We start from the raw sequence: 490,356 nt of genomic DNA on the forward strand, positions 1-490,356 counted from the left end.
GCTAAATTCTGAGCTCATTTACACCCCCTCTAATCCCAGCAAAATTAGTGGGATAGCAGGCATGTGAGGCAGCACAGCACTGGCCTTCAGGCTGCGTGATTCCATTCAATAAACACACTGAAGCACTTGTGCTGAATGAATGCTTTTCCCTTCTCCTTTTAAACTTGATATTTTAGATATTAAGAAAAAATAATTACATCCTCCTCCTGGGAGGTTTATTTCAAATCCTTGCGAGGGCCCTGCTGTGGCCAGTGCTTACATTTCTCAAAATTGATTTTAGGCAGTATAAATAGTCTGAAGCTGCACGTGACGTTTCCTCACCCTAACAGGGACACACTATTGCAGAAAGGTTTCCGACTCCAACACATGGTTTGGGGTTTTGGCATTACTTATTCATTAACCCTTTTGTCCTATGCCTGTGAGTGATACCTTTACCACAGGAACAAACACTACTGTAGACAATTAGAAGATGGCCTCAGATGAGTATCTCAGGATACAGGCTCACACTTAAAAGTGATTGCACTTCTGTGACTTAACAGGTTACTACTTGTCAGCTGAACAACAGACAGAGAGTATGCGCCTTCAGCCACCCCTCGAGGTAGACTAAAACACATCAGCTTAAATCACCTTCTGGGTAGTGCCTGCTCCTCTTGAGCTGCATGCAAAAACACTCTCCGCTGAGAAACAAATTATAGCAATTTATCCCCTATTTCATATAAAAACTCTTCTTTGCAGTTCTTTGTTAAAGTGTGGGATGAACAGTTTAATTCTGAAGTTTATTTAACAATTTCTATTTATAACTATTTCTGGACAGCTAAGCTGGGAAAAAAAACTAAAAGGGAAAGACAACCTGTCTTTCATGAAAGACACTTTTGAGTACTAGCGCTTATGTTAACGTAAAACTAAAAATCAATGTAAGTCTTTCTTTTAGGCTGGTGCTCTAAACCCATAAATGCAGGGTAAAAGGCATATATATGAAGAAAAACCTATTTAGTAACTGTAATGATTGAGGTGTGTGGATCAAAGGCATTCAGCACGTTGTAACTTCTGGAGGTAAATGCTCCAAGTTATAATTTTTATGCTTGATATTTACACAGACCTTTTTCTGCTGCAAGACAAAGAGACTCTGTCCATCCTTTCAGTTTTCCCCTTTCCTCCTATTTCTAGATATGTATTTTTAAACACAGGATCTTATGAGGCGACAAAATACTTATGACGATTGATGTAAATACCTGAAATGTGAAAGCAAACAGCTACTATCCCAGCTGAGCACTGTGACCACTAACAGCTCACCTAAAATCGACTTCTGAAGATGAGAGGCACTGATGAAACAGTACAGAGTGTTTCATCATTCCACGGCTTGAAGGCTCGGGCCAACAGAAGCGTCTTAACTAAGCTGGCAATACCTGCAGGGCTCTGTGAGGAACTCTCATGTTAGCGGCCTTCTTACTTCCACCACATGCAGAACTGGCTCACTACTTCAATTAAAATGTATTCTTAAAGGAAAATCCCCAAAGGCCAGTTTCAGTAGAAAAACACTACCCCAGATTTTTACTGGCTCTGGACATGGCCACCGATACGCCTAGCTGTGGTCTTGATATGATTCTTTTCCGAAGAAGTCTGAATGCTTTAAATCCGAGAGCTTAAAACCCCTTCCTATGAGCCGAATTTAAAACACATTGGTGTGACTGTGCGAGGCACACAAATGCACATCAGTGAAAACAGCAGCGCCTGCCCCCTGCTAAAACATTTGTCTATTGATTTTGTTACAGTATTAGTTACAGCCATATCTCGAGTCTATGCTGTAAATCTGTTGCTGTTTAAAGTGTTTAAATGATAGTATAAACCTCACATCATATTGATGTTGCGGGTAAATGATGTTATAAGCCCAGTGAGTTGCTGAAATAACGCTTAGCCAACTCTCTGAATTACTGCACTTCCTAGAAATCCTGTACTTCTGGAATGTGAGCAGAGTTTTCTAACGTTACAAGAGCTCCTTCCTTCCACAGTAAACCTTTCCGATGAGCACTTCAGTTTGTCTGCTGTCTCATTGACACTTCTTTACACACACACATTTGGTTGTTTATTTAAAAGAGCACAGGGTAAGAATAGGATAATACTGTATCAAAAAAAAAAATAAAAAATCCAGGACACAGCAAGCAGTAAAGCATTTAGCCATCAAACACCATTGAGTTGCTTTGTTTGTGATGCTGATCTACATGAGCCCCTACTGCCATTTGCCTCTGAATTATTAACAATCAGTAGAAAGATTTAGCACCCCTTCAACTCCAGCCTTGTCTAGATCCTCTGAGATGGGAACAGCTTACTCTCTGTGCTAGTTAGAACACATCCGTTAGCACCCCAGCACTCAGCTTCTAGTGATAACCTTGTTAGTGCTGCATATAACTGCATGTAACCACTCAGCATGACAACCTTTTGCATTTCTCTTTATGAATAATTTTGTTATACCACATCCATTTTCATGTGCTCTTTATTACAGCACACAACTCCATTTATTACAGTCCCCAGCAGAGAATTCTTCTTCTTGTTATCCTTAATGGTGCCATGTACTGCCCTCTCTGGACTGTAAGCTTGGCACTTTTCAAATCCCATTCACTAGGGGTGTGTTTTTCCACATTATGTTTTAAAATTCCAAAGAATTTCACAGGTGGCAAAATATTTTAAATGTATTTGACACATCTGTAAGAAGCAAGTTAAACCCAAAAGGAAGAATCCCATGGGAGTGTGGGATGAACAGTGACTGAAAGATGAACTATTACTTCAATATACAGTTTTATGCAGGAACATCAGGACTTTTCAACCAAAACCCTTGTTTTTCTGTTGAGTAACAAATGAGAGCAAACCTGGGACCTGTTCACAATGTTCAGAAACATTTTTTGGCCATTAACGATTTATTCACCATTATATTGGAAAAATTATAAAGTTTCTGAAAACAGACGTACTGCCCTACCCTCACTAAGCTGACAAAAAAGACCAATTACAGGATTTGAGGGGAAAAGTGACGCTACTTGAGGTGGATTTTCATCTTTCTGAATTTGGTTTAATTAGAAAACAGGACATTCAGGGTATGCTTTAAAGCCTGATGTTCCCAGGCATTTGAGAGAGAGGTGTAGGTGTGAACCAGGACCCAAGCTCCTTCCTCTTTGCTAATAAAGATGATAAACTTTGAGAAATTAAGGTGTCAGGGGAAAAGGTTCTTGAGCAAAATGATGATTCTAAAACCAGTGAGTCATCAGATACAGATGATGCCAAGAGGTCAGAAGGTCCTAAGTATAAACTGGCTAGGCTGCTGACAAGCTCCTGCCTGAGGAAGGTGCTGCTTCAAAGCAGTCAGGCCAAGTGAACATTGTCCCTTCAGTGCATAAGTAACATCTTAGAATGATCAAGAAATTATCCATCATCTCCTTGACCATCTTTGGTAAACTGGTTCAAATGGCAGGAAACTATGCCTCGCTTAATCTCTTGTGATTCACCATACTGTGTCAGTATCATAGCAGCACACCTGCCTGACAAAGGGGAACTCCACTGTCGTGGTTTAAATCCTAGCCAGACAGTTTGTTCACTCACTCCCAGTGAGTGGTGCTAGGCTGAGAGCAATCAAGGCACAACCCCCCCCGGGGCTCTCCCCTTCCCCACTCCCGAAGGAATGGGGAGGAGGATCGAAAGAGTGCAACTCCCACAGGTTGAGACAAGAACAGTCCAGCAACCAGTGTACAACACAAATTACCACCGCTACCACCAATGACAACAATGATAAGAGAAAATAACAAGGGAAAAGAATACAATACCACTGGCCAAGAAACAAGTCCCACCCAGAAGCCTGTGTCCTTCGGGTAACTCCCAGTTACCCCTCACCCCGGCCATGACGTGTTGTGGTATGGAATACCTCCTTGGCTAGCCTGGGTCAGGAGCCCCATCTCTGCTTCCTCATGGCTCCCCCTCCTCCCTGGCAGAGCATGAGCCTCACAAAGTCCTTGGTCAGGGTAAACACCACTTAGCAACAACCGAAAACATCGGTTTCACCAATACTCTTCCCAGGCTGGAAGTCAAAACACAGCACTGCACCAGCTACCACGAAGGAGAAACATGACTGCTACTGCTGAACCCAGGACATCCACTTATAAAGGGCCTGTGCAAGCTTCTTCAGGAGAAGCTTCTAAGAAAGCCAGCCGAGTGGTTAGGAAGATATACTGCTGGGTTACAAGGCTGGGCAGCAGGAAGTTTAGTGAGTATAGAATTCAGGTCAATCTTCCGTAGAGCAAAAGGCTAACCACTGAAGGCCTCACATTCTGTACTACACCTCTGATTATTTTGTTATCTATTAACACGCTGGGAGGTCCAGGATCGGTGAGCAAAGGCAGCATCTGCAGGGTACATAATGGTATTTAACTTAGGACCAAGCATGACGATATGCCGAGACATGACAAGAAGCTATGGGAATGGACAAGAAATTGCTTGTTGACAGCTGTAATGTACATCAAAATTAAAACGTGCACCTTTTAAGTAAAGAGCAGGACCTAAAGAAGCCAAATAAAACCCCAGCAAAATCTGCAACTGCCAGAAAAGAGGAAAAGTGTTAGGTGACTAATGAGATAAAGTGGGTAACAATGAGACTGTTTGAATGCTCTGAAAAGACTATTTACCCTAGGAGGGAGATGTACAAGAGGGGGACATACCGAAAACATGCTAATGAATGGCACAGAGAAGCTAAACTGTGCTTTTTTCTGTTAAGACTCAAAGACTCTTCAACCAAGTTAAAAGCTGGGGGATTCAAACCATTTTGTACCATTTATAACCACTGGAAATAAATGAGACAAAAAACTTTTCAAGATACAAAACTGACACAACTTCTACAGAGGAAAACAAGAAAAGCCAAAACTGAGTTTTGAAAACACTACTGAAAGAATACTTGAAGTCCTTCCTTCTAGATTTAAATCAGTCTCGGAATATTATGTATTATGAAGACATTGAATACTGTAAGGGAGAAAAGTCATGCCACACCTTCCTAATGTAGGACAAATGTAGACACTTGTTATCTCAAGTGTCTGCCATGGATCACTGTCAGGGACAAATCTAAAGTCCTTTCCAGTGTACAGACAGCTCCATTTCCTTATTTTGATTGTATTTATTTCAATTTGCCAAACAAGCAGGTCAACATAGCAAAATCAGTATCAACTAATAGCAGGTGAACATTAAACTACCTGCTGTCACTAAATAATGACTCATTTACAAAGTTCACAATGGAGAAGTCAGTTGTTTTGCTACGTGGACTGTAATTCAGACTCTCCTTTGTCCTCCTATGGCTGTGAGAAACAGTTCACTACTTCCAATGCTGCAGATGCCGATGGTTAAGCTGACCATGAAGACTGTCTCTCACACACATAAAGACTTGTCTAGCTGTATCATACAGAACTCAACACTTGCGCTGCACTACAGACTTGACTTGACCTGGTATGAAAACTGATAGTTACCCTAGGACCTCAACTGCCAGAACATAAAAATGAGTGCCATAATATTCTGAAACACAATTTCCCCTGTAAATTCCCAAATAATATTTTTCAGTATTTACAACAGAAAAAAAAAACAATTGCCAAAAGACTCATCTTTTCTATAAAATTACTGTAAAAATTCCATATGCTTGAATGTTAAGTTTTGTAAAGGAGAATCCAAAAATTTGCTGCAGTCCATGTGGAGAGGACGTTTGCACTCCAGAGTCCTTTCATTTGCACTCCAGAGTCTCACATCTATTCAAAATGAAGAAGACTGGAGTTTGTAGAATTAACTACCTTGAACAACAAAACCAAAAGAACCCCACCAACACCATACAAACCAAGGGAAACAAATTGCTTGAGTTTGGAAAGAGCCTGAAAAAAAAAAACCAAAAAACCTCAAAATATAAACTGTCTTGTTCATCCCAAAATGGACAAATTCTGAAGGCAATAGAGATCTATTCAATGTTAGCATATGTAACCAATTCACTAGAATATATAGCAAAGGTGAGGAACATTATGAACTAAAATCTACAGAGAATTTCCCTGCCTAGAACATGCCTCCCTGGGAGAATATGTGTGAAAGCCTGGCTATACGGGATACAGAAGGCTAAGACAGGCGCATCTTAACTGGCATACTGGGACTGGGTTGAAGGGACTCAAGTCTTCAACGAGCTCATGAAATGCAGTTATAAGCGCAAGTAAGTGTACATTTCTGCAGCAGCTTGCAATTGGACAAGCTATGTACAAGTTTCAATAATACCAGCAAGTTTCATGATCCCAGTGCAATGGCAGTCACAAAGTACTCTGCAAAGCCCTGATTTTTGTGAACAAGAAAGAAAGGGTTATAATGAATTTTGGCAAAATTAATGAGTAAGATCCTTAAATCATTGCTTTCCTAAAGAGCAAAGTCAGCTTTCAGTAAAAGTTTAACAAAAAAAAAGATTAGAGCTGGTCATTTATAAGGGGAAAAGCTAGTCTACTGCTGTCAGTAAAAGAAGGAAGAATTGGAAGAGTCCTTCAAGAACATCATATTGCCAGTGGAAGCTTATCTCTGGAAGGTTGACAGAGATGGCCTTCTTGTCTAAGATGCGTCAATGAAAATCAGATGGTTCACCTCCTACCTTGGTCTTTATTCAGACTTGTGAAGGTAACTTTGCTGCGCAAACTTCTATCAAAGGTGCATGACACTTATGTGTCTAAGAGAGGTAATGCTTACCAACGTATCACGTGCTATATGCTTTTCAAAAGGCACTAAGAGGTCCTCAGGTGAAAGGCTCCATCTATGCCTGTGGTATAACTGTTAATAGCAATAAAAACCTGTTTGGGTAAAAGGATTTTTCTTGTTTGCATCTTTAAGAGTGAGAACTGCAGGGCTAAGCAGTACTGATGCCTTCAAATTTCCAAGAGAGGGGATTGTTTCCCCTACGGTGCCATCCAACTGGTGCACAGTAATATACAAAAGTACATGGACTTATAACAAATATATGTCAAGGTATAAATTGAAGTTGGGTGCTTTTTTCCTTTTAAATGTACAGTAATATATCCCATTCATGAATGAACTGTTCAGAGATTGCACTGAGACTTGGAAGACACACCAGCCACCATCTTCACAAGACAATCAGCCTACCAGGCATCCCCAGTGCTCTGTGAATGGCTCAGATATGTCTCACTAAATAAAAGAGAAGCATCTGAGAACATTGGGGAATAACACGCAGTGATTGGCTGCTTATGAGGTGTATTAATAATATGGTTTGGAGGAGAGGTAGCAGATGACTTCATTTAACAACACAGTTACAGGGACTCATTGCCAAGGATGGAAAGAGGTAACCAAGCTGATGGGGCTGATGTTCCACTCCCGCGTTCCTCACCCTATCACAGTGCCTTGTCATCTCTGCCACCCCAGGGCATGTGCAACAACTGCACCCCAAACACTTGGTTTGCACACCTTTTTCCCCAGTACATAAAGAGCAATAAAGTCAGTATTTCCCCTTGGCCTCAATTCTTGACCCAAACCATGACAAGACAGGTGAGATGAGAAGCTGGCAGGGACCAGACCCTCTTAAAGTTTTGGTCTGCTTTGTCCATGATGCTTTCTGTTGCTGCCACAGGCAAGAGCTGACAAGAGAGGGAGAAAACCATATCCCAAAGCAAACGGATCTATCCATTGGCCTCTCAGGAGGAGTTGGCTGTATATCCTGGAATGCCTAATGTTCAGAAAATTTATCTTGGTAAAGGCTCAGGAAAATGTATGTTTTTATTTTACCCAAAGTAAAAATATTGGTCAATGTGAAATTAAAAAGTGAAAATAATACTCCCCCTTGTAAAAAATTCCAGCCTCCTACACTCACTGTATCTCATGGACTTCTAAAACAAATAAAATGCATTTTAAGTGGTTTTTTTCTACTAACCTTTTATTGGTATTTATAATGTAGTACAGAAGAGACTTTAAAGGGGAAAAACGGAAAGTTACAATAACATACCAAAGTGTTTAGAAAAGGCTGTGATTGCAGAGGACACAGACCATGCTACCTTCCTTTTTCTTTCAAGGTGAGGAACAGAAAACATCAAGCAACCAGTGCAAATCTATTCTGTCTACAGATCCACAGTAGTTTGTATAGATCACCATTAATGCAATGGGTGGCCCACAGTCAATAAAACCCCAAACACAGTAGGCTATGCTCAGCTAAAGAAGTGGTAATGTGCTGAAGGGCGAAGAGCCTGGGTGACAGTCCCTTAACTAAACAGAGCTCTGACCATGTCTTCCTCTTAACTGCTTGAGCCAGGGATCAGTAACTACACTGTTTGGAAAGGTGAAGTTTCTAATTACAGTTTTTATATCTCTGACCAGGTATCCAAGACATGTTTGAAATGTACAAATGCAAATGCACATGGCACATGTTGAATATAGCAGATTTTATACCCAGAGTGCATACTTGATGTTAGCCAGTTAATCCTTCAGAATTCCTATAAAGTAGCTCCTGAAACTTCTCTTCAGGAGTATTGGGTGGTCTGTTATTGACACCTGACAAGCTTTTCAGCTGCCAGTGTCATCTACTGCTGTCTAAATCAGGAACTTTTAAGCAAGACTTCATCCTCCTCCTCCCAGCCTCTAGGACAATGGTCTTGAAATGAGAAGCTCTGCTGTCTTATTTCAAGTCCAATGGTTGCTCAATTGTAAACTCATCTTAGAGGGGTATCTGGTCACCTGGACTCAAGCATGGAGCTAAACACATAGTCGCCCTGGCAAGACTGGATACAGAAATGATGGGCCTACATCAAGCTAGCTGCAAGACTCAGATGACTCTCTGATATCCCGGTTTGGGGTGTGAAAGGCTCCAAGCACTGCAAGGAGCAACAGGCTGAATTCTAAATTGTTTCTGCCATGCTGCTAATAACACGTGAATCTGGTGCTTTTACTCATGACTTACACCAGAGCTTGCGAGGTTAAGGGCAAAGTAATGGACACCATCTACCTGGACTTGTGCAAGGACATGTGCTGATAGGACAAGACAAAATGGCTCTAAATGGAAAAAGGGTAGATTTGGATTAGATTTCAGGCAGAAGTTCTTCCCTGTGAGTGCGCTGAGGCACTGGCACAGGGTGCCCAGAGAAGCTGTGGCTGCCCCATCCCTGGCAGTGTTCAAGCCCAAGTTGGACGGGGCTTGAAGCAACCTGCTCTAGTGTGAGGTGTCCCTGCCCATGGCAGAAGGGTGGAGCTGGGTGAGCTTTAAGTTCCCTTCCAACCCAAACCAGTCTGGGATTCTATGATATATACAAAGGACAATTGTTTTCCTTCCACTGTAAAACAATATAATCATTGCTTAGCTCAAGTTGTTTCAGTAAATGCAGGGTGCTGAAGTAAGTTTAGCTTCAATTAGTTATATTAATACCCACAGCTCTCAATCATTTTTCCACCATACTGCCTTTAAATATGTTTTATGTTTGTGTAATAAGCCAGCAGTTCTTTCACAGATCTGCTTTTCTTCAGAACCATGGTCAAAATATAGACTTCAAAGTACTAAAGGCCTGGAATCCAATAATAATATGTTAATTCCAATACCACAGAACGGTAAAATTCCCTCACATTTCAGCAAACAATCTGTCTTTCTTACGGGCTGTAACTGTGCAGATGACTGAGGCAGTCTCTGAGGGGGTGGAAAAGCATGTAGAAACGTTCAGGGTTGCAGCTTGTTAACCATTCCACCAGAAGCAGAGTCCAGCGCCTCTAATTAGCTCACTATGTTAAACAAAGATATGGCAACAATTGCAGAGCTCACTGGTACCACCCGTCAGTGACAATATAGGCTTGGTTATTGTTCCCAGTAAGGTAAAACTATGTGTCATTTGAGAGCAAAGCCACTGTCAGCACTGGTGAAAGCACAGTTCATTGGAGCATCCCTGAAAAGTTATCCAGAGGATGGACAAATAAATGATATACTAGAAATAACGTTATGATGGCTGCTATCCAGATGAAGTTGTTAGTTCTTACTCTTCCATTTAATTTTCTTAAGCATAAAAGTCATGCATTTACAAGCTTTCATATTGGATGCCTGTCTGCAAGGTGTGACATTCTGCATTAGTTTAACATCAGATACTAGGACAGGGAAAAGGATACAGCATCAACACCACCTATCTTTGTAACAATGAAAATCAGTTTGAGGTTAAAAAGAGGCTCTTACTGGAACCAGTAGGAATATAATCATCGCCTCACAATTTGGTAAGACACAGAGGAAACGGGGAAGCACCCAGGGGAACCAGCACAAAGGTTTAAGTCAAAAAGCACTTTGAGAGAGGCACTCAGGCAGTAGGGAGGAAACAGAAGAGATGCTGAAATATTTCCAGGTTGAAACGAACCAAGGAAGAAACCCCAGTAAAACAGCTGAGGCACAAAAGAGTGGTGGGCTCTGCCACAGCCATTTTTGACCCAAAACTAAACAGAATGAGATGTGTTAGAAACACAGTGGGCTCTGTTCACTTGACAATCTGAAGACTTCACTAGAGAAACACATGAGCCATGTAGCATGTCTAGTTCCTAAGGGTGCAAGAGAGGCAGTCCTGACTGAGAACCTATAACTGATCATGAACTTGTTAGTTCTGTCCTTTTGGAAGGAGCAGGAATTGTAACATCTAACATTGAGGCTCCAGCTATTTACCATTCCAAACCCTGCTCCTTTACTGCCTGACCAGCCAAGCAGCTCCATCTAGGAAGTGGAAAGGAGGCAAATTTCTAGAACTCTTGGCCTTCTGTACAGAACATACATAATGTGTATTTAGGAACAAGCTTTCTGTTAGTAACCCATGCTCCCAAACACATAATTTTTACTATATCATAGCTTTACACATAGTAATTGTGGTTTGCTTGCATTTTATAAGGAGAACTCATCTAATCCCAACAACATCTGCCCCATCTCAGGCTGCTGGAAAATAAAGCTCATTGGGAATTCTCCAGTGAAACTTGCTTGTTGAGAATGCTGGTTCATCAAAATCTATATAGTTTCCTTAAAGTCTCTATTCCAGCCAACCTCTGATGAAATCCTGCCAGTCAGGCAGGTCTTGGCATGCCTGCCTTCCTGCCACCCTGTTTGCTGAGCTGTTGGGAAGCCCACTTTCCCAGGCTGCTATATATCCTTCTAGAGAAGCTCTCAGAACTGGATTCGTATTTGTCCGGAAGCCTTGCAAACCTCAGTGAAACCACAGCTTTCAGGATCAAGGACCCATGTCACATCCCTGAAAATGGCTTTGAGGGTCTGTATGCTGTAGGTGCCTGCAGGATGGCATCTACCATCATACTGAATCATAAAGCTTTCAGATTGCCACTTCTGATACCTCTGCAGGTTGCCTGACTCCCACACTGCTCCACAAGCTGGGAGCCAAGAGGTCCCTGCTCTCAGGACGGAGTGTATGATGGACTGTGGGCCCTGGAAGCCCTGGCACTAACAGAATCCCCTCCACTCTGACTCCTCTCTGCAACTCACAGCACTAAACCTGACCAAAGTTATGTCAGACACCATCAGTCAGTGCAGTGTTCCCTGTAGCACAGTTCATTCTGGATATACTGCGTTTCCTGTGGGTTTGGCTTTTGTCAAAAATTGGGGGTAATTCTCCCCTCCTCTTCCTTCCTCCAACCTCAAAGAAAACATTAAAATCTATGGAAGAATGGAAATCTGGTTTCCCAGCCAGCTCTACCTGCACTGTTAAGAAGCAACGTATTTGGCTATTTCATGACAGTATCCAGAGATCCCTGTCATGCAGACACTGGTATTTCAAGGTCTGTTTTCTACAGCTCTTCCCCGTTAGGAAGAGATTTATTTTCCTTTCAGCAGGCAGAGGAGAATGCACCTTGCCCTGCAGAGGCATTTTTAAGTTTTGAAATAGGCCCTTCTATTTCCAGCCTTTTCTTTGAGATTGCTTCAGCCAGCACTTGATAAAGTAACCTCTACTGTATCAAAGTGTTGATGCAGGAGCCCCAGGAAATCATCACTTTCTAAACCCTTTATGCTAAGTCTCTCAACTCCCGCTACAGTAGCTAATACAGTATGAACAACATTCATCCTCTTAAACCTTTGGGTTTCTGTACCTAAAAATGAATTCCTTTAGGGCTGGTTTGTTTCTAGATATCAGGGGCTCAGCCCAGGAAACGTAGCAGTTTGTCAATGATATGAAGAAGAAAGCAAAAGCATCTTGAGGAAGTATAACAAAGAGCGCCAGCGAGCTCACAGAACATCAAAATGGCGTGCTACATGCCCAGGCTTGTTTCCCTTTCCAGTTAACTGAACGTTAGGCATTAATTTAGAGCCTCATTCAGTACAAAATACACTGACAGTTTCCCTACAGTAAAATATTGCACAAGGCTTCTGTATCTCTGAGCCTGAATGAGTTCCTTTGCTAAATCAGGCCCTCAGGATTCCCAGGATGCATATGTAAGCACGGCTGGAAACAGGGAAAGAAACAAGGGCAGACATCTTTGCACTGGAGTGCAGGCCTGATCTGTGTAGCAGACCAGAAGGTCAGAGCAGAGGGTGGGAGGAAGCACTGTTCTGCTCCATTTGGGCAGAAGAATGTAATGTTTGTTCAGAAGCATAAGAAACTCTGAACCACCATATAAGGGCTGAGACTCAGGGCCTGCTGGAAAAACCTGCTGGATCTGAGCTCTGCGCATAACTCACAGGAACATTAATGAGAGTTAAATGCATGCACTGAAAGAAGAATAGACCCCTCAGTGATTTGTCAAGATAAAATCCAAAATAACTTTGAATGCTCTGAGGTAAATATTAGGTTTATGAATTAAAACCAGCAGAAGTAGTGGAACAATTGCCTATAATGAGATCCAGGAACAATCTACCCACTGTACCAGGTTTTCATTAGAGTTATGGCCTGCAGCCATACCACCTTGTGCTGTGATCTTAAAAGCTAAGACGGGTTGGTCTGCTTAGTATTTGGAAGGGAGACCTCCAAGCAAGCGCACCACTACAGGAACAGTTTAGTGATGCCATAGATAATGTTCTTCCCTCTGATTCAGTATTGGATCCAGGTGTTAGGGAGATGCTAAGGTCTTCTGTGTGAGATCTAAATCTAAGGATGATCTGTGGTCATTGAAGTATGCCTGTCATTTCTCATGTGTACGTCACTTTGAAATGGCTACTACATTTCACTGTAGATGTGGTTGTAAATCAGTAATAGGCAAGAGCTGCCAATGTAATGTAACAATCAGCTTCACAAGGAGATTGAAAAGCTAAATTTGACAATACTGGGTAAGTGGTTTAAGTCCCAAGAGCTCCAGCGAGTGTTTGCTATAGGGTCCGTATCTACCCTGGAAGCAACATTCTACCTCAGATCACTGTGAAGGGAAGGTACTTTTAACCCTGAGGTTACCATTGGTGTTATCACATGCGTGTTTGCGTGCTCTTACCCCTGCACATACAGCTGAGTTGGCTCTGCAGCAGCACCTGAACCACTGGAGTCCACAATATGGGTTTGAACAAGTGGTGGCGGAGGAAGTTCAGCTGCTTAGCTGATGGGAGAAAAGCAGGCAGCTTTGTCAACCGTCTCATCCCTGCTCTTAAACCTGCTGGGATTCAACCTCTCAGGCATTAGCCCTGCAAGGAATTAGGTGCATAATCAGTTGTAGACACTGACTAGTGCAATGTATCTAAATCAATGGGACTACTCACAAAGTTAAAGATGCATCTGTCTCCAAAGAACGAAGGCATAAATGACCAGCGCATCTACACAATTCCTAATTGATGCTCTTGATTTATTAACCTCCCTGGTTGTCATTCAGGACACTGTACTAACATTGTTTTGTTTGTCCATGTAGGACATGATCCTGAATACTGCTGAGAGCCCTTGAGTCTGTAGTGCTCAGAGGGCTGACTTCATCAGGAATTCACTGAAATACATCAATTGGAGTTCATTGAATTCAATGGGATTTGAGAGCATTTGGCATCCCTTAGGAAGCAATTAGCACCTTCCAGAAAATGGGCCTCAGACAATCAGGTCTACGAAGTTCAGACAGGTTTTCCTCCGGGGTTTGGGGCAGTTACTATTTGTATATAGTAAATAGCTGTTTTAATTTTTGCTTTCATTTTAAAATGTAATTCTGAACAGAGCTGGAGCTGTCTATTAACATTTGGTATCATGCGAGGACTGGACACAGCAACAAATCTCCCATTCTGGTGAGTAACCTACTGGTGATTTGCCAGAACCGAGTTGCTAAATTGATTTAACATGGAAATGCATTATAACGTGACCCAGATAAAACATCTCTCCCCTTTACCAGGATGCTTTTATTTGCATCATATGGCTGAATAAAATAATCTGTTCAAGATACCCATACAATTTCCAATAGCTGCTCATCTCTGACTTCTTGCAGAGACGAGAAGGAAGCCATGAGTCTGTTAGCTTTAAGTAGCTCCCAGGCTATGTCATGACTTGTGTTTGTACATGGGCCATATTTCCTTAATATCCTAGTTTTACCATTGACTTCATGGGAACAAGCAGCGTCACATAAACCAGCTGGTGATACATATTTGTGAGGAGGAGGGAAACTATCAGCACACACTATCTGCTGTCTTATATCAAAAACTCTTCCAACTTACTGTAAATGTGGATTGAAACTGGAGCCATAAGAAATGCCCTTCCTTGATTTCAGTATTTTCTTTGCACTAAATAAACTTAGCCCCAGGACTTCAGTCCTATTACCATGGGCATTCCTCTTGAATGAGTATGTTTGATATATGGGTCTGTTATCATAATGCTGAGAAAACAGTGCGGCTGTTCAGCACAGTGAAGACTTTACTACAGGGAATGCTGGATAGGTTCCTGTGAACTGACAAACTGCATATGAAACCTGTTATTTGGGACATCCTGGTGATCTGCTTGAGCTAAAAGGCCTGGGAAGATTTTCTACCGGCAAAATGGTGGTCAGGGAAGTTATGAACTGAAAATATCCACTGGAGCTACTGACAGTGTTAAGGCAGCACCTTGAGCACATATAGAGACCTTCAACAGTGCCCTGTGTTTGCAATAGCTCCAACTTTGCTCGGATAAATGAGACTAACTTCTTTCCTTCCTTGAGGCATGGTTCAAAGACCACTGGAGTCCATAGGAGTTGTTAAATCAAATAAACAGATTTTGGATTAATCCCTCAACCAAAGACAATTTTGCAGGAAAATGAAGCACTGTAGTTAGTGCATTTGCCTACTAAGTATTTTATACTCACAAGAAATGGGACGCTTTAAAGTATGGACACTGTTTCTTGTTTGCTTTGGTTTTTATAGGTTTGTAACTACATTTCCTACTAATAGCAAATTATAACACAAAGAATCATGTAAATGTCCAGCACTCAATACAGTCAGAAAAACTGAAGGAACCAGGTCCCCTTTGGTTTTGAAATGCTGCTCTCATCCCTCCTAAAATCCTAACAGCTTCTATCACACTGCATGGGAATCCTTCTACTTCACAAATACATCTTATTTACCTATGCAATAGGCAGCTCAAGGCAATAGAAAAAGAAATCCACATTAGAAAGAAGAAGAGTGTAATGCTTTTATAGGATCTCATATCAGCCTTCACACCAGAAAGATGCAAACCACCAAATGTGGAAAGAGCGTATTATCCAGGATAAACTGAGCATTGCTGCACTGTCAACTGCTTTAATACATACTTGAAGCACTGACAGCATTAAGTGAAACTCCTGTTTACTTTTTTTTGGTAAGAAATACATACCCACTTTTTTTCTTATCCAGATACTGCTGCAAAGTTACACAAAACAACTGCAAATAAAGCGCATGCACATAAATAACTTGGTCTGACTTTTTGTTTAATGTCCAAGATGATTGGAACAGATTGTATTGTGAACTACTTTCCCTTTGGCTAATTAAATAGCCGTCCCCACTTACCATAAAGCATATTCTTATTAAAACAAGTATCTATATCCACTCTGTTGGATAAATTACTTTCAAGTAAGTGCCATAAAGCCCATTACATTCCTGCTTTAGAAGTGGATCAGGTCCAAACAGACAATCAAAGGATTTCACTGGGATTATTTTAGATTAGAAAAACTCTGGAAGATATGAGGCACTGACAAGATCGTAAAGGCACAAAGGATAAATTAACAGTTACATAGCAAACAAAGTGCTCCAGCAGTTCCCAGCGTCTTCAAAAGGGAAAGAAGTAAATTAAAGAAAGAAAATCCTATTGTACAAATCTAAACCCAAAAGGAAATCTGTTTATGCAGGAACAGAATGTCAGGACTACATGTTATCTCCCCTACAAACCAAGTAACTAGTTCAAAGTTCAAAACCCAGCAATACACAAAATATTAACCGAGCTCACCAACTGCCTGAGTAGGAACTTGTTTCTTTCCACAAGTTCCTTTTTAAATTCAATCGAAAAGACCATTTTATGATTTACCATATTAATGAGCCATTATTGCATAACTGTATTTTTATTGCAGATATATTACCTGCTAAATGATGCTGTTTTTCCAGAAAAAGTTCACAGGACAGATTCTATGGGAATGTTTCCTGCTGACAGTTCCTAAATCTTTCCAAAGCTGTCAGCAACCTCAGAAATCAAGTCTGCAGTACACTAGCAAGCAGAAGCACATGCACAGCTGTCCTATTTTTAAACTGCAATCCAAACCATTAAAGAAACACCTTAAATACAAAAGATTATTGAACATAAGACGATCCTATCTAACTTGTCAATCTAAAGGACACTGTCAATTACAGGTAACCTAAACTGCAACTTCTATAAATATAACTTGACACTCAAAAATCTACTTTTTGTTTCCCCCCCCCACTAACTCCTGCCCAAACTGATTATCCTCAGCACCATGTTAACAAATCATTGATACTAAACTAACATTAAGTAAAATACGTATTTCCACCAAGAACACTGATCTATGGGGAACACTCTGTTTACCTGTACCCAGCCTTCCTATCACACATTCTTTGCCCCTGGAGCTCATGAAAGGATGGCAAGTCAGCCAGAAGCTTACAAGAAAGTAAGGTTCCTGTAATGCTCTTGGTCTGCTTTTTACTTTGTTTTTGGATGAAGACACAGAGGAACCAGACCCAACTGAGTCTTTGCTACAAACAGGACTGTACCAATACCACAATGTCATCTCATACACCGAGCATGAGCACAAACATTCCTTACCAAAGCTTACAAGGAAAACTGATTACCAGTGCTTCCATCCAATCTGATTACTGCTTTTTTATTAGAGTGGCCATTTTCCATGTGGTGCTCAAGAGTTTACAGGCACTAACTCAGTTATTGGTAAGCTGGGTTTTTATGACTGATTTCCCCATTTGTTGTTTGTTATGAAGATTTGTGCACATAAACCTGGTACACAATTTCATGAGTGTATTTCAGAATGTTCCTTTGGTTTGAACCTCAACTAGAAGGTAACTTTCTCAAGAGCATAATGTACTCTAATATGCAATATTCCACACTGCTTTTCAGCTGGCTTGAGCAACAGAGACTAAGAAAATTGCCAGAGTGGGAAAGGGAAACTTCTGCACCCCAGCCAAGAGTTTGAAGGTTTTATTACCTCTAGACCTTTTCTACATTCTTCAGGGCTGTGAACTGGGGCAAGGGTTGTATTCTCTGGCTGGCAAACATTTTCTGTGGAGACCATTTTACCCACTGATCTTAGCTTAGTAAGTGACGATTCAAATAGATGTGGATCAACTTCAAGACAGGCAAGAAAAGGCAACTTAGAGCAAACATTCCACCTGCCTTATGGATGCTGCTCTGAGACCTAGTTTAGTAATCCAGCCCATCCTCTATACACATGTGTGAAAGCTACTGCCTGCACACAGCCAAAGACTAAACTTGTAACTCCTGATGGGATCTCATCAGAATAAACTACAACTCTTCTGAAGGGCAGAAAAACTGCAGGTTTTTAATCTTACCCCCACAGATGCTGCAGGTTGAACAGTCCCATACTCATCACACTGAAGTCGTAACAAGTGATAGTAAGAGTTATCTCTGAAAAGCAATGGGAAAGTTTTTTGTTGCTAGTCTCAATTAAGCTTTTCAAATAAACACTTAACTGCAGTTGGCACTGTGGAAAGCATTGTAAAAGCAAAACCCATGGCCTCAAAGGTTGATTTAAAACTGAAGCCCAAGAAAAGAAGGTGAAAATGTGGATTTGCTACAAGAAGAGAAAGGAAAGGATGGATCATAAAACGCAAAGTATGTGCATGGAGGCACATGTGTCTTTTATACACATCCGTACGCATACATATACACAATTCTGGTCTAGATGTATACATACTGTTCAGCAAGTAAGGAAACTACAGTGCAAGGGTTTCATTTTGCGTAAGATTTACAGCAAGTCCAGAATATATAAATACTTATATTTTGTATAATTTTATCATTGCCAGTCACCTCTCCTCAGCTGTGCATTGATGTAAAAACACCTTCAGGTGGAAAACAGGAGCTTGCCTTCCACCCCTAAACTTCAGTTACAAAACCTCCAACTGAACTTCAACACCATAATGTCAACCCAGCTAACACTTTACAGATATGTTCCTGTGTAGCTAGGAGTTTTGTAGGGTAATAGCATACTTTAAAAGGAGTTTTGGGGAGACCAGAGCATAAACGTTCAGCAGATATGGTTTGCCATATACCTTCAAAAAGCTTTACAGAAAACCACCACCCAAGAGTTCAGAACTACTTTTAGGTCTTCAGCAAATCAACAAAGCCCTCCCTAGTTTCAGTTCCCCACCTGCAAAGCAGAGACAATGATTGTACCAAACTTTCTTCATAACAACCTTTGATACCTATTGAATAAAAATACCTTGTAAGAAACTCACAAATATATATGAAATCAGATCTATATGTGCAAGTGAATCACACCTATGGGTACAGATGCATGTATAGAACAGATTGGCAAGTTAATGTTCCTACAAAAACAGAACTATAAAACTATCTTAACATTTACGGTCAAACTTTGTGTTTTGTAAATTGTGTCAAGCTTGAGCATTATGCTATGTACTGTGTACTCTGAATGGACAGAATTCCTATAGAACTACCTTACAGAAACTTAATGCATTTGTTATTCCAGAGGTTTGTCTTCAGTCTCATATGAGCACTCTAAAGAAGCCTTCTTACAAAAACCTAGCAGCACTGTTACATCTAAGTTTCTCATATATATCATACATCACTCACATAATTGTACAAACTTATGACTGGAATGGGTTGAACAATTTATAGCTTTTTTAAAACTTAAAAATTGTTTCATTTGCATATATGGAAATGTCATTTTGTTAGTTTTCCCAACAAATAAATTAAAGAGCCTCTGAAAACCATTGCTCAGTTACTTTCCTGAGCATACACTGAGTTGCAACAAAGTGACATTTTGCTCTAACTGCATTAAGCCTCCTGGAGAGGATTGATTGTATGTGATACACACCAGCTCACTTGCTCACATTGTTCATGTTTCTGAAGGGAATGCCCAGCTCTATGCCTGGAGGCACAATTACTGGGCTGAATCGCTTTTTGAGGCAGTATATTTTGGTGAGTGTATGGTGGTTACAAACATGCAAACACAGACTAGTGGGAGCAGAAGATGAATGCTAGTGTTTATGAAGTTAAAGGGTTTAGCAGGCTTAGAAACAGAAGCATTTTGTTTATCCAGAATCCAGCTACAATTTAGAGGGTGCCAGTGCAAACTTCTAACAACCATGCAGAAAATGACAAAAATCAGTACAAGCCAGCTCAGTTTAAGGTCTGTGGTTAAAAAAGCAGGCACTGAAACATGTTAACTGTTACACAGCCCATGTTAAATATGGTTTTGATCTGGTTTGTTCCATACATTCTATCTCAGCAGGTATTTACTATCAGTTATGCTGGCTGTGTCCTCTAGCCAGCCCTCGCAGGCATCAGCATGAACTTCAGACTTTCACTGTCCCAAAGCATCTGGTTTGTAGCTATCACAGAATCTTTGGCCCTTCTCAACTGAGACCCAGTATCTGCAACCCCCTTGAGATTCTCTTCTCCAAGGAGCTCTAATTCCCATCTTCCTCGCATGCTTGTTTCTTTCAGCTGGCAACATGCTGTGCTAGAGGCCAACTCTTTTTTTTGGCAAGTTCTAACAAGCCTTGTAAAATGTGTTACCTCCAATCTCCTGATTTTTATCATGAAGTGAATGAACTACTACTAAACACTTGGGAATTGCTAAAATGAGAAGAAAGGGGTTCCCTTCTGCTGTGGCCTCTAAGCCATGTTTGGTGGTATTTTGGTTATTTCAGCCTTCCCCAGCAGCAAGTGCTTCTCCCTCTCTTCTACAGCACTCTTTTCACAGCCCAGGTTAGTTCTTTGCTAGCTCCCCGTGAGTTTGTCTCTCTAATACCTGTCTTCCCTGGCCTACAAACATGAGAAGAATCTATAGGTGAAGGCTGTGGGAGGTACCTTCTGTCTTAAGTAAGGAGACGGTGATCCACGTCTTCTTTGGACCATTCCAACCATTTGAAAGGTGCACCAGGATGCTGTTTCAGCATCATCACTGTTGTACAAGTCTGTTTAGGATTCTCTCTCAGCAGTAAAGGACTAACCCTCATGGTTTTCCTCCCCTCCCAGGTGTTATAGTGGGTGTTTCCTTACTATTTCACTAATACATCATGCCTGGATGGAAATGGTACATTTGTGATTATTACATAAAGATCCCAAAAGAAGGCTTAACAAAGCAAGTAAGAAATGAGAGAGCAACAAAGAGACTTCTGTTACACAAACAAAAAAAGCCCAAACAATGCAGGAAGGGTTTAAAAGTATTTTTAGTTTATCTCATAGAAGATCAGATGGCTGTGAGGTGCCATTAAACACGCTCAGCCATAGCACACACAGAGATGGTGACACCCAGGCACCCTCATTGCCAGCAAAGCTGCTCAGGCTCCTTTGCACCTGCAGGAAGACCATTAGCAAGAGCCCTTTGTGCACGCAGACTTCAGAGGTACATCAAGCAAAAGCAAAAGATGGTAAATCCTATAAAACAGATCTGACTGCCTCAGATAAACTTTGTACTGTTTCCATACAAGGAATTGTAGAACAGAAGGCAGTTCCTACCAACACAGTCATTTCTTTTAAAATCTTTACTATGCAGGCAGCACGGTAAGGCAGCGTGTTGAAGAGCTTTCAAGAGATACTAGAAGATGTAAAGTACAGAGGCATGGACAAGTGCCTTGTAAAGGTAAGTACCCCCTCTACTGACCTTAAGATGATAACTTCCCAACACAGTCTAAGTATAGCATGTACCTGTGTGTGACTACACACGCTGTATGGGCGTATATGCACACACTGATATATTCATAAAAATGCAAAAGATGAATGCCGAACATTAATATGGCAATATTTTCTCCGTAGGGATGTATCAGTATTGGTTTATTTCTAAGGTCTATAGCTAATTTCAACTCTGGGTCATATAAACTTCATCTAATAGCACACCCATTTATCATATGTCATACTACATCACCAAGAAAAAGCATCCAGCTGCTTTCTAAATCAGCTCCTTTTGCCAAGAGTATTTTGGACAATGCCACCTGCCCAAGGAATTATTTCTACTAAGCCGTGTCTTAAAGCCCTGTTGGCAGTGGGGCTGCTTGCACTCTTCAGTAAAATCAATGGATACCCTTGACTTCAGTGACAACAGGGTAAGGTTTCATGCTATAAAAAAATATAATGCCCACAATATCTGTCAAGGCAACTTCACTGTGAGATCCTCTGTCACCGTGAGGAAAACCCAATTACTGACTCACTTTAAAACTGAAGTGTGGTTTAAGACCAAGTGCTAAATCAAATTCAGTCATACACAGCCTGGGATTTAAATATATGTTTTAAAGAGACAGTTAAAAAATCAGTTGAGGCACCACAGCCACCAGCTAAGTCATGTTTAAAACAAGTCTGATGCAATCTCAAGCACGCAGCATGTTTGTAGTTCAGAATGCAGAGTTTCTTGGGGTACCTGAGGCAGGTCAGTGTCAGAATTCTATAACCCACCCTTGTTCAGCACTCAGTGAGTCCAATATGCTCAAGGAAGCTTTTTTAAAGCTCAAATAACTTTACATAGCATGGTATAGAAATACACGTTGTATTCAGGTCACCTACTTAATGTACATCTGTTCATATCTGATAGGATGGAGTTGAAAGTCATCTGTCCTAATTCACACAAGGCCTCAGAATTAAGGCACAAAGATAGCTAGATTAAAATGAGAGGAAGATGCGTGTGTAAGACAGTCCAGGATGGCGAAGGGATGCTGAGGGAGAAAAGATAACTTCTCAGAGGCTGCATTAGGTTGGGCTCTCTTTATATTCCCTTAAAATACTCCTGGTACTCCCCTGTGCTAGCGAGCCATTTTCTGCCATGCCAGCCGCTAGTTTCAAATTCTAGTTACGTAAGTTCTCAAACCTCTAGAATTAAATGATTAGAGACGAAACAGTTTGAAGCAGATGAGAACAGTCAAGGCATGAAAATGGGTACAACAACAGCACAAAGTTGGGCTTTTTACAAAAACATTACTTTGTACAAGTTTAGGTACCAGTAATAATGAGAATCATTACTTGCACGACTGCTTATTTCTAAAGGATATTTGAATGTCAGCTTTTAAAGATGCGGATCTTCAAATTCATACTTAGAAGACTTCAGTGGGAGACAACCTGAAATACTTTTGTATCAGCAACAGCATAATGGAATGAGAAACAGACGATACCTTGTAAAGTCAACATCATCATCTGTTCCAGTACAGGCCAAATTCAAGTGATTCCCGCTGTTTCTGCCACTTACCTCAGACACTCCCTGTTATTGCACTTTATATCTGTGTTGATCCCCATGTAGGTCACTGAAAGCTTTTTTGTTGACAAGAAATCCAGGCACTGAGGTCAGCCCTTCAACATTGAAATGTACGACTAGCACGTAGGATAAATTTAAAACTACCCTGTAGTTCTTTTAACTCCTAAAGTAATTGCTTCATTCCCACTCACAGCACCTTTGTACACAAGTACATTAAGTGTTAAGCCTCACAAACCATGAAAACTTGAGATAACAGTGGCTGTACATCAAGGTCCATCAGGTGGTGGATATCAAACTGCTGTTCTCAGTGCTGTGGGCTTCATATATTAGCACTCAGAATAGTTGAATCAGCACACAAGTCCATTTCTTGAAAGGTATTAATCTTTGTAAAGGTGAAGAATTAATAACACAGACAGAGAGAAAGGGTGAGAGAAATGCAATCTGTTACAGGGCTTGGAGAGTGCAAATGAAGATTAGAGCCATAGTTAGCTGTCGCAAGAGACTGTAGCCTCTGGTGAACAAAGCCTCTCAACTCACGGGCATTTGTCACTCTCCAGCATTCCAGCCTAAATTACATTTACAATAATTTTGAGACAGTGGAATTGTTCATAACCTGTGTATAAGAGAATATGAGTACGGCAGGAGGCTAGAAGTAATGAAAAGGAGGGGATAGATTCTTTATTGATTAACAAGTATTCCTTGCAGAAGAAATAGGAAGAGGGGAGCAAAGCAGTATGGATTTTCTAGCTTGTATTAAACTACAAGATGGAAATAACTGCAAGTACAGAACTATCTGCTAAATTTCAGAGACTCAGCAGGGCTTCTGAAATAATATGTGTTTCTCTAATCCCAGTCTTCTATTTGGTGTGCTTCAGAAAAGGCAAATGAGGATCACAAATACATCTACAGAAGAGATGCAAGCAGGTCTGACATGCAATATGGTCAGGAGCTATGCTGAACACTCCCTCGGACTGGAGCTGAAGGGACAGCAAATAGAAGCTCCAGTTTGGAAGCCATTCGCTGTTATTTCCCTCTGCTACTGAAATCAACCCATAAATGAGGATGGAGCCATTTTGAGTTTGGGATTAGGCCAGACTGCACAGACTGAGGACCTGAGGCTTGTGCCAGCACCAACACACCCACCAACAGAGGGATGCTGGTGCTGGATCCAAAGGATGGGATCTCCACACCCAGTACAGCGACAGATTGCTTAAGGTTTTTGCTCCCAGCAGACCTGCAGGAGAACGATGTATAGAACTTCCTTCTCACAGCAAGTACTCAGCCATACTGAAATGATGGATGACTTAAAAGAAACAGCCTTCAGCCAGGCTACTTTATGCCAAATCCCATAAGGATCACTCTGGGGAGTCATCTGCCCTATGCTTTGAGGACTCAGAGCAATTACATGTTTTTATCTTTACTTATTCATATTATTGGCAGAGATACATGTATATGGGTATTGACCTTTCTGTTAATTTCTTTTACCTAATCTGGTTTACAACTTCAAGGATAACCTACGGTTAGAGTGCCCATACATTTATTCTGCGATGAGGAAAAACTATTGCTATGGTTATGTCCTGCCTTTTACTGTAATTTTGTATCTCTGTATTCCTGCCACAGATAGGAAGCTTCAGTGGTGCATGTAAGAGAGCTGCTCTAAACCCCTCTGTTTTCAGCTGCCTACATTGCCAGTAGCCAAAGTGTCCCATAAACAGGCCAAAATATTTTTAATCTCAGTGGGAGAACTCACAGGGAAGCTTGCAACACTGAAGGCTAAATATTTCATTTTAGTCTTGCAAATTAATCCACAAGCAATGACATAACAGAATAGAAGGTTTTGTTACCGTTTCAGACAAAATAACACAAAAAATCTGGTTAGAGTACAGCACAGTAATCATGTTGTACAATAGCCTTCACACATATTGTGGCACAAAACATTGTACAGTTATATAAAGCAACAGTTTAAATTACATAACACAGTCAGAAAGACACTGTATAATAAATCTATTAATGTACTTGATTATAAATCCAATGAGAGAGAGAAATTAACAAGTATAAGCAAGGCTGAAAGATGCACTTTAAGATGGATGTGAGAGGAGATGGGGAAATCAGTGAAACAGACTCTAAAGAAGGTTGGTCCACGCTGGCAAAGAGTCGTCTTGTGATGAGGAGATGTGGTTAAGGAAAGAAAAGATCTTGAGAAAGAGGATAGTGGCAGTAGGAGCAGTAACCAAGGAGGTGCTCTACTGCCTTGTTGCTCATCCTGTCAGTTTATCCCTAGCAAATGGGATGAAGTACAGCCAGATCAGTATTAGTATACTGGTAGTATATTATACTAGTATACTGGTAGTATTTACAGCAGTCAATTTTGTTCAGGTTAAAAAAAGAGCTGGAAGACATGCAGAAAGCAGCAGGTTGGTTAGATCCAAAAGGGCCACTGAGACCAAAGCTGCAGGAGAGCAAAGATGAATGAAGATGGGAGGATTCAATGAGATGGTAGAGAGGATATAGCTGCTTTGGACCTGGCACGTTTACACTCAGAAGGAACAAAACCAGAGTTACTGGAGCACGTGTGCTACAGAGGTGACACTGAAAGGTGGTACAAGCAGGTCTTTCACACTGAGGTGAATCGGCTGCAGTCAATCACTTGTCTCAAACTGAGACTATGCATGTCTTGATAACCAAAGTATGAGTCCTATACTAGGGAATCTGAAGTGGCTTCTCAAAGAACTGGGACAAAAACAGAAGTTAACTGCAACTATTGGGTTAAATACAATATGCCTGTGAACCCAAGTACTTTTCTCTACCACTTTCCAAGTTAACATATTGCCAAGAGGCAAACAAAGCAAGGCTCTAGAGGAAGTCTGAAGCATGAGAAGCAATCTCTAAACTAGATGCTTTACAAAGCCTACAAGCAAGATCCAGCCTCTTCCTTAGGCAAGGAGAAGGGATCAGGTAAAAAAAAGTCTGCAACAACCTGCAGCTATAGATACACTGGTACCTTTCTTGAAGTCTGGCATAGTCTGGGCTGTACCACATTGACATTAGACTCTACTGATGCAGAGGCCACTGTGATACTGATGTTAAAAGGATTTTAAGAACTCAGATTCATTTCTCTTTGTAACATGTACCTTTGGCCTGGGGGGCAATGCTGGCTGGGATCGGCACCATCTTCTGCAAAGAGATATCAATGCTCTATCAACAAGCATCCCTTACAACAGTAAAGGCCTCCTTACCTTTCTAACTGCCCAGGAAGACCATAATCACTCACCTCACTCATCCCTCCTTCATCTGAAACAGACCAAAGCCTATGCCAATTGCCACCGATGCATGGGTGACTAATATACAACATATTTCCATCGGAATGCAGATTCAGCATGCTTTAACATAAAACATTATCTGAATGTAAAGCCATGTTAATAGTTGCAGACTAAACAAGTGCAAACAGAACCTGGAACTGTGCTGCACAGCTCCTTGTGGCAAGATACCATCAGTTAACCCCTTGTGGTAAGCTGCAGTGACCCTCCACTCAGGGTAACAATGAAAGTCTGCCAATAAGATATCAGACCAGTCCTTGCCCCTTCCTTCTTTATTCAGTGCCATATGCTGAAAACATTTTCCAGACAGAGCACCTTGCCTTTAAAGCTAGGATAAAACCAGAAAGACAAAATGGGAGGTGGAAAGATAGGACTTCAACCCAGTTCAGTCTAATTTTTAAATGGAGTCAGTGTTTTTTTCACTCTAGATGCCTGCTTACTTATTCAACTCAAGTTCATTCTTAGGGGGAACTTGTCAATAAAGTCAAATCAGGCGCTCTCTGAGCAGCGAGGTTTTTGAGGGTCTTTTTTGAGGGCTTCATTAAAAGCAGACAGTTTCTCTAACCTTTTAGCAGAACCTGTTATCTGATGACGTGAATTAAAGTCTCTCAAATGACTAATAATCATATCAAGGCTGCCATGTCAGCTTGTAGATTTGAATAAGAGGGTCTGAAAACATTTGCATGCCTCGATGTGCCAGTGCTAAGAAGCTAATGTGATAGTGCTGTCATAAAGCACTGGAAAGACATGACTTAATGTAATCTGTCATGTCATATGCTAATCTTCAGCCATTACTTGAGTGCTGTAAGTAAGTAGAAAGCATTTGGGAGAAATCCTTTTCAATTTCACTGAGTACCACTTCTGCTGCTGGTCAGCTCAAATGGGTTTTGTGCATTTAATGCAGAGAGCTCAAGTCAAGTTGGTTTAGGTCACACTTAATTAACCAACACATTGATGGGTTGGGCTAGTACAGCACTATGGAAAATGGGTATTTCTGATACTGCCTAACAAGTAAATATTTCATATGCTGAAGGGAAAAAAAAAAAAAAAAGACAAAAAGAGAGACTTTCTCAGTCCTTGATGAGAATGTGTCCTTTCACAAAAACACTGGCTTTTTAGCAAGACACTGTTCTCTGTGCCTCGCTTACCTTGCTCCTCTGTGTGAAGACAATTTAAACAAAGATGATTATAAATACTTTATAAAGACATTTCCATTTGTACCTGCAAACTTTCAGAGCACCTGATCTGAACTTGTCATTTAAACAACAATAGACAAGAGGCAGCTTTAAATGCAATGTACTTTGTAATAAGAATGGAGAAAATGATCAAAGGGAAAATTTTGATTTACTTATTTGTTTTAGGAAAATGGCACCAGCATTTTTTGCATACAGAGCAGGCAGAAGAGGGAGGAATTCTCACAGTGCTGCAGTACAGGATGTGGAACGGAAAACAAAACGTATTAGTGAGAATGACAGAAATTTCAGGACAATTTTAGCAAAGTGTGAAGGGATTTTGAGTCAACACTTGAAGGTTATTTTAATAATAGCTACAGCCTATTCAAATAAAAGCTTAAGAACCCTGTGCCTTTTGCAGCTAGGAGGATGTTTAGCAGGGCTCAGCAGTTTGCAACCTGCCCCAGCTAAACCTGAAGGCTTTGTGCTCAGATCACTTAGATTAGGATTGCTATAAAGAAATAGAGGAACATTACACCCACACCAAGATGACAAGATGAAGAAAACTTTCCTCATGTTGCTTTCTTGGTGGTCACATTGGAACCAAACCCTGTAAAAGTCAGACATTTCACAGATCTACAGGAGACAGAGACAGACAATCTTTACGGTATTAAGTCATTATGTGCAGTCTCTTGCCAGTGCTGGATTGTTCCACGTAGTGAATTCTGAAGTGCTTTATTCAGTCTAAATATAAAATGACTCATTTTAACAGGGCTTCCACCATTCCCAAAGGGAAAGCGTATTCTTACCCTCCAGCACTGAGAGTGGCTGTTGTCCCTTCAGATCTAAGCCCCCACCACGTCACACTACAGCAACTGTAACTTCAAGCCTCAGTTTCCCTTGCTACTTAAACACCTAAGAGTTTCTGATCAAGAAACAGCCCTTCCCTTCTGGAGGAATAAAAAGACACAGAATATACTGTCAGCATTGTATGAGATCAGTAAACCTTCAGTGCTTCAACACTGGGCTGTTCAATTCTGCTCTCAAGCTAAAGACCTCCTTCCTTCCCATTTAATGGGTTTAATCCTTCAAACGCTAGTCTCTTGGAGACATTTTCTGAAGCTCCTCACCAGTTCACAGCACTGCTATAATGAAATAAAGTCTTCTGCCTTTTTCTGCATCACAGACAGGTGACAGCAGGTCTTCCTCCCATTCTCACTGGAAGTACCAAATGGAAAGGCAAGGACTTAAGGCCTTAGGGCCACAGCTATCACAAGCCTTCACCAATTCATCAGTGTAGTAAAATGAAGTCTCAGCTCCTGGTGACCTGCCTGGGTTTAAATCGCATGGGTAGTTCTGCTGCGGAATAACCCAGGACCAAAGCTAGTCCTGTTATGGACAACAGCATTAAAGATACAGTTTCCCTGATTACTGAAGGTCATGTCTATAGTCTAATAGATGTCACTACCACGAGGCTTCTCCAGATATTCAGCCAGCCAACCTATTTGTATCTCTTTTGCTCTTTCCTGACACAGAACATCATCATTCTAACTCAGTATCTCTTGTTAGTATTCTCTTAACTCCTTCCAAACTGCTGACGATCTTTAGATATAATGGTACCCAGAACCATTCATTATGAAGCATCTCCTCAGAGCTGCACATCAAGAATGTGAAGCTGACATATTTCACTTCCCCGTACTCTAGTTTAAGAAGCAGCATGCTATTTTGTTCACCAACAGATAGAAAAGGGCTGTTTTCACAGATGAAGAGACAAGCAAGCTGGACTTCAGCAGTATTGACTTGGTTGTCTCATACTGATCATTGCCAGGTAGCGCATTTTTCAGACTATGTGCCTTCTACTAAGACAAACATCTATTTGAACTTATGTTGGGCTTTGCCTTTGCTGTATTAGCTTGAGCTCAAAAAAAACTTGTTTTGCATCACTTGGAGTTGCATCTGCGCACAGCAGGCAAGTTTTGGTGGAGAACTTAACACATACTAGCTCAAACTAAACCTTGCAGTGATGTGACCTGGCAGACATTTCAAAGCACAGGTGATACTCTCAATCTATTTCCAACGTATCATTATCTTCTGAAGGTGGTCCCAGTGACTGCAGGTCAATATTTGATTCATCAGCCGAGGATGCCATGAAGGGCCCTGATTAACACCATCTGTGATGGTACTTGCCAACCAGGAGGAGTGTGCTAAATCTACCTACTGATTCCACTTGAGCAAGATCCAGCCAGCCATCAGGAAGAAACATTTTCAGCTATTGTCATCCGAGTTGGCAGGCTATGACTCAGAATGAGCGTATGCATGACTACACACACTCAGTTATCCAAACAAAGCAAACAAGGTCTAAGCTAGTTCAAAATTACTATTTACTGGTCTACAGAGTGATATTTATCAAGTGTCACAAAAGTATGGTGCATCAAAAACAACGTAAAGGCATCCGTTAGTGTAAAACCCACTTGCAATTGGTTTCCAAAGTTTGTAATAAACTTTTAACAGAAGACAAAACGTATCCTAAATTTTTCATGGTTTATGATCAACAGACTATAGGAAATCGGCTCAAAATGACAATATTAAACTATGAATGTTTGTGTGCACCACTGCAGATAGCTACCTGAAGGATGTAAATCAATAATATAACAGATGGGAAAAAGAAGGATGATTTTTATATGCAAATGGAATGCCTTAGACTAGTACAAATCCAAAATCAAGACTGCTCAGCAAAAGGCTTTCTCAAGGTTATCAAATTTATATTTATTAGTGATGTCTTCTTGCCATTGCAAGGAACATTAAGACTGGAAAAACACAAAAGTGACATTCTCCATGTTGCTTCCTTTCATATCAGAATGATACTGTTCTTCAGAAATTTCTTATCTGTCAGAAATGTGATGCAGCAGTACCCAAAAAGTACCAAAACATGACGCAGCAGACAAGGTTTACAGATAGCTAAGTAAGCCAAGATTCAGAACTAATAAAAACCAGTAACACATTATTAAGAGACTGAATACACAAAGGAGCAATTCAAAGCAGAGAGAAGGATGCCACTGCTTAAACCTCCTCAGCTCACTTTTAAACTGATTTCTTCAGCCTACCTTTTTCAAAGTCATTTATGGCTTGACCTATCTGTATGAGAGTGATCACAGTGGAATGCACTTTATGGACTCTGACATCCGATGAGAAAGACAGATTTAAGGATCCCTTTGTATCTATTTGCTGATGAGATTTCTTACACTCTGTTAATACAGATTAATGGAACTCACATGGACTAATGAAATAAAGTGTTTTACATTTTCACTGAAATATGGACACATTTTTCGATATAACACAAGAAATCCATACTCAATATTCCGCAGGTCTCACAGCATAAAACCATTTAAATTAGGAATGAAGAGAGCTGTTTCCTCATTTGGAAAACCGAAGCTTCACCATATCAATCAGGAATACTTGCACACATAGGAAGTCTTGCCACGAGAATCACCATTTTCCACAGTAAACTTAGGCAGGCTGGATATCTGTAGGACTTCATAGCTGCAGTTTTCTGCTCTCTAGACACATCTGCTAATGTCATTAAGCACAGACACTGGGGTGGCTCCCCCATTTTCTTTGGCCCAAGTTTTGACCTCCCCTAAAAAGATATATTAAAAGCCAGCAGGCACCAGCTTAGTTCCTTGCTTTTCCATAAGCAACAGGGCCAATGGCAAACAGTCAAAATACTCCCTTAGAAGCTTGAAGTGGCATTAATATGAGCTTGGGACTTTACCAGGTCTTGGAGTACAGAAATTAGACTCTCCTACTGTAACACTACACATATGAACGTTCTGAAGCTTCCATTACCTGCAGGCTTTTTTAAAAACAGAAGAATGTTTGATTTGGATGGTTGTATTAAATTAGGGGATATTAATGGATTATACCCACAGACTCAAAGGTAATTGCCAGTTGTCTACAAGTGACTACTTCTATATAAAGGCCAAAATTATCAAAGCAAACCACAAACAGTAATTCACAAGCACCGAACATGTGCTCCCTGTTTATCTTTCTGGGTCAGTGCCTCCAGTCCAGGCAGAAACTGCCTTACTTCTCAAATACAATAGAGAGCAGTTGGAACTTGGAAACTCAGCTTGATTTACAAATCAGTGCCCTGGTTTGGGGCAACTGTTGCAGTATGGCCACCTTAGAGACATATTCACACTCATGCCTGGACCTAAAAGGGGGGGTATTTGGAAGACAGCAAGAAAAAAGGCATACTGGAAGTTCCTCAGTAGTCCTACTGTACAGGCAAACAGAGGGCTTCTGATTTTCTTTGTACAGATTATTTCACAAACACACCATCTCCAAACCCAAACTACGTTATTACCTATATAAATATATATCATAGAATCCCAGACTGGTTTGTGTTGGAAGGGACCTTAAAGCTCATCCAGTTCCAACCCCCTGCCACAGGCAGGGACACCTTCCACTAGAGCAGGTTGCTCCAAGCCCCTTCCAACCTGGCCTTGAACACTGCCAGGGATGGGGCAGCCACAGCTTCTCTGGGCACCCTCATAGGGAAAAACTTCTGCCTAAGAGCTCATCTAAACCTCCTCCCTGGCAGGTTAAAGCCATTCCCCCTTGTCTTGTCACTACCTGCCCTTGTAAAAGTATATATATAAATACACATGTATATATGTGTGCATGTACAAACATAAAACTTGCATATACTGTTTTTATTTAATGCTACATGAATTGCCAACTTACTAATCAACAACATGGCTAACCAAAAAGATAATAACCATCAAGAAACCTAAAAGTGCACCTCAGTATAACACATTAGCTCTGAAATCTGAAGAAAATTAACTAAATAAATATCTTGAGAGAGCTCTTGCTTCTGAGCAGGGCTTCAAGTGACATTAATGTACTTTGAAACTCTTGCCAGTAGTTAACAGGGTAGCTCTGCCCTCACAGGATCATGTGTCCAAGAGCTAGAACAGTAACGCAGCCTGCTTGGATGTTCACAACAGAATATTGTAACTCCATTACCATACATATTTGCATCTGATGCCTAAGGCTGGACACTCAAGTTTGTACAAGTCTGCCAAAACACCCATACTACACATCTGCACATAGCCTACAAATGGTTCTATCCTGTTATAAACCTGAAGCTGTCCCAGTGGAAATGAAGTACATGCACCAGCTACCGCTGACTAAGAGTATATCTATCCACAATACTTAAAAAACAAACAATGCCTTCCCAGGTTTGGTTTGTTTTTTTTTCCCATTCTTTATTATTTTTTACTTTTTTCCAGTCTAATTCATAAAAGTTCACACATTTTCTGGTTTTCCCCTCTTCCCCATTTTGTGCCTTTTACAGTAGCTATCCATAATATAGATGAGAAAATACCTGTGTCAACACAGAAAATACCTCTGAACATGAATATTCAAATGTTAAGGCATGGTATATTTCTTTCCAGAGTAGCTGTAGCTTGAGCACTGGGGCATCTTCAAATACAAACATTTCTAGGATGAAGCCTCAAGTAGCAGGGCGAGATTCACGGTTTAAGAAATAGAACAGAACATGACCCACACCTCTTACTATTTGTGCCATTATTGCTTCCAAAACTTTGCAAAACTACCCAATTCTCTTTTGGGGAAGCTGACCCTTTGAAAAAAGTAGGAGCGTGGGATATGTTATTTATTCTAACATGTTGAAGTTCAGTATCAACATCAACCTCTGAAAAAAAGCCAAGAGAATCAAGGAGAGTGGAACAGTGTAAGAAAGCACTAACAGATCTCAATGTAAAAAGTGTAAAAAGTCAGCTAGTTTTAAAAACCAACCTACCATAAAATGAGAGCAGCTCTGAGAACACAGAGATGCCCAAAGCAAACCACAGAGGATTCGGCTATCTGGAAAGAACTACCTGAAGAGTAGAAATTCAACAGAAAGGCCTCCTTTGAGAAAAGAGGGGCAAAATCATCACTTCAAGGACGTTCATGATTTCCTAAGACAGGCCTCTTGTCAGGATCCTGGTTTTAGATGGGATGACAGAACAGAAATCAAGTTCTAAGTATGCAGCAGTATCAAACTGGAAGATATTAATTATGAGGAACATCATATTGAGATATGGAAGCCATGTGATGCTGTAAAAATACCCTAAGTTAATAGATATTACATCGAATTTGGTGGAAGCTTTCACCCATGAAGGAAACAAAAGCTAAAAATCATAAAACATTGTAGTCTGCCAATGAAGGCAAGAATACTCTGAAATTATATTATATTGAAATGGTTGTTGGTAGGAGGAGAGAGTTGCTTGTTAGAAGAAAAGCAGGGAAGCATTCTCATGTGAATTCAGCAGTCTCCAACCACATGGCTATGGTTAGGGCATAACAATCTAAATCCCTTTTTTTTTTTTTTTTACATATGAAATGGGATCTCTGTGTTTCTGAGATATTAGGGCCTCTACTAACAGAGCCAAAGTCAACTTTGTGGATGGTGAAAGTGTGTTTCTAAAGGATTTTAGACTTCAAAATAGCTGTTACTAGGGGGTTGCTCAGATTGATGAGCTTCGAGTCAAATTTTATCTCTGCAGAGGACTTGGAAAAGCATTAGTCCGCTCACAAGGACTAGACAACCGCATATATCCTGGAAGGATCTGTCCATCCCTAAAAGTATCACTGGAATTCACAGCTATTACCATCATTATAGCAGCCTTCCAAATGATGTTTTTCTGGTTTGAGTGCCATGCGATTACCTGCAGAGTAGGCACAGTGATTTCTTCTAGTCAAAAATCTATAAATAGAATCTCATTTTATTAATATGGACCAAAACCATTTAAAATAAACAAATACAACCCCCTCAACAATTAGAACACAGAACTCCAACCTTAGAAAGTTAATACAGAGGGGAGAAAAAGCAAACACTCTACTAAAACATTAAACAGATTAGGCCAAAATCAGTTACCATAACACCTTCAGATGTGTCATAACAACATTTAGCCATAAAAGAGGGGTATGAGTGGCCTTCTGGTCTTTCCATACCTGTTTTCTCTAATCTAAGATGTCCACGGACAGGAACAGAAACTCTTCTAATCCAGGACATGTATCTTTCAAACACACTAGTGTATTGCCACTAGTGAAAGCAAAGTTTCAAGCAAGCAACATTCTTAACTACCCTGAAACTTTGTGAAGGTAAATGAATCTGAAGGAAAATGAGTGCTTCAAGTAGGGTTTAAAGTGGTTGAGAACTAGACCTCAAGCATCTGTTGAGAGATGACACAGCAAGAGAAAAGGGGGAAGAAAGTGACAGAAGACAAATGTAATACAAGGGGAAAACCCCAAATATTTCAAGTCCAAATTCTTCTTAGTGCCTGTACTTTGGGGTCCTCATTTGGCAGAATGAATGACAACTTTTGTTTCCTGGAGCCAAGAGTCACTTCTCCTTCTTTCCCTCTCTTTCTATATCTTCGTACTGCCTTTGGCATAACAGAGAAAACAAAGTTAATAACAAGGAAAGGACAAAGTATCTTTAAAATGTTTTACTGTCAATTGTAATTCAGCTTTAAATGGACTCTTGTCATTTAGGGAAGTGGTCTCAATTATACTTTTTCTGAATGTGAGAACACAAAGTGTGAACTTCATTTACCAGCGTTGTATGAGCTGCCCTATGGGATTCCCCTCTTTCTTTTCCAATCCACCTTTTCTGGAGTGCTTTTATTATTATGGTACTATACCTCAGGATTGCTGTTAACCTGAAGACTCTTCTACAGGAAAGAGCTGGGAACAAAACAGGGAAGAAGAGGGAAAAATATCAGGGTTGTGGCTTCATCCGTGTGCTCATGTCCACATGCTGCATTCTGCCAACCAAACTCTAAACAAAATATATTCAGTGTCTGCTATTGTACTGAGCTGAAATGTCTCAGGCAGTTCATCAGTCTACCACAGCTAATACTAGGTTTAGTCTTTAAATAAAAGAGAATGCATTTTCTCTGGCTTTTACGATACATGCACAAATATACACAGTGCTTCTTAAAAATGCCTCAAAAGTCACTTGCAAATACTTCAGCTGACATTAACATTGTCTAGAGAGCTCAAACATTGTCTAGAGAGCTCAGTTCCTATAGAGTATCTGTACCTGTAGGTGCTACCAGTCTTCTCTTGAAAAAGAGAAGTTCTTTATATAGTGTCATTCATTCATTTTCATCTTCACCTACAGAAGAAAGGGCCAAGATCCAGCTTTCAAAGGGATCAGACCTCTGACGAGTCTGACTTTCCCCCCAGTCTGAGGAAGGTTCAAAAGATCAATGGAGCAAGTCTGACCTATCCTTGTTCCGTGAAACAGACTGTAAATGCAAACTATTAAGCAGCATGGCTCAACACACAAGGGGCAATATTAAAGAACACAATGAAGTGTTTCCCAGACCCTCAGCTCTTAAAAAGATGATCCACTGTTTTGACAGAAATTCCAGTATTACACCAAGCATAAACGACCACATCAGATTTGCAAAGAGAAACTAAAATCCTAACTGCAGGTGGAGTGAGACACTGGCTGATTGGACCAGTAGCACAGTTGTTTTTGTAATGCTAAATAAGGTAAAGTACAGGACAGAAAGACTAAACCTAGTCAGAAAGGAAGTACAACAGAGACAACTGTGCGCCAGTTTAGGGACAGATGTCTAATTTTCTATAATTTCTAATGATGAAATAATAGAAATAGGAAATAAAAGGATTAAAACCAGAAATATCCCAAGACTTTTCACCCCTACATAGTTTTGGAAATTTTATCCCAAAGCTGTCTACCAAAGTATCTCAATACAAAGAATGCAGATCATATATCTTCAGCCTTACCATTGACAGTCCTACAGCTAGGTAGTTTTTCTTCAGTCTTAGAACTTGCAATGTAGCAAACAACCATGATATACAGACTTTTTATTTTGTAATTAATGATGACATCTTAGTTTTGGGTGCAAATACTCAAAGTATCAAATCATGCAGCGGGCCAAAGAAATACTGCCTTCAATAGTGAAGAGAAAAAAAATAATGTAATCAGGGTGAAGCTGGAAATGTGCAGACTGTGGACATTGAAAGTGAGGTAGTCGAGACTGAGAATGAGTGCTGAAGAGAATAGTGTAAATGGGGTGTTGAATGACTTAACCACTTACTTCCTTGCTTTTTGTTTGTGTTGGCATACAGGAAGTCTAGCAATCTTAACCAGAAGCTGATAAAATCTGAGTGTGTGGCTAGGTAAGATGGAGAAGCAGACAAATACAAGTGTAATATACATTATCACAGAGCATAAATAACATTGGCTAAGAAACTAGAACAGCTTTGTTTTGTATAACACAAACTAGAGACAGAAGTACTACATAGCATAATACAACACATTGCTGAATGGAAGTGAAAAAATAAAGACTTATGTGATTTTTAGGTCTAGAGGAGGCAGTAGCACTTGCAGGCTTGTTTCGAAGTAGTTCAAAATACTTGTATATGAATGATTCTCTTAAGTAAGAAAAGACACAAATGTTCGAGACATGGGGACTGGCCCACCTCAACTGAAAGAGACAAGGAGTGTTAGAGACATTCACTGTAGAAGGACAAAAGAGCATGTTTTAGGAATGACTTGCATCAGGTCTCTTGAGAATTAGAGAAAACAAAGAAAATGTTCATGCTCAACATAAAAGTGACAACATAGAAAACAGGTAAGCAGAATATGCTATATAATACTCCATCTATAACCAACCATCAGGACATTTGGTGATTGCAACAGGGAATAGGACCTGTTCAGAAAAGCTCCAAAAACCTAAGACTTCTTTTTTCAAGAAATAATGTACTTAGTTTTTCCTGCATGACAAGTTCTTTGCCACAACATCCTAAGCCAACACAAGGTAAACACTTAGTGATGTTCATCTACAAGTACAAAACATATTCATGATTGCTAGGAAAGGCCAGTATGGCAATGGGTAGGTCTTCACTGACCGGACATGTTTGGAAAAGTGCGGAGCGGAGGGTAATAACACTGTTCATCTCTAACAAAGGAGGACAGGCAAATTCCTTATATCGCCAGTAAACAGAAGGGCTCCTCTTGAGGTTCACTTAGGGGAATAGAATTGTCCTCTCTAAACAATTCTGAAGTGTTTTCTTTGCCTTCTTGCCCCACTTTTGTTTTGTTTTTTTGTTAAGTTTCCCAAATAGACCTTGTAATTGCAGACCTAAAGAAAAATGACTGTCGGTTCTTTCTTCCTGTGAATTGGAGCTCAAAGCTGTTTAAAAAGAAGGGTCCAAGTCCTGGAAGATGCTGAGTGTTCTCAGCTTGATAACTTCATAGATCAGAAAATCACTTGGCAGCAGTACAGATACAATTATATTTGTATATAATTTGTATATACAAATATAATATAATTATATTTGTATATTCTACCCTTAGCATCTCCATAGAACCATTCCTGCTTTTCTCTTCTGAACTCCACATTTGTAAGTGTAACAGCCCCCATGCTCCTTCCTTTCCAAGACAGCTGGGACACAACACAGGAATCCTGTAGGAGTGGGTTTTCTCCGCACAGAGTCCACGGTCTTAATGACCAGTAGGGGTGAATGATACAAAGACAATGACAAAGAATATCCAAAAGACCCTTCCAGGCAGAGTACTACAGCCAATTCCTCTCCCCTGACAGGGCATGGCAGAAGCTGGACATTTATCTGTATCACTTTCATCATTACTATGTAACACTACAGCAGACCTTCCTCCCAAACATAATGAATTCTGAAAATGCTTTTTAAAGGCTGAAGTCATATTTGTAAAGAAAATCATACACTTTCATACCACACTTGGAACTGTTAAATAATATTCTAACTTTAAAAATCTGTATTATATTATATATATATAAAAATATATATAGCAAGATAGAATTTACCATTAGACAAATGACACATCAACAGCTTCATGAGAAAGTGTTAGGGTATGTTTGTTTGAAGACTCCATTTCAACAGGTACGTTTCAGTTACAATGCAATCAGAATTAAACTTACCCTTAGACTTGCGTAGCTGGACACTTACAGTGTAAAGAGAACTGTGCCAATCTGCTATAGTAGCTTATTCCAGACTTCCCTATCTCTGTGATTTAGTATGTATGAATTCTATAACATTAACCAAAATTTAAAGGTGTAATAGCAAAAAACCCCTTCCAAACAAGTTGAGAACTGTCTTTCAGCCAGAATGCGTGATTGTCTACATAAATTAAATCTATGAACAGAATGCAGAATGCCACTAACTTCTGTTCTTCATCTATCTTCATTTTCTAAGCAGCTCAGTTTCACAACAAATAGTGCTGTTTCTTATTCACTGCTGTGAGTTTCATACATTAAACAAAGACAGACCAACCTTAAGCCGTTTGACAAATATGATACTGTGATAACTGCAGCATTCGCTTCGGATCCCATTTCTCCAAGTTCCTGTCAGCCAGATGTCACTTGCCATGCAAACACTAGAAAAATATGAAATAATAATTTCATAAATCATCTATGCGAGCATGAGCCAGTCAAACACTCAATACAAATTCAAACTGCTACTACACATAAAGCAAATATCAGCCAAATAATATTTATAATGATTGAAAAGCTTTTGATTTGGAAGTGTATTCTCTTAAGCTAAGTGGTCCCCAAGACCATCCAGAAAATTCAATTGTTTCATTTTAAAATGTTTCCTGCCCAAAATTATATCAAATCCTAATGTCTCAGTAGAAATGCATGCGATTGGATTGCTGACTGGGCGCCTGATGTCAAAGAGGAATCTAATTTTCCAGTGGCATTCCTTCATACTGTCTCACCAAAACACAGAATTGATAAAAATTTAATGGATAATTTTCAAAGCAGGACATTAGCCATTGTGCTGGAAAACAGTGCAGGGGAACACTGTGCAGCATCAGAAAGTCAATGTATGAGAAGACAGCTTGAACAAATATTAATATACAGCACATGCCTTACAGCCTACGTTTTTCTCTTGCAAGCAGAAAGGGAATTCAGAAGGTAAGTTTGGCACTAGCAGGCACATCTCTCTTCCCCTCCTTTTCCAGGGCATTTTTTACAAGTGATCTCTCAAAAATACAGGTGTGATACATTACTTAAAAGGGCACAGTGTTCATCTTTTACTGGGGTGACAAAGTCACAGTCAACACGGTCCTCACCTGATTGAGATCAATTGTGAAAGTCATATTGACTTCAATGACTACATTACTAAACACTTCATATAACAAAACAGCATTGCTAAGTAACTTTACAGCAAAGACTGTAGTGATGGAATAAATGAAGTATCACCCTTTCTGGATCTCCTGATGGGGCCAGGTACTGCAAACACTGAATATAACACCAAAAGCCATGACATAACAAAAGATGAAAAGGACTAAATTCTACTCATGATGACAAAGAAATTATACTGGGGAGAAAGGTATTCATTAATTGTATTATGTTATCACTCAGTAAGGATGCAAAGTATGGGTATGGCAACGTGCTATTTAAAATGTGCTCTTCTCTGAAGAGTTTTCCTTCTGATTAAATCTGGTCATTAATCATGTAAAATTTGAGACTTGTTTAGAAAATACAAATGGACAAGTGAAAAAACAAGTTAAATAAGAATTTATTAACCTTTGTAATTCCCTTTGAATTTATAAGGTGTAACACAGGGGAATATATGGTGAAGAGGACTGACCCAGCTTCTCAGCAACCATTTCATGTCATTTATTGCTAGCTGGGTTTTGACAGTCAGTATATTCAGGTGATTGTTTATGCCAGTAGAGAGAGGAAGAACAGCATTTATGGTTAGGAGACCTATATCTGCTTTCATCATGACTTAAGCATTAAAAAGCTTTAATAAATATCTAAGTATACCTTGAAGAACATTTAAAAGACCACAACAAAGGAAATCATAGTTATGAAAGTGGAGAGGTTAAATGTTCGGGGGGGGGGGGGGGGGAAGGCCTTCCATACCACATGCCAAGTCTGCCACAGGTTAGCATTTTTCTTCCATAGTGATCTGAAAAAGATCACTCAAGTCCTCAAATTGCTTAAAGACTAGGGCTGGTCATGTAGCCAAAGATACTGTGCTTGCATGCTCTCTTCCTACTCTTGGTAGGAGACTTCCCTAGATCTAGTCAATAAGATGCTTTTGGCACAATGCAAAAGGCATGGTAGAGCTTGACAAGACTTCCCCAAATCCCAACTACGAGCGGGACATAACCAACCTATAATTGCCTATCCATGGCCCAATCTGTTAGTTATGCCCTTTCCCTGGCATTTCTGCAATGACAGTCTGCCAGATTGCAACATCCAGCCCATTCTCTATGCCAGTCACCTTCGTTCCTCCTGCAGCAAAAAAAAGAGTTCCCCTTTCTAGTACTAAAAATAAAAAAGGGGAAACAAAAGGCTGATCTGGATGGTTTTTCTTCAGTGTACGAGTAGGAGAAACGAGACTCGGCCTGCTCCTTCTTTCACTCACCATTCTCTACAATTGGAAGGGAGTCTTAATTCTCTCTATCCTTCAAAGACAGCAGAGGAGAGCTCTGCTTGCAATGCATAAAGGTTCAACTGGGAAAGATAACCAGTGCAGGAAAGAAAGTATTTCCAGAGAGGACTGAAATTCTCAGAGGGCTGGCAAGATCTGTAGTGTCTTGATTTGGCTGCTCACAGTAATGAAATCTAAACAGACTTTTATTAACAAGCCTTTTCACACCTCCTCTGCTCTCAAGCAGCTGAGCTCAGCACAGAGAGACAGACTATAATGCAGTAACTTTGACAAGCTTTCTGTGCCCCTCTTAAATGGGGCATGCGCTGGTTACCTAACTGTGCATGAGTACAAAACAGCAGAGGCATCAGCTTCTGCCAAAACTCTATTACTGAAGGAAATTGCAAAATTGACAGATTTGCCACCCTAAAGTCATAATGGCCTGAGAATGAAGAGGAGAGTGAAACAGCCAATTCCCCCACTAGATTTTGCTCTGCATCCTGGCCGATTTGTGCTGATGGCCCTTGGTAGTTGAAGGGCTCAGAACAACTCCCTAATTATCAAACTGACTTATGATACTTCCAGCTTTGCAAACGCTGCTTTTATTTTAAGCAGAAAAAGCAGCATACTGAAAACAGAGCTGCCAACACTTCTCTTCCTCATTTCTAGAGAAGTGGCAAGTCTACGACCTGGAGTTTTATCCTTAATGTCTGTCCCTTCACCCCCTCAAAAGGATTTCAGTGCTCTCAGTGCCAGCTCAATCTCTCCTTTCTGGTTCTCACCTTCGAAGACTTTGAACTTTTTAAGCAACCAGATTAGGTGGATGCCTCTCTGTCCAAGAGTACAAAACTTTTGGGCCAGATTCATAATACCTAATACACAGGTGGGTAGATGATGGAGCTGATGGAGAGAAGCAGGCACAGCAGCTTGCTCAGAAGCTGTTGACAGTCTGAATTGCCCGTACATCTGTGTAACCTAACTACACATTTCGACTCTACTCAAACAACACACCTCCTTCTATAACTTGCCAGTGGTTTCCTGCAGCAGGCAGTTCATCAAACAAAATCTGAAGTTATTGCAGTAAGTTCTTCAAACAATGAAGAAGGAGCCCTGCATGCAGAAATACACTATGCTGGTTTCCACAAGCTGGACTTACCAACACTCTACAGGGAGAAATTATACCATAAATGCCACTTTGTAATGTTTACCCTTTAAAATGTGCAATTGGGCACAGATTGGTGTTACATGCCTGTATTCTCTTTACTTAAAGGTTGTTTAGATACACATTTGCATCTCCAAGACAAAGTACTTGTTAATTACCTCATGTTTGCACTGTACTTTCAGGAAGGAAAAAGCTATATAAGTGCTAAGTGCTATTAACATCACCCCCTTCTATTTTTCTCTTTCAGCTTTTAAGTGAATATAGTGCTTGTGAAAGTTGTTGGATTGACAGCCTGGGAGACTGAAGTCTAAAGTGCAGCACACCCGCTGAGCCAAACAGAACTAAAATGTACAAAAGCTTCTCACCAAATTTTAAATACATGCTTCATTTAGTTATTTTTATACAGCTAGGTGCAATATTAATATTGGAAGTTTTGCCGCTCCCCATTTAGTTGTTCTCATCATCAGTTCAAACTCTTCCCCTATTTTCTACCTTCACAAATAATTCCTTGCTGATGTGCAACACTCCAGAGACTGTTTCCCTGCCTTCAAAATCCTCCATTACAATGGAACGCTGTTGAAGCATAACTTCATGCTACTGCAGTCAGGTACAATGCTGTAGCCTGACATTCACAGAAAAGTACATTAGCTAATCTTATACAGTTTTAGTACCCATCACACTAAGTACTTGGCTGCAGAAAAGCTACTCTATATTATAATCTAAACCTGAAGCTAGAAAACTTCCAATGGAAGGTCTGCTCCTTCGGTTTGGAATGTTAGTGTTTCTTAGAAGACTAAATATATACTTAAAGAGAATTCAACATTTTCTGAGAAAGGGTGCATTTTGATTTGCTTTAAGCTCTCTAGAGTTCCAAGAGTACACTTTTAACCACAGATATGTTTCAGTGGGTTTTTAATTTCCTTTCTTAGAATCCTTTTTGGTGAAGCAAAAGACAAATCTTACCTTCTAAGAAATCTTCCTTTGCACAAATACATTCAGCTCACTTGTAAAATCTCCCCATGATCTCAGCTACAGCTATCCCTCCTTGCTTCTAAACATGTTCTTTACACTACATTAAGATTTACTGACTGCAGGTTTCACACTCCCCTTTTACCCACTGTCTGCTTGCCACCAGCTGGAAATGGTCTGGACTTAAGTGAAGGGATTGATACCCACTAGGTAGAGTGAGCACATGAGATGCAGAGCACCTGCAGGGTGTAGGGCTGCGACTAACAACTTCTGTTTCAGATGCTTCCAGAACGTTCCTTCACTTGTTTTGACAGGTCACAAAAAGGAAAATTGGTGTCTGGGTCATCTTCAGCCCTGTGTAACTTCAAGACCTGGCACTGACAGAAAGTCATTCCTTAGCATTTCCACTTACTTTTCAGTTAAGGGTTTCTTGTCAGGGCAGGCTGGTCTTTTATGATTTTCAACCTGCAATGCTGCTCCTTTCCATTTCATCTTGACTTAATGTCATTAGTCTTCTTTCACAGAAACCTGAGCATTCTTTTCCTAATTTATCTAGATGGTACCCTGACAGCAGCTCCCTTGATCAAGACTTTGCCATTTATGTCTCTTTTCCCATTAATCATTCCCTGAAATGAGATTTGTAGTAGAAAATAATTAAATCAAGTCTGACTGCCTTCAAATTTCTTGACTTTCTGGTATTCTGGATGCTCACTAAGATCAGGCCCTTTGGAGACACTGTGCTTTCCCTGCTTTACTAAATAGGTTGTTAGGGCTATTTTCCCATACTGGAAGGCCAAAGCAGATTTAACAGTGGTGAAACTAAGCAGAGGTCAACAGGATGCAGGTACGACACCCAGACACATCACTGTTTGACAGTTCTCCCCAGAAGTATCCATCTTTTTCTATTTCTGGTTATATATTTAAAAAAATGGAATCTGGATGCAAAACAGCCACATGATAATTTTTCTTGTCTTTGCTTCTTGAAGACAAGAATTCTATATTATGCAGAATGTCTACACTGAACTCCAGGTTCTCAGCTGTCTTCTTTCCTTCAGATACTGATTTTCTATCACTTTATATGTGGGGAGAAGAACGTAAAAGACTAATGATTCATTTTTATAAATGTGGCCTGTGCATTATGTTTATCTGCCTCATGTTGGATGAAGCACTCCATAGACAGATAGGAAAAGCCTCACACTCGCAGGCCCTTGTTCTCACGGGTGACTTCAACCACCCTGACATCTGTTGGAAGGACGGTACAGCCCGGCACAAGCAATCCAGGAGGTTCCTCGATTGTGTGGAAGACAACTTCCTTCTGCAAGTAATAGAGGAGCCGACAAGGAGAGGTGCCATGCTTGACCTCGTGCTCACCAACAGGGAAGGGCTCGTTGGAAATGTGACACTCCAGGGCAGCCTTGCATGCAGCGATCATGAGATGCTCGAATTTGAGATCCTCAGGACAGTGAGAAGAGCGTGCAGCAAGCTCACTGCCCTGGACTTCAAAAGAGCAGACTTTGGCCTCTTCAGGAACCTGCTTAGGAAGGTTCCATGGGATATAGCCCTAGAGGGCAGAGGGGCCCAAGACTGTTGGTTGATATTCAAAGATCACCTGCTACAAGCTCAGGAGTGTTGCATCCCAACCAGAAGGAAGTGCAGCAGGAGGGCCAGGAGAACTCCTTGGATGGATAAGGAGCTCCTGAGGAAAATTCAATTGAAAAAAGAGGCTTATAATAAGTGGAAGCAAGGACAGGTGGCATGGGAAGAGTACAGGGATGTTGTCCGGGAAGCTAGGGACCAGGTTAGGAAAGCTAAGGCCCAGTTAGAATTAAACTTAGCTAGAGGTATTAAATATAACAGGAAGGGATTCTACAAGTACATAGCAAATAAAAAACAGACTAGGGAGAATGTAGGTCCCCTCAGGAAGCTCTCAGGAGAACTGGCTACACAGGACTTGGAGAAGGCTGAGGTTCTGAACAACTTCTTTGCCTCAGTCTTCACTGGCAAAGGCTCTGACCTCACCACCCAAACCCTGGGAGGCAGACGCAGGGACTGTGAGCATGAAGACCTTGGGCCCACTGTAGGAGAGGATCTGGTTCGAGACCATCTTAAAAACCTAAACGTGCACAAGTCCATGGGTCCTGATGAGATCCATCCGCGGGTCCTGAAGGAGCTGGGAAATGAAGCTGCGAAGCCTTCCAGTATCTGAAGGGGGCCTATAGGGATGCTGGGGAGGGACTCTTCATTAGGGACTGTAGTGATAGGACAAGGGGTAACAGGTTAAAACTTAAGCAGGGGAAGTTTAGATTGGATATAAAGAGGAAATTCTTTCCTGCTAGGGTGGTGAGGCACTGGAATAGGTTGCCCAGGGAGGTTGTGAATGCTCCATCCCTGGCTGTGTTCAGGACCAGGCTGGACGAGGCCCTGGGTGATATGATTTAGCGTAAGGGGTCCCTGCCCACGGCAGGGGGGTTGGAACTAGATGATCTTAAGGTCCTTTCCAACCCTAACTATTCTATGATTCTATGATTCTATGTTTCCTGAGGTCTGATCCCGAATGAAAACTTCCAGCTTGTACAATGCTGCAGGATCACTTCTCAGCAAAGTGATCCATCTCATACAAGTCAGACTTCTTCTCTATTGCTAGCTGATTTTTCCAAGTTAAATTCCTAATCCCTGTTTCCGAAGCATCTATGGTCTGGTCTGAGGCCAACCATGCCCAATATCTCCATTTCTCTGACAAGTGGAAGTCTCTACATTAAGAGTAAAGCTCACTTGTGAAGGAGATGTAACTTTCATCAGCCTGAGATCATAAAATGAACTGCCTCAAGGGAATAAAAAAAACCCTACAATATTTAGCACCTTCCACCTCAATGCAAGGCTTGTTTCTTTGTGACTTTGCTGGCATAAACACAGATAAAAGATGAGGCTAAATTCAAATAAGAAGTGTTATTGACATCTCCCAGCTTGGGGAAAAGTAGGAAGAAAAAATGACATGATAGATGCACAGTCACAAGGCCAGAAGGTGCTGAGATTTTACACTTCTCACTATGTTATAGGAATGTGTGCATGTGTGTGTACAAAACAGTTGTAAGACTACATACATATGTATAGAACAGGGTGAAAGAACCCCAAACCAAAAAAACAACCCCCTATATTTTTTGTGACATCTCACACGGCAGACCTGCGTTTGTGGTTAAGCCAGAAATGATCATCCAGCTTTGTCAAACACCACTGATTTTTATGAGAAATAGGTTTACAGTCTGCTAAATTCAAGGCAAATAATCATCCAGTTTCTTGTAGTAAAAATGGCTGCATTTAAAGCATGTTCTTGCTGTTAGGTCTAAAGCATTACAAGACCGAAATGTTCTGTATCTCATCTCAAATTTTCAAACAATCCAATATCCAGGCTACATATAGATATATTCTTGCTGTTCAATCTCTTAAAAATCAATCAATATTAATGTGTCTGTGTTAAACTTTTAAGGTCATTGTCTCCCTTCTGACATCTTTAACTACATCAACATCACATTATATCATTATAGGCTCATGAAGCAATGTACTTTTATATTTTTGCAAGATAATGTCTCTTTTGTGTTTTGGTTTTTATCATAATATAAATCTTGAACTGCAATTTGCATTTCTTTTGTTTAGCAAAGGAGACCCCCATTTAAGACTTTGTCATTTCAATACATACACTTAAAAGTGGATGACTTTTTCAAGGAAATGCACCAAAATATTCCAATTTATTCCTTAACTCAAGTGGTTGCTGCATCAGTAAATTAGTAAATTCCCCTAACAATACACTTGCTAACAATTATGGTCTGCCTACCTTGGGCTCGCTTGACAGTAGGGCTGCCATCTGTTGAGAAGTCCATTCATGGATTTTAAAGGGCTATTTATAGAGTTTTATTTGAAACATTGCAAAATACCTCTTTGCTCTTCACCCTTCCCTCCACTTATTCTGTCTTCCCTGCCCCCTGTTCATCTTCCTTCCCACCCTACTAGAGAGCACCAGGATACTTCCAACGCTGAACTGTCCCTCTGTACCCGCAGCCACACCATAGCAAAAGGCTTTCAGGAGCATTCAAATCTGAGGCAAATCTGGCCCATTTTTTATGGGCAGGGTGCTCAAGTGTAGAGGAGGGAGGACACTTACGGAGAGGAATGGACAGAAATGAACAGGGTCAATCACGAAATTCAAAAGCAGCCATGAAGGTAATAAAGTCAAGACGATGAATGGGAAAGAGATGGCAGGAGCCCCAGCTCTGGATAGATGGGTATTTCATGAATTCCTTCAATAAATAGGGAACCTCTAGGGAAATTCAACACCTGGCAATCTTAGTGGATAGCTGTGCTGCAAAAAAAGCATAATGTTCACCCCTCTGGTAAATTCTAGCAATTAAACCCCCTTAAAAAAAAGGCCCTCTTAGGCTTTCTGCCCAGTAAACTCACAGTGAAAAGCAACTTTAATAAATGTTATAAATCTCACCTCTGAGCCAACAGGAAATTCAAATGTTTGCATGTGCAGGAGCCAGGGAGCTGCTGAAACAAAAGGTAAATGTGTATATTAGAACAAATTATGCCCACACTCCAAGTGGACAGCACTATATGCATGAGGCCCAGAGACACCAGAAGTTTTTGAAAGCATGCTTTCTGGTGCCACGTTTAACCATTTCTGTTTGTGTTACACTAGAGTTCTCCTTTCTTTGGGAGTAGAAATACTTGTTTAGTGATGAGTTTGTTGGCTCACTGCATTCAGGATTACTCTTTATCACGCAGCATTATTAGAAAAACTGAGTTTCAATGGGTTAGATGTAAAACTAAATAAAGAAATGGCAACAAATATCTGGTTTGTAAAATGAAAGGATCAAAGAGACGAGACTGCAGAGAATTTCTGATCAACACCCTGACAAGGGGTGTTAGTTTTAATAAACAGTAAGAACTTCAGGCCATTATGAAGTATTAGATGCAGTCTCAGCTGTGTTTCCAATTTCCTTTCTTGCCTTTACTGCTGTTATATAAAGCTCTGTAGTGACGAAAAACACTTATTGAAAAAATGTGAGCACACCGTTCGGGATTCCATGACTTCATCTGCACGGAGCATTCCCTGCCAATGAGGAGGATTCACCTCTCCACCCTCCATGGTGCCAGAGCTGCAGGCACATTCTGCCTATCGGACCAACCACTGGGTAGAGACGCACTTGTACAAGGGACTAAGGATTTTGTTATTGGCTCTAAAGACTAAATGACTGTGGAATGCTGTTCCTTTTGATTGTTGTTCTTTTAAAGCCATAGCTAAACACAGCCAGAGCACATTTCTTTAAAGTGAATTTAAGAATATAAATACCTAAAATACGTATTTGGCTGGAAGGGACCTTAAAGATCATCCAGTTCTAATCCCCAGTTCTTAGACGAGGGAAGAGATCATTCTCTCTCCTTCCTCATGGGTGTATATGGGGATAACAGACATATCCTACATTTAACTAGTAAGTTTAAAACAATATACCATTTCCCTGCCTGTCCACAAAGTTTTCCCCCTTAACTGAAGGCAGGCTACCAGGTCTTCAACCCCTCTACTTTATCCTTTGTTCACAGCTTTAAGCATTCTCCTTAGTTCACACACACATACATATCCTCTGAGAAAGAAGTCTTCTGCGAACTTTCTGGTAACTAATATATTTACCTCCAAGCTATGAATACTATACTTGTTGTCTACCACATACTCTACCGCCTTATGAAAACACAAAAGGCCATGAAAATTAAGAAACAAAGAAACTAAAGGAGAGACAGAAGGCTAGATGGAAATAAGTTATATTTGCTGCTAGAATTATTCACAGGAATCAGGGCAAAGACCCGTTCATCCTTCCACTCTTCATGTTTGGGGCCTTTCAGGTGGGCAAAACATTATCAGTTGGAGAGAATTCTCTCCTGAAATCTCTTCATCACCCTTGAAAAAAGCTGGGAATTCATTATTTTATTACAAAATTGGCAGAAGGAACAAGTCTCCCTGTTATAATGAACCCACCTGTGGCTTCCACCTACAGGATTTGTCCTTAGGGGTTTATTAAGATTATTAGTAATTTTTACTAATAAGTCATTACTATGAATAATGGTAATTACAGTATCGTTTTAGGACCCATCTCATAATCACTGTGAAAAGCCTATGAGCATAGTGAAGATCAAGGCTTTGCAACAGCACATCCAAATCTCCTAAGAGAAAATGAACAAGCATAGAGTTATACTCCGGAGAGCATGACATTCAAAGCCTTTCATCCCTGAAGTGCCAATGGCAGCATCAAATACAGTGTTTGTCCACAGAAAAATGACTGACAAATTTTAGCAACCATTTTAAAAGAAAACAAACATAAACCAGTGGGTTTTTCTCTTTAAATGTTAGGATCTGGGAGGACTGGTAGAACCACATAATCCCATCTCTAGCCCCAAAAAAGTTATGGTTGATTGACGTCTCTGATTACAGTAAATATTGTGTACAAGAAGCAGTGCAGAACCAGACACCAAATGGATCATGGATGCACAGAAAACATTCAGCCATTGTGGATATTCCACAGAAGGGCAACAAGATTTTTCTCATTCCAGTTGGCTTGGTCTGTGTCCCTTATTCAACAGAGTTGTGGTTTTTCGTTTAACAGGCAGCACAGCCCTACCTGTTACAAGTTAATGTCAAGCGTGCTCAGAGTGGATACACCTTCATTTTCCTATTTTTTACATCTGTTTTTAAGGTTTTTGCTCAGGAATTCATCCCCTCTCTCCTCTCTTTGCCCCTTCCCATTAGCTCTAAATCCTTGTCTGTCTTGCTTTCCATATCCAAAGTCATGACTAAACTCTAAAAGTACTCTACTGACAATTTCTGTTCTGGTTTTAGAATCATAGAATAGTTAGGGTTGGAAAGGACCTTAAAATCATCTAGTTCCAACCCCCCTGCCATGGGCAGGGACACCTCACACTAAATCATCTCACCCAAGGCCCTGAATGCTGCCAGGGACTGAGCATTCACAACCTCCCTGGGCAACCTATTCCAGTGCCTCACCACCCTAGCAGGAAAGAATTTCCTCTTTATATCCAATCTAAACTTCCCCTGCTTAAGTTTTAACCTGTTACCCCTTGTCCTATCACTACAGTCCCTAATGAAGAGTACCTCCCCAGCATCCCTATAGGCCCCCTTCAGATACTGGAAGGCTCCTATGAGGTCTCCACACAGCCTTCTCTTCTCCAGGCTGAACAGCCCCAACTTTCCCAGCCTGTCTTCATACGGGAGGTGCTCCAGTCCCCTGATCATCCTCGTGGCCCTTCTCCGGACTTGTTCCAACAGTTCCATGTCCTTTTTATGTTGAGGACACCAGAACTGCACACAATACTCCAGGTGAGGTCTCACGAGAGTAGAGGGGCAGGATCACCTCCTTCGACCTGCTGGTCACGCTCCTTCTGATGCAGCCCAGGATACGGTTGGCTTTCTGGGCTGCGAGCACACACTGAAGCCGGCTCATGTTCATTTTCTCATCAACCAACACCCCCAAGTCCTTCTCCACAGGGCTGCTCTGAATCTCTTCTCTGCCCAACCTGTAGCTGTGCCTGGGATTGCCCCGACCCAGGTGTAGGACCTTGCACTTGGCATGGTTAAACTTCGTAAGGTTGGCGTCAGCCCACCTCACAAGCGTATCAAGGTCCCTCTGGATGGCATTCCTTCCCTCCAGGGTATCAACCGAACCACACAGCTTGGTGTCATCGGCAAACGTGCTGAGGGTGCACTCAATCCCACTGTCCATGTCAGTGACAAAAATGTTGAACAAGACCGGTCCCAACATGGATCCCTGAGGGACACCACTCGTTACTGCTCTCCAGCCGGACATTGAGCCACTGACCACAACTCTTTGTGTGCTGCCACCCAGCCAGTTCTTCATCCACCGAGTGGTCCATCCATCAAATTGACATCTCTCCAATTTAGAGACAAGGATGTTGTGTGGGACAGTGTCGAAAGCTTTACGCAAGTCCAGGTAGATGACATCAACTGCTCTACCCCTGTCCATCAGTTCCGTAGCCCCATCATAGAAGGCCACCAAATTGGTCAGGCAGGATTTCCCCTTAGTTAAGCCATGCTGGCTGTCACCAAGCACCAAAATATGCTGTTTTTCATGTGCCTTAGCATGCCATCCAGGAGAATCTTCTCCAAGATTTTGCCAGGCACAGAGGTGAGACTGACTGGTCTGTAATTCCCCGGGTCATCCATTTTCCCCTTCTTGAAAATGGGGGTTACATTTCCCTTTTTCCAGTCATCGGGAACTTCACCTGACTGCCATGATTTCTCAAATATGATGGCCAGTGGCTTAGCAACTTCATTCGCCAGCTCCTTCAGGACCCGCGGATGGATCTCATCAGGACCCATGGACTTGTGTACGTTTAGGTTTTTAAGATGGTCTCGAACCAGATCCTCTGCTACAGTGTGCCCAAGGTCTTCATTCTCACAGTCCCTGTGTCTGCCTTCCAAGATTTGGGTGGTGAGGTCAGAGCCTTTGCCAGTGAAGACCGAAGCACTTAGTTTTACACTAAGATAAGCAGAACTGCATTTAAACCTTTTAACTTTATATATATAGCTTCATAACTTTTGTTTACACTATATAAAATTTTGTAAGGCTTTATTGTTAAAGGATGGCCTTTTCTTAACATGAGATATGAAGCCACACATTTGCTTTTACATGTATACATAATAGATACGTTATGTATTCATGTATACACACTGCATATTGTTACAAATGGAGAGATGTTTCTGACAAAACATGAAGAGAGGATGTTTCATACGATAAAAAATGGTATTTGCAAACCAGAATATACCACACAGGGTATGAAAACATGGATAGTTCTGTTTCAAAGTAAAACATTTTCCAATCTAATATGCTGCAACTGTGTTTGTTAGAGATCCTGTTCATGGGGGGCACTGTAAGAAACTCAGCACTATCTTAGCAAAAGTGACCAGAAGCATTCCACACAAAAGCATCCAGCGTCTATTACTCTGGCATTGCATCTACTTAATTTCTCATACAATCCAGATGCAGCTGAATTTCAACATACAAACCCTGGCTCTTGGCTGTCAAGCCTCTCACACCAGTTTACAGGAATTTAACAATACACGGCTAAAAAAGATAAGATTCAGGGCTGGAAAAATCTGACAGCCACTGTGTCAAAGGTTGTACAATGTACAGAGCAATAGCCAGTTGGGCCAGCTCTGTTACCTTAAGTTCAGAATCTTTCCCCACACCTTAATTCCTAAAAATTAGGTAGGCCTGATAGACCTTATCTATTTGCATAGAAAAGTCTACTCTCTAGGTCTTTCATGCTGCCTATGTTAAGCAGATTTTCAGCCTCATCACAAGAAGGTACTTATTGAGGAGGGAAAAATGCACATCATGGGAAGTTCCATTCATTTCAACTACACAATTTTGGAGTTCTGTTTATAGCTTTAGGGTTTTCAATTAGATTTCCATGAACCATTTTTGCTTGGTTTCCCTGCTGTGGCAAGAAAAGCAAAAATTCAGTAAAGATCTGCTCTGGATCTGCAATTTTGGAATTTTTCATGCAATCACTTCAAAGTTTGTCCATTTTTAATAACCAATGAATACTTAGTGCCCTTGTTCTGCACCAGCCATAAAAACACACATGACGTGTTTGTTGATGTGTGAGACCCTGCCTACATTAAACAGTTTTGCTGGGTTCTTAAGCATGAAGTTAGGAAGAAAGAGTGTGACAGACAAGTTGCTATTTCAGACTAGAAACAGCACCTGGAGGGCCAAGACCTTTCACAGTTTAATAGTGGACAGAGAAGCACAGTAGTGATCAGGGTCATATGGTGGGAGAGGCAATCACTGATACCGAAATATCAGATGCCACTGTGACAGCTGTAATAACCAGGGCTTACTTCCTTCAGCTAAAAAATACCCACAGAATATGAATACACTGCTGCAATATGTACCTCTTCTACCTTTGTTTCATGTTATAAACAATTCTAACTCCTGAAGGCTCACAATGCAAGAACAGAGCAATCCTCATGATACAGCTTACATTATAGGGGAAGTTTGACAAAAGACGAGGGTGGCTTTTATAAGTCTTGAGAATTCAGCAGAAAGGTTATTATTTGCTTGTTATTGACTATTCATTCCTCTGAGATAAAATAACTTAGTTACTAGAGGATCCCAAGGAGACAGCTGGCAGTGATGAACAGAACAACACTCAATCTGCAGCAAGTGTACATCATAAAACAGGCGCCAGGATTAAAAAGTAACCTTAAACTGTTTAGTGTACACAAAGGCAGCCTAGTCAAAACACTTCAACAATGATTTAAAATCTCCAGTTAGAGGCCAGTTTAAACCTTTGGGGAAGTCTTCTCTATTCATAAGGAGCTTAACTAATCATAACTTTCCATGACTTATCGAACTGGATGCAGTGTGTCGCAGCATGATAACTGAGCTCTGGAAATACAACAAAAGATGTCTTTTTGTATAAATAATGGTAAGACTAAAGCCCAAATTTTAATCTTTGAACTTGGTGGGGAAAAACATCCTGTTACTCATTATGTGTTTCCATTAGCATGCAGGGAAGCATAGCCGGGCAGCTCCTGTTGGTGTTACTGTGTGATGTGTACAAGGGAAGGAGCAGAGTTGTGAAATCCAGTTCCAGGATGTTACATAAAATGCATCACCAGGAAACAGAAAAACCAGGGTCAGACACACTACATTTCTGCAGATAACCAGCTATGGAAGTAGGGCTACCTGAAACATAATACGACTTCCAGTGGATCTAATTATTCAGTATTAACAACCTAGTGTTTAAGAAAACATGTAGCACTTTATTTTTTAACATGATAAATATTCCAGCTGTAAGAAGTCTTCAGAGTGAGGGTTAAATGGAGCCCAAAAAGGATCAGATTTCTATCTGTATTTTCTTCAGTGTAGTTCCAGATGCATTAAGACCTCAGCAGAGACCTGCAAGTATTATGTATTGCTTTCTTTTATCCTTCAGAAGAAAAAGGAGAGAAAAAGAAAGCAGTATGAAAGAATGAAGTGGTGCCAAACACTACAAGAAAGGCTTAACAAATAGAGCCCAGGGTCAAAATGCTGCTCTTATTTGCCCTGAAATATAACACTGAACTTCTGTATATTCATATTTGTTTACATTATAAATGTACTAAATAAGCTAATTACAGTGATCATAATTTACAATTAAAAACAAACAGTTAGAAATTTCAAAGGCTTTCAATATCTTTTCTTTAATCATTCACCCAGGCTCAAAATATGCATTTTTTAGATTAAAGCATTAAAGTTGCTAATTATATTCTCAGAACTAACAATTATTTCTTTACCCTTTTACTACCTTCTTCTGGCAACAAAAAAATGTCAGCACTGATTTAATTTTTTGTTATTACAGGATTAAAAGAAGTTTCTAAAATGCAATTAAACGTGCCCTATAGCTATAGTAACTTTCCTATCAGCAACCAAAGCCTCTTCACTAAAACAACAGCATAAAAAAATTATTCAGACTTTCTAGGCATACTTTTTTTTCCTCCTTTTATAACACATTCCTTTGGTGATTATCTCCAATGACAACTCAACCATCATAATGAGATTCTGCACATCTAGATCTTGGTGAAAGTAGGAGAAAATGAAAGTTAAAGAGGCTGTTAAGAGTGCAAAACCCCGCACATGTCAAGCACTGCTTCTTCACCTTTGGGAGCTTGGTTCAAGTCAACCCTCAGGCCCTAAGTGAAAAGTTCAATAGTCTCAACTAGGTCCCTACTTGATGTATCACAAAATCAATTATTTTATAGTGGTACATTTGGTAACCTATGTTCAGGCAGAATCAAGTTTTCTCCCATTGGGAATTCACCAATTATCCACTCAGTGAATTATTCTCTGATAAAACAGAAATACCTGCTGTCAGCAGGAGTTTCTCATTATAGTGCCTATCAGTTTAGGAGTTGATCTGTTTTGGAACCGTATGCCGCACTCAGACCATGCACCATTAGCCACCGTGTGATCACAGGTGACAGGACACCAAAGCATGATTCAGTACCCAAATTTGTACTATTTTGGAAAAGTAAAATAGCCATTGAAAAATACCCTAGCAAGGCACATCACTGAAAACTCTACAGTTGCTCAAGGACTTTGCTGCTTCTAGATAACCCCATATGGTAAAGCCCTGTGTTGAATTTTCACGCTTGTGAATGCCATTCTGTAATTGTCATCAATAGCATGCTTAGCCCTGGCTACAGGAGCCCACTGATCCACCTTACTAGGAGCCCTTCCAAATCCACATATTGCGTTACTTAATATGACATGTCTACTGCTGGAGTCGGTCTATTTATGTTAATTATTTAACACTGTTTCCAATCTAAATACATAGAGTTTTCACATAAGTGAATGCCAGTCTGAATAATAAACACAAATCACCAAGTGGCTTAGATACAGAATATGCACTCTGTATGCTGGTGCATGACTGTTGAAATCAAGCCCCATTCATTGGAAAGGACCATTTCACACCCTGCAGCGGTCTGTCCAAACTAAGCTCAATTTGCTTAGTCTAATTTTTAGAAGTCAGAACTTTCCTTTGTAAAACCATCAGCAACAAAATTAATGTTAACCAGTATCCTCTGTCAGGCTTGGCTAATGGAACACACATTCACTGAATCAGAGAACAGTTTGGGTTGGAAGCCACCATCAAATCTCATCTAGTCCAACCCCCCTGCAATGAGCAGGGACATTTTCAATGAGACCAGGTTGCCCAGAACCACATCCAGCCTGGCCATGAATGTCTCCAGGGATGGTGCATCCACCACCTCCCTGGGCAACCTCTGCCAGCCCTGAAAGGACTCAGTTCTAGGACCAAGTAAGTCAGTGCTGATACTGCCCTTGTTGTAGTCATGTTGTGGAATCTATCTTGCTTTAAAAAACCATCTTTCAACTAAAAATGTCCTTTTTTTTTTTTTTTTAATAGTGGACAATTAGACATAATTTTTATCTTGCTCTAAATCTTTATCTAGGTATCTTAATCTAGATATTACTCTAAAGAAGAAATATCTAGATATGAGCAATGAAAATGTTGGAGGCATAAAGGGAAATCCCAATGTGTGAAGACTGAAAGGGCAGAGACTGCCCAACTAAAGAATGGTGTAATAGAGAAAGGCCACATAATAAATGATGGAAAGACAAGGCTGCAAAATTCCTATTTACCCTTGCACATAATACAAAAGGGACAAAAGGACAGGCAATGTCACTGAGAGGATATAAATATAAAAAACTGTGCCAGGATGAGTCTTACTCATGTTGACTTCTTACCACTGCTCAGCAAATTTACACTTTCTCAGCTATAAAATGGGGATAACGCTCTCTGCTCCCTCCATACAGAAAAACTCATTGGGGAAGCATTCAGATAATTCTATAATGAAGAATGCCAATGAAAACAGTAAGAAGAAATAACTGCAAATGCAGTGCAGGTTTGGACTACACTAGCTGGCCCAGTAGACAGTAAATACATCCTACAACTACAGACTAGGCAATGAAGTTGAAAAGAACTATTCAACACCTTCCTTATTCCCTGAGGATCATGGCTCTTGTACACAAAAATGAGGCAAAAATTATGTGATATGTAAATAAGGCTGCTATCATAACACTTACATGAGGGAAGCTGACTTAGGATTCTAGGACTATCCTTTAAATTGGGAGTGCTTTATCTTGCAACCTAAATGACTTGCTGTTTTTCACACACAGTTACAAACAAGTTATCATTTCTACAAAAAAAAAAAACAAACGATTATTAGGTTGATGGTTTGCAAAATAAATGTGAAATGCTTTCATTGCTCCTCTAGAGAGATGCAAAAGACTTTGTAGTCTTCAGTTCTGTGAGCATCTAGTGAGTTTCTCATAGGAAAAATGCAGTGCTAGGAGCATTTCAATTCCTCTGTAAATGTTACATTCCTCCAGTGAACTCTGTCAACAAGCTCATTCGAAGCTCATGCTTAGTTTACTGCATCATGCCAAACAGACTCTTTCTTCATCAGGACCAGAAATACGCCCATTAAAATGGGGATGAAGAACGATGGGACAATTCAGAATCTCACAAATGCAGAACAGAATGTACCTGCTCTAATTTAAGGAGGCCTCTGGACAGTCATTAGACCAAAATCTTGATGGAAGAATTGTGAAGACCGAATAAATCGTCTAAAATAAAACAATGGAGTAAGTATATCAAAAGCTGTAATACATACTTTGTTTAATGTGTAGCCCTGAACAAAGGGGACTTAGAACAGGCTATAAAAGCTGGTTTGTCTTCTGCAGCATAGCTGGTATAACAGAGCACATGTTTTTTTTTTAACAGCTCAAGTTGGAATACTTATTGAGATGCAGATGGACTTGAAAATACAAAACCTCACAGTATATTTGTGGATGAGATGGCTACAGCACAAATTGTGTTTCCTCTGGTAGGTCAGATGAGATGAACCGCGATGTGTCAGAAAGGCCAAAGTGAGGTGCTGCATCCAGCAGCAGGGACAGTAAGACATTAGGAACAATTTCTTCACCAAAAGTGTTGTCAAGCATTGGAATGGGCTGTCCAGGGAAGCAGCTGAGTCACCATCCCTGCATGTAAATATCTGTAAATGTAAAGATGTGCAGATATAGCACTTACAGGACATGATTTAGCATTTAGAGGACATAGTTTAGTGGTGGACTTGGCAGGGTTAGGTTTACATTTGGACTCAATGATCTTTAGGGTCTTTTCCAACCTAAGCAATTCTATGATTCTATGTTGTTCTGGGCTGTCTGACCATTACCATGGGACAGTCAAGTGACCTATCATCATCCCTTTGAGCTTCACTGGTACCTAGGGATGGACTCTAGAAAGTACCTCCATCCACCATTCCAGAAGAGGTGAACAGTTCCACTACAGCAAATTACCATCAGATCACAAACATGGCTGATGATCAGCTGGCAGGAATACAGACTGCCTGTTGCCTGTATCAAGTCAAGAAATGTCTGGAAGGAACAACTGGAGGCAACGTGTAACTACCAGATTCTTATCCAGTGTGGGTAAGAGGGGTGCCATTCGTACTGTAGTGATACTGTATGCTATTGTTACAATCTTCAGAAAGTAAATCCACCTTGTCCAGCTGTTGACAGAAAGCAATGAAATGCATCATGTCACAAGGGGGTGGAAGATACCAGCAGAAGCAACCAGCAAGGGAATTTTATGAAGGAATTTCCCACATCTCCTGTCTACACTGGCATGTATCAGTGGCTTCATCTAGAGTTAAAAAGGCAAGAATCCATTACAGAGAAAGTCCACAGCATGATTAGAAAACAATCAACCCTTTTGCTAATGCTGATTTTCCCTTCACTTTAAACTGCTTCATTGACTTTAATTAAACTTTCCTTGGGTTATGAATCTAGCCAGCTGCAGAAACACCGAAAAATAAAAATACAATAAAACCATCTTTCTTGTCAGAAGGGTTTTCACCACCTTGCTTACCTGTACCACATTTCTGATTTAGGGGACTTGCAAATGACTAGAAATGCTGTATGTGATACTGCAAGACTCTGCTGCTTTTGCTCTTGAATTAAAATGATCTCCCACTGCCACAGTAAGAATACCAGCATTAAATTGTTGAGATTCTCTCCGCTGCTCTATCTTCACTGCAGAATTCCTTTGTTGGCTTCTGAGAAACAGTATTAAGCTGCTATCATAGACTTTTATACCAGCTCTACTCCCAGTTTTGTCTAAGGCCAAAGAAAAGGAATGTTGAATATTTAGAGTACTAGCAATTTCCACATCAAAAGCTCAGGCCAAGGTTAAAAATAAGTGACTTTGAAGGAATAAAGAGATGTCCTGTGTCGTGCCCCAGCCTGAGTCTGGCTCATGAGAATATGATCAAAAATCATAAGAATGAGAGTGAATGGAGTAACATAACCATCGAGAAAAAAAAGAAGGTGGGAACAAACATATTCCAGTCTGGAATCCTCAAGTTTCATTAGACAGTCACCCTTACTTTATTAAAATACTAAATAAAATCAGTCCTGGCTAAGAAGGGCCTGAATACCCCCAAAACAGTAGGAAAGCTCAGATCTGAATTAACTTTACAATTTGGTTTTTACTTTGTGTTGAGTTGCTCACTGACATATGCTCTCTTTGTGTCCTCCAAAGAGCTTCTTAGATACAAGTGAGGAGGTTTCAAAACCTGCACTTTCTAGTCTAGGAATGTTATTAAAGCAAGAGTGTATTTTGCAAAACTTCCAAAGTTTGCTAAGAAAGTACAGAGCATCAATTCCTTGCAACTGCATCCATTCCTTGATAGGGTGCCATGGAGTGCTATAGTTTAGGTATTAACCTGGTGTTCAATTTTGGAACTTCTTTCTTTTCTTCACACATCCAAAAAAGACATGGAACAGAATTTCCATGCCTCAGAAGGCTACTATGCTCTACTGCTCTGTGTCATCCTCATTTAAGTAGAAAGAAAGATCTTCATAAAGTTCAGACACTGTGTTCAACCACATGTATTGTAAGGGTTAACAGGTATTATGTCTCCAACACAGCACATATATAATACGGTAATCACCATTTGTTACATCTTGAACACACACATAATGTTGATGAGATGTGAAGAGTTTTCCTAACTGGTAAAGATATACACTGCAAGCAATTTATAATAAGACACAGATTCTACTTATGTCAACTCAAGCTGTTTAATACCACAACAGAATTACACCATAGTTTATGGACATTTTCCTTCACCAAAGTCTTTGAGAACTTTCCATTAACTTCAACAGATGCCAGAACAGGCCTGAGAGCAGGAAATGAAGAAATATACTGTACCCAACTGAAATTGCAGTGGGAGCATAGGTAGGCAGAATGTAATTATTCACACTTGAATCTGGAGAGAGCACTAGGCTTATACCCCCATTCTGGCAAACATATAATGAGATACCTAATAATCAAGAGGAGCAGGGCTATTGGCTCTCCTCTTAGTGAAAAGTGGACTTACAGGAGGGGAAGGATCTGCTTGCTTGATATTGAATAAAAGGAAGTAGCAACATGTATCGTGTCACCTGTAAGACCTACCAAGAAGCAAAATACATTAAGGAAATAATCACATTTTTGGGGACTTTTCATCTAGAATGTAGTCATTGCTCGTGAAATATTAGAAACTTGGTTCTTTGCTGGTGCATGCCCTCAGGCACATCAGCAAATGGAAATGTGTGGTTTTCCTTCGTTTGTGGACATCCCAGGGGACAATCTCTGGAAATTAGTGCCTTTGCAAAATACTAATACTTATTGTTTCTATATTCCTTGATGCAGATGAAGACACCAAGAGGCACTGAAAGAATAATGGGCTCTCTGGCAAATGTGCTGGATTGTAAATAGAACAGAAAAATTTCAAATCTTGTAATAGAACTGCATTACATTCCAGCAAAGTGGATCCATTTCTAAGGTGGAACATGACAGCTTTTTAACTTTCTACAACAATACGTGACAGACGAATGCTATATTCAGTTGATACCGTAGGGTGATTTATGGAGGCAGAATGTAATAATATAAATTGAGTTTCAGAAAAGACACTGTGACGAATCTTACCAAAAATGCTACGGGATGTTTAATAATCCTGCTAGGTCAGAAGCTGCTCTTCAAAAAAACTCTCTTAAAACTGATTGTTATTAAAGCATGTCCTGCATTTGGTTCATTTTCCATTTAACTACAGTGTCTAAAACTGCTGTCAAGTGCAAATATTTGAGCTGCAAACGGATACCCATAGAAATGGAATAGAGCCACCAATCCTCAACCAAAATTACAGTTATGGAATATTTAAGGTAATAAACGCCCTTTGAAGAGCCACAACACAAGGATCCATCCACAGCTCTTGACCTATCCCTCGTAGTTCTCATTGGTGGTTTTTGTTCCATTAATCACAAATAAAGCAGCAGGAATGAGGCAGCACACTAGAACCCCTTCCTTGCCATCTTTTTCCTTTATCTCTCTTCAGCATTTAAGACTCTAGTGCTTATTCATTAGGACATAAGATGTAATTTTGAGAAGACTGAAGAGAGCAGAGAGGAGGGGAGAACACCATGTATATGGTTAAGAGGCCTCACTCAAATCCCTCAGAAATTAGCAGAAATCTATGTTTTACTTACATTACCTCCATATTAGTCCTAATGGAGAAGCAGAGAGGTGTCTGTGGTACTTCTCTCACTGTCTGCAGGAAGGCTGCAACTGCACACATTTAAAGCCCAGTCTGTGCCCACAGGGCTCCCACAAGGAGATAAGAAAGCCAGAGACACCATTTTGCTGGTCTGAGGTGCTCTGTAACACCAGAACACCGCCCTCCTGCTTCCTTAACTCTGAGGCCTTGTGCTCCTCAGGCCTCACGCAGGCCTCACGGCATGGCGGGTCAGGGCCTGGTCTGCAGGGCCCATCCCACCCCAGCAGGAGAGGGGCGGGTCGAGGCCACCGCCACCGGGCACCTCCCGGGCACCTCCCGGTGGGCCAAGGCGGAGCCAGGACATTGCCCTGTGGGCCGATCCAGCTCGCCGTGCCGGGGGCCGCTGGGGCAGCCTGAGGAGGAAAATGGCGTCCTGTCAGTGAGCAGGGTGAGGGAGCCCCCGGGGCTGACCAGGCGTGAGGCCTGGCAGTGCTTTCAGGGCCCTGACACTTCAGGATAACTAAAACACCAACCCCCAAACAAATCTCACGCGCATTTGTTTCACAGGATTTCCCTTATTTTCAGTTTGCTTTTTCCTCTGCATTTTTTTCATGATTCAAAATCTCAGCCGCGGCTTTTCAGTCATGTATTCAGCTCATTTCAGTTCACCATTGTTCATGAAAACAAATGAAAAAGTACTGTTTGTGCTGTTCCAAAGGCTATCCAAATGGGCTGAGATCCATTTACATGACACTCATTCCCTGGCTCCACAAAAAAAGCAGTGTTTTTGTTACTCTGGAAAATGTGCTCCACCTAAACGTTTGGCTAACACCAGCGTTTTCATCCGAGATTTTGGGCTTCCTGTAATGCCATAATGTTTTTGTTAACAAACCCAGGAATTCTTAAAGAACTTTTCTCAGAAGGTAAATAGTGAGATGCTTAATGGATACAGTATGTCAGGTTTGGTCCCAATATCTCTCGTATGGCTCTCAGCCTTTCCTACCACACGATACAGTATGCGGCAGAGACCACCCACCAATTACATTTGTTCACTGTATTCCACATTACCTCTTTGTTAAGTTTAGTTGTAGACTCCATAAGGTAAAATATTCCCAGATACTTGATACCCTGTGGTTTTCAATCTAAGTTTCAACCGTGCCTTATCCACTGATGGTACAGTATGTTCAGGGACATAAACTCCAACCTAACTCGGTTGATTCGCCATTCAGGTGTGCTTGCAAAACCCTCTGCTAGCTTCCACCGCTTGTTTTATAACTAGGAGCCCGAAATAAAAGTACCATTGATACCGCATGATACTCATTAGAGGTGACTAAACAACGCATAGCAAGTTATTGTTTACTAAATACCCATGAGCTGATCGTGATTTCCTTGAATCTCTTCAACATTCTCCAGTTGTTACAGGTTTAACCCAGCACTTCTGAACTTACACACTTCAAATGTGTACTAACCATGAGCCAGTCTGTGTATTACAGCTCTGATCAATGTGCCCAAGTAGTGACCTTTTAAGTTCTCACCAGTAAAACTTGAGTATGTGACTCTGGTGATACTAATACGTGTCTTGATTTTGACAAACACCTGCGCAGTGGTTTCTGAACTAGCTGCAGCCATACTTGGGTATATGAATGCAGCAGAACTGGAAGCAACAGAGCATTGCTGTCCCTGATTAATTACCACCATCAAGGTAGGGGATGTATTGGCTCAGAGGTAGCATCACTTGACTGTGGCTCTCTTGCGTTTAGAATCTAGTAACCTCTTATGATACTGCCCAACGCCCTGTGGATGCATTATCTGCACTGGAATTAGCTTGGTGTTATTTGTGTTGTGATCCAACATGCAGCACATGGTAAGAGTACCATGTTTTCTGCGTACCAGCAGAACCTTCAAAGTCAGCTCTTACAGGACTTTTCTCTTTCATAGACACAAATACAGAGAGTCGGTAGGAACATGAGCTGCTATTCTGGGACAAAACTGAGAGACATGTAACTCATAAGACAGTCTAGGGATGGAGCTATTCAAAAGTTACATATATCTGTGAAAAGGTTTTCTTGTCTTAGAATTACCATTCCTGAGTTAAAGATACCATTAAGCACTATGACCAGAAATAAGTTTGGCACTCAATAAAATCCATTTAAACAAGGAATACAGTGTATATCATAAGTCTCTTTGCACAAAGCTACCAATACTAATGCAGATGAAAATGAGAACCAGAAGGTTATTAGTTGATTCTCTAAGGCACTGAAGTGTCAATGGGCGTGATCAACTGGAAGAAGGCAGGTGTCACCAACGTATTGGTGCTGTCATAGAAGAAGGATGCCCTGCAGAAGCCTTGAACATAAGGTCAGAATTGGAAAGCTATTGAAATCCTCTGTCAGCCACCAACATAAGAGAATTCCATGTCTGATTAAGGCTGGAAGTGTGCCAGGAAAAAAAAACTAGTACTTAAATATGTGGGTACTAAAATATTTGAACTTGACCCTGACATCTGCACATTTAGATTTTTATGTTCTATAAAGATGTCATCTTCAAAGGAGGCATCCAACCCTATTTCCGTCCCCTGCAGATACTCATTTGGAGTGTCAGCTAAATACAGCACCATCAGATCGCTATCCAGCCTAAAATACTTTATTTGCATCTCCATGATACCACTCTGAAATGAAGGGTTGAGATACTATGAAAGATTAAGATTAGAAGTTCTTAATTTGGAGACCATATAACTTAATGAGAAAAAAAAAAGTACAATATGAAGACTTAAACAGAGAAAAACACATATTTAAAGCTGGCAACCTAAACAAAAAGTCTGGGAAAGAGCGCTATTTTCACACTAAAATATTTAATCCAATTAGTTTCTAGTTGATGTTACATATAAAATCTAAAAATAATCTTCACTTCTTTTTTTTTTTCCTTACGTTTTCCTGAACATACTTCACTGCTTGTGAAAGTAAAGGATTAATAGCGCTCGAGATGGGAAAGCAGTGTAGATTGGCACCGAGCAAATTTTTCCTCAGCGCAAGGCTGGTTTCCTATGCAAGGCTGTTTTATTACAGTTGCTTGAGTCCTGATCTATAAAAGCCCTTCTTTGCAAGTCCTCACAGTAGTTAGAGATAGGAAAGATTTGTGAGATTTCTTAATTCCAGAACATTTGGATCAGCATCAGTCCATGTAGTACTTTTTCTAGTACACTGGTCACTCTGCACTGAGTTATAAGACCATCTAATGATGAGGGCTTACTGTAGTTCTCCAAAACTTCTGTTCAGCTACCTAATAAGATAGCTCCTTGGACAATAACTTTTCTTCATATTTTCAAGAATCCACTCACTTCACTACTCCTAACTACATATTCTTTAATAGTCCTGGGCAGTGATGACCAGTTATAGTGAACTGTCCCAAATAAAGAGGTAGCTTCATCAAACAGATCACACAGATTTACATATCTGACCTTTTCTAACTTCCAAATGAACTCTGCAAAGAAGAAAAGCTATTGCATTAACTCAATTTGCTTATGTGGCAAAGAGACCAGAATGGTACTCTCCAGAGAAAGCAGCATGCTAAAACCAAAGTACAATGTGTGAAATTCATTCTGGTGCAGAATACTCTGTAGGTTTGTGGTGGTCAAATCCTGGTTTAGGGCTAATGTCATTTAACTGGATACAAGTTGCTTGCTCTTTACATGACATCCATTTTACTCAAAGTATCTATAGAAAGAGATCTTCCCCTCTGGAAGATGTACAGGGTGCCAGCAAAAGAATGTCCGGAGCTGTTATCAGGCTGAAACATTTTCCCATAAAGCAGGACCATCTACATGTGGGTTTGATTTCTCTGAACTCTGTCACTACTCCATAGTTCCTCACAGCTACTGTCTCCTGATCTAATCTGCTGAGTAACCAACGCTTCTTGAAATCCCCTTGTTGGTGAGGGCATCAGCAGTTTTATACAATAAAATTAGTACAAATGGCTCACATAAAAGCATACAATTAAAATTCACTGAGCAAAATACTTCTATAAAGGAGGATACTTCAGTGTTTGAAGAAAGCAAGTAAAACTGTGCAGAGTCTGGCTCACAGGGAGTTTCAAAATTTGGCGTTTGTACTGGGAATAAAAATCCCCAAATATGTCAAAATTTATCATGCAGCAAATTCTGGGGGAAAAAAAAAATGCATTCTGGAAAAAAAAATTCCTTTAATCATTTCCAAACAAAGTTCTTCACAGTGGGTGAAGAACTCTCCAACTCCTAACATGCTGGTACAGCCCCAACTCCTAACATGCTGGTACAGCCAAGATTCCAGGTCCCTGACTCCTTTTCATTAAACATCTTGGACTGAAGCACAGCTATTCCCTGTACACCTTGGAAATTCCAAATGAATATCGGTGCTTGCAAGCCAGCCTGAGTGGCCTCTAGTGACTTTGTTGGTCTTTGACACAGGTTGCTGACAAGCAAGGAGCTTGAAATTCTGGTGACCCAGCAGGTTCCACACTGACTGCCAGAGAGTCAGAAGGGGAGACAGGGAGGAAAGCAAAGCTCTGATGGATGTTCCCTGAAGTTGAATCGTCTCTGCTAATTTTCTACATGCTTTGCTTTTTGAACTGTCTTTTTATTCCTCTTTTCTTGCTTTCACAAGAGGCAGCATCTAGGTGATGGTCACCTAAAGAAAAAAGCACCAAAGTGCAAGTGGGACCAGATGGGCTTCAAATCATGTTATTCTCAGAAGTGGGAATATACTACTAAGGCTGAAGTGACTTTGGAACAGAACCCCTAGTTTCTTATTTGCCTCATATTCTGCTATGAAGCGGTTAAAATAATAATGCTCACCAAAAAAACGACTTTGCAGATGTTGCATTTGCAGCAGCAAATTTGGGCCATGCCAGGAAGAATTAGAATAACCTGCCTGCTACACTCTAGTAATGTGCCACAAACAATAAACAATCCTGTGCCTCTGCTGAGGGTGTTCTTTTGCCAGTGAAGTTTCTGTACCCACAAAAGATGTGTATCAGAACATTGTGATGCCTATACCTGGTTGTAAAGTTCAGTCCTTCACAATGTAGGCACCAAAAGCAGGATTATAGTACAGAAGTGTACTGTAATGTGTAAGAATGCACATTAGCAAATGACTCCCGATCTGGCTGCCATACTGATACCAAGGCAGCAAAAAGTGTATGGTAGAACAGAAGGTTTTGTGCTAGAGAACAGATAAGTGACATGGATTGAAATTATGGTAAATTTAAATTGATGGCCTAATTAGTATTATCTCTTTTTGTATTCTCTGTAAGAAATATTATCCAGGAGGAACTCATTTTGCATTAATGTTGATATAAAGTGTAATTCTGTAGTATTTCCATTGTGATCTGGCAATAATTAATGCATCATTACTCCAAAGTGTTAATTAAATTACTACAGAAAGGGACATCTGCCCCAGTTCAGAAAGAAAAAAAATGTTCTAATTCTCATACAGTGCATGAGATTTAGAATTCAGAAGTCTGAAATGGTGTGAGAGTTCCCACAACACTGCTACAAACACAAAACCAAGCAGAAATGTAGGCACGATGAGCTTGTGGCTCCTAAACCACAGTGTGTCATCAACATTTGCTCACTCGTGATGGAGTCTGATGACACCATCAGTGCCTTAAAGCCAAGCGGTTGTCAGAAATCCAAAGTGGCAAACTTCTGATGTGAATTAAACACACTGTACACTGACTATCAGGAATTACTCACAAGTAATTCACAGAATTAAACAGGGGTATGAAAGTATTCACAACTTCAGCAGGCTCTACTAAATACTTTGCTTTGCTGTTGGGCAGGGATACCACGATGTAGTCATTTGCAGTGCCAGGGCTGTATCAGCATTAATTGCAAACAGTCCTGCACTCCTCAGCACTGTTTTGACTTTTGCCTGCAGTCCTAAGTGGCTTCTCAGATCAGGATTTCAGTTGTTGTTACTATCAGCTGGGTAGTAGCTGTTTTCCAATGCGGAGAGGAGGAAACTCAATCCTTTATCAAAGACTATACAGACCAATCCAATGTCCAGTGAAATCTACAGAAGTCTAACCACTGACTTCACAGAGAACTGGCGTTTCAGCCTGTGTCTGAGAGTTGCACAAGCAGACCTCTGAGGGAATGCCCCTAGCAGCAAGTGGGGCTCTCTGCAAGGGGCCACACAAGGATTGGGGTCTCTCTGAATTATTAAACTTGATCAATAATTCAAGACAACATTAGTCTGAAGCATGAAACAAATTCTATGCGATGTGACCTACCTGCCAGCTATGCACCAGAGCCAGAGTTGCACAAGATGCTTCCAGGATGTGGCTTCCATCAGGTTTAGTGTCTACACTATTCAACAGCTCTGCCTGTTTCAACAATTACCACTTTCTTTTGTTCCATTTGGCCTTGCACTGAAAGATCTTTAAAATGTAAAAGTTAAATGAGGCTCTTATAAAGGAGTGGTTTGGGTGCAGTATATTAAAGGAAGACTTCAAAGGAGCTCAAGATACCTTTCAAGCTTAGGTACAAAAATTTAAACAAGAACAAAAGCCTCTCTTGTATTTTGAAGCATTAATTGTTCCACTTCTGTTGATGTAAAGTGAAAGGAGAAGCTTTTAGTTAAAAGCACGTAGTATCAACCAACATGGAATGTTCCAAAGTCTCATGGAATAATTTTAGCTTTGATATAATGGCACAGGTGAAGCTCAAATTATAATGCTTTCTGTAGCATACGCAATAATTTTTGGTAGCTGAATCCATTAGATAAACATTAGTGCTTGAAGAGATTATTGGCATAAATCAGAGTTTCGTCTTTTATATTTATAAGATATTTCATATTTATAAGGCATTTTGTAACTTTGTGAGTGGTGTTTGTCACCTAACTTTGTGAGTGAAGTTTTCTCTGTCATTATAGCCTGGTTTTCAAAGAATAAAATACACAACATTGCACTGTTTGCTCTTTGGTCCATCTGTCAGCTCCCCTCCTTTAAGGAGGGGACAAGATTAATTGTAGGAATTGTAAGGATATAAAGTCTTCCATAAGTTTCATGAAAACTGGCACCTGGGTAGTAAAGAAAGAGCCAAATCGGTGCTTCCATGGAAGAAAGGTTTCAACTGGGAATTTAGCAGTTCTGATGACTATTGGCCTCTCATCTGGCCAGCCTGTGGGTAGTTCAGTGCCAACCACAATATGTTACTTTGCCCACTTGTAATTACTCAAGGATACTGTGGGGGGATTTATGAGACGCATGAAGTAATTACAAGTCCCACGTGCAAGCACATCATGGAATACAGAGAGGAACAGTGAGTTGGTTTGGTGCAGAGGTACAGGTAATTAGGATACAATGTGCAAAAACCACTACATTTACTGGTGCTGCTGTTTATAACAACCCGTTTTAGTATAGTTTTGAGCACACTCGTAGACCTGCCTGGTAGGTAAAAATATATGATATGCACTGATATCCCTGATACTTAATGCACCGTCGATAAAATACGTAAAACACTAATTTTCATCTAGAATGCCTTGAACTCTGGCCCATATAAGATGACTGACAGAAGAATGAGTGTCTTTTTCTTGTCAGTTCTGCTTTGTATGATGGCAAGAGTATTCCCACTTCAGACAGTAGTTAGGCAAGCTGAGGCACAGAATGATTAATTTAGAGGTTTTCTTAAAGGTAGATGCTGGTTACTCATGCTGGGGAAAATGGTCCCAATTTTCAGGAACACAATCTTTTTTCAGGTATTCTAAGCTTCGGTTTGATTTGTATGCACTAAGAAAATAAGGTCCAATGTCTTTCCCTTAACACTTGCAACTAATGGTATAATACAGAGATACACGTACCCTCCATGTACTGAATGCTGCGTTTCAGCGCTTCTGTCTCTTCCACATTGCATGGAATGTCAGTTAATGGAAGTTATGAGAAAATGTGTCTAACAAATCCAGGAGAATCAGCTGGAACTTTAAAAAAGGAAGTGCCATACATCGATAAATATAAAATAGAGCTAAATTCCCAGCCTCTCCTCTTTGCAACTACAAAGTACAGGCCTTCTACTTCCTCGAATGGCGTTGGATGAGATTTGACTTTTAGGTTGAGCTGATTAAGCTACAGAATCTCGTGATGAGAATGGCAGCAGCAAGAGTTTGTTGCTGTGCTGAAGATCATTAACTTACAGCCTTATCATAAACCCTATTGCCCTGCATGTTGTTGTTTTTTACAGTGAACACTGGTAAAAATGCAGGCTTTACCATACAGATATACAAATCATTTTACTACTTAGCTTCTCCTGCCAGCTGTTTGAGTAGCCAGCCAAAGCTCCAGAGATAGAGAAGCTTCATCTACATGTATGCAAAAACTTAATTAAGAAAGTAACCTAATACTGTCTCTTTGGTTTGCTCTCTAACAAAGTGACAGGGTATTTTCATTACTTTCCAAGTACGTATGGATAATAACAAATTAAGTGTTGATCAATCAATATAATGATCCATTTGACCCAGAAATAATAACAAGAGAAGATCTGCAGAATTTCTAATAAAATCACGATCCCAACAGAATTTGAATTCATTACTTTTCAAATACAAGGCAGGCAGTTCCTTTCACTAACATGGATTTGAACTTGCAGAGGGTAAATTATCAAAGAGGCCCTTGTTGCTTGCATTCTGCAATACAATTTTATTGAGAATTACAGGGAAAAATTAATAAGCCCTCCTGTGCTCAGAGTGCTGAGGTACAGTATGGCTTAGATCTTGGCACAAACCTGGGAACATGCTCTGCTTGGAGCATGTGCTCTTTCCATTTAAATATTATTAATGTTGTGGGCAAGGTTAAAAGCTCAGCCCATGTCACAACGCCAACCTGCAAAGAACCTCAGAACCTGCCAAATGGGCTCAGTTTGTCAGCGTGCAGTGAGCATGTTCCTTCTCTGGATGTTCAGTGCTAATGAATGACTTACTGGAAGTGCATATTCCAGTGTTGTGCTCCTAGCATCCTAATACAGCGATTTCCTTTCAGCAGGAGTTAAGAATTGCCATGTTTCTCTGTATGGTGAACAACCTAATGCAAAATCAGCCCAGTAAATACAAGGATAATCCTCATTACAGGTCAAACTTGGTGCATTGAATTCACTTCCCAAGTACTGACATTTGTAGCTGTGATATGAAGCTGTCTGTTTCCTCCCAGTCTCTCCTTCTAACCTGAACTCGCAAATTTTCTAGTTCCTACAGTGAAACTTTTAGACTGAGCTGATAGTGTTACAGAAATTCCTTATTATCAACCATGTTAATCTCATCAGGGTGTGCTAGGTTTATCTTCTATCGTTGAACAGTGTAACGTAATATATAGATCCTGGAGCTAAATTTAAATGAGCTCTCTTACATTCCAAAGGGACTCCAGCCCTGCAAGTATACATCGCCATGCTGCTGTAGCTAGCTATATTGCTTTCTACAGCACGGTGCAGTGTAGATGTGCCCATCATTCCCTCTGTGACCATCATGATGTCATGATGTTCAGGGGGAGAAATGGAATTAGCTACAGGAATATCACAGCAGACAAGAAAAGAACACAAAAGGCTAGACATAAAAGCAGACTAAAGGCATATCTACACTCGGTTTCAGGAGACTAAAACAGCTCGAATTAAGTTTCCTTGTTTGGGTGTCTTTTCTCTCCACCACTTTGTTCTATGGGGGAGCAGATGCTCAGCAGAGGATAATCTTCTAATTCCTTTCATATCCTTAATTTGTAAGTGTCTCCCTGCAATCCTGGCCAGACTCTCAGCTTCTGATAAAGTAGTTCCCTGGTTCAGATTAGCAAATACTCAAAACCACTGAGCTCTTGCCTGTTACCAAGAGTGTCAAAACCTGTTAACTGATGCTGTTCTTCAGATCTGAGGCCAGAACAGCTGATTTAAGTCTGAAGTGGTCCTTTAGAAGCCATATACCAACTACAGAGATATCCGCACCATGTTTATAAACATAACATAGGCAACATCCAGATTCCTAAGGGAACATCAAAAAGATCAGTCAACAGATCTGGCAAATTCAGGTGAATTTACTAAAGAAACAAATCAAAAGATTGCTCAGGAGGATCACCCTTTCAAAGACATTTTTCTGCTTCTAAGGAAGAGAACTTGAATACTTCCATGAGGCATTACTGGGACAGAACTGCAAACAAGCCATTATCTAAACTATGACTGTGCCAAGGATGACTATGCAGGATTTAGGATTCTTCTTTAATGGTAAATCCAGTTTCATTTCCTCCCTCACCATTCTGCATTCTTGCAAAGGCTCAGGAGCAGAAAACCTGTCTTTTCCTCTGCTCTTTTTTGTGCGTTAGTTCTACTCAAAAGAATAGCAACCATTTCTTCTGGCCCCTGTGAATTATAGGCCCAGGTGAGGTGATGTGAATACAAACACACGTTGACGAATACATGAGTATTACCGCTCTGGCTGTAGGTGCAGGAGATGGCAAATGTACTACAGAAGAGCAGCTGCCAGAGGTAAAGCATACAGAATGTGGCTCCTACACAGCATATTGAGGTTTTCAGAGGATCTGGTGCAAAGCCCAACAAGTACATTTTGTTGCTGCTGGATGAATTTATTTCTGCTGAAACCTATAACTCCTGGGTTAATAAAGTGAACTTTGATGGGACTAGAGGGAAATATGGGCTTCCCAGGAAAGTTAGGACAAACTTAGATGCATTTCTAGAACACAGATTTATGGAAGTGATTGAAGCTGATAAGATCAAAACCCAAGTTAACACTTTTCCTTTGCTTTCCTATCACACACTAAATAGACCTCTGCCACCGTTGGCCTGCTACCAATAAAACTAATGGTGTCTGCAAACAATGAATTTCACAGAATGATCAAGCTCACACACTTAGTATCCATGCATGTTGTTTTGCTTTGAATTTTTAGGGCTTTTACAGAACCTGCTCTTAGGTTAGAGCTAACTGACTATGGAAAAAGCCAATGGGTTGTCAGGATTGACTGCTAAATCACAAGGCTCAAGGGAAAAAAGACATACAGAATCTGAGTTCATCTGATCAGGTTTGTACATTAGAGTGAGAACATTGGTAGGAGTCTCCAGAACCAGTAACAATGACGGAGCTTGAAAGGATTTACTAGTGCTACTAGTTCTAAAATGCACATACATATCCACTATACATTTATACAACGACAGTGCTAAAACTGGTACAGTCTTTGTTCTATTCCTTCTTGCTTATTAGCACACTATCTAAAGATGTGCAAAAACCACACGTGTCGTGATCTTGTTAGAGGTAGTCAATACATTGAGCACAATGAAAACAAAGAGTTTGGCACAGCTGGTGGGTATGTTAGGAAAAACCAGTCTTTTTCTGTTGGGAAGGAAAAGCTTTTTAGATGCAGGTGATAACACATCCCTTTCTGAAGGGCAGCTAAATGGCCTTTCTCTCGACATGTGTACAGAGGAGGCGATTGAGAAAAAAATCCCTGCTAAGTAAGGATGTGGCAAATACAAATCAGGTTGTGTGATAGGCCACATCTGTATTTTGGTCACGTGATGGGCACATTTCTTTACATTCCTCAGGGAGGGCAATAAAAGAGCAGGGTATGGGCTGAACAAATTGTTCTGATGAGACAGGTTCAACCGGGGGGGGTTGAGGTCAAGCTAGAGAAGACAGGTCCAGGGTTAACACAGTCTCTGTTTCTCATAAATTTAGAGTCTGTAATTTGGGCAGGAAACCAGGTTTGAACTACCTCTCTGTTTCTAATTTCAGTGTTGAAATGCCCACCTCTAACTCTTTTTTTCCTTGGTAAGCTCTATAGCTTCTCTGATTTTTTTTTCCTCCTTCATTTAACATAGGAAGTGCCCAAGTCCAGATCTAATTTATACCATTGCTTTTTTACCATAGGTTACTCCAGGCTTTTCTTACTTAAGTCAGTGCTACCAGCAGGTAGATTATTCAGGTATGTGAAAGTTACACTGTGTTATACCTATGGCTGTAAACCTATAAAAGGTAAATAAAATCACTAGTTATTATATATGTATAATAATATAGATATGTATACATGTGTGTGTATATGTTCATATACATATATATATATATGAACTCCTTGGTTGTATCAGATACATTAATTTATCCAAAATATCTACTGGAAAAGATATTTTACATCTTTCTAGTTCACAAATCAAACATCAGAGGCATAATAGACAACAATCTTGTAAATGTTTTAGAGTTAATTGACTGGGGTGTCTGAAAATGAACACTACAACTGAGCACTCCACATTGCTGTATTTCCTGAGGACTTCCTTTCCAAGGCTCTCGTCAGAAATGGGGACAATCTGCAAAATTAATCCAGTGTTTCAGATATTGTGGAATTAGTATATTTTAGATTGCATCTGGTACGAAACTGGATTAGGATAACTGGCAAAGGCTTTTGAAGGAATTATCTCCAGTTATCAATTAAATTCTCATTAAGGAAAGAATCTTCATAGCTTCTCATGGGTAAAAATCTTTGTCTTGGAATTAGTTTAGTCCATGAAAACATCATGTTTCCAAACTAAAGCACAGGAAACGTGTAAAGTCAATCTAAGATTGCCATTCTCTATTCCATATTCACTATGCATTGTTAATAAAGAATTGAGAATTCTTTTTGTTTTGCAATTGTGTCTTACAGTCCCCTATGGAGCTATTAATGGCTTTGTATTCTTAGGTCGGAGCTAAAACAGGCCAGGTAACTGTACTATACATGAGGATGGGCTCTCACAAAGACCTGCCTGCTTTACAAATGTTACTGGGACAGGCTTTAATAAATTATAAAGCAGGGAGATACAATATCTGAAAATCAAATCCCCACACTTACTTCTTTGTAAGGTGCTCACTATGAGCAGCAGGTGTGCTTCTATCCTGATGGCTGCCCCCCAAAACTGAACTCAGCCTTCAGCAATGCCCTAATTGAAGGTTTCCTTCTCTGCTAACAATATGGTCACATTGCAAATGGAAAGGAACTTCAAATACAGGGAAGTACAAAACAACCAGGAGGAAAACTTTAAGAATTAATATTTAAGATTTACTATTTAAAATAATAAATATACCAATTTTTTTTTTTTCCAAAATACGTATTTGGAAAACCCCATGATTTATGAAAACATGTTTATCTATTGCTTGTTTTACTGGTACTACTCATGTGCATGACTGATGATGCACACGACACCCAGAGCAAGCCCTGTCTTCCTCTGTCATTCCTCAGTCCTTAATTGCACATAAATGGAGGAGAGGCCTCTGAATGTCACAGGTTCATTTGTCCGCATTCATTCACAGCACTTCTTAACAAACTTTACTGAAAATTCCTTTGAATTGTGCACTTGTGCCTTGAGCAAGCAATACACAGAATTCATTTTGTAAGCTGCCTGTATAAGTAAATGCCAACTGTAACCATCTGAATTTCAGGTCTGAGTTAAATCTTATATATTTAGAAGCACAATATGCGAGTGACACACAGTAGGATCTTGTTTATTGAGATACACAGTAGAACCTAAGGAACTGATATTACAGTGGAGAGTAATCTAAATTGCTTTCTCAGAATTTCGACTACTTTCAAGTAATAAAAATGTTACACTCTACACTCTAAATAAAATCTTAGTTGCTATCGACAGTCAGTATGAGATTCAGTCAGAACTACCAAGCTGTGAAAATAAGGCCCAACTTCTGTTGTTTTTGTTGATACATTTGGCATCCAATCATGAAAAACAATGTCCATGTCACTAAAATGGCCTCCAGGCATTCAGTATATCTACATCGAGGTTAAACATCTATGTGAAGATGTGACAGCACACCTTATAAAAGATATTATTGAGTAATATAGACTTTCTGTAATAACCAAACAGTAAAGAATATAGCTTTTTAAAGGTCTCCCCATGGCTGATCTCATGACTCAAAGATGAGAGACTGTGCTGCAAGCTAAGTAATAAAATCTGGTGGATACTGTGGGCTAGCTTGTGACAAATCATATCAAAGTATTATTAAAGAAGGAACTTGAGACCCAAGACTATTATTGATTCTTGACAGAATTTCTTATAAATAAATGTTGCAATCTGATCCTAGACTCCCAAGGCCCTGGTAGGATTCTGACTATTATAGAGCAGGTTGCAAAACAGTAACATTATATTAGCGAAAGTTGAAAGAAGCATATTCAGTGTCAAACAGGTAGCATGGTCTAAAAAGACCACTAAGAAGCTGGTTTTCACAGGCCTCATACACCTCCAGCTGCAGATTACTGTTTAAAATGGCAAAACAATTTCTGAGCTTGTAACAGGGCTGTGAACGTGTTAGTGGAATGAATCTGTGACCCTTCAGAGCACTAAGGACACACCTCCATTAGTGTCCATATTCCTGCACTGAAGAGGCTGATACAGTCAACTGAAATGACAGGGTGATAAATATAAAACCACTATCATCAATAAGACTAGAATGTAAAAGCACTTAGTTTCAGCCTAAGTAACTCACAGAAAGTTTGGTTTCAAGAACCAATGTATCATCCATCACTACTCTACCTTCTGTTGACAAAGTAATTGTAAGATATCTAGAATGGAGGTTCAATATGAACTGACATTTTTGAAAGGAGGAATTGTGTGCTGCACTTACTCATTAAATGTATTTTCCTCCACTAAAGATGTTTCCTTTTTTAGTTTATGTATGAATAACTTTAGTTAAAGTTCCCTTGACACACTGACTTTGCTTTGAATAGCACCTATGTTCATTAACATAAAACCTGAAAGAAAATAATTTTAATGCAGCTTTTTTAACACTTCAAAAGCCTTTAACAAATTGATCGAGCACAATTATGTATTCTAAAGGGAATTGTAAAGAGATCACACAAGGTTGAAAAGTTCTTGTTAATAAAAAGAAAAAAACCCTAAGTAAAAAACAGGCTCTCTGTGTGGAACTTTGACGTGCAGTGGAAGAAAGTAATAAAATGATACAAAAAATGCCCCTAATGCCTCCCTATTTTAACACAATTATTGTCTGTATTATTTAGTGCATAGAAAATACCATGCTAGCTCGATCGTGCAAAAGGAAAGGTCAGGATAGTCAGAAATTAGAGAGAAACTATATTACCAGTCCACTTTTACTTACAAATCGAGACTAGTGAGTCAAGGCAAACCTGCACAACTAGTTAGCAAGGAGATCACACCAATTTATAGATGTGGCTGTCTGCCTTCAGACAGCAATAGATCTCATAATCATGGTGTTCTTTTCTTAACCAACGGTATAGTGTTACTGGTATTACTTTGAAAGACTGTATGATAACAGCATTCTCTCCAAACCCTCATAAACTAAAACCCGCAGCAGCTGAACGGATCAGCAGATATCGAACGAGCCGTTACCAAATGGGAAATAGATTCCCATCTGCAGGAAGCAAGGTTTCCCCCCCCCCCCCCCCCCCCCCCCCTTATATGAATGGGCCTAAATTTACACCTGATTATTTTAAAAGATGTTAGATGGTGCTTTTGTCATTATAGGTTACTGAAGTTGGTTACATTCAACATAAAGGAGGCAAAGGAGAAAACAAAGCAACAAGGATATACCCAGTGAACATCATCCTGGTGGCTGTGGAATGATGTGAAGTAGCTACTAGTAAAATTCCTGTTAGGAAGAGACTTGCATTGGTGAGTACATTGTTACTAATATTGCTTTTTGGACAATTCTCTGATCTCCCTCAGACTTTCTCTGTTTCACATACAGAATGAGGGATTCTAGTAGGAAAATGTCAACTTACCTTCGGGCAACATTGACTGAACCCAGGTTTTCAGTGTTAGGCTTGACCTTATGTCTTACTGTTAAGAGAGCTACTTTGACCTGACTATTCTTTGTATCTGGTGACAACACTGGGCACAAGGGATACATGAGTGATGGTTTAGAACAAAACAGCTATTACTTGGTGTGAGATCACTATCACCATTTGAACAAGATTTGCGTTATGCTGCAGATAAGGGGGAGTCTGGGAGCAGGCGGTGATGGTGTCAACAGCAGGACTGTGGGAACAAGACCAAGCACAGGGAGGAAAATCTTTATAGCAATCATCTCCTAAAGGTTGAAGGAGTAGGAATGTGGAACTCACCACCCCACAGCCTAAGGACTCATCCTCCCCCTTCCCAAAAACCATCTTTAGAAAGGACAGACAAAAGAGAAACTCCCACCCCATTTCAAATGCCGTCTCCCCTGTCTGGAGTGTCAGATACAGTGAGCTAGAACTACAGACTGAATGAAGAAATGCTGCTGAATTTATGTTTTCAGTATTTCAGAGCTGCTGACTCCAGACCAAAATGTCATTACAATATTTTGCTTAGTAAAATAATCCAGTTTCGTTACACAAGGTTAATGTAAAATAAGTAGGATTAGAAGTATTTCATACCTGAGAAATCTTAAAAGCCTATGAGGTTATGTTGACTAAATAGGCAATAAAAAGAAGGGAGAAAACACCCAACAATATTGGCAGCAACAAACCACTACCACTGTGGGTCAGTCTTTTACATGCATGCACAGCACAGAAACTCACGCTTTCTCGTAGTTCTGGTAGCATGAATAGGATGACTGGAGACATAAAATACCATTCGGTACAATGAGAATGACAAAATGTGGCAAAGAATGGGCGTGAGAAGGAAAGATAAGTTCCAGCAAAGCATGGGCTGAGCACATGTTTTGTTTAACCATCAAATGACCCTACAAGATGAGGTTTATTCTGTTAGGTTCCAACATGGGTTTCTGGATAGGCTAGAAGGGATGCTTATTTTCCTGAAGCTCAATGATCTCTGTTGAAGCATCATTAAAACAAAAGCCCAAACCAAGCCCAGACGGGTGCCATGCAACCCTCAGGGATGCTAAAATGGGTATGACTGAAGCTGAGGGCTGAAAAAAACAAAACTGTGTGTCGATAAGTACATTGATCAGGACTAGTGAGAGGTGTCAGCCACAAAAACCTGCTGCAGTGCTGGCTCCTGCCAGCGCACAGAATATAAAGCCTAGGAGAGCTTCTGCAAGACTCTTAGGGAAATCTGCAGAGCATGACAGACTGGTGTAATTGTTGTCTTCAGGGGTGTGTTGTTTGGGTGGACAACAAGCTACACAGAACACTCCTATAGTGAGATAAGCAGCTTGTATCACCCGTGAAGTAAGGTCACAAATACTGCATCGTTCCCTACCGTGTGTTCTTTCACAGTACCAGTTTTGTCAGTTTAGGATGCTACTGGCCCTTGCCTTCTTCCTCTTCCCACTCCTATATGCACATGGCTTCATGTTCAGACTGGCTGTTGTTTAGAAGGGAAGGGGATCACCTACAAAAGATACACCAAAATGCTTTGGATTTCCCCTTTCCCTCACCACCTTCTCCTCCCAAAGGCTAACAACTTCATTACAGACAGAGGTACAGGCACAGTCAAAATGGCAAACAGAAGCAAATGGCACAGAGAAGGAACTTCACAGGCAAACCTCACTCCTGAGGAAAACAACGCACAGTTACAGTCTCATCTTGTGAGTATAGACCTTGGTATTGAATTAGGAAGTATCATCAAACTTTTAATCACTGTTTATTTTAATTAAGCACAAGGTACTAATGTATTCATATACTAAATGCCAGTCTAAACAATGCTATGCCAAGTAATGGCATTCAAGCCACCTGTGGGAAAGTCTGGATTGGTATTACAAAAGCAGAGATGCTTTTGTTATGCTCTCCTCATTCCTGTAGAAGGGGCTGCAGAATGGTATAGGCACAACCAGGCTCATACCGAATTCCTTCTCTAGTTAAGAGGTAACACTTAAAAAGTCAAAGCACAGACAAGCAGCAGTCATGCTACCAATTTAAGGTGGGAAAAGTTCCTGAATTATGAAGAGTGAGGAAATAAGATTTTGTGACATTCATCACAGGAGATGAAATGGAGGAATAGTCTAGGCAAAAAAAGGGAAAAGGAAAGGACTGAAAATGAGACATGCTGCCAGGAAGTGAGGAGGAAGAGCTGGATGTCAAATTTATAGGTCCTCTGAGCTCCTGAATGAAGAATCTGGAGAAGGGAAAATGTCACCTTCATCAGTCTCGGCTGACTTGCTGTTCTATTGCCAGACGGGACCATTATTGTCTGATTGAATTATAATCATGTCAAAATTCTACTCGGATCCAGGAATGAGCTTTCAGAAAAGACCTGAGTCAAGGCAAAGCTTTCCTGCCTTTGAGATCTGTAGAACACATGACCTTAAACAGGATTTAAATGTCTGTCTGTGACTCTTCGAAAGGCGCTTCTATCAACATTTGTTACTCTTGGTAACACCTGTGTGCTTTATCTCCATGTTTTCTTCTCTTTGTTTTTCTCTAATAGATAAGATGGTTATCTAAAGTTAAATGAAAAGAGTTTTTTTGACTCACTTGCAATTCCAGGAAAAGGGGGGATGAGAGTGGATACACTTTGGAATGACCTGAAAACAGATAAAAAGTAAGGTTCTCAGCAAACCAAAAAGCCAAGTACTTGGTTTAGACCACAAGCAAATTTCAGGTAGCACTTCAGCACTAAGAGGGTATTTTGTTATGTCTCAGTTCACTGATTTTCTTAAAATAGAAGTTTATCTCAAATAAAAATGAAACATGGACACACTGGTTCTGGTGGCCATTTCCAGGTCGACATAAGGCACTATATTGCTGCTGCCATGTCTGTCTTTTTGGAGGAGCAGAAGTCAGATATTCCAAGAGAAACAGCATTGGCCTCCCACCCCCACCCCCCCTCACCCCCCCCCCCCGCTTTTACATCCATTACAACCAGAATTGGTGCATTTAGGTCTGCGGCATCAAGAAGCTGTAACACACATCTTTCTGTCACACATACATTCACTGCAATTGGATGATTATTCCTTTTTCCTTTTCTTAAGAATCAGCAAGTGTGGCTTTGCAAGTCTTGCATCATTCCCATAGATTTCTTCTCCAGGGGTGCCTGGAGCTGATGGTGAGCTGCCCAGCAAAGTATCCCACTCCTGCTTGCAGATACCTTTGGTATCAACAGCACTGCATTGTATTGTTGCAAAAATGCCTGATAAAGCTTTCTGTCTGAAAAGCACCTCCTTAACATCTCACAGTTTGGCATTAATCTGAACTATATTATACTTCATTTTGAATACAAGTATTTCTGTATTTTCAAGCTGTAAGCACTTATAGCCTCAGTATATAAATCACAGGCAGTGTAGAAAACAGAGCGTATTCTCATTAATGGAAAGCTCAGCTACAACTAAGTTATGCCAGTGAAAACACTTGTGTCTTGTAATGCCATATAATCATAAAGGATAAGGAGATACTTCTCTTCAGCTGGGATTTCCAAGGTGAGATTTATAAGCGGGTGCCTAACTCCCTTAGACATCACAATGAACAACAACAGATACACGCTCAGGAGAGTGCGTTTCATTTACAGATGAAAGCAGAAGAGGCTGGATGTAGTTTTCATTTCCAGAAGAGCTTTGCTGCAGTTACTCTGATGACGAGAAACTGCGATCCCTTGAAACATTTAGCCCTTGAGAAAGAGAAGCAGGAAACAAATATGTGAGGAGAGGAAGGGAATAGCAAAAGATTGAACGCTTCTTCCAGCTCGAACATGTTTTACCGAATTTCCCTCTCTGTTTGGGCAGGTGGTAGTTGGAATGCATTAAATGAAAAGCTATGTGGGAGTGTAACGCTGTGCTGCGGTTGCACTGGGCGCGTACACTTCTTATCTTTGCAGGAACTTATTCCAGATGCTCCGGTAGAGGAGAATAAAACAATTATCTTGGTCATGTTTGAAGATAAGCTCTCAGCAGGACTGCAGAATGTTTTAATCTGGCCTTGCAGCTCCTTCAGCAAATTCCCCATAACATTCCTTTTCTAAGACTGTTTATGCCCTATTCTATTTTCTCTGCTATTTGATGTGCGTAGGGCATTCAGGAAACATGATAATACAAAAGGAATAAAACTGCATCAGTACTTAGCGACAAACACTTGTTAGTGTTTTACTTCAGTAAAATGGGGCATTGGACCATTGGAACCCTTGCACACAATTAAGGAAAGTTTACGGATTTCATTTACCACTGTCTCCTGATAAACTGCACTTTTACATATTTACCTTAAATCCTTATGGGAAAAGATAATTCCAGTATCATCATTAAACATCAGTATTTATCAGTCTGTATGTGGGATTCTTGGTATATATGGAGAAATCTTTAAAAATGAGGGGAAATTACATCAGCATTTTTCATTTTCCTATGGGCATAAACAATCCACAGAGCATGGGTGCATCCAAACATTCCAGTAGTAAATCCCCAGGACAACATGTATCATCTATTCCTTATAGGGAGCGGCTGGAAGGAAGGGAAGGGGAAAGGGAAGAGGAGGGGGAAGGGGAAAAAGGGAAGGGGAAAGGGAAAGTGAAAAGGAAAGGGAAAGGGAAGGGGAAAGAGAACGAGAAAGGGAAAAGAAAAAGATGAAAAGAAGTGAAAAGGAAAAGGAAGCAGAGTAAAAATGTGGTGTATCATCTCTAGCATTCATTACTCCTAGATTTTACCTATAACTCTCAGACCTCCAGGTCCCTTCACTGATCACCTACTGAACAAAAGACTTCTCCCCTGTCCACTGCTCACCAGGAACAACCTGTCCCTCTCAGCAGTGCCAGCACACACACAGCACCAGGACTCTGTTATTTCCACCTCTCTCGATTTTGATGTTGTTTAGTCAGTGGGACTGACAAACACCCATTTCCAGTGTTAAACACCTGCTACGAGCTCAGCATTGCCCCATGCTATGGGATGCCACAGATCTTGCTGAATTGTCCTGTTTTTCTCTAGTCTAGGCCCTTTTCAGACATTTTTTCCAGCCACCCTGATATCATTACAGCAAATGTCATCTCTCCTTTAGCTTACAAATTCCCCGGCACAGAACTCAGGCACCTACTTTAATGTAATGTTAAATTTTTAACAATACTTTCACTTTATACATCTATTCGCTTTTTAAGAGTCATTTCAAAATACTGTTATGTCCTGACCAATTTTATTAGTGCTTCCCCCTTCCCTATGATCAAAATCAACATCTGTACAAAGAATACACCCTCTCTTTTAAAGGATTACTTTTCATCTTGAATCATGCATAGAATTTGCCTTCCAACTCTATCCAGTGTAAATAATGTGTAAAATAATCAAAGCATCATCATGACCTGACAGCAGAAGCCTTTGATGAATAGGGTTTTATGTAGGATTATCATATGACATTTCCAAACTACATTATGTTTGAATCATATACCATTGCATTAAATTCTTCTATCAGGCTGGATTTGTACATTTAGCAAGTTATCAGCATTCTCCTTTGTGGTCAGATTTATACAGCAATTGCAATCAAAAGCACCAGAAAGCAAAACCATATAAAAGGAAAGCAGAGCAGAGGAAGGATACTTTAAAAATGAAGAATCAGATCTTCTTGCAACATTATGTGATTTATTCCACTGTTTAGCCCTGATGATGTTACTGGGTTTGTTCAGAGCACAGGATACTGATACAGTCCCCAGGTATGGTCTAGTGTGAGGTGTCCCTGCCCATGGCAGGGGATTGGAACTGGATGATCTTAAGGTCCTTTCCAACCCAAACCATTTTCTGATTCTATCATTAGATATGCTGAAGAAACAAGCAGTATAACTACAGAACAGATAGGTTGGAAGAAAAGCCTTCTCTCACCTTTCTCTCAGGACAGAAAAGATGGAGTGTTAGAACAGTAGGACAGGGATCAAATAAACAAACAAAGATTCTGCCTTGGCAAGTCCATTTCCCTTCCTGGACTCCTCTCTACCATCCTGACTTGGGCTGACTTTTACCCTAGCTCACAACACCTACATTTTTTACCACTGGAAGGCACCAGGTTGCACCAAAAGGCAGGTTTTTAACAAATAGATTTCTCAGAGGAAGAAACCATCCCAGGACCTTATCCCCTTTGCAAAAGCTGCGCCTTTTAAACAGCAGAGAAGAGAAGGAGGAGGAATAGAGAAGAGGTGAGGAAGAGTGGAAGGGAAAAGAGTGATGGCCAAGTCCACGTGGTGACAGAGACTAATGCAGAGCTCAGTAGTGTTCCCAAGCTGGTGGTTGGTCCCTACTCACAAGCCAGCAGCTTTCTACCATGAAGCCGAGGTGCAGTGATTGTGCTTCTCAGTCAAGTAACTCTGCACGCAAATTACCCACTCAGCGGTTTAAAACAGTTTGGAATCCTACCCTTTTTGTATGGTTTCAAATACATCGCTCTTCCACCCAAAATACCATGCTGAGTCCTGATTACAGAAACAGACTTGACCTCCTCTGCTCTGAAGTAAAGAAAATTCAAATCCATTCACCCTTCCTCTGTCACAGACTAAGTCTCTGGAGGTCCCTTCCAACCTCTCACATTCTTTGACCAGTCTCACAGCCACTGATGGAGCTTAATCACTTATCAGAGTCTAAGATCGAATGAAAATAGCCAACTGCTATAAAATAATATGGTTCAATTGGTATCAAAAGGATATACAGTGCTTAAGAACTTAAAACACTTCAGCTGCTAAACCCCTAGTACATTCTAAATTATATCCACCACATCCAGTGCCAACTGATGATTTACCAAGTGCTAAATTCCACCTGAATTAATCCAAAATACGGAAGTATTCTGTTCCAGCAAGTATTTCCTGTAGCCAGGTTTGGGATCACAAAGAAGTGGTACTAGGTTTCTTGTTTTTTGCCATAAATATATCCCATATAATATTATACGTTGAAAACATAGCAAAAAAAAAAAAATAAGTCCCCCTTCTTAATAAAACTGAGTTGATATAAGTATTTCCTGTTCAAATGAGCACAATCATGTCTCAGTTTGGAAAACTATAGCATCACAAGCGATAACAGAAATATTTGGATGAATACAGTAATGAAGAGGTTAAATCTGATTGTGATTAGATTTCAGTATGCATGGTCATGAGGCTAATAGTAAATTTTCCTTGATTAACTGATCCTGTTTGTTAAGAGCTCCTATTAACATTAGCATACTCTATGTCAGCTGTAGAGACACACCATGGACCAGTGCAAGATCACTGAAGGCAGGTACGCATGCTGATTAGAATGTGGCAGTTTAATAAACTCTTCTAACATTAAATTATTTAATGCATTCATGCTCATGTAGGCTATTCAATGGTCAGCTTGACCACCTATGTGTTAATATTGGGAATTGAAATGCAGAGGATGGAAGAAATATAGCAGTGGATGAGGTAATTAGCTCTCATGTCTGATAAATGGGGCAATACCTATGTGTATACATGTTTTAGCACATCACAAATGGTGCTTTCATTAACTGGAATCTCTTGCTGAAAATTTTCTGAACGTTTAGTTTGATTTTGATCCCATAAACAATTCAGCTAACTACTGTAGCCAGTGTCTGCTTAATATCTGAAGCAAATTTAAAGCGAGCTAGAGTGATAAAATACATTGTTAAAATATAACACAAAAATTATCCTTGAAGCTTCAAAGCCATTGGGATGCTCTTCCAGGGTACTGCTTTGAAACAAAGATAGTGTTTAATAAACACTACCTGAAAAGTTCCATGCTGTGGGCTGCTGCGTGTTTTATCTTGTGTATTCCTCCCTCCTGCATCAGTAACAAGAGGTTGGTTGCTCTGTAGGAAACGTGTTGAAGTTTGAGGGAGATGTCAAGCCAAACAGCCTTCTTCAAACCAATACCAGCATCATTTAAGAGTACACTGGAGTAATACACTGAGTCCCATTCCATCTCGTTAGGGGCAACACAAGTCTATGTCACACGCTGTATAAATACACATTAAAAGCAACATAAACCAAGGTCATTGTTGTGATGTAACGTGTAATTTCCTTCAGTGCCTTTTGTCTTCAGTGCACCCAAAGCACAACAGTGCAGGTAGTCCTGCCCAACTCTTTTTGCTGGCATTTGAATCTGTTTTCAGGTCATTTAGCAAATCTAAACAGATGATGGGAAGGGCTATTGGGCTTCCATTCAACACTACGTTCAGCTTCAAAATCTTTAACAAAATACAACCTTGCTGAAGCACTTTGGTGAATGAGCACTTTACTTATTAATTGTGGTCTCTGTCCATTCATTTACAGTAAGCCACTCATTTCAAATAGCTTTTGTAACATTTTAAAGATTAAAATGATATGAAATTAATAGCTTTAGTACTGATCAACCATGTAAGCTCACGTTACTAGAATCTCATCAGCCAAGCTATTACGTCATTGCCAATAGCACAGTGTGACAATACTGATGAGGCCACCCCGCCACTCCAGGCCTGGAAATCTTACCTAAACTTAGTTCTACTGGGACCTAAGGAACTGGAGGCAAAACTCTGCCTTTGGATGCTCTCCTTGCAAAAGATTAAAACCAACAATCAGGTGTATTGACAGTGTATGTGGGACAGAAAGACATCCATAAAATGCAGGCAGCATTTAAAGGCAAAAAAAAGGATGTCAGGAAAAAGTGGATGCCTGATGTTGGCTTAAAACATCTTCAAGCTCCATAGCACATCTCAAAAAAAGAACAAAGATGAGTCCAAAAAGAATCTGATCTAAAAGAATGGCTTCGCAAGCCTGCTACATGGGGTTTGGTGATGTGGACAGAGGAACTGTTTCTGGCTGGTTGGTGCTTCCTGTGTGCAAGCACAGCAGGATTTTACGATCCCATGAGATTACTTTACAGAACCCTATCTCAGTTCCTTCCCTCACTGAACCTGTCAAAAGATCCTAAGTTTCTCTCTGCCTGCCTGGATCAACCAGAGTGACATCGGTTTTCATCTGCAATTACTTCTTAAAATGCTAATAATAAACCAGAAATAAACCTTCATTCTAAGGGAAAGAGACTTCTTCAATTTCCTTCCCCCACCTCCCAACACTGAATTTAAAAATCTGCCTTTTCGGACTTGGATCTAATGGGATCGCATTAGACTTCATCTGGTTTCACTGGGCAGCGTCTGCTCCTTAAGACTAGTGCTCTGCTACATGCCAAATTCAACTCGCATTGTGGTTGGAAAAGACTGCTAATCATCAGGTAAAGGCAAGGCTGGCAGTGAGAGAACAGCACACAGACCCATTCCAAATCAGAGAGAGGAAATAAATAGTTGGGAGGAACAGCATCAAGGAGAAAAGCACCAATAAAAGTAAAGGAAAGCAGAACTGGGAAGAGACGAAGATAATGTGAAAGCAACATCAGGAAAAGAAGATGGAGGCAAAGTCATATAAAAGAGAATGCACGTGTTTGCTGCCTGATTCAATCCCTGGCTGCAGCTCCTGAGTGCTGGAATAAATAACTATATGACATGTCAAAGAGGAATTCCCAGGCAGTGGAAGATGCCATGTCCATTAAAGGGAACCTTCCCAAAAAATCCTTTCAAAAAGGCTATCTGAACATTAAGCAAGACCTGTGGGTGCTGGTAGATCACGGACCCCACATCTGTGAGGCCAGGAGCCAGATGATGTAAGGAAGAGCATCCTCAAGTCTGATCACTTGTCCTGCTTCAACAGATCTGAAGATAGGGAGGGAAGATTTAATATGTGCCAGGATTAACAGGAGGTATTGTCAGATGAAGTGCCTATGTCTTCCTAAGCGGCTTCCTTTAGCTTGCAAAGGCTTTGACAGTTTGCATTCTCAAATGCAGAGTTCTATAACAGAACTGAAAGGTGTGCAGTATTGTACTCTCTAACAAGCCTAAGATCCTGAGCATCATAAAGACACAAGAACTGCATTGCATTAGGTAATTTTCTGAAGTTGCTGTACTTATTCCTGTGCTTGTCTAATCCTCTCTTCTCTCTCTTCTGTAATCTCTCCGAGTCCCCCTTCAATGCCCTTCCAATTACAGTTCCATGCTGCCCATCATGTCATCAGTTGGAAGATACTAGGTTTGGATTAGCACTAAATTCCCTTAAGTCTTTCAAAGTCTCCACCTGGGTATGAAGTAAGCCTGAAACTTTAATTATATCTGCCCAGCTGATACAAGTTGTTCTTTCCAGCTAGATACTTGCGTTTCAGGAGACCAGACCAGCTAGCATGGGTTAGCAACGGATGTGAAAGAAAAGCTCCCTGAACAAATTGGCTAATGCAGGTTGGTATTTTTAGTCTTGTGGCAGTTTCCTTAAGCAGATGACATATTTTTCACCAGTAGCTGCTGCACAAACAGCTCTCAACATGAAGGATGTTGAAGGCCGCTTACTTTCAATGCCCAGTGAAATCAAACACGTCATGTTTTCAGTGAGGTTGCCAAAATCCTTACATCTACAAATACATAGATTAGCTAAGTCCCACTGAGGAGGACCCAGGGGCAGTTGGGTGAGCTCAAGCCTTGCCTTGCTCCAAGTAGCACGCCTATGGCATGTATTGCTGAGGAACAGCAATGAGTATCACGTTCCCTTTCCCAGTATTTCCTCAGCTGTGCTGTGCTCCACTTGCTTACTTTCTATGTGCTGTTTCGACTCAGCATAGACTTTGAAAGGGTAAGACTCTCTTTTACTGTTTCAGAAATTGAACCTCCTTGATTTCCTCTCAATATCTAAAATAGAGTTTTTTATTATGTCAGACTTTATAGCCTAATCTGCCTTCATTATGAGTTTAACTAGGATCACTTTAATAACTATACAACAGCAAAACTCAGTAAAGTCATACAAAATCCAACATGTAACTGCACTGCAGTGTCTTAACACAGCTAAACCCAAGAAATACATTCCAATACATTTCTTCCCTAATTTCCTTTAAAACCCACACAGGGACACCAGGATATAAATGAAATTTTTGGTTGTTTTGTTTAATGCTGCCTCTCATGTCTATTTAAGTGCAACTACCTGGATCAGATGGATAAACAATTTGCCTCCTAACAGCTCGTGCCCTTGTTTTATTAATCTGGTTATCTTTAAGAGCAGGTTTTCTAGGTCAAGATCCTCAAGGGAGCCACTTCAGAAGAATACTCTTTGTTGGCATACAAATGACTATGATGTGCCAGTCACCTTCCCCATTTATCCTGGCAAAATGCAAGGTTTGGTTAGGAAACACCAGCTGTGCTGCTCCCTGAAAAGTACTCGTCTCGCCCATTCCAACAGCAAAGGATGGAGGTTGACAGGGATGTCTCTGCTGCAGGGACAAAGGGTGACTCCTGGATTCAACTTGCTTCTCCAGAGTTTGTAGCCTCAAAGCTTGTGCCCATAGAAGCATTTCTGATGCAAAGAAAATACATAAGGTCCTGTTATAGACTAAGCGCAGTTAGGGAAAACATGACAACCATTTTTATCTTGTTTCTTCCTTTCTTAGGGATGCTGCTGCACAGCTAATACAGACCAGACTTACCACGACAAAATAGTCTTTAAAGTAATTTTTCTACCAGAAGATTTTGAGAATTACTATAAATAGCCCCTAGTAAGCACTTTGTAAAGAGCACCTTGTGCACTTTATATATTTAGACTTATATAAATACCCAGTGCAATGTGGAGGGACTAGGCCAGACAGCTACCATTACCAGTAATGGCTGTTCCAGCCCTGAATTCCTGGGTGAGACACAGAAAATTACCTCCAAATATCAGATTTAACTGATTTCCATTTCAATTTTTAAAGCTGTTTCGACACCCAGAAGTGCTGAAAGGACTCCTCATGGAGTTAATTTCAATGGATAACACGACTTTGAAGAATACACATATAGATAAATATACATAAACTTGGATTATTGTATAAAAGCCCCCATTAGATTAAAGGAGTGTGGGTGGTGAAAAGTCAAGCAAAGTTAAGGGATGTAGGAAGTAAGGTGGCTCAGTGTAGCAGCAACTAAAGGTAGCATTAACACTCATCATCTTAATTTATCCCCCTTGAATTCATGATTTACAATATAGTTTTACATTACATTATTCCATTATTAATTTTTCCCGCAGGAAATACTCACTTCAAGCAGTGTCCGAGGTAGATGGTGCTCAACAAAGGAGCAAGGCAAGTATTCACTATTGTTGTTATTCTCACTGTTCGGAGAGTGGCTCCCCATCTTCCTCAGCGCACAATCTCTTCAAACTGCATTTTACAGAACAAAGACTTTGCACTCACTTGTGGGATAGTCTATTACCCTCCATGGGATACTATCTGAGTATTTCTCAAACATTAATGAATTTACTTTCAGAACATCCCTTTGGTTCATTTAATTGTAAACCATTTTACAAGTGGGAAGCTGAGGCACAGAGCTAATAAGGTTAAAAGTATCTGCTCGTCTTGGGTTCTTCTGAGATGCCCAACACTGTTCCTCCTTACTATTAAGCATTATGCAACACTGTATTTGTTCAAGTGTATTTCCTATTGACCTATTGTAGTTATGAAGCACTTCACTAAATCAGAGCATACCTCTGTAGGGTAATGAAAACACACTTCTGGGTCAACTGACACCACTGTAATGCTGTTACCATTGGCAGCACAAAGGGTTGGGTTTAAGTTTATGGGAATTACAACAAAAAATCAAGCCACCATAATGAACCTGGAGATAATTACACTAAGTTTTCTGGTGCAAAAGCCAGAAACCTCATTTCCCCACTTGCACAGCAGCAGTTTAACAACCCATATTTTCATCAAAGGTAGAACAGAGAACTATAGCCATGGAGATAAGCAGGGAATAACTGATATATAAAACTGTAACTTCACACTTTACACTCTTTTCCTCCAGGAGTTCATGAGGGTTATCAGGCTGCCTTCCCCTCCAGCCCATGGTCTGACATCTGACATGACCCTTCTTTGCTGGGTAGCAAGGCCTAGTTCAGGCTGGATCAAGTACTGACAACTAAACATGCTTCCCTTTCATATGAGCACTCCAGGGCTGTGACTTCTTGCTGCAGATGAGGATGACCATTTTCTCCTCTCCCCTCCCTGCACACGTAGGCACATACAGGCAACTAGCAGGCCCAGGCTCCTCTACACTGGCTTAGGAGTGGTGCTCCAGTTCCCAGGATCTGTTGTCCTTTAAGGACACAAGTCCTTGTTAGCAGAAATGACAGTCAAACACAACAAAACGCCATGTGCAAAGCCCAGCATGTATCAGGCTGGGAAACAGCCCATGGCAGAGCTGTCTCCCCTTTGCTCTTCCTCCCGGCTTCTCCTGCCTCTGGGCTTCTCCAGCTTAACAGACGTAAGAATCCAGTTCTCCATAACAATATTCAACTGCCAGCATCCTTAACTGATCTTTTTTTATCCTCCTTGTCTAATGGGAGTCTTTCTTGCATTTACTGTTCCTCAGCATTCCACCCTTTCCCTATCATTTTTTCCTAGGTCCCATATTCCACTTACAACTTACTTTTCCTACCCTCTTCCTGTTGAAATGCAGTCCCAGGACATAGCAGAAGGGCACTGAGATCACAGGGAAGTTCCTCCTCACACTCAGTTTTGCTGTTCAAGTACCTAAGTGCCTACCTTTTGCAGGCAACATCGCTGCAGGAAAAGGCTGCTGTGCTTCAGCAGCTCTAGGGCAGGAAGGAGTAACAGTGCTCCATAGGGATGCCATTTCCACACTCAGTGATGCAGCCCAGGAGGGAGAGATAAAATTTTGCCATAATAATGAAAAATATAAATATTTTTAAAAGTATAAAAAGTTAAAAAAGGAAGGATTTAGCTACTGAACTAAACTCTGAACCACTCACCCTGAATCAACCAGCAAACACTGACTGCAGCTTATAGCAGCTGAGGACTTAGCCAAACTTCCATGCTTCCTTCATGATGCCTGTGAAAGCCACACACTGACACTGCTCCCAGATGGCAAGTCCTTGCTCCTTCCATGGGAACACCAGAACTTCTCAGTAAGACAAGAAGTTAAATGTTTTAAACACAGACAAAGTGTTTCCCCTCATTTTATTCTCCAAGACAGCAGAATGCTTTCAGCAAACTTCAGAAACAAAATGGGATTTTTCAATCTAATTATGTCAGTTAGCAACTGAAAAGGGTCTTCTAACGGGCACTTGCTGTCTAGGTGGTGGCTAATACAGCAAGAGTGCCAACTGATGTGTCTCTCAGATGGATGGCCTGACACCTGCCTACACCAGTTTCTTGTGCTCATCAATCCATAATCATATATCCCAGGGAAAAAAGTACTCAGCTTCCTACCACTACCACCTCCTAGTAATTATTTCCTTCTAAAATTACAATACAAATACTCTGCAGAGGGTTTTTGTACTTCTCTGTACTAAAGATGGCAATGTATTTAATAATCCTGTGTTGGGGTTTTTTATTAAACTCTACACATTTAAGAAAATAGTTTAAAAGATGGGTTTGGGTTTTTTTTTTACTATTGAAAAATCACCTTCTTTAAGAAGAAAACTCACTGTTAGCCATTCAACACCTAACGTGTCAAAATGAGAAAACGAGCATGCAATGTAAGGCTAAGAGGGGGTAGCTCTCACTGTGACAGATTGCTTTCAGCAACACCATCAATAACCACAACAGAAAAGCTTCTTGAATCTACTTGCTTGAGTCTTAGACTTAGCTTACCAACCTTACAGCTCAGGAATTGCTTCTTCTATGGTCTATTCAAAACCAAATGGAATCAGGGGATCATGCCCTCATGAGGTATCTGGACTGTATAATAGCAATAATTATAGAGCAGTATTATTAACAATCAGCCTACATTTTTCACTGTGACACATTCAATGCACTAAAGAATCCAACTTTTAATTGAAAAATAGTCAAACTATAGCATTCCTGCTTGCAAAGATAAACTTCTCATTTGTACATGGATGCAGTCTTGTCTCAGTCTAACGCAACAGCTTCAAGGAAGATTGCCCTCATCTGTCTCAACTGTGAGTTATTTGCTAAACCTACTGCTTCAAAGCTCCCCAATACTAGGGAGCAAACTTGAGGGAATCTCAGTCTATGTTTTCCCTAGTGTGGAATACCTGCTCAATTCAAGCATGTTTCAAATCAGCCCAGAAGGAACCTGTTTGGACCAGAGAAACTGAAGTGCTAAAAATCACTGTTGGAACACTCATACAAAATAACATGAAGTCCGTATTCATTATTATCATCGCTGCTTGAAGTTATCATTTAGTCCTCATACTAAGCTAAAGCTTCAGCCCAGGGACAGTAGTTTAAAACTTTTTAGGCTGATTCTATAAAATGGGTACATAGTCTGATGTATGAGATTAAATTAAATTCTAACGAATTTTGTGAGACAGGTATGTCACATAGAAAGGTGTTAGAAGTAGTCACTACAACACATTGTTCAATGCTGTGCTTCAAAACCCCCAACCTTGGGCATCACAACCTTAGATTAGCGAAGACATTAGCATCAGCATGTAATGTGGCCCTCTAGCTCCCATCAAAATACAGAGGGATGTTGGGATAGTGACTGTCATATTACTTTGTGGCTAAAAACACCACCTTCAGCTCCTCTAGCTCTCAGTTAAGAGCTGATATGCAAAGTGCTACTCAAAGTGTGATCCAGTTATGAAAAAGGGAAACACATGTAAAAAAGAGCTGCTAGGTTGTATGGTGGGACTTCCTGGGAACGTTCCCATTCTGCATGAAGAGCCCCATCAACTTAGACAATTTATCATGGAAATTAAAATTCAGGCATAAAAAGTTAGTTCATTAAATGCATGAAATTATGGAGATAATCCTCTGAATTTTTGCTTAATCTCCAGCCTGTAAAATTAAGACTCAAGACAAACAAAGATGCAATATTAACGTGCTTTCAGAAACACTGGGAACTACATCCAGGGTTAGTTATTATGACACCTGGCTTCCTGAGCAATCACTGCATGAACTGAAGCTCTGCTTCCTGGAAGTAGCTGGACATCACCTGCTGATGGGAAGTAGAGAATAAATCTGTTTTCCTTTGTTTTTGCTTTATTAAACTGCCTTTATCTTGACCCATGAGGGGATTTTTCCATTTTATTTTCTCCCTATCCCATCCTGCTGCGGAGGGGAGTGGTGGAGCGGCTTGGAGGGCATGTGGTGTCCAGCAAGGGTCAACCCACCACGCTCCTCCAGGTGTCATCCTGGAGAAAGCAGCGTATATCCCTCTCATATATTTGTCTGTGGGACAGGTGGCAATAAATGTCTACTTCTCTGCTTTAATTCTGCTGGTCAGACAGGCAGACAGGCATTCATTTCACAGCGGATCCTTTCTGTCAGCATTTCAGAATATTAGACCTTTCACAGTCTTCCTAGAACCAAGTCTTAGCTCGGATTTCATGAACACCAGCAGCTGGTTCACACAAAGGTCAGTTCCTTAAGCTTCACCATACTCCCTTATACTGATTCACATTAGGCCCTATAGAGAAGATCCAAGCATACTTCTGCTTTGTAACAAAATCATGTGTATGTTAACCAGTGGGAAAATGTAACAAATCTGAGTTGATCAGTCTGTGAAACCACGTTATGTGGAAAATTGGGCTGATGCTGCATTTACAGCTAAAATCCACCAAAGCACAAGAAAATAAATGACATTCCAACTAGACATGCATTCCTCCTCATTATCATGAGTAAGGGTGGGGGAACTTCGGTTCGTACTTAATACATCATGTCTCTCTTTTCAAGTGCTAGTCTCTTCCTGCATTAATGCTAAATTACCATTCAGAAGAAAGTAAGACCTTTAATGGTTAAACAGTTAATATTTACACAGAAAACTTATGTTTCTGATAATAAGTCAGTATTAATGCACAATGAAAATTGCGTTTATTTGATACTGGGCTCTGATACTGCTAATGTCACTAAAAATGTCATTTTTAAACCACCTGAAGTAGCCTTTGCAATAACAGTATAAATAAATTTACAGTGTGCTCACAGGCTTAACTAGGACCCAGACATAAGATTTTAAATAATACAGATGTTGCCTGCGTGGAGGCTTAAAGCACAGTTGCACTGAAGCCAACTTAAAGGATCCAAGTCTTTAACAGAGAGTTAGTTAACTTGTGTCATATTATATTGCAATCTCCCACATAGATATCTCTTATATGTTAATTACCAGAGCAGCAGCCAATGTAATCACTCATCACTGGTGGCCCAGTGCCAGACCATTTTGCTATGGTTCTTGAGTTTCTGCTCACCAAGCCACTGAGAAGAATTCTTGCTAACCACTTCACTATGCACAGTGAATACCTATGTCTTTCAGATACCCTGGCTGTTATGTATCTCCTACAAAACATCTGTGCAACTTCTACAGAATGCATCTGGGTGCTGATGGAATATTAAAAGGGACTTGCTGGAATAAACCTGAAACATAATGAACAAGAATTAGAAGGGTCACAAAAATAAAGATAAATGCTTTAACATAAGGAATGGGGGAAATAAGAGAACAGGAGTGAGAGTGTGCAGAAAAGAAGTAAACAGGATGGCAGCAGAAGAGCATAAAGCGAACACTGAGAGAGGTTAGTGAAAGAACTGGATTTCAGCCTGCACTCCCTGCAGCTGAGTTCGGCTGCTGCTGAAGCCAAAAGAGGGGATTAAACAATGGCTTTTGGTATGAGGGGACAGTCAAGCCCCTGCCTGAGCCCAGAAAACTTTTACAAGGACCAGAAAGTGTTGAGATTCCCTTTAAACATGAACTAAGTCTCGTTTGCTGTGGCATATTGGGGAGGTGGTGGGGAAGAAGATGCCTCCTACCATCAGACAGGTCCAGGGGTCTCACTGTGTAAACAGTTCACTTGGGTAGGAGATGGCTCGGAGGTGAACAATCAAAGCATGTGTTGCAACTGCCCCACTTCAGAACCGTGTCAATGAAGAATACTAGACCAGCTCCTATCATGCATGCCTGTATTACAGTGAAACAGTACGGTTTATGGTTGTATGCTACTTTTAAGGAATGGGTAATGTTTATTTGTTAATACTGAACCTAAAAGCAATCTCTTTTACGAATTAAAAACTCTCACAAAAGGGTTCTTTTTCTGATTCAATACAGCGCATTAGCAATCATTAAAAAAAGTATAGACTTAAAGCAGTACTACTGATCAACTATAATACATTGCATTAGAAATAAATTCCATGTTAAAATAGGGACTTTTACTACAGAATTACATTTTAAACTTTCTTTTTTTTCCTCAAATAAATTACTGAAACTTTTGCACTATGAAAGCTCTCAGGCAAAATTAATGGTTTTGTTTTGCAAATTAATTTAGATATTAAAAAATTATATTTTCAACCAAGATCTCAGTTACTCAGATTAAATATTAACCAAAAGCTGTCTTCTGCTTAAATAGAATTTAGCCTTTGAAGTGTTTTTATTAATCTCTTCTGATGTAGGTGCTTGAAATTCTATGAAAGTGCTGCTGCTACCAGTTCTGTGCATCACTTACTGTAATTTATTTTCAGAACATAATTCTATTTATAAATGAAAATCCTATTAAAAGAAGACAAGAAAAATTAGTCCTAGACTTTGCATTGGTAGAGTAGAAACAAAATGAGCGGCCTAACCTGAAGTGACATTTACAAATTACCTGTTAATTTAAACTGGGTTGAAGGATGACAGAGTTTAGTCAGACTGACAGGAAGTACCAAAGGAATGACAGTTGGGCCTGTAGTGGCCATAAAGCTCCCGTAGCAAGCACATTTATCTGCCTTCTGTGGGAAAAGCTTCCCTCGTAGTAAATAATGTATTTATAAAAATATTTACTCCATGGCAGCCCAGTGAGTGCACATTTCATGGCACTGAGCACCACCCCAGCCTGCACCCCCCCAAAATCACTGCTTTCTAACTCTGATTTCCACTAGGGAGAAGAGCTGCTTTAAGACGGCCACCTGCCTTTAGTCACATGGTTGATCCATCACCACCCCCCTAAAGCTAAAGCACATGATTTTCTTAATGAAAATGAGACATGAAGTGACAGGGCTTGTATCCTTTAGTTGCTTGAGGATAACATTCATGCCCTGAGACCAGTTCCTTTGTTCACCAGACATTCTTAGAACGGACACGACTGCGTATCAAGGCCACGCAGTGCCGGATATTTAAAAGGATAATAAAAGCTGCTCTCATTCCACTTGCTTAGAAATAGGACTGAGAAGACTCAAAACCAAGTGCTAAGAGTCTTACTGTTTATTCACTTTTGAGGCTCAAGTGTCTTTAACATTAAACACTTTCCAAGTGCCCAAACTGTTATGAAATACTTTTATAAAAAATTTAAGCTATAAATTGGATATTTGGGAGTCTTAAAATAATCTAATAATGATTATTTAGGAATCTGTTCCTCTTATCAGTAACAGAGCATATCATATAGCTACTGTAGCTCTTTTCAGCAGGGCAGCACAAAACGTGTGGAGAGAAACACAGACTGTGCAGCTAACTCAGCCCACATACAAGATTTCTTCTGCATGCTTAATAAAAATTGCTTTACTATTTAACAGCAAGCAGCATTTTATATAACTTTATATGTTTATGTTTATATAGAAACACATAAATTACTGAACATTTTAAATTTAAAATGTTATACCTCGCTTTAGGGATCTCAAAAAGCATCAGCTTATTTCATTCACCAGAAACCCATTGCCTAGGCAGCCATGATCTCCCCCTCTCCCCTTAGCCACGGCCTTGTGCAGTCCAAACTGCATGTTGCAACATAGGAACTAGTACGGATCATGCACCCTCTGCTTACTCTTGGGGTACATAACCTGTGCTGATACAATGCAGCTGAGGAGCATTATAAATTCCTCTGCCCCCATGTAAGTGTATTTCTAGACAAAAAAGAAATGGTTCTTGGAGACTGTGTCTAGGTTCCAGAACAAAGGCATGCATTCCCATCGCCTATTTGAACAAAATTTGCAAGTCCTTGCTTTAACGCCATTTCCAGAAACCTTGCTTTTCAAATTGACGCTCCAAACACAAAGATGCCAACCATAACCAAGTTTGCAACACCAAAGTTAGGGTTTCTATAGGTTGCAGTGGAAGACTTGCCAGTGGGTACCATCACTTTGTAGTGGACCTTTTAAATGTAACTCATTTCTGACTTTTAATCTTAGCACAGGACCCCTGATTTTGCTTTTTTAAATAATGATTTGACAGTGATGGAATTTTATACCTACTCTACAAAAGATTTTCCTTATTTAATAGCAGAGTATAAATTCTGGAAGCAGAAAAAGATCTTATTATTATGGAAGAATAATAAAAGAAGATCTACATTACCATTATTTTTGAAATTAGACATTGTACCTTAGTCAAAAGATCCAAATATAGACGGTGCTTTGGTCTGTAGCATGTCATTGATGAGAAGTGGTCCTCAAGCTCTACTTAAAGAGTCTGAGAGGACACAATTAATATTTTTATTTCTCTTAGGAAAAGGGAAGCTCCTGCAATAGAGAAAAGTTTTGAAGCTCTACTAATAGTGGGAGGAGACTAACAGAAAAGGGTAAAATGAAAAGATGAAAACCGAGTTGCTATAGTTGATCTGTTATCCACAGACTTCATCCCTTGCTAAGGCTGGTAAAGCTTCACTCTAATTACAGAAAGAAGAAACGACCAGGGGGGGTATTCAACTACAGAATGAGAAAGAGCTCTTCGGAGATGTCCAATGAGGAGAAACATAACCCCATCTCCAGCTTGAGTCTATGATATAGAGTGCTTTCATATGGCTCTGTACATCTTCAGTATATCTTTGGGGAAATTGTATTCTATTTAGATTTGGAGACAGAACTAATATACAACATTTTATTAATTCTCTCCTACACATCTTTGCCCAGAAAACCATGCATACTTCTCTGGCCAATCACAATTATTTATCCAAGCTTATTAAATGTTCCTGTACTGTAAGACTGATATCCTTGCCCTTATACAGTATATCAAGGGCATATGATAATGATAACGATCAATGTTATTTTAACACTGCACAAAGGCCAGGATGTCAAGGCCATTTCTTCATTAGAAAAGAGGACTATTGATTATTAACTAGCGACTGGCTAGAAATGAAGAAATTAATAGGCAGATTACCCAACTCCCAATTACCGGCAAAGACTTAGTCAGGTATTTGGGATGCAAATTAAGAACATGTCGTGGTGGAACTGCACTTTTTCATCACTCAGTGCCATTATTCCGATTGTATGCATTATAAGAAATGGAATTCTGGGCTATACTTGCACCAAACGGAAAGAAAGAAGTTACTTTTTAGGTTTATAATATCATGTCTACACAGGTAGACTTTCAAACCATCACATGAAAAGTTCTGTAGTCTCTCAGAACTAGTCCAATGAACTGCTGCAAACAGAGCTAATATTCATTGTGCCCTGGGAGTCATTATGTGTTAGCCAGTGACTGAACAGCATAAAATGCTCTATTGGAAGAGTTTGGCCTCTTCCAAGTATCTGAATGCTAATCTGACACCCCTGAAACTCCAGCTATGGGGTTCACTCTGTGTGGGCTTACCTCATACCATCTCTGCCCAGTTCTATTATCAATAGATCTAATTGCCTGCTACATATTCAGAAGAGGTAAAATTCACTGCTGTCTGCTGAGGAAATTCTTTTCACTGCCGAAATTCAGACCTTTCCTTTTCTTCTTCCTTCTTTTTTTTTTCATTACCTGCTTTTTATTGAACTTTAGAAGAATTAATTCTGATGCCCTGGCAGTAAAAAATAAAATAAGAACTACAAGACACTCTGCAGCTCAGATTGCTGCTTCAGGAGGTCGTGTCACTAGATATGAAGTAATTTATGTGGGACTCTAACCAGCACTCTGAATTCCCCGATTCCTGTTACCCCAGGGAAAACGGATGCCAGCAATGAGTCACGGGTCTGAATGATGGTGGGAGACCTTCTATTTCTAACTTGGCTTGCTAAATAGTCAATTATCTTTAGAAAACACTCCCAAATGGTTTTTGATTTTATTCCACAAGCACTTTAAACCTAATGCACACAGTTAAGTGTATTTTCATCCAAGTCATTCATTTTCAGATAGAATTTACATTAGGAGAATCCTTTACATACACTGTTTTCTGCGCCTCTGACTACTGAGCATCACAGTACTGATCATACAATGAGAAGAGGACTATGGTTTGGCTGTCATCCTAAAATACTTCTTCTAGCTTTACCACAGCCATAGGACTTGAATGAGGATTTAATTCGGAGAAATCCTTTGGCCTATGCTTCAGGTACAGTCTTACAGCTTACAAAAATGCAGGAAAGTTTCATTCTTTAGAATTCAGCATCTCTAATATCATCAGACCTCTTGAGGCAAATGCTAGTGTTTTCAGGCTGCCAGGTAGACATCAGGTAAGAACAGGGAGTCCTTACTTCCTTATTGGCATCACACTTTGAGGGTAAAAGTGATTTAGGTTCTTAAATCCATTCTCTAAGTGCCGCTGGAATCCTTAGAAATCACAGTTCTCTTGCAATACATTCACAACCTCACACAGAACACAGCAAGCTGGAGGTTCCATGTTGCTGCCACTCAGCTTAGTAAATTTAGCCATTGCTGTCATACTCAGGACACACTGTCAATTCCCCTGTCTGATTTGGAGCAATGACTGAACTTGGGTCTCCCAGGCAATATAAAATCCTCAGGGGCAGGTCTTTCTCAGTATTGCTCACTGAGGCTGTTTTGCTTTGTTTAAACTGCTTAAATATCCTTTGGGAGAAAGAAAGAGGGAGAATGCCTGTAGGCTGGTGGCCAGAAACCCAGTTATTCATTGTTGCACACAAAGTTTCCCCTATATCATTCTGACCATGCCCACACAGCAGCCATTTCCTGAGGCCACAAAGCATAAAAGCAATGCAGTGCGGGCAGCAGAAAAACCCACCTCTCCCTAGAAAACAGAGGATGAAATCAGTAATACAGTGAGGCCACATGTGGCATCATGAGGGAAACACGGAGCAGCAACAACAGCAAGACATACTCTGCAAGAGCAAAGCTATCAGCTGCTTAACTAGACTGGCCATCCCAACCAAAGGTAGTGGCACCCCAGAGATGCACTGACACTTCAGGAAGTTAGACAGAAAGAATAGGGAAGTCTTTCATTCACAAGCCATAAACCCCACAAGTCAGGTTTGAAACTTCACTTGTAAACTTTCTGACTTAATCAATTATAGATGAACTGCATGAGAAATACAGGGAAAGGAAGGGAAGGGAAACAGGGTATCAACATTAATATGCCCATCATTTGCCTCTTTCACTTTCTGCAGAGGCAGCTCAAAAAGAAGTGCAAAAAAGACCAAAGAATGCACATGTGGGCCTATGGGGTAATTTTTAAATATGCTATTCGTATAAACTAAGGCTGTGATTGCCAAAAGTTGTTTATTTCTTCAAAGATTCTTTTAAGGAATTATGTGTTCTTTGTCCTGTGCTTAGTCAGTGTTTGTAGGAATGTAACTATTGCCCAGTATTTTAACTAGTTTACTTAGAAGAGGCTCAGATTGATGGGCTTGCTAATTTCCAGAGGAATCTTTCAGGTTTTGAACCAGATCCTTGTTGCTGCTGCTAACACATGCCAGAAACACTACAAGCATTTCATTCCCACTGGACTATGTGAAACATTTGGGGAATGTTTCCAGCTTTGGCAATAGCTCCACTCTGTTTTGACATTCGCTTCTATTACCAAGGCCACTCCCATTTAGTTTATTTTCCAGCCTGCAGGGACAGGGGTGTGGAAGTGGCAGTTTCTGACAGAACCTGGGCCATATTCTGTGTAACCATGTTCTGTGTAACCTCACTGATTCTTTCTTTCCAGACTCTAAGCAATTCACACTTATGCTCAGAAAGCCCTTTTACCAAACCCTTAGACAGATGACCAACGCAAGACTGAGCTATCCATATCTAGGATCTTTGGAGCATTCTTTTAAAAGCAAATTTAGATCTAACCCTACTGGGTTTAAACTCCACTGTGCCAGAGTGAACCAAGTGATCTGTGACAAGGAAGTGCTTATTTGCCCATTGCTGTCCTTTTCTTTGCGCTCCTTAATCACATTTGGATGCTGCTCTAACAGAAAGCAGACAATACCAAAAGCAAAGAGGAGTATTAGCAGAAGTTCCCAATCTGCTTTCCCATGGGAAAGGCATAAAATAAACATCTATCACTGATATTATTTGTACTCCTTTTTTGACCAGAAAAACTTCAAGATGCAAATCCTGGCACATCCCCTGAATATCAGTAAGTCTGAACTGGGTGAATTGGTTAATGTAAACGGGGCTTGGGTACTTATTAAAAACCCTAGGGCCCTCAGTGCATAGACTCTGGCCAAGATATGCAGTCTAAGGAGCTCTTCTGGTTTTGCTTTGATTAAGATAGTATCTAAGTAAATAAATATTCTCACCACTATGGGCCTTAGGGGATGAATAACTGGTCTTATAGCCATAGTAAAGGCTCTTAGGACTGTGCCCTGGCCAACCACCATAACTACAGACAGATTCAGTGCCCCTTTCCAGGACAGGATTTCCTAGAGCTTGGAAGAAAATGCTGAGGGAGTAGTTGTTTATATTTCCTATAGTTTTGGAAAGAGTCGTAAAAGACTTTGATCTTTAAATGACAACTGATAGCATCCCAAACTCACCCAGGGACCACAACTACAGAACCTCAGGAGAGTTTCTTTGGTGAGTGTATCCTTCCCATTTCAAGGCTTCTCTTCTCTGATAGGGTCAGTTAATTTGCTTATCTTGAATGCTGTGGCACACAGATATACTGGGTACACTCAATAGAAATAAATACATAAAATTTTAGCTCCCTGAATTTCACCAGACAGATTTAATAAATGCACATAACTAATGGGTATATAATGACTTCCCTAAACTCCTACTTGTAGATCATGCATTCTATTTCCCAGTACATCTTTTTTTCCCCGTGAAAAATTAAATTGGAAAGTCAACAAGTGAGAAATCATACTGGGGACATTTTCAATCCATTCATTTACGTTTTTCACTCTTTGCAGAGTGTGGATAGTGTATTTTTATGGCATGTTTGGTTGCTATTCAAAACATCTCTTTTTTTTATTGAATAGCAAAATTATTAGATGAGTAGAATCCTGTATGCATAATAAGAGCACAATTTAAAGCTGTCCCTAGGCTAATTTATGAAACACTAAATCAATTGGAAAAGTTTTCCCTTCCTCTTAAAGAGGCACAGGGCTGCTTTTTCATCTGGTTTTGTCTGTTTTCATGGTCTGCGCATTGATCATAGCTTGGTACAGTTAGCCAAATGCATATGGGAAAAGAAATATCTGAGGGATGAAACTAATGGTATGTGCACTTTTGCTGGTTTGTTTCACTTCCCTTCCTAAATGAATTCCCTGTTAACTTCTGCACAAGTCATTAGTGAAGAAGGTTCACAGGCACTGACCAATATGTAAGAATACAGAGGAAATGTATTATCATCACGGATGCTTGTGACTGCACAAAGACAAGGCCTGTAAGTCAACCTAGCAAAACGTGATGTGAAATGCCTTTCTTCACATCCCAGCAAGGCTGTGTAAGCACATTAAGTTTCCAATAAACCATGGGAAAAAATGTGCATTCCAGTAGGCGTTCCTGCTTCCTAACATCAGTATTTAAAATAATGATACTTAGTGCACACACACAGACCCCAAAGCACAGTACAAAAGCAAGCAGGTATCACTCCCATTTATATCAATAGGGACATATTCCCTTGATCATCCAGCAATGGAGATGACAACAAAATCCAAGGCTCTTCCTAGATGAGCACATTTCAGGACCTCATTGCCTACTCTCACTTTGCATTTGTGATGGTACTTTAGCCTCTGCATTTCTCATTTACTTACAGAAACATGTTCTGAAGTGATATTTTATCCACAGGTAAATGGCTACTGATGGCAGCTGCTGGGCTTTCCCCTTAAAGTTCTCTGAGGGGGAATGGTTTCCAGTGTTCTACAGATAGCCCTGTAAAGACCTTTTGTTCTCATTTCATGGACAAGAAGGTATACAGAGAAATCACTGTGTTTGTAGGCCCTACCTGACAGGTTTGGATTGACTGATCTCAGACATCTAAGAAGCTCTTCATGGGAAAGAGGTGGAAAAAACAGCAGAAATTTCAACTCTTTGGGGGCTATTCTGACAATGCAGTCACTGACTGGAAAGCTGGAGGACATTTATTGCTGCATTTTTAGTTGCTTCCATGTTTTATTTAAAATGTGATCTGTTGCATTATTACACGCTCTCATTGTGGGACTTTAAATCAGACGCATTTTGGAAATTAACAGTTTAAACACATGCTTTGTTACACTGGTAACAGTTATATCCCAAACTGGTAAAATGGCCCTGATTTTATCCAGCAGAATTGCCCTATGGATTCATAGAGTTAATATTTGATTTTATGGTCATGTTTAATGCCTCTCCTTAGCTGAAGAGAACCTAAGGATTTGCATATATGTACTTTTGTCCTTCAGAAGGACAAATTACATTTCCTGTTCATGTAACTGGCATGAGTGCTGCATCCCCCTACATGACATAGTTTAAAGGGTATAATTAGCAAACCACAGTCCTTACTTGTCTGCCACTATCTGAGGCTGAAAGGGAGAATATTCCATTCTTATATTAGTGTTGACAATAACCAGAATAGTTTGAACTGCCTCAGATATCCTGTCCCAAAGAGCTGACTTTGTAATAGAGGATTTTTCACATCTGTTATCTATAGGGAAAAATGCAATATGCCTCTCAGAAATATCATTTGGACTTTTAACACTCTTTGCAGCATTTTGTGTCCATAAAACTGAGATAAACACACAGTATTTCCATTTAGCATAGATAATATAACCCACTATTATTTTTAACTGAAAGAAAGCTGCATTCATTTTGTTGGCTAGCTCACCATGCTACTTTCTTCTTTACATGATACTCTCCTCTTCACAGCTATGTCATACCCATACCAAAAGCTGGTGAACCAGCTGTTTAGTACTAACTCAGAGCAATGTTTCAATTGCTCTGAAAAATCTCTTCCAAGATGTCCTAGCCTAAACTCTTCATAAGCAGAACAGCCTTAGAAAACCATGATATAAAAGTGCTTAACAGTGCAATATGCACTCAAGTATTTCACCACTATAGATCTGTATGCGTACACTCAGTTTTTCAAGGTAGGTGTTGAAACCCTCAGGCAGCATATCTGGGTTGGGTGAAGGTCTTCCAGGTCACTGGAAGGCTTTAGTAAAAAGTTACGCCTGGATTCATCACAGAAGAAGGCAAATAGGACAGCCAGAACTTATCATAGGATTTAATGACTTTAGCATGCCATTCAAATGACACTGAGGAGATGTGACATCTATTGCACAGGCTGGTGTTGCAATGGGAAGCGAGAGAAATATTCCCTTCATTCAACAGACATAGAGTTTATTTTACCAGTTGGAAATAACTGGGGTCTGTGAAGGTAAAAGAGGACCGGCACACATGCAAAGGCCCACCGAAACCCTCTTTGAGGGCAGAAGCATTGCATCTACCTTGTGCTGGCCTCATCTGCATGACTGAAATTCACCCCAAATACACCACACAAACTACTGCAGGAATCCTGTGCCTGCAAAAGGGGACAAGGACTGTTGCTAATGTTTTATTAAAGTCTCATAGTTCGGAAGTAGCACGATGCCATTTTATAAGTGTTGGCAATACCCTCATGAATACCTGTGACAAGTGCCATTAACATAAAATACAAAGTGGAATTGGGCATGATGAGATATTTAAAATTGAGACATCCACTTGCCACGTTTAAAAATGTATCTCAGATATATTTTTAAACCGTGTATTTTTTACAAACAAGTCAATTCAATGCCTTATATTTGGAGGTTTAATTCCAATCAAGCTAATTTCTAGTCATCACAAACACATACCTGCCAGTAATGAAGGTTGCTTAATTAGGTCCAGATAAAATAGCTCCAATTCTGTTTCTGATCCACCTGTCAAAGCAAATCAGTCTTTTACATGACTTTCAAAAAAACAAATTAGACTGGCTGATGATTTTGTGAATATTCAAGCAGACGCACTGGAGAGAAATGCAAACCGAACTTGTGACTGAACAAAAGCCTGGAACGTGACCCCAAAGATGAAGAGATCTTGTTCTGCCAGAAGCAGATTTCCAAGCCTGGTATTTGAAGATTATGAAGTCAAGGACAGGTTGCTAAAAAGTGGCTACTGGAAAGGAGAGCAGTGCCTTCCACTGCTTAGGGCAAGGTGAGACTGCAATGCTATGTACAATTAAACACAAATAGTGACGTTAAAGGTCCTACTTAGTGCCCTAAAGGCAGGTGATTTCAGAACAGACATGTCCAACTCATGCCATTATACCTCTACTGAAAAAAACACCCAAATTTGCTGTTTGTGCTGCTATTACAGAAACAAGTGGAAAATGCAGAAGGGCTGATGGGATTGAATGTAAAAAACATTTCCCTTTTCACTGGCTTGTAAGATGGACTAGCAGCCTAAATACATTTACTGGCAGGCAGATAGCAACATAAATTGACCATCTCAAGTGGCATTATTTGACATAAGAGCTGTTAATTAAAACAGCAGAGCTCTGAGACATCGCTAATAATTGCTTAATACTATAGGAGCTTGACCAGCAACTTCCAGAAGTGCAGGATTAGGTGCAAATGCTGGGCAGTAGACTAGAGACAAAACACTGATGAAAAAGCACCACTCAAGCACACACTGTTAACATCTAGAACACAGAAAAGGTAACTCAAATCTTAATATAGAAGTTATCTACTAGGGTCTGGCAAGAAAATGAGCCCACATGTCCCTGCTGTTTCTGTGGTGACTGTGCACTTGATAAATTAAGTAAGAACTCACCAAAAATATCAGGGTTTCATGTCGGTTTCTTTCTCATTCGAGCCTATCATTTATCCTGCTGGGTTACTTCTTTCATTCTTTGATGCTCTATCAAAGTGCTTCTACAGATGTTGTTTCTTAGAGCACTAACTTTTATCCAGCCATTTATACATATTGGCAACTGTTGTGCATTCTGGAAGGTGAATTTGTTCATTCTGATTGATTTACAATGTGTGATGGCTTGCTCTTTTCTTCCAATTCGCATTCTAAACACCTCTCATTTTGGCTTTAATTTGTTAGGATTGGATGTTTTTTGATTTGGCTTTCCAAATGCAGTGATAGTGGTCTGATTTTATCAGATGTCTCCATTAAGTTCTTACCTCATGCAGATAACTCCTGTAAAGCACACTTACGGTAGCAACGAGGTACAGTTGTTATGGCTGTACCAGATTCCATAACCCTTGGAGTTTTAAATTCTCTTCTCTATGAATAAAATCCTGACCCAATGAAGTCAATCAGAGTTCTTCTACTTCCCCCATATTCATGAAAGCTATGAGTACCAAAGCCTCAAAATCCATTCCTGTTTCTTTCATTAGTGTCTCTCCACTTGATTGTAAGGAAATCTGTCTTGTCAGATGATGAGGTCTGATGTGCATCTCACAACCTTATGTTGTGAAAACAGCAAGACATGAACTTGTTATGCCTACGTATGTCAGTTTCACAAGTCCTCCTTGCAATGAGGATATGACTTGTTTTCACCCTCAGCTTATTTTGCTCAACAGGAATTAATTATGATCATGAGTCAGAGGATGAGATTGTTTTGATGTCATTAGGTCTCAGCCTGGGAAGACCCGTGTACTGGTTGCCAAATTAAGGAGCAGACTTCCCCAAGTGATTCATACTCGCTTGCTCTGCCCAGAATACATGCCGTTCTTTCTAGTACTGGATGCCCATGATCATCTGATATTTCTACAGTTCCAAAACCACAGATTGATATGGCCCTGTCTGTATCTGTGAGAAGCAGGGCTAGCTTTAGGCCAGCTGGCTGCTAAAAAAGGTTTATGTTTTAACCCATGAGTTGCATACAATTCCCTTATATACGTAGACGTAACATACTAATTAACCACCATTTCCAGAAGACTTCCAGATTCTTGTCTTTTGTCTATTATTGTGACCTGCACCATACTTAAACTGGGTTGTATTTCAGCTATTCCATTTTGTACTTTTTGATAGGAAAAGCCTCACGCTCGCAGGCCCTTGTTCTCACGGGTGACTTCAACCACCCTGACATCTGTTGGAAGGACGGTACACCCCGGCACAAGCAATCCAGGAGGTTCCTCGATTGTGTGGAAGACAACTTCCTCCTGCAAGTAACAGAGGAGCTGACAAGGAGAGGTGCCATGCTTGACCTCGTGCTCACCAACAGGGAAGGGCTCGTTGGAAATGTGATGCTCCAGGGCAGCCTTGCATGCAGCGATCATGAAATGCTCGAATTTGAGATCCTCAGGACAGTGAGAAGAGCGTGCAGCAAGCTCACTGCCCTGGACTTCAAAAGAGCAGACTTTGGCCTCTTCAGGAACCTGCTTTGGAAGGTTCCATGGGATATAGCCCTAGAGGGCAGAGGGGCCCAAGACTGTTGGTTGATATTCAAGGATCACCTGCTACAAGCTCAGGAGTGTTGCATCCCAACCAGAAGGAAGTGCAGCAGGAGGGCCAGAAGAACTCCTTGGATGGATAAGGAGCTGTGGAGGAAAATTCAATTGAAAAAAGAGGCTTATAATAAGTGGAAGCAAGGACAGGCGGCATGGGAAGAGTACAGGGATGTTGTCTGGGAAGCTAGGGACCAGGTTAGGAAAGCTAAGGCCCAGTTAGAATTAAACTTAGCTAGAGGTATTAAATATAACAGGAAGGGATTCTACAAGTATACAAGTACATAGCAAATAAAAAACAGACTAGGGAGAATGTAGGCCCCCTCAGGAAGCTCTCAGGAGAACTGGATACACAGGATTTGGAGAAGGCTGAGGTTCTGAATGACTTCTTTGCCTCGGTCTTCACTGGCAAAGGCTCTGACCAAACCACCCAAATCTTGGAAGGCAGACGCAGGGACTGTGAGAATGAAGACCTTGGGCCCACTGTAGGAGAGGAACTGGTTCGAGACCATCTTAAAAATATGAATGTGCACAAGTCCATGGGTCCTGATGAGATCCATCCACGGGTCCTGAAGGAGCTGGCGAATGAAGTTGGGAAGCCACTGGCCATCATATTTGAGAAATCATGGCAGTCAGGTGAAGTTCCCGACGACTGGAAAAAGGGAAATGTAACCCCCATTTTCAAGAAGGGGAAAATGGATGACCCGGGGAATTACAGACCAGTCAGTCTCACCTCTGTGCCTGGCAAAACCTTGGAGCAGATTCTCCTGGAAGGCATGCTAAGGCACATGAAAAACAACAAGGTGCTTGGGGACAGCCAGCATGGCTTAACTAAGGGGAAATCCTGCCTGACCAATTTGGTGGCCTTCTATGATGGGGCTACAGAACTGATGGACAGGGGTAGAGCAGTTGATGTCATCTACCTGGACCTGTGCAAAGCATTCAACACTGTCCCACACGACATCCTTGTCTCTAAATTGGAGAGATGTCAATTTGATGGATGGACCACTCGGTGGAAAAAGAACTGGCTGGATGGCCGCACACAAAGAGTTGTGGTCAGTGGCTCAATGTCCAGCTGGAGAGCAGTAACGAGTGGTGTCCCTCAGGGATCAGTGTTGGGACCGGTCTTGTTTAACATCTTTGTCGCTGACATGGACAGTGGGATTGAGTGCTCCCCCAGCAAGTTTGCCGATGACACCAAGCTGTGTGGTTCGGTTGATACCCTGGAGGGAAGGAATGACATCCAGAGGGACCTCGACACACTTGTGAGGTGGGCTGATGCCAACCTCATGAAGTTTAACCATGCCAAGTGCAAGGTCCTACACCTGGGTCGGAGCAATCCCAGGCACAGCTACAGGTTGGGCAGGGAAGAGATTCAAAGCAGCCCTGCGGAGAAGGACTTGGGGGTGTTGGTCGATGAGAAAATGAACATGAGCCCGCTTCAGTGTGTGCTTGCAGCCCAGAAAGCCAACCGTATCCTGGGCTGCATCAAAAGGAGCGTGACCAGCAGGTCAAAGGAGGTGATCCTGCCCCTCTACTCTCGTGAGACCTCACCTGGAGTATTGTGTGCAGTTCTGGTGTCCTCAACATAAAAAGGACATGGAACTGTTGGAACAAGTCCAGAGGAGGCCACGAGGATGATCAGGGGACTGGAGCGCCTCCCATATGAAGATAGGCTGGGAAAGTTGGGGCTGCTCAGCCCAGAGAAGAGAAGGCTGTGTGGAGACCTCATAGCAGCCTTCCAGTATCTGAAGGGGGCCTATAGGGATGCTGGAGAGGGACTCTTCATTAGAGACTGTAGTGACAGGACAAGGGGTAACGGGTTAAAACTTAAACAGGGGAAGTTTAGGTTGGATATAAGAAGGAAATTCTTTCCTGTTAGGGTGGTGAGGCACTGGAATAGGTTGCCCAGGGAGGTTGTGAATGCTCCATCCCTGGCAGTGTTCAAGACCAGGTTGGACGAGGCCTTGGGTGATATGATTTAGCGTAAGGTGTCCCTGCCCACGGCAGGAGGGTTGGAACTAGATGATCTTAAGGTCCTTTCCATCCCTAACTATTCTATGATTCTATTCTATGATTCTACTTGTTTGCCTCTAGATCACAAATAGATGGTACTTATTTCAAATAGAGATGCTGCACTGTTTCAGAATATACCATAAACTGCTGTTTGAGCCTGCAGCAACTCATGACAACTTTATGTGGCATAATTGATATTTAACAATGAGTGGGACAAGACATCTTGCCTTCTTAGGTTCCTCTTTCTCCAGTGAATACCCTCTGAAGTGAACAGAAGTTTTCCATTGTGAGCCTACAGAAAAGAACATGGATGGTTCACTTGACCCCTGCCCATTATATTCCACACATAAATTGGTGACAACATATAGCAAAACTGGTAAAGACTACAAAATATATAAACCTAGATTTTTGCTTCCATTTTTTTGGAAGCAAATGGATCATCTCCTCCATGGCCATCACTGCTTCTTTGCAAGGCCGGAAACCTGGGTTTTACCTAAGGATACTAGCAAAAGTTGGCCAGGGGTAGATAATAGGTGCTCACGCTCTGCTCCACAACAGGTACACTCAGATACCAGCTGTATCACCTGGAAAGGTTTTTACATAAGGAACAATGAAGACCCCATGGGATGGTACTAATGCTACTGCCATTTAACCAGTCTAAACTGGCAGAAAGAAGTAGCATGTTTGTTTATTCGAGCTCTATTTACTACAAACCTTGCTAACCTTCAGGATTGTGCTAATTTGTCCTTTCTCCAAAGTCAGCAAGTAGCTTGCAGCAGCACCTGCTTTCATGCAGGTCACAAGCTGGCTACAAAGAGCCTGCATGTTAGGTGTTTTGTTCCATTTCTTGGTGTTAGGATGACACAGTTACTTGCTTACCCCGTCAGAACTGGGTTCTCCGCCTCTTTGTGATGTTGTGTGCTCCAAACTAATTTTCATTTCATCTCTTACCTAGCCTTAGTATTTCTGGCACAATGCTTCGCTACTTATATACCCTCCATCAGCACAAATTCACTGAGCTTGTCAGTGCTTATCTGTGTTCTAAAGGGGAAAAAAACTAGGACTGTCTTACATTGCAAACCTACCTCTCCAGTGAGCTCAAAATCATGCCCTGAGAACATGCTTTTAACAAGCCAGTAAGTATTGTACCTTTTTCCGCAGCTACAGAGAGCAGAGAGGTGAGGCGCTTCTCTGTGTAAAATGGCACACACATTTTGTAGATCTCATGTTCTAATGCTATTAGCTCAAAAGATTGAATTAAATAGAGAAAGGTTAATGAAAGGTTTCAGTCATGATTGCAGTGACCATGATGAAGCGAAGGGGCAAGAGAAATGGCAGCTTTAACAATTAAACTCCCTCAGCACATTCCTTTAACACCACTGCCATAACACAGTGAAATGCCACAGTTAATCAGATCACGCTTACTTCTAACACTCTCTACTAAGAAGTTGTGGCAACTCCCCTGTTGGGATGTTCTACACGATGATCATGTTCTTCATTAATGCTAAGTAAAGGCAGATGCCACACAAATTAGTATCCCTAATTGTTTATAAATACAGGAGCTACTTATATATTTTTTTCTTGCTGATACTTTAAAATGGCATTATAAATACATAAAGTAAAATTAAATCCCTATTCCCCTGTAAATCTCAGTTCTGCCACGAAATAGGAGGCTACAAGCACCTAGCAGCTGTGTTGTACCACTCAGAAGTTTCCAATATATGCTGGAAGTACTTCGCTTACCTCACTAAATGCCAAAAGCAAGTCTGGCAGTACATCAGTCAGTCACATCTTCCTGATTCAAGTATATATTTCTCTGCCTCTATTAAGTTGTAAGCAAACATCTGAGTAGCTGAACCTCCTGCAGGGTTTCATCACGTTTTAGGATTGGCCCTTTCTGCATATCAATAAAATTCAATTGGAAAATATTTATAGTACTTGCACATGTCAGAGGAATAAATTACCCTATAAAGAGGCCACTTTTTGCTGTAGTATACTCTGATGTCCTTACTGAGGATAAAAGGAAACAAAGAAGCCCAGGCTTGCAGAGGGAGAAAGACAGCAACAACAGCATTAGATCTTGATGTACAAGACCCTAGTTCAAGTCACTGTTTCCTCTGGGCCCTGGGCAAGTTTTTGAGATTATCTCTATTAGAATAAGGTTAAGAGCACTTAAAACTCAACTTCAGGGTATTTCAGGGAGAAACAATTACAAGATTTTGGCATATTTAGGTATTGCAGTTAAACAAACACCCGAAGGCAGAGGTTCAGGTTAAACTGAAGCTAGCAAAAAGACATATGAAATAAAAAGCATCTTCCACAAGTTGATTCACCACCCATCTTAAAAAGTCCTTTCAGTGAGATCACTTACATGTATCAATATTCTGAAAACTAAGACAAAAGCATGATATGTCAAGGAAGAGAAAACATGTTCTTATTAGCAGCAGATGGACAAGTCATGTTTTCGGTCTAACTACAGTAGGGCTTTGGTAGATGTAGGTGCAAAGCTTAAGGTGTTATAGCTACCGTCCACATGAGGTTACCTCCTGTCAGCAGAGATGTGGTCTAATATGCTCCTGCATGTAAATGCGGGCCCATATTCCTTATGATGAGTCTAAATCTGCAGGCTATGGACTATGGCACCTGGAAGAGGATATATCCCAACATTGGACCAGGCCCTCCAAAAGAGGGGCAGAGTAGATATTTTGGGGACTGTAATGTCTTAAACCATTCTAACTTAAATCTACCTGAACAGATTTACTGGAAACCTACATGAATAAAAGTGGGAATAGGAATAGGATAAATAGGAATAGGAATACCTTATATCACAGGAATACTGTCTGATAGTTTTGCTAGTCTGTCCTTCATATAGTGGAATTTTTTGTGGCTTTTACAATTTTACAGATATTAACTTGAGGAGATAGATTATAGAAAGGTTAATGAAAGGTTTTACTCATAATTGTGATGCCTGTGACCTAACAGAAGGCCAAAGAACCTCGCAATTAACAAAGAATACCAAACTTTTATTTACCCATTCCCAGAGCACAAAGAAATGCCACCATTAATTATACAACACACTGATTACTAAAAAAGTTGTCATGTATCCCCTTTGATGATGCAAGATGGTTGTTATGGCAATGAGATGCTACTAAGAACTCTTTGTAAGACCTAATGAGGTCATTTGTTTAATCTCATAGGGTTTCTTCCCCTATTCTTTTCTCTTTACTTCCTACTTCTCTCCCCTTTCTTTGTTTAGTTGTTTGCTTTTAAGAAGTTAGGAAGATACTCTTTAAGTTCTTGGGGACTTCCACTGTTTCTCTAAATTATACTGGATGTCTTCCTCTGCTTTGGCTTTCAAATACAACAGCCACTTGAATAGTGCCAACATTATCTCTCTACAACCTTCAAAGTTATTTCTGTGAGATGCTGTGGTTCAAGATGCTGATCTGATACTTTGTGTAGACCTGAAGCAGAAAATTCCCATTGAAATCTGAGACTTGGATCTTTCTTTACCTTTCTGCAACACAGAGCAGAATCCTTCTCTTTGTTCATAAAAACATGCACCTATAAAATAACGTATGTAATGTCTGCTGAATATTTTCTACTATTCATGAAGTTAAAATTAACTTCTTGTTTTAATTGCTTATCAGTTCCATAAGCATAATTCCCATGATTTAACCTGCTTTCTTAGGGATCTGCTATCTTTCCATATAGAACTTTACATTTTTCTATGAATTTTTACTGCTTAAAATGTATATGTATGTAAATTATTATGCATCTGAGCCTTTCACATCAGAGGTACAGTATAAATACTAAATCAATGGGGAAAACATCATGTCTGCTTCACCTTGACTTGATTATACCTAAATATGAAAACTAAATTAGCATTTTACTCTATTTTTAGTTGTCTTCATTGTATTATACTCTATATTTGTTTGAAGTGTGTAGATTAACACCCTTCCCAATGATCTCCTATAGGTTTATGCTAATAAAGCAAAACTTAAAACAGCTCATGAGGGACTAGGGAGAGAAACTCAGATGTGTAATACAGATATTCCTTAACAGATATTCCTGAAGGATAAAAAAGCTGGAAAGCTTGGAATACCGAGTTTCATCTTCTCTAAGAACAGACCTACCTTTGCAGGTGGTCAATTTAGCATAAGTTCTGTTAAAAAGGGCTAAGACAGTAGAAAGCTTCTTTCTAATTTAGATGCTATTTTTGCTCACGTTTTCCATAATTTATTATTGATTACTCTCAGATTTATTACCTGTATTTTAGCTACAGTTTAGTATTCAAGCTGTTTCAAAAGTAAAGCAGCCACAAAAGCCTGCAATTCGGCAGTTGTGCCAAAGACCATTTTTTCTTGTCCATGGGCATGATTGACATATGAATGTGACTCAGGAAGAACACATTATAAATATGGAGAAAAGTTACGACTTTTGAATGATGTTGGTTTGCCTTGCAAGTAATTCCCTGGGTCATACCTGCACTTCATATTCTGATAAGTATACGTAGCCAGATTCTCTTTACACATTTTAGCTTCTTTAGTAATTTTCTTCAATGCAGAGAGGGGAAAATAAAGACATATTATTAATAAACAAGCAATTAAACAGGTTAGGGCAACAATGCTATGCTGGTCATTCAGGAACCCTGTGCTAATTTTAATTAGCTGCTTTCCCTTGCTTTCAAATGTAATTAAAGCAGCTTAGTTGTGCTCAGTGATGCAAACCACCTTATTTAATCACTAACATTATTTCCCTGAACTATTAATGATTTTCAAAATGCTTGTTTATGCAGAATTAGAACAGTAATTATCTTACCAGTTAATTTTGTACCTTCACATTTCACACCTCGCTCAAACGTCATTCATTTACCATAGCCTTTCTGTCAAAACAAAGAAATGCTTGTTCTAAACCTGCTTCTGACTGCCAAATTGAAAGCCAAGTTTTGCAACACTAATAAAGTAGCTCCCAAGTGAAACAGGTGTAGTAATTTAGACCCTTCCTGTCTCAAGCTTGCACGTACTTGCTATGTCTTTTCTTTATTAGCTTTAAAATGAGCGCTTGGTGTGCAAAATAAGCTATTTAATTCAGACTTGTGGAGCAGAATATAATCTTTAATTTAAACTAAAGCAGTAAAAAAAGGCCTTTAATTTTAACTGGCATGTGCGTGTGAATTTGAATTAATAATCCAGAAAATTGAAACTGTTTTGCCGCTGTTGCTGGATAGTGACTGTTCTTCACATGCCCTTAGTTTCACTCACTCTTATTTCCCGCTCCCAAGCTTTGCCTAGGGCCTACTTTATGATGTTGCTGTCTTACAGAAAGGGACTTCTGGTTAAAACAGAAATTCTCCATTGATTGTAGTCTTGGAAAAACATATTGCATTGAAAGAAATTCTTGTGGCTGTATTAATTCAGTTTACAAGGAGTATAATTGGTGTATTCATTATGTCTACTTAAGACAAAGTTTAAATGCACCATGAATTTATTCTTCACGAATCAGCAGATTTTTTTCCTCTTATTTCTTTAAGTTAACAACTAGTCGTGTACTTACAAAATACAACAGCCTTACCAGGAGCAAATAAGTCTTTCTCCTGACTCCTGTAAGAGAGGGAAGTCTTCCCTGTTACCAGGGAAATTAGGCAACTGCCTGATGTCATCCAAAACCAAACTGTGGCAGAACTAGAAATAAAAAGCCAAAGCAAGCTCCATCTTTCAGCTGTTCTGAACAGTCTCTGAGGTCTGCTACACTTATCCCAGTTTGTGCAGCAAGGGCTAGAGATGAGCACGTGTTGCTTCATTTTCAGAAAGTGGCTTGTGAGCTGGATGAGCAGCCTACGAGGAGTCATTCTGACTCCTTCCTCTCTGGGGCCACACATCATTCAAATAAACATCTATCTATTTAATTTCATTCAATTAAGCTCAACATTCCAGCCACAAAATCAGAAGACAGCCTAAAAATCCCACTGTAAATCAGGCCTATCACTGATACACTGCATCTGTGGATAGCACTGAGACACTTACACCTGGCAAAGGGGACAAAAAAGGCTGGATTTGATGTAATGTTTCTACTGCTTCCATGATGTAACATGATTTTTTTGCAGGAAAGCTAATTGCAAACAGAGCATTAGATCTTAGCTTTTAAAGGCTTATTAGTGAGATTAAATTTAAACATGAAAGCAGTGCCTTTGACCTCCACTGGACTACTTTAAAGCATAAAGATACCCATGTAAGCAAACGGATGGCAGGATGGCCACCTAAGAGGAGAGCAGTGATTTTGTAAGTGTTCATGCATTGCTACAGTCAGGATTTTAAATCCTACATCATCTTTTTGCAAACATTCTTCCTAAATACATTATAAATCATACAGAAGAAAGCAGATCAATGTGCAAAAGAAACTGTTTTAGTTAAAAAGCCCTATTTTGTCTAAAAGCTTTACATACACCCTGACAAAGCATTTCTATTTTAATAAATTTAAATGCATTTGATTTTTCCAAAGATTCTCTAAATTTGAGGCAGCAAAAATTATTTCAATATTTCCAGAATGCCCTGGATCCATGGTCTCCTGGCAACTAGCAATCACATGGCTGGAGAGGTTTTGGCCTACTGTTACAATGCCATTATATGTTTGGTTGATGATTTATTCAAACCCAGTTTCCAACCTGCTGTTAGCTCCCTCATTGCTTTAATGCAGCTAGTCTACCATTCATAACTGTCAAGAACCAATTCACTGGGACTTGGGCTTATTAAGCACCCAAACTGTGTAGTGAACATACTCAGTTTTGTGCCTGGGAATGTGAATAAACACTTTACTTTCCACCCGTTTAAAGTGATCTCTGATGTTTTTAACACCATGCAGTATTTTTATCTTGTTATCAAGATACTCAGCCATGAACTCCAAAGAACACACTGTGTACAGCTCACTGTTAGTAGGTGGCAGAAAGCCCGACTGCCTCCTTTCTCACAGGGGCACAGACCCAGAGGGAGAGGTTAGTTTAATACACTCTTCTTGTAGCAAGTTACTGTATGTACAAAGCATAAGGTTTGTGGTTTGACAAAGAGAAGGAAAGACAACCTCATCCTCTGGATACAGCACTGTGCTTGGAGAAACAGCAATGGACTTTGTTTCTCCAATAGTGACTGACTCCTTTCTTAGAAAGGAGAAAGATTGCTATGGCAATTAGAGAAGTAATCACAGGGGATATTTACCTTATTGAGGACAATATATCAATTTTCTTGGTCAAACACACCAACTGTATAAATAATATAAAGAGAAAATGGGTTTTGAAAATAAAATATTACTTAACAAATGCATTTATATTTTAATCTAACTGTTAATTCAGTAGTTTCAAAAAGGCATATTTGAATTGGAAGCCTTAATAGTTTTTCATGTTGAATAACATGGTAATGTGATTTTTCTCCATTCTGTACACATAAGGAACATTATAAAATGTGTTGCCACAATTACACAGCAGCAGCGTGCAGGCTATTTAACGTGAGCCTGGGAATAAACCTGGTTTGAACCATTTGGTTTAAAACAATCATAAATACCCATTTTAACATAATTATTTTAGTACAGTGTGCTTTGCTTGATTTTCAGGATTCTAGTGGGGAAAACATAACGTTCTGAGCACTAATTTAACGTAAATTAAGACTACTGTAAAATTCAGGTTCTGACCAAACAGCAGTTGAGTAAAGTCCGAGGCTAGTTTTTGGTCTTTTGTTTTTGTTCTGGCACAAAGGACTTACTATTTCTCAAAAAGGAAATTATTACAAGAAAATATCTAAAGATGCCAGAAAGAATAATTGGAGGGTCAGGAGGTTTTTTCTTGAGTGTTTGCTGATGTTTTGCCCATCCCATCAAGAATTTCACCAGAAGAATAAAATGGTACTCTATCTTCTGGACAGCTTGACGTTTCTCTTTGCTGTCAAGCCAAAAAGGATGCAATTCTATTCATACAGAGAAGATTAGAATAATGCAGAAAATATGATAAAGCAGAACAATTTGCAGTGATAACCAGTCATACCACAAGTTAGGGGGTCTAGACTCCTTTGGCAAATACAGGCTAGCACACAGGGCCCCTAATGAATCAAGGTTGTTCATTAAGAACAAATGTACTTTCTTAGGAGCTCTTTTTATTTTCATGAAGAAGTTGTTAACACAAATAACTCCTTAAATTCACTCAAAATTATTGCACCATCAGTTAACTACACTACACTTTAAACCTGATGCTGTAAACACAACAGGCCTCACTGCTTACATTCAGGAGTACTTGCAAAAGGACTACTCTGCATTACAACTGGGAGACCTTGTGGAAAAACCTTACAAGTAGTATTGAGGGAGTCATGAGACAGAAGTATCAATGTATAGGGATGTAAGCTTTTCAACAGGACAGTTGCCCTAGAAAATTAACCATCATTCATTTTCTATAAGGTTTTCAGTTCAAATTCCAGGCTTCCTTTAAAATAAACACAGTGGTCACAGTTCTCCAGGCTGTTACATTTGTTTTGTGGCAATGTAATGTCATTAAATTTAATTAGCCTTGAATTGGCAAATAGATACAGGGTTTGGGCTTTATCTTTAAATAAGGCTTACTGCTGCTCCAAGTTAATCAAAAGGCTTTGCAAACTTTAGAGCACTTTCATCTCTAGATCTAGTGACCTATAGACACAACTGCTCTTCAAAAAGGTGAGGTGAAGTGCAGCACTCCTATAATCTCTTTCACTGTGTTACACTGAATGCTGTTAGTCATACAGATGCATGAAGCAACTCAGTATTGTCTTACACTTCCCAAATATTTACTGGTTACCCTGGGATGACATCGTATGGGACTTTAGGTAGAATTAATATCGGTTAGCTTTTTCCACAGTGATCTCATCTACAGAGATAAAGGTTTCATGGAATAATAGCTGGGAGTTTGGATCTAACTTTTCACTCTCTTAGCCTTGCCGATAAACCCACAGCCAACAGCAAAGTCTAACTTGTTCTGTACCAAACTGTCCCCACACTTTATGTTATCAGATACTTACATCTGCCCATTAATGCCATGTACATCTGACTGTAAGTATAGGAATGCAATGAACTGAATGAAGCATGATGGGTAGTAGTAGCAAATACAATCTCCAAGTTATTTAACTATTTCTTATTCAGAGACTTAATCTGGGAGAAGTAATCAGCAGTTAAACTAATCGAAGAATGCAATCAGGGAAGGGAGGAAAAGCAGCTCAGCAGGTCAACCAGTGCCACCCTGTACTTTGAAGCAGGGTCTATTATAGACAAGTTATAATCAGTAAATTTCTGTACATCTTATTTCTTTAAAATGATGACAATTACATAAACTCCTTAAATAGCTACTCCCATCCCTCAGTTAGCATTATTGCTTCTGTCCTTATATTTAATACAAATGTCTTTTGCTACACATTAAAGAAGTGTTTCTTGCCCCTCTCTAACTGAATATAGAGAACAATTGGTCACTCTTCTTTTCATAGCAATCAATTAGAGCTTATAGTATTCACCCCTCAGTCTTTCCTTAGCTAGGTAAATCCAGAAGGTTCCAGGGGTTTGGCTTGCTCTGTTTCCTAAGTCTTTGCTTTTCCATACCTATCTTGACCAAAAACCAGGCAGAGTACGGCATCTCAGGTCTCGCTCCCAGATTTTAAATCTGAGGGTACTGATCATTCAACCTGGAATTATACCCTGTTCTCCTCTTCCCCAATACTTATCAAGCTCTTTTGAGCTCTAAAAAGCTAATCTCCCAAATGTTAGCAGACTCTTCCTGATTGATGCCAGCCAAACATTTTTCATGGTATTGGCTGTTGTATCATCAGAGAGTAGAACTGGATCCATGAGAGACCAGAGAACTTTAGGGAAGCCTGTTGTGTACATCCCAGAGACGTAAAACGAAGTATTACTGGGTTGGAGTATTCTTAAACATTTATGTAAGTGTTGTACTTAGCTTCATCCTGTTCTCGATTTCTTACACTACAATCTCTATTATTCAGCACAAAAATGACATTTAGAACCTGGGTTTTTTCTATTTCAATCACTGAGCAGACTCAAGATCTTTTGTGAAATGAAGAACTGAAGGACAAGGCATACTCATCTGCCTTAAAAACTGATGAAAGAAGATATGAACTAAGAGCTACGTGAGAAGATCATCAACAAGCAGAATCCCAGGAAATATAATGGATAAAGCCAACTTGAGTATAAAAACTCTCCGTAAAACTGATCATAAACATGGCCAGTGGGAATTTCCCACCTGATTTTAAAAGGCAGAAGGAAACAACTCAAGCCAAGTAACATTAGTTTTGCCTTTATGTACAATTAGAACTCCCATTGACACTAGAATTACTGCACGCAGTCAGATAAAACACCGGTGAGATGGTTAGTCTGTTCCCTTGCAGAAAGTGAAATTCGGCAACTCTGCTCACAGCCTAGGTCTCATGTCAAGAGAATGGATGAATGTTCTAGATCTCTTGTATAGGTCTACTCACTGCCTTGTGAATTCAGCCTCCATGCTCAGAATCTCTGCCAGTTTAGATGAAACCCGTAATATTTTTGTGTAACTATTGTGTTTTGACAGTGTCAGAGTTGACTGATGTAATAGGTAGGAAGCAGAGAGCCTAATAAATCCTATTAAAAGTTAAAGTTTCAGCCCAATAGCCAAGGTGCATGAGGTAATGTATGCACAGTTTTCAATCCCAGACTCCTTTATTACGGCCTATTTCAACCAGCCTAATCTAAATGGAATGCATTAGGGTTTCTGTTCTTTGCACAGTGGCTGCCAGTGTCTCTCTGCCTTTCCTCCTGCTTTGCGTGGTACTCTGGGAGCCTAAGGGAGGGGTGGATTAAATTGGAAAATATAAATAACAAATCAAAAATTAAAATTGATTGGATAAACAATTTCCCTTGGACTGGTTCTTAATAAGTGATTGATTTTTTAATCAATATTCATTATTTCGCAGAACATACCAAACTGTTTATTGAACAAATGAATGGCTGGGACTACAATGACATGAAATCAAATAGGTGAACCAATTTCTTTAATAACATAGGTTGAACGGGCCACCTCATCTTACCTGGCTGCAACTAAAAGTCAGAAACTCAAGACCATTGAGGAAGTGATCCAAATAAAGGATGCACTTTGTTTGAGGGAGCGTGTGTTTTCCAGTTGGCTCCACACAGGTTTATAGCCACATGCTGAGGTGTGCGATACTGCTAAACTGAAGTTGGAAGTTTCTTCCTTTTTGACACAACTTTTGTGTTCTTTCCCCCAATTCTTTTTTCGTCAGCACACTGCAAAGCTCCTGAAATCAAATCCAGACCTGAAAAATGAGATCTGTAAAACTGTTCACTGGAAGGTCTTCCGGGATGGCAAATGAATTTCTCTAATAAGATTTTATTCACCACCAGTATCAGATTCAGTGGTACATATAAACTATATGCTGCATCCTAGCATAGACTTGAGACTATTTCCTATTATTTGGCATAATGTAAAAACTAATCTCTTGTTGGGGCACAGATGTTCTGAAGTTCTTTTTTCTCAGCTGAAAGAAAGCATTAGGGTACGAGATCTCCAAGAAAGGTTTCCACATTAGTTTAAAACACAAGCGAGCATATTCATTTGGTTCTATATAATACAGATCATATCATTTACACTATCTTCAACTCACAGAAATTCTCCCAGTCTGCGGAAATACTTAACCTTCATTTGTACTCATAATATACATGCTCCTACTTCTTCAGAAAATATATAAACTAATAATCAACTGTTAATTAATTTGTAGGAGTGCTTACTTTAACATCTATTTCAATTTGTCACAACTGATTTAACATATGACCAAATGGCAATATCATTCAGTAACTCTGAAGAGATAAAAGTAGGTAATAACCTGAGCAATGAAAGGAATCAGAAGTATAGCAGGTTCAGTTTGTGCACAGTTTGTAAATGAATTCCATGTGTTCGTTGTTGTCACAATTAATGACAGAGGAATCAAATATCAATCTATCATCCTATGCTGTCATCTGCAATAACACTAACATAATAAGAACCTTCATGTAACTTATTTCTATAGATCACAGATTACTGCAAATGGGAAAGGCTCACAGTGAAACCAGAAGTTTAATCTAGAGTCTGAATCTTCAAATCTTATTTCACTGTCCATCTACCTTCCAACACTGCTTCCCACTAACAAAGCCCTAAGTTCTGTATGCGCTCCCCAAACACTTAATGTACAAGAGCAACAGTTAAATGGAAGGACATCAACAAAAGCAAAACAAAACCTTGTAAACTGCAAGTCACATTTAACTCTTCAAGCTGCCTCTCTGCATCTATGTAGAGTTTCTGCACAAGCAACCCACAAGGGTTTGTTTGCAGGGAACAGATCTCACACTAACCTTGAGGTTAAAAAGGTGTTAACGAACATTGAAATGAAGCTGTTTCATGCTGCAATATATAAATCATTGAATGGTTAGAGTTAGAAGGGACCTTAAAGATCATCTAGTTCCAAACCCCTGCCATAGGCAGGGACACCTTCCTTCCTGCCTGAGGAACACCACTCATTACCAGTCTCACAAGCTCATTTGAGACTCATTACCAATGTCAAAGGCTTTGCAAAGTCCAGGTAGATGATGTCAGTTGCTCTTCCCTTATCCACCAGTGCTGTAACCCCATTGTAGAAGGTACTAAATTTGTCAGGCACAGTTTGCCCTTAGTGAAGCCATGTTGGCTGCCACCAACCACCTCCTCAATCAATCACCTGGCTGCTAGGACAATTCCTCTGTATTCCTCCCAGGTTACCTGTCCTTGCTTCCACTATCTGTAGGCTTCCTTTCTGTGCTCAAGTTTATGCAGGAGCATCTTGCTCAGCTATTCAGGCTTCCTGGCCTTTCTGCCTTACTTCCTCTTTCTTGGGATGCATCACTCCTGGAGGAGGTGATTCTTGAATATTAGCCAGCTTTCTTGGGCCCCTCTTCCCTACAGAGCTTTATCCCATGGCTCCCTACTAAGCAGATCCCTGAAGAGGCCACACTCTGCTCTGCTGAAGCCCGGGGCAGTGAGCTTGCTGTGCACCCTCCACACTGCCCTAAGGATTATGAACTCTACCAGTTCATGGACACTGCAGCCAACACTGCCCTTGAGTTACAGATTACCCACCAGCCTCTCCTGGTGGTGGAATCCCCCACAGTCCCAAGAGATGCCCCACCTCCTCTTGGTGAGGACAAGGTCCAGCATAGCACCTCTCCTCTATCACCTGGAGAAGGATGTTATCATTAACACATTCCAGGAACCTCCTAGATTGTTTATGCCCTGCTGTGTTGCCCCCTCCAATGAATATCAGGGTGGTTGAAGTCCCCCATGAGGACCAAGGTTTGTGAATGTGAGGCTGTTCCTACCTGTCAACAGAGGGCCTCATCTGCTCAGTTTTCCCGAGTGCCCACTATAATGTCACCTGTCCCTGCCCTCCCTTTAATTCTGACCCACAGGCTTCTCCTCCATCCCCAGGCAGAGCTCCATGTACTCGAGCTGGTCACTGACAATCATAGGCTCTCATGCTCTGGATTCATTCACAGAGGTTTCAGCTCCCTTGGTCTGGCATTTTGCATTGTCCACTCTAACATACATCTGCATGAGTTTGTAAAGATCCAGGTTTTTGGTAGTATGAGCTTGCTTCAAATGGCTGACTCCTCTTGGGTGAGGCATCAGGAGACTTGGCAAACCACGCAGGAGGAGATGAAGCAGAGGCTGCTTATGTCCCGAGGACTGGCCAGGAGATGGTGGCAGAGAGCAGTTCTCCCTTCCTCCTCCACTTGGTTTATCACGGTAGTTTAATCCTCATAGACCCCAAGGTCCTCCAAACACCGCATTACACTGCTATAGTGCAGAGCAGTATCCTGACTTGTGCCATCAACCTCCTTTTTATGCTTTAAGACAACGAAACAAGCTCAAAGCACTAGGTTACATCCCGTTCATTCAGGCAGAGCCAGGATGGATACACTCCACATTGCCACATCTGCTAGAGAAGCAAGCAGCGTGACATCAGGTTTGGTAGTGATAAAAATCAAACATTTTCTGGAGCCATTATTGCCTAAAATGTTAATGCAGTTTACTTTTTTCAGCTGTGATCGATAGCTGGGGGGAAAGTGCCCATAAATTACTAAAGGCAAATACCATTCTATTAGCACTCAGGAGATTTTGCAACATTTGCCAGTCTCTGTTTTACTGGAAAAGAAATTAATTTGCTGAAAGCCTGGGTTTTTACCTGTCTTTGTCCTCTTCTGCAAAAGAGGGATATTTTTACCATGAGTCATTTAGGAGATGTAATTCTAATGTACTATAGCTATAGGTTTCAATTAATGTTCTACCTCTCTGTCAGCTTTACATCCCATGTTTTATGAAATCATTAACTATTGTCATGTTTCTATTATGATCCTATTAGGAAATAAAGAGACGTATGTAAATGGAGATGTAAAATAAATGTACGCCACTTCCTAGGAGCAACATCTGTGCACTATCATACATGTTTACACTAATTTTCTAAAGATTGTTCCATTCATTACAGAGCATTGTTACTTGCTGTGGCACAACCCTTATTTCCATGCATTTAGGGACTGAAGCAAAGAGAGGGTAAATGAGAGCCTAATCAATACCACTTTTCATTTTGCTTCTAATGTGCTGCCTTTCCCTTTCTTTTCTTCGTGAACAAATCCAAAAAAGATCCTGACGTTACAGTCATAAAATGTAATTCTTCTGCAGAAACACAGACAATAATGCTCTCTGTATTCAGGCGTATTGCATATTCTAATGGCATTTGGCTAAATTGAGTATGGATTTAACATCAAAGGCTTCATGAATTTTTCAAATGAGATATTAAAGTCAATATTTCAAGTGAAAGATATTTCAATTTAGTTGCATACACAACAATAAAAAACTTCTACAAGGCAGAGGTACTCGTGGCTCTGGCAGTATTAGTTCATTCAGGAAATTATTAGTTTATAAGAAAATCAAACAGAAGGTTGTGATACGGCAATGACACTGAATAAATTAGACTAACCGATACATGCTAACGGACTTTATCTCTTGGAGGCTGAAGCAGAACTTGCCACTGGCATGTTCGGTGCTTCAAGCAGGGCTGCGTTTGGGGAGATTTTACTTATTTATTTGGTAAATTCCAGTGGGTAGCATCAAGATTTGCATTCAAAACCTCAGAAAGCTGCTTATTTTCATCTCCAAGAGGGCTAGGCTGACTGCATGCAAGAAAACCTTCCAGTCTTGGTTATCTGTTCATCTACACACATTTTGCTCTATATTGTCAATGCTTATGCAATGCTGATTCTGCTTTCACACTGAGTTATGGAACATTCAGACTCGGTGCCTGCAAAAAGTCCACTGAGTGTCCCGGCAGAGACAGACTTGCAAGCAATATAAACACAGTCTGGTGGTTTCTTTCATTTCCTTTACTGTTTTAGGTCATGGAATGTAGCCAAAATGACCATTACATCATTCAGATGTTGTATTATAATGCCTTGACATACCACTGAAGAACACAGTATCACCTACCACTCATGAGGGAGCTGGATGCATTACACACACACTTACGTAGCACTTATTTAAGGCATCTGTAATCACAGTGGCATCGTGCTGCTCTAAGAACGAATGCATCATTTGTTCACACACGGGATAACAGACACTACAGATACATACCACCGAAGATGCAATTAATACTGATTTTTCTATTAATTCTCCTATTACTAACAAATAATGATAATCAATAATAATAATGAATAGTGCTACTATAAGAAGACATACTGCACGTGCAGTCATCCACTGCTGCTACCACTCAAAATACAAAAAGGCTTATGTGACACTTCCACGTAAGCCCCATCCAGTTCTTGCAAGTGCCCTTAAACACAGGTGGGAGGGCAAATCTCTTTGGACACAGGGTAAAGTAAAGTTACACTGGTTTAAAACTGTGATTGTCAGGTACTTTGGGCCCAAAACTGGACATTACTACAAAGACCTCTGACTCTAAACACATTTCCTTGGAACCAGTGGGTTATTAGATTCAACAATATTCACTCAGTGTTGGCACTTACTGTGAGAGCACTTCAAGGGCTCACAAGATCCCAAAAAATGAAGCTGGTTGTAACTGAATCTTAACCTGATAGGGCCTATTCCTATCGTCCATGGTCGTTGCTGGGCTGATAGCAAACACTGACCTGTTACTCAGAACTAAACACAGCTAGTAGCCTGGTGGGGAACGCTTGCAGAAACTACAGCATGCCATCTTCCCCCTTACAAATACTAGATGATTTGCAGCACTGTTTAATTTACCCAGTTTGCACTCTGTAGGTTTTTGGGTCCTAGACAATGAATGATCTGTTTGTTCACCCCTAGAGCCATTCTAAAGCTTGGTGTTCAAAGCTTTATAGTACTTCCATAAAATGGAAAGTACCAACACCTCAAAGGCAATCAATCAGGGATAAATACCACCTTCAGCAACAGTACTCTCAGAAGAAGTATTTCCTGTGATAACAAAGGTAAGGCAGAAGTTTTGTATGGACATTAAGATCCATAATATCTGGAATGATATAAAGTTGCTTCTGGGGCTAGGGAATACGATTTCCTCTTCATTTGTGATTTGTGGACATCCTTGAGACCACTTTGCAAACTACAGTTCACACTTACTGAGTCAGCAGTTCATTCCAAAACTTCCAGTTGAAACAATTGAGATTATTGGAATTTTGATCTTATTTTATGACATGACTTAAAATGACACTGTTAAGAGTAAAGATCCTCCCATGATCTCCATGGGAGAGAACTCTGAGAATCAGTGTTTAAGGAATGATCCTCCAAATTCAATGATTTAATACTTTCTCTCTTGATTTTAGAGATGTACATATAGTCAAGAGTACCTTTCTTGCAAGATCTGTGTCGAGAGGTCAAATCATTACTAGAGCATTGGTAACTAGAAAGGAGTATTTGGAAGATCAGAAGAGGAGACCAAACTGTAGGATTTGATCTTGGACAAGCAAACACTATGACAGTAATAAAGTCAGTCACATATCATGCCGTACATAACTTTTGTACTTAATACAAGATTTTATTGAAAACACATGTATGGATTATCCATAGAAATAAACTGAAGAGTTTGTGCTACCTAAAACGCGCTCTTGACTGTTTATTAACTGGTGATAATCTGCACTGATCCATGTTGCAATTCCATTGCAGATGTTGCTGACATTAAGATGTATGGCAAGGGAACTACAGAAAGAGCTGATTTAAACAGGTATTCCACATTAACTCAACAATGTATGCAGTGCAAAAATGTCTTTCACAGGAGCTCAAGTTTTCTGCTTTATTCTTTGCAGTTTTATGTGTGTTGTTATAAATAAAGAGTTAAGAAAGTATTTTGAAAGTCATTTGATTTCTCTAATTTCATAGCTTCCCAAAATTTGCTGGCTTGTTGTTTAAGTTTCCTTCTTACTGGAGGCTAGAGAAGGAACTGTAATTATGTAGTCAGTCTGAACCTCATGGCACAGGAAAGGCTGCTTACATTTTGTCAGATGTACCATCCCTACAGCCGGAGCAAGCACAGCTGCTCTCAGACTTGTTAATATGTTCTGTAGGGAATGAATGGCTTGAAAAGGATTGTGCTTCTGTGCATTTCCCCTGCTCCACACAGCAAGTGGAGCTGGCAGTCCACCAAAGCTCCTGCACTGTGCACAAGAATGTGTGGCGTTTCATTAAGGAGGAAGTAATGCCTTGAGGGTAACGCATAGGACCATGTTCGTTACAGAGGAAGAGCTATAAAGGGTGAAGGAGGCAGTCAAAATGCTGAGACACAAAGATGGGAAATGGGTGTATGACTAGTGAAGAAATGATCCCTGGATCACACTGTAATTCTTTCTTTTTCTTGCCATTTGTCACTGGCTCAGTCCACAGCACTAGCTCTCCATCTAGGTAGAGGTAAGACATACCAAGCACCCCCCACCCCGCGTCTCTATCTGGGAAACACATTTATTATGAAGTCTTAGATGGTTTATAGCACCTGTGATAATCCAAGGTAGGTGAATTTTATATGCTTTTATGGAGTGACAAAGCAGGAAATAGCTTAAGGAAACACCTTAGTCAGTAGAAATCAAATTAAAAGCTCCATGTAGGTCATCTGAAAAGCCTAAAAGGCAATCAAAAATCAAACTGTTTACCAGGCACACCAGGTACAAGAATAGGAACAACCTCAGTACAAAGTATAATAAACAGATTTTTCTAATAATGTAAAGTACACAGATGCTTTCTCCATCAACTCCTTACATATTTTTGAAGTCACACAGTACACCAATGAAGGCAAAAGGAGAACTTACCCAACTTCAGTACTTCCACAGTGAGCTCTGTGTGCTTGTCCATCCACCTCCCTGAAGAAAAGACTATGTTACATGTCAGGAATGAGTCCAGTAATTATCTTCTAATGTAGGAGCAGTGCCAGCAGCACCCTGGTAATGGCAGCATTAATGCCCAAAGTTTACATTTCCAAAAGGGAAAACATTTACAGGCACAATCTGGGTATTTTAACTGTCACAGACCTCAGAGAGCTGATACTGCTTAGCCTTGTGGCCAAGGCATGAAGCCACTGGTTATCTCTCTGCCACCAGAATAGACCTTCTCACTACTTTTCTAATAAGCTCAATAATTAATCCAACATTTGAAGAAGAAAAGGGCCATGTCATTATTAATAAGCAAGAAATGAAGGAAAAAAGATACTTATCTTGCTACAAATAGATCATGAAAATACTTCCTACTCCATGATATGACCAGAAAACACCAGAAAGCTCTAAAGGTCTACAGTAGTTCAAATTAATTGTACTCCTTATAAATCTCAAAATGCAGAGAATAACAAAGCTGTCTGGTCAGTTATTTCTCTTACCTATCAAAACAAAGTGAAGCAATAAAAAAGGCACTAAGCTCATTCAACAAGAGCAATAGGAAGGACAAAGCATCTTCTATACGAGTGTAATCAAATGCAGGTTTGTACCAAAAATGTAAATGGTACATATTGCCAAAATACTTAAATAATAAAGTATTCCATGCAATTCCAAGGAAAATAAGATGAACTTTTGAGCAAGATACAAGTGTACACAAGTCATTATATAGAATATGGTAACGCTTGGCTAGAACTCGTATGGAGTTCCTCACTTTAATGAGCACAGCCTTCACCCACAAATTAAAACCCAACAAATAAAAGATACGAAGATGATCTCACTTGTTGGTACTTAACCAAACTGCAATTTGTCCCAGGAGTTGTGAAGCCACTGCCTTCTAACACATCCAGAACTCTCTGCTTATTGACCTGATCTGTGTAAAGCCTGAGCTTTTGGGGTTCTGTTCTGGCTACATCAATTGCTTTTTTTCCCCTATCAAAACATTTGGCTTTACGGAAATGACAATGGTTAATTGCAAACATGGCATGATGCTTAAAGTTTAATGGTGCTCACTTCACTCTGAATAAAAGTATGTTTCTTTGTACAATACAGCAAATGGTTCAACATTAGTGCGCAGTGTTGCTATGTTAATAGCAAACTTTAAGAGCTACAAAGTATAGTCTAAATATTTAACATACATATACTACCATAACTTTAAACCCATCAGTTTTCATTAATCATAGAATAGCATGCTTCCTCATTATTAAATATATTAAATATATTAAATTCCTCATATATTAAAATACAGATATATTGTCCTGAACATCATAGAAAGTGCAGGCACTCAGCCATTCTTGCAAAATAGTGGTTTCTAAGCCTTGTTTCACCACTCTGCCTCCTATTTCAGATTACAAACATTGTTAAAGATTCCAGCACAGAAACAGACAGAAAAGATCCTACATAACATAAGGAGGGGCATCAATTTTCTGCCAAAACACGACTAAAGCTTCAGGTAGAGAATGGCTCAATCAATGCCCTCCATCCTATTACTGCAGCATTTCAAACATAATCCAAACAAACTAATTGGAAGGTTTGATAAGGAAAGCCTAAAAATAGCTTAAGAAACTATCAATAGACAGCTGTAGCTTTACATTTTTATTTACATCTAAAAGTGTACGAAGCACAGGAAAGTCTATGCTGAAAACAAAGTTATTTCTTAGAGAATAGGTCAACAGTCTACAGAGATTGTAAGAAATTTCTTGTCCAAATCTGAGTGAGTCTCACATGAGTTTGTTAACTGGAAAGGAATGATTTTATCTCTGACCTTGGTCCTCTAAACACGTCATTTACTCTGGGGTTGTACTCTTTAGAAGAGATGCAATGGGTGTATCGTTAAGCTCTTAATCATATAAAGAGGCAAAAATTGGTAGTCATGACAGGTTTGGAAGGCTGAGATTTCCAGCTTGTAAATGAATGACTGTTTCTTTGGCTAGGTCTCTGAAAAGTACACGAAGGGCAAGAAAGGAGCTATTGTAGCTTTTTACCATCAGCTTGTGAGAGGATGAAGCAGAGAAAGATTTCTGAATGCGCAGCCCACATTTGAAGTGTCTGCAGATCTGAATCCAGAGTGTAACTGTTCAATATTTAGATATAGAGAAAAGACATTATGACTGCAAAAAAAAAACAAGTCTGGGGCAAAGAATGAAAGGGACAGAGGCTGACATGAGGTTTGCTTATATTAGCTTGAAATATTTTGTTGTTCAGTCTCTATAAAAAGTATTTCTCCTACATTAAAGTATTTCTTTTCATGAGTAGAATATACTTTCGGATCTTTTCCTTGGGATTTTTTTTAATTTAATATAATAATTATTAATTTAACAAATTTTTAAATTAAATTGGTAGCCTTGATATTTACTGTTATTTACTCTCATTATTTAATGAATGTCTCACTGTACAGATACTGAATACATACTTCCTAGTTACGGAATCACAACTACCTATTCCATGGGTCAATTTTTAAATCACTGCTTTCCTACAAGACGATTTGGCTAATAATTAATAAATTAATGGCTTAGCCATGATACTTTTTCCACCGAGTCCTTAAAATCTAGTGCAATACTTTGTGACTATTGCTGCACTTAACCCATAAAGACAATTGTGTCAAAAATCATCAATATAGGCTGTTATACCGGGCAATTTACAGGTACAATTTTCAGTTAGACTGAAGGAGATTTGATTATAAAAGATGGGTTTGAAGGTATCTTGGGGTTTTTTAAACTTCTCCTGTGAGGTACTTGGATGGTCATAAAATGTTTTAATGAAGAAAAAATACGTAAAGGTAACATTCCGCAAATGGGTTTGGAATATTTTGTGATGGAGCAGCTAAAAAGCTGTCTCACTACCAAAAGCTACTTCCAAACTTCTTTTTACCCTTTGGGCCTGATACATCATCCACTGAAACCTGTCTATAGCTGCTGGATCAGAGCGTCCCTTCACTTTCTATCCTGTACTGTCAGACCCTTACAAAACCAAATAGCAAAGTCAGTGGGTAACCTTAGTGCCTCATCTGGTAAGAGTCTGCATAAACCCCAAAGCAAACAACAAAACCCACAAACCAATAATAGCATTTCATACCACAGAATCGACATTTCCTATTATCTACATAGGAAATTATGATCCTCAAGAAAATCAAAGAAATTTGGAATTTATCTTTCCCCCATTTTCCACTTATAACAAATAGAAATGTTGCTTGTTCATTATAATTTGAAATCCAGAATACAGTGCCTGTCCAATATCCGCCTGATAAACTCCTTCTGGTGAATCAACTGCACAACAGAGAACACAAACAACACATGAAAGATCCCATGGAAGATGGGGTCCTGCATACCTAATTCTGTTTGTGGATGCAGCTGTATGCAGCAAGGCCTACACAGTATAATCATCTTTTACAGAATGGATTATTATTTATAAAGCACCGTAAGAAGCCTTGCACACCATCAGACAGGATTAGTTATTATTCCTCTAATGCTCATTGTCTACCACTGAATATACACTGGGCACAATAAGCTACATGTTTATAATTATAATTTATGTACATATTTCCACGGATTTTCTTGGAGAATGGCATTTTGCTGTGAACTGAATGCAGAACCAGGAACCAAGAGCTCTTCACTTCTAGGAACAAGTTCTTGAGCCTGCAGCCTTATGCGAAGCACATTCGTAAAATGAAGATAGAAATCATCTTGCTTACCTAGAGAAGAGCACTGGAAATGCATGCATCCTTCAGAACCAAAAGCCAAGTCTGGCTAATTCACAATGCATTTGGCAAGGCAGTACTGCACAGTGCACTGCAACCCCAGGCTCACATTGGCACCCTACTGTATCCTCTCTGTATGCTTTCCAGGGTAAGTTAAGTCTCTGCTTGACCTCCAAACCTGTAGATAGTTATGCCTGATAAACCATAATCACAGTTTGGCTCCATGACTTCAGGAGGATTAACTGGATTCCCAAAGGTAAGGAAGCAAGCAAATGTTTGCAGAGTGAGGGCTACATATGGGGAAGGGCCAATTTCCCCAACTGATAATGTATAAATAAAACCCATTACTAATGCTTTATGTTCTAGAAAATTGGGAGCAAATTAGAGGCTTTATTTTAAATTGTTTACATAAAAATCTTATTTTCTTAAAGAGTAGAAATCAACACCCATTTCTCTTCTAATTTGATGCTGTTGTCACATATTACAAAGACTGAGCATAAGAAGCTAAGGAGCTTTTTTTTTTTCTCCATTATCTCGCTATGTACTGATGTGAAACATTTGATGTAACACTACCCAACTGAAATCAAATTAAGAATCAGTTTGATTTGGAAAACACCAGATAAATGGGAAAATCACCTCAAAGGTTTATTAGGGCAGTTTCATATATGATGAACACACAAGAAAGTTTCCCCAGCCATTTTGAAGATACTGCCTGTATTCTTCATACACATTACAAGAAAGCAATTCATGCAACTGAGCATGTTATTAAATAATATACATACCCACATGTGAATATCACTCTGGGTCTATCACATATTGAAGCATAATCAGTTGTGAGTTAAACTGGTATGGGTACTTTCTACCCCATCTCCGTATCTGACCAGAGTCAGCAAAGGCAGAGTTACTACCACCTTTCATATGTTCTTCAGAGCTCTGCTTTCTTGCAAGTACCATGATACCACATCCACTGACGATGTTACTCTTGGAACACATTCCCTAACCTGGACTTAGCAGTAGGTGTTTGGAACTTGTTCTATATCCTGTGATGACTGAACCTTGTCAAGGAGACATAATTCTCTGTTAAATCCTTGCCACTTCTTCACAGCAACCATCAGATTACACAGAAATTACCTGCAAGGATACAAACCACCTCACTTGAAGCCAAATTTGGAACTGCACAAAATTCAGTATCTCTGAAATAGCTGCTCCTCTCCAACCATATCATGGCTTTCTCTCCCTTGGGGAATTCACACCAGTCATGAGATTCTTGATAATACCTGCATTTTTCAAAACTCCTTAACAATGGTGCTCATAATTTGAACGAAAGTACAAGGAATTGCATCTGTCAATATGTTCCACTCCTCAGAATGCAGCAATACGAACAGTAATGTCCAACACACTACAAGCAGGAGGTAACGCCGAGTACACTACTTGACAGAAGTGCAGAAACAGAAGCCAGGCTGCCTAAGGAATACTCTTCAAGTAGTCCAGCCTCTCTTACAAACACTTTCCATGCAGTTCTGGAGCCGAGTAATTCCAGCATTGTCTGTTTTCTAAGAACACCAGATCCTTAATGGAAAAAGTGCTGCTAGCTATGCGTTCATTAGAATTGGAAATGGAGAGTCACTCTTCTAGCCTGGAGCCAGAAGGTGGGCTATCTGGGAGGCAGGGTTGATAGCTTTTGAATACCAGATGAAGTCTATAGATACAAGGCTGGTGTCAAGTGACAAGAGCCTTAAGCAGATGGATGACAGTGTGTGTGCACTATGGGCTGTTGTTAATTTACTAGCTAGAGATAATGCTTCTTTAAAATTAAAAATGAGTCATTGGAAAACAGCCTGAGAGGCCATAGCCTGCAGATCTCAGGCCTCCTGGCAGGCCTGCACTGGGGGGGACATGGGGTTTTAGAGTTATGAAAATTAAAATTGCATGTTAGAGAGAAAGAAAATGTAATTGTTTCTCTTACTGGCTCTTTAAGCTATTCATAGTCTGGATTTGTAATTCACAAGTACATTTGCAGTAAAATGGAATAAACTAGTCATAGTAACTCACAGGCAAGACATAGATGTGCAGTGACAAAGATGCGCAATACTAATGAATAGTCAAGTGGCACGATGTGGGCTTTCTGTTTGTAACTAGGCTTGTATTAGTTTAGCACGGCCATATACAAAGTCCTTCCTTTTCACTACAGGACTTTTCACTGACATTGGGTTATGTTGAAAATAGCACTTTTCCTCTGCTTTGATCTTGGGATGAGGATTTCCGGTCGTACCACTTGCAATAGCATCAATGTATTTCAGTACCAAACACAGACAGGGCTGTCTCGTTGTTTCCTTGCTCCAAATACATTACCAGACATCAGATTCAGTGTAAAATTTCTGAGAGTCCAGTCTGAAAAAGAAGTAACTTACCTCCAAAGGCAAAAAAAGGGAACTACAGAACAAGTACACAAGTGTATTACTCCCCATGCTAGTCTCTGAGGGCTACCATGTGCTACGCTATCTAGAGCTTACTGGGGCACTCGCCACCATCTCAGTTTAGGGAAACAGTGAAGAATTCAAACAGTCAGGTGCCCAGAGAGGCTGGACTCTGGCTGTCTATATAGCCAGGACTGGTTTTAATCCCTACGAGTATTTATTAAGGGCACTATAACAACTTTATTACGTTACCACCAGATTCTGGCAGATCTGAAAAACATGCTTTAGGAAGCACAGCCTGAAACCCCAGATGATTCCTTTAATATTATCATCTATCCAATGTAGAAATAACTACACCTAGCAACTTTACAGCACTTCTTGCCCCTACAGATGTTGGTGCCCATTAAATATCGTTATCCCTACAATCCCCATAAGGGGCAAAGTGCTACATGTCAGTCGGAAGAACCCAGTCCTTGTGACACTCAGTCCTGTATGCTGGTAGCTTGAACACAGGGTTCACATAGTTTCTAAATCCGTAACACTGCTAAGCTGATCTAAAAGGCTACTACTCTATTCCAACACACTCTACACTGACTCAGCACCATTGAGCTCAGCAGTATTACTTCGAGTTTGCACATATCTGAACGAGGGCAGAATTAAACATGGGATATTTAAATAGATGCTCTTCAAAGCTTAGAAAGAAATGAGAGGAAGGAAGGGGAAGAAGATGCATACAGTGAATTAGTTACCCTGCATAATATACAACAATCAAGGTCACATATCAATATTTAGGGACAGTGCACTGCCCGTGCAATATTGTACTGATCCTTTCAGTGACGGTGACAGAGACCTCTGTGCACGGGGCTTTAGAACACTGCAGGACAGAAGTATGAAGCACAGACTTCAGTCACAGCCACATCCAGGCATGAAGGTGCAGCAGCAGCCATGTGAAAGCAGTGCTCATTTCCGCTTGAAGGTGAAAGGCTGACTTCACAGAAAAATTGCTCTCCTCTTTTCAGCCCTCTACAATGCCACCTGTCTCATCAGCAGGACCACTTGAAAGGGATGGGCCTCAAGGCACCTCAGTCCCAAGGTTCTCCATGCCTCATTCTTCATCCACGCTGCTAGTAATGTACCATCACTGGCACAGTTACACCTGAACACTCTGGTGCTGCCAAACACCTGGCTTGATTTTCCACTGTCCAAATGAAAAATAAGCATAATCTGCTTTTTGAGGATACAGCAAATGAGGGAGTTCATGACAAATTGTGTTGGTTTATGCAGAATAGTGATAATAAGATACAAATGAGAATTTTTTGCTTAATGAATAATACTAATCACGTTTCAACAAATGCTGTGCCCTTCTAATTAGAGAGAATGCATAAAATCAGCTTAATTTATTTGTGACTAGTTATACATAGTTTAAATATTTACTAGAGATTTACTCTAACGTTTGAAATGATTTTAAACAGTTCTTGCAGGGAAAGCAGACCTGGTAATGGAAAAGAGGTTACAATTCCAACTTCTCTCCTCCCTTTCGTTATGCAGTGCGTGATGCATACCCTCAGTTTTCAAGATGCAAGAGAAAGGATATTATTGATTTACATGCTAATTCTCCAACTGTTACTAATTTTCTTGATTCCTGCTTCCAAAGTTGCACTTCCAACATTCATCACTGTAGTACACTAGAGGGGCTGAGCATCTTTTTCAATAAATTACAGGAACTAGGACTAATTATAGTGATATTAACTATGCAAAGTAATGTGTAACTTAAAATGGATACGTTTATCATTTCAAATTATGCTTTTGACTCTTGATGGCCTAATACATGGATGCTTTTTTTTAATATAGATTATGAACTGTGCTGTATTTTTTTTTAATATTTCACAATTATAGACATACCTTGTTAATTTGATGAATGGAAAACCAGCACTTCTATCCCATAAAAAGCACAGTGGGTAGAGGACAAGATTAGTACCAAGGATGAGTAGGACCACATCATGATTGTTTTAGCATAACACTCAGGGTTCAGCTTGAGTAGTGCCAAGAGCATGTATTTAGCCCATGGGATTTGTACCATATAGAAACATAGAATCACAGAATCAGCCAGGTTGGAAAAGACCTTTAAGATCATCAAGTCCAACCATTACCCCGTGCCACAAAGCCCATAATGCAAGTTGCTTGGTTAACAGTACCAGCAGTACCTAGAGCGAAGGCAAAACCATCAAGTGCAACTGGCTGTTCATAGCATGCAAAGTATGTTGTAAAGGCTCAAGATCGAGAAGACTTAAAGCAATGGCACTGCAATAGTGCCCCATGTAAGAACTTTACATAGCAGCAGGGCTTTTTAGCTCATGTGTGGCACCATATTGTTATAGTTCTCCTTCTGATCTGGAAGAAAAGCAATCTCTGTCATCCCAGTCATTTTCACATTAGCTAGTATTTGATGGTACAGAAGTATAGCTCTATGTAAGCAAACAAAACTAAGGGATAACACAGGGTGGTACGTTGCCGAAACACTGCCAGGGAAAATAAAGCCATAGAGACGACAGTGCCACACTTTCTCAACAATGTTTGCAGAAACTGACCGCAGAGAGCAGAGTTTGGCCAGACCCTTCCATGAGGTTAGACTGCTCTCTTCCACTGTACCAGAACACTCCATGCTTTATTCTCTGAAAAAGAACCCCACATGCAGACATCTTCAGGGGCTTACCAAAGAAACACCTGAATTTTGGACCTCTGCCATTAGTGCCCTGCTTAGCAAACACATCCATTTGTTCTTCTAAGTATTGGGATGGATGCTCTTATGCTTGGATGGTACTATCCTTAAAACCCTGCCAACTTGCCTAAGCACATTTGCCCGTGAGAACTGCCTCCCATGGGATCTGACCTCTAGTTTCCTCAAACAGTCAAAGGTGACTTTTCCTAAGGTCCAGGGACTGCATTCTGCACTCTCCTTCCTCATTTTCCTCAGGATCTTGAACTCCACTATTTCATGGTCATTACAGCCAAGGCTACCACTGATCTCCACATCTTTGATCAACCCTTCCTTGTTAGTGAACAGCAGCAGATCCAGCTGTGAATCACGCCAGGTGGCCCTTCTAATACCTGCATCAAAAAGCCATCCATGCCACCCTCCAGAAATCTTTGACTGCTTGTCTACCAACATCTGTCTTTCCATCAGATTTCAGCTCTTCCAAAGGTAAAAGAAGTACAAACAGAGGTTATCGTCATTTAAATACCTTCAAAATTTTAACAAACCTACTCATATTTTACTTATGCAGTCTTACAAAGTGGAGCTTTTGCATGTATTTATAATGGCATTTTATGGCAGCTTGAGCACCTGCAGTGTTAATCTTCTACCCACTGGAAAACAGGCAATGAGTTACTTTATGATACAATGCAACATCAATCAAAAACTTCAGCATTGCACAGCAGAGTAGATCAGGCAACTACACCATTCGATGAACAACAGAAAACACAGCAGGTACCACCAAGGAGCTTACAGGTACACATAACCTTTCCTGGACCTGCAAAACACCTGGAAATCGAGCACATTGATGGCAATAAAGCTGGAGAAGGCTTAAGGCAGATTTTCTTGTGCTATCACCACAGCTGGACCTCTGATTTCTTGAGGAACTGTAAGTGTTGACCAGTATTTCTATTGTTACTAATATTCCTAGGCTTCAAGGTTTCATTTTTGCCTGTTGCTTTGTGTCAGTTTTGTGTTATCATCTGTACAACCAGTGCCTCTTCTGATCAGCAGCAAACGAGTCAGTGGTGAGCTGGACACCACTAACAGCATCAAAACATAAACAGATCCCTTTTGAATGATGCTCTCTCTTGTGTCAGTTACCCTGGGTGGCTACATGCTATGAACACTCCCTGAAGATAATTTTGGCTCTTAGAAACTATATTGGTAACCAGGAAGGAAGTCAGCCACACTTCCTCTCATAAGAGGAAATGAAATGCTCTTCTTGGAGTCCTTTAAGGAAGGCCTTTTCCACTGTACAACTCCCAGGAGGGCTCCTTCCATTCAGACTTTCTCACTGTACCACTGTGATCACTGTACCAGCCCCACTCCCTGAGCTTCACACAGCTCTGCTTTCATGTCACCGGGAGGGACAGAACTACTACTGAGGCTCCTGTTGCTTCTGAGGGTACTGTAAGATCCAGGGGCATCAGTGATGTCTCCTCTCCTTAGAGAGTCTTCTCCCATTCCCTGTTCCTCACCCTCCATTATTCTCCAGCTTGTCATGTAGTCTGAAGACCTGGCCCTGGTACAGCAGTCTATCTTCTAGGTAGCTTACACACCCACTACCTGCACAATCTGCACCTAAGCTGGTCCCTAAATACCTAGAAAAACAGTAAAAGGATTTGCAAAACAGAGTGTTGAAAGAATTGGAATATGCTGATGTCTCTCTTGAAACTCCAAATACAGCAGAGAATAGAGGCACAGAATAAGTTGTTCTGGAAAGCACCACAGAAAGTCAACTCATCCAACCCCCTGTCAAAGCAGAGTCAACACAACAAGGTTCAGCGAGTAAGCAGAGTCTGCAAACTCTCAGAGTAACCTGCTCCAGTATGTGATAGCTCTCATAGGGAAAAAAAGCCTCTTGTATCTAATGCGAATGCCTTGTATCCTAACTTGTGTCTCTTGCCTTTCATCCTGCCACTGTGTTATCTCCAAGAAGAGTGTCTGTCTTTTCTAGATTCTCCCATTTGTTAACTGTAGACAGCAATAAGATATCCCCTTAGCCTTCTCAAAGCTGAGCAATTCCAGCTCTCACCCCCTTCTTATATGCACTGTGCTCCAGAATACTTCATACACAGTGGTTCTGATTACTAAACAAAATGCAATTCAAAGAAGCTTTGGTAGAAGACAATTTCTGAGACTATTTAAAATCAGAAATGAAAATCACTTACTAGCATCATTTACAATTTTAAAGCACAGCTCACAGCTGTCCTAGTTATGTTCTTATCAATCTCTTCTGGACAAGTATTCTCAAGTCCTTTACCTCATCTAATGTTTTCTAATTCTCCTCTCAAGAAAATTTACTCTCAGGAAGTCATTGAGTTCACAATCTAATTAAATGAAAATGCTGTATGATAAGATTTACCACAGATGCATCAGCCACGCTCTTTAAGTAGAGCTCAGAGATTCTCCAATTTGAGAATTCCTGATCCAAATCTAGGCCACTTTAGAAACTCTCCAAACACTATGTCCAAAACAAGGAATAATGAGGTTCTGCCCCTGCAATATCTTCTGGATCTCAACACGGTTCATTATCACTTAGAACAAGGGCACAGCTTTCACCAACAGGAGAAAACTGAAGAGTTTGCCTACAATTCAAGACATTTAATGTAACTAAAACTGTGTTTGCACTTTGCTTGGGCACTTAACTCTCTTCTTTTTATGTTGCAGTGGAAAGGTAACAATGTAAAGTTCTTAACAACTGAACTACTACCAGGTGTAAAATTGCACACCGCTATAAAACTGTCCTCTTTCTAAACAGTATCTTTGTGTTCCATGCTTTTAATATTGTATTTACAGATCAGAATCCCAGACTCTATGATCAGCTGTATTCTGATTAGATGTGATCTAGTGAAATGCTTTTTCATACTGCACTTTCCTTCTGTAGATCTTAATTTCAGTTGCATTTGATTTAGCTGTAAAATGAAAAGAATTAGACATTCATGTTTAGAGCTGCCCACGTCCAATCTAAAAGCCTCAGAATTCTACATATTGTCCCATGAACTCCCCCACTCCCCCCCCCCCCCCCCCCCCCCCCATGCAATTTTTAGGTCACGCAATGATACAACAAGACTATTAAACATAGACACCAGAAAAGCAGCTGGAAATCAACCTGCTCTTCTTCCCAATGGACATCAGTTTAAAGACAGAAAACTAACAAATTAATTTGCCTTGCAGGGGTGGAAGAAAGCCAAAACATGGTCACCATTATATATTGTGTGGAGAAGCAAAGTTCTTATATCTGAATAAGAACAGGCAAGGATGGGGAGGCACAGTATGGCTAAGAGGCTACAGACGTCATCCTTTGGGGTCCAGCCGCAAACAGGAGATGTAATGTTGAGTCCTTGAGGCTCTTAATTGAGATCATGAATCTCATCCAAACTCATACATGTAGTCATTGTGGAATAATCATCTCCTCTCACATTCCAAGCTTTCCCGATCAGTGCGCTGTTGAGAATGAAGCAAGCTTTAGTACTGGGGGGATGGGATGGTTGTGGATGTGAATGAATGCTTAGGAGTCCTGCTTCTCTTTCTCCTCATTGTAAATTCCTGTCCATTGCCCATCCAACATAACTGATTATTCCCCAAAAAGCACTGACTGATTTCAAGGGTAGCGATGCACAGCCCTTACCAATGCTTTTATTTTAAGCCTCAAAGATACATAAATCGATATATAAAGAGTGCTTCCTGGAGAATTTATAGCATCCAAATCTCCCATATTGAGAACAGTGACGTTTTTTGAAAGGAATGAAGAAATATAGCCATTTAAATTGTTCAGCATAATTAAAATACTCCTAACTAGCTAGTCCTAGAGTAGAAAAAATACTACAGCTTCACAGATGAAATATCAGTGCCTCCTTAGACAGATTTTAAATAAGGCTTAAGTGGGATATCAATGAATGCCTGAAATGTGTGTTTCCTCAGCTTCTCCAGAGAGGATTTCCTCTGATTCTAAATAGGAATAGCCTAATGGCTTTCACTCAGCTATGTTTCTGAACCTACAGAAAGTAGGCTCTCTTCCCTGACGTCTTTCCTTTGATCTGATATTAACAGACATTCAATTGCCTGTAAACTCTTTCATTAGCCACTGTATTTCAGAGGTACTGTGCACCACAACTCCAGCTTCAGAGGGAGGGGAGTGTGCTGGCAGATTGTGTCTATCTACAGTCCAACATCTTCATCAGTGATAGGTTACACTGAGAGGCACCAAACACATCAGTATCCAGTGTCCTGCACTCCTGAAAACTGCCCATTTTACAGAAGTGGATGTGCTGAATTGCAGCTGTGCCCAGCTGCCTGAGCAAGCGCATTGCTCTGCTCTCAACAGTTGGACTCAAAGATCAGAGCTGATGCCAAAAGCCAAGGGGCAAAGCTGTGCGGAACTACCAGGGAGTAGTTCTGGAGTTCAAAGCAGGGGGATGGATTAGTTCCACACTGTGCATGTGAGTAACAGCAGCTGCAGTGTGACATTGTAAGGAGATAAAGAAAAGGATACTACTATTTCCTAGGCACAGCACAAAAGCTGCTGGAGTGAAAATTCCTTGAAAGGCCATGAAAGTTCCTGTGAAGTTCCTTCTACAGGGAAATACAGGTATTTCAGTGAATAAGCTGTTCATGTCAAATACTAGCCTGACTCTGGTAGTAATTTTGCTGAAATTCAACTTTCTGTAATACTGAAATGTACATAGACCCTCTTCCTTTCAATAAACTGGTCAAATTTCTGCCTCCTTGAAGCTCTCTTCACAGTTGAAACTATATAGAAACATCAAAGACATCAAGACTATAGGAAAGCCCAGGCTGAAGGCCTTTGATGAAAATGCTATTCTATCGGGCCCAAGTTCTGTGGAGAGTAACGCACTTGGCTAACACCTAAGTCAAACCATATACAATTCCAGGCTGCCACAAGCAGACTCCATTGCTTTGTTTAAAGTCTACCTATGCTCTCCTGCATGCCTTGGTGTGGATGGTGAACAGAAGCTCACCTATATCAATTCTTCTCTGCTTGCTGCCCGCTTTTCAGAGCTTACTTTTCCTTTTTGATGATATCATCCCTGCAGCATCCTTCTGCCTAACATTAACAATAAAGCTGATAAATCTTTATCAGAACAGGAAACATCTTTTACTTTCTCATTGTGCAAATAGCATCTTTTAAACTATAATAACTGTTCCATCCCGCCCTGTCATCTGAATTCCTTCTCCTGTGTTTATCTAGATGTACCTTCTTGGTAGATGTAAAGGCTCTGAGTGGCCAGAGCTGCTCCCACTCAGACTAGCTGTTAATCTGGCCCAGAATTCTATTCCAGCACTACTTACAACTTGAGTTTAAAACAGATTAATACATATGAGTAAATGGTAGCTCAGAGTTACGAGAGGTATCACACTATCAATGTGCATTCACAGCATGGGTTCCAGGATGCTCCAAATCCAGTTGCTTACTGCTGCTGATCCCATTTAGCATGCTAATTCCGATTCCTACTAAAGCAGCAGGAAGACAAGACCCTAACTTGTTACAATTCATTTCTGTATCACAGAGGCCATTTCAGCTCACTGAAATGTTCATTCAGAGAACTTTTCATTACTTTCTGGTTAATGTGGCAGCTAATGTCCCTGAGGTCTGTGTTCCTGTGTCCATTTAAAAATGTGGGGAAAAAAAAAGAAGGTTTGCCCTTCTTTAGGATAGAATCTCTGAGTCGATCATTTGAGAAACCTTCATTTGCAGTTGCTGGGCTGGATAGTGAAACCATTTCCTGACTGGTGCTGCTTGGCTCTCGGATTCCTCTCTGTATTAGAGAGGCTATGTCCATTCTGGATTAGTGTTCTTTAATAAAACATTACAGCAGTAAACACCAAAAATAGGAGTTTCATGCTTAAGGTACTCCACATTAGAAAAACGTAACGTTCTATCAATGTTTCTTGTTTTATAGTTACCTGATAAATGTTGGGTGTTCAATCCCTTCTATGTCCTGAGCATTCATTACATTAACACTTTTTACAGTTGCCTAGTATTTTTGCAATACATTTTCCTGAATCAGCTGATGACATTTAATGGAATGTTTAAGACACAATATAAAACCATAAATGCTTTAGCTTATTTTGGGGGAAAAAAAGCCCTGTGCATGTAGATTGGTTTTCAAATTAAAAACTCTGTTGGTATACCCAGCATTTTTGCACTGCTATACATATTAAAACGTAACTAAATGCCTCTTATGCAATACTGCAGCATGAGTACAAATAACAAGCGTTTGTACTTTACAAGCAAGCTATATGATTAAGGAGCTATTAATGAAGTGAAACAAAACCTCAGTGCTAGAATGTAATAGTCCATGAAATTCTTATGGGGAGAAAGGGAATCTACAATGAATAAATATTAACCTAAATGCTACAGAAAACATAAAGCAAACAACCAGAAAAAAAAAAAAAAGGCATTTTTAAAGCCAAAATTCTGGTAAAAACTGCTGACTACTTAAGGCAAGTCTATTTGCATACCACAGGGCTCCATCTGCTGTGGAAAATACAGGCTGCAAGAATGATTTAATAGTTAATAGAAGTAGTGGCCGTTGTTAATTAGAATTTGCACATTTACAAATCAGCACTGATAGCAATACAAATTATGAAATATAAGGGTGTTATGCTGGATACTGGGGAAAATAAGATGACAGACAAAGTTAATGGAGTATCCCTAACAACAGCTCTGTCAGAACACATCAGAGAACTAATCCGGTTACAAAGAGCCTGCAATGGAAAATCTATTTAAAATATTAAAATGCTGTTTGGTAAAAGCTTTTTCATAGTGCATTTTACTTAAACAGTTGCTTATTGCTCATGGGTCATTAGCTGTACACCCAGATGCATTCTGCAAGCCAACAGTTAAAAGAACAGTAGAAATTAAAGAAGAAATATATTTCTGCAGCATTTTTTCCCTGAACCCTAGAATCAGCTTCCTTCAGATTACAGACAGACAAATAACATCGGCTACTTCCAAGGTAGCTGCTGCTGCTGTTACAGTAACTAGATATTTCCTTTCCTACAAAGAAGTAGCATGCTCTGGAGAACTTGACTGTTCCAGCCCTGGAAGGATTAAGAGACCAATATGCAGAGAGAGTCATCCCAACGCAATAGGTCTGCTGCTAGTTTCAGGCTTAGCATTACTTGGATTTCAGCACTGAAGCTATAAATTGACTCTTATTTAGTAAAAGCACAGAAATTACCATTGATTGTTTTCATTAATCTTCTGTTTCACCTCACTTTTCTCATCATCATGTAATATGGATTACAGATAGAAGCCATTAATGCACAAATGCTTTAATAGCAACTTTGCTCACTGAGTCATTCATGCTGCTACTGATTTCTGTGTTTGAACATCAGGTAGGTGGTCTGTAATAGAAACCATGAGGCAACCCTAGCCCCATTTAATTCAGCAGATAGCTTAGCATTTACGTCACCTACTAGATACTAGGCAAAAGCCTGTAATATTCCCAGTATACAGTTTATTGTAATACATAAGCCAATTGTGCTCCTGTAGTACAGGCAACTCTTAGTCTGTGGAAAGAGACACAATAGCTGTCTCCTTAAAGTTCAACAGCTTAAGAATTACACATTAGTCTAGAAGTCCACCCGTGGGTCACCCTAGACTGATCTAGCAGTGATTAGCTCACATTCTGCTGGAAGAAGTCAAGAGTGCCACATCTTGGCTGCAGCTTCTTTTGTTCACGTGTATTGGATTTTCTTTTTATATTGTGTCCACAAAAGGAAGGATGTGGAACAAGGCAACATGCCTCTGATGGAAATGGTCTGGGGAACAAAAACTACTGCTGCAGGAGCACAATACTCCAGTTATGACGTGAGCCTACAACGATCTTTCTCTTCCTTCAGTTGTCAGTGAATCTGGTTTGTTTTCTAGTCTGAAGAGCTGCATTTAGTGTTCACCTTGTTACTAACCCCACTAGCTGGATATGTAAACATAGGAAACCAACATTTGTTTTACTGGGCTGCAATTTAAGACACACTTTGATGTATTAACTTCAGTCACCTAAGTGTCAATACCTCCAAATGTTATCTGAGCATCAAGGGAAAGCAGCATTTCAATGTTAAAAACAGCACCCTCTGGTGCAGAGTCAGTATCTCTCAATTTTTACCTCAGCACTTCCCTTAGTCATGGGTTTCTACAAAGAAATCATTCTCACCCATTCATCCATGCCTGCAAAAAGAGGAGAAATAGACTTTGCTATTTTTGACTCTGAGTCTCTATTTACTGCAGTGCAATCAGAAAGGTGATTACAATACTATCAAAATTAACGCCCAACAATTGCATAATGTACTCATGTTTGGGATTTTTTTTTACCAAGCTATTTCCTTGTGCTTTCTGGGGTCTGTAAGGATCACCAGCTCTTTTACAAGATGGGTAACGATCCACAATTTTAGGCAGCCTGCTCTACAGCAAGCTGCCAAGACCTCATTTGACCACTGATGTCCTAGTCTATAGCAGTTGAGGGCAATCTCTGCTTTTTGTTAGGCAATAATTCTACTTCACAAAGGAAAGATGTTGCAAGACACAACACTGATTGCTGCAAGTTTGTCTCTTTTGCAAAACACAAAAATCTCTGATTAGCAGAAGAACGAAGAAATGAAAAATAGAAATAAAATGGTTCAAGCAGAGAATGCAATTCTGGATTGTGAAAATCAAACCAAAATAACATCACTTTCAGATATTTTTACATTCCTTTTGTGTTCTGCCAGCAATGCAAAAGGGACATAAAGACCATCTTAATACATGGCTGAAAACGTCCTTGTTATCAGAGGCTCCTCAGACCACTACAAAACCTAGATCGCCTGATCTCAGTGCACGAGTACAATGCAGAACAGGCCAAAGAAGAAACACAGCAAGAACATGAGTATCTCTTCAGCATGGTTAGTGGAGCAGTTCTTCAGCAGCTGTTACTCAATTTGGCACTGTTATCTCTATTTACATTAGAGACTGATTTTTCCTTCAGCAATCTCTAGGGTCAAGGCATCAGAAAAGTGCAGAAGAATCACCCATTGTTTCTCCATTGTGTCAAGGGCTGATCTAGTACACGAAATTCCATCCTAAGTCATACAGAAAGATCATTAAAGGTTTACTAAACTATCATTACTTCATGTTCACCGAGGAACAAAGCAGCGTTCTCAGCATTCTGAGAGGGGTAGAGGAATAAGAAAATTAAGCTTCCTGTAGGTAACAAGTACTAGCACAGTCTCTCTGTGTTCATCCTGGCCTGCTCAGCCTGTGGAATGTGAACATCTACATGCTCATTTATCATGCCATTGGTCAGAACAAACAGCCATGCAAGCTGTGATTTCCAGGGACCAAATAGCATATAAATCCCATTTACTCCTCAGAAATCTCTTTTATAGTAACCATTTTCATTCTGGGTCAAATACCCACTTCACAGAACACATCTAACAAATGTATGGGTGTTCCTTAGAAGTCAGCAAAGCATTTTCACACAATAGTCCATACTGAGTATAAGGAACCGGCTCTGTTTACCAGGCATTGTCATTTCTTGCTCAGAAAACATGAAAATAGGAACACATGTAGTAAATTTCCTCCCTCACTTGGGCTCTTGATGGCAGCACAAAAGGCATAAATGATTGTATGGATGGTGAAGATGTTTCCTTTTGCATAATTACACTGTACTTGGCCAGGATAATGAAAGGTTCTTTGACAGAGAAATCATTATGTCCTAGTACTGTAGGTCAGAACTGCCTGAAAGGTACCCCTACTTTCAGCAAGTACATTTTGTTGTAAAGACTAAGCAAAACAGCCAGCATGGCACTTTCTGAGAGACAGGGAAAAGTTCCAGCAACTTCCAACAGAAGCCACCTCTGTAGCCCCCCTGCTACCAAAACCTTGCCACGCAGACCCAATACAATACAGTAATGGATACAGTAGTAGATAGCAATAGTACTGAATGACTGCTAATTGGAAGGAAATCTGTAACTGCAATGAACACTGAACACCTACAGACCTCTGAGTGTGAGTCAATTGACCCAAATGAAATCCCAAACCACAGCAGACCTGCCCCTCCTGATCCATGTTCCCAGAGGTACTGCTACCCCAAGTAGTAATCGTTACACCTGACATCTAACATGTCATCAGCAGCTCACCTAGGATGATGATGTAATCACCCCACTGAGGCTACCATCCTAGCACCCAGGTCAGAGACCTGAGACAAACTCATGTATGACCACAGCCACTATCAGCTGGACCAGCTAGTTTAGGAGCGTGAGAGAAGTACAGAACCTTCACCTAAGTAGTCTATAGCTACAAGCTCAAAGAAACCCCTCTAAACTGATGACCTGTTTGGTAAAGGCCAAGAATCAACATTGCAACACTGATCTCATTTAATGCACTGACTAATAATGGTGTCTTTTCTGGAACTGCCTTCCCCCCCAGGGGTTTGTTTTTTAACAGAGGAATTGTACTTGTTCTAAAGCACAAACAGAATTGTTTTACTTTACCCAGAGAAAAAAAAACCCTCAACTTCTTTTAGACATTTAACTAAACACTTCAACAATTCTCTTTTTCTAGCATCACATCTATTTATAGAAACAGCAGGGATTACTTTGATTCAGAATTATAGTTTTTTTCAATCCCAGACTGGTTTGGGTTGGAAGGGACCTTAAAGCTCATCCAGCTCCAACCCCCTGCCACAGGCAGGGACACCTCACACTAGAGCAGGTTGCTCCAAGCCCCTGTGTCCAACCTGGCCTTGAACACTGCCAGGGATGGGCAGCCACAGCTTCTCTGGGCACCCTATGCCAGCGCCTCAGCACCCTCACAGGGAAGAGCTTCTGCCTAAGAGCTCATCTCAATCTCCCCTCTGTCAGTTTAAAACAATTACCCCTCATCCTATCACTACAATCCTTGGTAGAGTCCCCCTCCATCTTTCATGTAGGCCCCCTTTATGTACTGGAAGGCTGACATAAGGTCTCCCTGGAGCCTTCTCTTTTCTAGGCTGAACAACTCCAAATCCTGAGCCTGACCTTATATGGAAGGTGCTCCAGCCTCCGATCCTTAGAGAAGTTCTGTTCTAACATGCAAAAAGTATATGAATAAAGGTACCTGACAGATAATGTCTTAACTAGGCACAGACTCACGTGGGTGAGTAAAATGCAGCAAAAATGAAGCTAGCCAACAGGAAAAAAATCAGGATATACAACTTCATAAAAATCAAAGTATGGCTGCCGAGAGTGTGCCTTGTAATTATTGTCAGCAAGTTTCATCAACATGCTTATTGATACCTCCACTTCTCATATACCTTCCACTACTGCCATATAACTCCAGTCATGACATTCATCCATGTTGCTTACTTGGTGCATCCTTCACTTCCTAATGGGTCTTTTCTCTTTATTTAGCTCCAACATAAAAGCACCCTTTCGATTGTTTTTTAAAGAAGAAAACAATTTCCCCCTACTGAATCAATTAAACATCTAATATAGGTGTCATGATTAGTGCTTTAGGCTTTTAATCTAGCCAGGGAATGTTCAGAGGCACAAAAGAGCTCTGAATAATCTCCTTGAAGTGTCACCAGAATGTCACTGTGCCCGTAAGTCAGTCAGTCACACCACACACCTGCAGCCCTAAACATGTTTTGAAAGGATGGGGTGAGATTTTCAACAGCATTGACCTAACTTTACTGCAATTTAAGTCCTAGGAATTTTACCATTAACTTAAATGGGACCATTTAAGGCAATGCTAAGTGCTTCCGAAAATCCCATCTGTAATCTCCTTTGAAATTGATGTTTAGGAAAACTGGACCAAAAAAACAGTGGCTTTAAAATCATTGCTTATTTTAGAATCTATACATCAGCAACGTGTGAACATGATATAGTCCGTGCACATATAAGAATAAATGCATGCATACATATAAATGAACTGAATTTCTGTGTTGACAGATTATTTGCCAAGTTAAAGCCAAATGTGATTTGAAATTACCACGATATTACACTGAATAAAGAGGATTTATAACAGAAATGCTAAAAGAACCTCTGTAATAGTGATCCTACCAGGCACGGCTATAACAACACATATTTCACTCTTCTCAGTTAGTGCCGTTTTTCTGCTTTCTCTGAATGTTTGAGAACAGTAAGTGAAATGTGAATTTTTTTCAGTCAGAACCATCTAGCTAAACCATCCAAATCGGTTTTGTATACAGAGATTTTATTTCTAATCTTTCTCCGCAAGCTGCTTTGTTAAATCCTAATGACAACTTTTATGCATAATGCATAAAATAAACTTTACCAATATTTAACACACTTTTATAAACACGTAAAACCCCTTTCTAAGTGAGATGACACACTGCAGGGCATGCGGTTGCTATACACTGGGAAACCACACTTCCCAGATGACTGAAGGCATCTGCTTTATGCCATTAATTTCTCAATATTGAACACATGTAGTTATCTTAGTATAGTGGCGCATCATACTATGCATCTTCTTTTTTATTAATAGGAAAGTACATTTTATTGCAGGTATAATATGCGTGCTGTTCAAATCTACCATCTTTTCCTTTTATTCTAGGAATGTTTCTACTTCCTAAAGGAATGGGAGAGTGGAAGATAGCTTCTTGCTTTATCAAAACACTTTCTATTAGCAAATAAATACCTATAAAAATATATGCTAACAAGAAATCACTCAAAAATGGATGCTATAAATCTTCCTTATGCAAGAGGCAAAGAAATCAGAATAATAACACTGTATCACTAGCCTATGTCACCGAAATGATTTGTTTTACTCCTTTAATCTTTACCATATCTAAGCTGACTATAATAAATGAATAATTACTCTCAATACAGTGGAGTTAATTGAAAATCTGCTTGAAGTATAAAACCAAGAAATCATAACAACAAATACAAGGTTTAGCTAGTGTTTAGGAACTTGTCTTTGTCAATAATTTTTAAGGTTCAGTGTAAATGATACTGTTTACCATCGTACATCATCTAACATTACTTCAAAAAGTCATGAATTATTTCAGACTCCCTATGAATATTAATAGTCTTCAGAGTCATGGTATTTCATCAGCATACACCCAAGTATTAAAGTCTTACGGGGTTTGACTTTTCAAAATGAAACCAATTTAATTCGAGTTTGTTTTATTCTCAGACCCTGATTTCTAAGTCCAGAGAGGATGTACACTTCCATGCAGGTGAAGCTCCAGCTTTACTCAAGCATGAAAGGTATGTCGCCTAACACAGGGACAGACTGATTCTCAAAGTGCTCATCTGGACAGGCACTTCCTATTGTGCAGCTAAAACAATGAGAGGAGCATGCATTAGCACCGGGATAGGCAAAATGTTGTTGCTTCCTTCTTAAAAGAACAACAAACCCAGTCCTCCCTTGGAGACTGTGCACTGGCATAGTAATCAAGAGATCGGGAAAAGGAAAAAGAAACGTTGTCTGAATGAAGGGCACTGCTAAAAGATAAACTGTTCATTCTACTGGCCTATAGAAATTTCCTGTTTCATCATCTTCCAAGTCCAGAATCTGCAATAAAGCTGGGCAGCATGGATTTCTCTTTCTCAAAAACAAACACTTAGTAATAAAGGCTTTCAAGAGAGTAAGTGCACTTACCCAGTTCTGTCTCCATTGAACCTGACCTGCAGATTGCTTGTTTCACCCGTACAAGTGTTGTCATAAATTTGACTAGGGCTGAGGTTAAAAAGAAACATGATGCGTGAAGTACCTTGCACACAGAATACACAACAAGAAGGAAAGCTTCCACTCTTCCCATACACCCCCTTGTGCAGCACTGCTGTATCACTTTGTTCATAATGCAAACCAGAAGCACTAGATTTGAAATGAGGTTACCATAGTAGAGGGCAACACCGCTCTCAGGCAATCACATATGTCCCTAGCTAACTGCTGCATGTATACAGTCACTGCACAGGAAAGTCACTGTGTTGGCTGTAAAACAGGTTCTCTATAATCAATAACTCCGCTAGTGTAAGAGGAAAGATCACACTTTCAGTGTTGTTATTACACCACTGTTGTCTCCTTCAGAAAACTCACTATTTACGTAGTATTGCAAACAACATAAATATATATTTACTGCATAGGTTATAACCACCAAGCACTAAAGGCAGAGGAAACGTTCCATTATTTGACTCTGAGTCAAAATAACAAGCTCTGAGACAGTCACTGCATGAAGATGCTGTTGTTCCCTTTGTGAAGGTTTTCCCTTTTACTGATCCTATTTTCACCACCTCTCTCATGGTACCCTTGCAATTTCTGGGCATAATCATTCCTGCACACAGGAAGTATCTGTGTTGTATGACCGATGCCTGGTAAATCTGCATAGGGCTTCTTTGGAAAATACAAACTTTAAGAAATTTTGAATAGTCAGGATGCGCATCCTGGAAAAAGAACCAGTGCCATGTGAGCGCAGCAGAGCAAACCTAACTAGATCCTGTACACTACAATTACTGTCAAACCTATCTCTGTACCTGAACTGGGAAGAGGGAAGGCTGAGGCACCAAGGTCACTTTTTGCCATTAGCCAGGGAAAGTTTTTTTCTCCCATTAAGGCAAAATCCAGCAGCTGGCCACAGTCCTCTCTGAACTAACTTGCACTCAGATGCACAGTGAAAGAGATACATGCTCTGTGTCCTGGGTTCAGCAGTAGCAGTCATTTTTCTCCTCTTTGGTAGCTGGTGCAGTGCTGTGTTTTGACTTTCGGATCCGGAACAGAGCTGATAACAATGATGTTTTGGTTTGGCCAAGGACTTTGTGAGCCTCATGCTCTGCCAGGGAGGAGGGGAAGCCGGGAGGAAGCAGAGACAGGACACCTGACCCAAGCTAGCCAAAGAGGTATTCCATACCACAGCACGTCATGCCCAGGAGGTAACTGGGAGTTAGGCGGAAGGGCTGGGAGACTGCAGGGTTGGAGGAGGTATCGGTCGGAGCTTGGTTGGGCTGGGGGGGGCGAGTTATCGGTCGGCTGGTGGTGAGATGTCGTATTCTCTTCCCTTGTTATTTCCTTTATCATTGTTATTAATGGTGGTAGCAGTAGTGATTTGTGTTCTACCTTAGTTACTAAACTGTTCTTATCTCAACCCGTGAGAGTTGCATTCTTTTCGATTCTCCTCTCCGTCCCTCCGGGAGTAGGGGGAGGGAAAGAAGGGGGGGGAGTGAGTGAACGAGTTACCTGACTGGGTTTAAACCATGACACTCTGACAAATAAATACTTGCTGACGGCGGAAGCAGGAAGAAACCCAAGACTCCTGGGTTCAAATCCAGGTTTGTGGAGGAAGCTTGAGATTACCTTTTGTTTTTTTGCCTCCAAACACATTCTGTTCTTTGTTACTTCTGACATGACTTTGCTGCTCCTGCACTCCCTTTCTTAACATCCATCCTTTTCAGTTCAAATCTTGAAACCCTACCAAATTTCAACAGAAAAAGATCTTTGCAAGAAGCAAGAACATTCTTCAGGCAAATGGAGAAACAGTCTCCTCATAACCTTTTACTTGGAAATGACTAAAGTTTTCGAGCTTAATCATCAAACACATTGTGTTTGGGACAGATGCCTGTCGTGGAAAATGCCAGCTAAGATGTTAAAAGTTTGGTAGAGTTAGGAAATCTTAATTTAGCAATAGCAAGAAAAGACCATTACCAGTGGCTTATTTCTAAACTCTGATGGCTGTGACAAGAAATGTGACGACTGAGTCACATGTAAATGTTGTGCTTTCAGCTGGCAACAAGGGACTTGGGGCTTAGAACCAGAAGAGCAAAGACCTTGCAATCTAAACCAGACACAGAAGGAAGAACATGTCTTGTGTGGCACTGTATCAGGGAGCCTGAATCTTAAAAGGCACGGACTATGACAGTGTGAGCTTAAGAACTGTGCAGGGCTGGGGCTAGAGTGACTTCCAGCTTTGCGGCAGAGATGAATGTGGAAAGCTCATGCTTGGTCATCCATTAGAAACTGCTGTTGCCATAGGAAATCTCACCCTGTGACTATGGTTCCCTGCAGTCTGAACTCCAGGCAGGCTGCCTCTTAGCTGACAAGCACCTTCTGCCTGCTAATGTCTGCAAATGGGAAGATTTTAACTTGAGGGGTTGCTTTCTAATATCAGATCTTTACTAAAATATTTCATTGAGATAGTATCTTTAAAGAAGGGAACTGAAGAAAGACATGTTTGACATTCAGAGAAAAGAGAAATGTTTAAAACTAGGTATTCATGACACTTAGAAAACAAACAAACTAAAGATAAGAATGGAAAGGTGAAATCCCAATCTAGAAATGTACACCTCCTTGTTGCCCAGGAGGATGAGAGCACTAGCATTCTGGTGTAACAGAGCTGTAGGCAGCCATCACATCTATTCTTCTGATTTCAGTTTTCTTGACAAGGTGCAGCCATCAAGAGACTATCTTATTCTATTACAAGAACTGGTAAGGCCTATTAGCAGCCTGTGGAAATGATCCCTAATAAAGCGTCTTCATAAAACAAGGAATTCTCTTGATTAAACTGTAATTGCATGAGTGGACATACAGCAAATGTTCACCTCATTGTACATGAGAAAACCATACATATAGGACAAGATATGCCTTTTAGAAACCGTGCCTTAGTAAAGAAGGAAAAGGTCCTTTCTTCTGCAATAATTGAACTTTTTCACAAGGAAGCAGAAACATATCTATCAGAAGAAGGATAATAACAAAGCAGCTGGAACACTGGAACCTCTGTAATATATTGCACATTTTAATCATGTTTGATACAACACTCTTTATATGGATATCAATTACACTAATGACTCTTACATAATACCCCCGGGTGCCTAAGGGATGTGTATTGTCACCTCCCTTTTGTCATAAAAAGAGAGAGTAGTTCTATACACACACTAGTTTCTTTCATTTTTATATAATGAATGAGTAACACTGTAAAAAAAGACATTTTATCCCATATTAGTTTAGCAAACAGAAGAGATTTCACATATGACAGTGCTAAATATACTCTTAAGCTGCTAATAAAGACAAAGCCTGAGGGGAAAAATTCTAATGATGAGCAATGCCAGAAGTTTTTATTTCTGGATCTAAAGTAAAAATGTTTCACTTAGGTATAGTTTTAGAGGCATCATAGAAGAAATCAGGATTTCCAATAATTTTTATCTCTAATAAAATCACTTGAATTAATTTGAGCATCATTATAGCACTGAAAAAAAGCCTTTAAAGGTACTGTTATTTGCGTAACTTGCCTGTGTGCATTTTACTGCGTAATGAAAACTGAGAGGTTTCATCTGTAAATGATCTGCACTTTCCCAAGCAATTGCCTAGAAAACACTACAGACTCTAGTACTCAACAGAGAGCTGGCAGGACACAAGACTTTGTTTTTCCTTATGAAGAGAACTAGATGAAAGGGGAAAACAGTTCCATCATGGACTGATGAATTTTACAAGCAGCACTTGAGCATTTTCTCTCTCTGAACCAATACCATCTTAAACACCTGCAAAAATAAGTTATCCCTGGCCTACAAGTCTTCCTAATGGGAACACCAGTGGGCAACGACAAAGGTGCTGGTAAGATACAGCCACTGCCTACCACACTGAACAAGACAGTCTCATTATTTCCTCGTACTTGTGTTACGTGCACCCATCTGTGATGCCCTGGCTTATGCATGAGATTGTAAATTCTTTAGGCCAGGGACTGACCTTTGTAGCATATATAAAATCTATGAAATTATGACTAGGGCTTTAGCACTGGTGGAATACAAGCAGGACTAATAACGACCAGAAGTGTACAGTGTGATTAATATTCCCACTTTCTTTGTCATCAGTTACCTGGAATTCTCAAGGTAGAGTTAGGCAGCAATGCAGACAAAGAAGTGTGTCCTCGCTAATACAGTGGCCTGCCCTGCCTGATTTATCACAACATGATTCCCTCATCAAATCCTTGGCTTCTTTGGCAACCTAAATAATAGCATGGCAATTACATTCATCCCAACTTTTTCCTGAAGTTCAGCTGCTTATGAGATTTTCATACATTTTTCTCTAGCCCAGAGTTCAAAGCCTTCTAATGTATTTCTCAATGCTAATAAAGTCCTCATAATACTGCGAGTTGGCAGGAATTCCATGGCATTTGTGCGAAGGGGAGCATGGTAACAGGATAACTCTCCAGAACCCTACCTTCCTGTGTGGTGCTCTGGAATTTGCTGTCCTCCTGCATCCCTATCATTTTGAAGAGCTTTTTTAATCACCCATAAAAACTAAAGGAACACACAAGAACCTGTATATGGCAATGTGATTTGTATTGATGCATATTTTCCCAATGTCAGTTTTGACATTCTAAGATAATGTATAAAAATACATGTTGGATAGCTGCAGATGCTTTCTTCACTTGTAATTATTTAACATTGATTTTGATTCAGCTATAGAAGCTTTCACATTCTGAACAAAAAGTCAAACTTCCAGGATATTTAAATATTAAAAGGTGGCAATTGCATATGCATAGCAAGAAACTACCTCTCCAAGATACTTCAGAAAAATTGTGTTTAGTAGAGCACTTGTGATAAATTATGTATTTATTGTAACAGGGTCAGAAGCTGTTACAATTTACTGTACTTGGTCAAAAATCCACTTTTATAACAAGTATTTCAGTGCCTCAATGTACATTTAAATGAGAACCTGGATGCACCAGCCACATTTATTTTCATGGGAGGCAAGTTAAACATCTGAGGTCCATTTCTACTGTGACTCACGGGCAAAGCACAATCATTCTACCAATTTCCATGTGTTTAGCCTTTCCTTACAGACAAAAGTATTAAAAAGGAACGTGGAAGTTGGTGTATATGTACTAAGAGCAGGCTATGCACTGTGTATACTGTGCTGCTGTTGCGCTAATGAGTAATGCAGGAGAATGGCTTCTCACAGAGCGAATGGATGAAAGCCAAGTGGCAATAAGTGAAATGGTGGGTTTGAATATTAATGCAGAGCTGAATTCTAAAAATTCTGTTATTCATGTGTCTGTACATATTTTATGTGAATATAAAATCACTTCTACAAGTTAATTCTTTAACTATTATATAGTTGCTACTTTCTTCATTTGTCTTGCTGTCACCAGTAATAGCTACCAGATTTCTTTACGTTAAGGTTTTCTGGAGGCATCCGTAATAAACTTTAACAATGTCACTGTTATAAGAAGCTTCAGAAGTGGGACAAAAAGGAAGTTCACGACCAACAGAACTTTCTTTGTCACTGTATATTCTGCCTAGTTTTTTATAGTTATAAACTTCTGGAATAAGAAAGAAGTTTTCCTGCTTCTTTTTACCAGACTGCAATTACAGAAGGTCAGAACATTATCTGCAGAGCAACACTGTTTGTACCCTATGGCTGGGTCTGTGCCCAGCCAAAGAAACAGAACTGCTGCCCATAATGTACTGGCAACCACAACGACACCCAGCCTTTCTGGGGGGGTTAATGGATGGGTGAACAAATGGGTAGGTGAGTGGATGGGTGAATGGATGTGGTCCTTTCCAGCCCTAACCATCCTATGATTCTATGGATGGAGAGAAAGATGCCTCAGACCTCTTCCCAGTATTCATCTGACCTACCTCACAGTTCAAGGCAAGCATTCCAAGAAAGCAGGTTTTTCCCACTGTGTACTCATTTAGTCCTAAATTTCATCACATTTCAAGAGCAAAAGTTTAGGTTACAAATTCTCATCAGGGCCCAGGGGCATTATTTGAGGTTCATGTAACTAGAATTGGGCTCCTCTTTTTCCATTGCTGTGCATCTCATAAAGCTTAAACGAGCTAGCTAGCTAGCTCAAATCTTGGTCGCTGTCTTGCTCTAGCACCTGGAAAGTGACTGCCTGCTGCAGTCTTAATGACAGTAGGGTTAATTGGCTCACATTAAGCTTCATGCTACTATGGCAAGACAGCAACAGTACCTTGTTTCAAGTTAACTTCCACCTATTGATCTCACTGCTGGCATTGCTCTGGTGACCATTTTCTTGTGCAACTGGTATCCAGAAATACTCATTTTAATCTAGTTCTTTCTCCTGAAAAATTAATCTACCAAACATTTTAAGCTCACTTAAGTACATAACAAGTCCACATTTCCTCATCGTCCCATTCTCACAGACAACATGGAACAGTTGTGCATCAAAAAACATATTTTATGCACTTATAACATCTAAATACTGAAAATTACTGCAAGTCCTTCCCTAAAGGAATTCCCTGAAAGAATTTATCTAATTTCTACTTCAGAATGCTTCATCACAGAAAGACTACATTCACTTCTCCACAGATGAAAAGAACAGTGAAGTAAAATAAATGACCTTTGCATTCAATCCATGAGCTCTTCCTATTCTTCTTTTGTTCTAGATCACATTTTCTTCAGTTACATTATCTTGTACGTTAGTTAATGTTTTCTGGTGGGATTTTTGGCTAGTGGAGAGTACTACCATAGGTGAAGTAAAACTGAATGTCTGAAACACTGAGTATATAACAACAACACACTGCAATAGGCACAAGGTGCTGCCTTTTAAATACTGCTCAATACATGTGTACACGTTTTTGCACTGAAGTATCTTTACTGGGAAAGGACAGAGGGACTAGCTGGTACAAATTGTTAATTCGCAATATACAGATGGAGACGGAGGTGAAGAACTTTCTCAAAGGGAATTAAAATACAACATTCTCAATTTTCTCATTAGGCTGCTAGAAGCATTCCTCTTACTAATGTGGGAGCTATGTACCTTCCTGGAGATACAGCTCTACCTGCTCTTTCTGAGTGAGAGCAAATTAAGTTTGCTTTCTGTAAGGACATGCAATTCAGGAAAAACTGAAAGCAAGAACTGAGTTTTCACTAGTGAAGATCTTCTTATTATGCATTTATTGCATAACTGATATTGATAAACTCAATTTCATCTCCTTCAGTTAGTATGCAAAACTGAAAGAGAATCCATTTATGTTTCCTTAGCGTCTGTACTGAATGGCCACATTTTCGTGTTTACTCATGATTCACATATACCCAGGTAGCACTGATAAAACCACAGAAGCAACACTGACTTTTATAGTGTTACTCTCACCTTATACTGAAACACAGTAGAACTTACATGCTACATGTGTACTTTGGATTCCTCAGTTGTTTGATCACATTGATGAAGGGATATGCAATCAATCTCCCACTAAGATAGTGAGTAGTATTGGCCATAACTCATTACTCCATCAAAGGATCTGGCACTTCAATCGATGGGAAATGATGTGTGATCATTCTAATTTATTATACATCATTTCCCATCAGTCGGTGTGGTGAAGCTTTGACATAATAAGTAGTTACAGACACTGTCAATCATTCTTGGTCAAATACCTCTGAATGCCACCATTTGGTACACCTTCAGTTATTCATCCAAACTGCAAATATTCACCCCAAACATCCAGCATTCAGGTTGTAATTAGAAGTACACAGGAAGACTCACAAAAGCGCTTTAGGAAGATCTTACAAGCTTCAACACCACATGGAAATTAAGAGATTTATCGTGAAAGTGCATTAAAAGGCATAAAAATTGCGAACCCAAATCTACAGCAGAACAGTGAGTCCTGCTAGGAAAAGCCTGAAAAAGTGGAATGCACTGGATTTTAGCAGGATCATCGACTGCATTGGCCATCTTACTATAAGGTGGCTCTTACTGCAAGAAGGATCCAAATTCTGTTTGTGCAGGCACAATTACTTTCTTCTTCATTGGAGTTCCATGAATATATAAAGCCAGGCCACAGTTAATCTTTACCAACAAAATTAAAACTCCTGAAATCAGCCCTGAGCCTCAAACATCCTTTCCCTCTCCAGAATTCCCTTTAAAGTTCCCTCTCCATAATTCTCTTTGAGGTCTCCTACTTACTCCCCAGCAAAAACTGCCAAAATTACTCCCTCTATTATGTTTTCAAAATTAATTATGTATTACTCAACAAGTAATACATAATTCACAATATATAATATCAAGTTTACTTAATACAGTAGTATCTTGTGCGATTTTGCTCTATCACTTGAAATATCAGCAACTCTTTCCAATCCAGAAGTGTGGCAACAACCATAGTCACTGCCAAGTTACTTACTAAAGCAAAACAAAACACATGTGCAGTGATGCTTTTTCTTCTGGACTTACTTTGGGAATCCACTTGGCCACTCTACCTGATTCCTAAGGCCACGAAGCCTCTTTTCCACCAGACCAGTATGAGACTTACTAATGAGGGGTTATTCTTTCACAGGGATGTATTAATCCATCTAGTTAAAAACTTCAGTTCTCCTTATGAAATCACTTCTCATTTTTCAACCAAGCCTCAACTTTCTCTTTAGAATTTGCCTGTTTTTAAACTAGTCATTGGGTACAGACTATACTGCCAAAAAAGACAGGTAAAGCATTTGTGGCAGCAAAAAATGCAAGGAAATGTTACCAAACAATTGTATAACAAGAACTTTGAAAGTTCCAAAATTAAGCAAAAGCTTCATTCTGAAAGCCAGCCAATACATGTGATCTATTTCAGATGTCAGACTAGATGATCCAGCAGGTCAGCTCTAGTTCCACTGGGCACATTATCCCCCTCATTCTCAGCCATTCTCAAATGCTTTTCTCTTTCTCTCCCTACAAAGGAAGTTGTACTATTTCTCTAATACTCCTCGTCACGTTCTCCGTCTCTTTTTCTTCAAGACATTGCCTTGTCTTCCTGAGTGACAAATGTAAAAGCTCTCGTATTGAGTTCCATGTAGCAGTATCTCATTATTGGTAAGCTGGTTAGAGATAGTTTGTATGAAACTGCTACATAAAAACAATACATCAAATCATCTTCCCCTCCGCTCATCCATCCTTCCTACACTCTTCATTAGATTTGTCAGCCTAAAATAATGCAACACTGGACAGTTTAATGTGGCCCCTAAATTGACAGGTTTATTTATTCTGTTACTATGAAATATTCCACTTTCCATTTCAAGTCCTATTCCCCCAGCTCCTGTAGGCTGCTCCAATCCTCTTAGCAGCCTCCAGCCTGATTTTCCCTGATAATGGCAGCAATCTGTACCCTTAACTGGATCTTAAAAATGAAAAACATTAGTAAAATAAGGTCAAGTTAATACTTTTTCATAAATAAGCACATTTTTGCATCTCTCTCTATATATATAGATATATTTGTAGCGGTTGCTGTATGAACTGTTTCTGACAAAGTCTTCTAGCAGACTTAGGCTTTGTCGAGTGAGTTAACACTCAAGAAGCAGTCACCAGCCCATCCATTCATGTACCACTGACAACTCTGAACTTGCAAACACCAGGATTCAGCTTGGAAATCTCATCTGAAGAGTTCTAGTACCTTCTCTTTCCAATAGGAAACATAAATGGTACAACATCTAATCAACATATACGGAGTGATAGCTGAAATTAGAAATTCAAATACATGCAACAATCTGCTTGACAATAATCTCCAGACCAAAAATTATTCAGATAAAGTATTTGGTGAATAATTTTGAATAGCAAATTCATTTGAGAGAATCCAAAGCAGCTCAGAGACAATTCACAAATGAAGAAAAAAGTTATACGCGTCAAATCATTCATTATGAACTCTTTTTCATCTCTGCTCTATTCTTTGTTTTTCCCCGCCAGGCAAAGAAAGCTTCAGAAAGAGTGGGATAAAAAAGGATGAAAACCCCACCAACCCTTTTCTTACTTGGCATCATCAGGTAGCTCTGGAGCACTTACCTATTTATTGAGAAGGGAAGTTAAATGCTGACCCACTCAAGGAGAAAAAAGTCCATCCTAGTGAAAAGATTGCTCACAAACTTGTAGCCTGCTAAGGCTGGCAATGAGATTTAGAGGCCTCCCAAACACAGGTCTCATAATTAACAGACTCTTAACTATCGCTGCATTGCCAGGTGCAAATTTAATAAAAGATTATAAATGATAGATGAACTGTATTTCCAGCAGCTGTTTGTAATCCCAAGCAAAAATCTTCATTAAGGTAGTGTTAACATTGTAAATGGTTATCTATTAATTTAAAGGATTGCGAAACATCAAACATTATTCATTTAGAACACTGTGGTGAAAACCAAGCTAAAGAAACCACGCTGTAAATACCGTTTTTAGACATGAAGTTTAAAGTCAGACAATCCAAAGTTACAATTACTAAGGTCAAACTTTCTGCAGTCTTGAACAGACAGCACTGGGAATGAGCCAGGAATCAGCTCCTCCGGAGCACAGCTGAGTGCTGCCTAAAATCCAGCTGAAAGAGCAGAGTGTTGGGATGCTGGACTTCAGCCTTGCACATTTTCTTAGATCCAAGTGACACACAACAAACAGAACAGAAATCCCACCAAAGCCCTTCTCACCTAAAGCTTTCACCCTTTTCATAGGGCTACAGCCTCAGAAATGCAAAGAATGAAACATCCCTACTTGGCTACAAAATTTACCCCACCCTGAGTGAAGTCAGACAGCTATTCGCTGATCTGCTTTGTGGCAAGGGTTTTTACCATGGTGTAGCAAGAAAAACAGCACACAAGAACACCTCACCCAGAACTGTTCACGCATTAGGAAAACAGAGGTGATCCATGTATTGCTTTTTTTATTTTTCTTCAGTGTATTCTGTGCCGGCCTCCCAAGAAAGCAGAACCCCAAACCAACATCCATTAGAAACACTCACCAAAGAACTCTCCTGGGAAAGAGCCACAAAGAAAGCCTTAAGATTAACCTACACAATCCATAGTTTTAGTTTACATTTTGATTTTAATACACTGCTAACAGAAAAAAAAAGAGGGAGTACCAAACTTGAAGAAAAACTCTAGATTTAGAAAATCTACTATGTACAATGAGATCAATAGCATAGTAACGATTATTACCTATTACTTATGTGCAGAAATTCCAAGATAAAGCTGCCATAACTAAGATATCTGTCTCCAAAAAGGCCTTGTTCTTCATACCTTTTTTCCTTCCTTCCTCATTTTTTTATACCTAACAATGTACAGAAGAGTTTATAATGACATTCAAACCATGACCATTCGCATTTCCAAAGACTTAGCTGCTCTAACCAGCTGCACTATCACAGTTTCCAACTAAAGCAGAGCTCCCTACTTCTAAAGAAAGTTACCTCCCTTTTAGTTAAGTTTCTTTGCCTCCCTTCCTCCTACTCAAAGTTTTAAACGTGTTCTCTTTTCCCCCGGAGCAACAGGAAGTGAAGTTCCATTTGATCATTTGCATGATGAATACGCATCTAGAAAGAGATGCAAAAACTGTGTGTTGAGTAAAAAGATCATTTCAATTACGCAACTGTATTGTATCCTTGGATCTTAGTGTCTCTTTACATCCCTTATTTAATGCACTGCATAAGTTAACCTAAATGGTTTCTCTTTCTATAATGTACGTACACCTTCAAAACATTCCTTCTCATGTGTACAGAAAGAAAGATATACTGCACAGAAAAAGAGGTTTTTTGAGTGTTTTGTGGCCCAAACAACACTGTCATTTCTTACTTACCTGAAAAATAATCCACTGCCATTTGGGAAGAAAATGCCAATAGAGTCAATGTGCTGTGCAAGTCAATTTTTCCCTTTTGAGTTAAAGTGCTGTCACACACAGTGTCCGCAGGGAACAAAATTTTGATGGGAATTCCATCAGTGAAAATTCAGCACAACTCTAATGATTTGATCAGATTATTTCCCTCTATGTTTTGTATGTGGAAAGAGCAGAACAATTTGGCCCAATCCAGAAATATTAGGGTATATCCCTATATATGGAATATAGGGAAGCATTGAGATGGTCAGATTATAGCATATGATGTAGATAACATAATTTCAGTTCAAGCAGTTATGCCTAGGTGATCTTTCAATGGCACATACTGTTTATGAGCCCTGCACTCAAATCAGTTAAATGAGCAACCAGTAAAGTGTTCCTGAAGTCCGCTCCTTCCTGAATGCTGGAAAACAAATCATACCTCCAGGAAAAACGGGGTTAAAAACATAGGATGAAAGTATTTCTAACACGCCTTGTGTGGCCTGCACCATCAGACATTAAAAATGTGCTTCATGTCAATAACAACTGTCATACGTAGAAGTAACGAATAAGTGTAAATCATGGCTGCACCAAGGTAAGTTTTCATGTATCAGCAACAATAAATAATGTACCAAATTGATGTGCTTTACTTAATAACTGTCTCCATGTTACGTGATGCTCAATTCTACAATAGCAGGACTTTAACCGCTAGTATCAACCCTGCAGTAGTGGTACGATAGCCAACAAAGTGCGTGCTTTTCTTCTGAATGTGGCTTCTTTCCCTGACACACTGAATTTTTTAACATATTAGTTATTCTGCTTTTTTTCATCCCAAATAAAAACCCTACAGCCTGCAAGGTAGTGCACACATGTACCACATGAAGAAGCTGGTAAAAGCAAGCAGCAGTCATTTTGACATGACAGATCAGAATAGCACAGAAGGAGCAATTTTGGTGTCTCAAGTTAATAATAGGAAAGATTTGTCCTCTATGATACATGATGGTAAAAACCCACTTTATAGCCACATTCAAATAAGGTTCTTATTTAGATAAGAAAGATTAACAACTCTGAAAAAGTCATTCCAAACTATGAGACACCCATTTGCAAAATACAAGTATAAATTTGCAATACATTCGTAAGATTGGTGAAGGCATAAAAGTATATTGCTTTGCCTTCCACACATTTTTTAACTTGTAAATAAAAAGCATGTATTTTAGATCTAGAAGAATCATTTAAGGGGACAATCAAGCTTAGAAACAAAATGACCATATTCAAATATTCAGCCCACTCCACTTAGAACTCAAGTCTTTCAAAAGCAAGGAAATTGAGTTAAGACATATGCTTCCCTTAGCTGCATGCTCCTATGCTTTTCCCCTCGATGCAACAGTTAAAAGAAAGCATTAGTCTCTACACTGTTTTCTGCTTTGCTTCTACAAATCCTTTCCTTCACTTTTATGCAGCCTTTATGTTATTTCACCTTGGGAGAATGGAAACTGCATTTTGTAAATAACTTTTTAAAGTGCTGCCTGTTCTGGAGAAGACGTAGAAATCTGCTTTCTTCTTTTACCTATAGGAAGACCTATGAAGCACAGTAGAAAGATGGTTCAATCACAAGGCAGACAGCTGGTTCCAAACCCTAGACCATATCTGAGGTGTTCAAAGCAGAGGTTTTTGTTCAGTCAGTTACAGAAATAAGTGCCAGCCATGAAAATTAGATCTCCAGTTAGATTTGGAAACACTCGCATCCCACTAAAGTTCAGGCATTCTGATCTGTGTTTAGATCCCTATCTGCTACAAAGACTACATTAATTTAATGTGTTATAACAAGAAAAACTCATTCCTGCCACAGACATAAAAAAAAATTAAATTCAAAGACAAACCATTCTTCAAAGGAAACAAGGGCCCCATCTGCTGATGTTTAAATGTACTACATTAACACGCACTCCAGTGCTGCCGCAGATAAGAACGGTATTGAAATGAATCGCAAAGACAAATCACCACATTAACTGTGCTGCATTCTTCCACTATCTTTTTTATAGGTAAAATAAGATTTTAGGCCCTTGGGTCAATCAGTTTCCACTGAGAGCTTTGTCTGGGATAAAAGAATGGGAGAGTGGGAAGGAAATTAAGGCAGGAACCTGAATTTGCACAGCAAAATAAGGGAATAGAGCTAGTCCTATAGGCACCAAAACAAAGTTATGTCTACACAGACAGAGTGAAAAGTATGGAAAATAATAAAATATTCCTATTTAAGTCTCACCCAAAATGCTAACATTTCTAATGATCAAAACGTCCAAAACCACAACAGAGACATTAAAGCAGAACTTCAAGAGCAACAACGAAAGCACGCACCTGGGAAATGTAAAAGTCAAACTTGTCTAAAGTTTAAAACATCTTGTGAAAGTGTCTAATAGCTGTTTATTGAGAGTTCTTAAAACTAAGCACTGTTTTGTTTACAGAAATCCCATGCAGAGCAGGCTTTACATTATCTTATGGCGAAAAATAGCAGGGAGCTTAATGAAGACAAAACAAATGTCCTTCTGGACAAGGATATTTCAAACATTGTATCAACAATGAGCCGGCAGCTGCATTTATAATCTCGCATGACTATATTCTGCACTAAAAAAGTGTACCATTTTGGAAGTAGTGAAACAGTTTTGTTTATAGGGCTACAGCATAGAAAAGGTTTATTCTGATATACCTGGATGAAGCATGCGTCTGTGCTCTCTCCCCCAGCCTAGCTGCATGGCAAAGGAATCTCTGAGGAAAGCACTGAAGAAACTGGGTGCTGCTCTTCTCTCCTGGACTAGGCAGAACTGCAGCCAAAGGGAGGGAGGTGTTTACCTATATGAGCTGTCCTGCATCCCAGAATTGTAACTCTACTGTTCTGGGAATTCTAGAGTCTGCTTTACCCTACCTAAATGAGTTTCTGTACCATAGATCTTGTCTTCATGTATGATGCTGAATGTCATCGCTGGGCCAGAGAGTCCATGCTAAGGGACAAAATCCCACATATCACTGGCTTTCTCAGAAAATGAGAAATGCATAATGTATTACCAGTAAATGCTCTAACATAATGATAAGAGCTATGCAAATGTACCAGACATGCCAGCACCTTACAAAGTTCTTCCTCTTCACAACTAAAACCCTATGAGACTTGAAATGATTTCCAGCTGGGCAGTGGTCAGAAGGCAACACGAGAAACATCTCACTGCATGGATAAAAACAATAATTAGAAACTCAGTGCTAGTGAATTCTTCAGTAAGCATGAATATAATTCACACAATACACAATGCTGGCCTGGCTTTTGACTGAATGAATTCTAAATCAAAGTAGTCTGAATACAGCTCCAAAAATACAGCTTTTATGTGCTACCAAAGTTCAAGGCACAAAACAAAACTAGAAATAAAACCACTTATTTGGGACATAATTAGATCTAGTGTGGTTTTCTGGCATTTTCTTATAACTGCATTTTTAGCAGAGTTCCTTCCATCAGCTTTTGTATTATAAACCTATATAGAGATGTCCACAGTCTTGTCTACTGAAATGTACTTCAGGCTGAAATATGTTAAATGAGGGATTTGTCCAGTAGAGTAGCCCTTGCCCACCTCAGAACAAGAGAGCACAAGACTAAGATCCAGTTCCCTGGGTACAGCATTTTCTCAACATGAAATGTAGCATTTCCTTCCACTAGCATTCAGGTGGGTTTTTATAAAGTGTGCCTTTTTGGTTGACCATTATCACTCATAAAAGAGGAAAACCATTAAAAGGTGTCAGAAATCAGCTTGTTCAAAAAAGTGCCTGGGAAAAATATGAGCATTCTCATTCTTGATCACAGATAACACAAAGTAACTTTACTATCCCCTTCACTGGATCCGACATCAACGTCCAGCATGATAATATGTGTCAGGAAAACTAATTACATCTGCATCAATTATGAGCATGTTAGGAACAAAGCTGCTGCAGCTGAACATGGCCAAAGGTGAATCTGCTGGTTTAGGTGAAACTCCATGTTACACAGTGAGCTGATGCCACTGTGCACAGTGGATACAGAATAAAACTAGGAATGATGCCATTTAGTAAGCACTTACTCCAACTGGAATCTTACGAAACAACCTCCTAAAAAAGCAAGAATTTGGGATCTTGCCTCCATAAATGCTTCAGTCAAACACTGCTAAGTCCAAAACCAGGTATATGCTCAAATTAACATGGATGTCAGCGTCATTGACTTCCATGGTGTGAAACATCCAACAAAGACCCATTTGATAAGAACAGTGTTAGGATCTTCTTACATCCCAAGCACCACAGACGAGCCCACAACTCACGGCTGGCTATTTCAATGCTTTTCTTGAGCAAACAGCAACATATACCTCATTACACATATACAGCTGCCTTGTAAATCTCAGCTACTTCCATTGGGACCATGCATTTCCAAAGGCAAGTAGTTACAAAATCCTGATAAGCAAATCCCACTTCTTATTGCCTCAGAAAACATCTATTTAAATTAATGCAATGAGTTGCTTATAATTCCTTAATGTTTTAAACTGACATCAATTCCATTGTGGTTTTCCCCTTTTACCCATATACACACGCATTGTTTTATATGTCAATTCTTACGACTGCCCCCTTCCTATTTTATTTTGCCTTTTGAAAAGCCAGTTAAGATTCTCTGAGGAAAGTGCAATATTGAATGAAAAGAAATCTATAGTTTGGATAAACAGAAACTGGGAAGATGTAATTTGGAACAGTTGGTGAAATACTTCACAAACTCTTTTTAACAACTCCTGATTTCCATTTTGATTTTCCCTTCTTTTCTGCCTTTCCCAACCTATCATACCCTATTTCAGCTTCATGAGGGAAAACACAGCATTCCCAAAATTCAATGGGCAGACATAAAGGCTGGCCGGCACGGAGGGTGCCTTTTTGACTTAATAACAATGACTTTATATTGTTGTTTTGAAAGACCCATGAAACAGAATGGAACTCTCATACCTAGTATTTCTATACCACTGCTTATGCTTGGAAGAAGCAGCTCTATTCTGGCTGCTTTTGGTCTCTTCTGGAGGCATTTATTGATGCTTACTAACATGTTAATGAACATCATTGCAGTGGTGAAAGTACTGGCTATGAGGCTTTTTTGGAGCTTATTAATATTTCTCTTTTATCAGCCAGAGGAGATGCTATAATGTGACACCTGGAAGTGTGCTGTCTCTGAAGTGCTCCCAGTCCCTGCTGGACCACAGAGGAACACAAGGGGCTGAGATGAATATCATCACAAATAAGACTTGCACAGGCTTTGCAAACACATGAAAAGGAAAAAGCTGAGACTGAAGTTACAGGATAAAAGGAGTGCTCCTATTACTTTTGTCTTTAGTTCAGATTTTACCCACAGTCCTCATGTTCTAAGTACAGTGCACTCTATGCCAAGACCTCATTAAAAAGTAAGTTACCTTTTATTTGTCAATAGTTCTACAACTCCATGTCCTGGGATACGCACAGTTTTCTTCCAGACATAGGGAACACAGTGCACTCTGGAGCCGCTAAAGTCTGAACAAAAAACATCAGCAATATTCAACCATTAAATAAGAAAAGATTTAGACATCAAACCCATGAGTAAGGAAAGGTAACTTCCTTTTGATAGGAATATTGAGTTTGGGACTCCTGGTGTGTATGGAGACTTGTGATTTTAAAATCTCCCTCACCTATTAAGAACTTCAGGTGCAGCAAGGAAGCACTGAAACAAGTATTTTCTCCCTGTATCAGCAATTTGGTCCAAATGGTTCCCTTCCCAGGGAACCCTAGATATTGTTTAGGTGATGGCTGGGTGGGAGCTTTCTACCACTCAAACGATATCTCACTTCTTACTGCTCACATCTTACTAGGAAATGACCCTTAAAATTGTTATTGCATTAGATTATAATTGTAGTGTATTTAGCTGTGAAATTGCATGGACATTTCTGTGCCTCTACATTTCTAAGCACCCTCCCTACTTGGTAAGTCAAAGAGCATTTTGTTTTCAGTGTTCAGTGCTGCCTATCCATGGAGACAGAGGCATGCACGCACAAGCACACCATCTCTCCTCTTTCACGGAGGATTTACGTCTTCTTAGGGTTGCTCTCTTTCAGAGCAAGGCTCTCTCCTCTTTCCATACAGGGGAAACCTGGCAATAACAAATAACTATGTCCAATAACCTAACTATAATGGAAGTATGCTCAGAGGAAATAGATAGTGTTGCCAACTCTCATTATTTTCCTATGAATCTTGTGATATTTGCTGTTTTTCTTAAAGCCCTAACTGCTGAAAACATATGAATGAATGTGAATCTTAGCTTCCATTTAAAAAGTGCCTAGAGTTCTCAAACATGAAGTAAAACCTGAAAATACAAACTGAATGTACCCAAAAGGGCTGAGACAACCAGAGGTAAATGAAAAATAATAATCATACAAAAAAGGGGGATGTTAAATTATGTTACAATTTTAATATAATTTAGTTAAAATCCTCAGATAGATGTAGGGCACTACAATGTAAGGAACAAGGGCAAGAAGGGGGAGGAATTCTCCCACTTAGAATGTGAATCAGCTTCCCAGGAGAGCGCTTCTGGCCTGGAGTTGATGCAGTAGCACTAAGCTTGCCAAGTCCATCTTTGCCAGCCATGCCTTGCTGTACCTCTCCCCCAAAGGCTGCTATGCTTCAAGATCCGGAGCTTTCAGCTGTTCAAAAGGCATCTGCTGTTCTGGTCATCCAGATCTCTCTTTTTGTCTATGGATCCTATAAAAACAGGATGTGGTTACTTCAGAAGGCCCCAAAATTTCTCTCGGTGTAAGTAAAGTTAGGTTTTATTTTTAATGACTATAACAAAACCCTACCTCATTTGTAAGCCAGTGTGCAATGGAGACTCCCACAGCAAGGGAGAGAACTGTTCACAAGGGCTATCATGAACACAGGATCTGGCACTCAGGAATGATATTGCTTTTTCCCATGTGGAATTGGGTTTTTAAAGTAATTAATAATATACTTACTATAGATTGAGTAAAAAAAAAACCCAGTAACCCACCAAGCTTGCAGTCTGAGCCACAAAAAGGACAGAGATCTGAAAGGCCAGATGCTGGAATGACTGATATTTAGGAAAAGAAAGAAGCATTTTCCTTATAATTAATTTTTAATTGATTTTGTACTGTGAGAAGAATGGAATGATGTGTTTAGAGTACAGTGACTCACAGGCCTACAGCCACAATCCCAGCCCCTCTGCCAGCATGCCAGCATCCCTCCATCTGTACTGGAGGTGCAGGAAGGCAGCCTGATCCCGAGCCACACATCCCAATAATACTAACGTGACAGAGTTTACCCTGTCTCCCACAGCCTAGTGGGATTTAGTGAGAGACAGGTCATGCTTCCTTCACTCTATTTCAGGGAATTTTATTAGCCTACAATACATAGTTCTTCATGTATATTCACTAACTACAGAGAGGAAGAAAAACTAACAGAAAATATCTTCCCAGATGGAGAGAACTGAAACATCACCCTTGTTTCTTTGCCAGCACAGATCCATTCTGACAGGTTGGAAATGATTTATGGTTGGGGGGGGGCATGGAGGAAGAGAGTATGGGAAGAAAGGAGCATACTTACACTAGTGGAGATATTATTAATCGCTGTACAATGTTCAGATCTTTGCATTGTTTTGCATGCAATTAGTTACAAGGCTTTACATATACAGCAATGTTTGCATGCTGATCTCTGCATGAGACAAATAAACCTCAAGTATATGATGCATGTTAGAAATTGCTTTCAAACCACCACAGAAGACGCTGTGGTAAAGAAATGATACGATACAGCAACTCAAAAGCTATGTTCAAGGAAACAGATTACCTTTGAATATATGAATAGGTAAATACTACAGTATGTCCAAGATTAATACTAATCATTACTGGCTTAATATATAAAGCGTTACGGATATTGCTACCCAGCAGCGATCAGGCAGATAGCTCGTCTTTGTAAATTAAACCCAGATATTTTCCTGTATCTAATTGATTTTTACATTACATTAGGCAGCCAAGGCTGCAACCTTCCATGACATAGTATCTAAATAAACATTTATTAAAATATTTTAATTAGAATAAGAGGGAAAATATTGTTTCCAATTATGTTTTCAGAAGGGGGGGGGAAATCAGATCTATTAAGAATTAATGTAAACATAAGTGCAGTGTAACATTTAAAAGCAATAATTATGCCATCTGATTTACACAATGCGAGTTATTTCTAATTCCCAAACTTTTCAGACAGGACTGCTTATACTAATACACTTCTTGCCTCTTGCATCTTGGGGCTTTGATCTTGAAGAATAATAAGGGGCACTCTAGATTGTGAATAGTGCTTTTACAAACTGAGCCATATCTGTGTTGAGCAGAATTTATTTTACAGATGCCCAAGACTTAATAGTCATTAATAATCTGGTTCTGCCAGGGCAGGAGTGTGCCCCACTCTAAAATGCTGAGGTGCTTTGTCTGGTCTGACTGTAAATGTCCCAGGTGACTGGGTTTCTGTCATTTCCCTTGGAATACTAACCAGGCAAAAACTTCCTCCCTGCAGGGACTGTTAAGAGTCTCCAAATGACTTCTAATTTTTTGTTATATCCACATATATACCTGGGTGCACAGATACTTTGGCTCCCTACACCCTTTTTTATGGAACAGTGAATTTCAGATCCTGACATGATTTAGCACAGGGAGACTGAGTCAGGCACTCTTATACCAGTATGCTGGTATAATCTATAGCTTACAGTACTGATAAGCTGTCATGCCTTACTGAAGACATACATTTCTTGATAGTATAGTTCCACATCACCAGATACATACACATGAGGGGGGATTAGTTTATCCCTCACAAACCAGACAAAACTTGATGCAGAAGTGAGGACAGCATCTTCCTCACTTCAGACAGGAGCTGGCAATCACAGAGTGTCACTGCAGGGAAGCTACCAGGGAGTCTTCCACTACTCTTAGTTTAAGACATTATCACTTACCAAGAGCTGCTGCAAGAGTCTCTGGCTGTCATATAAAAACTGTCTCACTGTTTTTGATATAGAGTCTTGTAAAGTCACTAAAGATACAAGAGTGACTGGTTAAGGAAGATGGGGTTCTGCATGTTTTAAAGCAGCAATTAAGTCCTGGCCCTAAAAAGAGCTTTTGAAACAGGCATTTCAGCAATAAATGTATGCCTGCATCATGCAAACAGAAACGGAGGCTTTTGTGGAGAACAGGCTGACACATATCAGCTCTCCATCTGTCCCTGGATGACTTTGGACCAGTTTGAAGAAAATCTCAAAGTACCGGGAATGGTAAATGAGAGCAGGAATGTGTCACTTCAGTTTTCTCCGGGAGTCAAACTTGCAAACACAGTGCACACAAACACCTAACACAACATCTGAAGTTCACTGGCTTCAGGTCATACCCTTATCAATACATACACTTCTTCATTGTAACTAAATAGACATCTTTATTAGACAAAACGTAGGCAGTTTTACTCAACTGCTTATTACAGTTCCTCTCTTGTGAGCCCTGATGCCTTTTGACTACTGCCTTCATCTTCCTCCCTAGAAATTTCTTTCGAAAGACTGCAGTTGTGCCTAGATACCTCCTTAGAGGATGCTATTTGCGTGCTCTTCATTGGAAAAGTATTCATGGAGAGGGGAAAAAGAGAAGGAAAAAAGCTAGTCCCAGTTTAGACCTTCCAGAGGAGGGCAAGGATGGTAGAAAAGAACTCATTGTCAGACAAATATCTTGTAGATGTAAATTCTTTCCCTGTATAAAAAGAGTATTCTCAAATACAGATGTATCTTACTCATCTCCCTCTTCAGCTCCAAGAGGCCAGTCCCTGCCATTCTTCGTGATGTTTGTGCCATCACTGACTTTTTATTCTCTTCCTCTTCCATCAAATGTGTCTGCAAGTCTGCAGCATACCAACCTTAAATCACAGAATCACAGAATGGTTTGGGTTGGAAGGCACCTTAAAGATCATCCAGATCCAACCTCCCTGCCATGGGCAAATGTTTAACATTTTCCACTCATATCCTGTCAGACTAGAAGACTATCACCCTGCTGGCACCCTCCCATGCTAGCTCCAGTTTCAACCACTGCAGCATTAATGTGTAAAGCAGAGAGCATGAATCCACCTTCTCCATCCTCTCTGCCATTCATTTTCAGGGCTTACTCAAAAATGTTCATGCAGACTATAGTTACTTCTAGTCTACACCATACTACAACCTACCAACACTGAAAAAGCTGATATCCTCATTGTTCTCTCTTAAAAACAATCACCAAAAGCACCTACAAACCACAAATCACTATGTCTTATTCCAGGGCAATATTTCACAACACAACATGGCTACAATTAGTAAATTCGTATTTTGTTTACTAAATTAGTAAGCACTTATATTATAAATACTAAGTGCTCGGCTGTTGGAACATTTAAGAGCTTAACTTCAGTCATTTGCTTATTAAAATCTTAGTTTTGGCACTCTCTCACATATTTCACTTACACAAACACCATAACTTACTTAGAACAGAATGCCTCTAGTATCTTCATACCACTCTGTGTAACAGACTCCCTACATTGCCTTTGCATCCAACATGACATATATAATCCTGTAAACTTCTTCACAAGAGGAGGGGGTAGAATTTGGGCACTATCATCCAGTATACAAAGAAAAAAAGGAAGTCTTGACGCTTCTGAAGAACTCTTTAATTATAATTTATTTTCATTAACATTTGCTACTTCACTGATGTTTTACTGTAAGCACATATCCTAAATGTTCTACACTTAATCTATGACTCAATCCTCTTTGACATTTCTTTTACTGTCCTACATCAGAGGCACCAGAGTTGGAGTCCTTGCAGATTTGAAAGATTAAAACTCTGCTGGGGCTCAGAGATACTAATATCCATTTCCCTGAGTTGGCACTGATGGACTTGAACATACTTTCCTGTGACAGAACTTGCAGTATGAGGTACTTTCTGCATGGTTCTTTTTAAGGCAGTTCCAGTATCAGATGCATTTTGGTGGTCGTGTTACCTTCATTTTTACCACAGTGGTTATGAACCCTCTGAATTTCCAGCAAGAAAACCCCTCCAAGTTTTCAGGATTGCTATATTCATACTCACCACAGTACTTCTAAGTACTTGGTGTATTAGACAGAGATTTGTGAGCCATTGTGCATAGCAGCTCCTTTCCGAGTGAATTACACATCTCTCACCAACAGCCGTGAAGAAGCAAAAGCTCAGAGATAATGAATACACTGTGCAGTGGTATTTTTGCCAGCCATGGGCTTCTCAGAACTGTACAATTTCCCTAGTGATTGCACTGTCATTATAATAGGTAATCATTAGATTTATCTTTTATATAATTTGTAACATCTTATAGTATTATATGTGCACTTATGTAGCCTCATTACTGCCAGGAGTCCTCTTTAACTGAGATGATAAGTAAATAAAGTAGAAATTACACACCAACAGGAACCTGGAATATGTTGTTTTACTGTATGTCTGAGAGTTCCCTTCAGCAAAGCTAATCTGTGCAGCAGTTACCATTATTTCTACCTCAGTGAGCACTTCCTAATTGCTGTGTTATTGCTTGGGAAGAAAATATATTACTAAAGTCCACAACTTATGACTTGTTGCACGACTATACATGGAAGGAAAAAATCTTCTCATTCCATCAGGCCTTAATAGGTTTTGAACAGGATGATCAGCTGAGGCTGTTTTTCTCTTGCAGATCTGTTCATTACCATTTCATAACGTCAGTGGCTCCTTCTAAGAGTCAAGATACATTCATAATTTATTCAGAAACCTGAAAACATTACTAAACCAAATCTATTTCATTCTCTATGAATCAGCTCAGGCCTGTTTTGGTAGCGATTTGTAACAAACAATTATAAGCCCAAAGGAACCAGTACGCCTTTTTAGTTGCTAATGTTATTGGTCCACTGCCAGATAAAGATCCATAGAGCATTAGAAGTGTGTATTAATATTATCTTTACAAATACAATAATACTCTGCAGAGAATAAAGTTTTGATGGACTCCTCCTGGGTGCTAGTTAAAGCAGTTAAAGCTCTGCGTTGTCAGGAAGAAAGTCAGCATGAGCACTTTGTTCTGATGGGACTGCTAAGAACAGGCTGACCTTCAAAATTGGGCAATATAATCCAAATGGCAAACAGCAGCCACTGTGATGAACACAGAGGAGAACCTGCGGATGCTTTCATGGTCAGAATTACTGAGATGCCACAGCTATGCAAAAAGCAGGGCTTACAAATGATTTGGGGAAACGAGAATATTCTGCATTCTTCCAGTTAGAAGTACCAATGATGTACCAATGGTACCTCTTTCAGTGAGCAAGCCAACACTCAAGAATTCCTGCAAAGATGATGAGCTTACATTCACACTGTACTGGTTTTGTACAGGGCCAGACTGTACTGGTTTTGTCTGGTCTGAATACTGGGTGCTACTTACTTTTACAGGCTTTTGGGGGTAAAACATAAATCATTTTAAGAAGTGCATTCCATAGATACTACCTGGGAACAATACTGTGCACTGCACTTCTCCTGAGAATAAATATTCATCATTTTTAAGTTGTCTTAATAGCCAAGATGTGGCTGCATACAGAGAATAAAAAAGACAAACCCCACTCCTGTAACCTAGAGCATCTTCTGCACAAGACAGAGTGTTGGAAAGTAAAAAGAATGGACTCTAATAAACATTTCAAACAGAAGACTGACATGCTGATTGTGTTAATAATGGCTAGTATCGGTACATCGAGTTTACATTTGTGCTATTGATGTTCCTTGCTAAAGAACTCACTTCCTGGATGTGACTCCTGACTAGTAGACATCATTCCCAAGTAGCCTGCAACACAACACTCATAAAGCTGAGTAGATGGTTTTATTTCTTTTTATTATCATGACCCCTGAGAACCGTGAAACTAAAAAGCCATTCTAGAGCTGGGCTTCCACTTACAGCCCTGCTTGTTTGGGGTTCTATAAGAAATACGTGGGCTGTTTCTATGAACAAGCAGTAGAGAGAGCAGAGCAACGTATTTGTCATCACTAGGGACCAGTCTTAGGATGCCCACAGTCAAAAGCAGTTCAGACTAAAGGATGAGGGTGTATCCCTTCCAAAGTACCAAAAGACCTAGAGGCCCTTTAACAGGATCTAAGCCACCTGGCCATCTAATTGCCATTGTCCACAGAGAGAGTTAGGATCCTGGGTGCTTGTAAGAAATTCCACTAGGTGCCTCTACACCTTCAGGAGCTTAAATGCCTCTAAATCTTTGCCATAAGGCCCTCAGCAGGTTGCTTCAGACGTCTCATATGCTCTTTGGAACAGGTGGAGAGAAACAATGCTATGTTTTGATCAGAGCAGTAGCGAACAGTCAGCATTTTATATATTCTTTTCCTTTTTACATGGAGAAGTTGATGACAGTCAGGTAGTTCTTGGATGCAAAGCTCTTAATTTTCAAAACCATATACATCCCGTTCCCTGAACACAGTGGGAAAGCAGCACTTGCTCAGTGCTTCTAGCCTGTGCTGAAGGGCCGTCTAGCTTTTTTCTCAGGGTCACATTACAAGTGTATTCATTTGCCTGCCCATGCTCCCTCTGCCTCTGCCACACTGGCTCTTTTTCCTTCATCCATGGCATTCAAATATCTTCTTCTACTCCCATCCCCTCTCCCAGGATGAATTTCCCAGTTTCTGGCTTTGTTTCCAGACCACAATGAAACCCCTTACTCCATGTAGCCCAGCTCCTGTCTGGTCTAGCTTTAACTTAGACTTTCAAGGGCGATCTTACTACATAGCACTTTAATGGCTTCTTATGTTTATCCTAAATGAATGGCAGCTCTTACACATATCAGTTTGCCTCAATTCCCCATGTAATATAATGAACAACAGGTACCTTAGACTTCACATAAAGCTATAGGCTGTGCTACTTTTAAAAGATCCTATCACCATCTAAACAGCTTTGAACCCAACACACTAAAGATTTTACTATCAGATTCACATTTCAAGGTATGTTTTAACAAACAGCACCTCATTAAAAACTCATGTATTAGCATTTTAGACAATGTAGATCTTGCTGGAACGAATTTTACTCTGAATTGCAAAAACCAAATTCCTTGCTGCTTTAGCTCCTAATGATGACTTTGCATCCTCATCTATTCTGCCAGGAATAGAAAGCATGTGAACACGGAGATTCGAACACAAGTACAACAGTGGGAAGGTCCAGCTCTTTGTCCAGCTCTCCCTATAAACAAGAGGAGTGTGTAAATGGTAAGTACAAACCCACCCTGGAATGTATTTTGATCTCTCTACACATTAATAACACGTCTAGAGGCATAGCTGGGTTTGTATTAGTGCTGCCAAAAGTACACGCAATGTAGCTAATAACACAGACCACACTAATTTCTCTGACAAGTGGGTTCACAGCTAGTCCAATCAGATTGTCACAGTGGAAATGACTAGAACCTCCTTCTTGCACGTCAAATACTGCAATCAATAAAATCATCAGACACTAAAAAAATAAATAAAACCCCCTTATTTTTTCACCTGAGGCAAAAGCCAAAACTTGCTGCTATAACACCCAAATGGAAACAATTAGTCCTTGGCTTTCCAAGTGGTAAAAGCAAATTGGTTCTTTTACGTGCAATTAAAACTATACCGCGTAATGAATTCATTGCTATTGATAGCTGTTAGGATCTTCAGGCTGTAAGCACAAGCTCCTGACAAAATATTGGTGATTCCTACTCCACTCTAATATAGTATAAATAATGGCAGAAAAGATCACAGATTCCTTTAACCTTGAAAGCACCAACAGGCAGAAGCACCTTTCCCAAGCAGAGACTGCTCTTGTTACACCATTATGATATGGTATCATGAAGCACCTTAAAAATATCAGCATCTTTTTTAACAAGCTAAGCTTACTCCATTGAAAAAGGTTAAACTTCATTTCCAACACATGTGAATATGAGCATTTTAAACAATGAAACACCACCACCACCTACCATAACTCCTCCTGCTTTAGAGTGTCCTTATCAAAAGTAACTCAGAAAACCCCCTGGCATTAATTGTTGTTATGCCTTTTTAAGGTCTGATCTGAACATCAGAGAAAAGCTTTTAAGTATAAAGAAGCCTTTTGTTTGATGATGTTTGGGCTCAGCATGACATCTACTTTTTTATATGTCCTGCTTTTATTTTGAATGCGAGATAATAACAAACTGCGGTTAGACCTGGATAATAAGTGAAAAATGCAGAGAGTTTAAACATCTCTCTTCTCATTAGTGACTCTCTGCCTGGCAAAACGAGAGGAATCACAAGCTGCAGTTAAATATTCCTTCAGTTTAACCCTCCACTTGTTATCAACTAATTTCACCAGGATATGTTCAAGAGGGAAGTTAAATTGACGACTTTATATGATGAAGACACATACAGCAGTAGGAGAAAACAAAGTTTACTCTTTCAAGCAGGCTTTTTTCCCTTGCCCTTTTGGAACCTGTTAGCAATTAAAACATTCACTGGTAATCTGGTGACACTTGAGCTTGATTTAATTATGGATTGCTTTGGTTCTGAACCAAAACCAACTATGTCAACACCAGTGATGGAGGTTCACATTGCCTTCTCTGTTATGCTTCCTGAGTGTATTCTCATGCATGTGAGTGAACATAAGTACTTTGCAATGTCTGAAAGAAATGAAGAAAATTACTTAAAAAAAAATAGTAATTCCATGGACAGAACTAAAATATGCAAAGATCCTGGAGACTAAACATTAAAGAAAGGGTGATGGAGCAGTGTATCAAAGCCAGAAAAGTGTGCAGCATGCCTGACACTGAATGAAAAGACTGAATTCTCTAGCGCTGGAAATAACAGAAGAACAGGAGTCAATCACAGCCAAAATCTTTTCCCCAGTGATCAGCTACAATAAATTCAACAAGGCAGCAGGGAATTCCATCAAATGAAAATTGGTGTTTGCTGCATTCACATGGAATTTGGGGACCAAAAAGGTTGCCACAATAAAGGAAACACGAAAGCAGTTTCGTGAACAGTGCGACGAAATTCTCTGTTGAGAATCAGCAAACTTTTTAAACAGAACAAAAGCAAACACCAGTACAATGCTCTGTGAAGGCTGAGAAAATAAGCAAATCTATAGAGCTGGATCTAAATTGAGGGCACCCTTCCCACCCTTAATTCCTAGTTCTAGTTGAGTAAGCAGAGCTCAAAAACTGTGCAGTAAAAAAAGAACAAAAGGAGGCATGGAAAGACTGCCATATAAAGAACCACAGAGTTACAGACTCAACTAGGTTGGAAAAGACCTCTAAGGTCATCAAGTCCAACCATTACCCCAGCACTGCCAAGACCATCACTAAACCATAGAATCAGTTAGGTTGGAAAAGACCTTTAAGATAGCTAATGAACACACCTGGGGAGAAAGGAACTTTTCCTTTCCAAACTGACTTAGGCCTTGTCTACACTTCTGATGCAGAGACATCTGATGCGATGGACAGAGACCCTCCCCTTAAAGGAATGTGGTATGGAGACTTCGAAGTGAGCTAGACCCAGATCCAAGAGCAAACACAGCATGACAGCACAGGCCCGAGTTAGTGTCCTTCTAGTTGAGTGTTTAAATCCAGCCTAGTGCCCCTGCACACCACCACAGGGCTTTGCAAGAACACTGCAGCCCAAGAAATCCAGCATAATATCCACTGCAGCATCTAGATGTTCCTACAGACACATAATAGCTTACGTTTCATTGTTCTATGATTGAATTTTGGCTCCTATGTATCTAGTGACAATGTTAACAATGTTGTGTGTGCTGAGATATAGACAGACTCCTAGAAAGAGTCACTGAAACATTCAAACTGGTCACAATGTTTAATGATTTCTATGGACGAAGACTTCACAAAGTTACAAACAAAATACCAGACCCATCACACAAACTGTTGAGCAACAGCAGTTCGGCTAGACCTGACTGGAAATGCAATACTGACAATAGGGGAAGGGGAAATACAGGGACAGCAGGCACACTGATACAAATGTATCTAAATATAGGAGTTACTGAGAAACAGGGAAGGGACAAAGGTTGTAGTTACAGTTGAACCACAAGAACAGTCCTGTGGGTCAGGGGGTTAAATGCAGGTACCCTGCAGCACGCACATGCAGATCAATTCCAAAGAAGATTAGTTTAAATAAGAAGTATAATCGGGAGGGGAGGAACCCTCTCATTCTATCATAAACGTCTCCCTATTTCACTGAAGCATAAACAGAGTAAAGAAGGGGGGTTCAGGGAAGACATCATTATTAATCAGCCCTATGGACAGTACAGTATGTATAACCCCTGAGGTTCATGCAGGCACCTGCCTCCAGATTGGCTGCGGAAGGGACAATTTATCATGAGGGAACACGTAGGAGTGGGGGAGGACACAGTGGTCATTGCCTGCACTGGAATTTATGATGGAAAAGAAAGCTAATTAAGTTCTGTGGTCAGTGCTTAAGGGAAAAAACAGAAGAGTTCCAAAATGCAATTCCTTGCTGGAACAGACATTTTGGCAGAACTTGCTAATTACTGTATTAAACTGTTAATTTGGCAAGAAAGAACTCATCTTCTTATGGTAAGCTTTCAGGGCAAAATGCACAGAAACAAAACAGTTTTGTCATCTGGCCTTTGATTGTCAAAAAGGAAAGCACACCTGGCTTACTCTGTACTTACTAACATCATTACAGCACACCATGTAACGGAGAGACAGTGTGTAATAGCAGGGAGAGGAAAGTAAGAGGCTTTTGAAATCTATGGGAGAACAACTAGTTTAAGGAAAAATGCAAGGCAACCATATGTGTGGCCGTGTTTGGCTTCATTAATGCAACTACAAAATGTAATGTAGGATAATTCAATGCAAAACATGAAAGGACTAACAGGGCCCTTACTGCTTTGCACCAAATGACCTGGCATTTCTTGTTGGGGCAAACCCAATAAATTATTTTTACATTGCATTCTTATATATTCTTACATATATATATACATATATTAAAAAAGAAAAAAGAAGGGATAAAGAATCCTTATTAAGGACCAAAATGCTCAGGGAAGACAGGCATCAAGTACAACAATTCAGTCAACATCTGCTCCAGCCACATGACCTGGACTATCTAGAAGATTCCCAGTTTAAGAGCCTTACACAACTCCACTTCTGAAGCCAACTCTAACACACTTCATTAGACAAAGGCATGAAACACACTATGAAGATTTGTGTTCACACCCTCCAGATACAGCTACAGACCAGAGCTTTTGCTTGTGATAGAATATGGGCCAACAGCAAGAAGCTGGAGTGCTTTTGGTTATTTTTCCATGCTACTTGTCACCTCATTTTTTATCTGCACTTTTCTGGTGGAGCTCCATTTCCCTTGAACAAGTGGCTGATCATAATCCCAAACCTCCTACCAGGATGAGGGGTGACGGTTTTAAACCAAGAGGGGAGATTCAGGCTGGACATGAGGAAGAAATGTTTTACAATGAGGGAGGTGAAACACTGGCACAGGTTGCCCAGAAAGGTGTTGGATGCACCATTCCTGGAGACATTCCAGGCCAGGCTGAATGTGGTTGTAGGCAACCTGATCTAGTTGAAGATGTCCCTGCTCATTGCAGGGCGTTGGACTAGATGAGCTCTGAAGGTCCCTTCCAACCCAAACTATCCTGTGATACCAATGCTAAGAATTGGTATTGAGCAGTGAATTAGTGCAAGGTGAGAAACAAAATTGGGAAGAAAATACAAGCAAAACTGCACACCAATCACCCTAAGAAAAATCCATAAGCCAGTTCTGAGTAGCTGTACATGCAAACAGAGTAACACACTGGGCAAAAAGGTCTGAGAAAAGTCTTAGATATGCCAGCCTGTGAAACAGATAGATGAAATTAAGTGGGAGTTCTGCAAACTCACAGCAGATGGGTGATAAATGGGATCCAAAACAAAGCAAAATCTAGTTGATTCTAAGATGTTCTTTCTGCTACAAATGTGCCCTCAAATGACAAAATCCACTCCCTGGCCAGCCAGAATATCTTTAAAAGCTACAGCATCACAACTTCTTAAGATAGCTCACTTAAGTAACACAATTGTTATGCAGCTTCCCAAGACAGGAATCAGAAAATAGCGACATTGTTTTATAAAAGGAGAGCAAACAGGTTTTGCTTATGTTTCATTGCTGTGTTCAGGCAAAAACTCTTCACTGGACAATCTCGACTGACTTCTTTCAAGTTCAGCAAAACACAAATTCAACCAAATAATTTTTGTTAATAGATCATATGAGGTGAATGGGAGGGATGTAAAAACACATCCCTTGAGCCTAGGGTGCAAAGGGAGTGGGGGAATAGCCTGTTTCCTTTTAACCCATAAATGAATCTCACTAAATTTGAAACAAACAAACAAAAAGCCCCAGAAAGTACAAGGCAGCAAATTGAATTAAACCAAAAGCAAACATTCAGTGATGGTGGGCTTAGTAAGGCAGGAATGGTTTTTGTTTGTTTACTTTTAAAGCCTTTAATCCTTTTCAAATTAAGGCCTTTTCCATAAACAGCAAAATCCAGTGGCCAAGAGCACTTGGTATCCTCAAGTAGGCCTTTTTCTTTTACAGTGAAGCATTTCATTAAAGAAAAAAGGCCACTTCTGTTTCCTAGGATTTCAGGATGCATAATGGTTTTATAAGTAGAAGACTTCACTAAATTACATCATTTAATGTGAATGATGAAGCGCAAATGACATGGAAACGCTATATGCGCATTAGGGGTAGGATCTGGCCCTCTACTTCATTTTTCTCATCTGAAGTAGAAAAAGGAGAGTTTGTTCCTTAATTTTCATGCATGTCCATATCTTAAACTATATTTTTTACTTGACTTTCAACAACTGCAGTATATGAAACCAAAATACATTCCTCTTTATACATATTTTATAATTTGTTTCAAGTTGCATCTTAAAAGGTATTTAACTTTTTCTCCTGGATCCTGATTTTAGTTAATGGCAGTAGAAAAGTCACCGTCCTTGATCTAGAATTGTTTAGTAAGAAGGAGTCAGGGCTAGAGGCACATGAAAACATGTCAATCAGATGTAATTGCTCTCTGAAAGAAACCCTATCAAACTGAAGAACAAGAACTAACACTGAACACATGGATTCACTGCAGCACCTAATCTACTAATGAGCTGAGCTTGTTACTTTCAGGCTCACTATTCAAAAAGTTCAACATAAGAAACATGATAGTGAATGACAACATTGCTTAAATAGTTTTAGGCAATATATATACTACACATAGAGCCAGTAACATCACCTGTAGTTAAAGTCATCCAGCACTTCCCTTGCTACTATGTCCAGCTTCAACTGCCTGGCCTGAAGTTTTCTCTGCCAAGTGTCTTCCTCTAACAGTTTTATTATTTTCCTTCATTAGTATGGTTGGTTTTGTTATTATTTTATCATCACAGAATGAATGACATCAAGGAAAGAAAGAAAATAAAGGGAAATGTGGTTTTACCATATCATGACAACTTTTACTCTGGAGGTGACTGTTGTTGGCATAGGTCTGCTCCTCCTCTCAGTCACAGATATATACTGAATCAACCTCTTCCCATATCAAATGTACACTGACCTGCTTTTCCCTATGTTTCACAAATCTCTCTGAAATCTGAGAGCATCATTAGCATGCCAAAATTAACATCTACTGACACGAATAAGAAGGAATCTATACACAAAGCCCTTGGTGCTGACATTCTAATGTCCACATCTGCTTCAGCTTGCAAACCGAATGCCCATAGTGCTAGAGAGTACAAAGTGTGCTCCTGCTGTACATATTCTGGTTTATTGTCATTCAACAAAATGTAATTCCTATGATCCATAAGCAAAAATAAAAGACAGACCGCCATATATTCAAGACAGAGGAAGGACTGGGAACTTCATTCAGATTCCTGCTTTACTAATGGATCTCAGAAGTTCCTTTGTGGAGCTTAGACATAGATTCTATGAGTAAATACATGAATTTGGGAAGCAAATATTAAAAAAGTAAGATGGATGACTTAATGTAAAGAGTAGCATTAGTAAGACATCAAATACACAGACTGGAAATTAGAAGTCTAGAGTTCTGAGGAGCTGGGTCTTGCTTCCATCCTAATGTTAAATCTACCAGACCAGAGGTTCAGAAATACCTTTTTCTTCAGCTCATCTTGACAAAAAAAAAGGGTTAAGAAGGAGTGCTTCTCACAAGGCACAGTCCATTTCCTTAATCATCTGTCCATTTTAACCCATTTGAGTCCTTAAGTGTAGTGAAAATGCCTTTCATCTCTTCTGCTTTTTTCTTGGGAATTAGTTTTGGTTTGAAAGGTCCAAAGTTCAATAAAAGGTGATGGAGAGCTTTTGTGACTTGCGGTAAATAGTATTGGGTACCGCAAGAATGTCCTCTTAACATGGACATGGATTCTGGATTTCCTAGCTATAACAATCTGTGACTGTGCTAACAGCCCAAGGGGCTAAAAACAGTGTGCCCTTTGCGTTCTAGATGTCCAAGTAGTAATTTTTGTTAAAACCTTTTACACCTGACAAAACCAAGAGTAGCTCTACCAGAGAACATACACATTAACACACGCTCCACTAAGCATCCTGAAAAATCAGGTCCTGAGTATCTTAGACAAAATGCCTGGTAAGTCTTTCTGTGGCTCACTCCTCTCTCTGTAAAATGGACATACAATTTCCCCTTTCCACAGGTACCATGAAAATTCATATATCAATAACTGAGGAGCATTTTGCAATGACAGGGGTGAGCAGCCCAGATAAGCCTACGTGGAGGTGAGAATTTCTCTAGAGCAGATATGCCTATTTCCCAGATAATACATGTTAGGGCCACACATGAACACCAAAGCTAAAAAGCTGAACTCGGAGAACATAACCCACCTGTGCAGTGAATGAGGCAGTCTTCCTGCAGGAAAAAAATCCAGCATGTGATGAAGTAATTAAACACTGGTCATGAAACATAGCTCCAAAGCAGGTAAATGCTTTTAAAGGAGTGACCTTAATGCTGACATTGGAACAATGGGACTTGGAAGTTTCATTTTGCAGCCTTCACATTTATGACACATAATATAGGTCCACTTAGAACAAGTGTATGCATGTATTACATTTATATTTTCTAACAATTCTTTAGCATTTCCTGGGAAAGACTGCTCCTTCTCCTTCCATCCAATAAATGGGGCTTTAACAATTACACAGCTATAAGGACTGTTTTAAGGAATTACGCAATTCAAGCTTCTTGGTCTAAATTTGATGGTGCAAAGAACAGGGTGTTTTATGTTTGCAGAAAACAAAGGAAATCCGGAGAAAAAATGAGAAGGCTTTTCTCCTTTCCTGACAACACACTTCTATTATGACCTGACGACTCTCAAATAACCATCCCATATCTCCTGTCATCCTCCTGTAAATGCTAAAAAGTGCTTCAATTTGCATCAGCTTGTGTGCTAGACATGTTTATAGGAATGCTAACTCACTGGGAACAGTAGAGGCTTACTTAGTCTGAAATCCCAGGTGAATGTGTAAAGAACAACTCAACTGAATACTGTATAAGGGCAGGGAGCATAAGCCAGGGTGTCCTCTTGTAAAATCTAACTAGTTGTTAAACAACCCAGCAGAAATGGGCTTGTATGGTGAATCGACACAGATGCACTGCCTTCAGTTTCCCAAAGGCTGGCCATGCCATGAAGCACAGATATACCCTGCACAGAAGAGCTTGTTTTGTGTCAACTCCAATGCATGTGAGGCTCATTTTCTATACCTGAAAGGTGCATTTGTAACAGCAGTTGTGTCCTGAGTTAAGCCTCTACAAAACTCAAACTTGGTTCTCTTGACTTTCTTCAGCAACCAAGCCCTCTGAACTTTTCCATGTCTTCTGAGATCTGGAGGCCTCTTAACACCTTTTCTCCTGTCATCCTGTTCAAAGAGAAACTCTAGAGTTTCTCTATACCTGCTACACATCTGTCAGCACTTTGTTTTGAGAATCACCAGTCTAGTGCAAATCTCCCTTAGCTGAAGGAAAGCTAATAGAGATCTTAGCAAGACCTAAGCTAGCACTCATGAATGTCAGTTGTCATAGGCTTTGATGTCCATATGAACCTTACCACAGCCCACAGGCTACTACAAAACCATCAATCAAAATACTCAGTCATTACATCTGTGTTTGCATTAATTTGCAGGGCAACAAGTAGAAAGCCAGAAGTCATTTAGATTTCTGACTAGTTTAGTATCGCTCCTGAGGCAAATCATCATGCTTTAGGGTACCTGTTAATTTACAAAAGTTGGGGAAAAAAATGTCCTTCCAGCCAGGTTATATCACACAGTGGACAACATGTGTTCTTGCACTTTCCTCTTAAGAACATGCTTCTGGCTGCATACATAGACACAATACTGGAAATCATACTGGGTAATATTATTAACTGCCCCTAAATACCTTTGGGAAATGTAGGGAACTGATTCCATAATTTAAACCTAGACATCCACCTTCAGTGATTAAACTCAACAGGGCCAATCTGAAGTCTTTATAGCCATTAATGTGAGTGTACTAGAGAATAAATTGATAATAAAGCAATTCAGAAAGAGATTAGCAATTTCTTTGCTGTAGAGTGCTGTTCCATCCCATTTGAGTCCAGGACAAGTGTAAGAAAGCTCAAAGATTAATATAAATCTGGTTTAGTGCAGAGTTACACAAAACACTTACACCAGAAGAGAAACATAGCAGGATAACTTGAAGGCTGATGCAAGGTAAGTTTTGTTTTTCATGTACACAGAAAGCTGGGCGGAGGGGGGGGGGGGGGTGGGGTGGGGTGGGGTGGGGTGTGAATCATAGTTTATTTCATGTCTAACTTACTCCTAAAATTCACATCTGTCAAATCTCCTGAGGTAAAATCTTCACTCCCCAATTTCATCAACTTGCATGCCAAGTAGTTGGTCAGCAGATCTCCTAGTCCCCAAGCCGCTACATCGAGGGTCACAGGAAGGGACAAATGCCAAAGTACTGAGTAGCGCTGGAAATCATCTGCCCTCTACCAGAAGCTTCATGGTAAAAGATGCCTCATTTTCTAGACCTAGCCAAGCAGCAGCCTAATATCTACCAGATTTCAGCAAAAACACCAGAGTCAATTTTCAGGATATGAGAACACAATCGTTTTACAGAGCTGCAGATCTTTGAGACCCCACCACAGAATCCATACACTCCTTTTTTACCTGTTTGCTCCTGAAGAAGCAAATCTATACATTTGCTTTTTCCATCTGGTCACAGAAAACATACAAGCTTATTACACAGTTCTGACACATTTCAGGTAATAACTTTATACAAGCAACAGTTGTGATACAATAGAAGTCAACTGCGTGCTTTGCCACCCAGAAATTGGAAGGTTTGAAAATATCTTCATAGGAAAAAGAGGTGGGGGGAAGGCAACAAATCTTCTGTTGTCTCATTGTTGTAAACCATGCTATCATTGAAATGCATTTAACTAGTCATCTTCTGCTTGGGGAATTCACAGCAACCAAGTTCCAGTTCATTACTTGGAGGGCTGTGGTGCTATTGTCAAGGCCTCAAAACCAGTAAGAGGGCCTAACCCCCAGGTTAGAGAGGTTACAACAGCAGAAAGGCAATTATACTGCAGGAAAAACGTTGTCCACTAATCAGCTAGCAATCAATTACTAAGAAGAGAAGATAACCCTATCCCCACTCAAGCTCTTCAGTATTAATAGTGCTATCATGTAATTACTTTCAGCATGGGCAGGTGCATGAAAGGACAGACTCTATAGTACACTGCATCTAAGATTAATGAGTTCTGTCAATTTGCCCAGCAGACATCTGATTCTTCAGCTTTATGTAGCTCCTAGTTCTACACATGCCTCCAGGCTTTTCTGTTGGAAAAAAGACAACCAACTACTAATTCAAATACATCCAAAAACCTTACATCCTAAAAAAATCCCTGATTTTACAAGTAAGAATGCACTAAAAAGATGCCAAATATTAATACTGCACGTTTTCCTATTCTTTCATCAGATTAATGAGTAAATACAAGGTACTACAAGCATATAATACCTTCGATATAAACTGACAGCACACAATCCTGCAGTCACAACATCCTGAATTTCACTCACACAATCAATTCCAATAAGTAAAAAAAAAGAAAGAGAGAAAAAGAAATGTTTCAGTAAATAAGTCATTGCTCAGAAACCGAGACAAAGCAAATACAGAAGCACTTTGCTGCTAAGTTAGCAAACACGCTGAACGAGCACAGCTGCCAAAAGCAGAATCATTCTCTGTGACAAGCTACAGCCTACAGAGTTAAGTCAGAGATACGTAGGCCTATGGGTCAAGAAAGAAATGGCTTAAAATAGAATTTCTATCTGGAAAGTGGTTTCTTTCTCTTTTTCCTTAACATTACATGTCCTGTAGTCAGCAGCAAAAGCCAGTTTTCAAAAGCAAATATGAAGTTCTCAAATGAAATATGACCAATTTTGAGAAACATCTTTCCCATTTGGGAGGTGCAGGAACAACTCCCACCCCCAGAACAATATGACCTGTTCAGGATTTTCAGAGACCTTCACTCTTACTAAAACTCTGTTTCAAAAAGGTGCTTAAATACTTGCTTAAACCTTTCTAAAATAATCCAAGATATTTAAAGTCATTTAGCTGCTTAAACATGCAGACAGGCTCTCAAAGATCCTCTTAGGAATCTCTCTGAACATTCAGGCTCTTAAATACCTTGGAAAATCTGGCTCAAAGTATTTGGCTGTACAGACCCACAGCCCTCAGGAAATAGCCACGCTGATCTCCAGATGTATTTCTAAGTGCAATCCTTCAGTAAGAACAATACAATAAGAGAATGGGTTGAACTCAAAATCAGCTATGGATTTGCAACAGCCAAATTTCATTAACTGGTCATGTGCAAGGTCCAGTGCCCTCAACTAAAAGCCACAGGAGCCATGATGATGTTAGTAAGCATGAAGGTTTTTTGCTCCCAGTGACTAGGGATGAATTTGATCCTAAAAACACCTGTGCAGCTTCTGCAGCAGTAAACTCACTGGCTTGGAAACACAGATTAGTAGTAGTAGTAGTATATTTTTATTTTTCAAAGTATTTCTTCCAAAAATTTAAGCCCCCAAATATGGGCCTAAGCCAAAACCAGGGAAAAAGTTGTTCTCAAAGCTTCTCTGTGACAGGTACAAGAACTGACCTATTTATTTCTCTCCAAAGTCAATGTCATCCTACCCGTTCCTTTTCTGTCACTTCTGTTTGATTATGGAAAACAGCTAACAGTGTCTATTTTTTACCGTCCATTTAATGTCACAATTGACCACCCATGAAATCTTTCTCAAGACTACATTTATTGGATATTAGATTCTGCTAATTAATTCTCTGGATTAATTTCTTCTGAAGTAATGTTATCAATTGTTTCCAGTAAAGAAGAAGCAGGCCAGCAGTAACTTGATTTTCACATAAATGGATTAAACCTACACAAATGCAGTGACTGAAGATATCATTGATCCATGTTCATTGGCTGCTGCTGCTGTTTCAACTGCTATTTGATATGGTAAAGGACAATAGAGTGGGAAGCGGGTTTGATCTGAAGCAACTGCTTCTAAGAAGATACCAGGGACTCTCACAATACATAACTTACAAAACACATTCTATGCATTGAAAAGCACTAATCCCTAAAATTATAACTATTTCAGAAACTCACAATTTACGGTATGATCCCGCAAGATGCTCAAGTTCACAGGAGACGTTTGTATTGAAGGCACTCAGTGTGCAATAAAAATGTGTAGGAATTACCAGGGGGAGGAACTATTCTACAAATTGAAAAGAGGCAAAAAATACGAAGCGTCCTTGAAACCACGAACTGGATAGCATCAGTTAATGATTTAACAGAGAAAGGCAAAGACTGCTGTATTAGTCAGCATTAAATAAGTTAAGCAGTGTCCTTCACAGACATAATGAAAACCTAGGGATACCTCTCTTTCTGAAAGCTACTGGGAGATGTCACCAAACTTTTCTTCTTTATTTTTATTCTTCTACATCTGAAAATACCCTCTTCAATTTCTGGTAATGGTACTCTTGGAAATACTGGTTTGGCATGTTGTATTCGTAATGCACTGAGTGTTGTACAGTGGCATCAACCCCAGAAGTCTGCTTTGAAATATTATTCTTTCTTCACTCTGTGCAGTTTTGACCACACCTTTGCATCTACCTTGAAACATTTTCCTCCACCTTTGCTGATGGTTTTACCAACAAATCTAACATTGAAATACATTGCCCCTGCATCTCAAACACACTCAAGGCAATATAAAACAATCCTCCTTTGGTTTTCTTTATTTTCCACAGTTTTAGTACAAACACATTGTGCCACTGCATTCTTCTGAAGCTGCACAGAATGGCAACTTTAATATTTTTTTAATATTTGAATTTATTAAATTCAAATATTAAATATTTAAATTATTTAAATTCAGATAAATCCCTACCATTCCTATTCATAATCATGTACTAAAGATTTAAAGTACTTTCATATTTACAGCAGAGAGGTCTTCACATACTGTATCTGTCATTCTCAGCGATTCATTAAGGTAACGTTAGGATACAAACAGCGATCTGCCTGGACATTGTGAGCACCCACATTTCTTGTTTGTATAAAACACTTAACTTGTCAGTGTTCATGAAAGGGTTATCGCTGTAAGAAACTTGCAATATATGGCTAAAATATCTCAGAGCAATAAACAAAAGAAGAGTCTGAAGAAGTATCTAACTGTTTCAGTTCCTGCTCAACAAAATATCACCAACTGGTTAATATACTCAGTTCATTTGATTAATTAGCATCATAATTTAGTGCAAATTATCCTTTTATCTCTGTGGTATTAGCAGCTTTCTGGTTTGAACATGTACTCTGCCTGTAAAAATACTGACTGCTTATTCAATACATCTGCTCCTCACATAAAAAAATCACGTTTTCAGAATCATATCAACTTTAGTGACGAAACTAAATAAAACACTATTCAAGTACTATTTTTACTCACACTAGCATTGCAGAGACAGTCACTAAAGGAAAGCAAGGCAGATTAAACACATACATAGTGAAGAATTCATTTTATAACACAAATGCAAACCAAAATCATAGAATCAACCAGGTTGGAAAAGACCTTTAAGATCACCAAGCTCAACTTTCACCCCAGCTCTGACAAGGCCACCACTAACCCATGGCACTGAGGACCTCGTCTCCATGGTGTGTGAACACTTGCAGGGACGGTGACTCCAGCCCTGCCCTGGGCAGCCTATTCCAATGCCTGAGCACCCTCTGGGGAAGGAATTGTTCCTCAGCTCCAGTTAAATCATTCTAAAAGGAAAAGATTTCCTGTGTTCCACTTACAAAAGATAAGGAGATTATGTAGCTATAACTGAAATCAGAGTTAGACATACTGAAACTTTTATTAGTAATAATTATGCTTGAGCTTGAAAGCATCAGACTCTGAAATTCAGAGACTACTTGGGCTTGCTGAAGAAGCAACTTATAAATTCACCTTGGACACATCATTCCTGCAAATGTAATAGGGAATCACAGAGTGAAAAGCAAAGAATCTGATCCTAATTTTGCACTACGTTTTTCACAATGCTGCTGAAGCATACAGCAAAGGCTGAACCATTATGAAAACAGAAATCTAGTCTTGCTGTACATACTTACTTACCATGTCATCAGCCAACTTCTTTCCTGCAAGCAGAAGAGAGCAGAACTGTTGAACAAGTGTGGTGATGTTTAAGTTTGTGCTTCTCCTCCTGTTTGTCTCACTATGACCAAAATGTCCATGGACCTATTTTACTACACTTCACATTTCTCTTTAAAACCTACTAGGACTGCAGCCTCCTCAGAGCACAACCTGCCTTAATGGTCACACAGGACAAAAATGAAAAATCATTTCTGATGAGCTTTTTCTACCCTATCAGGGCCATCAAAAATCCCCCTAAAACTTGTCTAATTTGTCAGGATGGAATAACCCTCACTTTCTTTTCATTTTACTCAATACAGCTATATGTAAAACAGGAAAGAAAAAAAGAGATTTTCCATTTTGTGATGAGGTAGGGAGCTATCCTTGTTAAAAAAAAAAAGCTATTATCTTCACTCACACAGTGTTTCTGAATCCTTTCAGATCAGAAACAAAAGGATTTGAAGGATATTTCTTAAGACCACATGTTACAATTGTGCTTGAAATGCCCCTTTTCATGAAGGCAGCCATAGGATGTACCAGACTCATCTTCCGTTAGCACAGAGCACTCACTGCGGAGGACTTTGATCTACCTGATTCCTATCTGATCTACCTAATTTCCAAGAACCCGCCTGTTTACTGCAGCACTGCTTTGACAGTCAGGCTCAGCTGTTAACATTACAGAAATGCTTTCTGGATGTCAAATGCAAGAGATTTCAACCAGGATATTTTCAGTAACACCTTTTCCCTTTGGTGAATTCCAAATTTAGTGTGCAACTCTCTTGGCTCAGGCTTGAAGGAAACAGACATGAACCTGAGAAGCTTAGAACTACACTGCCCAGGTTAATCATATGTTTAGTAGCATTAACGTGCCTGCTTTTGTCAGACAGGCATATTTTATAGACAAAGGTCCACACAGAACTGGAACTCTTCCATAATGTTACCATTTCATTATCATTATTCTTTCTTCTCTATAGCTTACAAATAGAATGACCTCTGTCCAGTAACCATACTGGATAAGTTTTCCTGATTGTATTTGCTGGTTTCTTGTGGTTGGTTTGTGGATTTTTTTTTAGTTACTAATAATCTTTTCCAGAAGCATTCTTGACAGAAACTATACACCACTGGAAGATCACATTGATGCAAGTCTAAATAATGACATGAGAGAAATGGGTAGGGTAAGGACAAGAAAAGAGTGGGTGAAGATTTTAAATAGAAGCCCCAAACTTCCTGTACAAATCCAATTGTATCATAGGAAAATTCAGGTGGGAAGAGACCTCAGGAGGTCTCCAGCCCAAACTCCTGCTCAAAGCAGAAATCAGATCAGGTCAAATAGGGCTTCAATAACTTGGTGTTGAAAGCTTCCACGGATGGAAATTGAACAGCCTTTCTGCATACTCAATTCCAAAGCCTGACTGAACTCAAAAGGAAACAGTTTTCCCTTATGTCCAGTCAGAACCTCTTATGTTTTGACTGTTGTCTCTCCTCCTCTCACCATGTCAACAGTCTGGCTTCATCTTGCTGGTCCTCTGCTGAACTTGTCTCTGTTTATCAATGTCCTTCCTGTTTTAGGGGACACAAAAGCTGGACCTGTATTTTTTATGTGGTCCCCATGGCCTGTAGGGCTAAATACAGATCAATCCTAGTGATCCTCTGGAGCAGCTCCCTCATCTCTACTGCCATAACTCTTCTAGTCTTCATTTAAAGTAGCTGAAAAGCTCATAACAGCAGCTCTTATTCACAGCTCTGCAGCAGAAGAGGTGTTATAGCAGGTGCTCTGTCTGTAAAAATAAGCCTTTTAAAGGATGGCAGGGGGCTCTGTCACCATAAATGCCATTTAAAGAGACTTTCTTTTGGTCTGAATTCCATTAGAAAAAGAAGCGTGTTCCACAAACACACATGGCTGCTCTAAAGGACCTCTCCCCACACTGCCTTTTGCTGCCCACCAGCAGGTAACATGACACAAGCTTAGTGTGTGAGGCAGCTGCTTCAGAAAGGAAAGGGCCTGTTCTAGGTCATCTTTACTGATAGCTAACAGAATGTCTGCAACTCTTTAATGCATGCTTCAGTATTACAGAACTGAAGGTTTTCTTTTCTTTCTTTCCTTTCCTTCTTCCCCAACACTTCGCTACCCCCTTAAGTTTCTGTAGATCATGATTTCATATTCAAAGAAAACCTATAATACTGATAACTGAGAGATTTGCCAAGGCACCTCGGGGGCTTCAGTTCCCAAGTCACATTGAATTTCTGAGGGAATTTGGCACCAAATTCCTTCAGATTCTTGTCCAAAAATGTCATTCTCAAATTAATATCGTGCAACTGGAAGTATTTGCTCTGAGTATTAAAAAAATCCTTCCTGTTCTGCTAGTTTAATTTTCTTCTCACACATTGACTCAATAGCCACACCAGGGTAAATCTAAGTGGAGTAAGAATAAGCTTCTCATTCAGTCACACAGTACACGCCTGCTTGATTGGAATGGATATTGTATGTAATATGTCCCTGCAGATGTTTTCTCCAGTGGGGCACATTGAATTTCATTTAAATGCCAAGGCTCAAAATCTAAAACAATGTGACTTTAACAAAAAATCTGATGAGGAATTTGATGAGAAAATGGCAAGAATTCCTGTGGCATTTGGGTAACAATTTCAAGCCTTCATTTTAATAGAATAAACAGGATCATATTTCATTCAAATCTGGCAATGAGATGAGCTTTGGGTATTACATTGATATAAACCAATAAAGAATTTGCAAATTTGAAGCACTAATTAACAGACACAATATTAAATGAAAAAAGTTTGCTCGAGGGGCAAATATATTTTGAAGACTTTAAACTTTTATTAAAAGACAATTTTGAATAGCTTCTTCTGCATTTGACTATTCTGTTGGTTTGAAAGAGGGGGAGTCTGGTGGTTTTAAACTAACATGTTTAATATCGTAGGAATATAAATGACTAAACTAAAAGTTTCACTTCTTCCTCTAATAATAACTCAATGTCATGTCACTTCAAGAGAAAAAAAATACCTCATAAGTTAGAATAAAATCACAGAATGGTTTGGGTTGGAAAGGACCTTAAGATCATGTAGTTCCAACCCCAACATGGGCAGGTATGACTCACGCTAGACCATGTCACCCAAGGCTCCACCCATCCTGGCCTTGAGCACTGCCAGAGATGAAGCATTCACCACTTCTTTGGGCACCCTGTGCCAGGACCTTATCACCCTCACAGGGAAGAACTTCTGCCTTAGATCTAACCTGAACTTCCCATTTCAGTTTGAACCCATTTCCCCTTGTCCTATCACTACAGTCCCTGATGAAGTGTCCCTCTCTCCAGCATCCTTGTAGGCCCCTTCAGATACTGGAAGGTGCTCCAGATCCCTTATAACGGAACTTATGCAGTCAAGAGCTGTGTAAGAGGATGTAGTATTTTGTTATCTACACTGAACTCCAATGCTATTTCTATTAAATCTTCAGTCTTACAGTGCTGAATCAAAAGCATATTGACTATCATATTTAGAATCTCACTACACTATTATGAGAGTTGTAGTAAAAACATGTATAAACAAAAAAAAACCAAATTGCAAGTTTGGGGTTACTGGTCACATATGTACCGTAGTAAGAGGATTTTCTCTACCTAATTGCAATGCTGCACATATTAGCCTTCCTGATACTACAATATCCAAGACTTATGTATCTAAAATCTCATACTTCAGAAAATGGGAATGTCAGCTAGAATATTAAGGAATGAAATCTATGAGATGGACTTTCACGTAGGATATTAGAGATTGGTTGTTGAAACAAGTGGTTATTTCATCCTAAGCATAATGCCATCCAAATCTGATGGTGATAAAGTCACCTGCTCTGACAACTCAGCAGCTGTGCTGCACTTAAAAGTTGTCACATATTTAATTCATTAGCAAGCCAGCTATCTTCGCATTTCAAGAAATCAGGGATTCTTTTACTTCTAAATGTAAGGAACTATTTCTTCTTTTAGACTCTATATGATCCTCCAATGGCAGGTCCACACTCCCTTGTCCTTACCTTAGATGATGTCTCCATTTTTTCTAAGCACTTTCATTTTTCTTAACAGTTGATTGTGGTACCTCCCCCCCCCCCCCCCCCCTTTAATTTAAAGAAAAATTCTGAGGTAAGTGTTTGGAACAGTAATTGATCTGGAGCTTAGAGATAAAAGGCCTGATCTTTCCTTCTGATACTGAATGCACATCAAAGTCAAGTTGAAGCACTTCACATGCACTTGCTTAATGAAAACTTGTAGAAAATGGAATATTAAAAAAAGCCATTAGCCATAAAAACATAAATGACAGGGAGTTCTGCAACACAGTCACTGAAGAGTTGGGTATCACTTGGATTACAAACTTATACAAGTTACACACAGACAAAACCCCACTGTTTCCTTCCCTCTACACAATGCTTATTTCAGGATTACAGGATGTACCCCCACACTAGACTAGTGCTAATGTGTGAGAATTTACAGAGCACCCATGCTTCCTCATGCTTCTATCCCAACTTTATAGCCTGTTCAAAAACCAGGGGAGAACCACCTCTGGTATATAAAAGGCATAAAAGGCACTAACTGTGATGGGAATCATGGAATCACAGAATGGTTTGGGTTGGAAAGGACTTTAAGATCAGCCAGTTCCAACTCCCTGCCATGGGCAGGGATGCCTCACACTACAGCATGTCAGCCAAAGCTCTGTCCAGCCTGGCCTTGAACACTGCCAGGGATGGAGCATTTACTATGGGGAAGTAAAAGAGGGTCTGTGTCCCATGTATCTTGCTGGGTGTGATCATACATGGTCCAAAACATGCAGAGAGCAAGACAGTCCCCTTAACCCTCTTCCTAAAACCATGCCCACATAAGCCCACCATAACAAAGTCAGTTTTATTCCCCTGTTAACACACAGAATTTTTTTCTTAGAAAAGGAATGTGATAGAAACAAATGCTTCAGAGACAAGAGAGCAATATAAACCCTGATGGACTTGTCTCCTGTGCAGCTTTTCCACAGTAACAACGAGGTATTAGAGAAATCACCTAATCACAATCAGGGGAGGGGGGGAAGTTTTAGGTATAGAGAGCAATTACAACATGGACAAGTAAACAAATGGATGCAGTAAACTGGGGTGGGATACTGCAGCACTACAGCTTCTCTGTGCTAATTCCCCCACTGTTGCCACATTAACTAAGGAGTACATTATCTTACATTTACCATGAGTTAAGACAAATCAAGCCTGAAGTCGCCAACGCTGTGCTGCCAGTTCATGCTTTTGCTTTCTGGACACGGTGACTTGTTTGACCACCTTTCCCATTACAGAACTGAGTAACAGATCATGTCTGTGTTAAAAGAAAAGTCTGTATTAAAAGCTATCTACTTCATACCCTTCTATAGTCCCCGCTGCACAACACTGATGAAGACAATTTTCCAAGGAAATCTATTATAGCTCAAATATTTGAGATAGTTATTGATCTGTAAGTGAAGGTAAATATGAATAAACACATTTGCACCTGTAGCTGCCACATTATAAGGCACTTGTGACAAACAGACAGAAGGATGTAAGTACACTTACTGAACCTCCAGTGCAATGCTAAATCACTTAAAATACTACAGGAATGAGTGAAGTATCATGAACTGGAAAAAACAATTCAGCCTGCACACTGAAGGGCTGTAACTGGCACTGGAACAGAGATGGAATACAGCTAGCAGGGTTGTGGGCTGTTCAGCAAAAGTGACCACAAAAACAAGTAAGATACTCTGCTATGCTGAGAAAGGAAGAGGGAACAGTACTGAAAATCCCAGTTTGCTATCCAGCTCATCCCTTTATTATGCAAAGAAACACTGAGATGAGATAGCCCAGAGAAAGCAAAATTACAGACATTCTGAAATAGAATATGGGGTTTTGATGGGGAGGAGAAAAGCCAGCAACATTCAAGTACAGGTATCCTGAATCAAGCCCAAGCAAACCCACACAACACACAACTGTGTACACTTTTTATACTAAGTGCTCCTCGGTCCCCTTCCACATAACTATAGCAGGGAAAAATTAAAGAGGCAGAAGTTTTAAACCCACAAAACAATATTGTAAAGGCAAATAAATAACCACTTTGTGGAACTTACTGCTGCCTGTAATCAGCTAGGTTGAGAGCTTGCCAAACCTTAAAACCCAAATGGTATATTTATACAAAGAAGGATAACTTCCCCAACTCCAATAAGGTCTAGACCCTGCGAAGAGACACCTACTTTGCAGTGTCAATTGGACTATGAGAATTTTATGAGGGTATGTAAGTGTGTGCAAGGGCTCAGGTGAGATAAGATGTACCAATGTTATCCACTCTTATGTATCTTTCTGGATTAAAGGAGAGCTGTTTCCTAAACCAAGTTCTATGAGTTCATGCTTTTCACTTTGATTACAATACCTTTAGCCTGTTCTGAAAACAGCCAAACTAGATGAACCATAAGTATAGCATCAAAGGCCCTGAAACCTCAATCTCAGCATTTCACCAGAGACATGTCTTTGCTGAACAAAACACAGTACTTTAAATCTGGCAGACTTTCCTGACAACTACTGAAACCAGTGCTGCTGAAACCGGCCAGTCAGCCCAAGAAGCAGCCATATTTGTTAGTCACCCCTCCTCTGCTTTACATCCAAGCTAATAACGTATCTAAAAGCTTACATTAGAAGTCTTCGATATTTCTAAACAGGGTATCCTAAATAGAAACACTGCCAAAGAAGTCACAGAGGAACAGGACAAATGCCATTGTGTACTTAAAAAGAAAAAGCTTCAGGCTGTTGAAACATTTATGACTCGAGTAGCTGTTTGAATCTGGCAAAACAAGGGCATGATGCACAATTCTCCTTTAAATACACAGCTCCAGCAAAACACTATTCTAATTTACTCCCCCAAAGTAGCTTACTTTGAATAGAAAGTCTTTGCTGTAAAAGAATAATCTATTACCTAGCAATTCATAATTTCTTAGAAGTCTTTAATTCTGAGATGCTGGCAGCATGGCAGCTGACCATCTTCAATAGCAGTTAGGCTCTTTTCAGTAGTCATTCCAATAAGAAAAGCAGACTACTGGAATTCTCTCATTCTAAACAGCACAAGCATGCATAGCTTCTCACAGGCAGGCAGCAGGATTTGCACAAGGAGACAAAAGAATAGGCAAGTGTTCAACAAATTTGGGAGATAAAATGGTGCTTATTGGAAATTTTCACTAGCAGCAGATGAGAACCACGTCATGCTATTCAATCACAGCTCAGGAAATAAACTGCTTCATTTTCCAAAGCTGTCAGTATTAATTTAACTCTGCTTACATTGAAGCCAGTGGGAACTACGAACAGGTTTCAGCATGAGAGTCAGACAAGCCTCGAGCAACTTTAGAAATCTGATCTTCAAACTCTGCCACCTGGGTCATTGCTCAATATATATTATATCCAAGTACACATGTACATGGTGTTTCTTGCCTTCTCTTCCTTTGTCCCAAAACACATATATGAATGCACTCACAAACACAACAACTGAAATGAAAATTGGAAGTACTCATGCAATTTCTATCTGTATGAATTCCTCCCATTCAGGAAAAAACAAAACCAAACCAAAAAGGAAAAAGAAAAAAGGCACAAAGAACAGTACACCAAACTATTACAACCACTTTGTGAGTAGCCCAAACTTTGTCATTAAAGTACATCTTTTAAGCACCACATATGTATCTCTCCTGTAAGATTGTTCATAGTTGCACAACTTGGAACGTAGCTGTTTGATATGTCTGGGCTGAAAACAGGTACAGTGTGGATTAAGATGCCAGGAAAGGTAAGCACTTATGCTTATGGATTCCAGCACTGCTGCTGGGCGAAGAGAGTGTTTGAAATGAAGTTCCTATCATGACTGCCTTCTGACTTGTCTTATGGAATAAAAAAAGTTATTCTCCTCCATGCTGGGATCTGTGCTCAGCACTCTGAATTTGAAGAGACATAAATAAAATTCTACATAAGTGTATCACAAGGGTTTCTGAGAAAAGGAAAATGCTCTGTGTAACAAGCAGTCACTTGTGGGAAAAATGCACCATAGCCATCTCCGCAGGATGTTATTGCTCCAGAATGAAGCTATTGCCCTATTACAATCCCTCACAGAATATCACACATCTCAGGCAACCACTATCTACTGACCACTCAAGGCAAACCTTTCAATCTTCCAACTCTTTCCAAACTGGTAAAACACAGAGATACGTAGAGCTCTGCTTAACAAATGCTTCCTGGACTGTTTTGCTGGTGTCTACATCTCAGGACACAAGTTTCTGAGAACAGGCCCCCTCTCTGTCCCTTTTCTGTACTGGCACACATCTTGGGCAGTCTTCATTTCCCATACCCTTTCCTCATTACCCTTTGAGAACAGCAGCACTCAGAATTGCTGCTCTGGTCATTGAGAACCATGCTAGACCACCAGCCTCCCTACAGAAAACACACTGGCTTCCCATACATTTGTGTCTTCCCCAGTTTTGAGGTTACTCATTCACATGTGTGAATTTGAATTTGCAAAGCCAGCAAGTATGGATGTCTTGACAAGATTTCCATATACAGCTCTTTTTAGGAGAGTAGAAAAGCCCCACATATAAATGGATAGACACCCCTACACGTCCACACACGCAGACATTGAAAATACATATCCATTTCCCTTTCCCGAACCTCTTCCTGGGCCAAGTCTCACAGGTCAGCTCTCGCTCAGATACATACTTCTGTGTAGCCAACAATTTCACTCTAACAGTTCACATTTTTTGAAACACGTTTTTCCCCTTTCCCCTCCAAATCAGTCACTTGCCCATGGCAGGCTGCGCAATAAACTTCCTTCCTCATGCCTTTCCCTCACTAAAGAGTCCTTTCAAACAGTTTCTATACATTTCTTCTTTATAATCCTCAGCCATCTTTCCACTGGTGTCCTTAACAGGGCCTCAAACAGTCTCCAGTACATAACAGAAGCCCAGTCAGGATTCATACCTTTTATAGACACAGACTACTCCAGTAACTTTTTAGCAATAGGTTTCCATTAACCCTTTGCTGTTCAGCTTCTTTAGGTTACCTTTACTCTGGACAGGGTACGGTTCAATGTATCCTAGCCTTGTGACTGCATGCGCATGTCTAGGGGCTGCCAGGCTCCACGGGCAGACTCCAGCCTTCTAAGCAAAACCTCCAGTAAATGGAAGCACTTTTTAAGTTTCTCCAGAACCATCATTTACGTGATGGAAGCTTTTATGTTAACACCCAGGCATTTCTAGCAAGTATTTCACCTTGATTTTGCTTACACAGGCAATATCCTGCTACAGACAGCAAAACGAAGAAAATCAAAAGACCCTCTCTACACAGAGTAAGCTTTGATTAATCCTGGGTAGTTCTTCAGAGGTTAGAAACTCAGCCAAACACGTGACTTTGAAATTAGACTTGTACAATCAGATTAAATGGAAGAGGCATGCTATGCTAATAAGAGCAAAGAGAAGATGTTAGAAAAGACACAGGGTCTAAAACACTAGCTTCATTTTGGATTTCAGAGATCAATATATTATATGGGGGAAAAGTTAAATGCATTGCTAAGATCACTAGAGCTTAAAATGCTACATAGACACTTTTTGACAGTGGATAGTGTAATCAAGGTAGATAAACCACTCATTGTACTATGGATAAATAAACTGAGGCACAGAAGTTCATGTTCTTGGCTGAAATCACCCAGTATAAAGCAAAGCCTACTTCAAGGAAAAAAAAAAAAAAATCAAGCACTTCACTTTGAAATTATTGTTGATGAAAATCAAGTACCTAATTATAATCAAGTAGTAACAAGTTAAGCTGTCACGTGAGAGTAAAAAGAAGAAACACAGCGGAACCTGCAGGCTTGTTTTCTGAATGCAGTATATATGGGCTTGGAGTGCTTTCCAAATTATAAACCGTCATTAAAGCATTATCTAAAATCAGGAACTACATCTTACAGGATATTATCTGCCCCGTGCGGCATTCCTACCTTATGGAATTAGGATACATCCTTATATACATCTGGTCATGTCGCCCTGCTTTCTGTGCTGGTGTGCCCACCCCAACCTGACCTTTATTTGCTGGAACCCCCTCAAGCGATAACCTCCAGGGGCAGTCCCAACGGATGTTCTGGTCCTGATGGCTGCACCTGGCTCTGAGGGAATTCTGTGAAGACAGACAACAATAGCCAAGGAGCTAATTTGAGTCATGTGCCCACTTAAACACACGGCTGGTCAATGTCCTGCTCAAACCAAGTCTGAAAGAAACTAACATCTCAAACCAAGTCTAGAAGAAACTAACACTTGCAGGTGTGCAAATATGACTATAAGCCAATCATCTTAGTCTACACCAATAGTGGACAGCCATGGGGCCACTGAGCTCTTCCACACAGCAGCAGGCTGCATGGCAGGATCATCTCTTGAGTTGGGATGCCTCCCTACTCAAGATAGGGAGAGATCCCTTACTCCTCAAGCTTATGAGAATCCTCAATGCACTGGATACATGGTAAGTGAATTGGGAAGAAGTGTACTGAAACTTCGAAATCTTAGCTAAGTAATATAACAGATTGATTACACTTACATAATCCTTTAGGAATAAACATTGAGCAACTCTGGGACTCAGCCTGGATCCAGCCATGTCTGAACTCCCTTCTGAGTAGTTTAGAATGCAAGGGGATTCTTTCTGAGCCTCATGACTCAACAGGAGGGTCTCCCTGATGTTTTGTCTGACCTTGTCCCCTATGCAGTAAATACTCAAGTGTACCTGTCATTAAATGTTGTTAAAGCATTGTTCCATTAACCACTGAATTTTCTAAACTCACAGTCTTATATCAATGAAATCACATATTACAGCTTCCCTCTTGTGAATGAAGTGCATGGCTCTATCCGTGACACTTTTCCACCAGTTTAAGCAAAACTTCATAAGGAAATCTAGCAATTCTTTACAACTATTTTGCAACATCTACTCTTCAAACATCAGCTTTCACTATGGTCCCAGTCCTGTAAGGTGCTGAGTGCCCTCAGTTGCCATTTGACAATCACTTTGGATTAAAATCTCATAAACTTGATTACAATGTCACATTTGACTGGTAAATTCCTCAGGAGAAGTCATAATTTATCTGGGATAAATAAGAGAAAAAAAAAAAAAAGGAAAACCTAACTGCAAAGCTTCCAACACATTGGGCCCTAGCACTCCCTTGCATTCCACTGCACTGATGGAAAATGGCCCACAGAATAAAAAGGAAGACAACGCGAGTCTTTCAGTTGAAAGTTATACTGTGTAGTCATTTATTTCCTTCTGAGGTTGCTCAACTGACAACAAAATCTCTTAAGTTGGTAAATATTAAGGGCAAGGAAGAATGTCATCTGTTCTCCTTGACAGATGCATGATATCCAGGTATTAAGGGAACAGGAGACACCGATGTTTTTCATGACAAACTGTATGAACAGTGGAGAAGTCACATGTTTTTAATTCAAAGTGAGGAAAAAAAGCCAGGTTATTTAGGAGTGGCAGGAATGGCAACTCGCTTACTTCAAAAAGGGTGTTTGCAAATGCTGCACATGATTCATCCAGCTACATTGCATCACTACATGTAGGCAGGAGTACTTCAGTATATGTGACATCAGCATCTTTCTCCTATTTTGGTCCTGAATGCATCATCATCTTTATACACCAGAATAATTATTATTACCAACAAAGAGTGTTTACAATCTGATACAATGAACTGGAAGAGAAGTCTCAGAAAGCTCATCCATTCAACAATAACCCAGGGTACAAGTTGATTAGTTTTCAAGTCATCATTACATTATTTTATCTGACCTCTTACATAAAACAAACCTTAAAATATCACCCAATCCTGCTTGTACTGAGTCCAATGACAAAGCACCGCTGCCTGACTGCACATCAGCTCCACCTCCCTCAGAACTGTACTTCCACAGATGCACAGGAAAATGTGTGCCACAAAAATGGGAAAACAAAAGCTTTTAATCTAAACCAGTAGCATCTTCTTCTCTTGCAGCAAACCGCTATTTGCTTGGTACAAGTAGTTATCTTGCAGCCAGCACTAACTAGACTACTTATTATTGTAGCCTGTCCAATTTCCCATCCCAAACTGCAAGTGGTATCCAACATATACTGAGAGCCCAAGGATACAAGAATTAGAGCTGCAGTGGCTCCAGCCTAATGATTCTTGTTACGCAGTATTTGGGGTTTGCTCTATTACAGAGAAACAGATTTATCGCAACTTGTGGACACTTATTCAAGCTTCAAGGAGCAGATAAGTCTGCCCAAGCAATGATTCATCACAGCATTTATTATATTAGCGGAGTGATCTTTCAGCTATTGTTCATGTGGATTTACTGACAGGAACAGAGCAAAGAATGAGAAGTAGTGACAGGAGAACAAAGCTGACAAAAGGCCTGAGAGCAAATGTCGCCTTATGTTAATCATGAGGCCACAAACACGCAAGTATTTTTGGCTGGGGCAAGTCTTATTGGTTAGCAAAACATACAAAACATACAAATGGCCTACAATGGAGTTTTCCATTTTGCATATATTCAAGTACCTCATTTGCATTTAGCATCTGATGTCTACAGTGGACTGTTTTGAAATGCGCTATTAATTATCTTAATAGCAAATATGATTGATTCAAAAATCTATCATTAGGATGTGGAGGAGTTAAATAATAACTTATTACTTGTTTAAACTGTTAGGGATAAAATGCTGATAGAGTTCTATTTGTAAGAGAGCTCTTCAGGAATAAAGCAGCTATGCAGGCTGACGTTAAACGAATCTGAGGACAGTAGGAACAGGAGGGAGTTCTAAGGTTTACACTTTAACTGTGGTAGAGAATCCTGAAGAAACAAGAAGAAGAACTAAAAGTTCTTTTCAAAGTGCAGCACAACTCTGCTCTTGCAGCACTTCTACCATGAGCGGTGGTGAAAGGTACAGTTCCCTTTTAGTATGACAGGTAGAATTGTCACTTAGCCCATCAGGCCATTAAACAAGCATTTTGAAGCTTCATAGCACCAGCATTCTACAGAATTTCCCAGTGCCTTTTCAATCAAGACAATCTGTCTAAAATTGCACTATCTGACCTTCTGATTAATGCCCCTGCCTCTTGCCTGTCATACTAACACAGACTTCGGGGGATAGTTAGGATTCATCTGGAAGTGATATAATTTCTTCCTTTGTCTTTCTCTTCTGGACACTAATGGCTTTTAGTCAGTCCTCTTCACTCAATGTATGACACATGTAGCCATTCTATTTTAGCTGACCATTAACTTCAAGCATTACGACAATAACACAGCAACTCCTCATAGAAGCTGAGTTGACCTGTATGTATTAAATTTCTACAAGACCTTTGCTTATAAAGGTGCTGGTTTCAACTGCCAGGAATGTTTATTTGGGTGTAACAATATCTATTACTAATCAAATAAGGCTGCTTAAACAAATACCAAAGGTCACAAGGCCTAGGGATTCAACATTAGTGTTACTGCCCAGTTTCTCCATGCATTTCTGTCCGGTGATTATTTTTCTACGAGTTATGCACATTTTAAGCAAGAACTATGGAAAAGAGTCAACAACCTATAGTTTGTGGTCTGAAGTCTAAGGCCTAAGCATGGTATGTCGTATTGCTTCCTTCAGATCATGCGAAGTACAGCCTATAGATAGTACTCCTAAGCAGAAAGTAGTATATACATTTCTATGGATAATTGCAGGATCACTGATATAAAGTACGAGGGGGAAACTGATCCTATTAGGAAAATGATACCTGTAGTCCTATGATCTTTTTAAATTCCTATGATCTTTTTAAATAATATTTCTGCTCTTGAAGCTTCAAATGAAACATCTGGAATATCCTGTGGAAATGACACGTATTGGATTGCTTTTTGACTGCGTTAACATTTTACTCAATTGTATCAACCTGACATCTGGACAGTATCTATATTACGACTGCATTACAAAGCATTTCAATTCCATTTTAATTCCTCAAACTGCTTTAAAGAAACAAGAAATCTCCTGTCTCTCACTATTTTAAGACATCAGTGAGACAAAGTCTCTAGGTACTGCTGAGAGGTTTCAGAAGCTCAACTGTTCTTGTTGCAGCTTCTCTAGCCAGGCATCAGTAAGGTTCCATCTGAAGTTAGAGGGCATTTAGGTCCCTGTGGCAAAGGTGTTTTATTCTGACTCTGCTGTATTTTTGCGTGTGATTGGGCTCTGAGTGAAGTTAACTGCAATTTGCCTCTTCCCCAGCTGAATTTGCCCACTGATGTGTGTGTCTTAGGACACATTCAACAAAAGGTACTTACTTATTCCCCGAGTGCTGTGCTTCCTTTCTCCATCTTATCAGATTTTAAGAAAACCCAATCATTAATGGGATAGAGAGAACCATCAGGTGAGTAAGTATCAACAGCAAAAACCTATTCTCTCTGGTCCCAAATCTCTGTTAATCTGAATCCAACAGATAAAAAAAAAAACTGTTGGGTGCATTTCAGGCAAGGCCCTGCACTCAAACCTACAAAGACAACTACTGTCTGTTCAGCTACACAGTGTAAAGTTGGTGGTGGAAGTGGGGGTAGGATAATGGTGTCTGGGACAAAAGACAGCTGAGGAGAAGAAAAAACCCTGTCACATACCAAATGCACTGCCAGGCAACTCAAAGTGCTCAACTTCACATAGCTTGGTATCTCAGGTGCTCTGAAGTCAGGGGAATGGCAGGTAGTAAGAAGATTCCCAAAAATCTTCTATGCCGGTTACTTGTCATGACGAATGTTAATTTTGTAGGAGAATTTAGAATTACATGCTCAGGTATCAAAATAAACCAAAAAAATAGCCCTGTATAGACAGTTATAAAGCAATGTGGTTTTACCCTCTTCCTGAGGATAAAACTTCTAGAATATGTTTGCCTGCAAAACCCCATGGCACTGCTGCACTTGTAATGTAAGCTAATCACACAGGCTAACAACAGGAGGTAAGTTTAAGCTCTCAGAGTAAGGTACAGCAAGCAAAAAAGAACCAGCACGAAGCCCTGTAGGTGGCTGCAGAGCCCCCATAGGTTCTTACTGCTCAACTTGCTTCTTCACTCCTCCAATAAGAGCTATCACCACCTGAATCACTGTGACACTCTGTTTCCCAAGGGTACCTCCTGCCTCTCCCTGTCCCAAATCCATTCAGCCCATCCAGCTAGCTGTCACCTGAGTAAGGTTTAACTTACACATAACTGGCAGAAGGTTCCTTTTAGGCTGCTAAAGAAAGGCTATACAAGATTGTCTACATAACCACAACGAGCCCAGCCACCTGCAAAGGGCTATGAATTAGCACTGTCTGTCCAGCTTGGTTTTGTTGTTGTTGAAAACCCTATTACATGTATTTCCAGCTTAAATCACGTAACAAATATCCATGTAGGAAACTGAAAATGCACAAGCTTTTCAAGTCACCTCTTCTTAAATGTGGGACAGAATCAACCCCTATTGTCATTTCTTTTTCATCTTTACACAGTCTGGCTATGTACTGCATGAAAATACTTTGTTATATTCAGAGACAATGCAGCTGAGTAATAATGCTTGATTTTGCACTGAAGGACAAAGGGCTTTTTTTCTGACATGTGTCTTAGGACCTATAACACTGAGACATCTGAAAACAGATGAGAGACTTTCGTCTGATCATACAAATTCACTGCTTCTTGCAGTGCTACAGGTCAGACCAACATTAGTAAGGAATTCTACTAAAGGCTACTTGATTTTCTGTATGTTGCTAGTCAATTTCCATTTATGCTATAAACCTAAATTTCAAGGTAAAAGGCATTTCATTCTTAAGATTAGTTACATGCATAAATGTCTTAAAAAAAATCCAGCCATTAAATATATGAAAAAGGAATTGTTAAACCCCAAGCTTAACCCAAAAACCCCAAGGGTGTGTGTATGTGCCAAGCTGGGGTATTAAAAATGCAATGAGCTACAAAGCATTTTCTAGAGCAAAATGCTTTCACATAACTCTTGAGAACTCTTGACTTGTGTATGTGCATGCCCATACAGACATACACACTGAAATTAAAGCAACTTGCCCACATCTGCTCTAGTGCAGCTCTTTCTGATACCATTATTGAGATCATGTAATAGAAGGACATCACACTAGAAGAGACAGATGACTCCTGCCGAGATGATTTTGGAAAGTAAGGTAGAGATAGGTGAATTACAGTGTAATGACAGAAATCAGTTTTTATGGGAAAAATCAGATGATGGATTTATATGACACATGACTATTACCCAAAATCACTCTGTAACATTAGAAGTTCTCTTTCAGCTACATTATAGGCTGAAGGGGAAAATATCTGCAGTAATATTAAATGCAGAAAGAAAAAATAAAACAAGGAAACAGAAGAACAAAGTAAGAGACAAGCCTTAGAAAATACACACACCAAGCTGATGACAGCATTAGCCTGGTTATAGTAACAGGGAGACTTTAGCATAAAATGTTGGACAATATAAGGTGCAAACAAATTTGTTAGGACATGTCCCTTGTCTACTAAAACCTAACAAAACCATAGGCACAGATATCATTCAAAGTAACAGGTATTAGGTGAGTGGACAATGAAACCTCTTGTTCTAATAACATACACCATCTCACCACAAATGTTCCTAACAGTGCAGCTCATCATGAAACGTGGGGCTCAAGAAAAGCTGAATGGAACAACAATAAGGTTGTCTATAAGCTAATTGTGACTAAACAAATAGCTGGTAACATTTCCTTCTGATTAGACAGTGTCTGCATAAATTACAGATCTCTAATTAATGTCAGGAGCTACACATAAACGAAACTGATTTTAATCCCATGAGGGATATTGCTACTATTTACTATGAATCAATGTACATAAAAACTTTGCTTACTCTTCTTTTGCTCCCAGCATGCAGGGTATGTTAACCTGAACAACTTCCTATAGTAACCAATTCTGACCATTACAATTCATACAATATATCAGATTTAAAGAAAAAAATTAAATCCAAGCAACACCTTTCCATATGGCCCATTAGTGAAGTCATAAAATGCAGAAAATGTATGATGCTGTATTGAACATCTGTGCTGGTTATCCTATGGGAATTTTTAATAAAGGACCAAACAGCATATTGATGTTAATTCTATGTTACCGGGACTTTAAATAAAAAACTAAAATAAATAGCATCCATTAAACTGATCATACTGTTGTAACTCAAATTGTGTTTATTATGCTAATGGAACATGAAATTAAGAAAAAGACCTTTATGCCAGTGGAATCAATTAATGAGCTTTATGAAGGCATTGGGATGTAATTTATTTCTAGATAAGTAAGTCTAATTTGCAGTTCCATGGGTCTCTGCAATGCTGATTGTAATAGTTATTCCTGCAGATGTGCTGCTCACAGCATGTCTTTCCATTAGAACTGAACACCTCATTATATAAACTGTACCTAATTAAACATAATACAGTGGTGACTTGTTAAACTGGCCTTTTTAAGTCAGCAGCTGCCTAAGCTAATAATACCGTACACAAGATTTATATCATCTACTATATAATACTGATATTAAAATATACTGCCCAAGGGATTGACAACTAATTTAGCAGTATGTAACAGGTACACTTCAGATTCTGCAATGGAGATTAAAGACTACCAGTCTATAAAAATCAAATGAATTAAAGTCTATTTGGAGTTCTAAATAATTATGAAAGTTTTTTTAATAACTTTGTTCTTTTAACAGGTTATTTTAAAAGCCATAATCACAGAATAACACTTCTCCTATGTTCCTTCTCCATATCTGATGGGGTGTTTTTCTTATGTGGTCTGGATTATTACAGTATTTGAACACAATTAGGTATGAGCTGACTCACTTTGTTTCAGGCAAAATAAACTGAGGCACTGCCAAGACAGATGCAGCTCTTTGACTGTGCAAGTTTGATTCTGTGACTATTCTGCACATGTCCTTCTTTCCACCAAAATGTATAGCTCACATTCAAAATACGACAGTCTGTCTATTTTGGTCAGAAAATGAGATGGTCAGAAAACAGAGTGAGAAGAGATTGATTCATGTGATGAGATACGAACATCTGAAAATGACAAGAATATTTTGGTTAAACAGTGTTTGATCATGAAAACTTCACATTCTGTACACAGCCTGTGGTGTAAGACTTGTTTTCTGTTTCTCTTGTCTTCAGAGGCTGAATCAGCTGCCACTTTATGTTCGAATGTAGAGTGGCATTACTTTTGTTCTTCCTATTTTGACAATCTCTGTATGAAAGAGATACATTTTGCTCACAAGCATATGAGTGGAATGACAGTTACCCCCTTTTCTCTTCAGAAGCATGTGATTCTTCCTTTCTCCCTTGCTCAAGCATGCAAAAGTGGCTCACCTTCACTAGCTCCTGCTCTTTCCCACACCAGAGCCATCCGAAGATGTGAGTAGCCCTGCATGCTGCTGCCACCTCTCCTCTGAATGAAGAGAAAGAGGTTCAAATTCTAAACATCTTTTCATAAATGACTTTCAGAGCAATACATTGGAAAGCATGCATGAATTTAGTCAAAGACTTGAGACAATTGATGTCTTGTATCAAGACAGAAGTTTAAAGCCAATAAACATCCACACATTTGCTCAGTAAGCAAAGATCTTAAGGCTCCCAACAACATTCACTTTCTTGCACAAAGAAGACACACACAAGAAGGGATATGTGGTCATATTACATGAAGCCCATCACTTGCCTTGGATTCTTTTCAAGTTTTAGAGGAAAGGATTCAGTCAGATCAGATTTCCTCTGAGCCACTTTCTCTCTGTCTTACTGAACACATAACAAAAAGACTGTGTTCTTAAATCAACCATTGCTTTATCTTTGTTTTCAGTAAGCTGTGACAATGGAAGCCCAATCCTCTTCTAAAGACTGCTGCTCTGACAGCAGCACTGACAGCAGCACGCTTTGTCACTCTCATAAACCTTAATATCTGCAGTGTCATACTTTACTTTTAAGGTTTCTTAGTAAAGACAGTTTGACAATCATTCTTCTCTTCTTGTCAGAATCCCTATATCATTCTGGACTGCGGTGTGAAATACGTGAATCACTGCAAATTAAGGTAAAATTACAATTTGTGCTGGAGTTACAGATTCAGGGAAAAGAGATCTGATCCATCTTAAAGGACGTGCATCAAGTAACAAAGCTATGTGCAACTTAACTCTATTGGCAGAAAATGAAGAGTGGGCTTCCTGATGGAAACAGCTTGTACTCAACTAGCTTATCCCACCACAGAAGAGGGGCTGTTGGGGTAGAGCTGACAGCATGTACAGAAGGAGCACAGCGCTCCAGAATAAAGACTAAACCAGGTATTTGCATGGGAACCTGTGATTAGATGCAAAGCCTGTAAGGGAAATAATTTCCTACATAGAAATTGTTCCATAATCACTCTGTTTGAACTCTGCCTTTACCAAGGCTGCATTTTAATTTCCTGGATGTCACCATTTACTTCATGCTTTCAAAACAGAGTCCTGCAGCTAATGTATTTAATTCTTGCTTGGGACCTTCTCTTGTGAAATCTTTTATTATAAAATCCCTGTACTAAAACAACTGCCTTTAAAATAAAGCATGCTGTTTCAATTCGGAAACAGAGCTCACGTTTTCATGGAAGTCCCATTTAAATTGCTTCACTATCTCTCAATAATTAAATATGAATCCTAACAGAACAACAACATAATTTGCTGTGAAAGAAAGATTTAGCAGAATCAAACAACACTAAGAAGAAAACAGAAGCTCATGAGCGCCACGGGTCCGTTATTATTAATTAAAGTATTCCAGATTCACATTCATTTTCTTTGCCCACTACTTTTATTGTTTGACCTGCCTTGAAATGGGAACTATGAGCACTTTGAGAAATGGATTGAAAGACTCAGTTGTTTCACAACAGACTAAGTAGTTACTTCTCCGTCCTCTGCCAAAATGCATTTTAGTAATGTACTACAGCTAAACTCCATCACTCATCACAGAGATATCCTCTGCTTCTTAAAGCAGGAGAAAAAGAGGAAAATGTTTTCTCTATACCTCCATCAATCTTACTCTGCCTGGGCCTGATGAAAAAGAAACCAAAATCTAAATACAACAAGAAGGGTGGCTGCCCAGTGTTGCTGGTGTGACTGACCTTCCCAAGGACATTTAGAGCCTCAGGAAATCAAAGAAACTGAAAGTCGTATCTGGATAATCTGATGCTTACATGAGTTCAGCTCCTAAAACCTTTGTGAGAAAGTGATTCACAACTGATGTGATCTTGAAGATGCCTGAGAAAACTGGCTTGAAAGTTATACTGCCCATTTAACTTCTTTCTTTTACAGTTAAGTAGTGCTATACACACAAGCAGTTATCCTGAAAGCATAAAAAAGATTTTACACCATCACTTATAGCTGATCTTCAGCCTCCTGGGGAGATAAAGGAGGGAAACAACTGGGACCAACCAGACAAAGTCTCTCAGGAACGTTCCTCCCTGGAGGAAACTAAAAATATGCAATAATAGCATGAGTGGGGAAAAAATGACCCTGTATTAAAGACCTCACAACAATACAGCTCTTATTTCAGCCAAGTGCTGCTACCACAGAGTCAAAAGAAGCTGCTGGGTGAAAGAAAATCTTATGAAATTACTCCTATTTTTCCTCTCAAACCAAATGCAGAAGCTTATTGTCCACCACGCTGCCAAAGACTTCAGTCATAGATTCGCTACAACTGTAATCCTCTTCCCAGAATTCTTCAATATGTATAAAGAGACTACTAAAGAACTGTTTACATACCATCCACTGAAAAATCAGTATCACATAGTAAATGAGGACAACTGCAGGAGACACAAACAGTACTTCTGTCCAAATAACTGTACAGAGCATGTGACTGAGTGAAGCAAAAGCTCCTAATCCACATGCAAGACAACAGAAACCCAGCAAAGTTCCATTCCCTACCGCCTCACACTATCACTTCTCCAACAGAACAAACATTGTTTGAAGCCCTGAAAAATAATGAAGCTTTTTTTTTTCCTAATGACTTCAAAGGCAAAGAGAAAGTATATGCATGTTATTCTGAGTTCATTTTGTTGCCAGAACTCAGCTACTGTAATACTGGCAGGTCACAGAAACACCTTGATACAACAGCACTGACAGGTTTGTTAACTGCCGACAAAGTTACAGCACTAACATCTTCCTAATTATAACAGGATTTTCATGATTTGGGGAGTCAGTCTCTATCCCCCATGTGCATAACATAAAGTAGAATTCAGCCAGTTGCTTCTGCTCCCATCAAGGGCAGAAATCTCCTCTGACTTCAATGTAAACAGAATCAGGCCCTTCATGTGTGCACCAGATAAAGCAGATGCTTCTGTCCCAGTCTTTTCTGAACACATTCTTTTGATGCCACAAAGGAGATAAGATGATCTGATAAAAGTAATAGATGCAATTATATCATTATCTATACTATCTCCATTAGAGAGATCTAAAAAGTTTTGTAGTGTCTGTATGTATTACCATAAGCTACAGTGAAAGTTGACCTGGTTTCCAGGGGACAGTTTTTAAGCGTGATGCTGCAGCAGTTTTTGATGACACACTTTTCTACCACATCTCTCATGCCACTGAAGATTAGATATGTCTGCAAAACACAATACAAATCCAGCACCAGAATTTTATCTTATCCCTTGGCCACTAGCTATGAGGTAAATGGTTCAATATTGCTTTCTATATAAATAGGAATCAGCAAGACTTTTCTGCAGAGATTTTTAAACAGACAGACATTATCATTATTGTCATTGTCACTAATGACAAAAATTACTACTTTTTAATTGCATGTTCTCTTTCCTCCCTCTCGAAAGGCTCCAGCACATAATCCCTCCATGATATATTTTAAAAGCACTGGCATTTTGAGTTAGATTTCTCTAGTTTCAGAAGCAAACTGTCATAGCACCAGGGTGAAAACTAGTGAACAATCCACGGAAGGAAGCACAGATTCTCTAGCGAAGGAAGTGACAGAAGCGTAGGTTTTGGGCTGTTCTCATTCAGATGGTGCCCCAGGGAACACAGGAGGTAAGCCTAGGACAATCAGGTTACATGGTTTTCAAGGCCCAGGACACACTTTATTGCATTACAATTTAATACATTAGGAACTGCGCTGGAGTAGTACTATATACCTCAGCTAGGCTTGTGTGATGCACTCAGGAGAGTTTAAACTCCATAAGGAAGAGCTTCCACAAGGTGGGAAAGAAAGAATGTTACTGACTCTCCAAACAGGGAATCAAGTCAGAAAGGATTTTGGCAGAAAGCTACAGGATGATTACCCTGCGTGAAGGAATCCCAGGCCAATTGGATCCCAAAATAACACTTCTCCTTTGCCAAACACCTCCTCGTCTCCGGCCTGCATTGATTACTGGAACACACACCATAATATTGAAAAGTGTTAGCAAAGTTATTTTTTCCTGAAACTGAGACCATCACGAATTCAACACAACTTAAGGGAAAGAGCAGGGAAAGGTAAGAGTAGAAAACTGCAAAGATGCCTTTGATTCCTTCTCTCTTTGCAAAATGAGCCAGATTCTCAGCTAACGCATAGCCTTGTTTTTCCATGCATACCCACTGAGCTCTGATACTCTGTACAACTGGTGTATTTAACAGCAGGGCTAAGAATAAACCTGTAGACTCAGCCTTAGCGCCTTCCAGACGCATACAAGCACATAATGTGGTGCAATGCCATAGAGCTGCCCACATTCCTACCCTTTTCCCAACCATACCACTACTTCATACCCCAGGAGCTGAAGCTTGCCCCAGTCACCAAGTTAGTTGTCAGGCTTCATGACTGAGCCTTTGTACAAAAGCTCAGCTAAATGCAGAAGTGCACACACAACTTCTGACCTCCAGTGAGAAAAAAGAACACAGATTTTGTGCTCCTTTTAGCTTTTCCTGGTTTCCCACCAAATCTTTGAATACTTTCTCTGCCTTACTCCAAATTTTCAGCTTTTGAATAACCATATTTGCAGCTCTGCTAATTTTGCTGCTCTGGGAACACAGCAAAATCTGGCTGCCACAACTGCATTTCTTTTGTGTTCAAAACTGCATCACTTATGCATTTAAAAATACATATGATATTTATAAAGCCTCCTCAAAACATTACTAAATTGTCCCATTTTCATGTTTTCATGACAATTTATATGTTTTCCATATGGGCAAGTGCTGACAATATGATACAAGCTTAATGGAACAAATTGTGGTTTCTCTTTATTGTCTTGGCATCCAAAAATCTACACTTGCATAAAAATAACTCTCTCCACTATTTTCCAGGGATGATTTTTCATTAATGAAATATTACGTGCTGTTCCCTCTTTCCTTTTACTTAAAAATGTGCCAGAAATTTTCACTGCTCACCACTGTACCTGGGAACACTGCAAATCGATTGAACAAAACAGCTGATATCCACAGAGTGCAGAATTATTCAGATGAGTTTTCTATAACCTACTGTGAGCTCCACAAGAGACTCAGGTTAGGGAGGGAAAAGCTGCCTTACTCTTGGCTATCCACAGGAAGACAGAACTCAACTCATCCCATCTACACTCCATCGGTACCTCTTTTCACTTCCTCCAACTTTCCAGAGGCACGAAGAGTTAATGCCTGCAAGCATTAGGAGAAGACTGTGATAAAGACCAAGGCTGAAAAAGCTGAAGTAAATTATTTCCTTAAAAGTTCTCAGAGACCCCAATGTGGCACTGGAAAGAGCTATTATTCCTAGACTCCAACAGCATATGTTCTTCAGCCATCTCCATCCAGCCCTGGCTGCCTCCCTCTCCGTACCTTACCGAAGAGCTGTCCTTTCATTCTACTTTTCTTCTTCTGCAATTACTGCAGTCCTAACATAGAGAAAGCTTTCCCTGACCTGAAGCTCCTTGGTAGGCAGTCAGATGAGCTAGCTTTCTCTTCATTTAATCTAGCTCCTACACATGCTTCACAACATGACAGACATGTCAAACGAGCCATCCACCAGGCCACTGACAGCAGTTTCTGGGGCATAAGAGAGGCAGCTGATGGAGAGGAGATTGTTGGAGAGAGTCAGGAAGACAGGAAGCCACAGGTAATGTCACAAGTGCCCTGCTGAAAACTGACAGCTTAATGGGTACGATACTGCCGCTTATTTTATGTACCTCAAATCTTGCTCTTGATTAATGTACTTACTACTGAGAAGTCAAAGTGAAAAGCAGATTTTGCCAGAGTTAACAACAAAGGCTAATGCTATAGAAGCTGTGGGTAATAGGCACCACCTCAGTCACAGTCTGAAACATTTTGCTTCCTAAGAGCTGAATGTTGATGAAAGTTGCTGTGCTGATGGAACAAAACCAAGTTAATTCATCCACAGAAAAAGCAGCTGGTATCATACACAAACCTTTTCCTGGACAGCCTCTCTCTGGGATAGGCACTGGGCAATCTGTTTAAGAAGCAGGCTTAAGAGATAGCTGACTCAGACGTTCTCTGAACAAGCTTCCTATTAACTAACGAGACATATTCAGCCTCCAATTGGCACTTCCTCCTACAAGAAGAAAGCAACACTTCCACCAACTGTTCTCTGCTGAGGTGACTCACCTCAGTGACACTGCTGTCCCCAGACATGCACACACTTCCATTTGTCCCTCCCACATCTGATGGGAAAAAATCTGCAGAGAGCATAAGAAAAGGGCATAGATTATCACTTCCTTTTTTAGCAAGACTCATCTTTTAATCAGTTCAATGCACTTCAGGTACTCTTATTGCCTCCACATCACCACATCATCCCATGCTCACAGCAAATTGACACTTCCATGAATGTAAATCAGAGTGCAGCTTCAGCAGAAGTTTCCATTGCTGGCATTCTGCTACTCACCTTGTTCTGTTTGTTCTGACTCATGTTTTTTTCCCCCATTAGCTTCATTCTCCTCATTTCATTACACTGCCTTCAAAAGAGTTTGTGGCTGAGGTCTAAGAAAGTTCAATTAATAATTACTTTCACCTTTTTCTTTAGCAGGTTCTTTCAGGATAGATCTCTCAACAGCACTCATAAGATGAGCATTAAGAGCAAACAAAATGAGCTTCAGCGGAACAGAACCTAATAATGACTTCTCTTGTTCTACTTCTGGGTTGTTTTCAGATCAGGTACGGTACACACATACAGTTTAATTAGGACAAATTTGCTGCTTACATATAATCTCATCCTTTGCTAAAGTACCACACCAGTAGTGTTGAATAGGCTATAAATCAATCTGATGTTCACGCATAGTGTTGAAACTCTCTCACCAATTAAGCAGAGTTTTGGAAAAGCTCTGGATCCCAAAGTTCACATGATGAACATTTTGGCAGAGAGCTGGATATTCTCTATTAAGATGCACTACACAGAGTAGTAAGCCATATTCTGCAGTGGTTCATTTATCACCTAAATAGGGTCTTGCTTAAACACCTGTCTGTTCCCCTTGCATGTCAGTAGCCTGGATGTCAAACAACTGATTGCTCGGTAGCAGGGAGAAAGTTTGCACGCAGGAAACTGCTGAGTCTATTCTGTGAAATATAGTAGAATTAGTGAAATGACGTAAACTTCCTGGAAGCTGTACAAGGAACCCACTGCCATCACCACCTACAGCTTGAAACCTAGCAAAATGGCTCGTTTGGCTTACACAGCAAGTTATCATCAGACTACTGATGATTCTCGATTTGCCCATGGTGCATCAAACTACATAGCTGGAGTTTTCACTTTAGTTCTTCATGATCAAAATGATTTAATAGTCACTGAAATCATTAACCAAATAATAATTTCAAAAACTGAGTGGCAATAAGATGAAATGGTACAGAATATTGATCACTGGGCAAATATTCTCCTAAGGAATTCTGGTGCCTGAGTGGACAAACAGGATTCTTTCTTTAAAGGAAATGAGTAAGCAGAAGAAATCTGTTCACAGGCAAAAGGAAAATAGGTGTCTTCGCTATTTCTTTAGGCTGGATTAACAGTGCTAATACTCCCAGGTTAACCTGACCTATGTATTACAGTGAATGGAATTCCTTGCTTTTCACATATCATCTGAAAATGAGATTTTCCATATTATTAATCACATATCTAATCCATTTCAGTTGCATCATAAACTTCAAATGTCCTTTTTCTTCTGGCATCTCTCTGCATTTCACCCTTAAAACTTGTTTTGCAGTTTAAAAATCCATGCCAAAAACTACTGAGATACATATATATGGCCACCAGACTTATGTGCCATTTGCTAACCATAAAACAGCACCACAGCACATGTATTAAAACCCCCAGACAACATACAGATTTTCAGGAATGGTAACACACTGTAGTCACATCACTTTAATTCTTATCATACATTTTCTTTACTGGACAGAAGCCTTGGCCAGCCCTGGTAATGGAAAATAAGACAGAGGAGAACACCAGGTGTTCAAAAATTCCCTACAGAAAGACTCCAAGAGCCAAAGGATGCACTATGAGTACTGCGTGATTTGGAATTTAAACCATTCCCTTCTGACTCTACTTTCTTTCAACAGATGTATTTGAGGTGTACAAACACTGAAAGTCTAGATTCCTTTTTACATAAATTTGATGTTTCTACCCTAATTATTGTTTATATTGTACATCATTGAGGCGTGATTATGTTATATTTAAGTATTCCTAAATTAATTCACATTAATCTACTTAACTAAATTACAGTTGAAAAATTATTTTAATGTAACATCCTGTTAATTTGTTCCTTTGGCACTTCAGCTCTGCAGCTCTGGGGCAACGCAGCCGCATCCCATAATGCAGGAGTTTCAAAGCTACAAAACACTACACAAAACTAGGATCGTAGGAATTGCCATGCGTGACCAGAGCCACAAGCCAGGATTGTAGGAACTGCCATTCATGACCAGACTCACAGGCCATCCACTCTAACATCCTGTCTCCTGCAGGGAAGATGCTCCATGTGAAGGTGGAAGAAGCCCAGCAGTAGGCAGTAACAAATTATAATTTGCAATGCAGTCGTATGACACAAACAAAACCAGGGATTTTAAGGACAACTACCATGAGAACAGAGATGAAAAATCAACAATAAGTAAGTGTTTAAAGAACACCAGGATGTTTCTTTAATGTGAGTTTTCATCTCAGTGACTCTTGATACACCTCTGACACTCCAGCATGGGACACAGCTACAGGCAAAAGATGGAAATGTGCATTTATTCTAAATAGGGCTGTTTAAAGAGTGCTCTCCAAGTAGCCCATACATTTTTAATTGGGGAAAATATCTGCTTTTGCTTATGCTATCTTATATCAGTAGTAAATCTAATTGCACTGGCTCTGGTTTAAAAGGGCAAAATGGGGAGCAGAATTTAGCCACTATGTGGCTACTGCCTTTGGGCATACCTGTGAGTATGTGAATCATACAGAGGCTAATGGTCTTTATCAATGACTGAATTCCAGCAATACAAGAGCCTCTGTACACAGAAAGGCCTAGCAAAATCCCAGCTGCAGAAGCCCTACTTCTCTTACCCGATCTTCAATATTCCACTAGAGCCGAGACCCCTGATTCCCCCCCCTGCTCCCTATATTTCAATTCACACAAAAACTGAGACGAGACCTTGGTTCTCCTTCTTGGAAAACTTTCACAATAGCCTTCTTCCACATCTTCCAGGAGAAGGCCCTGCATAAAGGAAGCTACTTATTGAAGAAGGTTTGAAATGAGCTTCCACAAAAAGCACAGGTCTTCTGCAGTAACACCTGCACTACTGTACAGCAAAGGGGAAGACCTCCTTGAAGCATGCGAAACCAAGTCTTCCAGCAGGGATCAGACTGTAACTCCACAGGATGGAACTTTGGTTTTTAAGACTTTTTCTTTACATAGTAAAAGAAATTCAGCTTTGAGATTTTTCAGCAATGTTAGGAATGCCACATGAAACTGAAAATCTTCTTAGCTCTACACCTTTGTGTATACTTTGCAGTACAGTCTAATTACAGGATCACTTATTTGTCAATATGGTACTGTTTCTCCCACAAAGTCAGCTGTAATATCAAACCATATTTTTCATTGCCATAATGGCGCAGTATGTCTTCACTAACAGACTTCTATGTGATTAAACTCTCCTCTCTCTTCAGGAAACACTTTATTTTCAGCAACAGTCATACACTATAGACTTTTTTTACAACCAGCAGCAATGCTGCCTTAAGTTCAATTCTGAGATGAGATTGTACTCTGAAGCTAATGCAGCACATGCACAGGTATACTACAAATGCCAGTCACACCTCACAATGTTCTTAACCTTGTTGATGTATGTGACAAGCAGCCAAACCATGCAACAAGAGTGGCCAACTCATCATGATCAACAAGTAACAGTGGGTTTTGGTTGGGGAAATAAGGTTTAAATGTTTTCTAAATTCTTGGAAAATAAAAAAAAAAACATCCAGAATAGCACTTTGTTCTGTCCTACATAATTAACTAAGGATAACGACGCAGATCATCAACCAGGCTTGCAATATGGATGATCACACCTGCAAAGTTGAATCAACCTGTGAAGTAAAGCAGCTGTGACTTCTAGAATTACCCACTAGATGCTACTCATGCCGGTGGATCAGCAAATCCATGTTTTTCCTCAGACCACGAGAGCAGAACACAGGCTGGTGCTTACAGACTGCAGCAGTTGTAAGCACAAATTTGGCTCATGCACATTGAAAAGCTGAGGCAGGTAACTGATTTGCCAGGCTCTCTGCCATATACAAAGTGTTCAGCAGCACAAAATGCAACATTATCTGAAGTGATATGATAATTGCATTTCAGAAATAGCAGCTGACAATGTAGTCAAGCATTTCCTCTTAAAGGGATTTTGTAAGTATGACATTTCTTACCTTTTCAATACTTAGCCTTACCCTTGCTACATGCTTTTACCAGCAGTACTGATGGAGTGTGCAGAAAAAGGAGTAGAAAAGAGCAGCACTGCAAACAACACTATCTAGTAAGAAATTAATTAAAGCTGTACAGTATTGACTGTAAGAAATGTATTATTTTGCAATGACCAGAAAATAAACTCTGCAATAATAGTGTCATCAGGAATGGAGCATTATTTATAGTGCAGGTGGGTAAAGACAACAAACCGTAGCTCTTCCATATTGCTAAAGGATAATTTAACGAAGGTGATCTTTTTCTCCCCCTTATACATTTCTTACAGGAACAAAACCAGCTGATTTCCCTTTCCAGTATCTTGTATCACCCTTCTTCAAGAAGCAGGGAGTTTGAGCTTCCAGCCAGGCTAGATATTTTACTAATTACTATACTCATTTGCATAGCCAAAAATGACTCAAATTTATCTTGCAAAATCACTCAATTTTCTGTTTTCAAAGGCATATTAATACATGCACAGTGCTTCTGTGGCTCAGACTCAGAACATTCCCACTAGCTGAAGTTGTTCTTAGGATCTTTTCTTTTCTAGGAAAGCTTTGGCTGAATTTTGCTTATGGAGTCATCCCATTCCTGCCCGATAGAGATTCCAAAAAGACAAGCCTCCTGGGAAAATGTACTCATAATGTAGAGGCAAAAGAAAGGACATGCTCACTGAGATCGGATTCAGTTCTGAAATGGGGAAAGTCAGTTTAAGATAAAAAAGAAAGCTGCTTTGACATACAGCCTTCCTTTGTACATAAGACAAGCAACTCTGAGAAACTGTTTCACTGTACCACATAGAGGGCCCTGTAGGGCTTTTTCAGATGAAAGGAAATGATAGTAGTGTGATCTGCACAGGTGCCAGCAAGAGTCTACTCAGACAACATTAGGACTGCAGAAGGCAGGCACCTAACTACAGAACCATTACTGCCAATGAATACAAATAAATGGAAAGAGCTTCGTTTAATGGTCAGACCTTAAAGTAAACTTGTAAGATCTATATGCAATAAAAATCCTTTAATGCTTGTGCACTGAAAAAGTTGATATACAAAGGAATATGGAATACCACAGTGCTGTTATAGTATAGGTATTTCTAACAGGAACACTACCTTAATGACTTCTCTAAAGATGCTTTGTAATTTAACCTATCTTTGTAACGCGTGTATGTGTATCTGTGTGTGACACCTACAGTGTCATCCCTAAAGCCAGGTTTAATCAGATATACAGGCTGTAAATACTGATGCAGCTTTGACATTTCACACCTTTACAAGGCTTCCTGTGACCATGAGCACCTCAATATTTTTATAAACCTGGTCTACGTCTGGTGGAACACACGGATTGGTTCCTGCATGGAAAAACACAGCAATATACGAACCACAACTGCAGCATCTTGTAAAAGACATTTACTCCATCTCTTTCTAAATAACTGCAGTTCTGAAATGTAGAATACACAGACCCCTTAGATTAACAAACCTTTATCACTTCTAGAAAAACTCTGATCCCAGTGCCAAATAGAGAACAATATTTACAGGAAATTCATTCAGACAATAGAAAGCAAACCTTCAGAGCCCCATACACTTCAGAACATGGGTATCCTTTAAAGCAATAAAACTTAATCTCCCAGATCTGTAAAAACAAACATATTGCCTTAATAAATATTTTCAATTGTGTGCCATGCAAAGAATCTGTTGGCAGGCTCTGGACCCTTTCCACCAGGAAAACATAACAGGAGACTCCAGGGAAACAGAAACATACCAGTGCTGGACACACAGTGGGAGGTGCTCACAAATCCAGCGCAGATTGTAAAAGGTGTCTAAAGGAAATTGTTCCATTTATTACTTCTTATTTAAAAAGCAGTATATACCTCTGCTCAGTGCCTGGAAACCAAAGAACATATGTGTAGGTAAGGCAGAAGACTGAACATTCCTTAGCCGGCAAAACTTACCCACTCTCTTCACTGAAGCACAAAGCAGGGAATGTGATATCCCCCTGAACCTCCAGAGTGTAAACTTCTCCAATGCCTGAGACATCACTGGGCAGAATGTGGGCACAATCGTTCTAAAATGCTTATGCTATGAATGGATTTTCTACTCATGTTGACCATAAATATGACTACAGAATCGGCTTGAAGTATCCCTCATCTAACACTATTCCTATAGGGTCAACCATAAACAGTAGTATAGATTTTCTTTTTTCAATGAGAGGTAAAGGGTCAAAATGTCAAAGATTCTCAATGGCATGAGATGACCAGTTTAAGACAAGATAAAGATGCTTGATCACCTCTGAAAACCTAGAGCAAGGCACCCACGACACTCTCCGTTCCTGAAAACATGCCCTGTTCTCTGAAATGGTAAAATAAAGAGCTTGTGCTGGTCATACAAGTGAACAGAGGAAAGTAATGACGGTATTGAGGTGCCTAACCACGGCAGAGCTGTAACACACAATGCAAAGAGCACAGTCTCACTGGTCTTCGCAAGCATTGACTTGCTTTGCCTCTGCATTTCAACAGGGAGAGGCACAAGGTATCATGAGCTGCTCCAAGAAGGCTGCAGTATCCACCGCTGACTCAGGGCTGTCTTTGGGCATTCAAAGGTGCACAGAGCAGCTTGCTACTGCTCCTCTGTACACAGCTTCTTGCAGTGAAGAGAAAACGGGGCTTTTGATAGAAGCCACATTATAAGATTATTTCTCCTAAAAAATAAACTCATAAAAAATGTTCCTAAAAAAATGCCTGATCCATGTTTTCAGCCCACATAGATATTAAACCGAGTTTCCTAGCCCCTGAAAAGCTAATTATGCATTCAATTAGGGTTTCTTAATAAAGATTAAAACTCTGAAGTCTATTACAGGCCCATATTTAATTCAACTGCCATTTTATCCATGCCATGAAAGTGTGAGTGGTAACAATGAATATAAATTATAACACATGCCATAGAGTGAATGCTATTTGTCCAAGTACGTTACTATAAAGAATTAAATTTTGCTATCGGTTCCATAATCTAGTTAAAATTGGTATTCTTTATTTGGTCTTTCAATGTAGTCCAATTTCCTACTTTGAAAAACAAATTCTAGGGAATAAAGAAAAGAGATTAATTTATCATTAAGACTCTGCTTAATTGAAGTCAATTCCGAACAAACTTGAATTCAATTTCTACTCATTAAATTGAATGTGCTCTGCGTTTCTCTCTGCATTGCTTTGAGCAAGCAGCTGAGAACAAGGGACTAACATCAAAATTATTAAATTGAGGAGATTTTATTTGGTCTTCACATGCCAGAGCCGCTTTGATGAGGAGCTGTTTTGGCACTGAAAGGAAACGAGAGCAGCTGGAGGAAAAATCAAATGAAACTAAGCCTCGGAAAATTGAAGAAAACGCAAGCTTAATAATATTTAATAATTAAATTTCCACAAACAATAGCGGCAAATGAAGTAATCTGCAAAGTCTGTGAACTCATTTGCATAATTGATGCCGGTCCCCTGTAAATGAATAATGAAGATAATAAAAGATGTTGCTAAAAATGGGCACAATAACAGCAAATTTCATCAAGCCGTGCGCTCTGATTAATCTGCTCTTGCAAATCAGCAGTGAGAGGGGGATGCGTGATTGCCCGTGCAGCGGCCGCAGCCGCCAGCAGCCGCCTGCCCAGCCCCATCCCCTATCCCTCCTGGTGGGTACATACAAAGCTCTGCTGCTCAGGTTTGGCCTGGGCTAACCATAGTGTCCTTCCTCCTTGGTGACCACCCCACAAGGTCAAGCCCTCCCCTAGGAAATGCTCTGCTGAACTGCCCAGGGAATAGGACAAGGTTCCTCTGTGTTACTGCCTGATAAGGCCCTCAAAGCTGGAGAAGGTCTGCCTGGGGCAGCTGTGCACCTGGAGCTTCTGCTTAGCCTGTCAGTTGCACCATCCATCACTCCTTTATTCTTCCCTGTGAGGGTGCTGAGGCACTGGCATAGGCTGCCCAGAGAAGCTGTGGCTTCCCCATCCCTAGCAGTGTTCAAGGCCAGGTTGGACACTGGGGCTTGGAGCAACCTGCTCTAGTGGAAGGTGTCCCTGACCATGGCAGGGGGCTGGAGCTGGATGAGCTTTAAGGTCCCTTCCAATCCAAACCAGTCTGGGATTCAGAAGAATAAGGCTAGCTATGTACGTAACCATGCGCTGCACTGATGGAGCCCCTTATGGCTCTGCTCAGGCTCATGACATGGCCCAACACCTCACAACTCAGTCTCCACTCCACATAGATGAAGAGTTAAGTGCCACAAGCATGAACTGCTGGCCAGGCTGTAATCAGTAGACATAAAGTAATACTTTCAAGCTTAATACTCAGTTTACCCTCATTTAGCTACTCCCACTCTGCAGGGTCCCACTCTGCAGATTTCTCTGGCATTAATTAGTGCTTTTCCCTGGACTGGGATTTTTCACACACTGCAAAACAAGATAGGAGAAACCAGTTACACTGCTTCCTCAAGCTGCTGCATAGCCTGGTAGTGGACACTACACACTGGAAATGGAAAAGTATTCCAGTAAGTAGTAACATTTCATAATACAGCCTCTACAATATTTTAAAGCATTTAGTACTAACCATTTAGGAAGAAATTACTTCAGTGGGGTAACTCATAGAAATATTTATAGGATCAAGACTCATGCTGTTATCTGTAAATATAATTTAATACTCTGTCGCCCTGAACAAGTGATCTCAGACACCAAACAATTGCAGTGAGTAAGAACTTTTCACTATATGCAATATTTAAGTGTTCTATAGTGAAAGTACAAGACACCCCCTATTTTAATTGGGTTGTTTTGCTCGAATTCTAGATCCATCTTAACAACTACCATTTAATGAAGTAAAGGGCTTGTATTTTACTACAGAATGGAAACTTCAATACCAGACAAACCAAAAAGAAGTCACTGAAAACCAAAAAAAAACATTATTTTCTCCTGTTTATGGCCATTTGCAAGCTGCATTTCTATCTATTTAATTTGGTGAGCTTTCACTTGCGAGCTACCATCTCACTCCTTTAAACACAAAGGTGAAGAGTAGTCTGCCCTTTGTGGCAAATCATCTTTCCTTCTGCACTGATAGTAAACAAGTGCTTAGATTTAGTTATTAAATCTATGTACAGCACTATATAAACATGTAACACGGCTTGATATGTCATCATTCACACAAACATAACATGGACAAATTGCACGCAGTACATACAAAAGCAGTTAAAGCCATTCAACATAGAATGAGCAGGTTTTCTCCCCAGCTTGACAAGGAGGGCAATAACCAAGCTTATGATACCCACAGACCTGGATGGCAAGAAAGAAGGTTTGGTTGTTCTATTAGGCATTAGACCTCATAGCAGCCTTTCGGTATCTGATGGGGGCCTACAGGGATGCTGGGGAGGGACTCTTCATTAGGGACTGTAGTGACAGGACAAGGGGTAATGGGTTAAAACTTAAACAGGAGAGGTTTAGATTAGATACAAGGAAGAAATTCTTTCCTGTCAGGGTGGTGAGGCACTGGAATGGGTTGCCCAGGGAGGTTGTGAATGCTCCATCCCTGGCAGTGTTTAAGGCCAGGTTGGATAACGCCTTGGGTGACATGGTTTAGTGTGAGGTGTCCCTGCCCATGGCAGGGGGTTGGAACTAGATGATCTTGAGGTCCTTTCTAACCCTAACTATTCTATGATTCTATGTAGGGAATTGTTTTATTGGTGAAAGAGAAACCAATATAGAGGAAAGAAGAACACTGTATAGAATATAAATCCATACTGTGCAGCTAGGAGAAGAGCTTTTAATCATATATTTTTTATTTTTCTATTATTTGAGGAATAATTCAGTTTCTGGCATAAGTCAGGGCAACTTAGAACTGCTACAAATTCAGTAACCTTGACATTGATCCTAAGGATGCTTTCTTTTGGCTCTGGATCAGTGAAGCACAACAATCTATGGCTGTAAGTACAGAACAGCCACAAGCCAAAGGGAGTACTGAGGCACATAAACCAGTTTCGTATCAACCAAAATTCCTCTTGCTAGGCAGTACAAAGACCATGGAAGAGGACTAAGGATTCTCAGCCTTATAGGTTTGTGAACTTAGGAAGCAAAGATGCCATTAATAAGGGAGACTAAGTCAAAAAACTAATGGAGATTTGGATTCTATTTCTGATGGAAGTGATGCATTTGGGGTGAAAGCTAGCTGTTACAAATTCGGTTCAATGCGAGTTTAAAGCACACCTTATGGTCACTCATAACCTGAATTACATTCAGACTTGAGTCAAAGCGGCAGATGGAAGAGTTCCGGTTGAGCTCATTCCTATTCTCAACTTGATGAAATTGAGTCAACAAAAGGACATGACAACTGCTGAGTGAGATGTGAAATAATGAAAGGGCCACAATGACGAGAAGACAAAGATGGGTGTTGTCATCTGCAGGATATGCATTGCCGAATTCAAAACGGAGATCAAGGGAAAAACAGAACAAGAGTTGCACTCTGAAGGATGCTACATCCAGGTATAGCAGGAAAACTGATAACCAGACGATTGTCCTGAGTGATACTTATGAAATGGAGGGAGGATGCCACAGGCACCTAGAGTAGACACCCATCAAGTGCTCAGGGTATTCACACTGGATATGGGATCATGACAAAGGAGAACTCAAATGTGGGTCCTAGATGCCAGGCAAAAGTGTATTTCCATCCCTGTTCTAACCTACAGTCAGGCTCATTGAAGAGCTGAGGTTTCAGCTCTTTCATCAACAGTCATTCTTATGCTAAAACCATATCCCAAAGACCAGTGGGGATTTTGAAAGGGAAATCTGAGGAGTATTTTTTGCAGTATCATCAGAGCTGACACTTGAACCTGTGTTTCCCAATTCAGAAACCTTCATTTCTTTGTGGCTGGCACAAGTCTCCATCCTTTCCCCCACAATGCAACCTACAAATCATTTTCCTCACAGGAAAATATCTGAAACTGGCATATTCAATACTTTGTCATCAGTGTTCAGCATTTTCTAATAAAATATATAGTTATATTTTATTCTGATAAAATATGTACAGTTGCACTGTTTAATTAAATGGGAATTAAACATAGTTTAACACTAAAATATCTGGGCAAAAATAGTAATTCCACTGAACAAAGCTAGTAGAATCGTGCTTTGCATAGAAGCCAGACATATGGGTATATCACTTGTCACGATCACGGCAAGATGGGGGAACTGAAATCAAAAGGAAAGGTTTTTAAACATGTCATTGGTTGATCCACAACTCACAAGGAGGGCTTACTGGAACTCTTAATAGCTAAATATTTGTACCTCAATACCAGGCTATAACTTGGCATGTAAGGACTCAACCAGGAATGTAATTATGATGTTTTTACATCAGTTTGGGGCAGAGTTTAGTTTTAACTTAAACAATTGTAATAAAAAAAAGAAGTCTGATGACTTCCAAAGTTTTCTTACACTTATACAGCAAAACTTTGATATTAAAAATCTACATTTATACATGGCAGTTAAACCATAGTACTACATGTTGGTGATTCACACATCACCCACTCCAGAACTTCGGCAGCAAAGCCACAGCTGAAGTATCTGCATGTATCACATCCCATTGACAGTAACCAGCAAAATTAGTTTGGGGCTTGTTGTGCTGTTGTTGCCTTTTTTCTTTTTTTAGTATTTCCACTTTTTTTCATCTAATGTATTTCCCAGGTTTTATTAAACCCTAAAACTTGGGGGCTCAGAACATTTTTCCAAAGCAGGTGACAGCAGAAAGAACAGATTCCATGTGAACCTTCAAGCCAGAAGAGCAGGAGTTTTAGCTTCTGAAGGAGACAGACAGCTGCTCCAATCTGTATGAATAAAGGTGAAAAGAATGAAAATGAAAGATTTGCTCCATTCTGCTCTTCCTCACTGCCACACAGACCTCTCCTGAGTCAAGGCCCAAAGGTGGGAAGCAATGCGTGACAGATTCAGAATTACTTCTGTAGCCTCAGTATGATGATTCATTATTTTGTGTAAAATAAGTTCAACAGTCCAAGTGAGTGAGTGTCAGTGTGTGTGACACAGAGTGTACTAGGGGCTAAATGCAGCGACGGTCCTTCTAATGTGGAAAGTTTGAAAACTATGTCAACAATAGCCTTTACAGTCAGAGCCAATGGAAAAGTTCAGTGGGACAGTAAAAATCAAAAAGCAGGGGTTTGATTAGTTTAAGAAATGGTACTTGCAGCTTCCAGCTAATAATACATGTCAATATAAAACTGATTTGTTTTCCAAGAATCATCTTTTATTTCCTGTTCTTTGTGAGCTCTGTCATTGTTACACTGTTAGAAGTCATTATCAAAAAATCTCTGCCTGATAGTAGGACTGGGAATAATTAGATCAGGTCCAGTCCAGGCCAACAGCTCTGGTGCATTGACTCAAGACCTGACCTTTGTTGACTAATTAATTAAAAGGACCCTGTATCAGATGCAAGTGTTGTGATTGGCTTTAATGCCCTACAGCAATCTTAGTCAGAACACGGAGATTCTAGTGTGCTATTCTCAGCATCTTTTAGTACAGGTATTTTTCATCTTTAAACATGAAAATGAACAACTGTGGGTTTAATTACTTGCCTTTCCATTCAAAATATTGTTTAGCAATGAATTAGATATGCTCTCACCTCAATGAAACACTAATTCAGAGATGCTGAGACTGGTGCAGCATCTGGAGAAACCTATGATCTAAAAAGGCAGAAACAGCCTTTATTAATGTCTGCTTTTTCTTTCCTTCCTTCCCTCCTCCCTCTCCTCCCCAGCTGATTCTTGAGATCCTTATGCATTCCGTGTTCTGTTCAACCACGCATTCTAGTATTGCATCTACATAGACTCCACCCAGAGAGCATCCTGCAATACGTATCTTCAGCACATCCCTGGTTTGCCCCCCAGTGTTCCAAAGAAAGACTGACAGAATTTAGCAACTCGTGCTGGAAATTGTTCCATTTTAAGTTTCACTTGATCTTAGCTGATAGTTTTCAGGCAGAAGCAAATTACATTGCTCTTAGTACAAGTAAACCCAGACTGAATGAACTCCCCTGTTTTCTACAGCTCCTGTGTGAAGATGGTGGAGTCACCCAGGAAATCTTACCAATGTCTTCATAGGCTAAGCCAGTCTGGGAAGCTTAGACCTTTTTGTACTCTTTGTCATTCAGCTGCCATGTTTGACTATAGACATAGTTAACTTGTCAATGTAACTCCTATTGAACAGGCTTTCTTTGACCACTCCAACAGTTCATTTTCATTGCATCTTAAAATTGGATATGATGCTCTTCTGTGCTAACTGGCTCTGAAGACTGTAAACTTCAACTACATGTTCTGCCATGTTTCTAGGAAAGAAAAACTAAAACTTGCCTGGCCAACAGGACTCTTAGAATACTTTTGGGTCAGATTTCTTCCTGTGGAGGATTTCTCTTCAAACCTTACATCATTACATAGTCTAAGTTGCTTTGACTAGGTTAGTAATGGACAAGACAGGTAAAAAGGTGTCATGTAAATTTCTGACCATGGCTTAAAGATTGATAAAAATATCACTACAGATTGTACTTCTACCAATTCTCGTAACTACAGCTTTGGTTCATATTGACATGTATTTAGTCAGAGCTGGTGACATTTAGTTATGCAATGTGCTTTTTTTCTTCTAGTAAAGGAGGAGATTGTCACACTATACCAATTCCCATAGAACTGCAAGTAGCAATGGGCAATTAAAATAATCTTCTTGGAAAGCTGCTGCTGAAGGGTTGTTTTGCCAAAAAGTACAAGTCACTATTTAATTGTACTAATAGCATTACACAGAATGAAGAAACTTCAGGGGGAGAATATTTACCCAAAAATAGTCCTGTCACTACAAAACATCAGATTCTGGAACAGTTTGCTCTGACTTGTTCAGCACCATGAAACCATTAATTCTAGGTGGTACTTTCAATGACACTCCCTCAGAGGGACAGTATTAGACATTCACTTGTATGATCTTCACCTTGTATGAAGAGAATGAATAAAAAATGAAGTTCTTCACTGTGAACTATTCCAGGCTGTTTTCATTTTAAAAACTGTTTATTTTACTTTGACTGTCTGAAGGTTAAATTAACTCTGAGTTTTCTGTTTTTCTACTGTGAAGCTAGTGGGAAGACTCAGAGCATACTCTTGCCTTTTAAGATCATAAAGGAAGCTATAACATATGGCCCAAATGTTAATACTCTAACACTATTAAACATCTAAGTCATAGACTCATCAAAACCTTTCTGACCAGTGATAGAGTGTTCTCAAGAGCATACAAAACCTTCATTACTGATACAGAGCTACTGGAAATAAAAGCGCTCTTTCAAAATCAACATTTTCAGTGATGCAGTTTGAACAACACACGATGTTTCCTACATTCCACAACACACAGTGGCTATGTACCTCTAGTAGAGATACTGCTCCTGAGCCAGAAACAGAAAGGTTTAGGTTCTTGGAAACAATTTAAGGATTTGATCCAATGCTGCATATACTGCCACTGCCTAAACAGAAGAGAAGGTTTTGACCACTCTAACTATGAAGAAAGTGTAAAAGTGTCATGCATATCCCTTTGCCCTTCTTACTAACCAGCTGTAATTAGAATTCAGGCCATTCTCTGCCTCACGGATTTTGTAATTGCCTCCTCCCCATCATTAGTGAATCTTTACTGAATCCACACAGAAGGAGAGTTTTCTGAACAGCAAGGAGGGTTTTGAAGAAGCCAAAGTTCCCAGGCTTTTAGCTGAGCTTACCAGAATCTATGTGGGGAATTGCACATGTCACTGCAGTTGTATCACAAAATGCATACACTGCACTGGGCAGCTACACTGAGAGCACCAGACCAGCTTTTGCTAGACTAAACCCATAAAGCAGACCAGTACAGGAGGCATTTGCCTCCAGCAGACAGAAATGAGCTCAGAGCCTTTCCAATTATTTGCTCGGTGCTCTACGTGATAAACCACAGCCTATTTTTTATACTATTTATGCTTCATTGTTCAAATTTTACTTGTTTATCATGAAAGGCTGCTATATTGTAACTAAATGTAAACCTTAAATACACAGAGTCCTAGCAACTATATGATATGCACAGTATCTTTTAAAAGTATATCTTCAGTTGGATATTCAGAGTGACTACTTGCCTTAATTTATGCAAATATAGCCTATAGCTAAAGGCTTTGTATATTTGTTTCCCTATGATATTAGTATTCAAAAAATAGGACATTCTTTCAAGGGCATTTTCTACATGCAGAACTATAATTTATATAGCAAATTAAAGCTCATACAAAATGTGTGCACTGAGGTACAGATTAACATATTTAATTTCAGTATTACCTGCAAATCTATTTTTTTCCATGCACTGCTCTAATTAGCCATATAAAATCAAGTCTGTATATTGTAAGCAATTATTTTAGTGGGAGTAGAAAGAGAATCTGAATTAAATATATGGTAAGAGATAATATCTTACGGAAATTAATATACTCATTTGTGTCAATAAAAATGTGTTCTAGCCAAATTTCATAAGATAGTTTGGAGTTCAAAAATATGACTCGTGGAAGTTGTAGTTTAGTTACTAAGACGTTAGACTTTGGAACGGCTTTTAAGTTCCTTACTAATGTGCCAGTGCTCATTCTTTGATAGCTACAGATTGTCAGTAGCTACTAATGTCATTTCACATTGTGAATTTTCTCCTATTATGAATATTCACTCCCCCTACAGTCAAATGTGTAAACTGTTAGTAATTCTGTATGTTAAAAGTTTTTCTCCCATCACTTAAATGTATATATCATACTTAGCTCTTCATATTTTTCACTTCCACAACTATTCACTCGAGAGAATTAAATGATGGTGAAAATCAAAATGCAATTTTTGTTCCATTGAAATCTAGAAGTAATCCTACAAGCGCGGATTTATTCTTGCCCACTTTACCCTCAAAAAGTCTGACAGCTAAATACAAAAATTATGTGTAAGGAATGAGAAAACAAAACCCCATCCATGTGATAATGAACTTCAGCTGCCTCCTCCCAGTGCTGCTTCCAATTGTGATGGGATTCAGACAGCAGAAACCATTCTCTAGCAAGAGGAGCGTTTAACTGATCAAGTTGCTGTAATTCAGAATCTTACACTCAATTTCAATTGTAGAATCAGCAATATGTGCCACAGTTAAATTCCCTTTATAAGAATAATAGACACAGACGTTTCCTCCTACTCCTTGCTCATAATCTCAGGATACCCACTGAGTACTAATCACATGGAAGTCTGATGCCTGCATAACTATCATGTCCTTAAAACAACTCTTCTCCATTTCTTGGCACAGAAGTTGCTGTCTGACATAGCTGCCTTATACCTCCACTCTGCCCTGAGAGAATCATAACAAGGAATTTTATTGCTTGGAAAGGCCCATGGAAAAAAAGCAAGCAGATAATAAAGCCTTTTAGAGAGAGGTACAAAAAATTGAATTATGTTTTTGCCTTCCTGCCTCCAGCATCACACATGAGTAGCTAACGTGCAAGAAACTTCCTGGACCTAGAACTGTGAAGAAAAGTTTTCCCATCTCATGAAAATTCAAAGGCTTCAAAAATGCTTCACTGTTTCCTATCTGGATAAACCAGTGGCCACTATAAAAACACAGTGAACACAAGCATGTTCTAATTCTTCCTTTAGCCTCCTCTCACATTCCAGCTGAGCATCCTGGCCACCTGGAAGTCTGAGCTAAGTTGTTCTCAAACTTAGCACTGGAGCCTTTTCATCTTGTATAAACAGAACATTTCCACAGCAAGAACCTGTACCTGGACAGAACATCAACTACTGGCCAGTCTGAAGCAGATGTATTTTAGATATAGCTGGGTTTTTTGGTATGTATATATATATATATATATATATATGTATGTACAAGTGGGAAAATACTATGTGCATATATACACACACATATATATGCACAAACACACACACACATACATTCCTACGAAACAGCTGGATTTTGACAAATCACCTTCTCTAGTTAAACTCATTATATTCTACATATTCCAAATAGTTTCCCCAGCTATAGAAGGAATAACTCCCAATCCTCTATATTAAATTGTATAAGTAAAAGAAGTGTGAACAGACTGGTTTTATTTAAAACTTCCCTTAACACTGTAGGACAAATTGGCAATGTAGCCTCAACCCGACCTCTAGAAATATGTGGAAGAACTTCAGATGCGATAGCTAAACCTTGCACTCAACAAAAGTGCAGGAGGAGAGACAGGAAAAAGTGGCAGACAAATTAAAAGAGCTACCTCTGTTTTAGCAATCTTTTGTGACAGCAGTTTCAAAGTTTGCTGGGCAATTGCTCTAAAATGACAGGGTGCTACTGAGCGGGTGGTGTGCTGAGTCCAGACAAGAACTTGTCAATGCCTGTTTCAACAGGGACTTTCAAACTCCCAGAAACTTTAGTATCCATCATGGTATCATTAAAATAGTCAATTCTTTCAGCTTTCACAGATGTAGAAGTTTTGCTGTGCCGATCTTGCTAATTATCCCTGACATTTATGCTCTAAGCATAAATGTTACATAGCTCAGAGATGGTTCATCTCTACATGCTAATTACTAGTCTGTGCGTTAACACGCTTGTAGTATCGGAAGCAAAAGTACCCAAATACGGAGAACTTTAGGCTCAGTGATGCAGTTCTGCATTTCATTTCTCTTCCTCTGTTTTTCCAAGGGTCCGAATCCACCTTTTGGGATACTCTAAAGAAGTTCTTTTCCATGTACAATCTTAAATGCATTTTCATCCAGTATAACAGAAATTATGTCAAGTAAGAGCTGTGATTTTGTTTCAAAACAAAATGGTTGGCTTACAAAATGAATATAAATATGGCCATGTAACAAGAAATAATCAAGTAATATGAATAAAGGAATATTTTCCATCTGCTCTATATTACTTACCTTCTGTGTGCTTTTTCATACATATTTGCTCAAAATTAATAATGTACCATTTGGCACTTTGGATTATAGCCTTGCTTGAACAGCTTAGAGTTCCTTTGTGTATTACAGTCAAAATGGAATAGGTTTTGTCCCACCCACATCAGAGGTTTTCCAATCACTTTAACAAGTACTGTCTTAATCTTCCCAGCCAAAGTGACTAGTGACATTTTTCATCACATTACTCTGGCTGATGAGGTGTTAGAATAAGAATGATCCAAACATAGTTTACATCAGAATTATTCCAGTGATTCTAATGCCTTTGGTAACAAGTTAATCCTGGAAAGACTCTGCTGCCAGAGCATCCAGCCACAGATAAACAGTTTTTCACTCCCATGTCACCGGTTTGAACCTATTCTACTACCACTGCTGTAAGCTGGGCTATTACTAATAAGAAAGCAGCATTAAAACAGATGGAAGAGAATCTGAGATACACAAGACTACAGCACTTGGTTAAATACTGAAAAGACTGAGCCACCCAAGACTCTGTTCTATCCCACCAAATACATTCAATGTTAGCATGCAAATGTGGGTAGAAAAATAAATGCTATTCAAGAGGACTTCCTATCAAGCACCACAAGTATTTCATGTTGTGCTTTTTCCCCAGTCCTTCATACGGAATGGTACATGGCATCACCTCATGACTCCCACTTGCCTGCTTGACCTTGCATTCTGCAACAGAGCCAGTGTGACAGCCTAGTGCGAGTCACATGAGTTTGCTGGATTTCTTACATATTTCTAGTTTTGAAAAGCCACACACTGGGATAGTACTTGTGGGGCTAAAGCCACTTTGGCATCTTCTGAAACTGGAGTGCCTTTTAAAGCACCATAATATATACCACTCCCTGTAAATAGAGATAGGCTGTAGCTGGATGAGCATATGCCCCACACTAGTACATGCTAAAGCCCAAACTCAGACCAGTTTCTGCATTCCAAGAGGAAATACATGGGGAAGATGTTACCGGTGAAAACATACCTAGTCCTGTAGTTAAAGTCACACTAGAACGCAGTGCAGTGGCTCCAATGTGTCACAAAGTCCTATATCTACCTCAACCCCTTCCCTCTACCTGTCCACAGAAGTTGTACTGCTGAAGAGTAACACACAGGCTCTCATGCACCACTCACAAAACGGATGAAATCTTGCACCTTAAGATTTGGTTTCACTAATTCTAACTCTAAACATCCTAGTGGTCAATAGTTTTACCCTATTCAAGTATTCAAAGTCATGCTCATTGATTTTGTAAGAAAATGACCAAAACTCACAGCACAGCAAAGAAATTCAGTGCTTTTTAAAACCATAAAGTGGTTATAAAACAATTCACAAAGTGATTAATAAAATGTGGGTTTTGAAGATTTGTACCATCTCTTCAGTCCCACTGATAGTAAGCAAATAACGCAAAACCAACAGTACAGAGTTTAGATAACATTGATAACAAGCTATAGATCAGCTACTACATGTCTAATGAAGTAAAGTTAAACCGACAACACCAAGGAAATTCAGCAGTAAGAAAACAAGTTTTCCTCTGATGAGTATAGAAGAACTTGCAATAGACATCTATCTCACTGAATTAACTTCTCCCTAGTTACAACAGTTCTACTGGAGAGTCAAGGAATGGGGTTTGTAACACATGGGCTCAATCTGCATTCAGGCAAAACTCCCATCACAATAATTGGGACTCTCTCCTACAGCTCTGATTCTGAAAACGCTTACACATGTGCCTAACTTCAAGCTTAAGTAGCCCTACTGAAGCCCACAGGACCACATGCTTGAAATTAAACCCACATAAATTTGTGGGCTCAGAGCCTAAAGAGGGAGGACAAAACTGAGCCTTACATGAACAATTGCTCAGAGTTTCCAAGAGGAATTGCTTACAACAACTCACATTAAGGCTGCAGTGACTAACTCTTCTAGTCTCTTCATTTGCCCCAGCTATTTCCTGAATAGTTCCAGGCTCTTGTGGGCCAGGCAAAAAAGAGATATCCTCACAGCCTTAACTAACACCAGAATCCATGCATTATATGATCAGTTTTGATCCAGATCAAGTTTTACACTTTATCAAATGGCATAAACATCTAATATGGTAATGCCAGACCTGTATTTATTACTGCTTTAGTAGATGGGGACATATGCTTGTAATGGTAACACACTGTCATTTGGAAGGGAAAGGATCATTTTGTGACAGGCAAATTATTGCTCTACCTCGTTAAGAATGTTATGTTCCTGTGCTGAGTTAAGACATACCAATTGCAAAGTGGTAATCATCATAATATCATCAAGATGTTGCTATATTTGAACATGATATGAGCTCACCACCAGATCAGTCCATTGTCACCTACCAGCCTGGAGTACAGGGAAGGCACTGCTCTAACTGACTCATGCACAGAGGGGGGGAAAAAAGTACCTACTATGAGAACCTACCAGGAGATGTGCTTAATAATTTGTTTCTAGAAGCCTGTGATTTTAAACTGAAGGGTGGAATATTATGGAAGTTTCTGAGCCTGCAAAGAAAAGCGTCTGATTTATCCAATACTGCAATCTGTCTACAGCATCTAATTATGTGATAGCTGCTATCTGAAAAAAACACACAAATCTGCAAGCCTGCATTAGTTACTTGCTAGACTATTTTGACTGAGAGTCGAAAAGGTCACTATAGCCATTTGGACTCCTTTTCCTGCTAGCCAGCTCAGGCAGACTTTGTTTCATGAAAACTTGTCCCCTCCTAAAGAACAAGCCTTCAGGTGCAGCAGAATTGTCTCTGACAATCAGAAGTGCCACAAAGGGCTCAAAGCCTCTTACATTTGATGAAATTCTCTCTCACATTAGAATGTGTAAGCATTTAATACATAGAAAGTTGAAAAACATTTTCTCAGTGATCTTACTGGAATGGGAGTTCTTCAGTTATGGACGGTGATGTGTTTCTAGAGATTCTAAAACAGTACCAAGTGACAGAAAGCATCTCCCTTGTTAAATCTTACTCATAGAACTGAAAGTTCATTTGTGACATTGAAGAAAAAGGTTTCATCTGCCCCTCAATGCCTTTGAAACTCCTGCAAACATGGTGACACAGAGCTGCACAGCGATTCCCAGGACCTCACGGATCACTGTGAAAGGAAGAAACTTGTTCTCTTCTTGCAAAGCCTGCTCACTCGAGCACTTGTTGGTCATTTTCTTATTACCTTTTCTCCTACACAACAAAATGACCTCATACAGACTGGAGAGGAAGTATGTTTTCCTATGCCCATAACAGCACAGGCACTTCAGTTACACTGCATCTAAAGACATGTAATTTCTTTCTTGGAGACCCTAATACAACCTTTTTCAGTTCTCCTTAGCAGGAGCTTATCAATTAGATAAGTCAAGATTTACATTTGTATTTACCTGCAAATTCTGTTTTAATTTACCTATCACACATTTAGCAATATCTAATGATCAAACAGAAATTTTAAGATTTTAAAACTAAAAGAAACCTGTCATTTACTTATGCGTTTGGCAATCATTCAGCTTCACAGCTGAATGATGGCATACCACCCCTTCTGCCTGTGTCCCATTCTTCTGCCCATGGACAATCTCATCTAACTTCAGATCCTTGCCCTTCATTGTTTTAGGCTTTCTTGTCCCTCAGCTACAGCTGTGGAGAATTAAGCACAAAATAAAATGAAGAACACAGAATCTGTAATCTGCTCCTAGATATTTCTCCACCACTACCGCAGTGGTTTCCCATGATGAACCAGAGGAGCTTACTGCCATTAGACAACTGGAACCAGCACTTCCTTTTCCTTGAATATCTCCTCAGGAGTAAAAACAAAATAGGAAGGAAAGAACTGAAGAAATTGGCCTCTTCTTCTAAAGGGATCCTGTGCTTATAGATACCAGCTGTTTCTCTAGTACAGAATCAGCTGTGTTAGTACCATCTTATTCTGCAAAGAAGTCTTAGAAATGGTTCTGCCTGATGCTAAGGAGAGATGATAGCTTCATCTGACCAAAAGCAGTTCTGAACATCACCTGAGATGTTAGTTGGTCTTAGAAGCAATTCTCTGTTTCCACACTCACCTGACTGTACCAGTCTTATATGGGATCTTTGTTGGATCCCTGCTGAAGACAACAGAAACTTGGGACCTCAGACTTTAAATTAGGAATACTGACATCCTTTCCTCCTCATGATACAGCTAAAATAAAACACATGTAACAGCAATACTTCTAGTATCAGGCATTTTAAATGCAACTACGATTTCCTGTAAAGGAAGTCAGTTCTTTCACCCTGATTTACTGCACTGACAAAGGAACCTCCTCCTGATTTACATTACAGTATGTGAATGAAAAATTGGTACCATATATGTCAAAACGTTACCTGATGGATTTTTTCAGAACAGGAGCTTAGACCACAAATATCTTTAATGAAATCTAAAACCAGAGGAGTGAATTTAAGCATCTAATTTATTAAGAGCGAAACCTTCAAGGCTGAAGGCTGTATGTCACTGATGCAGGATTCCAAAGGAAACTGAATTTTTCACCAGGATTTTAGCACCATAGGAAAATGTGACAGTAGTAATAATACATGATATTATATACTGCTAGACAAGTTGGATAAATTACATCTGCTACTGAATAGATGTGGAAAGAGTCTCTATTAGAAAACTTCCTGCTGGGTCACAAACATACATCAGTAACGGTTTGTTTTCAGCACAAGAAAAATTGCCATTGTCATATTCCAAAGTGAGTGTAAATTGTTTTATTATAAACTCCCTGTTGGTCCCTGTTTAACTGAGAAATCATTCAATCTAAATTTATCTTTTCTCTCCATGGCATTGCTATGTTGGTATCACTAAACTCTGCCTCAGTAACAAAACCCCTACTCCCTTAAAAGACAGACTGTACTCCTGATCTTCAGAAACCGTGCCATACATTAACTCTTGGTTTGCCCCCACTTACTTTGAGTTGTAATCCAGGGCTCTCAGTTTCATGAAGTCAAGGCTTCGTTGTTACTGATTCACAAGAGAAGCCCTACAAATTTCCACTATGCTTCACAATTAGACATTTATATTTTACATGGTTGTATATTAATACATAAATTTGAAAACATAAAACATATTTACATAACTTCCTGTAGCTTTAATAGAGAGAAAACCCTAGTCCAGATGAGCAATGATAGCTATTCCTATTCCTGCCATCCTCCATTCAAATCCCTATTGAATTTGATTTCTGAATTAGCTGACCTGTTCAAATAATCACACAAAATAACAAAATCCAAATGATGTACACAAAACAAGTACGTGGCCTTTGCATTTTTCACCTTCTCTCACATTTTTAGCATCTGACGGAAACAGGATAAATGACAAAGACCCAAAGAGAACCACAAAACTACCACTCAGCCATCACAGAGGCTCTATTTAGCTTGAGAAGGTCTTACTGCTGTTCCCAAGAGCTCCACCAAGGAAAACTTTGTTGAAGATGTAATTTTTCATGCTTAATGCCATAAACTGTCAACCCGTTTGAACAAAATCAAACCCACCACACATAGTGTCACAAACACCTCTATTTTATCAACAAAAGCACAGCTGGGGAAAGGGAATGAATTTGGCCCCGCAGTAAATATTTCTCTGTTAAAGATTAAAAGTATGATACTTGCATTTATTTGTATTGGCAATATTATAGGTTTGATTTTAATATGTAAACACCTGCCCACATTCATAAGGGGACAGAGCTGTTGAAAACAAAACAGGAGGATTTCTTTCCTTTTCCTTAGCTGGTCATTACAAAGAAGAAAGGCATCACACAGTACTTCCTCATTTAACCTCTGGGGAATAGGAATATACTTTGTAACTCACCACACTTCACTGGAAACATGGAGCAATTTGTATGCTTTCTTTTAGAAAGGAGGTTGAAAGGCAGGATGTTACTAGAATATAAGGTGATCCAGTCTTTCCTGTATCCAGCTCGTCCACATTCTCACTGCCCAAAGTGTGACGTGCAAAGGCAGGCCAAGCCAGGTGATAGGCGCTGCCTCAGAAGAAAGCAGGAAGGCAGAACTGCTTCTCTAATGATGCTAATCAAGTGCACCCTTAAAGCATATCATTCATTCCTCTTTGATAGGGTTTTCCAGAAGAGGGAAACTAAGGAAGTGCACAGCATAAGAGTGACTCCTTTTGTTCCTTTTTATAAGTAAAAAAAAACAATCCATGATTTACTGGGTGTGAAAACCAGCATTCCTTCCAAATCTCTTTATAATGGGATTCTTTCAGTTCTTCTCCTGCACCAGGATTTTTATCAGGAGAAAGTAGAAGCCACAAGTGGTGAAAAACAATAGTTTACTTCCAGATGACTATGGGGTCTTCTTCCAAATTTAAAAGGGAGTTTGCCCATTATTGTTTGTAGAAATGTAGGTGTTTCTTTGCAAAGTGGGTGTTAAACCATGGCTTTCACCCAGCTGAAACTGAGTAAGGGTTACTTTCCTATGAGAGGAAAGGGAACCTGAGTTTGCCACCACCCTTCTCTTGCCTGAGTGCTGGTTTTCAGTTCAGCAGCATGTGATGGAGGAGCTGTGACTGTTCCTGATGCAGCCTGCTGCTCTCCACCGGCAGCCAGTAGGTCCCAGATAGCCCAGCTGGGGCTAATTTAAGAAGTCTTGGGTGCAGCAATAATCTAGCAGCAGGAACTGTGTCATTGTGGAGGTTCTTCTGGATGCAGAACTGCAGGTACGGGCTGAGACCTGTCTTGAAGATGAGCTTCCATCAGATCCTGGAAGAGAGTTAATCTTCAGCAGGAACCTCAGAAGTTAAGAGAGGGACAGGAGATTTAGCTGTACCCTGAATTTTCAGCGTCTCCTGTATACTGTATTATCCTGAAGTTCCCCTAACCTAAAGTGAGATAAAAATTAAGACTATTTGTAATGAAAAGCAGTGAGAAGTATTCCTGCTACTGGCTTGTCTTTCCTATTGGGAAAAGCAGTATGTGAAGTATTACTAGATAGTTTGTTATAGCTGCATGATATCTGTTTATTAGAACCCAGTGATGTAACTAGGGAGCATAAACACTTCATTTGCCAATAAAACTATTGCTACAGAAAAGCACACATCACCACAGTTATAGCCTTCATCTGGGTATGTTCCAGAGAGATTTACACTGGACTAATCAACAATTTGTGGGTTTTCTGTCAAAAAAAATCAGCGTCTCATGATATTTAAACATAACTTTAATCTTCCTTTGGACAAGCATCTAAAAATGAAAGAAGAAATGATGCATTTGAATCTAAGAGCCTTACAGGAAAAAATGATTTTCTATTAATCCAAGTCAAGAACACACCAGAAATGCATCCAAAATGAATTATGCTTGGTGGTAGGATCTCACTCAGTCCAAAGCTACCAAAATCAGAAATCTCTTAATGAAATATAACTGTATAATTCAGATGCAAAAAGGATGAAGGTGTTCATCTTGTGAGAAAAGCAGCACAGACACCCCATTAAAGGAGAGATTAGAGCTGGAAGATGCAAGTTAGGAAACCAATACAGGTCAAATAGGAATAAAAAAGAACCAGCACACGTTTTATTTCTGCAAACTTTGGGAAAAGTACTACTTGTGAAAAACAAAGGGGAAGAAATCAAAACAAAGCCTGTTTTCTAACATTCCCCAGCCAGGACCAGAAACACACAGACAGAATAAAGAAAAGCAGTATCTGAGGATGATGTAAATCCACTAACTGGCAGGCTGCAGAGTGAGTAACTAAAGCGACTTAAAGGTGAAGAACATTCTGAATGCCAGGACAAATTACTTGTATATTAATCATTTACAATCTGGGAAAGAATTAAAATGCCACCCACTCTGCACTAAGCAGCATTTCTGGGGTTTATTGTGGTGGAATTATTACTTAAGTGGCAAAACATGAAGAAGTTTAACGAAATATTTTCTGCTTCACCATACATTTCAGTGCAATCATAGTTCAAGTCGCGTCAAGTCCTAACAAGAAAAAGTCTTTTTGTACCTGAATCTCTTGCTCATTTCAAAATGCAGTCAGGCACTGCATTCATTTATATCTGCACATTTTAAAACACAGGGTTTGAATGAAAACTATCCATACAGGTAAGTTTAATGCCATGCTTTCCAAGGCCTCTCTCCTCCCATCTCCAGTTCTGTTAATTCTAGCTGTTTGTTACTGCAATAGCTGTTGTGCACTACGAACACTGTGGGTGTGAAGGGGTTTGGAAAGGGCATCTGGTTCAAGGTTAGGCTGAGATAAAGCCATAACTTGCTTTAGACTTATCCATGTCTCATCTCAATTGTGTCATATGCCTGTATCTTCCTGTTGAACTGAATTATCTGATTCTGATACTGGGTATCAGCTGACAGACTTCTTGTTGAGCTTTACTCTTGCCACTGTGGTTTCACAATGAAGGATGGAGAAATCTCTATCAAATCTAAGGAAATTTGGGAAGAATTTCACTAGATAGTTTTAGAGTAAACTATTTGATAATAATCACTATTTTTCAAACACAAGAGTCAGCTGCTAAATATGGTTTTTGTAATAAAATAAGTACAATTATTCTCAGCGAAATTCATGAATGAAATAAATTTCATTAATTTCCAGTTCATTCTTAACAGTGGCTTGCTATTTTTATGTTAATCCAGACTACTTATATAGATTCTGCTGTTTGAAGCGTCCTATGCAACATCTGCAAAAGTAACCAAATGGAGAAACAACAGGAGCACAAGTTTACATAGGAAAAAAATCAGCAAGAGAAGAAAAGGCTTTAGGGCTTTTATTTAAGAGAGCCAAACACTGTTTTAACAGCAGAAGATGGCTGGGTTTTGAGAAGATTTCAGCTGAAGTCTGGAACTAATAGGTAGGAATAGGAAGTAATGTCATCCAAGCCACCCAACTTCAAGAGGCTTTCCAAGGTTTCAGCTTTGACCCACTTCAGTGCAAAAGCAACTCTGTTGATTGAAGAATAGTTTTGACTTCCTGCTTTACTGAAACAGCTAACAGTGCTCTACCATTAAAGACTGATCAGAGTCCCATGCCTCAGCTGCAACAGGTCCAGAGGTGCTTACATCTGTTTATATACTTCAGTGACCACTGAGTCTCAGTAAAGAAAGGAAATTGGTTGGATTTTGATCGTGTTCTACTCTTGTGCCATAACTGTTAAAGAGAAATCCATGTCTTGGGTCTTCAACCAACCATTCTAAAATGTCTTCTCCTAAGCCCATGTGTTTATTTATGAGTGCAGCTTCAAAGGGTTTAAATGCTGTGTTCAGAACAAAGGACACTCTATTTACCAGTAGATGTCATTTATGTTGCTTCTGCAGCACCCATACCTGACATGCTTTGTCAGAGCTTCTGATTTATAGAACCTGAAGTTATACCAGAGGACAATCAACAGCCCAGAAATACCCTAACTGTAAAATACCTCCTTCTGGCTGATTTGGCTTATTCAGTTTCTTCAATTAAACCTTATTAGGTCTTCATTACAAATGTTACACATCATGCAAAGCCTGTAGGTTTTGTTATTCCACCACCTTTTTGAGGGCAAAAAGAAACTTCCCTAAAACGAGACTAAAAATTCTTGATGGCCTATCTCCTGCTGTGTTTTTCATTCAGCATTGAAATATTCAAGGTAATCCAAAGCTTAACCCCACACGTTATGAAAATTAACATTTAAAATTAATTTATGTTTTAAATGACCTATAAAACCTTTCTTCTGAACCTAGGTTGAGATATCAGTTGCTTCAATATATTCAACACATTTAGCAGAATCCTATCACCTTATTTAATTAAGAATTACCTTTGCCAGCCACAGGATAAACAGAAGAGCTTTCTTTTGAGTTATTCACACAGTAGTAAAATAACACATGCAGACAGAGCAGCTGACAACATAAGCAGGGTCAGTATTAGGACAAACTGGCCAAAAAGAGCAGCTTTTGGCATAACTTTAATCAGTCTTTGGGTGCATGAAATGTCATGGAGTTTCATATGAAATGAAATGATCCCTTTCTCTTAGCTTATTTCTGTTCCAACTAATCCTCTAACTCTTTATTAAACATTATCTTCACCATCTGCTCTGGGTGAATGTTCAACACCTTGCAGAAGAACTCTGGGCTGATTGGTTTTTATGGGCAACATGATCCGAGTTTTATGCACATATTTAGGATTATGTCAAGGACAAAAAGGATGAATAATCCATTAACCATAATAAGCAAGAACCCATATCAGTGCAGCTAGAACATGTGTTATGTTTCAAAAACAAAAGATGAATTAGAGATATGTGGATCATAAAATACCCATAACCTAGGACCCTCTCTATACTAGGGCATCGTTTCATACATACACACTCCACTAAACAGCATTTCTGGAAATGATGTTTCAGTCATTATGAATCAGACTTTTTAGTGCTGAAATGGCATGTCCAAGCCTACAACATGCAAAGAAACAACTCCACTGAATTGGACATTTCCTCTAATGCAGAATAGATGGTAGCAAAATATCTGCCCCATACATAGGACTTTCAACCACATCTATATGGTCAATAACAGTACATTCTTCTATCTCCATACTTTTTGTAAGCCTCTAAAATACATCATTGAGGAACTGCTACTGTTTAAAGTCACAGTCTAAAAATTTACATTTCAAAAAGTAATTGCCAAAGGTCAGTCAAATGTTGCTATCAATTAGATCCACTTATTGCTTCCACTAGCTGATAACCACAAACATTAAAATAGCATTATAACTATTAATCATAATATTTAGTGTAATGTGCATCATCCTACCAAGACCTCACTTGCCACAAAACACATAATTGTAAGGGTTTGGTTCCTTGCTCACAACACTGCATGTAATTACTCACCACTTTCATCTGTTGCAATAATTTGTCTTCCTTTGGCTAACTTTTCAGACCAAAGTATTTACCCTCCCTTCCACTATAAAGGTTTATGATCCCATAATGAACAACAATTCTGATGGTATTTGATCACTTGGTGTATACTAATGATAGAAAGTATCTGGACAGTATGTCTTCACTCGTATCCTCTCAGGTTTGCACTAGACGTCCTCACAGTATGCTCTAAGCTGCAATGACAGACTGGTCTTGTAAACCTTTTCAGCAATTTGCAGATAATTATGTGACCCAGAGTGAGCAGTATACTTCACTGCTACATCATTGTATACATACAGGGAAAGATCAAGGGGTTTTATTCCTGTAAATCATCTGGATTTTCTTGATTTTGGCAGAACTATGCTAACTTTAGGCAACAGTGTGATCTGTACTGAAAGACCCAAAATAGCATTATATAAATTGACAATAGGTAACCTAGTATCTTCGTTTCCAAGTCCTTTAGCCACAGGCAGCATTCAGCGGTAGTAATAGGAAGGCAAAGAAAGTTGTGAATGCTCCATCCCTGGCAGTGTTCAAGGCCAGGTTGGACAGAGCCTTGGGTGACATGGTTTAGTGGGAGGTGTCCCTGCTCATGGCAGGAGGGATGGAACTTGATGGTCCTTTCCAACCCTAACTATTCTATGATTCTATATCTTAGAATCCTTCCATTTCATGGGAATATGTATGTACCAGTGGAATAAATATGACTTAATATGGCACATATTCTGAGTGCTGTCTACATTTCTGTACTTAAATATGTTTATGTCACGGAACTTCTCATGTAAATAACTGACTCCTTTAACACACACACACACTCACACACACAGAGTGCCTAAACTAACTAGCCTTTGTGAATCCCTCAATTCAGAATACAAACACCATTATTAAATGAAAGTATTCCAAATAAAGGTACAGTTAATATTCAGAATAAAGCCCATTTAAGATAGGATACTTCTATTCCCGGTAGACAGAAAAATGGATTCTAAACACGCAAGTCTGTTCAGAGGCCTAGGCCACTCACCAGAAGGCACTCTTACCAGCTCCCGTCCTAACCACTGAACTTCAAAGACTCTTCAAAAGTAAGGAATATTTTCCTGCTAATGCTTCCATTGAACCTCCTCCTACGAAAGAAATTCAGTTTGCTTTTCATACTGCCAATGTCCAAGCCAACAGGAATTTTAAAACAAAAGATAAACTTAGTACTCATTCTTATCTAGCAAATGTCTCTCCCCTCCTCAAGTCTTGTTTATGGACAAACATACATGTATGATTTATCTAAGGTAGGATAGTGGGAGATGTAGAAGAACCCTCTCCAAAATAAAAACCTTGAAAGTATAACAATAAGAAAGCAGAAGAGTTATGTAAAGCATTAAAGGGTAATAAAGATTTTATACATCTCTTAACTGTTAGCATGAGTAATACACAAAATGGATTTGATTTAGGTTACCAGCTTTTATCCAGATTATCCGGACTATCAGCATCTGGTTTAAGTCCCCTATGTAACCATCTGTAGTAATGTGACATGAAGGATTAGCCTTATCTGACACTTGTAATGAATATATGGGTGGAAGAAGAGGAATGAGTGTGAAATGGAGTACAATTGTTAAAACTTAAAATCAGTTGAAACCATATCTATATTTGCTGATTCTGATAATAACTATGGGGGTGGGTTGACTTCTCAAATATTAGCATATGTATTACAAACACAACATATTCTCATTGATTTTTTAATAGTAAAGCAGGCAAACTGAGAAAAAATGATCTGATTTATTTTTATATTTGACCTTTTAAACATAACTAGAACATTAAATAAAAATAAAGCCTAATTCTCCACGTTCAGTTATGACAGATGGGTGTGATCACAAAAACATCAAAGGCAGGTTTATCCTAATCCTGTAAAGTGATAAGTGCCTCCTGAAAGGTCCTGAGTACCTTCTAATCCTACTGAGGCTAGGCTGCAAGTGCATCAAGAGGTAACAAGGGTAATAGCGGGCCTTCCTGTCCATGGGAGGCCCAATATGCACCAAAAAGATCTGGTATGTTAGGAAACAACCTGATTTATCAAAACATAGAGATTAGAAAGTAGATGTATGTTTGTTTCCCACTCTCCATGAGCTTATATTGTATATACAGAATGGCCCTAGGCACAAAGCATGCAGCTCTTAATTCAGGAAATCTGGAAATTCAGGAAATTTCTCTTCCAGGCTCTGTTATTTGCACAATAATGTACAGTGCTCCAGGCCAGTATCTTTACCTCTTGGCATCAGCATCTTCTTTCCACAAATGGTGAAACTGGAATGACCCTGACAGATCACAAAGTTGTGCAAAAGTGACAAGACATAAGAATCTATGACTGTAACCAGTTCTAATGCATCAGAATGTATGATGAAAGCTGAATTTCTGAAGCAGAAAGAGAAACTCAAATTAAATCCCAAGAAATATTTTGATTTTGGGGTTTTTCCTTTGGTGCAATCAAATATTCAGGATAGAGAAAATGAGAATAAAGGATCCTACAGACAGGTAGCCCTACATTTGGAAGAACAACTGAATTAGAATGACTGTCAATCAGGTCAAGTTCACCAAGAACAATCTTTTCATTGTAAGATGGCCAGGTGAGAAGTCTAAACGAAGACTGGGATGAGCATTTGGAGGCTAGGTGGTATGAGAACACAGTAAACAGTGCTGCAGTAGAACGTAGCAGCTAATCAAACAAGATACATTGTGACAATGCCAACCGCTCCTCCCCAGCTTAAAACAAGCCTGCTAAATCATGAAGCAAAAATTCCTTGCACAGAGTCACAGATGATATCTAGGGCAGTTTAAGAACTAAGCCTCAGACAGTTTTCTCTCTTCTCAATGAAACTCTGGGATGATTCCTAACGGTTATATAACACATGGACACATGGGTATGTCATTTCCTTTGGTGAAACAGCCACAATTAATAGCCCATATTAAACAAAGGCTTCTTCATATATGTATTATTAGATACATGAGGTATCTAATAATATGCCCGCATGCCCATGAGGTAGTTTGGGTTGGGTTTTTGTTTTTGCTGTTACCAGGCAGAATGTCACTAATGACTACCTTTTTCTAAATCTGTGTGAGGCATTTCTGTAGCACATGCTGTATTGGCACCATTGCCCCATACTGCATGCAATTACTTTGTTGTTGCTGAGGGCCAGGCTCTAACAAATTAAATTTAGAGAAGGGAAATAGGCTTATATGCAAATGGAATTAAATGCTGACACAAGGATAAAACAGCACTGGATTTAGACAGGACTATCCCCCCAACTTTTTAACCAATCATTACATTTAAATTGAGCAGACAGATTCATCTTTGATTTAACTCCACTGTAATCAATGGAACTGAAGCAGGGATGAAGCCAGAGCAATATGGTTTTGACAGGTTTTATGCAATGGCTATCCAGAATGAAGGAGATGAAAGAGGTTTTTTTTGCTTATAATTTATGAAAGTATTTCCCCATCCCCAAATCCCTACATCAAGGAAATTAGCGCATAAAAATGGATAAAGTAGGCAGCTGCATTCCAAATACCAACTGCTGTCCCCAGGCTCTGTACCCATAAGCCCAAAGTCAAAGTATTTATCTGACTTACCTGTGATCCAGAAAGAATTCCCTAATGGTGTAAGTACAGCTGGGTAATTGCATGGTGTCTCTTCTTTATCACTTGCACTTGTGTAAAAACAATGTTTAGTGTTTCTATAATATTAGTATCACATATAAATAATATTCTCTGGTGATCTATAGAAGACCTAGGAAGAATAAAGACTGTTGGTCTGATCACTGCATTAGACAACATCTGGATTGCAGTAAACTTTTAGAACCCCTACTTGCCTTTTGTGCCTTTCTTACATGACTTCTCCTATACATGGCTTCCTCCTTTACCTGTCTTCACTGGTACTTCTTGTGGAAAGAATAAATTGTTTATCACAGTACTTTGTAAATTAATGTAGGACCAAAGGACTCTGGCAACATTCACTGTATATGGAACTAACGAACTAGGGATCATTGCTCATTCCAATCTGTCAGAACCTGATTTTTTTTGGCACTTTGCTCTTTGGCACCTAAACCTCTTCATTTTTCTCTCTCTTTCTGTTTTTTCACTGCTTCTTTTCAGCTGACAGTTCATAGCTTATTCATTTATTCATAGGTCTTATTTTTTGGGGGGATGGGGTGATGATTCTTTATTCAGTGGTGAGTTCAGAGGAATTACGGTTTGTTATTCCACACAGCCACTTCTCTGTATTAAAGCCATCAAGTGATAGAGAACTTCTGTACAGGCATGAAGTCTTACCCTTACTGTGTCACAGTTTTCACTCTTACATTACTTTCTCCCACACAGATTTCTAGCTTCTTCAGCACTGGAGACTATAATGCTATTTCAGGCAACTGCTAACTGTTAACTACTCATATATGAGGGAAGCATAACTTGGAAAGACTTCCTTAGGCTCTTATGACATGATCACCATCAGTCAGAGTTTGCAGATGATGTGGATGAAGTATGAGAATAGTACAGCGCTTTTTACCTTGATGACCATGGAGCCCTGGTCCACAACAGGAAATCAAGAGAGGTCTATTGTCAAGAAATAAGTCCATGCATTGAAAATATTTGTTAACTACTATAGTAGAGTTATCCTTAGCTGGCAGAGTAACCTTGGGACTATAGGTTCTTTAGGCAGACAGCAAGGCAGACACATTGCAAAAAAGGAAACTAATTTCAAAGCAAGTCTCACTTCAGATCAAATAGCCTTAACAAAGCATCTGTTTCCTTTCCACACCTTGGCTCTCATACATATAAACAAGAAGTAAGAATCAAACAGGACAAATAACTGCATTACACTTCAATTGGTGGGATTACAGGTCTTTGTTTACATTTGCTCTTCTGTAGCAGATCACTGGGAACATAGAAAAAGAGTGCTTATCCCTACTATTATACTAAACAAAGGTACTAGAATCAGGTCTGAAGCACATTCAAACTCTTCTCCCTTGCCTTCAAGCATATGTATTTCCTTCTTCCCCGCCAGTCTAAAAAAAAAAAAAACCCAAACAGATATTTGCTACCAATGCATTTTGCTTACTGGAGATTTCTGAAAGCATAATCAGAATTACTTTGGCAACATGCAGCCCCATCAAACTATGAATAACCAAGAGAATTACTGGGGTATCATGTATTTTAATGAAATGCTATTTTCAAAAAAGCCCACTTTAACTAAGTTATGAAGACATAAGCCAATAAAAAGTGAGGAAACCAACAGCTTTTATAATACACATCCAGCTTTATAGAGAAAGAGAAAATATCTTTGCAAGTACTTAACTGTGTAACAGGAAAATTAAGATTTTACAGGTCAGGTACAGTAACTTCCAGCACACAAAGTATGAAAGCCTGAGTATTCCCTTTTTTTGAGCAGTAAAGGCTTTGAGCTTCTACCCTGTTCCTATTTGTTACTACCTTCCCATCATTTATATTTCATTGATTTCAAACACAGAAAGTGGTCCATCAAAATAAAACCTTTTACAGACATTAGAAATTGTATTACAATCCTTCTGAATTTTCATCATGAAAAGTACAGTAATTTTCAAGCAATACAACTTTATGCTTACTTTCTGGAGTTCTAGTTCTAAACATTTTGTTCCGTTCAGTGATTCAGTGTGATCTGGTAGTAGCATACTCTAGAGTATTTATTCTTTAGAGAATTTATTCTTATGAGAAGAAAGCAGAGTTATAGATTGTAACTAAGATTAGCATGAATTCAAGGTTCTAAGCAAAACTAAGATACAGGACATATGTTACTGAAGAAGCCAAAGCTACATTAAGCTGTCCCTTTGAATATTACTAATATTAGTAAGTTTTGAACTCAAGCATTACAAGCATTTTCTTTTTCTAGTCTTTCAACAGATGAAGAACAAAGAGCATTTTAAGGAGAGAAACTTGCACTGGGTCTTATATCCATGAAAAAAAACAATTGCTGGATTACCGTCAGCCTCACAGAGTAACATTAAGAGCTTGAAACTCCAAGGCAAGTCCTCCACTAATTTTTAGATCTTTCTACTCTAGCTTTGAATTTCTCCTTTTTTGTCTACCAAAATACCCAAATTGATTTGTAGTTGCAAGAATGTTATTCTCCATGTGTTTCTTATGTCTGCAAAGAATCAGTTTCAAAACCAGTTAGGGCATTCAAACTGGAAGAGTTGATCAATTAATGAGTCAAATAAATAAATAATGAGTTAATCAATTCACGCACATATTATAGGGTTTTACACTGAAATAATAGGTGAAATGAATCCATGTAGTACTCTAAGATGCCTTTCAGCTCTGTGGGGTGACTGGCTGCTGCTCAGGGGAAGCTCTCAGCTGCTCTGGAGCCCCCTGCCGTAATGGGAACACAAACCTTGCTGGTGCCAAGGCGACAAGGGAGGCTGCCTTTGCCTGGCCCCTTCATCTGGAAGAGCTACCTAATTAAATCCACAGCTGCCAATGGTGCACAGCTCTCAGTCATAGCCATAACATCTTCTACTCTGAATATTCCCTCTTATTTTATCCTAATTCTAGAACCTTATCTCATTCTCTCACCCAAACTAAATGATGTTCCTAAAGAAAGTTTTATACTGCTTTGGGAATAAAGTAGTAAGTAAAGAAAAAGAAAAAAAGGATTCAAAATATTCAAGAGTTCAATCGTCATAAGGATCAAATAAATATCCAAAATAGAATCCAAAAATGGGTTCATGGTGAGAAAACACTCCATTAACAGATGAGCAGCCACAATATAGATAGGAAAAACAAATAGAAGTCAAAGGAATCATCTAAACACAGAACCCGAGTATTCAGTGAAAGGTTTTTACCACCTCTAATATGATGAAACATCCAGCTTGCAAATACACAGTCCAAACAGCGAAGGGGGGGGAAAGTTACATTTTCAACTCAAGTTAAAATGAACCATTGGATGGCAGTGAACTGTGAAACATGAGAATCTGGATCCTGTTTGCAGTCTTGACTTCTTATGAAAGCTGAAGGGGTCACCTCCTGATTCACTGCCTCAACAACCTTCATTCCCATTCTCAGAGCTACAGAAGGCATGGACCAGTTCTCACAGCAGGCACATCTATGCCAAAATCCAAACAGTGACAGAGGGGTATGAGTGCAAACACTCCCTGACTAGCTTTACTGGCCCACTCTATCATTCTAGTGAGATTTTAGCTGCCCAAATAAGCACTCAGGATATCTGGCAGGTTTCTGCATCCTGTGCTGTAGTCCATGCTTCCTGTCCAAGTCTCTTGCTAAAGTTTCTTTCGGCTGTACCTCCCAGTCCTTCAGTACTACCATTTAATTACAGCGTGCAATAGTCACCAATCAACCAGATCTCTTAAGCACCACTTAACACGTAAAATTAGGTGCTGCTGAAATATAAGCAACTTCCTTGCACTGGTAGTTTGTTGTTGATAAACTAGCCCTGCCTTCCTTCAAATTTGGTATTTAGAAGCATTTCCTGCAATTCTGAGCAATTCATCCCCAGCTGCCCATTGTGTAGATCCTGCAGTTAGTGTATTGAGCAGCCAAAGAGCCAGTCAATGCCCTCCACACCAGTCCCTGCAAAACAGAACAGACACATACCCACACCCAGCCAGGGAGCAGATGTACTGCCTCCTTGTGCAAGCACTGCAACCACCACTGCACAGGTGTTGGTTAATGCCAGCAATATGCATATTTCCTGTGCTGAGGGGAACTACATCTTTCAGGAATCGTATCAGGCTCTGGCAAAAAAAAAAAACAACACAGCTAGGGAGAACATATTTCAATATGAGTGAGCTAATTATTATTTTGGCTGCTAAAGCTTTCTAACAGCCAAAATATAAAGTCCAGCTGGCAGGTCCTTCCGCCTGCCTGAAGGAAATAACCCCAATTTATAGCATAATCAAAAATCATGATTCCATATTTTGGGGGGTTTATAAGTTACTGCCAATACATCGGCCTATGGAAAAGCCTCAGCTTGCTTTCTAAGTGACAGAGTGCCAGGAAGAAAAACTTTCAATGTATGCACATTTACTGGCTCTGCAGTGGTTTAAAAAGCACAAGGGACTGCCTGGCTGGAAGCGAGGGGAAGAGAAATACCAGTCAAGTCAGGACTCTGTGAATCACATAGTCCCATGCAATTAAGGGGCCATTGTTAATTTTCAGATTGTTATAAATCCATTGGAGAATTTGAGACAATCCAAAACCCAATTACAATAGAATGAAGAAGAGATTGGGCAATCAGCTGAAATGAAATCCAGCCCACAGAAACAAAATGCTGCAAAAACCAGCCCTGAAATATGCTGGAAGAATAAAAAGCATATGGAACTGAGCAACTGTGCACATATAGTCTCTAAAAGACATGGTTATTTGGTGTGAAGGCAGAGGGTGTTGCTGAACCCTGTTTTGCTCAGGTCTTACTTGTTTCAGTCAATTATATGCTAAGAATATTGAAAGTACCACAGATGTAGAAAGAAGCAGCTGTATGGTTTTCACTCACTATACCTGTGGTAAGAAATAAAGAAATCTATCTCAAAAATACACTACAGCACTACTTGCCCTGAAACCGCATTCTAAGTACACACCTGCAATGGCAGATACATTTTTTCTACATCTCATATCCAAACCAGTGCACCACAAATAGCAGTTTGCAATGATCAAAACAGCATTCATATGTCTATTTTTAAGTGATGTTTCTTTAGAGATATAATTATGATTTTGATTACTTGTGCATCAGTGTAAACTAAATGAAAGATATTCTAGGGTATATTTAAAAACAATGTAAGGGACCAATCCTCCAAACTTTACTAAAATGAGCAAATCAAAGCATAGATTTCAGCATGGCTCTTTTATGTATGTGAAAAGTGTATGTAGTAACCCTAAATGACTTAAAGCCCAGACATGCAATCTTGATTAGTAACCTTGCAAACCAAGGATAGGAAACCACATTTACTCTTTAGCTGATAGTCATCTTGTGGGATCCATAGTACTTCAAGTGCTGTAAAGCTTCAGGTTGGCTCAGGTTCTGAGACTGGAAGTGGAATAAGGTACGCCTCCTGCCTTCTGTGGTACATTGTGACTTGAATGCAGTTTTCTTTGCCACACTCATCATTTGTATGCTCAGGTATTCAAATCCTTCCCGTTTTAAGTCAATGCTTACCCAAACCATCCTGCCTAACATCAGAATCTAGATGCAGAAGGCTTTGCTAGCTGAGTGCCTGAAGAAACTGCTAGCTTCAACAAAATTCTGCGACATTGTTGCAGTCGTTCTAAAACGTGCATGCTTTGGATGGCAATGAAGACAGAATAGAAACCTGCCTCTGCACACTGCCTGCTGCTTCAGCCTTTGGCCTTTCTAACACCAAACCCTTTGATTGTTCCCTGTGCCTTTACACTATACAGGCTGTACTTTGAAGTACCAGTATTTTTTGCCCCCTTGTTCAATCTACTGCTACATTATCACAACATATATATCTGTTTAAGCAGTGAAGTAAGTATCGGTCTCCCAGTAGTAACACTTAGTTACTTACCATCAACTACAGCCAGAATCTTGATTTTTTCTCAGGATCCCTGAGGATTTTCTCTCTTATCAGTTAAATACAAAACTCTCTACATCTTTATACCTTGACTGTCCGGGTATCTTAACTACGTGTCCTTTTGAGATAACATTTCCTTGGTAGGGATCAAGTTTGTAGCCAGCCAAAGCTGAGGAATAGCAAGTATCCAAGAACAGCAAATACAGCAAATTTACTGGTAACAGCATACAAGTGAAGGCTGTGTAGCACTGAAAACAGCCTCCTGCATGCAGAGACAGAAAATATGAGGCCACTGAGCCACTTGTCTGGTGGTAGTGGTGAGGACAGGGGAAGACAGAATATTCAGAAAGCCATCATTATCACATAGTGGGAAGGAATGAGCTGGCTTCCACATGGACAACAGCACCAATTGGAGCAACCACCCCTAGTGTATCAGAGGTCTTTACTCAGAGAAGCTCCTGAGGGAGGATTCAGCTCTCCAGGTCTGGGGCTGCAGGGATTGCTATGGTCTTCTCCCTGGGGCTGAGGCAGGGGGAGGCAGTGCTCCTGCCTGCAGCAGTGAGCTAGCAGTGTGTCTGGCACTGAAGAAAGCCTACATCATCCTGGACTGGATTAACAGCATAATCAGCAGGCTGAGAAAAGGGAGTAGAGACTCATCACTTGTTAGACCACATCTATGGTTTGGGATCTCTATCACTAGAAAGACACTGGTAAGCTGGTGAGACACCAATATCAACAGGGACAGAAATATATATGCATATATATACATATTTATACATACATTTATTTTTATATATATGTATATATATTAAAAAAATATTCCATGGAAGTTAACTAACTGCATAGATACCACCATAAACATTTCTCAACTCACAAGTGGCTGTAGGCTAGAGAAATATATAGGTGATATATCTGATTTATATTTTCAGCTTTTTCTCTAGGTGGGGTTTTGTTAATGGGGTTTATAGGTACTGTTAGAAATAGGATACTGGGCTAGACAGATCTTAAATGTGATACGAAAGGCTTTACCACATTATCCTCAACCGTGCCACTAACATGCTAAGTTCACTATGTCAAATATCCACATAGCACAATCGAAAACAAATCCCAATAATCTAAAAGGTTTGGATTAGCTCCTGTTTTTCATAAGGAAAGCACAAGGCTCAGGATACTGGGCAACAAGATATGCCATAAGAGAATCAGTCTGCAGACACAGTCCACGAAAGTCTGAGAACTACCAAATCACTCAGTACTCAAAATTGTGTGCAAAATATGAATAAAATATTGATTTCATTAAAAATGTTAAGGACTACTTAATTCAACAACATTTTATATGTTTGCATATTTATTTCCAAATTTGCATATCTGTTTGCATATATCTTGTAAAGCTGAATGTTAATTATACTTTAAAATCATGTATAAATTGTAACCAAGGCTGTTGTATGAATTTTTGAAAGAAGAGACACCCTCAAGTACCATTAATTATAAGCTGCCATTTAAAGCACACTGAAGCAGACCTCATATTGAAAAAATATTGAGCCCTTGACAAATAAAAAAAGGCAGCAAGAGTTATTAACTGGTCTGGCTGATTAAATGGTGCCTCCTACAAGCACAGCATAGATTTGTTTCCCCTTCTCCCTCCAGAGCATGGCTTATTTTCACTCAGAAGAGACCCAGGGCAATTTGCTGGCCAAGATAAATCCTGCTCCATCCTGCAAGTGTGGTACACTGGTTGATAATTTCTGGTTAGGGCCATTCTCTTTTGGAAGTTTTCTTCTTATAGGAATGACAGTCAGTAACAGGTAACAACAGATAAAACTTCATGCATTACTTGACTGGACTAATGTCAAATGAGGTGAGTTGAATAGATTTTAGTACAATTAGGTTAGATTTGTGAAATTGTTATGAGTAATTTAAAAAGTATTTGCACAAGGTTAAATCTCAAGCAGCTTTCAAAAACCTAGAGTTGCTAAATATACAAGATATGATTATCTGACGATCACTTCAAGTGGCAATGACAGACAAATTTCAAACAGTTTAAAATATAAACCCAAGGCCAGGTCAGGTATCCCAGTAATCATTAAGAGCCAGGAGTTCCCTAAAAAACTGTTCCTTAAGAATATTGTAAAAGTATTATTTGCTCTTCTCAATTTTGCGAAGATGTGTAGAAGATCCATTAAGAGCGAAAGAGCAAAATTCAAACCTACAGCTTGAATACAGGAGACTTGGCAAATCAATGTTGCTGCCTTTAACACTTAGCTACCTCTGCAAAAGTTTATCCCCTTAAGCATGGACAGCAGAAAGGTAAAAATCAACAACTCTCTCTACTCACTCCAAACCTGACATCTTAATCTAAATGAACAATGAAGATGAGTTTGCATTAATCCATCAGGTTGAAAAGTACAAACTCATGTATCTTGTTCTGTCAGCTTTGCCTCAGGGGTGGTAACTTCTGTGAAAGGAGCAGAATGGCAGCCAGGAGCAGCTGAGTTCCAGACTTCTGCAAGTGAAAAGGACCACATCCATCAGCTTCAGCGATGGTGCACACAGAGATTCAGTGTGGCCTGCATAGGTCTGGCCTAACACTGGCATGTTATCAGCCATTCACAGACATGGTAAAGCAAAGGAACTTTCTTCACAACTACAGAAACTTCTTTGTGTGATCTGTATTTCCCATCAGAAGTAACAGACCACTACAGAGAGGGAGAGCCAAGAGATGCATCACGAAAACACAATTCTGTGGTAACCACTGTGCTTGGTTACAGGAAAATCAGACATCAGCCACCTTACACACACAAACCTCTCACTTAACTGTGTTCTGTGAGGCACCAATTCTCTCTGCACATCCTTTCTTCTTCAGCCCACACTTGACACTTCACAAGTGGTTCCCTTAGAGGCCAGACATCCTCTAGCATGGAGGACTACAGTTAACATTTAACCTTGCTTCTACCACCATGCAACTGCTATTCACATTTGCAGAGCTGAGTCAGATTTGCACTGTATTTTAATAGCTCTGGATTTATGGTCTAACATGTCAGTGGTTAAAAATCAGGGCCAATTTTCCCTGCAGGAACACAACATGAAAACCCCATGAGTTTGGACTTCAGTTTTTCAAGTTTTTCTCATTCTACTGACCTTTCTTTCCCTTTTCCCTTCCACAGAAGGAAAGTAATACCCTAACCCCTGTGCCCTTTCATAAAATCACATGCCAACACTTCTAACAGTAACTAATCTTGGCTGTGATTCTTTCTCCTATATCAGCCACATAAGTATTTAAAACAAAAGAAAAAAGGCACAGATGAACAAAGTGTACTTTTATCAACATGACTCTGAGTTGTTAGTGAACATTAATTAACCTATTTAGATCCTGAGGTCAAGTATATTCATATGTTAGACATGTGTGCAAAGTAAAGCAAGAAAGTAAAGTATAGAGCTTAGAAAACATAGTCTTTAAAATCAGCAACCAACACAGCATTAAGCATGGCTGTATAAAGCAAAAACCTTCCACCATGGTTGGAAATGCAATGAGTAAGTCACCTGCCACGGGATGGATGCTTTTCTTCCAATGCCCATGCCCTTCACCTATAACCATGGAACATCTATTTTGAAAACAGAAAAAAGGAAAAGGGTGATTCTGCTTCTTGAAATTGAAGTCATTCCTACAGATAGGAGAGAAGAACCTGACAGGATCCTGTAAATTTCCCAGCTGTAATTTTCCATTCTAATGAGGATTTATAGAGGATGAATTACTACAGTGCTGGACAGGCAACAAATAGTTCTTCCTGACAGATTACACTCTAACAGCAACAAAATGTCGTGGTTGAGGCACTAATGAGTATCAAATAACCCATCTGTTTGCAATAGCAGCATCCTCTAGTTCCTGTAATAGAAGGACATCATCCTGATATTTTGTTACAGCAAGGTCTAGAACTAGATTGCTTGAAGAACTGGGATCCAAATGCAGGTCTCTGTTGTAAATGTGCCAATTGCAGGGATAAGCCAAAAACCTGATTCAGTGCTGATTCAGAGCTCAAGCTCTGGTACAACTTTAGATATCTAAGTACAGAATCCATTTCTTTCATTGAGAATTCATGATTATAATTATCTATTTAGGAAAACAGGAAAGTAATATGGCAGAATGATTTTAAAAGGTTGCAACACATGGTAAACTAATACAGCTCAAACTTTAATTTCCTCTGTTTCTTTATTATGGATTGCTACTCTGACTCAAAAAGAGCAATTTTATCAAATTTGGGACACAATAACTAAGGAGTAGGTGTTAGTGATATTAGTTAATAATTGTTCAGAAACGTTACTCTAGTAATTCACAGTTTGTGTCATCTTTGATTCATTTTAGTGTAGTTAGGTAATTCTTTCTGGTCTGATAATAATCATTGCAGTTTGGCATATCCAAGACTTATGAGACTAACAGGGGTAAGATAATGGCTAACTAAAATTTTCCTTGATTTTTCAAGATAATTATCTTCTCCAGTGTTTTAGCTGAAAATACTTTACCTTCAGCCATCACTTCTTCGTTTATGCAAACAGTACAAAAACTATTGTAGCTGTTGGGGACTTTCATTTGCAGCATGCTTTAGATGACTGCCTTGAAGTATGAAGCAAAAAGTGAGAGACCTGGTAAGTGTACTAATAACTCTTTACTACTCAGCAGTCTAATTTTCAGTTTGATTCACAGTCATTGAAAGTAATGGATAGAGAGGAGAGAGAAATGTCATTTTCTCCTTTTTCAAACTAGAATAAAGAATAATTAATTCAGAAAGATTCCTGTGAGAAAGTAGAGGAAAATTTTAGGATGACTGTTGTACCTTGTCATTGTAGTCTTAGCAACAGACCATATTCTGATCCCATTTCATGAAGAACTGTACAAAAGTAATTAAGTACTATCCTGCACTTTCAGGTACTCTAGAATGTGTACCCTCTGTCTGGGTTCCTCTAAAGATACAAAAAAAGACCATAGGCCTTAAAACATAGCCCACCAACCTCTGAACCAGCCTGCTGACTGCAGTTGTTGCCATGATTAAAAGAGATCTCAGGCAGAGTTTTATCCATTGCTGTCATTTTACAGAGAGCAATCTGATCATAACATTGACCCACAAAGGAAAACACAGGGCTCCTGCTCGTTTTTTACTGTTTTACAGAATGCCAAGGTAATGTTGTATTACAAGATGCTTAAAAGCTTATTTTTGTTTTTTGAAATACAAGGGAGACCGGTCTTTATTCAACACTAATTGGAAGGGGATGGAAGTGCTGAACATTTGTCAAGTTGTTTTCTCTCACAGCTGCTGTTGCTCAGCATTCGAGGCATACTGAACATACTTTTGTTATGCTTGTTAGAAACATGAAGACAGCATTTTATGTAGTGTATCATCAATTGCTCAGCAATGGGAATTCTGCCTGGGAAAATATAAGGTTATAACATATGGACACTTTGTGATGGCATTCCACCTTTTCATGCACTCTCACATCCACAGAAGGCACTAAACCAACAAAAACTCATTTGATAATGTCAGGAAAGACAGTTTCTAATCTTAAATAGCTTGAGTTCTGCAACTGTTAAGCTAAGTGCATTAATAATACAGCCTGTTCTGTAATATGTAAGCAGTGATGTCAGCATTGCCAAAGTAAGGTCTGTATGGCCCTTTTAATGATCCTTTGACCTGCTTTCTAAGTGTCACTTTTCCAGTGGTAGTAGAAACAGTAGAGCCTGTCCAAAACTAAGTAGAAATCACTTGATATACTTACCTTTGTATAGCGTTGTGGTTTTTAAACTAACCATATATTTTATTCTAACATGAAATTAAAATGAGGCTTATGGACAGAGAAAGAATATGTGCTAGAGGAACCATTCACAAGTTTTGCACTTGCAGCCCAGAAAGCCAACCGTATCCTGGGCTCCATCAAAAGGAGCATGACCAGCAGGTTGAAGGAGGTGATCCTGCCCCTCTACTCTGCTCTTGTGAGACCTCACCTGGAGTATTGTGTGCAGTTCTGGTGTCCTCAACATAAAAAGGACATGGAACTGTTGGAACAAGTCCAGAGGAGGCCACGAGGGATGACCAGGAGACTGGAGCATCTCCCGTATGAAGACAGGCTGAAAAAGTTGGGGCTGTTCAGCCTGGAGAAGAGAAGGCTGCGCGGAGACCTCATAGCAGCCTTCCAGTATCTGAAGGGGGCCTATAGGGATGCTGGGGAGGTACTCTTCATTAGGGACTGTAGTGATAGGACAAGGGGTAATGGGTTAAAACTTAAACAGGGGAAGTTTAGATTGGATATAAGGAAGAAGTTCTTTACTATAAGGGTGGTGAGGCACTGGAATGGGTTGCCCAGGGCGGTTGTGAATGCTCCATCCCTGGCGGTGTTCAAGGCCAGGCTGGACAGAGCCTTGGGTGACATGGTTTAGTGTGAGGTGTCCCTGCCCATGGCAGGGGGTTGGAACTAGATGATCTTGAGGTCCTTTCCAACCCTAACTATTCTATGATTCTATGAATACAGTGACATCTTTTTCTGGATGCATACAGGGTTAGGAGATTCCAAGAAATTCCTGTGCACAGATCTACACTGAGCCATCTGATCAAGGAAAGGGCAGAATCTATACCATTGTGTGTATAACAGAACAAAGTCTTAACTACATAGAAAGAGATTTTCCTTCTTTTCTTTCCCAGTAGTGAAATGGCCAGTTTGATGAAGATAAAACCAATGCTACTGGCTTATTCGTAGATTAGTCTGTTCTACTAATGGAAAAGGCAGAGTTCTCTTGCTTTGAGAAGTGCCTGTGCAATGCATGATGCCAGAGACAGCACAGAGCAAAATGATACTTGCACTTGTAGGATCACTTAATTTGTCTCTGAAAGCATTTACGATTTGTAATCTAGTCTTCAGATGAGTTGTCAAGCTTATACATATAGCCTCATACTTTCAAATGCTGTACCAACCTAATTAAAAGGAACAGAAAATTGAGATTGCTTCCTTAATGCAAGGTACTTTTCTAAAAAGATCAGTATATGAACACATATCCGTAGACATACAGATACCCAAAGGTATCCATCCTTAGAGTAACTGCTTAGCTGAGTTGAAACCGTCAAACAGGGAATCCTGGAAGTGGGATTCCCCCCAGCTGTGTATTGGAACCCCCTGGAAACTTTTGTCTTAGTCATGTTCTGCAAATCGTTTCAGCTAGGGGGCACCCAGCCAACAGTTTTACATTGCTGCAAGCGAACCTGACAGCAGCAAACGTGGAAGAAGCCTCCTAATGAGACCTGTAAGAGAAAAATCCCTCATATTCTGTGCTGATTTTAAATTTCTCCATTACTCTGTATCCAAGGACCCAAAAATTCACTATGAAGTTGTAACAATACAGGTAAATAAGTATTAGTATCTCATACAGAAATGTGCTTGCCATTTGTTCTTTCTATAGCCATACCGTAAGAGTTCTCATACCAGGATTCCCCCAAAAGTTTTCTGATTGTGAAAGTGACAGTGATGTACATTATACCAATACAATGAAGCCAAAATCCAGAGAACAGGTTACAGCAGCAACAATTCTGCCAGTGTAACTTCATGTACACAAAACTTCTGCTGGCACACACACAACAGAGAACATGATGTGACCCCAGTTTTCTTACTTGTTACAAGTGACAGCAGGAGCATAACTATAACCTTTAATATTACCAATGCAACTATTTTAATTTGGGGTATTATATTTGGGATATTTATTGGGGCAAAAGCTTCATATTAGTTAAAGCTTGGCTGATCCTGCCCCTCTACTCTGCTCTTGTGAGACCTCACGTGGAGTATTGTGTGCAGTTCTGGTGTCCTCAACATAAAAAGGAAATGGAACTGTTGGAACAAGTCCAGAGAAGGGCCACGAGGATGATCAGGGGACTGGAGCACCTCCCGAATGAAGATAGGCTGAGGAAGTTGGGGCTGTTCAGCCTGGAGAAGAGAAGGCTGCGTGGAGACCTCATAGCAGCCTTCCAGTATCTGAAGGGGGCCTGTAGGGATGCTGGGGAGGGACTCTTCATTAGAGACTGTGGTAACAGGACAAGGAGTAACGGGTTAAAACTTAAACAGGGGAAGTTTAGGTTGGATATAAGAAGGAAATTCTTTCCTGTTAGGGTGGTGAGGCACTGGAATGGGTTGCCCAGGGAGGTTGTGAATGCTCCATCTCTGGCAGTGTTCAAGTCCAGGCTGGATGAGGCCTTGAGTGATATGATTTAGCTTAGGGTGTCCCTGCCCACGGCAGGGGGTTGGAACTAGATGATCTTAAGGTCCTTTCCAACCCTAACGATTCTATGATTCTATGATTCCCTGACCATGTGGCTCCTGGGGACCAGCACCTCCACCTTTCTGCTCACGTTTCTTTGGTGGACAAAGTCAGAAGCAGTTTCAACACCATGTGCAGTCACCAGGTTCTGCAGGAACAGAACATTTATTCCTGCCTCTTCAATGGAGGCAAGATGAGTGCATCAGCACATTTTAACTGGCTGAAGTAAGGGACCCAGAGTTCAAAGAGTTGTACACTTTCTAAGTATGTAGAACCTGGATAACCAGCAAAAACCACAACTATAGATAGGTGGGTCTATAAGCATGGGTTAGATAGACGCAGCTATGCACTGAGGTAAGGTTAGTTAAACACTAAAACCTGCCAACAGAATCTGTAAACTCTTCAATAGTGATAATTCTCTGCCTTAGTTGACCCTGTTGGGGAACAGGATCTGGTTCAGATACTGCTACAATACCCCTTCATTTTGTAGGAGATTCCTTTTGCTGTCACCTCCCCTTCTGCAAATGAAAACCACAGGAAAATACACATTGCAGCAGGTAGCTCATTATAACAGTAGATACCCTGTATAAAATTTTATATAAGAGAAATCTCATCATTTCATGGGTGCCACTTTAAGAAACAAAATACACTGAACTTTCATTGTGCTGTGGGAAGCAAAGCTGAACAGCCCATCAGCAGTTATGGTATTACATATGGACTTCTGCTTCCTCCTGGGAGTTGTTTTACTTAGAAACAAAGCTGATTTCTGTTTTCCACTTTGCTGATAGCTCTGTTCCTGCATAGTCTGTGCTATGGTAGGAATTATTTTGCACCCTTCCCTCTCTCTCCCACCCCTGCATACCCACACACTTCCTCTTTTCCAGAACAAAAGCCGTTTCCAGTTATTTAAGGAACTTGAAAAAATATATATCCCTATCCTTATAAAAATGATGAAATAATTAGTTCTAGAACACACTTTCAATCGGGAAGGTATAACTGTTACCCAAAAGCTACGTCCCTACGAACTCTGTGTTTCATCTTAGGGCAGTCATGACAGAAAAGCTTTTGGGAAAGATGGGCTCCTATATCCACTTCTAGTTGCACTACTTGGGGTGAAAACAATTCGATGTCAGAGGATTACATATGCAAGGATTCCACAATCAAAACTTACTATAAATTATCGTTATCTTCAGATATTCCCGGTTACTGTCTTATGGAACTACCATTTGGGATTTGGTTCACAGTCTGCAGGCAGTAATGACAAAAAAATCAAGACAGGGCAGGTTAGTACAGCTTAGCTACCAGACTCCTCAAAAGTGCACCCTATAACCTTTAAAAAACAAGCTTCCAATAAACACAAAAAGCAGTTTCCAGTCTATGATCAGAAATTCTCTTATCTCTTAACCCTGGTTCACAGGCTAATGAGACGGCTTTGAGAAAACTGTCTGTCAGTGTCTCCCCTTTCTGCTTTCCAGAATTCTGCAGGCTGTATGGCTCATCACAAGTTTCTCGTAACACTGACTAGCCCCTGCCATAACCTGTCTCCTTGCTGCCCAAGTGCAGAAACTCCTCACATCACGTTAAAGGGCCAGAAGCACAGGACATTTCAAGAAGGACAAGGAGGTGGCAAAGACTGCTGACTCTACAGGGAGCAACTGTTATATTTTAAGGGAAGTATTTCATCTACTCAAGAAGTCTGGAAGATGTACTTTAGATGTACTTTACATTAGGAAGAAATTCTTTACTATTACCTTGTTTAAAACAGCCAGCCACACACACAGAACAGGAGTGGACTACTTGAGATGAGGCAGTTGTGGGGCGCCATACTACAGAAAACACACAGAGCCACAAACTGATCTGTAACTAGCACAAGACAGTGGAATAACTCTTGACAATCAAGCCTCAGGAGAGGATAGTCTAAGAGCACAGCTCTTAGTGCCTTACTAGAAAAAGCACCACCATTCCCCTATTTCTAAATGAATAAATAAATGCTTTATTTGATTATGCCTTTCTTTTTGAAAGTAAGTTTTCAAACAGCATGGTGGAGCTTAAGCAAAATTCAGCAAAAGAATTTTCCTTTACGTAACTGGAGATATAGTAGGCTTCACAGGGACAAGTTTATAGAGTACATCTCTGTAAATGTAGTCAAGTTGAAAACAGTGACACTGCTCATACAAGTAATGCTAATCCTGTGCTAGAAATGCTCATAGGAAGGAAGGTGCCCAGGATACTGCTCTACTGATAGCTTTTGTGGCACAAAATCACCCCAGCAAAAAAGAATAAGACTGCATATACTGAAGTTTAAAAACAGGAAAATTTACTTAGCTGTGTAACAGACAAAACTGGAGTGTCTTTGGATACTTCCTTATCACACAAACCCCAAAATACCACACAAAAACTAAGTCAGCAGTTTCAATCATCCATCCAGCATGAACCTAAGTGTTTTCTAACAATTTCATAACAATTTCTGATGGTTCTGAAGCAATAAAGAAAACATGTCAATTACACCAATACAATAAAGATTTGATTATGCAACTGCTTTGCCTATTTCACTGCAGCAATAAGAAAGCAAATAAGAGACTGAATGGAACACAATACAGCAATCTTATACTGCAAAAGAATATTCAGTTGTGGTACTGGTCCAGCTACTCAAAATAAATGATTTCAGTAAACCATTACCATCAGGGGACCTTATTTAATGACTTTTCACAATCTACATCACTATAATCCTGAGATGCATTTCACTGTGTTTGAGCTCCACTCCAAGATTTTCGAAAGTGATGGTTTGCTCTCAAAAGATAGCACCATACTTTTTATATACCTTTTAGGTGCCCAGCGTTCCATTTTTCAGAATTTCTTTATTCCTACTTCTGCAAGAAAAGACAGCAATGATGCTGTTTATGTGACTGATAGGAGGAAAAAGGTACCTTCTATTCACCTACATGACATCTACATTTAAGAGAAGGTTTCTTCTCTGGTTGCTTCTCCTCAGAGCCATGGACATTCCCACATCACTGTGGGAGAGATTCGACATTTAAAATGTGATTAATTAATGCTGCTTGAAGCACCATCAGGTCATCCTTCATGACCTGTGAGCTGTGAGAGAAGGGGTCACAGAGTACTAGCACTGGCCAGCAGCCAGTGACAGCATGGCCAGCAGCCAGCCATTCTGCTAGAGACTGGAGGGGGTTCCGGAGCGAATTTTACTGTTCTTCCCTATTTCCAACTCTATTACAGCCCAAGATCTCCTGCAGAGCTTCATGTACAGCCTAGAGATACACAAGGCTATGCTCCTCTTGCTGGATTTTTGTGCTGTTGACTAACAGTTATTTGTTCACTGAATGCTTTCATAAGGGAACCAAATCAGCGGTAAGATTTTTATGCAGTTTCATGCAGCGTAAGTGTATTTTTTTGGCCAAATCATATCCACACATGACTCCACAGATTTGGTAACTTAAAGTTACCATAGGTTAGGTTTGGTAACTTCAGGTTTTGGTAACTTCAGGCTGCTTTCCTGGCAAGCTGAGAAAAACAAATATAGGAATTAATGATACTATCTTGTCCGAGTTTCCTTTCTAGAAGGAAAATAATCTTCTTTGTTACAGTTTCCTGTACTTTAACCTTCTTACCAATGAATCACCGGATTTGGTCCTGAAGCACTCTGTGGTAAGATCTGGAAAATCTGTATATACATTATGGAATGAAACCAAGTTACACATGGCTTCCAAGAAAATAAATTCATCAGAGCTTGTATGCAAGGGAAACAGGCCGTATGGGTTATGGGGGGGGGGGGGGGGGAATGCATTTTGACATAGTACGACAGAAGCAGGCAGTATCACCAATACATCATTCTCTCCTGCATATTTATGAAGATCCATATGTAAAAGCTGCCCCCCACAAGTGCATAACACACAGAAATGCACAGTTCTTTGGGAAATGGGCTTTGTATAATCTGATAGAAAAACTTCACTGCAGCATACTTTAAAAGAGATTGAAAATTATTGCCCCACTTTGACCATTTCCTGAAATGCACTGTAATATCAGTACAAAGCTGACAGCATCAATCAGGAATCTTCAGAGATGCTTCATTTGATTTTTCAGAGAGATGAGAAAGCAACAAAGTGACTGGACCAAGCAATTCCAGATACTTAGAAAACATTAATCAATTTGAAATGAACTCCTTTTGTGTGCAGCTGTAATGGTTTAGAAGACATTTCCTAAAGAGATAATATTTTCTCTTCTATTACAACTGATCAAACTTCGAGACATCTATGAGAATTGTTTTTTTTTAAAACCACCGAACAATAGCAGTGCTTTTTTTATTAAAGAGCATGCTTACAAATATGAAATCATGGTAACAGAAGTTCAAATAAAGCTTATTTTTTACATTCTATCTGACCTTGTAGCTGACAAAACGGTATATGGGTCAAGATTATGAAAGAGCTTCCATTACGCGAAGTTATCTAAGTATTGTTCAGACTGGTTTTCATGATGAAATACTAGCTGAAGTTTGTATTTACTTCATGCACAATCACTTTAACCTTGCTATTTGCACAGCAGATGTCTTCTTCACAAGACTACAGAAGCTATTGACTATAAATCTTGATAAGCTGTTCATTCCTTGCTTGTCAGAGCACTCTAAAAAGTCATATAAAAGAAAACAATTACTGAACTGAGGGAAATACTAAATGCTGATCCTAGAGTTCTTATGGGGACTTCTATCGGACTCTGTCCAAGTACAGCCAGCTGAATTAGAACCATTGCAATAAAGTCATTATACAGAATTTGATTCACTTGTGAAATTTAATTCATATGAATGCCAAGACTGCAGTTACAATTTATTCTAACTGGCACCATTTCTGAAACCTCAATAGTTAAAAAGAAGATGAAATGAGCTGAATTACTATGCTACCTCCTTTATCCTTACATCTACACATTCAGTCATCAGTGATACAATGTGTGGCTAAAGCAGGAGTGAAAAAGCTTGTATTTCACATCCTATGGGGGAAAAAAGAGTGGCCAAGACTGCCAACTCAATAGTTTAAATTAACAAAAGCCTCCACTGAGTGCTTTCCACTATCTCTGGAAATAGTTTTGAAAAGCAGGCTCTATCCAGCTTTCTGCTTTACTTAGTTGATTAAGGAAGTTTGTTCCACTTACAGAAATGACACCGAACCAACACAGGAAGAAGGACTGAGGGCTCAGACCTCCTGTTAACAAGAGAAAGGTACAAAAAATACACAGCAGATGGTATTTTGGGCATGTGTGTCTTTACAACAATGGCTGAAAAAGCCCTAGATGAGGTGGAGTACCCTGCAGAGAGGGGAAGAGTGTTCCTTCATCTGGAAAGTTATTAGCGTGCTCAGGGCAAAGTTTCTAATAGAGCCAAAAAAAGCTTGGCATCTTTGAATCTAAATTAGTTGCCTTCAAAGAACTCACTGTAAGGAGAAAAGTTTCATCTTCTTAATCCCTGTCCACAAGGCAGAACAGAAAACCACCATTCCCTTTATTTCAGTTGTCTTCTACAAATGAACTTTCCAGAAATACAAACCTGATTCTGCTTTTATTTATGTGATGCTAGTGAGCTGCTCCTGAACTTTCTGAAGTCGACAGGCATTTTTCTAGTGAAAAATTGACTTTCGTGGGTTAGCAATTCACTAATGCTAAGAAGCATCAAAAGATGCATTGTGATTGAAGGATTTTTATGGGATACCATGCTTTGCCTTACAATACTCTACAGCCTTAGACACCTGTGAATCTTAGAACAAACAGAAATGTTATCCACAACTTTACCTGACAAGAAGACTTAATGGATGAAACAACCAAATAACTGGCCAATCACTCAAAAATGCCATATTACAGTACCACCTATAAAGCATACGTACATAGGGACAGGCCTCAGGAAACAACACTGGAATTACTGTGTGTATGCTGTTCAGATAATCTGTGTATACTCAGTTCAATCAAGTGCATTTTCTCAATTCATACAGGGGATTCAGCACTAGCAAGACCACAGTCAACTTCTGTATGCTGCAGTTCAGTTCCTTTGCCTGCATGCTGCTCTCAAAGCCTTCTGAAAAGCAGAGATTCCATATTGTATTTTCTGAATGTTAAGAAACAGAAATTATGGAAGTATGAAATCTACTATATTCCCTTTAATACTTTATTAGCTATCCAGTCAAAGAGTGAAACCAAGCCAGATGATATATCTGATTGAACTGACCCATTTGGATTACTTATCACACTGCTCTGCTCCAAGTGATCACAGAGACTTAACACGAGTCATGAAGAGAACCATTCTTCAGTTTCTTAGAATCGAAGTGTAACAGATCTGCTGGTAATTTTCCTAGCTCCCCTTCTCAGCCTTCCCAAATTTCTTTTCAGCAAACTAATTCCCACTGATTTTTGCCAAGTCTTCAAGCTTTTACTAAATTTAAAAAGCATGATATATCTGTTAGATAGATAGATAGATCTGTTTTCAAGTATATCTGTCCATAATTTTTCAAATCTTCATATGAGTGGTAGGCCCTACTATCTCAGTACCATGACTCAAGTGTTCCTGCTGCCCACAGCAAAGCAATTGTTTTGAGGCCATTTCCAAGTTACCTCCTCTATGGAAAAGAGGAAAATAGTCATAAGATCAGATACGTAATCTTCTGAGGACAGGAAGTTACACGGTGACAATGTGGGTGAGCCTTTGAACAAGGTTTGTAACTGGAGAGCATTCCTAATAGGCCTAAACCCAGTAGACTGAGTAAATGTGATGGTGCACATTAAATTCATTATGCAGACCTATCTGTGGGAGAAAATGTGCAGAAGTGATTACTGTCTTAGAGCAAATAAACATAACATAACGTCATCCTTAAAGGAGACAAACTTCAAACTAAGTTAAACATGATCTATCATCCTTCGTGGCAAAGTGCCCTAGGAAATGAACAGTCTCATCGCTAGAAAGCCACAGGCATTGTTTCTATTTCTCAGTAAGTTAGGTGCACTTCCTTTAGCCCTGTCGGACTGCTATACTGCCTCCTTGTACATTTTCGTGATGTTTCTAATTCTGTTACCTGTTAACAGGTACAAGATTATATGATCCAGATGCATCAGCCTTCCAGACTCCCACATTGTTCAACTACAATAGTTAACAACTTTTAACTTTGGTTTGCACAAGACATATTGTTACATATACAGCTGTATCTGTATGTATTTCTCTGCTTTGGTTCCAACAAAGGCTTTTGGAGGTCTTTAATCAGAGGCTAAATTCCATCTCTTGCACGTTGTGGGCATCAAATACAGACTTTTTCCAGAAAACTGTTACTAAATAGATCTGTGTGCTTCAGAAGCAAAGTTTCTTTATGTGAGAGCTTCACCTGATAAGGCTGGTGACAAACCTTTCTGAGTACCATCTTCTCCCCCTCTAGCGGGTACTTGTTACAACATAAACAGTCAATGATTTTCATGCAAGCTGGTAACTTTTTCCAGAGATTTGGCTACTTTTTACAGCACGTGCAGTTCACTGACTTAATTCAGATGTTTATGCTTCCAGACAGCACTTCTCCAAACCAAATACACTTCCATGATCTTCATGCTTAGTGCATACATAGCTCACAGATTTGCTCTTTGAAAGAGCTTCTAAGTAAATTCAGACTTCAGACTAATAAGCAGCAGAAGTTTCAAAGGAAAAACTAAACAAACACCAACACTGCTACATTTCCTATGAAATTTAATTCACACACACACACAAGGACTCAAACACACCTCTACAGTCCACAAGAAACCACTCACAAAGTCCACCTCTAACTCACAAATCTAATGCTAAACCTGGAAAGAAGACTGAAATACGCTACTTCTAGCAGATGCTTGCCTACGTTGCAATCCCCTGTTCTTTTCTACTCCAAATCAGCTTGCATATTGTAAACCACCTCCTACTCACAAGAAAGGAGGGAAAACTTAAAGCCCACATTTCTACTTCGGAAGAATAACAGGACAAAATTTAGTTCAGAGAAAAAAAGGGAAGCAACTGAAAAAAGATAGAGTCCTTAAAGAGTCCTTAAACACCTCAGTTTTCTCGTACTGTGCCTGGTTCATATCTCCAGCTGCCTGTCTGTCAAGTCTGACAATAACTGCTGTGATAGAAATCTGCTAAAGAAAATAAGATGCCACAGCCTGGTTAATGAAACAGTGGAAAGCTCACATTAGCAGTAAACACAGGAAGTGTGAAAAGTCTTATCAACAGACAAGTAAAGAGCTTCTTTTTTGCTCTGTACTTGAGCAGTCCTTTTCGTTGGTTATCTTTACAATGGAGTGGAGAAATTCAGGACTTTACACATGGATTCATAGGTATGTCAACACAGTACTATATATAATACGATTCCCCCTGTCCAGAATAAGAATGTTTTATTCGGATCCAGATACTCTGCTTCTAAAGCTTCAATTCATGAGAACATGAATGCGGACATGGAGAGTTTGCTGGACTGGAAATACACCTTTCAATATGGACTTCTGCTTTGGTAGCAGCAAATCTGGAAAGGAGCAACAAAATAGCCCATGATCTGTTCTACAGTCACAGGAGAGATGCAATGAAAATTATTTCAGATGAGCTACAATATTGGGACTGAAATTATTCCTGAAGACCCCAAGGTATCAGAGTTTAAAAAGCCAAAACAAACAAAATGAGTAGAACTATTGAGCCAAATGCTTTTTATCTGTCAGTATGAAAATGTGTGTAAGACCAAGTTACATGCTTGTTTTCTTTGTTCCCAGTAGACACCAGCAAAAAGGCCATTGTTTACGTCTGATTAGAGGTGGATCTGAAAGCCAGTCATTTCCAGTTAGTTTAGAGGAGGCCAACTATAAAAACACCACAGCAGCTGGAAAATCATACTCAATAAGGAACATATGAAAGAAGGTTTGGGAGGGGGTTAAACGTGACTGAACTAGAAAAATGCATCTATGGCAAGAATACACTGAAAACAAACAAATCCCAAAAATATTTACATTTGTTTCTTTGGGAGACACAACACCCACCTGATGAAAAAAGGATTGAATGATCAGAAGGATTAGACTTTATTACTGTCCAAATGGAAAACCTTTAGAGGTTAGCCATGCTTAGACCTAGAATCACTTTCTGACAAAATAGTTTGATATTTGCCCAGTTGATTCACACAATCCAGCATTAAGCTTGTGAAATATGCAACCTGATAGCGTAAACAATTTAAAAAGTAAAATGCCAAAGGACAGATTGACAACATCAAAACCTCACAGCCCTGATCTCATTAAGATGGTGCATGAGACTAAAGCCCTTAGAAATCTGGAAGTAAAGCAAACTCTTCAAGTCCAGAATAAAGCTGAAATAACCCAACCACTCTGCAAGTCATGAACTGTCCTGTGGCAGCTGTTGAGAGAACAGGCTCAGTTGTCTGTGCAAAAGTAGAATAATATACATTAAATATGCTCTCCCTTAATACACAATTTGAGAGACTACTTCCCGAGACTGCTGTTGTTTGGTTCAGGCTTGAAACAAGTATCTCTCATCAGAAAAATAACACATTTTGGATAGGACAAAGAGTACAAGGGTTTAGGTGTTTTTCAAGATCAAAATAAGTAGAAAACCGCAAGGCAACTCTAGACAAGAGCAGAACTGCACCAGTACAAACCATCCTAAGGCATACTCTGACAATATATCTGTCTCAGGAAACAAGAAAGTGTGCAAAGACTCCGTATGCATATTTTGAATTCATTCAAAGGAAGTAACTAGTGTTTAAAGATAAAACAATCCCCAAACCCTGGAGTGTTCAGTACCACAGTAAACACTTCAAAAGTTGGAAATCTAACTAATTGAAAAACATCCCTCACAGCTGAGGACCTCACCGACAGAAAAAAAGCTATGTTGTCCTTGGCTACCTCCAAAAAGATAACTCAGCATGCAACAAATACAACCAAACCCAGATAATCAGAGTTCTTTCCTAGCAAGAAATGTGTGCCAGGCTGAGAAAACTGGCATCAGTTAGCCGAACCATAACGCATTTCCTACAACTGCCTAACACTGCCTAACAATTCCCACCAGGGAATACTGATCTAGGCTTGTAGCATAAACAAAAACTTGCCAATTGAATCTTGATGATAGATTAAAGTTGGGTACTTCTTAAAATGAGATGCAGATAAAATGAAGTAATCTATGGTTTGAAAATATTATGAAAACCCCTTCTTTCAAAATACAGGCCAATTGCCAAAGCAATCAGGGTAAGAACCTACCCCCCTCAAAATTACAATACCCATTAACTTGTTTCCAACTAGAAAAGATTAATTGGGCTCAGTTCCCAATGAAAAGTTTGTTCAGAAATACTAAAACCATGCAATTGTGTACATCACATGATTTTGCAACAGGATACATACCTGAATTAGCAACATTTATCAAATTTGTGTCATGTTAGTATAATAATTTCAAGTGATAAACTGGATGAAAGACACTACTTCAGACTGAAGCGTCCTTGTGACATGTATTCCAAAGTATAACCAGGGAACTATTCAAGCAGCAGTCTTTCTTTCCTCACTTCTGCAAACCCTTTAGTAGTCACTCACCTGCCTTGAACCTTGAAAGTTACCAGTTAAAAAAAAAGTTACTGATACCTCTCAGCTTCCAACAGAAGGAGGTACAAAGGCCAAGGCTTTTTGTTCAGTTTTCTGTCAGAACTGCTGTAGGTGCCAGTACCAGGGAAGGAACTCTACCACAGCAACACTGATAAAGATTACCTGCAGGAACTACACTTTCAGAAAGAATAACCCCAAACCCACCAGGCATTAGAAAAAGAAAGAGGTGGAGCACACCTAAATGGCTTTATTGCCTGAGAAAGCCTCAGCTATATAAGATGAAAAGCACCATTCCAATTCACAGCAATGTTAATTATTTGTTCATGCACTATTTTCAGGATGTGCTACCTTGTATTTCAAACACTCTAAGTTCAGCCAAAAGTGGAACAGCTGAGGTTAAAATGCATGCTGCAAGGAAACTTTAGTTAGCATGTAGGGAAGTTATGCAATTGTGATATTTAATGGGTATATTTCCCTGGGAAAGGAAGATAGGAACAGTGATCTGCAATTTTAAGTGACCAACCTAACTGGGGAGAGGAAGTCTGGAGAACTGCACTACCAGGTTTACATTCCATTATTCAAGCGAATAGTAACAACAGTCTTGGAATAAACTGCAACTTTTCTAGTCTTACAGGGCAGTTTCTTAATACAAAAGTATTCAGACATGGACTGAGAAGTGAGAACTAATCTACCAGGATATTGAATGTGTACAATTTTTATAAAGGAGATTAACCAAAAGTGAAAAATGAATTCCGGAAGTAAAAGACAGGGAGTCAGCAAGTCCAGCACATCAATTACATTCTCAAGAACAGCCATCTTTTTAATTTAATACTTAAATTTTATTTTTAAACCATTTTTGTACTTATTCTTGCTTTTCATTTTCAAATATTCTTGGTCTTCTCAGGACTTCAGCTACTGGCTGCATAGTTTGGAGCTCCATTCAGAAAGAAAACACCAACAGCGCTCAACCACCCTGAAAACAATTCACTATTCTATGATCTTTGATCTTTCATTCTTAAGTGCATCAGTTCCTTGCACAAGGGATCACAGCAGTGGGCAGAAGGAAATGTGCAAGCTCAGGAGCTCCCTTCTTCTTTGTGTCTTTTCAAGGTGTGCAAAGGAAAAAGGTATCAGAGATGTGCGAATTAAACTTTTCCTAGAACTCTGCCCTTTCTACTTTTCTCCCTGTTTTCATATGACTGAGAAACACGGTTGGTTTTGCCTTGATTGACATAAGAATTCCAACTGCTTTCAAAGTATGCTGACAGTAACAAATTATTCAGTTAATCCAATCTTATTATGAAAAGTACAGTATTGATGCCAGTTAAGGTTTGAATGAACCTGCAACAGAAATTTACCTCATGTCAGAACATGAGTTGCATCTCGGTATGCTGTACTCAGTACATGTTTCACTGTGTATTTTCGCTCTTTGCCAAAGACTCTTAGACTTCATCTTTATTGTATCAATCATTTATGCAATCCAGCTTCTTCATATTACCTCCCAGCCCCAAAGAGAACTTGAACCAAAGATATCGTGGCACTAAGACCAAGTTCTCAAAAGCAGTTCAGACGCATGGACACATGCGGCTTGCTTCCACTGAAGTAAACAGTTACAATCCTCAGAACTAACTGGAAGGAAAATCAAGGTTTGTAACTGGTCACATGTGGAGTTCCTTTGCAGACAATTTCCCATAGAAAAGAATAATTTAGTCTTAAATTTTGAAAAGGAATAATCATTTCTAAAGGATAATAATCACTAAAAGACAAAAATTTTGTTTTAGCAGTTTGCCACTAGATGGAGCAATTTAATATTAAAAATTCCATTTATACAGACAATGCTCTCGATGTTTTAGATCTTTCACTAATACACCTTTCCCATTACCCAGTTTTGGGGGGTTTTAGGAATACTATGTCCTTGCAGATTTTTCAAGTAAAAAGATGCATGAGAGTAAACACAAATGTTCTCTATTTTACCTGTTTTAAAGCAGAGACTGGAAACAGTGTGAGGTAAACTGCAATTCTAATGCACTCCAGTTAAACTATTAATTTCATTTAACCATCAATCTACACCACAAAATCTTCAGAAAACTTAAGTACTAAGAAATATTAAGCAGTTGTCCACAGTATTATGCTCTCTATTCATCACAGACACCAGAACTTTCTGCCAGTTTATTCAGACTAGAAGCCTTAAATCTACCCTGAACTTCAGCCTAACTACTAGATATTTAGAATTCTTCTACATTTTAATATCAAACCTGAGAATTAAAGATTTTGTAGTAGTGCATGAGAAAAAGAGACTCAAAATTTACATCAGTTTAACCTAAGGTCTCTGTAGAACTATGGGGTCTGTGTCAGTACAAGACCAAACGTTGAACCTATGGCTGGCTATATTTCAAATGTTAACTTCAAGCAACAATTTACAGTTGTTGCTATCCAAAATACTTCCTGGTAACATCCCTCTGTACCTTCTAAAAGGGACATGTGTCTTTAAAAAACAAATAAAACAACAGTGTTGTTGCTGAATGCAGTTCTGAGGCACCAAGGGAAGTAAATCCTCAATGATTACATGGGTTTTACAATCCTTCTTAAACACCGGATTTGCTGGGAAAAAGGGAAGCAATAAGCAGAGTTAAGGATGGCCTGTGAATTGCAACCCTGAACTGACCTCAGCTTCGTTTTTTTCTTTTAAATTACTTCTCTTATACTTATGAAATATTCATGGTTTTAAAGTATTATTTGATAATCTGACTATTATGAAAACAAGTTATAATACACTGTCTACTGTATCTGAAGTCTGAATGCCTCATAAGACAGTACAGAATTTTATTATCCTGCCTACTATCGCACTTTTCTTATGTTAAATGAACTTCCACTTGTATAGCAGGTATTAATAACAACTGGATTTACTATTATATTTAGCTTCATGGAGAGAATACATGCTTTTAATGCCTAGATGTGGTGCTTTCTTCTAAGAATTGTTACTATTATCTATCATGATTAATAAAAAAAAATTAGGCTGCTTATGCAACTCTTGAGGTAGTTGTGCACCTCTGTCCTAAAAATTCAGCCATCATTCCAAAGATACTGAGGACATACAATTGATATGCCCCATTCACCTCCATCATAATTATGACCACAGTCAGCTGAGGTCCAGTTCTCTCCTACCTCAATCAAATAGTCTTTAAGGACACCGCAGCTCAAGACTGGCCTACTAGATGGACCTCAGTATGGAGAGGAAGAATATACGACAGAAGAAGGATAAACCTTATTATTATTTTTATTTTATCATTATTTTTATATATTATTATTTTTGTATTACTACATTTGGTTTTCATGCTTTGCTCCATCACTGCACTACTTCCAGTAACGGGGGGTTGTATGAAATGTGTGGTGCGTGTAGGGAACAGACAGAAGAAAGCAAAGAACAAGTCAAGAGGGAAAGAATGAAAACACGCTGAATAAAACCTTCCATTAGCTTGAGACATTTCTAACACTTGTGTAAAAGCTGCCTTCATTAAAGCTAACATGTCAACACTGCAGCAAGTAAAAAGGTAAATGAATGTAAAGAAAATCCAGGTTATCACATTTCAAATACCAACCCAGTACACTTCAGCCCTCCCCTCCATTAACTCCACCTCTGTGTTTGCCTCTGGCTGACTGCTCCTTGACAGAGTAGACAGAGAAAACAGATTAAGGCTTCAAAACATTTTTCCACATGTTCTTCAGTAGCTTCTAGACTCATTTTTCTTACAAAGAAGAAACAAGCTTACTAGCTACAAACTACCTGCTAGGCAGCAAAGCAACCTGAAAGTGTTTTATATTTCTAATACAGCATTTCATTATGTGATTATAATAAATGGTTCAAATCAGAGGCCATACTGACAGCATGGGATTTCAGTGAATGCATTTCAAGATACTTTGAAGCTACTTAACCCGCATTGATTCAGCTTAGTCTTTTAGATATCAGGGGTTTGCCCTAAAACATAAAACCAGGCTAAACCACAAGATTGTTTACAATAAAACACATTACACTTAAAAAAATAAATCACTGGCATCTATGTATCTAAGCGAATTAGAGAAGCACAAGAATTTAACTGTTGTAGCTCTTTTGGATACATCATCATTTCACTTTTCAGTCAAAAGAGCCACTCCACGATTAACTCCCCAACTCATGTCCAGTACAGGAATCCCTCCTAAGCCTTTCTAAGTTGTGTGTATTTTCAGGCAACATGAGAAGGATGCAGATTTATTCACGCAAGAGAGATACTATTCTTACTTCCTCACTTGTGCTTAAACAACAGTTTATTAACTGAAATACACTGTAACAAGGCATCTCTGAACCACAGGGTTCAACAGCAGTAGGACATTAATCAAAGCGCTCTGAAGCTGCGCTAAATTACATGACAGCAAGTTTCTTTGCCACAGCATGAAAATAAAAGAATTGGGGGTGTGAGAAGACACGGAGTGAAGATAAGGAAGAGAGAAGGGGAAGCAGTAACCGTATTTGGTATCAGAACTAACATTCTTCGAATGTATATTTCTCTTGGTGCAGTTTGATTGTCAACTGTCATTTTCTCTGAAAATTGTTAAGCTCTCTTCTCTCCTGGGGATGTCAGTCCCAGCAGAGCAAGGAAAATGCAATTAGAGCTAGCTATAAACCTGCCTGGTAACTCTCTTCTTCTAAGTGTTCATTAGACAAAGATAGATCTGCCCTTTTAATTCAGAGACATTGCATACTAAGTACAAGTTAATAACTACTTAGGACTTCAACCCCTGACAGGGATACATATGTAGGCTACTGTCTCTGAGACAAGACATACAGAGAAAAAACAGCCATCAAGTTAACCATGACCAAAAATCATTATCATCTAAGACTGAGTGTCTGATGAAGTCTGTTTCAGGATTATCTGGCATGGCTGTTTATAATGTCCACTAACATATTAGAGTTAAACAAAACTTTAATGTAGGGACACTACATTACCATTGAACTGCAGCTGTACATGTTTTAATGCAAAGGACTTGCTGTTCCTGTCTGTCTTTGCTGTAGATTTCAAAACATCAAATTAAAATGGGTTGAGGACAACCAAAAGTTCACGAGTTACACACACCAACTTCCACAACACAGGGTGATACCAGTCTGTCAGTACCAGGATGCAGAGGAAAATGGATGCATCCTGCTACCTTTTGCACACCCTGCTGGGAACTGCTAGCAAATCTGCAGTCTGGTATCGCTGGCAGCAACAGACTTTCCAAAGACAGGTCAAATCCCACCTGAGGAGCATGCAAGAGACATCCCTGCAGCAGCCTTTCAAGCACACATCTCCTACTTAGCAAAGATTTCTCTGGGGATGTCCATGTCTGACTCATCCTTTGCAATGCATTTTCCATTCCTCCAAATGCACGCTAGGATTTCAGCTTTGCTGTGACTCTCAAACTCTTTGTTTTATATTTGCAAAGCCTTTTATAGGAATTTTTCCTAGAATCACAGAAGTTGCACACCTTAAAGCTGCACATGAAAATTCTTCCATTATCTCCAGAGCTCCAATTTGTTAATGTCTATTCCTAGCAACTTCAGGTCACAGCCACCTACACTTCTTCAGAAAGTCAGTATTCTTCATAACAGGATAACATATTTTGAATCACTCTTGAATGCATCTTGCCTTGTTTTTGTAATGAATTAAGGTTCTTTAGATTAGTCACCATCTGAAATCGTGAGCTAGCGACTGACAAAGATAAAGCAATGAGACCAAGAACAACACGAAGTTATAGTTACTTTGCCTATACTCATCTACATTCTTAGAAAATAAGGCCCCGATGTTACCAATGCTGCACTAGCCCCTATTCACTTCAGTGCATTCAACGAAAGCACAAGAATCCATCTGTTCAGAGGACATTACAGAAACACCACGAAGCATGTTAAGCTTGATCCTATAATCAAGTCTAATTAGAATCACTGGCATTTAGCATAGGTGTAAAGATCCATCATGCTGATCCACTTGTAGGATCATAGCCTTAATGTAAAGCCATAAAGCATTTTGTTATTACTTCAAATAATCCAAGTTGATCTCCTTTAGAGAAATGAGGTCTGATCTTACAGCTGGTTCTGCACAGGTAGTGCACTTCCTCTCCACAGAATTTCACTGACATTAACTGGCATAAGGAATATTTTCCTTTGTAAGAGGAAGGAAAAGAAAAGGAGGCAGTAATAAGAATGAACCTCCTTCCCCTGTAACACTTTTCACACTGACAGCAAGTCTTCCAAAGGTCCAGAATTAATAAAAGAGATGGTAAGGTATGGCTTGTTGCACTCCACTAATAGCATCTCCCTACCTGGCTGGGTGATGATATATCCATACCTAGCCCTGAGTAGTAGTGTGCAAACACAGAAGAGAAATTCTAACTAGAAAGTGCATGGCAAACTAGCAAGGTTATGATTACATCACAGTAATCCACTCACAGTTGCAAGATAGCTGTGTAATTAAAACAGTAATAAGGGAATAGCTTAAGAATATGCAAAATTTGCAAGCACCATGAGAGCTAAAGAAACTTCCATATTCATTTTAGTTTTCTGTTGACATATCATCTCTTTGCTGGCAGTGGTACGTCAGTAAGAGCCTCAGAGAGCTCTCATGCTCTCTCTCAGGAGCCTTTTCTTACATGGAATTCTCTTTAAGAAATCTGAGTGAAAGGCAGAGCATTAACTTCTAACAAATACTATGGAAGAAGTAGTTTTCAAGAAAGGAACCAACATTCTCAAGCTAAACACGCTAAAATTTGAATTTTATTCCTCCTGTTCAGCATTTTCTTTATTCAACAGCAGAAAGTTGCTGCTCTAAGAAAATACTAATTGCTTTCTTATCTCAAAGTTTAACCTGATCTAGACACATTTCTTCCTAAATCTATTGCAAGACTTATTATTGGAAGCTTTTAAAACCAAAGCCTTCTCCTATTCCCACAATGATTTGACAAACAAAACAGGAATATAAAAAGTACTGTTCTTCATTAATATACTATTTTTTAACAACTCCAAGCTGAAGCAAACAAAGACATATGCATTCTTTCATCTCCTTTTTCCTGTGCCTCATAGCTCCAGGATTTGATTAGGTTTCCAGGGGATCCAACCTAGAAGGACAACTGTGGAAATACAAGAGTAATGCTATGTCCAGAAGTCAGGCAGAACAGATTACTACATTATTAAAAATCTGCTTGTGTTCTTTCCTAAAAAACATTCCTTTGACTTTGTCTAAAGACTACATTGTCTTATTCCTAAGCAAAAGGACTTGAAGAAAACGCTATCCTAAAGTAGACTTGAACAGTGAATATTAGCATTCCCATGCTAGTGTGTGGTGTGTCTACCATGTAAGAGGTATCAAGATTACTGGTAAAATTAGATCTTTACCCCACCCCATCAAAATGGTCACTACCTCCTAGAGCTTGGTCTGTGCCTAGAAAGGCGGTGGGCTGGCCTAGTATTGCTGTGCCCACACTCACCTACCAGCACTGTGCATGTAGAATGCTAGCTGACTTCTTCCTTCCCAAGAGTGCCATTCATCCCCTCCCCAGGCACGTCTCTACAGTGCTGTCCTTCCAGAACACATCACTAATTTAAACATGTGAGATTAAACAGAAGCTTAAACAAAAACTTAATTTTCCCTGGTAGTGTCTTGCTGGTAAGCATAATAATTAATACCTATCTGATGTTCTTCACGTCCTTAATCCTCATTTCTATGTGCATCACCATGTGAAAGCAAGCTCTTCTTTAGATGGCACATAGGACTAGCTAGAGATATTCTAAAACACACCCTAGATTTTGCTTATATGATATTTTTCTAAGAGGTTGTGTACCATGCTCAAGGGTTCACAAGGGATGCTTTGCACCACCTCGAACACTGGAATTCTCAGCTTTTCCAGGTCTTTGGGACAAAGACCTTAATAACACAACCAGAAGAAAAGAACTAATTAAATAAATTAAAATTAGCAAATGGTAGTGATGTCCTTTCCATTCAGTTTAATTTTCTAGATAATTGAGTGCTGGGAATGAGCTAACAGAATAATGGCTGAAGAAATAGCACCCAGATATTTTAAGGCACGGGCTGAACTCAGGATTCCATATAATGCTAAATTCTTGGACTTACGTACTTAACTGCCTTCTATTTTGAGACTCACTTGGAATGTTCTTTCTTGCTCAGTAATTCACTGTCACAGTACTTAGACACAGAGCTACAGTAATCCAGCACTGTCTTGTGCTGGAGGAACAATGGTTAAGGAACAATTTCTCTTGAGGACGAATGGTTAAGTATCAGAGATTTAGCTAAGCTAATATTTTTCCAAAACAGTTCCTCTTTTGATTCCTGTACTCTTACACTTCTATCAAAGAATCTAGGACTTTGTCCTTCCAAGTTGTAGGAATACAAAAAAAGATTACAGGCCATGTCTTGACAGGGATAACAATACACTTTAGGCTAGGTTAAGCATGCACTAAAGTCAGCTGCCTGTTTTAGATAGAATCTCAAAGCTTCATTAACTTTGTTCAAGCACCCCCTCATGCAACTATGATTTTGGAGAGTGGGCACAATCTGTGTTTCTTTCTGACCCCATCTTGTAAAATATACATGCACACTGACTTCTCCTTTGCAATGGGAGCAAGGAGAGCAGATGAGCTGCAGGACTGGACCACATACACACTGACCAGTATATGAAGTCATTAAGTCACAATAATCCAGTCATTTCTGATTACATATACATATATACACATATATATATATCCTTAAAAATCTGTTCTCAAAGGCAGTTCAAATGAATTTGAAGTACAGTTTGGCATCATTCTACCATGGTCAAAATGAGAAAATGTTGTATCAATGTGTCTCTTTGCCACTCCCCTTCTTCCACAATATGCTCCAAACCATGCCATACTCCACAAGTAAAGCCAATTCATGCCTTTTGACATGTGACTGCTAAACTAAGAGTACTTCATATATGTAACAGTAAGTCTGTGCTAGCCCAAATTTTACTAAATAATGTGAAACTCTGACTATGGGAAAAATTGAGGCAGGAAGTCTGGTGAAAAATAACCAGGATTTCCTCCCACAGCCTTCTTCAAAACTGAGTCACATTAATTATTCCAGAAATTCTTCCTTATAACAAAGATATGACTTATGTATATTTTGGCTCTTGATCCCATAAAGATGATGCCCAGACTCAGAAAAGTGACCTGAATGACCTCCCACATAACCTTCCTCAGGTAGCTTAAAATCACACTGTCACTCAAGAACCCAAACTGCTTTTGAGGAATTTATATTCACCACAGAAGTTATACGCTTCAAATCTTTTATGCAACTGCTGAGCCAGTTTCAGTACAATTTAACACAATTGACAATTTAGCCTCAGATGTTTTATCTTCCTTTGTGACAGCTACGATATGGTTCCTGTCATGTACTAATGCAGCAATGAACAGTAATTAAGATCTTACATGAGAACTCTGTTAACCCCAGATTTATGAACTTTCAATACTCTCTATAAAAGAGTGGCTGTTGGACAACTGGCAGGTAAAGTCTTTCTCTTCTCAACTTTACCCTTTTCCTCCCAGCCTGTAATTGTCTGGCCACACAGATCAGAAATAGAGCCATTGGCTTCAACTGGACTAAGTCTACATGTAGATTTGTGTATGTGCAGGACTACGAACTACATCAACACAGCTACTCAGGCATGAATCACTGAAAAAGACCAATTTCTGTGAAGATGTGCATCACTGCTGTAATATTATCTCAGTATTTCTCTTACGCGAAGTTAACTGTGCGCATATGTTCACAAGATTCTTTTATACTGCATGATAGCACTTCAGACTGTCTGGTTTGTTTGGTGTTCAACAGTGGAAGTGTAAGAACACTTAAATACTTCAGATTTACTAGGAATAGTAGTGGTAATTTAACATCTACTTCTCTTATTCCCTTTTTATCAATAAATAAGTAACCCCCAACCCTTCAAAACTAAAAGTGCAGTTCTAGAACATTCTACTGTCAGCCTGTAGCCATACAGACAAGTGCAAGCATAAACAGAACAAATGCCGATACCTACATGAAAATTGATCTATCAAAAATGCCTCATCTTCCACGACTTTGATACGAACTGCACAGATTAAAACCAGGAGTTTTAATTGCTTCCAGACAGCACTTTGCACTAGTTCAATTAGCCTAATGTAACATCCACTATTAAGGTAGAATGAGAATGTGCATGGGTATAGACGAACCAACAGACAGTATTGTCTTATGGGCAGGTGACAATGAACAAGGGACACAAGCAGGAAACAGAATAAATGCCAGTGTCACATGCTGCCAAGAAGGAAGAGAAACCACTTCCTCCCAGACACTCAAACCGAAGCTCTCAGAAGCTTATTCCTCTTTGGACTAACTGAACAGTGTCACTTCCCAAAACCCCCTCACTAAGCACCCCAAGGACACCCTTTGAACTCATACCAACGGCATTAACAGCCCCCACTCACCACAACCTCCTAGGCCACCGCTCCAGGTCCCCGTGGCAGCAGATGGCTGCCCTCTCTCCAGGCGCTTGGGGTAAGCATGACCTCTCTCTGCTTCCTGAGCTAGCTGCTTTGGCTACAAACCGGCCACCGTAGGCCTGGCGGGCCCGAGCCCTGGCGATCCTTCAACACCGGGGAAGCGGCACACACCTCCTTCCCCCGCCACCACCTAGAGGGAACTACGACGGCGAAGGGCCGAAGGATCTGAGGGGCCTAAGGGAGCCGAGTGGGCTCTGAAGGCGATGGGGAACCTGAAGAGACTGAGAGAGGAGGAGAAAGCTCTGAGGGGACCTGAAGGGGTTCTGAGCGGCCTGAGGGGACCGACGGGGTTCTGAGGATACCGAAGCGGGCCTGAGGGAAACAAGGGAGCCGAGGGAGCTCTGAGGGGACCAAGGAGGTTCTGAGGGGGGCGAGGAAGGACCTGGAGGGACCGAGATGGGCCTGAGGAGGCGCTGTGGGAACCGAGAGGGAGGTAAGGGGGCGCTGAGGTGCTCGCGCCGCCACTGCTTTCCCGCCCTAAGGCGCCTCGCGCCGCTGATGCCCGCGGTGGGGTACGGGCCGCCGCCCCACCCACATACGCCCCGCGTCACGTGCTCTGGGAGCCGCAAAGCAGCGACGCTGTTTTTGCGACAGGGTGACAGCCAAATGGTGCGACATCCGCGGCGGCCTGAGGAGGAGCAGCAAGAGCAGCCGCCGCCAAGCGCTGCCGGGTAGCCGAGCGCCGCGCCTGGGCGGGGGAGCGCACCGCGGCCCGGCGGGCACCGCTCCGCACCCCGTCCGGAGCGACCCCCATGAGAGCAGGGGGACCTGCCCCCTGCCTGCCCGAGCACGGAGCGCTCCCCCCGCCCCTCATGCGCCCTTAGTCCCGGCCCTGGGCCCGCCTCCCTCGCTCCCCTCCCCGCCGGCGGCGGCGGCAGCGGCGGCAGTGTCCAGGTGCGGACTTCAAACCCCAGCGCAATGGCGTCTAACGCGGCCGAGAGGGAGATCCTGTTCACCGAGCTACAGGTAAGCGGCGGCGGCCTCGTCCCTCCGGGCGCCGCCCCGTTCCTCGCGGGGAAGGATGGAGCCGCTGCCGCGCTCCGCCGCCCCCTGCCCGCCGCTCGGCGCCCGGCCGGGCCGGGGAGGAGGCGACGGCCAAAGACTGTGCCCACCTCAGGCCTTTTCCCGCTGCTCTACCCTTGGGAGTGGAGGCGCCGCCGCCCGGTCACGGCCCCACCCCGCTGCCGGCCGCGACCCGCTTTTGTCTGCTGTCGGCTCCCTCCTTCCCCCGCAGAGCCGCCGCGTCCCTCCGGTGGGGCCTGCCCCGGGCCGCGCCCCCCGCCGCTGCCCGCTCCCTCGGCGCGGCGAGGCCGCTGCGGTGGCTGGGGTTCTCCCCGCCGCCCCGGGCACGGCGCTCGGCGGGGTCAAGGCAGGGAGCTTCCCCCGGGTACAGTGCACCGCGCAGGACCGGGAGCAGTTTCCTTTATGTAGGCCTTGAACCGGGAGCCCGTGCAGGGGAGAAAATGGTGCGGGCAGCGTTATTTGTACACGGCAAGTGTTTTTGTCACCTCAAAACCCACCCCAAACAGCCCCCAACGCTGTAAAAGGTGCTGAAGACTCAAGGGTCGGTTGTTACCATCGCTGTAATTTGAGTAGTTCGGGTTGCCTGTGGAACTGTTACTTTTCTGCTTGTCAGCTGCAGGGTTAGATGCAATTCGGGAGCTTCGCTTTTGTGCTCTTATCTGTAAATGTCAGCTCAACCTGCTGGCTCTTCCGCTTCCTTGTCCAGAAGAAAGCGTGCCTTTTTCCCTTCTCTTTATAAATATACCCCGCTAAATCTATGCGAGTTGTTATGGTTAACCAGGCAAAGAATGCGTCCCTGAATTTATTAGTTGGACAATTAGCCAAAGTAAGGAGTCCATAAATGGAAAGCCTCGAGTTTAATGCTCGAATAGAAATTAGAAAGGCATGCATTAAAAAGCAGAAATTCCCTTTCCTAAATTCTTCTGTCATGTTAAACATTAGCAATGCACTCACTTAAGTAACAAAGAAGAAGGCACCACAGAGGTGTAGTAGTCTGCTTACTATTGTGGCACATGAGATGGCTGAAGGCTAAGAATCCATCTAAAATGCTGAACTTTAATCAGTGGCTCAGAAGTGTCTAGGAAGAATCGCTATGTTAATACAAACTTGATACAATGATATATAAGCTGGTAAACCTGTTTGAAGTGGTGAGCTGCGTGAATAAGTACCTATGGTGGTGTCACAGGTGAGCTAAATAGAAGCAGAATTTCTGTAGAAGTACTAAGAGTGGGATTTGGATCAATTTAAACAGAAATGAATGGGGATTATGTTTAAAGGGAAACAAATGTGGTTTGTTTTTTTTTTTGCTTGGGGGGGGGCTGTTTTGTTGTTGGGGGTGGGGAGGGTTGTTTGGTTTGTATTATTTCCTGTATTGATATGTATTGATACAATTGTGCAAGACAGAAAGGTGGCAATGTTAAGGTGGAAATCACATTGGGGTTTAAGTTTTGTGAATTGCTAACTTTTGGGTATATTCAAGAGGAACTTCCCCATCAGGAAGAGCCACTGTGAAGCCGGTGTTTTGTTTGCAGCGGCACATATTAGATGTGGAGTGCGAAGGCATCAGTATTATTTCTCTTGTGAATTCTTCAAAGCAAATTGTTCTCCATATACCTGTGCATAAAAGCTAGTTCAGTGGCATGTTCCCAAGTAAAGAGGACTACAGTGAAGCGTAAGATGTGCCGTTTCACTCGTGTTGCTTCAGGAGAAAACTTCCTCAATCTAAAGAACTGTGACCTAAAAAGTGCTTACATGTAAAATGGGCTTTTACTTGCATAGTGCAGTCTTGCACCGGAAGATGAGGAAGTTGTCGAATGCATGGCTACAGTGAAGGGTGCAAGTGTCACATCCTTGGGTTGCTCTAGATCATGAAGGATGTGTGGTTTGGGTGGTTTGTTCATTCTCAGGAAAGCCTGCTGAAAACAAGCTAAACCCAGCGTGTATCCCAAGCTTGATCCTGATGTGGAATCTAAAGTGAGTATCAGTTGGTGACCAATACAACACATTGTTTATTGATATGTTCTCCTTATGATAGCCCTGTGTACTCCAGCGTGCTGTTAAGTAGGTAACTGTTAGCTTTGGAGGAAGTAAGTCAAAGTGGGTCAGTTATCAGGTATCCATTGGACTCTCCTGATACAAAGCTTAGCAAACTTTAACTACAACAGGGTGTAAAAGGGGGAAATAACCAACTGTTAAGAAGAAACTAGTAGATGTCATGTGGTGTTAGTACTCATCCAAAGTGTACTGGCTTTAATTAAACAGGCCTTAAATAGGCCTTAGATACCACTTCTCACAGACAGAGTTCTATATGTTTAAAGAAGTGACAGAGATGTTACTTAAAACCCTCTGCTAGGAAATACCCACTGAGCATTTCTGTTCTGCTTTTCTACAAACCATTTCATCGATTCTTCTGTATCTTGAACCATTTCACAGCCAGTTAATAGGATGTGAAAAGTATATCTTGCTCTTAAGCAAGTTCTTGTGTATGTTCGTTCAAAGTGAAAACCGCAGCACTTACTCTTTAGTAGTTAGCAAATGCACAGTATGAAATAAACCTGGCAGCAATCAAATCCTCTTGTTAATTTGTTCTGTTTAGCAGCTTCACCAGAAATATACCTGGTTACCAACAATTGAAAGATTACTTTACCTTTTTACTTCCTTTTATCTCTAGTACAGGTCCTTTTGTAGAGGGGGAAGGAGCTTGGGTAAGAACCAGTATTGCTGATGATGCCTTCCCTTCCAAGATTCTGTTATCCTTATCTGGGTTTGCATCCCTTTAGAACTTGGTCTAGCAGGTAAACCATGCTTACTTTAGGTTAGATGCACAACTTTTAACTCTTTGCTTCCTGGTGGAAGGGGTGATTGTTTCCTCATAAAATTAAACTTAACTTGGGATGCTTTAGGCTGTTAAACAGGGCATCCATGAACTAAAATATTTCAAATTTTAGATTATAAAGGCTTTTTTTAAATCAGTATTTAAAAATAAATGTTTTATGAGCTCGTGGGTATTTCCAAAGATGTGTGCTTCCTTGGCAGTGATCATAGATGTCAGCATAGTAAGGTGGTATGGCTCGGGTAATAGAGTTATTACTTAGAGCATTTAAATGCAGCTACTGTGTATGCAAAGTGATTGCACTTCCGAACTTCTAAATGTCCTCTACCACTTCTTCTCTAGGCAGTAATGGCAATGTATTAAACTTCAGACTTTTCATGCAAATGTTACGGGATTTAAGAAGACTTTTGGTTCACTCAAAACTGTGCTTTAAAACCAATACCTGTTTAATGGCAGCAAAACCCAACACATTACTTGGTTCTGTTTGTTCAAATGAAATTGGTCAAGTTAGAGAACTTGAGCTGTGCCCTAAAGTAAATAAGCAGGTAACAGACCCTCATTTGCTTCAAGTGGAGATGTTAAAGGTCTACTTCTGTATTAGTCGGAATAAAGGGGTTATTTTAGTGGCTGTTTTGTTTTAGTGCAAGTATTGTGTTGCATAATGCATGCCTATTTGTGTAATTTGCTAAATTGCTGTATTTGGGAGCCTGAAGTATGAATTTCAAGACAGAATCATGTTTAAAGGCCATTCGTGACTTTGTTCCCTTTAAAAGTAGCGATGAAACAGTACCACAGCTGAAATGCATGTAAATTATGCTTACACAGTGGCACATCCGGTAGAGTTCTTAGTTTGTGTTTTTCCATTTCATTAAATGAGTCTGATTGAGAAATACTCAGTATTTCGTTAGTTTGCATGGTATAAATCGGGACAGTTGAGTTTTCGGCTACACAACTATGTTTTGTATATAAAATTAGGCAATTGTACCTGGGTTAAACTACTAGGTGGGCCTCTGAAGACCTGCATTTCGTTCCTGGCAGCTCTGCTTTCAGTAGGTGACATTAGGCGGATGACTTTGCTAACTCATGTCTCAGTTTCCTCATCTTTAGAATAGAGGTAATGATGCTTGCTTTTTTTAGAGATAAAAAGTACTGGATATTTATTATTAGCTGTTGCCAAGTGCCTAAGGACACCTTAAAAAGGTACAAGTGACCTAATTAATCTGTTTTGAACCGACACTGTAATTAGGCTGAATACTCCAAAGTAAGACTGCCTTCCAGTACTGTTCAGCTAGGACAGATTAGCCTCAGATTGTTTGGAGTTCCTCTTGTTTCTTCAGCACAAGGAAATGTCCCATTCAAGTGAATACATCCTGAGCTGGTTTACTGCTTGTGGTGTGTTTGGGACTTGTCAGGTCCCTACAAATGCTTTCAGAACTGGTGGATTTAGGGTAGTACTTCAGGTTTTTCTTCCTTTTGTGGATATATATTCCCCTTTAAACAGGGCGCGGTTCAGAACTTGTGTTAGTAAAATATACGTCCTGTTCTCAGTGGAACATCAACAGTCCTTAAAATACTTTTAGGTAGGGTGCGGGGTTTGGTTTTGGTTTGGTTTGGGTTTTTTTTCTGTCTTCCTAATTCTGTCAGTCTGCCTGTTAACATAGAAACTTATACCATATAGACTTGGATACATTGGAATTCATCAGAGCAGATGCCTTTCTAAGACCCAGATCTGTTATTTTAACTTGAGATAAATTATTAGTGATGGCAAGTAGAAAAGTGTATTTAGTTACTGCCTGTGTAATAGTTCTGCTGGAACAGTTTTATACATTGTGGATGCTCATTCATTACAATGTAACCTAAAATCTGTGGTAGAGTAACTAGATAAACGTCCTTTACATTGGGAAATGGCGGTTTAAGAGCTTAATGATGGGATTAAGACTTTGTCAATGTCTCAGTGCTTTGCTGAGCTCCAGACATTATGTGGCCTCTACTTGGATTTAGAGTAACAAAGCCTTATGGTGTGTTAGATGCAGTATGAGGGGCTTGTGGTGCTTTCTGGTTTTGCTTTCTGTAGGAATCACTGGTACAGCTGGTACAATTTGGTTTATGGTAGGCTGTTTAGTTGGGCTTGTTTCCCCTGTGTGGATCCTGTAGGTGAATGGGCTCAGGAACAGACTGATCTCTCATGAGGCGCTGCTCTGTAGCAAGGCATTTGTATAATACTTCGATACTTTAATTATTAATGCTTAGACTGCAGTTCCTAACACAAGCAAAATAGCTTCTTTGCTAGCGTTGGGGATGGTGAAATGAGATTTATGTTGTAGAACTGTAGCATCCAATCCATAACTTCTGTTCCTTAGAGATACCGTTCTGGAGTACTGCATTGAAACAAACTGGTAGTGCCATTAAAATGTTCTGAGCCTGTCCTTACAGTAACATTATGTCTGATCAGTGTGGTTATTCAAACTGCAGCAGGATAATTATGTCCCAGTGGCAAGTCTGCACCATTTCTGTTACTGCCATTTTGCTGTTGCTGGTTATTTAGCGTTTGACAGCTCACCAGTGAATTGAGCTGCTTGCATGACAGTCTGGGCATACATCCTGTGTAGCAAAGTTCTGTTCCGTGGGTTTTCTCATGGTGCTTTGTGGGGTGCTTTCTGGAATCCAGGAATTTAGTGACTGTGTGTCAAACTAACACAGTTTTTGTGACATCCATCAGCTTTGCCAGTGTAACTTCTGGCAGCCAGAAAGGAGGATATGGTTGGGTTCTGTGATGAACTCATATGGACAGGATAGTCATGTGCAGTTGCAGGCTTATGTTGAGCTAAATGGACCAGCTCTGATGGGAATTCTGCTGTTGTACTTTGGGTAATGGAAGAGGCTGAAATTGAGCTATTCAGGCTGATGCATTTAACTTCACTAATAGGGTGAGCTGGAAGAATTCATGTGATCAGTTAGTGTGGCTCTGTTGTGAGGCCACCAACTGTGGGTAGTGGTGATCTGATTGTTGTTTAAGGGTTTGCTGCACCTGCTAGTTTGCTTGATATTTGATATAAGTGCAGTTTGCTATACTATGTATAAATGCAGTTTGCTATACTGTGTATCGGCATTATGCACGCTTTGGTTGTAGGTCTTGTTTGCTGGAATATGATGTACAGAGCACTAGATGCACAGTGATGGTAAAACTGTGCTCTCATCAGTGTAGTTTGTCACTTGGACTGGGCAACCAGGGAAGAAAGGGGAAAATTGCACAGGTGTATTTTGTTAGGACAACTGCATCTATCCTGAAGACCTGTGTTATTTTATTATAGGTATACAGATAGCTGTTAGGTACCAAATAAGAAGTGATCGACTGGGAAGGGCTGGGCTCTCAAAGTTTAATGTATGTGGATTTTTCCTTTTCTGTGCTATAAAGGAAGGTTGACATGTGGCAGGACCCAGGGAGGATTTTCTCTGGCCCATTATGCAGATCAGGAAAACTGGGCTATGCTGGTAAAAACCTCAGCGTGGACCAGACTAAATTAGTTAGCTTTTGCTGCCTTCAATTCCAGTGGATTTCTGTAAGCCTTATTTTTTCTGGAGATCTAATATGTTTTAAATGACAGAGAATTTCTGACTTGGTCTTTAAGTACAGATCAGAGAGCTCGAATCAAAAGCCTGTGATATATATTTTGTGGCTGTAGTGTTGTGTGTGGTAGTGCAGTGCTGAAGCAAGCTGGTTTTTCTACTGAGCTTTTCCTAACATTTGCTATCTTGCAACACAGTAGCAGGGCACAGAGATGTGAAGACCCTGTTAATGTGAAAATGAAAGTGGCAGAACTGGTGCTATTACTTCTGAGAAGAGCCAGGGGGACAGCTTTCCACTAATCCTCCACAATTGTTATTAGTGTCAGGGAATACAATAGGCAGCAGATCTACAGCCAGGAGAAGGCATAATTAAATCTGCAGTACCAAGGTGCTAATAGATTGTGTCAAAGTCCTGAGGTAAATCACAAGAATAAAGCAAGCTTCTGTTAGTGTGGTAGAAGCGCTTGTGAGCAGATCATGGCAGAGAGGAACCCTGTGGATTACTACAACACTAGTAGCTGTGAATTAGTGCTGAGCCTTAAACACAGAGGATATTGCTCAAGCCTTGGAATGGAACAGGTGATATACCTCTTGTTAGCTCGTGAAAGTCAATACTCCAAGCACTGAAAGCTCACTGTCGCGTACAATTCTTTATGAAATCAAAAATCAGATACATGTCCATAAATCTTGTAAATGCACATGTAACACCCTGCTGTGTACTCACCTTTGCTAGACTATTGAAAGGTTATAGAAAAGGACTAAGAGCTAATAGTGTAATTGTTATTGAAGGGATTTAGAAATAGTGCTTGCAAATAACTGTGCCCAGCTGTACTGAAATTGGTTTTCTATCTATGTATACAATTTTGTATTTTTTCCTATAAAGACTTTGTGTTACTTTTGAGGAGAAATTGAGAGTTTTTGATTAAAAAAGGCACCCAAAAAGCATAGTATTTTTTCTGTTTGAAGTCCCAAACACAAACTGACTAATTCAACAGGAAATAATGATATGGTTTAGTCTGTCACTGATGCTATAGCTTGCTTATGACCTTAGGAACTGTAACATCCGTGTGTTTGAAAACTGACAAAAGGTACATTCAGTTTGGGGGTTTGGTGCAGATCAGTAAGACTCAAGGCAGGTCTGTGACAGAAGTGTTAGGATGGAAGAATTCTCGTTGGCTCATTGACCTCACTGTGTTCTGAAACTGGAAGCTTTGCCCTACTGAGTTGGGGCTGTTGTTCAAAGGAAGTGTCAGACTTTGTCAGCTGGTACTGCTGTTGAAAACAAGCATGTGCTGTGTTTGTTGCTTTACACTTGCACAGACAGCTCTATGGTGAGCAGGTTTTGTTTTGGTGCTGTTTTCCCCCACCATAAATTAGCTTTCAGCCAGATCAGGCTCGCATCCAGTTTGCTGTGTGGCTGTATAAAGGTATGTGCTGGCCTATATCAGTGAATGGTCTAGGGCAGGAACAAGCTGTTGGGGGAGAACAGGACTGCTGGTTCTTTAGGTGCTTTTTTTCCCCTGCAATGCATTTATGCAGTAAAATGTTTATCTGATTACAGGCTGAGATTTACTCTCATCTATGTGACTTTGAGCTAGGGGCTATGAAAAGAGTCCAGTTCTGCTGCAGATGAACATACAGATAATGAACAAACTGTGAACTATCTATGGTAATTCTTTTCTTCAAGCAAAGGTCTCTCAATATGCACGTGACACTAAAAATCTGTTTGTCTGGAAAAGCATAGAAAATAGGATTGTTTTAGACATTCATGGATCGAAGATGTAACTTCATTTAGCTTCGTGTTGAAGGCTGACAGCAGTGTTGAGGCTTTGTAGCAGCATGTTAGGTGAATGGAGGGATGTATCACAGCTTTATTTGCTAGCTTTCTGAGGCTGCTGCTGAACCTTTTACACACTCGAGGCAAGGAGGAGTTCTGAAAAATCTGAAGTCTTTCAGTTGAAAAGGCTTTGAAACAGATGGGATAGAATTTTGGAGTGAAGACAACTTACTGTGCAAATAATACTGTCCATAAAGGTAATAAAGAGCATGAGGTATTACTTTGGTATGAATACACCTTCAGTTATTGAACAGTTTGGTAACTGTGAGCCATTTGAACACTTGTTAGGAAAAAACCCAATCAATGACCAGTGGAATGTCTGCAATAATGAATACCTCTGAATGTTCATACGAGCATCAGTTTGAGCATCACTTAGAGGACTTTGAACTACTGTGTACAAGACCAATGCTGTGCTTTGGAGGTCCAGCCAAACTAGGGCTAGAGGCTGAAAATAGGGTGCAGAAATAACAAATTTGAGGTAAAGAAGTGCTTAAATGTTTTCAAAGTGGTGATGAATTCTTTTTCAAAGTTATCCATTCTTTCTTCTTGTGCACATTGACAAACTCTGTGTGTTCTCTTCATAACTTGCTTATGCCATTAGAATCTGTGACTTTATACTTTGTGCTGTAGAGGTGAAGGGTTATTTTTAGAACAAACATTGAGAGTGTTCTTTGTGATTCTGGATGTTCCAAAGCTCTCTACTAACAACTGGCTTATTTGTGTAATGTCAGCAAGGAACTTTATGCCAGTCCTTAGATAAATGGAAAATGCTTGCTTAGCTCTGTCTTTCTGCCTACCTTTCTTACTTCTCTGCTGCAGGAAGAGAAACATAACCCATTTTATGACTTACTCTGTTTTACATCACTTAGGTTATAGATAGAAGATTGAAATTGCTCTTTCATCACTGTGATCCATATTATCATTTGGATTTTTAAGTAACATAAACCTCCAAAACTAGTGTTGAGAATTCAGGAGGAATGCAAATTGACTGCGTGCCTTGTTGCTTTTTACAAGCCTAATATGTAAAACCATTCGCTGCTTTTCCACTTCATGTGTTTGTTTATATGAGAAGATTTTGCAAAACAATGGGGTGGAATGTGCTTTAAGAGGATGTTCCCTTTACAGACAGACCTGCATATGGCATGACAAGATTATTTCTTCCCTAAGTCTCAATTCACGCGGGCTAAAATTATAAGCCAAATGATGACTAAGAAGTGACAGCTTTTCTTCAAACTGCAAGACAAAAAGGATGTTAGGAACCTCTGAAGTTGTAAGGAGGCGTGCTGCTGACAACCTGTCTGGAGCACATGGAGAACAACGTAGGTATAATGGGGAAACAGAATACGGGAAACAAGCCCTAACAAAAGATTATGGAAGACGGAATCAAAGACTTGTGTTGAAAAGTACCCAAAAAAAGCATACTACAGATCTCCAGAGCTTTTCAACCCAGCAAGGCCTTTCTGTAGGACATGTTCTAAACTTAGTGGCAGCAGTAGAAAAGTAAAAGTACTGTAAATCGTACATGCCTGACTACTAGTGTAGCATTCTTGAACTGCTGCCCATTTAGGACTCGGCAATCTCCTTTAATGGAAGCATGTTTTCCTCAATATTTGAGTTTGTTTGTTGCTTATTTATAAGCTCATATAAAGCTGATGTTTTAGGCAGAGAATGGCTGAATGTTAGAAGCTGTCATTTGCACATTATAATACCTGCATAATTGGAGATCCTCAGGAAGATTGTTTAAATCTTGTTCTCAAAACTTAACCCATTATTGAATGCTATTTTCTTCAAGCTGGGGATTTGTGGGCTGGGTCTCTCCTCTCCTGAAAAGATGCTGTTAAATTTAAACCAGAAGAACTTTAACATTAGAACAAACTGGTTTATTTCAGAGGGCTTTTTTAGTTGTTATTCTCTACGTCTTTATTCATGCCAGTTAGCCTGAGTCAAATTAACTGTTCATCTGTTGGGGGAAGACTCTAACCACTTTTAACTCTTCATCCTTATCAGGTCAGTTCAAATGAGATTCCTCATCACATAATCCACTTCACAAATAATATCTAAATCTGACTTCCTTCCTTTTCATTTTGTGTGTGCTTTTTTCAAATGAAGTTAGTTATCTATGGAAAGCACATGGCATTCAGCAGCAGCTCATTATTGTTTGGGGGGTCAAACTCCTCATTTGAATTCTGCTTTTTGTTGTACTGCAAAATGCAGAAGTAATGTATTGATTGCTAATGTAAATTCTTTCAGAATTAGTCTTCACCTGTATTAGGAATCTGCATAAGTGTGTATTAGAAAGTTTTAATTAAAGTAATTTTAACAGATTAGAAACAAAGAAATCCTCCTAAGTTCTAGGTGCAGGAGGAAAAAGCACTGGTCTGCTCCAGAGATCCAGTGTCATCTTCTGTTCTTCAGGCTAGCAGCCAGCCAGCACCAGTACTGAAGTCCTCTTTCCTGAAGTATTTCCTTTGGATGGGAGTAACTTGGTGGCACTGTCAGAGCAGCGGCTGCCCTGCATGTGGGAATTGGTTTCTTTTGACACTGGTTTGATTCTTGCAGCAGGTGACCTTGGGTATGAAAGCAAGCCAAGGGAGATGCAAGTTCTGCAAGTGGTCCCCCATGTTTGTAACTCTTTCCTTTCCATAATAGACAACACTTTGGTTTTTATGGACTCAAAAGTAACATCTCCTTTCTTTAGCATTTGTCTGCCTTCCCATCTGTTGCATGTACTCAATTTGCTGTCAATTGAAGGTTTATACAGTACTTCAAGTAAACAGATATGCAAAACTTCAACTACAGGCATCCATGTTCTGAATTTATTCACATACACTTTCTAAGCTATGCAGTTGAATTCTTTTCTTCTCAATCTCCATCTAGCATGCAGTATTTTCTGCAGATTTCCTTCACTGATTTTGGTCTCGCGCTTTCTATGTTCTCAGATGGCTCTAATTACTTTTATGACTTTTTCCACTGTTATAATGTCTGCTGTCCTGAAGTTTTTAAGTGATTCTTTATCGCAGTGAATATATGTGAAGCTTAGTTACCTAGTCAAGTACATCCACTGGGAGTTCCTGCAAATCTGAGCTGCAGCAGCAGTGAGCGTTTTGGTGGCATATACTGGGAATGATCAGAGTTGCCACTTCCTTAGGGTTAGCAAAAGGCGAAGGGAAGGGCTGGCTGTGGTTCTGGCATCTTCAGCAAATGGAGAGAACCTGTGTCTAAGCAAAAACATTGGCTGTACCCCTGCATGTTTATATTAATGCCAGTTTATTGCATTCTGGCTAGGTAAAACAGCAGGAAGGATGTGAAATAGAAACCAGTAAAGGTCAGTAATGGTACAGTTGAGGGGATGCTGGCCTGAGCTAAATATAGGAACTTATTTTGGAATATGGTGTGGACAGATTGGAGACTGTACTTTATTCTTGTGTAGTTTAATTTCTTTTTGTATTATAGAAACTGCTTTTTATTTCTCTCCTGTAACTCTGTGATGCTTGAGAGAGCCTCAAGACACACATGCACACCCTTTCAAATGCAGCTAGGAAGTAGCCTTGACCTCCTAAAATTTAAGTATCCATAAGATTATGCTGGTCTCTCTGATGAAATACAAGCAGGATTTTTCAGTCAAAACTTACTTTGTAGATTTTTATCTCCTAAAGATGAAATGCTTTAGATTAGATCGCTCATTATAGAGGAATACATAGTAGATACTCTTGGGAATGCAACAGGTTAAACTTCAACCATAAATAGCTTCTGACTGCAATAATTTCTTTCTTTAGCTTGAAGGACTTCTTCATGAAGGTTTTGCTGAATGTCAAATCTAGAGTATTTTGTAGCTCTTGGGTATTAATAAAGCAGAATATTGTACTTGGGTTTAGCATCATTTTGACACTGTGGTTTCAATAACCAACTAAAGGTGTTTCTCGGGCTGCTAGGTAACTAAAATGCTTCTGAAAATGGAATGAAGGGGAAAACTTTTAACCTTGAAGAAGAGTTGTGTGCATATCAAAATCCATGACACTGGAATATCTGCAACAAATATTCTAGAATGGTGGATTTTTTTAATTGTGTGTGTGAAAACTACTGTGTATATATGCCCTGTAAAAGAGGGTGAGGCTTTTGATATTAAGGAATTGATCCATTTACAACAAACAGAGGTTAAATAGTACGTTCAAGATTCCATTCTCATGGTTGGTGCTGGAGAACACATAGAATGCATGTGTAATCTTACCTACTCTGAAAAAGGAAGGGCATTGAAATCACTAACAAGTATGCTTTATTGTGGGATTTCTGAACACTCAGCAGTACAAAATGCACCCTATCATTCCTCTAGTTTAATGCAATTATAACGTGAGAACTTTTTTCCGTTATTGTGTAAACTTGGGTTTATAGAATATCCATTAAGATTTACTTTTATAGGCAGATCTATACATAATGCATAGAAAAGCTGCTGTTTTGTGTTGCTTTATGTCTGTTATGTTTCAGGTCTCATTGATGTATTCGTTATTGGGACACTGATGCTTCCCATTTTCAATTTAGCTGATACTGAAACTGAGCTGGTAACATGAGATAAATGGAGGAGAGTCCTCTACAAGTATATGCAGAACAGGAGGCAGCTTACTTGGGAGATGGTGATACCCATTATGCCTGAGCATAAAGGGTAAAACTTGTTAAATGACCAATAAAAAATCCTTCAGCTAAAATCCTAGACTTTTGTTCAACACTTCTCACTGTCAACATCATCTAAATGTCAGAGGTTTGGTTTGGGTCATAAGAAGGTAGATTTGGATTGCTGTACTGCAGGTCTGAGGGGGATCAGGGCTCCTACAAGCAAAGACAATGTAGATAGTTTTAAAAACCCAAACTTTAAGCAGATTTGTATTTTGAAATGTCAGTGTTTAAAGAATTTGTGGTCCACGTAATCAGTGAAATCACTTCCCTCTTTTTCACTGCTGTTGCATATGAAGCAGTCAAGTCAGGGTATCTTCTTTTTGCTTGTGTTGTAGGTTAGGATGGGCTTCTGTTTCTTCATGACTTCTCAAATACCTAGGGAACTGATTAAATAAAAAATGGACATTAAGAGCCAGTGAAAATTATCCTACCATGTTTCAAGGGTCAGAGAAAGAATGGTTGCAAAAACACTCTTCAGATGTACCGCAGCGTACATCAGTGATGCTCTGTACAACTCTCAGACAAATGGGGATGTGAAGTAATGCTTCTATAAATAACTGTGTGTTCATCCATAAACTTTTACTGGAAAGGCATGGAATGAGATGCCCGCATCTCTGAAAGTGGAATTTGGGTGTGGCAGGATTTATCCCTATAGTGAAAGGTCATCTTTTCTGCTGGCCACCTGTAAAGGTGAGAAGAGAGTTTAAGGAAGACTTTCCAGCCTCCTTTTACTGCTGGAGGCAGAAACAGGAGAAGCATTTCCAGCTGGTTGGAGTATAGGGTGTGAACTTAAGTAACTTCAGATGTGATAGCCAGAATGACTGTGTTCTCAGTCCTGGAGTATAAAGACAAAGGTCTTTAGTATAAATACAAACATACATCCCTTTTCTGTACCAACAGATTCAGCTACCCATAAGCTGTGGTGAAGCACTATTGCACAGTCCTAGAAAGCAAAAAACTTCGGTTCCTTCACCAGGATCTAGTATTTAGCCACTTGGCCTGTTGCCTCATAAAACAGATGTTACTATTATCTCTGATACGACTTGCTGCATTTCTAATGTACAAAATAGTTGGCTGCTAAAGAGGATGGCTTAATTAGAGTGGAATGTAGACTCTCAGCTCTTCCATTAGTTTTGCAATGGCTAAGAATAGCTCCTGTAAAATACAGTAAAGTTAAATGGACTGCATATCAGTTGTCTGTGCTGAAAGCTGGAATAGTCAGAAACGGAGATTTTGTGTTTTTTTTTCCAATTCACAATTACCAAGAAATCCAGTTACCATCTCCCAGAAATTGACATTCTCATACATGGATACGTTCTTTGTGCTTTTCAGATTAAAGAAAACAGTGTATTGTAACATTTTAAGTGCCACCGCTTACAGAGGTGGCAATAGCTGATACTGTAATTTATGGATGAGCAGAATGGTCAGTGTTCTTACATTATCTGAGATAGGTAATAATACATTTTAACTGGATAACAGTGGCTATTAGCTAACTAATTTTTATCATAATAGAAGAAAACCCCCTTACAAATGGGAGGGGATCTGTTTGTCATTAAGTATTAATAACTGGGGCTTGGGTTCCTTGGGTTTTATATTCTTGGGTAGTGACTGAAACCTCTTCACAAGCAGAAATTTACCCACATATGTTTGTCTTAATGTTAACATTGCAGCCACTGAAAATGTATAGTTGCAATGTTAACTTCACATGAAGGTAAGAGTTTACTGGGCATGCATCCAGGAAGCAATCACCTTTGTACAGTGTGCATTGTAGCTGAGAAGGAGTTATCAAAGTCATAAGGCATGATTGTGACTCATGTCTGTTGACTGACCTTTTTACCTTCGAAATTCCCTTCTACCAAATTACACATCATATCTTGTAGCTTGGGTAATATAGTAGTTACTACTTCTTTGCAACATCTTGAGCTGTATATGTAATATTATTCTGCTCAAAGTTAGGCAAAATTAGGCAAGCATTTTAAATGAAAAATCCCAAACAAACAATAAAGGTATTTATATTGGGATTACATAAACCAAATTATAGTAACATTGTGTAGCAGCAGAAATGCTTGATTTTAGGTGTTCGCTTTAACACGCACTTCAACAGATTCCTCGCTAGTTATGCTTTATTTGGGGGACAGTGATTATCTGTCATGAACAGATTACTAGTTGCTATATTACTGTTACTTAAAGGCAAATTCTCCACACATTTGCATGACCTTAATTGTATCTTAAGTAGCTGTTTCTTCAGTAAGTGATGTTGGACTTCAAGCATTTCGGAGCAGTAAAACAACTGCCTGCACCAAACTTGAGCTTAATGTAACTGCAGAGAGATCAGTCAAGTCAAACTGAGACAAGAATTTTCCTCCGAAGAACCTTGGTTTAGTCTGAAACAGCCATTCAAAATGAGTGTATTAATTCCTAAAGGAAATGGATACAGCATATCCATAGCATTGTAGCATTTGGCAAGAATATTAAAATGTACACTTGAGAAGTATGTTCTCTTTATATTCAAGGCATAATTGTAGGCCATTAGGGTGATGGTGTTTTATATATTTATGTGGTATAGAAAATGACACCGTTTCCATGATGAAAATGGTAACTCCAGGTTAATTTGAAGGTGTTTAAAGTAACAAACAAATTAAACCCCTTTCACTCTTATTTTTACTATCAATTCTAAACTGTAAGGGTTGCTTGGTTTGGTTGGGTTTTTTTCAAAGCAGCCTCAACCTGTCAAACACACAAAAATAGTGGTTTCTCTGCTATTCCCCAGTCTTTACATTTTTATTTATTTCGGAATTTTTCCCCAAATATGTCTCAAAAGAAGACTGAATTTCCCAGCTCAAATTTGGGAAATGCAGAACAAGTCTGTGCCTGGGATTCCTGTGTTGGCAGTAGGATACAGGACATACATGCATGCTAATTTTCACTGCCCAGTTCAATATGTTAAATGTACAGCTGCAGATCAGAATCTGTGACTAAGGTGCTTCTTTTCTTAAAGTAAGTTCTTCTCTGAACTTGCTTCTCTTTGATTTATTGAACTGTTATTTAATCCACTCTTGTTTTCCTCATCTTTTAAATGGGAGTATGTGTATTTATCACACTCTGAATACATGCTATGATAATATTACAGGAATTAGAACAGAAATTATTGTTTCAGTATGATAATGTTATAGGAATTAGATAAGACATTATCATTCCAGTGCTTCTACTGCATGCACCTAGGTGAGGCTGCATTTCAGTGGGAATCCAGTCATGTTGGCACAGTTATGATACGTTGTTGTTGGAGATACTTCCAGCATGCAGTATGGTATTAACACTTCATAAAACCTTTTTCCTTGTATCTTGAAAGAGCTCGTTTATATCTTTGGCATTTAATAGAGCTTCTACTACTGTGTGTGGTCTGCTTGAGACCATATTAATTATGTAAGATGCAGTTTTCTTCTGAGTATGCATTCTGCTTCTTTATGTTATACTAACTTGGTTACTGTAGCACCACTGATAAACATTGGTACTTCAAATGAACTTAAAAATGAAAAGCTGCATTAAAACTAAGACAGCGAGGTTTCATCGAGAGTGGAGGAGTGGTTTTGTTATGGGCATTATTTCATATGCTGACCTTGCTCCTAGGCACACACAAGTCTAAGTTGTGACAGCAGTCCTCATTCGTTGCAGTGTGGATTTGAGCTGTTTCTTCAGCACATCTGGAACGAGGGGGGTAAGGGTTGTTTCCACTGTGCTGTGGTCTGTTGGAATTTTTTGGCTGGGAATAGGAACTCCCAAGTTATAGATAAATGTTTGGAAACTACTGAAGTGTCTGTACCATGCCTGTTGCCAGAATATCTAGTCACACTTCTTGGATATTCTGATCTCAGATTCAGGTGCCCATTGCTCGTGCTATAGCCTCTGTCAAGGCCTCTCATCACAGGAAATGTGACTTGGGATTTAATTTAATGTTGTATTTCTTTGGAAGCCTCCTTGCAGGTCCTTCTCCTTGCATAAAATCATCAGGAGCTGCTAAAATGAGAAGCAGCTGAAGGCAGCAGTTCTTTAAGTGGTTTCCCTCTCTTCCATAGTGAGGAAATCCCTCTCTCTTATGCCCCTTTCTATAATCGCTTTTGGCACGGCACGGCACTGCACTGACACAACTTCCAGTGCTGTAAACAAGGCTGCTGCTGTTGGAGCACCTTCTGGAGGGGGAGCATGCTCTTCGTGTTGCTAAATGCTGGCCTAATCAGGGATTGTTTGTGGCTGGATGCCTGGATCTGAGCAAGGAATCCCCGGGGAATTTCATTACTGGTTTAGGTACGATGTTCTGGCTGAGGCAGGGCACACAACTTTTCACCCAGGTGTTGTAGGATAGAGTGCTGCAGCCTGGCAGCTATCAAGTCATTCAAAACAAGCATTCCTCCTGAAGCATTCATACGATGTTCAGGGCAACAGCTAACACTGGGAGAGAGGATACCACTGACTGAGGACTGTGGGTTGGACAGCCCTAGTTTAAGGAACACTGTCCTGCTTGAATCCATCCACGTGTAATGCAGTGCACTATGGATATTTGTGCCTTAAACAGCTCTTGTTACAAAGCAGAGAGCTGTGACTTAGATTTAAGTTTAAATCCTGATTTGTGACATGTTAGCACAGCAAACTAATGCCAAAATCTATTAAGCCTCCAAGGTTTTTCTTGTTCCTGACACTGGGTGAGTGCTGAGATCTTGACCACAATCACATTTGCTTCTGGGCAGGAGGAAATAGTCCATGTAGTTCCAGTAATCCAGACAAGGCGTCACATCTGGTTTTATGAATGACTTCGGGGGGAAGGGAAGTTTGCAATTGATTAACATTGTTCTTAAAATCAAAGCCTACTCTGGTTTCAGGAATTACTGTGGAGAGCTTCAGGGACCTTGGCAGTAGCTGAGGAAAACAACTTCTTTTTCCTCAGTTCTTCTATTTTGCTTTTGTATTCCTAAAATAATATTGAGAAGATGATACTGAAAGACAGAACAATTCCAAAACTGTGCTTCCAGTTCTTCAAACTACAGTGAAAAACTAATAAACTTTTAGTCTGTCTGGGTTTGTATTTTAAATTAGTATTCTTATATGCAATAGCAAAGCAACTGTACTTGTCAAACAGATTTTGTTATTTCTTTGTCTATTATCATCTATTGGAATGGTTGCTAAAATCCAAGAGCATACGGAAATGAATGCTAATAGCTTTAGGAAAAAATATACACCCTTTTACTGTGAGTTTTGATGTTGTTTTGGTGTTTTCCTAAAGGCAGGTTGAGTGTGTGCTTGTAACACATCAGTGCGAAGTGTAAATAATATTGTGCATGAGTGCTGTCAGCTGTTTAAACATGCTGGAGTTCAAGGCTCCATTTCCCATCCTATAACAATTAGCACCAGAATTCAGCAATCTGAATTCTTACCCTATCTAAGATTCTCTATGGTGAATACATGGTATAACACAGTGCAGCTGTACTGCGCTCTTAGGAGCGAGTCTTTGGGAGTTACTGATGCCCAGGATTTTAGCATTATCTTTTTCTTCTGAGAGGTGGCAATTCAGGAATCTCATTTTGAATTGGAAGTCATTTAGTTTACACAGCTTAAGCTCTGATTATGTTCAGCTTCATGGTACTCTCTTCTATTCAGCAGGACCTCATTGTTCATCAGTTTAGGTGTTCTAACCTTAAATGAGAGCTTGGGTGGTAGATACAGTTTGGGAAGGCACCTGCCTCATAGATGATTTGGTCAGGACTGACCTGAAGAAAAAGTATGAGGCCCCCCCGGGTTTCCATAAACAACATTCATGGCTCTCTACCACTGCATCAGCCAGAACAGACTGTGTGTTATTAAAAGACATGCTCAGACCACTACCCATTATTTTCAGCAATTATACTGAACCCATTTCCCAGGAGTACAGAAATTGAAGGCTGGCATCTTGAATTCATCTGTGTAAATAGATAGTCTTGGAGCCAGCAATCAAAGTGAGGTTGAGTCATTAGGCCATTGCAGGAGGAAAGCTGTATATGTGGGTTCCTCTTTTTTTCTCTAAGCAGTAATATCTAATTTGTGGTCCTTGTTAGTTTATTGTAGTAAACATAGCCTCAGTTTCATTATATGCTGAAATGTTTCCAAATTCTCCATCCTGGCTCATAAACATGTATTTTCTCATTGCTAAGAAGCATGCACCACTGCCTCTAATCTCTTTCCATAGAGCCCAGAAGCAGGTTGTTAAGAGCAGCACCGGGTGCTGGCTGCCCTCTTCTGCTGTCAGGGCAAAGAACTGGGTCAGCAGCAGAGGTGTGAGGGATGATGTGGGGCCACCCAACAAAGATGGGCTCCTCGCTATTAACCAGCAGTCAAAACACCACCAGAATTGTAAAAGACACTGAGAATCAGTAACTGGCTGCCCGTTCTGTTGTCTTGGATCCTAAAGCGGTGAGGCCTGCTCTCTGTTTTGCCAGCAGGAGTGGTTTAGTCATTGTCTGCTGCAGCGCATTTCCACTCTTAAGCTATCTGATGTTAAATGATTTTGGAAGGGAGAGTAAAGGAAGTGGCTGTGCAAAATCCATTGATGGGTTCTTGGCATAGAGAACATGAGTGATTTCTTCTGTCTTTGCAACCTGTCTGCTTGAGCAGTGCAAAGGAAAGGGCCTGGCCCCTGCCTCCAACTGTTGTTTCTTTTGACTTACTTAATTCACAGGTTGAGGTGACAGAAAACCTATGTCCTAATGGATGCGGGGCTCAACCTGGGACAGAGCTTATCCAAATGGGAAAACAAGTTTTCTTGGAAGAATATTCAGCTCTAACAAGAGGCTTGTAATAGGCTGTCATCAAATCAAGCTGGAATATCCTGTGGTTTAAGTCACTTCTCAGTTTAAAAGGGGAATTTGAGTTTGGGATTTTGGAAGGTGCTTTCCTTAAAGGAAAAATCTTACCTTATTTTTCTCACTCAGCTATCTGATGCTATGTCCAGTTGTGTCCATCAGTTCTAAAATGGAGCATTGCTGAGGCTGCTCATCTCTCTAGCATGAGGATCTGTCTCAAACATGTGTTACCTCCCAGCAGCAGAACGTGTCAGCACAGGAGCAGAGCGACTTTGCTTGCAAAACATGCTCTTGCTCGGCATTCCTGGTGACCTTCAGGGTCACTGAGTGCACAGTGTCCTCCTTGGAAGGCTGCTTATTTCACCTTTGTGCCAGGTGACACATCTCGGTAACTAGGTGACAGAACACTTCTAGTTTAAAAGTGTAATTAGAGAGACTGCAGTATCACCCGTGGCTTTGGGGGCAGTTAAAGATGAATGCTGAAATGAATAGGCAATGTAACTAATGTTGGTATCCCCAATATTGACATCTTACATGTCTCAAGCAGATAGACTCTATATCCTGAAACCCTAAGTCCAAAGATGCTGCAGAGACTGCCGAAGCTGAGGAGAACTTTAACTTGATTACTGGAAATTTGGAATGCAAATCACAAATGACCATGGAGATTTAATTTGATTGAAGACTTGTTAGACACTGTATCTGGAACCAGGGCTCCAAAAACCTGTTTATGGAAGAATGTAACATCCCTTTAACAGGTGGCATGTAGGGCTTGGAGATGGATAATACCCTCCCCCATTGAACATATGGCTTTGTTCAATACAAACAATTAACTGAAGTGTCTTTAGGAAACCCTAGTCCAGAATAATTCTGAATTATTTATATTTTAATTACACTGTTCTGTTTAAGAAGTTTATGTTCCTGGTATAATTTTAGCACACTTCAGGTGCTATTGGAATACAGGATAAAGGTTTTCTGTTGGGTTTGGGGCTTGTTTGTCCTTTTTTGGTGTTTTTTTGGGGGTATATTTATAGAGGGTTTTTTTGTTGGGGTGGTGGTTTGGTTTGGGGTTTGTCTTTTGGTTTTTTTTTCCTACATTCACTAGTAGTCTTTGTCCTGTGAACCTTGGGAAATGTAATACTGTGCTTAGAAAGAGGTAGATGATGAGTTTATTTCTAGAAAGCTTGCAGAACAAGTGCAAAGGATTATGGTTTAAAAATACACACTTGTTATTTACTGTTTTGATCCCTGCTTTTAAAGGCTAAATAGCAGTATATTAATCTTGAAGCGGTTTTTTTACATCCTACATTTTTGTCTTTGACAACCAGGGAAATCAAAGATCTGAATCTAATTTGGGTATACTTGATTTGCTGTATAGTTGTATTAATTTATTGTCAGTTTCAGTTGTTTCTCAAAAGAAACCACTCAACACATAGTGGTTGAATTCCCTCACTATGGATATGAACCCTTGGTACTAGTTGCTTATCACTATTGACTATTCTATAGGAAAAAAAAAGGTTGATTCTTTTTATAGGCCTATATATGGAAGCAGTGTTATGTATTTCCCAGTACAGCTATTAATAGGCTTTCTACATCTCCATAATAAATCATTTATTTTAGTGTGTACGGACAGAAACGTACTTGCAGGGATCACAAGTGCACTTTAGGTATCGATTTAGGTATTACTCCCCCCCCCTCCTTTTGTTGCTTACTCAATTTGTCATTTCTGAATTGCTTGTTTGTAGTCTCTGATAGACAAATTCTGTGGCAGGGTAGAGATTCTGACTGCATTTAGTATCTCGGAGTCCTTGAGTTTCTAACTTGTTCTACAGGTAGCAGCTATGGGTATAAATGTTTTAAAAGAGGGGTTTGAAGATGATTTACTCAACTTGTAGAATTATAGTTGAGGACTTGTAGATTGGATCTTCCTTCTGGAAGGCAGCATCAGTGGAATATGCACAGATTGAAGGAGTCTGACCAGCGTTATCTGTTGATACGTACAGCACAGGCACAACTGTCATGATCCCCATTGTCTCAGACTCTTTGGAAAGCAAACAAGTCACTGTGGGCTGTATCTAGAGATGATGGGTTCTAGGATGTTTTTACAGTTTATTGGTCTGATGCTGTGTTTCTTAAACTCCTTCCTGAATGTTTCCTTTTACAGTTTGCTGTATTGCTGGTGCTTCCAACAGGAAATAGTACTGACATCTAACTTTACACACAACTTGCAAATTTTTATCATCCTTTACAATACCTTCATGTTCTCCCAAATATTTCAGAAATCTGGGCAATTTCTTTATTATGTTCAAGAAAAATTACTGGAATTTTGGTCTTTTTGGGTAGATCCATGCAGATCAGGCCCCACATTTACTAAATACATCCTGAACTATGACTGGATCGGAGTCTAAGTTCTGGAGAACCCTTCTCTGACCTTCACTCACTTAGCTCTAGCTAAGACTGCTTGAATAGGGCCTAGTATTCATGTGTAAGACATACAGGAAGTATTATTACGTATGTAATGATTTGTACTTTATTGGTGTAGGTTCTGTAACGTGCCCTTTGTACTTCTCAATGATATACAACCATACAGTAGGTGCAAGTAAGATCTCATAGGTACTGGTGGTCTGAATACTCTTTTTTTACAGTCTTTTAAAGGAATCTATTCTAATGAATGTATAAGAATTCATCATAGATAATAACTGTTAGAAGCTGTTCTTATTTCCTGTAACTATTTGGTCTATTAAAACACACAATTAGATCTAGACAATCACAAACATGAGTCATGAGCTCTGAGGCACAGAACTACCAGGCAAGCAGCCATGACCAATCCAGAAGTATTTAAATCTCCGGGTGTTAAAAATAGGCATAGTAAAGATGTCACTAACTTTAAAATAAATCTGTTGCAAAAGGTAACTGCAGTTAACATGTCATGTCTTGTGACGTTATTGCTTTAGGACAACATGAGCGTAGACCCATGGCTAGTAAATGGCCTTACAAAGGGAGTGTTTTAATACACAGAGAGAGGCCTAAAGCGTGTTCATTTTAAGAGTGCAGTGCATGTTGTCAAGAAACAGTGTTTGCTGGTACTTATCTTGTTGTTTTTCTTTCTAGGGGGATGCCAAAAGTCTCCTTACCTCTGAGAATGTGAGCACTGGCCAAAAGTTGGACTTTGCAGATACAATGGTACAGCAGAAGCTGGATGAAGTAAAGGACCAAATCAAGCGGGAAATACGGAAGGAACTTAAAATCAAGGAGGGAGCAGAGAACCTCAGGAAGGTCACAACAGATAAAAAGAACTTGGCATATGTGGACAACATCTTGAAAAAGTCAAACAAGAAGTTGGAAGACTTGCATCATAAGTTACAGGAGCTCAATGCACACGTTGTAACAGACCCAGATGATGTTGCAGGTACCATGCTTTATGTGAAATGAGGTTTTTCTCTTAGCTTAGATAAGCCTTATCCCATTGCACTGGAGAGAATTGTGCTGGGAATGAGCAAATATGTAGCTGGTGAGTTTGTTACTTACGTATGCCTGTGAATCACAAAGAAGTCTCCAGTTCCTTTGGGTTTTGGTGTCTGTATTTCCTGACTACTTGATGATGCTCTAAAGATTAACATGTACCAGTTCTTCACTTTCAGTTATTACTGTATTGAAATACTGTCTCAATCACTGACTTTCTCTCACTTACACTGTAGGCATCAGCATTAACACATCTTGTATTCTAGGGTGAGGGGGGTGGGGGGGGAGGGAAGTATAACAATTGTACTTACAAGTTGTTGGCTTCTTTTTAAACTGAAATCTAACTTTCATAAACTTTTATGTCGTTTATCAGACTGAGTGAACAAGCATTAAGTCTTCAGGCTCTTCTATAATGAAGCCACCCTTTTAAAGATAACTTGAAATTGTTATCACAGAACAATTGTAATCAGTAGTTTTAATTGGCAAGTTGTGTGGCCTGGCAGTGAGTCCATACTCATTTTGAATATAGTTTTTTAAAGTACCAGGCTTGGTATTTAAAGATGGAATGTTGTGAAAGTAAACAGTCCTTTCTCAGCTTTGTGGTATGAGCTATTGCCAGCCTGATGATTTCACATTGCACAGACTCGCCTTGGCAAAAAGCTGATACATGTGCACAAGCTATGGAAGGTGTTTGTGAAGTGAATGCCTTCAGGAGCTTGGGCAGTAGAAAAAGACTGTAACATCCTTGTGAAGAAAGATTGGTTACAGTGAGAATTTAGGGGAGTTATTGGTAGATACTTTCATACTGTTTGGCCTGATGACATGCTGCAAGAGTATTGAAGTGTCCATGGTGGCCTGCACAGTGTTCGTTATATTCTCTGCTTTTTTGATTTTGATCGTCACAAGAGACAAAGGGCACAGAGTGGCATAGCTGGAAGTAGCAAGGCAAAGTACTTGCTGCATCATGAAATGGGAATGAATCCACTAATGTGTGCTTCATAAATAGCCACTGGACTTTTAGAAGGCATAAAGCACTGTTCCATGTCAGCTGAGGTTTATGAAAGTCTGCTTCATCATTGATAGCAGTGTGCCTCCTTTTAAAGGAACAGGAAGAGTGGAACAGAAAGAAGTGTACACAAAGTGATGTAAAAATCTGTGTGGACATAAATCTGTGAAATGCATCTAGTAGTAGCTTAAAAAATGGATGAGCACAGAATGTTCTTGTTGGAATGTCCTGTTCCAGTATAGCATTTAAAAGCTCTATCACGGTGTGTTAATGAGCAATATTGTCCTTGTTCATGACTCAGGAAATGCAGTGAACCCTAAGAGAGCATTTATGACTTGTAAAGAGATGGTTTGTGTACAAAGACCTAAATGATGATGCTGAGGGTTGGAACTAGGTGATCTTAAGGTCCTTTCCAACCTTAACCATTCTATTAGTCTGTGTTCGGGTCCTCAGTACACTTCTGAAAATACCAGCAGTGCCAATTGCTTTTGTGAGTAACTGTTAGCAACCAGGCTCATCTTGCCCTGTGTTCAAATACCAGAGACTTCATGGAAGGGAAAAAAGATCAAGGCTGATAAACTAATGTGCTTCTACCTGCTTTTGATGCATGCTAAACTTCTTAGTATTGTGTTTTTAACTTTTATTCTGTTTATTGGTAGATAGCTTTTACAGTCTTATTGAAATATGCAAGAAAAAATTACTAATCCTGTTGATCTTTATATTCCCTGTGAAGTACCACATCAGGCATTCCTATGTGAGGCTCACTTTAACAGAACATATTGCATAACCTTCTGAAAAATACCCCAAACTTCAGTTCTTTTAGTATCTCTCTTTAGATCAAAAAGCTACAAGCACCCACCTCCAAAACTGAAACACTTGAGGGTTTTATATAGTTTGCCTTGTGAGTTAATTGCCTGTCTCCTCCCTCAGTCATGTCACTAACTCATGGAGGGGAAAGCACTGTCAGTGAACATTCTGTCTTTCAGCTAATGGGTGCAAGTCATCCAGGCAATGCTCTGATTTCTGTTACTGAAGTATTAGGTTTGAGTTTAGGTATTGGTGAGTTTGGTCTTTGCAAAATGTTGGAAATATAAAACCAATGATGCGCCAATTGTATGGGTGTTTATGTATGCATATATACATATAATATTCAGCTAATACATAGACACATGGCCCTAAAGATCACTGCCATCTGACAGAAGATACCTTTGTGCAGAGGTCACAGGTATCTGCTTGGGAATTCTTGCTTTTTCTTGGGATCAGTAGTGAATTTGATAACCACTTACTGTTGAATATGTGAGCTCCCTAAATAAGTGCAGTGTTTCCAGAGCTTAGTTTTATCCTAAGCTACAGCTTTTCACTTCAGCTTGTGTTTGACCTTCTTCTGGTCAGTCAGAGGCAGGAGATTTAAAAAAGGGAAGGAAATACATGGGAAATTTTTAGATTGTGCAGAGCACAAATGCTGAAATAAGGTAAAGAGGGTTCAATAGCTGCAGGAGTCGGTCTGTGTCCTCTATATGTACTTCAGTATTTTAGAGGATGGTCCTACGTTTTCCCTGTTTCTAGAGTATATTGTATATGTTTTTGCAGGGTCTAAGTAGCCAAGTCAGACATTGAGAAGTAACGCTAAGAAAATCTGCCTATAAGATGATGATCTCTTTGACCTGTCAGGCCTGAACTCTGCAGACTTTCGGACTGCTCTGTTGACTGGTTGAAAGGTCATTGTGGTAACTTGCAACAGTCATATAATCTTTCCTGGTTCCTGTATCTGAAAAGTGGGTGTGAACACACATTTGTAAAGCGCTCCAAATGTAGAGCTGACAAGTGCTGTGCAAGCTGCTGTGAGTCTTACTGTTGCTTGGGGTATCAAGCAGTAACAGACATTATTTTTTTAACACACCACTAATTTGTGTTGTAACTCTGTAATCAGCACAGTGTAACCAATACACATTAAAACCATTAAATGTAGTGTTAATGAATCTACTGTAGGAAAATATGTTTTAATAACATTCCATTTTAAGCTAGTTAAGATGTTTTGGTGCCTAGAGCTGAAAGCTTTCCGTGTCCTAATGCCATAGGAAATTACTTTCACAACTATTTGAAGAACTGGTATTAAACGTTAACCAAAACACGCAGTTTGCCAAAAAGCTACATCTCTGAATGCGAGGGTAGATTTGGCAGTAGATGTATAATTTAGAAACAGCATTTAACATAACATCTGTTTACACTATGGGGTTGCTGGTGAGTCTGGATTTGGTTTAGAAGTGAGACTTTGTACCCAGGTCTGCCCTTATTGTGCAGTGTTATTAGTCATACTAGGATATGGAGGCTTCAAATTAGTAAGTCACCACTTAAAGAGAAGCAGAATGCAGCAATACAGAGTGAGTAGAGCAAGCCTAGTGACAACTACTGATGAGAATCTAACAGATGTACTTGAACTTGAAATACAATATGGGACAATTACTTCAGTCTTGGATATGAAATCTTGTATCTTGAAAACATACTTCTGTAGAGTGGCTCAGATTAAATTGATATTCTTTTCACGTGTCTAAAAAGTAACAATAGAGATGGGGGTTTAATATGACTCAGTGAGGTGTAAGATTGAAACAGCTCACCTACAGCAAGTCACTGATTTGATTAGGCACGCAGTTGATAAGTAGAGTATCTATAAATTGGGAAATGAATCTGATCCATAGAGCTGATATAAAGGTGGATAGGGAGGTGAGATAACGGAAAACCCTTTGGGGGAATTGAGACTGTGTGAAACATGGAGAACATTAAATCAGAGGGACAGGTTCATGCCTCTTCCATTCTCGTAACTTACTTCTAAGCTATCCATTTTATGTCTAGTTTTGCTGTAGGGGTTACATAGAAAATAACTCGCTTTGTTTAAGAACACGACTCGTTGACAGGGGAGAGAGACTGTTGTGTGTGGGCCTACAAATGGTGAGGTTAATCTGTCAGACACCAGAGTGTCCATGTAAGACCAATTATTGGAAACTGGGAGAGGTAGCAACCAAGTTGGTAGAGGTAGTGAATTTAGACAGCAGACTCCACCTGCAGGGCTCATTTGCATGATAACTTTTGCATGGTAACTTTTGGAAACCTTAATGTGGAATAACATAACTGAAGCTGTTTGAAACAATCTCCTGTCACTTGTTTTGTAGTTACTGAATTGAAATGCAATTGAACTTCAAGAGTTTTCAGGAGATCAATGCTAGGTGCTCTGAGTGCAGGATGTCCACTGCTGCCTTTGACTTACTGATGGCTTAGTCCAAGTGCTGAAGCAACCATCTGGCTCCCTGAGAAAAGCCTCTTTCTTCCCCCTTCCAGAAGTGCCCAAACAAGCATCATAGGTATCTCTGTTGGGTATGATACTGAGGCTAACTGCAGTTAAATATCCTCAAAGAAGATTAAAATTAACTGTTTACCAAAGTGCACTTGCTGCTAATGGACTAGCTTAGCAGCGTGCTGCAGTACCATCTGGGAAGCCAAATTCAGAGTTACATGTGGCCCTGGATCTTACACTGAACAAACAGCATCTAGGGAAGAGTCCCCAAAGGAATGAGCAGCGGGTTCAGAGAAGCAGAGTTGTGTCAGTGCTCCAATAAATATCATTTAGATGGGAGCACTGGTAAAAGGCAATTGAGAAGGAAGAAGATTTTGCTCATATGAGTACTATGCAAAGACTCAAACTGAAAAGCTTTGCAGAAGAGCAAAGATCAGGGTTAAGGTAAACGATTCTGACCGAAAACTGCCATTGTCCTGATGCAATCCAGGTATTTTATGAATTAAAACTCGGTTAAACCATCACTATTAACTTATTTTAAGCCTTATAAGTATATTCTCATGAAAACAGGCTATTGCAGGTGCTGGGAAGCAGTGCTGCAGCTTTTCCAGCAGCCTGGATGTGTGCTGCACAAAACTCATTGGTGTTAAGCAGCAACATTCATAGTTGTTCAGCAAAAATAACACTAAATACATCTGTTATTCACTTGATATTCACCTAATAGAAAAAGCTGCTGGTAAACCCATATTTTCCTTTTAAAAAAGGGAATCTTTGTTAAGCTAGAATGTTCCATGTTTGGGAGTTTAGCAAGCACTATTAATACATGAAGGCAAAAATGGATTTCTTCCTAGCAATCAGTCCATACTTCAGAGAAGTTTCCTTTGCTGCTGGTTACTAATAAAGCATATAGCAGAACCATTTAAAGTAAATGGTAGAGGGTAGTTGAGGTCCACAAGTACAGACCCGCCTCTTGAGATGACCCAGGTAAATGATGTGGTTACACCTTCCCAGTGGAGACACGCTGAGGGAGATAATAACAGCTGCCTGGGCAACCTGAGCCCTGGTATCTCTAATTAGTCCTTGACTTGCAACTTGAGTGTTGTTTTAATGCAAAGGGAGACTGCCTGTGTGCATCCTTAGAAGCTGTGAAAACAGACTACAGGAGCCCCACAGCCTTCCCAGGGATCATCAGAGGGCTGGGATCTTTCAGTGGTAGAAGCCTACACCTTAAATCTGAAGTTGGTAAATATTCATTTGTACCATTAAGCTGCTTGACAAGGAGACGTGACACTGGGACTTTCAAGTTTCTCATTTGTTCTACTTTTGAATAGATTATTAGGTGAGCATTAGTTAAATGTGAAGACGTAAGTGAGAGGGGAGAGCATGTTCTTAATCTTTCTTTTATTAAGAACAGATCTGAGGTAATGCTGCTCAAATGCAGCTCCACAGAGAAACCCAGCCAAAACACTGGGGGGAGGTTGAACGACAAAACAGATGAGGAATAACCCAGAATTGTTTTATACATTTCTTTTAAATATGGTATTTTTTGTGCTACTTTTCAGTAGTGAGTATGCAGTAAGACTCTTAAAGTGGCTTAAAGTGAAGAGTGAATTTTCAGCAGAGGAAGTAAAAACTTCTCCTTTGGTGAAATCTGAATGTAGCCTCAGCAAAGTTTGCAATTTAGGAGGAAATTACACAGCAAACTTGAAAGTAAAATGTATTAAATCTCAAAGAATTAGTTGCCAGAAGCTTCTAGAGAACCAATGTGGAATGGCAGGCATCTCCTCATTGCAAGTTACTAGTGCAATGCCTGTGTTTTCTAAGAATTGAGGATTTCAGGAATTTGATCCATCATCCATCCTAGTGTTAAGTTAAGGAAGATTAATTACAATCAGATAAAAGACTGTACCATTGGAATCAGGTAAATATTGTCTTCCAGGAGACAACTGATGTCATTTGCCCATTAAAAAAGGTATTCTCTCAGTTGTTGGAGTAGAAGAAATCAACAGCAAAAAAAAAAATGTTACAGTGGATGTAATTTATCCTTTTTTACAAAAATTTTGGAAGAGAAGCCATTGAGACTGTTACTGTTAGGGAAGATAGCTAAAAGCACAATTGTGTTGGGAAATAGTGAAGTCCTAGGAAATAGTCCAGTGGCCATTTACTTTCAGTTCACTGACAGTTCATGGTGCAGAAGTTAAAATGTGACCCAGTGATGAACAGACTTTTCTGGAGGAGGCTGGAAAAGAGGAGGAGTTTGACTGTATAACTTGATTGATAAAACTAACTTGCATTCCATTAAATTAATGCAGCAAGATGGAGATCTAAACACAGTAATGTTGTCAAAAGCAAAATCTTTATCCTTCCTGCAAATCACAGTAGTTCAATAACCTGTCTGTCTATATATCCAACTATGCCAGGATTCTGTTATGATTCCAAAGTATCCTTCAGCTTTATGACTAAGAAAAAGGCTCATTTTATCTAGTCCTAATTTTGACATGAACAGTGCAGTGTTCACAGATCTACTCAATGTCTGTATTTAGAGCATGCTCATTAGCATTGAATATCATAGTCCAATTTTGGGTTTAAAACACTTGGATTTGAAATCGGAGTGTAAGAAAGCTCAATGGGAAACTGCACTTTTAATTGACTTGAGACATTCCAGAGGAAAGAAATCTCCTTTGAAACGAAAATAGACCTCGCTGCAAACCTGCCTATTGTAGCACTCCCGGAAGTGATTCATGTGAATTAGGACGTGTGTAGGAGTCACCAGGCTTTCAGGAGGCTTTTCATGTTAAGGCGAATTTGCAGTGCTGCTGCAAAGTAGCTCTGGACAGGAGGGTCAGTCTTAATACTTAAGTATGATGTTCCAGCTTTGATTAATCTATAACTTCATAGAATAGAGCTTAGGGTAGGGTTTGGGGGTGGGTTGGTTTTATTATTCTTTTTGCTTTCCTTTTTCCTGCACACATTACATCTTATCTTTCATTCCTAGATTGTCCCAGGACTCCTGATACTCCAAATAGCGATCCTCGTTTTTCTACTAACAACAGATTGATGGCCTTAAAGAAGCAATTGGATATAGAACTGAAGGTAAAACAGGGAGCAGAAAATATGATACAGATGTACTCAAATGGCTCTTCAAAGGTAAGGCTTTGGAATTTAAAGACCATAAAATGCCTGTGGATTTTCGTATTGCTGTGGTGTGGATGTGCAATGTATGAACAGCATGCAATTTCAGTACTTTGAGTTTGGGGTATATTTGTTGTTAAATGGCTATGTCAAACCTGGTGCAAATTCCTATCCCCTTTTTTCTGTGGTGGTATGATACCCACTCAAGTGATTGTTTGATCAGTTTGTCCACATGCAGTTCAACCTAAATAACAAATCCGGCTTGCTAAATTTAGTACATCTAGTAATCTTTCATTGGATGCGATTCACTGAGCAGCAAAGCTTGCCATGACACTGACTGGTACCTGATGCTTTTTCCCAGCTCCACTAAACAAAAACCCCAAACAAACAAAACCCCCATTAGCTAAAAGTTGTAACATGCATGATAGTTACACAGAATAATTACATAGAATTGCCAGTGTGCTTCTGAGATGGTCATTGAGTTGTAGTTGGCAGTAAAAGGAGTTATACCAAGTATGTTTTAGTAAGATGCGTATAGTATTCTGATAAAGTTGTTGTAATCTGCATTACTATGCATGCACATAAGATACATTTATGTGTGTGTGTATATATATATATAGTATATTACTTTTTACAGTGTGATATTCTAGAGGTGGCATCTGGTAGCATCAAGAGATTAAAAATAAAAGCACTCTTATTTCTAGATCTGAATTTTAGACACATGCTTGCTTGCTTTCTTTTTCAGTAGCACCAGAAGCTCTCCAAGGAGGCAGGGAGAAATGTTTGTTAACCCCTAAATGGGTTTTACTCATTTCATAGTCCAAACTATGTGGTAACATTCAGCATAGTCCGAGTCCCTTAACTCAACTGAAAGATAAGCCCAACCTTTCATATCTGGGGGGGGGGATAACTACACACTAATAACCCCCCAAAACAACAAACAGAACCAAACCAACCCAGAAACCCATCACCCCATCACCTCCCCAACATATATGCTATGAGTGTAAGGGAGTCATGGTTCTCAAATAGAAAAAAGGGGATCCTCTACTTAACTGCTCCTTCACCCTTCATTAGTTACACTTTACCTGTTTTTTCCACTTACTTTTACTAAACCATTAAGGAGATGAATTTCCAAGCTAAGGGGAAACACAGGCTGAGATCTAACACTGTGTAATAGCTTGGTTAGTTGTTTCTGTGTCCAGAGAGTAGCAAGTAAAACTGAAATGCTTTAAGTTCTTGACTGAGGGAGCCAACACCTAGCTAGGTCAGTGGGAAGAAGTGTTTGACTTGAGTAGACATCTATGAATTTAACGAGTAAGTGTTGGAGAAACCTACTGTGTTTGAATCAATTTCTGATAGGGAGTGGTGGAGAGGCAGATCACTGTGTATCTGCCTATTGTATGACTTAGACTTTGGAAAAATGATAGTGGATGTTGCTCACTCCCAGAAAAATGAGGTTAAACTATGAGAAAATGAGGTTAGATGGGACCATAGGTGTCATCAAGCTCATTCTGTCCCAGCAGCACCTCTGTGGAGCCAGCTGGTACACTGGTAGCCTTATCTTAAAGTGACCTGTACCCTACTAGCCTGGGGCAGATGGAAACAGTATCTGGAGTGCACCTTATGACTAAGGGCCTGGGAATGCTGTCCATGCACCACAGTCCCTTAGCTCTTGGAAACCCTGGAGTCTACAACCTCTGGGGCCAGGTACTTAACATCAGGTACACTTAAAAATAATAACCAGCTGACCCAACTGGATCAAAAGACATACATGAGTTATGTTCCTAATAAACCCTCAGTAAGTAACCTTATAGCAGCCAAAAAAAACTTAACTAAACACTCAGGCTGTAATAGTAGACATTGGAGGCAGGCTTTGATCAGACTAAATAAAAAGGGTAAATTCTGGTTTGCTTTAAGATTGAGGCATGTAATTAAAACTGATGATTGAATCTTGTATTTGCAATTGGTAAGTGCTTAAATCAGCCTACCAGCCTGGGTGTATATAGTAACTGGGCTGGGAAGAGCAAGCTGGAAAACACAAAAAGCATTGCCAGCTGCTTCAATAAACAGGATGGAAATGGTGCGTATTCATTCTCTCATATTCTTAATACTCAGCAGTGAGTTAATTTGGCAGGTTTAACCTGTAGGCTTGAGCCTGGTGATTCTTTTTTAAAATAAGAACTTAAAGCAACTCAAGTGTCTGGATAAGGTGGGCAAACGGGGCAGGAAATTCCCGGTGTGAATCCAAACCTGGTAATCCAGAGTTCTTTAAAAAGTAGTCACGGGACCTTTTTAAACATGTTAAACTCTGTCATGACCTTTATTCAAGTGTACTGTATGATCTGCTTTTAATCTGGTTGTATTATTTTCAGGCCTAAATTTGATGGAGGGAGGTCATTCGTTTCCTAAAAATGAGAAAGCAGCCTGTTAATAGTAATAAACCCATCATCTCATGGGAAGGTTTTCCCTCTGTACTTGCTTCAGTAACATTCAGCTCAACCTATTTGGACTGAAGCATTTCTGAGATACTGATCATCTTTTCTTGGACTTGTATGGATTCTCTAAGATCCCACGACAGCTTTGCAGATCAGTTTCTCGGGCACTGTCAGCCCTTCTATGCTCAGGAGATGCCTTGAAGTGCTTTGTCTTCAGCCTCCAGCACTAAAAGACCTGCTGAGTATAGCACATCCGTTTGGTTCTCAGGATGGGATTTTCTGTCTCTTGAAAACATAAGGATATCTCTATAATCCTGAATCGCCTTCATTCTATGCATTGAAGGGCTGATATTGCCCCTGAGCGAGCATATCCATTGCAGTAAGAGGATATGAGGGACAATCAAGATGAGCAAGATCAAAAGTAAGATAAAAGTGAAGATACACACCAAGAAACATGGCATATATATATATACCTTGAAATGATGCATGGATAAGGTTTAATAAAGGATTCTAAAGTTGCTTGTAATCTATCTTAGATGCAGGGTCACAGAGGAGCTCTGAAGGTAGATTTTTCTTCTCAGCATACTGATTTTTCTCACAGTATTCTTGGTAGTGCTAGTATTTCTAGCTCTGGGTATTTGTGCTACACTGCAGTTCTTTGTCGTGGTTGTGGAAAGGGGAAGAATTGAATTTAACTTCTTAAATAAATCATAATTTCATTATATAAAATTAAAAGTTTAAGTCAAACCGTGTCCATGGGAAAGTACCTTATTAATGAGGTTATAGAGTGGCTACAGAATGAGTTAACCAGACTACCCTTTGGGCTATAACAAGTGTGATGCTCATCTTCACTGACTACTGTTAATTACTGTGATTGATTAGTACTGCACAGACAGGACAAATAGACTGCCTTACATTTTCTTATACCACTATTCTTGTTCTTACTGCAAGTCAGATCACTTTTAAGTTACCTGGTAATTCCCAGAACAGAGAGAGAGCACCATGCAGCAGCCGTAGAAGCACATGCACAGTTCTACAGCCAGGAACCATTTGATAAGCCATTGTAAGTCAGTTCTCCAGTGGCTGGAAGATAGAAAATGGTTATTATCAGCTAGTTTGAAAGTTCGTCTTCAGAAAGGTTCTCTTCTAAATTAGTCAGCCTCATGTAGATGAAAAGTCTTGCACCCTTATGTTATTGATGAGATAGCTAAGGAAGTAACCCTCTTGTATTATGTATTTATTAATGCAAAACAATCTTCAGCTTTGATTTGTTCAGGAAAACATAGCAGACTTATTTAGAATGTGCTACGTAAGTTAACTTCTTATTTCTAATTTCAAAATTGAGTATCAGCTCAAGTGAATTAGTACAGTAATTTTTATATGTATTTAGTTAAGCAATTTTGTCTGTTAGAAGAGCTCTTGTCATACAGTAAATTTGAGTCCTTCTTCATAAGGTGAAGGTATTTTGCACATAATATCCTTTCTTTAGTATCAGCTCACAAAACATTAATCTATGCATGTAATGTTGCTAGATCATGAGTCCTCTATTCAGCTTTAAAGAGTTTCCATGGGAGTAGCTTATAGTCTTTAATCAGCCATAACTAACTCTGTCCTAACTTAATTTCCAGTAATACCCTAATGTGGTTAGTTTTATCAGTCTTCTATACCAAATGAACTGCATACATTTAGTTCATGTTTCTAAAGCCTGTCAGTTTTGAAGCTTTCAATATGTTTTATTCCATGAAGAGTTTATCATTTTAACTTGTTTGTTCATTTTAATAGGATCGAAAACTTCTTGCCACAGCTCAGCAGATGCTCCAGGACAGCAAGACGAAAATAGAAGTTATAAGGATGCAGATTCTTCAGGCAGTGCAGACCAATGAATTGGCTTTTGATAATGGTGAGTGAGTAGAAATGAAATATGAGTCATTAACTTCAGGATGCCACATAGATATGTACCCATATGCAAACAGTGTTACCATAAATTCCTAGTGGTAATTTTGGACAGAGCTTACATGAGCCAAAAATAACTGGAGACCAGGCAAACAATTGTGTGTGCTAGGATGCCAGATACATCTCACTTGAAGCAAATTACCTCAAGCTTAATGAAGAAACATACAGTCTCTCTACATTATCCTTTTCATACCTTATGCAGTCCATTTTTGCTTTATGGTCCTGCTTTCTCCCTTCATGCATGCTTTCTTTTTAACAATAACTAGTAATTTCCTTTAAAGCATATAATCTTTTCACTATCCTAAAAACCAAAATCTGATGTGGTTCAAAGCCTGCTTGTTATACTTAAATAGATTGACCTTATTAGTAATGAGAGCACAGATGGAGGTGAATTTTGTCTGTCTTTATGGGTATTTAGGCTAGACTGAGTAGTAAACAACTTGAAAGAAAAAAAACTGTTGTTAAAATAATGTCTTGAAATATTCATGGTGCATTTCAGAAATAGTTTTAAACTTGCATTTCTTTGGAAGTCTTTAAATAAAATTAAGAAATAAAAATTACTCCTGAGCTATAGCGGGCGTGGAGTATAAAATTGTGGGGATATCAGCACATCTCCAATCTTGAACTTTATTTGTATGCATTTCTTGGTATTGAAGTTGTACAATGAAGCTTGTAATCAGGTCCTGGATATATCCTAGATAGTGAAAAGCTTGTGTGTGTGTGCGTGTGAGAGTGTGAGACAGGGGTTAATTTTTTCTGATTTTACACTTTTAGGACACTTCTGGCATTTTTTAGTATCCCATCTTAGCCCATGAATTACAGACATTGTAAGTTCAAAAGAAGAAGAAGAAATGTATTCTAGCTAGAAGGACTTTCAGATGTCTTTTTGTATTGCTACTGCTCTTAAAGCCTTAAACAGAAAATAATATATCCAGGAAACTTTCTAGTTCTGTTCTAAACAGCATAAGGAGTGGATGTTACAATGGTTCACCCAAACCACTGGGGAAGCCAGCATATGTGACCTCTTACATTCTCTGTGCTGGCAGAAGCCAGATTCCCTGGGATTTTGTGTGAAGCAGAAGGATTATCAGAAAGCAATCAGGGATCTACTTAGTTGCAGAGTAGCTTGAAAGATTAATCCTCAGAGCATGGTTCAGAAACGTGGAAATCGCAAAACCTCCTTCTTGCCAGCTGAGTGATGGCTTTTGTCCCTTTACTCGAGATAGGTTCTTCTCTCACATCCATTAGCAACACAGCTCTTCAAGGAGTAGCACCTGGTTATTGGATTGAGGCCCTCATCAGTGATTTCTTCCTTCAAATGCAGATGCTTAAAAGCTCACTGTTGCTTTTATGACACACTTCAAGCTTTTTTTTTTTTGAATATCAAATCAGCATCTTGCTTCTTTTTCCCCTTTCTTCTTGTTTTCTGCCCTCTATTTATATGGGGGAAGAGTTACTATTAAAGAAATTAAACCTGGGCATGGTCTTCATAATGAAGATTACTTGTATCTCTTTGCAGCAAAACCTGTGATAAGCCCTCTTGAACTCCGAATGGAAGAATTACGGCATCACTTTAGGATAGAGTATGCTGTAGCAGAAGGTGCAAAGAATGTGATGAAGTTACTTGGATCTGGGAAGGTCACTGACAGAAAGGCACTTTCAGAAGTAATTTACGTCATTACAATTTCTGATACTTTATTTTAAATGCTCTTTCAAGGCAAAAAAGATATGAAATATTTCATTGTTTTTTCTTGTTCTAAGAAGGCTCAAGCAAGATTTAATGAATCAAGCCAGAAGTTGGACCTCTTGAAGTATTCACTGGAACAGAGATTGAATGAACTCCCTAAAAACCATCCCAAAAGCAGTATTATTATAGAGGAGCTTTCATTGGTCTCTTCACCCACGTTAAGTCCTCGTCAAAGTGTAATATCTACTCAGAACCAGTATAGTACGCTGTCCAAGCCAGCAGCGTTAACAGGTAAGATTTATGGAACCTTTTTTCCAACTCTATTCAATGGTTTAGAACAAGGCTTTAATGCCAGTTTTATTTCTTTCTGGACATATTTCATTGTTGTTCTTTTGCTAGACAAAGGCATTTAGAATTTCCAAATGTCTGTGCACCAAAACAATGCAGATAAGTTTCTTTGATTTGTTGGCCTTTTTATAATCCTATTGAAAAAGTGAAGTTAGGCCACTATGGAATGGTACTACTAGTGTTTACCTAATGCCTTTTTTATTATCAAGAATGTTAAACAGTAGGTAAAATTATCCCCATTTTACAAAAGGGGCAACTGAGGTGCGGAAGGGTTAAGTGACTTGCCCTGATCATATAACAAGTCAGTGGCAGAGCCTGGAGATAGGCACCCAGCTTTTTGCCCAGTCCTTATTTTACCCAGTGGACCACAGTGGCTTTTTAGAAGGTGACATTTGTGCTACCAAAACATGTGTTCTATTCCTAAACCAAGGAGGAAGATCCTAAGAAGAATGCATGGAACTACTGAAGCCTCTATTCACTGGTGTGAATTGTTTGCCTTGCAAATTATATGTGGATTATTTTGGGGTTTGAGACTTAGCTTACTGTGAGGGAACAGTACATTATATATGAGACTTAAGAACTTCTCATAGTTTGTGTTCACCTGGAATTGCTCTTCAGAGGAAGAGATGAACCATGCTTTCACAAAGTTCTTAAACATTTGCCTCATAGTGTTCTTGAAGAAAAAACAAATACTTTTGACTACTTGGGAATACGTGGCTTTACTAAATTTATGTAGTAAGTGGCTATGTAAGAATTCCTACTACAGATAGGTTTGGTGTTTTGTTTCCTAAAACATTTTATATGTAACTATTAATGGAGTAAGTTTATTACAGAAACAATCAGTAATTCAAATGTTACTCTCCTTATACATGTATAACTGAAAACAGAATCTAGTTGTGAAGTACTGTGGGGTTATAGTTTAAAATAAAAAGAGGAACTCTTCTGCAATAACAAGAAAATGGAGTGAGTCTTCTTGTCCTCCATTTTGGCTCAATGAGACATGTAGTAAAGAGTAAAAAGCATAATATATAATCATAGGTCAGATGCATTGTAGTGACAGATAATTCCTCTTTAAATGTAATTTACTGATGCACATGAACAGTTTGTAATGGAGTTATCGGAACAGAGTTACAAGCTTGTGAAGTGTTCTTCATAGTTTCGCTTTCATAATGGCTACACAAAGAGCTTTTTGTATTGAACTGGATTTACGTGAACGGTGTCTTTGTGTTTTGCCTCTAACTCTTTGTGAAAAATAGATCAGTGCTATGTCATTTTAAAGTGCATCAACAGATCTTTCTGTCCTTATATAAGATTATAGCCTTTCTGCTTTTTATTTAGGTATTTATTTATTTCACCCCTAAACAGAGGTTGGGAATAAAGTATTCTTTTATCCTATTTTGGGAGCCAACAGCATCTCTTTATCTTCATAACCTAATACTTAGAGGTCACTTACAACTGTTAGTTCCCTGTAGGATGGGATTTCTTCTCTGATTGGTTTCTTGATGTCTGTTCTGTGGGCTGTAATGTGGCCAGACCATTTTTAGGTCAAGTCTGACTTAAGTTTCTGTCAAAAAAGAGAACTTAACTGTGAAACTTTATAAGTACATGTGCTGTCAGAACACTGTATTAGGGAGCTGCATTTCTGGTGACAGCAAGATTATGAACTGGCTGATTTCACCACTTTAATAGTTAATTTTGTTGGTGGCAGTGCTGTCACAGTTTTAGAGATGTTATCTTGTACAGGATGAGGTAAGCCTACCATTTGTATGTGCTGCTGGAGGCAACTCTCCTAAATTAGAACAGCAGCCTCTAAAGCTCATTTGAGTAAAGATGTAGAAAACTCTTCAGAGTAGCATCTTTTCTCAGCTTTTGAAAATCCAAATTCAGTGAAGTTGGAACAATTCAGTGATTTTTAGATTATGCACTAACTTGAATTTCACTTTAGCAGGTAGCAAACAAATGTGGTTTCTGAATGCATCTGAAACAAATACATAGTCAATGTGTTTCAGTAGTGTGTGTTAATTACTGCAGCAATGTATCCAACATTAATTGATTATATAAAGCTCATGGAAAATTGTTATTGTCCCATCTGCAAGATCCATCATTTCAGTAAGAAACAAGATTTATCGTCTTAAGAAGTGACAGTGCCTATAGCTTGAACCCAGGGCAGATCTTAGGTGAAGGAAACAAAGATACTTCTGAGACACAACAAAAACTTACTTAGTGTCATTTTGGTGAACTGCAGCTCCTTCTAGGAGGTTGAGTCCCACATACTTGTCTTCTAGTGCTCATTTTCAGTATATTTGTCTCAGATCTGTCTTTTAATTTCATCTGATCCTTCTGTTGTCGCCTGTGGGGATCAGAATGTGAGCTACTGCCATAAATCAATGTTACTCATTCACTTCATTTACTCAGTAACAGAACTCTCTGATAGATCTCTGTCTGTCTTGTTCTAGGTACCCTGGAAGTGAGGCTGATGGGCTGCCAGGATATCTTGGAAAATGTCCCTGGCCGATCCAAAGCCACCTCAATTACGCTACCGGGTTGGAGTCCAAATGAAGCCAGAACATCTTTCATTGGCAGAACCAGTAAAATTAAAAGTGGGAGTAGCAGAAACCTTCTGAAAAATGATGACTTGTCCAGTTCAGTATATTCTACCTTCTCTTATTTTCATGCATTTACATTTCAATGTGCATGCCCTGTTCTGTAATGTAAAATGCTACATTGATCTGAACGTTTAAACTTGGCTGTTTCTTCATCTGTTTAAGAAGAAAAGGAACAAAAGCACAACTACACTATTATGTCCACAAGAACCAGTTAAATATGAGATTACATTTTTTAAAGGGAACTTTACTGAAGATTTTTTGTTTGTGGAAAATCTTCTTAAAGATTTAAGCTGAGTCTGTGTGCTTTACTTACTTACAGATGAAGTCTGTGCTGTACTGAAGCTGGATAACACTGTGGTTGGTCAAACTAGCTGGAAGCCTATTTCCAATCAGTCCTGGGATCAGAAATTTACACTGGAACTAGACAGGGTAAAAATGTGTTCTTAATTCACTACAGCAATGGTCAGTTCTTAGATTAATTTCAATATGTTGCCTGTTTTCCTGTTGCTGTGTTATGTTCAAATTTGAGATGTGTGAGTATTCCCATCTTTAACAGAATGAGCTCCCAGAGGTTAAGCTGTTATGCTGGGCTGGCACTCCAGAAATGTTGTTTTCTGCCTCTAAACTGCCATAATATGTTTTTAGCCTGTGATGGATAAGCTTAAATTCTTATGAGAATCATCAGTTTCTCATTATTTATCAGTAAATTCCAATATCAGGTAGTTTGGATGTTTTGGTAAAGCCATGTCACAGAATTTTTATGGTACTTCTCCAAAAGTGGCACTCCTTTGAAGTAACAGCTCTGCATCTCAGTCCTTGAGTTGCTAGATCTTACAGTAGCACAGAGGTACCTCTTGCAGAACAATCGCCAGTAAGTAATTTCCTGTGTGTATGTTTCCTGTCGTAGTCACGTGAATTGGAAATCTCTGTTTATTGGCGTGACTGGAGATCTTTGTGTGCAGTCAAGTTCCTGAGGTTGGAAGATTTCCTGGATAACCAGCGGCATGGCATGTGTCTCTATCTTGAACCCCAGGGTACCCTGTTTGCAGAGGTAAGGATGTTTCTTCTGAGCATGTGAGCATACTTATTATATAACAATATATTATATAATATATCGTACAGTGTAAGTAATATGTTGCAGAAGATTTTAAGAAGTTGTTCTTAAACTTTAAAGAATGGATTTTGTCCTGAAACTTGAACTCTAACATCCATTATTTGAACTGCAGGTTACATTTTTTAATCCTGTTATTGAAAGAAGACCAAAACTCCAGAGGCAGAAGAAAATCTTTTCAAAACAGCAAGGTGATTGTTTAATATAAACATGTAAAGCTTAAAAATGATATGGATTTGTGATCTCTTTTATGCAGACATCTAATATTTACCTGGGAAGAAAGCTGTTGATAATCAAGGATATGGCATTGCATTTAGAAATGTTTTGGTTTAGAATTCCTAATTATGCATTAACAATTAACAATGAATAATTAGGAACTTATAAGGAATAGGATAAATTCAGTTTATTCTTCATAAACTGATTAATATGAATTAATGTTTTTAATTAGAGCTTTTGGTAATAAGTAAGGAAATGACTTGCACTCTGTTTTCTTTTTCACAATATCCATAGGCAAAACATTTCTCAGAGCTCCTCAAATGAATATTAACATTGCCACTTGGGGAAGGCTGGTGAGAAGAGCTATTCCTACAGTAAATCACTCTGGCACCTTCAGCCCTCAAGCACCAGTGCCTGCTACTGGGCCAGTGGTTGATGCAAACATTCCTGAGCTCACACTGCCAGCCAGGTAGGGAATATCTACTGTTTTTAAGTACTTTTTAAGAATGACAGTGAGATGCTTATGTGCTAATGGATGTCAAATCTATTTACTCTGCAAGTCTACAGACCTTTCAGTGTGTTAATTTTGCTCATCCATTTTATAGACAGATCTACATGCACAGATTTGTTTTAGGAGGAATCTACATAACATGCAGGTTTAAATTGGTTTTCATGCCAGTAAAATGATCCCTGCTGTACACTGAGGAGTTATTTATTCCCTTGACAGTGACTCTGCTGTGGCCAAGTTGGACTTTGAACTTGAGCCTGAGCCTCCACCTGCTCCACCACGTGCATCTTCCCTTGGGGAAATATGTGAGTCTTCCTCTGAGATAAAGGCTCCTGATGTGCCATCTCAGGCAAGTAACTAAGTGTTTTGGCCTCTACAGTTTAACAAGGTTGCAGTATTGGCATCTTTATGATGGATTTCTCCCCTTATGTTTCAGCATATGCTCCCTTAACTTACACGTACAGAATTGTCTCTACAAAAAGTTCCAATTACTCTTGGTGGCAAGCTGTTTCTGTGGTTGGTGTGCTTAACTCTCCATGGCATTGGTTCCTACACAGAAATAACAAAAGCCCCAAATCATTAGAGTGTTCAGAGAAAAAATGGCTTTATTAACAAAAAGCTGAATGACTGTAGCAATAGGTTTCATCACTCAAACCTTGTTTCTCTGTATCATCTTGAACTCTACTGTTTTAGCTTAGATAAATCTTGTGTTAAGACTTTCACAGGCCTCCAGTAAAATTTCTGCATTCATTTGCCTTCACAATCAGTTTTAAATCTTCAGCCTTGTTTTTCTTCACAGGATGAAGTAACAACTTTTGATTTTGAAAATGGCAGAAATAGTATTGTCCCAAAACTCCAGCCTGAAATAATATGTGGGTCTGATGCTCCCCATTCAGACATAAAATATACCAACACCCGAGAGCCTGAAGACAGAAGGTAACAATGAACTGGTTTTGTTGTTGATTTAGATACTCTTCCTTAAAAGTTAACAAACTTGAAGATTTTTGACTCTTGTTTCATTTACATAGATCACAACAACGATTTCAATTCAGTCTGAAGGATTTCAGATGTTGTGCTGTACTGGGCAGAGGACATTTTGGAAAGGTAAATGTCAAAAGGTGATAAAAAATGTCAAGGCTTTATCAAAAACTGGGTTTAGCTCATAAATGTATCCCTTATCTTCTGTTTTAGGTGCTGCTGGCAGAGTACAAAAACACAAATGAGATGTTTGCTATTAAAGCCTTAAAGAAAGGAGATATTGTCGCTCGTGATGAAGTGGACAGGTCAGTTTGTAACATAGATTCCATAAATCAGCTGTTTTTTTTCTGCATGCAGCACAACTATGAGCCCTACCAAACAGTAGTTAAATTCAGTGAAAGAGCAGAACAAGCTGTCATCTCCCTGCTTGGCTGCTGCAGACGCAATCCTCCTGAGGCAAGGAGGGAGCAGTGGAGCCCAGCGATACTGATTAGTCTTAGTGCCTCTCTTACCATGCCTGCGACTTGAAGCTGATCCTGTTTCTCATTGAGGGTCTGTTGCAATTTTTATTCTAATTAGTTATTCTATAGAATTATGTCACATTTCAGGAGGACCATGACTGTTTTCTTTAGTGGCAGAAACCCCTATAATGGTTTTTCTCAACCTGTAACATACTGTCATACTTTGGCCATCATATTTTCCAGTTTATGCTGTACTTTCTGCCCAAAACTCAGATTTTGCTTTGCTTGGAAGTGAAGAGGCAGTTACAAAACTATCTAGTTTTAGTGCAAGAAAGTGCTTTTACAACTGTTTAATAGCAATGACTATATTCACTTGACTTGCAGGAACAAAGGTAACTGCACCAAGAATAAGGTACAAATCAACCAATTGGCTTAAGGAGAAATAATCTGGAATTAGATGTCTCTAGTATCGATACTGTTTCCCACTTAATGTATTTGGAAGGAGAATTGGCAGGATACAATTCTCATGGACTGCTAGATTTCCTTGTTTGCTGATGAAAGCCAAATATGACTGGAAATCTTGGCATCAACTTAATGTGTGAGCAAGTATTAAAATCTCTATTGAAACAAAAAATGTTCTTGCCTTATCCAAAAGAATATTAGAGGAAAAAATGTAAGGCATCAATTGCCAATAGTTTCTGAGAGTTGAAAAACTGTTATTTAAAGCTTTAAATTTCTGTCTTTCTGTTTGCAGCTTGATGTGTGAAAAGCGAATATTTGAAACTGTGAATAGTGTAAGGCATCCCTTCTTGGTGAACCTATTTGCTTGTTTCCAAACCAAAGATCATGTTTGCTTTGTAATGGAATATGCTGCTGGTGGGGATCTGATGATGCACATTCATACTGATGTCTTCTCTGAACCCAGAGCAGTGTGAGTATCCATCCCTTTTTGTGGCATTAAGTGAAAGGCATTTTGTTCAGCAGATAAGAACTTTTATCCCCACATGCCTCTACATCAGGTCATTTCAGTAAATGCTGTTCTAAGAAGGGTCAGAGATTCTAACTCTTCGTCTTAGAAGAAGACACATTCAGGTTTAATGTGCCTGAATCTACACTGAAGTAAAAAATGACAAATATTTAATTTCTATAATACTTTCTAAAAAAAGAGATTACAGAAAAAAGCAAAATGACAAGTTAAAATGACAGGCAAGGCTAAAAAAAACCAAAACAGAATATAATAAGCCAAATTGGAAATCCTTCAATGCCCTGGCAGTAGATACTACAGAAAATTCATCCTCCAGGCCAAGCAAACATACTACAGCTTGAAAGCTGCAAGTTTAAGCATCCTTGCCATCTGGCTTTAAAAACTCTCACCTTGTAATCTGTACTTGAAAAACCAATCGGTAATCTTCAGAGGATGGTTAATAAAAAAGATTGATAATAATGGAGTTTGCACTCTGAAAAGGAAGACTGAATTTCCTTGCCATTTCCACTTCAACTTTTTCAACAGATTCTATGCTGCATGTGTGGTTCTTGGACTTCAGTATTTACACGAACACAAGATCGTGTACAGGTAAGTAGTCACTAACCCATTCCCAACAGAGGGAGTTCAGCTATCCTGAATAGGGCTGAAGGAACATCAGTGATGCAATTCTTTTTGCAAATGTTCATTTAGGGATTTGAAGTTGGATAACTTATTGCTGGACACAGAAGGCTTTGTGAAAATTGCTGACTTCGGTCTTTGCAAAGAAGGTACTGGCCATTATATTTTCTTTCTAGGGGAATTCTGCAGTCTGTCTTACTCTTGGCTGTTCGAGACTTTTGGACTGCCAAATGTGCAGCATGTGTCCTTACCCTCTATCATTTGAAGGAAAAAAATAGACTGTACAAATGTGGAGATAAGGGAAAGTTCCTTAGTAGGGAAATAGTGGGAGCCTCTGAGCATAGCACTGGTTTTTTTTACTGACTTTTTTTCAGTTGTGTGCATCTCCTGTTCTGATTCCTATTTCATCATAGCTCTGCTTATTCATAATGCGCACTGCTGCATTCTGCAAGTTAGCAGAAAAATCAGTGTTTTTCCTCATTCTAAACATGTCAATTAAGACTGTACAATGAAGTACCGGTACAATCGATACCTTGCTATTACTTTTTACAAATTCATTATCTATTTGTTTAACTCTGAAATAGTTGCAACTCTAAGAATGTGGCAATGACATGTGAAGTATACTAACAGCTAGAAAGGTGACGTTTATCCCAAAAAGGAAGTCTAGATGATAGAATGGTACTTTCAAGCATTCTGTTACTGGCAACTACCTTTCTATTAAGACATAAAATAGAGGTAGAAACTGAAGTTACAGTGTGTCTCAAACCTGATTGCAGAGGAAGATATGGAAAAGTCCATTTCCTTCTTCAGTTTGTACAGCCTCTCCTCCATGTTTAGTTTTTAGATAGCCTAAGAGGGAATTTAGTAAATGCAGTAGGTGTTGAAACATTTACTGTGACTTCAGCTGCAGACAAGTTCCGTAAGTGCTTGCTTTTCATTCATTAACTTTTCAGGAATGGGATTTGGAGACAGAACAAGCACATTCTGTGGCACACCAGAATTTCTTGCTCCAGAGGTGCTGACAGAAACTTCCTATACAAGAGCTGTGGACTGGTGGGGTCTTGGTGTACTTATCTATGAGATGCTAGTGGGTGAGGTAAGTTCTAGTAAGATACAGTGGAGTCATTAATGTATGTTTAAAAAGGTAGTAAACTCAAGATACTGGCCTGCCAACACTCAGTGTGTCCTACGTGTCACAGTTGCATCAGTACTTGCATACCCAGTATGTATAGGCATACCTGGTTTTACAATGAGCATCTTAATGTGTTTAAGAAGTATTAAACACTGAGCAGCCACTTACCTGATACTAGCTGCTGTAATGCTACAGAAGTTGATGATCATGCCATAAGCTTGAATTATCAGTAGTTGAGAAGTGAATGAGTTGTAGCTGGTCCAAGACAATGCTGTTTACCATCTGAATTACACCTGCACTAAAACAGAATGCCCCAGTTCCATGTAAATGAGCTAGTATAAATAAATTACTACTGAGTAATTATTTACCTTGTGTATGCTGCTTTACCTTCCAGAGCATTCTGTTCAAGTATCTCCAGGTAGTACATAGATGGCCTCTGTGCTAAAAGATAAAAAGGTTCTAGGGTGTCACCTAACATCTGCAGGCCACTTCAGAACAGTTTGAAAACCCTGGAGCTGTCACATGCTGAAGATATGACAAAAACAAATTAGTCTGGACCGTGTTACTTGTGGATAGCAGCTGTCCTGAAGAAAAGCTGATCTGTACTTCCCACATTCCCTGTGTATCTTGTGTCAATAGTTTAAAGATGATCCCTGTTTTAGGTGTTTCTACTTCTAAAAACGTATTTGTAAAGCCGAATCCTGCAGTAGGAGTTAAGGGACAACACTAACTTGCCTTTTCTCTCTTCCTCAAGAAAAACTACCATATTTGGTTTCTGGGAACAGGAAGACTTCATTTCAGGGCATAGTCTGCTGCCAGTTTGGAATTAGAAAACATCTTTTCAATTTTAAGTAATGTTTAAGCCTGTTAATAGTATTTCATTACTTGCCTTATAGTCTCCTTTCCCTGGAGATGATGAAGAAGAGGTGTTTGACAGTATTGTAAATGATGAAGTAAGATATCCACGGTTCCTGTCTACAGAGGCCATCTCTATAATGAGACGGGTAAGAACATCATAGTCATAATAATAATACATTCCCCTCTTATCCCAATTAAGGAAATGAATTGCTTTCGTGAGGAACAAAACACTTGAAGAACCTATGCCTGGTGGTTTCTTTCTACAAGTAAATTTTGGGTGCCCCATTTAGGCTATGCCATGCTGTCCATCACCTTAAATGAAACCTGTCAGTGCCATTCCACTTCATTCAGGATCAAGTTTTTCACTTTAAAAAGTAAAACACTAGAAGCTCTATTTTCTTCCTGAACTGTTTCCTGGTCGTACCTAACTAGAGAAGTTCAGCTCTCTTTTCCTAACAGAACACTGCTGCATTGATCTGTTTGGTAGATTAACATTGTCACATGAATATTTTAATTCAAAGACTTCTAAATCTCTTTGGATTCCTTCCAACTGGGGCAGGGAACACTGCATGTGGCAAAGAACAGCTGATGTTGATTATGATCATTACCAGTGCTGTTCCTTAGTGCAGTGCCTCTGCTTATCTGAAGAAGATACTTGAACCTACCTAAAGTAGAAGCTTACCACAGTTGGTAGTGTTTACTGGAGGTGATTCAATGTCTTTGGAAGCAGCCTCTCCACATAAATGTCTGACAGAGTGGCAGTCTATCACCCAATTCAGCAACTTGCTGCAGTGTGTAAGTTAAAGCACTGGAGGCAGCAGAGCTGGCTCTTTTATGAGCCAAACAAGAAGTACTAGTTCATTTAAATCTGTATACTCTCCAGCACAATTCTGACTCTTTCTGCTTGACACCAGGCCCACCAATCACTTCAGGCACCAAGTCTCAGTCCCACAGACCTACAGTCTTATGTCTGCTCTTTCTCTGGCTGCTCATAGCTGGACTGTTGGTGGAGTTGTGCTAGAAGAGCACTGCTGCCACTTGACCCATGTAAAGCTAAAGCATCATCTTCCACTTTGAGGATGAAGACTTTCACTAATCTAATCTAATCTTGGTGCTGGCTCTTACACAGTAGCTCTCAGCCTCCCTCGTTCCTCCCCTTTCCCTGAATTTCTGCACTGAAATCGTGCATGTTTTCTCAGTTGCTACGAAGAAATCCAGAGCGGCGTCTTGGTGCTGGAGAGAAAGATGCTGAGGATGTGAAAAAGCATCACTTCTTCAGGGTGAGTACAGACTAGTAATATTTCTAAGGACACAAAGAAGTAGAGAGGAAACTAAACTGCGGTTGGTTTATCTTACAGCTAATAGATTGGAATGCTTTACTGGCCAAGAAAGTGAAGCCTCCTTTTGTACCCACCATTAGAGGACGAGAAGACGTTAGTAATTTTGATGATGAATTTACCTCTGAAGCACCTATCCTCACTCCACCTCGTGAACCCAGGATACTTTCAGAAGAAGAGCAGGAAATGTTCAGAGATTTTGATTACATTGCTGATTGGTGTTAACTTCCAGACACTGTGAAACCCCAGCTGACTGGCTCACAAGAATGCCTCTCTCAGAAGAATACCCACTCTTCTATTGCTCTCTGTGCCACCTGTAGCTTGGTTTGTCTTTTTAAATCACATGAAGATCCTTTCAAGTACTGTTTTGACACTCTTGTGAAGAGTGGCCTCTTTGTATATTGTTTTTTATCTGAGCACTGGAAAGCAGGTCTATGGAATTCTTGAGTTGGTGAACCCAGCTGTATTAAGCTTCCCACACATGGGCACACATGGGGTCTGCACTGTTTCTCTCACAGCAGATCACATCACTTCTTAAAGTGTCTGCCTTAACATGGGGAAAGCAGACTCTGAGCTAGGCGATCACTGATCTCTGCTCAGCCACACAGAGATAGAAGTTTGGGATCTTGATGACACTCGCACAGAACATGGCTCTAGCTGGAGAAGGCAAATGATTTCAATTAACACATTACTGTGTGCAGTCTATAAAACTACACGTTTCTATGTACACCCTCATCTTGCATTCTTAAAATAACGGTATGGAGAACAGATATGCCTTGTTTTGTAAATTTTCTATGGTATTTATTAGGGAAACTGTTAAACGCCTTGCCTTTGAGATAACAACAGTGTAAGTGCTTCCATTACAACAAAGAAATCGACAAAACCCCGGAAAGTTTACCAAAGCCACTTGCCAAACAGTTTTGCCTTTAAGCTCTTTAAGCATGGCTTAAAACCCTGGTTGATCTGAAGAATGTGAGGAGGATGTTGCTCAGTCTAACCCCACAGAGCAAAATGTATGCATTTTCCAAGCCACTTCTGTACTCAACCCCATGCCTTTCCCATTCACTGGGTGGACAGCTAAGTTAAGCAGTCTGTATTTAACCACCTAGATCATCCTCTATCTGCTGTACAATATCATATCACTCTTAGAAAGCAGAAAGATTTTCAATGTATACATGCTGTGAACATGTATATTTGGAAGTTGTAATGTATTCTTATGTCCAGGCAAGTAATTTAATTATACCACTTCATTAATGTTAAGCAGTGGCCAAGTGAACATCCTGCAACTCAGTGAAAAAATACTTGTTAATGTATAGGCCACTGACCTCCAGAACACAGATTGGGTAAAAGCAATATGTTGTAACAGAATGTATAAATATTTTTGATAAAAAACAGTGTATATTTTCTAAGCCCCCCAACACTAAACACTGTACCTCAAAAGTTGACAAATAACTTAGACCAGACACTGTGCATACTTGTATAACCCAAGACCTGGTTTTGGCATCTGGTGTTCTGTAACTTCTGCATGTGGTCCTTTGGCTCCAGCATCACTTGGAGCTGTTTGCAGATGTCCTCGCCCAGGTTCATCCCAGCCAGGAGTTTGCTGTTCAAGGGCTAAGACAGTGAGACTCGGCACTCAACTGGATGCAAAACTATGAATGAATAAAATTACAAGAAGAAATGTGAGCCACTGGAGAGTGCAGCACTGAGGTGGTGGTTTAGAATCATGATGCTGGACAGACCTGCATGGGAGAGGCTTTGGGAGGAAATCACTGGTTACTAGGTGCAAGTGCTGCGCCCCTGGGAACAAGGCAGGCAGCTTCCCCACGCTCCACACGATGTCTGGCAGCGCGGCCACTTCTCAGCATCACTTGTTTCCAGACTGTGATCAGTAAGCAAACAAATCATGTTCCTGTATCCAGCTGAAACCAAGACTTTTGAGGTACAGTCAGCTCGCCCTTCTTGGTTCCCAAATATATATATATATATCTGAGCACCTAACAGGGTGCTTAACACTTCTGAAAGTATCCTCAAAAAATACCATTTTTGTAACTACATCTTGTACAGAAATTTTTTTAATCTAAGTAAATCACACAAAAAAAAAAAAGGGCAAAAAAAATTAGAGGGCAGGGTCTGTTCACCCAGGTAAGCTGAAAAAAAGCACTAATTTTATCTCTGTAGTTTTTAAAGTATTTTTAGGCAGATTAAGATTTTAAACCCTAGATTGTAAATATATTTTGCTATACTTTATCTGTATGTGGCTGCTCAAGCACTTTGTAAGGAAATTAGGATTATTTTAGAATGGTACACTATGCATTAAAATGAAATGTGCCTTTAACAAATGTCATTCTAAGTGTTTTGCAGTCATTAATATCACAAATTAAAGTTTTAAATAGAGTAATTTGTAAAATGTGTCCCAAACATGATTTTGCTGTTTCTTGAAGTGACTTGTCATGTTTTTTCCACAGGTAACTTCAGAAAAGAACTTGCCATCACCAGGGGACTTAGAGAATCCCAGTTTCTTGCCAAAGGCAAGCAGCCTCCTCCTGCCTGGGAGAGCAGTCCTGAAAGGAGCAGCAGACCATGGCTACTGTGGTCAGGCCAGTGTGAGCCAGCATTCTCCCTTCAGGGGCTTCCCTGGATGGCAGGGGGAGGCAATGCTTGCTCCCCTCCCTGGGTATTTATCCATTCTAATCTCTCTCTTCCCCCCATTACATAGGAAAGCTCTGCACACAAACCAAACCCCAATATGCCCACGGAGCTTGTTCTTTAAGCAGAGAATGAAGCTTTCTTTTCTCAATGTGGTTAGAAAAGAAACCTTTACTCCTAGAGAACAAACTAACATTGCACATGAGACCATTGCCTACAGCTGCTCAACTTCAGTACACAACTACACCATCACTTCAGAAAGGGCTGACTCCATAGAAGATAGAAGCAGTTCCAAAAATTAATATAGGAAGTGCCTGGAGGATGCTATACAGGGGGGAAATACAAGCCTGTAGTGTTCCAGTGCTCTCTCCTGGCTCACTACTGCAACAACACAGGTGCATTAGCAGAGACCCCCAAACCTATGGGACTGCAGCCAGTTTCCTCACTTGCACTTCAGGCTCTACTTGTCCATCAGCCCTTGCTACCACTCAGCTGCAATAACACAAGAAGGCAATTAGCTAAGAGGTTGCAGAGCTGCAAAAACCTCTCTAGCTCCCCAAGCCTACCCCTGTAACCCCAAGAACTGGTGGGGTACCGTGCACACAGCTGCACACAAGGACATCACACATACCAGGAAACCTCATTTCTGAAGAGACTTCTGTAAGAGAAGCCATGTTCCTTAGCTTCAAAGCAGCTCAGTAAAGGGGCTGTAAATGCCTAAAAGTGAATTCAGTTAGTTACACTTTTTTTTTTTCCTCTGCTTAGTTAACTATGGTTAATGCTTCACATTAACCATAGTCTACTGGGACCAGCAGTAGCTGGTTTTCAGACTATAAGGCCCCTTGAAGTACAGGGCTAGTACTGATGCTGGGCTACACTGTTCCTACTATCTCCATACTAAGGATGGCAGGAAGAGGCAGGGCCAGGTCAGGATGCTATGACCCTGCCTTCACCTGCTGCACTCATCTCTGCACAGATGTATTTACATTTTAGTCCAAGCAGCTTGTGCTGTATGTAACAATTTCAACTGCAAATGCTCACCACTCACATGTCAAGTGTTCTGCATAATGCCTGAAAGCATTTCAAGTAAGAGCATTATTGTAAATCTAAGTTTCAGCCATTTTTAACCTGTATGTAGTAGCTTTAACATTCTGCTCTACAGTACATTCACTGTAAAATAACCTTCATCTTTGCATTTCAAACTGTAACAGTACATTAAAGGTCAGGCCCTGCCGATACAAAGCACCTCACCTTCTCCCATGGATAAGGTCAAGCAGCTCAGAGAAAGCCCAGGTACTAGTGTTGCAGCAAAGTTTAAGGAAATATATTAGCTGTTAGAATACAATCCCTCCAACCTACCATGACCACCACCTTCAACATCTGCACCAGTTTTCAGGACTGCAACCAACAGCCTTAGCAGTGTAACACAACTGTGCTGCCTCTCCTGTTCACAGGGAATAAAATGTTGAGCTGCCACATTGCCATAGTCTCAACCGGCCCAAGAGGATTAAACTAAACCAGCACTAGAACAGTGGGGGCTATTGACAATGGATGCTGTTAGCACTGCCTTCTGGCTGGCTGAGGACCAGATGTAGAGCAAGCTCATCCCTCAGCTGTTCATTTTGGTAATTCAAATTAATTTGCACCTGTGATACAAAATTAACTTGGGCACCAAAAGACTCCCAGTTCAGTGCATTTGTTGCTTTGCACACAAAGGGACACTGTCAAGAGGCAGCTAGTTTCCAAAGCTGTTAGTTGGGGGGGGGGGAAGAAGGGTGGGCTGAATAACTTCTGGCCTTTGCTCCTCAGCACCTGGCCCATCATTTCAAACAAGGAAGTGCTCACACTTGGAATGTAACAGCACAAAAAGCTTGACCACTGGCCAGCCAAGCTACAGGGTGAGATGTTCAACAAAAACTTACTAGAAATACTTGTTACCTTCCTTTGTGCAGTACCTTGCATCCCAAAGCTCTCAGGAATTCAGCTGAACTAAGAGTCCTTACACTTCTCTTCAGCTACTTGGTTCTGCCAAATTCACAGAAGCGAAGCAGAGAGACAGGGCCAAGGATGGCACTCATCATTTCACAACAACCCACAAACCCAGCAGCACTTGTGCAAATATTCTAACCACTTCTCAAGCTACTGCTTGCACTCTGGGTCAAGTCACCCACTCAACTGTGCGGCTTACTACCAATACTAAAGCCACACTGGAGAGCCAAGAGCACTGAAGCAGCCCCTGACCCCATGTCAAGTTGCAGTCATGTTCACAAAGTGGTGTTTTTGGAAAATGGTTTATTTGGGAATTACATCTTATTTTCAGTTTTCCAAAATACATCTTACTAGATGCCTACAAAAGAAATCTAAATCAGTACAACAATATGAAATTAAGTTTGTTGTGACAGTCATTAAATATTTCATTCCACTAATATATACATACAAAATGCCACACAACAAGTTTGTTTACCCTTGGAATGTGTGCTGCGTCCCAGCAGTTGTGCTCCACCTCCGTATCCTTCCAGTTCCACAACATGAAAACTCAATATTAACACTTTGTACATCCTTTATTATAGGCAAAAAAATCAGAAGTTTCTTGGTTTTGGGGAAATAAGGGGGGGTTTAATAGAAATTGAAAGTATCTCTACAATTTCACAGCTGTGGTAGTTTGTCTACTGGGGTATCAAACTTGAAGTCTGCTGGGAAGAGATCTGGAGCTCGAGGGTAGATCAGCCTGTAGGATTGTCTGATCGTAACATCAGCCACACCAGCAATATCACCAATTTCTAAGACAAAAAACAGAGAAGTGATTAGTTTCCACTTCTGCTGTTTGAGTAGAAGAAACCAGCAAGCATGATTTATCAACAAGTGCTACACACTTTGCTTAATTCCCAATTCTCCCAGCAGCCTGGTAAGTATGGTTTTAACCGCAGTGACTAATACTTTGTACGTTTAACTGTCTTCTCACATGCCACAATGTAATTTATGCTATCAACCTTGAAATAATACTAGTTTCAAACTGGAGGAGGGCCAAGAGAAATGTGTCAGAGGCATGGAGCACTGTTTAGCATGCTGAGGAAACACTTGGTTGAGATGAACAGACACTTAAAATTTGTTCCATATTTAACTAAATTTGGAATTCAAACCTTGAACTGCACAAAAGCATTGTCTGAGAACACTGATGGAGTGTGGAGTATTTTGTTTTAACAATCACTCTTAAGAGACAATCCAATAGCTCAATGTGAGCAAGGATGAAGGCACCATGCTGTTCGAGCTCTAGATCACTCACATGCCCAAGACCCTGTCACCATGACAAAAGCTCCAGGAACAGAATAGCAGTGATTAATGCAGAACAAGGCACCACAACCTTACAGATATTCTCTACCTAAAAGCAGTTCTCCACTAAGAAATTGCTAGATTTTAAATGTTTCTTATCTGAACTAGACTAGACACATCAAAAGAGCTCCCACAGCCAGCTACTACCACTTGGATCCCTTTGTTACACCAAGTTTTACCACTGCAGCCTTGGCTCCTTTCCTTCCCTATGTACTGCTCCCACATAGGTACAATTCTCTTCAGCTCCAGAAGCTGATCCACACTGTTCTGGAGCTCAAGAGCAGCCCTGAACTCTCTCCTGGCTTCCTAAGGGCTACCGTACCAGAAGAGGGTAATGCCAAAGGTGATCTATTATCCAAGCCTGCTGTCCCACCACTTCCAATCTTCATCAAGGCTTAGGTGATTCCCTGGCTCCTAGACTGATTAAAGACTGTAATCTAAAGCCATAACACTACATGTGACTGCCCCTGGTTTGCATATGGAGTTTTTTTATCGCAGAAGGTACACATACCAATAGCACAGGTAAAGCTAAAATTACGCTAATTTGAATGCACTGGTCCACTGCATTCAAGAATCCAACTCCTAGGGCCAGAAGAAAGTGAACTTGGTTTATACTGAGCATAGCAAATTACTGTTTTCAATTTGGGGAGCAAGAGATCCTGGTTTGGTCCTTGCTGTATGCAATTAGAATAGCAGCTTATCACTCCTTGCACAGACCTCATCCAAATTTTTCAGTAACGTCCAATTCTTTTTCAAGCAGTAAGACATAGGGAAGGAAGATAAAAAGGAAGGAGGTTTTACCTTTTTGTGTCCTTTTCTCTGCAGAAGCTTGTGATGCCATGTAAATAGCTGCAGCTGCGACAGAGATAGGGCTTCTCCCAGGAACCAAATCTAATTCCACAGCTTTACGGGCAATATGTGTTGCTGCCATTTGTACTTGTTTGGGGAGACCCAGATTGGAACAGAATCTTGACATGAAGTCTCCAGTTGTAATGAGATCAACACTGGTTTCAAGAGCCTTCAAAATCAGTTTAAAGCATCGGCCTATTTCCTTCTTTGAAATCCTGGACACTGCACAAATTTCTAAATGAAGAGTAAAAATTAAACTTCAGGCTTCTGTTCCCCCAAAACAGTCAGATTTGATTCTCAATATATTAAGACCTCAAAGAAGGCCAATGTCACAAGGACCACCACCATTAAATAAGCTTTGTATACTGTGAAACCTCCCAGTCACTTCAGTCAGTGAATGTTTTTTGTAAGGAGCTAACACAGTTTGCTTGGTTATGGGAATTTGGCCCTCAATGCCAGAAGCAGCTGTATCCCTGTCAGGGACCAGTTGCACATATTTACTGCAGCACTGTTGGTTTAAGTTCATGAGTCCCCATCATTCTTTCAAAGCAAAACCTTTTAAGTTTCACCCACATTCAGCATGACTTTCAGCTGCCTATTTTAATACATTATGACCCGTGCCTGAGAGCCTACTCCAGAAGTGCCACACATTTCCCTTCCTTCCCTCCCCAAAAAGTGACCTATAGCTCAGAAAAACCAATTCAACCAAGTCCAGGAATGAGAAAACCAACCTCCTACAGTGACAGTAACTAGACCTTTACTCATAGCAAAATTCAATCTGTATCACCAAAAACTTACCTTTAAATGTTCTTGGAACACCTTCTTGCCTACAGGCTATGTAGAGACAAGCCGAAGCAATAGCATCATTACTCCTTCCCTTCAGGCTCTTTTGCTCATACACTTGCTTGAATAAATTATTTGTTCGGTCCTTCAATGCAAGAAGACTATATTTAATTAACTCAAGGCCATTTAATTAGCAGCAGTATCAAAAATTCATGTGCTCATTAGATTATGCTAACCAAGTCAATGCCATAACAATTTAAGGACAGGAGACATAAACTTACAACTATATTTCTAGGGAGATTGATTCTGTCTGCCATGTTGGTGATCTCTTTAAAAGCATTCATCATTGCACGATCAGAGCTGCTCATAGTTCTGCGATTCTGGTACTTGGAATTCCCAAATTCATCAAAACTTGCTGCACCTGTGCCCTGAGAGAAGAACATTTTACTGTCAATAAAACACAAGCAACTTCCTCCTAATTTCAAGAGCAAACATCTTCCAGCTTTATACATCTTAACTCAAGGCATTTGGTTCCAACAGTTGGGCAAATGAACATCACTGAAGTAAATTATACAATTGAGCAGCGTTCCAAATATCAGGTTCTATACTTGGCACAAGTCTCAAATGATGAATTGATTTCTGAGGACAACGGAGTACACAGGGATTTTTCTCTCCTCATGACACAGTTTGAAGAATAAAATGAATACTCGGTAGCCAGTGTGCGCATCTCAATACTCCTGCCACCAACACTGAGGTCCATGCGTCGTTTGGGCTGCATCTGCACTGTGATGGACCAGCGAGTCAAGAAAACTTAATTTTATGGCCAAATGGAATACAGCTATTATAATGACAACTCAATTATGAAAATGAAGGCATAGGCAAAGAGAACATCCAAACCAATGACCTATTCAAAACCAATATGATATTGTGGCTGCTAGCAGTTGCAAGCCTTAATTGTGGCAAATGTAAATACCCATATATTCTGCCTTTCCAGGAAAACCTAAAAGAAGAGCTTTAGCTCTTTCGAGAGGCAAGAGCCACCAACTCAACTTGGCAACTTCAAAACAAGCTTAAAACATGCATTTGTTTTCTTTGTACCTTACAACCAAAAGTGAAAACTGCATATTTCTATTAAATATGCAGTCAATTTTGCCCAACTACAGGTCTAAAATCTTTGTCTTCAATAAGCCATCAAATAAGCAAACATGCCTGTAAATACTGCCATGTTTCTGAGCTGCCCAGATGGAATCAGAGCTCATTTCCTCTCTCCTGATCCATGTTCTTGGGAATTGCCCTTTGATTTTGAAACCTCTAATTCTATAATCTCTTTGGTACACATCTGCATTTAATACATATTCTTTGGCTGACACTTACAATGCTCACTCTTGACCATTCACTTACACTGTTCCACTTCCCCACACCCAAGGACTCCAGTTACACCCCACTTCTGACACTGCAGACCTCTACTGCAAGACCCATACCTGGGGTGCACACACATCCTGCTGCGGAGAAAGGACTCCAGCACAGGATCCTCCCTCCCAGGTTTCTCTATGAGAGATGCTGGATTCAAAGATCATTCTTGGGTTTTTCCTACTCCTTCAAACATCCTTTCAGATGGAAAAAAAAAAACCACCCAGAAATGATCCTGGGAACAACATCCTGGCTGCTCTAAAGGCAATGCCATTTCCTTGACTGGATGAGCACCTCCAACTATCCAAAGGTTACCAGTAAGGTTTAAATGTAAACAAAGAACAAGAATCAAGCACAAACGTGAGACCACAAAGAGCATTACAAACATATCTGCAACACTAGGCCTTTCTTTTAGCAATTATGCCAGAACAACTTCTCTTGGCCCAAATATACACAATTCTCAAATTGAAAGGCTCCTTCCTGGCCACCACTCATAGGCCTGCAATGTGTTACTGGGGCCATCAAGTATTCTTCTTCACCACGGGAATTACCCCTGGTCCACTATATAGCACCCAGAACATTAGCAGTAGTAGTAATAATAGTAATGGTTTTCCTTTACCTCTCATGTTTGCCTTTCTTGCTTACGGTTACCTTTTCTTCCGAACAACTGCTTATGTATATTGAAGCTACCAATGCAGCTATAGGCAAGTATTCTTACATACCCTGTTGGTATGAGCACTTCCCAAGAGTCATACCCAACATACAGCTCACAACTATAAAAGGGTTAGAAAATACTCTTCCATCTCAACCACTTAGGTAAATCACAACCACTCTCCCTGCATTTACTACTGAAATGCGTCCATCACTTTCCTCCTGCACCTTTCAATCGAGGGACAATCCTTTTGGCTTCAGCCCCTGACAATCATGTTAGGAATCTGCTTCCCTTCATGGAAAAAACAGAAGGGAGACAGTTATAGTGGAAATCAAATTGACTTTAGGAACTGTGTTGTTTACTGTTGTGGCCTTTACAAGACATCTATTTATACCTTTCCCATCTCAGCAAAAAAGGTACCTGTCAAAGTTCTACCTGTTTGGCTTCCAAACAAAGCAGAAACCTCATGGATACATTCCTGGAAACAGCCTCAAAGACAGGTAGAGTGAGAAAACACAGTCCAGTAAACAGTGGCGATCTCTGAAGGGGCACAGCAGAGGTTGGTTCACGGTGCTGGCAACCAGCAGCTTTGTACGCCTTTAATAGCTGAGAGCAGAAGTATCATCCACATCATTGACCTGATGTTACCCACAGCGCCAAGGAATGCCCCCAGATCTGACAGTCTTCTTGCCCAGTACAACCAGCTCACACAGCTTGACAGAGCCTTTCTTTTCAACCATCAGCCCTTGATGTCCTGCCACTGCTTCTCAATATAGCACTTCTAGATCCAGGCCACACAGTCTGACAACAACCAGCTTTCTTACAGAGGCATCTGATCAAAGGATAGGAATTCTGTACCAAGAGATTGCACCAGTTTCTTGTTCGACCAACCTAAATTCTCTTGTAATTGCAGTTACTACAAAAACTAATGGATTAATTACAAAGGGTGACAAAAGACAACTTTTTTCACAAGATAAGTGGCAAATCTTAAAGCTTTCTCTTAGAAAAGAGTTGTTCACATCACAGCAGTTCTAGAAGCTGCTTGCTCTTTTTGTTGAGGATTTTAGAAAGAACTGAAATCTTCAGGCAGTCAAGTCACAACTAATGCCAGATTGCACCACACCTCCAATTGACCTGCATTGGCCACCAGAACAAACACAGTACACAGTACCTTTGGAGATACAGGTGTGTGCCAGTATCCTAAAGATCTGTCTGACAAATGCAAACTATATATATAGTTTATATATATATAGCCAACTATACGATTCGTCCTCTTCTTCAGAGACACATTAATCTTTCCTCCTGAACAGACTGTTGCTGCCTCAGACAGATGGGTCCCTTAAGTACTAAAACCAATTACTAACTAATCCCTTTGCATGGGCAAAGCAGCCTCTGTTTTGCTGCTAGTTGATAAAGACCACATACTCCTAGCAGAGAGTCCTGAAGCAGCACAGAGAGGAGAGTACAAACCATTCTGTGAGGCAGAACCGTCCCATTCCTTTACTACTTCAAGGCAATAGCCAGTCATCAGAACTTGACTGTTGTACCTCGCAAGTGGTTCAGATTCCATTTCCACCTACATTCCCAGGAGTTTACAACAGATCTGATAATTCTCATTGCACATCATATTAATGTCCCTCTCTTTTGGATTTTCCACAGCACGGGTTGTGTTTGTATTTTGAAGTAGGGGCTTTTTTGGTGGTGGGAGTGGTTTATTTGATTTAAAGATCCTATTATCTCTAATTAGCTCTACCTCAAGCAGAAAGGAATATCTCTGTTCCCTGTCCCCATGCTAAAGGGATCTTTGGCACACAAATCCGGGGTCCATTCCAGGCCACTCCAAGAATTGTTGTTAACTGAGAAAATACAATCTTGCCCCGATTCCTTCTCTGGCATCATGAAGGCTGTTCTCTACTCTGTCAGATACTACTTACCCTCCTGCTGACTACACCAATTTCACCCTTATTCAACCACTGTGCATATCTAGGTCAATCCTCATCCCAGCCTGCTGCTGGCAGGGACTTCAGACAACTGCTTCAGAAAGGTAGTACTTCCTTTAGTTTTGCTGCAAAATTCATGCTCTTTCTGCACTGATAGGAGACCTCTTCATTTGCTGATACAAGCTGTTCTCTGGGGGAAAAAAAGGCAGCTCCTGACACACAGTCCACATCAATGAGCTGACATCCCAGAGTCCCAGCTCAGTGGCAAACCAAACACAAATTCTTGTACAGAACACATCCTGGTTTGTCAAACAGATTACCAACTTCCTGTCTCTCTTCTGCAATTCCTCCCTGTGCAAATAAAATACCCAAGCAGGACAGATAACCCTCTCCAATCTGATCCTGGTAGTTCCAGTACCGAGATGCTTTTATTCACAGTTCTCATGGGTTCATGCCAGATGGACATTCCCACATCCTGTCTCCACTGAGTGGCACTCCTTACTATGGCAAGTTTGTTCATACTTATTTCAGATGTTCTGAGCTACAGCAAAATTGTCTGAATGTCTATCTCCAATTCCCTCTCTAAGGCTACTATCCCTCTTATTTTATACAAGGATCTCAGCCTCCAGAGAGAAGAGGGTTAACAGCACAACTAATTGTTCTAATTGTTCACCTGGATACAAATTCTATACCTTTAGCTGAAATATCTTTTTGAACACAGGGGTTCTTAAAAGAGCTCAGAAGGTTATCCCACCTACTGAATCAAACTGAGCCTCCAGAAACAAACCCTGTACTTATACAGGCCCCAAACAAGACAACAGCGTGAACCTGGAGCAAACAGTCCATTTCTCCACCTGTCTCTAAAGATGTCAGCTGTGATAAAGATCAGAAATACAAATCAGCAACAGAAATCCAAGCCCCGGTATCTACAATATTTCTGGACCTATAGAGGTCACATTAAAACGCCAGTGATTCTATAACACTACTTCACAAAGCTACTTAGCAACACCAACCTTTTTAATGGAACAGTACAGAAATTTGTTTGCCTGAATGGATTCTAAAAGCCACCATAAGGCATCCTAAAATCTGGTGGGCAGCAATGCTTGGAGTTGTCCAAAACATAAGCACCTACTTGGACAATTCTTTGAATAGAAGGTTTCCTTTTCACCGGTGGTGAAAAATTAGCTGTCTGTATCTGTACTCACTAGGTGACTTCATCTCTGTGAAGAACTCCTGGTCAAGAAGTACCCATACACCCATCCATACATGTTTAAGTACATCTACTTCTTCACCCTAGCAACATCACTGGAACAAAAGCTTCTAAGAAACCCTAGTGTGCATATACCTCCACACACAAAGCAGCAATACATTATTTAATAGTTATTTATTAGCAAAGAGCTGAGGACCAGCTCTCATGAAATAGACAAGAAACACACAAAAATCAATTTGGATCTTGCAGAAAAAAAAAACAGAACACAAAGGACAACAATGAAAATTTACCTGAGTCACTACTTCAATCATTAAAGGCAGTGCATTTGTGCAGTTAACCTTGCTTGTTTTCTCAGGGGAAACTGCAGGGGAAATGGCTGTACCACTGAATTTCAACTCAAATGTACATTATATACTTTCTTCTGGAGCACTCACACCATGAAAGAATTCTACATTTAGCGCCTGAATATTAACTGGAAGAACATGCACAATGTGCATGTAGAACTCAAGGTCTCTAATATTAATCTGATACAGATTTTATTACCAAAATGTGACAGTTCAAGTTGGGCAGTACCAGCTATTGAGACCTCAAAACTAATTATCTGTTATTTCAGAATCATCCCCAATACACAGGCTAAGTCAAAGGGTTTCTTTAAAGACTGCAATATCAGCTTTTCTATTTATAGCAGCATACCAAGGAGTGGCAAGTAATCACAGAGCACTGCAAAGCTTTCCCCTGCTGAAGGGGTCAGGTCTTCCCTGCTACCCCCAGGAAAGAGCTGCATTTTACAGACAAAATCTCTTTGTAAATACATTCTCTGAATACTTTCCCTGCAGGTACACAAATGTACTTGACATAAAAACACTGAAATTTTGTAAAATGTAATATTTTAAGTGTTACCTTGCCAATCATTGTACTCAAGTCGCCATCACTCAACAACGGATTCTGGGTATCCCCCACTCGAGACGGATCTTTTGTGGCTTTGTCATTGCTGAAAGTTCTCCACTCCGATCCTACATCTATGACCCGGTCACCTGAGTTCACAGAAAGCAACAGTCTCCATTGAGCTTGAAATATTTTATTAAATATCATAGCTCACATATCCAAGTTCTCCATTAGAAGAGGGCAGCCCGTTGGCATTCCCAAACAGAGCGGTAACTTGCAGGACAATGTACCAAAATGTTTGGGATTTACAAGTTAAGCTGAAGTCAATGGGAAAAAAGCAAAATGCAACTAGAGCTGCAGAGAAAACAGAGAAACACATCCAGAACTTAGAATGTTATAGTTATCCTTAAAGAGTATTGTGAAGTCTTCAATACCAAAAGGAACCAAGACCCTGATATCAAGCTGGAGGTTGTGGCTGCCTACAACATTTGCAGCATTTAGACAAGTAAGTTACTGTAACATAACAAGTTTGCTTGCATTTGCCATGTGTTCAAAGCTGTGCATGATAGGTAATTCACATGTACAATCTTATTAAGCTGTAGTAAATCACTTCTGAGCATGAACTCCAGGTGCTTAGTACTCCAAAAGATACCACCTTCTAACCCACCATAATGACATCTTGCAGTTTGATTCTTGCTCATGACAGAAGGTCTGACCCTGCCCAACTGTTTATGATGCTTGACAGTATCATCAAACAATATACATATACAAAACTATTTCCTTTTAAACTCAATCTACCCTGTTAAACCTGGAAGAGTTTAACTAAAGATTCAGAGTAAGCAGAAAAAACACACTAAACACATTCTGTGAATGAAACAACATTCACAGGTCTGGTAAAAGCTACATCTCAAAAGTGCTGCCTACAGAGCAATATTACAGAAAGTTTTAAGAAAACACATACAGAAAAGCACAAAAGGAACACTTTTCTTAGTGTTTTGCAGTAAAGCAGATTACAGCTCTGTAGGATATCAGAAGAAACTACATTATAATTATACATTATAACTGTCACCCTGCTTTGCTAAACGTGAAGAAAAATTCACTATCTTTTTCAGTGTTTAAGTGTGTTATAAAAGAAACATCTGCCAAAAAAAAAAGTAGATTTGACTGCAAGAAAAATGTTCAGTATGGAAGTCTCAGGATGAAACCACAGAGGCTGATTTGAGCTGGTGAAAATATAAGTTAACAGACAAAAGCACTCTTCAAACAATAGAAATACAAGATACAAAGCCACAGGAAAAAATAGCAGCAACGGACAGTGGTGTAACTGCACAATTACCACAGGGGATATCTATTCCAAATGAGGAATATTATTCTTACCATAAAGGAATATGCTTGAAATTCAAAGCTGTGAATGAATCATAAGGAATCATCACAAACAAAAAGAATATATTTAGGTTAGAGTTAGGTTGGAGGTGTTCTCACGAAGACTTGCCAGACATGCTAACAGCTATGCTCCACCTTCATATACTGCTCTAATGAAAACCAATAGAGGGAGAAACATACATAAATAAAAATAAACTAGAAGGATAAGAATACAGCAGAGTTAAAAATGGCACAGATCTATTCTTTCTGCAAGCTTAAATTAGCAGACAGCATGTCCTCTAGCTCCTGGACTGTGTAAGTATTTGATTCAGTAATGCTCCTTCTATGGCCTAGCAGTAACTTTACTTTAAGACAACCCCCTAATACTGTTTACAGCGTCTAAAAAAAGCAAAATGTACTTAAAATTCTGGCATGGTATAAATAGAACACCGAGTACAGGGCAATGATGTAATATTTTTCCACACAAGTGGGAATGACCTAAATGACTCACTCAGGGATCTGCCTTCTTGCAACTTGTGAACCATTCCTGCTCTAACAAAAAAGAGTTATATCACTGCCTGATTTGGCAAACATATTACAAACAGAGGATTGAGACTACTAGTTCAGAGTGAGAAAAGATTAAGTAGAACAAATCACTGAATATAAAGCATTTGTGTAATTAAGATACAGTAAGCAAATACCTTTAGTTTGCCAAGAAATTTGCTACTGAAGAAAAGAAGTTTTTCCTGTATGTGCTCAGTCTTATTTAAGGCATACAGAGGTCCTAGGAAGTACATTCCACCTTTCAAAAGCCTTCTATAAAAGTGACACAAGCTAGAAACAGGAACAAAAATGGAACAAATAGGCCAAAAGGTTTTCATAGGTAGAAAAAATACTCAACTACAAGCAGCTGATCATCCCATTCAACACACGGACACACAAAAACCTCGTGGCATTTATCATTTGTAACTCTTCAAAGCATAAGAGCCAGTCCGGAACTGTGATGTTGGTACAGATGAAATCAAACCCCACCCTAAGTGATCAAAACAAAGTCTTGCAATACTTAAGTCAGTCTTACAAAAAACTGTGTAAGGAACCAGCCTTAAAGACTGGCCCTGAGGTAACATTTCAAGTCCTAAGCTGAATTGGCTGGGTCACACACAGGTCCTGAAGCACCTGGAAAATGGGCCTGACAGTCAAAGAGAGTCAAAAATAAGCCTCCAATAAGTACCTTATAAAAATCATCTCTGCTTTCTCACATCACCATTATATTGGTATTGGTAATGGTAACCAGCTGTGATAAGTATGGGAGTGGCTGCTTATCCCCTTCACTACTTCCTTTTGATGCAGTCCTTTTGAACAAAAACAAGCTTCACTGGATGTGGTTACACAAGACACTCCTTTATTTAAGCTTTCAAACCAATGAGTTGGTCTCAGCTTCCTCCTCCAAATTACATACAAAAAAAAGCAGTTTACAGGACCAAATCTCTGTGGAACCACCTTCAGACTGATGCCTTGAAGCATCTTTCTGATCATGAGTGTTCCTCCATTGCCCCATTTCATTTTGTCAACTACACTTCCAGTATCCAGTTACTCTTTAAAATACAGTCTAACAGCCTGTCACACAGGCTCTAGTGAAAACACACACTGCAACCTTCACTGACTCAGGTTACCCACCATATGAAAAGCTCATTTAGGGAAATGCAGAACTGTTATTCAGAACGGAAAACCCCAGACCAAGGTTGCTTTTCTTCACAACTGCCAAATGCAAAGAGCATGTGCTACAGAAACACAAGAGGAAACTCGGGTCAGTATCAGAAAGTAAAATATCATTTCTAACTACTCCTAAAATTTAGCTTAAAATTATATCTGTTTGCCCCCCCCCTTAACAGAGAAGGCAATTTCTCAAGGGAAAATATTTTCCTTCAATAAGCCCTGAATTTACAATTACATATTTCTAGAGAAATAATCCCAGCTATTTTAACACTGCAGTTACTCATAATACACAAGTATTTTATTCTCTTTTTCCATTTTGTATTATGTTACATGAAGACAATACAGCTGCAAATTGAAGATGTTTAAACAAAACAAGAAATAGGATAAAATTCAAGCCTCAAGTAATGTTAACTTCCATATCTAGTCTTGAAACAGTTCAGAGAAGGTATGTTCTTAAAGTCTCTTCCAGGGAAGCTTCAGTGTTAGCTGTCCATTGACTGTATCAAGTTCCATATATTATGAACTAATATTTTAATCTTAACAAATATGGTATTAAAGTTTCTTTGCATTTTAAATACTTACTGTACCTAATGTTTCATTCTTAGAGTTAGTTAAGGAATCTGCTGCCATCTAGTGAGCACATACATTATACTTTTAATTAAAAGCATTTTACAATGCCAAATTTAAGAAAAGTAAGATATAGAATTACAATTCATTTCAGTCAACTCCTTATTAACCAGAGTAATGAGGTGCTGAGACAAACTGTAATGAAAATCCTTGGTAGCAGGCTACAAGATGGGAAGAATTGTAAAGACATGTAACTCTGCACAGAGCCAAGCTGAACTGGGCCTTGTGTTTTCCAGGCCAACAGTCCCAGCTATGGCTCATACAGAAAATGCTCTAACCCCTAAATCACTTTTGAAACTCCTGCTGGACTTGCTCCAGCAAATCTCTACCTTTCTACTACCAAGGAGCCCAGAATTAGACAGAGCATTCCAGATATCTACTCTCCCATGTTCTTACTTATTAGCTTACACACTGCCCCATACAGTAGTACTCAACTTTATAACTTCCAAAACTACAAAGTTATCTTGTTTTTAATAATGCATTTGTGGTGTTAATGATTTATCACCAACAGCCTATTCACAAGATTGAAATAAGAAACAGAACCAATACAGGCTTAAGCAAATACAGGTTAAACAAAACCAACCAAATAAAACCCCACCAAAACAAGAAACAAACATACGAAGAAACCAACAGAAAACCTCAACTAGTTTACAGTCATCAACAGCATCACAGGTACTACAGAACCTATAAGCAATTAGGGATTGAAACAACAGTACCGTGCTGCAGGCAAACAAGTGACAGAAGATTGAGCAGCTCCTGCTTATCAAAATAATGACAAATCTCAAAGGACTTCCAGCTTCCTAAACCATCAACTTGTAATAATTCTGAAGGAAGGAAATGGAGTAAAAATGTTAAACAGTCTGGTGGACGTCTGGGCAGTTGAAGTTAAACCCCTCCAGGACTTGTGGCCTTTAAAAGACAAACACCTCTAGTACTTCCAAAGGATGTTCCAAGATGCAGAATCTTAATGAAAAGCCATGCACCTGCTATACATCACATCCCAGAAATAAGAGGCTTTGGACTCTTCTTCCATCAGGAGTTCAGGTCATCTGTAGACCTGTTTACCCTAAATTGCTTTGTCAATCTGATAAGGAAGTAAGGAAAAAACATTCCCTAAATAGGATGATTTCAATTGTTACTGTTACTCCACTGGATAAACTCTAGCACTTCAACTAATGGAAACATTCTTCATAGTGGCTCTCAAACACCTTTGGTTCCCAGCCTGGAACCCACTAACTAGAAAGTCTCCTCCACTCTCCAGGAAAATTCATAACAAGAGCAGAGCTTATCACAAAGCCTGACAAAACATGCCACTTTTCGGCATCTAAACTTTCCACTGTTGCAAACATACTTGCTGAAACAGCTAAAACCGTTACCCATCTTTAAAGGTGAAATGGGCTTGACCTATAACACAGTCTATTTAAAATGCTGACTGAAAAAAGCTGGCAAATTATTTACTTCATATTATGAACTGCCTGCGTAAATCAAGCATCCATGAACGCTCATGCAAAAGTCACACTCAGAATTTAAGTATCAGCATCCTTTCTAATTAGTTTTCCTGTGGATACAGAGGTTTTTCGGCAAGGACTAACTTCTGTCAGACATTTTTTTAGTCCTCTGAATACCAAGTGCAGAAGCAGTAATCAGATATAAAGGTGCACCTCTAAAGATCTATGCCTTTTTATTTAAATACTTTAAATTGAGACCTCACACTTAAGTTTTAAATGTTGGTAATACTCACAGAAAGAAATAACCATGAACATACATCCAAATATGAAGAGACTTCAGCACTTGGAGGTACAAAGATACTAGAATAGGTGTAACTGGCCTCTGCTGGACCCAAGGCAGAAATACTTGGGCACCTTCTCCACTTAGAAGATACCACCAATAACTGATAAAAAAAAGGTTTCTTTGGTTTTCAGAAAACAAGCAACTATGTATAGATGTAATCAATCCTAGCCCTAATGATAGACAACCTGAGTAATGGACTGGCCAGCAGAGATGAAACCACAAAACCCCTTCCCACTTATTGATTATACTGCAGAGGCAAAACCCCAACATCTGCAGCACAGTTAAATCTTGTCTGCTCTTCATAGACCATACCTGAATTTAAGATGCACCATTCAGATTTCAAACTTTTCAGAAGCATCAGCCATACCAAATATTCTGACAGCATTTCCTAACAGCCTCGCTGCTGACTACAAGCTGCGGAACATTTTCCCCCACACACACACATTTTCTAACTGAACACTCAGGTACACACAGAATCTGGAATAAACATTTGAATATAGGTCAGAATCTGATTCAAAACTTTAACAAGTTGCTACGTATCCAAAGCTTCTTATCAGGTGAAAATAGACTTCTGTTTCCAACTGTTTTCTGTTTCCAGATTAACTTCTCCCAAACTCCTCACTGCTTCAACTCCTGCACACTAAGACAACATGTAATGAAACTACAGAGAAGTTAAGGGATGTCTTAGATCAGGAATGTGTTCCTCCCTAGCCGAGATGCTACACAGCTGTACATGCCCCTAGAATCACTCTTACTCTGCTCTGAGATCCAGCTCACCACCCTGCTATATTGAGAAAATTCAGTTACTTGTATTCCACTATGATACTGCTTTCAGCTCCTTTGGGTTTATCAGCTGACTTACTACCTTTTAGGTAGTAAAAAAGGCTGCAAGTAAAATACTTACTTGTCAAGAAAGAGATACTAGCCTTGTGTTCTTGAACAACATAATTCTCCCCCCATCGAGTCTGTCTGAAGAATGAGACACAGTCAATATTTTTAAATTAACACAGAACTAACCACTTCTCCAAACCTAAAGAATGAATGGTGAATTCTTAAGTCAGCACACTGACTCTACCATACATCCTAGAATGATTTGAGATAACTATGGCTAATAAAACAGACTTATGACAGCAGATAATCCTGGACATATACTTGCAAAATTTTAGATGCATGCTATTCCAGGCTAACATCAAAAATCCATGGATAACTGCCAAAGTCTCCAATAGCTTTTCATGTAAAAGGCAGTAAGCAGGAAGAAAAGTTAACAAGCTGGAAACAGTTACTATGAAAAGATGGAACCCAAGTTAACCCAGGAAAGGTAACAATGAAAAGGCAGATGAGAGTTTTTAGCAGACTGAAGCTGTATTTAGAAGCAGTAATAAACCAGCCACCAGCTTCAATCATACTGACATGACAAGATTTGTTTCAATACTGCACAGCAAAACAGCAGTTTACTCCAAACAAGTGAAAAAATGCAAAGAAAAAAAAACAGCATACTGGATTTAACTTCAAATTTCCATTTTGAGACACTAAGAACAATACCTATAAGTAAAAAGCAACTTTGAATAAAGAACTTTTTCAAAAAATCCCTTTAAAAAAGTAATACTTCCAATAAACAGCTCTGCCCAAGACATGGAATTCAACTGCTAAAGAGATAAGCTTCTCCTTTTCCTAGCCTCCTACTCTCCCAAACTTACCCATTTCTTTCCCTAATACAATCTACTGTAGATACAATCTATGTATCTACAATACAGACCTAATACAATCTCAGTCATGACGCTAGTTCCATCTCATATTCCCAGAAGATTGATCACAATCCTGAAAATGATCTACGCACCAGCTATTTTATCCTTTGACACAGTTGTACATTTAATTCACACTTTGTAGTACTTTGCCATAGCAAGCAAGAAAAACCTCAAGTGGAAAATACACTTTGTCAAAGACTGTTCATCTTATTCCAGCTACACTGTGCTAAAAAACAAATAAAATCAATGAAATCACATTACTAAACACAACAGTAAAATAAATGCACAAAGTCAGCCTTTAGCATTGAGCCCCACATACACCAGCAGAGCTCTGGAAAATATCACAGTATTTTCAAGTAAACCTGTAACACTTGGGCTACTAAGTATATTGAGTCTTTTGGGTTTTTGACTGTTCAAACTGATCCCCCTCAGTGATAAAGATCCCACTAACTTTCAGCCCACCTCCAGACATGTTCTCAGGGGTCCCTATTCCCATCAGCTACACAGGATGACCTGGGTAAGCACTGGAACTCAATTTCACAACTTTTCTGTGTAAGAACAGGAAATGAAATCTTCCCTCTTAAGGGGAACTTGTATCGAGGAATGTGAAACAAGCACACAGAAGTTCTCACTCGGAACAGAATTTTGCCTTCACTCCTTTGAAACATCGCTATTTCACACCCATTACCCACAAACAGGCATCAAGAACTGGAGCTGGTTTTCTCCTTCTCTAAATATCTTACCAGAAGAGAAAACATTGAATATAAACACTTCTGTTTGCTCATGCACTTTTCAATTACTTATCTTCATCTGATTTGTGTTTTTTCCAAACTACCTGTTAGATACCCTAGGTAATGAATTGAACACATGCAGGTAAACCACATTGCTGAAGAAAGGCAAGACAGAATGAGACCAATTAGCATCACGAAATGTTAAAACCTTTTAATGATAAATCTGTAAAAAGGCCTACTTAAAATATACAGCATGCTTAAAGAAAAACACACTACTTTTTTTTTACCCTAATGTTAGCTGTAAAGAAGACTAAGACCATTTAAACACATTTTGAAAACTGAACTTGGCAAAAGTTTCTGTAAAGATATTAATGATGCTGCTCATCAAAAATATTGATGATTTGAGTTCAAGAAGTCTCCAATGTTACTGATTCAGAAGAGAGCGTAAAACTCTGAAGCAAGAATACCTTATGACTAGGTAACAGAAGGCACATGAACTGAGACTTCTGAGAAGCTCCCAAGTTCCTAACAGTGAAATGGATCAAGCAAAACCACTCCCTCTTCTTCTAAAGCCAGAATTACTTTTAAGTTGCTAACTGATGGACATGGGCTTTTCTACATTTCGGTTCAATTCGTATAGCAGCCACACAGAGAGCTGAATATGGAGTAAACTACTTGAAAGCAGTAACTTAGATGCCTATTACCGTATTTCAAGAGGAAATATTGCTGTGGCTATTTGAATTTCTAACCAGCAAATTTATTACATTTATCAGAATTTCTGCAACTTAAACCAGCCCTTCTTTTAACAAATCCAGTAACAGTCCTCCCCCTTGATTTTAAATGGTTTCATCATTTTAAAGGAAACTGGTACTCCAGGTTCAATATTTTAACATTTACTTTAATAAACTATGTGGATGCTTGTTTTTTGCATAAAAAGGAACTTATTTTAATTACCTAGCTAAATTAGTACTACTTTTGCCAGAACTTATTTAACATTCAGCATTACGCTAATACCTGTATGAAAACCATGAATTCAGTACAAGAGCCAAGAAAATCACCATAGTCTGGGACAGAGAAGAATATTTAGCATCACTGAACAAATAACCTGAATATGCACCCTCAAAACAGAGGAGTTTCTTCTGGCCATAGCATGTATAAAAAAATTAATAGAAATAAATGAGGTTTAAAGAATGACCATAACATGAGCATGAAAAGTTTCCCATGCAAAAGGAATAAAGACAAGAAGATGCACAGCAAGATGCTCATCCTAGGAAAGATACATGCAAATGAACATGCAGCATGTTCTATGACAGCATGGTTCTCTCTGCCTCTTATTCAAAATTACTTTCATTTTATTTATTCCATTATACTTCAGAATACAGTTTAGACTGTGGAAGTTGCTGCCACATTAACTGAGTAAGAGAGCTCAGCAGAATTCCAGAGGAAAAACTGGATATTTACTTTGGATAGTCATGCAAGCCTTAGGAGAAGCAATTAACAAGAACAGGTGCTGGCAAGGATATAAAGATAATTCCTCCAAGGCAGAAGATAACCTGTAACCAAGGGAAAACAGTTTTTTTTTTAATTTTTTCTTTAAGCAAGTTATTTGACAAAGAGCTTTTGTTACATTTCTTATACCTTCCTGTCTGAAACAACAGTCATTACAAAAGACAGAATACTGGACTAGACAGCACAATACCCTAATTCAATATTACAACATATTTTCAAGCTTTAAAAAGAGTGTTGCTCTTTTCATAATGAAAGAAGTTACCAACAGGCAGACTATTCAAAACAGGAAGCTTTCAGCCAACAGAACATCATAAAACATTTAGGCATGAAGAAAAAGGCTTTTAATACTCAAAGTACTATATACCAGTTTTGTGGGAAAACAAATCTACACACACAGGTTATATGGTAATTCACAACAGTAGAACAGCTACTTACCTACTACTAGCCCACACTCGGAACAGATCATATCACCTGCTCTGTAATCCTCTACTAAAATGGAATCTGGATGATTCGGGCAAGTCACTCTTGGAAGTACATCCAAGCTAAGAATAAAAAATTAGAAGCACTTGTTACTTTTAACCAAGCAGCTGCATATCCAAAAGTGGAAGAGTTCCCTGCTGAAAACAACACTTTAGTAATACAGAATTTAGTCATTTAAATGATAGAATATTAACCTTAACACCTGAACTTCACCTTTTAAATGCTGTAACACTATATTTAACAATCAAGACTTCGGGTCATCTTAATCTCCTATTTTTTTTTGTAATGCATCCTTGTACCAAAACCACACCAAATTAAAACATAAAAAATCTAATTAACAGACTTGACTAAGTGCAGTCTGACTCGCAGTCTATCCCTACATGAAGCTCCCCAAGAAGCTAGTGGTGATTGCTTCATTGCAAATGAATGTTTTCAGTCCTTCTAACCAGACAGGTATTACTTACCAGGTCCTTAAATCGGGAAGTACTGCAAACACAACATACACGTTTAGAAAATACCTGGTTCTATCACTGGTTTAGTATTTTCAGTATTTGAAGAAAAAAAGCCCATTTTAAATTAAGCCACTCATTAAATGTTGTACCTTAACAAAAGCAATCAGCTCATGAAGGGGACTATGAGAAAACTGCTCTGCTAATACGGATCTCACACTCATGCATCTTTAAGAACTACAGCAGATATACAAAAAACTTTCTATAAAGCATTAGCATCATTTAACACAACAGTAGGGTAATAACCAAGTGTTTTAAAAGTAAATACCTCATTCAAGCTACTAGTGACTGTTAAGTAATTATGTTAAAATCAATCATTTCAAAACTGAATATCTACAATTGGTGCCCGTATGTTCATCAAAACCGTTTTGCTCGAGCTAAAACGCAGAACGCACAGAAGGTGATCACAAAGAATTTGTCATGAGCACCCACCAACCTCAACCAATGCCAAAATATAACTTCTAATCCTTTCAATTGCAGAAAATATCCTATCAAAACTTAAATTTATCTGAGTTCTCCCCTCTCTACTAGTCCATTATTTCAGTCTAACCTATACATTCCATCTAAATTTTTACTCTTTAGGTATTTCTGATGAGTCAAAAGTAGAAAACCATCCCATTTTAATCCGGTAACTGTTCAGAAAGACTTAAAAGGAAAATTGAAAAAATCAACATCACTATTAATAACAAAGCCTCCAGAAAGAGCATGTACATACTAGATCTTCAGATGTAAATTACATCCAAATACTACACAGAAGCTCTTTAAAATATTTCTCACTATTCCCAGCCAGTAGTTTCATGACAAGAACACAGTTGACAAAGCACGCACCATCATTTGACATCTGGCTTTAACCCAAAGGCTAGTGACACACTAAGCAAAAGAAAACAAATCCAGAAGCCTGGAAAAAATACTAATGGTGTTCGGGTTTAGACATTACCTTCACAAAGCATTCTGAAAATTAGTCTTCCTATCCCAATTTTAACTCCTTTATCTCTCTATATATACACATACTGTGCTTCTTATAACATACAGGTTCGAAACACTAAAGGAAAATTAAGGCAATATGCTTAAGTATACTATACTCGATTCAGTATACTAAAGGAAGATGTATGGCACGTGTGTAAATGTCCGTCTCAGCAAATAGCTGCCGCGTTGTAGTAAGAGTACCAGGAAGCACTCCCTAGATGCCACGACGGGTTCAGGAGTCGCAGAGGCACTCCGCAGTCCCGCTCCATGGACCTCCCTTTATTTCTGACTTGAAAGAAAACCTCGATGCATCTCCAGGGAAAAAGCCCGATACTCAACAGGTCTGGCCACCCCCTAGTACCGGTACGGATTTAGGGTGGGAGCCTAAAAGCTGTTTTCAGGACCCGATAACCTGAAGCCAAACCAGGGAGCAGACGCCTGGGCTCAGAGGCTGCGCTGAGCATGAGCGACACCGGGGGCTCCGCGCCCAGGCTATGCCCACCCAGCCTGCGCAGAAGGGCACTCGATCTCCGGCCTTATGGCGTATCTCCAGCCCAGCCGAGCTAGGAGCAATCCGCGCTCCGCTTGGCCCTACAGGATAAAGGGTTGTATCACCAGCGCCGGTAATACCGAGGGGCCCCGAACACGCCACGGCTCACCACGACACCCCCCACACACACACCCACCAAAACGCTCACTTCCCTTCAGAGCGCTGCCGACTACTAACGCCACGAAGCCGCAAATCGGCGGGCTCAACCCCGGCGCTCCCCACCTCCGGCCGCGCTCGGCCCAGCCCACACGGAGCAGCCCAGAGAGGCCTAGCCCTCCGCGACCCTGCAGCCGGCCCGGGAACAGCGCACAGGGCGGCCCGACACACTGGAAGCCGGCTGCGCCACGAACCGAGAGCACGGAGCTACAGACACCGGTCCCTCCCCAGGCAGCAGCAGGGTCAACGCGGCCATTTCCTCTCCTGGGCAGAGAGAGATGGCGGCGCCGTCCCCGTCCCCCCCCCGCCTCCGCCTCCACCCGGACGGGCGGCGGAGCCGGCCTGCCGTACCGGCTGGTGGACGCCATCTTGCCTCCGTCCTGCCACAGAGCCGAACGAAGTCAAGCGGCGCCGCAAGGGGCCCACTTATATAAGGACGGCGGAGGGGCGGGGCCTGCCCTGCTCGCTACGAGTGCTGCGAAGGGGCGCTTCCCGACGGCAAAGCATGCGGGATGGTGGTTGCGGATTAGGGTTCGCCTTCTGGATCTAATCGATCAAACGAGGCCGGCTCAAACGCCCGTATGCAAGCTCAGAGGCTCCAGTTTACACCGTTACGCCCCAAGGGACTAGCCGTATGCAAAATCAGTCGGTATATCTAGCAACAACAAGAAATTTTCAAGCTCAAGCTGTAAAACAGGCCAACACCTTATCCCGTTGGTATGAGCCCCTCCTCACTGATAACGAGAGGGATGACTAGGGCAGGAAATAGAAACTGACGTTACTTCAATGCTTTAAAATGATCAGGATTGAAGTCTGAACAGTTGTAAACAGGCTATCTATTACACAGATACAAAGGGCTGCTCAGGCCATTTAAGACCATGCCTGCACTATACAACAAGAGTATTTTTCAATTTGCTAGCTTAAAGAAGAAAATTCAATGGGGTTGAAAAGTTTCCTTAATACTTGCTAATACTGAGTTAAATTCATTATCACACAACTTCCAAACGCTTTTCCATTGATAATTCTGTTAATTCCTTTTGGAATAAAAGAAAGCTGAACTATTAGGGGATGCTAAGATACAATCTAAAGCATCTCTTTCTCCATTTGCAATGACCTTTTTCATACATGCTCAACAAACTCCAAAGAAGAAATAGTAATGAAAGCAGAATCACTGTAGCAGTCAATGGGAATACAGCATGTGGTATGAAGCTCCCCATAAGCTCTGAAAAGTGTACGCAGCTGCATCTGCAGCAGATGTGCCTCATCAGCATGGGCAGTCCCACCAAGCTTTCCAGGTTTGTCCTGACTCCTCACAGAATCTGTTCAATTCAAAAGATCATCTGCCAATGGCTGTCAACAGCGGGTCCCTCCCTGACCCTATTCTCATTAACTAGAACTGAGAGTTGAATTTCCACCAGAGCAAAACAATCACTTTCAGAAATGTTGCAATAAATACAACTGATCATATCTCAGGATTTCTTTATTCCCAGCCTGCAGCAATTTTTCAAACACTTGCCCATCAGCAGCAGGGAAAAAGCAGTCGATGTGGCAGATGGTAATACCACTGCTAACATCTCTGTCAACACTGGATCATTTGAATAACTTACAGAAAGCTCACTAGCTTTCCCATCACAGCAGTTACAACAGTAATCCTATTTTGAAACTTAATTCATCATTCTGGAGTTTCTTTAACTTCCACACAAAGTATCTCATGCTAGCTACGGTCAGTAATAAAAATGGGGAATTGCAATTCTTACATTGCTAATAATACCAGCATAATTTCAATGAGATATTTAGATGCCTTTGCAAACACAATGAACAGTACATTAATGAAAACGAGTCACTGGCTCTTACTTGTATCTCTAAAGGTCCTTTGTTGATTTAGGCAATGGTTATTTTGCTAAAATAGCAGATGTCAGTCAAATGCCTTGAAAGAGCAAATGAAGGAAACAGTAAGCAGCCAGAGCAGCTGAATTATGCTTGGTAGGTTAATTCATTCCTGTGCTGCATCTTATGGGTTCAGACATCTGATGAAGCAAAAAGATTACTTCATTGCAGCACCTGGACAAGATAGGAAGAAAGAAATTTAAACTACTCAAGTCTAATACAATGGGTCCTGTAATGTGAGGGCTGTGGTTCAGCTGAGCACTACACAGCCCCTGGTGGGATGGGAAGAGAATATGAAGACTGAAAGTGAGAAAGACTCATGGGTTAAGATAAAAAGTTTATTTATTCAAAATAAGTAATACTATATTTTACAAATTTAAGGAAAAGAGGGGAAAAAAGTCATAGGGGAAACTAAACCCCAAGACACAAGTGTTGCAAGTAACAGTTGCTTACCCCTAATCGATGCTCAGCCTGTCCCTGAGCAGTTGGACCCCCTGCCAACCTCCCCCCCCAGTTTTATTTCTGTGTATGAAGTCATATGGCATGGAATATCAGCTGTCCCAACTTTTTGTGCACCTCCAACCTACTCTCTGCCAGGTCAGTCTAAGGTGCAGAAAACACCTGGATGCTGTGTAAGCACTGCTCAGCAGTAACTAAAACGCAGGTGTTACCAGCACTGTTTTCACCACAAATGCAGATCACAGCCCTGTTGTAGCTACTATGAAGAAAATTCACTCTATCCTGGTTAAAACCAGCACACACAAATAAGGCTCTGCACCTATACTATCTTTAAACGCTGGCCGCCTGTGTGCCCCAACTCAAATCAGGTGCTTTAGCAGGTACGTTATTATCATACTAATGAGATATTTGAAACAGTCAAACACAAAAATGGAAAAATTTGATTTCCTCTTCAGCCCTGCATATCTTTTTTCTTTCATGCATATTATAGACCAATCCTCCACAGGGTGTCCTATTTGCCAATGAGAGTAATGTAAGTGTGTTACATAATCTTTTGGAAGCAGTGATGTATATTTTCTTGCTCTCATGAGATCCCACTGGCATACTGTGTTCAGCTCTGGGGCTCCCAATTTAAGAAGGACATGGACCTGCCCAAGCGAGTCCAGAGGAAGCCACAAAGATGCTGCAAGGACTGGAGCACCTCTCTTGTGAAGACAGGCTGACAGAGATGGGCTTGTTCAGCCTGGAGAAGAGAAAGCTCCGGAGAGACCTTAGAGCAGCTCCCAGTGCCTAAAAGGGGTCTACAAGAAATCTGGAGAGGGACTTTTGACAAGGCCTGGACAAGAGGAATGGCTTTAACCTGCCAAAGGGGAGATTTAGATTAGACACTAGGCAGAGGTTTTTCCCTGTGAGGGTGCTGAGGCGCTGGCACAGGGTGCCCAGAGAAGCTGTGGCTGCCCCATCCCTGGCAGTGTTCAAGGCCAGGATGGATGGGGCTTGGAGCAACCTGTCTAGTGGAAGGTGTCCCTGCCCATGGCAGGGGGTTGGAACTGGATGAGCTTTAAGGTCCCTTCAACCCAAACCATTCTGTGATTCTATGATTTATTTCTTTAACAGAGTATGGAAACATTGAAATAGAGGTGAATGGAAGAACCCTTAATACCCGACTACTGTTGTGAGGCCAGAGTTATGTATGTGTACATATGCTGACAAGCCAGCTATCTCAGCAACATCTTATACTGCAGGAATAGGGCTTTAAAAATACTTCAGAGATTTGTGCTCCATAGCTGTCACCTTCAAGAGAAGCATGATGCAGTGATCTTTAAAACTTTCTGTATACAACAATAAAAATAGCATTACTTGTGTAAGCCTTAATGGCATTGTGAAGTACCTGTTTCAAGGACAAGAAACCAAAATGAAAGTTATTTTATTATTTTATGTCATTACAGAGGCTTAAGAAATTAGAAATTTTTTATTTGCAGAATCACACAAACAGTTCATAGCAGCCCGTGGTTTTATGCTGGAAAAAAAATGGTTTCCTTTCATAACAATTTACTTCTCAGCTAAAGCAGCATTTTCCTTTTCCAAATTCTCCTGCAGCTCAATACTGTTGCACTGCCCTCTTGGTTCCTGCAATAGCACAGCTCCCCAGTGCAACTTACAGAAATGGATTGTAAAATTGAGTTCAGATTTCACAGAAATTTAGCATCTAAAAAAATAGTTCCTCCAGGAATTTAATGTAGGAATTTCCCCATGAAATTCATGCTGAAATCTCAGTTATTTTAATTACTAAATTGATGATTCCTTCTACACCAAGACTATACACCACCTTAACAATACCAGCCAATCATCCCCTGGTAACATTTGGGGAATGGCAGTGTAAGACAGTACAAAACTACAGAATTCCCAGCTACTGGACTCCCAAAAGCCCAAGAGCAAGAAGCACTAATGAAAAAGCCTGGCAGCTGTATTCACAATCCAGTTTCTATACATTTTTTTTAGGCCACGGTCACAGTCTGATGGAATTCAGTTAAGATTCCAGCTGTGTGATTACAGAATGAGTCAAGTACTTGCAGAACTAGTTACTGAATTGTTGAGGCTTTCCACAGTAAGGCCTGTGGGAAGAAAACAGAAACCACATGGAGAACAATGCAAGCAGCCCTAAAAAGTTACCTACCTGGATTGCTTCTGCTCCCACACATTAAAAGATCACAGAGAGAACTGGAAAAGGATGCAACTAGAAAGGAGTTCTCCATATTGATCTCTCTTGAAACAGTCCTTTATCAACTGAGGTTGAAAAAAAATTAGCTGAGCTCCACAGCACAGCCCATCTTCATGGTCCCCCTAGACCTATAGAGTTTTATATAAGTTTGGTGTGAAGTCACCAATGTTGTGAACAAAAGGATGATGAAAAGTCTCCTATTTTGCTTTGTAGATTTATCCATGTAATAATTAAACAAATAGGCAGACATTTGTGAATAGAATTCCTGTTCTGGATGCCACTTGTATAAATTCATCAAGGACTGATTACTTTCAGAACAATAAACATGATTCTGGGAAAATTAAATAGTAATTATGCAACTCAGCACTTTCCAATCTTGCTTATAGTGTAAACACTGAATTGACTTAACTCAGTCACTTTATTTAAACTGAGGCAATTTGTGCATGGACAAGGTAGGTAGGTGAGTATGTAGAAAGTCAGCGCAATTATCTAATATGAAGCATATCTTAATTTTTGTCCACTGCAGGCTATTGGATTTCATTAACTACTATTTTTAAGTCTCAATCCTATTTCCTATACTATGTCATACAAAAAACACCTCCCACTTTTTTTCTCTTCAGTTTTAAAATACCTGTAGCATCTATTTATTTTACACAGAGTTTTACCAAAAGACAAAAATTTGTAGGAAAAGAGATTTGCATAGATTTTCTTTTCAGGAAAAAAAGCAAATTCTTTTGAAAAGACTGAAAATAACCTCTGGTTGCATCACACATTTCAATAAATCATTAACTCAGCAGGTGGCAGCACAAAGTTATTTACAATGTCAGTAATTCTGTGTTGTATTAAGTCATTTGTTATTAAATTTGTAATAAACCCCCTATTATTAGATAATTATACCAGATGGAAGAGTTAGTGAAAAAAAATCAGGCTGTCTGTTTATTCCAGTTCTTCAGAATCACTTCAGCTGCATCCAGTGTGCTGTCTTTCTGCAAAACAAGGAATATCACTATTACTGCAAGTATGGAGTTCTTGAAAAGAGAGTAACAGTCATGGTTATATCATCCCAAATCAATACTTGGCAGTTCCACTTGCATCCTGTAAGTATCTGTCAGTCAATTCTTTGTTAACAGTTATAACTACAAATTTTGACTACACAAAGAATTCAATGCTGACTCCTTGCAAATATCTGTTAGGTTTATTTAAAAGATAACGTATTTTCTCAGCATTCATATTATCAAATGTAATGGAAGCAATACTCCTTATATGCCTGGCATACATGCAGTGATGTACTTGGCAGCTCTGTATTGGAGACACGCTAGCATAGTTTCCAAATCCTTATGTGAACAGTCAGGAGTTTTAAATCTCCATGTAACAAAGTTATGCTGTGAACTACTCAAACATAATCCCCCTAAATATGGGTATTCTATCCACTAGCCAGTTGTGTGGCCCAGCTACAACCTGGTGAGTCATACAAGTAGTCTTGTATGATTAGTGCTGTTCACATTCACAGTGAACAAGTTTCATCCTGGCTGTTACTGGCTCGGTTTTTATCATGGTCTTTATACTGCATCAAAAGAGCTGGATAACACAAGCAGAAACTCCCCTTCATTACTGGATCAAGCTAAGGCTCTGGTCTTTGTACTAGAACAGTTAAAGACTTGCACATGTTCCATTACGCTGACTGTATCACAGAACCATCAGGAAACATCTTATGGTTGCAGGCTTATTAAAGTTTATGTACCTGTCCCCATAGTCTTCCAGTCTTTTCAAGAACAGATTCAACAGGAGGAAGACAGAGCCTTGGACAACATGGTCTAATGTGAGGAGTCTCTACCCATGGCAGGGGTTTGGAACTAGATGATCTTAAGGTCCTTTCCAACCCAAACCATTCTATGATTCTAAGACTATGTGAAAAGGAAGTGCTCACAAAGTGCTCAGAAAAAGTCAGCCAATGCACAAAAAAAATGTAAAATAACTTCCTGAGTCTTTGTTTTCTTATGTAATTTGGAGCTCATGTGAAACACTGTACTTTTTCAGGCAAGTAAGTTAAACTTGAAGGTGACCACTGTTTTTGTGGTTGGAAACTGAATGAGTGTCTGTTCTGGATTACAGAATTCACCTTAATTGATAGTGTACCAGTGTAACTCATTTTCACTGTCACCAATGGCCAAGAACATTATTAAAAATCAGAGGAAGCTAAAAAAGGCCTTCCCACCAGCTGTCTTCTGTCAACTGCCCTTCTAAGCCTTGCCACCTACAGTGATGATTTAAAGTCACTTAGCTAAAAGACAGTTGAAGCTACTTTGTGCTGAATTTTACACCAAGCTAATTTTCTGTTCCTAAAGCCATCCAACTCAGGAGATCTTGTGCAAAATGTAACGGTCTGTTGCAGATTTCAGTACTGCACTGATTTTTAGGAGTCTTAAGTCTTCCCAGGACACGTATTTACCTTAATGAAGCAAAACCGTATGTATTTTTCAAACTGCCTTTTTGTTTCAGGACCACAGAATGCTGAAAGAGGAATTGCTGAGAGCTTCTGAAACATAAACCAGAAATATTACTCGCTTACAGATGTGTATATAAATAAAAATATCTGGTTTGAGCATGATTCTACTATTCTATTTCTAGAACTCTCCCTCTAGACATGTGAGGGAAAGACAAGGTTTGGTTCTGCATGCACTAGCTAGGCTTAACTGAATTCAAATTACTTTTCTCAGGCAAACCATTTCAAAGGTACTTCTATAGCACTAGCATTTAAGCATGCTGAAAGAAAAGTGCTGGGACATAATACAATCTATAGGGTACATTTTCAGCATATTTAACAATATTTTAGCAATATCATGATCAGCAGTTACTATAAACACCAAATGGAATATCTCTACTATATTGTTTAATAAGTACAGTTGCACTGCTCTTACTTTCAATAGAAAAGCACTTCTAAAACTAGGGTATGACTAAGACACCTTACCTTAGATGTTATCATCCATTTGACAAATTTATAATCATAAGCTTGTTTCACATCTACATCAGAGAGATCCACATCTAAAACAAAATTAAAACAAACATTTTGTAAGATTTCCTAGGCTCCACTGGGAAGGCATTCATTAACAACACTTTATTATAGTTAACACTTAAGAACAAAGATGTATGCTTTTATGTTAAATTAAAATAGGCCAACAGATTGAGCCTTTCCATTCTGATCTCAGCACTTGCTTTCCATTCAAAGCAAACTCAGACATGTAGCTTGGATGAAAGCCATGCAGTATTCCAAGTCCTCTTCAAGTCTGGGTTATTGAGGGATCAGGACTGTGGAGGGTACCGAAGACTGTATTTATTGGATGGGGAGCAATACACTGCAACTGCTGTTTTCACATCTGTGAAAACTGGGGTATCTAAAACTTCCTGACATATGGTAGCACTGCAAGATCCAGTTGTGTTTAAACATTCCTGCGTGAATGACAAGTGCCATTAGGACCAGTTAGTGAAAAATGTGGAAATAGAAAATGTTTCCCTGTGGGAATTCTTCCTCAAATTCCTTCAAATTTTTTACTAATCATAGACCTTTTTAACATAGATTTTTTATACAACTCCCTTATCCTCCCTAAAACCTTGCCAAAGCTTTGCAAAACATGGACAGTAATTAGGATCACAAACAAAGGCTTTGCTAAAGCTTTTAAAATCTGCCTCCCAAGTTAAGGTAAAACAGAAAAATTCAATCCCAGTTAACTCTCCTGACAATGTTATGCAAACATGAAATGAGAATACAGTTTAAAATGAAAGCTGCATTGTCAGATTTACTAAAATGTTCACTTTCCACACCCTTTTTAATAAACTTTACACTAACTTAATGTAGAAACATCAACAATCATAAAATATCCTCCATCTGGAACAACAGGCTTTAGTCCAGCGTCTTGAAGTAGCTGAGCCATCCGATCACGCTTGCTTTCCAGCTCTCGAGACAGTGAGTAAAAATAGCAGTCTGGGTCATCCATGCGTTTATAGTCTATCCAAAATGCTTGTGCCAAAGCCTCCTGGAAAGATAGTCAATGTTCAAAGTACTCATGGACACTCAGGAAATGCACAGACACATACTTTCTACTGAAATCACATGGATTTTTCTTAGATCCAGGTCCTTATTAAGCAAATCACCATATACAAATTACACAAGCTACATCCAAGCATGTAATTTGTTTGTTACTTTGTGCTGTGGCAACACCCAAAGCACCCAATCATTCGCTAGGTGCTAATCATAGACAGAATCACAGTCCTTGACACGAGGATTTACAACCTGAATTGAAGCGAAGTTAAAATTACTGATAAGAATATAAAATAGAATACTACAAACAAGTAGATAGAGCTAATGCTCAGTAAAACAAGCCCATATTGCAACAATTTTTATTTTATTTGCTGATTTTTTTTGTGTTATTTGTGATGTTATTTTTTCAATCAAAAGTCTGGTGGGCTGATAAATGTGTCAGCTCTTCTTGCACCTCAGGATATATATTTTGACAACTAAAAATTCACTGTTGTGATTACTGTACTATTACAGTGAGACCTACAATTTGCTACACCAGGAAATCACCTCCTCTGCCCCTTATGTACCTACCTGTAACGGAGTTGGGCAAGTATACAGCGTATTTTGGTGAACAACTTGCAAATGCTTAATCAGGTTCTGGGGGCCAATAGACCAACCAAGCTAAGGGAAGAAAGCATGCATCTGTTATACTTACAGCAGTGGTACTACTAAAAATTAGAAAGAATTCAAACCAGGCAGTGTCTCAAGTTTTCCTGTTTTATGAACTGATAGTGAACTGGTTTTGATAAAGAATTAAGAGCTGGTTTACATGAAGTTTGGTGAATGATGTCTTTAAAAAATTCCTTGATTTGAGACAGAATTATAATTTCACTTATCCCTCTATCTCACAGGGCGCTGACCAAACTTTTCACTCAGAAATCAAACTGAGCATTTATTAGGGATCTTACTCCTAATTGGTTTTGAATCTTTACAAATCATACGCTCTTGTGTCAAAGGAGCATAAAACAAAAGCTCACTACTGGATCAGCTATGTCATGGTTCAATTTGAACACAGGTGATGAAGAAAACAGAATTTAGTTGCCAAACAAATATTTTTATTTACTTTCTGATATGTATTTTAAAGTCAAGCAAAATATTATCATTAAATATTTTACAGAAATATGAGCCGTTCCAAAACATACGATTCCCACAGCCTGGAAACGGTCATCACAAAACTGAAAAGTTACAATACAATAATATCCATGTTTTCCCCCTGAATCTTGACTGGTTTTGAACAAATCATACGGTGTTCATTTTTTGCTTAGTATTGCTTTCTCAGAAGACCTTATTAACTGAGAGACAAGAAGAGAATTAAAACACGAGTGTTGAAGATAGGTAATTACTCCAACTGAATGATAACTTCAAGTTTTAGAGACACAGAGATTTGCCAGAAGCTTTCAAAACACAGGTCATAAAAAGAGGCTTTTTTAGTGTAATAAATGCATTGTTATTTATAGAACTGAACTTATACATTGATTCTTACCTTCCAGCCAGTTACACTATACGTTTTTCCAGCACTTCCTATAGTTATTGTTCTTTCCCACATACCTGGCAAGGTAGCTGTACATAAAATAAAATTAATTCGGTAGAGATGCACTCACATATTCCACGTAGTTATAAATCTGTACTGCCCCTAACTCAGAGCTGTATGTTGATATCACTCCATCATATTAAGCAAGCAATGAGAATATTCTAAAATTATAGCAACTGTAGCAAATGAGAAAAAATATATGAGCGAGTGCTTTTTGCCATGAAAAGAAGGTAAGGATTAATGACAGAAGAACAAAGAGGCAGAAAATGAGAGGCACAAGTTGTGAAAACTATGTGTTAGTTATCCTCAGCCAAGATGTGTAATTATTCATAAGAAAGACACAATCTGAGAAATGACTACCCATTCATCTCAAGACAGCGTTATTTCTGATGCCTGAGAAAAGCCCCAAATACAACATTAACTCAGGCACTACAAGCCATTTTGACACAACTGTCCTGGTCACTGTCACTGGCTGTCCCAGACATGAGAAAAACAAAAAGATTACTAAGACTTCTAACCCAGAAACAACTACAAGAATAGGACAAGTAGCAGAGTGAGTCAATAAATTATGGTTTATTATATAATTTGACAATAGCAGGTAGGTAAGGATGCCTGCATGGATTAAGGGATGCATGTAGGCCTATCTCTGTATCTAGTAGGAGACCAAAATCTCTTTGTTTCTTTTCCAAGGAGACGACAGAGCAAAGGTCCCTTCCTGTACTTGGCTTTTTTTTTTCTGTACACTGCTTCAGGTGAGCTCCATATGGACTCTCTAAATAAATTCATTTTCAACAGAAACATATAAATCAAGACACATTTATAAGTCTGAGACACAAAGTTAGACAAGATCATACCACTATTGCAACTGCAGTGGTCAACAACATCCACGTCCACCTCATTTGCATGCTAGAACCACTACCAATGAATCTGTTGTTACAGCATCATTCTACAACCATTTCTAAGATTCCACCAAAAAATCAGCACCTATTTTAATGTGTTGGTTTCCTTTATACACCAGCCATTCATAAACCTCATCACTGATGCAGAGGGTATCATGTTTAATACAAAGATCAGCTATTACTTGGAGCTCTTCCCTGGTAAATACCTGGGATACAAGAAAGTAAAGGACAATGCATTAATCACAGTATATAAGGCATACACTGAAATTACAGTAGTGTTAAAGCAGGACTCTTACCTTGCCTATAGGGTTGTGCGGGGTATTCAGAATAATTGCTTTTGTTTTGGAATTAAATTTATTTGCAAGTTCAGCAGGATCTAAGACCCAGTCAGCGCTAGATGCAGAGTTTCCATTATTTTTCTAATTAAAAAAAATATATATTTAATTATGCATTACATGAATACAACATATTACAGCCTAACAAAGATGCCTGAATTACCACCCTCAGACACCTTTATAACTATAGCTGACAACCTGTCCAATCTGTCCTGGGAGAAGGAACTTCTAGGAACAGGCAGGAAGGCTAAAAGCAAGGTAAATTATTCTGACAGTGGCTGTCCTCTCCGGGCTACTGTGTGTCTTAAAGCCTCCCCAGGAACTGGTTTCCAGGATCTGGTTGCACACATGTTGATTATAATGGTGTGCAACGCAGGAAGCCCAGTCACATGACATGAGAGTTTATGGCCTTTCCTGACACTAGAAAAAGTGGTTTGGCTGGAAAGACTCATCACCACTGGAGAGAGATTCAAGGCCTTTTCCTCCTCCTTATCCACATAAAAATGGCCAAACAGTTAGGAATCTGCTATAGTAATCTAGCTCATTTTAATGTAATTGGATGTTACGAAAAACTATACAGAAAAGCACCACCTAGGTCTTCATCAAACTGTATCGATTATGGATGTGAAACTTTATATAAGTAATACTTAAAAAGCTACTCACATATCTCAGAGGGATAAAAACAGGCTTTGCACCTGCCATCTTTACCATTGGTTCGTAACAGTCATAAAATGGCTCTATTATTATTACCTGAAATGACAATCATCAGTATCAGAAACAGATAATTTACCGTGCATGATACCATCATGTTTCTGGCTTTACTTTGGTGGTGTAACTTGATAATGTTTCTGGCACTCCATCCTGATCTAACATTGCAAAATATTTTAGAGCAAGATTTCCAAGTATCTAGAAATCTCAAAAGAAAATTTTCTGGTAGAAAAAGAGGACCAATTCAAGGAAAATCACATTGAGGCTAGATAACAGGAAACCAAACAAAAAAAAAAGAGAAAACAAATGCTAATGGCAGAGAACTTAGGGATGAATCATCACAGCTAGTACAGTAAACAAACAAATTTTTGTTAATGGACATTCCTGCTTTTCTGCTACCTATGCTGCTATGCAATGGTCCTAAATAGAACTTGATACACATTGGTTACTCAAACACCAATAGTGCTTTGTGGCACCATTAGACTGTTGTTTCAGATAACATCCCACAGGTTTTCTCACATAAGAAATCAGCATGTGTTATGTCACATAACAGTGAAAAAGAAACTGCTACAGGTACCCTAAGTATGAAAGAAAGGGATTTTTAAGTAGGAAGGCATCCAAAGGGTAGTCTCCTCATCACAACTTCTGAAACTGTAAGTCAGAGGTACAACTGTAACAAGCCACACTAATAGAGATCAGAAAGAAGCCCCAACATTAACTTACATTTAAAAGTGAACAAATAAAAAGCAGGCAAACTCTCATTTCAGTCACTATACCTGAATATTTCAAATAAAAACTTACTTCATCTCCCTCTTCAACTAATGCCTGTATTGTACTAAAGAGAGATCCATAAGCTCCCACGGTCACCAAGATATCTGTGAGAGGATCAATCTTTCTGCCACAAACTCTCTCGTACACTTGAGACAAGGCTTTCACCAGCGACGGATGTCCCTGTTCAAAGCAAACAAATCCAACTGATGACTGTGTTCCTGACAACGCACACAGCCCATGCCTGGGTTTTTCTTTTTTTTTCCACATATATCAAAATAATACATTTTAAAATAGAAAAAATGAGATTAACCCTCAGCATTAATGGCTTTTAACAGGTAGAATGGTTTAAAGTTTTTGTGCATTAGGAAAGAAAAGTAGTTTCAATTTATTCGCTATCTACTAGGAAATTCTCATTTTGCTTTTATATTTCTATCTTTTTATCACATCTCAGGATAGCTCCAGGGATCCTACAGGAGAAAAAAGACAGGAGGAGAGAGGGAATACTCTGACACCAATTCACCTTCAACTCCTTTAGAGTATCTTTCACACTTGCCCATATTTCTATCTGAAGTTCCTTCTGTTTCCTTCCCCATCTTTCAACTAAAAAAATACTTGGTGCAAGGGGAATCTTTTTTATCTGTTATATACTGCCACTAAACAGCACTTGTGATCAGAATGATGACTCATATAGTCATATCCCAAATCTCAGAGCACCATTCACCATTTGTGTCCCCTACATTGCAGCACTTAACATACTCTTCTCAAAATGTGGAAGGAACACAAACATGCAACAAAGATCATATACAACATGATATAAGACAACATAATTCTGTTTCCTCAGAAAAACTACAGTTTTTTTCTACAGGAAAATCTTTTTTTCTTTTTAGATGTTTGGTAGAAACAGAAAACAGCTCCTACAGAAAATGCAAGTATGCAAAGAAATCCTCTAAAATATTGAGGGTCGTACCTCTACACACAAGACATATACCACAAACCCTTCTGTAAACATAAACATTACTATAAATTGAGGCTTACAAGTCATTGTTGATTCAAATGACAGCCACTGCTTGCCATGTGTGTCAGCTACACAGGAATGCTGCACCACCCAAGTCATGTTAGGCTGCTCTACAAGCCATAGCCCTACTGTCAATGAGAGGTCCAAGCGTGGCAGAGCTACGACAATGTCTCAATTATCAAATGGATGTGCATCATTCCTACTCATCCCTCCCATATTTACCACCACAAAATACTTGTGCTCCAAAATCTTGCAAGTGCATAAGTTTGTAGAGGAAGTGCACAGACTGAAGATAGGAATATTGGTAAAAATTCCTCTTTAATTGCTATCTACAGTATAATATGTCTGCAAACATTCATAATTATCACAGAAATTATCAAACTATTTGGAAATGAAGACCAAAGTGACAGAAGTAAATACTGAATAATTGCTTGCACTAGGAAAATTATATTTATGCTTGATTTGAAAATTGTTTTAGAGAATCAGTCTGTGAATATTTGTCAGAAGGCAGACTGTAGACCATTCTCTCTGTAACCTTTCCCCCTATGCCAAGGCTGCTCCAAAACCTTTCCCGTCTGGTAAGCAAACACTTTTCAGGTACCTTATTATGGGTGATGAACATACTAATGCTTAGCCTGTAAGGTCACTAAATTCCAGCCATCTTTTGTGTGTCTGACACAAAAATAATTCCTTTATACTTTTAAGTTTATCCAGAGAGAGGTTTATATAGTTACATATACATTGTACATCCAGAGACTCTTTACATATTGGTAAATGTGACTAAACAAAAATGATCCAAAGAGGGATGGAGGAATGAAACTACAATCACTGGGGATTTTTTGTGTTCTTTCTGTTCTTGCCAGGGCCCTGACCAGCCTTACCTGGCTGTCTACCCAGAGCTCTGCCCCTGGTCCAGGGGCTCTCTTTAAATGCTATGCAGTAGGGTTGCTGATCTGCAGTTCAGTTATAACCATGCCTGTATCTGGCCATAGACCCTGTTGAACCTGTGGCTTGCCCTTAGACCAGCTGTGTCACCCTGGACATGCCCAGTGATCACTGGGTTATGTATAACTGTGGCTAGCATTACCAGGCCTGACCTGTGGATTGACGTCCTGGCTTCTAAGGCCCACCTCACCACGACAGTCTTGGCTGGTGATCTGTGCTGACCTCAGCCACAATCTCTGGCCTTGCCCAGGAACTGTGAGTCTGGGCCCTGGCTAGTGAGGTCTTCACACTGCTCACTGTGACAGCTTATCCTTTAGGGAGCTGCTAGCTACTGCTGCTTCCTATATATATATATATATATATATATATATATAAAATAGATATAATGACAGTTACAACGCATGCAGTTTCTTAGAGAATAGGCAAAAAGTTATGGTGGAATATATATACAATGATGCCACAACTACCAAAACAACTGCTGGCCTCCCAGTCTATACAATAGTTCTCTATTACAATTGCGCAACATGATCATCTAGAAAAATATTACATGCACTCCTTAGGGTCTTGTACTAGTCCTAAGACATGATTTTCAACTGGGCAATATACTTTATCTATACCACAAAATAAAAGAAAAATAAACCAAACAAGGAAGTGGTCATACTGAAACAGTAATAGCCCACTTGAATATCCTGCGTTGGCAATGACAAATGCCACACACTCACACTCAGCTCAAGACGAAGTCTATAAGCTGATTTATAGAATAGTTAGTGAGCATCTTTCCGGGGCAAAAACTTACTGTGCCCATCACTTCTCAACCTCCACTGAAATCTACTAAATGTTACAGATGAATCTTTTCTTGCACTGTCTTGAGTGGTATCAAGTATTTCTTTCTCATTCTATCATTATCCCATGTGATCCATGTTTACACTGACCAAAATCAGAGGTAAAGGTGTAATATACACTCTCTAAACTGTAATATGACTCTTCAAACACAGTTCATCCTAGATGTGCTCTACCATTTTCCTCCTGCTGAAGGAGTCTGCCTTGAAGAAGCCTACACAGAGGATGTTCATTAGTAACATATAAGGCTATTAGATCAACTTAACTTGGGACATAACAGTCTGACCTACAGATAAAAACAATTCAAAGCAAAGTCCATATTTTCTTCCCTGTGGCATGTTCTCCACTGAACTTGAGTCCTTAAGTTCTACATACTTACAAAGCCTCGTGTGTACTGGTTCAGTCTGTCAACTGCTGATGCCTTTGCCAGCTCTTCTTTAACATAGTTGGGAGGGGATATATCAGGAAGGCCTTGACCAAGATTAACAATTGAGGGATCTGCTGCCACCTTTGTAAATTCAACCCTGAAGAGAAAAAGCACTTTAAAGTTAAGATACCAGATAATTTTTTTTTTCTCCTTCATAAGCACCAAAAGGCAAAAAAAAAAGTATTTCAGTTTGCTAAATTGAAAGCAGTGAAGGCAGGTTTGAATAGAGTGCTCACGTGGAGAGGTGGGGGCTAGGACAATGGCAAGTAACCACAGGAGTCGGAAGGAGCCCAAGAAAAGGCTGACTTTCTGCATCCACAGAACAACTTCTGCCAGCAGAAGTATGCTCAGATGTACACATGCACAAACACACAGGAACTCTGGATATGGGCAGAAATGGAACACTACTGTCTTTGCAAAATGAAATAGACCTAGTCAGAACAGCACATTAAATGATTTGGAAGCTCGATGCTGTCAAGTGAAGGTGTCATTAAACTTTCTGGTCACCTCAGAGTGCTACATTTTATTTTTCTGTACTTTTAGGCATGGACTGTTTCAGACTCTTCATCAGCTGTTCCTAGCAGCCTGCCAGATACAAACATTAGGATTCTTAAACAACTTTTTTTTAACTCCCTTCACAGGCAAGCTTTGAATTTTGCCCTTTCCTCCCTATGCAAATGTTAACAAGAATTAAAAAACAAAACCACAAAACAAAACAAAACAAAAAAAAACACAAAACAAAAAACAAAACAGAAAAAAAACCCACACAGCACCACAGTTCTGTCAAAAATTAATACAAACTGCTAACAATGAGTTTGAGGCTGGATGACCAGAACACATTGTGTGTGTATATGTATATGTGTATATGTATATGTATATGTGTATATGTATATACACACACATACAACTAATGTAAACCCAAAAGAGTATTTTCACCTACTAATAAAATCTCATTTTTACCAGTGATGGCAATACTGCTTTAAGACCAATTTAATACCTGCGAAAAAAAAGTTGATTAAAAATAATGAGCTAAATTATAAAGACAAGTATAATGGCTTCAAAAAGAAATCTGACTCATTTGGTAAATACAAACCAAGTGTAATTGAAATACATTACTCAACAAAATTAACATTTAAATTTGGGAGTCAGCTATACAACCACGCCCAAGAGATATACTTGTCTTATATGGTTTATCAGATGAAGAGAAGCCGAAGCCTAATATTCACAGCTCAAGAATAAGACTTAATTCACATCTTTAACAGAAATTGGTTCACTGCTTCTAAGCAGGTACCCAATATACTCCAGCAGAGATAGCAAGTGCTATGTACTTTCTTACTGGCAATAATTATCAATTTGGAAAGTAAAGATAGCAGCCGAGATGTTTTCTGAAACTTGCAACTATTTTCCCTTTACTCACCACACATTGCTATCAAGGCCTTCAATTCGTCTTGTGTTTTTGTGTCTGAAGGCCATTGTCTGCAAGATCAAAATATACAGACAGAAGGGTTTTGTTAAGAAAGACAAAGTTTTACATTGTTGGATTCTGCATGACAAACACCCTCCTTCATGCTTTCTCAAATATACCATTGCCAGCTGAATTCAGTACTTACATGAAATTACAGAATGTTCTTTCACTAAAGCTTCTATAATAGCTTGAATTCAGACTAACAAGAAAATACACAAAAATATTGTAAATTCCCATTCATCACTATCTAAAGCCTCTAAATTTTCAGCAAGGATAAAGCAGGGGCATAATTTAGCTCAATAGCTTTAAAAGATGACCTGAAAAAAGAGACATGCATTCTTTTTCTTTTCTATGGTACACTAACAACTTAAAGAGTGCACTATTTCTATCAATTCCTGCTCAATCCAGTTTGGAAAGCATGCAGTTTCGATATAATCTTATTTTTTAAATTGATAGGCAAAAAGAAAACAGCAAAGACATATCCTATTTTATTCAGACTTTTAAAACTTTAAAGTATTTTATCTTTGTAAAACAGCTTGACACTGGAAAAAAATTACATAGGAATTACATAGTACCTCAGTACTCCAGACACTTCTGTTTCTTTGAGTCAAACTACTGATTTTAGTGATTTACCACTGCCAGTTGTGAAGGATTCGAAACCCATACTCTAGCTACCATCCTCTGAGAAGAAAATGTCTGTGTTACCATTACACTCCAAGTTTCAATTTTGAATCATTGAGAATGACTCATGGTAGAAATATAGTGCTGGCACTCAGTTTACAGTAATGAAGCTACCATATGCATAATGATTTGAAGAATGGGAAGCTGTAAAATTAAACAGATACATCTCTGCTTATAGATCTTCTCTACAGATCTGATTCTGACCTCATTTATGAGAAACAAATAGAAGAGAAATCAAGCATAGGACACCTTTTATTTGTCCTCAGTAAGAAACCATTAAGATAACTTGATACAGGACAAGAGGAAGCTAAGAGGGAGTTCTGACTAGGTAATCTGTACTATACCTATTTAAAAACACATATATGGTCTAGAAGATGGATTGGATTTTACAGTGTATCTCTTGGTAACTAAGATGAATGTTTGGCTCTACTACATAAACACAAATAACACACGTACTACTTAGACTGAGCACACACACACACTTTTTTTTTTCACATGCTAGACAACTACTCATGCTGTGAGGAATAAGAAGTCTCACCTTAAATCCTCCCAGTTACTAATGAGAATTCTGTACACGGCTACGGGTAAATCTGTTCCATTGACCGGTTCTTCTTAAAATTGTTTCAATTTGCTAAAAGCTGAAGGCTTATCAACTGCAGAACTTTTGTAATCAACTATAATGTAAAGCTTAACTGCGTAAGTAACTTTCCCTAGCTAAAAAAAAAAATGAGTTGACAAGTAAAATAAGCTTTCATTTTTACAGCTCTCATACTATTTTAAGTATTTAATTATCCAAGTCTTTTGATGTATTTTTTCTTGTGCCTTGAAACTAGTTTTAAAACAGAATAGCTAGTCCTGCATCAGTTTTCAGGTTTTCACAGATCCACCTTGCAGTGGGGTTCAGGTCCTCTTTATTACTTGAAGAAAGCCAACCAATTAACTGACATATAAAAATGATACCTCAAGTAGCATTCTTTCTGCCAGAAGGTCATGAGAATTCTTAAGACCCTGTTTTCTTTCAGCCAACTATGTCATCACTTGATAATAAACCATTTCAGGGCTAGGATTTCCATCAGTTTAAGACTGGTGTTAAGCAGGAGAGGTATGTTCTCATCAAGCTCTCTCTCATCTGACATCCTGCTTTCCCTAACACTTTCTATCAGAGAAAGTGTTAGGGAAACACGGCCTTTCTATCAAAGAAAGTGTTAGGGAAAAACAGCACAGTCAGGTGCTGCTTGTATTTATCTTTCTTCTTAACACAAAGAAACTCGTGATTAAATTGAATGTCAATATCTTTAATAACAACAGAAGCAAATACTTTTGCATGGCGCACAACTGAATTGTGGAACTCAAAGTCAAAAGCTACAACTGAAGCCAAAATGTAAAGAAAAAAAAAAATGAAACCAAACCCAACCAGGTTTAGACTTCACTTTTACTGAGAATATATAACTCCATTAAATAGAATAAAAATACTTACAGCATATGAAAACCTGACTCAAGCAAAAGGTGACCTCCTTTTGCACAAAAAAGAAACTTCTCATATGGGCAAAATGTGCTACAACCGTCCATTATAATGATTTGAACATCTGTTTTGAAGGCTAACACGTGTCTTGGTTGACCCAGTTTTCTGACTAGATGAACTCCTGTTCTGAGCCAGAACACAATTTACATTCCAGTGTTCTATATGCAGTGCAGAGTGTGACCTCCAACCACCCACCATGTTCCAAAGCTATGTTTTCCAAAAAAAAAAAAAAAAAAAAAAAAAGAGGACTTAAAAACTTAAAATGAAATTACACAATCTTACAAGCAGTTAGGATGGAAAATTGAGAAGATTCTGTATAAAATTAAGTTTAAGGTGCTTATATACCCCCTGTTCTTGCACCGTCAAGAAGCACCACTATTCTCATTTCACTAAAGGAAAAATGAGATACAAAGAAATAAACTGTCTTACCAAAAGCCTCTGACAAAGCTGGGATTTAACCTGTCTCCTGTATTGTGAGCTCTACTGCCCTAACTCAGCAATCTTTCTGGCCTGATAGATGCTAGATGTGTCTTCAAAGACTGAAAAAGGCACACAAACCAATAATCACCAAATTCCGTTATGCTAGTGTGGTTAAATATTTGACTGATTCAAAGATCTTATTTTGTTCTTGATATTAAATGTTTGGATCAGTGTAACAAGAGATAAAGACAGCTAATGCATATATATTGGCAACATTGCAAAATTATTGCATCTCTAAAATATAGTGCAGAATATTTTCTTCTATGAAGCTGAAAGAATACTTACTGCAGAGGCTGAAAGTTTGATGGATCTGGAAAACAAATGTGTTTGGAGTTGGTATGTTCTAATGCCAAGGCAACAGAAGATTCGTGAAGCAAGCAGCATGCCTGCATAATAAATGACCTGAAAAAAAACTTACAGATTCCAGGAATGAGTTTCTACACCTCACTAAGCAGTTTTAAAAGATAGGATTCCCGTCTCTTCCCTTCAGTGATTTTGTTTCCCTGAAATAAGTTCTAGTAAATTATTACCTAATCACATTTGTATGTCTAGAAGATCAGACTTTTTAACTGACAGGACTGCAAAACATTTTGAAACGCCATCCAGAGGGAAGGTTTCCTCTGTTTGACAGCACTGATCTTCTTTTCCTTGAATGACTATTAAGATTAAATGCAATTCAAGGTTTAAATTCTCTGTTAGAATTGTTGTTAAAATATGTTTGTGTAATAAAAATTTCTATTACAATTGCCGATTCAAACAGAATAGAAAAGGAGCCCAACTTTTAAAAAGCCACACAGCTTTAAAACTGGTGTCAAGTGTTTCAAATCAAGTATTCTGAAACAGAGATAATTAAGATCACCAGTCACACTGGAGAGATGGGCCTACGTGCTTTATGTATACTAAGTTTTGCCACAGTGACTTGGCAAACATCAAATCTCCTCCTCAGCAGAAAACAGCTGGCTAGAAAGGACATTCTGTGTGCTATAACAGATCATTCACTGAACAAAAAAAATGTGCCCTGTTAATCAGTAATTATAAAAAGAAGTAAGACCTGGCACTTCAAGCAACCACTTCCAGGAAGTATTTCTACACATAAATATTGATGACATTTACACATTTCAGTCATTTTGACAGAGAAAAACACGTAACCACAGACCTATGTCAGGAGTACGGTAGCCACAGCAGTAAAATTAACTTTGTTTTCTATAGTTCATTCATTAAAGAATAGACAACCTCTGCTTCCCCCTAGACTTTGATCCCTGGAAGGGGGATGACAACAAAAAAAGAAAAAACTATATTACTTGTATTAGAAACAAAGGAATGCCATTCCTTGTTAAAACAATACCATGCAAGCCTTGCAGATAGAAGTAGAGAAAGTAATCCAATAACAAAGTAAAATATCATTTTTTTTCATGAAGAATGGATTTAGTCCAATGAGATGCTGTTCTTTATGCTTTTAATGTAAGCTAATAGAAAAGGTCAACCCAAACCTCCCTTTTAAGGATGCCTCATTGAATGAGTGAAGTTTTAAAAGTATGTTGATTTTGCCTTTCACTTATTCCAGTGTGAGAAACTCAGTCTCAATTCTGAAATTAAGGTCTTCCTCACACACTACTGAGTTGTAGCTGACTCAATTAGACCCTCAACAGTAGCAGTGTAATCCCACTGCATTGAGCAATCTGCAAGTATACAATTCATTGACACTTTTGGAAGAGAACGCTGGTAATTCCCCCAACTCTGCTGGCCTGAGGACTAGCAAAAGGCAATTAAATCTTTGGCACTAGTCAGTAGATAATCTGAAAGGCACAAAAGGAATATATCTGTTTAAAACTACCTGTACATACATTTTAAGTTACTTTTAATAACAGAACTTAGCACACTGGACATAATCTTTGATAACAACTGCACAAAATCAGACAGATTGTGAAGGCCTCTACTTCTCTCTCAGCGCATGCTTGCAAAAACAACTTACACAACATACTATCTTAAAATGTGACTGTAACAACAGTGCTATTCTGCCAGGGTCAGGCCAGAGACAGGACTGCTCTTGCACAGCCAATGCCTGCAGTAGTCAGCACAGAGGGACAAACGTGCATATCTTTGCCAGTTTAATTTTGTATCAAGAAGCAGCAAAATTAAATAAAGACCTTGAAAACCTTAAATGCAAAACTAACTTGTAACTTTTGTGGGAACAATTATTAACAGTTGTAAATATTTCTAGCCACGTTGCACTGAAAGACAGTGTGGTATTTGAAAGGCCACCATTCGCCACAAGGCAATCATACAAAACCACAACACAGCACAGTGATATATAGCTTGTATCACTGTGGTGTGATCAATCTCTGCGAGTACTTGAAACACCTCAAGTAAAAAATCATATCCTACTTTAACACCACAGAAACACAGAAATTGTGAAAACTTTATGAGGGACACCATGGAAACAGTACTTTGCTGAACAGCCTCAGTAAGGGAAGTCAAGGCACCTGCATGTAACCGCTGTCCCACTATATTTCAAATCTTTGTGACACTTTTCCAGCAGATGCTGAAAAACTCAAGAGCACTCAGAAACAAAGACTACTGGCCATTAAACTGGACAGCCACCTGCAAAACACTTTAATGACTTTTTTGCTTTCTAAAAGTACCTCTTCTATCTTCTGCAACACTGAGGACTTCCATTTAAGCTACTCTAGGAAGGAAAGGGAAAGGCCTCCTCAATACAACCCAATACTCTCCCACACTGAGCTCAAAAGAGACAAGACCTACTCTTTTTTTCTTTCCCCAAACATACACATTCCCACTATAATTGTATAGGACATGTTATTACATACCACAGGCTCAAGAGAATTATTTTCTGTCACCTTTAGTATGAGAGTGCACTTAATTGTTACCTCTGTATGTGTTTCAGCAATGATCAAGTATGTATAAGACATCAGTGAGACGTTTTATAATGGCCTAAGGTAAGTTTTTCTCATCAAGATAGAAAGTTTCTTCCAGCTCAGGAAAATTACACAGTGCTAAACAGCAACGGAGGTACTGCAAACCCTGTTTAAACTCCTAAATAAGGTTATTCAAACACAGAAAATGCACTGGTGCTTGGGGGAAACAAAAAGGTGGTGTTTTTTTTCCCTTTCTTTGTCTTATTTATGCCTCTTCTTTCAGTTTTGGAGCCAGGCATTGGCTTTTTGGCCAAGTCATGTCTGCTAAACTCAGAAATTAACAGCTAGAAATACTTTTCATCCCATTCTCATTTTCAGTGCTCTGAAGCATTCATGCTCTAACCAGGAGTTGGTCCTCCTGGAATTCAGGCTTACACAGTCATAAAGAAAACAGGAAAATGAACTTGGGGGGGGGGGGGGGGGAGAATAACACAAGGAAAAAGTGGGAAGCTACTCCCGCAGCTTCCTATTTTTTTTAGGAAGCAAAGCAAGCTACCAGAAAGATCAACACAGTAAATGCTTTTTAGTGGGTCTGGAAGACACATTCTGACTGCTAATCCAGTTTAAACTCAGATTTGGTGACTTAAACTTGACTGGATGATACAGTTGGGCTTTGTCACGGGAACACTATGAATACACCTATGTACTAACAATCACTTGGCTCATGTGGTGCTCTACAACCAGGCCAGCACACACACAACCTCTGCATTGCAGGCTGTTCTGCTCCCTTCACAGTGCCCGGCTTCCTGGTCGCACACACCCTGACCTCAGATGCCACTGTGCCACTGGGGCATGTTATGGAACAATACATGTTTGTAATGAATTCTTTCCCCTTTGAAACACAAAGCCAAATGCTGCTGCCCCTTCATTTCTGAGCTTTAGTTATAGATTCTCTATAAAAACCCCCTTTAAACTTGCCATATGGTCAGACCCCTTGAACTGCTGTTTTTCCATTAACAAGTTATTTTTCTATTCAGACTTAGTGACAAATGTCACTAGAAACACCACAACCCCATCAGCCATCACAATAATGTTAATATAATCCCTACTATGTCTGCATTGAGTTAGTATCAGTTGCAAATGCAAACCTGGAGAGTTTTGTATCTGGCCTTGTGAAGCCTTTGAAAGAATGCCTCTTTGTACCTGTCCAGAGGATGGAACCTTTAGAAAAATAAAAGGTGCCACCTCACCGAGGCCTCTCCAAAGCTTACTTTTCTACCATCTAAAGGTAACAAATGGCATTTTAAGCCAAGAGAACTGTTGGGAAGCTGGGCGTTCATATTAAAAACTCTATATGAAGGCTTTGTTGTAGTTGTCAATATTTTGTCATTTCTTCCTCCACAATATACATGGAACAGAGAGAACCAAGCATGGACAAGTAAACTTTATGACACGGAACAAGAAGAGGGACGAGGTTGTGGGATTTTTTCCTTGCTTTTGCACCTCATACAGCAGCTTTGCCGTTTAACCACTTTATATGGCGCTTATGCTTTCACCGACGCCCTTTGCCCACCCTTATTTCCACCTGGAGCATCCCCGTTTGCAGCACAAAGCCCGGAAAGCCATGAACTGCCGGGCACCAGCAACCCCTCACCCCCCCCCCACCCCCGTGTCCCAAAGGCCTTCCATGTTAGCCCTCCACGTTCACCGTGTTCATCAGCTACAGGCCGCCCTGAGGGCCAACAAACGCGACCACGTCTCTCCGCTGCGGGACGGAGAGACCCGGCGCGACCCGCGGGCGCTTTCCCCGTGGGCCCTCAGCCCAGAGGGCAGCACCCACGCCGCCACAACTCACCGCCCGGCGCCACCGCCCCCGTCAGCCCCGCTTCGGAGGCGCCGGGGCGGAGCTTGGTGCTGCTGCTGCCGCCGCCGTCCTGAGGTGAACGGGGGCGCCCTTCTTCCCGCCGCCGCCCTGAGGGAAATGGCGGCGCCGGGGGACAAGGTAACCCCTTTCCCCATCGGCCGGCCATGAGGCCGAAGGGGGAGTAAAGCCGCATGGCGCTTCTGAGGGGGAGGCTATCCGTCAAAGCGCGACGCTTGTCTTTGTGCCGAGGTGGGCACTGAGGTGGCAGAGAGTGAAGGTGTCGCAGCTATGCGGTGCGGGTGGAAAGGTGCTGCTCAAAGTAAGGCGCAGCAGTTGGCTGGACGTCTTAAACGTCTCCCCGTTGCTAAGTTCGGGGTGTGTGTGTGTGTGTCTTTCTGTCAGAACTTGATTTAATGATTTTTCTGATCTCGTCATGCTCAAATGCATCTTGATATGTAACTACAAACACACATATAGATAGCATCTTCCAAATTTGAGGTACACTGGGCGAGCTAGTTACCAGGTTGTGTTTCTGGACGGAATGAAGTGTCCAAATCATCTACAATACTCTTGTACCTAAGTTAAACCCTTATCAGGAAAAGAATGGGGTTTTCCAGATTTCTGACGGTATTCCATGTAGTCCCAGAAGTTGCATTTCTAAGGATCCACTTCACAACCAGGACAGAGACTTAGGCGTTTGTCAGTGAAAAAGTTCCCTTTAATCAGCACCTTGTCATCACTAAAGTTGATTATTCAGTTAGAAATATACATATATTTGCAATGCCTTTGCAAACTATTTTTGCTGGGTTTATAAATCTGCAAAACCGGTTTGCCTTAATACAGACAGAGCTTTAAGAAAGGTTGTACAACTCCAATTGATTTTGTGTGCTAAGGAACACTGTGATCTTAACAGGCAGAGCTTAAACAACCTCATAAATCAGGTTTTCACAGAGGGCTGGCATGGCATTGCATGTCAAATGCATTTCTTGGCCTAAAATGTCCAGTAGGACAGATAAATACATTGAAAAGAACTGCACAAGCCAATAGGAAAAAAAAAAGTCATTGTTTTTTTTAGATGTTGATGCTAGAAAGAGGTCTAAAGTGTCAGTAATCACAAAGAGATGGATTTGGATATTATCAAAAGCAACAGATACATACTTGCATATTATTACCGTATGTATTGTGTTTATGTATATTTATATGAATGTAAAATGATTGAAGAGAGCCAGCACTATAGAGTGAACTAGAACACCTCAGCTTGGATGTAGAAATACTCTGACAAAGCCAAAAAAAAGTATCGAAATTAAGAAATTAGTCCCAGCTGTTATGTTTGATCCTAAATAAGAAGAATTTAACACTTTATTCCTTTTATCTGTCACGCTTTTTGAGAACGCCCACGCCTCTAAGTGCAATGCTTTTGCAGGCAGAGAGGACCTCTCCAAGCATCCACCGGAGGGCAGCAGATCCCAAACCTTGCCATGGTATAAGGCGGTTCAAAAGGAGGGGAAAAAAAAAAAGAAAAAGAAAGAAAACTTAGCCTTCCGTTCGTCACATTGATGTCCTGTTTTTCATAGAATATCGTGTACAAAGCAGACATCATGGTGAAATCCATGCAGCATTATATTTTCCTGGCTTCTGCACATCACTACACCAGGTCTGGGATACAGATAGCTGAAGGGATGCTGTTAAGATACTGCTGAGTCATCTTCAGCTGATGGAACAAGCACTGTTTGAACCCTTATCCTATCAAGTGATGCTCAGTGTTTATCAGATCAGCTGAGACAGTCAGGAACAAAGGAGGTTTGAAAGTCTCGTCTGCCCCAACGGGCTCTGACATTTAATCTCTTGCAGGACACCTGATTATGTAATTCCTGTTGGTAAAACAGAATGTTATGAGCACATGAGTTAATAGGATCCACTGCAGTTTAACTAGCATGGCAAATGCAATGTTGTCTGCTCTTTCAGTTATAGTTCTGTGGCACCTGTTGCAACACTTTTGGTCTAAATTTCAACTGAAGTAATATAAAAAACATACACAGGTCCAACTTAGACAACAATCAAAGTCCACTGTGGTGATGGACCACTGTGAAAATTGTAGTGAATTTTCTACCAGTAATGCTCAGTATCCTTTTATTCAAGTTCTTCCGCAAAATTGACAATTTCTTTAATGACATTTTGTGCTTTAAGGGCTCACTTTGATTATCAGTCAGTCAGAAGGTCTTGAAGGAGGCCTGTCTCAACAGTGTTAGAGAAACTGACTGAACAGTTCTACCTTGCTGCAATATGAAGGGCCAAAAGTTGTGTTTCAAGATTGCTAACATAAAAAGATTTTCCAGATTCTGGCACAGCAGGGAAAACAGGAACACTGAAGCCTGAGCCTAATGATTTAAAACATTAACTCAAGTCTTTCGAATTCAGCATTCAACAGTTCTCATAAAATTAAATCAGTCCTGAATCCTAGGACTCAGCTAAAGTAGTAAATTTAGGCATTTACCTGTCATGCTTAAAAGTAATATTGATTTCCATATTTAAATTAAGTAATTTTACCAGAACCTGCATTAATTTTTTTCTGTTTTTTTTTCTAAGCACCCCAAGTATCTCATACTGACTTTCAATTCGGAAGCATCTCACACATTTTGTAAGTGCACAGTAATGTGTCCTGAATTTTTGATGAAGGTCTTTCGTGCCTGGTCTAACTGTTTAACACATTCTCATTCATTAGTAGTAAGAATTAGTGCATTTTTAGGCTAATTTCTTTTTGTATAACCCAGCTTCATCTTACTTGTGAAGTAGGAATGGTAGTCAGGAATTTATACACTTCAGATTAGTGAGAGGCAGTTCATTTGAAGAGGAGGAAATTACTTGCAGAACTTGAGTGCACAAATCACACTATTAAAAAGCCCATAGAAAATCAGCCTGGCTTCAACTCTTTTTTTGTGCGTTGGAGTTTTCTACCCTAGCTGCAGTAAAGACCCTAATGAACCTGTATTTTGGTCAAATCAAAGTAGAGATGAAAACCATTGGATTTAGATCAGCTTTTCCTTGGAATACAGCCAGCGCTTTCCAAAGTGGTATTATGCAAGCCATAAAAATAAAACCTTACACGTGGCAGTTCTAAAGGCACATATGTGTTGTCATTTCTTTTTTATATTAATTTAGAACCCCAACAATTTTTTTGTCAAGATGAAAAAGAATTACTGATGGGGCATTTAAGTCTTTGAAAGAGTCTTGTTTACTAACAAGAAATGGATGAAAGCCTGTTTGATCACAAAAGCAACTGGACAGCAGATGAGAGAATCTCTTTGCTCACAGTTCCTCTTGTTAGTATCTTCTGTTCCTTTTCTTGCTCAAAAGCTATGCTGTGCTAACAATTCTGCTTTTCAAGCAGAAGCACAGAAATATGTGCTGATGTCTGCAGCAGTTCTGCATCCTGTTAGGCAGGACACTAACACACCTCATAGCTGTGAGTAATTCAGAGTCTCTCAGGAGGGAGAGTCCATCCTTACCTATTGCCATGCTGCTGTGTCACAGTGTGCGGTGTTGTGTCTGTGTTCAAGAAAAATAGTATGAAGCTTGTCTTTTACAAATATTTATTAAAGGGGTTTTCCGAGAAATTAGTGTGCCATCTTAAATATAATGTGTGCTAACAGAGATGAAAAAGTACAGCCCAAGTATCTTGCAGGCCTAACTTTATTCCTAAAGGTTGAGTCCAGCCAGCATCTAGACTGGGGAGGAAGATGTGGTTATCTGACTGCTCTCACACTGTGTGATAACACTGAATTGCATCAGGGATGTCCAGGAAGGTGGAAATGCTTCAGTGAGAATTTCCTTTATTACACACAGTATTAAACAAATGCATTCCCAGTCATTTGGGGTGAGCTGTATGACTCATGTCTAACTACATTTTTTTATGATTAAACATCCCAAATATGCGCCAAGGAACTCCTCATATCAGGCTGTGCTGTAGACATTTATTATTTACTTTGATTCTCATTCAAAAATGATGACTTTTCTCTGCTTGGTAGGCTGTACTGTAACCATATGCTTATCAGATAATTAGCTTCTGTATATGCTTGGCAGCATTATTTAAAAGGCATGATAGCCAATTAGTTTGATCCTGGAGTTGAGATTATCCTGGCTTTATTGCCTCTAAAGATGGAATCTTAGCAGGTGGTGAGGTCACTCCGATTTTAAATGACCTCATACATTTTGTATATCTCAAAGAAAACTGAATGCAGCTGCAGAGTGAAGTAGGTGGTAGATAACTCCAGCATTTCTTACCAGTATCCATAAATAACTTAATATCCATTTATTTGGCTATTGCTCTTACTGACAAGGCTGATTTTAAATGGTGTCTCTCTGTCTTTGACTTCTTTATAAAATTAGGTATTTTTACACTGTGAAGTTTTGGGGACAAAATTGGCTTTTTTTTTCCCTGTGCTATCAAGCCATTAATAATGAAGATGGCTATGACAATGGAAGTATTTTCTGACAGAATCGAGGGGTGCCTTCTTCGTGTTTAAATCTGGGTAGAGATACTTTGGTATAACAGACTGTTTTGTCTTATTTTTCGCATGTTCTCTAGAAAACAGAAGGCAAATTTCTGTTCGAGATGTAGCAGTAACATGATTTATAATGGGTTCTTCAAGCTACCAGAAAGTGATTCTGTGGCATTTTTACTTGCAGGGGCTACCCATAGTACAGAACTGATGTTTGCACTTTCTGGAGAGATATTGGGAATAAATATTTCAGATAAATCACCAATCCATCTCGAACTACACATTAGTAAAGAAGACTGAAGGGAATGAATAAAAAAGGTCCAGAATGAAAGTGCACTGAAAGAAAAATAAATTGCCTTTGATCTTCTGCTCTAACAACTTCCCTGAGTATCTGTCTGCATGGTGCAGAGCAGATCCTGCAGTGTTGAAAGGGCAGGTTATATTGTTATATGGGATAGAGCTTATACTGGTTGAATCCAAATTGGGCCTTTCGAAACGATGCTAATTAAAGAAACCTTACAACCAAAATTGTTTAAGTTGCTCAGGTCCATTTTGGTAGCACCAAACTGGGGAGCAATGTCACACATAAACCAGACTGCAGTTCTGAGGGAGCAGCAGCTTGTGGTGAAAAATTGGCTGGGGACTAATCAACAACAGGAGATTATTGCATGGGGTTGACGCTCTTGAGCTGTCTCAGTTGGAATCAGGGCTGCGTGTCTGTGGTTTAACAAGTAAAGCAACAGTGATTTAAAAAAAAACAATTAAGTAGGTAGTTTTCTACTAGAGGACTTCTGATTTCTAATGTGTTAACTTCCACAGCAAGCAAAAGTTGTCTCCAGACAAGTGCTGAACTGACTAGAAATGCAAGAATTGCAAGACTGCTGAATGAACAGAAGCTGGCGTTGATGAAATACTAGGTGTAAAATTCTTTCACCTCTGTGCAAAATGAGTGAAATGTAAAAAAACAAGATAGTGTAAAGGAAAGAAAGACCTAAGACTCCTGTGAGAAATCAGGATCTCCATAAGAAATCACAGAAGTGTATTTCCTGTATTTTCTGCAAAAAATTATGAGACGTGGAGTTTCAAGTGCTGGATTCTTAATTGCATTTTTTATGACGTGTAGTTGCAATACTAGAACTGTACCGTGGAGTCAAAGCATTTGGAAATAGCAGGAGTGAATGATATTTGAATCCCAAAGCACTGATTTGTTGTTGTTGTTGTTGTTAGTAGCATTCTGGCAGCCACACATCAATTATTAGTAATGCATCATTAAGTGTCATGTGCCAGCTATTAATGCCTGTGGGGCTGCTAGAGCCAACAAATACTTATTTTGTGGTGAAAGCTCTTGAGAGACAAATACTCCTCTTTAGTTGCTCTATTTGGAGTCCATGTACAAGTTTTCTTGGAAAGTCTCAAACAAAGACTTTACAATTAGTCAATAAGAGTAAGATGCAAGGATCACCAGGAGTCATGAATGTAGTCCCACTTAAATGAAGCACAGAGTAATCCTTACTCTTCAGCATTGAAAAACCAGGTAACGACTGGAAAATATCCTGCTTGGAAAAGCATTGCTTGTGCCACTTTATGCTGTGGGGGGTATTTCCTTTCCCTATTGCTGTTACTCAGGATCTCCTTGATCGTAACATTCTGGTTTCTTTATTCAAGCCTTGTATTTCCTCTCCAAACACTTAGAAACCTTTTTTATTTCCCCCAAGAGTTATATGATCTTTTCTAACCAGGCCTTCAGCGTGTTTAGCACAGGCTTTGTTCTGAATGCAAATTGGGAACCACCTTCTGTGTAATCACCTGTTTCCCATCTTCTAATGAAGGCTTATTCCAGTTAACCTCAGCATGGCTTTAAGCACTGATACCTGTTCTAGGTTTTAACACTGAGTACCACTTTGACCCAATCTTCTGACAGGTTTTCTGTGGAACATCTCTGTCTCCCTTTTCAAAGTGAATTTTTCTGACTGGGAATATTGTTTTAGAATTATATCTATATTTTCTACTCCACCCATGTGTAGCTTACTCATCATCTTGCTGTGTTTTGAAATCCACCGACAGCCTTCATTCAGCAGAGCATGTGAACAGAATCTTTATTCAGCAAAACAATTATGTTTTTCAATCGTGTTTGTACAAGTCAGTGAGGAGCACATGTCATCACCTGGTCCAGTTCCTGTCCTTGTGAAGAGCAAGAACTAAGCACAACTTTACTAATTTATCTCTGCAATTCTCTCTCCCCTTCCTCGTAACGCTCCCCCTCCCTCAGTTTTGGACAGTATTTCAACAACTCTATGGCTTGAACACAAGACAGCTGTCTGAATATGGTAGTTTCCATCAAGCCTCCCCTTGTAAAATGTTGTACTCTGGTTGTTGCTAGTAGTTTGGAACAGATGGCCAGAGGGGAAATGGAGCAGTCAATTAAAATTCACTGTAGCACTATTCTTGGTTACCATTAGAATCACAAAAAGTGCAGCCAATATTTCTCTCTCAAAAATATTAATCTTTTTTTTTTCTGTGATGCCCTATATACATGCTGTACAAAGAAATGCCTGTTGATCCGGCATGAGGATCCAGCTGACATTTAAGTGCTGTCAATTAAAATCAGCAGAGGCTATGTAGAGGTCTTTGCAGACAATAGATCTATGTATATATATCCATTGCTGCGAAGTGAGTTCATGCTTGCAGCCCTACGTACTGTACATTTCGGGGGGGATTTTAAGGCTGCCTTCGCATTAATGAGCAAAAATATATCTGTATTAATATGCTGCTGTCACTTTGCACTCACTCCCTTCAAGGTAGACGCAGAAAATATGTATTAGCACAGTACAGAGAAAGGGAAAGAATGTGCTATCATCTGTGTTCTGCAGGATGGATGATTTACAGTGGTGTTCTTGGAATACCCTATGATCCTGATGCTTTTTTGCTGAAGTACATACAGCCAAGGATCCGTCGCCTTGTCTGAGCTCCTGTAGTGCAGCTCAAGAGCCAGCTTGTCAGGGTTTTGGAGAGGATATGAAATGGGAGACCCTAAGACTCCCAATTTTATCATTATCTACAGCTTTGAGATACTCCTGTCTTGAGCACAAAATAAATTGATAGTCCCGTCCACTTGAAGCTGGATTAAACTCTTATGATTATCATAGCCATCTGATAAATTAAGAAGTTCTTTGCTAGCTTCTTACTGTCCAAAGCTGTCTGGAAGGAGCAGGGGTCTTGCCTGAGCTGGAGGCAGAGAATTTGGGCAGGTCCCTTCAGTGCAGGCAGAGCTGTGACTGCCCACAGATCCAGCAGAGGGAAGTGTTGTCCTAAAATACCCATTGAGAGAGCCTTTTGTGTGGTGAACTGCAAGAGCCACGTTATTGCACCAAGAAATCAATGATCTGGAGCGTATGTAACATGTGATTTATAAAGTCCCAGAAGGAGACAAAGAAGCTTTATAAAATGCCAGAAAGAGCAAGTGTGTTAATAATCAGGATGTGGCAGGTGCTGAAATTACAATTCTATAGAGAACTATGAAACTTACATAATTTTTATTTTCTTTAGGAGAATAAATGGCATTTTAGAGGTTAAAAGGTTGTGGTTCATCCTTCAGTTAACAATAAAGCTGTAGCCTTTCATATCAAAAGATGGGATCTTGAGAAACAGACAGTCAGAGATGTACTTGGAGATCACATGGTAGTTGTCATAGGGTGCTTCACTCAAAGAACTGGCTCAGCTTCAGGTTAACTGCTACCAGCGCAATTGTGATCAAGATACTGTTGCTACTGCAACTTCAACCACTACTAGAGGGTTAAAAGTCAAGTATAATAATCTCTCTGATATTAAAAAGAGTGGAATAATAAAGTCAAATTCTGACTGTAAATATTACCCTCTTAAATCTACAGGATTCATGAGATGTCCCAAAATCATGGAAGCCAAAATGCTCAGGACACCCATTAGTTACACTGAGCATGACATTGGAAACTGTTACTTCTTTTAAGGTTCAAAGCTGGTTATGTAACCTCTAAGTATCAAGTTAAAAAAGATCAGGGAATGGAATGTTGTGTGAAATGAAACTCGACCTTCCCTGAGTTGTCGAGGTGTGGTTTTTCAGTTTCTCATAGATGGCTGTGACAAACAGTTAGAAAGGGTGTTAAAGCTTGAAGAACATTTTATGGGTAATGGTGCTTGAAAAAGGCTGGAAGAAATGAATCCTAAAATAATTGCACTAAAATAACCCTAAAGAAGAATTTGATCTGCGGGGTACAAAGTCAGGAGCTGCACAGCTAAAAACAGTGTTGTTTCTGAGTAGGCAGTTAACAAAATATTCTGTCTGCTCAGATCTCATTCCTTGGGGATTTGTGGGGTGTGATTGATGAGTTGAGTGCTCCCCTTGTGCTTCCCCAGGAGCTACTCAGTAGCAAAGTAAGAACCAAACCTAGAAGGGTGGGTTGCAATCTTTTGCTCAAGCAATTATGAACCTTATGATCATTAACTTTGGTGTTCTGACTTAATGCCAAACTTCAGTACCAATATTTCTTGGTTTTACAATGTATCTTCCTAGCCTGTTGCTGACAGAAAATGGGGCAGATCCTGTATACAGGCTTCTCATTTTTGAGTTAGTAGAAAGAAAGATTATAGAGTAAGACGTACTTTTATCTTGCTCACAGAAAGGGGAAATAGTTCCAGTAAGGTAGAATCCATTAATTCATTCCTCAGGTAAGCCCTAATAGAGCAGAAGATTTGTCTCGATGGTGGAAATCAAGACCCAGTCAGCTGAGGAGGTGGTAGGTCATGGGACAGAAGAGAACTGGTCTCCTGGGAAGATTGCTGGCTGGCTGTCCACTTTTGGCCAAACTTTGTCAAGGACTTCGGGAGCAGTAGCTGCAGACAGGGCCATGCCATTGTCACATCTGTGATGGCAGTAGCAGCTTCTCAGAGATTAGATCGCTATCAAAGGACATCATGGAGTAGATCATAACAAAGTGCACACAGGTAGAAACTATCTGCTTAAAACAAATACAAAACAAATTCTCTGCTAGGCTACCGCTATGGCTGCAAACTAAGACATACATGTTGGCATTAGTGTTTCTATGTGTTTGGATTAAAAAGCCAGTTTCACTTTCATTTGTAATCGGTTTCACTTTCGGCTCCACTGTAATGCCTGTGTTTCAAAACAAGCACACACCTCTGTGTTGTGCAGAATTTTATTGTAATGGCTTTTTTAAGTTGTACTTTATTCAGTGTACCGGCATACAGTTCATTGGTTTTGCAGAATCTGTGCTCTTTAAGTGAAAGGGGTTTTCTATAGCTGTGAAGGAAAAGATTTTGGTGTTTTATGGAGGAAAAGCAGTAGTTTGAACAGGCTCTTTTACTTGCTAAGCTGATGACTAGACAGACAGCAAACACTACAGCAGAGTGAGTGTAAGAAGTATAATTATATTATAAATAGGATTTTTAATAGATTCTTGCAATGGAGTTGCTAATAATGAAAATATGGCAGGAACATTCCTGGAGTAGATTGAGCTGTTTGTACGAGTAAGAGGAGGCAGACACAGCCCATTTGTCCCCGTTAATAGCAGGAATCTAGGTAGGGATCACAACTTCCCTTCGAGCTTTCATGCGTTTATCCAGCAGAGCCCTTCGGGCACCGGGAGGAGGGAACTTCACTCTCCGCGGAGAAAGGCAGTGAAATAGGAAAGTCAAATGGGTCTATGATTGGGGGTTTTAAGTCGTGTATATTTGTGAACTTTTAAAATTATTATTATTTTATTATCAGATTTCCCCTGGAACTGAAGAGCCGTAGAAGGGTCCTGCCGTGCAGAACACGGACTCGTGTCTGCCCCATGTCAGACAGCGGCGTGGACGTTGGATGTTCCTGGGCATTGCTGCAGGAGAGATGCAGGGACGCGGCAGGGGCGCCGGCTAATTCGTCAGGTAACACCGCGGTGGCATCCCTAGCATCCAGGCCGGACATCAGCGTCCCCGCCTGCTTCCCCTCCCCTCCCGCTGTCCGCACCTAGCCGAGGCCTCCGGTGCGCAGGCAACCGCGCGTCCCCCTCGCGGTTCAATAGCCTCGCTGCCAGCTGCGCCTTCCTCATGTGTACTTTGTAACCGCCGGCGGTAGCGGCTTTCTCACGCCTTCCACCTCCTCCCGCTTCCGAGCGGCTCACGTTTGGTTAGGTGCCGGTACCCTCGCCGGGGGGCTGTCAGTCTGACCAGGGGCACAGCAGAGGTGCCGGGCGGGCCCCTGTTGTCCGCCGCAGCGCCCGCCCCGCGGCCTGTCAGCGGTTTCGCCGGCAGCGGCCCATTGGCTGGCGCGGCCGGTAACGTGACGGCGGCGTCGGGGCGGGACCCGAGAAGTGCCGGTTGGAGCCGGTACCTCTCGCCGCGCTGCCGGCTCCCTCGCGGACGGAGCGAGCAAGCTAGTGGGCTGGTGACCGCCCCGCGCTGGGCGGGAGGGCGGGCAAGCCGCGCGGCCAGGTAAGCCAGGGTCGGCCGCTGCGGACAGGTGCCCGCTCCCCAGCGGGAGCAGGGCTCTCCTGAGGGCAGAGCGCGGTTGGCCCTCACTGCCGCCGAGAGACCGTCCACCGGTTTTCCTACCTCGGTAAGGGGCTGGGGTGCTCCCTCCGCCTGCGGGAGGGAAGGGAGGAAGGGGGGTGTCGGCCTGCGAGGCGCCCGGCGCTGTCCGCCCGTCCTGCCCGGCGAGCCTGCGCGGCGGCCGCCCCTTCACTCGGCGGCGCCCCGCAGCGGGGCCGCTCACCTGCCCGCCTCCCCGCGGGGCGTCGGAGCGAGCCCGTGCCTGCCCCGGGGCCTGGCGGCCGCCCCGCTCCGCTCCGCTCCCGCGCGGGTGGGGCTCTGCAAAAAACCGTTCTCTGATTTGCGTAACCGACATCTACACGTGTCCTCAAGTGACCCGGGGCGCTACAGGTCGCCTGGGGCTTCCTCCTTCTTCATCGCGCTCGGAGCGGCCGGGCGGCAGCTGCCACCCTTGACCCCCGGTGTGGCAGCGGTATCTGCCCTCGAGCAAAGGGCAGGTGGCTGCCAAGTCCCAACTTCTTTGAACGGGAAAGAAAGACTTAACCTCAGTGCTGAGGCCTGGCCGGACTGTGTGTCAAGTAAGAAGCATTCTCTTCTTTGTCCTTCTCCTTTCCTCTCTCTTGTCAATGCGCTTCTCTTCCCCAGCGAGACTGATTTTGCAGCAAGGGGTTTCTTGCATGGTGGCTTTTACTTGTATCCTAGCTGAGTTGTTTCAGTGAGGTAAGGCTTACTGTGTGCTGGTCTATTCTGTGGTGAGATTGAGGCTATTTCCTGGCATCAATTAAGAATTTGTCTGTGGTGAATACTGTGATTGACTGGTTCTGTAGGATTGATTAAAGTGGACTTCCCTAAAGCTTAATTTTATATGTAGATTGTCATTCATTGTCCTGATCAGGTAAAGTGTTTGAATTGGCACCTAGTGTGGTCACTTAAAACAATACCTTTGAGGTAGTGCTTGATTAAGTTAGGAGCTATGTGGTCACTTGCATTTTCAAGTATTTGACATGTCCTGCTGACACCCAGCTTTGTCTGTTTGCTGAAGTGATAAGGTAAGGCACCAATTATTTCCTTGTGTCTCAGAGTTCTTTTTCATGTACTTTCCTAGCAGAGAAGGCAACAATCACGGCTTACTGATCTATCTTGTGGGAGCTCTTAAACCCTCAAGAGGAGGGAAGGGAAAAAGCCTACATGGCTCAAGTATTGAAATGTCATAGTATATCAGTCATAGAATTTATTATGTGTTGTTTAAGTATATTTCCTGTGTTTTCCTCACTCTGTGTAGCTCAGCTGGCTGTGTAGGGAATAGAAAACTTACCCTGGGCAGTGTTTTTCTTCAGTATCTATGCTGCTGGGCAGGGCAAGGGATGTGAAATGGAGCAGAAAGGAGAATTACTGTAGTAGAGAACCAAGAATTGGGATAGGGAGCAAGCTTTCTTAAGGGTTTTCCCTAGTGTTTAGAGCATTCTGTGTAGCTAGATAACAGAATGTTGATCAGAGTTTACATTAGCATATTTTTACATTCTACTGAATTTTATATTAGTGTAGAGTAACTAAGCTTCAACTTTAGTAGCATTCATATGAAGTATTAACGTGCTTGTTCCTTGCACTCTTAGGAGGAGAGTGTTGCTGGTCTCACTCTTATTTTTTTCCTTTTTCCTTTTCAAGAAAATAGGATTCTTATGGGGAGAAAAAGAAAATTGCTGTTTTTTTTTTTCCTTACCAGTACAGCTGCTCTTTGAAGTTGATTTCAGCATTGTAAAATGAACTTGGTAGAGCAGTATGTCATTGGCAAAACAGTATTTTTATAGTGGATTTTTAGAGGGGGGTGAAGGAGGAAATCTTGGTTTGCTTTAGCTGCTACTGTGCCTGCTCTGCTGATGTGCTACAGGTTGCAAAAGAGACCATGGCCCTAGTAGTTTACTTCAGTTTACCATAACCTACTGCTAAAGCCACCAAGCTTTGCTCAGCCAGGATTAGAAATGGTTATTTCATGTGACTAAGGGGATAATGTGTGGTTTACACTGATCTTTCTGTTGCCTATCTAAATGTTTCACATTGCTGTCTGTATTCTGTGCACTAACCTGTGGGCTCTGTTTATCTTTCCTGTAGGCATCCTCATAACAGCTATTCACAAATAGTACTATTATGCCAGCTGATCTTGCACTCACTCTTTTTAAAGATAAGTTAGAAGTCTGTTCTGTGGTTATGAAGATAGTTGGTTCATATACCATGGGTAGCCATGTAGAAGGGTGAGAAATGTAAAGTGGAATTAATATTCTAATACTTAAATATGCTGGCATTTTGATGTTTAACTGGTATATACATTGGTTTCACAACATATAGCTATTATTAATTTGCTGATAATTAATAAACAACATGCTTTTATTCTTATCCGGTGACAAGCTATGGTATGACTTGTCTGATACATGTTTGTATCCTGTATGGATTGAGTTCAGCAGGACACATCACAGACTTGTAACTGTGCTTAGTGATAGCTGGTAATTGTAGCTGAGAGTCTGTGGCCTGTGTTTTATTAACCCTATCACTGCCATGTGGGCAGTCATACTCATTAATGCAGAAAGGTGGTTATGAGTCATGTGGTCTTAATTTGTTAATAACTAAACTTCTTATTTGGATGCAGTACCTTGTGTATACGTTCAAATTGGAGTTTTGCCAGACTTAGTAAGTGGGCTTCAGTTTATTGTAGTTATGCTTGGCTTTGGTCACTCTTTTCCCCAAGACTTGTAGTGTGCTATGAACTAGTTCTGAATTACATTTCTAGCTGGTTGAAATCAAACTATAATTTAATATTGAACAGAAGTTTCATAATGCTTATGAATAGTTTCCCCAACTGTTTGACTGTTTGTATCAGTAAGTTTAAATCTATACTTTCTAGTGGTGTAATACCTTGGAAAGAAGGTAGATGATTCAGCCCTCAAGAAAGCTGTTGCAAATGAGCTTTGTGGTATCATGCTGGCACACCCTCCTCTGATTTAGACCCAAGAGAATTCTAGGGCTTTTCAACAATCGGAAGGAAATAATGGAGAAAACTCTAATGGAGTATCTTCAATTTGATTCTCAATGGTGCCATTCTGTTTCAAAATAGTCTTTGCACCCTGAATTTATTATGTGAGTGCATTTCCATCAAAAGTGCTTGATTTCTCAATATGTTCTGATACTGTAAGCTGGAATGCAATTCTTTATACTGAAATTGAGAATTTAGTTGATTGTGAGAAACTGAAAGGTTTAACAATGCTAGTAAGGCATCCAGTGATACCAATAAAGAATATGGCAGTAACAGAATCTGTTACTAATTGTTAGTAGTCTTAAGACATTGTAATAAACGCTTTGTTTCTTTGGGGGATACGAGTTGTGGTTTTTGTTTAATATGGAATAAAAGTTTCAGTTCTGTGATACATCAGCTACTAAACTATGGTCATACAGTTACTGAGGCTTAATTAAAGTGGCATTGATTTTAAAGCTCTCGCTTAAAACCCCAGGAAATGTAACCCCTGATTTCCCTGACATCATTGCCTTAGCTCTCTAGGGAGAATATTGCTGTTTTATGAGTACTTAGTTGGATATTTATTGATACATTGGTTGTTGGGTATTTATTCATGTGTTTTCTGTTAGCTAAAGTTCGCCTGCATGCAAAGTTTGACTAGGCTTGAATTTAAGAACTGCAAATTTAGACTCTAATCCTAAACTATTTGTCCTTTAAACTAATTTTTCCATTTGAATGAAAGCAGAACCATGATGTGTATTTGTTGTGCAATCCAAAATATTTGAAGAACAGAGGACAAGTTGAAAAGTTTTAACACAAAACTGTTTCTAGGTTGTGCTTAAGTTATCAACAAGATAAACTCTCTCTTCCAACCCATGCCAATGGATGTGTGAAAATAATTATTACTTTGCAAGTGCCTTTGCAGTACAGGAGAACTGTTTTCCAAGTTCTTGTTTATTTTTATTAAACAGTTGTTTAAATACTGCCTTTGCAATGACGCTGATTCAAAGTCAGGAAAGCACCCAAACGTTGATGAATTGAAGTCAGATGGGATGTGTCAATACTCAAGTACTTTACTGAACTGGAGTTGTTGAAAGTAGTGTCTGCTTTGCTTCAAACTATTAGCAAGTTTCTTACAAATATGGGGCTGGAGTTTTTTTACTTCACAGTTCTTAACTGATTCAGGTGATGGTAAAACCCTTAACTCTTGTTTTTGAAGTTGTTAAACTTGGCTTCATACCAAGAAGTGTTTTTTCTTTTAGTATTGCTATTTGAAAAATCTTACCATTGTTAGGTTTCCTCAGACACCCCACTCAAAGCAAACTTTGTGCAGCAGAGGACCCTATTATGCAGCATACCTGGGCTTGATGGAAGTATAAAGCACAAACATAGTTGCTAAGTTCGTGTTTGCTCAGGAAGCAAAGCAGGATTACTATAGGCTTACTGTAGCATTCAGGTCTGATTGCTTGTGCAGGGTTCTGAAGCCTAGCATTGTTCTAGGAGATGCTTCTGATAAGCATGATGCTGCTCTTGTGATCTTATGCATCTGTGCAGCTCTCAAACTGTAGATACGTGTTTAGCCATTGATAAGTCATTTGTACCCATGCAGTTACACAGCATGTGCAATGCAAAAATGAAAGGACTAAAGGACATCTTTATTAAGATATAAGATGTAGCTGGTTGCTTTATCAAGTTAACCAATATGTAATATGGAGTAATATGAACAGGAAGATACTTAAGAGATTGAGGTAATTGTGCAGACAGCATGCTCCCTGCCAGAGGGTTAGTAAACCTGATTCTATTTCCATTGCAGGTGAATTTGTATTTGACTGTGGAGTTTCACAAGTTTTTTGACTTTGGGGTGGGGAGATTACTAAAAAAGGTAACAAGATGGGTTTCGGGAGAGCCTTTATGCAAAAAGAGTACCCGAGCTTGAATCAGATGTAACTTGAAACTTACCTAGTGTCATTATTTTCTCTTGGATGTCTAGACCAAACACCTAGAATCTAGTGTTTCAACTTGTCAGGATGGCTTTCAAGAGTAACTATCCTCTTAAACAAGATAAAAAGCTGCTGCTTCTGAGAAGAGATATGAGCCACTGCTGAAAGTTGACTCAGCTTTCCAATGTCGGGACTAATAGAGTGGAATCAGATGTGTTTTGTATTACTGCCCTGATAATAGTTTTTTTCATAGATGCAGTTAAATTCTTGTCTGTGGAAGTAATAAGCCTGCCTTCTGGAAAGTTCTTCAAGAAACTTATGCAGCATCAGGAAAACCTAACGCCAAACCGCTGTTTTTTGACTGTTTTTAAATCTTGTAGCTGCATTTGTGCATGGTAATAATTATCTTGCAGAGACAGAGCGTATTTGGTATATATTTTTGATTTGTGACCTCAGTTGAGATTTCTGTTCTCAACATCTGTTATCTCGATAGGGCACTCTTTGGTCGTGGTAGTCTATAAATACTGAAAACCCATCAGTTTCCTTTTTAGCCTGAATGTTGGGATTTTAACTTATTGTATTAGATTACGATTCATATTTTAGAAACATCAAAATGATTCCAGCTAGAACAAGGAGTATAAATACAAATGCGTGTATTTCTGAGAACAGGCAAAGGTGATAACTGTCTGCCCATTATGCAGAAAAGGAATAGTGTGTGTAGTACAATCCAGAATAGACTCTGATCATCTAGTAAGAAGTGGTATTACTCTATAATCTTGTCATTTAAATACTTTATGAAGAATAGAAGAACCGTTACCATGACTTTACAGTTGAGGAATTTGAGGTAGGGAGAAATAAAATCACTTGCATAGAGCTGTTCAGCTGTCAGAGATAAATATCCCTATTAACTGGGTTGGGTATTGTTATTGTGTTAGAAAGCAGTGTTTAGGCTATGAAAATAATGTAGAATGGAGGAAAAATAATTGGATTTGGGTACTGTGCTCCCTGGAAAACTATCAGGACTTCCTATGGGATGAAGAGTGTTCCCCCCTTCCATCTCTAACTGCAGTGCTGTTGAATTCCTTATAGGACCTTTATCTAGAAGGATCAAATTGGAATATTAACATGCTTTGGTTAATACATCAGTGTGTATGGTATGACATGAATTATGTTGATAGCCTAGTTATAGCAGCCTGATAGCCTTTGGACTACAGAATTGACCCAAATGCTTACCTGACTTAAGTAGGATTTATGGTCTACTCACTTTGTTCTGCAGCTCTCCCTGTGCTCCTTGAGAAATTAATTCAGAGGTAGTTCAGGTGTGTGGACATAGTCCAGGGCTTCTCTTTCTGAGATTTCCTTATTTCTGACTTGTTTCTAATGAGGTTACAGGAGTTACCTTGGCCATTTATGACTTCATTGCAAAGCAGACTGAAAATAGAAGAGCATGTATGAGTAATTCCCTGCCTTTTCCTAAGGAAAGAGGGTCTTCTGTAAAATTTAAACTGCTTTATGCTGCTGGCTCTCTTGTACTACTACTGCTCTTGAAGACTGAATATAATAAGCTATATTATAACTGAAGAATCTGCTGGTAGAAAGATCTTGTAATATTAAAGTTGTGAATATTCTGCAGTGTTATCTTGCTCTGCTTTGCTTTCTGATATCCTGAGCATAGCAGTACAATGAATGGGGATCGTGACTGTCTGTCTGACTGCTGAAAACTAAGGAGTTAAAAATTAATTTTCTGTTGTAGCATTTATCTTGGTATGCAAAATTAAATATATACCATTGAGGCTTCCTTTAGAGCAAACTGGAGGGATACGAGGGATACTGTTGATACCATTGTCTTATGGGTATGTATATATATTTCTCATCATGAGAAACTGAAGAATGTGATTATGGAAATAAAAAGGAGATATAAGTGAGCTTGAAAATCTTACTTCGTGCAGTTGGGAGGTATCTGACTCTGTAAGCTATGTCAGCAGTGGGATGAAGGACTTGATGTACTCTCGTGTAAGATGATTTCTGGGAGAGCTGTAAGGTAACAGCATGCCACAGGTAGCAGACCCAGTCTAGACCTTTTAAGATTGCTTTTGGTCTAGTCATGTAGTCTTCCTTGCTTGGGGAAGAACAGGTGAAGAACCAAGGAGACTTTTTTCATACTTAATGCTCTGAATTTACTCTTGAGATTTCTTTGCAACTTGAAAGGGAAGACTACTAGTAGTATGGGGGTGGGGGGGGGGGGATTGGTTAGTTGTTTTAAAGGAAAAACACAAATGGATTTGTAACTACTTGTTTCTTTAACTACACGTGAAGTTAATGATTGTAAGTTTGTTGGGTCTATGGTAGCTTGAGCGATTCTGGGGTGATATTAAGTACATTGCTGTGGATAATATAGTCTAGTATTTCAGTGCTCTCTCAATCCTATTTCACAAATCCATTAACACTTCACTTAAAAAAAAGTAGGTTTGTCTATGAGGAGGTAACTGATGTGTGCTTTGAACGTGCTTGGCTTCAGGTTCATTAGTAAGTCTCCTGTACTGCTTAGGTGCTGATTCTGTTTGTGTAGCTATGCCTCTTTTTTTAGACTTTATATGAACTGACTTACTTGCATTAAATGGTGTACTTCATTGTGGGCACCCTAAATGCATGGCACATTGTTGGCCATGCTTAAAATACAGCTCTTTGGGCTCTTAGAAATGTTAGAAGTAGTAGGAATGCATGTAATTCTCCTACTGAAGTTTTTTGTTTACTTGAAAGTGTTATGGGGCCAGAAAAAAAGGGGGAAAGGAGGCTGATAGAAATAGTGCTTCACTTTAAATACTAACCTTTGTGTTGAAAATGGATGGAATGTGATCAGACTGTACAGTGCAATATAAAAGATATTTGGGACATGTTCTTTGATTTAGTGTTTTTGGGCCCCTTTTTTTACTTCAGGAGCATTTCAGAAGTGACCTTCTAGAAGACCATCTCTATGGTTTGTGTTCTGCATGAGAGGTGCTGGTCCATAATGATCTCGGTAAGAAAGGTCCTCAGACTGTCTACAGTGTAATTTAAAATGCTTTTTATTGGATTTGACATTATAAAGAGAATAGTGTAGATAATCATACATCCCTTTAGAAGCTGGGAACATGAGTTGTGTAGCATCAAATGAGCTTTTGATCCTTGTGCTGCACAACATGCAGGCCTTACTGGTGGGAAGGCTTTCTTATAAGCAAGCGAGTCTGCATCATTTCTACTGTCAACCAGGAAAGATGTTTACAGGAGGACTTCTTGCTCCACTTCTTGATAAAGACAAGGACATGCAGGTGGTGTTTGACTCATACCAAGTGGGAGCTGCCTGCAGACTTCTGTTACCAGATGGCTCTGCTTAGTCTCTGGCCAAGAGATCTGCCCAGCACAGGCCTGAGCCTGTTAACTTGACAGAGTTGATCACTAACACCTCAATGTGCTATGTTCTTCCAGGCAGAACTAGTACAGTTAGTCATACTCTTCTCTCTCTTTCTTTTTTTTTCTTTTTTTTTTTTTTTAAATTAAGAAAAAAAAGCCTTATGGAACTCTTTACAGTTTGAGTTTGTTTTTTTTTAAATCTGTTAATGCGCTTTGCTGTGTTTCTTTAGGAATTGCCAAGCTTGTGATAGCAGAGCTATTTTTTAGTGGGTAATACCAATGTGGAGTTTTGGTGGTCATCTTGCATTCATATTTTCCTTTTTCAAGTGGAATATGTGAGATGCATAGCTGTTTGAAGACATGTAAATTAATGGAGCAAATGAAAAAATGTTCTAAAAACATGCTAGGGTTTTTAGTGAGAATAAAAATTAAATTAATGAAATTATTAGTTAAATATTAGAGAAACAAAATATTCTCTAAGTGAATTTACTTTTGGGATTCTTTGTATAACCAATACAAAGCACTCTCTTTAAAACGGGTGCTTGTTTTGGTATTTACTGGAATCAGTATTTTATATGCTAATACAGCTCTTAAATTTAACTTGATTATTTTAACTTCAAATATAATATATTTAAAGGACCCACAGTCTGGCAAGGGCCCTACAGCTTGCCTACAGGTTTATCCTTATGTGTCCTCAAGGAAAGAGGAGACCACAGCATTATAATACCTGTCTCTGTAGTTTGATTCTTTCCTCTGCCATATTTCTACCATTACCTGATACAGACTTCTATTTTTTTGTTTTTAATGCATCCTTGAGTTGAAAATCATGCTTGGGCACTAAAGCTGTGCAGACTATTGCTTGCTAGAAGTATGGAGTTTTGATTCCAAGTCTGAATTTGGTTTGGTTTGGTAGGGATCTTAGAAAGCACCAGAACTATAACTCAAGTGATATTTGCCCAGTAAGTAGACAGCTTGCTTTCAAAGAGATCAGTTGTGTTGATGCAATTAAGTGCAAGACAAAGCTGGGCTACCTTTTGTTTTACTTCAGGGTTTGGTTTTTATCATTAGATTGCTTCCTTCTTTAACTGTGAAACTTACTTGTTCGGAAACTTAGGTTTGTATGAACTTACCCCTTTTTCTTCATCTTGTTTTTCAGTGGTTTGAGGTGGTTTGGTTTTGTTCTGTGAAGTGCTTGACTCCCTGTCTATTTGGTCTCAAACTTGGGTTTAAACTGAATATTTTTCTTGCTAGTGCAGGCCTTCACAGGAGCATAGATTGTGACCTCTTTTAGCTAGAACACCATCCTTAGCACCTTAAACTTAACTTGAGAAGGCTGAAGAAAGTACTTTTACCAGCCTGTGTATGTCTGAATATGAATTAGTATTTAAAATTGCTCTCCAGGCTGTCCTAATATGAAATAAAAAGTACATTTACCATACCTTTAAATACATGTCTTGTAATACAAGTTTATTACAGAGTTTAACCCTTAAAATGGTTGACTTGGTATCTCCCTCCCATCCACTTATTGAGAATGAGGTTCAAGTAACTTCATGTACTTGGGCAGACCTTGCTGATGTGATTCAATATTATATGACGTATGGGTTTGTAATTCCAACTGCCTGTGCAACTGGAATGTTTGAAGATGATCTATCGCCCTAGTGAGTGTTTGACCAGTGACATACATTACTAGCAATGTTTAATTCTTTATTGGCCTTCCTTTAATAGAGAAAAGGCTTAATACTTGCATATTGATGGCTTTTAATGAGAAGTTAACTCAATATCCTCAGGGAAGATAGTGGTCCCTTCTGGATGTGGCAGGTATGGGACAGAAATGTATAACATAGCATATTTAATCCTGCACAGTCTGATGGCAAGAGAAGGTCTTTTGCTTCTGAAGCAAATCAAATTGGAGTAAAGCTTATTTTCAATTTAGATTAGACTGCAAGATTAAGTATTTCTCTTGCATTAAGTGTACCAGAGAAAGGAACTAATAGAATAAAGATGGGTATTCTGAGTTTAGATGAAGCTGCCTTCAAGAAGTCTTTTCCACCTACTCTGAGGCCTTCTCTGTTGAACCTAGGAATGTTCAAGCTTTTGGGTAGCTGAGGAAACTAAAACACGCTTGCCATGTTGTACTCTTTTTCTCAGCTTGCTGTAGGTACAGTAGTGGTAGAGCTGAGTAGTAGTTGCTTAATTTTGCAAGACTAGCAGAGTACCCCATATACAGTAAGTGTAAGTAAAGCCTAATTTATTTAATTTTAAGCTAAAAATGTTTACAAATGTTTTCCTAGAAATTATTGGGCTCTAAAGTTTTATGCAAGCAGACCTCTCCAGAGAGCAAGGGCTGCTTCTTGAACAGCATGAAAATTTTGCTATTACTATTCCACATCTTATGTTCAGGGGGACTGGCTTGAGAGCAAGTGTTTAAGGCAGGCAAGGCCTCCAGTTAATCCAGACACTAGTGGTTGAGATTGTCTCTAGTTGTAATTATGGCCTTTGGTTGTTTGAAGGGTTGATATGGAAAATGTGTAACAATGCTAGTGGTCTTGAACATCCTGTGCTGAGGAATACGCTAGTTACTGTTAAGTATGGGAATGTCTTTGTGTTTATTCTAAATACAAAAGGATAATCACTTACACGTTTCAGTTATCTCCTGTGACCTTCAGAAGGAACTGAAAAAGAAGCTTTCTCTAATCTTGTTTGTGTGTTGTTCTGTATTCAGTGGAATACAGAGCCAAAAATACAATCTCTGTCAAAAAGATCCTACCGCTGAATCTGCATGTGCATACAAGTAGTCAAGGTGCACATTCTGAAAGTAGTGCTTGAATCAAAGTAGTAGTAGTATCAAAGTAGTGCTTGAATTGAGTAGTCTATTATTTGTCAATAGGAAGCTTAAAAAAAGGAGATGCAGTCATCTGAACACATCTGTTAAGAGTATGTATGAAGTTATCATTCTTCATGAAGTCAGACCTGCCCCTGAACTCTTGCAGTAAGTGGCTTTTTGTCGTTTAGGGGACATGTGAAAAAGGAAATGGTAATATGCTGATAGAAGGGGAAGTTTTAGCCAGGAAAGATGTGTGTTGGGTGATGAATGTGTGGGGAAGTAAAGCTTGTTACTTTTTTTTCCTTTGGGAATATTCAGTAGTGTTTATTTGCAAGTGGAGATTCAGGCTGTGCATGAGAAGACCATAAGCAGGTATTAGAAATCCCATAGGAGACTCTCAAAATGGTCCATGGAGTAAAATTGGTTGCCTGTCTAGTTTATTATTGAATTTCATTTTGCATCCTAAATTTTGGAAGAAAAAGGGATACATCTAAACTAGCTAGAAGCTAAGTAGGTACTGAAGTTTAGGAATCACTTTTGGTAGGAAGTTGTTAAAACAGACATTTACTTGGGATGTCAGCATTTCTTACCTCAATTGAGAAGCTGCTGGAATGACACCGCTGGAATAACACCACTGGAATACCTGTCAAGGTATGCTTTAGTTGTATAAGTCTATTTTGATTTACCTAATGTATCAGAAACACCAACTGAATACTCAATCAACAAAACCAGCATAGCCTTAAAAATAAACCAAAGTTTCTTGTCAGGTGTTGGCTTTCTGCAGCCCATTATTCTTTGGAGAGGAGAAGTAAAACATTTCCCTTGCTTCAGAGCCATCCCTAACTAAATGTGCTTAAAATTACAGAAGCAGTGACTAAATGACAGAGTAATGTGATGTTAAGTAACCTTTTGATGCCTGACGACAGTGAGGTGCACTGTCTGATGCTTATAGATAATGTTTTTTCAAAATGGTAGCCTTTCATTCATATTCTGGATAGGTTTCTATTGATCAGATTCATCAGTCTTGAAGCAACTAAAAATTGCCTAGATATTAGTGGTCTGTATTATCTTACTTTTCTGGCCTGCATCCGGGTACTGGTCTGGGTTAACTCTCCTGAAGTCATCACTTAGCCTGGGGCTATAATGTCTGCCTCTCATCTTCTAAGAAAGATTGCCAATTGAATTAGGCCACTTTGAAAAGCTTTTATGGCTTTGATATGGGTTGAAAGCTGCTGCAGATGAAATTTCTCATACCCATTACAGTTGAGCATTATTCTGTTTGATTAGTCACCCTTGGCATACAGATAGGATTTGAAAGTAAACTGTCTTTAGCAAATTTATCATTAATAATTCACATTTTTATTATTCTTGTATGTACTGTGGATGTCTCTGATACTTCATATACACAGAATTGTAATGAATACACATATACTTCATTGGAAGGTTTCAAAAAGGAGTCATTCATTAGCAAGACCAGAGTTCACATATTTAAACACTTAATACTGTGATACTTTCTACTAGAAAGTATCTAAAACTGCAGCAAGAATGTAGCTGGACTTTTCTGACGGGAACTAACAACTTTCCAGTTCAAGTCAGGGAGGTGAGAAAGCAAGCGTTTGATAGAAACAGACCTTACAGTCTCTAAAAGCTCTCAGCCTCTGTAAAAACAAACCACTTCTTTGTTTGAGTATTATGGCATTGCTTGAAGAAGGTGTATTGGGTTGTACATGCTCTCAAGTATACAAATAGGTCTTTAATAGAATTGGCTTAAGTTCTGTTTTCTGTTTTCTTTCTGAGAGTTTTAGAGAAAATACTTCATCAAACAGTGTTAACTGCTTTCTTGTACTCTGAATTCTGTACCTCATACTCTGTATCTCATAAGCTTCTTTTGCTTAGTCCCCAAAATAAGCCTGTTACCAGGAGAATGATTTTCTTTGTGTAAAAGTGGATATGTGCATTACTGTTACCTGTAACTTTCTCTAATATGTACTTGGTTACAGAAAATATATTCTTACAATGTTAGTATCTTCCCAAATCCCTGCTGAGGTTTACTTGTTTATCAGGAAAAGAATTGCTCCCATCCTCATGCTAATTACACCTTTCACACTCATTTAAACTCTCTGCCACTTCAGTGATCATTTTGACTTCTCAAATATGTTTTTCTTTGCTAAAAATAATGTTCTTTATATCTTTTGATCTCTGAATCATTCAACATACTTGTTTCTCAGCCTGTTCTTGGTAATTCAAGAGGGTCTCAAATCTTTTCATTTTTGTAACAAAGTTGGAGTGAGAAGAGTTGACTGGGTTTAATTCTAGGCGGGAAATTAAAAAAATGCTTTTGTTTTTTCTGTCTGTATTCAAATCAAGCATGTTTGGCTTCAGTCAAGACATGATCCAGACACTGTTTGCAGAATGAATGCCTTAGTTTGGGTGTGTTTAGTAAGTTATTGTGCTTTTACATCTATGAATTTATATTCAAACCCCAAAGAATTATACTGAAAGAATTCATTTTAAGGTAATTACAGGTTTCGCAACTTGAGCTGAAGTGATTTAAGAAATTGTTATTTCTTAGCTATGGTTAGAGCATCTCGGTTGTAGGGTTAGTAACTTCATGTAAGTGCAAAAACTGTTGGTCTTAAGTAGCTTTTAGTGCTTAGAAATGGGACAATGACAAGGGCCAGTACTTTATTTCAGGAAAAGCAATTTTCAGCTGGTGAACAAGTGATTGATTTGATGGGATAGAGCTTAAATTATTCTACCTAGTTCTTGTGAATCTAGTTAGATTTTTTTCTCGTCAAATGTTGGATCTTTAAAACACTGCTGTGGGAAGGAGTAATGAACCATTGTTTTAATAAATCATTGGAGTCCATATATTTAATGATCTGATGACAATTTCTTTTCTCTCTAGAAGTACACTGTAACCATCCTGTCCTTCAGCTGCTTTCCCTTGAGTGGGCCTGGTAAGTTTCTATATTCTATTTAAAGTAGTCTTATCAATGCAAGAAGGGTTAACTTATTTTCAGCCATTCTTCTCCCTTCGAATGTAAATATGGAGTAAGAATAAGGCTTTGCCTCAGTTCAGCTGTTGTTTGTCTTTTTATAAGAGCTACCCAGTTCTGTTTGGAATTGAAATGTCCAGTATCTATCTGTTATTAACAAAAGCCAACTTGTGCCCAGGTGGCCAAAAAAGCCAGTAGCAACCTGGCTTGTACCAGAAATAGTGTGGTCAGCAGAACCAGGGAAATGATTGTCCCCTTGTACTGAGAACTGGTGAGGCCACACCTGCAATCCTGTGTTCAGTTCTGAGCCTCTCATTACAAGAGAGACATAGATGTGCTGGAGTGTGTCCAGCAAAGCTGGTGGAGGGTCTAGAGAACAAGTCCTGTGAGGAAGGGCCGGGTGGGCTGGGGTTTAGCCTGGAGAAGAGGAGGCAGAGAGAAAACCTTACCATTCTCTAGAACTACCCAAAAGGAGGTTGTAGCGAGGTGTAAGTCTCTTCTCCCAGGTAACAAAGGATAGGAGAAGAGGAAGTGGCCTCAAATTGCTCCAGGGAAGGTTTCGATTGGATATTAGGAAAAATTTCTCTCCAAAAAGGTTGTTGAGCATTGGAACATCCAGACCAGTGAAGTGGTAGAGTCACCATCCCTAGAGGTGTTCAAAAGATGTGTAGATGTGGCACTCATGAACATAGTTTAGTGGTGGACTTGGCAGTGCAGTATTAACAGTGGGACTCAATCTTAAAGGTAATTTCTAACCTAAATGATTCTGTGATTAAGATAAACACAGAACATCCCCATTCCTTTGTATCTGTACTGCTTAACAAAATTTCTAGGATGTTTTCTCCAAAGCTGTGGTATTGCCATTGACACTGGATGGTTTCTTGATTTGTTTCAGGGCCTCTGTTTTTGAGAATCTTGGCTTTCTGCCAAACCTTGGTATATCAAAATTACGACTGACTTCTATTTCATGAAGTACTGCATGTTGCAAATCTTATTTTCAATAGTTATTTGGCAGGAAAAAAAGGGATTACTTCCCAGTTGAAACAGGACTTGCTGTAAGCAGTTTGCTGGGTTTCATGTTGATGTGACTGTACAAAGCTTTGACATCTCATTCTATGTGTTCACGTCTTGAGTATGTTTTGTTCCATTTCGTTTAGCTGTAACAGTGCCGAGCTTTGCTACATCCTGATGTATGCAACAAGGCAGCCGTTCTAATGAAAGCTGAAATGTTTGCCCTTTATTTAGGTGAAGCAATTAAAAGTGAAGTATATTGAATGTTTTCTCTATCCAGAATGAAGACAAATGTAAAGATGGCATGTCCAAGGAATTTTAAAAGGTGTAGACCTCCTGACTGAGCACTTCTAAGTATTTATTCTCTTTAATTAGTAAAGTAAGTATGAATAAAACCTATGCTGCTGGGGATTAGGTGTGTCATTTATATATATATATATATGGCAATATTGGAAAATAACAGGTTGGGTTAGCTTCACTTCAATTCTGTCAGTATGCTTAATGCTCTTGATGAGAGAAGATGGGAATTATACGTAAGACTGTATAAAGCAAAACTGGTTTTGTGGGAATTTTTGTTTTTTCTTCTTTAATTGAGTAACATGGTTTAATGTAGTAGAAAATTCTAAATTACAAGAGCCATCATGTTAATATATTGATTTGATTTTTTGGGGATTCTTCTTAAAAAGAAATCGCTTTTGCTATATGTTTAGGATGCTGCTGAAGGGCTGCTGATAGTGTGCCAGACACTTCCTTAACTTACACCTGCTTGTGTTTCTGAAGAGCACCCAAATGTTTGGTCAGAATACATTTTCTCCTGATCTCTGATGCTATGTTCACTCTTCGTTTAAACTTTTGCATTCCAAGTAACTTTCTTAAAATAAATAAGGTGATGGCTAGAGTTAGGTGCCAGCAGTTCTTGGATCCTTTTGCTATGCTCTGGATGCTAGGGCAAATGTTACCCATTTCAAACTGGGGAAACAGGAATAAGCTTCAAGTGTTTAATGGTGACAAAAATTGGCTTTATCAATTCTCTAAGAATGTCTTTTCTTTCTTTTTTTTCTCTACCAGCTGCTGTTCTCTCACAGGTGAAAGTCATGATCACGCTAACAGAACTCAAATACTTAGCAGATGCCCAGTCATCCTACCACATACTAAAACCATGGTGGGATGTCTTCTGGTATTACCTCACCATGATAATGCTGCTAGTTGCTGTACTCGCTGGGGCTCTCCAGCTTACTCAAACCAGAGTATTGTGTTGTCTTCCTTGCAAGCTAGAATTTGACAATCATTGTGCCGTGCCTTGGGATTTAGTTAAAGCCAACCTTAACATGTCAGCTAGCTCTACAGCACAGATAATCATCCCTCTTAAAATCCAGAACGATCTCCATCGGCAGCAGTATTCCTATATTGATGCAGTATGTTATGAGAGAGAGCTTCACTGGTTTGCCAAGTTTTTTCCATACCTAGTGCTTCTGCATACCTTTATTTTTGCAGCTTGCAGTAATTTCTGGCTTTACTACCCTAGTACAAGTTCCAGGCTTGAGCATTTTGTAGCCATTCTTCAGAAGTGTTTTGATTCTCCATGGACAACGCGTGCCCTCTCAGAAACAGTTGCTGAGCAGTCTGTGAGGAAGTTGCCAATAGCCAAATCAAAAGCAGTGATTTCACCGCCTGGGAGTTCAGTAGATATAGGGGCCAGCAGGCAGTCCCTGCCATATTCCCAACCTGGCTTGGAACCAACGGGAAGAGAAAATTCCTCAAGTGTTCTTGACAAAAAAGAAGGGGAACAAGCTAAAGCTATATTTGAAAAAGTGAAGAAATTCAGAGTACACGTTGAAGAGAAGGATGTCATATATACAGTGTATATGAAACAGATTATAGTGAAAGTCATTGTATTTGTAATAATAGTAATTTATGTCCCCTACTATTTATCATTTATTACACTTGAAATTGATTGTGTAGTCAACGTTCAGGCCTTCACAGGGTACAAAAGGTATCAGTGTGTTTATTCACTAGCAGAGATTTTTAAAGTTTTGGCTTCATTTTATGTTGTTTTAGTGATCTTCTATGGCTTAACTTGTACTTACAGTTTGTGGTGGATGTTGAGAAGTTCACTTAAGCAATACTCTTTTGAAAAACTGAGAGAGAAAAGTAATTATAGTGATATACCTGATGTCAAGAATGACTTTGCATTCATTCTCCACTTGGCAGATCAGTATGATCCTCTTTATTCCCAACGATTCTCAATATTCCTGTCTGATTTGAGTGAAAACAAACTGAAACAGATCAATCTTAACAATGAATGGTCAGTGGAAAAACTGAAAAATAAACTAGTAAGAAATTCCCAAGACAAGATTGAACTCCACCTTTTCATGTTAAATGGTCTTCCAGACAGCGTCTTTGAACTGGCAGAAATTGAAGTCCTAAGCCTGGAACTTATTCCTGAAGCCAAACTTCCTTCAGCTGTGACCCAGCTAGTCAATCTCAAAGAACTTAATGTTTATCACTCGTCACTAACTATGGATTATCCAGCAGTCAGTTTTTTAGAAGAGAATCTGAAAACATTGCGCCTCAAATCTAGTGAGATGGGAAGAATTCCATTTTGGGTCTTTCATCTAAAAAACCTGCAAGAATTGTGCTTAACAGGATATTTCATGCTAGATCATCACAATTCCATATATAATGAAAGCTTTCAGGGGCTAAAAAATCTGAGATCTATTCACTTAAAAAACAACCTTTCCCGTATACCTCAAGTGGTTACAGATCTTCTGCCTTCTTTACAGCACTTGTCTATCAACAATGAGGGGAACAAACTGATAGTGCTAAATAACTTGAAGAAGCTGCTCAACCTGAGAACCTTAGAATTAATCTGCTGTGACTTAGAGCGCATTCCCCATTCCATTTTTACCCTCAACAATCTGCATGAAATTGACTTAAAAGAAAATAATCTCAGAACAGTGGAAGAAATAATTAGTTTTCAACACCTTAAGAACCTTTCTTGCCTAAAGTTGTGGCACAACAGTATTTCCTATGTCCCAGTGCAGATTGGTGCATTATCAAACCTGGAACAATTGTATCTAAATTATAATAATATTAAAAATGTTCCATTGCAGCTCTTTCTTTGTAAAAAATTACACTCTTTGGATCTTAGCTATAATAAGCTAACCTCCATCCCTGAAGAAATTGGTTATCTGACCAATCTGCAGTACTTGGCATTGACAAAAAACCATGTAAGTAGAACTTTGAATTACTACTTCAATCAGGTACTGACTTAACCTACCATATTTTTTCTGGAGCAGCCTCTGCTTCAAAATGCTTTTGCAATGTTCATGATTAAAGTAAACCCAGTAAAGCTGGAAAAAGGGGTGGTGCTTGTTCAATCAATATAACTTTGGTGTCATCAAAGCTTGTATAATACTAAATACTACCCTGGTCTGTCGCAGCTTAAGGGCTCTGATCCAGAGATAGATTTCTGTAGTCATCCTAACCTGCACTATCTTTCCCTGCGGCTGTCTATCGTATGTAGTATTTTAATGGAAGTGAACAGTGTTCAATTGTTACTATCAAATGTCAAGCTGAAAGCTGTAGTGCATCAACAGCTAGCTGCCTGGGAAGAGGGAAATCCTTATAGCTGTAACCTCATTAGCAGTCCTGAGCAGTCTGGCTCATTAGTATTGGGTCCAGGCTTGTGACTGAGGGCTTCTTTTGAGGTTTGTAATTGGTTTTTCACTGGTGAGGTTGGTTTTGGATGGACTGGAGTTACTACTGTATTGTGCAGATTGTGCAGGTGGTACAGGTTTCACAACACAGGAGCTCCTAATGTCTTTTCACAATCTGTATTTTTTCTTCATTAACTGATTCTTAGGAGATAGTAGTCTATTTCTCCCCTGCCACCTGTGCATGCACGTGTTTTGTATGCACTTCTGCATATGCACTCATGTATATGCTTCCCCTGCCATGCTTATGTCTTCTGCCAAGAGCTTAGCATCTTAATGAAACAGGTATATAAAACCATCCTAGTGTTCTCAAGCAATTTATCCCATAATGGTAGAAACATTACAACCTTCCCATTCCTTATCCTTCCATAAACTAAGAGGGCTGGGGTTCTTTTACCCTAAAATATAACTGGGAAATGTTAAAACATGCAGCTGCATGTACGCTAGCAACTTCTAATGCGTATTTTTGTTGTTGTTTTCTTTTTCTAGATTGAAATGCTGCCCGATGGATTATTTCAGTGCAAAAAGCTGCAGTTTCTTCTCCTGGGAAATAACAGTCTGATGAATTTGTCCCCTTGTGTGGGTCAGCTACTGAATCTTGTTCAATTAGAGCTCATTGGAAACTATCTTGAATCACTTCCTGCTGAACTGGAAGAATGTCAGTTCTTAAAGAGGAATAGTCTCATTGTAGAAGAGCGGTTGTTAAAAACACTTCCACCCCGTGTAAGAGAGCGTTTGCAGGCAACTTCAGATAAGTGCTGAGTTTAAACTGGAACTCTGCATCATTGCAGTCTGTAAGCCTGTGTATCTAAAGGGCTCCATAGGTGAAGTGAGAGAGAACAGTTTACAAATCAGTCTTAAACTTAAATTCATTGAACTGAGTTGATTGTATTGGAAAAGAGAAGTTTACTTAGATTCAGAAAAAAAATGCAGCCTTTAAAAGGTAATCATATGTTTGAAAAATCTGAAATATGAATTGTTGGTTGGCTTCTACTGGTTGAAATAACTAAATGTTTATGATGATATTGAAATGGAGGAGTTGATTGCCTGGCTATAGTGAGGGTGTATATACTTTTTTCCTATGGGAATTCTTTTCTGTTGATAGTGATAATTTTAAATAGCTTCATCTTCTGCCACGTGAGGTCTAAGAACTGTCTGGAACTAGTTTCTGAATGTGAACTCTTCGCTAACTTAGAATATGTTAAATTAAGAATTTAAACTATTTGAGCAGTTCAATTGCATGGGTCATATTGAAAGTAACTTTTCAACATACCTTAATTTTAAAAGCTTTTGACAAGTACTGAGCATAAATTCTATAATATGGAAGTTGCCGTTTGAATCGTGCTATTAAAACCAGTTGGACAAAAACATCTGAACACAGTTTCAGTATTTTGTCTTAAAAGTAGTAAATACAAATTGAATTTTTGCCTAGAAATTGGGAAGAATCAGAAGAATCTGCAACAACTGTTGTGCATATGTATGAGACAGCAAATCTTATGGTACTGATCTTCATAGGTAATGATGGCAAATACAACACAATCTAGTTGCAGGGTTGTCTTCTGTATGTTGTGAGCATCGCAGGTGTTAGTGTAGTGTATGTGCTGTTTAACATGTTTTATAACTTCTCATTACTGACTGCCTCAGTCCTCCATACCCAGTTACTGTGTTCTGGTGTCTGGGGAGAGGATGAATAAAGTTGATGTTAGTGACAGACACAGTTAAGCTAGACAGTCATGCAGCTTACACTTGGGAGGGGAAACCAGGAAGCATTATAAACTTCGCCTCTTCTAGGGATATAGTTCCATAGATCATAGTGATGGAATGAGCTCTTACGCCATCCTTAATACTTGCAAAACTGGATGGAAATAAAATGGTTCCTGACTTCATTCTTCTGCTGTGCGCTCTTTTATTGTATTGAAGTCTTAACTCTCATGATATTTAAACATGTTCACAAAAAATATAGGTGATACTCCTGGGCAAAAAAAGGAAGCATGATTTCCAAAAATGTATTTGACATTTTATAAATTTTCAAAACCTATCTCAATAATGGGTTAAATAGATAAGGTAAACTGTGTTCTTAATGCCTGTGTTCATCAAATACGCATTCCAGTTTGTAATATCAAATCATCACAGATAAACCAGTTTTAGTACTAAGATTACTTTTAGTCATCTCTTGCTCCCATCCCAGTGTCCCTCTTGTGAAGAGTAATGTTTACTTGGAATGAAAATGCCAAAACCAAGTCTGGTCAACATGGAAGTTAGAGATGTCTCTGCAGTAGCAGTGCAGGAGATGTATGTTTGTTTACTGTACTGATGGCATTCCAAAGACCTTTGCAGTTAGAGCACTTTTCTTCTCAGGGAACCAAAATGTGGTAAACCTACTACTTTTTATGTAGTTCTAGAAATGTTTTGTGTAAGCTGGTAAGTTGTGTTTATGTGCAGACTTGTGTTGCTGGAACAGTCTTCTATAGCATCCATATGTAGCTCTTCCAAACTTTTTCAGCTAATCTTGAGTTGTTTAATAGTTCCATAGGAATTGATATGGTTCACAAACAGAGCTAGTTGTCATAGATGTGATGAAACCAGAGTGCATTGGTGTGCACCCCTGTGTCTAGAGTGGTGTTAATAATTGTAGCAGGCATGTCAGGACTTTGTAACTTAACACTGAAGAGCAGCACTTTGTGCCAGAACTTGACACACAAGACTTGACAGACCAGTGGCTTTTAAAAAATTAAGCAAGCATTGGCTTTAAAGCTTTTTTCTAAATTGGGAATCAACAAGAAGCAAGCAACTGGCTTGGTCAGAAGCTTTCACTTCTTAGCAGCGCACCAGTCCTTTTCCATAACCAATAAAACTGATGTAGATGAACAGTGATCTTAAATGCGCAGTTTGGGCTAGTTCTGCCAGTGAAATAACAGAAATAACTGGGAGAGAGGTACTTCATTTCTAAATTGTGCAACCTCAAAGGAGTTGAGGAAACACTAAGAAATACATAAGAATGTAAATACCGTTTTATACGTTAAATGGATTACACTTTTTTTCAGCTTTAATATTTTTTTCACTCCGTACCCCCTCAAGGGCTGTTTTGTTTTTTTTCTTTTTCCCTGCATGTTTGAGTGTTCATAAAACACCCAGACAAACCCCAGAAAGTGTAAAGACTAGAGTCTCTAGCCTTGCTTTCAAACCACAGTGTGCCTTTATAATCAGTTTTGTACCATGAAGCCCAATCCTAGTGCTTAGAATTGAGGGTAGAGACAAATATAACAGAATTTGTTGAATTCACTTCAGCCATAACCTTAATATTCAATATTTCTTTGAAATGAGGGGGATCTCAGAATCAACACATGAATTCACTGTCATAAGCTTTGTATGATAAGTATTGTTGGCATCTAGTCTTTGTTATTAAACAATTGCTTCCAATCAACAAAAGGCTTTGCAACTTGTGTGTGTTGTGTGTAAAAACTTTGTATTGTGACCTTCCGTATCATGACCATTTCTTTTGAATAATTAAATTTTTTTTGGCATTAAAATTCTATGAACTGTTCTTTATTTTCCATAGGAGATGTTGCATTTAATGCAAAAGTCGGAAGTCTGCTTCTGGCTGTCTGCACTGATGTGCTAGGCTGCTAGCTCTAGTTGGGAACCTGGGTTTAGCTCTGTGTTTTAAAGATAAAGGAAAAACCCCAAAGTGAAGTGATGTTATGTATTCAAGTGCTAGCTTCTTATCTTTCAAAATAAGAACTTTCCTAGTGAGTTTTAACAGAACTGTGTCCCTTTCTTCTTTTAGATGAAATGAAATAATTAAAAAAATGACTTGTGGTTTACCTGTTCTGAGATGGGATTGTTAGTAAAATAAGGCAGGTGATTCTTCTTAAAGCTCTTACATGGATCTGCAGGAGCATGGAACATGGATTTTGTTTTCATGACAGCTTATTGTAGTTCTAATGATTTATTCTTGTAACCAGTAGATTTACATCATACTAACAAACTTCCTGGGCATGTAGACTTCCCATCTTCAAGAATGTGACCTGAAGTTCATTCTGTAATTGCTTCTAATAAGTGACTCTTTCCCCTTTTCCCTTTCCACACCAGTAAATGCTGGGATTATAGAGAACAATATAGGAACAACTGAAGAATTCTACTAGCAAATACATGGCTTCAAATGCTGAAAGCAGGAGGCAGTACATGACCTACTATGGATTGTTTATATCAAGGATTTTAAGGAACTTTGGGTATTTCTAGAGATCAGGAATTAATCAAGCTCTTGTGCTTTATTTGGCCTTGCTGGGTGTGTGAGTCCTTACTGTGCTTGCACATTTGAATGTGTTTACCAGAGAGAATCCAGAGACTGTGTGTTTTACTGGCTGTCATGATGGAGCTGACAGCTAATGTAGGCTGTGGCAACAGAGGAGGAATTGTAGTGAGCTGATAGGAAGAAGCAAGCAGTGATACTGAAGTCCTATATACTTGTAGGATACAGCCAGGTCTTGGGAACTCCTGTGTCTGGAGAAGCTGCTCTGCTGGCATTACATGAAGAGTTTATTGCAGTCCTCCATTGCTAGGACACATAGGTGATGGAGGGGAAATTAGCAACCCACTCCAGGGCTGGACTGGCATTTGAAAGGGTTTAAGCATTAACTCATTCTAGTGTGTTTAGTAAATGAACTATTACATCTTAGTGTTGTTGCTTCCTTCTTTTCCCTCATTTACATGAATATCTGTTCTGTCTTTATCTAACCTCTAGTGACTTAAAATCTAGTTTTATAACTTTGTGCAAGTGTCCTCTCTGCTAGGCAAGACCTGGATAAAAGATTTCCGGGCAGTATGGATACGCAAGCCATATGAATTTAACACTTGGTGAGGTGGAGAAGAGAGGATGAAAAGTGGTCAACCTGCAGATAGAGGTATAAAGAATAATTGCTCAAAGTAACAGGGAGATGTCTAAGGGATCATTATTACTACTTAGCCCAGCAAAGCTATTGGTAAGTATTGCTTGCTAGTATGGTGCTTAACACAGTGAGGTATTAATCTATAGTGCTTGTGGACATGCTGTTAAACAGGCACTTTTATTATGTGCTATTGCTTTTTACCTCTTATAAGAATGTTATGTATAAATCTACTGGTACAATTTATAAAACTTATAAAAGTTTGAATAAAACTTTTCCCTCCATACTTCCATACGGATGTATTGCAGAACCAATATGTCAAAAAATGTTGCAAAGCAACTAATGTAATAAGTATTTGAAAAGTGTGCAAGGATGGAAACTGTAATAGGAGGTACATAGAAATGCCAGTCACTGCATTCACACTGGCCTTGCAATTTGAAAATCTCGTAAGTCATGATTAAGGTTTATTATATGGATGAAAAAGGGAAAAGGAGGAACATAGCTTGCTGATTTTCATTGAAAACATAGCTAACCTGCAAGGAAATAGTGAGTTAACTGATGATTTTGAATCGGTCTTGCTCAGAGGCAAATCTGAATAAAGCTGTGCATGAAAAGCTGGTGGTTTTGTTTGTGTTTTTTTTTATATTGGTCAAGTTTCTTATCATAGCTAAAGGTGCTTAACCATTCTGCAGCAGTACAGGGGAGAGGTCCCAGGCAAAAGCCTGGCAAAACACTACTTGATTGTACTTATTTTCTGCTGGCATTACAAGCTGAATTAGTTTGGTACAGTCTGGAAAGTACCAAAGTCAGTAGGAGAACAGGTCAAAGAGCAGTACCTCCCCTTATGACAATTGCTTAGGGTGCAACTTTGCATGTGTTTGCAAAGTAATTATCATGGGCTGCCCTTTTTTTTTTCCATATAGTATGTTATTGCAACCAAGTGATCACATGGTCACAACTTTTTACATGGGCTATAATGTATTATGTGCATATATGCACATATGTACATATTGAATGCCTGCCTATTTGGTGTTAAATAGGTCTAGGGCACAGCAATATACTAAGTATGTTTCTCTAAAATAAGGTATTAAGTGAAAATTGTAAGAACAGAAACATTGGATATCACATATGCTCAGTTACTTTGGCTGTAGTAGTTGCCTGAAAATGTAGAAGTGGGAGAGGAGCTAATCAGACTGACCCCAGGGGTATCCTATACTGTATGATGTCATGCTTGGCATATAAAACTGGGGAAGAAGGAGGAAGGGGGGAACATTTGGAGCTATGGTGTCTGTCTTCCCAAGTAACTGTTAGCATGGTGGAGCCCTGCTTTCCTGGAGGTGGCTGTGCTCCTGCCTGCAGTGGGAAGTGGTGAATGAATTCCTTGTGTTGCTTTGCTTGTGCACAGCTTTTGCTTTACCCATTAAACTGTCTTTATCTCAACCCTCCACTTCTCACTTTTACTCGTCTGATTCACTCCCCATCCAGTGACTGGCTGGATGCTTGGTTGGCAGCTGGGGTTAAACAATGACAATGACCCATGATAAATGGTGACTCTGTGGGCTCGTTAATCCTTGACACTACTAGCTTTCCTCAGATTGCCTGAAGAGGGAAGAGAAGCTAGGGCAGGAGCTAGTCAAACTACTGTAGAGCAAGCCATTTGCAGTCCTGAATCAGTTCCTGAATCTGGCTGATGCAAGAGAACTGCTATTTTTTTCTTCAGAGCAGTCTGTCTCATTACAGAAAACTCATATTTTGAGGGACTGATTCTGTAAGGTGCTGAGTTTCTGAGTAACTGCTTAGTGAATGTGCCTAACTCCCACCCAAAGCCAGTGGGAATTCAGGGTATTCATTTCATTCCAAATACCCTTTTTTTATTCTTAAAGATGGCTTGATAAAAAGAGCTTGTAAAACAGTGATTTCTTTTCTTTCTGTTCTGTGGATATAAGTGATAAGATATGCATGAAAAGGAAATGGATAACCATTTTCTGTTTTAAAAGTGGCTAGAAACAAACATCAATGTCAAAGGCAAGGACATATAAATCTTATTCGATTCAAATCTGGGTTTATGCCAAGTGTGTGTGGTTTTGCTAGTTTGAGAAATAAATGGTCTTCACTGATAATATATTCTTTCCTGTGTGGGTTCACAGAAAACTGATAAACTAAAGGTACAAAGTTTTATATTTACAGAGTCTTGCTTTTTGCTGTAGCTGCCTGTTTTTCTGGATTTAAGAGTACTAGCAGCTTATAAAGAGGGATTGGTTTTCATTGCCGTGGATTTACACAGATCCATCAAGAGCATAAACAAGGCCTCGTATCCATAGCAAAAGAGTCTGAAATGCTACATAAAGTTTCTAGTTGCAGTGGGCTAAAATACGGTTACATTATTTATTATGTTAAAATAGAGGCTTTTAATAAGTTACGCTCTCAAATAAAGACCAGAAGTCGATAGAGTAGTGCTTCTGATAGTTTGATGAAAAGCTCTGTGTTTTATGCTGCCATGCATTTAGTTCTTAATGCATCAAAGATGTTTGTGCTGGAAATGCGCAATTGTCAATGAGAAGCTGAAGCAGTGGGCAGATGGGGAAGTGGAATATGCACAAGAGCTGCATGTTCCCGACTCAGCAGTGCAGTAGCAAATAGTGCATGACAAGCTGTCTTTTAAGACTTCAGGCTTAATCCGTTCAGATCTCAGTCATTTGCTCCCCTTGGAGTATGGCTCCAGGACTTTGCAGGCTCAAGAAAACAGAACTGGAGCAGAGACAAACTGAGGTTTGGGGACTTTTGTCCCCTGAAAAAAATCTGCTTGATCTTTTCTGTTGTGGTTTTATTTGTTTGGTTGTTTGATTTTGGTTTTGGTTTGTTTTTTTGGTGGTTGCTTTGGTTTTGGTTTTTGTTTTTCAGGAAAATAACAAATCCATGCGGCAGAAGCCTAGTTGAGTTCCTTTAAGGCATAGAATCATAGAATAGTTAGGGTTAGAAAGGACCTTAAGATCATCTAGTTCCAACCCCCCTGCCATGGGCAGGGAAAGGTCCTTGCATGTTTCAGTTTCTCTCCTTAAGGAAGGCTTGTGTGCCAATTGATTTCAGCTCTTTTCTCATTAACAGACTACCCTTCAGTGAGTTTTAATCATAGTAATAAATGTATAGGCTAAAGGAGTCGCCATGGCTTCTAGATGACAGTGAAGGTTCTTTCCCATGTGTCTAGGTGAACATTTCTTCTGCTTCTGTATTGAAGGCAGGGAGATAAGAGCTAAATCACTGTGGTTGCTGCCTCACCCTTAGGGTCCAGCTGTTGATAAAATTACAGCCTGATATATGCAGGAGAACTCATGCTTGTGCTGGCATGAGAGAGGGAGCTGGGAGGGGCACAATAAGGCTCGTTATTTAGGGCTGTGCCAGTTTTGATTGCTCAGAGATAGCAATGTGACTTAAATAGTGGCCATATCCAACTGTAGAAGATGGAGTAAGAAACACACAGATCAGGAGGCAAACTCAGTAACTAGAGGCTGTCCCTGCTGTATGTTGAAAGGCCTGAGCTGGCAAAGTGTACTGAAGAAAATACTATTTAGAAGAGAAAGCTTTGGTTGTAGGTCTAAGTCTCTCTCAATATCAGCATTCATTTAACAGCTGTATTTTTGCCATCTTCATAGGGTTAAGCCAGTGAATTCTTTGACAGATATGTGAGTCTATAGGTCAGTGGGGAGGGAGTAGCATTTACTCTTTCTCGGCCAAAGTAATATGCTAAAAAATGAGAGAGCTTTTTTTAGTGTGAGCTATATGTACTGATGTTGAATCAGACTGCAAATGAAGCATGGGAAATGCACCCTGTGCAGCTAGGGACCTGGCACGTTTGGATATGCCAAGTAATGTGTTTGCCTTTCTCTCCCCAAATGATACATGTCCTGAGAATATCTCCAGTTGAGAGAGAATAGATGCTGAGGAGTGCTAACAAAAAGGATTGCAGTCATCTATGAACAGTTACACAAATGGATAAGGTATGTGTGTACTAAAGATGTCAAGTTAAGCTGCTAGATAAATGTTGAGAAACAATTAGCCATACCTGGAAAATCAAAACAAGCAGTTGTAGAGAATACTTAGCTTGTGCTCTTGCTCCTTAGTATTTTGATTTTCAGTTGTTTTAAATCTCCTATTGAAATTCCAGTTTATTTCTGCATCTAAATGCTCCAAGACCCCTGTGTGAGGCATTTCTAGTGTAGACATTTCTTTCCTACCCATGCTGAGGTAACTTTAGATGTGTTTTACTCTTCTTCTCCCCCTGCCGGCGATGTTGCATGACCAGTTGGGTACTGTAACATGATTTCAGGTACAGGCTTCTTTGAAAAAGCAGGTTAAAAAGATATTTTAATTGATTGATTAAAAAAAAAACCACAATTTAAACCCTTTAAGGTTTGACCGTAAATACTCTCTCCATTTCCAGTATGGAACAAAGCCTTGGGAACAAGCAATGGAACTCTTATGGGGGAAAGCAGAACCAGTTCATTTTCCCGCTGCCGGTTAGCCACTGTGTGCAAAGCAAATGCATAAATAGCCATATGCACAAATGCACAAACCCCCCAGATAGAAGAAACTAAGTGAATTCTTTTACTTTATGTATTTGAGTGGCAAAATATGCATTTTTCAGTTTACTTTTTTTTGCTGTCTTTGCTCAGTTGCGATGCAAATCCGTCCAAGCTGGGAAGTCAGCAGTGACATTGAGATGGATGTTAAGCTCTATTAACAAAGTTGTATTAAATAGAAGAAGTTCCCAAAAATGGGCAAAGTCCTTTCCTATTGAGAAACTACTGAGTTCTGGAGGGACTAGAAACTATGTTACTTCTCTCCCCACTTAAAAGCACTTCATGCTTTGCCTAGGAAGGTTGGACCAGATGATTCTGAGGTCCCTTCTAACCTGGGGTTCTGTGATTCAAACCCATGTCAGAATAGTTACCTGGGAGCATGCTCTGCTCACTTAATTTCCCTTTTGCTCATCTCTCTCTCTGCACAGGGCAGTATAGTCTCTCCATCACTTGGGTTGTGTCACTGACTTGGAACGTACTTTCCTTCCCAATCCTTGAGTCATTTTTGTTCTTTAAATCTTTCCTGAGTATCCGTTATTTTCTTCATGTGCTTCAGTGGCTCTGCTGGGAAGAGTGTTTTCTGCTGCAGGAAAATAAAGCACTTGTTCTTTTGAATCTGTGGTAAGAGCTGAGTAACAATCATGTATTGTCTTTTTTATTCTGTGAATGTGCAACATAATGTACTCCACATTTTCAAACATAACAGAATAAATAGTTTCCTTATGTAGAATGGATGAGAATTAAACATCAAATGTGTAACTTGCTGACGGTCAGTATTTGCACATCTAACAGTATTTTTCATTACTAATAATCTGGCGTAATGCATCTAATTGGTTATGTCAGCTAAGAAGCAGGCAGTGGGTTGGAGTGTTCCTCTGTTTTGCTTATTTACAATGAATCACAATAGTCTCCTCTTGCTTAATTTCTGTGTTTTGAGAAAAGGATGTAACTCACTGCTTCCAGCCCAGGTCCTTTCCTGATGCCTCACTCTCTGGTTTTCCTCTGGGATTATCCCTGCTTCCATGTATGCCTCCAAGGGCTGCTTTGTCTAGTCCTTTCACTCAGCCTGGGTGCTTTTTCTCTCTTGAGGTTGCATCCACTGTACAGCTCAAGGCATCCATGTACAATTGTCCTTTATTTAAATCTCTCTGCATGCATAATTTAGGCTGTATAGCAGCCTTTCTGGGGCCTTTGTTTCTGCTGAGTGTTTCTGATCCGTGAAAGGGATGTGTAATTCGCTCCAGGAAAAGGGTGACTGCTCTCATGTGCCAGCTTCAGTGACAAAATGGCTAACTTTACAGAAAGGTTTAACTGTGATCATGCCACCAATTATCCCCAGACCAGTCGCTAGAGGTCAACATCATCACCTGCTATAATAGAGCACTAACTGCCACATCATTAAAGGACAGCCTCTTCTTTAGGGGTTCATCTCTCTAAACACTTCTAAAGCTCATGATGAGGTGTTACTGATCCTGCCACTGTCCAAGGTTAGAAGGACAGAAGATGTAAAACAGGAGTTAGTAGTTTCTTACAGTGTGGGCTTTTTAAAGGTATCAGGAGCAAGAAAGAAATGAATCTGAAGGTCTTTACCTTTCTGTGCCTGAGGTTACTTTTGGTGAGTGCCTCAGGAAACAGTAGCAAAGCAATCAGAGAAGCGCTATAGAGGAAACTTTTCTGGAACTATTGCTGTGTGTCAGCTGTAGGTCTTGCTGCTAATGTGTGCATAGCCAGGGGCTCCTGTCAGTACAACACGCACTTCATCAGCATCGTAACTCTTGAGGATCCCTAGGATTTTCCAGACACACAAGTATTACATTTACATTCCTACTTCGAAATGCTTTTTACTGTTTCTAGCTTGGATAAGCATACAGTCTATTTGAAGTCTCTGACAAACTGTTCCAGAACAGGATGGAAGTTAAGAAAACTGAAACCAGGGAGGAAGAGCTTAATGCTGCATCATCTCACAAGCAGCTGAAGGAAAGAAGCCTGGCCTACAGATCAGCATCCCTGAAGATTTCCTCATAGTTGCGGTATTTAAAAGTGACCTCCCTCTTACTGATTTTCTGATGTTTAACTTAATCTTGCAGGCTTTCTCTTGGCTGGAACGCTTGTAGGATCCTCTAAGTAGCCAGTTGCCTGTTTTCATAGAACTTGAAGGAACTTGGTTTATCCAATCTTTTATTTATCTTCTGTTAAATTTGTTTGAAATCAACCAGCACATTCAATATTTATTAGGGGGATGACACATATCACCTCAGTACTTTAATGTTTATTCTTTACCTAGTTTCCTGTGAGAATATGATGTAAAACCTCTTCATCCTAAGACATCTGCAGAAAGAGTATTTGTTACTATGGATGCAGTATCCTAAGTAATCTACTCTATATTTAATAAACTTTGAAAGAGGTGAAGAAAGCAACACTTCTAGGGACAGCATGGATCAGAGTTTTGAGCATGCATCTATATATACCAGATCTCCTTTCAGCTCATAACTTCAGGTGGTAAAGCTAAGAGTAACATTGAAGATGAGTGGGAGAGGAAGGGATAGATTTATCCAAAGGCACAGAATAAGACTGCCTGGGTGATCCTAGGTTTAATTATCCAGTTATCATGGCTTTAACTAGTTGGGATTTTCATTGATGCTGTTGCTCTATTGGAAAGTTGCTCCTAATTTCCTGTAATTCTGGTTTTTACAAACTTTATTTTTCCCCTGTAGAAGCTGTCTTCTCACTTACTGTCAAGAGACTTGGTAGGAGAGGGAATGCAGACTGTCCTCCGTTCTGGCTGGGCTCCTCTGCATTGCTGTCTCCATTTTGGCTAATGCAGGTTGACTGCTTCTGAGCTATAAGTGAGGCCCACAGGCTGTGCCAGGCAGCTCTCCCAGCTCATCTGGACTAGCACAGGATCTCTGCACAGTGATGCCTTGTGTGGGGGAGTCATCCTCTGCTGCAGGGACTAAAGGCCACACCACTGAGATGCTGTGGAGATAACAGCAAAATATAGGCACAGGGCAAAAAAGTTGCATAGTTGCGTTCATTTTCTGTGCAGGGCTGGTGTATTGTCTCTGGTAGACTGACACCACTGTGTTTTTTGCAGTGTAAATCTGGAGGACTATCAGTGCTGCTGTCAGGGCTAAGCTGAAATTCCATGAATAGCATGAGCTGGCACAGACTGATGGTACTGCTAGGGAGATGGCTCTGTTGCCCTCTCCACCCCTCTTCCCTGCCTGTGTATGCAGCTATTTCTGCAGCTCTGCAGTGGGTGAGCTAAACAGTGCTGGGGCGGAGGCCCAAGCACTACTATGCTCTCTACTCATAGTGCAAAAACATGGTGTAGTTTTATGGCACAGCTCTGGGCTGCACAGCACCCTGCCCAATAATGCCCTGGGCAGCACAGACCAGTGATTGTTTCTAGCTGGCAGTTTGGATGTAGCCTTGCTGGTGGCAATAAGGGAGTTCAGCTGTATGGACAGAGGCTGTTCTTTGCGATAAGTAGATATGAAAAGTAGCTATAGTATCATGCCAGTGTTCTTGATAAGATGGCTGTGTCTAGTCGCAAAGCCTTGGACTCATATAAGTGGGGTTTTCACATTCCTGCCTCTCTCTCTGTTCCATCGAAAAGTAAATGAGCAACAGAAATAGGATAGCACTTGAAAATCTGTTTCATGAAATGCTATGCCTAGTTTTTGTGTTCTATCCAAACATCTTTGTATATGATGGAAAGAACACCTGAAATTGGAAGTATGCAAACACTGAACAGCAGCCACAATGTCACCTGGGTTTGATACCTGGTGTTTTACTATAGGTTTCAGTCTTTACTCCCCAGTGGTCAGTGGCAGGACCTGAGCTGTGCTTGATAAAGCTGAGAAGCAAACACTTCCAGGGTTCAAACCATACTAGATTTTGCATCTCTAACTTATTTAAAAGTGGAATTTCCTCCAGAAAGTTGGAGCAGAGGTTCCCTGTAGAAAGAGAGACAGAAAGCTCTGCTGGGACGATTGCTTTCATTATATCCAGATGCCAAACTTTTGCGTATGCTGTGTGCTTTCCTTTGAAAATGTCCTGTTTAACCACTGCTTCAGAGTAGGTTCTATTGAGCAAAACTGATTTCTTAATGAACCTGAGTGGGCAGGTTTCCTAATGCTTTTGAACCCCAAATTGTACTGCTCTCTCTTAGAACTGCCGAGTTCACCTGTTCCTAGCCTTTTACTTAGTCATTCCTTTACTATTGCTAGATGGAAGCATGAACATAGAGCTCTTAACCTCTCCATTAGCACAGCATTCAATCTAAAAGTGAATTTGGTTTCATAAGATAAAATCACAGAGAGATTACATTTGTATGCTGAAATAATTTTGTCCTGCTTTGTTTCACAGTTTACTCTTGACATATAGGCTTCCTGTTAGCCTAGCAAAGGTCTTCCAACATGTCTGATTTCTTCATTCTTCTTGTCACAAACTAAAATAAGCTAGTGGTGCAGAGACTGTCAGCATTACCTATGTTCTCTCTTAATATGTGTATTTTACACAGCATTCTCCGGGAAACAATCCTATTCCTGGAAATTCATCACATTCCATGCAGTTATGTGGCCTTACTGGTGGTGTTCTTCAGCTACTTCAAGTGATTCAGTGGAACTTCCTTTTGTGTTTGGGATTCCTGGGAGGTTTGTCATATACAGTGCTCTCAATACGGCAGAAGAAACCCAGCATAGAAAAATGCACAGTTTGGTCCCTTAAATTATTAGCCAGTCTAAAGGGGAAGCTGTTTACTGCAGAGCCTGAGTCCTAAAGGTCTCAAGTGTAAGTATATAATCTTTAGCCCCTTACGGAACATTGTACCATATATAGTCCAACCAACAGCTAGATCAAAACAGCATGCGTGAATGTGTCATCCCCTTAGGTTTGTGTTATAGTAAACAATCGTATCTCGCACCTCGGCTGCATGCAGACTTGTTTTAATATGTAAGCATATGTGTGTGTACATCCAAATACACACAGCCTTAATTCTAAATACTTTAGTGTGATAGTTGCTCATAGAGATAGAAGTTCTGGCAATGCAGCATGGACTGCTTGGACAGCTCTGTGGATCGTATCCCGTAGAAACACCTACAGCTGTGAAAAGGGAAGAACGAAGCCATCAGACTGTGATCTTTTAACAGTGTGAATGGTTCATGGCTACAGAGTTTGGAGGATACAAAAGCACTTCTAGAAGTAATGACAAAGAGACTTTTAAATGTGGAGTCACTGCCCTAGCTGAAGTGGGTGTAGTCTAAGTGTAGAGTCAACTAATAGCAACCCAGGAAGAGGGACACTAAAAATGAGAGTGTTGGGTGTACACAGGGTGTATGATGACTGGATAGTTGGACTGACAATTAACGTAGGCCACACGTCACTGTTATTTACTCCCTCTCACCACAAAGACTGTCCTGAATAGTCTTCCTGAATGCTGTTCTCTCTCCTGTGAGGTTACTTGCTTCAGAGGCTGTGCCCACCATGGCCTTCATACCAAAGGAGTCCTGGGGCACACTCACTACCTGGTGAAGTACGTTGTCTTTAGGGTTGTTTCCCTGCTGAACTAGTGTGAAGTAGCCAGAATTGAGACTGTAAGCTTTCCCTAAGTGTTTTGGTACGGGGGTTTGGTTTGGTTTGGTTGGTTTTGGGGTCGTTTTTTTCTTCCCAGTAGTTGGATTCAAACTGATTCCTAGTGAAGTGCAAGGCTCGAACATATGACTGAAAAACGATAATGGGGAAAAAACCCAGACCTTTTAACTATATGCAATGAAATATGGGCAAGCCTGAACACAGCAGGTGTGACTGCAGCGGGGTCAGATGCGTTCCAGGTAAGCGACTGTCGGCTGATGAATAAGCACAAAGCACAGTGCAGTATGTATGCCAACTTCCACTCTTGGAAGTAGCATTGGCCTGGACCCGTATCATGTATAAGCAGCAAAACATTTATCCTCTGCGTGGGCCAAGTCTAATGATGCAGGAAGATGGGAGCTGTCTTCTGCCATTATACCAGTGACGTAAAGAATCACAGTGGTACTAAAGTAGAATGATGATGTGGAGATTTATACTCCATTGTACCTCTGCCGATGGCAACAGTGTGGCCTATGAACTGCTCTTCCACTCTGGCCATGAAAACTTACACCAGAACATACTTTTACTGCCTAATAGCTCAGTGATGCTTAAATATGATCCAAAACCATGATTATTTTTATCTGATTGGACTCTTCTCTGTTAGGAATACCATAGCTCTTAAAGCTACTGAGCTCATACAGAAGCCACCAAACAACGCTTCGTGTTTTGCTCCTTATCAGCTCTGTCTGTATCTGATAATCCCCTGTGCAGGTAAAATTACTGACAGCTCATATAGCTCATTCCCACTCCCCTGAGATTTCCTCTCTCCTGCCAGGCACCATGTTTCAGAGAATCATTTGGACACATGGGGTTGTGTTCTCAGTGTTGATCTGTTCCAGCAATTAACACAAAACATTGTTTATTTGGAGTTTAGGCAGCCAAGACTGCTGCTGTATTCTAGTGCTTTCCAATTCTGAGAATGCATTCTAATCCTGACTCTTTCCCAGCTAACAAGCATACCATATGTCTGATTACTCAGGTTCCCATGTAAAATAGGAAATTAAGAATTCCAGATGATTAACAAACATTTCTCTGTTTATTTTGAGATGACTCTTTTAAAATACCATAAAAAAGAAAATTACAGACCTGTTCCTCAAACATTTACTTTATCACTTTATCATTTAGCTGTATAAAAGGATATTTTCATTAAGAATGTGCTGTTTGTGTTTTTAAATTATGATCTATTGACAAAGGTTTGCCAGCAGTAAAACATCTGCAAATAACAGTTTAAAGACAGTGGACAAAAAAAGGGGTAATTCAGTGGTGGAATCTGGGGGGAGGTGGGGATTGAGTGACCAGGGAAAAAACATGCCAAGTTGTGGTCTAATGATAGTGAAAAACTTGAATTTTTACTTGAAACATCAAAGCCCAAAGTATGATGCAAAGCGGACCACAACCAACAGCCTCTGATCTCTTAGCAGGATGTCAGCCAGGAGGAGCAGGCCATGTAACTTGTGATTCAGTTCAATACAGCATCACAGCCAGGACAACGATCAGGATAGGTTACCCCTGTGGCAAGCAGAGACATCCCTAAAGGTAGAGCTGCTTTCTACTAATTTATAGTTTCTGTGCGTATATTTGGTTGTGAGCGGACTCGCCTGTGCAAGGGGCTGGAGGCTGTTGAGAAAACCAAGTGTGAGAGAACCAACCATTTGACTTAAGGCGTATCTCTGTGAGTGCCTGAATGAGGGAAAGGAGATGTGGTGCCCATGCAGAAAAAAAGCCAGTCTGCATGTCAGAGCAGCTACAGCACTCTAGTTGGGAACATCAGAGGGGGCAGAGAGTGGGGAAAGGCTGGGAGGCAGGAGCTCTGAGGTCAGCAAGCCTGCTGATTGACCCTTCTCTAATATCCTTCCCCAGAAGGGTTTGTCCTTGCTACCGCTTGTGTATTCAATCACACCCATGAAGATGCATTGGTAGTAAAGAAGCCTCCCTTAGTTTAAAAGTAGTATTCAGTAACTATAAAGTGTTTGTTCTGAGCTCTGGCTGCTGGGCTGCATCCCTCCTGCCTCATGTGAGCTACCCCCACTCATTGCATCACATCTAAAATTAGCTAAGATGCTGTATCCTGAGAAGCACACTGCTCAGTGGCTCCAAGCTGCAACAGACAGAGCAAGTGTAGCTGTGTAGCTCCCTGGGTGGAAAGATGGTTTCTTTCCACCTGATGATGATCAGAAGTGTAACAGAACGAGGTAAGGCATCATTCAAATCCAGGAGCTCTGGTTCGGCCAAAGGCAGAAAACAGGAGCTAGTCCTATTTCTTATAGTAGGTCTCTGTCTTGCTGTTTTCTCAGCAACATGAGGTACCTGGGGACACCTGTCAATAGTTGCGCTACGGAGAACTAGTTGGGCCAAATTCCCCCCTGATGCAATTGCCCTGCTTTTCTTGTAACTGTACCAATGATGAATGTGCCTCCTCTTTACTTAGGAACAAGAAAAGAGTGCATGAGATTAAACATCCTTTCAGTGTTTTCCTTCTGATTAATGCAACTTTTAGTACACAGAAAATGCTGTAGGCTTAAGAAAAGTTCTGAAGCTTTGCTTCTCCTGCCCAGTCTCAGCCATTAGCACCCCTGCAATGTATTTTAGAAGTCTGTATTTCCAGTGTGTTAATACTACTTAAACATCTGGTGCACTTAAAATTCATATTTCAAATCCACTAATCTGGGGGGAGAGGGGTTAAGATGTGAAGCTAGACAAAAGCGAACTAAGGGAGAAGATAAACTCTGACAGACGCTGCAAGCAGCCAGGAAGAACAAGAGCTGTCAGAGTCTGCATGCTGGATTTGAGCCGAACCAAATCACAGAAGCAGTTTTTCAGTACTTGGTCTGAAAGCAATTTAGCTTTTCTGTGTTAGCGGATTATGCTGTTTTCAACAGTTGTTGGAGAGATGAGTGATGAAAAGCGTTTTCATTCCGGGTATGTTTCCAAGTAGAGAATGCTCTTGCATTCAAATCCACCTTCTTGCCCTAATCTCTCCTGAAGCTGAGAGGGGATGTGGTCTGTCAAGCTCTGCACAGCACCATCCCCTCAGCCCAGCCACAGGGCTGCTTTGGGGACCCCAGGTTTTTGGGTCTGGGATGGCTTTGAGTTTTTCCAGGGAGAAGAAGAAGGTGGCGGCTGCATCCTGCAGATGGTATGTTGGTGCTGAGCAGGGACTTCAGGTCTGGGCATCCTGAACCTGGCTCACGCTCTGGATTGACCCCATGGGTACATGAACTGTCATGTAATAACTGATAGTATTACTGACAGTGCCATCTGTCCTTGTGTCCAGCTGGGTTTGGAGGCTGGTCTGTGATAGCTTTAACGCTGGGTACAAACCAGCACCACTCATGGGTTTGGTGTAGGTTAAATACCGCAAGGCAGCACTTGGGAGCAGCAGTAACACTTCCGGAGTTTGTAAATTATGAACCACAGAAGAGGACAATAAATAGTAAAGCCAATGTGCTAAGTTTGCAGTAATGGCATTTCTTATGTGACGTGTCCCCCTTTCCTCTGGAGTCAACAGCAACTAGAGAGGCAACCAGAAATCAAAGGATGTCAAAAACCTGCACTTACACACATGGTTTAATCCCATTTCTGTTGCTTATCCTTTTGGTAGAAAGGATACTTTTAGTAAATAAACACCCCCACATTACTTCAGACACCGCCTGCCAAAAATAATGCATGGTCATACAGAAAATGATGCAGGAATTCAAAAACACACTAGTTTTCTGCAGGTAGCAAGTTGGTTTTTTTTCCACTGGAACAATGGTATCTGGAGCCCCAACTGTGTTTTTAACATCAAAGATGAATTTTTGGGCCTTCTTTCACTAGCTCACCTACCAGAACTGCACTAAGCCTCTACTCCCAAACCCACCACCTCTAATAACCCAGGGACCATGTTTCCTATTGTGGTATTGGTGATCTTGTCTGTAATGATTCTTCACAGGGGAGGCTTAGCTCAGTCCTTCAAGTACTGCAGCAGCTCTGAACAAAAATAACCCCAAAGTCCACAACAGGAAATGTTAACAATGGCAGGATTACTGGACCCTGTGTCACCGTAAAGTAAATGAGCAACTGAGAGGGACTTCAGGGAACAGCAGCACCATGATTAGGTAATGGGAGGGACTGACCTATGAGAAAGGACTAAATGAGCTAAGCGATGATGAAAGGGTGAACAGCAGAACTGCCGCAAATGTTTGAAAGAAGAAACCATCCAGGACAGGGAGGGATTCTCAAAGCTGCTGCCAGGAGTTGAGAGTAATGGAAAGAAATCAATAAAATGAATGCAGCAGTCACCATAACCATTTCTTTAGCTCAATAAAACCACCCAACCTGGTGCTTTTGTCCATATGGAAACCTTGCTCATTCACCCCATTTTATTCCTCAGCCATATCCCCAAAGCATGGGGCTAACACTTATAATTATGTCATGGTGCATTATTGCTGACATCTTTTAGGCTGGCAGCTCTGAAGGACTGTGAGGGAGCTATGCCAACAACCTCCTCATTTCTTGAGGTGCCTCAGAAAGCCTCAAGGCTTTGGCTGAGGGAAGCAGTCCTGCACTGCAAAGCACTTCAGCAAACACTTCAGTCAGATGATGAGCTGGACTCCTACAGCTATAAATCACACCCGTGATTCCCACATGAGGACCCTGAGTAAGCCCTCAGCGGTCCCTGAAGCAGATGGGTCAGAAAGCACAGAGAGTCAGAATTACCCACAGCTCTCCATGGCAGGCCTTCAGTCTGCATCCCAATCCAGTTAATATCCTTGCAGCAAAACAGCTGTGAGGCCTCATGCTGTATTTGTTTCCATTAAATCCCCCCCAGCGGGCTTATATGTTTGTATTTGTTTACATATTTGTACTGTCCCCAAGGGATACTCAACACTATTCCTAAGGTTCGAGGCGAGTCATTAGAGGGCAAGAACCTCCCTCTGATGCTGACATTGTCCCCTCTCTTCCTTCTGACAGAGATGTAAATCTTTCTTGGAAACGCTGGACAAAAGTCCCTTCAAATATGCGGTTTCTTTCCACAGCAGTTTTCAGTCTGCGCTTCTTTGTATTGCTGGGCCAGGAGGTTGTGTTTCCAATTGTCGCTCTCCGAGACGTTTGTCTATTGTTAATGGGATCCCAGCCGCTTTACAGCCTGCACTCTTTATAGTCCCCCACGGCCCCGTGCCTTGAGGCTGAGGGCTTCCCATCACAATTAGCGCTGCCCCCCTCGGGGCTCCCTTACACCGACTTCACTCCGCATCTCTTCGGCCGGCGTCCGCTCCGCCCGGGGATGCCGCGGGCCCTCCCGACGGCCTCGGCGGCCGCCTCCCCCTACCGAGACCAGGGGGAGGCCTGCGGGGCGGCACGTCCGGCCCCGGTGCTGCTCTGCCCGGCCGGACCGGCGCCCCCCGGCCGCCGTCTGCGTCAGGCCGGAGACGTGGCCCCGAAGCGGAGGGGGGCGGAGCGGCGGCGGGCGGAGCGCGGCTGCGGGCGGCCTGGCCTCCGCTCCGCTCCGCTCCCCGCCCCGCCCGGCCCGGCACGGCCCTGCGCGCCGCGCTCAGCCCCGCACCGCGGCATGACCGCGCTCCCGCACGGCCGCCCCTGACCCCTCGCACCCCGCCAGGTAAGAGCCACCGGCTGCCTCCTCCCGGCCGTCCGCGATGCGCCGGGGAGGGGGCCGCGGAGGGGATGGGGCCGGCTCTGCGCTCCGGTAGGGAGGGAAGGGGCGGCGAGACCCGGCAGCGTCTGCGGGATTGCGCTCTGCCCACCGGTGGCATCGGTGGTGCTGCCCCATCCCTGCGCCGCGCCGGGGGAGGCAAACTTTATCTGGTCTCGCCGCCGCCCCAGCCCGCCCCATCCATTCCCTGCCGGGCCGCGGCGCTCGGGCGGCCCCAGGGGTGCCCGGCGGGGCGGCGGCGCGGGGCCAAGCGGGGCTTCCCGGCAGCGGGGCCGGGAAGCAGTCAGTGGAGACGGGCGGGTTGAGGGAAGCCCTTGGCGGTGTTTCCCCTGGGAAAGAAGCGCAAACCCAGCGCAACTCATCCCGCGTTACAGGGAGGTGGCAGCAGCGCGGTGCGGGCAGCGCGGTCCCTCGGCGGGGTGCTGGTTGAGGGTGCCGGCGGGTCTCTGTCGCGGGCCGGGGAGGAGCGCAGCCCCCGGTGGCACTACGAGGCTCTGGCGTGCCCCTGGCTCTGCTTTCGAAGAGATTTGAGGAGGAAAAAGAAGCCAGTCCTCATCTGAAATCGGTTCAAAGCCAGCTCTGCCTCGTCGCAGTGTGATGGGCGGTTTTGTTCGTTATTCACGAAATGCAGTTTGTCCAGTTCACTGGAAAGAGTTGACCAAGCAAAATGAGAGGCTTACGAAAGACTGCCGAGTGCATCCTGCTAGAATTTCTTTAGGGTGAAAACGTGTAGAAGTGAGGTGTTTTATTGCCCAGATCAGTGTGTGAGCTAGGCTTGCGTTTGTTAATTCTTTTACTTTCAGAGTAAGTGCTTTCTGTGAGGGAAGACTCAGTATTATGAGCAGCACTGTTTGAAAACAGTGTTTGCTCCCACAGAGTGCTGTAGGCTTGAGTGATGCTGTGGAACATTGGGCAGGCAGAAAGGTGCTTTGCAAGCTAGTGGAGGAAAAGATAGCAACACTGGAAATTAATAATAATTAAAATATCTCCCTTCCCAATTCAACCAAGTTTGCACATTTCCCTCCCCCTGCTTCTACTTTTCTTTTTGGCATGATGAAGGCAGTCTGGAGGGTAGCACTCACTCTTCTGGACATGCCTCTTTGCCCATGTGGTTCAGATCAGCATCAAGAGCTAGGCTTAGCACAGGTCCGAATGATCCCTAAGTTTAACCTGGCCTTGGGTTCCTTCTGTCTTGCAAGTGCCATGGGGCTGACAGCGAGGCGCAGCAGCCTGGTGCTGAGCACCTGTGGTCTGTGAATCATTTCCTTTTCCAGTTGCGTTCTGAGTTTGTTACATGTGTGGCCACGGGGATGCTGTTTTTTTCCAGTCTGAATGCTAACGGGCCCTGCTGGAGGCTTACTGTAATGTAACTTTCTGTGGGCTTTTTGTTATTTGCTCCTGTAAGCGACTTTAGAAAGAAGCTTCTGATGGAAAGCCTAAAAATGTAGTTACTTTGTGTGACTGGTATTGGAAAAGGCCTGTGCTGGTTGGCAGTGAGCGACAAAACCAGAGAGTGCTGAATTCTTTGCGCGAGTTCCTTGCCTCAGTGCTTGGTGCTACCTTGCAATGAGTTCCTGTACCAGTTGGAGCTGATTGCCTCTCGCATCTGGGTTTTGAGGCCCACGATGAGGGGCTCTGAGGGAGTAGAGATGGTGATACAATACTCAGGTGGCCTCAGCACCAGAGTGACACGCAGCAAGACCCAAAATAAGGAATTGGGTCAGAGTGCTGGGAGGAGCAGTTCCCCTGATTGTCCATTGACCTCAGTTGCAACAGTTGAAGTGGCCTCTATTCAGCACCAGAAAGGCACTTCCCAGAGCAAGGCTTTTTGAATGCTGCGGGAAGTAGAAAGCATTTCAATTACTGTCCAAACAATTCACAATAACAGGAGCTAGTGTTTGATTTTACAGGGCTTCTTTTCCTCTTTGAGAGAATTCAGTGAAAAGGTATTGTCCTTGCTGTCACAGAGTTGTACAGGGCAGGGGAGGGACTGTGTATTAAAGGAAACCCTGAAAATAAAACAGTTTACCTCAGGGAAAACAAAAGAGAACCTCCAAATTCCCTTAAAAACCTAAGTTAGTAGAGCAGAGAAGCCATTCTCCTTCCAGAGTGATTTGCCAGAAGAATGTTAACAACTGTTGGATTTCACATGCTCAACATAATGGAAACTTTACTCTCGTCTTCATACTTAAGCTGTTTGCCCGGTGATTTTTTGTGACAAAACCCTGGTGCAGATCCAAGCTATAGTGCAATGACTTGTGTTGGGGTTGTCGTTTCTAAGATCTCTTTCCCACTGGGAGGATACTGGGTTTGATTCACTCTCTCAGGCATGTGTGAGTATGCCCTTTGCTCCACTGCTTTCATTCATAATGCAGGGCAGGCATCGCTGGCTTCCAGGCAAGCAAAGCATCTTAGAGCTGTCTTTAAACGTGACAGAGCCTGGCTCAGCTTTTCTTCACTGTATTCATCCTAGTGCCTGACACAAGCAATTAATCAGACACAGCATAAGCTTTACAACTGTAAACTTTCTGTATCATCCAGAGAGCCATAGGCTTGGATCAGGATGATATTTCCAGACAGTTTCCTAGTCTGGAGGTTGTGTCCACTCTGATCCCATCTCCTGTGAAGGGCTGATTTACAGTCTAATGTTCAATCAGGTCAGGCTTTTGAAAGGTAGAATAGTGCCATGTGTGTGCTTTGCACATTTTCCATTTGCTTGGGAGAATCGTTCATTAAGATACAGTGCATGGTTTTCCTTAGTTTTAAAGTAAGGCAAAGGCACCCAGAGGTGCAGATTGGCACCTTTCTGCATGGAAAGTTGCTGTTGCTGCTGTCATGGTGAGTGCAAAGTTCTACTGAGTTTGAGCCAGCATAAATGAAAACACTTGGCCCTGTAAAGTAGCATTAAAAATCCATTTCTCACTCTCAAAGTAAATTTTAACTTTTCCATTGGCTTTCAAGTGAGCAGCATCCAGCCTTTTGTACCAACTTCAGATCCTGGGCTAAACCACTATTAGCTGAAAACGGAGATGCTAGCTTGCATCTCCCTTCAGTGGCAATAGCGCATAGTGATTCTGTATTGATGGGAACCCCAAATTCCACGAGCCAGCAATACAGTAAGACTGCTGAAATGCTGAGAACATTTCCAGTTTTATTCACGTGGCACTGAAAGCAAGTTGGGATTTTTGGATTAATTGTTTGCTGTGGAGCACATGGGGAAGCAGAGCACAAGTCAAGCCTTGCCTGGAGCATGCAGTGGGGTAAGATCCAGATATAAGTGTACTTTACAGCAGAATGCGGCAGCTCAGAAGTGCAGGTTGCTGTCTGCAAGCAGGTTTGGTGTTCTGAGCACCGTTGGAGATCTCATGTTCCAGTTGATGTGAATGAGCTGTCTCAGGGGTAGGTAGTTTTCATGGGTGTTCACAGACAATATTGCTGGAAAAGCCTTTTGTAAAGTGTAATGTGATTAAAAAAAAAAAGCATTTGCTCTTTGCCATCATTTACCCATCACAGCATAATTTCAAAGACCTGCACACCCACTCTAGTGTGGTCAGACACCCGCCTCAGCAGCAGCTTTGATCTCACAAAGTTAAGGCTTGACGGAAACAGCCTTTCTTTCTGTTCTTGTGATGCAGCTACAGACTTCTTGGTGGAGCAAGTTTAGAGCTAATTCCCCTTCAGTGGACCATGGCTGGACACTGGGAAAGTCCTATAGTAAATTTAGGCAGATACTTCTGGTATTCCACATCTCTGAAGTTTATGATCCTTTAAAGTCATCTTGTGTGAACAGGTTCTGTAACTGTTCATATTTATCTTCGAGTGTGTGTAGATCCCATCAATTTAATGTGCTTGGATTTACTTTCTTATTCTTTCAGGCGTATGAATGGGACTATGAGCTTTATTTTTATTGTCAGGGATTTCTTGTCACAAAAGATGGTTCAGGGGGAAGAAAACTCATCAGCTGTGTTTTGGGCTGAGAATACCTGTGTGTTTATCCAGGCACTTTGGGGTTCGTGGTTTATGAGACTACTGCAAAGTGTAGAAGGCTCTCTTGTGTAGCATGCAAGTAGGAGCAGAAAAGATCCTTTATATGAGAAAGTCTCACAAATGGTGAAAACAGGCATTTCTTTACTGGTTTTGGCTGAATCGCTGCATAAAAAGTTTTTAACTAACTTTTCAGATGGTTGAGCTGCTTAAGGCTCAGAATGGACCCTTTGTGCTTCCTGTCCCAATTAGGAATTAATTTTTAATTACATAAGCTGAACTTTCTTATTATGAGCACTTTTATTAGCCTGAGGCCCCTGACTATTCCTTTGACAACGAAGGCACTGGTTTGTGTAATACTGCCTGTCCTTTGACATGCTACAGCATTGTTTCTGTCTTCATTATTTGAGTGTGTTAAATAAGTGTTTGTGGAAAACCTAGTGCAACTTTGATTAAAGCTTGGTGTGAGTTTACTTTTCTCAATCATTAAGACATATTTCAGGAGTACTAAAATACCACTTGCTGGGCAGTTTCTTGCTCAGTGCTTTGATTTGCTGCTAAAAGTTTTCACTGGCATTAAGAACATTTTGCAGCTCTGGAAAGAGGGCCAGGAGCTTGAGTGATAGCCTTGATAAACCAAGAATGTTACTCCCAGAGCTGAAAAATGGAAAGTATTGCCTTTGAAGTAGTCTCTGACATGGAAATGCAGAGTGTACTTTCCTTTAGATTTGGACAAATAGCTCAGCAAAGCCAAATCTCCACATAGGCCTGTGTGATTTCATGGAGACTTTATCTGGCTGAATGTGGCCCTAAACATTTTTCGGCCTCAGTCTGGCCAAGTTGAAGTCAAAGAGCTGCTGACAGTAGGAAGCCTTTTTGGTGTGTAATACATGAAAAAGTACCATGACTCAGTTGAAGCAAACAACAAGGTTATTGTCTGGGATCCGTCACCAAAACTGCACTTTCTGTACGTGTAGGTGGAAATTGCAGCATATATTTTGAAATGTTGTTTATTAAAGTTCTTCCTCCTTCCATCCTTTACGTCTCCTCTTTATATCCCTTATGTCTCCTCTGAGTTCTTGATTCAGACCTTTAAGCTTCCACTGCTACAGCAGATGCTACCAACAGCAGAGCAGGGGGACTCCCTGATGCCTCTGAATCCACTGTGCTCCCTTCCGGGTGTGTGCAGACAGCCCGGGTTGCACACCTTTTGTAGGACCACCAACTTGTGGGTGCTGAATGATGTCTTCTGTGGGCTGACTGTATGTTGTCTGCTCCTCAGGCTGCAAACTAATACTAGCTGTGGCATGTAATTTGGGTAAGGTGTAGTATGAAATCAGATTCACTCCAGTGGCTTTGCATTCAGACTCAACCCCTGCAGAGAACTGGAAAAAGCAGTGTGTTGTGGTTTTGTAGTACTGTTCATTCATATTGACCACCAAAGGTAGTAAAGAAAGTAGATACCTTTCTTCTTTTGCAGCTGGAGAAGTGATGGTACGGCAAGTCATTTTGGCATGCCCAAAGCAGGAGCTCAGGGACTCCATAGCCAGCTCCCAGTGGGAACCCCTGACTCCTGCTCTGTGATTCCTCCAGGCCACATTTCCTTGCCAGCCTCAGCCCCGAGAAGATGTATTTGTTTGAAAATGCTGTAAACACATGGACTTTTAAAAATAACTGCTTGGATGCAAATGGTTTGTTTTTAATAGTTTCCCAGTTCCTTAACTTAGCATTTATGTTTCAGCAGCAGCATCATTTGTTTGTATTTCTTACTTCAGGGTGATGGTATTTCTTCATATGAAAATCTGCCTTACAGTCAATGGAACAAAAAGTAACCCAGCGTGTTTGAAGAAGTGGCCATGTATGATACTTTTTTGCCCTACTCCCAAACAGGATTCAAAGGAGTTTTTCCAACCCCAAAATGTCAATTTTGTGTTTAAATTTCATATGACAGGAAACACCAGCGGCTGTAAAGCCTTGTAGGGGAACTGGTCTCCTGAAATGCCTCAGATACAGGGAGAAATTAGTAGCAGAGATATTATTGTATGCCAGCATAGTCCAGGAATTATTTCACTGCACACACAGTGTGTGTGAGAATACACAGATAAGGATGGAACATCAACCTTTTGGGAATTAGGAGCTGCTAATTCCAGCCCTTATCATTTTATTTCCCCCTTAGTCTAATCTCAGTTAGCCAGACTTGGTGCCTTGTCTCTGGGCCCACTTTTAGTCCTCTCCAGGTTAGGTGATGAAGTGAAGCAGGCTGGTTATCTGTGATCTGTGGTGCCAGCACTGGCAGTGCCAGGAGCTCTGCAGGGCTCGTGGACACACACTGGAGATGAAGTGTTCAGCTGATGAGACATACAAAACCCAGGTTTCCAAAGGTTTATAAAGCAGCCAGCTCTGGCAGCTGATCGCACTGCAGTAAAAAATGCAGTACCAAGCCATTTTCATGCCAGGCTGTGCCTATCGAGCCCGGCTAGAGGAGACTGTGGCCCTAAGCCCCAGGGCTCTGCATAGACCAGTGATTTTACTTAAATTGGGTGTTTAAGAATACATCACTGTGAACCTGACTGCCGAACACCCATATCCCGGCTTATTTAGCTGTGTTGGTGTGCAGTTCACAATCAAGCAAAATAAGAATGCACAATTCTTCTGTCCAGTGCAGCCCCAGGCTCTGTGCTGAGAAGCACTTGAGCTAAACTTCAGCTGAGGCCAGACAGCACCAAACCACCTGAAGAGCCACTTTATGGTGTTTATACGGAGTTACAAACATTTACAGGCAGGAACAGCTGGACATGATGTTCAGGGTGTGCAGAGCCATGTCCTATGTAAAGCAAAACCTAGTGGAGTACAGCCCTTGCACATGTAGCCTGCAGCACTCGAGCTCTGTCATGTCCCTGCCACCAGGTCACAAGCTCATTGTGTGGTCAATGTGTGCTGTGCTCTGTTCCTTTAATCATAGAATGATTTGGGTTGGAAAGGACCTTAAGATCACCCAGTTCCAATCCCTGCCACGGGCAGGGACACCTTCCGGTAGAGCAGGTTGCTCCAAGTCCCTGTGTCCACCCTGGCCCTGAACACTGCCAGGGATGGGGCAGCCACAGCTTCTCTGGGCACCCTGTGCCAGCGCCTCAGCACCCTCACAGGGAAGAACTTTTTCCTTGTAATAAAGATGAATATGCAATAAATCATGTATGGGAACCAACCCAGAGACCTACTCACAGCACTGTTCCCAAAAGGCATTCCGTAATTTATCCTAACGCGTGCAGTATGTTGAAAACAGCCAGGAGGGTGGGGTTTGCCTAGCCCTGCACTTCTTTCAGTAGATCTGATGCGAAACACCAGGCAGCCCAGTCTGAATTGCCTCTGGTGGACATCTCAACCTTGACCCTTCTCAGTGTATTCAGCTTGGCTGTGGTTGTGGCCCTGTGGTTACCAGCCCAAGGCTTCTGACATCAAGGGGAAAGCTCCTTCCCTGGGGGGAGGGAGCCATGTCCATAGCATCTGGGATTTGCTTGGACTCAGCACCGTTCTCTGGAGGTGGTGGTGCTGATCCTGCATCTGAGGAGGGTTGGTGGGATGTCAGGGAACTGCGGTTAAACATCAGCTGGCTAATCATTTAAACATCCTTTCTAGTCAGCTTAAGAGACCTCAGGGTTTTATGCTTCCCAGTTGTAAATGTCACTATTTCTGCAGTGTTATCTCTCCTCCTGCTGCATTCCTCCTCTTTTTCCCTCTGGTGTGTTATTCATATCCTGCCCTATTGAACCATTAAACCCTGGATGTTAATTGCCTGTCCAGCACCAATTCTGCTGTGTGGCTGTGGATTTTCCCCTAAAACAAGCAATCGATGGCAGCAATTGCTTCAATGCATGGCAACACAATCGAGTAACCGCTGTTGGAAGCATGAAATAGCAGAGTGCTTTCTTTTAATCAGTGTCTCTACAAACTGCTGTGAGAGCTGAGGTGGGGCTGAGTCGGAGCAGGATTGATGGTTTCCTCCAGCAGCGTATTGAGGGCTGGTGTCAATCCACACAGCTATGTTCTGTACAGTGAATGAAGTTACTCTGTGAGAATCCGCTTAAAAATAGCAACCGTCACCTAGCAATAGCTGGAGAGTGGGGCCTCAATGTTGCTAGGAGCTAAAAGCAATTTTATTTGGGGTTGTACCAGGGGGGCACCTCTCTGAGCATTAATATGCTTTTTCTGCGTAAAGTATCTCTCGGGATGCTTTAGGATGAATACAGCTTGATGGGGGGGTGTCATGGGGAAGAGCAAAACTAGTTCATCTTCCCACTGCTGGTTAGCCACTGTGTGCAAAGCAAATGTTCCACCCAAGTAACAGAAAACTAAGTGAATTATTTTACTTGATATGTTTGAGTGGCAAAATGTACATTTTCAGTTTACTTTTTTGCTGCCAGTATCTTTGCCCAGTTTTGATGTGAATCTGTCCAAGGTGGAAAGTGAGCAGTGACACGGAGATGGATGTTAAGCTCTATTAGCAATTAGTGTATTAAATGGAAGAAGGTCTAAAAAAATGAGAAAAGCCCTTTTGTATTGAGAAGCTACTGAATTCTGGAGGGACTAGAAATTATGTTACTTCTCTCCCCACTTCAAAGCACTTACGCTTTGCCTAGAAAGGTTGGACCAGAGCATCCTCGAGTTCTCTTCTAACCAGGGGTTCTATGATTCATATCCATTTCTCCAGCCACAGGTGGCAGGAAGTTAATGGGTTAAGTTCCTTTCTGCTCTGCAGCACATCGAAAGGGCTGCCCCATTGGTAACACACATTCTTCTCTTCACCCACTGGCAAGAGCCAGCATCCCTTTCCAGCTGTCCCCACCACTTTCCTTTATGCACTCTGATGAAGGCTAATTGCCGAGAAGCTGTTTTGCTCCATGGTGTGGCCATTTCACAACCATCCATTGATTCAAAGTCTGGATTTAAGTCTGTTTTGTTTCCAGTACTTTCCTCTCTGATGTGGTTCTATTTATTCTTCTTAGCTCCTTTAGGTCACATTACTTGTGTCTTGCTTCTAATCACCCATGCATTAGCTTATTCCTCTAGTTAGCTTTTCTGCTGGAGTAAATACCACACCTTCCTTGTACCTGGATTCCCATATTTCATCTTACTGTCATGTATTCATTTTCAATAATCAAGCTTTCTATATTTCCTAGAAATATAATAATAACAGTAGTATCTGTATTAATTTCTTTCCCCTCAGTTTTGTTTTGTTTTGGGGGGTGTTTTGTTGGTTGTTCTTTATTTAGTCTGTCAAGTGCTTAGCTCCTTTGTGCAGCATTGCTTAACAGCTAGTACAACTGTTTTTACCCCAAGTTCCTATTTTATTTCCTTCTGGTAGCTGATTACCAGATTATTTCTCTCATGTACGAACTTTTTTTCTCTAGGGACTGAGGATTATTAGAAATTCAAGAGAAAAGAAAAAAGAGAATGAGTTCTGATTTTAATTGAAAACAAACGTCCAGTACTCACAAGTCAGTATTTCCTAAAGTAGGTTAGAATAGTACTTAACATAAGTCAGGCTCCACATTTCAACTACAATGTAGTATGCCATTAAATAGTATTTGGATTGTGAGTGAACTGAATTAGTAATCCTGTCTTCGTTTTCACCAGCTGAAATGTTGAATTCCTTTTATCTCCTTGTTATAAGAAGAGGTAAGAATGTACAGTAGATGCTGTGCTGTCCCACAGACGGCTGTGATTTGGGCTGCAGTGTGACATATTAGCACAGAATCATGGAATCATAGAATGGTTTGGGTTGGAAAGGACCTTCAGATCATCCAGTTCCAAGCCCCTGCCATGTGCAGGGGCACCTCACCTTAGACCACGTTCCCCAAGGCTTGTCCAACCCTGCCTTGAACACTGCCAGCGATGGAGCATTTACCACTTCTCTGGGCAATCTGAGTGGCTCACCACCCTCACAGTAAAGAACTTCTTTCTTATATCCAACCTGTACTTCCCCTGTATCAGTTTGAACCCATTACTTCTGTTTTGGTTTGTTTAAATTCGTGGTTGACAGAATCACTTTACTTCATGCAGACCTGGTTTGTGCATGGTTATAAAAGAGTCTGGCAGGGGTGCAGCCGTGGTTGAAGCAGTGGGGAAGAGCCAGACTCTGGCCACAGCCAGGAGGGAATGTTCAGGATTGGTCTGAGCCATGTGGAACTTTTGTGTCTTTTCTGAGGCCTCAGAGCCACTGCTAGTAGATGTTCTTTCAGTCAATGGACAGGCAGGTCAGAAGGTAAAAGAAGCGAGAAGGAAGAGTAGTTTTGTGTAATCCTGTCCTGTTTGCAGATACAGCAGCGCTGGTAAGCCTGCATTTCTCTGCACTTCCTTCCAGCATTTCCTCTTTACTGCTAGTGCAGCAAGGGGAGAAGCAATCGGGTTTCTGCAGAGGACGCTGGAAAACAGCTATGCCACTTCTTCACATCCAACCTTCTTTTAAAGCTGCTTGTGAATGTCTTTTTCCCTGCGGTTAAAAAATGACTGCCTATCATTTGACGTTGTTGGTTTATTTATTGTGTGCAGTACTATTGCTGTCATTCAGTAGCATTTATCTTCTTTTTCTAACAAGAAATCAAGTCGCAGGCAGGTTCTGATCGCTGGTGTTGGACTGCAGACCTTCCACCCTCAGGGATGAGTTTTCTAGCATGGCTCAGAGAGGCTTTCTGTATGCAGGTCTCTCCCTCCTTGGCCCATTTACCATGGTAACAGAATGTGCACTCTACTAATGAGGAGTCACACTATGCAAACAGCAGCCTCTAAAGGGAGCAAGGGATCAGAGCGGCATGCATTTGTGGTGCCAGAAACTATCTGCCTTCATCTGTATTCCCCACTTATCATTTAGAAGGAATAAAGCAAATATATAATACAACAATGAGCCCTAAAAATACAGAGTGAAACTTATCAAATGCAACAATGAAATTCATTTTTGGTCCTGAAAGCTGTCCTTGCACAGTAATTTGCAGGGTATTTTCCAGTTCCATCTGCTGTCCCTGTTTCAGTACTGCTGGCTTCCATAACGCCATGGCTCCTGTCCACAGAGTTGCTTAGACATCTAACCAGCAAGGATTTGGTCTCCACATGTTTCGGTGCATGAGAGCACTCAAGAGCCTTCACTGTAGGAAACAAGATGTTTTGTTTTACCTGATGCTCAAAGTGTCTGTATTTAAAAAGAACCTTGCCAAGTAAAACCTCTATAGGATGTGGCATCAGAATACAAAAAGCACTCCTAAGCCATTTCAAAAGGGAGGAAGTGGGGGAGAAAATACTGTGATTTTAAAGCTATCTATTGGTATGTATTCTTGGGTGTACTGATGGCATTTCAGTCAGCTAACTAGCCAAAAAACCTGAGCCAGCAGTGGTATATGTGTTATAAAGCTCTGCGCAGGACTGTTGCATGGCAACTGGTTAGCTGACATCTGTGTAAGCATATTCCTTTAAGATTTTTTTCTATGTGTTTCGATGCTTCATAGAAAAATTACTTTTTAAAGCTTACCAACAGCTATTGCCAGTCATTTTATGTGGAAATCAAAAAAAGGAGGGTAATTCCTTACCAATGGCCGTGAAATATGTGAGGGTATAGACAAGAGATCAGTACGTGATGTTCTTCATCTCAGGTGTCACTAGGAGCTGCCACCACTCCAGTGATTCAGGCCTGTTGGCATGGATGCTGCTGAGCCTCCATCCTGACTGTGTGAGTTCAGGCTTTGCATCACCATCGTTTTCACTGATGGGCTATTAATTTGCAAGTGCTGCAAAGGACAGCCTGCCTTCCTCCTGGGGATTGCCAGCCATGGATTGCATCTGACAGTGTAGCGTGCATCCTGGGGACAGCTTTTAGAAGTACAGGAGGCTGAGAGAGATTCTTCTGCCTGGCCAAGTACTGCTTAAAGCAACCTGTGATAGGGCTGCAAGAGGACAGGGGAGCAGGGAACAAGGGCTAAAATGGTTTTATGCTACTCACTCAGAAAGCTGCAAAGCCACAGCCTAGCTCCTGGCCCATGTTCATTTAGAGATGTTACCTTCTGCCTTTGGGGGCTGCAGTACCTCCTGAGGATCAGCTGCACAAGCAAGCCTGGCGAAGGTGTCAAAGTGAGCATCTTTCCACACGAGTATGGCCAGTGTGGTGGGAATCAGTTACAGATTCTTGGCATGGCGGTATGCTTGCCATGAATGGCAACAATTAGGGCCTGAGTGCTTCCTTACCAGATCCCCAGCTCTGCATGGACTGAATCTCTCAAGTCACTGGGCAACGTATCAGCAAGGGTGTGCTTATCACTGAGCCTGGATGGCACCAACCCCATGCTAACGGGTCCCAGTGCGCAGCTGAATCAGGATTGTATGTTATTGTGATACAAAGGGATTGTGGTGGGCATTTATGGTGTTAGTTAAAGGACAAGTTTTGTAAGTTGCCCTTGGGAGTATCTTTGTTGCATTCCCCGTGTGAATTTATCTTTCCATTGTAACTTACTGGGGAATTTCAGTACTGGTTTGGTCTCAGGGATTGAGTTTCATGATCTGCTGCAGGCTTTTAAAGCAGTTACTTTGCCTGTACATGCTCATGTGCTAGGTGATGTTTCAGAGGATGTGATGATGTAAGCCTAGGCATCTGAGGTGAAGATAAAAGCCCTTGATCTGACTGTAGTTTTGGTTAGCTAAGGCACTTTCGCAACTTGCACTCAAACCATAGTAGATTTAAAACTGCAGGGAGTAAGCACACAAATATTCCAAAGCATCCCTGAAACCACTATGAATAAAGTGAAAGTGAATGAAACATGATAGCTAGCTCAGGACAAGCATTCTAGCCAGACCTTTGAGATCAAGGCTAATATGTATAAAGATGAATGTCTCTATCTATAGAATGGGCTGATTTTGCCTACCTGCATTTATGGGGCCCCAGTCCTTCCTCACAGGAGCTGCAGGGCGCAGTATGATCACTCCTCTCCTGAGGCAGGATATTAGAGGAATGCTTGGGTGGTAGCTGGGAACTTTTCTGCCACATCCTAGTTGTTCCATTTCCAGAGCAGCTTCTTTCAAACCTCACAGAAGAACTTGCTCACACGGGCTGCAGGAGGCTAAACCCTGGCCTTGCTCTTTTGCAGGACGATGATTCCCGTGACCGAGTTTCGCCAGTTCTCAGAGCAACAGCCAGCATTCAGGGTGCTGAAGCCTTGGTGGGATGTATTCACAGACTATCTCTCCGTTGCCATGCTCATGATCGGTGTGTTTGGGTGCACGCTACAGGTAAATCCATCAGGACTGATGCAAGGCGGGTGTTCTTGGGGTGAGGCTGAAAGAACACCACAAATGAGTAAGGAAGGAGGGTGTCACAGCTTGGTTTATCTCTCGGGCTCACTGTGAACAAAGCAGGGATTTGCTGGTCCCAGGATTAAAGCTGTTTAGGTAGCAACATCAAATAACATAGACCAGACTTCTAGCAGCTATAAATCAGCAGAGCTGCACTAGAGTTGATGGAGTGGTGCCAGCTGAGATAAGAGCTGATGGCTTGGCTTGTGCCTGGATGCCTGTTTGCACCACCATTTGGCATAACAAACCAGATGATCAGTTGAGGTTCTTATTTGCTGCCATTTTTCTACTGAGAAGTTTGTAATTTTGTAATTTCTGTTTTCATCTGGCAAATGTTACTGTTCCTCCAGTTGTTATGCTTCAAAGGGTTCTGAAATTAATGTACTTATTTTATTAACACCACTAATATTATGCCTCCTCCATTACAAAACAACCCTGAGGATGCTTACATGTAAATTACTGACATTACTGACAATCACTGTTAGTTACATTTTGCTGAAGAGCCAAAAGCTGAAAAGAAATGAAACTTCTGTTTGGGATGGACTCCACAAAAATAGAAAGTTGTAGTACTAGTACAAGCAGGAATCTCGTGTTCCTTGGCATGACTTAGAAATGGAGCTAAAGGGAAACAGTGGCAGGGGAATTTGCTCGCTTACATGGCCCAAGATTTTCTCATACTACATCCCAAATTTCATGAGAAATCGGCAAAAATCATACTTTTGCCCGTGTTCTCCATTTCAGGTATTTTCAATTGAAAAGATATGCTGTCCGTGTTTAAAAATCTTTTTACAGAGAAATTAATTTTGCATTAGTAGCTAAGTGTTTTCTTAAGCAAACAAAGTAGAACACTTGTTATTTTTAAGTTCACCTGCTTAGTTGGGTGAAGCGTGGGGGAAAGTAATGTGTAGAAGCACCACAAATAATAGGTGATTTTGTTTTTTCAATTCCAGCTTAGGAATTAAAAGCCAGTGCGGACCATCAAGGAGGATCTGATTTTGGCAGCTCTTGCTGCATACCCTGTATTTAATGCCTTCAACAACCATGATGTAAAAGAATACATTTACACTACACACATGTCGTTTGGGCTAATGCCAGTTAGTCATTCAGGGCAAAAAACAGAGCTCCTTGGTTTATCACATGGGTTAGCATTTTAAATTCAGACCTATAGGGAGCCTCGCACTGAACTCAAACTGTTATCACAAGTTAAGCCAAAGGTGATTGGTTCCTAAAGGCTCTCTGACCACAGTTTGTCAACATGGATGGCCAGCCCAAATTAAGAAAGTTGCTTTTTTTTTGCCTTATAGACAAATCAAGGACAGGACAGAGCTACTTTCCCCTTCCCCCCCCCGCAGGTGTGTGGCACAAGGACTGTATGTATGAGAAACTGAACATAAATGACATCCATGCACACAAATGCTGTCAATTCTCTATATCCCTATCTGTCTTTATTAAACCTGAAGATTAATAATGTCCCAGCATGATATGCCCCATTAGCTCCTTGTCAGCTTTTTCCTGTGTTGATAAGACATCACAGTGTGAGCATACAGCCACATGAATGTGGTTATGCAGCTTTCAAGCCTAAGCTATCTCTGAACATCATGTAGCCAGGGTGAACACACCTGGCAAGAGCAGTCTGTCTCTGGGGAGAGCAATGCAGGAGATCCCTGGTCTTTTCAGGGAGCATTACCCACACTCTTCCCTTTTCTGGATTATCTCAGTGCCCTTTTATTCAAATTATGGAAAGCTAACGATGGATGAAATAGGGTGACCTAGTTCTTGGCATATAGAACAAGTGCCTTGTTGGGAATAATAATAGTAATAATAATAACAGCGACAGTAATAATAGCAGAGCCTTTGTGGCCAAATGCCAGGTTGTAGAACAGACTGCCTGGCAGCTGGAGGAACTCCAAGGACAGCTACCCATTGGTACTGCCACCATTGTCTGTACATCAGTTTAAAAGATGCCTTTTTGTGTGTTTCAGGTCATGCAAGACAAGATAATATGCCTTCCAAAGCGCATCCAGCCTTGCCAGAACCAATCTAATAGTTCAAATGTGTTTAACACAATCCCGGATACAACCCCTCTTCCTCCACCCAAGCCATCCACCCCTCCAGCTACAGTTGAAATGAAAGGACTGAAGACTGATTTGGACCTTCAGCAATACAGCTTTATAAATCAGGTGTGCTATGAACGTGCCCTGCACTGGTATGCCAAGTACTTCCCTTACCTTGTCCTTATACACACACTGGTCTTCATGCTGTGTAGTAACTTTTGGTTCAAATTCCCTGGATCGAGCTCCAAGATTGAGCACTTCATTTCAATACTTGGGAAATGTTTTGATTCTCCCTGGACAACAAGAGCCTTATCCGAAGTGTCAGGGGAAGACTCTGAAGATAAAGATAACAGGAAGAACAACGTAAACAAGTCTAATACTATCCAGCCAAGCACTGAAGGCACTTTGGTCAAGACACAGTCTTTAAAATCAATCCCTGAGAAGTTAGTTGTAGATAAAGGAACACATGGGGCATTAGATAAGAAAGAAGGGGAACAGGCCAAAGCACTGTTTGAAAAGGTGAAGAAGTTTCGCCTGCACGTGGAGGAGGGTGACATACTCTATGTCATGTATGTTCGCCAGACTGTACTTAAGGTAATTAAATTCCTCATTATCATTGCTTACAACACAGCATTAGTCTCGGAGGTGAATTTTACAGTAGTCTGTAATGTTGATATTGAAGACATGACCGGATATAAGAACTTCTGCTGCAATCACACGATGGCACATCTGTTCTCTAAGCTTTCTTACTGCTACCTGTGCTTTGTAAGCATCTACGGCCTCACATGCCTTTACACACTGTACTGGTTGTTCTACCGATCACTGAAAGAGTATTCTTTTGAATATGTTCGGCAAGAGACAGGAATTGATGATATCCCAGATGTCAAGAATGACTTTGCTTTTATGCTTCATATGATTGATCAGTATGATCCTCTCTATTCCAAGAGGTTTGCTGTCTTCCTGTCTGAGGTCAGTGAAAATAAGCTGAAACAGCTGAACCTAAACAACGAGTGGACTGCAGATAAGCTGCGGCAGAGGCTACAGACGAACTCCCATAGCCATTTGGAGCTACAGCTTTTCATGCTCTCTGGACTGCCCGACACAGTCTTTGAGATTACTGAGCTGCAGTCATTGAAACTTGAAATCATCAATAATGTCATGATACCAGCAACCATTGCACAATTGGACAACCTCCAGGAGCTCTCGCTGCACCAGTGCTCTGTGAAGATCCACAGTGCCGCCTTAGCTTTTCTGAAGGAGAATCTCAAGATCTTAAGTGTCAAGTTTGATGACATCAGAGAACTTCCACACTGGATGTATGGCCTCAGAAACTTGGAAGAGCTCTATTTAATTGGCTCCCTAAGCCACGACATTTCCAAGAACATTACACTGGAGTCTTTTCGGGAGCTTAAAAGCCTTAAAGTTCTTTACATAAAAAGTAACTTATCCAAAATCCCACAGTCTGCAGTCGATGTTTCAAGTCACCTGCAAAAACTATGCATCCATAACGATGGCACTAAGTTAGTGATGCTCAACAACCTGAAGAAGATGGTCAACCTGACACAGCTGGAATTGGTTCATTGTGATTTAGAGCGCATACCTCATGCAGTCTTCAGCCTTCTCAGTCTTCAGGAATTGGACCTAAAGGAAAACAACCTCAAATCCATTGAAGAAATAGTAAGTTTCCAACACCTGCGAAAACTGACAATCCTAAAGCTGTGGTACAACAGCATAACGTACATCCCAGAGCATATAAAGAAACTCACCAGTCTTGAGCGGCTTTCCTTCAGCCATAACAAAATAGAGGTTCTTCCGTCCCACCTATTCCTATGCAACAAAATCAGATACTTGGATTTATCTTACAATGACATTCGCTTTATCCCACCTGAAATAGGAGTTCTGCAAAGTTTACAGTACTTTTCCATTACCTGCAACAAAGTGGAGAGCGTGCCAGATGAACTGTACTTCTGCAAAAAACTGAAGACTCTGAAAATTGGGAAAAATAACTTGTCGGTCCTTTCTCCTAAAATCGGGAATTTGGTGTTCCTCTCCTACTTGGATATTAAAGGCAATCACTTTGAAATCCTTCCACCTGAACTCGGGGAATGCAGAGCTCTGAAACGAACTGGTTTCACTGTAGAGGACACCTTGTTTGAGACGTTGCCTTCTGATGTCAGGGAACAAATGAAAGCTGAATGACTAACTTCTGCTGCGTTACATACCGAAATAACGCTTCTACCAAATAATATGCATTTAGTTTGTCATTATTATTTTTTCTTCTTTTTTCCAAACAAGTCCTTTCTGTACAAATTTGGAGCAAGGAGTACATATATTTTTAAATAAAATTTCCTTGTATTTTTTCACTGTTTTAAGATATTTTTTAAGTTGGTTTTGCCCTGAGAACAAGGGTGGCTGTAACTTAATTTTTACTGGTAAAAGTAAATGGTTTTATCTGCTGATATTTTGGGTTTTTTCCTTTGCCTAGCCCCCACAAGGGAACTGTATTTAGAACGTATGCTTTGGGTTGTGTAAATGATTATATTGTCTTCCTGGTTGTTGTTAATCCCTTAGGACATGGTCTTAGGGTGGTGCTGCAGGTGTTGAATGCCTTGTTTCCTCTTTTCTTCAGTGGCAGTAGAAGGCGTTCAGCATCTTACAAGATCAAATCTGGGTTGACTGTTCTTCTTTACTTATGACAAATGGCTTTCTCAGATGGTCAAAGCAAGCTGAAATGGTTCTTTATGCATCTGACCGGCTCTGAGGGAGCATGCAGCACTCCTCCAGGGCCTTTGGGCAAGTGCAGTCTAGCTGTCTGTTCACACAGCACGCCGAGCAGGAGGCATTGACTGCGGGTTCCTCTTCTCAGGAAAAGTAAGGTCACAATTCACAGAGGAGTCCGGGCTAAAGTGACTCACGTTTGAAGATGTTCCAAGCAGTGCAAAGGGATGTGTCTGCCCATTTCCTGCCAACTTGAGTGGAGGGGGTGCGATGAACTCACTGTGCTGGAAATGTCAATCCCATGAGGTGAAACATTCTCTTGAAAACCCCCATCCTCCCCTAAGCACCCTGTCCTGCAAGGGAGAAAGTGTCCTCTGCCCCACTCAGTTCACTTCTCTTTGGGGATGCTTGGCACCTTGCAGGAATGGGATCCAGAAAAAGTGCAATCATGTTTAGTTTGTAAAGCTTCTGACAAGGAAATAGGATCTAATATGCTCCTGCATGGAGCTTGGGTATCACATAACCGAGCTCAGCACAGGGACATTTGCAGATTTGCAAAAATGAGATTAAACAAATACATTAACTTCTCAAAAGTCTCATCCTACCAGATCTTCACCACCATCCTGCCAGAGGACAGTGATGAAGGCTATGTTTGCATCTCCCAGATGGTAATTACATTGGAAATCATACAGTTGGAAGTCTGCTTTTTAAAATGATGTAATAATCTGTAATAATTATGTATCAGGTTGGGAACTTTATCCTCTGAAGCCACGTTCAGTGGTTTATTTAATTCAGCCATTTGCTCTCTTTCAGGCACGCTTGGCAGGTATATGGTAACTCATGTGCTGCTCACAAGCTGATTTAAGCTAATAACAAGTAACCATTGATAGTAAAACATTTTGCTGGAAAGAGATCTCCTCATTGTATCCAACAACACATCTTTTTGAGTTAGATGCAGGCACTGGATAAATGCTTTGCAGGAATATCTAGGAATCATAGAACAGTTAGGGCTGGAAAGGACCTTAAGATCCTCTAGTTCCAGCCCCCAGTACTTCTTTCTCTCAGAGGCAGTGCTGTTCATAACTTGCAGGCATTGATTGTTTAAAGCTATGTAAGATAACTGGGTGATGACTGTCAGGTTGGTTGCTCTTCAGTGTTTTCTAACTGTCCTTGTGTGTCTTGAGCTACAGTTGAACTGAGTTCTTGAGCTTGCTACAGAAGCATACTGTTGTTTTAAGAGTCTGACTTATAAAGGTGGGGAGACAAACTGAATGGGAATTTCCTCACTAATCCAGGGTGTGCTATGCTATCTGGTATGTGGGCTTGCCACAGGACCAAGCCAGGCTGATTTTTTGTGCTTGGCTACATTCTGGAGAAGATCCACGTGATTAATCAGAAATGGGTCAGGCAGGAAGGAATCAAAGCGAGCTTTTTAAAAGGGGTTTGATTTAGTTCTCCTACAGACCTAAAACTGCTGTAGCTGTTGCGAGAGCTACTCTTATGTATGGAATGCACTTATTGGAACAGCTTGTCAGTATGTGTATTCCAAATGTATTTCACTTTGATGTAATGTGAGGGAGAGAAATGTTTCATTGCTCATATTAACCTAATGATGTAAACCAAAGTGCTGTTGTCCCTGATGAATGTAAACTGTTTAAAATGTCCAAGTAATCCGTGGAGCTGTATAGTTCTCTGACTTACCTTTGAAATATGGGATTACATTTAAAGGTTTTTTAAAGAAATCTTTCTATTCCTAGATGTAGCATTTCAAATCCCTAATTTATTTTGTGTCTAATGTGGTTTCATGTGTAGTTTGTGGTCTGTTTTCTGAATGGAAGTTATGCACACTGCAGAACTAAAGGTTGGAGACTTGTTTTATGCCATTTTTGTAGATACACCGCTTAGGGGATGTGGGGGGTTCTGGTTGTTACTGATTATACTCATGCCAGTGCAACCTCTCCTGTGGACACCGTTACATGAGTATGAAGTGCCTTGTGCTGGCATATCTTTATTCATGTTGATAGGAATAAACTATACCGGTCTAAGCACTTTCACACGAATAACTATCTCCACGGGTTTTGTCTACTGAGACAGCTTTGTTGATCTAACAGCTCACTGCCACCAAAAAGGGGCAGTTTCTTCCTCCTCCCATTCTCCCTATTCCTGCCAATATGTTTCGGTTGCTTCTCTTGTACCTTTACTGGTCTGGTGCTGGTCTGATCCCTCCACAGGACAAATCAACCTCTGAATCCAGCAGAAAACTAAGCTAGTTTAAGAAAGGGGCTCATTTTCTGCTTGATCAGCTCTCCCAAGGATCGGATGGACACGAGGGTGGGAGAAGCAAGGGAACAGGACTCTGCAGCCAGGGTCTGGCCAAGGAGAAGGTGAGACAAGTCACTTTAGAGGTGCTGAGCTGCTAGGTTAGCCCATCGTCTTACCGAGCCATGTGCTTGGAGAGCTGTGCTGCTTTATCTAGTGCAGGGTTGGGCAGCATGGCTTTTGTGGGCAGACAGCTCTCAGGCTTGCAGTGAATGATAAACTATCACATTGCTGTTAATTGCTTCAACTTAATGAAACCAACTCAGGTAGCTGCACTGCTGACTTTTCTACACTTCTTCCTGCCTGGTCTGTGGGGTGTATTTCCCAAACCCATGCTGCAGTATTTTAGAGGTGTGTCAGCTCAGAGATTGTTTCCTAGCTCTGTATGACATCCAGGAAAATATGTACAAGTGCCATATTTACTCAGTGATTCATGTACTGCTCATATGTGTATTCACAGGCAACGCATACTAGACTTCTCTGTGACCTATAGTATTTGACTTAGAATGGATGGGCATTTTGTGGATAATACTTTAGGCATGTTTTATATAAAAACAAGGAGTTTATATAACTACATACATTAAGCAGGTGCCTAACAAGTACAATTCAAGGATCTAAGCAAGGCATTTTACATTATTGCTCAACAATAACACAAATCTTCCTTGGTAATGGAAGCAGAGACGACAAAGAGTGCATCAAAAATAAGAGGACAACCTTAATAGTCCGTTAAGCCTGAAAAGCAAATCCTCTTTGTGATCAGAACCTGGAGACAGGCATCTTTGTCAGAGTTAGGATGGGTATTTGTGCATCCAGCCAGCCCAACAACTAATGCGAATTCAGATTGGAAAGCGCCTGTTCCAAGTCTCATGTCACATTGCTGGCACTTCCAACAATTCATGTGCTGAAATGGTGATGAATCCTGTAAGAATGCCAAGGAAAACCTTTGGAATTTGACCAAATGCACAAACTCCTTAATACTGTAGCAAGACTCTTGATCTGATAGACCTGTGTAGTGTTACAATATACTGCAATATACTACACTGAGAAGAAACGGAAATAAAATGCTCTTTTGTAATAACGAACATTGTCAGGCTGCACTGTGATTATTTGTTTGGGAAACGTTTTGTTTCTGGGTTGCCTACGGATCAGATGTAACCATCTTTTGGGTTTGATCCCTTGGGAGGGAAGTCAAGAAAATATGCTTGGAACAACATCATGAGACTCGATGGGATTTGTAGCTGCATAGTCTTGCTTCCTGTGCTCCAGCAGCCAGTGAAGAAGCTGTCCCAGTGGGAGCAGCTCCCCTGCTCTGGTTCCTGCGCTGTGCCAGGGGTTGTGGGGGATGCCTTAGCCCACACTAAGGGAATTGATGCTGTTAGCCCTTGCATCTGATGTAACCCCCTATAAATCTGACCGAAGGCAATGGGCTTGTGCTGCCTGCATTTGGCGCAGGAAATGTTCCTCGTTTCTCCATATCTTTAAGTTGGAAGCAATAATGTGTTTCAGGTTGGGGTTTTTATACCAAGACAATGCTTGGTTGTCCTGATCTATCCTGATAAGATGGAGCAGTGCTCCTCTGTCACTGTGGTCCCAAGGAGAGGAGGGGAGCAATAAGGACAGCAGCTTTGCCTCTTGATGAGCCCTGACAGGGAGCTGGCACCAGGGACACGCTGCTCCTGGGGCTTGGCAGGCTTTGCAGAGGAGCAGAGGGAGCTGTGCTGACAGCGCCTGCTCTTAGCCTCCAGGCTGCTCCCTGCAAAGATGCAGAGGGCTGGGAAAGCTGGGCTACCCCTCGCTGCCCTGCTCCTTCCCACCGGCCCCACAGGAGATACCGTGGGGATGGAGGCACAGGCAACACTGCTGCAGGAATCCCTGGGGCAATGAGATCACAGAGCTGGAGCAGATGTGTCCTGTTTATGGAGTGGATTGAATGCCAGAGAGGGATTCTTTGTCAGGGACTGCAGCGATATGACAAGGAGTGATGGGTTCAAACTGAAAGAGGGGAAGTTCAGGTTAGATCTAAGGCAGAAGCTCTTCCCTGTGAGGGTGCTGAGGCGCTGGAATGGGTTCCCCAAGGAAGTGGTAAATGCTCCATCCCTGACAGTGTTCAAGGCCAGGTTGGACAGAGCCTTGGGCGGCATGGTTTAGTGTGATGGGAAGACAACTGCACATCTGTCCTCCTTTGGAAGGAGGCCATGAATCTCTGAAGATTCAGATGAAGAAGTAGCAGTTTCTGTTTCTCTTTCATGCCAAGGGTCCAGGTCTTCCCCACTACTGCCTCCATCCCTGTGAGCCATGTGGGAGCAATGGCCCATAGGCAAAGGCCTTGTGCTGGCAGAGAAGCTGTTTTTATCACTGTCTTGATATGAAATAGGCTGTGTTGTGACTGGGCTGTGGCTGATGGCTTTGGCTCAGGCAGGTAAATGTGGGCTGTCTGTCCGTGAACAGGCTGAAATGGGGCTGGCTGACGCAGCAGAGCTTCCTCCGTGTGTCCCAGGCTGAGGAAGGACTGAGTGTGCCAGAGGCTGTGCTTCCAATGAGAAAACAAATACAAGCAGTGCAACCACCGTGGCCAGCGGTGGCTTTTGGCCAGGGCCAGATTCCCAGCTCTGGCAAGGTGTGGGATCCCAGGGCGTGGAGTAAAACACCTGCATTGCAGGCAAGCTCAAACCATCCTGCCATGAAGTATGATTTTATCAGCCCAACCTTTCCTCTGCTGCCAACCTTATGAAGTTGCACCTAAACTTAGGGGTCTGGGTGGCACATCCAACAGCATCCTTGATGTGGCAAGGTGGCAGTGGCATTGGGAATGGTAATGGCAAGATTCCTTCAAACCCAATGTCAACAGGCCAAACAGGACAAGGGTGGCCATGTCCCTTTGCAGTGTGGCAGTTGGCTTATGCTAAAGGTGAACCCTAAGCTACTTCAGACAGCTGGAACCAGACAGAGGAGGCAAGGGAATGTAGGGCTGCCACATGCGCTGAGCTGACTTAGGGCTGGCTTATCTGCTGTGCTTTCACATTGCTGGAGTAAGAGAGCTACTGAGCTGTCTGTCAAAGGTATTTTGTCACATAAATTTTATGGACTGTGGTAAATAAGTGTTGATATTTTGCTGAATTAAAATGGAATTTCAGTGTCTTTTGCCAGCAGGGTCATGTGGAGACTGCCTGCAGCTCTATTTATTTAGTAACGTATCTTGGCAAAGCATCCTGTTTCTTTGCTGTAAGCAGAGAGAAGAGAGTACTTAAAGAAGCACAGGGCTTCAGTACAAGATTTCCCTTAAGAGCAAGTGGTTGGCTACAGCCAGAAGCTAAATGAGATTCTTACAAGTCCAGAACAGGGCAAAGCAGTCCCCTTTGTGAAGAGTAACTTAGGAAGCTGATGTGCGAGGAGCAAATGCAGGCAGCATCAGTGCTTGTTGGACCTGCAACCTCATTTACTGCTGTTTGTCCTCTCCTGATGCTCCACAGTGCAGGGTGCACGGTGAGGCTGGCAGGTTCATGTGCAGGGGAAGTTCAGGTTGGATACAAGGCAGAAATTCTTCCCTGTGAGGGTGCTGAGGTGCTGGCACAGGGTGCCCAGAGAAGCTGTGGCTGCCCCATCCCTGGCAGTGTTCAAGGCCAGGCTGGACACAGGGGCTTGGAGCAACCTGCTCTAGTGGAAGATGTCCCTGCCCATGGCAGGGGTTGGAACCGGATGATCTGAAGGTCGTTTCCAACCCAAACCATTCCATGATTCTATGAAGCCAAGGAACCAGGCATTTGCTTATCAGGAGCATGAACTGGTTGAATAGAAAAGTAACTTTCTGAGCTGGTGGGAAAGCTCTGCATAGGCTGTCTCTTACTCCATGGAAGTGCAACCAAGGAGTCCTGCCAGCTCAAGGCTGGCTCCTCCTGCTCCTGGGAGTAAGGCATGGCCACCCTGACAAGCTGAGGGAGGAACTGCTGAGCACACACTCTGCGTTTGTGTGCAATTGCTCCTGCAGAAACTGTGAGCATTGGAGACCTGCTTCCAAACTGCTGACTGCACCCCATGGCAGGAAACAGCCCCATCAGCATCCCAGCACCTTGGGCACCACTGGTCCAGCTCTGCCATTCCTAACTCCAGAGCTGCGGGACCCCTTCATTAGCACCATAACTCACTGCCTCCACTGCTGCAGTCCTGCCAGGAGCTGGTCCTGTCTGTCTCAGTCCTTGGCCCAGGATGTTTTAGGCAGGGACTAGAGGATGGGGGCAATTGCTGACTGAACTAATGAGTAAGCTCCAGGGGTGGGATGGTCACTGGTACAATGAAGTCCCTCAGTCTTGGGTGGTGCAGGCTGCTTCCTCCTCCTTCACCTCCTTTTTGTGTCCTTTGCCTGAAGGTGAACAGTAACAATGATGTTAAACCAGAACAGATGTAATGCTCCATCCCAAGCAGCCAAAGAGAGGTGAGAAGATCCCTACACAAACAACTTACAGTCGGATGCTGCCATCCCTGGCTGTTTGATCCCAGAATGATGCTTGGTCTCAGCAGTGGAGTATAGCCCTCCATGCAGTATGGACCAGCTGAACACTTGTAGCCAGGGTTTTGTTATGGGCTGGAACACTATCCAAACAAAAGTGAGCAATGTCCCCCCAAGTCAGTCATTAATAACGTGTGTGTGGATGCTTTTCCTTGACAACCGCATAGCCGAGGTTAGCCTGGTCCAAATCCCATTTAAACAGCTTCCCAAGAAGGTTTTGGAAAGTGACTGGAAACCGCACTGAGATCCATCCATTGCAGCTGTAACTTCATCCAGTACTTGTTTAGAAGTCATGTCCGAGAGATCTGCCTAATGGATGAGCATGTTTTCCGTACACATTGCCTGCCTTGACACTTTCCCATTGGAGATCACTCAGCTGCTGGGGATCTGTGATAATGATGACTTAGAAACAAGGAATTCAGACAGAGCACAAACAAAGGGCCCCAGGCTGCCTCCACCCCAAGCACACTTCCATTCTTCACACCTCTCTCTCTACAGCATGGAAGGCTTGTAATGCTCCTTAAGTCCATGTTTACAGTTGCTTCAGGCCACTGAGGGCATCCTGCATTAAACCATATTATTGCATAAGAGATGTTTCCAATTTTAGGAGCCTTTGAAGTGAATTCCACGGATGCTGTGCTGCTACTGGTCCTGCAACTCTCCCGCTGGGTTTTGATCCCATCTTTATGTGTGCCTTGGATGCTTTGGTTGCCTTCCAACCAGCAAGACTAATTCCCTGGGGGTTAGTAACATGGTATCCCCCCGTACTTTGTTTTCAGGTCTGTGATGTATTGCTTGCCATGGGCGCACAGATAACTCAATTGACGCCAGATTTATTACGCCATATCCATCCCCGCTTTGGCATGGGGAAGCATTTAAAGGAGTTTGTCAAGCTGATATGAACCACTCCGAGATCAGGTGAAATCCACTGCTGGAGTAGCCTGTTCTAGCTCTGTCCCCCACCAGAGGTCCCTGAAATCCCTCTCTCAACTCCATGTGCAGTAATGCAGACAGCAGTGTTAGTAAGGGGGTCTTTCCACTTCCTGTGTGGAACAGATCCTGATCTGACCCAGGTGATTGATAGTTGTGTGTACACCAGACAGTAACTAATCTGAAATGCTGCCGTAGGAAATGTAGTTCCATCCCTGGTGTAAAGATCACCAAGGCACCTTCTCTACTCTTTATACATTAACAGCAGCACAGACGCATCCACACTCAGTGATGGGAGATAGGCTCCCCTGGCTCCCCAGGCTGAGCAGGGCATTGAGTGGGTTCCAAGGCAGCGGGGACGCGTGGTTTCTGGTTGTCCCTGGCTACGTCCACTGGGGAGGGCTACAGGGACCCACTGCAAACACTGGTGCTAAGAGACAGCATGTAAGAGGAAGGGGCTTTCCTGCTGTTCTCTGTTTCTGCTCTTTCTTCAGCATTAAAAGCTGATAGGTTTCTAGGGGAAGCTCTTATCCTTGCTACTGCTCCTCTTAAATCCTTCTCTTTCCCCCCATCCATTTGCTTTGAGAGAGTTCTTCATTCTCTTGCTTGTTTCCCAAAGCCTCTCCCTTTCCTCGTCCCCCTGTCATTGAGGGGAAAAAAGTATAATTCCCCAAGCCGCAAACAGCAGCAACGACCTGAATAAATAACCCAGACGTACAGGAAAAGCTGGGCTATTTTTGAACTTCCTCCCTCCCTCCAGCTTTATTTCTGGCTCCTTCAATGGCCACTGTCTTCTGCCACCCACCTCCGGGCCTGGGCACATCCAGAGGCACATCTGGAGGGGTTAGGGTCAGGGTCAGGGTTAGGGTCAGGGTTAGGGTGGCAGGGGTACCAGGGGCACCTTCGTGTCTCTGCCTCCTCCAGTGGTCAAGCTGCTTCCCACAGGGAGTAGGGAAAGCAAGATTATTGCTGCTGTTGCGAGGCAAAGGCCAGGGAAACCTCATGTGAGCAGAGTACATGAGCAGTAGCCCAAAGGAAAGCCTCATACAAGCAGAGTACGTCAGCAGATCAGAGCACCCAAAAACGATGCCTTAAAAACAGCCCTATATCACATCAGACGCACACACACACACACACACACACACACACGCACACAGTATGCTAGAGACTGGAAGGGAATCACCTTAATGGTTGTGCTGATAAGAGTGATCAACTCAGCTCAGATGAGAAAGAGCTGTATTTCCCTCAGTGTTTGCCTACAGGGGTCTTTTTCCTGCTTTCGGGTTCTTTTTCCTGCAAAACCAGTTCTTTAGGCAGGATTATCGTGGCTCACCCAGTGAATGCCTCTCTCTGATTTGCTTCCGGCAGCTCTTCCGTGTTTGGATCCTCTGTTAATAAACAGTTGCTTCCTTTTACCTCCCTGTGGGACTATGAGAGAGCCTGCAGGCAAAGGGGATTGACAGCATCATCTTCTCTCCGCCACTGAGCTGGAAAGAAAAGCCTCCTGCAATGCCTATGGGACACATTGGCTTGGGTGATGCTGGGGATAACACAGGGATGAAAGGATGCACAGAGGAACCATGGATTCAGGTGGCAGCCAGAGGAGGGCTTGGCCATGGGGACCAAGAGATGCTGGAGACATCTCATGCAAGCCTCCCCATTGGTGCACAGAGAGGAAGACAACTCTGTCAGCTGCCAGAAGTGAGTCACACAGAAGGAAGAAGGGGGATCTAAATAGCAGACTACAAATCAGGACCAAAGGGTTGTGCCTTCCTCCTCCTTTATTACTCAGGAAGAGCATCAGAACTGAAAGGCAGCTTGTTTTTGGTTTTTCTTTGTGAAACGACTTGCAAGTAACTGGAGGGCTCCAAGTGCCTGATCTATTTGTAATACAACCAGTGGGAGGTTTCATTTGCTTGTTTTCCTAACACTTAATAAAACTGAAGTAATAAAACCACTTATGTCAAAAAATGCATGTTTTCACTTCTTCAGCAGGCCTTTAACTGCAGGCCCTGCTCACCCTGGGGACCAGCAAGGGAGGGTTGAAAACACACAAACCCAACCTCTGTGAACAAATCTATTGTGCCTCTTTTCCTGCCATTAAACCACAGTTGAGGGTACCCAAGAAGTCCAAGCCATGATGGTGGCCTGGCAGTGCAAGGCACAAAGGGCAGGCCCTTGGGCTGCAGGCAGCAGGTCAGCAGTGGGGTGGCTGCCACCACTTTGCTGTCCTTCATCAGCCCTGGGTCCTGCTTTGGGCTGCACAAAGGGCCCTGTGCCCACCTGAGCACTTGGTGCAGTGTACTCCTTAAGGAGCACCTGGGGTAAAGACATGCATTTATTTATGTTTACAGGTATTTCATAGAATTATGGAGTGGTTTGGGTTGGAAAGGATCTTAAGACCATCCAGTTCCAACCCCCTGTCTTGGGCAGGGACACCTCACACTAAACCATGTCAGCCAAGGCTCTGTCCAACCTGGACTTGTAATGTATATTGAAAACGTATATTGAAATGTAGTATTTGAAATGCATGCAGGACTTTGAGCCTTAGAAGCAAGAAAGAGGATGAGAAGGACTCGAAGAGCCGTATGCTTCTACCACACATGTGAGTAGTGCACACATTCTCATTCCCATATACTCCACAAAAGGAACAACGAACTTTGCACTAAAGGTGTTGGGGGCTGTGGTGTTGCTTACTCTGCACTAGAACAAGCTGTAGGACCAGCTGTGCTGGTACAGGTTCAATCAGAAAGCCAAAGAGGCAGGTGTAGGTCATTGGCCTCGGATCAGTGCTGTGCTCAAATGGCTTCACTGCATGTAGGTACTAAGTTCTCTGCCCTGCAGGGCATAGTGCAGTCCATACAGATGGGATCCTTGGTGTTTGGAGAATGGTTTTGTGAAGGGAGCTGTGCTCTCAGGCTGAGTTTTGGGTCTCCATCCTTCCTCTTCTGGATTCTGCATCCCTGCTGCTGGACACTCTCTTTCCCATCTATGGATCTCACCTCCTGTTCCCAGGCTCCTTCCCATACCCTTACATTGCTCTCTTGCACTGCTCTCTCTAGCCTGAGTCCCTGCCACTGGCTGCCTTGGGTATAAGGGCTTTGACCTCCATTTGAGTTTCTATAGGGAGCTAGAGCAGAAAATGGAGGGCACAGTTGTAAGGTTGTGGTGTTGTTGATGGAGAGAGTTAATGTCTCCTGGGCACAGCATGCTGTGTGTGTGTGTGTGCTGCAGTGCTGAGGTTAATGAAGGTGCATATATCAGCTTGAGCAGCTTCAAAGATGGGCATGGAGTCTGGCTGGGGGTGAAGGGAAACTCTGTGTGTGTGTGTGTGTCTGTTCTTTCTTGCTGTTGATGTGTACTGCTCCCTTAGGATGGTCTTTGCTGCTGGTCTTCCTCGAGCCATTGGTCCCTGCACACCTCAATGCTTTCCTTCTAATGCCTTCCTCAGGCTGCACAACAGTGGGGAAGCTCAGAGAAATGCTGATGCCCTGAGGGCAGGGGGTTTTCAAAGCCCCTGTGTAAGCAATTGATGATCAAATCCCAGCAAGCTGTTTGTCCATGTCCTGGCTTCTCTCATTCACCTGACATTTACCCACACCCTCCTTTGGTGTTGCAGTGGCTGAAAGAGGCATCTGGTCTGTGTCAGCTTTTATCTGCCCTTTTCCTTCCTACTGTGTCTCATTACGTTTGCTCACTAATTCGATTCGGATCTGAAAGGAAATACATGAGAAATACATCAGCAGCTGCAGGAACTCCATGGAGAAGAAATCTATTTACTAATGCAGTTAGTGGCAATGCAAAACCTAAACATGACTGCGAATTTCTTGGGCACATGTAAGTCTGGAAACAGAGAGAAGATCCAAGGAAATGGGTATCTGACTGTTGAGTGGCATTTCCCTTTCTCTTCTTGAGGCTGTAGGTAGGCTCATAGCAGGAAGACACAACCCTTGCAATAGTAATGCAATGGCAAAGCACACCAGACTTACTCAAGGTGGTTTGGCAGCTGCCACCAGGGCCTGTGTGTGGTGCCACCAGTGTCCCCAACCCATGGGAGCACCTGGGCTGCACCCCAGGCGCTTGTGCTCCATCTGCCTACACTGTGAGGAGCTTGCCATGGGTATCCTCTGCTTGGGTCCTGTGGGACAGCTAAGTCCCAATAATTACACACTTTGTGCAGCCTTGCTACAGATATAGATCCCAAAGAGCACTCTGCCTAATTGCAGATCTGGGTGGGTGATGTAAGGATTAAAACCATCACTTTTCTTCTTGTATTCCTTTCCCTTCTATTCTCTTACGTTCTCCTTCTGTTACATTCTCTCCTCCTATATTCTCCTATGTACTCTTAGAGTCTCTTTTCTTCTCTTATATTCCCTTCCCTTCTCTTACATTCTCTCCTCTTCTCTTATATTCTCTCTTCTTCTAAGGATCTAAGACAAGAGAATATAAGAGATCTGAGAGAATCAATACCAGCCCCCTTTTCCTTGCTTGGGTGTTGCAGCAATAGGGGTCCCTGTGGGCCATGGCAGCCCCCTTTTTCTTGGTGGGGTGCTGTGGAGGGGCAGGTACTTTGGGGGTCTTCCTATGAGGTAAAAGGGAGTGAGCAGTTTGCTGTATCGACTGCAAGAAATAATGGATTGAAACTAAATGACTTGGAAGGTCCCTTCCACCCCAAGCTGTTCAATTACTTACACTGCAGTTGGAAATGCTCTGTCTGGAGATTAAAATAGTTACTGCTAATGCTGAAGATAACTGAAGCTAAAATACCCTTTGCTGTGAGGTGTTACTGGAACAGGCTAGACAGAGTTCTACTAGTTAGGACATGGGAATACGTGAGCTTTCATTAGTTGGTCTCTTCCTGCCTTTTTTTTTGCAAACCTGTGCTTTGACATGCTAATTGAGGCAAATTGGAGATCATGTGACAGAAACACCTGTGCTAGCATTGAAGGGGGCAGAGAAGAGCCAAACTGACTGCAAACTCTGAGTACAAATCAGTGCAGTACCAGGGTGGCAAAAACTCTCACCTTAGCGTGAGTCCTCCTTCTTTTCTGCAAGTGGCCAGGACCCCTTTCACCAGATGGTATCACCAACAGGTTGAGCCACTGGACTCAGTTAGGCAGGTTACTCCCTTCCTAATTGAGCCCAGGTTTGTTCCCTGATCTCAGCAGTGGCTACAGCTGGTTTAAAGTCAGGAGTTCTCCCATAAATCATTGCACACTATAAAGAGAACCCCAGCAACAGAAAGCTTCAACATAAGGGGGTTGGAGGAGAAAACAGAACAAAGGAACTGAAAATGATGTTGTTTTCTTAAGATGCATTTTTGCTATCTGTGGTCTGTAGGCAAGAGTAAGCTTCCCTGAAGCAGTCACAGTATCACAGTATGTTAGAGATTGGAAGGGACCTCGAAAGATCATCTAGTCCAATGCCCCTGCCGGAGCAGGAACACCTAGATAATGTTACACAGGAATGCGTCCAGTCCTCTCTGGGTTATTGCCTGAAAGTTGAGGTAAGGGAGTTTGTACCTTATTTGATGTTGAATCAGGGCCTGACTAAAGAGTATTCTGAATTTCACTGCTAATTCTGATGTTACAAAATACCCATTACCCTGGAGCTTTGTTTAGCACAAGAAGATGATCATTGTATGTGATGTTGTATGATTTGGCTAAACAATGTCTGAATGTTTCAAACTACATTATTCTTCTGCCAAAATCACGAGTGCTGTATAAAGGAAAGGGTAGAGATCTCATCCAACTGCAGTTGATGTAGGTGAGAAGCCTAGAGCTTACTGCTGATTGTTCTTCCAGTTGTACACAGTTTATTATATCTAACATGGAAAATAATCTAGTAAACCTGTACAAGCACAATACGTGCTTAACAGTAAAAGAAATGATGTATTTTTACTGTTAAAGAGGATCACTTACGGCAAACACTGTGAGATTCTGCTCTCTCATACTGAAATTTAATGATGAGAGCTTGCCCCAGTGTGCTCATTTGTGCATTGCAAATAAATTAACAATGGCCAGAGCATTATTTCTAAGCATTACTTGAAGAGCATTACTTTAAGTGTTGTCCCTTCATCTGGTCTTTCTAGCGTTTGAGCAGCATCTTCACTGCACCTTCAGACCTAGGCCACATGAGGGAGTGTTGAGAGGCACAAGAGCTCCTAGGCAAATGTGAGTGGGAGCCAGGTTTAGAGCTGGGGTGAGTGTTTGTGCAGAGAAAGCTGCAGCAGCAGAGGCTGAATTGGTGCTGGCAGCGTGTGAATCCACACATTACGCCAGCTTACTGCAGTGGCTTCGGCTGAGGAGAGCAGCCAGGGTAAAATACTACTTTCACAGTCTTTATCTCCAATGCTCCTGGTATCTCAGCCTATATAGCCCATAGATGGACAATAACAGGAAAGTACAGGTTTTGAGAAGCTCTTCTCGAGGTACAGCAGTTTGCCAGGCCATTCCAAAACTACTTGAGTGTGTTTTTTCCTGTGTGCAGGATGTTTCTTATCACAAATCAAAGCTTTTCCAGAAGTCAAACACATTGGTTTCCCTCTCTTCCCCCAGGAAAGGGGAAATGTCTGGCCAGTTGCAGTGATAGTGCATGAAGAGGTGTTGCCCTGAAACAGGATGAAATGGCTGCATGCTTCCAGGAGGCTGTCTCCGAAAGGAGAATTGCCCTGTGAGTTGGAGTGCTGCAAGGGGAGAGCTTGACCCCTGCAGTGAGTGCCCGTCCCCAGAGAGGAGTGGGGAGCTGGGGACTTAACACCTTCCTGCCTGTGACCAGGGGTGGAGAAATGTCATGGTATGAAATGGTTTGGCTTGGAAGGGACCTTAAAGCTCATCCGGTTCCAACTCCCTGCCATGGGCAGGGACACCTTCCAGTAGAGCAGGTTGCTCCAAGCCCCTGTGTCCAGCCTGGTCTTGAACACGGCCGGGGATGGGGCAGCCACAGCTTCTCTGGGCACCCTGTGCCAGCGCCTCGGCACCCTCACAGGGAAGAACTTCTGCCCAAGAGCTCATCTCAATCTCCCCTCTCTCAGGTTAAAGCCATTCCCCTTGTCCTGTCCCTACAGGCCCTTCTCCAAAGCTGCTCTGTAGGTTTCTTGCAGCTCCTTTAGGTGCTGGAGCTGCTCTAAGGTTTCTCCTTAAGGAACCTTCTCCAGGGTGACCCTGCCCACTCTCTCAGCCTGGCTCCAGAGCAGAGCTGCTCCAGCCCTTGCAGCATCTCCATGACTGAGAATTGTTCTTATGAGCCCTCTGCAGCTGAATGGGAATTCCACTGAAAAAAGACATTCTTGTTTAAATCAGTCCCTGCTTCCTATCCCGCCCCCATGGAAGTGACCAGGTAAGAACACGAATGATAGTTATCTCAGTGGAGCTGAATGCATTTCAGAAGTACCAGAACTGACACTCATGGTTAGTTTGCCTCACTCCTGTTTCTTTCCTCCCTCCCTTTCATTTAACCCCAATTTGTGTTTCCTTCTTCCTCCATCCCCCTTGTTTGCCGTCGAGATGAGCTGAGGTCCGGTTTCCCTCTAGTGGTTTGACACTTTCTGTGCAGCCCTGAAGCAGAGCAGAGCTCGGGCCTTTTGAGGTTCCAGAGCAATCTCAACAGCAGGGGAAAATGCTCGGGCCTCTGTTTCGGGCCAGACTCTGATCCTGCACCTAGGAGTTATGTGAGCTGTTACAACCAGGTGATAATGGAAAAGGGATGCCTAAACCCAGCTCTTATCCCTTCCCCTTATGGTGGTGCTCAGGAGAAGCCCGCCAGCATCCTTACAGCTCAAAATCCTTTTGGAGATGAGCACCAAAAGGACAGCTGTCCTCTTCTTCATTCCTGAGGTGTCTCTGCATCATTTCTCATTAGTGATCAGAGCAGTCATTGGTATATCTCTTACTAATTTTAGCTGCCACTGAATGATGTCCTTGGTGGTAGCATTTAGGGGTCTGCATACTGCCTTTCAAGGATTGTGAAAGCTGGTTTGCATCTCGGAAGTGTTACAGCTTCTGCCACAGTTCCAGGCTCACCAATGCCATGGCAGAAAATGTGATCAGCAGCCATGTGAAATAAAGAGGTGAGCTGTGTCTGGTCTAGTGGATGAGTTTATCACCCTGGATCTAAGGTCAGTATTGCTGACAGGATGTTTCAAAGGAGTTAATGCAGGAGTATATTCCAGGTGCAATTGTTCATGGGCACAAAAGACCTAGGAGGTCTGAGGTGTCTTTGGTTTTTCCATGTAAGGGGAACATGGCTCCATGGGTTCAGGCTCCTGAGGCTGGAAAGCAGCCTGAGCAAACAAACCATAGGACAGCGCTGCAACATTTATGTGCATCTGCAGCTCTTGGCTAGCCTCCAGGTTGTCTTAAAGCAGCGTCAGAAGTGTTTCTGCATTGTCTGTCTGTGCATTACAAAGCAGCCTTTGAGATTAATTCCTTGTTACTAGAGTATGCTCAGTATAGAGCTTGGTTTAAATGCTTCTCTTGAGTTTCCAGGGACTGATTTTGCCTTTCTTAGGCTACTTCTTGGTGGAAGCTTATAAATTAGTTACTGACTTAGTACACCCAGCTCGTTGATCGCCAACCGCCATCATTTTCATGTCATGGTCCTTGTTAGTACTTCAGTTTTCAAAGTCACCCAGCTCCTGGGTTCTGATAGTTTCACCACTGTACATGAAACACTTCACTTTACATCATCCTCAGATGTTGTCCATATATTCTTATTGTCTGTATCAAGGTAATCACTGGCAGTATTAACCATGAGCAGTCAAAATCAAGCTTGAAGGGAGCTCAGCTCATAACATCCCTTTGGTGTGGTGTTTCCCATCCACAGCTTGGTGCTGTGGTCAGCAGACAAGGGCAGCTGTGTCTCCCATCAGCCTGGTGAGGCTTCAAGGGAGGGACAAATCATGTTACCAGGCACAAAACAGGTGGCTGTGATCATCAGGTTCACCAGGATATGTCAGAGCAACTCAACACCAGCTACCAGTAGGCAAAGCTATGATGAGGTGTTACCTGCAGAGACCTTGTGTGTCTCCTGGTGTGGCTCTTGGGTCTCTGTATGATTCCTAGACACCACTGGGTCAGGATAGTCATGCTTTGCTTTTCTCCACCTCAGCTCCGTACCAGCTGCCCTCTAGGCTCTTGCAGCTGCTGATGGTCCCCTTCCATCCAGTTGCAGGTTTTATCACCTCTGCCTTGGACCAATGATGCGCATTGGTCCAATCTCTAAGATTTAACTCTGTTTTGTACAGTCATTTTTCCTTCCCTTGTAAGCTCTGCCTGATGTTCTGCTTGAGGTTGTTTCTCAGTCAAAGAAAGCCCTTCTCGTGAGGTTTTCCTCTGCTCCTGGTATGGTTTGCTAATAGGTTTGATGGGCTTCCTGCCTCCTTTTTCTGTGAGGGAAGACCTTGGCCTAGTCTGCCTTGCAGGGCTCTCTGTATTATAGCCTCTCCATATTCCCATAGCATCAGCACAGTGAAGTTATGCCTCATGCCAGCGCCTCCTTCCCTGCTTAGAAGGGCCAAAAATACTGAATCTGATGGCTGCTCACATGGAAGCAAGAATCTGGATTACTCTCCTTGCATGTTATTTTTGCTTTTTTTTTGTGTCTCCCCTGCTTTCCACAGCCTAAATTTGTGCTGCAGCATCAATTTCCTCATTTAAAGTCTAAGCCTTTGTCATCATCTTTTCCTTTTCAGGGACAGAGAGATTCTATCTTGCTGGAACATCAGCAGAATGCAGTGGTCCAACTCTGCTTGTTGGAGCTCTGATGGACTGTGGCTGCTGCCTCCTACTGTTGTGAGCCAGGCTTCTGTGCAAGGAAATCAGAAAGATGTGTGGATAGCAGTGTTACCTATTCCAGTGCTGTGTGGATAGCAGTGTTAACTATTCCAGTGCTGTGTGATGGCCGCTAGTTTGTTGCGGGCCAGGTTCCATGGCTTGTTGTGGCAAAGGTGCTGTTTCACTTACTGGGAGCGTTCATGGAGCTGAGGTTTTGTTCTGACTGAAGACAGGGGTCGGAAACCCACCATTAACATAATTCTAACTTGACATGTAAAGCAGATGCTAATGTTTGTCCCAGGCAGTATCTGCCTCTTCAGGTAATCAGAAAGTTCCTTGCTCATCTTAGGGTTGCACTGGAAGTAGCCTGTTGTAAGGCAGCTTTTATATCATGTTAGCTAAGTCTCTTTTCACAATCTCTGGTATAAGTTCAGCGTTAATAATAGAGGACTCTGAGGTATAATGGTGGTGAATGAATATTTATTTATAGATCTAATACTATGAAATAGCTTCATTATCACTTGCAAAAAAAATGCTTCTTTTTCTGTTTTCCTGACAGTCAGTGCAAACAATAAAAACTGTTCCTTCATGATGACTGGGATTGTGAAGTCAACAATTTCTATTTTACAATGAGGAAAAGAAACACCTGATTTGATTTTTTTTTTTTTTTTAATTTAGAACATGAACAGTGGAGGCCTCAGTTTGCTTCCTACAAGAGAAAACCCCTCACTTCATACAGCTCTGTATGCAGCAAGCTTGGCTATGTGTAGGAATGCCAGCTATAAATGCTTTAGCACATTTGAACTGGTTTTGGCATCAACAGGAGTAAGCGGGCAGGTGTGTGGTGCTTAGCTGCGGGCTGGGGTACTCTATGGAAGCTGTTTAGTTTCTTTAATAGAGCGCCTTGTCTGTGATCCTTCCTGGATTTGAAAACTCTGTGCTTGGGGAAGAAATTGCTCTGAAATTCTTTGGTTATAAAGCAGTAGCAAATGGGATCTCAACAGCAGCTTTTATTTGCCATCCTGCGAGGCCTATCCATGAGGCCACAGGACCAAAAGCGCTGCTGTTTTGTATTTCAGAGTAGGCAACTTCATTGGAGCTCACTGGAAATTGGGCAAGGTGCCCCATGGCAACAGGCAGAAAGCATGAACATGGCAGGGTCTGGAGAACAAGTATGTAGTTTGCTTTCTGGGTTAACAGTAGGGTAACAGGCTGATATGGCTCAGCCTTCATCTCTCTTCGAAGTAATTAACATTTTCATAATAATCTGTTTGGAACAGGCACTCATTATAACCAATGAGATGCAGAAGCCCGACTGGGATCCTACAGGAAAGACTGTTTTTGAAGGCCCTCTGAGCTATTTCTGAATACAGAAGATGTCTTCCTTGCTGAACACCTCTTGCCTGGACACGTAAGTGATGCCTGTCATGGGCATTGACAGCACACCATAAAGGAGAATGGGCTAACAGGAACCCTAAGCCCCTTTCTCTCTAAGGATAGTCAATAGCAGTGTATTTGCTGACAGCTACAAGGGTGACAACGCTCGCGCATCTCCTTAAGCACCAGATGATTCTTCAGTTCAGGCACAATTTGTGTCTGGTTTCTTTTGCTCTCTTTGAAAAGAGACTTTAAAAGGCAGAATGAGGGCCAAGCAGTGTGTGATGTGATTAAGTTGGTCACATGTGCTCCGCTTGCAGTGAAAGACCATCAATGTCAGAGCATTAAATAATACATCAAAGAAAATTGGTACATAAATGATCAACTGACTGACCTGAATGGTTTCATCCATTTTTATGCTGAGTTTCCATCACGCAGGGACCTGTGCCAAGGTATTGGCACAAAAAGTTGGATCTAATCTTTGGATGAGGAGAATTTTCTGTGATGGGAGTAATTGTTTCATATGTTGTTTGGCTGGTGTCTAGACAGCGGTTTCAGCATGTGGTCTGCAGACACTTGAAGATGACAGGACACTTTTAGGGAAACTATTTGTAAGTTGTCACCAAGAAAGTTAGTTGTCTGTAGGTTTAAATGAGCAGAATATGGATTTGCATTCCCTGGAGGAAGGTTTAGGTATTTACAAGACAGAAGACGCTCAGAGTCAAGGGCCATGAAGCCAAAGGCAATACAGCTATCACATGCATTTCAACAACTCTATAATGTTTCCCATGCTGACTCTATGGGGCACTTCCTTCTAGTGGGCCAAGATTTCCATTTGTGGTTTAAGTGTTTTGAGCTGCTCTGTTGTCACTTCCCTGTGGGGTGGGAGGGTACGCAGTGCATAGTCAGCAAGGGCAGGTTTGTAGAGATTTGTAGAGGAGATTTGTAGCTGGAAAGCCAGACATTTACGTTGATGCATGGTCCAGGACCCAGCTAGGAAAGCTTAAGGTTCTCTGTATAATCATAGAATGGTTTGGGTTGGAAGGGATCTTAAAGATCATCTATTTCCAACCTTCCTGCCATGAGCAGGGACACCTTCAGGGTTAAATGTCTCAAAATGAAGTGTGGGAAAGCTGTTGAACCCCTGCTGTCCGCTCTCCAAGCAGCTGAAAGAGAAAAAGCACGAAATCCAAAGCAATGCTTCATCACACATGGCAGTGCCAAGAAGCCCTCAGCTGTGGGTCTGAGCTATCTGTACAGAAAGGCCTCACACACCTCACTCTCATCAAACCTCCCCTGAAAACTGTGTATGGATTGTAAGGCAGGGATCATGGCTGCATCTGCTTCATGTTGCTCACTGCTGTTTTCTGAGCATCGACATTCATGCAGCATGAGGCTGTGGCAACTTGAGCAGATGCGATCCCTTCTCACCAGTCAGGATACCTACTGAGGAGTTGATCCCACTGAAGTACAGCAAACCTGTCACCAGGACTTACAGCAGTTGCTTGGGTGAGATCACTTCACAGATTTATACCTGATAGGCACAACGCAAAAGTTCTGTTCTGGGGTCTACAGTGCTTTGTGGGGCTCTGTTTTTCCATGCAGTAATGGCTTTATTTATACCCGCAATGATTTTAGTCTCACAAACACCAGGGTGTTTGCCACAAGCTGATACAAGTGTTAAAGGGCAGGAATGGGGCAATAGTCTCAGGCCACTGTCTTTACTCCATACACAGCAATAGCTGTGTCCTGGTGATAGCTGCAAGCTTTGAAATCATACAGGCTGTCAGGGAACTACCGGTGTATGGTTTGGTGTGAGCAGCACAGATGTATTAGGTTCAGCATTGTAGTGCATGGGTTTTTTTTTTCTTGGTTTTAAGTGACCATCTGTATAACAGTACCAGAAGTGGATTTGTGTATTGCTGTATGGGTGCTGTTTCCTATGTTTAATTGCATGTTATGTACAGATAAGTGCATGGTGGAAACAGTGGCCTTGTCATCTATTCTCCATCCCATATGCTCTCCCTCTTGAAGCTGCAATACAGTGGTCTAAGACTATGGTCAAGGCTGGAGTCAAGTCACTGAGGACAGAAGGACAAAATTCAAGTTAATATCAGACCCCTTGGAAGGGATTGCCCCTTTTTGCAGCTATGCCTGTAGCTACAATGATTGCAAATACTGTAGATGGTCCTATTCCCTCTGCCTCAAAACTTCAGCAGCCCTGTGGCTCTTAATACCTGTAGTGTGCTACACCTTGTTTATGTCATGACTTGATCTGTGGGTGACTGGGATTCTTGGCTTTGGTTCACCTTGCACCTCATCGATAGGCAAGTGGGGAACAGAGAAGGAAATTCTTGGAATTCCTTAGCTGCAAAGTAATAACAAAATGCATCCAAACAGCAGTTAGAGTTTGCTAAGCATGCACAGATGTGAACACAGGCACTAACTTCTGAGAGCAGAGAACAAGCTCCAGCGACATCCACTGCAAACCGCGAGAGCAGGGCAATGTAGAAGGGTGCAAAACATACAGTGAACACGCACAGATTCAGAGAAATAATGTGGATTGCTTTCTGGATTAATTTTGTCTCATGAGGACTCGTGACCATCTTCTTCTTGAGACATCTGATGACTTGTACTGAACAAAAAGTCACAATCACTAAGGGGATAAAATAGCCAAAGATGACGGACACTAACAATGTATAACTAGGTTGAGTAGATTGTTTCCAAAAGCAGAATTTTTCCTTTTTGTTATGAAATTGTGGACACAAGTAGGAATAAATCATTAGTATTATCCAAAGAGCCCCACAGATGGATGCTGATTTCAGTGGGGATCGAAGAATCTTTGCTTTTAGAGGGAACTTGATTGCAATGTATCGATCGATCGCTATCAGGGTGATGATCAGGATGCTCATAGGCATGTTTGTAAAGTAGATCGTTTGTATGGTGAAACACAGGTTGTCTATGGGATGCTCATATGTGGTAAAATATATCAAGAAAGGCAGGGCAAACAGCAGGAAACTGTCTGCGACTATGAGGTTGATGATGTACACCCTGGTCTTGGTCCACCTCTTGAGTTTGCATCAGAAGACCCAGAAGGCAGTCGCGTTCAGTGGGATCCCCAAAGAGAGCACTGGGATGTAGACTGTAAATTGAAACGGCGCAATGCTGGGATGTAGACTGTAAACTGAAACAGCACAATGCCATTCTGCATGTCGTAGTCTTCAGTGCAGTTCTCCATGTTGGGTTGTCTCTGCAAGACAAGGGGGCAGGCATGAGACCAAGCTTGGGGACAGGTTGTCTGTACTGGAGCCTGCTGCAGTGCCCCACTCTCATGGCTCTGGAGCTCCTGCCCTTGCACTGCAGATCAGCTCATCAGCACTGAACACAAGATTCGAGGTGTGGCCTCACCAGTGCCCAGTACAGGGGGATGATCACTGCCCTGACCCTGCTGCCACACTATTGCTGATACCGGCCAGGATGCTGTTGGCCTACTTGGCTGTCTGGGCACGAGCTGGCTTATGTCATGCTTCCATGAACCCACTCTCTCTGCAGGATGCTGGGGAGGAATTACTCGGCATTAAGTACCACCAGCCCTAGCAGATCTAGTCCAAGGTGTCCAAAGATAGAAGAAAGAGAGACTTGTGAGCGCAAGTCTAATCTCAACCTCACCTGGAGTATTGTGTACAGTTCTGGTGTCCTCAACATAAAAAGGACATAGAACTGTTGGAACAAGTCCAGAAGAGGCCACAAGGACGATCAGGGGACTGGAGCACCTCCCGTATGAAGACAGGCTGGGAAAGTTGGGGCTGTTCAGCCTGCAGAAGAGAAGGCTGTGTGGAGACCTCATAGCAGCCTTCCAGTATCTGAAGGGGACCTATGGGGATGCTGGAGAGGGACTCTTCATTAGGGACTGTAGTGATAGGACAAGGGGTAATGGGTTAAAACTTAAACAGGGGAAGTTTAGATTGGATATAAGGAAGAAGTTCTTTACTATAAGGGTGGTGAGGCACTGGAATGGGTTGCCCAGGGCGGTTGTGAATGCTCCATCCCTGGCGGTGTTCAAGCCCCAACTTTCTCAGCCTGTCTCCATATGGGAGGTGCTCCAGCCCCTGATCATCCTCGTGGCATCCTCTGGACTTGTTCCAACAGTTCCATGTCCCTTTTATGTTGAGGACACATCCTTCACATCTATCTGATGCATTGACTTGAAGACGAGGGGCAGTTAACAGAGTCTAGGGTGTTTTGTCGGATCATTTGCTTAGTAAGGTGCTGTTACTGCCTGAAGCCTCCCCCTTCCCCACCAAAGCAATATGAAATAAATAAACTGGATTAATTTAATAATGCAAACAGCCTGAAATACACAATGAGGTAAAACACGATATATTCTTTTTGTATGTATTGACAATAAGGATCAATAGACTTTAGATATTAAAAAAAACAAACCCAGGGAGACATACATGGTTCACTTGTATTCTCATAAGAGTAACTGGAGGGTGGAATGGAGACTTGTTAATGACCAGAGATTACATACACACTTTCACACAGCTTTGTGAAATTAATAGAAACATAGGGTGTAATTTACAATTCACTTAGTAATGCTAAACCTAACAAAGACCTTGTGCCATCCCTGGAGGCATTCCAGGCCAGTCTGGATGTGGTTCTGGACAACCTGATCTAGTTGAAGGTGTCCCTGCTCATTGCAACAGAGTGGAACTAGATGAGCTTTGAGGGTCCCTTCCAGCACAAACTGTTCTATGGTTCTATGATCTCTTCAGAGAGAAAGGGCAACAGTTATCCCAATAACACTGAGGATGTGTCTTCTCTTGATGTTGCAGAGACACTGGGTTTCATTGTTTTGGGTTTGCTGTTTTTCATCCCTCTTGCCTCCCTCCTTCCACTCCTTGCTTTCCTTTAGCAAGTGTGTGTCTGCAAGGGGTGGATTTGATCTGTTTTATCACTGCTGGTTTTGGGTGGTAGAAGGGCTTCATGGAACTCCTTGGTCGCAAAGTAGTAGCAGACACTATCCAGGCAGCAGTTAGATGTGGCAATACACCTTGTCAGGGAGGAGATGTTCTTCATAACCTGGAGCATGAAACAGGTAGCTCCAATGCTATCCATTACGAACCTGGCAAGTAACCCAAAGAAGGCTGGCAGAAAACATACTAGAAACACCATCAGGTTTGCGTAAATAATGTGAACAGCTTTCTGGATTGATTTCTCCTCTGGTGAACTGGTGTTCAGGCCTCTCTTGAGGCTCCTGATCACTTCTGTGGAGCAAAAAGTCAAGATTGCCAATGGAAGAATAAAAACGAAGAAGATGGAAAGCAGGCTCAGAGCAGCAGGCACGGTGGTATCCTTCTGGAAGCAGAGGGTGGATTGGCTCTGCCAGATCTGTGCAGTGGCACCGACTACCACAGAGACCCACAGAAGACCGCAGAGAAGGGCTGCCTTTGATGGAGACCTGAAGGTCCTGGCTTTCAAGGGGTGTTTTATGGCAATGTATCGGTCAATGGAGACAAATGTAATTACATAGATACTCACTAACATGATGATGAAATATGTTGTCTCTATAAACTGGCAGAGTTCGTCTTGGGTTGACTTATTCCAGAGCAAGTAAGCCATGAAAAGTAAGGTGCAGTCTGCAAAGACTAAGTTGATTACATACACCCTTGTTTGTGTCCACTTCTTTATCTTGCAGAAGAACACCCAGAGGGCAAGGGCATTAAACAGAGCTCCAAACAAGAAAATGACGCTATACAGAGCAAGTTCAGTGAGGCGGACATGGTGATAAAGTTCTAGACTTGTGATACTGCAGTTGCTGGACACATTCATTGTCCTGTTGTGCGGAAGTTGTGTGATGTTCTGAGACCTGAAACAGCAAAAGACATGGTAACACTTTCCTCCTCCCCCTTAACAGATGCATATCCTATGAAAAAAAGGGTGTTTAAGTAAACATGTATTTTGCCCATCACAAATGTGAATTTGCGTCTACAAAGCTGGCCTTCTCAGTCAGCCTCTAATTGGGATGCATCCTTTGTCAAGCTTTGTTTATGTTTCCTCAGTTTAGGAGTAAATATCTCCAATAGGACATGGCAGACAGTCTTTATTAAATAGTGGTATCTTGAATGGAGGGGTGGAATAGCAGTGAGAAGAAACCCCATAGATAGTGAGGGCATCCTGTGAGAATGGGATTCCTTAAGCCAGGCTGTGCAAATGAGGCAAGATTACCCTTAGCCTGGTTATGAACTAGGCAGGGATTGCAGCAACCAAAGCCCAGCACAATCCATGAGCAAAAGCTCTTGTACCAGGTCTCCTGGCTTGGGAGACAGAAGAGTGGTGTGAAGGCCTGCAAGGGCATAGCAGATGTCGCTTGGGGGATGTGCTCGTGCTCTGGCTCTAACTGGGCAGGTTTCTGAGCCTTTGGGCTGCCTTGCAAACGTGGAGCTCCTGTTCACGTGGCTGCACAGCCCCCACATGTCCTGCCTCTGCTGACACCCGCTGCTGATTCTGTGGCCCTAAACCTACAGCTTCGTTCTCTTGTTCTCTGTCAACTGCTGCTCAGGGTCCTGCTGTGGCTGGAGGGAGGCAGAGGAGCATCAGGTACCTGGTTGCTGTGGGTAGTGATGCTCAGCAGCTGTGGATCTGAAATGCTGTGCTGAAACCTAAGCTAAGCAAGCTGGAAGATGTGATATCTGGTATTAGACCATCCCGGGCAGGGCCCTCCAGCTGAGTGCTGGTTGGGTTGTGCTTGCACAGCGCTGGGCAGGGAGGTGGGCGCACCAAGCACCTTGGCACAGAGTGTAGACTCTCTCTAGGCTGAACAAAATCTCCTCAACCCTCCTCAACCCTCTGCTGCACCAAAATGGCCTCTTGAGATGGGTTGGGTGCTCGGGGCAGGGATGGAGCTGGAGATGGCCACGATGGGGCCGGTGACAGGGCTGCAGCCTGCACTCCTCTTTGAGCACAGGCTTCAGACTGGCAACTGAACCAAGGCCTTGGCATCTCACATGGGTGGCAAAGAGCCTCACTTCTTGTACTCTGCATTGACAGAAATAGAAGGGTTAAAGGAGAGCTGCAGGCCCTGAAGGGCTCGGTAGTGGGTTATTTAATTGGTACTGAAGATCAGCGTGCAACACAGCTGATGGGGAATTGTCTCACTGCCTGTTCACTCTTAGTACCTGACCAGCTGAAACATTTCATTGCACTTCTGGGGAACCAGCTCCGGGGACATTCACTTTCATTTCAACCTATTTGAACTGGTCATTTATCAGCGTAGCAAGCATCACATCTTGAAAGAAACGCTTCTCTGGTGCAGCTGATGGACCCCTGAGCCCAGCAGGAGGTCTGAGGCTGCTCTTCCATTTACCTATAAGAAAAATGACGCTTGAACCACAGCAGGATGTAGGGCTTTCATGTGCATAGCCCCAGATTTATCTGCCTTTCCTAGCCTGCCAGGCCTGCAGCAGTAGTGCAGGTTTCTAGATCACTAAAGGGTATCATCTGCTGAACATTTTACAGTGACAGCACTTCTACTGTACCACAGCTGATGGGGGGGCTTACAGACCAGAACACACACAGCCTGTTACACAGACTCCCTTTCCTGGCAGCCCTGGGTACCACTCGCAGGGACAGAGATGTGTATTTATGCCCCGATTTCGAGAACATACCGTTACAGAGCAGTGCGTGCGGGCAAACAGCACCTTTCCAGAGACCCCTCCGTACCGATGCCTCTGCTGCACCCTGGTGATCACAGCCTCTAGGAAGCCCAGCCTTGCAGGAGATGCATGCTGCACAGCACGCAGTGTGCCCATGAAGCCAGGCATACAGGGACAAGTTCCTTGGATACTGCAGTGAAGCATGGCAGAGGGGCAGGGGAGGAAGAGGTAAGGCCACTGGGGATGTGAATGGAAAGCTCCTGTAACTGCTACTTAGCGCACACCCAGCAGGCGCTTTGGGAATTCGCCTCTGCATTCCGTGCACACAACAGCATCCCCTCCCGTTCGGTGGCTGCTGCCAGAGCTTATCTACTCTGTGGGTGGCATCAGTGCCGCTGCACAGCTAACACTGATGGGTGGCTATGAGAGATCACTGCTCAGCTGCTTGCTTGTGTAGCTGCCTCTCACAGCTTGAAGGCTGCTGCAAAGGTTTGAAGCTCCATGACAGACAAGACTGTATGTATTTAAAGATTCCTGCTTGTAATGAAATTAAATAGTTGTCCTGAAATAATAAAGATGTTATCAGGCCAGGAGCACATTTCTTTTCTCTTGTCTTCTCTAATATTCTCTTACAGTCTCTTCCCTTCCTGTCAGTCTCTCTGCCCCTCCTGTCCCTGATACTCTTTTCTCTTATATTCTCCTATATTCTCTTAGTCTCTTCCATTTTCTTAGTCTCTTCCCTTCACTTATGGTTATATTTTCTTATATTCTTTTATATTCTCTTTCCAAGTATTCACTACTTTGTAGACCAGAAATGAGAGAAACCGTTTTTGAGTTACTGGCCTGCCTCTGCCACCTTGTGTGAATCACAGACACCTCCTGCATCCCAAAACCACATTGCACTGTCATTGCCATAGTGTTATTGGTGACTTGTATACCACCATTATTCATTATATACTGTATAGTATATGCTATATATCATAATATACCATATAATTATATATTATCTACTAATATCTATAATATATCATTATAGATTATATATTTCCCTCATTTATTATATAATATAATTATATTTTGTATACTAATATATACTATACAATATAATTCTATATAAAATATTATCATAGTACTATAATTATTTATATAATTATATTAGAGAAAAATAATAACATATTTATATTATAAAATATAATTATAATTCTAATGATAAGATACAATTATATCTTAATTGAAATTATAATATCATCTTACGTTATTTCCGTTATTTTATTATTATAATATATTATTATTATATCATTAATTGAAATTATAAATATATTCTATATCATTATAATTACTATGAATAATATAATTACATATTGTTATACATATAATATGCATATAATATATAATATGTTTATAGTTTATCATATATATTGTAATATTTCTTGTATATAATAAATATTTAATATATTATATTTAAGGTTTTATGTATTATTTTTATTATAATAAAATATACATTATATAATATGAGATTATATTTATGCTATATATTATATCATATATTATCTAATATTATCCATAATATATCATATAATTATATATACATAATTTCATTATTTTGATTATGTATAATAGCATAATATATAATATAATCTCAATAAAATATGAGATATTAGATTATTATATATGATAGATACTATAATAATATATTATTTATAATAAAAGATAGATATTTAATTTGATAATTATAATTTCTATTATATAGTTTTATCTATAATACATCATACAATAATGTCATATTTAGTATAATATGTTTTTTATATAATAATATATAACATATATAATATATACCATGTAATATATGGTGTTTACATATATATAATATATAATATATCATATATTAGAAACCAGCAGTCAAACAGTTCATGATGTGAAGTCCTGCTAGGACACTGGAGGAGAGGACAGACTGAGGAGGCTCCTTGGAGAGGTTTTCCTCTGAAGCCTTGTGGTGGGCCTGAAATTCCTTTGAGACCGTGATTTTTCTACTCCTGTACTGAAAAGAAAACCCAGGCACATTAGAAGGCAACCCTGCAGAACCAGGAGAAAGGAAGATGTCGCCCTTTTAACACTTGGGACAACAGTGTAGGCATTTTTTACAGCACTGCATCCTAGGGATCCCTGCATGTCACAGCCCTGCCCTAGCCTTTGGGCCTTGCACCCACCTGCTTGGGCTGCAGGGCAAGGAAGGAGGTCAGTGCCTCCAGCCGGCCAAAGCTCTTCCCTGGTTCCCATTGAGGTTTCTGCAGGGGGAACACCCTCTTTCTGCACCAGGTCCTCTTTCAGGATACTCGCTTTAAGGTCTCGAGCATCAAAGGATTTATTTGTCTTTTTCTGTGTCATTTTGGTGCCTGCTCGCCCTCAGTGCTAAGTTAACCTGTTCTTTCCAGTTTCATACCCATCAATCACTTTTAATTCTCAGGCTCTCTGAGTGACAGTTTCCTCCCCAGAACTCTGAGACCACTGTCTCAGTTCTCCTGGCTCCTTAAGGATGATTGATCGATAGCCTTGTGCTCTCACCCCTTCCACAATGCCCATCTCCTTGTGACGGGGTCTGAAGGCTCAGAGAGGAGGACAGACTTCAGATCTGCACTAAGGAACACCACCAAGAGCATCATTTTGCAGGGACGCCCGAAACACTGCAGCCTGGGAAGCAGAGGGGTATTGGCTCCTCCCAGCTTGTTGTGAGAGCCGACCCTGCGCTCGGGGCTGAAGTACTCTTGGTTTCTCTAAGCTCAGTATAACCAAGCAGACCTCGACGTGTTTCCTTGCTGGAGTGAGTTACTTCTTCATTCCTCTTCATGACAGTGCTCAGAACGGAGACATTACTGGAAGCCACAATCATTTCATGTGATATCAGGGGCTATCTAGAGAAAAACCACACAACCAGCAACAGCAAACAAATGTCCTAAATGTTTTCTGCTATACCTGTTGTCATAGAATCGATAGAACAGTTGAGGTTGGAAGGACCTTCAAGCTCATCTCGTTCCAAACCCTGCCACAGGCAGGGACACCTTCCCCTAGAGCAGGTTGCTCCGAGCCCCGTCCAACCCAGCCTTGTTATAAACCAGTAAAATGTCAGCTCTTGTCCCTTGCCTCCTTGAAAAAGGGCAGCTCAGCATCCATCGCCCTCCCCACCACGGCACGGTGTGTCCACACACTGCAAACCCTTCCTGATAACTTGAGGGGAAATGCCTGCGAATGAATGGGGCTGCTGGAGGCTTCATTCCTGTCCATGGCTACTGTTGAGTTTCGGTTACAACCACTCTCGTTTGAGAACTACTCGCTGCTGGCTAGAAAAGGACAAACAGACCAAAGCTGCTGCACTCACAGCAGCAACAGGTTTGGAGACAAAGTTCTCTGTAGAGAACCACAAAATACACTTGATGGGGCAACCCTAAGGGGTCCCACAGGAAGCGTTCAGGTGCTTATATAACCGGGTCACTGCGCATTCCGCACCTCACTGCAATCCTAACGGCGCTCCCTAATCACTCATATCGGTCACTGCCTACACCGAAAGAGAGAGGTGCCGCAAGTCAGTGCGGGCGTAACTACAGCTCAAACTCACCCAGTCCCATTCGGATACTTTTGTTCTAACAAACAACCCTGCAAGGAGATGATGATGATTTAGAAAGAAGTTTTTTAAAAAAACAAAACTTTGAGAAACAAGAAATACCAACGCAAAATTGAAACGTCGGCAAGAGCGGTCAAGTGCCAAAGTCTGCTCCAAGCCTGCCCATCTATAGCAAAGAGTAGCAATTGCTCACGCAGCAATTACTCGCATAATCATTAGGGAACTCATTAGCTAACAGGCTTTATTTCAGGGAACAAAGATGAGAGATCATCAGGGACTGCAGCAGCAAAGAGATGATACAAAATACGTATCGAATGCTCAACCATGAGCAGTCAGAGGAGTGGCTTTTGCAGGAATTTAGGCAAAACCACCTCTTCATTCCCATCATTGGCCAAACACAAAGGGCAAAGGGCATAAATCCTTGCAGTAATTGGAATGATACGCTCCAGGCATCCAAGACAAGGTAAACTAATGGCGAGAGCTCAGCGTGTGTGTTACAGGCAGACAACCGTGTGCAGCTCTGGGAAGGCAAATGCTGGTGGGCATTATGAATACTGAGCAGGCAGGTAGGCAGTGGAGTGGGCAGCATGTTCTTGTGACACAGAACCCGAGTTTACTTCAAATCGAAACCAGCCAGAGTTTTACTTCTGTGTAATTTCCCTGTCCTTTCCCTGCAGCATTTAATCCTCTGGGATTAACTGCACCATCATTTGCTGACATCAGAAGAGACGGGACAAAAGAGAGCCATGTACAATACAATAATTGCTATTCACATAAGCCTCTTTCTAAATGCAGATTGTAGCTCTTCAAATACTGGCAATGGGGCTTATTTTCATTACTATATTTTCAGTGGCTGCAGTAAATCCAGTAGGAGGATTATTACCTCTCTTATCATTGATAACAGGCAGAAACTCATTTGCCACATTGCCACTGATGGCTTCTGCTACCAGCTCACCACGCTCACAACTGCCCTTTCAACATCTCCACGGCCTATTTCACGGCCCACAGATACCACCAGCCAAGGGCCCACACAGCACAGGCTGTATTTCCACAACAGGACCCAGTGCTCAGAGGACACACACGGGTGGGACCCACAAACTGTAGAGTGGGGAAACGCAGTAGGAATTGGCAGGGTCCCTTTCCTGCTGCTTTCCAGGCTCTATCCAAGGATTGCTGTAGGAAACGCAGATTTTGGTACAGGCTGGACACTGATAATATTCAACAGTGGCACAACAGCAAAGCTGTCTGCACAGAGCCCAGCTGCTGAGGCTGATGCTGCTGATGCAGGCTTGCTGCAGTGCAGTCACCTTTGTGTCCACAACAGAAGGGGGTGGCAGCTGGGATGCTGCTGTCAAACCCACTGCAAAACCCCTTGCTACTGCCCCACAAACCTCTCCTCTTGGTTCCCCAAGCAGCTGCGTGCCCTGCGCTCCCTGACCCATGATGGTCAACCACGAGAGCTGCGTAGGGTGAACACACGGCTCCATCCAGCATGTGGATGCTGACCACAGCCCCTGCACCAGAAAGCCCACCAGAGCAAACACAGGCATCTCCCAGCCTGAGGAAGAAGTTACTCATCCCTAGGCATAAACTCTGCAAAAGGAGCCCTTGAACAAGACGTTGACCTGAAAGCCACCTTCTCCCAGCTCCTGCTGGCCCCGCAGCATCATAGAATCACAGAATCAAAGAGGTTGTAAAACACCTTTAAGTCCAACCATTCCCCAGCTCTGTCAAGGCCACCACTAACCCATGGCACTGAGGGCCTCATCCACAGGCTGTGTGAACACTTGCAGGGACGGTGACTGCAGCACTGCCCTGGGCAGCCTGTACCAGATGCCTGAGCACCCTCTGGGGAAGGAATTGTTCCTAATATCCAGTCTAAACGTTCTTGTAATGATTTTAACTAGAATTTACCCTTCCTGAAACATCCCCAAAGAGCTGACATCAAAATCAGTGTATTTAACATTGCTAATACCTTTCCTCTGCCTCCAAGACCTGCTCCTCAAAGGAACTGCAGCTCCTTGACGTGTCCAGCCAGCTGAAAAACCAATAAGCTGCAGGCTCTTAGGGATCACACCTAAATAGAATTCTGTGCCATTAAGTTCCCAAGACAAGATGGGAATTTAGGAAAGTCAGTCCCAGTGGGGTGCTATCAGGGGATTGCAATAGCCAGGGATGCAGACTAGACCCCCAAAATAACAGCAACAAAGGATGCTCAGACACAGGTCCTATGCAGGCATCAAAGTGCAAAGTGTTCCTTTGCTGTCTTTCTGCCTCGCCTACACCTCTCCTTCCCTTGCTTTCCTCTTCTATTTAATGCAGCAAAGGGACTTGGCATCCCATTTTGCAGCAGCATGTTTGTTGATTTGCTCAGCCAGGAACATGGCTGAAATGGCACAGCTATTGCTCGCTTCTCCTCTAAACAATGGGTTGGGATTTCCTAGAAACAAATGTGAGATCTCAAGAGATGTTTTTAATGGACTTACTTTTCAGAATACAATTTCACATCCAGTGTATTTCACATCCAATATATTCTCTTGTTGGGATTTAGTTTAGTAGAGAGGAAAATTCTTACTCCACTTCAAATGGGCAGTTGAAAGCAATTTTGTACCATCAAAATGATCATTTGACACATTCTCAGTAAATGGTCTGAAAGATCTCAAGCAAACAACCTTCTTTTGGCTTTGTTACCACCTGAGGCTGCAGCTTCTTTTCATCTCCAATCAAAGTTTCCTCTAAGAAACACACTGGTCCTGAATTTCACTTGTATTAGCAGTTATTCTACTTCTATCATATTCATAACTATACAGTTTCGCTGCAGACATGCAGGTTAACCAGCACTCTGTAGCATCCAACAGCCAGCCACAAGTGAACTCTGCCATCTTCCGCTTCTCCTACCTGCCAGTTACATTCTTGGCCTTCAGAAATGCTGATGAGAAGACAACAGCACTCAGCTGGATCCTCTGTCCATCCTTAACCCAACTTACCCTTGGCATCGCAGAGGGAAGGGAAAAAGCTGCCAGATTTCCCAAACCCCAGAGTGAAGAATGACTTGAAAGGTCATTACAAGCAGAGATACTAAAACCACCTTATGAGTAAAGCAGTGTGTTTTTTCCCCCCCAATTCTGTCATCTCCTTGACAAATTAAGCTGAAGTCCTGCCTCTGAATTACTGACCAGCATTCACCCTAGTAGATTAGTGCTAGGACTCAATACTCCGCTTTTCCACACAGACTCCTGCCCTGGGTTGAGTTACATCAGTGGAAAAGTACCGTAAGTGCCACGACACATCGGAGATCCTGATGGTTAAGGGGGACTAACAGTTCTTTCACCTCAGATTGCAAACCTGACCAGTTTCCAGACTCCCAGTTCCCCTTCTCCTCCCACCCAGCTGGAGCATCCTTCCTCATGGAGAGAAAAGGAGAATGCAGTGAAGCAGCAAAGCCCCTCTGAGGTCATGTTCTCTGGCAGGGTTGCAGCCCCATATCCTGTTCTTCATCTGGCACTTTCATGCCAGCCAGGGCACAGGCGGGAAGCATTAAAGCTCAGGCACTGAAACACTTCAGATGCCAGGTAAGAGAAATTCATCTTAACGCAGCTGAAACTGGAGGGCAGTAACAGCACAGCCCCGGTGGTTGAAGAGAGCAATCACAATCTTGGTGTAGGAAGTGCAGGTTTTGGGACTAGCTGGACACTGATCATATTCAACACTGGCACAACAGCAAAGCTGCCTGCATAGAGATCAGATGTTAATGCTGCTAAAAATGCCTGAGCAAAAGCTTTACAGCTCCAAAGCAAATCCTATCGGGAAGCACAGTACCCAGGGGTTGCAGTGCTGCCCCTTGCTTCAGAGCACCATGTGGTCTGTGCCCCCCCTTGTACCTGCATTTTGTGTTCACCTGGACATCTGATCTTCCAGTGCCTGCACTTACTGCTGATAGCGAAAGAGTTCCTTCAGCTGGGGGAAGGAGCACTCACTGCAGGGGAACCTGCAGCAGGGAAGAACCAAGTATGAGCAGCTCTAATAATGAGCTCAGTACAAGCAGCTGCAATGACAAACCAAGCAGCTCTAGCGAGCAGAGCTCCTGCTGCCACTCTAATGGGGGAACGGAGAAGTGTCCCTCAGTTCACTGGGACTGAAGGCAAACGAAGCAAAGAAAACAGCTCCTTGGTTATTTTGTGGGTGGAAGGATTTGTCTGGTTTCTAAAGGCAATCGCCTCAAGTCATTTTAAGCCCTGTCTCCAGCTGTGCTCTTCCCCACCTCTCCCTGTGCTGTGCTGCAGTCTGACCTCCTGGGCTCCAGACTGTTACACTGGGATAAAGAACCTGCTTTGTAGAACAAAAGCACCAGATCTGCCAGGAGAAAGCTGCGCTGCTCTCATGGACGAGCCTTAAACCAGAATGGATCAGAGTTGGCAACTTGCTTTTCCCACTCTTGTTTCCATGACAAGGCACGGAATGCACGGGGGTTTTAAGGAAGCCTAAGCTCTGAATCAAGGATTAATGAAAACATTTCTGTCCTGAATACAGAGAACGTGTTCCTGGGTTTATGACTGCAGTGAGAAGCTTTTAAGCCTAACTCTAACAGTCATTTTAGGAGGGATACAAAAAAAATCTTCCTTAAAATCTCAATTGACCTTGCAGCATTTCTGGATGGGAGCATCAGCCGTGCATGTTCCTTGATCAACATCAGTATTTCCTCTCCTATCCCAACTTTTCTATTAGGAGAGACCATGAACTACTGTTACACAGCCACTGCATCACTGCCCACTGTTCCAGAGCTTCAAGGGAGTTCTCATTAAGCCCCAGCAACAGCTCCCAAGGCCAGCTCCTTGCTGTAAGCATCCACTTGACTTACTGTTCCAAGCTGTCCACTTCTCTTTGTCCAGCCTTTGCCAAGCGAGCCCATGCTTGCAGAGGGAGGATACTCTTGTACCACGAGGTCCTAGAGGCTCTGAAGCTCCTATCCCCACCCACCAGGCTCCCCTGGCAACCTGCCTTGTGCACAGCATCCACCTCAGGTCAATTTAAGCACCTTTCCCAGGTGAATTGTGTGTGTACCCAGAGATGTCCTGACCTGAGTTTTGGACATCAACCAAGGGCAGAGAGCACAGTAACACTTGGAAGGGTTAAGAGCTTCCCCTGAAGCACACTGCAAACCCACTACCTGCGTTTATCAATGGCAGCAAGCAATAAGCACAGGTTTAAGCAGAGGTCAGTGTGGACGCAGCAAATCCCTGGTTGCTATCGCTGACACAGACTGTGCAGGAGTAACAGCGTCATCGTGCTGCGGGGAAGGTGACAGGCGCTTTCAGCAGTGGAAATGGAAATTGTTCAGCAGCATCCAGGACCCGCGAGCACAGCTGAGGGTACCCGCGGCTGCTGGGAGGTTTGGGCACAAAGCTCTCACTGGGGTTAATTCCTAAGTCCCCAGGAATGATCTGGGAATCTCAGCTGAGTGCCTGCTTCCTCCTGGGCTTTGTTCTGTGGAGCCACCACAGTCCCGATTGCTCGGAGAGGTGACAAGGACACTCACGGGACGAGGAGGATGATCCCAGATAAAAGTGGGATAAAGGGAGGAAGAGGCAAGAAACCACTCAGCCAAACTGGGTATGTGATGGCCTGAGCATGCCAGCCCAGGGCTTCTGTGAGCAAAGCTGCTCTAAAATGGGCAGCACAGACAGCCCTGAGCCATGGCAGCAGCCAAACTGCCTTCAGACACCACTGCTTGTTCACCAAGAAATAACAGTGCCTCTGAGAGATCAGACATACCCGGTTAGACTCTGCCCTGGTGAATTCATAGGTGTATTCACTTAGGTGAATCCTGGTGTATTCACTTGAATACACACTGGAGAACCAGATTATAACCTAATAAAGTTGCAGTTAAATTGCACTGCCTTTACATTAAAGGTGAATCCAATTTCTTCTAAAGTGGGTGTGAGACTTCCTGATGGGCCCTGCACATCATAGAATCATACATAGAATCACAGACTGGTTTGTGTTGGAAGAGACCTTAAAACTCATCCAGCTCCAACCCCTGCCACAGACAGGGACACCTTCCACTACAGCAGGTTGCTCCAAGCCCCTGTGTCCAACCTGGCCTTGAACACTGCCAGGGATGGGGCAGCCACAGCTCCTCTGGGCACCCTGTGCCAGCATCTCAGCACTCTCACAGGGAAGAACTTCTGCTTAAGAGCTCATCTCAATCTCCCCTGTCAGGTTAAAGCTATTCCCCCTTGTCCTGTCCCTACAGGCCCTTGTCCAAAGCCCCCCTCCAGGTTTCCTGTAGCCCCTTTAGGCACTGGAGCTGCTCTAAGGTCTCCCCTTAAGGAGTCTTCTTTTCTCCAGGATGACCCAGCTCAGCTCTCTCAGCCTGGCCCCAGAGCAGAGTTGCTCCAGCCCTCAGAGCATCTCCATGCCTGTGAGAATTGCTCTTGCTCTGAGACCTCAGCTTGCTCTGACACCCTGGGCGGCTGGGGGCTGCCTGGCAGTGGGCAGTCCTCACTACAGCATGCAGTATTCACCTTGGTAGAAGAATGTCAGCAGGCAGAAATGAGAGTTTTGAAGCTAGTCACGCTGCTGGCAGAGAGCTGCCAGGCTTTCTGGTGGACAGGCTTGCAGGTGCTGCAGCCTTTTAGCACCTTTGAAGATGAGGAGTGCATGATGTCAGATGCTCTCCTGGGCTGGGGCACGCGATGCTCGTCCCTCTAGATTGCCTTGGTGATGTTTCTGAGTCTTCAGAAACCGAGACCTACAGGAATGCTGTCTGAAGCTAGTGTTAGTGAACCATCCTGGTTTTCACTTCTCCAGGAGTGCCCTCATCTTTGATGAGAGCACCTTTGATGTAAGACAGTTTTTTGGTGAGACGTTCACACTTTCCATCCACTGCTTTTTAAAGTCAGCTGCCCTGGCTCAGGACTTGGCAGCAGGGTTCATTTAAAGTGTGACAGCAACAGCAAATTGAAAGCCCCAAGCAAGAAAACTGGTGTGAGCAGCAACATCATTTAGAAGAGGCTTGGCTGCATGTCCTGCACTTACTCTGTTTGTATCCTGCCTGAGCAGCCACCTCTAGTGCACTGCAGCAGGTCCACTTTGTGCTTTCAAGTGACCTGTTTGTGCAACAAGTCCATTCAGTGCTTGTGAGGGCTGTCGAACTGGCTGTGTTCAGCTCTGCCATCAGTTCATAAAATTAGAATTAATATAATGTAGGAGATGCCAATGCAAGGTGTTTGTGCTAGCTGTGTCCTGCAGCTGCTGGGAGGGCAGTGTGTCCTGATGAGGGAGGATGTGGTCATGCATGGTAGGAGTGATCTGCTTTCCTTACACCTGAACCCTCATCACTTGGAAAGCATGAGGTTGATGTTGTCCAGACTTGGCTCCAGTGGAATATGGGAAGTCTGAAAGACAGAGTGCGTGACCTACTGTAAGAGGGTTAAGTTGCACATACTCAAAAGCTTGGTGGGTGGAACAGGCTGCCCAAAGAAGTGGTGGAATCACTGTCCATGGAAGTGCTTAAAAACCATGCAGATGTGGCCCTTAGTGACACAGTTTAGGGTTTATGGTGTTTTTTGTTTACCTCCAGAGAACAGGTGATGCCAGGCTATTAATTCTGATGGCAAGAAACTGTAATTAAAGCCCTCATATGACCACCAGGGCCAGTACGTCAAGGAAACACCTCTTTGGATTTAAGAGTAGCCCACAGCACCAGAACTACCAAAAATAAAGTCTGGGGGGAGTGTGCAGCAAACCGACACCAAACTCAAACCCTTGAAATTCTTAGCATCGTAAAACCACACACTTGAGATCAGTTCCTGTATCATAAGCATACCTGGAAAGAGCAGGTGCAGTTGTCTTCCACCTCTGCTCATCTTCTCTTGAGCCTTCCATTATGCTTTCAT

General features: G+C 40.5%; 7 protein-coding genes and 2 long non-coding RNA genes across 20 annotated transcripts in view; 3 read left to right on the top strand and 6 right to left on the bottom strand.

Annotated features, from left to right (window-relative positions):
* LOC133273759 (uncharacterized) overlaps positions 1–47,455 on the bottom strand; it is a 260,975-nt gene extending 213,520 nt beyond the window's left edge. For both annotated transcript variants that reach the window (XR_009744931.1, XR_009744930.1), the window contains exons 1-2: positions 47,392–47,455; positions 38,657–38,759 (exon numbers count right to left, since the gene is read on the bottom strand). This is a non-coding gene — a long non-coding RNA (uncharacterized LOC133273759). The remainder of the gene's footprint in view (positions 1–38,656; positions 38,760–47,391) is intronic.
* A 79,198-nt stretch (positions 47,456–126,653) lies between these two features.
* Positions 126,654–283,864, bottom strand: LOC133273827 (uncharacterized). 3 transcript variants are annotated; one of them, XR_009744942.1, is made up of 4 exons: positions 283,744–283,864; positions 248,427–248,503; positions 239,778–240,687; positions 126,654–127,850 (listed from the first exon to the last, which is right to left on the bottom strand). It is a non-coding gene; the product is annotated as an uncharacterized LOC133273827 (long non-coding RNA). The 3 variants fall into 3 exon arrangements; XR_009744943.1 differs by lacking the exon at positions 126,654–127,850 and adding an exon at positions 196,137–196,407; XR_009744941.1 differs by lacking the exon at positions 126,654–127,850 and adding an exon at positions 224,259–224,406.
* A 588-nt stretch (positions 283,865–284,452) lies between these two features.
* PKN2 (protein kinase N2) lies at positions 284,453–335,102 on the top strand. 2 transcript variants are annotated; one of them, XM_061462282.1, is made up of 22 exons: positions 284,453–284,784; positions 307,682–307,979; positions 315,323–315,474; positions 319,677–319,794; positions 321,367–321,512; positions 321,609–321,825; positions 324,339–324,524; positions 324,808–324,917; positions 325,396–325,539; positions 325,715–325,790; positions 326,110–326,284; positions 326,543–326,672; positions 327,123–327,259; positions 327,352–327,427; positions 327,515–327,606; positions 328,517–328,693; positions 329,273–329,335; positions 329,438–329,514; positions 330,319–330,461; positions 331,394–331,501; positions 332,555–332,635; positions 332,714–335,102. In XM_061462282.1, the coding sequence occupies exons 1-22, from the start codon at positions 284,737–284,739 to the stop codon at positions 332,915–332,917; spliced, it is 2,958 nt and encodes a 985-aa protein (XP_061318266.1). In that variant the 5' UTR covers positions 284,453–284,736; the 3' UTR covers positions 332,918–335,102. The 2 variants fall into 2 exon arrangements, with proteins under 2 accessions (XP_061318266.1, XP_061318275.1); XM_061462291.1 differs by having other exon boundaries at positions 321,612–321,825.
* A 2,514-nt stretch (positions 335,103–337,616) lies between these two features.
* GTF2B (general transcription factor IIB) lies at positions 337,617–359,036 on the bottom strand. Its single transcript, XM_061462405.1, has 7 exons — positions 358,894–359,036; positions 356,317–356,423; positions 346,416–346,549; positions 340,585–340,731; positions 340,319–340,448; positions 339,473–339,754; positions 337,617–338,121 (listed from the first exon to the last, which is right to left on the bottom strand). The coding sequence occupies exons 1-7, from the start codon at positions 358,908–358,910 to the stop codon at positions 337,988–337,990; spliced, it is 951 nt and encodes a 316-aa protein (XP_061318389.1). The 5' UTR covers positions 358,911–359,036; the 3' UTR covers positions 337,617–337,987.
* A 3,304-nt stretch (positions 359,037–362,340) lies between these two features.
* On the bottom strand, positions 362,341–380,062 carry KYAT3 (kynurenine aminotransferase 3). Of its 4 annotated transcripts, none has more exons than XM_061462375.1 (14): positions 379,960–380,062; positions 379,089–379,205; positions 376,073–376,131; positions 374,608–374,752; positions 371,459–371,608; positions 370,613–370,699; positions 369,911–370,033; positions 369,700–369,820; positions 368,668–368,744; positions 367,716–367,805; positions 366,954–367,140; positions 366,078–366,151; positions 365,559–365,645; positions 362,341–364,095 (listed from the first exon to the last, which is right to left on the bottom strand). In XM_061462375.1, the coding sequence occupies exons 2-14, from the start codon at positions 379,185–379,187 to the stop codon at positions 364,033–364,035; spliced, it is 1,362 nt and encodes a 453-aa protein (XP_061318359.1). In that variant the 5' UTR covers positions 379,188–379,205; positions 379,960–380,062; the 3' UTR covers positions 362,341–364,032. The 4 variants fall into 4 exon arrangements, with proteins under 4 accessions (XP_061318359.1, XP_061318349.1, XP_061318368.1 ...); XM_061462365.1 differs by having other exon boundaries at positions 379,089–379,216; XM_061462384.1 differs by lacking the exon at positions 379,960–380,062 and adding an exon at positions 378,753–378,862 and having other exon boundaries at positions 379,089–379,218.
* A 12,997-nt stretch (positions 380,063–393,059) lies between these two features.
* LRRC8B (leucine rich repeat containing 8 VRAC subunit B) lies at positions 393,060–415,334 on the top strand. 4 transcript variants are annotated; one of them, XM_061462309.1, is made up of 5 exons: positions 393,060–393,961; positions 408,631–408,682; positions 410,013–410,111; positions 410,801–412,962; positions 413,938–415,334. In XM_061462309.1, exons 4-5 carry the CDS (start codon positions 410,827–410,829, stop codon positions 414,208–414,210), a joined length of 2,409 nt encoding a protein of 802 aa, XP_061318293.1. In that variant the 5' UTR covers positions 393,060–393,961; positions 408,631–408,682; positions 410,013–410,111; positions 410,801–410,826; the 3' UTR covers positions 414,211–415,334. The 4 variants fall into 4 exon arrangements, with proteins under 4 accessions (XP_061318293.1, XP_061318284.1, XP_061318311.1 ...); XM_061462300.1 differs by lacking the exon at positions 393,060–393,961 and adding an exon at positions 394,035–394,507; XM_061462327.1 differs by lacking the exon at positions 393,060–393,961 and adding an exon at positions 394,931–395,061.
* A 2,440-nt stretch (positions 415,335–417,774) lies between these two features.
* LRRC8C (leucine rich repeat containing 8 VRAC subunit C) lies at positions 417,775–451,929 on the top strand. 2 transcript variants are annotated; one of them, XM_061462343.1, is made up of 3 exons: positions 417,775–418,352; positions 447,308–447,449; positions 449,495–451,929. In XM_061462343.1, the coding sequence occupies exons 2-3, from the start codon at positions 447,312–447,314 to the stop codon at positions 451,763–451,765; spliced, it is 2,409 nt and encodes an 802-aa protein (XP_061318327.1). In that variant the 5' UTR covers positions 417,775–418,352; positions 447,308–447,311; the 3' UTR covers positions 451,766–451,929. The 2 variants fall into 2 exon arrangements, with proteins under 2 accessions (XP_061318327.1, XP_061318336.1); XM_061462352.1 differs by lacking the exon at positions 417,775–418,352 and adding an exon at positions 434,022–434,144.
* Positions 451,930–472,144: 20,215 nt separating this feature from the next.
* LOC133270339 (G-protein coupled receptor 35-like) lies at positions 472,145–474,425 on the bottom strand. The gene is given in 2 exon segments (XM_061455494.1): positions 472,145–474,329; positions 474,389–474,425. Coding segments are annotated over 2 exon segments (921 nt in total). The 3' UTR covers positions 472,145–473,445.
* Positions 474,426–476,098: 1,673 nt separating this feature from the next.
* Positions 476,099–477,072, bottom strand: LOC133269291 (G-protein coupled receptor 35-like). The gene has a single exon (XM_061453431.1). The coding sequence runs from the start codon at positions 477,017–477,019 to the stop codon at positions 476,099–476,101; it is 921 nt and encodes a 306-aa protein (XP_061309415.1). The 5' UTR covers positions 477,020–477,072.
* Positions 477,073–490,356: the final 13,284 nt, after the last annotated feature.

The sequence above is a fragment of the Pezoporus flaviventris genome, unplaced genomic scaffold (assembly GCF_033815535.1).
Source record: "Pezoporus flaviventris isolate CSIRO_AGI_PZ_B2104156 unplaced genomic scaffold, CSIRO_AGI_Pfla_v1 ptg000001l, whole genome shotgun sequence".
NCBI lineage: Eukaryota > Metazoa > Chordata > Aves > Psittaciformes > Psittacidae > Pezoporus > Pezoporus flaviventris.

Coding starts and splice junctions, on each gene's coding strand:
- LRRC8B (XM_061462309.1), top strand. CDS start 410,827: ATGATCACGCTAACAGAACTCAAATACTTAGCAGATGCCCAGTCATCC. Junction 412,963..413,937: donor TGGCATTGACAAAAAACCAT/GTAAGTAGAACT, acceptor TTCTTTTTCTAG/ATTGAAATGCTGCCCGATGG.
- LRRC8C (XM_061462343.1), top strand. CDS start 447,312: ATGATTCCCGTGACCGAGTTTCGCCAGTTCTCAGAGCAACAGCCAGCA. Junction 447,450..449,494: donor TGTTTGGGTGCACGCTACAG/GTAAATCCATCA, acceptor TGTGTGTTTCAG/GTCATGCAAGACAAGATAAT.
- PKN2 (XM_061462282.1), top strand. CDS start 284,737: ATGGCGTCTAACGCGGCCGAGAGGGAGATCCTGTTCACCGAGCTACAG. Junction 321,826..324,338: donor CAAGCCAGCAGCGTTAACAG/GTAAGATTTATG, acceptor GTCTTGTTCTAG/GTACCCTGGAAGTGAGGCTG. Junction 330,462..331,393: donor ATGAGATGCTAGTGGGTGAG/GTAAGTTCTAGT, acceptor CTTGCCTTATAG/TCTCCTTTCCCTGGAGATGA.
- GTF2B (XM_061462405.1), bottom strand. Junction 340,449..340,584: donor ATCTCCCTAGAAATATAGTT/GTAAGTTTATGT, acceptor CTTGCATTGAAG/GACCGAACAAATAATTTATT. Junction 339,755..340,318: donor TGTTCCAAGAACATTTAAAG/GTAAGTTTTTGG, acceptor CTCTTCATTTAG/AAATTTGTGCAGTGTCCAGG.
- KYAT3 (XM_061462375.1), bottom strand. CDS start 379,187: ATGCTGCTTGCTTCACGAATCTTCTGTTGCCTTGGCATTAGAACATAC. Junction 367,141..367,715: donor CTTGCCCAACTCCGTTACAG/GTAGGTACATAA, acceptor CTATCTTTCCAG/GAGGCTTTGGCACAAGCATT. Junction 366,152..366,953: donor TGTTGATGTTTCTACATTAA/GTTAGTGTAAAG, acceptor ATTTTGTTTTAG/ATGTGGATCTCTCTGATGTA.
- LOC133269291 (XM_061453431.1), bottom strand. CDS start 477,019: ATGAATGTGTCCAGCAACTGCAGTATCACAAGTCTAGAACTTTATCAC.